The sequence below is a fragment of the Macrosteles quadrilineatus genome, unplaced genomic scaffold (assembly GCF_028750875.1).
Source record: "Macrosteles quadrilineatus isolate MER2022 unplaced genomic scaffold, UCM_ALF_1.0 Scaffold_8__2_contigs__length_117827958, whole genome shotgun sequence".
NCBI classification, from domain to species: domain Eukaryota; kingdom Metazoa; phylum Arthropoda; class Insecta; order Hemiptera; family Cicadellidae; genus Macrosteles; species Macrosteles quadrilineatus.
In genome coordinates this window covers 67746589-68323304 of record NW_026542601.1, presented here as the reverse complement: position 1 = coordinate 68323304, position 576716 = coordinate 67746589, and the positions used below count along the sequence as shown (strand labels likewise).

Genomic DNA, 576716 nt, shown 5'->3' with positions numbered 1-576716 from the left:
TCTTGTGTTTAAATGTGTGTGTGATTATTAGGCCAGGCAACAAAAATTAGTGCTAATTTGGACCTAACCTCAAAAAATGAGTGTTGGTCATTTAGGTTACGGCCTAGTTTCACGATTCTAGTTTAAGGCAATATGCCTAATATGCGTATCTGTAGAATGTTTGCTGAAGAAACAAAAAAGAGTATAAGTGAAATTGTCTAGTGTTTAAATATGTGTAATTATTAGGCTAGGCAATAAAAATGAGTGCTAATTTGGACCTAACCTCAAAACATGAGTGTTAGTAATTTGGATACGGCCTAGTTGCACGATTTTATGGTAAGTGGATCAATTGTTTATATATTAGAATATATACGGTACATTTACCAATAAAAATGTACGATATTCAATCTATTTTTACAAACAACATTCTAGCCTATTTTGTAAATATGTGCGCGAGTCTGAATTTTTACTACTATAGTAGTGATATCAGGCCGGCCTACATCCCGAATGAAGCAAATCTGTGTAATTAGTAAACCTAAAATACTACGATAATATATTTGGATAAAGCTTCTCTCAATTAAAAGCATAACATTTGTCCATAAAAGAGCTGACTAAGTAGTCCTAAATTATAGGCCTGGTTTTGTTTAGCACGCCGAATGTTAAGCGTCGTAAAAACGACTCATAACACACCATCGTGGTGTTATGCGTCACTTTTGCGACTCACAAACACTGTTTAAACAGCTTTATATATTATTTATATATTTGAAATACATTATATTAAATATAATTTTAATATACTAGCTCTTTTCCATATTTAAAATATATTATAAGAACACATTTGAAATATATAACTTATATATAAATACAACAAATGAAATATAACTAAATATATTGCTCGGTCCCATAATTTGCATATTTAAAATATATTGACAATATATATTAGCAAATATATAGCTTTATATTTCAAATATATTTTTTTATATATATTTTCAATATAAATTTTCTATGTGGGAACTGACAGACAACAACAACAACAACAACAAACAGACTGACCTAATGTAATTGAAGACTATTGGACAAAAGTTTAATGGGTAATTTTATAGAAAATAATATTTTGTCTGACGATAGAGCTAGAATTGTCATTTATTTATCAAGGTTAACGTACAAGGACTGTTATGTTAGTTACTAAGTGACGAGTTGCGAACATGTACGGTGTCGGTCATAACTTTGCAGTAGTGTTTCATTCTAATAACTCAGTGAATTTAATCATGATTGTATTAAAAACAAATTCAAAACATAGGATGTTTTATAATCCTTTGGTCTAGTATATTGGTGATTTTCAAAGATATTTTATTTTCTATTCCAACTCGATAAAAACTGTAAAGCGAGAAATTGATTCTGTTTTGAACAGTGTTCCGATTGATTGTTGCCTGGGGAGAATTTCATCACCTTTTTGTTTAGTTTTTAAAAGCTGTTGCTGATAAAACTCCAGAGTTGTACAAATATTATATTTGTAGATGTTTTTGTGTGATAGTGTTAAAATATTTATGCATTGAAAGCAGTAAATCTACACGAGTATTAATTACGCTGGCAATATACGTTTACTGCTTTAAATGCATAAATGTTGTAAAATCATTACACCAAAACATACAGTAACAATATTTACTTGCACAACTCTACAGTTCTACCCGCAACTGAGCCTTTTGAAAACTAATTGTAAACAAAAAGGTGATGAAAAACTCCCCAGGCAACAATCAGTCAACACTGTGCAAAACAGAAACAATTTCTCGTTTTACAGTTTGTATTGCTCTCGAATAGCAAATGGAATATCTTTGGAAATCACAGAATGCCAAAGGATTTATCATTTTCCTGTTTTGATTAATCCTACTGAACAAATCAGGATTAAATAGAGTGAGTTACTAGAATGAAACAGTACTGCAAAGTTATGTCCAAGGCACCGAAGGCTGAAGGCGACAGCTTCCGGTTGTGTTAAACATTGTTTACGTATTGTTTACCACTTCCTACTTCCGTCAGCTGACAACGTGTTCCGGTTCTTAGTTAGCAACATGTACGTGAAACCATAGTGCAGATATAACTTAAAAAGTCTAAAGAGTTTCAAATGGACAACGAGTTTCCATAAATTTCAAACTTAAACTAATGGTTCAATCATTTGGTCTGACTATAATTAGCAAGCTTTTAATAACACTTATCTACTGCTTCAGTAGCGTATCAGCCTCAAATGAATAGACGAATGTAATAATTCTCGTCTTCAAAGCTTTGATTAGATATAAATGACAAAACCATTAGTTAAAATTTTAAATTTAAGGAAACTAAAAAGAAAACCAGCTATTATTTTTCCATTTGAGACTCTTTAGACGTTTTAAGTTATTTCTGCACTAGTATAGTTAACTAAGTTAACTAAATTTTAAAACTCATAACCTAAAACTAAGGAAGTATACTCTCTAACCAATTTGTTCTTACTTTACCTGTACAGTATTAGATTTACCATTTATTTTCCGTTTGTATAATTGATAACATTATGAGTTAGAAAGTTTAAGCATTAAAGCGTTAAAGATTCAATTACTGACTAACAACGTAACTTATTTAGTATTTTTATTATTTATATTTTTTGGAAGCAATGGTTTAACGTTATTGTTGTTGAGAGTAATGAATATTATCGATCAGAGTTTATGAACAAATTCCCTTGTTTTGAACAATAAACATTGACTGCTGAACACAAAAACTGTTATTGTGACTATTCGTAAAAGCATTGTTATTCCCTTCAGTCAATAAAAAAGTCATAACACATGAGTCCCCAGCCACTAAGAGCTGTAAAACATAACAACGCGATGGACAAACAACAACTATGGTCAGTGTTGTGTGTTTTTTGTAATTTGGTGAAAAACAGTTACTCTACTACAATGAGGTATAATTTTTAAAATTTGTTTAGCTTAAAGATTTGTTATGTATATTTTAAAAATAGCTCCGTGTTAGCTCAGTAATATTGTTCTAGTAGTGATTAATTTTTTTCACGATTTTAAAATAATATAAACATTTAGCCTAAATATTTGGTAATGTAAAACATAGTTATTATTATGTCTGACGAAAATAACATTAATTCCACACCAGTTCCAAAACAATAACTTGTATGGAAAGAAGAACCTAAAGATGTTTTTAATTGTAATTAAACACTATTCTATTCTATTCTTTTAACCATAATAATATTTTTAATGTAACCTAATTTTTAATGTTCAGTCTAGGATGACCATACATTGCTAATAAACTTTAAGAAATAAGAAATAAGATATTTATTTTCCTATTTTTTTACATAAATTGTTTACAAAATAACTGTTACACTTCTAGCCATGGCATGACCTATAATTACACTATTTTTACACAATGTTTTATAATTTGATTAATTCTATTAATAACACCTTTCCTACAGAGAAATTAAAACATTTGTGTACAGTTATTTTGAAATTATATAGTACTATTGATAGCCTTAATGAATGTGTAGTATTTAAAAATACTTCACTCAATGTAAACATAACATATATAAATCACTTATATCATTCATAAATACTGTATAATCTATTAATAGTATTATAGTATCTTAATTGTTACTTTTAATAGGACATTTTTTTAAATCAATGACATGTGTTCAGCTGAAACTGTTACAGAAAAACATTTCAAAACAATAGTGTTGAGTCTCCTATAATAAAAAAAAATTACGAGTCAAAAACAGTGAAACAAGAAGTAAAATCTGTGTAAAGAAAAAAATGTATATCGTAAAGATTTAAGCAGCTTAAAAATTTTAATAGTATGACAAATTACGTTTATGTTTTTGACGGAAATGAGAAATATCTAAATTACAGTCATTTATATACTACAAGCTGATGAAGGTAAGTCGAAGGGCCAAGTGGTACCAGAGGACCAGCAATAAGCTTGGATTTACAACATATTTAGTTATTAACCCAACCGGGTAACAGTAGATACAATTTCCTATCCACAGAGACCATTTCAACAATTCCGTAGGTAGGTAGTTAGTATGAACTGCAAATTGATCTGGCAGATCTTGGTAGATGTTTCTCAGACAATCAAACTATTGCATATATAATAAAACAAAGAACATTTGTACTTCAGAGGTATTGGAAAATGTTTTAAAATATTATAAAAATACACGTTGAAGAATTTTGTTGTAAGCAAATTGTTCTAAAACTCTTATGGTTATTGATTAAACATACATATTATGGAGATTTATTCATAAAACCTTCATGAGAACCCAGATTGTAAACAGGCAAATACCCAAATGTATGTCGTTAATTAAATCGTTTTTCAACATGAAAAACTATCAATAGGCTACATTACTTTATCTATGATATTCTACATGTAAGTTAGCCATATTTACACTGTTAGTACTTATGTTTTTTATAAGTAACTATCAATGAATAAAAAGAAATTCAAAACAGTTGGTTCAAATACTGACCATTTTAAATCAGATTCTAAAGAGTAAACATCAATGAATATAAAAAAATAAAAATGTTCATAACAGTTGAATTAAATTATGGCCATCTATTAAATCAGATTATAGCTTAGAGTGAAGTATAAATATTTAAAATTCGATTTAATAATATGTTTAATACAAAACGCAGTGTGTATTAATAGTCAAAGGTTATACACAGGCCACTTCCTATGCGAGAACCGATAAACACAAACACAACACAACAACAAATTTCAAAAACCCTCCGTGGAGTTATAGTGAATGCTGTGGAGGTTTTGGAGTGCTTTTCCGCTTCCAACCATTGAATGCAACAGCAATTTGGCAGCTAGTAAAGTGGCAAACATCCAAGCGATTGATATTTGGTGGAATTGCAGACTAATTCATCACTTGTAATATAACGTTCTTTCCAGGTCTGACAAGGGCACAAAGAAGGCGAGCGGGGATATACAAATGTTTGATTGTAGAGCAACAATGTATTTTTAAAGTGTCCAATCAAAAATGTCACAACATTGGTACTCCGTTGATTCGCATTCCCAAATATCCATACAACTATACCGAAATAGTAGCTTACGCAACGATCGCGTATAGGTAGTGTTAACGACACGAGTAGAAAATTTAACGAGCCTTGGCAAGTGCCTTAAACACATCTAAGAGTTGCGTACACTACTTTACCTATGACAGTTTTTTAATTACCAACAATCACCAATCATCACTTCTATGAGAGGTTATGTTCACTACTCATAAAAGATTAAATTGGTCTAAACAGCTAGTTGACATTCGAAACATTACAATTTTACTTATTTTCTCTCAATAATTGACCCTCATTGGTCCATTGTGTGTTGTTAAGTAAAACAACAATGCTGTTATGTGAATCTTTTAAATTCTAAAAACTGAATTGATTTGGCTACTTCAAAAAATGGTCATAGGTAAGACTTTTAATATTCAAGAAAACCTACAAATAAAAGTAGCCCGTTCATCCCATTTTAAAAGACAAATTGAAGGTATTTGTCACAAAATATCCACCTCATCTTTTGGCCGAACTCCATTTCTGCGTTTGCCAAATTTGGCTAATGTTGATGTCCGAAGGAGTTTTATGAGTAACATTTCTTTAATACTGTTCGAAATGAAAGCAAATTTCTGTTAATTTTTAAAATTTTCGCTAATAACTTATATAAATACAATAAAGTAATAAAATAAAATTATTTAAAATGTTTGTAAATTTATAAAGTTCATGTAGTATTTGAGATTTATTATTAACAAAATGTAGCACTCACATTATTGATTTACGTAATGACGCCTGAACAATTGTGTAAACATTGTAGTTGTTTTTGCGTAATATCAATATTTTTTCCTTTTTGTATTTTACATTGGTATTACTTTACCTCCAAGTTTATTAATCAGTATTTTTATCAGTTCGAAACTCTAGAACGTTGTTAGATATGATATCACAGCCTAAAAACCTCATCATTGTAAAGCTTCTTAGTTCAGAATGAAGCTTTGAATATTCTACATTTTGTTTACGTAAACCTATTGATAATTTTAGTCGACAATCACTTAATTCATCATTTAAATATCATATATTTCTATATCCATATTCATTCAATTTTTGAATTTAAATCTTGTTTATTAGAGTTTTTTTTTTTAAAACTTTACATACAGTAATATAGTTTGGGCAAAAGCTTCAATCCCAACTGCGTGGAAAAAAATCTCAAATAAAATCATGATATAATTTCCTTCTGGAGTATCAAAATGATTATACGCTAAATAAAAGCAAATTCTATTAAAGATAGCGATTTGACAACCCCAGCTTACGGGACTTAACAATTTGTTACAATCAACCCACTTTGCACCTTAGAGTATTGAGCTAATTGTGGACTACTAATTGGCAAGAGCTACCGTTGAATCCCTAAAGACATGAGTGTTAGGAACTATGGTTATTGGACTAACGGAAGTCACCTGCACTAAGTGAGAGGGTTAATGTTATTTGAAGGGATCAACTAATGTTAATAATGATACTGGCTGACAACACCACTCTTTCATTCTGTAATACTTTTTGAGAGATGAGCAAAAAAAAACATGCTTTGAAAAAAACATGTATTCGTTAAAGTTAGAATGTATAAATTTAACATAAGGCAAAGACTAAAGATTAATATTAATGTCAATTAGGTATCTATATCCTATAGAACTTTGCTTTGTTGCAAGGGAATGTATTTTATAACAGCATTTATATGTGTTTTGATGTTGTCTCCTAGAGTTATGATGATGAGCAAAAACAATTTTGATAAACATTATACTTACAAAGAAGAATGTAAGCCTTATATTATTACTTCTATGTTAGGTTAAATTATTGTTACGAAGACATGTTTTTAATTTCAAACACTTGCCATTTCAAATTTGAGACATTGTTTATTTAACATGTATGATAAATAAAAATATCTAAAAGTCTGATATATTTATTTTTAAAGTTGTCATTTCTGATTAAGTAGGAAAGCATAATTTATGGCTAATAAGTTTTTTAATAATTAAATAATTTACTCGCTAATGATAATGAAAGCCTAATGATCGAACCAATTACACGGGATATAAAGAGCATGGAACCAAATGAATATCGAAACAAATGTACATGAAATAAAATCAAAGATAAGTTGGATTATTTGTATTTGTTGTATAAAATACGATGACATCTAAAATATTTTTTAAACAATAATATTTCATTAATTTATTCCCTTCATTCTCAGTTGTACTTGTTGCATAAAGGTCACTATATTACGATAAATCGCACAATACAACAACTGGGAACCTAGGGAGGTTTGCGAGCTCAGGTGTAGGCCATTATTTACCCCAGCGGTTATGGAAATACTCAATTTATCTGCTCTAGACATTTCAATTTGCGTCACTACTTAGTTGGATATATGAAGCTGTAAGACATAAAACAAAGACTGTAATCGAGAGCAATATATAAGGGTATTCGTTACATAGCTTCTTTGAACTTAAGAAATTTAATTGTGGAGGATATTACAGTTTTATTTAATTTGAGAAGATGCAATTAGAATCATAACTCATTATAGATGGTGTAGTTCTACGTTATACATTTTATATTGCCATTTCTGATTGAAAAGAAAACATATTTTCTTTCTAACTCTGTTGAAAATAATTGAAACATTTACTCGCTAATGATAATGAAAGCCTAATGATCATGCGACTAAATTATAGACTAATTAACAAGCTCACCACAGAAATTACTTGCATTAGTGAAATGGACTCCATTTATATCTTAAGATGTACCTTTACGAAACATTTTCTAAAATTATTAAATTATGTTTTTGCTGATGGTAAGAGTGTTTTTGAAAAACAACCATCTGTTTTAATTTCTCTTTTGAACGATCTTTTTATACGTGTTATAAAACTTTCATTATAAGTTTTATCTTAGCTAGAATTATGATAGTTATTAAGCTATGACAAAAAAATAAATTGGCTTTTTAACTAATAGGAAATTTTTATAGAAATATTGGAATTTATTAAATTTATTTAAAGTGTTTGCAATGTGAAATCCCTGTGAAAATCTCTAGGACATGACTGTTTAAATTCTGTCATGGAATGAAAAAATCGATGTAATATTGATCAAGAATTTCACATAAAAAATCTGAATAATTTCCCAATAGTTCCTAAGCATGGCTGTCCCTATTGGTAGGCTATATCTAGGCTCAAAGCCAAGAAGAACACGAAGATATTTCATAGCCCAAATATCATATTTAAAAAATACAAACTGAACCTTTACGAATTTGTAAATTTCTGGAGCAAGTAAAGTAAGAACAATATCTATACAATGCACACAGATGTTGCTTATTAAACGTTCAACACATCTGGGCTTAGTTTAGTGTCTATTGTGAACGTAAACGTAGTAAGAAGATATTGCAGCTTTGATCAACCAGCTTGAAAAACCAGCAAAAATTCAAGATTAAAGAAGTATACATGATTTGGTCTGGAAAAGCTACTGTTAATGAATACAATGACATATTTAGTGGAACAGATTATGACGGAATGTATTTCATAATTGATTTATAGATAGTGGAACAATTTTAAGGTAACTTTTTCAAGAGGATTCGTGTGATTTTTATACTTCATAGTTTTTTATCCTAAAATTAATACGAAATAATTCTTATTGAATTGCAAGACCACGTTTCTTGATTTCACCAATACAAGAAATAACCGTTAAATAATTACAATATCAATTATTGTATACATATAAATAAAGAAACTAGAGAGTAAATGCAAAATTAATAAACTTAAGCTGTTTAATTTATCGAGTTCAATTTCAATTTCTACCATTACGTTAAATCACTATGTTATACACAGTTAGCCTAATCCACCTACTCTTTTCAAACATTCATTGATAGCTGGTTTATAAATAAATTCATAAAATTAACTACTGTAATTACAAACCATTTCACTACTGAAACAAATCGAACGGTGGTTAGTGTTAGTACCAAAGCATCGGACAACACATTGTTGAAACATACAGTTTAATTCAGTGGTTTATTCACTGACGTTACGACTACGCGTGTAATTTGATACAGCAATGAGCGTATCACCGAACGTAGAGCTATATCGGAAAATGTATTGGTATGGGTTGGATGTATCGCCGAAACTACCGTTTGATCATGTGATCAAACATATGTATGTAGGTTTATTCAAATCAAGATAAATACACCATAATTTGTTTAGGATGAATTTGTATATGGCGAAAACATAATATTAACTTTTTCAATCTTTCGACAAAAAATGTTGTATCATTTGATAAATGTCTCTATCGTAGAGTCTGGTACGATCTAGTAGCTTCTGGATCTTTCAGTAAATTTATTATGACGTCTATAATTCTTACCCTGGTGTCACTAATAACATAATATGGGACTATTAGTTATAGTCGGTCATCTATGAAGCGGTTGCACGCTTGACTTCTGAAGAGAACAATGAATTCATATGTAGCAAAGATCACGTACCTTCTTTCTTTCATAAATAAAAACAACCATGAACAAGGAAGAAAGATTTTTCAGTTTCAGATTAGTTATGTTTTCCCATTGCAATTTTACAAAGTAAAATATTTTACAACCTGATCAATTAAAACATGAAAAATACTATAGAGTAAAGGAATTGGTTATTTCTTGCAGTTACTGTTTTTATGGCTAGTAATACATTGGTAATGTTAAATAAAACATTCATGTTACAAACCTTGAGTAAGAATTGTAAGAAACAAGTTGTTACTCCAAAGATAACAAGTGAACAACATGTCTGTCATGTTTATACTTTTATCCCTTATGGTACTCTTTTACTTCCCTTTTATTGAGAGTGCTACAAAATGTCTGTGAATATACCAAAACTTCAAAGAAGGTTGGTATATTATCTTTTAAACTTTCCTAAGACATATATTTTTTAAATGCTTTCGTAAAAAAAAGTATCAGCATGATAAAACAAACATCCCTCATAAAAGCTTCCCGTTATTGATGGTACATCCATTTATTTGGAAAAAAATACACTGAAAACTTATTATTGAAGAAATTACCTGCTTTAAAGTCCACACAATGAATTAACGCAAAAAAATGCAAAATCGCAATGTTGAAATTTTATAAGCTGCCTGTTGTAAATGCAATTTATGACGGATAACATGAACTTGACTTTGTTTAGTGTAGAGAATCCAAAATGTACTTCCAAGACATTTTTCCGTTATAAAAAAGTGTTTGGATACTCAAATAATTTCCAATTTAAATGCAAAGCTTTCTTACCGAAACATTCGGAGAAGTCTTAGTCAATTATCTGAGCTGAATGTTAAAATTTAGGTTACAGGTAAACTATATAATTTATGGTCTGTTTGCATCACATTATTTTCATTTTGTTTTCTCTCTGAGCGTTTACAAGTGTATTGTACTTTAACGAACAATAAATATGCATTTATGCTTACAATACAAACGATATGTATGAATTGTTTGTGAATAAAATAAGTGTTAGCAATGGCTAAAAAGTTATAACAACAATGTTTGGTCATTGGATGCATACTGTGGTAAAATTAAAAATAGGAAACGTAAGATAATTTGGAAACTAAAAGTAAAGAATATGTTTTAGTGTTAGTAAGGGGACTAAAGCGGCTAATTTAGTCCTAAGTCAAGAGGTGGGTTAAATTTTTTAAAGCTAAATTAATGGCATAATCCTTTGATTTATTAGTTTAGGAATTAAAAAACATATGTTTTCTCAAATAAAAAATATAACTTAAATAGGTAGCCTATATTAAATTATTTTATTTTCCTTTTCAACACCCTGGCGTCAATATACATCACACCTGTATTCAGTGGAAACACATTTTGCGAGGTCGTGATTGACTCCCACCAAGGGAGTTTTTCATCACTTTTGTTCATCAAATTTATCACGTAAAGATTTCCTTACATGATGTGACCTAAATTTTACCCTTTACAGTTCACATTATTAGTAATTTTAAAATCATATCTTATCAAAAGACGAAGTTTCGTGACTCTGAAAACATACAAAATAAGTGAATGCTACGTAGTTTATATAACTCACTTTGTAAGAATCCTATCTTCTAGTATATTTATTATTTATTGGAATTTAAAGTTCCTTTTAGTAATATATCTCAGTATGGATATCTACTAATATAAAGGGGCTTACATTAGTTTTGTTATAAATATACTATGCATCTATACGGTACGACATAACTTTAGTCGCAGACAAGAACCATTGCAAAGTTACGTCCAAGACACCTGAATCTGGAGGCGACTACTTCCGGTTGTGTGAAACATTAAGTTTTGTTTACCACTTCCTACTTCCGCCAGCTGACGACCGGTTCCGGTCTGTGGTTTGGGATTTATAAGTAGACGTACTGCAGATAAGGTTTATGAACATGTCACTGTTTGTAAATGTGTTCTAGATGTGTTGAGGAAATTTCTTAAAGCTAAAAGCTTAAAGCTTGTATCTTGTATCATCAAGTAAACTACACTTTATGTGTGTAGGTGTAAAGATGCTTTGATATCTAGTACAAATCTTTAAAATATGGATTAAGTAAATACAACTTCATTTCCATTCATTAAATACCAGTTTATAGGCATCAATAATATAAAGTTGGTGAAGAACGAAATGACAATTTGTATTCCTATTTACACGAACCATAAATATTTATTGAAATAAATTAAACGTGTTCCCGTTATTGATTGAACACAGTGTTTGATATAATAAAAAGACACTAATCAATTGAATGAAATACAGGAATCCAAGCAATAATAACATAACGGCTAACTTCATTCATGCGTATTATTTCACATTATCAACTTTGAACGCTTACCTCCATATTCTCAAGCGAAATCAAATAGAGTTATAGATTTTGTACATTGGGAATCTTTAACAGAAATTATAATTTTCCCGGAATGATACTAGTTTAAATGACTCCCTTCTATAAACCAAACTTAGCTTAACTAACTTACTTTCAACTTGTATAACTCAATGTCTTCAATAGTGTAACAATTGTATTGTTTCCCTAGACAGAATACAGCATTGTGGTTTCAATAACAAGCGATTGAGCTTGAGATGTGTTTGACGTTGTGTGAATGGCCTCGTCTTGCAAACTATACACTAACTAATACCTACCGTCACCGTTGGTGCAATTTGAAATGTCGATCAAATGGTTAAGTTAAATGTCACCTTTCAAGTTAAAGGGAAAACAGAATTCTCATACTGAACTTGAAGATGACTATCTTGGGTAGGTGTAACTGGTTACTCTATATAAATATTAGGTACATAAACCAGAATCGTAATATCAAATGCGATTCGGCCCAAATTAAGGAAGTTTAACAAGTTACTTGTGTTTTTTTAACATGCAAAACACATCTTGTATCTTAATCTTTTTAGATCAAGTTACAAATCTTCAAAGTTGGAGTTTGAAGCAAGTTAAAATAGTAGATCAAATGAGAAAGATGTAACTAAGAAAGAAGATGTCTGGACTAACATTTTCCGTCACAAGGGAAATTTGACTATCTGTGAAGAGTTTTGTTCATATCTTGAGACGCAAACTGGCCTTAATGTCTTCTGTGGTTTGAAACACGAGAGATATGAACTGTCTGAGAGGAAATTCGTCTTAAAAACATCAAGCTCTATATCAAGCATACTTTGGAAATATATTATAGTACTCTAAGGAAAAAAAACTTTTCACATTTGTTATACAAGCAAAGATGTAGATATAATATTATAGTAGTCTTAACCAAACATGCAAAAACCATAATGATTACTCCGATTGAGTCGACATATTCGTTATATTAAGTATATAAATCCTTTTTACATTACTTACATAATGTTCAATTGGTATACATTTTTTTGTTTTCTTTACTTTGCAACCCAACTGTGATGTTGCTTTAGTTCTATTCTATTCAAATATCTGCCCAAACAATGATTACACTTTTAGACATGATGCAAAACATTGCAAAGAATGGTGTCCATGATTAGCAAATTTGCCAGAGTTTAACTACATATAACATTCACCACACGAAAATAATATAAAACCCCAAAAAATCAAATGTGGGGGGCGGGGATATCAAAGGTATATGCCAGGAACAACCGTAAATAAGTTTATTGAGGAACATATTTTAATATTTTGTAATTATTGTACTAAAACATCTGATCACATTAATCAAAACTACCTTGAACCACATTAGCTAATCCATACACCATTAGTTATTACTGCGATGCTTCAATAATATCTTGCAATATTTAGTCATAAAGCAAGTGCCATTAGTGGAAGAGAATAGTGTATTATGACAACACTATTAACTAAGTGTTATAATGAGGTGAAACAACCAAACTATACGCTCCATGAGAATAATCAACAGTTTCATCATTATGCTAGGTTAAACATTTATTGTTACAAATAATAAACTATATTAGTAGTTCAAAGTTAACAAATAACAGTTATATATAGTATGAGACGTGTTAAAAGGTTTTCCCTTTGAGGTAGATTTTTTTCATGTTTCGGCTAGTAGAGTTTGCCATTCGAGCAGGCAGGAAAATGGCACCTGGCGAAATATACTCGCCATTCAATCGCAAAGATAAACTGTCAAGTTTTTTTTGTGAGCATAGGTTACCATTTTCGAGCTGTCGGGAAAATGGCGGGTGGCTACCTATACTCACCTATAGACCTATAGAATGAATTTAAAAATCATTCTAATAAAAAAATAAGTTTCTTACTCCAAGATACAACAAAGGTTCCTATTTGCAGTCCAAATATACATTTAAAATACGTTTATTTCTGTTTACCAACTGATAACAGCAAAGAACCCATTTTCTGAAAAATAAAATTCATGGTTTGGATCATTGATGTTTGGTGCGGATGAAATTCCGTTTTTAGCGTTATCTTAAGATTGGTTTAAAAAAAAACAACTGTTTTTTAAATATGAAGATCAAAAATTAGTTAGTGTATTAAGGATACTGAAAGTAAATAAAAGATACGTCTTATAACACTTAAAACATATATTTACGCTTATATTGTTACTCACAAGACAGTAAATATACAGGAAAGATGGTTACTGGTGATCGATTTCGATTGGACACTCCAATCATCACCAGACCCAATAGGCTAATGAAAATTTAAAATTTAAATCTAGGATTTTGACATTTCATTAGTTTATATACAGTACTGTATGGCAATTTGTTTTATGATGATTCCGGACCTTTATGAGATTACCTGAAAGTTAAGTTGACATATATTTATGCTAGAAATACTTGATGATTTTTAATATAGTTCATACAAACCCTAAAAAATACTTCAAAAGTGACTAGATATCTGAAGACGAGTAACACTAGACAGTTGACACAAGAGAATTTGCATTTCGTAAATGATAATGGTAGGTTGAAGGTTTTTTGATTTGTACACAATGAGTTTTAGTTTTAATCTCTGTTTGGTAAAAGAACATGTGTAAATATTCAATAATGTTCTAAAGGGTCTTAATAGTTTCGAAAAATGCATATACAAATATAACCTTCCTCTAAATTTGCTCTATGATATATTCTAAATTACATTTTTATATTGTGACTCAGTAACAACTCTGTGATGTGAAAGAAATGTTTCTATCAAATATATTGATAGAAGCTGCTTATCTGAAGGAGTTTTCCTGGACCATCTCAAAATAGCTAAAACCACCCCTATCTTCAAAAAAGGTGATCCAGCGCAACCTTCAAACTTCAGGCCGATTTCAATCCTTCCTGTTTTCTCTAAAGTTCTTGAGGCGGTCATGAAGCAACAACTGGTTGACTTTTTTGAAAAGAATAACCTTTTCAGTGACTCACAGCACGGATTTAGGACTGGGCGTTCCACTACCTCCGCCCTCCTCAGCCTGATTAAGGACATCTCTGCGGCCTTTGAAGCTAATGACTCCATGCATCTCAGCCTCTGCGATCTCAGCAAGGCTTTTGACGTAGTCTCCCATGACTTACTCCTAGCCAAGCTATCTAAGTATGGCATAGCTGGAGCGGCCCATAGAACTTTAGCCGATTACCTTCACAACAGGAGACAATTTGTGTCATTACAAGGAGCCTCCTCTCAAATCAAAGACCTTCACCATAGTGTGCCCCAAGGATCTGTGCTAGGACCCATCCTGTTTGTCATCACGATAAATGACCTATCTTTCAACAGACGCACACTTCTTTTTGCAGACGACACTACCTTGTTAACGAGGCACAGTAACCTTACTGACCTGAAGGCTGAGGCACCCTACTTGCTTGAGGAAACCAAGGAGTGGTTTGCAAGAAACCGGCTAAAACTCAATGATGAGAAAACCCAAGCCATCACCTGCACTATCAAGAAAGGTAATGACGATGAGGCAGTCAAACTACTTGGCTTTTGGATTGACTCAAAGATCAATTGGAGTCAGCATATTGAGAAGGTATGCGTTGGATTAAGCAGAATTCTATTCCTTGTACGAAAACTAAAGTACCAGATCACTCGTCCCTATCTGCTAATGGTCTACCAATCTCTCTTCCATAGCCACATAAACTATGGCCTGGCTGTGTGGGGACATAGCCCCGCTACCCAAAGTCTGCTGCTACTTCAAAAGAAGGCCGTACGTATAATAACATCGTCAAGCTCAACTGACCATTGTCGGCCTATTTTCAAGGAGCTTGGCATCCTGACCATTCACAGCCAATACGTGCTTAACATCCTAGCCCTCCTGAAAGAAAATGAACCATCCTTCATAACTATAAGTGTTCAGCATGATTATGGGACGCGCAAAGCATGTGATCTTGACCTGCCCCGCTGCCGACTCAGTCACACTCTTAACTCCTACCCATCGCTTGCTATTCGGCTTTTTAATACACTGCCGATAGGAGTTCGTGCTCTTGACAAAAAGAGATTTAAGCTGACGCTATGCCAGAGTTTGCTGAGTAGACCGCTTTACTCCTGGCAAGAAATCTTTGACGAGCCTCTGGTTTTTGTAAATAATACCGCCATACCCGCCATTGTTGCTTAGTTGTATATAATATGTTTTGTGTTTAAATGTTTTTAATGTAAATAAGACGCAATCTATCCAACTTTGTTGGTCAAAGATGAAGTAACCAAGTATCAAGTAAGTAAGTATAACCAGCACAATGCTAACACTATAGCAATCGAGCTTTCTATATATGGTTCACTCTAAGACAATTCCAGTAATGTTGGTTATTATTTAAGTGGCAGTTAGTGAAATATTCAATTTATCTGCCCTAGTCATTTCAATTTGCAAAACTACTTAGTGGCATAAAGCATATTCATGGAAGTTTTAATAAATAAAACATAACTGGGATTGAAAACAGATTTTTAGAATCATTCAAAATAATGATACATTGTTATATATAGTTTAGCCGAGCAATTCTTTGATTACTACATTACTTGATAATTACGTAAGTTTAAAATGTAGCAGCAATGCTCACTAAGTGGTTGAAAGTAGACCAGGACTACCTGCCCATCTTTGTAGAAAGAGTTGATATAATTAACCCCGACAAAGTTGAAATAAGTAACCCTGGCTAATGATAATGGAAGCACAAGATTTGGCCTAATCACCGTTACACTAAATTACAGAATAATTAGAAACCTTCTTACAAAATATTACTAGCATTAGTTGAATGAAGATAATTTGTTTTTTGCAGATTATTAAACACAAGTTGTTTATTTGAGCAATTTCTTTATTTGTTCAATGAGCAAACAATAGTTTTATTGTAGAAACATCTCCATAAATTTATATTAAACAATATTTGTATTACGTTGAGTGTAAATTTTTTTAGAAATTTTAACTTAAAGAAAATACTTTTTCGGTGTCAGGCTATTTTGGAATTTTAGTATTATACGATGGATTATTGTAGAGAATCCATTTAGGGATAACAAAATGATAGTAATTAATTTAATACTATATTTATTTTGATGACAATATACGTGTGTGAAATTGCAGTAAACCAACTAGAAGCATATTTTATGCAAAGTGAACCTTTTCAGTTCCAAATGGATGGTAAATCCACGCTTTTTCACTTATTACAGCCCTACGTTTATTAAGTTTACACAATAATAAAATAAATGTTTTTCTGACATTATTAAACAGTTTAAATTAAAGGTAAATAATTTTCTTACGTAATGTAGTTCATTCCTTTAGATTTGCAGCCAAAATAAGTAAAATATTCAACAATGATGTCCAACTTTATTAACTTGTATTCACTTTTTTCGACTATTATCATTACTGTTTTATATTGCCTATTTATGAGATTTTGTATTTTTTCGTTCTTTACTTTATGTATTAATATTGTATAGTTTTTCAATTATAGCTGTTAGAGTTATATACCTGTAGCTATTGTAAATTGTGTATGGATAAATAAATAAATAACATATCCTTTACAAATATAAGACAGGATTGGTAAAACATTTCGCCAAACATGTAAGCCAATGTTTTATAATAAAACGTACAATGTGTCTGAAATAATACTGGAATCTGTAGTCTAGTTAAGTGCACTGTAGAGATTGTTAACAATATTGTGTTCGTTTGTTTGATTGTTCTTACAGGTATTATCTGCAAGCTTACCTTACAATCCTCCGTAAACGATTCACACATGTAACTATTTTATTGGTCAAGTAAATTGATAGTACATACATGATTTACGATTATGCATTGTCAGATATACCAAATCTGTTGCACTAAACCAAATGTAAATACAGTTAACATTTACATATACATGGCTCGGCAATGCCAAGAGTTGTTTACGATGCTACTGTACTTGATATTTTAGTCTCTCCAAACTAACTATTGAGTGAGTGGAATATAAGAACTACCAAATCAGTAATGCTTTTCAAAATAACATTTTTAATGAGAGTTTTCAACTGAAAGTAAAAATAATATCTAAACACAATGATAATTGGTGTATTATCTCTTCACCATGCCATTTTCCAGACAGTATACCATTCATGTTATTTCATTCAGGAAAACCTTTAACGTGTGCGTCATTGTTAGGTTGGTTGTGATGTTGACTTTATGAGTCAATTATAGTTCAAAGAAATTCAACAATGGAAAGTGAGTGAAAGACTTCAAAAGCGTGGAAAAAAAACACGTCATTAAGAATTGTAAGAAAAGGCAAATACAAAATTCCAGCGAGTTAAGACCTTTATTTTCGCTTTGTGCTCTAAAACACACTCTTTACCTTTTGAGCTGTATAACTTCATTCATATTTTTGTTTAGATTCTCATTAGAAATGATTGTGTTTAGTCATATGTTGTTAAACCACTGTCGTCAATGTATTTTTATACCTAATATTTTATAACTTGTATTCCAATATTATTTATCTTATTATTGTATGACGAAAAAAAATTGTATGACGAATCAATACAGTTCTTATACGGCATGAAATCAACAGTTTATGAATCTTTAGAAAAGTTATAATTTTTTGCATTCTTTAGAGACTGTGCTGTAAATTAAATCTTGTGATTCTTGATAAATAGAAATGCATATTATTTGTTGTTGTATCTACATACCTAAAACGACATTTCTTATGCAATACTAGTGTATTAAACGAGTCTTGAAATAGCAAACCAAAATTAAAAGTAGAGTATCATTCAAGTCAAGTTTTTCATTGAACTGTGTTACAATTCAAATTATTGCCTCTTATAAAAATATTTCGAAAAAACTCACAGTTAAATATTTTATGACTAGCAAGTTGGGATATTCTCAAACATTGCACTATCACACGCAATACATAACATACCTGATAGATTCGTTCCATTTACGAAATGTAAAATAATGACTCATGTGTCATGGATGGAAATCTGTCAACAGATACATCTAAATGATTGCATCACTCACAATCGATACGTGATAAATGAAAATGAGTTGTATTAACGCAGATGCATGACTTTTTATGGTAACTCCTACAGGTATTTAGGGCCAAAATAACGTTGTTTTACGATTTCAACTATCCGAAATAAGTTATCTTAGATAAAGTATATTTCATAACCATTAAAATTATCGAGACGAAGCTGAGTTTGGGAAATGAATGAGGATCAAAAAGATACTTCTGGTCGGATACTTCCATTGTGCTAAATAATTAATTTTACTTCCTATGGTGAAATAAACACCTGACTTGGTTGAGGCCATCAGCCTCTATTAAGTTGAAAAACGTTTGGTGATTTTTCAGAGGAAAATATGTAGTTTCCATCGATTAGAATATCATTGCATCTAATAAGTAAAAATATTATACGGGTCAAAAGTGTCTTTTCTTTTTGTGTTAATTCCTGTATTACCGTGGGGGACGTTGGGCCGTAACAAAAGCTATCCCCGTACACGGTACTGGGCCAGCTGCTTTACTTCTCTCCAGTTCTTGCCTTTCTCCGAAAAGAAGTATATTTTTGATAATATAATATATAAGACTTACCGTCTTGAAGCAATCCAGTTTTTGTACTTAGTGTACAGCTGTTTCGGCTTCATAAAGCCATCTTCAGCACATTCTTCTAAGGTCAATTCATTATAAATATGCGAACATTCTGGTTCTTGTCAACTTTTTACAACACATTTTACACATAAAAGATGAAAACATAAACTTTGGTAGGCCTACCCTACTTGTATGTCGCGACATAACCTCACTTTTGACATGTGCTCAACTGAAGCCGTGTAGGTATAGGTCAGTTGAGCACATGTCAAAAGTGAGGTTATGTCGCGACATACAAGTAGGGTAGGCCTACCAAAGTTTATGTTTTCATCTTTTATGTGTAAAATGTGTTGTAAAAAGTTGACAAGAACCAGAATGTTCGCATATTTATTATGAATTGACCTTAGAAGAATGTGCTGAAGATGGCTTTATGAAGCCGAAACAGCTGTACACTAAGTACAAAAACTGGATTGCTTCAAGACGGTAAGTCTTATATATTATATTATTTAAAAAGCAAATCCTGGTCAGCCAACCACAAAGTATGTATATATTTTTGACCCTCAGTAATTTCCCTTTGCTATGCCTCGGTCGTCTAGAAAGGGCAGAAGTCAATGTGATTGTTATAAATATTACACAGGAACACGATAACATTTTGACAACGATGCAATAATGTTCGTTTTTTTACCCTAAATGGAAATAATCACATTGTTATACCTGTAAACAGTACGCACAATATCCCATTTACGCTCCAAAGTGGGAATGAATTGTTGCCGCTCGCTAAATCAGCTGATTTCACTGTTGTCGTTTCTACACCAACCACAGCCGCGGGTCTGGTACGTTAGTTAACAACCTGCAAGAGTCAAGAGTCAAGAGTATTTATTCCATTGATCTATAGCAATACAGACATAGGAACAGTCAAATATTCTTACTAAATGCTCAAGCAAATAACGTAACCTTAAATTAGTAATCATAACCCAAATTTCATTTATATTCATTAAAAAAGTTAATCTGTGTGTTATTTTAAGTTAATTATGGTGGTAGGAAAAATCGTTTGTTTATTACGAGCACAGTCTTTGCCGCTCTACAGTTTTCGAGCGGCAATGATGTACTTTGTGCCCTTAATATACAAACAGCTATACCAACCGGAAATACTTTTTTTCTCCCAAATCAGCGGAAAAATCTTTATGTCGGTAAAATATACAGCTGACGTGCTTGACTCCAGTACATTTTTTTGCCCTAGGAAGTAAAAGAACTATTCAAACCTTGGGACGCATGCATTGAAAACTGCTGTTTTTTCTAATGTATAGCGAAAATTTGTTTCGTCATCTTTACACTATACGGGTTGAGCAAGGATATACCATACGGAAATGTGGAAATATATGAAGCTTTACTACCCTTTCGGATTTAGAAACTTTAAAAATTTCCATTTTCGGTTACTTTCAACGTATGCATGTGTATATTTAGAGTCTAGAGATTATCTAAGAGCTGAACAATATTAGACGGTATTCTAAAATTCTTGAACACCATGTACATCAAACGGTAACTATGATCCTGGTAGTGCAACCAGTTGTGATGTTACATAGCAACACCTGTACGAAACAACAGACTACAAAAACATACCTACTAACAGTTAGTAACACATTTTAAGGTTACTTAAAGAGATTATTTTTCAGCGAAGCAGTTCCATATGCGAGGTTTTATGACGAGAGGCAATCAGTGAAGTGGTGTTGTTTATGAATGTATGACGTCACACATATGTCCTGGCTACATTTGTGTAAATGTAAAATCATCAATCCTGGTCACAGCTGAGCAAACGTCGACTTGTCTCTACACAAACAATCACCACATTCGATGAGTAATATTACAATCGTTGGTGTTATTATATTTTTGCTTGATAACAACAAAAAAACACCCCAAACTTATCCCAGGAGCGAGTATCTGACACCTTCGGTCTTGCTAAACAGTGGTTTTCGTCGAATAAACTGAGCCTGAATGAAGCCAAAACCCAAGAAATTACATGTAGTCTCAGCCTCAGCCTGACAAATGACCTGAATGAGGTTAAGCTTTTGGGCTTTACCCTAGACCCTAAATTGACCTGGAACAGTCATACAGACATAATCTGCCTTAAACTTGCCCGGGTGATTTTTCTGCTAAGACGCCTAAAACCCTTACTGTCCAAGAAGCACTTAATCGAGGTATACTATGCACTCTTTCACACCCACATTGTGTATGGCCTCTTGTTGTGGGGACATTCTTCTGGATGTCAAAACATTCTTCTCCTGCAGAAAAAAACTGTAAGGCTGATCGATTCTGCTGAGTACCTAGAACATAGTAGGCCTATTTTCAGCAAACTGGGTATACTGACTATTTATAGTCAGTATATCTTGCTCAGTTTGACCTACATTAAAGAGAACAACTTGTCCCTTACGAAACGAGCAGAACATCACTCCTACAACACCAGAGGTAAAGACCAACTCGATGTGCCATTCTGTAGGCTAAGTAAGAAGAAAAACTGTTTCCCGATACTAGCAATGAAACTATATAATGCATTGCCAGCTAGTACCAAGGATCTTGATCCCCGCAAGTTTAAGCGAACAATTGGAAAATGGCTGAAAAAAACACCTCTCTTCTCTATTGAAGAATTTTTTGAAGAGGTCAAAAAACCATAAATCCTGCCGCCAATCTGTAAATATTCAAACAGTAAATTCAAGTTTAAGTTTTTATTTTTCTTGTGACGATGGACTGCATAGTTCTAAATATTAGTTTAGTTAGTATCGACTCAATCTATCCAGCAACTGCTGGTCAAAGATGAAGAAAAGAAGTATGAAGTATGAAGTATGATTTAGCCTCTCCCAAAGTACTAAAAAATTGCTAAAAAGTAACCTTCCTAATTTTATGATAATGTTTAAAAATACAAAAATATCGTGTTTTCGGAAAATTCCTATTTGCTAATTCAAGGTGAAACTCTTATTTACAAGTCAGACACATTGACTAAGAGTTCGCAAATGTTTCATTGAGTCAGCTTTGCATTTTAATTGAAAACTATTCGTGCTTGTAAAACAATTTGTCAATCTTCTCCCAGCTCAGACCTTCATATTTTAATACTGTTTCAATATATGTAACCCTATAAACCTAATTTTGAATTAATATACATTTTATAATTATTGCCCGTGTTAAATATCAAATACCCTGAATCATTTAAATACATATGTGAATAGTATTATACATTTTAAAATAATTGAGGTTAGCCCTTTAAATTTTAAATTAATACGGAAATTAGTGAAGACATTGAGTATTTAGATCATTTATAGAAGTTTTAAGCTAAAAACTAATTCAAATGTTTATTAAATTAGTTAACAACTCAATATTTTTAATTTAACGAGTGGGCTTAGGAATGGGCACACGGGAGGGACTAAGGCTAAAGGTGTGGTGACGTCATATCTCTAGTGGCTGTCTTCTCTTGAGGCAACACGATTACCGTAACGAACCGATATGATTTCAGCGGCAGTCGTGGCATAGTTAGTAGCGTTTCGGATTGATGTTTAGGAGGTCCCGGGTTCGAATCCCGCTGGCAGCATTAACTTTTTGTCAACAAATTTTTCATATCAGCAAGTTTGGTTGGTTAGGTTAGGTTATGACAGTTTAATTGTATAATACTAAATTTTAAAATTAATTTTATAAAATAAAAATTATAAGTAATCATTAATTAGATTTTTATCTTGTATAGTTTTTATATTATCAGCAAGTCTGGTTGGTTAGGTTATGTTATGACAGTTTAATTTTAAAAATTAAAAATTTATTTTATAATTTTAAAACAATATTTTATAATTAAAAAGTTTATAACTAAAAATAAAAAAAAATTGATTAAAATTTTTTCAACTTGGCAGTTCTAGCGGCGAACGCTGACACTACAAGATATGTTAGCCTTAGTCCCTCCCGTGTGCCCCACCGAGTACGCTTATCGTTAGAAACCAGAGGAAATTAAACAGTTATTTTAATTAAATATTAACTTACTAATACACAGTTCTTTATCATCATTCTCTTACTAACACTCTAATATCATAGTAATGATAGGATTTGAGCTTAATCAAAATGTTAACTTTATAATAATTCCAAAAGAGAGCTTATCAAAGTGGATGGGAGGAGAATTGCTTTAATTGAAGCACAAAGTTTGAACATTCAAAAGACTAAATTTAATTTACAATTAGTTTCTTGTTCGCCAAAAGTTTTATCATTAAAGTTTACTATATATAGCTATCATATAAAATTAAATGAGTAATCCTATGTTTATAAACCATGACAAAGGACAAGAAATGTAATATAATATAATACACAGTAAGATGGATAACGTTTCGACGACCTTTGTGCAATCAGTTACGTCCCAGAGACAGCTTTGAGCAGATGTTCGGCCTCTGGTCTGATGTCAGAGTAAAGAATTTACATTCAACACCAATGATCACTACAGCTAAATAACTTTAGTACCTTGTCTAAAAACAAAGACATAAACAAACAATGTTATTAGTAGGTGTTATTGTAAATACAAACAAAAAACATAAACTTCATACAATGGAACACTGGAAACAAACTTGATTATTTGAATGTATCTGAGTTCAGATGGTTTTTTTCATTATGACGTCAGTTGTGTGAAATGTTGTGTAACATGTTTTATAAGATTTACTCCACCCTATCTCTGTGCCATGTATTCTAATCTACACAATAAATTTAATCTTGTAACGTTTTACGTACCTTCACTTTATGAATAAATGTATTGAATATATTAAGAAAACATTCATATATTAAGGCTGTAATTTTATTGATAATGAATTATCGACAATAATTTAATACTAAACTTTACCTTGTTTCGGGATTAATATTGTTTCTCAGTTTTCAATAGACAAGGTGTAAATAACAGATATTCATTTTGGACACAGCATTTCAAAGACATAAAAAATAAATATATCTTATAGTTTGTAATTCTCACCAAGTTTGGGAGTAAACGTTTCTGATAACTCTGTTCATAGAAATATATATTACAAGAGACGCACAATATTTGTGTTTCATCACAATGTCTGCCTACGCCAGTGTTGTGATAATGTCATATTACCTTGAGTAACAACAGTTTGCTGTGTTCTTATCACTACCAAAATATCATGTCTGTTAAGTTAAATTTATAGTTTTTACGTTCAAATATTTTCAATGTGATAGACATAATGGCAAAATATACTAGATGCTTTTATTTAGTATAACTTTGCAATCTTGTATGTGTAGTAGATTTACTGCTGCTTCTATGACCATGCTAGTTGAGAGGCTAAGCTTGATGTACTGTATCATTTAGGATCAGTTAAGGGTGATTTGTATACGCAGCATATTTAAAATAACTACAGGGAGTTTTTTTTAACGCACCTCAAATAACTACGATTATCATGAGACATTTATTTCAACGATAAAAACAGCTTATGTTGGTATCACTGTTTTTTTTTTGTTTTTTGTACGTATCTACGCCAGTGGCTTTTTTGTAATGAAATCATCAAACACTTTTAAGGGAAAGCGGTCCAAACCCATTAAAGTGTTGTGGATGTGCCGGGGATTGAACCCGTCCCTCCCGCACCGAAGTCCGAGACGCTAACCACTAGGCTAGCAACACAACCAATATTTTCTTTACTTCGTGGCCGATCCGCAAAAATTCATTACAGATATAAACAAGGTTTAGTGATATTAATTATGTATTGTAAATAAGACTTAGCTTGGTATTTTTGCAGATTAAATAGATTATGTGTTTTAGTTTTTTTTTTTCATTTTTTACATTTGCTTAATTTTTTAACAATTCTATAAACAGTAGATTTTTAGGTACTGGAATCACCTATCTTGGCATTAAAACAGTGATTTACTTTTAATGTACAGTACATACTTTTTGAGCATTTGAAATGACCATGTTGAGTCTTATTTATAATAAGTTCCTAATATCACAAAAAATTTTAGTAATAATGTATATTAACTGATTGTCAATAAATTAACTGAATAAAAAATGATACCAGCGTATGAGGTCGTTTCGTCATTAAAATGTGTCTTTCGGTACTTCAAAATTTGGGTTGCGCAAAAAAAAAAACACCCTGTATAAACATAGTTAAGTTAGAGTAAATGATATACTCATTGAAACTAGTTGTTGATGGTTATTATTCTAGTTTAAAAACAAGAAATATGAACGAGTTTTTAGTTGTGTTAAATTTTGGTAACAGAGAAAGCTTATATTCATACAGTAACCCCCACTATAGGGCATTACAAAATGACGTCTATTACACTCATTCAAGAAGGCAAAAATAAATATAAACTATTGAAGATTTATGGTCTTTGGGATAGTGAGGAGAGGTGTGATCTATTTTGGAGGATTTTTGTGGGATTATATCAATGGAAGGCTATTAAACATTGTTTCTTTTAGTTTTTACACCATGATTCAAAACAGACGAAGGATTGATAGTCAACACTCTACTACTACTACAATATTCTGTGAATTATTAATTGTTTTTACTATATATAAAAAAACCATTTCTTTTCTATCCCTTCAAAGACAAGTGATGTAAACGTCATACTTAAACATATTTTAGAACAATACAAACCAGTAATGTAAAAAAATATTATTTTTATTAACAGTAAGCCTATGAGAAAAAAACAGTCAGATATGTTGGCAACAGTGTCACGTCTGGCTTTTTAGATTGTGCTGATACTACAGAAAATGTAATAAGATTGTGCTTAATTATAGGTGTTCGTTACGAAGACAATAAATTATAATTGTACAATAAACACATAAGTATACATTTTTTCATTTTAGTGTGAACTTAAAAACAAATTCTCACTTAAATTTTTGGTTGCGTTTCAATTACTCTCTTAATGTTTCGTGTACTAGTTAATATTGCAATTAAATTTTAAAATATAGTTTGGGTCCAGAAAGGGTTATATAGGTGTAATCAGTAAAATAGAGATGTTTCCTTTACTATGAATGAAGTTAAATAAGTAAAAAACATTAATATACTGCCCTAACTCATCGTTAAGTAACACGATTAAGGCTACGAATAATGTATAATTTACTTTTTCTATTCCCCTATGGTTTGAATATTTTTATACAATTTTGTACACAGAATTCCAATTAATTTAAAAGCCCCATTTATATTTAAATGAAAAAAGTACATGCAAATAGGTAGTAAAACATTTATATTTGATATTGAAACAAGTCTATGCCAATTTACGAAGATTTCCTTAAAAATATTGTAAATATTTTTTTTTTAAATCATACATAAATCTTACATTAAAAGAGTATTAAGAAACATTACACAACATCCCAAAGGTACAAGTTCTTACATTTCAGGGATGAAACCACCTTTATAATGACCAACAATAAAGAGTTATCACAAAACGTAATACTTACTTGTTAGAACCATTATAAATTATTATCTTATGTAAAACAATTACTCATCTACAAGAACTAAATCCGTTTAAAAAAAAACAGTTATTCAAAAGTTTAATAAACAATTTTTTGTGATGCGCCTGATGATGGTAAAAGGCCTAGTGAACATAAAATTAAATAAAATATTGTCAAAACAATTGTTCTACATTATTAGATCTACAATAGAATTACTATTATTAAACATATAGAAAGAAGTAGTTTTTGATAATCATAATTTTTGAACCTCTATATAGTATAATATGTCCAGCGGTTATTTGATTTAAACTTGTACTAATAACAAACATACAGAAAGAAGTAATTTTTGATAATTATAATTTTAGAACCTCTATATATTATAATATTTTCTGAAAAATTTTGATTCAAACTTGTACTATGTAACCACAAAACAATTTCATAAGTTAAATTAGTTTATAAAATTTTACTAAAATACACTCATCATAGTATGAGTTGATGAGCGTGGTTGTGGGATGCCGTAGTTCAAGTTTTAATCAACTAATTTCAGATCATATTAATATTTGCGTGTTTAAGTGGCATGTTTAGCACATAGAACGTACATACTTATCTTTCCCCCAAATGGCGTTCGTCAAGACAAAATGAGTTCACAAAACATACCTCATTGTTTGAGATAGTTTCTTTACGTGTTTCGCCATCCTTTCAATAGTGCGTAGTCACTTGTGTCAATATCAAAAGCAATATTAATTGTTAGTTTACATGAAACAATGATCAGCTCTTGCTATATAAGACGACGTTTAAACCACAACTGTTACATCACTTCGTAAGGTAAGTTATCATCTTTTAACCAATAAAATAAAACTTTAATTAAATAGTACGATCAACTTTTATAATAGCTTATTGTGTTTATGCGAGTTCATTATTAATAACTGGTCCAATTTGTATTATTTTGTCCATCAAAAGATTTTAAACAATTGTAAACCTTTTAAATACATATATTTTATTTTTTATCATAATAATATACTCGTCAGCATAATATCAGGTTGTATTGTTAATGCTAACCATTACATTTATAACTACATTTAAAACTACGTTTGTTTTTAAACCTTTATTCAACACAGGTATTATTAGACTGTTCATTGACAGATACAACATGACTTGTTTCAGAAAGAACATCATAATGTCTCTCGTCAAGATTGTTGTTGCTGCTATCGCTGCTGTCTGTGTCTTCTCAGGTAACTGTTGTTTGATACTGTCAATATTATCATTTGCCAATCCATATAAAATTAGCGTATCAGCTTACGTGAAAAAATCTAAATTTAGTTGTGTGTGTAAGAATAATGTGGTAAAACAGCAATATTTTGTTTTAGTTAAATGAATAATAAGTTAATGCTTACAACACGCTGGTTTTTATTTAATTTGTCAAGGTGACCATGCATTCTAAAAGCTTTGGTTTTCAACAAAAGATAATTATTTATTTACTAATAAAACAAAAACTAGAGTATTGACAACACTGGTTAACATTTGGTTGAAATGAAATGAAAAATGATATAAAATCAAAATAGTATATTTATACAGGCAAAGTTAGCTGTATTCATTGGTTAGTGCCACATGGCCCTCCCTTGCACGTAACCTGTGGATAAAAATCCACATAAATTTATGAGTCATTCATGTAAAAGGCTAGGATTCATATAAATTTCGCCTTTTCTTAATCAATTATATGGTTTTATTGAAATGCCATTAGATTCTTTATTTGAGTTTGTTGCAAAGAATTATTTTATATCTGTGAAAATCAGACTTGGTTCAGAGTAATGCATTGTTAGAGAAGATATTCCTCTTTTTAGGTTTCTTAATAAGCCATCAAAACAATATATTTTTTAATTTTTACAGGGATGGCTCAAGCTGGTCATGTAGCGGGACCTGGATGCCATGGATTGGTGAGTAACTATGTTTGAGTGTGCCGTAATATTTTATTATCTACCACCACCACCACCACCACCATTGTACTACCAAAAACCATTACCAATACCAATACCAATGCCATTGTAAAAATATTTACTTCGATATTTTAAGACATTGTAACAAATAACTTGTTTATTATTTATGAAAAGAATTGTAAGTTTAAATAAAGCAAAAGCGTCTTTATTATTCTTTTTAACAGCAGGTTCTAGTATATTTTATTTCAAAGGGATAATAAATGCATTACTTTTAAATAAAAAAAAATGTTTAAAAAGTAGTTTTAGTTCATAAATTCATCTTTATACAATTTTAAAACTTGCAATGAAGAGATTTTCCGATGTTCAAACTTTCGCCTTTTAAATTGCGTGTATCCCCACAAAGACTGAATCAACATTTATTTCTTTAATGATTTTTAAGATTTTTTTTTAACTGCTTCCTTGTCAGAACTGAGTACTAAAGATCAATAGCCAGCCAAGCTTCGACACTGCATTTCTTGCAGTTAGTAGTTCTAACGGTATTTCCTTCCAAAATGTATGCAAGGTATACGAGAGTATACAGCTAATAAAATGGCTGTAATATTTGTAAAATATATTACAAATAATATACACATGTCTTGAAGCTCAATAAGACGATATATTTCAGTGTCCTGGAGCTGAAGAAGACGATCAGTAGAATGCCAACAAGATATTGAGTGATTCACGTGAAGATGTAGACACCGATTATAAACAAATGTTATACTTGAAACAATACATGCTATAACTAAATATGAATTCTTTCTTTTTCATCTCCTTTTATCCGTAGGTTATAAATGATATATGAGTAAATAAAGGGCAAATGTCTTAAAATCAAACTGCAGAGGAAGTATTAATAGTAAAACAATGTGGTTAAGATATAATTCTATATAATTATCATTCTAGATAATATTGATGAGTCTTGAAGGATTATGTTTGACTCCAAACATATTTAAGCTTAAAATATGTGGTTTGATAAATTTCATGGTAAAAAAATGCTCGAATTGCTAAATAGACTGACTTAGTTGGATCAATAACAACTACTCAATAACAAAGACTCGCACAGCAATGGGTCGCAGTGGATAACGTATAAACTGACGACTACTTTATTGACGAGTCTGAAATCAAACCAAAAAGTTATTCTACTAGTTTTAAACTTTAAGACGGTGCTTTTAATGATTTTTGATACTTTTAACTATATAGACGGTGCTTATCAAGAATATCTACTTAATCTTATAAAACCTATCTCCCAAAATTAAGCTTCTGAAAAGCCACCTAAAACATAATTAAAGTTTGCTACCCTTATAGGCCCTACTAATCTCTAAGACGGGTCTTTTGCATGTTTGCAATATGGTTTAGTCTCGAAATACTCGTACGTGCAAATTTAATACAATCTTAAAATAAGTTAATTACAAACTGTAAAGGTATGGATTATAATTTCATTACTATTTGATTGAATTGTAAACCTAAAAGATTTAACTGTCACTTAAAAAATAAAAAGGGAATGAAAGTCAACACAAATTGGACGTCACTACATATTTATGGGCTAAGTAATGTCCTTAATAACAAAAATTAGATATTAAGTAAATTGGATAGAATATTTTTTAACCCTCTAAACGAATACAAATATTGTATCCGTGACTACGTATCACTTAAACGGTCATGTCTCAAAACACGGCCAGCATTTAGTCATAAAAAATTATTTTATATAGTTCTTAATAATTTGTATATACATATTATAAGTATATAAACCCCTTATATGTATATTCATGCATATAAACACCAAACCCCAGTGAAAGAAATATTAAAGTGATTACAATGTTAGCTATCTAAGCTATTACAATGCGACTACTTTTTCATCGGAGCTCTGTTACGTATGCGAGGTTTTATGACGAGAGCACTTAGTAAAGTGGTGTTGTTTATGAATGTATGACGTCACACATCTCCAACATTTGTGCAAATGTAACACATCATCAACTCTAATCACAGCTGATCTGAGGCCAACTTGACTCTATATTAATGTGAGAAAAATAAACGTACTAAATATATAAATAAATAACAAATTTACTGAGTTTAAAATAGTAGCTAACCTAAATATTATTGCAAAAAATTACCAAAGATCAGGAACAAACAGATTTTTAATATTTAATCTATCTATCTATACTATTATAAAAAAGAGGTGGTTGCTGTATGTGTGTATGTGTGTATGGGAAAAGTAAACTCGAAAAATACTGGTTGGATTGGGCTGAAATTTGGCATGATGATAGCTCACATTCCCGATTAACATATAGGCATATTCTTATTTCAAAAATCCTTTCGGGCTCCGCCCCAGTGACTCTGGAGTTTCCCATGTTAACCTTATGAGTAATGGAATTATTGAATCTTAACAGCTGTTTCAATTAAACAAGTTGGTTCTGTTCTATGATGTTCAATAGCATTAAAGTTACAAGGATTACCAACAGGGTGCAGCACTATTATTTCTTTTACATTTATGACAACAGCTAATTTGCAACCAAAAGGTGAGTGAGCGTAGCGAACGAACTTCAACCTGGAGGCGAGTTAGCGTAGCGAACGAGCTCCAACCTAAAGGTGAGTGAGCGTAGCGAACAAACTTCAACCTAAAGGTGAGTGAGCGTAGCGAACAAACTTCAACCAGGACGTGATTGAGCCATGCGAACGAGATAATCTTGAAAATTAAGAAGTTAAACGGGGCAAAGCCCGCGGGTTACAGCTAGTAATATTATAAATGTGAAAGTTTGTGTGTTTGTTTGTTTGTTTGTTTGTGTGTTTGAAGTTCAATCACGCATAAACCACTGGACGGATTGGGCTGAAATTTGGCTTGATGATAGCTTACATTCCCGATTAACATATAGGCACATTCTTATCTCAAAAATCCTTTCGGGCTCCGCCCCAGTGGCTCTGTAATTCCCCATATTAACCTTATGAGTATTCATATTTAAAGGGAATTAAAGAATTTAGTCAGCTGTTTCAACTAAAAAAGTTGGTTCTATGATATGGAAAAGCATTAAAAAATTATAAGATTTACAAACAGGGTGCAGCACTATATTTTTTTTGCATTTATGAAAACAGCTAATTTGAACTAAGCAACAACAAAAAACTGTGATTCGCAATGAAAGCTGTCAAAGTAGGATTGTTTACAGTTATGTTTATGTTTTTCATTTCATGAATAATTTGTGATATTTTGTGAATTGTTGATAATTTATTTTTCTCTATTGTTTAGGTGAAGTGGTAGAACATTATGGCTATGGTAGATGTATAATACTATAGAACACTGTAAATTTAAAAAAGCAAATTTTATCAAACTGTGTCCTCTCTTATTGCAAACGCAAAGCTTGAGTATAACTGCAATAAGCATTTTATACTTATATTCCAACCCCGTACGAAGGACGGGTAATCTGCTAGTAAACATTATAAACTGAAAATAGTGTTTATTTTTATATTATAACAGCCTACATAGACTAGGTTACACTATATAGGAGTTTTAAGCCTAATCTAAAAATGACATTCTAAAAAGCCAAACGTGACAATGTTGCCAACATATCTGACTGACTTTTCTCATAGGCTTACTGTTAATAAAACTTTTTTTTACATTACAGGTTTATATTGTTCAAAAATATTTAAAGGCAATTGTCAAAGAATAAAAGCCTGCTTCTTTCAAAATACATTCTAGTTAAATTAAATATTAGTTAAATACCATTCTCATTACCATTTTGAGATGGGGACGCCGCCTATGTGCGTATTTGGACCCAAATAGGAGTGAATCCTGTCCCTGAGTGTAGAACGGATTGTGAAGCCTTGTGTAGCTTTATCATTGACTAAAGCCAGCTGTTTCAACAGTCAGAACCATTTATTGAAAGCACAATGATCAAGGACAGCTGATCAAGACCAATATCCATATAAGCTTGTTGTACTCGGAGACACAAAATATCCATTTAAAGGGACCATTAAACCTTCCATCTACCAGAGGATTACCTGCCTTACCAGAGGATAGTTGCTGATCCAGACGCTGATGTTGAAGTTTAGTACATCAGCACCTCGGACGTAGACGATCTCGCTGAGTTAACTGCCTCGGCTGTGCTGATACCATCTGTTGTTGGTCATTACTGATTCAAGACTGCTACTTCAGCTAAACCACTAATCCCCTGTATGACGTACGTATAGATTAGGCCTACGTTTTAAATATTACGTCTTGGATAAAAGTCGTATCAACAGTGAGTTGCTACTTGTGACTTACAATTTAAAGGGAATCGATAAATTATTGGGAATTTAGGGAAGAAAGTAAACTAATGCAGATTTATCACAGAAAACATGTGTCTAACTAAAAAAAACGATACAATTCTTATAGGTTTACAATTGTAAGTAAAACCACCTGGTTCTGTGAAGAGAAAAGACAATAGTTGATTAATTAAATCCAAGTGTAAAACCAATTTACATTCAAGTCAGACACGTTGACAAAGAATCCAGCTTTTTTGCGTTGAGACAGCATTGCATTTAAATTAAATAAGTATCAGTGGTTTTCAAACCCTTTTTATTTTGAAGTAACTTTATTTTTTATAGGGACTTCAAGTAAAAATTTGACACACAATGGATGATTGTAAAATTAAATATTTTTCTCCTTTATATTTTTGAAAATTCATGAATAAAAGGATTAAAACTGTTCTTATATCTTTGATCTGTTTTGGAGATTCCTATTATATTATAATTTACTCATAAATAGAGACCTGTGAACCAGATGATATTTACAAATTTGATTGAACTTTTGTAATCGTGAATTGTGCGTTAACCAACAAAACCAGAAATCCCACAACGTTTTTTTTCTGTTCAATAATAGATACTGCAACTTGAGAGATTGGCGGTAAGAAGTGGATCACTAACCGTTAAATATTTCATGAAACTTCTCCAAAGTGATACATGATAATGAGTTTATTATATAGTGTAGTTTGTTTAATAAAATTTTCCCCATGAATGTATTTTATTAATATAATATGTATATAATAAGGTAAAAAGAACTTGGGAGTTGTGAAATCAATGGTGGCGTCCAAAGCATTGCCTAACCACCTTTACTAAAACAGTGAAGGGTATATTGAGAAGTTATATTGGCAAACGAAAATACCAAAAAATAATGATGATCGAATTGTGTCGATTTTGTAACTAGTACTAATATATTCTCTATTACAATAAAATAGTGATGAGAAATTTGTATGTACATAAAAAAAAACTATTTATAAGGTAATTTAAATGTTTTAAGTGTTGTACTTTTATAAAGATTATCACAGCACTATTGATTTACGCTTTGCTCAAATCATTGCTCAACGCCTTGTCACTTTCATATAATACACAGGTTATTGTAAACATTTACATATTTGTAACCCATCGTTATATTGTATTCTCTAGACACCAACATAATTGTAGTTTACTGTGTCTCTGCTCGTAAGAGTATACACAAGAGACGCACAATATTTGTGTTTCATCACAATGTCTCACTACTTCAGGCGCTGTGTTGTGATATTGTCAATTTACTTTTAGTAACAACAGTGCTCTATTTTATCAAAAACTGTCAACATTATGTCATGATCTTATGGCATGATACCAATAAACTTATATGTACTTTTGGGATTGGTTTAATATGCTTTAGCAAAAAAAGAACAGCAATCCACAAACAACTTTTAAGTTTTTTTACGTTGATATGAGATGATAGTAGTGTTCTATATTATGGAATATGATAAAATTACAGAATAACTACTTTGGAATAAAAACAAACTTGTAAAATGGTGTTACTGGAACGATGGCTACTAGGAGGTCACGAATTGTGGATATTTATAGGTATGATCTGTGGATGTGATGGTCCCTAGTGTGGATCAATGTCCAAACTATCAAATACTACGACTATACGCAGTACTATCCTGATAATTAGACCTATTTGTTAATACCAAGGCAAAAATGTGGTTTGGATTCCAATATAAACTCTAGGTCCCTTAGTTCCCGTTAGTTATATGGGATATTAATGAACAGCTGTGTCTAAGGAATATGTCGGCCTTAGTCACTAACAAGATTACAAGATCGCGCCACTAATCCTACACTCATCTCCATTCATACTTGGTTTAAAATACTTTTTTTGTATGGTCGCCATTTCATTGAAAAGTATTAAAGTGTCTCAAATGAATCATTAGTTTACGAAATATGTCTAAATGTAAAACATTTCTTTGTTTTAATAAAGAAAACTAACAAAAAATACATGAGGAAAATAGTTTTGAAGTTTTGTATTAATTGACAAGTGCGACTCATCATTGTTCCTAAAAACTGCTGGAAAATAAAGTAAGACACAGAAATATTTGCAGCACCGTCACGTGTGAGTCTTCAGATTGTGCTGGCTCCGCTGAAACTGTTACAAGATTGTGTGTAATGGTTGGTGTTTGTTACAATGCTGGCTCCGCTGAAACTGTTACAAGATTGTGTGTAATGGTTGGTGTTCGTTACAATGCTGGCTCCACTGAAACTGTTACAAGATTGTGTGTAATGGTTGGTGTTTGTTACAATGCTGGCCCCGCTGAAACTGTTACAAGATTGTGTGTAATGGTTGGTGTTTGTTACAATGCTGGCTCCACTGAAACTGTTACAAGATTGTGTGTAATGGTTGGTGTTTGTTACAATGCTGGCTCCACTGAAACTGTTACAAGATTGTGTGTAATGGTTGGTGTTTGATACAATGCTGGCTCCGCTGAAACTGTTACAAGATTGTGTGTAATGGTTGGTGTTTGTTACAATGCTGGCTCCACTGAAACTGTTACAAGATTGTGTGTAATGGTTGGTGTTTGTTACAATGCTGGCTTCGCTTAAACTGTTACAAGATTGTGTGTAATGGTTTGTGTTTGTTACAAATCCAACATGAGACATATATTTTAGAACGAATCACTGTCATATTTTACGGGGTTGAGTTTGATTTTCGTTAAAATTGAGTACATTGTAAGAATAGGCTAAATTATATTAACACTAGAGAACCCGTGCGGCTCAATGAGCCGCATAGTATGAAACATAACGCCAAGGAAAACGTTATGCTTAAATTCGAGTAATTCTAGTTACATAGAGTTGTTTAAACACTTGTTAGAAACTAATTTTAAATATCTCTATTTGCGTCGTCAAGGTTCACCTACAATATTTCTGCTCTCAGTTTTAACCAATAACTTCTAATGAATGCTAAACGATCTGCTTCAATTCGAGCTAACATGTTGCAACAAAGTTTTTCCAGCATTGAGAATTTAAGAAAACTGTTGCCTAGACATCTCCCTAATCAAACGAATTTTCTCCGTAGAGAATCCTGAAAAGTGGAGTGATATGAACCATTTAATGTGCTCCATTTTTTACCCACAAACTCTGGGTTATCAACTGGAAAGCCATAATATGCTTTGAATAGGCTAAAGCAGCAACACCATGAAATGGGTTGGATAACCTAAAAAATAATCTTGTAGCTATAAGATTTGGATATCAATTTTCATTTTCTCTTTTTGAACAGCGTATATTATTTGCCTCTCCTGAATCATAAAAATAAACTTGACTTTAACTAATCGATCGTTAAATACATAAACACTAATTCCTTCACTTATGTCTAATATTGCCACTAAAATTCAGTCAAAAAACTTTGTATACGTTTGTCCAAGGAACTGGCAACATAACCTAGAAGTAAACAATCCATTTGTGTTTTCCCAAATTAAAGTAGAGCGAGTAATACAAAAGTTTACAATAAAAACATAAGGTCCGCCAAGATTTGGTATAATCTTACTACTTGAACTTATCATAGTCAAGGCATTATTATTGTTTGTACTAAATTTTTTGAGATCTGTCAGTGTCAGAAGTAAACATTTCTCGCATGCATTCATTTGATCTGACACTAGGCAAGTTTATTTTACCATCGTGACAACACGATGTGCTTCGTATATTTTTTCACTTCCATAGTAAGCTGCATAGCAGAACTGGCAAATACTATTATTCATCTCACCAAGTGAATGTGTATCTGGATGGGTATCTGTTAGACCAGGCCTATCTTTTTCTACTCTCCTTATACGCATAAGATACCTCATTATTAATTGTCTCCTCCTCCCGTTTTCAATATTTCTTCTTTGAACTTCAGGCATTTTCCGTTCTTCCAACAAAACTGATTAACTTGGTCTTAACCTACTGAATATTAAAACATCCATATTTACTCCCAAAAAGCTAAAAGGTTTCTTTTTATAAACAGCTGTTTTTTGTTTTTAAATTTGTTCTATGTATTTCTTATGAAGAAAACCCGACCTTTGAGAGGGCCTCACGCCCTTAAGAGTAGACATTTTAAAGTTCTAAAACCTTATTGCAAAACTACATATTGAGACGAATCTTTTGACACCTTAAACGTTGAAATTGGTCCACAAATAAGGGAGGAGTTGCGTTAACAAAATACGGCTTCAAGTATTATATATATAGATATGTCAGAACTATTCAGAAGTAAAATCATCCATATTATTAATGTGATATAGTAAAATATGTGATAATTGTTCATTAATCTAATGAAAACATAGTCATATAACACATCGAAAGTCAATTTCTAAAGGGCAACACCATGCATGCTTTCAAAGTTTATAAAAACGTTTGCTTGAATTAAAGTAATGAAACAACTGGTTGATGGAATTTTTCATTTTCATGTTATTTCATTTCATTTTGTGTCATAAGAGCCAAAGCCCCCCAACTGTAACCCGGTACCTACAATAAAACATACCCGGGCCCCATGGTGTAGGCCGGAGCATACGCACCAACCTTAGACACACCATGGGTGGATGACTTGAGGTCAACAGGCTCACCGGCTGCGGAAGCAACTCTTCGGAAAGAGGGTTGGCCCTCAAACCTAACTAGGGGTACTGGTTTCTTGGTCTTACAAGAACGATGGAAGTAATGGAGCTGTCTGTTTATTTACATGAAAGGATTTTTTAAAGTGCCTAATGTTCCTAACGACTCCTAATGCCTCCTGATAGCTTGGCCAATTAGAAAAACTGAACTAAACGTAATATTAACACAAGTATAATTTATTGCGTCAAAATGAATTAAAACTAACTATAAAAATGGTTGTTGGATGGTCAAATGGTAACGAAAGAACGTCGAATTTTTGGCCAGACGCCGTGGAGTTTCTGTTGCCAAATGATCTAAATTACTGGCAGGAAGGGTCTAATCATTAGGCCTTAGGAGACAGATTTAATACATATATTAATAATCTATTACTATTAATACTGCAACTTATTTGTTGGAGTAGTATTTATTAGTAAACAATCTTATTAATTAATAATTTCTCTTCAAAAGTTAAACATCTTATTAGACTTTTCTACCACGACCATAACATTTTAACTCCAAAAATATATTCCAAAATATTATAGAAATTCCTAGGAACCGACTTCATAAAAAGGGATTCTTTATTTCAATTGAATAAAAATAAGTTATTTTATTCATTTATATTCTCTCCCTTCAAACACAAGCAATGTAAACGTCATACCTGAATTATTTTTTATCAATATAAAGCAGTAATGTTAAAAAAGATTTTTTTATTAACAGCAAGCCTATGAGAAAAGTCAATCAGATATGTTAGCAAAATTGTCACGTCTGGCTTTTTAGGTCGTGCTGATACTAAAGAAAATGTTATAAGATTGAAAACATAGTGTTAAATGATTGGTATTCATTACGAAGACTATAAATTCATTTCAATTTAATGTGAACTTTAAAAGATTCTCACTTAACTTTTTGGTTGCGTTCCAATTTCTCTCTTAATGTTTCGTGTACTAGTAAATATTGCAACTAATTTTTGAAAATATAGTTTGGGTTCAGAAAGGGTTATGTAGGTTTAATCAGTAAAATAAATATGTGTCCTTTACTCCCGGTATGAATGCAATTAAATACTTAATTTTGTTTGAGTTAAGCTTCCGAATCACTGATCAATACGTGTACTGGTGAAATTACCTGCTGTCAAGTGATCCTTGTGACCTTGAAAGGCGACCGGTTTCGATCCTCACGGGATCATCTTCAGGCGGACATCGTCATTGTCTTTCCGTTCTTGTGAACAACTCGTTTTTAAAAAACATTGAGATTAACATAGTTTTACAACACTTAAAACACTGAACACAAAACACGAAAAATGGCCAATAACTTGGTACCGATCGGTCGAGCGGCGGGCGACACGGAAGTTGAGTCTAGACTGACCGCTGTATGCTGGTGTCCCTGGTGTCATTGATTACTTGTACCCTCCCTAATCTTTCTTATCAGGTGCACGCTTTTGTTTGTATCCATTTTCAACTATTAAATACTACTATATAAATAGTTTAAAATGGATACAAACAAAAGCGTACACCTGATAAGAAAGATTAGGGGAGGGGACAAGTAAACAATGACACCAGGGACACCAGCATACAGCGGGCAGTCTAGACTCAACTTCCGTGTCGCCCGCCGCTCGACCGATCGGTATCAAGTTATTGGCCATTTTTCGTGTTTTTTTATGTTCAGTGTTTTAAGTGTTGTAAAACTATGTTAATCATAAGAACGAGAAGACAATGACGATGTCCGTCTGAAGATGATCCCGTGAGGATCAAAACCGGTCGCCTTTCAAGGTTACAAGGATCACTTGACAGCAGGTAATTTCACCAGTACACGAAGTTAAATAAGTAAAAAAACATAAATGTCCTGCGTTACTCATCGTTAAGTAACACAATTAAGGCTACGAATTATGTATAATTTACTTTTTCTATTCCTCTATCTTTTGAATGTTTTTATGTAATTAATTGTGTACTCAGAGTCCTAACCAATTTTAAAACACCATTTATTTTTAACTAATTTCAGAACATATTAATATCTGCCTGTTTAAGTGCCATTTTTAACACATACAACGTACAAACTTATCTTTCCTCCAAATTGCGTTCGTCAAGACGAAATGTGTTCCAAAAACATACATCATTGTTTGAAATCGTTTCTTTACGTCTACGTCATCCTTTAAATAGTGCGTAGCCACTTGTGTCAATATCAAACCAATATGAATTGTTAGTTTACATGAAACAATGATCAGCTCTTGCTATGTAAGACGACGGTTAAACCACAACTGTTACATCACTTCGTAAGGTAAGTTATCATCTTTTAACCAATAAAATAAAACTTTAATTAAATAGTACGATCAACTTTTATAATAGCTTATTTTGTTTATGCGAGTTCATTATTAATAACTGGTCCAATTTGTATTATTTTGTCCATCAAAAAACAATCAGAAATCTTTTAAATACATAGCCTATATTTTATTTTTCATCACAATAATATACTCGTCAGCATAATATGAGGTTGTATTGTTAATGCTAACCAAACACATTTAAAACTACGTTTGTTTTTAAACCTTTATTCAAAACAGGTATTATTAGACTGTTTATTGAAAGATACAACATGACTTGTTTCAGAAAGAACATCACAATGTCTCTCGTCAAGATTGTTGTTGCTGCTATCGCTGCTGTCTGTGTCTTCTCAGGTAACTGTTGTTGTTTGATACTGTCAATATTATCATTTGCCAATCTATATGAAATTAACGTATCAGCTTACGTGAACAAATCTAAATTTAGTTGTGTGTGTAAGAATAATGTGGTACAAATATGCTTAACTGCAATATTTTGTTTTACTTAAATGAATAATAAGTTAATGCTTACAACACGCTGGTATTAATTTTCATTTGTCAAGTTGACCATGCATTCTAAAAGCTTTGGTTTTCAACAAAAGATAATTATTTATTTACTAATAAAACAAAAACTAGAGTATTGAAAACACTGGTTAAAATTTGGTAGAGTACAATTTGTTTTAAGTCGTTTATGTAAAAGGCTTGGATTTATCTTAATACAACCTCTTCTCAATCAATTATATGGTTTTTTGAAAAGCCGATGGATTATGTATTTGAGTTTTTTTTAAAGAGTTGTTTTATATCTGTGAAAATCAGACTTAGTACAGAGTAATGCATTTATAACGCGATATCGAGTAAAAAACTTAAATTGTCGCCAAAACTGTTAATGGTTTTCAAAAGATAAAGGGGAGATATAAATTTTTTATCGGCTGTGTAAAATATAATTTGTTAGAGAAGAGATTCCTTTTTTATAGGTTTGTAATGGTCACATTTTATAGGGGGGTTCGTTTTAATTATTTAAAGACCACGAAGTGCTAGAGTGCGCTCGACAACAATTATCGGGAATAAACATGTCCAGTTGTCCACTTGTCAAGGCTCCTAGTTCGTGACTTGACCGCCGCGACCTCGGGGCGCTGACGTAGACGTGGTGGGGAGAAGCCGAGACCGGCGGACAGTGGACAGTTCTTAGACAGTCGGCGTCGAGCGTTAGGTTCGCGCACACCAACCAACCCTCCTTAGGCCGTGCGAGCGAACCAAATAACAAGGTATCCGGACGAAGGCGAGAGTAACCCGGATGTAAATCTAGAAGTGTCGTGTTACGTAAGTACACTGTATATAGCTAGCGTATACGTTGTATTCATCCCCGTATCCACTTTGGCGAGGGAAATTGCGTTATTTATTTGGCTATTCTAGGACGTTTATCGTAGTTTATTATAGAATAACGTAGTTTATCGACCGACGCTGCGAGTGTAGTGTCGCAGTCACATACGCCGACTTTTAGTCATCCAAAGTGGTTTTGTTTTATTGTAATCAGGAGTTTTTATTTATTTTCCTTAAAGCCAAGAAGAATTGACCTAGGTGCCTTCTACGTTTTGTTTTATTTCATTATTCGTCGTCTATTTATCTATCAGCCCTAGTAGTTAGCTTAGACTTGGCCTTGTCAGCGCGTCGCTGTGCTGACACCAAGTTATAGGAGTAACTATAGTTAGTGTATTCCTTAATAGCAACTCGTGTACGGTGCGTCGACGTGCCGAGGTACACAGTGTGTACTTGTGTACTAGCAGATCGGCGCGACATTAACATCTACGAAGATCCAGAAGTGGGAAGCGAGCGACGAGGATTGTCAGCGAGACCCTGGACTACTCGAGCTGTCCGAGCAAATCGGAGGTAAGTTTACGATAGGTGCCCTACCCGACATAAACACCTCACAAAGTGGCGCCCGAACAGGGACATTGAAAGTTTCGTTATTATCGTAATATTCATACGTGCTTCACATATTGGCGCCCGAACGGTAAAATCGATATCGTAGTGGTTTTTTTTCTTTGGAATATAAGAAAAAGCGAAAATGGTAGGATCGAGTGTTAGCGCGAAAACTACGCCTAAAACGGTCAGAGCGGTGACTGAATCGACCTCGACTACGACGACTACAACTGCCGGGTCTTTACAAGCTCAAGTAGCACAAACTATTTCACAACCAACTGTGCCATCGACTTTAAGTTTTCCCGCTACGACCGCAGAGGCTACTCAGCCTCAAGTAGGTACAACGACGACACAGTTAATGGTACCAACGACTTTAAATTTACTTACTACGACTGATCGTACGTTGACGTCTAAGAGTCCCTCAGAGGATGACCCGCGAATTGGGTGGATTCACACGTTAACCAAGGATGAACTTCGTTACGAAATGAGTCGATACGGTTTGCCGAATATGGGGACAGTCGAGGAACTTCGAAAATCTTTTTGTAAATTTTGGAAACATGGCATTCCCCGAGCAGTGTACGGTAAGGACGTGAATGATAGCGTGGACGGTGCGACTGCACTTCCACTCGGCTATGACACGGGATATGTCGACTCGCGACCAGGTGCCAGTGACATACGAAGTGCGGAACTTGACAGAGTACGGGAGATAGTTGGTTTGCCTCCAGGAACCAACTTTGAGGACGTTTGTCGTTCGTTATCAAGCCTAACAATGCGCGCTGATAACAATCAGGCCAACAATCAGGCTAGTAATTATCCAGTCAATATGACACAATCAGATCGTTTTACAAATTCCGAGGGGTTAGTGTATAGTACACTAACCAGACCAAGTGTTAACTATGCTTTCGACACCTCCCACTCTACAGATTCGATTCATCGACCTACGGTGTCCGGTACCGGTCAGCGACCGTACGGTGGGTTCGCGAGCGAACAACTAGGTATTGCTACACAGGCAAGCGTGAATCACGGATTCAGTAGTGGTTTGCCTTCGTGTCACGAAAATTCGAACGTAATTCGTAAGGTTGGCGTTGACGTCTCGGCGTTGTGTAATTTAGTTCGAAAGTGGAACGTTCGTTTTGACGGCTCAAAGGACCCCGTTTCTTTCTTGGAACGCCTGGAAGAGCTTATGGAGGCCTACGAAATAAATAAGAACGATATTATACGAGCACTCCCCGAGCTACTACATAGTAATGCACTGTTGTGGTATCGAAACTATAAAGACTCCTGGCATAATTATGAGTCATTTAGATCGAGTTTCGAACTACAATTCCTACCACCGGGATACCAGCGAAATCTAGACGAAGAAATTCGGCGTCGGACTCAAGGTGACAACGAAGCTTTTAGAAACTTTGTTGTGGCTTTAACTACTCTCATGCGACGCAAGGGAACCCTCAGTCTCCACGAACAATTGAATATTTTGTATACGAATATGAGACCCGAATATAAGTTGACGATGAGGAGACACGATTTTTTCTCGGTCGACGAAATGCTCAGACAAGCGGAACACGTTGAGAGCTATTTTAGGGAAAAATCTCTTTTCCGTCCCCCTCCCCCTCCGTCGGCAGCGTTGGTCCCCGAAACGGCTTATCACCCGAGACGCGGACGCGATAATAAATCAGGAGATGATTTCGGAGTTTCGACGATTGGCGAGTGTCAGTCATCGAACGGCGTGACGGGACGATTAACCGAGAAGCGCGTAGGCTTCCGGTCAGAGGCAAGACCACGTAGGTCACGAGAGAAATCTCCGAACCCCCGGACGGGTAATTTTACGAGGACTTCGTCATCTACAAAACCACGACGTAACTCGGAGCGTGAGCGCGGAGGTTCACCCCGAGAAAACAATGCAGTTCCGCGATGGCCGAATAACATGAGAGAAAAATCTGCTATCACATGTTGGAACTGTGACAAGAAAGGTCACATGTTTCGTGACTGCCGTATGCCCAGATCTCTAAAGTGTTTCTATTGTAAAAAGGTGGGTATCCGAACCCACGATTGTCGGTGTCGAGGAAAATACCAAATGAGGTCGCCTGAATCCTCAGTAGTACCTTCTACGAAGACCTCCCCGGACTGGTGCGCTTGGTTAGAGAAAATGAAGCAATTCCCGGAAACCGACAACGCTCAGATTCAGGCCAACGACAGACGACCGCACGTATCAGTGACGATAGCAGGTCGAGAGTTCGCCGCGCTAATAGATACAGGTGCCGTAGTCACGTTGATCGGCACGGCGGTGGCACGTCACTTGGAACAGTCTGGAATTATGTCTGTTTTGACTCCTATGGTAGTGAGACTCGCCAACGGTAGTTATTCGAAGTCGCACGAGTCCTATCACTTCAAAGGTCTATTGACAGGACGAATGGAAGAGTTCCATGCTCTGTATCTTCCCTCGCTTACCAGTGACATAGTTCTCGGGATCGATAGCTTAGAGCGACTGAACTTGGTGACATACCACGTGGAGGTAGAGAATACGAGACCGGACGCGGCTGATGTAGTGAACGAACGGCACGGTGTTGAGGCTCAGTACCAGACAGGTACCGCCAACAATGTGGCTGGTGCGTTATCGCGACCGGCAGAAGGTGTCGCCGAGTATACCTCCATCGAGACAGCGGTGTGTCCCCTTCAAGTATGCGTTAACTCGGACGCTAAAACACCAGGGAGTGATCCAGAAAGGTTGAATAAACGATCTGGTGGTACAGACAGATGGTACGATAAACTTTGGACCAAGGTGAATGTTAATCCCGGGAGTTTCGATAAATACATTATTCGTAGCGGCAAGCTATTTCGGTTGAACGGTCGGAAGGATACGGACAGTGATAGTCGCGATCAGAGAAGGAGGATGGGTGCTCTTAAAAACGAGCGCCAAATGTCCGTTGCAAGTCGAAAGGATAATCGGTCGTCGCCGAGTGATATCCATGTCAAGCGTAGGAACGGTTTCCTGAGGTTGTGCGATACAACTCAGCCAAATCGTAGATTGACATCTAACTTTGGCAAACAGGTCGATACTTCTCTTTTGCATAGGCGTGAGAGGAGAGCGTTCTCCCCGCCAGAGAAGAAGGGCCGAGCGTTGGGTGCGGCGATGGTTTGTCGCCTCGCCCACTAGAAGAAGCGTTTGTACGAGCGAAGATACCTGTAGGCAGGAGGTATTTTTTTTTGTTCGTTTTTTTCCTCGCCAAAGTGAAAAGGGGGTGTAATGGTCACATTTTATAGGGGGGTTCGTTTTAATTATTTAAAGACCACGAAGTGCTAGAGTGCGCTCGACAACAATTATCGGGAATAAACATGTCCAGTTGTCCACTTGTCAAGGCTCCTAGTTCGTGACTTGACCGCCGCGACCTCGGGGCGCTGACGTAGACGTGGTGGGGAGAAGCCGAGACCGGCGGACAGTGGACAGTTCTTAGACAGTCGGCGTCGAGCGTTAGGTTCGCGCACACCAACCAACCCTCCTTAGGCCGTGCGAGCGAACCAAATAATAAGGTATCCGGACGAAGGCGAGAGTAACCCGGATGTAAATCTAGAAGTGTCGTGTTACGTAAGTACACTGTATATAGCTAGCGTATACGTTGTATTCATCCCCGTATCCACTTTGGCGAGGGAAATTGCGTTATTTATTTGGCTATTCTAGGACGTTTATCGTAGTTTATTATAGAATAACGTAGTTTATCGACCGACGCTGCGAGTGTAGTGTCGCAGTCACATACGCCGACTTTTAGTCATCCAAAGTGGTTTTGTTTTATTGTAATCAGGAGTTTTTATTTATTTTCCTTAAAGCCAAGAAGAATTGACCTAGGTGCCTTCTACGTTTTGTTTTATTTCATTATTCGTCGTCTATTTATCTATCAGCCCTAGTAGTTAGCTTAGACTTGGCCTTGTCAGCGCGTCGCTGTGCTGACACCAAGTTATAGGAGTAACTATAGTTAGTGTATTCCTTAATAGCAACTCGTGTACGGTGCGTCGACGTGCCGAGGTACACAGTGTGTACTTGTGTACTAGCAGATCGGCGCGACATTAACATCTACGAAGATCCAGAAGTGGGAAGCGAGCGACGAGGATTGTCAGCGAGACCCTGGACTACTCGAGCTGTCCGAGCAAATCGGAGGTAAGTTTACGATAGGTGCCCTACCCGACATAAACACCTCACAGGTTTCTAAATAAGTGTTTGCTCTTAAAACATTGTTTTATATTTTTATTTTCAGGAATGGCTCAAGCAGGCCATGGAGGGATTCAATATAGATGTGAAGGAATGGTGAGTAACTATGTTTGAGTGTGCCATATTATTTTGTAGCTAGATAAACATTGTAAAAATATTCCCTTTGATTTTTTTAGACGTTATAAGAAATAAATTGTTTATTATTCGTGAAAAGAGTTGTAAGTTAAAATAAAAAAAGCGTGTTTATTATTCTATACAACAGCAGATTCTAGTATATTTTATTTCAAAGGAATATAAATACATTTTTCTTTTAAATACAAAAAAGGTTTAAAAAGTGGTTTTAAATCATAAAACCATCTTTATAGAATTTTAAAACTTGCATGGAAGAGTTTTTCCGAAGTTCAAACTTTCTCCTTTTTAAATTGCGTGTATAACTGTTAACTATCTACACAAATACTGCATCAACATCTATTTTTTAAAGATTTTTAAGATTTTTTAAAACTGCTTCCTTGTCAAAACTGAGTACCAAAGATCAATAGCCAGCCAAGCTTCGACGCTGCATGTCTTGCAGTTAGTAGTTCTAACGGTATTTCCTTCCAAAATGTATGCAAGGTATACGATAGTATACAGCTAATAAAATGGCTGTAATATTTGTAAAATATTTTACACATAATGTGCACATGTCTTGAAGCTCAAAAAGACTATATATTTCAGTGTCCTGGAGTTGAAGAAGACAATCAGTAGATTGCCAAGTGAGACATCGAGCGATTAACGTGAAGATGTAGAGCCGATTTGAAAAATAATAAATGATATACTTGAGACAATACATGCTATAACCTAATATGAACTCTGACTTTTTCTTCTTCTTTTATCTGTAGGGTATAAATGGCATATAGGTAAATAAAGGACAAATATCTTAAAATTAAACTGCAGAGGCATTCTTAATAGTAAAACAATATGGTCAAGATATATAATTATATATCATTATAAATCTAGATAATATTGATGAATATTGAAGGATAAACAATATCCATCAATATGGGGGGGGTGGGGGGTGGTCAATAGATCTGTGTATGTTTGATTATGTTTGACTCCAAACATATTTAAGCTTAAAATAAGTGGTTTGAAAAATGTCATGGTAAAAAATGCACGAATTGCTTAATAGACTGACTTAGTTGGATCAATAACAGCTTCTCAATAACAAAGACTCGCACAGCAATGGGTTGCAGGTGATGACGTATAAACTGACGACTAATTTTATGACGATTCTGAAATCAAACTAAAAAGTTCTTCTAGTTTTTAGCTTCAAGATTGATATAGACGGTGCTTATCAAGAATATGTACTTAACTTTTTAAACTTTATCTCCCAAAATTAAGCTTTTGAAACGCCACTTAAAACATAATTAAAGTTTGCTACCCTTATAGGCCCTACTAATCTCTAAGACGGGTGTTTTGCATGTTTGCAATATGGCTTAGTCTCGAAATACTCGTACGTGCAAATTTAATACAAACTTAAAATAAGTTCATTACAAACTGTAAAGGTATGGATTATAATAATTTCATTACTATTTTATTGAATTGTAAACCTAAAAGATTTAACCGTCACTTTAAAAATAAAAAGGGAATGAAAGACAACACAAATTGGACGTCACTACATATTTATGGGCTAAGTAATAGATAGTAATTAGTAGTAATTAATAATAATTAGATATTAAGTAAATTGGATAGAATAATTTTTTAACCCTCTAAACGAATACAAATATTGTAACCGTGATTACGTATCACTTTAACGGTCATGTCTCAAAACACTATACCAGCATTTAGTCATGAAAAATAATTTTATATGGTTCTTAATATATGTCTATATACATATTATATGTATATAAACCCCTTATATGTATATTCTTGCATATAAACACCAAAAACCCCAGTGAAAGAAATATTAAAGCGATTACAATGTTAGCTATCTAAGCTATTACAATGACTGACTTTTCTCATAGGCTTACTGTTTTTTTTTTTACGTTAATGGTTTATATTGTTAAAAAATATTTGTAGGCAATTGCCAAAGAATATAAACCTGCTTCTTTCAAAATACATTCGAGTAAAATGACGATGGACTGTAAAGCCTTGTGTAGCTTTGTTTTTGAATAAAGCCAGCTGTTTCATCAGTCAGAACTATTTATCGTAAGCACAATGATCAAAGACAGCTGATCAAGACCAATATCCACTTAAGCTTGTTGTACTCGGAGACACAAAATATCCATTTAAAGGGACCATTAAACCTTCCATCTACCAGAGGATTACCTGCCTTACCAGAGGATAGTTGCTGATCCAGACGCTAATGTTGAAGTTTAGTACATCAGCACCTCGGACGTAGACGATCTCGCTGAGTTAACTGCCTCAGCTGTGCTGATACTATCTGTTGTTGGTCATTACTGATTCAAGACTGCTACCTTAGCTAAATCACTAATCCCATGTATGACGCACGTATAGATAAGGCCTACGTTTGAAATATTACGTCCTGGATGAAAGTCATTTCAACAAGAAGTTGCTACTTGTGACTTTCGATTGAAGGGGAATCAATAAATTGTTGGAAATTTAGGGAATAAATTAACCTAATGCAGATTTATCATAGAAAATCATGTGTCTAATTAAAATAAACGATACAATTTATATAGGTTTACAATTTTACGTTATGCCACCTGGTTCTGTTAACAAAAAGACAATACTTGTTTAAACTAAATCCAGGTGTAAAACCGATTTACATTCAAGTCAGACACGTTGACAAAGAATCCAACTTTTTTGCATTGAGGAAGCACTGAATTTAAATTAAAAAATTACCAGTGGTTTTTAAACCCTTTTTTATTTTGAAGTAACGTGATTATTTATCGGGACTTCAAGTCAACATTTGATGCACAGCGATTATTGAAACATTTAACCTTTACGTTTTTGAAAGGTCGTGAGTAAAAGGATTAAAATCTGCTCTAATATATCTTTGATCTGTTTTACAGATTCCTATTATATTTTAATTAACTCATAAATAGAGAGACCTGTGAACCAGATGATATTTTTAAATTTGATTGTAATTTTATATTCGTGAAACATGCGTTAACCAACAAAGCCAGAAATCCCACAACGCTTTTGTTTTCTGTTCAATAGATACCGCAACTTGAGAGATTGGTGGTAGCAACTGGTTCACTGACAATTAAATATTTTATGAAACCTTTCCAATGTGATAAAAAAATGCTATAGAGTTGTTACACTGCGTAGTTTGTTTACAACTTTCAACATGAATGTATTATTATGTGTATATAATATGGTAAAAAGAACTTGGAAGTTGTGAAACAAATGGTGGCGTCCAAAGCATTGCCTAGCCACCGTTACTAAAACAGGGAACGCCAGGGCAGATTGAGAAGTCAAATTGGCAATCTAAAAATACCAACAATAATTGATGATGTTCAAATTGTGTCCATTTTGTAGCTAGCTTCATTAATATATTCGCTATTACAATAAAATAGCGATTGGAATATTGTATGTACATCAATAAAAACGATTTATAAGGTAATAAAGTATTTTAAGTGTTATGTACTTTTTATAAAGATTATCACACCACTATTGATTTATGCTTTGCTCAAATCGTTGCTCAACGCCTTGTAACTTTAATTATTGTAAAAATTTACGTATTTGTAACTCTTCGTTATATTGTATTCTCTAGACACCAACATAACAGTGTAGTTTACGGTGTCTCTGTTCATAGGATCACACACAAGAGGCGCGCAATATTTGTGTTTCATCACAATGTCTCACTACTTCAGGCGCTGTGTTGTGATATTGTGAATTTACTTTTAGTAACAACAGCGCTCTATTTCATCAAAAACTACCAACATTATTCCATGGCCTTATGGCATGATATCAATTAACTTACATGTACTTTTGGGATCGGTTAAATTTGCTTTAGCAAAAAGAAAACTAGCAATCCACAAACAACTGGTTGGTTTAGTTTAGTTTATATAACCTTATGAGATGATATAGCAGTGTTCTTTTTTATGAAATTTTATTAAACCTTGACTATTAATACCCTATATCTCAAATGAATCTAAAGTTTAGCATATGATATGTCTAAATTAAAAACAAATATCTTTGCTTTCATAAAAGTATAAAAACAAACATGAAGAAAATAGTTTATATGAATTGATAAGTACAACTTATAATTTTTCCTAAAGACATAACAACACCTATGTGTAATAGAGACCTGTACGAAACAAAAGACTACAAAAACATACCTACTAACAGTTAGTAACACATTTTAAGGTTACACAGAGATTATTTTTCAGGGAAGCAGTTCCATATGCGAGGTTTTATGACGAGAGGCAATCAGTGAAGTGGTGTTGTTTATGAATGTATGACGTCACACATATGTCCTGGCTACATTTGTGTAAATGTAAAATCATCAATCCTGGTCACAGCTGAGCCGACGTCGACTTGTCAGTACATCAATCAATCACTACATTCGATGAGTAATATTACAATCGTTGGTGTTATTATATTTTTGCTTGATTTAGCCTCTCCTAAAGTACTAAAAAATTGCTAAAAATGATCCTTCCTAATTTCATGATCATGTTTAGCAATACAAAAATATCGTGTTTTTGGAAAATTCCTATTTGCTAATTCAAGGTGAAACTCTTATTTACAAGTCAGACACATTGACTAAGAGTTCGCAAATGTTTCATTGAGTCAGCTTTGCATTTTAATTGAAAAATATTCGTTCTTGTAAAACACTTTGTCAATCTTCTCCCAGCTCAGACCTTCATATTTTAATACTGTTTCAATATATGTAACCCTATAAACCTAATTTTGAATTAACATAAATTTTATAATTATTGCCCGTGTTAAATATCAAATACCCTGAATCATTTAAATACATATGTGAATAGTATTCTACATGTTAAAATAATTAAGGTTAGCCCTTTAAATTTTACAATTAATATGAAAATTTGTGAAGGCATTGAGTATTTAGACCATTTATAGAAGTTTAAAGCTAAATAATAGCTGAATGTTTTTTAAGTTAACAACTCAATAACTTTATGTTTAACGAGTACGCTTATTGCTAGAAACCAGGGTAAACAAAACAGTCATTTTAATTTAATATTATCTAACTAATAATTTACACATTTCTTTATCACCATTATCCTACAAACACTTTAATGTCGTAGTAATGATATGATTCGAGCACTTTAACTTTATAATAATTCCAAAAGAGAGCTTATAAAAGTGTATGGAAATATAATTGCTTTAATATCAAATAGAAACACAAAGTTTGAAAATTTTTAAGAGAAAATTTAATTTACACTTAGTTGTGTCAAACGTTCAGTTATAAAAATAGAGATCATCAATAATAATAATAGTATCTTGTTCCACAAAATTCTTATTATTGAAGTTTACTAGTATATAGCTATAATATAAAACTGAATGAGTAATCCTATGTTTATAAACCGTGACAAAGGACAAGAAATGTAATATAATATAATACACAGTAAGATGGATAACATTTCGACGACCTTTGTGCAATCAGTTGCGTCCCAGAGACAGCTTTGAGCAGATGTTCGGCCTCTGGTCTGATGTCAGAGTAAAGAATTTACATTCAACACCAATGATCACTGCAGCTAAATAACTTAAGAACCTTGTCTTAAAACAAAGACATAAACAAACAATGTCATTAGTAGGTGTTATTGAAAATACAAATAAAAAACATAAACTTCATACAATGGAACGCTGGAAACAAACTTGATTATTTGAATGTATCTCGCTTGAGAGGTTTTTTTTTAAGACATCAGTTGGGTGAACTGTTGTATAACATGTTTTATGAGATTTATTCTACCCTATATCTGAGCCATGTAATTCTAATCTACACAATAAATTTAATCATGTAACGTTTTCTCCAACTGGATTGAACAAATGTATTGAATGTATTAGGAAGGCGTTCAGACGAATGCTGTATTTTTATTGAGATTGAATTATCAACATATTTTAATACCAAACTTTAACCGGTTTCGGGATTAATATTGTTTCTCAGTTTTCAATAGACAAGGTGTAAATAACAGATATTCATTTTGGACACAGGATTTCAAAGACATAAAAAATAAATATATCATAGTTTGTTATTCTCACTATGTTTGGGAGTAAACGTTTCTGATAACTCTGTTCGTAGAAATATACATTACAAGAGACGCACAATATTTGTGTTTCATCACAATGTCTGCCTACGCTAGACTCATTCTTGTGATAATGTCATATTACCTTGAGTAACAACAGTTTGCTGTGTTCTTATCACTACCAAAATATCATGTCTGTTAAGTTAAATTTATAGTTTTTACGTTCAAAGATTTTCAATGTGATAGAAATAATGGCAAAATATACTAGATGCTTTTATTTAGTATAACATTGCAATCTTGTATCTGTAGTAGATTTACTGCTGCGTCTATGACCATGCTAGTTGAGAGGCTTATTGTACTGTATCATTTAGGATCAGAAGGGTGATTTGTATACGCAGCATATTTAAAATAACTACAGGGAGTTTTTTTAATGCACCTCAAATAACTACGACTATCATGAGACATAAAAACAGCTTATGTTGGTATCACTGTTTTCTTTACTTCGTGGCAATGTACAAGGTTTAGTGTTATTAATTATGTATTGCAAATAAGACTCAGCTTGGTATTTTTGCAGATTAAATAAATTATGTGTTTTAGTTTTTATTTTTAATTTTCACATTTGCTTAATTTTTAACAATTATATAAACAGTAGATTTTTTAGGTATTGGAATCACCTATCTTGGCATTAAAACAATGATTTACTTAATGTACAGTACATACTTTTTGAGCATTTGAAATCACCATGTTGAGTCTTATTTATAATAAGTTCCTAATATCACAAAAAATTATAGTAACAATGTATATAAACATATTGGCAATAAATTAACTGAATAAAAAATGGTACCAACGTATGAGCTTGTTTCGACATTAAAATGGGTCTTTCGGTACTTGAAAAATCGGGTTGTGCAAAAAAAAAACACCCTGTATAAACATAGTTAAGCTGGAGTAAATAATATACTCATTGAAACTAGTTCTTGACGGTTATTATTCTACTTTAAAAAACAAGAAATATGAACGAGTTTTTAGTTGTGTTAAATTTTGGTAACAGAGAAAGCTTATATTCATACAGTAACCCCCACGATAGGGCATTACAAAATGACGTCTATTACACTCATTCAAGAAGGCAAAAATAAATATAAACTATTGAAGATTTGTGGTCTTTGGGATGGTGAGGAGAGGTGTGATCTATTTTGGAGGATTTTTGTGGGATTATAGAATGGAAGGCTATTAAACATTGTTTCTTTTAGTTTTTAAACCGTAATTCAAAACAGGCGAAGGATTAATAGTCAACACTCTATTACTACTACAATATTCTTTGAATTATTAATTGTTTTTACTATATAAAAAACCATTTCTATTCTATCCCTTCAAACACAAGCGATGTACACGTCATACCTAAACATATTTTAGAACAATACAAACCAGTAATATAAATAAATATTATTTTTATTAACAGTAAGTCTATGAGAAAAAAACAGTCAGATATGTTGGCAACATTGTCACGTCTGGCTTTTTAGATTGTGCTGATACTACAGAAAATGTAATAAGATTGTGCTTAATGATAGGTGTTCGTTACGAAGAAAATAAATTAGAATTGTACAATAAACACACAACACAATAGTACAATACATAAGTATACATTTTTTCATTTTAGTGTGAACTTAAAAACAAATTCTCACTTAAATTTTTGGTTGCGTTTCAATTACTCTCTTAATGTTTCGTGTACTAGTTAATATTGCAATTAAGTTTTTAAATATAGTTTGGGTTCAGAAAGGGTTATATAGGTGAAATCAGTAAAATAGAGACGTTTCCTTTACTATGAATGAAGTTAAATAAGTAAAAAACATGAATATACTGCCCTAACTCATCGTTAAGTAACACAATTAAGGCTACGAATTATGTATAATTTACTTTTTCTATTCCTCTATGGTTTGAATATTTTTATACAATTGTGTACACAGAATCCCAATTAATTTAAAAACCCCATTTATATTTAAATGAAAAAAAGTACATGCAAATAGGTAGTAAAACATTTATCTTTGATGTTGAAACAAGTCTATGCCAATTTACGAAGATTTCCTTAAAAATATTGTAAATATTTTTTTAAATCGTACATAAATCTTACATTAAAAGAGTTTTAAGAAACATTACACAACATTCCAAAGGTACAAATTCTTACATTTCAGGGAATAAACCACGTTTATAATGACCAACAATAGTAAAGAGTTATCATAAAACGTAATACTTACTTGTTAGAACCATTATAAATTATTATCTTATGTAAAACAATTACTCATCTACAAGAACTAAATCTGTTTTTAAAAACAGTTATTCAAAAGTGTAATAAAAAACTTTTTGTGATGCGCCTAATGATGGTGAAAGGCCTAGTGAAAATAAAATTAAATAAAATATTGGTAAAACAATTGTTCTACATTATTACAATAGAATAACTATTATTAAACGTACAGAAAGAAGTAGTTTTTGATAATCATAATTTTTGAACCTTCATATATTATAGTATGTTTAGAGATTATTTTTGATTTAAACTTGTACTATTAACAAACATGCAGAAGGAAGTTATTTTTGATAATCATAATTTTTGATACTCTATATATTACATTTTCAGCGATTATTTGATTCAAACTTGTACTATGTAACCACAAAACAATTTCATAAGTTAAATTAGTTCATACACTTTTACTAAAATCTACTCATCATAGTATGAGTTGATGAGCGTGGTTGTGGGATGCCGTAGTCCAAGTTTTAATTAACTAATTTCAGAACATATTAATATTTGCCTGTTTAAGTGTCATGTTTAACACATAGAACGTACATACGTATCTTTCCTCCAAATGGCGTTCGTCAAGACGAAATGAGTTCACAAAACATACCTCATTGTTTGAGATCGTTTCTTTACGTGTAACGTCATCCTTTCAATAGTGAGTAGTCACATGTGTCAATATCAAAAGCAATATGAATTGTTAGTTTACATGAAAAAATGATCAGCTCTTACTATATAAGACGACGTTTAAACCACAACTGTTACATCACTTCGTAAGGTAAGTTATCATCTTTTAACTAATATAATAAAACTTTAATTAAATAGTCCCCTTAACTTTTATAATAGCTTATTGTGCTTATGCGAGTTCATCATTAATAACCGGCCCAATTTGTATTATTTTGTCCATCAAAAAACAATCAGAAACCTTTTAAAAACATATATTTTATTTTGCATCACAATAATATACTCGTCAGCATAATATCAGGTTGTATTGTTAATGCTAACCAAACACATTTAAAACTACGTTTGTTTTTAAACCATTATTCAAAACAGGTATTATTAGATTGTTCATTGACAGATACAACATGACTTGTTTCAGAAAGAACATCATAATGTCTCTCGTCAAGATTGTTGTTGCTGCTATCGCTGCTGTCTGTGTCTTCTCAGGTAATTATTGTTGTTTGATACTGTCAATATTATCATTTGCCAATCTATATAAAATTAACGTATCAGCTTACGTGAACAAATCTAAATTTAGTTGTGTGTGTAAAAAAAGTGGTAGAAATATGCCTTACAGCTATATTTTGTCTAAGTTAAATGAATAATAGGTTAAGGCTTACATCACACTGGTTTTTATTTTCATTTGTCAAGTTGACCATGCATTCTAAAAGCTTTGGTTTTTCAACAAAAGATCATTATTTCTTTACTAATAAAACAAAAAAACTAGAGTATTGACAACACCGGTTAACATTTGGTCGAAATGAAATGAAAAATAATATATAATAAAAATAGTATATTTATACAGGCAAAGTTAGCTGTATTCATTGGTTAGTGCTACATGGCCCTCCCTTGCTCGTAAACTGTGGATAACAATCCAAACATATACTGTACAATATATCCTAAAATCTATTTTCAATGTTTAATGAAAAAAAAACAATCAATTTGGGGAATACAATTTGTCTATAAGTCATTTATGTAAAAGGCTATGATTAATCTTAATTTCACCTCTTCTCAATCAGTTATATGGTTTTATTGAAATGCCATTAGATTCTTTATTTGATTTTGTTGCAAAGAATTATTTTATATCTGTGAAAATCAGACTTGGTTCAGAGTAATGCATTGTTAGAGAAGAGATTCCTCTTTTTAGGTGTCTTAATAAGCCATCAAAAAAATATATTTTTTAATTTTTACAGGGATGGCTCAAGCTGCTCATGTAGCGGGACCTGGATGCCATGGATTGGTGAGTAACTATGTTTGAGTGTGCCGTAATATTTTATTAGCTACATATTTATACCATTGTAAAAATATTTACTTCGATATTTTAAGACATTGTAACAAATAACTTGTTTATTATTTATGAAAAGAGTTGTAAGTTAAAATAGCGTGTTTATTATTCTATACAACAGCAGATTCTATTATTTTTATTTCAAAGGAATAATAATTGCATTACTTTTAAATACAAAAAGTTTAAAAAGTGGTTTCAATTCATAAATTCATCTTTATACAATTTTAAAACTTGCAATGAAGAGTTTTTCCGATGTTCAAACTTTCGCCTTTTTAAATTGCGTGTATAACTATCCACACAAAGACTGAATCAACATTTATTTCTGTAATGATTCTTAAGATTTTTTAAAACTGCTTCCTTGTCAGAACTGAGTACTAAAGATCAATAGCCAGCCAAGCTTCGACGCTGCATGTCTTGCAGTTAGTAGTTCTAACGGTATTTTCCTCCAAAATGTATGCAAGGTATACAAGAGTATACAGCTAATAAAATGGCTGTAATATTTGTAAAATATTTTACACATAATGTGCACATATCTTGAAGCTCAAAAAGACGATATATTTCAGTGTCCTGGAGCTGAAGAAGACGATGAGTAGAATGCCAACAAGATATTGAGTGATTCACGTGAAGATGTAGAGCCGATTAGGAAAAAAATTTATGTTATACTTCAGACAATACATGCTATAACTGAATACGAATTTTTATTTTTTCATCTCCTTTTATCTGTAGAGTATAAATCATATATGGGCAAATAAAGGGCAAATGTTTAAAAATTAAACTGCAGAGGAAGTCTTAATAGTAAAACAATGTGGTTAAGATATAATTCTATATAATTATCAGTCTAGATAATTTTGATCAGTCTTGAAGGATTATGTTTGACTCCAAACATATTTAAGCTTAAAATATGTGGTTTGAAAAATGTCATGGTAAAAAAAATGCACGAATTGCTTAATAGACTGACTTAGTTGGATCAATAACAACTACTCAATAACAAAGACTCTCACAGCAATGGGTCGCAGTGGATAACGTATAAACTGACGACTACTTTATTGACGAGTCTGAAATCAAACTAAAAAGTTATTCTACTAGTTTTTAACTTGCTTTTAAACTAACTTTTAACTACTTTTAACTTTTAACGCTTTTAACTACTAGTAGACGGTGCTTTTAATAATTTTTTATGCTTTTAATTATATAGACGGTGCTTATCAAGAATATCTACTTAATCTTTTAAACTCTATCTTTCGAAATTAAGCTTCTGAAAAGCCACCTAAAACATAATTAAAGTTTGCTACCCTTATAGGCCCTACTAATCTCTAAGACGGGTGTTTTGCATGTTTGCAATATGGTTTAGTCTCGAAATACTCGTACGTGCAAATTTAATACAAACTTAAAATAAGTTCATTACAAACTTATATAATTTCATTACTATTTGATTGAATTGTAAACCTAAAAGATTTAACCGTCACTTTAAAAATAAAAAGGGAATGAAAGACAACACAAATTGGACGTCACTACATATTTATGGGCTAAGTTATGTCCTTAATAACTAAAATTAGATATTAAGTAAATTGGATAGAATATTTTTTTAACCCTCTAAACGAATACAAATATTGTAACCGTGATTACGTATCACTTAAACGGTCATGTTTTAAAACACGGCCAGCATTTAGTCATGAAAACCCCTTATATGTATATTCATGCATATAAACACCAAACCCCAGTGAAAGAAATATTAAAGCGATTACAATGTTAGCTATCTAAGCTATTACAATGCGACTACTTTTTCATCGGAGCTCTGTTACGTAAGCGAGGTTTTATGACGAGAGCACTTAGTAAAGTGGGGTTGTTTATGAATGTATAACGTCACACATCTCCAACATTTGTGCAAATGTAACACATCATCAACTCTAATCACAGCTGAGCTGAGGCCAACTTGACTCTATATTAATGTGAGAAAAATAAACGTACTAAATATATAAAGAAATAACAAATTTACTGAGTTTAAAATAGTAGCTAACCTAAATATTATTGCAAAAAATTACCAAAGATCAGGAACAAACAGATTTTTAATATTTAATAAACATTATAAACAGAAAATACTGTTTATTTTATATTATAACAGCCTACATAGACTAGGCTACACTATATAGGAATTTTAAGCCTTATCTAAAAATGACATTCTAAAAAGCCAAACGTGACAATGTTGCCAACATATCTGACTGACTTTTCTCATAGGCTTACTAATATCTGTTTTTTTTTTAACATTACTGGTTTAAGTTGTTCAAAAATATTTGTAGTTAATTGCCAAAGAATAAAAGCCTGTTTTTTTCAAAATACATTCAAGTTAAATTAAATATGAGTTAAATTCCATTCCTATTACCATTTTGAGATGGGGACGCCACCTATGTGCGTATTTGAACCCAAATAGGAGTGAATGCTGAGTGTAGAACGGATTGTGATGCCTTGTGTAGCTTTATCATTGACTAAAGCCAGCTGTTTCATCAGTCAGAACCATTTTTCGCAAGCTCGATGATCAAGGACAGCTAATCAAGCCCGATGTCCATTTAAGCTAGTTGTACTCGGAGACGCAAAATATCCATTTAAAGGGACCATTAAATCTTCCATCTACCAGAGGATTACCTGCCTTACCAGAGGATAGTTGCTGATCCAGACGCTGATGTTGAAGTTTAGTACATCAGCACCTCATACGTAGACGATCTCGCTGAGTTAACTGCCTCAGCTGTGCTGATACCATCTGTTGTTGGTCATTACTGATTCAAGACTGCTACCTTAGCTAAATCACTAATCCCATGTATGACGTACGTGTAGATTAGGCCTACCTTTGAAATATTGCGATCTGGATAAAAGTCGTATCAACAGGAAGTTGCTTCTTGTGACTTACGATTTAAAGGGAATCAATAAATTATTGGGAATTTAGGGAATGAAGTAAACTAATGCAGATTTATCATAGAAAATCATGTGTCTAACTAAAATAAACGATATAATTCATATAGGTTTACAATTGTAAGTAAAGCCACCTAGTTTTGTGAACAAAAAGACAATAGTTGATTAACTAAATTCAAGTGTAAATTTACAATCAAGTCAGACACGTTGACAAAGAATCCAGCTTTTTTGCATTGAGGCAGCATTGCATTTAAATTAAAAAATTACCAGTGGTTTTCAAACCCTTTTTTATTTTGAAGTAACTTGATTATTTATCGGTACTTCAAGTCAACATTTGATGCAATTAAAAATAATTAGATATTAAGTAAATTGGATAGAATAATTTTTTAACCCTTTGAACGAATACAAATATTGTAACCGTGATTACGTATCACTTTAACGGTCATGTCTCAAAACACTACCAGCATTTAGTCATGAAAAATAATTTTATATGGTTCTTAATAATGTGTATATACATATTATATGTATATAAACCCCTTATATGTATATTCATGCATACAAACACCAAAAACCCCAGTGAAAGAAATATTTAAGCGATTACAATGTTAGCTATCTAAGCTATTACAATGCGACTACTTTTTCATCGGAGCTCTGTTACGTATGCGAGGTTTTATGACGAGAGCACTTAGTAAAGTGGTGTTGTTTATGAATGTATGACGTCACACATCTCCAACATTTGTGCAAATGTAACACATCATCAACTCTAATCACAGCTGAGCTGAGGCCAACTTGCCTCTATATTAATGTGAGAAAAATAAACGTACTAAATATATAAATAAATAATAAATTTACTGAGTTTAAAATAGTAGCTAACCTAAATATTATTGCAAAGAATTACCAAAGATCAGCAACAAACATAGATTTTTAACATTTCATCAACATTTTAAACAGGACATAGTGTTTACTTTTCACAGGATTATATCCTACATAGACTAGGTTACACTATATAGGAGTTTTAAGCCTAATCTAAAAAGCACAATGTAAAAAGCCAGACGTGACAATGTTGCCAACATATCTGACTGACTTTTCTCATAGGATTACTGTTAATAAAAAAAATCTGTTTTTAAATATTACTGGTTTATATTGTTCAAAAATATTTTTATTCAATTGCCAAAGAATAAAAGCCTGCTTCTTTCAAAATGCATTCAAGTTAAATAACATATAAGTTAAATACCATTATTATTACCTTTGTGCATATTTCAACCCAAATAGGAGTGAATACTGAATGTAGAATGAAGGCTAAAGCCTTGTGTAGCTTTGTTACTGACTAAGATCAGCTGTTTCATCAGTCAGAACCATTTATTGAAAGCTCAATAATCAAGGACAGCTGATCAAGCCCGATGTCCATTTAAGCTAGTTGTACTCGGAGACACAAAATATCCATTTAACGGGACCATTAAACCTTCCATCTACCAGAGGATTACCTGCCTTACCAGAGGATAGTTTCTGATCCAGACGCTGATGTTCAAGTTTAGTACATCAGACGTAGACGATCTTGCTGAGTTAACTGCCTCAGCTGTGCTGATACCATCTGTTGATGCCGATTACTGATTCAAGACTGCTACTTAAGCTAAACCACTAATCCCATGTATGACGTACGTATAGATAAGGCCTACGTTTGAAATATTACGTCCTGGATAAAAGTCATTTCAACAGGAAGTTGCTACTTGTGACTTTCGATTGAAGGGGAATCAATAAATTATTGGAAATTTAGGGAATAAAGTAACCTAATGCAGATTTATCATAGAACATCATGTGTCTAATAAAAATAAACGATACAATTTATATAGGTTTACAATTTTAAGTAGTGCCACCTGGTTCTGTTAACAAAAAGACAATACTTGTTTAAACTAAATCCAGATGTAAAACCGATTTACATTCAAGTCAGACACGTTGACAAAGAATCCAGCTTTTTTGCATTGAGACAGCATTGCATTTAAATTAAAAAATTATCAGTGGTTTTTAAACCCTTTTTTATTTTGAAGTAACTTGATTATTTATCGGGACTTTAAGTCAACATTTGATGCACAGCAGATTATTGAAACATTAAACATTTTTTTCCTTTACTTTTTTGAAAATTCGTGACTAAAATTATTAAAGCTGTTATAATATATCATTGATCTGTTTTGGAGATTCCTATTATATTTTAATTTACTCATAAATAGAGACTTGTGAACCAGATGATATTTACAAATTTGATTGAACTTTTGTAATCGTGAATTGTGCGTTAACAACAAAACCAGAAATCCCACAACGCTTTTGTTTTCTGTTCAATAATAGATACTGCAACTTGAGAGATTGGCAGTAAGAAGTGGATCACTAACCATTAAATATTTCATGAAACCTTTCCAAACGATATTAATATATTTTAATAATATAATATGAATATAATGAGGTAAAAAGAACTTGGTAGTTGTGAAATCAATGGTGGCGTCCAATGCATTGCCTAGCCACCGTTACTAAAACAGGGAAGGTCAATGCAGATTGAAAAGTTAAATTGGCAAACTAAAATACCAACAATTGTTGATGTTCAAATTGTGTTGATTTTGTAGCTTTATTGTAATATATTCACTATTACAATAAAATAGCGATGAGAAATTTGTATGTACATAAAAAAAACTATTTATAAGGTACCTAATTCAAATGTTTTAAGTGTTATGTACTTTTTATAAAGATTATCACAGCACTATTGATTTATGCTTTGCTCAAATCGTTGCTCAACGCCTTGTCACTTTCATATAATACACAGGTTATTGTAAACATTTACATATTTGTATCTCATCGTTATATTGTATTCTCTAGACACCAACATAAGTGTAGTTTATTGTGTGTATGTTCATAAGAGTATACACAAGAGATGCACAATATTTGTGTTTCATCACAATGTCTCTCTACTTCAGGCGCTGTGTTGTGATATTGTCAATTTACTTTTAGTAACAACAGTGCTCTATTTTATCAAAAACTGTCAACATTATGTCATGACCTTATGGCATGATACCAATAAACTTATATGTACTTTTGGGATTGGTTTAATATGCTTTAGCAAAAAAAGAACAGCAATCCACAAACAACTTTTAAGTTTTTTTACGTTGATATGAGATGATAGAAGTGTTCTATATTATGGAATATGATAAAATTACAGAATAACTACTTTGGAATAAAAACAAACTTGAATGGTGTTACTGGAACGATGGCTACTAGGAGGTCACGAATCGTGGATATTTATAGGTATGATCTGTGGATGTGATGGTCCCTAGTGTGGATCAATGTCCAAACTATCGAGTACTACGACTATACGCAGTACTATCCTGATAATTAGACCTATTTGTTAATACCAAGGCAAAAATGTGGTTTGGATTCCAATACAAACTCTAGGTCCCTTAGTTCCCGTTAGTTATATGGGATATTAATGAACAGCTGTGTCTAAGGAATATGTCGGCCTTAGTCACTAACAAGATTACAAGATCGCGCCACTAATCCTACACTCATCTCCATTCATACTTGGTTTAAAATACTTTTTTTGTATGGTCGCCATTTCATTGAAAAGTATTAAAGTGTCTCAAATAAATCATTAGTTACGAAATATGTCCAAATTTTAAACATTTTTTTGTTTTAATAAAGAAAACTAACAAAAAATACATGAGGAAAATAGTTTTGAAGTTTTGTATTAATTGACAAGTGCGACTCATCATTGTTCCTAAAAACTGCTGGAAAATAAAGTAAGACACAGAAATATTTGCAGCACCGTCACGTGTGAGTCTTCAGATTGTGCTGGCTCCGCTGAAACTGTTACAAGATTGTGTGTAATGGTTGGTGTTTGTTACAATGCTGGCTCCACTGAAACTGTTACAATATTGTGTGTAATGGTTGGTGTTTGTTACAATGGTGGCTCCGCTGAAATGTTACAAGATTGTGTGTAATGGTTGGTGTTTGTTACAATGTTGGCTCCACTGAAACTGTTACAAGATTGTGTGTAATGGTTGGTGTTTGTTACAATGCTGGCTCCACTGAAACTGTTACAAGATTGTGTGTAATGGTTGGTGTTTGATACAATGCTGGCTCCGCTGAAACTGTTACAAGATTGTGTGTAATGGTTGGTGTTTGTTACAATGCTGGCTTCGCTTAAACTGTTACAAGATTGTGTGTAATGGTTGGTGTTTGTTACAAATCCAACATGAGACATATATTTTAGAACGGATCACTGTCATATTTTACGGGGTTGAGTTTGATTTTCGTTAGAATTGAGTACATTGTAAGAATAAGTTATATTAACATATGTCAGAATTATTCAGAAGTAAAATCATCCATATTATTAAAGTGATATATTAAAATTTGTGATAATTGTTCATTAATCTAATGAAAACATAGTCATATAACACATCGAAAGTCAATTTCCAAAGGGCAACACCATGCATGCTTTCAAAGTTTATAAAAACGTTTGCTTGAATTAAAGTAATGAAACAACTGTTTGATGGAATTTTTCATTTTCATGTTATTTCATTTCATTTCATTTTGTGTCATGAGAGCCAAAGCCCCCCAACTGTAACCCGGTACCTACAATAAAACATACCCGGGCCCCATGGTGTAGGCCGGAGCATACGCACCAACCTTAGACACACCATGGGTGGATGACTTGAGGTCATCAGGCTCACCGGGTGCGGAAGCAGCTCTTCGGAAAGAGGGTTGGCCCTCAAACCTAACCAGGGGTACCGGTTACTTGGTCTTACAAGAACGATGGAAGTAATGGAGCTGTCTATTTATTTACATGAAAAGGTTTTTTAAAGTGCCTAATGTTCCTAACCACTCCTAATGCCTCCTGATAGCTTGGCCAATTAGAAAAACTGAACTAAACGTAATATTAACACAAGTATTTATTGCGTCAAAATGAATTAAAACTAACTATAAAAATGGTTGTTGGATGGTAAAATGGTAACGAAAGAACGTCGAATTTCTGGCCAGACGCCGTGGAGTTTCTGTTGCCAAATGATCTAAATTACTGGCAGGAAGGGTCCAATCATTAGGCCTTAGGAGACAGATTTAATACATATATTAATAATCTATTACTAATAATACTGCAACTTATTTGTTGGAGTAGTATTTATTAGTAAACAATCTTATTAATTAATAATTTCTCTTCAAAAGTTAAACATCTTATTAGACTTGTCTACCACGACCATAACATTTTAACTCCAAAAATATATTCCAAAATATTATAGAAATTCCTAGGAACCGACTTCATAAAAAGGGATTCTTTATTTCAATTGAATAAAAATAAGTTATTTTATTCATTTATATTCTCTCCCTTCAAACACAAGCAATGTTAACGTCATACCTGAATTATTTTTGATCAATATAAACCAGTAATGTTAAAATAGATTGCTTTATTAACAGCAAGCCTATGAGAAAAGTCAATCAGATATGTTAGCAAAATTGTCACGTCTGGCTTTTTAGGTCGTGCTGATACTAACGAAAATGTTATAAGATTGAAAACATAGTGTTAAATGATTGGTATTCATTACGAAGACTATAAATTCATTTCAATTTAATGTGAACTTTACAAATTCTCACTTAACTTTTTGGTTGCGTTTCAATTTCTTTCTTAATGTTTCGTGTTCTAGTAAATATTGCAACAAATTTTTGAAAATATAGTTTGGGTTCAGAAAGGGTTATGTAGGTTTAATCAGTAAAATAAATATGTGTCCTTTACTACCGGTATGAATGCAATTAAATACTTAATTTTGTTTGAGTTAAGTATCTGAATCACTGATCAATACGTGTACTGGTGAAATTACCTGCTGTCAAGTGATCCTTGTGACCTTGAAAGGCGACCGGTTTCGATCCTCACGGGATCATCTTCAGGCGGACATCGTCATTGTCTTTCCGTTCTTGTGAACAAGTCGTTTTTAAAAAACATTGAGATTAACATAGTTTTACAACACTCAAAACACTGAACACAAAACACGAAAAATGGCCAATAACTTGGTACCGATCGGTCGAGCGGCGGGCGACACGGAAGTTGAGTCTAGACTGACCGCTGTATGCGGGTGTTATTGTTTACTTGTCCCCTCACCTAATCTTTCTTATCAGGTGCACGCTTTTGTTTGTATCCATTTTCAACTATTAAATACTACTATATAAATAGTTGAAAATGGATACAAACAAAAGCGTGCACCTGATAAGAAAGATTAGGTGAGGGGACAAGTAAACAATAACACCCGCATACAGCGGTCAGTCTAGACTCAACTTCCGTGTCGCCCGCCGCTCGACCGATCGGTACCATAATAGTTATTGGCCATTTTTCGTGTTTTGTGTTCAGTGTTTTAAGTGTTGTAAAACTATGTTAATCTCAATGTTTTTTAAAAAACGACGTGTTCACAAGAACGAGAAGACAATGACGATGTCCGTCTGAAAATGATCCCTTGAGGATCGAAACCGGTCGCCTTTCAAGGTTACAAGGATCACTTGACAGCAGGTAACTTCACCAGTACACGAAGTTAAATAAGTAAAAAAAAAACATAAATATACTGCCCTTACTCATCGTTAAGTAACACAATTAAGGCTACGAATTATGTATAATTTACTTTTTCTATTCCTCTATGGTTTGAATGTTTTTATGTAATTAATTGTGTACTCAGAGTCCTAACCAATTTAAAAACACAATTTATTTTTAACTAATTTCAGAACATATTAATATCTGCCTGTTTACGTGTCATTTTTAACACATACAACGAACAAACTTATATTTCCTCCAAATTGCGTTCGTCAAGACGAAATGTGTTCCAAAAACATACCTCATTGTTTGAGATCGTTTCTTTACGTCTACGTCATCCTTTAAATAGTGCGTGGCCACTTGTGTCAATATCAAACCAATATGAATTGTTAGTTTACATGAAACAATGATCAGCTCTTGCTATCTAAGACGACTGTTAAACCACGACTGTTACATCACTTCGTAAGGTAAGTTATCTGTTAACCAATAAAATAAAACTTTAATTAAATAGTACGCTCAACTTTTATAATAGCTTGTTGTGCTTATGCGAGTTCATTATTAATAACTGGTCCAATTTGTATTATTTTGTCCATCAAAAGATTTGCCTATTTTAACAATTGTAAACCTTTTAAATACATAGATTTTATTTTTTATCACGATAATATACTCGTCAGTATATTACCGGTTTGCATTGTTAATGCCAACAAACACATGTAAAACTACGTTTGTTTTAAACCTTTAATCAAAACAGGTATTATTAGATTGTTCATTGACAGATACAACATGACTTGTTTCAGAAAGAACATCATAATGTCTCTCGTCAAGATTGTTGTTGCTGCTATCGCTGCTGTCTGTGTCTTCTCAGGTAATTATTGTAGTTTGATACTGTCAATATTATCATTTGCCAATCTATATAAAATTAACGTATCGGCTTACGTGTACAAATCTAAATTTAGTTGTGTGTGTAAGAATAATGTGGTACAAATATGCTTAACTGCAATATTTTGTTTTACTTAAATGAATAATAAGTTAATGCTTACAACACGCTGGTATTAATTTTCATTTGTCAAGTTGACCATGCATTCTAAAAGCTTTGGTTTTCAACAAAAGATAATTATTTATTTACTAATAAAACAAAAACTAGAGTATTGACAACACCGGTTAACATTTGGTCGAAATGAAATGAAAAATGATAAAAAATCAAAATAGTATATTTATGCAGGCAAAGTTAGCTGTATTCATTGGTTAGTGCCACATGACCCTCCCTTGCACGTAACCTGTGGATAAAAATCCAAACATATACTGTACAATATATCCTACAATCTATTTTCAGTGTTTAATGGAAACAAAAACAATCAATTTGGGGAATACAATTTGTCTATAAGTCATTTATGTAAAAGGCAAGGAATTATCTTAATTTCACCTCTTCTCAATCAATTATATGGTTTTATTGAAATGCTGTTAGATTATTTATTTGAGTTTGTTGCAAAGAATCATTTAAATCTAAACATATACCGTACAATATATCCTACAATCTATTTTCAATGTTTGGTGAAAAAAAACCATTCAATTTGGGGAATACAATTTGTCTATAAGTCATTTATGTAAAAGGCTAGGATTCATATAAATTTCGCCTTTTCTCAATCAATTATATGGTTTTATTGAAATGCCATTAGATTCTTTATTTGAGTTTGTTGCAAAGAATTATTTTATATCTGTGAAAATCATACTTGGTTCAGAGTAATGCATTGTTAGAGAAGATATTCCTCTTTTTAGGTTTCTTAATAAGCCATCAAAACAATATTAGCCATTAGCCAAAACAAAAAAGCTATTACCGTAGTACCCATGGTAAGACCTGGACGCGGGACCGATTTTTTTTCATTTTGAGGTCCCTAGAGGCCAAAAACACCATCCGTTCAAATTCAAATATATATATATATATATATATATTTATATATACAATATTTATTTCAGGGATAAGTAATGAGGTCATAAGGCAAAAATTATTGTCTGAGGATCAAGAATTTGATGAAGCTTATAGTTTGGCACTCAGATTAGAGCAGGCTGAAAAACAGACAAGTTTGTTCAATCCAAAACAGGAAATTTGTCATTTAAATTCCAAGCCCAATTCTTCACATGTGAATCAAAATAGGCAGACTGGTAGTCATTTCAATTCAGCTATTGGTGCTGGTATGACTAATATTAATGCTAAATTTAAGTGTTACAGATGTTGTTCAGTTGAACATAGGGCCAATGAATGTCCATATGCAAATTATAAGTGCAATGGGTGCAAAATGGTTGGGCATCTACTAAAAGCTTGCCGAAACCAAAGTAAAGTTGCAAAATTTGGAAGGAAGGACAAGTCAGGTGCTAATAGAGTCCATAAAATCTCCGAAGATGATGTCAATGAGCTTAGCTCAAGCTGCAATGAAGTTTCAAATAATGTGTGTTTGTACAACTTTGGATTAAACACAGGTATGGCAGCTTACAAGGTAAGGCTAACTATAGAGAAGGTTCTGGTGGAGATGGAAATTGACAGCGGGTCAGCTGTATCAGTTTGTCCTTCAGACGTTTTTAATGAACATTTTTCTCATATTGAATTAAAGCCTGTTTCTATGAAATTGCGAACTTACACAGGTGGTGACGTGCCAGTTCTAGGTCAAGCTGAGGTTAGAGTTTTATATAAAAACCAGAACCTAGTGTTACCACTATTGATTGTTGAGGTTTATCGTAAAGACCAGCCTATTTTGCTTGGAAGGAACTGGTTAGCAAAATGAAAGTTGGATTGGCATGCTGTATTTTCAAGATCGTATGATACTACTGGTACTAAATCTAAGTCTACAGTGAATGTTACCACAAGTGAATTGAAGCAATCTAATTGTGAAGTTGTGTTGCCTAATGGCAAACTTGAGGCTGAAGTAGAGGCGTAAAAAAAAAATACAATGCTGTGTTTCAAGGGGGGCCAGGAGAAATAAAAGGTGTTAAAGGCTCAAGTCACTCTCAAGGACAATGCTGTTCCTAAGTTTTGCAAATTTAGGCCTGTGCCTTACTCGTTAAGGGAAAAAGTAGAACAAGAATTAGATCGGTGGGTTGAGGATGGTATAGCGTACAGAGTTTCTAGTTCAGAATGGGCTACTCCGTTAGTTACAGTGCCCAAGACTAATGGTGTCCGATTGTGCGCAGACTTCAAAGTAACATTGAATCCGGTGTTACAGACGGAACATTATCCATTACCTCAACCTGAGGATATATTTGCTTCTCTGTCTGGTTGTACATATTTTTCAGTTGTGGATCTTACTAATGCTTATGAACAATTAGCTGTTGCGGAGGATTCACAACCTCTGTTGACGTTAACAACTCACAAGGGACTATTTGTGTGACTAAAACGTCTGCCATTTGGACTTTCTTCAGCTCCAGCTATATTTCAAGCTGTGATCGATCAAATTATAAACGGATTACCAGGTACTGTAGCCTATTTAGATGATGTTTTGGTTGGCGGCTCAACAAGAGAGGAAGCCTTTTATAGATTGGAGAAATTATTACAGCGTCTTATGGAATTTGGAGTACAAGTTAATGGGAGTAAATGCAAGTTCTTACAGCCTGAAGTGGAATATTTAGGCTACGTCATTTCAGCATCAGGAGTCAGTCCACAACAAGGTATTGTTGAAGCTATTCAAAAAGCTCCCGAACCTACTAGTAAAGACGAGCTAAGGGCTTATGTTGGTTTAATAAACTATTATGGAAAATTAATTCAAAACATGTCTGCTAAAATTCATTTTTTATGAACTGTTAAAGAAAGATGTTCCATGGAAATGGACCGAGCAATGTTCTCAAACATTCAAAGAAAGTAAATCTTGGGTTCTGTGTTCTGATGTTTTAGTACACTATGACGTATATATATACATACATATATATACACACATATATATATTAGTACACATAAATATATATGTATATATATATATATATATATATATATATATATATATATATATGTCCGTTAGCGCGATAACTCGAGCAAAAATGATCTGATTTTGATGAAATTTTGTACAAACGTGTAAACCTACGTTTATTCGAACGAATTTGCAACCCAGCATAATCGGACCATGGGAACAGGGGTTTATGGGGGGTTTTATGGGGGTAAAAATGTGTTTTTTCCCATTTTTTCCCTAAAAACAAAAAAATTTTCAATGTCTTTCTAAACCGTTTTGTAGAGCTTAAAAAAAAAATAATTTATTATATTGAAGCGCTGTTGTATGCCTAACGGTCACGGAGAAAATTCAAAAATAGTTTAATTTAAAATTCCCATGTTATTCTTATGGAGAAAATAAACATTGTTGTAGTTTACTTGTTTATGGATATATATTGATAAAATTTGGCAAATTTATTTATTTCATCCCATACTATTCACGTATGGTCAAAAAAACACTTTTTACCTCCCCCGTAGCAGCAAACTTAAGCACTCGTTAAATCTAATGTTATTTAAATAGGGAATAAATATGTCTTATTTATGGAAATATTTGAGTAAAAATGTAATCAGACAAGTTGAAATTCGCTTAGTCTGCAGGTTTGCTGTGGCGGGGGTATTTAGGTTTCTTAATAAGCCATCAAAACAATATATTTTTTAATTTTTACAGGGATGGCTCAATCTGGTCATGTAGCGGGACCTGGATGCCATGGACTGGTGAGTAACTATGTTTGAGTGTGCCGTAATATTTTATAAGCTACATATTTATACCATTGTAAAAATATTTACTTCGATATTTTAAGACATTGTAACAAATAACTTGTTTATTATTTATGAAAATAATTGTAAGTTTAAATAAAGAAAAAAGCGTCTTTAATATTATTTTTAACAGCAGATTCTGGTATATTTTAGTTTAAAGGGATATTAAATGCATTACTTTTAAATAAAAAAAGGTTTAAAAAGTAGTTTTAATTCATAAATTCATCTTTATACAATTTTAAAACTTGCAATGAAGAGTTTTTCCGATGTTCAAACTTTCGCCTTTTAAATTGCGTGTATAACTTTCCACACAAAGACTGAATCAACATTTATTTCTTTAAAGATTTTTAAGATTTTGTAAAACTGCTTCCTTTTCAGAACTGAGTACTAAAGATCACGAGCCAGCTAAGCTTCGACGCTGCATGTCTTGCTGTTAGTAGTTCTAACGGTATTTCCTTCCAAAATGTATGCAAGGTATACGAGAGTATACAGCTAATAAAATGGCTGTGATATTTGTAAAATATATTACACATAATATGCACATGTCTTGAAGCTCAAAAAGACGATATATTTCAGTGTCCTGGAGCTGAAGAAGACGATGAGTAGAATGCCAACAAGACATCGAGTGATTCACGTGAAGATGTAGACACCGATTAGAACAAAAATCAATGTTATACTTGAAACAATACATGCTCTAACCGAATATGAATCCTTACTTTTTCATCTGATTTTATCTGTGGGTTATAAATGATATATGAGTAAATAAATGGATTTAAATGCAGAGGAAGTCTTGATAGTAAAACAATGTGATCAAGACATATAATTCTATATCATTATCAATCTAGATAATATTGACGAGTCTTGACTCAAACATATCCAAAGCCTAAAATATGTGGATTGAAAAATGTCATGTTAAAAAAGTGCATAAATTGGACTTAGTTGGACCAATAATATACAAAGCCAACAATAGGTCGCTGGTGATAACGTATAAACTGACGACTACTTTATTGACAAGTTTGAAATCAAACTACAAAGTTATTCTACTATCTTATAACTTTAAGATTAATATAGACGGTGCTGATCAAGAATATATACTTAACCTTTTAAACTCTATTTCCCAAAATTATGCTTCTGAAAAGCCACCCAAAACATAATTCAAGTTTGCAACCCTTATACTAATAACTAAAGGGGCCCTTACATGAAAGGGGTTTTTAAAGTGCCTAATGTTCCTAATCACTCCTAATGCCTCCTGATAGCTTGGCCAATTAGAAAAACTGAACTAAACGTAATATTAACACAAGTATAATTTATTATGTCAAAATGAATTAAAACTAACTATAAAAATAGTTGTTGGATGGTAAAATGGTAACGAAAGAACGTCGAATTTTTGGCCAGACGCCGTGGAGTTTCTGTTGCCAAATGATCTACATTACTGGCAGGAAGAGTTCAATAATTAGGCCTTAGGAGACAGATTTAATACATATATTAACAATTTATTACTATTAATACTGCAACTTATTTGTTGGAGTAGTATTTATTAGTAAACAATCTTATTAATTAATAATTTCTCTTCAAAAGTTAAACATCTTATTAGACTTGTCTACCACGACCATAACATTTTAACTCCAAAAATATATTCCAAAATATTATATAAATTCCTAGAAACTGACTTCATAAAAAGGGACTCTTTATTTTAATTGAATAAAAATAAGTTATTTTATTAATTTATATTCTCTTCCTTCAAACACAAGCAATGTAAACGTCATACCTAAAACATTTTTGACCAATTTAAACCAGTAATGTTAAAAAAAGATTGTTTTATTAACAGCAAGCCTATGAGAAAAGTCAATCAGATATGTTAGCAAAATTGTCACGTCTGGCTTTTTAGATCGTGCTGATACTAAAGAAAATGTTATAAGATTGAAAACATAGTGTTAAATGATTGGTAATTATTACGAAGACTATAAATTAGAACTGTAGAATAAACACATAGGTATACAATTTTTCATTTTAATGTGAACTTAAAAAAAAATCTCACTTAACTTTTTGGTTGCGTTTCAATTTCTCTCAAAATATTGCAATTAATTTTTGGAAATATAGTTTGGGTTCAGAAAGGGTTATGTAGGTTTAATCAGTAAAATAAAGATGTTTCCTTTACTATGAATGCAGTTACATACTTCATTTTGTTTGAGTTAAGCCCCCCGAATCACTGATCAATACGTGTACTGGTGAAATTACCTGCTGTCAAGTGATCCTTGTAACCTTGAAAGGCGACCGGTTTCGATCTTCACGGGATCATCTTCAGGCGGACATCGTCGTTGTCTTCTCGTTCTTGTAAACACGTCGTTTTAAAATAAAACATTGAGATTAACATAGTTTTACAACACTTAAAACACTGAACACAAAACACGAAAAATGGCCAATAACTTGGTATGTACCGAGCGGAGGACGACACGGAAGTTGAGTCTAGACTGACCGCTGTATGCTGGTGTCATTGTTTACTCCCCTAATCTTTCTTATCAGGTGCACGCTTTTGTTTGTATCCATTTTCAACTATTTCCATTTTCAACTATTTTTAATAGTTGAAAATGGATACAAACAAAAGCGTGCACCTGATAAGAAAGATTATGGGAGGGGACAAGTAAACAATGGCCCAGCATACAGCGGTCAGTCTAGACTCAACTTCCGTGTCGTCCTCCGCTCGGTACATACCAAGTTATTGGCCATTTTTCGTGTTTTGTGTTCAGTGTTTTAAGTGTTGTAAAACTATGTTAATCTCAATGTTTTTTTTTTTTTTTTTTTTTTTTTTTAACGACGTGTTCACAAGAACGAGAAGACAATGACGATGTCCGCCTGAAGATGATCCCGTGAGGATCGAAACCGGTAACTTTTCAAGGTCATAAGGATCACTCTAGAGCAGGTAATTTCACCAGTACACGAAGTTAAATAAGTAAAAAAAAAAACATAAATATACATATACTGCCCTTACTCATCGTTAAATAGCACAATTAAGGCTACGGACTATGAAGAATTTACTTTTTCTATTCCTCTATGGTTTGAATGTTTTTATATAGTTAATTGTGTACTCAGAGTCCCAACCAATTTAAAAACACCATTAATTTTTTAACTAATTTCAGAACATATTAATATTTGCGTGTTTAAGTGTCATGTTTAACACATAGAACGTACATACGTATCTTTCCTCCAAATTGCGTTCGTCAAGACGAAATGAGTTCACAAAACATACCTCATTGTTTGAGATCGTTTCTTTACGTGTTACCTCATCCTTTCAATAGTGAGTAGTCACATGTGTCAATATAAAAAGCAATATGAATTGTTAGTTTACATGAAACAATGATCAGCTCTTGCTATATAAGACGACGTTTAAACCACAACTGTTACATCACTTCGTAAGGTAAGTTATCATCTTTTAACCAATAAAATAAAACTTTAATTAAATTGTACGCTCAACTTTTATAATAGCTTGTTGTGCTTATGCAAGCTCATTATCAATAACTGGTCCAATTTGTATTATTTTGTCCATAAAAAAACAACCAGAAACCTTATAAATACATATATTTGATTTTTCATCACAATAATATACTCGTCAGTATATTACCAGTTCAAACACATATAAAACTACGTTTGTTTTAAGCCTTTATTCAAAACAGGTATTATTAGATTGTACATTGACAGATACAACATGACTTGTTTCAGAAAGAACATCACAATGTCTCTCGTCAAGATTGTTGTTGCTGCTATCGCTGCTGTCTGTGTCTTATCAGGTAATTATTGTTGTTTGATACTGTCAATATTATCATTTGCCAATCTATATAAAATTAACGTATTAGCTTACGTGAACAAATCTAAATTTAGTTGTGAGCGTAAGAATAATGTGGTAGAAATATGCTTAACTGCAATATTTTGTTTTACTTAAATGAATAATAAGTTAATGCTTACAACACGCTGGTATTAATTTTCATTTGTCAAGTTGACCATGCATTCTAAAAGCTTTGGTTTCAAGAAAAGATAATTATTTCTTTACTAATAAAACAAACCTAGAGTATTGACAACACCGGTTAACATTTGGTCGAAATGAAATGAAAAGATGAAATAAAATCAAAATAGTATATATAACAAGCAAAGTTAGCTGTATTCATTGGTTAGTGCCACATGGCCCTCCCTTGTACGTAGCCTGTGGATAAAAATCCAAACATATACTGTACAATATATCCTACAATCTATTTTCAATGTTTAATGGAAAAAAAACCAACCAATTTGGGAAATAAAATTTGTTTTAAGTCACATATATATTAATAGGCAAGCATGTTTCTTTAAAACCTGTTTTCTCAGCTCGTGTGCTTCGCAGGGAAAATCTATGCATACTGTTAGAAAGATATTTATCTGTAGATGTGCAGAATCCCTTTATAAATTAAAATAGGCTTAAATATAAGCACAAAAAATGAATTTGAAATTATAAAAAAACTAGCTGTAACCCGCGGGCGTTGCCCCGTTTAACTTCTTAATTTTCAAGATTATCTCGTTCGCATGGCTCAATCACGTCCTGGTTGAAGTTTGTTCGCTACGCTCACTCACCTTTAGGTTGGAGCTCGTTCGCTACGCTCACTCACCTTTAGGTTGGAGCTCGTTCGCTACGCTCACTCACCTTTAGGTTGGAGCTCGTTCGCTGCGCTCACTTGCCTTCAGGTTAGCTCGTTCGCTACGCTAACTCGCCTCCAGGTTGAAGTTCGTTCGCTACGCTCACTCACCTTTTGGTTGCAAATTAGCTGTTGTCATAAATTTAAATGAAATAATAGTGCTGCACCCTGTTGGTGATCCTTTTAACTTTAATGCTATTGAACATCTACCAACAGGGTACTTTCCTGTTAAAGGGAACATTCATTATTATCGATGATTTTTTTTCGATATATCGATACTTAATGTTTCGATATATCGGTCTGGGTTCCTAGAATAACCGGGTCGCGTTCCAGAGAGGCTCACGGGAGCCATCCTAAACGTAATGATGGTCAGTAGATCCATGACGTCATTCTTATTCATGAAATTACGAAAAACGATAAAATTAATTATAACATAGATAAAAGATACTAAATTTAACTGTCAAAATCTAACCAAACTTCCTTATAATAAATAAATGGAATGAAGGTTTATCAATCTAAATAATTGTTCTGTTCATAAAAGCTTACTAATAATATACTGATATTTATAAATGTGAAAGTTTGTGTGTTTGTTGATTTGTTTGAAGTTCAATCACGCATTAACTACTGGACGGATTGGGCTGAAATTTGGCATGATGATACCTCAAATTCTAAAATACCTACTTTGTATGGTCGCCATTTCGTTGAAATGTATTAAAAGTATTAAAGTATTCCCGTTTAACATAGGCATACTCTTATCCCAAAAACTCTTTCGGACGCCACCCCAGTGGCTCTGTAGTTCCCTACGTTAACCTTATGCTTATTCATGTTTAAAGGGAATTAAAGAATTTATTCAGCTGTTTCAACTAAAAAGTTGGTTCTATGATATGCTATTAATATGAGATCCGATGAATATTAATGGAGATAATGCCGGAAAAGCGTTGGAAAATCTAGTTAGCGCAACAATGACCAAAACTAGGTTGGGTTAGGTCAGGTCTGATTAGGTTAGGTTAGGTTGGGTTAGGTTAGGTTAGGTTAGGTTAGGTTATATTAGGTTGGGTTAGGTTAGGTTGGGTTAGGTTAGGTTAGGTTAGGTTAGGTTAGGTTTAGTTAGGTTAGGAGGTGTGGCTAGGTTAAGTTAGATTAGATTAGGTTTAGTTATGTGATATAAGGTTAGGCTATGATAGATTACGCTAGCTTGGATTGGGCTAGGTTATCAATGAAATTGTTATTTATAGTACCTAACCTAACATAACTTAACCTAACCTAACCTAACCTAACCTAACCCAACCTAACCTAATCTAACCCAACCTAATATAACCTAACCTAACCTAACCTAACCTAACCTAACCCAACTTAACCTAGTTTTCGTCATTTTGGTACTAACTCGATTTTCCGATGCTTTTCCGGCCGTATCTCCATTAAAATCCATCGGATCGTGAAAATCATTGCACATCCGAAGTAGATCCGTATCAATTCTTGTTCCTTGGTGTGCGATGTGCTCCGCGCCTTATATGTTTTAATTAATTAAAAACATACGTTAATGAAACAAACCTTTATATTAAAAAAACATATAGCAAACAATAACAGGAAACAAAATAAGAATGAAAAACTAATACAAATCTAAGACAAGGGCATAAATGCCGAAATGTCTGATAGTATAGTGTCAAAACTATCTAGATTTTCTGATTTTACATACTCCCGCCACATGTACTCAGCAAGATAAGAATCCAAATGGTGGCGTGATGTGCCTCGTTGTCGCTTGTTTCTACATTTTGCCGACCCCCACATACGTTCCACACGTTGTGTATTGGCTCCAGTATCTGGATCAACAAAATTGTACCTGTGGTTAACTTTAAAGTGCGTAAACCCAGACTGTTCAAGTTCCTCGGTTTTATACCCTTTCCAACAATCAGACATAATAACAGAACCTACTTCTACATGATCTTTGATTGCGTCCATTAAGGTTTTCGCTTTCCTATCTGGCACCTTTACTAAAAAACGTCCATTAGTCTCGCGACAAAGCCCACCAAACACCCACTGTTCCGGTAACACTCTTCCAGCATTGTTCTTTCTTCTTGTAAATAAACTTTCGTCTATTTCAACTGTCAAACCATCCCCACCAATTTTTCCAACATTTTTCTTTTCCACAGCATCTACGCATACTTCCCTTATGCAATTGTTCCACTCTACTACGGTGTTCTTGTTCATTTCTAATTGCCTTGCACAAAAGTCTACTGATGTCAGCTCTTCACACCAACAATATATAAATCTAACTGCAGTAGTAAACGGTAATCTTCTTCCCTCAAACCAACTTCCAATTCGTAGACCTACCTTGTTTTTGCATACGTTGCATTTCCAGAATGGTTTTTCTTCATAGTAATAATATATCATATCATGACCATTAGTACATTGACGTTCACTATGTAATAAACCTCTACATTTAAAAAATTCAATTGCTCTATTTTCGTTTGATGGTAAATCCCAAAGCAACATTTTGTTACCGTACTGAAATTATTAAATTGTTTGTTTATTTATTAAATTGTTTGTTTATTATACTGAACAGCTGATATGTTTAAATTCGTAATAAACAATATATCGGACCGAAATATTAAATATCGATATATCGAAAAAAATCATCGATAATAATGAATGTTCCCCTTAACAGGAAAGTACCTAGAACAGAACCAACTTGTTTAATTGAAACAGCTGTTAAGATTCAATAATTCCATTTCTCATAAGGTTAACATGGGAAACTCCAGAGCCACTGGGGCGGAGCCCGAAAGGATTTTTGAAAAAAAAATATGCCTATATGTTAATCGGGAATGTGAGCTATCATCATGCCAAATTTCAGCCCAATCCGACCAGTATTTTTCGCGTTCACTTGTCACAAACATACATCCATACATACATCCAATCTTTCTCATTTATAATATTAGTAGGATGAACATGGGTTATATGGTTTGCCATGCTGGTGACGAAATAACAAAATATAAACAGAAAATCAAACAAATTGAAGAAATTCCAATTTATTTACAGCGTGGGGTGTAAATAGAGAAGACTGTAGCTTTGAACTACAACTAGACATTGCATTTGAGTTTTTACCATTTTTCACTAAATTCGTCGTAGTTGATGTGAGCCACCAACAGATAGCACTGATCTATCATGATGACTATTTCTGTCGAATACACTATGTTTTATACCATTTCAAACTTCAAATTCAAATTTCATATTTGGTCGAGTTTTCGACCCCTGGACGACCACTAGTTTATGTAAAAGGCTAGGATTCATCTTAATTTCACCTCTTCTCGATCAATTATATGGTTTTATTGAAATGTCGTTAGATAAATTATTTGAGTTTGTTGCAAAGAATTATTTTATATCTGTGAAAATCAGACTTAGTTCAGAGTAATGCATTGTTAGAGAAGATATTCCTCTTTTTAGGTTTCTTAATAAGCCATCAAAACAATATATTTTTTTATTTTTACAGGGATGGCTCAAACAGGTCATGTAGCGGGACCTGGATGCCATGGATTGGTGAGTAACTATGTTTGAGTTTGCCGTAATATTTTATTAGCTACATATTTATACCATTTTAAAAATATTTACTTCGATATTTTAAGACATTGTAACAAATAACTTGTTTATTATTTATGAAAAGAATTGTAAGTTTAAATAAAGAAAAAGCGTCTTTATTATTATTTTTAACAGCAGGTTCTAGTATATTTTATTTCAAAGGGATAATAAATGCACTACTTTTAAATAAAAAAAAAGGTTTAAAAAATAGTTTTAATTCATAAATTGATATTTATAAAATTTTAAAACTTGCAATGAAGAGTTTTTCCGATGTTCAAACTTTCGCCTTTTTAAAGACTGAATCAACATTTATTTCTTTAAATACTTTAAAGATTTTTTAAAACTGCTTCCTTGATAGAACTGAGTACGAAAGATCAATAGCTAATCTAAGCTTCGACGCTGCATGTCTTGCAGTTAGTAGTTCTAACGGTATTTCCATCCAAAATGTATGCAAGGTATACGAGAGTATACAGCTAATAAAATGGCTGTAATATTTTTAAAATATATTACACATAATATGCACATGTCTTGAAGCTCAAAAATACAATGTATTTCAGTGTCCTGGAGCTGAAGAAGACAATGAGTAGAATGCCAACAAGACATCGAGTGATTTACGTGAAGATGTAGACACCGATTATAAACAAATGTTATACTTGAAACAATACATGCTATAACTAAATATGAATTCTTTCTTTTTCATCTCCTTTTATCTGTAGGTTATAAATGATATATGAGTAAATAAAGGGCAAATGTCTTAAAATCAAACTGCAGAGGAAGTCTTAATAGTAAAACAATGTGGTTAAGATATAATTCTATATAATTATCATTCTAGATAATATTGATGAGTCTTGAAGGATTATGTTTGACTCCAAACATATTTAAGCTTAAAATAGGTGGTTTGAAAAATGTCATGGTAAAAAAATTCACGAATTGCTTAATAGACTGAATTAGTTGGATCAATAACAACTACTCAATAATAAAGACTCGCACGGCAATGGGTCGCAGTGGATAACGTATAAACTGACGACTACTTTATTGACGAGTCTGAAATCAAACTAAAAAGTTATTCTACTAGTTTTTAGCTTTAAGACGGTGCTTTTAATTATTTTTGATGCTTTTAACTATATAGACGGTGCTTATCAAGAATATCTACTTAATCTTATAAACTCTATCTCCCAAAATTAAGCTTCTGAAAAGCCACCTAAAACATAATTAAAGTTTGCTACCCTTATAGGCCCTACTAATCTCTAAGACGGGTGTTTTGTATGTTTGCAATATGGTTTAGTCTCGAAATACTCGTACGTGCAAATTTAATACAAACTTAAAATAAGTTAATTACAAACTGTAATGGTATGGATTATAATTTCATTACTATTTGATTGAATTGTAAACCTAACAGATTTAACCGTCACTTTAAAAATAAAAAGGGAATGAAAGACAACACAAATTGGACGTCACTACATATTTATGGGCTAAGTAATAGATAGTAATTATAAGTAATTAAAAATAATTAGATATTAAGTAAATTTGATAGAAAAATTGTTTAACCCTCTAAACGAATACAAATATTGTAACCGTGATTATGTATCACTTTAACGGTCATGTCTCAAAACACTACCAGCATTTAGTCATGAAAAATAATTTTATATGGTTCTTAATAATGTGTATATACATATTATATGTATATAAACCCCTTATATGTATATTCATGCATATAATCACCAAAAACCCCAGTGAAAGAAATATTAAAGCGATTACAATGTAAGCTATCTAAGCTATTACAATGCGACTACTTTTTCATCGGAGCTCTGTTACGTATGCGAGGTTTTATGACGAGAGCACTTAGTAAAGTGGTGTTGTTTATGAATGTATGACGTCACACATCTCCAACATTTGTGCAAATGTAAACCGTCATCAACTCTAATCACAGCTGAGCTGAGGCCAACTTGACTCTATATTAATGTGAGAAAAATAAACGTACTAAATATATAAATAAATAACAAATTTACTGAGTTTAAAATAGTAGCTAACCTAAATATTATTGCAAAAAATTACCAAAGATCAGAAACAAACATAGATTTTTAATATTTAATAAACATTCTAAACAGAAAATAGTGTTTATTTTTATATTATTACAGCCTACATAGACTAGGTTACACTATATAGGAGTTTTAAGCCTAATCTAAAAATGACAATCTAAAAAGCCAGACGTGACAATTTTGCCAACATATCTGACTGACTTTTCTCATAGGCTTACTGTTAATAAAACTTTTTTTTACATTACAGGTTTATATTGTTAAAAAATATTTTAAGGCAATTGTCAAAGAATAAAAGCCTGCTTCTTTCAAAATACATTCTAGTTAAATTAAATATTAGTTAAATACCATTCCCATTACCATTTTGAGATGGGGACGCCACCTATGTGCGTATTTGGACCCAAATAGGAGTGAATGCTGAGTGTAGAACGGATTGTGATGCCTTGTGTAGCTTTATCATTGACTTAAGCCAGCTGTTTCAACAGTCAGAACCATTTATTGAAAGCACAATGATCAAGGACAGCTGATCAAGACCAATATCCACTTAAGCTAGTTGTACTCGGAGACACAAAATATCCCTTTAAAGGGACCATTAAACCTTCCATCTACCAGAGGATTACCTGCCTTACCAGAGGATAGTTGCTGATCCAGACGCTGATGTTGAAGTTTAGTACATCAGCACCTCATACGTAGACGATCTCGCTGAGTTAACTGCCTCAGCTGTGCTGATACCATCTGTTGTTGGTCATTACTGATTCAAGACTGCTACCTTAGCTAAATCACTAATCCCATGTATGACGTACGTGTAGATTAGGCCTACCTTTGAAATATTGCGATCTGGATAAAAGTCGTATCAACAGGAAGTTGCTTCTTGTGACTTACGATTTAAAGGGAATCAATAAATTATTGGGAATTTAGGGAATGAAGTAAACTAATGCAGATTTATCATAGAAAATCATGTGTCTAACTAAAATAAACGATATAATTCATATAGGTTTACAATTGTAAGTAAAGCCACCTAGTTTTGTGAACAAAAAGACAATAGTTGATTAACTAAATTCAAGTGTAAATTTACAATCAAGTCAGACACGTTGACAAAGAATCCAGCTTTTTTGCATTGAGGCAGCATTGCATTTAAATTAAAAAATTACCAGTGGTTTTCAAACCCTTTTTTATTTTGAAGTAACTTGATTATTTATCGGTACTTCAAGTCAACATTTGATGCACAGCGATTATTGAAACATTTAACATTTCTTTCCTTTACGTTTTTGAAAATTCGTGAGTAAAAGGATTAAAATCCGTTCTAATACATCTTTTATCTATTTTAGAGATTCCTATTATATTTTAATTTACTCGTAAATAGAGACCTGTGAACCAAATGATATTTTAAAATTTGATTGTAATTTTATAGTCGTGAAACATGCGTTAACCAACACAGCCTGAAATCCCACAACGCTTTTGTTTTCTGTTCAATAAATACTGCAACTTGAGAGATTGGTAGTAGATACTGGATCATTAACAATTAAATATTTTATGAAACCTTTCCAATGTGAAAAAAAATGCTAAAGAGTTGTTACACTGCGTAGTTTGTTTACAACTTTCTACATGAATGTTTTATTATATGTATATAATATGGTAAATAGAACTTGGAAGTTGTGAAACAAATGGTGGCGTCCAAAGCATTGCCTAGCCACCGTTACTAAAACAGGGAACGCCAGGGCAGATTGAGAAGTTATATTGGCAAACTAAAACATCAACAATTAATGATGTTCGAATTGTGTAGATTTTGTAACTGGTACTAATATATTCGCTATTAAAATAAAGTAGCGATGAAAAATGTGTCTGTATATTAATAAAAACTATTTAAAATGTTTTAAGTGCTATGTACTTTTTATAAAGATTATAACAGCACTATTGATTTATGCTTTACTCAAATCGTTGCTCAACGCCTTGTCACTTTCATATAATACACAGGTTATTGTAAACATTTACATATTTGTATCTCATCGTTATATTGTATTCTCTAGACACCAACGTAAGTGTAGTTTACTGTGTCTCTGTTCGTAAGAGTATACACAAGAGACGCACAATATTTGTGTTTCATCACAATGTCTCACTACTTCAGGCGCTGTGTTGTGATATTGTGAATTTAATTTTAGTAACTACAGCGCTCTATTTTATCAAAAACTGCCAACATTATGTCATGACCTTATGACATAATATCAATAAACTTACACGTACTTTTGGGATCGTTTTAGTATGTTTTAGCAAAACACCAGCAATCCACATTCAAGTTTCTGGTTTTGTTAAGTTGATAACCATATGGGATGATAGCAGTGTTCTATTTTATGAAATATGATGAAATTACAGAACACTTATCACTCATAAAAAATATAATATAAATAATATAAACAGGAATATGAACAAACTTAAATGGCGAAACCTCAAATCTTAAAATAATAATTAGTTTACGAAATGATATGTCCAAATAGAAAACAATTATCTTTGTTTTAATAAAAGGGCTACAAACAATACATATGGAGAATAGTTTGAAGTTTTGTATTAATTGACAAGTGCGACTCATCATTGTTCCTAAAGACTGTTAAAAATAAAGTAAGACACAGTTAGATATATTTGCAGCATCGTCACGTGTGAGTCTTCAAATTGTGCTGGCTCCGCTGGAACTGTTACAAGATTGTATGTAATGGTTGGTGTTTGTTACAAATCCAACACGAGACATATATTTTAGAACAGATCACTGTCATATTTTACTACGGGGTTGTGTTTGATTTTCGTTAGAATTGAGTACATTGTATGGATGAATTATATTAACATATGTCAGAATCATTCATAATTAAAATCACCCATTATATTACTAAATTAATTTAAAATTATATTACTAAAAATTAAATACTGGGTTTGTCATGGGGAAAACTCCTTTAGAAATAGACAACCTTTGTATATAAGTTTTTTTTTTTTTTTTTTTTTTTTTTTTTTGGGCAATTAAACTAGTTAAAAATCGCTGGTGGATGTTACCAAAAGAACGTCGAATCGTTGGCCAGACGCCGTGGAGTTTCTGTTGCCAAATGATCTACATTACTGGCAGGAAGAGTCCAATCATTAGGCCTAAGGAGAAAGATTTAATACATATTAACAAGCTATTACTATGAATAATGCCATTTATTTGTTGGAGTGGTATTCATTAGTGAACAGGCGTATTATTAATCATTTCTCTTTAAAAGTAAAAAAAAAAAAACATTATTAGACTTGTAAACCACGACCATAAAATTTTAACTTCAAATATATTTTCTAAAATTTTCTAAAAATTCCTATTGCCTTGATAAAAGAGGAATTCCTTAAAATACATTAAATTGTTATATCATCCGATACGAGAACTGCATGTTTATTTATTTCAATGAAATTAAAATAAAATTCTTTTGTTCTAAACTTTTCTCTCAAACTTGAATTTGAATGATAACTACGTAAGCAATTTCGTTCACATTGATGAAAAATACATTGAGGTTTGTTGGTTGCCAAGGATACGAGAAAGGGCATCATTATGACAACTGAAAGAGAGAGAAAGAGATTTGTACCATTGTCATGACAATCTCATTTACTTTTACAGTCAAGAGTTGACTATGGTAATACGTTTACGTTTGAATTTCCTGTGGGTTAAGGTGTAATTTGAGGACCGGTTTATTTTCCTCATTTCGTTGCAAGGCATGACCTTATTTCGTTCTAAAAGTACTGCGAAGATTTCCAATTAACGTTTGCGAGCTAGCTAGTAAGTAATTCTGCAAAATGTAATATTTGTGCCATAGCTTAGTGAATATAGTGTTTGTGTAAACAGTACGTTATGATGTACGATTTTTCTTAAACATAAAATCGTTTTGGTATCTTTCATTGTAAATTTACGCTTTTGTTAAAATATATAGGGTCTTGAGAAACTAAAAAAGTCTAGGGTGAAGTATTGAACGTCATTGGGAGAAAATCAATACTTCAACAGAGTATTATAAAATTCATAGTTATTGTTTTATTTCAACATGATATTTAAAATAATAAAAGATTGTTATCAAGAAAATTCTCAAAACAACCCTTAACAGCATACAACACTATTTATAGTATTTATAGTATTTCAATTAGTTACACAAGCATTTAGTCAAAGGGTCTTTTAAACTCATCGAAAATTATGACTGTTATTTACTGTAGTTTTAAAATAACTTCTGAATAATACCGGCACTTCACAATTGCTCATAATATGTTCCGAAATCGTTTGATTTAAACATGTACTATGTCATCACAAAACCATTTATAAGTTAAATTACTTTATAAACTTTTACTAAAATCCACTCATCATAGTATGGGTTGATGAGCGTGGTTGTTCAATACCGTAGTTCAAGTTTTAATCAACTAATTTCAGATCATATTAATATCTGCCTGTTTAAGTGGCATCTTTAACACATAGAACGTACATACTTATCTTTCCTCCAAATGGCGTTCGTCAAAACAAAATGAGTTCACAAAACATGCCTCATTTTTTGAGATTGTTTTTTTACGTGTTACGTCATCCTTTCAATAGTGCGTAGCCACTTGTGTCAATATCAAAACCAATATCAATTGTTAGTTTACATGAAACAATGATCAGCTCTTGCTATATAAGACGACGTATAAACCAAAACTGTTACATCACTTTGTAAGGTAAGTTATCATCTTTTAACCAATAAAATAAAACTTTAACTAAATAGTACGATCAAGTTTTATAATAGCTTGTTGTGCTTATGCGAGTTTATTATTAATAACTGGTCCGATTTGTATTATTTTGCCCAACAAAAGATTTGCCTATTTTAAACAATTGTATACCTTTTAAATACATAGATTTTATTTTTTATCACAATAATATACTCGTCAGTATATTACCAGTTTGAATTGTTAATGCCAACAAACACGTGTAAAACTACGTTTGTTTTAAAGCCTTTATTTAAAACAGGTATTATTAGATTGCACATTGATAGATACAACTTGGTTTGTTTCAGAAAGAACATCACAATGTCTCTTGTCAAGATTGTTGTTGCTGCTATCGCTGCTGTCTGTGTCTTCTCAGGTAACTGTTGTTTAATATTGTCAATTTATCATTTGCAAATCCATATAAAATGAGCGTATCAGCTTACGTAAAAGAAATCTAAATTTAGCTGTGTGCTTAAGGAATGTAGTATAAATATGCCTTACAGCTATTTTTGTCTTAGTTAAATGAATAATAGGTTAAGGCTTACATAACACTAGTTGTTATTTTCATTTGTCAAGTTTACCATGTATTATATAAGCTTTGGTTTTCAACAAAAGATAATTATTTATTTACTAATAAAACCAAAACTAGAGTATTGACAACACCGGTTAACATTTGGTCGAAATGAAATGAAAAATAAAAACAAATCAAAATAGTATATTTATACAGGTAAAGTTAGTTGTATTCATTGGTTAGTGCCACATGGCCCTCCCTTGCACGTAACCTGTGGATAAAAATCCAAACATATACTGTACAATATATCCTACAATCTATTTTCAATGTTTAATGAAAAAAAAAAACAATCAATTTGGGGAATACAATTTGTCTATGAGTCATTTATGTAAAAGGCTAGGAATTATCTTAATTTCACCTCTTCTCAATCAATTATATGGTTTTATTGAAATGCCATTAGATTCTTTATTTGAGTTTGTTGCAAATAATTATTTTATATCTGTGAAAATCAGACTTGGTTCAGAGTAATTCATTGTTAGTGAAGATATTCCTCGTTTTAGGTTTCTTAATAAGCCATCAAAACAATATATTTTTTAATTTTTACAGGGATGGCTCAAGCTGGTCATGTAGCGGGACCTGGATGCCATGGATTGGTGAGTAACTATGTTTGAGTGTGCCGTAATATTTTATTAGCTACATATTTATACCATTGTAAAAATATTTACTTCAATATTTTAAGACATTGTAACAAATAACTTGTTTATTATTTATGAAAAGAATTGTAAGTTTAAATAAAGCAAAAGCGTCTTTATTATTCTTTTTAACAGCAGGTTCTAGTATATTTTATTTCAAAGGGATAATAAATGCATTAATTTTAAATAAAAAAAGGTTTAAAACGTAGTTTTAATTCATAAATTCATCTTTATACAATTTTAAAACTTGCAATGAAGAGTTTTTCCGATGTTCAAACTTTCGCCTTTTTAAATTGCGTGTATAACTATCCCCACAAAGACTGAATCAACATTTATTTTTTTAAAGATTTTTAAGATTTTTTTAAACTGCTTCCTTGTCAGAACTGAGTACTTAAGAACCTGCGCCAGCCTAAGCTTCGACGCTGCATGTCTTGCAGGCAGTAGTTCTAACGGTATTTCCTTCCAAAATGTATGCAAGGTATACGAGAGTATACAGCTAATAAAATGGCTGTAATATTTGTAAAATATATTACACATAATATGCACATGTCTTGAAGCTCAAAAAGACGATATATTTCAGTGTCCTGGAGCTGAAGAAAACGATCAGTAGAATACCAACAAGACATCGAGTGATTCACGTGAAGATGTAGAGCCGATTAGGAACATAAAATCTATGTTATACTTTAGACAATACATGCTATAACTAAATATGAATTTTTTATTTTTCATCTCCTTTTATCTGTAGGTTATAAATGATATATGGTAAAATAAAGGGCAAATGTCTTAAAATTTTACTGCAGATGAAGTCTTGATGGTAAACAATGTCGTCAAGATATATCATTCTATATCATTATCAGTCTAGACAATTTTGATGAGTCTTGAAGGATTATGTTTGACTCCAAACATATTTAAGCTTAAAATATGTGGTTTGAAAAATGTCATGGTAAAAAAATGCACGAATTGCTTAATAGACTGACTTAGTTGGATCAATAACAACTACTCAATAACAAAGACTCGCACAGCAATGGGTCGCAGTGGATAACGTATAAACTGACGACTACTTTATTGATGAGTCTGAAATCAAACTAAAAAGTTATTCTACTAGTTTTTAACTTTAAGACGGTGCTTTTAATGATTTTTGATGCTTTTAACTATATAGACGGCGCTTATCAAGAATATCTACTTAATCCTATAAACTCCAAAATTAAGCTTCTAAAAAGCCACCTAAAACATAATTAAAGTTTGCTACCCTTATAGGCCCTACTAATCTCTAAGATGGGTGTTTTGCATGTTTGCAATATGGTTTGGTCTCGAAATACTCGTACGTGCAAATTTAATACAAACTTAAAATAAGTTCATTACAAATTGTAAAGGTATGGATTATAATTTCATTACTATTTGATTGAATTGTAAACCTAAAAGATTTAACCGTCACTTTAAAAATAAAAAGGGAATGAAAGACAACACAAATTTGACGTCACTACATATTCATGGGCTAAGTAATAGATAGTAATTAGAAGTAATTAGAAGTAATTAAAAATAATTAGATATTAAGTAAATTGGATAGAATAATTGTTTAACCCTCTAAACGAATACAAATATTGTAACCGTGATTACGTATCACTTTAACGGTCATGTCACAAAACACTACCAGCATTTAGTCATGAAAAATAATGTTATATGGTTCTTAATAATGTGTATATACATATTATATGTATATAAACCCCATATACAGGGTGAGTTTTAATTGTCCCCCCCCCAACTTTTTTCTACATTTTTTTCAAATATCAATCCCAGACCACTTCCAAACATTGTTGGGTAGTAAGTACTTCATTTTGACAAGGTGGTCATTTCCGGCCGCCATCTTGGATCCGCCATATTGGATGCAAAATATTTTTTTCAAATGTAAAATTGGGGTTGTGACCCATTATTTTGAACTAGATATTTACCCTGATTACAATGCCGCAAACCGTTTAAAAAAATCTTGATCCAGTCTAAAGTTATGAGGCCTTTTTAAAACTTTATTTTGAGCCCATTTTAACATTGTGCATTTACAAACTAAGACCATAATCTCAAAATAGTGCTAGATAAAGATAAGTATACACTACCAGTCATTGCCAATCTATTTCCACTTGGTTATGAATTATGTATTTTTTTCGGCCGCCATCTGTGATCCGCCATTTTGAAATGTGATAAATTATTTTAAATATGAAGGGTGTGTTGTATTCCATCATTTTGAACTACATTTTTATGCTAAACTCAATGCCGCAATCCATTTTTTGTTATCCAGTTTTATTTATGAAATATTGCAATATTTTTGTTAAAAATCTTAATATTTCAAAATAAAAATATGAAAATAAAAAATGGATCATGGAATTGGGTTTAGCTTAAAAAAGTAATCCGAAATGATGGGTCACAACACCCCTTTTATATTTAAAATAATTTTTCACATTTCAAAATGGCGGATCACTGATAGCGGCTGAAAAAAATACATCATTTATAACCAAGTGGAAGTATGTTGGCAATGACTGGTAAAGTATACTTATCTTTATCTAGCACTATTTTGAGATTATGGTCTTAGTTTGTAAATGCACAATGTTAAAATGAGCTAAAAATAAAGTTTTAAAAAGTCCTCATAACTTTAGTATGAATCAAGATTTTTAAAAACGGTTTGTGGCATTGTAATCAAGGTAAAAATCTAGTTCGAAATAATGGGTCACAACCTCACCTTTACATTTGAAAAAAATATTTTGCATCCAATATGGCGGATCCAAGATGGCGGCCGGAAATGACCACCTTGTCAAAATGAAGTACTTACTACCCAACAATGTTTGAAAGCGGTCTGGGATTGATATTTGAAAAAAATGTAGAAAAAAGTTGGGGGGTGGACAATTAAAACTCACCCTGTATGTATATTCATGCATATAAACACCAAAAACCCCAGTGAAAGAAATATTAAAGCGATTACAATGTTAGCTATCTAAGCTATTACAATGCGACTACTTTTTCATCGGAGCTCTGTTACGTATGCGAGGTTTTATGACGAGAGCACTTAGTAAAGTGGTGTTGTTTATGAATGTATGACGTCACACATCTACATTGTGCAAATGTAACACATCACATCATCAACTCTAATCACAGCTGAGTTGAGGCCAACTTGACTCTATATTAATGTGAGATAAATAAACGTACTAAATATATAAATAAATAACAAATTTACTAACGTTTACTAAATAAATTAATTTACTAAAGTTTAAAATAGTAGCTAACCTAAAAATTATACAACAAATAAATACCAAAGATCAGGAACAAACATAGATTTTTAATATTTAAATAAACATTCTAAACAGAAAATAGTGTTTATTTTTATATTATTATAGCATACATAGACTAGGTTACACTATATAGGAGTTTTAAGCCTAATCTAAAAATGACAATCTAAAAAGCCAGATGTGACAATGTTGCCAACATATCTGACTGACTTTTCTCATAGGCTTACTGCTTTTTTTTACATTACTGGTTTATATTGTTAAAAAAATATTTTTAGGCAATTGCAAAAGAATAAAAACCTGCTTCTTTCAGAATACATTCTAGTTAAATTAAATATTAGTTAAATACCATTCCCATTACCATTTTGAGATGGGGACGAAATTATGGTAGATGGTAAAACGGATTGTGATGCCTTGTGTAGCTTTATCATTGACTAAAGCCAGCTGTTTCAACAGTCAGAACCATTTATTGAAAGCACAATGATCAAGGACAGCTGATCAAGACCAATATCCATTTAAGCTAGTTGTACTTGGAGACACAAAATATCCATTTAAAGGGACCATTACACCTTCCAGCTACCAGAGGATTACCTGTCTTACCAGAGGATAGTTGCTGATCCAGACGCTGATGTTGAAGTTTAGTACATCAGACGTAGACGATCTCGCAGAGTTACTGCCTCTGCTGTGCTGATACCATCTGTTGTTGGTCATTACTGATTCAAGACTGCTACTTCAGCTAAACCATTAATCCCATGTATGACGTACGTATAGATTAGGCCTACGTTTGAAATATTACGATCTGGATAAAAGTCGTATCAACAGGAAGTTGCTACTTGTGACTTACGATTTAAAGGGAATCGATAAATTGTTAGAAATTTATGGAATAAAGTAAACTATTGCAGATTTGTCATATAATAAGATGTGTCTAACTAAAATTGACGATACAATTTATATAGGTTTAAAATTTTACGTTATGCCACCTGGTTCTGTTAACAAAAATACAATACTTGTTTAAACTAAATCCAGGTGTAAAACCGATTTACATTCAAGTCAGACACGTTGACAAAGAATCCAGCTTTTTTGTATTGAGACAGCATTGCATTTATATTAAAAAATTATCAGTGGTTTTCAAACCTTTTTTTATTTTGAAGTAACTTGATTATTTATAGGGACTTCAAGTAAAAATTTGACACACAACGGATGATTGTAAAATTAAATATTTTTCTTTTTTATATTTTTGGAAATTCGTGAATAAAAGGATTAAAACTGTTCTATCTTTGATCTGTTTTGGAGATTCCTATTCAATTTAAATTCACTCATAAATAGAGACCTGTGAACCAGATGATATTTACAAATTTGATTGAACTTTTGTAATCGTGAATTGTGCGTTAACAACAAAACCAGAAATCCCACAACGCTTTTGTTTTCTGTTCAATAATAGATACTGCAACTTGAGAAATTGGCGGTAAGAAGTGGATCACTAACCATTAAATATTTCATGAAACCTTTTTCCAAATTACATTAATGTATTTTAATAATATAATATGAATAAAAAGGTATGGTAAAAAGAACTTGGTAGTTGTCAAATCAATGGTGACGTCCAAAGCATTGCCTAGCCACCGTTACTAAAACAGGGAAGGCCAATGCAGATTGAGAAGTTAAATTGGCAAACTAAAATACCAACAATTGTCGATGTTCAAATTGTGTTGATTTTGTAGCTTTATTGTAATATATTCACTATTACAATAAAATAGCGATGGGAATATTGTATGTACATAAAAAAACATTTATAAGGTAATTCAAATGTTTTAGGTGTTATGTACTTTTTATAAAGCTTATCACAACACTTTTGATTTATGCTTTGCTCAAATCGTTGCTCAACGCCTTGTAATTTTAATATAATACGCAGGTTATTGTAAACATTTACATATTTGTAACCCATCGTTAAATTGTATTCTCTAGACACCAACATAAGTGTATTTTACAGTGTCTCTGTTCGTAAGAGTATACACAAGAGATGCACAATATTTGTGTTTCATCACAATGTCTCACTACTTCAGGCGCTGTGTTGTGATATTGTGAATTTAATTTTAGTAACTACAGCGCTCTATTTTATCAAAAACTGCCAACATTATGTCATGACCTTATGGCATGATACCAATAAACTTATATGTACTTTTGGGATTGGTTTAATATGCTTTAGCAAAAAAAGAACAGCAATCCACAAACAACTTTTAAGTTTTTTTACGTTGATATGAGATGGTAGTAGTGTTCTATATTATGGAATATGATAAAATTACAGAATAACTACTTTGGAATAAAAACAAACTTGAATGGTGTTACTGGAACGATGGCTACTAGGAGGTCACGAATTGTGGATATTTATAGGTATGATCTGTGGATGTGATGGTCCCTAGTGTGGATCAATGTCCAAACTATCGAGTACTACGACTATACGCAGTACTATCCTGATAATTAGACCTATTTGTTAATACCAAGGCAAAAATGTGGTTTGGATTCCAATATAAACTCTAGGTCCCTTAGTTCCCGTTAGTTATATGGGATATTAATGAACAGCTGTGTCTAAGGAATATGTCGGCCTTAGTCACTAACAAGATTACAAGTTCGCGCCACTAATCGTACACTTATCTCCATTCATACTTGGTTTAAAATACTTTTTTTGTATGGTCGCCATTTCATTGAAAAGTATTAAAGTGTCTCAAATGAAACATTAGTTTACGAAATTTGTCCAAATTTAAAACATTTCTTTGTTTTAATAAAGAAAACTAACAAAAAATACATGAGGAAAATAGTTTTGAAGTTTTGTATTAATTGACAAGTGCGACTCATCATTGTTCCTAAAAACTGTTGGAAAATAAAGTAAGACACAGAAATATTTGCAGCACCGTCACGTGTGAGTCTTCAGATTGTGCTGGCTCCGCTGAAACTGTTACAAGATTGTGTGTAATGGTTGGTGTTTGTTACAATGCTGGCTCCGCTGGAACTTTTACAAGATTGTGTGTAATGGTTGGTGTTTGCTACAATGCTGGCTCCACTGAAACTGTTAAAAGATTGTGTGTAATGGTTGGTGTTTGTTACAATGCTGGCTCCACTGAAACTGTTACAAGATTGTGTGTAATGGTTGGTGTTTGTTACAATGGTGGCTCCGCTGAAATGTTACAAGATTGTGTGTAAAGGTTGGTGTTTGTTACAATGTTGGCTCCACTGAAACTGTTACAAGATTGTGTGTAATGGTTGGTGTTTGTTACAATGCTGGCTCCACTAAAACTGTTACAAGATTGTGTGTAATGGTTGGTGTTTGATACAATGCTGGCTCCACTGAAACTGTTACAAAATTGTGTGTAATGGTTGGTGTTTGTTACAATGCTGGCTTCGCTTAAACTGTTACAAGATTGTGTGTAATGGTTGGTGTTTGTTACAAATCCAACATGAGACATATATTTTAGAACGGATCACTGTCATATTTTACGGGGTTGAGTTTGATTTTCGTTAGAATTGAGTACATTGTAAGAATAAATTATATTAACATATGTCAGAATTATTCAGAAGTAAAATCATCCATATTATTAAAGTGATATATTAAAATTTGTGATAATTGTTCATTAATCTAATGAAAACATAGTCATATAACACATCGAAAGCCAATTTCCAAAGGGCAACACCATGCATGCTTTCAAAGTTTATAAACACGTTTGCTTGAATTAAAGTAATGAAACAACTGTTTGATGAAATTTTTCATTTTCATGTTATTTCATTTCATTTTGTGTCATAAGAGCCAAAGCCCCCCAACTGTAACCCGGTACCTACAATAAAACATACCCGGGCCCCATGGTGTAGGCCGGAGCATACGCACCAACCTTAGACACACCATGGGTGGATGACTTGAGGTCATCAGGCTCACCGGCTGCGGAAGCAACTCTTCGGAAAGAGGGTTGGCCCTCAAACCTAACCAGGGGTACCGGTTACTTGGTCTTACAAGAACGATGGAAGTAATGGAGCTGTCTGTTTATTTACATGAAAGGGTTTTTTAAAGTGCCTAATGTTCCTAACCACTCCTAATGCCTCCTGATAAATTGGCCAATTAGACAAACTGAACTAAACGTAATATTAACTCTAGTATAATTTATTGTGTCAAAATGAATTAAAACTAACTATAAAAATGGTTGTTGGATGGTAAAATGGTAACGAAAGAACGTCGAATTTTTGGCCAGACGCCGTGGAGTTTCTGTTGCCAAATGATCTATATTACTGGCAGGAAGGGTCCAATCATTAGGCCTTAGGAGACAGATTTAATACATATATTAATAATCTATTACTAATAATACTGCAACTTATTTGTTGGAGTAGTATTTATTAGTAAACAATCTTATTAATTAATAATTTCTCTTCAAAAGTTAAACATCTTATTAGACTTGTCTACCACGACCATAACATTTTAACTCCAAAAATATATTCCAAAATATTATAGAAATTCCTAGGAACCGACTTCATAAAAAGGGATTCTTTATTTCAATTGAATAAAAATAAGTTATTTTATTCATTTATATTCTCTCCCTTCAAACACAAGCAATGTTAACGTCATACCTGAATTATTTTTGATCAATATAAACCAGTAATGTTAAAATAGATTGCTTTATTAACAGCAAGCCTATAAGAAAAGTCAATCAGATATGTTAGCAAAATTGTCACGTCTGGCTTTTTAGGTCGTGCTGATACTTAAGAAAATGTTATAAGATTGAAAACATAGTGTTAAATGATTGGTATTCATTACGAAGACTATAAATTCATTTCAATTTAATGTGAACTTTAAAAAATTCTCACTTAACTTTTTGGTTGCGTTTTAATTTCTTTCTTAATGTTTCGTGTACTAGTAAATATTGCAGCTAATTTTTGAAAATATAGTTTGGGTTCAGAAAGGGTTATGTAGGTTTAATCAGTAAAATAAATATGTGTTCTTTACTACCGGTATGAATGCAATTAAATACTTAATTTTGTTTGAGTTAAGTATCTGAATCACTGATCAATACGTGTACTGGTGAAATTACCTGCTGTCAAGTGATCCTTGTGACCTTGAAAGGCGACCGGTTTCGATCCTCACGGGATCATCTTCAGGCGGACATCGTCATTGTCTTTCCGTTCTTGTGAACAAGTCTTTTTTAAAAAAACATTGAGATTAACATAGTTTTACAACACTTAACAACTTCCGTGTCGCCCGCCGCTCAACCGATCGGTACCAAGTTATTGGCCATTTTCGTGTTTTTTATGTTCAGTGTTTTAAGTGTTGTAAAACTATGTTAATCATAAGAACGAGAAGACAATGACGATGTCCGTCTGATTATGATCCCGTGAGGATATAAACCGGTCGCCTTTCAAGGTTACAAGGATCACTTTACAGCATGTAATTTCACCAGTACACGAAGTTAAATAAGTAAAAAAACATAAATGTACTGCCCTTACTCATCGTTAGGTAACACAATTAAGGCTACGAATTATGTATAATTTACTTTTTCTATTCCTCTATGGTTTGAATGTTTTTATGTAATTAATTGTGTACTCAGAGTCCTAACCAATTTAAAAACACCATTTATTTTTAACTAATTTCAGAACATATTAATATCTGCCTGTTTAAGTGCCATTTTTAACACATACAACGTACAAACTTATATTTCCTCCAAATTGCGTTCGTCAAAACGAAATGTGTTCCAAAAACATACCTCATTGTTTGAGATCGTTTCTTTACGTCTACGTCATCCTTTAAATAGTGCGTAGCCACTTGTGTCAATATCAAACCAATATGAATTGTTAGTTTACATGAAACAATGATCAGCTCTTGCTATGTAAGACGAGGGTTAAACCACAACTGTTACATCACTTCGTAAGGTAAGTTATCATCTGTTAACCAATAAAATAAAAATTTAATTAAATAGTACGCTCAACTTTTATAATAGCTTGTTGTGCTTATGCGAGTTCATTATTAATAACTGGTCCGATTTGTATTATTTTGTCCATCAAAAGATTTGCCTATTTTAAAACAATTGTAAACCTTTTAAATACATAAATATTTTATTTATCACAATAATATACTCGTCAGTATAAAACCAGTTTGCATTGTTAATGCCAACCAAACACATGTAAATCTACGTTTGTTTTAAGCCTTTATTCAAAACAGGTATTATTAGATTGTTTGTTTCAGAAAGAACATCACAATGTCTCTCGTCAAGATTGTTGTTGCTGCTATCGCTGCTATCTGTGTCTTCTCAGGTAACTGTTGTTAACTGTTGTTGGCAAACGATAACTGTCAATTTATCGTTTGCCAATCCATATAAAATTAGCGTATCAGCTTACGTGAAAAAAGCTAAATTTAGTTGTGTGTGTAAGAATAATGTGGTAAAACAGCAATATTTTGTTTTAGTTAATTAAATAATAAGTTAATGCTTACAACACGCTGGTTTTTATTTAATTTGTCAAAGTGACCATGTATTCTAACAGCTATGGTTTTCAACAAATCATAATTATTTCTTTAAAATGAAACAAAAACTAGAGTATTGAAAACACTAGTTTACATTTGGTCGAATACAATTTGTTTTAAGTTATTTATGTAAAAGGCTAGGAATTATCTTAATACAACCTCTTCTCAATCAATTATATGGTTTTTTGAAAAGCCGTTAGATTCTTTATTTGAGTTTTTTTTTTTAAAGAGTTGTTTTATATCTGTGAAAATCAGACTGAGTAATGCATTTATAACGCGATATCGAGTAAAAAACTTAAATTGTCGCCAAAACTGTTAATGGTTTTCAAAAGATAAAGGGGAGATATAACTTTTTTATCGGCTGTGTAAAATATAATAATAAGAAGATATATAATAATGAGAAGAGATTCCTTTTTTATATGATTCTAAATAAGTGTTTGCTCCTAAAACAATGTTTTTTATTTTTATTTTCAGGAATGGCTCAAGCAGGCCATGGAGGGATTCAATATAGATGTGAAGGAATGGTGAGTAACTATGTTTGAGTGTGCCATAATATTTTAGTAGCTAGATAAACATTGTAAACATATTCACTTAATTTTTTTAGACGTTATAAGAAATAAATTGTTTATTATTTATGAAAAGAGTTGTAAGTTAAAATATAAAAAGCGTGTTTATTATTCTATAAAACAGCAGATTCTAGTATATTTTGTTTCAAAGGGATAATAAATGCATTACTTTTAAATAAAAAAAAGGTTTAAAAAGTAGTTTTAATTCATAAATTCATCTTTATACAATTTTAAAACTTGCAATGAAGAGTTTTTCCGATGTTCAAACTTTCGCCTTTTAAATTGCGTGTATAACTTTCTACACAAAGACTGAATAGACATTTATTTCTTTAAACATTTTTACGATTTTTTAAAACTGCTTCCTTGTCAGAACTGAGTACTAAAGATCACGAGCCAGCTAAGCTTCGACGCTGCATGTCTTGCAGTTAGTAGTTCTAACGGTATTTCCTTCCAAAATGTATGCAAGGTATACAAGAATATACAGCTAATGAAATGGCTGTAATATTTGTAAAATATATTACACATAATATGCACATGTCTTGAAGCTCAAAAAGACGATATATTTCAGTGTCCTGGAGCTGAAGAAGACGATGAGTAGAATGCCAACAAGTCATCGAGTGATTCACGTGAAGATGTAGACACCGATTAGAACAAAAATCAATGTTATACTTGAAACAATACATGCTATAACTGAATATGAATCCTTACTTTTTCATCTGATTTTATCTGTGGGTTATAAATGATATATGAGTAAATAAATGGATTTAAATGCAGAGGAAGTCTTGATAGTAAAACAATGTGATCAAGACATATAATTCTATATCATTATCAATATAGATAATATTGACGAATCTTGACTCAAACATATCCAAAGCCTAAAATATGTGGATTGAAAAATGTCATGTTAAAAAAGTGCATAAATTGGACTTAGTTGGACCAATAATATACAAAGCCAACAATAGGTCGCTGGTGATAACGTATAAACTGACGACTACTTTATTGACGAGTTTGAAATCAAACTACAAAGTTATTCTACTATCTTATAACTTTAAGATTCATATAGACGGTGCTGATCAAGAATATATACTTAACCTTTTAAACTCTATTTCCCAAAATTATGCTTCTGAAAAGCCACCCAAAACATAATTCAAGTTTGCAACCCTTATACTAATAACTAAGACGTGTGTTTTGTATGTATGAAATCTGGTTTGGTCACAAAATACTCGTACGTGCAAATTTGATACAAACTTAAAAAATAAGCTCATTACAAACTTCAAGGTATGGAATATAATTGTATTACATGTTTTGATTACACTGTAAACCTAAAAGATGTAATCGTCACCTGAATCTTCTGCTCCGTCTTTTATATGTGTAAGAAATATAGGGGTTTGCCCAATGACACATTGTGTAAGCGGGATACAAATAAAATAGGAATGAAAGACAACACAAATTGGAAGTCACTACATATTTATGGGCTAAGTAATGGCTTTAAACTAAAATTAGATACCAAGTAAATTGGATAGAGTTATTTTTTCAACTCTTTTTTAATACGGATACAAATATTGTAAGCATGATTACGTACTAACATTTAGTCATAAAAATTAATTTTAAATAATTCTCAATAATGTTTATATACATATATATATATTATATTTATAAAAAACCCTTATACGTTTATGCATATAAACACCAATAACAACAGGGAAAGAAATATAAAAGCAATTACAATATTAGCTATCTAAGCTATTAGAACACGACTACTTTTTCATCGGAGCTCTGTTACGTATGCGAGGTTTTATGACGAGAGCACTTAGTAAAGTGGTGTTGTTTATGAATGTATGAAATCACACATCTCCAACATTTGTGCAAATGTAAAACATCATCAACTCTAATCACAGCTGAGCTGAGGCCAACTTGCCTAGAAAAATAAACGTACGAAATATATAAATAAATAACAAATTTACTGAGTTTATAATAGTGGCTAACCTAAATATTATTGCAAAAAATTACCAAAGATCAGGAACAAACAGATTTTTAATATTTAATAAACATTCTAAACAGAAAATAGTGTTTATTTTTATATTATTACGACTGACTTTTCTCATAGGCTTACTGTTAATAAAACGTTTTTTTACATTACCGGTTTATATTGTTCAAATATATTTGAAGGCAATTGCCAAATAACAAAAGCCTGCTTCTTTAAAAATGCATTCAAGTTAAATTAAATTTGAGTTAAATACCATTCCCATTACCATTTTGAGATGGGGACGCCACCTATGTGCGTATTTGGACCCAAATAGGAGTGAATGCTGAGTGTAGAACGGATTGTGATGCCTTGTGTAGCTTTATCATTGACTAAAGCCAGCTGTTTCAACAGTCAGAACCATTTATTGAAAGCACAATGATCAAGGACAGCTGATCAAGACCAATATCCACTTAAGCTAGTTGTACTCGGAGACACAAAATATCCATTTAAAGGGACCATTAAACCTTCCATCTACCAGAGGATTACCTGCCTTACCAGAGGATAGTTGCTGATCCAGACGCTGATGTTGAAGTTTAGTACATCAGCACCTCGGACGTAGACGATCTCGCTGAGTTAACTGCCTCAGCTGTGCTGATACCATCTGTTGTTGGTTATTACTGATTCAAGACTGCTACTTCAGCTAAACCACTAATCCCATGTATGACGTACGTATAGATTAGGCCTACGTTTGAAATATTACGTCCTGGATAAAACTCGTATCAACAGGAAGTTGCTACTTGTGACTTACAATTTAAAGGGAATCATTAAATTATTGGGAATTTAGGGAATAAAGTAACCTAATGCAGATTTGTCATAGAAAATCATGTGTCTAACTAAAATAAACGATACAATTTAAATAGGTTTAAAATTTTACGTTATGCCACCTGGTTCTGTTAACAAAAAGACAATACTTGTTTAAACTAAATCCAGGTGTAAAACCGATTTACATTCAAGTCAGACACGTTGACAAAGAATCCAGCTTTTTTGCATTGAGACAGCATTGCATTTAATTAAAATATTATCAGTGGTTTTCAAACCCTTTTTATTTTGAAGTAACTTTATTTTTATAGGGACTTCAAGTAAAAATTTGACACACAATGGATGATTGTAAAATTAAATATTTTTCTTTTTTATATTTTTGAAAATTCGTGAATAAAAGGATTAAAACTGTTCTAATATCTTTGATCTGTTTTGGAGATTCCTATTATATTATAATTTACTCATAAATAGAGACCTGTGAACCAGATGATATTTACAAATTTGATTGAACTTTTGTAATCGTGAATTGTGCGTTAACCAACAAAACCAGAAATCCCACAACGCTTTTTTTCTGTTCAATAGATACTGCAACTTGAGAGATTGGCGGTAGAAACTGGATCACTAACCGATAAATATTTCATGAAACCTTTCCAAACGATATTAATATATTTTAATAATATAATATGAATATAATGAGGTAAAAAGAACTTGGTAGTTGTGAAATCAATGGTGGCGTCCAAAGCATTGCCTAGCCACCGTTACTAAAACAGGGAAGGCCAATGCAGATTGAGAAGTTAAATTGGCAAACTAAAATACCAACAATTGTCGATGTTCAAATTGTGTTGATTTTGTAGCTTTATTGTAATATATTCACTATTACAATAATATAGCGATGGGAATATTGTATGTACATAAAAAAACATTTATAAGGTAATTCAAATGTTTTAGGTGTTATGTACTTTTTATAAAGCTTATCACAACACTATTGATTTATGCTTTGCTCAAATCGTTGCTCAGTGCTCACTTACACAGGTTATTGTAAACATTTACATATTTGTAACCCATCGTTGTATTGTATTCTCTAAACACCAACATAAGTGTAGTTTACTGTGTCTCTGTTCGTAAGAGTATACACAAGAGACGCACAATATTTGTTTCATCACAATTTCTCACTACTTCAGGCGCTGTGTTGTGATATTGTCAATTTACTCTTATAACTACAGCGCTCTATTTCATCAAAAACTGCCAACATTATGTCAAGACATTATAGCATAATACCAATAAACTTATATGTAGCCTAATTTTAGGATCGGCTTAATATGATTTTGCAAAAAAACAGCAATCCTCAAACAACTTTTTAGTTTTGTTAAGTTGATATAACCATATCAGATGATAGCAGTGTTCTATTTTATGAAATATGATGAAATTATAGAATAATTACTTTGGAATATAAACAAACTTGAATGGTGACACCTCATATCTCAAATTAATTATTAGTTTACGAAATGATATGTCCAAATAAAAAAAAAACATTTCTTTGTTTTAATAAAAAGTGTACAAACAATACATACGGAAAATGGTTTGAATTTTTGTATTTATTGACAAGTGCGACTCATCATTGTTCTTACATACTGTTGGAAAATAAAGTAAAACACAGTTAGATATATTTGCAGCACCGTCACGTGTGAGTCTTCAGATTGTGCTGGCTCCACTGAAACTGTTACAAGATTGTGTGTAATGGTTGGTGTTTGTTACAAATCCAACATGAGGCATATATTTTAGAACAGATCACTGCCATATTTTACTACGGGGTTGTGTTTGATTTTAGTTAGAATTGAGTACATTGTATGGATTAATTATATTAACATATGTCAGAATCATTCATAGACAACCTTTGAACCTTTGTATATTAGTTTTTTTTTGTTTTTTTTGGTTTTTTTTACTAATGGAATGATATTATAATACATGTATGGATTCTAGAGATAAAATGCCTCCTGATAGCTTGGGCAATTAAACTAGTTAAATACGCTGGTGGATGTTACCAAAAGAACGTCGAATTTTTGGCCAGACGCCGTGGAGTTTCTGTTGCCAAACGGTCTACATTACTGGCAGAAAGAGTCCAATCATTAGGCCTAAGGAGAAAGATTCAATACATATACAACAAGCTATTTCTATGAATCATGCCATTTATTTGTTGGAGTGGTATTCATTAGTGAACAGGCGTATTATTAATAATTTCTCTTCAAAAGTAAAAAAAAAAAAACATTATTAGACTTATCAACCACGACCATAAAATTTTAACTTCAAAAATATTTTCTACGATTTTATAATAATTCCTATTGCCTTGATAAAAGAGGAATTCCTTAAAATACATTAAATTGTTATATCATCCGAAACGAGAAATGCATATTTATTTATTTAAATGAAATTAAAATAAAATTCTTTTGTTCTAAACTTTCCTCTCAAACTTGAATTTGAATGATAACCCGTAAGCAATTTTGTTCACATTGATAAAAAATACATTGAGGTTTGTTGGTTGCCAATGATACGAGAAAGGGCATCATTATTACAACTGAAAGAGAGAGAAAGAGATTTGTACCATTGTCATGACAATCTCATTTACTTTTACAGTCAAGAGTTGACTATGGTAATACGTTTACGTTTGAAGTTCCTGTGGGTTAAGGTGTAATTTGAGGACCGGTTTATTTTCCTCATTTCGTTGCAAGACATGACCTTATTTCGTTCTAAAAGTACGGCGAAGATTTCCAATTAACGTTTGCGAGCTAGCTAGTAAGTAATTCTGCAAAATGTAGTATTTGTGCCATAGCTTAGTGAATAATAGTGTTTGTGTAAACAGTACTTTATGATGTACGATTTCTCTTGAACATAAAATCGTTTTGGTATCTTTCATTGGAAATTTACGCTTTTGTTAAAAGATATAGGGTCTTGGGAAACTAAAAAAAAGTCTAGGGTGAAGTATTGAACGTCATTGGGAGAAAATCAATACTTCAACAGAGTATTATAAAATTCATAGTTATTGTTTTATTTCAACATGATATTTAAAATAATAAAAATTTTTTATCAAGAAAATTCTCAAAACAACCCTTAACAGCATACAACACTATTTATACCTTACTTTGGCCCAGACTGGGATGATCCGATGATGTAAGGCAGTAGCAGGTGTTGGAGGGTAAAACCTTCTAGATTAAACCTCTCACCACAGTCTCATAAACATTACCTGTAAATAGGGTTCGTTTATCATAGGAATTGTTTTTAAATACATTTGCATACATTCAATTGAAAATACAAACCAACTACACTTACACATTACATCAGGTTGGCTTACATGGTTGTGGCATTATCAATCAAATTAATTGGTGACTGACGGGAATTGGACCTGTACCTCGAGGATTATAGTGCGATGCCCTTATTTCCTTATTACCTTATTTAGTATTACATACTTTTAAACTGCACTCTTGTAAAGAAAAACAAATAACATGTTTTGTATAGGTGAACTGAAATTTCTTTAATGTTTATTCTGATATACTACCTATAGATGGAAAACTAAGATATTAAATAAAACAATTATGTTTTATGCTCCAATTCCCAATGTACCGGGTTCAATTCTTACTACTCACTAATTCATTTTATCTTAGACTCTAGGTTGTCTAACCTGATGCAAGATGCAATGAGTGAAACCCGTTCAGGTCTCGAGCTACCTAAAATGTGAATCTGAGGGAAAATGTTAAAGAAACCGATATCCTTTTCAGTCTATAAACCTTCTTGCTGCAACTGTATAAACATAAAGGTGTGGAAAGATTTAGAAAGGGTTTGAAAACCACAAATAATTTTCAATTTAAATGCAAAGCTGACTCAATGAAACATTCAGGACTTCTTAGTCAATGCGTCTGACTTGAATGTAAATAAGATTTCACCTGGAGTAAGCAAAAGATTGTCTTACTCAAAATGTTATGTTGACTATCATTTTCAATATGAACAGGAAACTATTACTAAATTATTGATCTAAGTTTTCATTATGTACTGATCTAAGGCAGTGTCTAAGGCAGTTTTTATCGTAACAAAAGTTCTGTACTAGCTATTTGGTTATGATATTTTGCCACACACGGTCTTTTGAATGTGTATTATTTTATTCCTCCTAAAAACAACACAGTGAATTATTTTTTAATACACAAGTTTTATTTAAAACAACTGTAAAATTTTTTGAATATGTAACTATGCAACTATAACTTGGTGAGATGGTGGTTTCGGGCCCAAAGCAGCGATGTCGTGGGTTCGAATTCCGGTTACTGACGCAAACATTTTATCAGAACAGTTCACCTTCGTACTGTACGGGCTCACTCCTTGCTTTGCGGGATACGATCCACGCACAGATCTGTAGTCTATGTGAACGGACAAATGTAAGGTTAAAAGATGCCACTAACCCAAAAAAAAACAAACAAAAAAAGTAGTTTGCTTGCAATAATACATTCTGGTATATTATCTGCATAACCTAAGTTATACTATGTAATTAATTTCTATTCTTAACTCTTAACAACATGTTTTATTCCCTGTTAAAGCGGTTGTTATCTACCCTTAAGATATAAAAAACAATAAAAGAACAATCCTTCCAATCTAGAACGAAGATCTTAATTGTAGTAGCAACCTAGAATCTCTAGTAGTCAACAGATGGCATCAGCACAGCTTTGATCCAGCTTAGACAGTCTATCAGCAGCACAATCGTCTACGTTGTTATCTTAGTACTAAACTTGAACAGTTGGATTGACAAATCTGTATTTTTAAATAGATTTATTTAGCTGACTTGAATTTTTATTTTCTAACTATATGTTAAGACAGAGTGCTTAAAAAGCTAATCTGTCAATTGAAATTTGATCACATGTTACATATTAACGGTGCATATTTTAAAACAGTGCTATTTATACACAATATTAATTATATAAAGAAAATATAATAAACGGTATCAGCATTCTGACACATACTTTCTCCCATAAGTTTGTCAACAACCTTTATCATGTGTAAGCAGTGAGAGTAAATATACGAAATTTGGATCAGTATAATCTTGTTCAGAATTTAAAGGACTACATACAAAATTTTTATCAAAATCGTTTGGGCCAGTTTTGTGAAAATCTGATTTTCCGTTATTTTATGGGCTTTTTTATGGGAAAATAACATAATTTACAATAACTTTTGAACCATAATTTTTACAGATATGGGATTTGTAACATTTTGTTTAGAATATAAAGGACTATAACATACCACATTTTTTTCAAAATCGTTCAGGCCGTTTTTGGGAAAATTCTATTTTTCCGTTATTTTATGGGGTTTTATGGGAAAATACCCCTTAAAAATTTATTTTTTTTTAATGAAAAAAAACTATCAAAACTTTAAGGGCCATAACATACTAAGTTAAATTAAAACCGGATTTTTTCTAAAATCCTATTTTTCGTTATCTTATGGGGTTTTTATGGGAAAATAACATAATTTACCATAAATTTTGAACCGTAATTTTTAGAGAAATGGGATTTGTACCATTTTGCTCAGAATTTAAAGGGCTACAACATACTAAATTTTTATCAAAATCGTTCGGGCCATTTTTGAGAAAATTCGATTTTTCCGGTTTTTTATGGGGTTTTATGGGAAAATCCCCATTAAAAATCAAAATTTCAAAAAAATTAAAAAACGCCTGGAGATACCATGGATTAGAACCTACATACCAAATTTAATCGAAATCGGACCACAGGTGTAGTCCCTAGCTCTGTACACATCCAGACACACAGACACACACACACACACACACACACAGACACAGACATCACTTCGAAAACCGCTTTTTTGGGTCTAGGGGGACCCAAAACGAATATATCCACTCAAAACTCAAACTCGAAAATTTTGACGAAAACAATACTTTCTCCATATACTATGTTATAGGGGGAGAAAGTAAAAATAAGTGCCCTAAGCACGAGCTGTATGAAAGTAAAATGTATATACTAAATAGTATTAGTAATGTATTTTGTTAGACCTATATTGACGTTCCATCCTGGCTACAAGTTTGTACTCAATGTCAAGTTAACTTCAATTTTAATATTTATTGCTATATGAAGTCTTTCCAATTAAAACATGTTTTATTTTAACTAGCTGTTACCCACGGACTTCACTCTGTTTGACTTCATAGGTATAAAACTATTGATTTTTAAGTTAAGCTGAAATAAACAAAACATAATACAGTAATACAAACAAATAATTACAACTGATTTTAATAAGGTAATAAATTGAAAGAATAACGAACAAATAAGTACAGCTGAGGTATTTTGAACACTAGGTATATGGAAGGATCTCTTTAAAAAGGAATTAAGACCGTAAAGGGCAATTATTCATTAAATAATGGATAGTTTTGCGCACGGTTTCTTCATGACGAACATTATAAGTATATAGTTTATGGGGGAGTGACTTTTAGTTTTCTCAAAAGTTCATGGGCACTTTGGGATTTATAAATGGATAACATTTTAAGCACCTTTCCTTTTTCGGTTGACAAATACAAACCATTTTATAATGGAGCAGATGGTGCTTGTTCTCACCCTTCTTAGTGTAATCCCAGCTTTTACCCCATGAGCAGAGATTAAAAACAGCCTTTTTTATTATTTTCTTTGAAACAAAAATATTTGTGTTAATTATATTCATAAATAAAATGCTTCTATCCAACAAATGTTTACCAGTACACAAGAGGGTTCTTGTATTACAGCTTGTTATGGCTACCGTTTACATTGGAGTGCAGCAAAATCAATCGTTCAATTTTTAAATCAATTTATAAATAATACACATAAATTAAGTAGTAGTAAATAATTCACTACAGTATAGTATGCATTATAGTTTCAAGTATACTTGTTATTAGTTTACAAGCGAAATGTTACCAATCAATGTCATATAGCTAAATGCAAATTCCGTACAGAAAGTGAATTATAAAACAAACGTTCTTAAATATTTATCGCTTTTTATGATTGGCCGAAGAAAACAAATATGTCACGGAGTGGTTAAACACGTGTGGTTAAACTGACATCGTTGTTTCGTGGTGCGTTTTATATTTAAGGAGTGATATTAAACAATGTCACAACTCAAGCTGTTCCTTATCCTTAAGAATGTTTTACAAAACTCTACATCCTCTATATCTTAATGTATATACAGGGTGATTGATATAAGTGTGCCAGCCGTTTTATTCGAAAACCATAAGAGATATCAAAACAAGTTAAACGGTAAGTGCCTTGGACTTTTTATTTTAAAAATTGTAGTAAAGTCGAAACAAATATTTTAGCCGCCATTTTTCCAATATGGCCGCCAACTTAGATTTTTCTTATACAACACCCTGTATTTTATTATGTATTCTTGTAGGAAATGTAATTTTAAGACGTTTTTATTCTTATGATTTTCTTCATAAACCTAACCGTTTCAAAGATAATAATGGTTAAAGTTTTGAAATTTCTGCATGAGAAAGAGTTTCGATAAAGGCCTAAGCAAGCATGCCAGCTGTTTTATTCGAAAACCATTCAAAATTTAACAACTTCAACCATTATTATCTTTGAAACGGTTAGGTTTATGAAAAAAATCACAAGAATAAAAACGTCTTAAAATTACATTTTCTACCAAAATTCATAATAAAATACAGGGTGTTCCATAAGAAAACTCAAAGTTGGCGGCCATATTGGAAAAATGGCGGCTAAAATAATTTTTTCAACTTTACTACAATTTTTTAAATAAAAAGTCCAAGGCGCTTACCATTTAACTTTTTTTGATATCTCTTATGGTCGTCGAATAAAACGGCTGGCACACTTATATCAATCACCCTGTATAATGTCGAGTGTGTTGGTTCCAATTCGATTGGAATGTTGTAAAATTTATATTTTTTAGGAGATTATAGATGTTCTGAAACCATTGTTTATTTGTCCCAAGAATGCAGCAGTATTTATGTCCTGTTGTAATTATCAATACGTTTTAAGCTACTCCAGTGTATGAGATGTTTAATTTAGGTGTCACTTATTTTCACGTCATATGTAACTGTCAGCTTTGGCTGAACTGAAAACAACTACCTTAAATGTATTTACGGGATATATTTTGATTCGGTAGCACTTGTTGCTATAGAATTTGATATTAATAGGTTTATAGCAACAACAGGTTTGGTGAGCATTCTGAATTATTTAGGTTAACAGTTAATTCATATATATATATTTGACAGCTAATATCATGCAAATATTGAATTTTCACTTGGAACATACATAAAAAAAAGTAGAAGTAAACAGGCAAACTAATTATCTTATTAAAATCTCGCTCAGTTAAGTCTCTAAAATCCCTTGCATTTAAGCAACGACATATCTCCACGTTCAGCTCTTTTACTTGCAATCTTCTGGTAGATTATAAGAACGATTTATATTGCTCCTAGAAACCAATTAATGATCGTTCGTTCAAACGTGGTAAAACTCAATATTTCCTTAATATTAATGATAGTAACTACAATGGAACTAAGCAATCTTTGTAAATCTACAGATGGCAAGGAATGTCAATTAATTTGTTTCCAGTAGTAATGCAAAATATGGACTTTCTAACACATGCATTAACCGAATCATCGTAAATGGGAAAATAATAAAATTATATACCATACTTTCAAAGAATTAAGATGTAAACGTAATTTTTAAATTCTCCAACACACCTTACAACTCATTTACCTCAACACCCCACATAAAAATGCTCTTGGTGACATCTGCTGGTACTCCCACATAAACTGAACACTTGATTTAAAACAACCTCACAGGTAGGTTTTATCCTTAAGAATGTACATCCTACATCCTCTATATCTTACTTATATGTTGTACCTGTATGTTTTTTTATCTAAAAAAAAAACTATGTTTCAATAATGTCCCTTCAAGCAATAAAATGTTTATAAATGACAGTTGTTTATTTGGTTGTTGCACAGCTTGGTACAAACAATAAATAGGAGTATTTTACACTTTGAAAACATATGGACTTAAAATATTCCTCATAGATAGTAACTAATATTAATACCATGCACTGTATTATTTTTTGGGTCAAAATGGTTAATAGTAGATTTTAGGTAATATAAAAGTGTTTAATATATAATTTATTTATTTTATATTATACTTATACCTTTTACGGGTATTTTCTACATTTATTTTAGAAGTTTAAAATTTATTCTAATCTAAGTAATGTTATTTTCAGCTGGTTAGTTTAATCAATAATCTTAATAATCTTGCACGATTAAACATATGTAACTGACGACATTGCAAGGTAAAATTAAGTGTTTATGTTTATAAAGTAGGATAGTTATAAATCTACTATTAGACCAATTATTGAGTTGATAAATTTAAGGAGTGCATCACATGCAGTGGTTTATAACTATGTAAACAATACTTGAGAAAGATTTTTTTATTTAGGTAAAGTATAACATGGTATTTTATTAAACACACTTTAAGTGTTATTGTGCTAGGTAAACAGTACGTATTTGCGAATTTTATGTGATTTTCATTCTAATAATACAGAGAAAAATTTTGCAAGTTGGAACTAAATTATCTCATAGACCATTTACTGTGAAAGGAAGTCAGAATGATTTCGAAGTCAGAATGACAGTAGAGTATAGGCAACTTAACAGCATAAAATAATATTTTGAATATATAACACCATTTCACGCTATGTAAAACAAATATGCTAAGAAATACATCTTATACGATAAAACTGTGTTGCTTGTTAAACATTTTCATGTGTAAGATTGGATACTGTTATCACATAGAATATGCCTACAATTTGTTTATGTTGTTATCGAGTCAGCCAAGTGACCTTACATTAGAGGCAGTTATAGATGTTATCTTAGCATTGAGTGAATGTTTCCGTGTGAGTCGTGAGTTAGCAAGTGAAAATCTAAATCTGGTTGCTTCTCGTTAAAAATTAATTCTTCTAAAGGCATATAAGTTGATAACGGCTTAAACGTTTTAAATATTCTTAGAAAGGTATTTTGTATTTTATGTAACAACAGATCACATGTTTATACCTTTCAATTTCTGAGGCTAGTCCCTTTATCTTCAAATGGTAAACAATGAAGATATATTACTAACTTGTGAAGCCACTTTATATTAACTTAATATTACTAAAAATCGTCTCTAGCTTTTTGAGTGTGAATTTGTGCGTCAGATTACAAGGGCTGAGAGCTGGGATTGTAGTTACACGGTTCAGCCACACCTGAGACGCATTATGTGGTTCATGTTTATCACTCTTAAGAGGGAGGTTTAGTGAGGGGCGATGCGGTGCGGTAAACCATATTTGAACTAAAACATGGTTATTTACGTTTGATAAATATTGATAATTATCAATACAAATTTAATTAAATAACTCTGCTACTAACACTATGATATATTATTTGAAATGCATAGCGACTATTCATTATCTCTCTTTTCACATGTATATCAATAAAAATTTTCTCTTTCTTCCTCTACAAATAATGTCATGAGTAGTGTCACATCAAATCAACTCTTTGCTTTCAATAAATTTTACAGGAAATATTTACATCCAGTAATGCCAAATCACAAGTTTGCCGTGCTATATACACCAGTTGTCTTATTATTAACGATTCATTTTCCCCATCTAATGTCTTTAGTTCCTCCCATATCCTCAATTTTCGCGAACTAGATTCCAATATCTATCACATGTCATAATTATTGTTGTTGAGTACACAGTTCACTGTTAGGCCTACATAAAACTATTGGTAGTTTTTAAGATTAGATATTCAGAGTTACATACGTGTCTTGATCTATGGTTCCAAAAGGTTAGCTTATTAGTATTTATGTATCTAATGTACCCTTACCAGCAAATGCCGGTCATAATAAAATACTTCTAGGTTCTTTCTATTTCGTCCTTCAAGTCCTTTGTCATTGTACTGTTCATCATGTTTTTTATCGTTGGTTACTATCGCCATTAACCACTTTCAGTTAAATATTTACAGATAGTACAACACTGCTCATCACTTAAACATTACCGAAACATTAATATGAAAAGTCAACAGGAAATGTGGGGTATACACCATGGTTTACCTTCGCCGGCTGATATTAATATTGCAGAATGTAATTAGACTCCACCAGACAGGATGACGACCACAGACATATTACAGGGATTGACCGAATGTAGCCACCGAGAAGCAATGCTGATGGTGATTACTATTTTGATATTTCAATTATCCTACCTAAATTGTTTGTTTCAGGTACCAAAATAGTTTCTCGAAATAATTATTTTTGTTTGAAATATTGCTGACATACCATTGGAACTTTTAAAAGGCTTTGACACCTTGCGTTAGTATAGTCCCACCTTGCAACAGTTACAAGGCCCTTTAGACTAAGTTATTTTCACTGTCATCTGTTGTTAGAAAGACTAAAAGGACACAATATTTTCTTTTTATATTTTAAATACATATTTTGAATAGACTTATTAAAAGCTAAAATTATTTAATAGGCTACACAAATAATGTAAAAAAAATTAGGTTTTTGTGTCTTAATATGTGGCTTATTTATTCTTAGAACATTATGATTTTAATAAAAATACCTTAGGATTAATTCTTCTCAGTTGGAGATAGACTGAGGGTTATTTATACCAATGGCTTTACCAACGTTTTTAGTAAGGGAATGGTCTATCCCCGGTTATTATATACATATTGTTGACCTGTTGTTAGATAGCATTATTAATGTTAGCCAAAGGACGAAATTGCATCTGGTTATTTCTTGGAATCGAACCAGCGAACTTATGTTTGAAGTCAAGCACTATAAACACTCAGAAACTCAGGAAATTATAGGTTACACACACTCCATATTCAAGTATGCATAGTTGCATAAGAGAACATAAGAAAACCTGTAACACTTTCATAGTAGTTTTAAAACATCTACTCTACATAATTCCTTACAAAATGTCAAGACTGCTTTATTTTGTTAAATGATGAGTTAATACCAATACAAATTGTAATTAAACTCACACATTTTCCTGTTCCATTATTTATAAAGCTGTGTACATATTTGAAACCACCATATACTAGTGAGTGAAGTGGTTTACATTCATAATGCAACATTTAATCACGTGAAACACATCATACGGACAACCGCAGACACAGCAGAGCAATGGAGTCGTCGTTGATGTTGAATACGTAATTAGTCTGGTTTTGAAAATATCGTTCTTGCAGTTAAAAGTGTAATCTTCTTGAAATATACGGATTAATCATTTAACACGAGGAGTTTTTTTTTCTTGATACTTGTTTTAGTTACAGTCCTAACTGTCAACAAGTAGATATTGAGTATAGTGTAAACAGATTACCTTACCTTTTGATAATTTAGTTAGTAATATTTCTATAAACATTAGCTACACGTACTGCATTCTTTCTTTATGTTATAATGCGTGACAGAAACGAAATTCATGATATTGTTATTTATGTCCCCGAATAAGTAGTAGATGGTACAGAAGAATAAATTGAAATATGATTGAAAGGGCTCAAATACTACTACAGGATAGGCATGACTGCTGTAAATAATGCATATGATGGCAGCAACAAGTTTACATCATGCTTTGAACAATCAGTCTTTGACGGTGACGCCAGTGTTTGGAGGTTATCTAAAACTGATCAGACTGATATTACAATGTACAACTATATGAGGGAAAATTTATATGGTGCACATACTAAATGCGTGGTTTAAAATCACAAGACATCATCTGTGTAATTCTGATTGGTTTACATGCCAATGAAGGTACGAAAAATGATTGCACTTTTTCTACATGGTCAAGATATTAGTATTTTAGAAATCAAATTTCAAAATTATGAAATTCCAAGAGGATTTAGATTAAGTGGTTTTAAAAAAGTCCATTCTTTACCTCTTTGGATTATTTTTACATTTCACTGTATTTCTTTGGCATATTGGATGATGAATAGTTTTTGAGAGCAGTCAGTTTAAATACAAAGTTTCACCTGACAAACCATTAAGCTTTATTGCGGAAATGTTAATATTGTTTTTTTCCTACTCGATGCTTATGTTGTGAAAAATCAATTGAAATAAATAATTATGATAACTAAAAATGTCATTTTCAATATTCAATCAAACTAAAAACCGACAGGTTGTTCTAAAACAGAATTTGACAGATTTTTCGTTTTTAATGGCTGGAAAGGGTTAATTCAATTTCAAATTTTAACCGCACAACTCATACTTGAATTATGGGTTATGTTTGACCATAAACAATTGTCTATGGTTTGACGTCTCTCATATAGACGAACAAGTTTACTTGGTCTCCATTACTCACACTTCTCACCGTCATAAGACAGCTCACTTTATTCTGCAGCAGACAGCCCAATTTACGGATATCCTTCCACACGATTTCGTACATTAGAAGTCTATTTATAGGTTTATTATTCTTTTAAATGCTAAATTCTATTCATTGTTAACTATGATAACGTTCTAAACATTTAAAGGGAACTATTTACTTATCTAATTTTCGTTCAAGTCCTAATAAATTGTACTACTTCGCATTTATGAGATTTATAGTTAAAAATAGCCAACGATATTTTGATTTACATAATCTGTTAACAAACTAAAAATATTTCCTACCAGACTTTTGAGCTTAAAAATAGTACACATTTCTTTGTACCCTTGTATTATGTTTTTTATAAGTAATTCAACATTTGAGGGTGTTACACTCGTGCTTATTAAAGCTTTAGAACGTATAACCTTTTCTCAATTCCTGTTTATGAGAATGTGGTGAGAGGTCTAAGCTAGAAGGCTTTTCCCACCAACACCTGCTATACATCATAGGATCATCCCAGACTTCGGTTAACATATTATTATGGTACATTATACAAAGACCCTTCTCATTTTTAAAATAATTAACTCGTATTTTTAATTGATGAAAAATGTTAATTCGTTTTAACAGATTATTTAACCAATTTTTTCAAAGCTGAACAGTAAAGTATAATTTTGTGGATATTTTGTTTCTTGCCGCACTCAAATAATACACTACAAAGAGCACAAGTAGTTAGTTGTTCAGTGCTTTCAAGTAAATAATAGTAGTTCAATACAATTCTATGTCACGTATATACCAGATATGAACTAACATTTCAGAAACAGCAATTGCATTTACTGTATAATGAATTCAACCAACCAAATATAAATTCATACTCTAGTTTTTTTTTTATAAGAACGAAAGACATGTTAATGTAATTAATATTGAGTTAAAAACGAATGTTGTAAATTAATTAATACAAATGTTTACGATACTCTTTATATCACGTCCACAAACAAGTGATTGGACCAACAGAATTCTAGCGAGGTTGACAAAGAATGCTCATAATGTGAAATACGGAACTAAGAAGTAAAAATAAGATAAAATCACAATATAATTGGTTTAAAACAAAAAACTTTGCCAATCTCTTGTTACATTGCCATCACGAAGCTATGTAGGGAATACACTTTAACGAACTGATCTTTGAGATTGTTTCTCATGGCTTGTTTACAAAATAGAAAACCTTTGATATTCTTTCTATAGTAACGTTTCAATGAGAATATTACATGATATTCTAAGTGCAATGAATAATAAATTAGCCTTTTATTTGTTTTACATTCAGTTAAATATTAAAACAAAACGTATCTTAAAATCTGGTTGAAAAGAAAACATACGTAAGCATGGTACAAAGCTATAAACGGTTATATCTTTTTTAATCTGTATCTTAAAAAAAGAAAGATACATTTTTCTCACTTCGTGTAAGCATAGTGCGTTTTCTATAATGAGAGATTATTTAAAAGAGCTATTGTGGCCTCAAGACTGATTAATTTATATTTATTTATTGAAGATATATGTAAATCATAATTTACATGATCATGTGTTAGAGTATTTTGAATATAGAAACCAAAATAATTAACAGTGATTTCGTTAAGGAGGCAATAAAATGTGAGGAATGAGGAATGAAGAGATAAAATTTTACTTGCTATCACTCCACGAAAAATACAACAGAAACTGCATGAATCATAATAAACTATGTAATGTGATGTCACTTGCTTGAAACTAAAAATGATTTTATTAATATTGAAAACAGAATTCTCAAACCATCTGTTACACCTGCTAGTATTGAATTTTGGGCCAACGGCGTCATTTTTGGATATGTTCATGATACATACAGTTTCTGTCCTATGATTAGTGTTATCACATACTTAAATAAAGCCTTACACCAAGTAACATAGAGCTGTTGATAGACTGTGAGTAGGGCAGTTAGTAACCATTGAATTGTTAAAACTATACACTGGTCAGGAGAACATTGACCTAATAAAAATTGAATACAAATGTTCAATTATGACCAGTGATGATGGCTAAAATCAAGAAAATATCAAATTATTTTATAGCTTTGTTCCCTTGACCATCAGTCTCTATAAAGGAAAATTGTATCAATTAAAATTACCAAACAATAATAACACCGATAGTTATGGCAAACAAAATATTCAACTAAACTTTATACTCACAGAAAAAGAAGGCAATAGAATTGGTAAATTTTAATATGTTGCGAGTCCCATGCCTCACTTTAAGTTTAAGTTTCCTAAAAGTATCACTCGCTTAGCTTAGTCAAGAGGTGTTAGGTTAATGAGACATAAGACTGCTTAAGGGTGTTACTCAACGTGTAATGAACAAAATTAAATTTAGAAAAACAACAAAAGTTACAAAGTGTTACAACAGCAAAAGAAAACTTTGAAAAGGCAAAAATCAACAATAATAAGATAAATTAATTTACAACGTTAAATTACAAGAAAGGAAAATCAAATGAAAATATATAAAAGAATAAGTTACTGACAAATTACATGACTTGTTTGTTTTAACACTTTAGTTAGGTATTTTATTCTCTTTACATACTGTTTATTGTCCCAGAAGCACACGCACCGATACACGCAATCCCAAACTCCTGATCTTCTTGGTCCGGTGGCCCGTGGTGATCTCCTCGATTGTCCTCTCCAGGTCCTCCAGCTCCGAGACTCGTCACCCCTCAATCTTCTTCATTAGCCCTTCTCATTGGCTGATTACTGATAGGGTGTGTGGCTTATAGGTTAACGATGTTTCTTGGAAGTCAGCCCTACCGGTCATCGCCTAGCTCACATCAGCTGGTAAACCTTTTAAATAAGTATTCCTGTCTACATTGTTCTAAAACCAGTTGAAAGTGATAATTAATAGTGTTTTAAAGGAACCTATCTATAAACTTTAACTGCTAAACATCTATTTAAAATCTAAAACGATCTTCAAGCATACCGGTAAGATCCATCCATTATTTCTACCATAGTGCCGATCCAAGACTTTCATAGCTAGTTCACAGTTATTTCTTTTTGCACTAATTAAAGTTTTTTCATCTCAATGACTTTATAATAAACAGACTCTAATTTAATAAGTGAATCTTTACGAACAATTGACTTCTCTGCTTTTAACTATAGTTCAAACTCTAAATACGTAGCAAACGGCCATCTTGTTTTCTGCATGTTCATTTTCGCTAGTGCAAGTGAGAAGAACCAACCAATTACAGAGAAGCTTTTGACCTATTTCAGCATTACAGACTTCACTTGTCAACTCAATATACACAAACCACAACAAATTGTTAAACATAATTTTAAACACTTGTCATTTTCACGTAAACAGCACAGCCTAGCCTATTTTCAGTACCTACCTTTTTCATCTAGGACACATAAACAACATAGCCTAGCCTACTTTCAGTACCTACCTTTTTCATCTAGGACACAACACCCTCATCCCGAAGACAGCCTATTCTGAGCCCTCCCTACATCCCTGGGCCTAAATCACCTGACCAAAGACTCCACCCTCATCTGTATCCTCAACTCACCCGTACAACATGCCCTACCATACCAGGAGGAAAGCAAAGAATCTAAGAAACGACTCACAGGACGACTCAGCCTCGGAGGAACTCCTGCCTACTATGTACCCTTGTGCAATATGTAAGATTAATATTAATAATGACGACAAGGCAGTTGCTTGTAACTGCCAAGAAGATAATTGGTACCACATAGGCTGTGTAAACATAACTGACGACCAATATAATTTATTGCAAACTAAAGACGATTTTAAAATGACATGGGTGTGTTGTAAATGCAAGGCCATTGCAGCGGCCCCCACAAATGAAACCACACAGTCCAAGCAGTGGAATGAAATAACTAGCATATTGCTGGGTGATATCACTGATTTAAAAGAGGAAATAGACAGACTAAAAAGTGAAAACAACAGGTTATCAGAAAAAATTGTAATAAAGACTGAAATAATATATAGGTTAGAGACGGTTATTGGTAACTTTGCATCTGAGTCATCTGAAGCACACCCACCCGAGAAAAAATCACTAGAAGAAATCACAGTTGGTAGGCCTAGTATAAGTGACACAAATGCCCACCCGGAACAGAAGGGAAATAAATTACTACCACCACCACCATTAGCACTCAGTACAGTTAAGACCCCGACAGCATTACCACTACCAAAACAAAACCAGAATAGACCGATCGACAGTTTAGATACAAAATGTCCCCTTATCATTGGAGACTCTCAACTAAGGAAAGTAGCTAAGATATTTGATAGCACGGTGGAAAATAGAGTTAGGCCTAATGTCAAAGTTTTGCCAGGTGCTAAGATCCAGGATATCAGCAGATTCCTCTCCAACCAATACAGAATGCCAGGAAAAGTCATTATCACTGCTGGAACAAACAACTTGCCTTCTTCAAAAACGCCAAATCATGTGATGCGACCAATGTGGTTAATGCTGGAGGCAAACATGAAGCGATTCCCCAACACTGAATGGTGGGTGACATCCCTACTCCACAGAGTCGACTGTAGCCCTAGGTTTGTGGATGAGACAAATAAAGCGCTGCGCTTCATGTGCGATGAACTTAAGCTAAACTTCATTGACAACACTGGCTTGCTAAATAGCAACCATTTAAATTGGGATGGTGTACATCTGAACCAGGAGGGGGCAAAAATATTAACTAACCGTCTGATTGAAGCCATTGAATCCTCGTCAAAGAGGCAGGAGCACTGTAGCGAAGACCTTGGCCCAAACTGCAGCATCTCGAATTCCAAACTACCGACTTAACCATCCAACAAATACACCATAGTTTAAGTAGGCCTATGGACTCTCCACCGATTCATTATAATATAAACATAAACAACATAGACCTAGTTAGAAATAGCAGTGAACGCAACAAACTCTTAACTAATAAATTCTTAACCATCTTCCACATAAACATACAGAGAGGTTTCCAGGGAAAGATAGACAGACTGCACATAGAGCTGGACCATCACAAACCTGACATAATAATAGTATCAGAGCACGGACTCCGAGAAGAAGAATTAGCCCTCACAAACCTGGATGGATATAAATTAGGCCCTAATTTTTGTCGAACACAGCGCATGTGGGGTGGTATCGCCTTGTATCTAAGGACAGATTTCTCTACTACTGCAGAGGTACAACATCTTGACAACTCCTGTAAACCTGATGAACAAATCTTTGAGACAGTTGCCTTAAAACTTAAATATAAATTTCACAACCTTGTCTTAATTGGATGTTACCGGTCTCCAAACATTGGAACTGAAATGGTTTTCCTGGAAAAACTTAACAACCTACTCAGACTGCACTCAACAAGAGCTGACCAAATTGTAATTTTGGGTGATGCCAACTTTAATATCTTGAAGCCGGAAGAACCAGGAGTAAAACATCTTAAAAACATTCTAGCTGAACATGGCTGCTACATTTACCACATTCCAGTGACAAGGAGAACACCGACCTCAACCTCAAGTATAGATGGATGCTACTCCAATATCCAAAAGCATGAAATCGAGACTAAAGCGTATAACACGACAATATCTGATCACCACTATCTGGTCTGCAAAGTAAAAAACAAAAATAAACCACACCAAGCAACATATAAATACACCAGGAATTTGTCCAGGGTGAAATTGGCTGAACTAAGGGATCAACTGAAACAAGTTGATTGGGAACCAGTCTTCCAACCAACAACAGTGGAGGCTAAATACAACAACTTTATAGAAATCATTCGACTTAACATGGATCACGTAATGCCAAAAGAGCCTAAAAAAATCAACAATTCAAATAAACATGTCTTCTGGGACAGTGAGCTAATTAACCAAAAAAACACTTTATGTGCAGCGCAGGATCAATATCATCAAACAGGATCACTAGAGGACAAGTGCAAATTCCAAGAACTGAAGAAGAGGTATGATTTTGAGGTAAAAAGTAGAAGACAAAAGCACACCATAGATAGAATCACACAAGCCGAAAACAAAACAAGAGAATTGTGGAGGACAGTAAACAAGGAAAGAAGCAAATCATGTAACCAAACAAACCAGATTAGCCTAGTCAACAATAGTAAAACTATCACAGATCCATACCATGTCAGTAACATTTTTAACAAATTATTTGCTCAACAAAGTAACCAACAGCATACAGGCACAGGTGCACCACAAAAGGAAAGCAATACAGGCCTACCCCTGCTTTCAATGTTCAAAACCATCTCAGAACTCGAACTCGACAAACTCTGGAACAAAATAAAGTCCAACAACTCAGCTGGTTATGACGATCTGTCTGGGAAAATCCTCAAATTTTGCAAAACCGAACTTCTAAAACCAGTCCACCACATAATAAATTCGTCCATACAGCAAGCCGTTGTCCCCAGTAAAATGAAAATTGCCAAAATTTACCCAGTATTTAAAAAGGGCGAAAGGTTGGACCCCAATAATTATAGGCCTATCTCAAACCTACCCACCATCTCCAAACTGCTTGAAAGGACAATCCATAATCAGCTAATAGCCTATTTGGAAGACAACAACCTACTTTCCCCTTGCCAACATGGGTTTAGGAAGGGATTTAGCACAAACACAGCAATAGCTAAGCTATGCAAGGACATAAATAGCATCTGGGAAGGTAAAAAAGTGCAACAGGAATTTTTCTAGACCTGCAAAAGGCATTCGATAACTTAGACTGGAATATCTTTATGAGCAAATTGCAACAATTAAACATTACAGACAAAGCCCAGCGTTGGATTGTAGACTACCTTACAGACAGACTCCAGTTTGTAGAAATTCAGCACCAGCAGAAAAACACTGTTTCAAGCATTAAGTCAAGTTTGAGGAAGACTACCAGAGGCGTTCCACAGGGCTCGATAGTCGGTCCACTGTTTTTCCTGATTTATATCAACAGCCTACCAGAATCATTCAACGGCAACATAAATTGTATACTGTTTGCAGATGACACAACCATAGTAGTACCCACCAACCATCATATTGACAATAGTAACCTAGTAAACTCAACAATTGACAGCGCAACCACTACGTGCAATTCTATGAAACTTAACATCAACAAAGCTAAGACTGTCCTCGTAAACTTTACTCCTAACAACAAAAACGAATCTGGTGGCAATTGGCATGACCTCAGCATACCCCTATCGCGCTCAACAAAGTTCCTCGGAATATATGTCGATCAACATCTCAGCTGGCAGGACCACGTTGACTACCTCTGTGGAAAACTATCTTCTGCACACCACGTTGTTCGAAGAATTAGAGCCATCGCCAATGAAACTACAGCATTAATAGCCTACCACTCCCTCTTTTGTTCACATTTGCGTTATGGGATTGCTGCATGGGGATCCACAGCGGACAGGAACATGGAACGCATCCTCACCATCCAAAAGAAGACCATAAGGACAATCTTTCAACTGCCAAATCAAGAACACTGCAAGCCGATCTTCAGAGAACACAAAATCCTTACAGTTATATCCCTGTACCTATTGGAATCCATCACACTTGCAAAACAATCGACACCTACCCTGAGATCAGAACAACACTCATACAACCTCCGCAACACACATAACATAGACCTGCCACAACATCGATTGCAGAAATTCAACAATAGTCCTCACTACTCTGGCTCTTACTTCTTCAATTTATTACCACCACAACTCAAAACCATCAAAAAACCTGTTACCTTCAATAGTAAACTAAAACAATACTTAACAGATAGGCCATACTACACAGTCTTCGAATTTATTGTGGAGCACACTTTCCAACACCTGAGACGTGAATAGGCCTACAAACCCATCATTCCCCTGAAGTTTGATCAGGAAGAAGTTTGACGATTCCCCGATCCCTGGATTGTGGAGAAGACACCGGATGGTAAATGGTAAATGGTAAAAGGAATTTGTAAATCGATGCTCATGCTACTGTTCGTACGGGGTTAATCCCCTTTCTTACACACCATTCCATTGATAATAATTTGATTATCAGGAAATTCACGTCCTGTTAACTGGTTAACTAATTATGTAAAAGAGTATATAGAATACGATTGTCCTGGTTGTGTAAAGAAATCTCTATAATGATCAGTGGTAAATGAAAATTTATAAATAATCGTGAAGCTGGTCTGAAAGGATTAATGTGATAATTTGATCCAGGAAATAATTTCCAGCCAAATGGAAATTACCTAATTACTCTTCAGACGCTTGACTGTCTAAACGATTTGTTTACAAATCAAAGACCTTTGTCACAATATATATAAAATTAAAATTCCTTTCGCTCTCTCAAAACCTCAGAAAATACATTTTAGAACAACAACATAAAAATAAGTGACCCTGAATATTAATTTTCCTTAAATAAACATTACAAACGATGGTTAAAACATAACCAAACTGTCTATCCTAATGTAAATTTTATATTGCCTTGTTATATACAGGGTGAGTTTTAAATGAGTTCCCCCCTACATTTTTCTACATTTCTTAAGATATCAACTCCGGACCACTTCAGGTCATTGTAGAATAGTAAGTACTTCATTTTGACTGGGTTTAAATTTTTGGCCCTCATCTTGGATCCGCCATATTGGATACAAAGTTATTTTTTCAAATGTAAATGTAGGGTTGTGACCCAGCGTTTCAAATTAGATTTTTACGCTGAATACGATGCTGCAATCAGTTAAAAAAAATAATAATCCATTCTTAAGTTATGAGAACTTTTTATAACTTTATTTTTAGCCCATTATAACATTGTGCATTTAAAAACTAAGGCCATAATCTCAAAATAGTGCTAGATAAAGATAAGTGGACACCACCATTCATTGGTTACCTGAAAATAGGTAACCAATGAATTTTTATGCTGAACTTAATACCGCATTCCTTTTTTCATTGTCATATTTGGTTTTTGAAATATAGACATTCTAAATAAAATAATTGTAATTTTTTATCAAGAAAGCTTGATAACAAAAAACGGATTAAGGCATTTAGTTCAGCATAAAAAAGTAGTTCAAAAAGATGGGTCACAACACCACCTTCATATTAAAAAAAAAAATATCACATTTCAAAATGGCGGATCCAAGATGGCGGCTGAAAAAATACATCCGTCATAACCAAGTGAAAATAGGTCAACAATGAATAGTGGTGTCAATTTATCTTTATCTAGTACTATTTTGAGATTATGGCCTTAGTTTGTAAATACACAATGTTATAATGGGCTAAAAATAAAGTTATAAAAAGTTCTCATAACTTTAGAATGGATCAATATTTTTAAAAACGGATTGCAGCATCGTATTCAGCGTAAAAATTTAGTTTGAAAAGTGGGTCACAACCCTACCTTTATATTTGAAAAAATAACTTTGTATCCTATATGGCGGATCCAAGATGGCGGCTAAAAACTTTAACCCAGTCAAAATGAAGTACTTACTACTCTACAATGATATGACGTGGTTCGGAGTTGATATCTTAAGAAATGTAGAAAAAAGTAGGGGGGGGAACTCATTTAAAACTCACCCTGTATATAAAATATTATTACTAAATACAAAGCTGACCTCAACGTTGTAGTTGGAAGCAATGAACTTCATTTAGCTCATGATTATAATTCTGATATTCATCTCAGTGCAAATACATTACATGTGGGCTAATCTATATAGCATTAGCTTATGCTATAAAGTTTGTTTAATATCTCGCAATAATCAGATGTTTAGTAAACACAATTTGCGCGAGAGAATCATTAATGGTGGTTTACAAACAATACCATTTGTGATGGAGAAATCTCTGCAAATGGAAAATGTCATATTATGGCTACATATAACTCCATTTAATTACCCATCCTTTATTATACTGTATTCATATATTTTCAGCACAAGCAATTGAGTGGTTTATTGAGAAATCATTAATAAGGGGAACATTAATGTTGTGCCTTTTTATTGTAATAGGTTACAGGTGGTTTAAATCATTTGTTTCTGATTATACCTAAGTTAAGATGAAACAGTAGCATTGGATTGCAAATAGAAAAACTATTACTGATCAAACACATAATTAATTATTAAAACTACTTAACCTTTTAATGTCAATAACATTTTATAAATATTTAATTCTCTATAAAAAAACCTAACGCTGCATAATCTCTTTATACTAAATTATTATGAAAATTCTCCGAAGCATAATACTGTAGGTTGAGATTTATGTGATTAGTTTAATTATTGCAATAACTAGATCAGTTCATTTTTAATACAGTTAATATTCACTTTACTACAATTTAAGCACCATAAAAAGCTACCATGATTTTTAAATTGTAAAATCAAACTTAAATATTATTAACTGTACTGTTAGTATTGTTATATGTGCGATATTTTGAATGGATATAGGCCTACAATTACTTAACACATATATGATCAAACAGTTAATGCCATGCTTAACATTGATATTTTTCGAAGAATTTTCACTCAAAGTATATGTGATAATTCACGAGAAAAAACAAGAAGAAAGAATTATAAGCCGTAAAAGTTAGAACAAATTCTTAAGGGTGAGTTTAAGTAATAACCTAAGTAAGCTCTTATCATACAGTGAGATTACAAGGGCTGAGAGCTGGGATTGTAGTTACATGGTTCAGCCACACCTGAGACTCATTATGTGGTTCATGTTTATCACTCTTAAGAGGGAGGTTTAGTGAGGGGCGATGTGGCAAAAATATTGGATTAAGAATTAGAATATTAGGTGTACAATACAATGCAGCTGTGTGCTTGCAATGTTGAGAGGAGCTAGCATATTAATATAATACTATCTTGATTGGTGTATACAGTTTCTTCTATAATCTGCTAGTAATAGAAGTCTGCAAATAGTCAATTCTCAAATTTACAAAAAAATATTTGCCAAGTACATTTATTTAGACGTTAAAGGTCTACAAACCTAGACTACAAAATATACCAGGAATCGTTCACAGGTAAACTTTTGATTGAAATACAATTAATGATTTTTTCAATAATGTTTATTATTACACATCGTAATACAGATAATTAATTGAGGATAAAACATTGATGATACAAATAATAATGGTACTAAGCAATACTTTGTACCAACACTACATTATACAATTATAATTAAGCCATGAATTAAATGTGCTACATTAAAACGGAATAGTCTTTAAAATGTGTTATTGTTGAGAAAATATTATTCAAGGTACATTTACCCCTTAGGCTAATGAGCAATCTATTAATAGTCCAAAAGAATTTAAGAAATATAGATCGTATTTTTTCATTATTGGAATCCATTCTAAACTGAGCTCAGTTTAGTTCATTACTCACTCAGATCCCTAGCTCAGGTTATCCTTTTGAAGACAGTTCAATCTATGCAGATATATCCATCTGAGTCGGTTTTATCATGACACCACGTGGGGTAACTCAAATCATCCATTTATTTTTTTACATTAATATTTTTTCAAATGCGTATATTTTAGAATGCAATAATTCTTACCCCAAAACTAAATACCGACCCCAAATTGTAATAATTGACACTTTTCGTTACATTTTACCAACGCTAAAGCATTTTTTATACAGGGTGAATAAAAAGTCAAGACCCCCCTTTAATAGTTTTCCCATTAAATATACAGAGATATCCTTTTGGTGGTCGTGCAATCTTAGCAGGAAGTTTCATTTTATGATTTTTAAACTTTTGAGTGTCCCCCCAAAAGGGGGGATTTGGGGGGCAACTACGAATTTTTCAATGTAAACCCCCATCAAGTGACACCTCATTTTGAAGTGTTTACAAAAACATAAAGAATGGTGAAAACCAGAGTTCGCTATCTCTTCTTTATCCAAAATGGTAGCCAATATTACCATTACGAACCAATTTTATCATTGATTTTCTACAACTTTTGACGGGCTACCATTTTGGATAGAGAAGACATAGAGACCTCTAGTTTTCACCGTTCTTTAAGTTTTTGTAAACACTTCAAAATGAGGTGTCACTTGAAGGGGGTTTACATTTAAAATATTTGAGTTACCCCCCAAATCCCCCCTTTTGGGGGGACACTCAAAAATTTCAAAATCGTAAAATAAACTTCCTGCTAAGATTGCACGAACACCAAAAGGATATTTCTGTATATTTACTTGGAAAAATATTAGAGGGGGGGTCTTGACTATTTATTCACCCTGTATGTAATAGGCACATTTTATGTTTTTACTTTTTTACAATATTTAATCATGCCGGAATTTGAATGGAGTATAAACTAGAATAAGTAAATTTTACAGTTCCAACCCTTTATACATAATTGAATATATTTAGAGGTTTACTAGGTGATATTATACAACAGGTAGACATTGCCGTCGTCTGCCTCGCTCAGTGTACGATATTAAACTCTAGACACAACATCTGGGAGATGTTTACGACACGACTGTCTTGGCAGCACTGATTTGAGGCTGGCTTGTTATGTTACTAATTTAATAAGGGAATTCTTTGGGGGTCTTTTGTGAATAAAAATGATAATTATTTAGAAATGAACAGTCTATTTAAGTCGTTTTTGTTACACATTTGTTTTTTATTGAATATTTTTGTATGCATTTATGATTGAGGAATTTTAAATTACTCCAAAAGTAAAGAATTTCCAGGTGTATACTTAACATTTCTTTTTCGAGAGAGATGCTATAGTAGCCTTTAAATAATATGAAGGTAACATTTCAAGTTATATCGACTATAATCCCACTTGGATACCATTCGTCACAGTCTTTCGACGTTATGATTTAATATACCAAGGCGTTAGAGAGTCACCAAACCTGTGGTTAATTAGTTCCCTCCCAAAAAGTAAACACAATTACTAATCCTGTGCTAGTTAACTGATTTGAATTATACATACAGGATTGGGAAAAAGTCCGAAACCCCCCAGTTTACTTTTTAACGCGTTGCAGTAGGAAAACCAAACTCGGCACATATTTACAACATAAAAATTGCACTTTCACGAAAGTTACTTTGCCCCAGCCCCCAAAATGGGGTATTTTGGTGGCAGCCCCAATTTTTCAAATATAACTACCATGTGACCCCTCATTTTAAAGGGTTTATTAAGAGAAATTGGATGAAGCAAACCAGAGGTCAATATCACACCCCTAATCAAAATGGTAGCCATTCTAATTATTTAAGATGGGCAAGCAAGTTAAAGTCTGGACAGCCCCAGTTTGCTTCAAAAATTTAATATTTTTAATACTGACCAAAAGGAGAAATCTCTTTATTTTATAAAGGTATGCTGAGTTTATTTTCCTGCTATAACATGTTAAAAATTAATAGGGATATTAAAAAATTGCTGCCATTTTGATTAGGGGTTCGATATTGACCTCTAGTTTGCACCATTTAGTTTGTTTTGAGAAACCCTTTATAATGAGGGGTCACATAGGTGTTTAAATTTGAAAATTTGGACCTGCCTCCAAAATATCCCATTTTGGGGACCGGATACAAGTTCTAACTTTAATGAAAAGTGAATTTTTTATGTTGTAAATATGTGCCGACTTTGGTTTTCCTACTGCAACGCGTTAAAAAGCTAACTGGGGGGTTCCAGACTTTTGCCTAACCCTGTATATTGCGAATAATGTATAGTTAACAATATACCAGATATTGTGTTGTGAGGTACTAAAACCCATTTTATTTCCCTGAAGCTTTAACGGAAGGTTTTAAATGTGTCGTATTAAATCAACCCATAACCAAACCAAGGACCGGAACGTGTTGACAGCTGGCGGAAGTAGGAAGCGGTAAACAATACGTAAACAATGTTCTGCACAACCGGAAGTCGTCACCTTCATCCTCCGGTTCCTTAGGCATAGCTGAGGAATATTTTGTTAAAACTGTCTGCACCATGTTATAGAAAGATGTCCATGAACTAGTCACGCTAATGATTTTTACGTAAATAATACAAACACTCCATTTTTTTGTTCAAATTTACAGGCAGATTTTTCTTTTATAAAGCACTCCTTCAGAAAGATGAATGTCCGGGTAATTGCAAGGTACGTCTGGCATCTCTCCATATTTCTTTGGTTGCCAAATTGGTAAATGTTATCGGCAGTCAGGCTACTCTTTAGCCAAGAAATTAAAAACTGGAATCGAGTAACTTAATGGTTTGACAGAAAAAAGCTACAACTGTACAACACCTTAAACGTTATTGTGTTTTATATTTGTGAAATTAAAAAATTCCCATATATTTAACCACTTTTCCTTCTAGTAAAACTTATAACTGCATGTTACCTTTTTTTACCTATACTAACAGACATTGGATCCACCATTTGTAATTTATGTCAAAAAAGTCAATAGATTAACGATGATTGTTTTAAGAATAATTTAACTAGGAAAACTATCTTAATTTAGTAGAGTTATTCAGTATGATATCACACGACAGTTTCTATAATCGTTTTAGTTTCATTTAGTACGTTTAAGTTTTTAGGGAAGTTTATTTATAATTTGAGAAGTTCTCAGGTCAATATGAACTGTCTTCGAGGCTCCAAAGTTAGTTGTAAAGTTCGTGATTTTGCTGACAACAGTGTCGTGACCGTTGCTAGTTTATTGGAAGGAGTTATGAATTCATGCTTTTACTATTGTCTTTATAAAGTCATTAATATTTTTCTTTCAAATTTACATACACATACACATTTGAGTCTGAAATTGGTATCATGCATACGGCGTTGTGTTTCTACATACAAATAATAGTTATTTATTTTTTGAAATCTTGTTGCAAATCTAATTTTTCCTATTAGTAATAGACATTTCTGGATCGGCCATGTTGTGTAAATGTCAGTATAAAAAATCCAAGGATGCACTTTTTATTTAGTTATGTACATTTATAGCCAGCTCATAAAAAGTTAGTAGACGTTTTTACGTTATAAAATATAAAAAAAATAAAAATACACTCCAATCATTATCAGAACTATATTGACAGTATTATATGATTGGAGTGTCCAATCAAATCGATCACCGATTACCATCTATCATATGTATTTACCTTCTTGTGAGTAAACAGTATAAGTGTAAATATATTGTTACAATTTTTATTTGACGTATTTTTGTAATTTCAGGTAATTTAATAACTAGTACGATCCTGATCAAGAAGTTATTTAAACAAGTTTTAATTTTGTTGACCCAATCATGGTACACGCATATGCACCTTGAAAAAGAAATTTAAATCTCTGGTCGTAGTAAGGTGCCAAATAACAGCTTCAAATATGTTTGAATTTCTACAAACATTAACCTATTTATCCAAAGTGTTTCACGCTTTCTACTTTGAAAGTCAATGTAGATGCAACGCGAAATCTCATATTTATTGATGTTATTCAAAGCAGTTACAGAATCGTTTGATGGAAAAATGCATTATTCATTTGATCTTTATATTTTGCTTTAAAGACGAAAGCGACAGCCTCAATGTGAGATTATGTTTCATAATTTATTAACAATACCTTTCAAAATTAAACATGAAATACATACATAACAGTGTCTACGATAAGAAGAAATATAAAAATATCAGTTTATGAGAAATTAAGTCAGTTGTATATACAAAAAATATTTTGGTTAATATTTAAATTATTAAAATATTTTAAATGCATATTATTTTTTTAATAAATATCACTCGCGGTTTGTGCTTCAATCGGATACACCTGGCCTTTATTAAATACCATGGGTAAATAGTAAGGTAAATTATATTACCTTTGTTTGCATTGCAAATGCAGTTTTTTGTCCTATAATACTAATTAACTGCTGTTTACAGTTAGATATGTGCGTGGAAACCGTCTTGACAAACTATCAAGTAAATAGTTATTTGTATGTTTTGGTGTTCTAAAAGCAAATACATATTAATACAAACTGTTCCAAAATCTTGGAATGGATGTAAAACCCTCATGTGTGACTGATTATTAAAAACCGATCACATGAATATCCCGATTAAAGTTCACACATTGAAAATTCATCATGCATTAACCATTTTGAACTAAGATTACATTAGAATGAAATCCAAATTCATCACACATTCAAATAACTGTTTTAAACTAATCATCCTTAATATAATTAAACATTTTAAGAATTTTAATCGAATATTTTGATTCGCAAACAAAACCCCCACCCGTGATATTGTAATATTCTCAACACTTTAGACTAGAGTACTAATATCGTATTGTTAAAGCAAAAAATAGCAGTTTTTTTTTATTTTCACGGAAAAGTAAGAAACTAAAATTAATGTTTTTTTAAATAGAAAATTATTTAGTCGGACTATACAAGGAATATCAAAACAACATGGTGTGTTTTCGAATTATTTTTAAAACTGCGAGAAAGGAAACCATTCTGAAATTTGCCCGTGCGTATGAACTAGAGAGTTTAATGTTGTAATCAGTTTAATCGTTAAAACAAACATAAACACTAAACAGCATTCCCACTTATCCTGTGGCTATATTTGATCCTTTGTGTATCGACATTTTTTGTAAAAACACTTACAAAAGGAAACCAGTTCATTAATATTACTGTACTTACAAAGCGAGGGGTTTGCATTTATCATGCAACAAAATTGTACATTAAAGCACTTAACTTTAAAAACACCTCCAATAAAAGTAAGTGTATATTTTGATTAAGTAATATGAAACATATTTCAATGGATTCTTGAACGGTGTTGATTATATTTGCCTAAGGATACATTAACAACATTAGGTGTTAATATAACTGATTACTCAGCTAAATGCCACTACGAACACATTAATGTACCTAATTAAATTACTTGATTAATTGTATGTAATAGGTTAGTCTATGCCAGAGACCAGAAACACTCTAAAACATGTGTCAAAAGAAAATTCTAAAAAAACAAATTCTGTTTACTTCAATGAAAACTGGAATATTATTCCATATGGATTAATGTTATCAAAAATATTAAAAATAATTTAAAGTGAAAACATTGACAAGAGATGATTTAACATGTAATTATTACAAGTCAAGCGATTGAATTTGACGTCACTGTCAAAGCGATTGACTGTTCCAAGCGTAAACTTGTAGCTAACCTCATAAAAAAATAAAACATAGTTTGGCTCAAAACTCGAATTATTTTTTTAATAGTGGTTCTAAGTTGAAGTAGGTGACAAAGTTTCAAAGACAATTTCGTTATAGTATAGTTTTAACCATATATCTGTGGAATATTACATTTTTATCAGGAAGAACGATATTTTCAGGACCAGCCTATTGTGTCATTTAATTAACATTAACGACGACTCCATTGCTCTGCTGTGTCTGTGGTAGTCTTCATGTTGTGTGTTTAACGTGATTATATGTTACACTAGCAGAGTACCCGTCCTTCGTACGGGATTGGTAAATAAGTATAAAATGCTTAGTACAGACGGTCCTCATTGCGTAGGTACCTATCACAGTTTTTTGTTGCTGCTTAATTCAAATTAGCTGTTTTCATAAACAAAAAATAATAATAGTGCTGCACCCTGTTGGTAAATCTAAATCTTAAAACTTTTAATGCTTTTGCATACCATAGAACCAACCTTTTTAGTTGTAACAGCTGACTAAATTCGTTAATTCCAATTAAATATGAGTACTCATAAGGTTAACATGGGAAACTCCAGAGCCACTGGGGGGGAGCCCGAAAGGATTTTTGAGATAAGAATATGCCTATATGTTAATCGGGAATGTGAGCTATCATCATGCCAAATTTCAGCCCAATCCGTCCAGTAATTAATGCGTGATTGAACTTCAAACAAACAAACAAACACACAAACTTTCACATTTATAATATTAGTAAGATTATGAATCTAAACCGCATCACTCGCTAGGATACTCAAGTTTGTCCATCTATTTAATTCCATAATGCTTACAGAGAAGGACAATTGTATTTTGTGAATATAAATTTTACATTAAATTAGTTATAAAATGATATATGTTTTTAAAATTTATTGGAAAATACATTAATGATACATCTGACGATGGTTAAACCATTTTTAAAAACCCATCTTTGTGTGCAACTAAAGTCGGGGAATAATAATATACATAGTAACAACTTTTTCATACACTCAATAATAATAGTAATAACTAAATAATAAGTAATGTTATTGCACAAAAGAAATTTAAAATTGTCCAAATTTAGGTATGAACCGTGTGGCCACAGCTAGCCAGAATAAAATATAAATAAAAACTTAATCGCCTCCTTAAAACCCTAAAAAATTTAGCATCACTAACCAAAATGTATTAGCATTTAAGCAAACCGTCGATCCGTCTAAAAATAGTTAAATATAAACCACATTTTAAATGATTTTAACACATGTGCTTAGAGGTAAACATCTGCCGGCTGACAGATGTAATATTAACAATAACTGTTGGCAAAGGGAATACATGAGGATATATAACTACAGTTGCATGTAACATCATTGATGTTAAAATATGTGTTTGTCTTATGAACGAGTCATAAACGGAAAGTTTTATCAAGGTGAAATTAATTTCCTTTACGCAATAATTTATTATATTATTTCGTTAAAAAAGAATGAAGTTTTTCTGAGTAGCGTGTAAGGTTATCTTTATAGAACGTGTAAGAAAATACAGTATAACAACTATTTTAATGAGAAAAGACATAACAAATTTTCCATATATTACATGTACATACATGTGTGTATGTTAAATAAACATAAAATATTAGAAGTCATAAAAAGGTGTACAATGTTCGCCTGCTAAAATGTTCCTCTAAGAACATGAAGTATGTAAAAGTAGTAAAACAGTCCTTATGATAAAAGTACTATCCGCAAGGATGTTTTAGTATATAACTCCTAGTGAGTTAAGTTTATGTGGGAAGACCAACAGATGTTCCTAACACATTTTATGTACAACGTAATAAAGAATACGTAAAAATGTAAGGTGTTGTGGTTTGAACTTTTCATTTGTATTCTGCTAAAGTATTACGTAAAGAGTTTTATGTATACCCACTTCGTGTTTCATACTTTTGAGAAATTTGTATTTCATTTATCTTTTTACTATTTATACTACAGTACATGTTTGATATGGGAAAAGGCAATCCGATAGTTTTGAATAGAAGTACACTGTATCCAATTAAAAAGAAAGTAGAGAAAAATAGAAAAACATTTCTTCTGTCACATTTTAGTGTTAGTAAAATACCTGTAATGGTTGATTGTCAGCGCCACACCAAATAACCCAGGTGGAAACCCTTATGATAGCATGGATAGGACAAATTGGTGTTTTACAGTAATCAGCAAATCAAAACATAAAACTTTTGTTTTTATTTAATTCATTTTTACCAAATATTGTTACCTGATTAGGTGTGAGATAGTGAGCGTATATATTAATTTGGTTCTATTTTCAAATGTCGACCGTTTACTTTCTAGTTATAAAGGAGAAACCAAACAGATAATCTACAAATCTACCATGCAGAACCACACAAATCTGTGGTTTTTTGGCTATATTATGTAATGGCGACTCTCATAATTATAATTCATGTATTCTATGGATATAGTTTCCTGCGTGTTGTTGCTATCGAAAATGTACAATCGGGAACCTGTTTACAGCTAATGTTTATGAGTCTGTGGTGAGAGGTTTAATCTAGAAGGCTTTACCCTCCAACACCTGCTACTGCCTTACATCATAGGATCATCCCAGTCTGGGCTAAAGTAAGGTATAAATAACCAAGGGTTGTTTACGAAATTCTCCAGTTTAAACGAGAAACCTCATTTCATCAGTTATCGTGCATGAGAAATTTGGTAAGAAACATGTTAGAAATGCTAATCGTATATTTGTATATTTTTTATTGCTACTGAACTCTAGTTTGAGAAAAAAATACGTCTCAATTAACTGAGAAACATATTTTAAAAATGAAACATATGGACAGATCTATTATTCATTTAATTTTTGACCATGAATTTAATTATTTCCCGTATTTTGATCAATAAGTTACTTTTTCGACCGATAGAGCTAAGGTGGTTTAATACGAGTTTGTGTAAACAGTAGCAACATTAACCCTCATGTTCGGAAGGGATATATTAGTATTCCGTTAATATTATTATACGCTTGTTTCCTTTGATATGGTTCCGGAACTTCATAAATGCCTGGTTGTGTTTAACTTTGAGTCAATGCTATTTATTAGAGACATCTGTATTTTCTAGTGAGAGTATTGATATGTGCTCAGAAGCGAACCTTTTTAAGGAGGAGTTGGGGGGGGGGGGAGGGCTTCAGTCCACAAAAAAAACTATATATAAAACTGTATACATATAGAAACCAAGAAAACAAGGCATTTTATAACTAAGTTTGTAGGAGTTTTAGGATTTGGCCGAAAATATTCTCTAAGCCTTTCTAGGGGTTTTTATACATCCTGTTTAATTTTTCACCATAAAATTATGGAATAATAACTAAAACAGCTAATTGTTGCATTGGCTTCAGCTAAAAATGTTGTAAGACATATGTTACACTAAACACACTACAAGACGTGTAGTGTTATTCCTGGTGATAATACAGTGTAAGCTGGGAAAGTAAGGATAAAATTCAGTTAAAGAATGTATTGTCTCAAGTACAAAAGTTTGTTTTATCAGTGTCAACATTTTCATGTCAATCGATGTATTTTTACAATCTACCGATCGTCTTCTTCAGCGAGGAGTCGGGGGGTCTCTATATTTTAATTTTATGTTATAAAAATGTAAACGTGTTGACAACAATGGTAAATTGATTACTGTTCAAGCAAAATTTCCAAAAATCTTGAGATAGCAGCTTTAAATTTAGCCAAAGTTGAATTTTCAAAGACCCTTGCTAACACGTATATTAAGCTGTAAATATGATCCTTTGTTTTAGCGAATTTCCCTATAGGGAAGTAGCTATTACCGTAGGTCTCATGGTAAGACCTAGGCCCGGGACCGATTTACTTTTTCATTTTGATGTCCCCAGAGGCCAAAAACACCATTCGTTCAAATTTTTATATATCTATATATATATATATATATATATATATATATATATATATATATATATATATATATATATATATATACATATATATATATATATATATATATATATATATATATATATATACAGGGTGTCACAAAAAAGTGTGATGGGCTATACAGGACCTAATTCTACATGCAAAAATAAGTCAAAAATGAAGAATAACATTTTTTGGATTTCGGCTTAGTTTAGCCGTAATCCGCCATTTTGTTTTTTGGGGGAAATATTTATTATTTCAAAATCCCTTTGAGATATTTTTTCGAAACTTGGCAAAATTGTTTACACTATAGTAAGTAACATTTATAAAAAAAATTATTATTTTAACTTTCCAAATTTAAAAATGGCGGCCGTTTGAATTTTTTAATGCCAAATTTCATGAAAACCGGTACCTAAATCAAAATTTTGTAAGACACAAAAGTTTTAGTATTTATTATGACAAATCCAACAAAACAAAAATGAATAAAATCGGTTCATAAATAAAGAAGTTATGTTTATTTTAGTAATTTAGACTGAAATAACCTAATACGTTACATAAATTATTACATTACATTTAATACATCTTAATATTAATAATTTCAGTCTAAATTACTAAAATAAACACAGCTTCTTTATTTATGAACCGATTTTATTCATTTTTGTTTTGTTGGATTTGTCATAATAAATACTAAAACTTTTGTGTCTTACAAAATTTTGATTTAGGTACCGGTTTTCATGAAATTTGGCATTAAAAAATTCAAACGGCCGCCATTTTTAAATTTGGAAAGTTAAAATAATAATTTTTTTTATAAATGTTACTTACTATAGTGTAAACAATTTTGCCAAGTTTCGTAAAAATATCTCAAAGGGATTTGGAAATAATAAATATTTCCCCCAAAAAACAAAATGGCGGATTACGGCTAAACTAAGCCGAAATCCAAAAAATGTTATTCTTCGTTTTTGACTTATTTTTGCATGTAGAATTAGGTCCTGTATAGCCCATCACACTTTTTTGTGACACCCTGTATATATATATATATATGTGTCCATCCGCACGATAACTTGAGTAATTTTTGTCCGATTTTGATAAAATTTGGTTTGAAGGTGTAAGGCGGGATAAACTCGAACGAGTTCGCGAACCAGCATGATCGGACTATGGTAACGGGGGTTTACGGGGGGTTTTATGGGGTAAAAATAGGTTTTTCCCATTTTTGACAAAAAAAAATAAAATTTTGCAAAATCTTTTCAAACCATTTTGTAGAGCTTAAAAAAACAAATAATTTAGTATATTGAAGTGTTACTATGCGCCTAACGGTTACGGAGAAAATTCCAAAAAAATGTAAATTTTAAATTCCCATCTTATTCTTATGGATAATGAGTAAACTGTTGTAGTTTGCTTGTTTATGAACATATTTTGATCAAATTTGGAAAATGTTTTTATTTCTTACTGACTATTAACATTTTACAAAAAAAAGTTTTACCCTCCCTGATGCAGCAAACCTAAGTACCTGTTAAAATAATTCTATTTAAATAGGAAATAAATGTTAAATTTTTAAGTAGACATTTTAGTGTAAATCCAATCAGACATATGGAAATTCGCTTAGTCTGCAGGTTTGCTGCGGCGGGGGTATTTTTTATATGGTATATACAGTATACTGTATTCATATATAGTGTTTACAAATAAGACAGTGGTGAAAGCTACTTACCTAACGAAGTAGTATAACTGTTGTGGGTTGACTGTCGTCTTATATAGGTATATGATAATAGAAAGAGCTCTTCATTGTTTTACATTAACCAACATCTAAAATTGCATTTTTTGTGAACACGTGCGGCTCTTTATTCTTGAAACAGTGATATAAAGACAATATTTCAAACAATTTAGCATGTTGTACAAACAAATTTTGTTTAGTCAAACGGTGTTTGGAGGAACGTAAAGTTTGTTATTTGCATGCTTGAGACACAAAGCATATTACCTAAACACACAATTACAGATGTGTTCGAAAGTCTTTCTGTTTAGTCTTTAAGTTCTATTTTAATCACACACTTTTTTTTATGAACCACGTCAATTTTTAAAGTGGTATACCGATATTTACTCAGTCTATAAGCTCAAAAATTCTGTTTGAAAGTAAATAAGCCCCTCCGCAATTGGTGATATTGTTATGACATTTATTCTATACAATATTAATTTGGAGGGGTTAATTTGTGAACAGAACTCCGTTTTTGGTGTAATTTTTGTACATCGTTGAACGGCAATGAGGGAAACAGCCTAACAAGGAGTAATACAGTTATTTTGTGGACTTTTACCACTATTGTGCTTCAAGACGGTAATAACAAATCCATTTTCCTAATGTTAAAATAATTTATTGAGTTGGGTATTCTATTTTTAAACTTGAATTGACGAATAAATACCGTACAAATTTCCAAACTGCAAAGGATGCAGGCCAGAAACTTACGCATGAGTCGCAGGTGAGTGTGGAAAGTTTGTCTAATTCAGCAAAGGCACTTTGCACTGCGTTACACATTATATTTTCCCTACAGTCACTATAAAGCATATAAACAATTAGGTTTTCAAGCACTGTACAACACGTTTTTAGGCTAGCTAATCTCTAAGCGTTATTCGAAATGGGAAAAACTGCAACATATGATCGTTGTAGTTATATCTATTAGTTGTGCCAACATGTGTTCAAGCGTACACGGATTACGTAACTAATAAAAGCACAAATTTTTGTGTTATTTGGTCAAAATACTGGAGTGCAGTTAAAAATAATTAGTGTAGCAAAAGTAAGGTAATGGGCAGTTCGCTACTTTACTTACTATAATCTAGAGGGAAAAAATAACTCACATAAAGGTAATTACGAGAGACAATACAAATCTAACGGACAACATACAACATGAAGAACACTGAATATTGTTTTGTTTACGTATAGAACAGTAAGTTTGGTAGTTAAAACAATACTAACGTTTCTTTATCATATTATGTGCGTCAAAAACTATAAACACAGAGTCAAAGCAGACCTATGAGGATTAATTAACAAATTCAGTTCATAATTAATTCTGATCGTTCGTCTCAGTGCAAATACACTTCATATCGGTTAATATGTGTAGCAAAGCTTGTAGTATAAAGTTTGCTTAATATCTCGCAATAATCAGATGTTGAGTAAACATAATTAGCGAGAGAGAATCATTAATGGTGGTTTGCAAACAATACCATTCGTGTTGAAGATATCCATGCGAATTAGAAAATACGATATTACACCTATACACAACTGTATGACTCAATGTTTTTTTAATTATATCTGCCGTAATTGAATATTATACAGAAACACATTTCTGGTTGGGGCAACTCCATGGATATAAGCTTTTAAATCCTAATTTACATTAGGTTTTCTTCTGTGGGTACTTAGATTAAGACCAAATAGTTATTTTGGATTGTAAATACACAATAGCTTTATAAATATAAGTCCTTTTAAAGGACTATCAAATCAAAATAAAATTTAATTTTTCAATGTAACCAAACCGTGGAACAATAAGTAAAAATAGTTTCCACACCCTTATCGCATTGTCAGATTACAAGGGCTGAGATCTGGGATTGTAGTTACACGGTTCAGCCACACCTGAGACGCATTATGTGGTTCATGTTTATCACTCTTAAGAGGAAAGGTTTAGTGAGGGGCGATGCGGTGAAAGTATTGAGTTAAGTTGAATTATAAGATAATAGTAAATGGCAATCATAAAGAGTTAATTTGATTTGTCTCAGTGATGCGTGAAAGACCAACATGAACTTAAGCAAAACTTAGCAGAATAATTCTGTAACGTCTTTCATATAACATTAACCTTAGGAGACTAAATTGTTTATAAAAATATTAGAAAAGGAAAAGTCTGTACACATAATGAGTACTGTATAACTAGCTTATATGTTTTCTGTCTTCACAATGGAAACTATTCAAGCCCTGCTAGTGAATCTTTCATCAAGGATCATCCCTGTAAAGGGTCTAAACTTTCTTTAATTTGTTTTTGAAAAAGATCCTACTTTTTGTAATTGTTCTAAAATTATCCAATTATCTCACAGGTATTTGGATGCATGTTCTTTTTACAGGGGGAAGGGGGAATTCGCAATGAAATGTGAAGTCTAATTTTAATCATATGTTTGTTGCTCAACACGTTGTTGTTAAAAACTGACTTGTCCATAGCGTTCACTTATATACATGTTGATAATCAATTGTACATATAGGCAGGATAGTTTTAGAAATGTTAATAGATTCGATTATTTTTTCCAAATGAAATGAAATATTGATGGATATTTCATATAGTATATTATGTATTCACAAATATAAAAGTGTCTCTACCTTAGAAAACAAATATTTTATCCGTACATTACACAGGAGTACACAAGATCGGGTTTGAACCCATCGAAGCCTCTTTGATATTAAAATTTAAATTCATGAAGTAACAATTGTTTTGTTCTACAAAGAACCAAAGAGAATTTTGTACGCTGTCGTTGTTGATGGTCAAAACCGTACGCCTTTTGTCTTTGTTCCGCTTTTACTTTTTCTGTTTGAAAACTTGCAAACCATCAACTGCATCGTAACGTATTAGAATTTCCTGGTAGGTTTTAGCAGTGAAAATCATTTACAGTTGTGGTGAAGAGGTTGGAAAATAAGAAAGGAATTTCAAAGCCAGGCAGGGCTATTCAGTGTAGTTAGTAACTTCTCTGTAAATATCAGGCCTATGTTGTAAAAATAGTTTGCATTCAGAATATATCACAAAAATATCATAAGTCATAAAAAATAATAACTACTTGTCACGACCTTTTTGCAAGTTTGAACACGTCCAGCACTATATTTTAAATAATAATGCCATTTTACTTAAGTTTGATACCATACTATATTAATCTTATATCAATTAGGTAAATACCCGACACGTAGCATAAAAAATTGAAATTATCGTCAAAGTTATACTAATACAGAGCTTTTGTCTCCATATTTCAATCCATACTAAACTGAGCTCAGTTGAGTTCATTACTCACTGAGATCCCGACTAAAGCTCAGGATATCCTATTGAAGACAGTTCAATCTATGCAAATCTATCTATCCGAGTCAGCTATATTTGCTAAATCACGAAGTCTTACTTATTTCATCCCTTTATATCAGATTTCGTAAACCTAATTTAGAACACACTTCTATTTTCATATGCGTTTTAAAACCACTAAAGCATCAACCTTGAGAAAGTAGAACTTATTTCCTATAAATTAAGGAGTAAAATATAAAGAATTTACGTGCACATATAGTGTAATTTAACCCTATTATGCTTGTAAGAAAATAAATATAACCCTATTATTCGTGTAAGAAAATAAATACCGAATCTAAATCGTTTTATTTACTACTTTCGAATTCGTAACAAATTAATTAAGCTACAGCATGACCTTTCCCCTTAAAAATGTTCGCATTTCATTTATTCAGCTTTTAACAATAATTTATTTGTGCAGAAAATTAATAGTAGTATATATAAATACAACATTTAAATTCCTGTACACTTAATTGAATATTTAGAGGTTTATAAGGCGATATTATACAACAGGTAGACATTGCCGTCGTCTGCCTCGCTCAGTGTACGATATTAAACTCTAGACACAACATCTGGACGATGTTTACGACACAACTGTCTTGGCAGAACTGATTTGAGGCTGGCTTGTTATGTTACTAATTTAATAAGGGAATTTTTTGACGGGATTGGGAATACAAAAGTAATGAATTTTCACTAAACGGTTCGTTTACTTGCGTATTTTAGTTTAAAATGTGACTTGATTAAATTATTCAAAGTGCATTTAACGTCAGAGAAATTTTTATTACCTCCAAAATTAGAATTATTAAGCATGGCTTTGCACTTTCACTTATTAGTATAAGAAAAAAAAACAGATATTCGAGTGGTTATAATTATAGTCGCATTTCAATCCAAATTGATTCCAACCTAGTTCAATTCTAGACCCACGTACATGCCATTTGCCATAAGACCCTTAATTTGATGTTATCTAACAATCGTTGGATGTTAGATAGTCACAAAACCATGATGTTTGATTGTGTTCATTCAGAGACTTTAAAAATGACAGTGGCATCTTATTAGTAATGAAATAAGCTTAAAAATTATACCTTTAATGATAAGTTAACAATATACTAGGCAGTGTACAGTAAGTTACTACTAAACTCTTACTCCTCGAGGTTTAGAGGAAGCTTGTAAATGCGACATAAAGTATTAAATAGTGACACATAACCAAACCAAGGACCGGAACGCGTTGACAGCTGGCGGAAGTAGGAAGCGGTAAACAATACGTAAACAATGTTTTGCACAACCGGAAGTCGTCGCCTTCATCCTCCGGTTCCTTATACATAGCTTTGACAATTCGGATTCTCATAAACTCTTATGTATTGAAATGACTGTGGTTCGGTACATCAATTAGGAAAAGCATAATTTTAATTTGGATTTGTTGGATTAAAACGTAGCTGAATGTTAAGTAGTGACGAAAAATAACAGAAGTGCTTGCAAACTTGTTACAGCTTACGTAAAACATTATTTTACAAACGTTAATTTTAAATAAAACGTACAAAAATATGAATTGTTTGTTTCAAAGTGCGGGATGACCTATGAGCCAATTGCACTTTTTAGTAGAATACAAAATTTTTTCTGATGAAAAACAAATGATGTAATGAGTATATCCTTTTACCTTTTAAAGATTATGTTTTTTTTAAAGACACTTATTGGGAAACAAAACTAATGATTTACAAAGAAATTTCTTTATTGTAGAAATGTATCTTAAATACTAATTTGCCCACCATAGGTTACAATTATTGTTTAAAACAGTCTACTTTAAATCCATTTTTATAAATCCTTTCGGTTCCTGTTTACAGGCCAACTTAGGGTAAACATTCGACTGAAGGATCAGCATTTACATTAAAATTCACATTTTAGCCCACGATAAGGAAAGTTAAATGGATTAATTGGATCTTCAAACACTAGGGGGGCGAAGCTCAGAAAGTCATAATAATTTTATTTACCATTCGACACTCCGCTAGATTATAAGATATAATTACACCTCAATCATAAAAATCTGTTCAGTAGGAAAAAGGGATGTTATTTAGTGTATAGATAGAACTACAACTGATAATAAAACAACCCATTTCGAAATAAGCCTACATCTTCTGTAAAAGTATTTCTAAGTCAATGGAGGATATTCATTACCAAGGTTGGTTTGAAAGAACTGCAAAACAAAAGTCAAGAAAATTTAGAGCTGTACTTTTGTTCAGAAACTTTACCTTGTGTTTAATGACTTGAAAATTCTCATATTTAACTCAGGAATTGAGAAATGTCATCTCTTGTACATAAAATATCCTTTGTATACAGTATTTAAAGATATTAATATAATTTTAAAATATTTTTTGTTTAGTTTCTGTATATTCAAGGTTTTATGAATAGTTTGATTTTTAAGAAACATCAGTTGAATATAATATGACATCAGAATTTTTTTTCAAAATTTTACTTGTACTGTATATTAAATTATTATCTCATATCATTTATAGTATATTATTACTAGCAAAAACAAAAACGGCACTTGAGCTCTTCATCTAAGGACAATTCAAAATCACGAGATTCATTTTATATACGTACTGAAACTGAACATTGTAAAAAATATATCTTTCATTGCATGTATTTATATTATAGCCTCCGCTAGTTTTTAATAAAACTCCGCTAGTTTTTTACGTGTTCAACACCTTTATTTTGCTCTTTAAGCTACCCTTAACAGTTTTCCAAAAGAAACCTGTTTAAGGATTTAATTTTCTAAACATATCTTTAAATAATATTACTTGAATATGTGTTTGCTGAGCTAAACATTTACTTGAACAAATCTCTTGAACAAAGAAAACAAATCTCATGACTGCCCCATAAAATAAAACCTTATACTAAAACTTTAACTTATACAAAAAATACTATTCTTGATTATGTATTGTCAAGATTGTAGTTTTGTGTAATAAAAAGATTAGATTGTAGTTTTATGTTTAATTACACTGTTGCTATAAATTTATAGACAAACTACCTTTACAAGGTGATAATTTTCAAAGACAAAAAACCACGATGTTTAGGTTCCACGTTATAATTAAATATTTTCCTTTTATAACACCAAAAGCTCCTTCAAGAAGATGAATGTCCGGGTAATTGCAAAGGTACGTCTGGCATCTCTCCATATTTCTTTGGTTGCCAAATTTGTAAATGACATTGGCAGAAAGAATCTAGACACTTTTTCATCAAGAAAAGTCCGAAAATAGAATCCAGTAATTCTATTAGTTTGACATCAAACAAGCTAAAAAGGACCACAATAATATACTCTAATCAGTTTTATCTTTCTGTTATAAAACATCATGTTATTTAAGATTATATTTATAATATAACTCATATATTTGCCTGTGACCCATGGTATGGTATACCTATACCAAAAACCAATGAATTATGAAGGACTAAATGTAAAAAATTATCAAATAAAAACTTATTAACATTGACTGTTACAATAATAATTCTACCAAGGTAATTTAGTCGATTTATCAGTTACTGTATGAAATCATACGATAGGTATTATAATTAAAGGATGATTTTTGTATGATTTTATCTCTCCCAGAACCTGTTTTGAGACGAATTCATTTATAATTTGAAAAGTTTGCAGGTCAATATAAACTGTCTTCGAGGCTGCAAAGTTAGTTGTAAGATTCGTGATTTTGCTGACACGGTGACGTGCCTGTTGCTAGTATACTGAGGAACACTGCTTTTCGTTATTAAACTAATTTATGTATAAATATCAGGTTACTCATGACATCGATAAAATGCATTTATAGATTAATGCATTTATTTATTTAATGCATATTATTATTTTATTTATTTATGCTTGGATATTATTATCCAACATATAATTATTTCCCTTAAACATTTGTGGCGAGTACTTAAAACAAAAGTGGAAAAGTACAAACGTTCGCTACTGTTAATAATTAAAAAAAGTAACGAACACATGATTTGGAATTACTGTAGTACATTGAAATATTTCAAAACCCTTAAAAGGTGTGTACGAATTCCATTGTAAAACATTTACAATTAAATTTAAATAAAATAATCATAGCATCTGGAGAAAGAAGATTCATTTTTAGAACTTGTTTTTTGTTGATATTTTGATTAGTTTATACACCAATATTTACATGTAAATAATTACCAACGTTTGTCAAGGGTGCAAAATCTTCAAACCTCCGTGGAGACTCCGGGGTTACTCTAACACCAAAGTCTCATACCTCTAGGCTAGCAACGCACCTAACTATTTCAGTGCAAAACATTATGTAAATGACTAAGAAGTCACTTGGTATGGCAAATAAAGTATTAAAGATAATTAAATACGGTGGCTAAATTCAATTATAGATACAGGAAATAGCTAGGGAGATGAGATGAGACATCCTAACAAATAGGTAACATTATCGTTACCTATTTCAAAGATGGACCCCACCTCTGATCGTCAGTCGTTCATTTATTGTTTTTGTATGCGATTCAGATAACCTTCGTTACTAAAAAGGCGTTAATATTGTTGATTTAATCATATTACTCTCATATTGTTCTTGGACAACGCACCCTAGTTTATGGGAGTTGGAGCAAGTCAATCAATACTTTCAAATATGTTTGAACTTTACAAACATTAACCTATTTATCCAAAGTGTTTCACGCTTTCAACTTTGAAAGTCAATGTAGATGCAACGCGGAATCTCATATTTATTGATGTTATTCAAAGCAGTTACAGAATCGTTTGATGGAAGAATGCATTATTCATTTGATCTTTATACTTTGCTTCAAAGACGAAAGCGACAGCCTTAATGTGGAATTATAACTTTAATATGGGTATATACGAATGTGGTGTTTATGTTTCTATGTACACGATACGTTTCAAAAAATAAACATGTATATAAATGTAAAACATAACATTTCTTCCTTTTAGATACAAAACAGTTTCTTAAATCGATAATGTTACAAATTTGCCTGTTTAAGAGACTTTTACATCGGCTGTAATTTTAAAATTACTCAAGCAAAAATACGTGCAATGAAAAGTTTATAGTTGAGCGAAGCTCACTTTCCCTCACTTTGTAACTTCTTTGTAAGAACATCAGAATGTAATGGCTTGACCAATTGATATGAAATTTGGCCAACAGCTAAAGAATACTGAGCACAATGTTTTGGTAAAATATATTTGCAAATTTCCTTCTGGATTTTATGTTACGGGTCACGCAATTTCGCTTGTTATTTTAATGTAAGTTGAAAGAAAAATTATATTGGGTTTATGACATATGGGTTTATCTCGTTTCATTTAAATAAGATAAACATATGTTAATTGTTTGTAACTGTTTTGTTTACATTTCAATGTTTACTTTCATCCTAGGTTAAAGTTGGAATGTAACAGTTTATCAATGGAAGTAACAGTTTTGCTATATTTGTTTTGAGCATGCCTCAAAGGCCATGTCGTAATATTGGTCGTCGCACCAATAATGCAAATATTGTTAAGAGAGTGGCGTCGTGAACAAGAAGAACCAGATGAAGCAGTGGCGGAAGAAGCTGATAATTATAGTCAGTTAGCTAATCAATTCCAACAAGAATTAGATAGAATAAAATTATTGATGTCAATTAACAGACACGGATCTTGGGCAAAGAAGAAAGAATCTCTTAACCGTTTAAACGAAATGTCAAATACACATGTCTAATAACCTTTTATCAATTCTTATTCTTATTCTTATTCTTAACTAAATAAATGAACTATCAGATAATTAAATTTGTCATTCTTTAGAACTTAAATAATATCGGGCAAACAAACGGCGAATCTGTTGAAAGGGAACATATTGTAGGGTGTTAGCTGCTTTAGCCATTTACAATCTTTAAATAATGCTTCGCTCATTTATGCGTCTAAAGTGTAACGGCAGACCACCCTAGTTTATTCTGTTATTATTTGTTATACGTATCACCCATCACCTGTTCCTTTATATCTGCAAAAAGGTTTGTTTTTCATGCTAATTGGCAAGACCTTTTAACATACCCTCTACATTATTTATACAACACTTTACTAAAGACTGGGATGATCCTATGATGTAAGGCAGTAGCAGGTGTTGGTGGGTAAAGCCTTCTAGATTAAACCTCTCACCACATTCTCATAAACATTTTAGTTGTATGTGTTCTAAATAAGAAACAAAAATATTTTTCAATAAAATTAAATTACTTTGCAACGTTTATTTTATTTATTTTATTTATCATGACATAAAAAACATCTTAATCATAACAAGGTAATTATGTATATTAGTGACATTTTTTATAGCTTACATAAGAGATTCTTTTTTGTTCACAATGTGCACGATCGTGAGCGTTCAATAGTTATTTTTCTTTTCTTTAATTTGTTAATGTTAGTCGTAATTGAAGATCAAGGGATAAACTAACACTGGTTTACAATGATAATTGTATTATAATAATTAATTAAGTATACGAGTAGATTACATATCCTTAAAACTACTAAATATTGGCATACAAATTATTTAAATTGAACTTCCGCATGACGGTTTGAATGACCATGACGCATGATGACGGTGTATTTTAAGGTGAATTTTTGTAACTGAAACAGATTCACAAAGTATTTATATGAATACATATTTTCCTGCATTAGCATAAACAGCATTCCAACATATTCTATGACAATATAGTTGATCTTTTATATACAAAGGTATTATAAAAAACCCATTAACAAAAGAAATCAAATGAAGAATACTGCAGCATTTAATAGTAAGGTTTTTACATAATGCAACACAATTGTAAAACAAAACCATAATTATTACAACGCTTTTAAAAGAAACGTTTTCCGTTACGAATCATCGACAAATATCAATTTGCCTAAGGATACATTACCAATATTAGGTATTGAGGTAATTAATTAGTAAAATAACACTTCGAGTACATTAATGTAGCTAATTACATTAGTTGATTAATCTTATGTTAAATATAATGACAAGCCTGGACCAGATAAACAATTAGAGAAATGTCAACAGAATCTCTACATTTGTTGACAGCTTCGTTGTTCAAAATACTTTTGACATTTTGCGAGTTCTCTAAACCAAATCAATTCCTTCACACATATTTGTCAAATTTCACAACAGTTTCCTACATGGGTTGACAACCTTCATACAAAAGCCTGACCACAGAATGATTCGTACTTTGTGGGACCATCAATGTTGGCACTTCATAAGTTTGTATTATATATAAAATTGCCTTCCTATTTCTGTAAGCATTTCAACAACAGGCTGATCTGTGTCAAAGTACTCACAAACACTGACGTCACAGTCAAAGCTGATTACTCAAAGCGTGATGTAAACTTGTTGCTACCATCATATGCATTATTTACAGCAGTCATGCCTATCCTATAGTTGTATTTGAGAATGTATATATAGGCCTTATTTTTTCGTGTATTAAAACAATAAAAATGTATTTAACCACTAATACCAAGTGAAGTATAGTCACTTAACTTATGTTTGCCAAACTAAAAGTATGCAGCTTAAAACTTCCCGAATATTTACTACAAATGTCCCTTTAGTCCTTACCGTACGATCAATATAATATTGTATATTATTATGTAGCCTAATGCTTGAACGATTCATTATCTAAAGTCATAATATGCCTTAATAAGAATTAAATAAGTGTTTAATAGTAATTCAAAGTTGCATTGGGTGACTGTATTTCAATTCAAACTTCCACAAGGTAATAGTTTTTAACCGTATATCTTTACAAGATTACATTTTTACAAGCAAGGACTGTCTCATAATGTTTTATTCACCGTCAACGACGACTCCATTGCTCTGCTGTGTCTGCGGTTGTCCGTATGTTGTGTTTCACGTGATTAAATGTTACATTATGAATCTAAGCCGCATCACTCACTAGTATATGATAGTTTCGTATATCCACGTCATTCTATACTACCACAACGCCTTAATTAAAATATACAGTATCAAAAAATTAAGACATACTTTTTCCATAATTAGAATTGTCTAATGGTCATTCAAATTGTCATGGTTCATTTTTAATTGTCATTGTGTAATTGTCATTAATTTGTAGTACTTTTGCTTACCAATTACTTGAGAAATTGTTTGAGCTTTTAAATCATCAAAAAAGATAAAGGAACTAAGCTTACATCAGAACTAATATTTTTGACCTCAAAGCACTAACCATAAGCCCTGTCCATTGAGGGAAAACAGTCATCAGTCCTGTGTCTGTGTGTTGTATCTTTCTCTGTTATATTTAGTAAGTTTTTCTTAACACTTATAACGAAATGTTAGGTGAGTCTAAGTTTTGTAACACTACGCATTTATGTAGCGTAAGTGTTACCGCACCGCATCGCCCCTCACTAAACCTTCCTCTTAAGAGTGATAAACATGAACCACATAATGAGTCTCAGGTGTGGCTGAACCGTGTAACTACAATCCCAGCTCTCAGCCCTTGTAATCTGACGCTCTTATAAGACCTTGGATTATTACCTCAACTCCCCTCAAGAAGGCTCTCCCGGTTTTACAACTTATAAATATTTCTCTTTTTTTCTTACATTGGATGGTTTTGGTTTCTTTTTCAACACATGATAATAATGTATTACATTCAGTTCAGATTATATATTATTAAAGGATGATAAGTACGTGCTGCAATAATAAGACAATATTTATTTACACATTGAGTTTACTTGGTGTAAATGAAGTTAATGTTTTTGAACGTCAATAGAGTTTAACGACGACCTGCATTTAATTAAAATGTTGCTTACACAGTTTCTTTGCAATAACTGCCCTTAATTGCGTCCATATGGCTGACTAAAAACACCAACCGCAAAACTAAGGAATCTATAAATCATACAGTCTAAGTACATTATTTTATATCTCAAAATGGATGTACGTTACAATAGTTGTACACACAATTACCAAAATTCTGGTTAGAAATATAAATATAAATTTTCAGTGTACATTTCTAATTTGCTCTTTCGTTAACGTAAACATATCGCAAACAAGGTCGTTAACTAACTGTAAAATTATTTTATTAAGAGCCTTGATACTAACTTTGTCTGGCATATAAATAATGTTTAATATAAATCTAAAACTAAACTAACAAAAATATTAGAAGATTTTTATTTGAAAATCCCACAGGTTTAGTAGTTTACGCAACGATCGCGTAAATATAGTCTTTGCTAGTTCAAAAAACCTCTGTAGGTGAACATTACTCAAACTGAATTAGCATTTAGAAAATATTGATCAGCATAAAATAAACACGATATGATTAAGTTTAGATTGCTAATGAATTATTTTTACTTATGACCCTAGAGATGAGCATTTATAGTCTAACCGATGTGATATTCACAACCACTGTAGTCACAGAGAATACATGAGGATATGTAACTGTGATTACATGGTATACATTCCTGATGCGAACATGTGTGGTTGTCTTGTGGAAGAGTTGTGGATGTGGAAATTATAGTGTCTAAGTGAATACATACTTAACTTTAGTTAGCCTAAATATTAAAATTTTTCAAAATATCTAATGATGTTTTAATCCTAAAGTCTTTTATTTGCTTTCTTGGATATTTTAAAATCATGGCAGCAAAACTGTTTCGTTAAGTCTGAAAATTTACAAGTCTAACTCCAAAAAAGCATCCTTACAAATTATATGCTTGTACGATATACAACCATAAAATGTTTGAACAGCTAAGTAGGTATAATGTTTGCTTGCTAAAGACATACACGAAGTATGCACAAGTTTTAAAACAGTGCTTATGCTACTCTATACACAAGGTTGTTTTACCCAGTGCGTTAAATTTATGTGGGAAGACAAACAGATGTTTTCAAGACGTTTTTATGTACAACGTGATAAAGAATAAGACTGTAAGGTGTTTTAGAGTAAACTTTTACATAATTTCGTATTCTTTAAAGGTGTTAGGGCCTACGCAATAAGTTATAAATACCTACTTAATATTTTAAATTATTTTAAGATCCATAATTTCTTTACCCACTGCAGGTTGATGTATTTTAAATAATCTTAAATTACAAATTACAAATTATAAATTACTTAAAGTACAATGCAAGCTGGTCTAGAGGTTAGTGTGCGGGACTCCGGTTCCTGGGGTCCCCGGGTTCAAATCCCGCCAAATCACCAATGGATTTTATCTAAGTGATATTACCGTAACCCCTAGGTCTAGCTTGAAGTAATGTGAAGAACGATTCCGGGCTCATGCCTAGCGTCATAGGACAAAACAAATGTTAGTAAATATTATTGCAACAATAATTTATGGCACCTATTTACAACCATTAAAAAGGGATATGCCTAATATCAAGCACAAGGGACATGATTAGGACAAGGAGGTATTTAATGTAAGCCAAAAGAGTAATACATTTTACCTTTTAGCTTGATACCCTAATAAATGTTAAATTTATCTTTGAAAATCTCTTGTTTGCATGTTAATATAATTTGATTTATAAGTCTTATGAAAAACACATAGTACAATACAAAAGTTACTCCCCTTGTTGCTATAGAGGAATAAGGCGCACCTGTAGGGCATTGTTCATAATATCTTTAATAAGGCAGACGTCATAAGCTACATTTATAAGATAAAACTTTTAAAATATTGTAGTCGGTTGTTTAACAATTTTCATCATATAAATATATTGTTTGAAATTTTATCGGCGTTTACTTTTAGGTGTTAAAAATGTTGTATCTATCACCAATCACGACCATAAACTTTATATTTCTAGATATTTTGAATGGAAATATTCTGAAAATATATTGATAACAATCACTCTTAACTTTAAATTTATCTTAACTTAAAATGTTGTTTTGGAAGACATATTCAACTATTTCTTACAGAGCTTCTTACAAAAATAAATTACTTTTAAGACGTAAATGCAATAACTGTTTTGTTTTATTTAAGGGATTCAAAGTTTAATAAACACATGCTAACTAAAAAAAAAAACAAAAAAAACATTAGATACCTACTATGGCATCGAACCAGGCAAACAGCTTTTAAGTATACCATTTGAATATGAATGTTTAACAAAAATATGTTGCATATATTGTTTAGGCACTAGATTTAGTTTCATACTACCTTAAAAATATTTACCAAACTTAAGGCGTAGATAACGTTAGTATTAGTGGCACGTCTTACCTCCAGATTGTTCAGAGCATGAGAAAATTGCTTTTACAGAATGATAAAATAAATCATGACCAGGAATGTAAAGCTAAAGATTCAAAATAATAATAGCTTACACTTAACCGCAAGAGGATTCTCATTAAAATGGTTAATGTAAAACACGTTCTTTTATGATTTTTTGGTGAAAGTGAACATCCGATTTTAAATTATATTTATTTATAAACATTGTTCTTCGAAAAGTCTGACATTGACCCACTTAAAACGCTCTGTAGCGGAGCCCTTTTGACGGATCTGCACAATCTGATGAGCAGCTTCCAACGATGTAAATAAATGAGTTGTTTATATCGTTGGCAGCTTCCATAGTCCCTTTTTTTATAGATATAGATGTGGAAACAGCTAAGCAGATGTAATCCTATTTAAAAGCTTAAAATATCATGTTCAAACATTAAGTTCAGTAACAGTGCAGAAACCACACAAATAATCACCGTATCCATCATGTACAACCATCCAGGTCTGCGGTTTTGGTTTCCATATGATGAGAACGCTCATTACTGTGATCTATGATACCTATGTTTGTTATTTTTATGAACAAAATCCTCTTTAAGCACATATACAATCAATAGTTCATAATTAAATGAGTTAGGTATTGTTTATTCAGTCAGTACATTCATGTTAATAAATGTTTACAGTTTAAAACATTGGTTACATTCATTCTTATCAATGATAAAATTTGACACAAACATTTTCCAATGTTTCAAGGTGTCAGTTGTTGTTAAAATTGCTATTGTTGATTGTGCGATACTTATTATGATTACTATGTATTTGATTGATTGCCTTCGTTAACTTCAATAGACAATTCTTTCTCGTAAAACAATTGGATGTATAGTAGCAAGAAAGATTTTATTTACTTAAAACACAAAAGATAAAAACATTCATTTGCAAATGGTATAGGTAAAATCATTTTGTAATAATGAGAACACTGGTTTATGTATACATTAATGAGGTTTTTTTTATATATCGACAGCCTACTTTCTAGTACAGTGGGGAAATCCCACAAATAATGAATCCATCATACAGAACTATGCAAATGCGGGGTTCTGGTGGTATACATCTTTAATATTTTTGATGAAGACTCTCATTATAGCGGTATCTAATACATGTTTGAATGTTTTTTGCTGATGGTAAGATCTTTATTATAATAAAAATATTTTATGTTTGCCACGCTTATTGATATTATTTAATTACATATAATGTTTGCAATCAATATTCATGTACAGGGTGTCCCGGAACTCTCTACCAATATGTTAGGACATTGATCCTAGGTAAGAAACGTACCTAAATATCATATTTAAATTGTCCGGAAGTCCTTAGATACTCACACAGCCACCATTTTGTTTTTTCAGTTATTATTTTTTTTTAAGAATGGTTAAACATACGAAATTGAAACTTTGCACAAACATTAATGACAACTAGACAAAGCTAAAAAAAATTATGACGATTTTTCAAATTCATAAAACAAAATGGCGGCCATTTAAAATTTTCTTTCTTAAATAACTCAAAAACCATTGATTTTACAAAAATTTTAAATTACCGCCATTTTGTTTTATGAACTTAAAAAATCGTCATAATTTTTTTGTAGCTTTGTCTAGTTGTCATTAATGTTTGGTCAAAGTTTCCATTTCGTATGTTCAATCGTTCTTTAGAAAAAAATTAATAACTGAAAAAAACAAAATGGTGGCTGTGTGAGTAACTAAGGACTTCCGGACGGTTTAAATATGATATTTAGCTATGTTTCTTACCCAGGAGCAATGCCCTAAAATATTGGTAGAGAGTTCCGGGACACCCTGTATATTCATTCCAGTTGTAAACAATAGCTGACCTGAACATTCGTCTTCAAAGAGGTGTAAGAGTTTATTCGGTTACAGTTGTTTGGCATGGATATATAGTGTAAGATAGCTCCCCAATTACCTTGATTACCTTATTACCTTATATGCTGTATGGGTTAACCTATATAGTCAATCATTTCCAGTAAAACGCAATAGTTAAATTGAAAGCAACAAGAAAGATGTCCTTCGGGGACTACGGACTCCCTGAAGTGATTCGTGTAAGACGGACATAAACAAGGACGTGAATGGATCATGTAAAAGAAGACATTGCATGTAAATTGGTAATGATATAAGTAAAAATATGAGGAACTCTGGTTTATATCAAGGTGTTGTCTGGATTAATTCAGTAAGGGTTTAAACAACCGACTTTCATACTAGCAGTTTCAGTGATGACTTGTATTAAATCCTAAAATATCGGTAATAACTCCTTCTACGACTGGGGATTTGCATTGTTTCTGAATGTGAACATTAAATTATGCCATATTTAGATTAAAGTGTAAGTAATAGATTTTATAATCGAGAAGTGAAAAATGTTTCAAAATTTAAGGGACGTGGTAAAAATGTAAAGTATTTGATAGTCTAGATAGCTAATGAAATATATAAAAATATTCTTGACCTTTTATTTTAAGTGTACTGTGAAATATTTTCAAGATGTAAAATGTCATCTTTCTAATTAATATTCCTATGTAATAAATAAAGAATGTGTCACTAAGTAATTAATATAGTGTTAGCACGATTAAAAGTCGTATATGATGAAAACACATATTTTAATATTCCTAATTACTAAATTGACTGCGTAACGAATACATTTTGAAATATTTGGATTGAAAACTGAACAAGTAGTTGAAAAGGACAAAAAAAAAAAAAAAACATATACATACAGTATAATATACAGTTAGAAATTGCTGAAGAAAGAAATCAGGAGTTACCCCCCCCCCCATTTTAAAGAAATGTTTGTTACCTTTTTTTCTATAATCCATAAAGGGTAAAGTATATTCCAGCAAACAAATCATATAATATACATTTTTGTGCTTTCAAATTACCACAATGGTAATACCTGTTTACAGCTAATGTTTATGAGACTGTGGTGAGAGGTTTAATCTAGAAGGCTTTACCCTCAAACACCTGCTACTGCCTTACATCATAGGATCATCTTGGGTAAAGTGTTGTATAAATAATCTTAAGGGTTGGGGTTGTTTAAAAAATCCACCAGTATTTAAGAGAATAATTTTGATATATAACTTGAAGAGAAAAAACACATTTAAATTTAGTGAGTACATGTTTTCAATCGTTAATCTCATAGGTTTATTTAGAATGTTGCTTCACCACTAATGAAAGTATAAATTAAAACAAAGTTATATTAAAAATAAATAAGTATAAAATCATGAGAAATAAACTTCGGTTTTCTCTTGCAGCCCAAGAAAACCACAACATATCTTAAAATGTGTCGGGAATTATGGATGTTGATGTTACTGTCACCCAAACCGTCTTCCTTGTTGCCCCCAATAAGATCTAATCATTTTAAATTGGACCTAAAACATTGTACATGCTGACAGCTCACAACTTTGTTTAGTTTATCCGTTACCTATGCAGTAACAAAAATTATTATCATGAACCTGCAATTTGGCTTTGTTCTTAATATAAAAAAGAGTATGTAATGGTAAAACCTAGCTTGATAAAACAAACTTGATATTACAACAAAATTATTATAATTTATATTCTTTTGATAACTTTATTAAAGTTATATTTGGACTGTAGATAGATAGCACTAACATACAACAGCTTTTGCCATTTCAAACCGATGATTGACCTAACCCTGCAAAAGTTTTGTTTATTGATTGATGTACTGACAAGTCGACGTTAGCTCAGCTGTGACCAGGATTGATGATTTTACATTTACACAAATGTAGCCAGGACATATGAGTGACGTCATACATTCATAAACAACACCACTTCACTGATTGCCTCTCGTCATAAAACCTCGCATATGGAACTGCTTGGTTAAAAAGTAGTATCGTATGTAAATATCTAGAATGTACTTCTGGAAATGATCTTGCTGTCTGTTAGTAATAAAACACATAACTCTATGTCATAGCCATAATGATTGCAGCGTTTTATAAACATAATTACTTATATCACATTGGATGAAAGTAATTATTGAACAAATTTTATTATAAATCTCACACTTCTATTAATCATATCTAATAACTAACATATATCTAATATCTAACAATTAAACAAATAATTAAAATAAACTTGTTTATCGAAAATACTTTTCAAAATGCAGAGTTGTTGTATATCTGTATTACCGACAGTATGTATCAACTGATATGCTTTTGTTAATTATTTTCAATCATATTTTATTATCATTGTTCTAACGTGTTTCAATTAATGTAAATTTTCAAATTAGGCTCATTTAAACTTTTATTTATTATTCAACCATTTTCAATATTCAAAACGTCTAATACACAACAGAAATGACTACGAGGAGAGCCTAACATGTGTTTACTATTTGTATTTTAAGCTTATTCTATATATTTTCAATATGAATTAAGACAAATGTGAAATAATAATCCATATTGAAGACATTGACTGCAGCTATTGGAGGTACGTCAAAAACTCTAACCAATATCACTTTGATTTCTTATTTCGAACAATTTGACTTAAACAAAGAAACTTGCCAACTACACAAAGAGAGATTTGGAAGTTACTTAGTGATCAAGAATACTTTTGACGATAAAAATATTCGCGCTCAGCTTTTTCTCAGTAGAATGTGTTCTAAAACATGACCTTTGTCTTCACCCTCAGCTCCAAAAAATATTAATGAGCAAACCTATGATGAAATTACAAAATTATTAGAACATTACATTCCAAACCAATGAAATTGTAGAACACCATACATGTTTTTTTCCTAGAATCCAGGCACAAAATAAGTCAATATCTATGCAACAGCTCTTAGGAAACATATCGCAACTTGCAAACTTACCTGTAAAACATGTGAAGCACCTGTATCTGACTTATTCATAGTTGTATTAAGATCGCAGTTTATCAGGGCAATTCAAGGCTATTCAATTAGAGAACAATTAATCCAGACCAACGACTTGAAATTTGATATTGCTGTAGAAATGTCAATTGCAATAGAAGGCTTAAAAATATACAGTGCAACACATTAGTCCTCAAACATCGTCACAGACAGAAGTCAGCAAGTTATCAACAAGACCTACAGATCAGGATTATTCACCAAGTAGATAGTTTCCTTGGCTAAAAATATCTATCAGTTATAAAACCATGTTTTTGAAGCTCAAAATGAATGGATAGATTGTATCTGAAATCGGGCTATGTTTCCAAAAAGAAATATTTCATAAATAATCTATTCTTTTATTTTAAGCTTTAAAAACATGGTTTTGTAATAAATATATATCTTGTATTAATAGCTAAAGCAAGGGCAATAACGTCAGTTGCTATTCTAACTATGTTTTAGGGTAAACGTTTCTGATATCTCTGTTCGTATGAGTATACATTGCAAGAGATACACAATATTTGTGTTTCATCCCCCAACTTTAGCTGCTGTGTTGTGACAATGTCAATTTACCTAAGTAACAACAATGCACTGTGTTCTTGTGTTCTGTATCTCTGCCAGCATCAGGTCATGATTTTGAATTAAATAAATTATTTTTTTATTTATTGCTTTTTGACAATTCTTAAATTGCGTAGCAGACTTAATTATTCTAACATTTACAAATACAATAGTTTTCATTGAAGTTTGTTATCAAGTAACAATGTATATCAAATTTATCTTTTACCAAGTTACCAATACTAGTAATACATTGAAGAGACAGAAGAAAACTAAAAAAAAATTATAAATACAACAGGAAACCCTAAATTTAACATCCAGCCCCTGGGGAATATAATTTGTACCCTCAAATCCAACGGTGCTCAGTTAACCAACATAATAGAACACCTGATTTGTCAAGCCCTTTTCAGTTTAGTTTTTTAATAGATGGAAACTTTCTAGACTTTTAAGCCTCTCAGAAAAACGGTTCGAGAGACTGACACCTAATTGAGAATGCTGTTTCTAATGCAGCTGTCCGGTGTTGGACAGTGCGGAAACTTATCCTTTTTTCTGGTCCCGTGGCTGTGCACAGCAGTACCTTGAATACAGCTGATTACAAGATTTAAAGGGAAGGTAGGGTAATAATTCAAAGCTCATTGAAAGCTTGTCTATACGACTCTCACAGTCTCTGATGTGCAGATACTGTGATGGTTTTTAAAGCATAAACGCCCTTTTAAAATCTCGCCGGGCACAACCACCCCACAATTGTAATCCATAGGAAAGGTGGGGATGAATGAGGCCGTAATAGTCCATGACCAGGACTTGTGTTGGACATGAAGGCTTGAGATTACGCAAATACTTCCTTGCAATTTTCGGACAGATGCTATCTACATGATCTTGCAGTACAGCACTCTATCCAAGTGCATACTTTGGGGAATCAACCTCTTTCAAGTGTGTATCATCCACCATTACACCACCACGGTGACGTAGGGAAATTTTTAAAATAAATAAATCTCTTGCAATAAAATTAATAGCTAAAAACAACTCAACAACGTAACTTGTTATTCTAACTAACTGAGAGTAAATTTTTCCGATCTCTTTGTTCGATAAAGTATAAAACTAAAAGAAACGGTCAATATTTATGTTTCATCACAACGTCTTACCACGCCAGGCTCAGTGTTGTGATAATGTTATTTACTTTAAGTAAAAACAGTGTGCCCTGTAACACTGCCAACCTCATGACTTTTGATTTAAATGTTCATGTATTTGTGTATTTTTTTGAATGTGTGTATTTTTTATGTTTTTTTAAGTATATATATTTATATATTTTTTTGTGAATTTAACATTTTTAAGATAGATGTTCTTAGTTCAAGGTTACCTTTGAAAAGGTTTTAAACAAAATATATATATATATATATATATATATTTTTACAGATTTAGCAGTAGAAGTTGCACTCAATAAATATACAAGGACCTACGTTTTAATTATAATTACATCCTCGTACAAAGGTGTTTGCACATTTTCAATTGAGTGTTAATATGATACATTCCGGTATGTATTTCTTTTATTGGTTATTTATTAAAAGCTCTATATGTAATTATTTATGATGAACACACACTGACTGAATGTCAGTCAAGTTGATATACTGTTCCGATGTTTCGAGTGACATGTTTATATTAACGTCATCAATGACATGTTTCCATCTGTGACGCGAGTCATTATATGTCATGTAGGCAAATGAAAACAGGCTGAGATTGCAGTAGATTAATTTTGATTTTGTAAGAAAGGCAAGTAAAACGCTTATACACAAACACCTGTACTAGAAATAACTTGGGTCATAATACTACAGGAGTTTAACCTATTGGCAAAGGTAATCCTAAGTCAAAGACCTGTCATGATGAAGCTACACTGCTGCTGGTTCCGTTAATCGGTCATTTTTTGAGTCTTTTGAGAGTTTTGACCTTGAGAGTATTATTACTAACCTAAAAAACATTCGTCGTTCGCCAGAGAATCATATATATTTTATTGAAACTAAATGTTACCATGTCTTACATTATGGTTGCATCAAATTAGTCATTTAAGTCGAACAAACTGTATAAAGTGGGTGTTCATGTGAGCTTGCAATACAGATCAAAATCACACAAAAAAAACAATAATACTAAACAAAAACAACAACAAAAATAATTATACAACAACAACAACAATCCTATCGTTTTATTGGTCTCGTCACTTTGCTAAAACCAGATTTTTGGCCAAATGGCGTTTTAGTGAGGTCTTTTTGTCGCTTTCAAGCGACAATCCAGTGATGGTGGTGCTCCTCTTTTTAGCCCGGACTATCTACAACTGGAGAAAGACATAATTGAAGTAAGATACAAGGAAGCGGCGAGGCCTGAAAACGAGCGAGCATACAGTATCTTCTGTGATTAAAGCATTCGCGGCAAGGAATCTATGTTATCAATTTATATTGACGAGGAAAAAATTGATTTTCTTGAAATGTGTGAACATTGGCTCGTCAACCAGGATAAAACCCAGACACTGCTCTGCCTGCGTGTGGAGAGAAATGTCCCTCTTGACGAACCAGTGAAGCTCCTTGTATTTAACCTGGATAGGAAATTAGCATGGAATGATCACATTGGCAAAGTTAGTAGCAAACATTTTATCACTGAGCAATACCTGGATAACATCTATCATGCCATGTCCCACTGCCATGTGAGCCATGGCTGAATGAAAATGACTGCAAAACATTCGTCCCTGGACCATTTCTATGTAGATGAGAGATGTGTTTACCTCTATTTGAGTGCGATATACATGTTTGTACACAAATATGCAATCTCATAACTAGAGCATGCTTAGATGTATCACTATATACCTTTACATGATAAACTTGCTCAGTGATATCTCTGGACCATTTGTATGTAGATGAGAGTTGTGTTTACCCCTGGATGAGTGCGATATACATGTTAGTACCTAAATGTGCAGTATCATAACTAGAGTATTTTAGATACATCCCTATAATACTTTTACATGAAAATCTTGCTTAGATATAACTCTGAACCATTTGTATGTAGATTAGAGTTGGGTTCATTCTACGTTGAGTGCAAAATACTTGTTCGCTCCTAAATGTGCAATCTAATACTAGAGAACGTTTAAATATAAATAGAACTATTTAATAGCCAATGTATGAATTTTTGTGGAATTTTTATCCAACTTAAAGAAAGAGGTCAATTAAACATCAAGTTGTCCCATTGTTATACTGATCATTGAAATAACTCGGTAACAAAAACAATACTTGGGTATCATATAACTTATTTAGAGAACACTAAAAACTATTTATCCAAGGTATTCCCTATATATTAAATTCACTTAAAAATAATAGAATGTGTACAACTTATCGTGTAAATCGCTTGAGACATGGCAACATTCACTCACCAACGCCAAGATTGATAAAATCTACAAGGCGAGTCCAGGCCACGTTATCAAGTCATACATCAGCTTAGAACATGTTATTGGCACGGAACCTTTACAATTCAAAAGATTAAGACAACTATAAGGTACATACCTTAACGTCGACAGTTTAAATGTTGTAGTAAGTAAAACTCAAAACATGTTTCGCCTATTCAGGCATCGTCTGGTTATTACCTAACAAGAATGATTCATCAATGATAGAGTTGTAAAGAAAATGTTTAGTAAATACTCAAACACAACGCACGAAAAACGTTTACCATTTTAAGTAGGCCTACTAACCGGCCACGGCACGGAGGCAGACTCAACTGCAATAGGCAGACTAAATAGGTGAAACATGTCGTGGGCTATACTCAACATTTGAACATTTGACCTGTCGACGTAAAGGTAAGTACCTTATATTTGTCTAATTAAACAGTTCAGGGGCTGCATCATGAATTGTAATCAAAAGAATACTTAAGTAAAAATGATATACAAAGAACAGTAATAAATGTTAATCTAAATGTTGTATGCATTTTCATCACCAGTGTAATAATACTGTTACGTATGAGTGTATTTATTTAAAAATTGAATATTAAAAGTGATTATTCATAGGTAAATTACGAAGGACCACCGCAAATTACATTGCGGAAAATAATAAGAAACTTGAAAACATGTACCTTTACAAACTCCAGTGCAGACGTAGGGGGAAGTGGGAAAGATGGCGTATTTGAACTTCAGATTAGTGTCGGCGCTGTGACGAACCCTTGGTAGTTGGATGTTGGATGAGACGATTTTCGCTCTTCTTTCTGCTTGAAGGCTTGATGTTCGCACGTAACGCTAAGTCTTTTATTGTTCGTGGCCACTTTAATTACACGGAAGTCGCGACACCGCACAGGACACTTTGATTACTTGATGGTGCATGATTCGTGAGTTAATAAAACGCAAATAAAAATACTACTTGTCACTAAAACAACAAAAATAACTTCAGAATAAGATTGGGCAATATTAATTGCAATAAAAATGAAAACTGAAACAACTTGATGAAATAATGTAAATGGAAATGAGATTAAAAGAGGTGGCCGGTACTAGACCATATTAATAGGGCCGTGGACAGAGAGAGAATGACCAGGATACCTGTCTGAGGCGAACGACAAGCGATAAGGACAATGACATGAATAGAGCGATAAGATTGTTGTCTGAATATAAAATGGACTTGGGTTCTGTGGCTTTGGTGTTTGGCATTACCATTTGTTTTTAATTTAAAATAAATATTCTTCTTTTGAATTAATATAAAGTTGATAGTTCCTTTTTCCTTCTAAATACTAAACATACAGGGGGCCTTGAATCCTCCAGGATTCAACAAATCAACACAAAAATAATATTCCAATAAAATAAATCTTCTTTCCAAAGTGGTTGAGAAAAAATACTATTTACAAATTAAAGTTCTTGAAGTTACTCTTGATAAGCAGGCAAAGGAAAAACCTTGTGAGCTGGTCGAGTCAAGAGTCCTTGTTGAGTTTTCAAGTGGACGACCCGTACAACCTCATCCTTTCCAGGGGAGACACCCACAATCCGAGCTAACGGCCAAGAAAGAGGAGGCTGATGTACTAAGGCGAGGTCACCAATGCGAAGATTGGAATTTTGTTCAGTCCATTTAACCCGCTGATGAAGGGTGTGAATGTACTCCAGTTGCCATCTCTTCCAGATGCGTTGATTTAGGGCCTTGACCAAATGCCAGTGTTTCAGGCGATTATCAGGAACATCTTCCAGATTTTCATCAGGAACAGAGACAAGTGGAGCTCCGACCAAGAAATGTCCTGGAGTGAGCGCAGTGACATCTGAAGGGTCGTTTGACATTGGTGTGAGAGGTCTCTAATTAAGTATCGCCTCCACTTGAGTAGTCAGGGTCATGAACTCTGAGAGGGTTAGGACATGTTCGCCGATGACACGGCGGAGGTGATGCTTGGCACTCTTAACGGCTCCTTCCCAGAGACCACCTTGGTGAGGAGCAGCTGGGGGGTTGAAATGGAAGGTAATGTCTTGGTTTGAGGAAAATTCAAGAAAAGATGTTCGTTCAGCTGACTTGAAGAGAGCTTGAAAGGCGTTATTAGCACCAACGAAGTTTGTCCCGCAGTCCGAATATATGTTCTTGCAGAGGCCACGTCTTGACACAAAACGAGTTAGTGCAGCAATGAAGGCATCAGTTGATAGGTCAGTAGCTACTTCAATGTGAACAGCCTTTGTTACAAGGCAGACGAAGATACAAATGTACGCTTTTGTCAAACGTATTGAACGGAGGTTATGAACCTTGATGTTGAAAGGACCACCGTAGTCCAGCCCCGTGTTGAGAAATGGACGAGAAGGTGTCACTCGGGATTTTGGGAGATCACCCATCAGTGGAATTTTATTATGTGGTTTGTGTCGAAAGCAGATGACACACTTAAAAATTCGAGAGCGTATTGAGCTGCGGGCAGAAAGAATCCAAACGCTCTGAGCGAGAAGGGATTGAGTTAATTGAGGCCCTGAATGCAAATATTTCTGGTGATAGAAATCAATAAGAATGTCAATCACATGATGTTTCTTAGGTAGAATTACAGGATGCTTAACGTCTTCTGAAAGTTGAGATGCATTCAATCGTCCACCAACACGAAGTAAACCTGATTTATCAATGAAAGGATGGAGACGTCGAAGTGATGAATTGGTTTTAGATGAGTTGTTCTTCAATGCTGCGATGTCATCTCCAAAAACCGTTTCTTGAACCTTCTTGAAGATTGTCAGTCGACTTTGAGTTAACTCAGATGAGGTGAGAGGGCCTGAGCACCTTTTTGAGTGCCGGAGGTTATAGATGAATCGTAAAATGTAACCCATCACTCGTGTAAGTTTGCTGAAGTGAGAGAATCTAGTGAGGAGTTCCCATTCTTGAGTGGGTTTTATTGTAGATATAAGAGTGGTAGGTGACTGAGGTTTATTTTCTCCTGTTTTTGTAATATATCTAGAGGAGTAAAGTTTGAGGATGGCCAAGATTCACTCGAATATTGAAGCCATGGGGGACCAGACCATCAAAGTTCGTGGTTAGACAATTCTGATGGGAGGATACCTCGTGACGCGCAGTCAGCGGGGTTATATTCACTGGATATGTGTCGCCAGCAATGATTAGGTACTAATTCTTGCACCTGCGCAACCCTGTTCCCAACAAAGGTCTTCAATCGATGAGGTGGTGTCTGCAGCCAAGTTAGGGTGATAGTAGAGTCACACCAGAGAATGATGGATGAAATCTTTAATTTTATCTTGTAAATAGAAACCACATAGGCTACTATCTGGACAAGAAGATGGGCGGCGCATAGTTCCAAGCGTGGAATTGTAAGTTTTTTCAAGGGAGCAACCCGAGTCTTTGACATAATCTGTCTGATTGTGACAGTCCCATCACTGAGTTCACAGCGCAAGTAAACAACTGCAGCATAACCATTCTCGGAGGCATCTGAGAAGCCATGTAAGGCAGTAGTGCATGCTCGTGACACTTGAAAAGCTCGAGGAATTGAAATCTCTCGCAGGCTGTCTGTAGATGAAGTGAAACTTTGCCATATTTCGAGTAGGGCAGCGGGAAGTGTTTGATCCCAATCCAATCCTTTGGTCCACAAGAGCTGCATAAAACGTTTTGCCCACATCACAATTGGGGAGAGGAAACCACAGGGGTCATATATTTGTGCAATCACACTGAGCACCTGACGCTTTGTAGTTGCGCTTGCGGAAAAATTAAAATTGTATGTAAAACAGTCAGTAACTGGAGACCAGTGAATGCCTAAAATGGTGTGATGAGGCTGTGAACTATCTTGAAGGAACACCGGAGTCTCTCGATGACCATCTGGAAGATCTAGAAGAAGTCGACTGGAGTTGGAAGTCCATTTCCTTAGCTCAAAGCCTCCACGTGCTAATAGGGCGATGAGTTGTCTCTGGAGTCTTAAAGCTTCTTCTTCGGAATCTCCACCAGAAATCACATCGTCAACGAAGGTTTGTGTTCGAAGAATCTCTGCCGCTTCAGGGAACGAGTCGCCTTCATCATTGGCAAGTTGGTGCAAAGTCCTGATTGCGAGGTACGGTGAGCAATTGACTCCATAGGTTACTGTGGTAAGTCTGAAGGTAGAGGGTGGTTGATCTGGACGAGTATGCCATAGGATATAGTGAAACTTCTGGTCCTCAGAATGGACTTTAATCTGTCTGTACATCTGCCTTATATCACATGAAAAAACTACACTATGAGTTCTAAACATGAGCAACAAGTCACAAATGTTGGTTTGCATTTTTCTTCCTGTAAGCAAAATATCATTGAGAGATGTACCATTGGAGGTTTTTGCACTAGCATCGAACACAGTACGTAGTTTAGTGGTACTGGATGATTCCTTCAACACCCCATGATGAGGTAAATAGTAATGCGGGGCGGATAAGTCAACATTATGAGCAAGTTCCATATGTCCCGAAGACGAATAATCAGACATGAAGTCGAAATATAGAGATTTGAATTGAGGTTGAGCCTTAAACTTTTTCTGAAGTGAGTGTAGTCTTTTCTCGGCAGCAAAGACAGAATTTCCTAGAGCAGGGTGTTCAGTCTTGAACGGTAGTCGGACGCAATATCTGCCAGATTGGTCCCGAGAGTGAGTGGAGAGGAAGTGTTCTTCACACATTTTATCATCATCTGATTGCTTTGATGCGACTGGTGGCTCCTCCTGGTGCCAAAACCACTGGATAGAATTGTGCAGTTCAATGTCATTGACTGCCAAAAGTATGGTTTACATGTGAGAACTAGTGTCATCATCCAGCTTGATTGCACAGGGTGCGTCACCCATTACCAAAAATCCAAAGTGTGGGCCTATTAAACTTGGTAGGTTAGGCCCGAGGTTGTGAACTGCTTGAGTGAGCATGAGAGGGAAAAGTGATCCACCTAAAAGAACATCAATCCCACCAGGTAAATGGAACATGGGATCAGCCAAAACGTAAGAATTTACCATCTCAATGACACCAGAGGATATAGGCATGCGGGGTAAATCAACACATATTTTATCAAGAATTAAAAAGTTTGATTCAGTAGAGATAGTTTTTCCATTCAATGTCTCTACCTTGAGAGAAGTGGCACCTTTACATCGAGTAGGTATTTGAGAGAGGCCTACTACACTAGGCGCACTTTTTGTGCGTGAGACACATAAAAGTTGAGCAGCATGTTCTGTGAGAAAACATGATTGACTACCAGAGTCAGCGAGAGCTCGAAATACATGGCTAACTCCGGTGGGCGATACCAGCTTCACAAGTAAAGTGCCCAACAACACTGTTGAGGGATGATGTGTTGTGGAACATCTTTCTTGACTAGTCAGGGCTGATGAGAGTTGAGATGATGAATTTTCTTGATGAGCTGAGGAAGAATCACGAGTTGAAGTCTGAGGCGTAGCCTGGTTAGATGATTGACGAGGTTTACCATAAAAATGTAATAAAGTATGATGATTCTGATGGCATGTGTAACAGCTCGACTTAGATTTACAGTCACTCAGTAGATGATTCCCTAAACACGATGTGCACCGCTTATTCTCCTTTACAATCTGGTAACGGGCCTTAGGATCCTTATCTTTAAAGACCGAGCATGTATACACCTTATGATCAATTTTGTTGCATACAAAACATTTAGTGTACTTAGGGTAGGATTTGCTTTGATCACCAGAATGATAAGTCAGCATAGACACCTTATTACCTACCGATGATTTGTTGAATCTTGAGTTAATAAATGAATTATCAGATGTTGTTTTCACATTATGACTGCTGTGGAGGTTTGCTTCTTCAATTTGATTACATTCTTTAGTGAGAAACTGAATTAACTCAGTCACATTAGGTAAGGCAGGGTTATCACCATCACTGTCAGTGGGGTTATTAATTGCACGAAAAATCTCAAATCGTTTCCTTAAATCACTATCCAGTTTTCTCAAAAGCATGGCAGACAAAAGGTGATTATTTTTTGTAGCAATTTCACTATTTAAGCCTTTGAGTGCTTGAATGTTTTCATTATATAAATTTACAAATTTTCTCATTTGTTTTGAGGTGTGATTTACTGAGGGTAAGTCAAGAATCTGATTTAAGTGCAGAGTAACTAATCGTCTAGGCGAATGATACCGCTCTTTCAACAAATCATAGGCTACTGTGTAGTTTGCATCAGAAATAGGCAGGGATTTAATTAAATTCAAGGGTTCCCCAGAAGCAATGCCTAATAAATACTGAAATTTCACCACATCAGACAAAGATGAGTTTTTATGAATGCTAGAATCAAACAAATTTATAAAGGACACCCACTCCAGAGGTTCACCACTGAAATGTTTAAGTTCAAGCTTGGGTAAGCGTACAACCGAAGGTTGTGGAGTCGGAGTCTTATCACTCTTATTTTTTGAGGATTGAAGTTTACTTTCAAGGTTGGCAACATTGGCATTAATGTAGTCAATTAATTCATCAACACTATTTAGAGGAGCATAGTTGGGTTGAAAAGTAGGATCTTTTGCTAATTCAAGTTCATGGCAGGCATCTAAAGCCTCAGAGAAATCATCTCGGAGTTTATTTACAGACTTAGCCCGAATCAAAAACCTTTGCTGAATATCCTTATCAGACACTTTCTTGGACAAATCATATATCATCTGAATTTGAGTGAAGGCATTATCCTTTCTTGCATTTACAACAGCAAGGGAGGTAGCCATGGTTGCCTAGCAATCTTCTGTTTTAACCTTAATTTAGGCCTATTTCCAAAAATTGAGAGTAAATATTAATAAATTGCTATATCTTAGTGAGCACTGAAGGTTAGGTTCATGAACCAGTAAATAACCAGCTTGGTTTGTCTTTATAAAATAATAAAGCATAGGCTATGATGATAAAAAATATAATAAAGTTGTCCAAGTGTAGTACTGTAGGCCTAACTATTTAAACTTGGAATAATTAGTTATATTTCAGTAAATAGGCCTACTTACAGCCACAGTCCAAAACATGACAGTATTTCATTATTCAAATCAATCAGCAGAAAGTCCATTTTCTTCTTGTATAGATTATTCAATTTTATTTTGTAACACTTTAAGTTGAAAAAGCAGAAAATATTCTCAACCCATTAACTAAAATACATTTCACTTTATAAGTCCACTACATAAAGTAAAAATAATGCCAAACTAACCACTGCCACTTTGAAGTTGAAGTTTGGTCGGCAAAATGAAAATGTAAACAAACAAGATAATGAAAGTTAACGATCAGCTGATCGTTGCAGAAAATATTGGAGTTTGCCGAAACAGCTGCAAAGCAGCGCCTATGCAAGACGCGGAGAGTTAGAGAACTAATATTGCATGTAATGCACACTGGGAATATTGTTGTGACAATATGATTGGCTGAGCTGGAACAAGTTATGTGCGCGCATGCGCCGAGTGGTATGATTTAAAACATGACATGGACATGAACTGAACACTGACGGACTGACGTCACTGACTGGACAGAATGACAGAATGTCAGTCAGAAAGAGAAAGAGAGATTCAAAATGGCGGAAATGAGCAATGGATATATTTCCATAAAACTGGAAAATGATATGGCTCGAAATGACCAAATGTTACGTATGAGTGTATTTATTTAAAAATTGAATATTAAAAGTGATTATTCATAGGTAAATTACGAAGGACCACCGCAAATTACATTGCGGAAAATAATAAGAAACTTGAAAACATGTACCTTTACAAACTCCAGTGCAGACGTAGGGGGAAGTGGGAAAGATGGCGTATTTGAACTTCAGATTAGTGTCGGCGCTGTGACGAACCCTTGGTAGTTGGATGTTGGATGAGACGATTTTCGCTCTTCTTTCTGCTTGAAGGCTTGATGTTCGCACGTAACGCTAAGTCTTTTATTGTTCGTGGCCACTTTAATTACACGGAAGTCGCGACACCGCACAGGACACTTTGATTACTTGATGGTGCATGATTCGTGAGTTAATAAAACGCAAATAAAAATACTACTTGTCACTAAAACAACAAAAATAACTTCAGAATAAGATTGGGCAATATTAATTGCAATAAAAATGAAAACTGAAACAACTTGATGAAATAATGTAAATGGAAATGAGATTAAAAGAGGTGGCCGGTACTAGACCATATTAATAGGGCCGTGGACAGAGAGAGAATGACCAGGATACCTGTCTGAGGCGAACGACAAGCGATAAGGACAATGACATGAATAGAGCGATAAGATTGTTGTCTGAAGATAAAATGGACTTGGGTTCTGTGGCTTTGGTGTTTGGCATTACCATTTGTTTTTAATTTAAAATAAATATTCTTCTTTTGAATTAATATAAAGTTGATAGTTCCTTTTTCCTTCTAAATACTAAACAAATACATTGTCTTCATCAAAGGGAAGATTCATTTCAAAAGGTCCATTTCTTTGTGAAATGGACGAAGAGTTTATTGTAGGTTCAGAATATTCGATTTGTTATCACTTAACTATATTGTTGATTTATGGAATTAGAATCATAGCTGCAGGAATTGTAATCAGACTTTTGAGCTGCAAGAAAACAGTGTATTTTTCTATTAAACGACTGTGACGCAATCTATTTATTTTTTATATCCTTCCCCTGTACAAAAAAAAATTAAGAAAGTATTATTTTGAAGAATCAAATTTGAGTTTCTGGTAGATTTCTTAGTTTCGGTACCCCCCTGGGCAAAAGAAAATGGTTTTCGAAGTGATGCATGTGTGTGTGCGTGCGTGTGTACGTGTGTGGAAATGCAACTGCATAGTGCTATAGACCATACCCTATGGTCCATTATTGATTACATTTTTTATGTTAGTACTTATCTATTAATCACCTGGGATTTTCTTTCCTCCTTTTGAAACTTTGATTCTTATTGGTGAATAAAATTGAAATTTTGCATGTTTCAGTCATTTTAACTTCAAACAAGACACTACATCTCCATTATTAGTGTAATGTGATAACAAACGAACATTGTTTTTGAATGTTGCAATTGGATAAACATCCAAACATAAATGTTTCATAAAAATCTACGACTAAAAGATAAATATTCACAATAGTCTAGGATTTAAGTTTAATGCATATCATGTACTACCCGATGATTGAAAAGTTTAAAATTAACACCTTACTTACATTTACTGAACCAGACACAAAAAATATGTATGTAAATGAGCAAAGTATTTACATGGCAGCGGTGGAGAGCAATCGATATGTACACCTAAGCTTAGCATTCTCACATTTTTATATAGTTCTTGAAATACGAGTAAGCTATTGATCACTTGTTGTAAAAAGGTTAATGTATATATTTACTTACATTCTGTTACTCATAATTAATTTGCATGAAACTATGTAACAGTACGTTTTCTGTATGTAGAGCAAAGTTTTAAAATAATATCGACTACGGGATTTCAAAAATGGTTGTAAGTTCTTCTTTCCTGATACCAAAATATACCGTCTTTGTTTTATTAAGTCTACGATAATTCACTTTAATGTATTCACATGTTATCGGTGACAAAGTCTAATTCACTCTGCCACGGCAACATTCACTCAACGTATGATAAGATCTATAACTACCTCTAATGTGAGGTCGGCTCGATATATACTACATGGCTACCTTGAAGTGCAAGACTTCAATCAAATAGTAAAACGCTCTAGTAAAAAGGTTAGGCCTAAATGTAGGGAAAACACTACTGATATATTTTGAGTAGTTAAAATCTTGTCCTTAAAGAGCTTCATCAAATAACCAATAAGATTTTACATATATCCCACTACTTTGTAGAAAATTATCAGGATCATAAACGCACAGCAACGAAAAAGAATCTTGAATATAATAAATAATATAAAAAATAAGATAGTTAAAATATAAGTTTAGCCTTTGGAATTTTCTTTCATATTTAACGTTGACATTAAATATGAAAGAAAGTTTAAAAGGCTAAAATTATATTATAGTATTTTTTCAAGATTCTTTTTTTTTTTTGTAATGCAGTTGGTTATGCAGTTATGCAGTTGATTATGAAGTGGTTTGGTTCAAGTTGGTTATGAATGATTTTGTTGGCAAAATAAAACGATTCTTTTGTTTTTAGTTATTTAATGTGTATACCCAAGTGTCAGAAACTGTGTTGTCAAAAAAGAAACATTAGATAAAAGAAACATTAGTTACACCATTGTCTTCAATGCGATTTGTAAGTCAAAGAGCTGCAAGTTGAGTCATTTTATTGATGGTATTCAAAGCAGGTACCTTGGACATTTCACTTTGTTCTCTTCTTACTTACATCTTTCACATTTCGCTCAACAGTGAAGAGATTATGAGGAATTGTTTGAACTCACTTTAATAGTACACGGTGTAAACCCAAAAACTCGTTGAATTTATTTATTGTATATGTATATAAAAAGTTTTATGCATGATAAGCAATAGTAGCCTCTCAATCGCTTTTCAATTTTTCGATGTTTGTCATGGAGATTTATTTTATTAGTTTGTTTTAAACAGTTTAGGTAATAAATGAAATTGTAAACTTAGTCAAAGACCAGAAAAACTTACAGAACGTTACAAATCACTCCAAAAATTTGTTCTATTTACGTTAGGTAACATTATGTTACAGTTACACAACAAGTACTTTTATCGTGCTGTTTAAACATACTGTTAAAATATAATTGCAGGGTTTTTGGATAACAGTTCTACATTTATATTTAATATGTCAGCCACATGCAATTTATTAAATAACATGGCTCATATCCTGTGAAGTTTGACATGAAACATTGTGTGACTCGTATCATTAACACTGCAGAAGGCTGCTTGACTTGCTGATAAACGAATACAAAAGTACAACAATAATTAGAACTTTTCATATCTTAACAAAAAAAGTCTGAAGTTTTTTGGGAAACATTTGTCGTTTATTAAATTTCATAATTTTCTTCACTATACCATTAAGTTTGAACGTAAGATATGTCGTTTAAGAGCTAATTTAATATGTAAACAGGTAACATAATAATAAATTAATATTTTTCATATCACATAACTTTGAATTTAGAAATCATATAAATCAATCAATCATTGAGATGGTGGCGTATTTTAACCCAAATAAGTGAAGGGTGAGTGAAGAATGATATGTGATAATCTGTGTATTTTTGTTGTTGGCTAAGATCAATTGTTTAATTAGTCAGGATAATTTATTGAACGCCCAATGATCAGGAAAAGCTGGGTCTAGTTTAATACCTTAAAAAGCTTTTCTCAGGATTAATCCGGTCACCTTTTGATTGTAAGGCGAGCACTATAACCACTTGGATACCACCTAATAGCTTATAATTATATTAATTTAGAGACTTATGAATTATGTAATATGTATTCATAATAAAAAAATATTAATAAAAAAAACTAAACCAAGAGTTTTAAAAAATTTAATCAAGTTATCATCAGTTAAATGTAATAAATAATTGGTAAACCACAATATATATTCACCATTGTAAATGATATCCCATTTTAACGATGTTTTGGACACGATTTAGGAAATAATTGGGAATGCAAGTCCATTAGAACGATTGTTTAATCAGAACAATCTTTGATGTATGGTACACGAGGTACACAGCAATATAAGATAAAACTGGACACTCAATACAATACAACATCGCTATCTAGATGAGTTGTCACTCTGACGAAGAGGTTTTGTGATAGAGACACATATTATGACTACAGTCAATCATAACCTGCAATGCAGCAATATAAGATAAAACTGGACACTCAATACAATAGAACATCGCTATCTAGATGAGTTGTCACTCTGACGAAGAGGTTTTGTGATAGAGACACACTTTATGACTACAGTCAATCATAACCTGCAATGCAGCGGTAAAGTGGAGTGATATTACCTTTATTGTATACAGAGATTAGGATTAGAATAGTTTTATGAGAGGTTGTATGAAACCTAACACATTTGTAACTAATACATCGGCGTGAGAAGTATTATATTTGATAAAATTTAAATATATGGTTACTAATTACTTGTAATATAAATTATAAATTCACCAAATCGATTGGCTAATATAGTTAACTTTTTATAAAACAAGTAAAGTATAAAAATTACAGTTGGCATATGGTAATTTCTTAGCATGATGCATAATAGAATAAATCTAGTTATCTTATTTTTAGTGAAATACTCTGCGTTTTAAATGATAATGAAACCATTAAAATAAAAAAATAAAATGTTTTTCCATAGCTATATTTTATCACAATTAACAATTATATTTCAAATATAATAAAAAAATTCGAAGCTATATATATCAAAATTGATTTAAATTAATTATTTTTAAATATTTTTGAAATATTTAAAGTGTGTAATTAAATTGAAAAAAAGTTTTGAAAATGCAGAGAACATTAAATAAAAAACCAATAAGTAGTATTAATTCCACCATAGTTCAAGCAACTAATAGATACCGAGAACTTATTGAACACAACGTGTAAAGTAAATAATTGCCAATCAAACTTTCTTTCAGTTCAAGTTAACAATTCAACTTAGCTTTTAAAAGTCCTTGGTGTCTTTTTCCTTACTTGTTACTTGACCATCTGTATGGGTATATAGGTTAAACGATTAACCCCTTTTAATAATACAAGCACATATTTAATCATGATATAACTACCAAGATTAAGGTAAATAGGATATCCATTGACTTTTTAAATTTCGCAGTTTGACGACTGGAGAGTTTGATTAAAAAAATACCAAAAAAGTTGTATAAACGTGCCAGTAAAACGGTGGAAATGTAATGAGTACAAACAAAAAAACCTTCCAAATAATTCATTGCATATGCAAAAAGTTTGGCAAATTTCTCAATAATAGGCATCTTACATGGAATTGCAACTTTTAATCGCAGCAACATAATCAGCAGAATTTCTTTAATATTTTATGAGGAGCGATTAAAATTATTATTTTGCAAACGATGCCTTTTATTGTTATATTTTCTCATTTTCTTAACGACCTCAGCTACTATCTCTTGATGAACTCTCCATTAATTAAAGCTAGACATTATCATTAATGGAATTGCACATTGCAATCTCCATTACGTTCACTCCCTTACATTTACCTTTTTGATTGCAGTGATATTTTATGCCTATCCAGAATAATCTAATAACAGTAATCTAATAAGAGTAATCTAATAACAGTCAAAGAAATACAAGAAAGTAACTAAAACGGTTCAATGATTTCGTCCAATATGAATGCAACTTTTATAATATAAAACATTGAATAAAAGCTGGGGCATTTGGTCCTCTGATTTCCAAAGACAATTAAATGCAAGAACACATTTTCTCTAAACTTTGAAGTGGAAAATTAATATATATGTTCTTATTATTATCGTAAAAACAGTTTGGAAATATTTGAAATAACCAAAACTCAAAATCAAAAGTATTCAAGCAACTTTTGGTTTACTTCAGTGTATAATATCGAAAAAAAGAGACTCAGTCTGACAGTGTTAACAAAGCAACGGTTAGCTATTGAGGTTTCACACTATCAGCGGACTACGAAACGACTGGGAAGTTATATCACTACGATTGTTGGCGTGCTGAATATGAAATGGGAACTTGGCCGATAAGGAACATCAATTACAAAACTCTACTCACTTTCAGATTTTTTATAAAGCTTGAGAGCTGTTGGATAACAGCAGAGATCAGTTCATTTAGATTCAGTCCAGTATTTGGAGTCCTTAAATATACACAAATTTGTTTAAATAATCGTTAATTAGATAATATGTTTCATAATCAAATATAAAAGTAACCACTTTAGAGTGAATATATGACATTTGAAGTCGATTGATTTCTCAGTATTTCTGACTTTCTCATGAAAAACAATGATTCACAAATAACTGTTACATTTAATTTTTGCCACAGTAAGATTTTAATAACTAGTTTAATAATCTGTAAGTGATCAATGTGTTTGCCTGAAACGGAGAAGTGATCAAAAATCTTACCATTAGAGGTCGTTTTTGTGAGCTTATAATTTGACTCATAAAGCTAATAACAATAACACATGAAATATTACAAAATATTTTATTGATTCTACAGTTGATTCCTTAATAAACTTTATTGAACCAGAAGTTTAGAGATAAGAAATATTTTTGCGAAAATATTAGGCATATATATATATTTTCTGCATTTTATACCTCGGTTGAAAAAACATTAATTTAAAACGTAGTAAATCATTGATAAACAATAAAATAATTAATTGCATAGCAAATATAATCGTCAATTATAAACTGGTAACTAGAACCGTGTTAAAAGTATGCATGTTAGGTGAATTATATATTTTTTAACTGGGATTTTACCAACGTAAACGAAGTTGGAATCTACCGGGAGTTATTGATCCAGCAATCGCACACATTATATTGACCATACCAGAAATCTTGAAAGACAGTATTTTCCTAAAATTTCAGCTGATCTCTATCTGGTTCACACAGATGCTGAGGTTGAGGTTACGACTCTGGCTGATAGTGATCTCGCTGATAGTAGATTGCTTCAGCACGGCCGCTGATGAGGTTGCTGATCATATTAAGATTACCACATGATCACACTTTTGTGGCGTAACGCTACTCTGTCGAGGTAAATAACATGGTTGTAATATCCAAGAGCTATTACCTAGGTAGATGATAAACTTTGTACCTTTCCAAAATTTATTTTCAACGATATCATAAGTCCATCTTAAGATAATAATATTTATTAAAATAACAATAATATATTGTTGTATACTGTATTGACCTGATTCATGTTATCAAGTAGTCAACATTCATAAAGTTTACGGTAGTTTATTAATAAGACTAGTAAAATAAAACGAAAGTTTAATTTCACTGTTCATTAGTAGTAAGTTTAGAAGTATTACAAATTAGTGACTTTTGATGCACTGATATTATTTTATAAAGTGTTTGCAAAATACAAATTGGAAATATTTTACATATGTGTTGGTACAGAAAATAATAAGGTTAAAATCGACTTAAATATTCAGAATTTTTTGTAACTAAGGGCTGTTACTACGAACTTTTCAAGCTGCAATCCTTTTCTTATCAACATATAATTTTATTGTCAAATTGAATTACAAAGAAAGATTTTACGAATAAATTTAAGTTTTGAAGTGATATTTACCCAGAACTATTCTCATACGTTTCTGCTGAAAACTGTTTTAAACCTATAATGCCAATTTACTATAGTGAATTGAACATTTCCTTACAAATAGGCCTACACTAAGATTCTACAGCTAGTGGACATCCAAAGAGTAATTTAATAGCAAATGGAATTTTTATTTATTGGGCGTTTTATTATAATAATAATAAAACGCCGAATAATAAAAAAAATAATTTTACTATTTTATTATTATTATTTTTTATTTTACCTTTCCAAATACAAAGAAATCCCAATGTCAATGTATATATATCTTAAAATTGAACAAAAAACAACATACTTTCAGAGTTTTTTACATAAAAGATAATATCTTAACTCTATACCACATGAAGTAATATGAATTAACATGTGTAGTGTTCAAATTTATTTGGCTACAGACTTAATTTTTAGCCTGGAGGGATGAAACCGCTGTGGCAATCAAAACATTCAACATGCAGTATGTGGTATGAGATATGTGTAGGTATGTTTGACTGGGGTGGTAGTGACTATTATATCAAAACAATACTGCATACCTACTCTTTTTTACACTGTTTGAAGTTCTTTGACTGGGATATGAAAGAAAAATATAAATTACTTGGAAGCCAATATAAAATCTTTGAAAACATTTTTTACATCTTCCAAACAGCCAACATCTGGTCATTTAAAGAAACTTTTCCGCTGGCAAACGACGAATTGCTAGCTCTTTTTCCATACATTATTTCAACTGATAAGTTTTCAACAACTCCTAGGCTTATTAAATTTGTTTGAAAATAAACTTCTATATGCACTTCTCCACATACCTTTTAAGGTTTATTTATATAATTTTTAAGTTTTTATTTTTTTGATAAAAATACTTTTACATATGATTCATACACCTACAAAATAGAAATTCAGATAAGTATAAAAATAAATATTTAGTGTACCTAACCCTTAGTTTCATCGTTTTTGTGAAAAAAGTAGAGATAACTAGTAAAAAGTACTTAATGTTATTCTACTAAATATTGTACGTTTCAAAATTTATGTATTGTCGGTTTTAAAATGATTCTCGTTCTACTAAATCTTCTAAAACGAAACAAGTTTTTTCTGAGAAATTGTTAGTACAAGTATTTTAATTAACCAAAGTGATGTTCTATGCTTTCTTAAAACATCACGTTGAATATATCTTTGCTATCATAAACAAGATCAGATATTTTCTAAGACGCCATCAAGTCTTGACAGAACTGTGAAAGGAGAGCATTGAGAACCCCGTATGTATTAAATATTCCATTAAGGCAGGTTCATAGCCTGTTGTGTATAGCCTGTAACATGTGTTTAGGGTACAGCATTTACTCATTACTACAAAGCTGCTAATATGTTATTTTTAGAAGGAGGGAACTCTTTTGAAGAATAGTAAACCAATTGAAAGGTTTGAAATTGTGTCAATTTATAACGTATTTTGTGCCATTTTCAAATCATCACTTCTTTCATATTATACTTAGTAGTTCCTTATGTGACAATGGTTACATCTAATATGAACTACTATGTTCTTTAGTGAGATGTTCTGGCTAAAAGTTTTTCTGATTATGATAAAATCTAATTCATTATTTTGTATCTACTACGGTTACATTTTACACATACTTCCCTTAAAATATATGCACTCCGAGATTTTGGATGAAGTTAATGTCCAATATTCAGTCAATCTAAACGCATAAGTCACATGAAAATAGTAACCGATTTGTCTATTTTAATAGTTATTTGTGCAACTAGTGAGAAAAGTGAGCAATTGACTCACTCGAGAGAAATCCTTACTCACGAGCCGTAGGCGAGTGAGGAATGGTTTCTCGAGTGAGGCAATTGTCCTTTGAACTCGAGTTGCACATTATACTTTTCCTACAGTTACCATAAAACAAATAAATTGGTGAAGAAAAATAACCTATATTTACACAGAACTGAACTTTTAATATAACATGAACGTGAAGTGACAAATACAACAGTACAACAGCTGACCAGCTGATTTACAGCCAGTGCTGCCAACGTATTTCGCGCGCATACGACGTTGTCTGCATGTTACGCGCTCACTATTTCGTGCATTCACGTTGCAAATCTGGAGTGAGACAAAGTAATTAGAGTGAGACAATGTTAACATTGTCTCACTGATGAGCGAATTGGCCACTTTGCTTTCTCAAATCAGTGAGAGAACATGTATATTGTTAGGTAACTGTAGGAAAAATTTATATTTATTATTAATGTTGTCAGGAAACAAATTACTTTGTTATATTTTAACTTGGTATTTTGAAAATTGTTTAGTAAATTGCCGTGTACAGTCTCTTAAAAATGTGATAATCATTTTAGGAAAGTCCACGGTAATTAACGTTAATATAATCACATGTTATCGGTGATAATTCACTCTGCTCCGGCATTATTCACTCAATGTATGATAACATCTATAACTACCTCTAATGTGAGGTCGGCTCGATATATACTACATGGCCACCTTGACGTGCTCACATCAGCTACGGAGTGAAAGGTTTTAGTAAATATGTATTAAATCTGAGACAAATACAACTTTAGCATTTGAAACTCGCCTCTAGATTTGTATATGTACTTACCGTTTTGGGAGTATACAGTATAGGTGTAAATATATGTTATAACTAGTGCTATTTAACGTATTTTTGTGCTTTCAGGTTAAAAAGAAAAACTTATGAAATGAATGCAGATTTTAAAAATTAAATAAAACTACAGCGTTGTTTCAACGAATTAACTGCTTCAACAGACAAGAACTTATTGAACTTACAGACAATATCTCTTAATGTAATAGTACATTCATAAGAATCATACATAAACTTAGTAGTCTACATGCTACACAAACAACGGTAACTAATATCTAAACTAAGCGTAAATTATTGTCAAACCAACAATGATACGTTCAATACATTTGTACGAAGAGGGGAGTTTTTTAGCCCGTATTTGAGTGCGATATGCACATATTTTGTACCTAAATGTGTAATCTCAGACTAGAGTATGTTTAGACATTACCGACATTACTATGTACATGATATAAACTTGCTCAGTGATATCTCTGAACAATTTGTATGTAGATGAGAGTTGTGTTTACCCCTGGATGAGTGCGATATACGTGTTTGTACCTAAATGTCCAATCTCATAACTAGCGCATGTTTAAATGTATCACTATATACCTTTACATGATAAACTTCCCCTTTGATATCTCTGAAAAATATTTATGTAGATCCGAACTGTACTAATCCGAATCCAGGATTTTGAAATTTTTCTCCAAAGCTAGTAATCTAAGATAACTTTATGTAAAGAGATATCTTCTCTCACAAAAGTGAACATCTCAGCCGATATCTATCTGGTTCCCGCAGTTGCTGAGGTTGAGGTTACGACTCTGACTGAGAAGATCTGCTGATAGTAGACTGCTTCAGCACGGCAACTAATGAGGTTGCTGATCATATAAAGATTACCACATGATCACATGGTTGTGAAGCGATGATACTCCATCGTAGTTTGTGATGCGGGCTTATAATCCAAAAGTTTTTTCTAGGTAGAATTTTTGTTTTTCAAATCCATAATTTCCAACGAAATAACACCAGTGAGGTGTGTAGTATAGAGCTTTTCATCGCGTTAACACATAATTTTAGACGTGTCAAAAAATTTGGAATCCGGCTTTACCTGCGGGTCTTATGTTCAATCCTTGGTTATGTTTGATCAGGATCCTTTTTTTGTTATAAATGGATATTAACATCTTGATGAATGATGAGCTTCAATACAAATGCAAAGCGCTTGTTTGCCATTGATCTTATAAGTATAGTAAAAAGTTCTTTTGAATTGCCCCTACCACTAATACCCCTACTACTTAATTATTCAGTGTTAAACCTATTAAAATTATTCACTTTTTTCCTGACATAAATTATGTATTTGTTACAGTAATGCTATTACTGCAGTTGTAATGCATTTAGAATGCGATTATAAGTTTGATTATTAAATTAAAATTGCGATGGTTTCCAAAAACAACTATCTGATGTTATATTTTATATACGAGTTTATAATCATCAATACGGATACCATTTCTATTAAAATATTGTACTCAGTAAAATAAATACACATATTTAAAGATAAACACACATTTTAAAATGATCTTTAAGCATGCGGAGAGATATGCTGTGTGTCACAACGAATATTGACATAGAGAAAAGCCTTCAAACGGAATATGAAAGTCAACGTTGGTACCAATGGCGTAATGTCACACTTATCATGTAATGCAAAATACTTTGCAGTCCAATGTGTTTAAATTTTACAAGATCTAATACAGTTCAAAACTTATAATATAAAAATGACTGTCGATTATTGAACCAGTATGGATGGATTCCTTCATTTATGACGTAGATGTTAGAACCACTTTGCAGCAGGCACTGGTTTTATAGACCAGTTTTAATAAAGAAATATCTTATTTTTACAAGTATCTAAAATTTGCGATCCAAAAGATCAGAGATTGCTTAAAAGTTATTTTTGGATTACAAAGTATCATGAGAACAACATTATTAAGTTAATCACATGTAATTTAACGTAACTGACTTTTAAATTAGTTTAAAATGATGTACATAAATTTTCCTGGTACAATTTCAATATTGACGAAATTACTATCATTAATAGAATGAAACATCAGTCAAAAGACTTGTATTAAAGTCTGATCTGCTATGTATGCAACAAAACGTAATGTCTTCCATGAAACTGATTGTGTTTGGTGTTAACATTCATTTGGCAACACACATCATTTTTAGCCTGGAGGGATGAAACCGCGGTAGCAATCTAAACATTCAACATGCAGTATGTGGTATGAGATATGAGGGTTTCGTTTGGGGTGGTTGTGACTATTACAGCAAACAACCGTCATTTACCTACTCTTCTTTTTTTAGTTAGAATCTACTGTTTGTTTATAAGGTTTAGGGGAATGAGGCTTGGGTACCAAAGTAACACTGCGACGATGTGAAAATATTTAGCTAGTGAAAATTATTTTCCTGATATTATAAAAAAGAAAATATTGATTGCATAGATGCAAAGGAAAAAATTGTGCATTATAATTATATACCTATAACCAGACTCCTCTTGTATATTATATTTGTTTAAATAAAGGCCGCTTTGTCAGTTAACTGTAGGAAAAAATATATTTTGCAATTCTACTTAATAAACGAACCTCATAAATTTTGACATAAACCTGTAATATCCTTATATCACTAAGTCTCTGTCAAATAATCATACCCTCCCTGAGAAATTCTCAGGAAAATATTATATTTGACCTAAAGCATTTTTCTTTGTGTTCAGTAAAACAACTTGTTGAATACATCTTTGCTATCCTAAACAAGATCATGTAGGTTCTAAGAAACCATGAATCCTTAACAGAAGTGTGTAAGGAACCTCACGTGCATTAAATATTCCATTAAAATAGCTTCACAGCTACAGTACTCAGTACAGTACAGTACAAACAGTATTGTATAACACATGATAAGGCTAAAAACCTTAGACATTAAAAACGGGCATATGTGATTAAAAAGTTTTGGGAGAATAGATGTCATTCTTAGAAATAGATCAATTTAAAGGTAAAAACATGCAAAAAATTACAAACTTTACCTTTTTGTAGCTTTTTGTAGTCAAACATATAACGTTTGTAAAGTTTAAATCTGTTTTAATTAAAAATATCTATTGAAAAATTCAGGGGATTGATTTTAACGTTTAGTTTTTTCTTTTGGCAGTCATTAACGTAACAAATAATTATCGTAGATAATTTTATAATTGTATTATAATAAAACATTTTATCCACACATCTAATCAACAAAATGAACAGTACTAGGAGTATACATAAACAATACATGGGGAGCAAACTAGTGGTAGAGTGCGGGACTTCCAACCCTGAGGTCTTGGGCTAAAATCCTGTCAAATCACAAATGGACTTTATCTTATTTATAATGCCATTACCCCTAGGTCAAGCCTAAGATCAAGTGAAAAACAATATATGGCTGGAGCGAAGCGTCCTAGGACCGAAGAAATCCCTGTACGAGACTAGTCAAAACATAGGAAATTTACATTTTGAACGATATTTATGTTTTAGTAAACTTCTTCGGTTTTATGAGTCGTTAAAACAATAATAATGCATATTTATCTAAAGATTACACCAATTTTGTAATATATCTCTATTATTTCTCAGAACGGATTGTTCTATTATAAACAATAGCTAAGAATTTATTCTATTTATTTATTTTTCGTCAAATACTTTGTTGAAACGATACATTGTTTCGGTCTTTTAGTAACTCGGAAAAAAAGAAGCGACGTAAAAATACTCGCATAAATAGTTACAAGTCATTCGATGTATCATTATATTATTGATTATATCATTATATCATTCGATGTAACCAAAACAATAAATTCATTTAAATATCTTTTAATAAACGAGCATTAAAAATACCACCATATATAGTAATTTTCACTTACAGATTGGAATAGATTAGTGTAATCAAAACACCTCATTATAATATAACTATCTTACCAATAACATTCAGGAAATCTAATGTAACATACACTTTTCAAAACATAAAATACCTTAATCTGTGTGTATTCAATACATAGTATGTACATTGGATAGGGGAGAGAAATGGCATCCACTCGACCGGAGATATCGCAAACCATATATATGTAAATGAGGTCTGTATTTAATACCGCATAGGCAGAGAGCGATAGATATGTGTACACCTGAATGTGCATCCTCATATATCGTTCTTGGAATATCGAATGAGTTATCGATACTCTGCTTTACATAGATAAGTATTTTGGTTTGTTCAGTTTCTCTCTACCATTTCCCAGTTTTCAAGAAATGATTATTAACTAGTACTTAACCATCAAAAGAAGTAGAACAAAAAGGGTTTTCAGAAATTCGAACGATTATCTTACTCCTTTATAAATTCCCGTTTTAGCGAATTTCCCATATAGGGAATAAGCTATTACCGTAGTACTCATGGTAAGACCTGATGAAATTTGGTACAAACGTGTAAACCTACGTTTATTCGAAGGAGTTCGCGATCCAGCATGATCGGACCATGGGAACGGGGGTTTATGGGGGGTTTTATGGGGTAAAAATAGGTTTTTCCCATTTTTGACTCAAAAAACATAAAATTTTGCAATTTCTTTCCAAACCATTTTGTAGAGCTTAAAAAAACAAATAATTTAGTAAATTGAAGCGTTATTATGCGCCTAATGGTTACGGAAAAAATTTCAAAAAATTGTAAATTTAAAATACCCATGTTATTCTTATGGAGAATAAGTAAACTGTTGTAGTTTGCTTGTTTATGATGTTTATGATACATATTTTGATCAAATTTGGCAAATTTTTTATTTCTTACTAACTATTAACATTTTACAAAAAAAAAAACAGTTTTACCCTCCCTGATGCAGCAAACCTAAGTACTTTTTAAACTAATTCTATTTAAATCGGGAATAAATGTTATATTTTTAAGTAGACATTTCAGTGTAAATCCAATCAGTCAAATGGAAATTCGCTTAGTCTGCAGGTTTGCTGCGGCGGGGGTATTTTTAATGGTGGTATTGTACTAAATTATATCGTAATAAAGTAAGTTACAGCTACATCGAATCAATAGTTTTCCAAATCTATTGGATTGTTTTGAAGGTTTAGAGAAAAAAATAACGATAACATCTCCTTGGTGCAAACTTTTGTAAATTAGATTTTGTTAGGCTCTGTTTCCATGAAGCTTATTACAGAAAATAATAATTGTTAAATTACTACTGTATAGACAATAATAATTCTTTAATTAAAATTCTAAATCTTATCACAATAGAAGAGCCTGTTTTTAAAGCTTGAACACAGATTTTTATGACGCAACTAAATGTTTTAGAATATAACTCATTAATCACTGTCAACATGTCAAAAAAGAGAAGATTGTAAACTTGAAATGTATTCAATGAGACTATAAAAAATAGGGTATACATTTTATATTCGCATAAATTAGTTTAACATTGAGAAGCGGAGGGTATACATACAAATTTTAGTAATGTTTTTAGCTAAAATATGATTGGAAACAAGTAAATGATTCCGTTAAAACAACAATTTTATTGCCCTGATATTATTTCTATTATTTACGCATTTCATTGTTTTTTTTAACTCAGATTAATAACCAATGCATTTATTTAATAATTTATAATTCAATTTACTAAAAGATCAGTTTTCGTGTTTTTGTAAATTGTCCTCTACAAGCTCATGTAAATTAATGAATCGTTTTTAGGAAAGTCTTGGATAATTTAACTCAATGTATTCACATGTTATCGGTGACAAAGTCTAATTCACTCTGCCACGGCAACATTCACTCAACGTATGATAACATCTATAACTACCTCTAATGTGAGGTCGGCTCGATATATACTACATGGCCACCTTGACGTGCTTACTTCATTTCAGCCTATAACTTTACTCAGAAAAAAAAAACATAACAAATATCAACTCGTAAAAGTCTAAAAGTCGAAAAACTCTAAGTTAAACTCTAATGTTATGAGCAGCTACATTCTCGTTGATACTCTTGAAAATAAGTCATTTTATACAGGGTGTCCCGGAACTCTCTACCAATATTTTAGGGCATTGCTCTTGGGTAAGAAACATAACTAAATATCATATTTAAACTGTCCGGAAGTCCATATTTACTCACACAGCCACCATTTTGTTTTTTTCAGTTATTAATTTTTTTCTAAAGAATGGTTAAACATACGAAAAGGAAACTTTGCACAAACATTTATGACCACTAGACAAAGCTACCAAAAAATTATCACGATTACACCAATTCATAAAACAAAATGGCGGCCATTAATTTTTTTTTTAATCAATGGTTTTTGAGTTACTTAATTAAGAAAGGAAATTTTAAATGGCCGCCATTTTGTTTTATGAACTTAAAAAATCGTCATATTTTTTTTTAGCTTTGTCTAGTTGTCATAAATGTTTGTGCAAAGTTTCCATTTCGTATGTTTAACCATTCTTTAGAAAAACATTAATAACTGAAAAAAAACAAAATGGCGGCTGTGTGAGTAACTAAGGACTTCCGGGCAATTTAAATATGATATTTAGGTACGTTTCTTACCCAGGATCAATGCCCTAAAATATTGGTAGAGAGTTCCGGGTCACCCTATATACACGTTTTCATAATTAAATTGCTAATTTTAATAGGTATGGTATAATGAGGTATATTTTTTATAAATAATATTTTATCCGAATAAAAGAGATCAAACGGGCGTTAGTTACACCTCTGCCTTCAATGTGATTTGTAAGTCAAAGAGTCGCAAGTTGAGGCCTCATATTTATTGATGGTATTCAAAGTAGTTCCAAGTACCTGGGTGTTTCACTTTGCTCACCTACATTACTTCTTTCACGTTCACCTTCAAATTTGAAGTGTTTATGACGCCTTCACTTCAAACGGCTTTGGTATTAAAATTTACGTATTTCTTAGTTAGGAAATACATAAAACGTAATTATTTATTATTATATAATTAACAATTATTATAATAATTATTCATTATTAATAATTATTATTATATATACGTAATATTGGTTAAACATAATTAAGTTTTAATTAAACACATCAATCTAAATGTAGGTTGCACCATGAAACCTCATATTTTACCGTAGACGCTCAGTCAAATAATATTGTAATATGTATCACATATCAGTAGGTATGGAGGTAATTAATTTCCCAACAATCTCTACAGACCTTTTACAGAGATTTTTTTATAGGTTACATGAGCAATTATGGTAATTACAACAAACTACATAAATAAACGCAAACTTTGAAAATATTAAATACTTGAATAGTGAGGAGTACACATTTACTTGGCTATCATACAGCCTCCTCCCTACCATTTAGCTTGGAGGGACGAAACCACAAGCGCAATCAAAACATACACCAAGCAGTACAATATGTGGGTGGTCTTACCAAAAATGTGGTAACTACAGGAAAAGGAAGCCTAAAGCTCTTAGATAATTATTTGTTCCTTGAGTTGAATAGTTAATTTTTTTGCAATGAACATAATAACCTCTTCTATATACAAATAGAAGTCTTAAGTCTTACATTTTGGTTGCAGGAATATTCCAGAAAGTGCCATATGCTCTAAATCAATCCTTAGATACAAAATGATTCTGTTTCTTGAAATAATTTTTAAAGTTTCTAACAAACAAAGCTGTCGATAGATGATATTGATAAATTTACATATTGAAACTTGTTTTGTTCTTTGACATTTACATATGAAACTCTTGACAAAATAAGTATTTTTTTAACTAGTTACAACACTAATATAAAGAATACTTAAATGTAAATAATACTGAAAGTTATGTGATAAATATAAAGATAAAATATACTCGTCGTTATCGTAAAAATTGACAAGTATGTAGTATGTCGTCCATTTCTTTGAAACTAAAACGATATACCTTAAACAATTTATAAATCAAAATATGTCTACTTGACTATTACCTGCGTTCTTGAAGTTTTGTCAAGAAAACTCCAAAAAAGACTCTTGACCTAAAGCGGTGATCTTTGTGGGTTTTTAAGATAGCTTGTTCAATATAAGTTTGCTATCATAAACAAGATCTGATGTTTTCTAAGACGCCATCAAGTCTTGACAGACGTATGAAAGGAACAGAGTGAGAACCTCACGTGCATTAACTATTCCATTAACACAGGTTCTGGCCCGATGTGTACTGGTAGTGATGTTAACCCATGTAATTCTGCCAAGCCAGTAATGTTGTACAGACGAGGAGCATATTTAAATCACAAAACATTTTTATGTTATGTCATAATTGTCCAACTTAAATCTTAAACTTAAACTTAAATCTAAACACATAATATTTGTAAGATAAAAATAAAAATAATTATATCGGCTATTTAACATGAAAAATTTACTAAGGGCTTGACTGTAACTAAATTTAAAAACTCATGGTTCTGAGCTTTGAATAAGTGCATTGCAATGCTTAAATATATTAATTAATAAGCAATGAAAAAGGCCATTTAAAAAAAAAAAAAACTAAAGCAAGTGTTTTCAAACATTTAATCACTTTTATCAAGTAATCATCAGTTAAATGTAATAAATAATTGGTAAACCACACTATATATTCGCCATTGTAAATGATATCCCATTTTAGCAATGTTTTGTATACAATTAAGCAAATAATTGGGAATGCAAGTCCATTAGAACTATTGTTTAATCAGAACAATCTTTGATGTATGGTATACGAGGTATACAGCAATATAAGATAAAACTGGACACTCAATACAATACAACATCGCTATCTAGATGAGGTGTCACTCTGACGAAGAGGTTTTGTGATAGAGACACAGTTTATGACTACAGTCAATCATAACCTGCAATGCAGCAATATAAGATAAAACTGGACACTCAATACAATACAACATCGCTATCTAGATGAGTTGTCACTCTGACGAAGAGGTTTTGTGATAGAGACACATTTTATGACTACAGTCAATCATAACCTGCAATACAGCAATATAAGATAAAACTGGACACTCAATACAATACAACATCGCTATCTAGATGAGTTGTCACTCTGACGAAGAGGTTTTGTGATAGAGACACATTTTATGACTACAGTCAATCATAACCTGCAATACAGCAATATAAGATAAAACTGGACACTCAATACAATACAACATCGCTATCTAGATGAGTTGTCACTCTGACGAAGAGGTTTTGTGATAGAGACACATTTTATGACTACAGTCAATCATAACCTGCAATACAGCAATATAAGATAAAACTGGACACTCAATACAATACAACATCGCTATCTAGATGAGTTGTCACTCTGACGAAGAGATTTTGTGACAGGGACACATTTTATGACTACAGTCAATCATAACCTGCAATGCAGCAATATAAGATAAAACTGGACACTCAATACAATACAACATCGCTATCTAGATGAGTTGTCACTCTGACGAAGAGGTTTTGTGATAGAGACAAATTTTATGACTACAGTCATAACCTGCAATGCAGCGGTAAAGTTGAGTGATATTACCTTTATTGTATACAGAGATTAGAAGTAGAATAGTTTTATGAGAGGTTGTATGAATCCTAACAATTTTGTAACTAATACATCAGCGTGAGAAGTATTATATTTGATAAAATTTAAATATATGGTTACTCATTACTTGTAATATAAATTATAATTTCACCAAATCGATTGGCTTATATAGGTAACTTTTTATAAAACAAGTAAGGTATAAAAATTACAGTTGACATATGGCAATTTCTTAGCATGATGCATAATAGAATAAATCTAGTTATCTTAATTTTAGTGCAATACTCTGCGTTTTTAAATGATAATGCAAACATTTAAATAAAAATAAATAAAATGTTTTTTTATAATTATATTTTATCACAAATATAAATAATTATGTTTATAATATAATACAAATTAACTCGGAGCTATATATATAAAAAAATGATTAAAAATTAATTATTTTTAAATATTTTAGAAATGTTTAAAGTGTGTAATTAAATTGAAAAAAGTTGTAAAAATGCATAGAACATTAAATAAAAAAACCAATAAGTAGTATTAATTCCACCATAGTTCAAGCAACTAATAGATACTGAGAACTTATTGATCACAACGTGTAAAGTAAATAATTGCCAATCAAACTTTCTTTCAGTTCAAGTTAACAATTCAACTTAGCTTTTAAAAGTCCTTGGTGTCTTTTTCCTTACTTGTTACTTGACCATCTGTATGGGTATATAGGTTAAACAAACGATTATCCCCTTTTAATACAAGCACATATTTAATCATGATATAACTACCAAGATTAAGGTAAATAGGATATCCATTGACTTTTTAAATTTCGCAGTTTGACGACTGGAGAGTTTGATTTAAAAAAATACCAAAAAAGCTGTATAACAGTGCCAGTAAAACGGTGGAAATGTAATGAGTAAAAACCTTCTAAATACTTCATTGCATATGCAAAAAGTTTGGCAAATTTTTCAATAATAGGAATCTTACATGGAATTGCAACTGTTAATCACAGCAACATAATCAGCAGAATTTCTTTAATATTTTATGAGGAGCTATTAAAATGATTATTTTGCAATCAATGCTTTTTATTATTATATTTTCTCATTTTCTTAACGACCTCAGCTACTATCTCTTGATGAACTCTCCATTAATTAAAGCTAGACATTATCATTAATGGAATTGCACATTGCAATCTCCATTACGTTCACTTCCTTACATTTACCTTTTTGATTGCAGTGATATTTTATGCCTATCCAGAATATTAATCTAATAACAGTCAAATAAATACAAGAAAGTAACTAAAACGGTTCAATGATTTCGTCCAATATGAATGCAACTTGTATATTGTAAAACATTGAATATTAGCTGGGGCATTTGGTCCTCTGATTTCCAAAGACAATTAAATGCAAGAACACATTTTCTCTAAACTTTGAAGTGGAAAATTAAGATATATGTTCTTATTATTATCGTAAAAACAGTTTGGAAATACTTGAAATAACCAAAACTCAAAATCAAAAGTATTCAAGCAACTTTTGTTTGACATTTTGGTTTACTTCAGTGTATAATATCGAAAAAAGAGACTCAGTCTGACAGTGTTAACAAAGCAATGGTTAGCTATTGAGGTTTCACACTATCAGCGGACTACGAAACGACTGGGAAGTTATATCACTACGATTGTTGGCGTGCTGAATATGAAATGGGAACTTGGCCGATAAGGAACATCAATTACAAAACTCTACTCACTTTCAGATTTTTTATAAAGCTTGAGAGTTGTTGGATAACAGCAGAGATCAGTTCATTAAGATTCATTCCAGTATTTGGAGTCCTTAAATATACAAAAAACATTTAAAAATAAACGTTGATTAGGTATGTTTCATAATCAAATATAAAAGTAACCACTTAAGAGTGAATATATGACCTTTGAAGTCGATTGATTTATCAGTATTTCTGACTTCCTCATGAGAAACAATGATTCACCAATAACTGTTACATTTAATTTTTGCCATAGTACGATTTTAATAACTAGTTTAATAATCTGTAAGTGGTCAATGTGTTTGCCTAAAACGGAGAAGTGATCAATAATCTTACCATTAGAGGTAGTTTTTGTGAGCTTATAATTTGACTCATAAAGCTAATAAAAATTACAAATGAAATATTACAAAATATTTTATTAATTCTACAGTTGATTCCTTAATAAACTTTATTGAACCCAAAGTTTAGAGATAAGAAATATAAAAAAAAAATATTAGGCATATATAATTATTTTCTGCATTTTATATCTCGGTTGAAACTAAACATCAATTTAAAACGTAGTAAATCATTGATAAACAATAAAATAATTAATTGCATAGTAAATATAATCGTCAATTATAAACTGGTAACTAGAACCGTGTTAAAAGTATGCACGTTAGGTGAAGTATATTTTTTTAACTGGGATTTTACCAACGTAAACGAAGTTGGAATCTACTGGGAGTTATTGATCCAGAAATTGCACACATTATATTGACCAATACCAGAAATCTTAAAAGACAGTATTTTCCTCAGATCTCAGCTGATCTCTATCTGGTTCACACAGATGCTGAGGTTGAGGTTACGACTCTGCTGATAGTGATCTTGCTGATAGTAGACTGCTTCACGGCAGCTGATGAGGTTGCTGATCATATAAAGATTACCACATTATCACACTTCTGTGGTGTAACGCTACTCTGTCGAGGTAAATAACATGGTTGTAATATCCCAGAGCTATCACCTAGGTAGATGATAAACTTTGTACTTCTCCAAAATTTATTTTCAACGATATCACAAGTCCATCATAAGATAATAATACTTATTAAAATAACAATAATATATTGTTGTATACTGTATTGACCTGATTCATGTTATCAAGTAGTCAACATTAATAAAGTTTACGGTAGTTTATTAATAAGACTAGTAACATAAAACGAAAGATTAATTTCACTGTTTATTAGTAGTAAATTTAGAAGTATTTCAAATTAGTGACTTTTGATGCACTGCTATTATTTTATAAAGTGTTTGCAAAATACAAATTGAAAATATTTTACATATGTGTTGGAACAGAAAATAATAAGGTTAAAATCGACTTAAATATCCAGGATTTTTTTGTAACTAAGGACTGTTACTACGAACTTTTCAAGCTGCAATCTTATTCTTATCAACATATAATTTAATTGTCAAATTGAATTACAATGAAACATTTTACGCATAAATTTAAATTTTGAAGTCATATTTACCTACAACTATTCTCAGACGTTTCAGTTGAAAACTGTTTTAAACCTAAAATGGCGATTTACCATAGTGAATTGAACATTTCCTTACAAATAGGCCTACACTAAGATTCTACAGCTAGTGGATATCCAAAGAGTAATTTAATAGCAAATATATTTTTTTTATTCGGCGTTTTATTATTATTATTTTAACATTTTATTATTATCATTTTATTATTTTACCTTTCCAAATACAAAGAAAGCCCAATATCAATGTTTAATATATCTTAAAATTGAACAAAAAACAAAATATTTTCAGAATGTTTTACATAAAATATAATATCTTAACTCCATACCACTTGAAGTAATATGAATAAACATGTGTAGTGTTCAAATTTATTTGGCTATAGACTTAATTTTTAGCCTGGAGGGATGAAACCGCTGTGGCAATCAAAACATTCAACATGCAGTATGTGGTATGAGATATGTGTAGGTATGTTTGACTGGGGTGGTAGTGACTATTATATCAAAACAATACTGCATACCTACTCTTTTTTTAAACTGTTTGAAGTTCTTTGACTGGGATATGAAAGAAAAATATAAATTACTTGGAAGCCAATATAAAATCTTTGAAAACTTTTTTTACATCTTGCAAACAGCCAACAGCTGGTCATTTAAAGAAACTTTTCCACTGGCAAACGACGAATTGCTAGCTCTTTTTCCATACATTATTTCAACTGATAAGTTTTCAACAACTCCTAGGCTTATTAAATTTGTTTGAAAATAAACTTCTATATGCACTCGTCCACATACCTTTTAAGGTTTATTTATACAATTTTTAAGTTTTTATTTTTTTAATAAAAATTCTTTTACATATGATACAAACAACTAAAAAATAGAAAGTCAGGTTAGTATTAAAATAAATATTTAGTGTACCTAACCCTTAATTTAATAGTTTTTGTGAAAAAATTAGATATAAATGGTAAAAGGTAGTTCTACTAAATATTGCAAGTTTCAAAATTTATGCATTGCCGGTTTTAAAATGATTCTAATTCTACTAAATCTTCTAAAATGAAACAAGCCTTTTCTGAGAAATTGTTAGTACAAGTATTTTAATTAACCCAAGTGATGTTCTATGCTTTCTTAAAACATCACGTTGAATATATCTTTGCTATCATAAACAAGATCAGATATTTTCTAAGACGCCATCAAGTCTTGACAGAACTGTAAAGGAAAGCATTGAGAACCTCGTATGCATTAAATATTCCATTAAGGCAGGTTCACAGCCTGTTGTGTATAGCCTGTAACATGTGTTTAGGGCACAGCCTTTACTCATTAACACAAAGCTGATAATATGTTATTTTTAGAAGGAGGGAAATCTTTTGAAGAATACTAAACCAATTGAAAGGTTTGAAATTGTGCCAATTTATAACGTATTTTGTGCCATTTTCAAATTATCACTGTTAAACCTTTTTCTCAGATTTACCATTTCCATTCATATGGCATGGGTTTTTTTATGTTAAGACTAGCTGACCCGGCGAACTTCGTATCGCCTAAGTTATAGGTTTCCCCTAAGACAGACCGATGGAAAGAAAGTACCGTTACGTTTGATTTTCAAGATGATCTCGTTCGCATCGCTCAATCACGTCCTGGTTGAAGTTCGTTCGCTACGCTCACTCACCTTTGGGTCGGAGCTCGTTCGCTACGCTCACTCACCTTTAGGTTGGAGCTCGTTCGCTGCGCTCACTTGCCTTCAGGTTAGCTCGTTCGCTACGCTAACTCGCCTCCAGGTTGAAGTTCGTTCGCTACGCTCACTCACCTTTTGGTTGCAAATTAGCTGTTGTCATAAATGTAAAAGAAATAATAGTGCTGCACCCTGTTGGTAATCCTTGTAACTTTAATGCTATTGAACATCATAGAACAGAACCAACTTGTTTAATTGAAACAGCTGTTAAGATTTATTAATTCCATTTCTCATAAGGTTAACATGGGAAACTCCAGAGCCACTGGGGCGGAGCCCTTTTAAGAATTTCGAAACGGGAAATAGTTTACGTCCGATTCGCATACCTACAGAATTTACACACCAAATTTCATAACGATCGGTGAAGTCGTTCCGGAGGAGTTTGCAGACAAACACTGTGACACGAGAATTTTATATATTAGATAAAAATAAACATTCAGTGCTGTAAAACAAAATTATTGCTTTGTTTACTTCGACTACTAGATTTAAATGAATAAATATAAAAACTATACATTATAGTAGATTTAGAAAGATTTAGAAATTATACATTTTTGTTCAGCCTTTACATGTCAAATGGGATTTATAAAAAAATATCAACAAAAGAGGGTCTTTCATATTATACTTAGTACTTAGTTCCCTATGTGACAATGGTTACATCTAATATGAACTACTATGTTCTTTAGTGAGATGTTCTGGCTAAAAGTTTGGCTGATTATGATAAAAACTAATTCATTATTTTGTATCTACTACGGTTATATTTTACACTTACTTCCCTTAAAATATATGCACTCCGAGATTTTGGATGAAGTTAATGTCCAATATTCAGTCAATCTAAACGCATAAGTCACATGAAAATAGTAACCGATTTGTCTATTTTAAAATGTATATTTATTTTTAATTTTGTCAGGAAACAAATTACTTTGCTATATTTTAACTTGGTATTTTTAAAATGTTTTGGTAAATTGCCGTGTACAGTCTCTTAAAAATGTGATAGTCATTTTAGGAAATTCCAGGGTAATTAACGTTAATATAATCACATGTTATCGGTGACAAAGTCTAATTCACTCTGCCACTACAACATTCACACAGTAAGATAACATCTATAACTACCTCTAATGTGAGGTCGGCTCGATATATACTACATGGCTACCTTGACGTGCTTACTTCAGAGTACAGAAGGAAAAGTTGTAGTGAAAATGTATTTAAACTGAGACAAATACAACTTTAGCATTTGAAACTTGCCTCTAGATTTGTATATGTACTTACCGTTTTGGGAGTATACAGTATAGGTGTAAATATATGTTATAACTAGTGCTATTCAACGTATTTTTGTGCTTTCAGGTTAAAAAGAAGAACTTATGAAATGAATGCAGATTTTAAAAATTAAATAAAACTACAACGTTGTTTCAACGAATTAACTGCTTCAGCATGTATATTTCCTATTAAATATAATATATATTTATTTAATAGTATATTTACAAAACAATACTTACTATTGAACTTACAGACAATATCTCTTAATGTAATAATACATTCATAAAAATCTTACATAAACTCAGTTAGTCTACATGCTACACAAACAACGGTATCTAATATCTAAACTAAGCGTAAATTATTGTGAAACCAACAATGATACGTTCAATACATTTGCACGAAGAAGGGGGTTTTTTAGTCCGTATTTGAGTATGTGCACATATTTTGTACCTAAATGTGTAATCTCAGACTAGAGTATGTTTGTATATTACTATGTACATGATAAACTTGCTCAGTGATATCTGTGAACAATTTCTATGTAGATGAGAGTTGTGTTTACCCCTAGATGAGTGCGATATACGTGTTTGTACCTAAATGTGCAATCTTGTAACTTGAATATGTTAAGATGTATTACTTTGTATATGATAAACTTGCCCAGTAATATTTCTGAACCATTTGTATGTAGATGAGAGTTACCCTTGGATGAGTGGGATATACATGTTTGTGCCTAAACATGATATTTTGTTTTATAATGCATGTTCACAGTTGCATTTAGGCCAACTGTACTAATCCGAATCCAGGATTTTGAAATTTTTCTCCAAAGCTAGTAATCTAAGATAATTTTTATGTAAAGAGATATCTTCTCTCACAAAAGTGAACCTCTCAGCTGATGTCTATCTGGTTCCCGCAGTTGCTGAGGTTGAGATTACGACTCTGACTGAGAAGATCTTGCTGATAGTAGACTGCTTCAGCACGGCAACTGATGAGGTTGCTGATCATATAAAGATTACCACATGATCACATGGTTGTGAAGCGATGATACTCCATCGTAGTTTATGATACTTTTTGGGCTTATAATCCAAAAGTATTTTCTAGGTAGAATTTTTATTTTCAAATCCATAATTTCCAACAAAATAACACCAGTGAGGTGTGGAATACAGTTAGTATAGATCTTTGCATCGAGTTAACACATAATTTTAGACTTGTCAAAACAAATTAGGAATCCGGCTTTACTGGCAGGTATAAAGTTCAATTCTTGGTTTTGTTTGATCAGGATCCTTTTTTGTTAGATATATGGATATTAACATCTTGATGAATGATGAGCTTCAATACAAATGCAAAGCGCTTGTTTGCCATTGATCTTATAAGTGTAGCAAAATGTTCTTTTGAATTGCCCCTACCACTACCACTAATACCCCTACCACAATACCCCTACCACTTAATTATTCAGTGTTAAACCTAATAAAATTATCCACTTTTTTCCTGATATAAATAATGTATTTGTTACTGTAATGCTATTACTGCAGTTGTAATGTATTTAGAATGCGTATATAAGTTTGATTATGAAATTAAAATTGCGATGGTTTCCAAAAACAAATATCGGATATTATATTTTATATACGAGTTTATAATCAACATTACGGATACCATTTCTATTAAAATATTGTACTCAGTAAAATAAATACACATATTTAAAGATAAACACCCATTTTAAACATAATCTTTAAGCATGCGGAGAGATATGTTGTGTGTCACAACGAATATTGACATAGAGGAAAGCCTTCAAACGGAATATGAAAGTCAACGTTGGTACCAATGGCGTAATGTCACACTTATCATGTAATGCAAAATACTTTGCAGTCCAATGTGTTTAAATTTTACAAAATTTAATACAGTAGTTCAAAACTTATAACATAAAAATGACTGTGGATTATTGAACCAGTATGGATGGATTCCTTCATTTATAACGTAGATGCTAGAACCACTGAACGTGCAGCAGGCACTGGTTTTATAGACTTACTGTTAATAAAAAAATATCTTATTTTTACAAGTTTTTAAAATATGCGATCCAAAGGATGAGGGATTGCTTAAGAGTTATTTTTGGATTACAAAGTATCATGATTACAACATTATTAAATTAATCATTTGTTTAAAATGATGTACATAAATTTTCTTGGTACAATTTCAATATTGACGAAATTATTTTCATTAATGAAATAAAAATCAGTCAAAAGACATGTATTAAAGCCTGATCTGCTATGTATGCAACAAAACGTAATGTCTTCCATGAAACTGATTGTGTTTGGTGTTTACATTCATTTGGAAACACACATCATTTTTAGCCTGGAGGGATGAAACCGCGGTGGCAATCTAAACATTCAACATGCAGTATGTGGTATGAGATATGAGGGTTTCGTTTGGGGTGGTTGTGACTATTACAGCAAACCAACGTCATTTACCTACTCTTCTTTTTGTTAGTTAGAATCTACTGTTTGTTTATAAGGTTTGGGGGAGTGAGGCTTGGGTACCAAAGTAACACTGCGACGATGTGAAAATATTTAGCTGGTGAAAATCATTTTCATATTATTATAAAAAAGAAAATATTGATTGCATAGATGCAAAGGAAAAAATGTTGCATTATAATTATATACCTATAACCAGACTCCTCTTGTATATTAAATTTGTTTAAAAAAAGGCCGCTTTGTCAGTTAACTGTAGGAACAAATATAGTTTGCAGTAAATAGATTCTAATTAATAAACGTACCTCATAAATTTTGACATAAACCTGTAATATCCTTATATTACTAAGTCTCTGTCAAATTATCATAATTTCCCTGAGAAATTCTCAAGACAATATTATATTTGACCTAAAGCATTTTTCTTTGTGCTCAGTAAAACAACTTGTTGAATACATCTTTGCTATCCTAAACAAGATCATGTAGGTTCTAAGAAACCATGCATCCTTAACAGAAGTGTGTAAGGAACCTCACGTGCATTAAATATTCCATTAAAATAGCTTCACAGCTACAGTACTCAGTACAGTACAGTACAAACAGTATTGTATAACACATGATAAGGCAAAAACCTTAGACATTAAAAACGGGCATATGTGATTAAAAAGTTTGTGGAGAATAGTTGTCATTCTTAGAAATAGATAAAATTACAGGTAAAAACATACAAAAAATTACAAACTTTACCTTTTTGTAGCTTTTGTTAGTCAAACATATAACGTTTGTAAAGTTTAAATTTTTTTAATTAAAAATATCTATTGCAAAAAGTCAGGGGATTGATTTTAACGTTCATTTTTTTCTTTTGGCAGTCATTAACTTAACAAATAATTTTCGTAGATAATTTTATAATTGTATTACAATAAAAAATTTTATCCACACATCTAATCAACAAAATGAACAGTACTAGGAGTATACATAAACAATACATGGGGAGCAAACTGTTCTAGTGGTAGAGTGCGGGACTTCCAACCGTGAGGTCCTGGGCTAAAATCCTGCCAAATCACAAATGGACTTTATCTTATTGATAATGCCATTACCCCTAGGTCAAGCCTAAGATCAAGTGAAAAACAATATCTGGCTGGAGCGAAGCGTCCTAGGACCGAAGGGACCTATTTTCAAAACATAGGAAAATTACATTTTGAACGATATTTACGTTTTAGTAAACTTCTTCGGTTTTATGAGTCATTAAAACAATAATAATGCATATTTATCTAAAGATTACACCAATTTTGTAACAGGCCTATATCTCTATTATTTCTCAGAACGGATTGTTCTATTATAAACAACAGCTAAGAATTTATCCCATTTATTTATTTTTCGTCAAATACTTTGTTGAAACGATACATTGTTTCGGTCTTTTTGTAACTCGGAAAAAAAGAAGCGACGTTAAAATACTCGCATAAATAGTTACAAGTCATAATATCATTCGATGTAACCAAAACGATAAATTTATTTAAATATCTTTTAATAAACGAGCATTAAAAATACCACCATATATAGTAATTTTCACCTACATATTGGAAAAGATTAGTGTAGTCAAAACACCTTATTATAATATAACTATCTTACCAATAACATTCAGGAAATCGAATGTAACATACACTTTTCAAAGCATAAAATACCTTATTAATCTGTGTGTATTCAATACATAGTATATAGTACATTGGGTAGGGGAGAGAAATGGCATCCACTCGACCGGAGATATCGCAAACCATATATATGTAAATGAGGTCTGTATTTAATACCGCATCGGTAGAGAGCGATAGATATGTGTACACCTGAATGTGCATCGTCATATATCGTTCTTGGAATATCGAATGAGTTATCGATACTCTGCTTTACATAGATAAGTATTTTGGTTTGTTCAGTTTCTCTCCACCATTTCCCAGTTTTCAAGAAATGATTATCAACTAGCATCTAATCATCAAAAGAAGTAAAACAAAAGACGTTTTCAGAAATTTGAAAACTTATCTTACTCATTTTAAATTTCCATTTTTAATGGTGGTATTGTACTAAATTATATCGTAATAAAGTAAGTTACAACTACATCGAATCAATAGTTTTCCAAATCTATTGGATTGTTTTGAAGGTTTAGAGAAAAAATGACGATAACATCTCCTTGTTGTAAACTTTTGTAAATAAGGTTTTGTTAGGCTCTGTTTCCATGAAGCTTATTACAGAAAATAGTAATTGTTAAATTACTACTGTATAGACAATAATAATTCTTTAATTAAAATTCTAAATCTTATCACAATAGAAGAGCCTGTTTTAATGCTTGAACACAGATTTTTATGACGCAACTAAATGTTTTAGATTTTAACTCAATTATCAGTGTCAACGTGTCAAAAAAGAGAAGATTGCAAAATTCAGATGTATTCATAGAGACAATAAAAAAAATAGGGTATGCAATTTATATACGCATAGATTAGTTCAACATTGAGAAGCAGAGGGTATACATAAAAGTTTTAGTAATGTTTTTAGCTAAAATATGGTTGGAAACAAATAAATGATTCCTTTAAAACAACAATTTTATTGCCCTGATATTATTCCTATTATTTACGCATTTCATTGTTTTTTACGTACAAAACTCAGATTAATAACCAATGCATTTATTTAATAATTTATTATTCAACTTACTGAAAGATCAGTTTTCGTGTTTTTGTAAATTGTCCTCTACAAGCTCATGTAAATTAATTAATCGTTTTTAGGAAAGTCTTGGATAATTTACCTCAATGTATTCACATGTTATCGGTGACAAAGTCTAATTCATTCTGCCACGGCAACATTCACTCAACGTATGATAACATCTATAACTACCTCTAATGTGAGGTCGGCTCGATATATACTACATGACCACCTTGACGTGCTTACTTCAGCCTATAACTTCACTCAGAAAAAAACATAACAAATATCAACTCGTATAAGTCTAAAAGTCTAAAAACTCTAAGTTAAACTCTAATGTTTTGAGACCAGCTACATTCTCGTTGATACTCTTGAAAATAAGTCATTTTTTATATACACGTTTTCATAATTAAATTACTAATTTTAAGTGGTATGGTATAATGAGGTATATATTTTATAAATAATATTTTATCCGAATAAAAGAGATCAAACGGGCGTTAGTTACACCTCTGCCTTCAATGCGATTTGTAAGTCAAAGAGTCGCAAGTTGAGGCCTCATATTTATTGATGGTATTCAAAGTAGTTCCAAGTTCCTGGGTGTTTCACTTTGCTCATTCTACATTACTTCTTTCACGTTTACTTTCAAAACTGAAGTGTTTATGACGCCTTCACTTCAAACGGCTTTATACAAATTTTGGTTTGATGTATTTCGTACATAGTTGATTGTTAAACACATCAATCTACATGTAGGTTGCACCATCAAACCGCGCATTTTACTTTAATGCTCTGCTCTGACAACTAATATATCTTTAATGTATATCAGTTGTGATATAGATGATTAATTTACCAAAAACCTATAAAAACCTTTTACAGAGAGTATATTTTGTAGGTTATTAGAAAATTTTGATAAATACAATTAATTAATGTCATACATAAACGCAAACCTTAAAATATTAAAGACTTAAATAATGTGAAGTGCACATTTACTTGGCTATCATACAGCCTCCTCCTTACCATTTAGTGTGGAGGGATGAAACCACAAGCGCAATCAAAACATACATCAAGCAGTACAATATGTGGGTGGTCTTAGCAAAAATGTGGTAACTACAGGAAAAGGAAGCCTAAAGCTCTTAGATAATTATTTGTTCCTAGAGTTGAATAGTTAATTTTTTTGCAATGAACATAATAACCTCTTCCATATACAAACTGAAGTCTTAAGTCTTACAGTTTGGTTGCAGGAATATTCCAGAAAGTGCCATAAGCTCAAAATCAATCCTTAAATACAAAGTGATTCTGTTTCTTGAAATAATTTTTAAAGTTTCTAACAAACAAAGCTGTCGATAGATGATATTGATAAATTTACATATTGAAACTTGTTTTGTTCTTTGACATTTACCTATGTAACTCTTGACAAAATAAGTAGTTTTTAATTAGTTACAACACTAATATAAAGAATACTTAAATGTCAACAATACTGAAAGTTATGTAATAAATATAAAGAAAAAATATCCTCGTCGTTATCGTAAAAAATGACAAGTATGTAGTATGTCGTCCATTTCTTTTAAACTAAAACGATATACCAAACAATTTATAAATCAAAATATGTCTACTTGACTATTACCTGCGTTCTTGAAGTTTTGTCAAGAAAACTCCAAAAAAGACTCTTGACCTAAAGCGGTGATCTTTGTGGGTTTTTAAGATAGCTTGTTCAATATAAGTTTGCTATCATAAACAAGATCTGATGTTTTCTAAGACGCCATCAAGTCTTGACAGAGGTATGAAAGGAACAGAGTGAGAACCTCACGTGCATTAACTATTCCATTAACACAGGTTCTGGCCCGATGTGTACTGGTAGTGATGTTAACCCTTGTAACTCTGTCAAGCCAGTAATGTTGTACAGACGAGGAGCATATTTAAATCACAATACATTTTTATGTTATATCATAACTGTCAAACTTTTAAATCTAAACACATAATATTTGTAAGATAAAAATAATTATGTAGGCTATTTAACATGAAAAATTTACTAAGGGCTTGACTGTAACTAAATTTAAAAACTCATGGTTTTGAGCTTTGAATAAGTGCATGGCAATGCTTAAATATATTAATTAATAAGAAACGATAAAGGACATTTAAAACCAAATCAAAGTCTACACATTTAAACGTATGAAATGGAATATGTTTCTCATAGTAAAACTCTGTAAATAATGATTCCGACCTAAAGTTTGTGAATTAGAGTGGATCAGGATACCATGCACCGCAAAATACGCAAAAGTACGAGTAATATGTTTTTCTAATTTTAATTTGCTAACTATATTAAAATTACTTAAGGCCTGCATTAAATTTATATTATTATACAATAATTGCATTATTTTGTACTCATATAATCAAGTCGTTTTGTACACAGAGAACCTAATGTTCCAACCTGTCATAAAATTTTGTGATATGCTTTGTCCAACAATTCAAATTGATGTAGTTTGATTATTTATTACACCAGCAAACATAAGTGTACCTATAGTTTATTTACTACAAATCCATGACAAATCAGACATTATATCATGCAAAAAAGAGGTTTTTCCACTAGAGGGACAGTTTAATCATAATAATCATTGATAGCCTACATCGTGTACAAGGTATACAGCAATATAAGATAAAACTGGACACTCAATACAATACAACATCGCTATCTAGATGAGTTGTCACTCTGACGCAGAGGTTTTGTGATAGAGACATATTTTATGACTAAAGTCAATCATAACCTACAATGCAGCAATATAAGATAAAACTGGAAACTCAATACAATACAACATCGCTATCTAGATGAGTTGTCACTCTGACGAAGAGGTTTTGTGATAGAGACACATTTTATGACTACAGTCAATCATAACCTGCAATGCAGCAATATAAGATAAAACTGGACACTCAATACAATACAACTTCGCTATCTAGATTAGTTGTCACTCTGACGAAGAGGTTTTGTGATAGAGACTAATTTTATGAATACAGTCAATCATAACTGCAATACAGCGGTAAAGTGGACTGATATTGGTTATCATGTAGCTCAAAAGTTACTGATGTGTATTACTTGTTCGTTGGTCATTGTTTCAACAAATGTTATAACAATATTTATTTTTTTTTATTTTATACACACTTAATTTATTATTTTGTTTAAAGTACTTTTTTTTCTTTTAAAGGGCTAGTTATTAGTAAAATTTTCTAATATTTTACTTTATATTTTTGGAAGGAATTCATTTAAAAATATCATTATATATTATTAGATTTACTTTTTGGAGTCTCTTTTTATAATAAGTTTATCATACTTAGGTTAACATGTTAAATATAATCATTTTAGATTATCACTCAAACGAGAAAATAAAATTTGTGAATTTCACAGTAAATCTAGATCAAACCTTTATCTACATGACGCAAAACGCATTGTTATTACAGCAAAGAGTTAATTCATATTGAAAATGTTAATTATCTTAAGAATTTATACCCATCTCTTGATGAACCCTCAACTATTTAACCAAGACATTATCATTAACGAGATTGTACTTTGCAATCAACATTACGTCCACCCTTTGGCCCATTTGTTATTAAGATTGCAGTCTCGGTTTATGTAATTTTTAAATATGAAAAGTAAAAGCATAATTAATTAGTTCGCTAGACCATCTACATTTTAAATTCAATAAACAGTCTCTAAGCTAATGTTCTAGAGGTAAAAAAAAATTTAAATATATATTTTTACGGATACAGAGATTTTCTTTACAACGTATTATAATTCAAATTACAAAGTTCTAAAACTTATAGCGAACGATTGTAAAATAAATTACTGAAAATAGTAAATCAAATCTATTTTTTGATTAGGCCTAAAACGTACAAAGAAAAAATATTAAGACACGCCCTAGGTCTAGTAATGTAAAAAAATCCAACCTTATATAATAGGTCTGTGTTTAAAATGATTGTAAATTGATTTCACATTTTCTTGTTCATTCTATGTCCGTGAAAATTGTATCATTATATATCTTTTTTTTTATTAATAAATTAATTCTGAGAACATTTTAATAAAACCATGTAATTTCCTAGACTTAATTACTTAACATCTTTTCAAGTTTCAAGTTGTTTTGCTTTTGTCACGAGGGTTTAAACTAAAAATATTTAAAATAATAGTTTAGAGAACAACTTAAAGTTTTACAATAGTATACACTACATTGTAACCACTTATTTATATAGACCAATATCAATCACTTGATATAAAGGGATTGGACCAATCAAAATAATGACGGCAACAGGCAATGGTACAGTGACGAGCGCGGATCACGCTAAAAATCTATTATGAAATGGAAGTTGTGTTATCGAAATGAAATAAACTAGGGTTTAGTAGCCTATTATTGAAGGGTTATTGGTAAAACACTGTTTCCACAATTAATTAGCTAGTTCATTAGGTATAACGAAAAATTTAATGACATATGTATTTATTTGAATCAACATCAGTCGTTTCAGTGTATTTCTCACAATAATAAAAATCCATCAAAAGATCCTTGCAAAAATTTATATTAACTTCAAACCTAAATTATATATACATGAATCTTGTTACTAATGTTAAATGGATTAAGAATAATAATTCTTATTTTTTTTTACATTGTAACTGTTAAAGTTTTCACGATTAAAAGTAACAATTTCGCAATACTGTATTTTGTTAGAAATAGAGTTAGGATTAAAGTAAAGATTTTTTTTATATTTTACCCAAATTCTATAATTAAGGATTTGTGCGAAACTGATTTTTTAATTACCTTATTTAAAGAAAACAGTAATTTGATTTACACAAACTAATTAGATCAAAGTACGAAAGTTGAGCTCCAGATTTCAGAAATTCAATTGAGGGTAGTTAATATTCATGGCTCATTTAGAAGTCGGAACACCCTTTATGGTGTCGAATAACCATCTTATATTAATGACGGATACTTAATTAATTGACGTTTGATTCCAATACTTATGATTGTATACTAACTAAATATAGGAATTATAGTATAATATAAATATATATACTGTATATTGTTCTTGAGGATCTATTGATAGAATTATGAAAAATGAAACATGAAACAGTGCGAATAATACAAACGTTTTCAAGCAGAGAGAAATTAATAAAAAATAAACAAAACAATTAAATATGAACTGTTTACAAATAGTTGAATTTTGAGAATATGATTGAGTACGGATCAAAGAAAAATATTTGCCTAAAAGAAAATTAAAACTCAGCTGAGTTAAATCACTTTTTTAATATCATAAATTTAAACCAGAGGGGAACTTTATTTACGTTTCAAGGACCATAATTACATATATATATATATATGATACATTTTACGCTGTGCTGTATTTGTAGTAATTGAAATTTATTATCTGCAATAATTGCAGCTAATAAATTTAAATTACTACAAATACAGCACAGCGTAATAATAGTAAATCTCACCAAGTATAATTATTATACTTGGTGAGATTTACTACTATTCAAAAGTTCTTTACAATGATTTTGAATATGCCAGTGTTTCTAAATATTTTAATAATTATTACTAATTAAATACTTGGTTTGACAAAACATTGAGAGAACTAAGTCGAAGCTAATGGAAAATTGTTATCAGGTTTAAAATGAATATTATAAATGTTGTCGGTGATAAACCAGTTGAATTAGGATTTTCTCGATGCACTGCCATTAGGTAAGAGAAAAGACAAGAGCTAAATTACAACTGCGCTTCGGTTAATTGATAATGATAATTAGTCTGACCTATTCTCCTTGGGAAATCAGAGGTTAAATTGATACCATGCCATTTGACCCTGATTAGCAGTAAAGGTGTTGAAATAAATCAAACAGTTCTCCAAGATAACCGAATTATTATATAATAACAAATCACTGGTATAAATTAATTTTTTCTTGGTGGTAATTTATATATAATTCAATACTATGTATTCTATTTAGCTAAAAGAGTTGAAATTTGTAATAGGTTAACATTAATTAACACTAACATCAATGATGATTAAAACTTGGATATCACCCATAATAGCTTAATGTGTGAAAATGAACTCAATACTTACAGTTAAGTTTAAGACAACAACAGTTGTATTGGTATTTTACTTTTTTTATAGAATGATAGCAGACAATTTCAGATGTGAACACAACCCACCTAGAACTAAATTTCAAAAACTTTTTAGTACAAGTAATACATTATTAACCTCTTAACAATTATAGAGCGTCCTGTATGTACACATAAAATGCTTTTACACAGAAGGATTATGAATTAACGGTTAAATGTGTGATTTCACAATACCATGATCACTTGTATTTTATAAATTAATTTGCCGTTAGTAATCTATTTCGGGATAGTCAAAAAAAAGAAATAATCGAATCATAGCTAAATCCTAGATTAGAAAATATCATATTTTACTACTTGATGTCCTGTAAAAAGGTATAAGTAATTCGTGAAAACAATGGCTAACTATAAATGTCTCTACTATCAGATGACTATGAAACGGATGATATGTTACGTCGCTATGAATGTCTGCGTGCTGAATATGAAATGAGAGTTCGAATGATAAGACACATCAATTACAAAACACTACTCTCATTCCACTGTTTTTAACATCCATGTTTCTTAACAAGTGTGTATACAATTTTAAAACATATGCTATGTTGTAGCTAAGCAAGTAGTTAAGTAGCCGGAATGAATAACATATGATAATTTACTGCTAACGTCCAACATCACAACAAAATGACAACAACACAAAACAAAATGGAGCTTTGTTGTTATAGATTTCAGAGTTACATATAAATATACATTCTAGCACTTAGCTTATGCTTTCATTGTAGTATACGCGTTGTACATTAATGTTAAAAATAAAAGTTGTTATTAAAGGACCAATCAAATCATATTTGATTTTAAAACAAGTACATTGTTACCACCACTTTACTTATTCATCATCTAAATGACAGAGAAATTTGAATGAACATATTTTTACATGACTACTTTACTTTGTAAAAATGCTTTAATAAGCTAAATTATATATTTTTCAGCTATACAAAATGGTTTCAAAAGAAATTAGATTTTTGAAAATGGGAAGAATGGAAAACTTAAATTTAATTTAATTAAGCTGGTTCACGAACTCATTGAATTAACATAGGCTCACACGTTTTAACAAAATTTAATTAAAATAGTACACAGCTTTATACGATCTAAATTAAATGATTCGACAAGGTGAATAGGTCTAACTCATAAAATAAAAATACTGTCTTTATAGTTTATAGCTAAAATTTATTTGTAGAGATTAATCAACAAATAATTGTTGTAATCAACAAAAATATATCTTAGATATATTTTATAGCTATGAACTTACAGATTACATGAACTGGTAGTAATGATTCAGTGATAAATAAAAATGTAATGAAAACCCAAGTACATTGATATATGTAGATTTAATAACTAACTAGTGCAAGAAGTAACACTGTCAAAGTAATCATAAAAGCAACTGATTACGTAGTGTCTGTAACGACGGCACTTGTCATACTTGAATACGATCACTTGAGAACAAAAATTATCTTTGAAGAAGTGATATGTCAAGTATCTCGTTAGCGATTGATACTTCCTTAACGATACTGTTTGGTTTAAATATCAATCTTGCCTTCGCCTATATTTTAATCCAGGAAAGTACGATTAATTTTCTTTGGATATTATTTGTATTGCGTACATGTTTTGTGTGTTTTAGTCAAAACTGTTATGTTAAGAATAAAAAAAAATAATTTAATTGATGACTTTCAGTTGATTAATATAACTTTCATAAATACACAGACTGTTCTGCGACACATTTTTAAATTTATTTCCTGAACCAGCTCACATCTTAAGTTTGACTACAAACCACTAAGTATGCGAACACCCTAATTAATAAACTGAAGCCGGAGATCAGTCATTAATATTTAATACAACAAATACAGGTAATGTATCTTAGTTACTGATCGGTGTTTTTAATTTTGGCAATAATTAACGTCGTACTTGTATCTCCTTCGTTAAAATAAGCCAATAATTGAGAAAGGATACCTAATTAATGTTAAAACCACACATTTACCATGCAACTGCGTTCACATAGTTAGGGACAGCTTTAAAATGCATGGATATGACTGTAAAAAAAATAAAAACACTTGTAATTCTGCGTTGTAAGTATATTTTTACAGACTTGCCATTGAAACATAAGTCAAAACAATAATTTGTAAATCAACGTAAAGTTTACCAGATAACAGGGAGTTGAGTTGTTGTTTCTTATCTACAAGTTTCCACTTAATATTCAACATGCAAAACTTTCCCTCGCTATCACTACATTTGTTTTGGTGGTCTAAAGGGATATTTTTGATAATGTCTGGCTTGGGGTAAAATATGTTTCAACATCAAAATTTTTTAAATCGTTCTAAATCTGACTTTATTTTATTGTCATATTTTATTCTATCACTAGCATTAATATTATGTTATAGTGTTTAAATACTTTATTGAAAGATAATGTCTTTTTACATTTTTAACCATTCAGTGTTGTTGTATAGATTTTGAAATATTAAAAAAAAACCTTTGATCAACCCCTTTCTAAATTAAACGTAGAAAAGTACACATATTTCCAAACTGCTTTTGAGTTTAATCATTTTTGTCATCACAAACAACTAGTTGTTGAATATTTCATGTATATAAGTTTGTTTTTTAATAAAATGTTTAAAATTTACAATATAAAGTGTAAAATCAAAGATATTTTTATTTTATTTTATTTTGTAATCATGTTCTAGAAGAAAGGATTTATATTTCATTGAATATGAATTATACGTTCAGCAACAACTTAAAATGTTCAAGTAAACCAGAATGGCATAATTATGTTTTCCTATCACTGCATGAAAACGATCCCATTTCCATGCCTGTAAACCGTACGCAAAATAGCTCATTTACGCTCTAGAGCGAGAATGGATCGTTCCCACTCGCAAATCAGCTCATTTCAATGTTGGTGTATCTACACCAACCACGTTAACAATCGGTAAGCACATAATATAAACAAAATGAAATTTTATATAGAGCTAAAAAGTTAATCTGTGTTATATTAAGATAATTTGGTGGCAGGAAAACTCGTGTTTGTGTTCCGAGCACAAACAGGCATTGCCGTACTTAAAATGCAATGATGTACTTTGCGCTCTTAGTACCCAAATAGCAATTCAATTTCTCTAAGAAGTTTGGCTAGTTCGATCTCTTAGATCGTAGGTCACACATCGAAGGACCATCTACATCCCTACAATATTCTATGTTATTATCCTCTTTGTGATTTTTACAAAAACCTTTTTTTCAACAATATTAACAAACAAAAACTTTAATTTTCTTTACTTGCATTTATCACGTTAATGGATAATTTGATCACAGTTTGCTTCAGCTATATTTGAAAGCTGTTACAAGCCTTAATAAATTCAGAAACACTTTGATATTGTTGCAGTGCGACAATTACTTAAACAACACCTTGTTAAAGTGGCACCAGTCACGACAACTTTCACTTACCATTCTGGACTAATGTTATCAAAGCTTGTAACTCAGTAATAATCACTGCCACTACCGTCTTACCGTTTCTTTCCAGTAAACAATGATTTTCATGAAGGGTTTGTATTGTGAATATTTTATGAGTCCTAATTTACTTAGATTGATAGCAAATGTTGAATATTATCTATATATTATCTTTTACTACGGATAGGACTAGAAATTGCACTATGGGTTATGCCTGTAGTTGAAAGCCTCGTGAAAAATGCGGTGGAGCAAATTACTGATTTTCGTAAAATACAGCTGTAATATTTAACTAAGCCACTTGAAACAATATTTTGGAAACTCTAGCATCTTTATAAACAAAATGTTATTATAAGTGGGCTATATAATAATAAAAGGATAAAAACACATTTTTGACCTTAGTACCTACTCATCTAAGAGAGTGGACCATTCAACTGTGTTTCATTTGAATAAAATATTAGCTAAAACTGGTCCATAAAGAGGAAATGTCACTTCAGTATCAAAAGTCATTAATATTTTACACGTAAGTCACAGAAGAAATCAAAATCAGAAAAAATAAAAATCTTAAGTTAAGCTTGTATAGATCCATCACTTGTAGAAAATACTGATGTCAAAGAACTAGGTCTATGTGTATTGCAGTGCTTGGGTAAACTCGTTTCTAAGTACTGTGCTCCATTGGGATTAATATTGCTCGAGCGAAGAGATTCTACATCCAGCTAAGTAGTGGCAAGATAATGTTTGGCGACACCGTCAATACAACCAATAGCGTTTCCAGACGCACAGAGACACTAAAGGGATAATATATAGCTATCTCTCCTGCTACCCATTAATGGTTATATTTTTTAGAGACATTTCTTTTATTCGCGTACCTCACTATTCTGTTTTAGCTCATATGCTTGTAGTGTATAGTAACCATTTCAAGATGATGCGAGTATCCAAAATAAAAAATAAAATATTAGGAGATCCAGTATTTCTGTCCCGACATTAGGAAGAAGTGGAGTGAACTTCCCCCAGAACCATGGGAATTTGCTCAATCGCTTTCGCATACTTAAAACAAAGAATAGCGCATAATTTGATTTTTAGCTTTGGTGTGGATATACAAAGTAAGATTCACTTGGCCAAAAACGGGTTTACTAAGAGTTTCATAAATGAAACATGCAGCAGAAGGTCTAGTGTAGTTTGATAAACTTACTGTTTTTATAAATTGTAACTTTGCAGCATGATCTTTTACCTGAGGAATAAGTTGATACGCTAAGTTAAATTATTTAGAAACCATTGAAAACTATAACCTAATAAATTTATCAGTAGGTTTCTCCTGACATAATTATTTCTATTTTCTACTATTTTGTCAAAAAATTCGTATTACCTTACAATATGCACACATGTTAAACGGTTCACTATCAGTTCAGTTTCTGACGAAAGAGTTGCGATTTGAATACAAATGCCAGCGTGCTGACCGAACTATGAAGATAAGGACCATCAATTACAAAACTCGGCCCTTGTTCTGCTGTTTGATAAGGCTTTGATATTTTTATGGTCAAAACCTTGGACAAAAATAACTCAGGGGGGAAGGCTTTGTATCGTTGACAAGAATGTTCATATTGCGAGTCGAAATGTTCACCATTGCGAAACAAAGTACTTAATGAAATACGTTTTCATAGGTATATGTATATACGATAGGTTTTTTGTATATTTTGGTAAATCCTTATATTTTACATTATTATATTAATTTAATTCTTTGTTTGGTTTAGATTTTAATTAGGTACTGCCTGTTACTCTAAGCAAAAAAGGTTTAAATGATATAGCTTAGCATGTATGGTAGTAAAGGGAGCATTCATATATAACAGTAAAACCTAGAGGTAGTTTCCGTTTCTTAAAACTAACCAAAGATATGCATGTTGAAGATACTGATGAAAGTAATTTAGTGATTGGTTACGATAACAGGGCAATGGAACCCTAAACAGTCGCAAAATAGTTAGTAATAAGGCGTTGATTAGGCCTTTTTTGGTAGAATATGCTAAGTCAATCACACCTTTAGGAGAAATACCACTACATAAACTTACACTAGGCTAATAGAAGTTTTATTATTGTTGATCAGATACAAATCTAGGGTTATGTTTGGTCAATGGGATGCCTTTACTTAACACTAATTTTGTCAAACCTTTACAAAAGGAGTATAAACTTAAAAATAATAATAACTGGGTCGGGGTGCTAATTTAGCGGATTTGACGAAGAACTAAGCTTATCTCAACACACCTTTATTGGACTAATTTTCATACTTGACGAAGACAATTTTCCATATTTCAATAAGGAAAGCCTTTTTATCATCATAAACCAAAAGACCATGGCTACCATAGCAAACCAATTCACATACATGTTTGTTGCCGTTAGCAAAGTTAAACCTCTGGAGGCATTCAAATTATTTATTGAAAATAACATCAACAAAAGCAAACAAAGAAAAACGACAAACTGTTTTTTACACAAAAGATATGTTGTACAGGAATACCGGATACCTATCCTGGCACATAGATAATTTGATTCTGAGTTTGTTTAAATATTACAATAATTTGTTTTACGTTCGAGTTTTTAGGGACTTATGTCCCTACAAGTACTAGTATAAATTTAATTCTTTTGTTGAAGTTTCCAAAATGCTTGAGTCGTATACATATTTCTAAGCAATAAGAATCGTAAGTCCCTTGGCTTTATCTTTGTTTATACAATTTCCACTTTTGAACACAAATTAACTTTTGACATTTGCACTTTTCAGTTACATTTAGAAATACTTCAAAGACGTTTCGAGTATTTTTAAAGTTGTAACCATTAAAACTTAGTAATATTAAAACCAAGTAACCAAAAAATGGAAGTTTCGTTTCTATAGAATAGATTTTTAACAAGCAAAACTAATTAATAACTATTAATAAGAAACATTCTACCAATTTAAAGGCATAAAGTAAATTAAACATGCAGTTACTAACGTAAATATGCTGTTAATAGGTATTAATTTCTCCTGATAGTTTTTATAACATATTCAGAGAGGGTTTATTTAATTTTAATTTTACCTGTATACAGCACTAGACACATTCAAGCCTGTCACACACAGTAAAACATGATCTCAACTTTCCCATTGTTATAGTGATTTATATTATTAGATTATTCTCTTTCTAAAACTGCATTTAAATCCCAAACATGCCAACTTTATTGCTTGGAATTTTCCTCGCCATTAAATAATTGAAAGAAGGTTGAAGAAAGACCAAAGTTTGCGAATTAATTGGCTTAACTTTCTCTGCGCTTGAATATTAGAGAAAGAATTTCAAGGGACAAACTTTCGATTGTATGAATAATGTATACGTGTCCTTCCCATTTCCATTGTGTAAAATATGGTTAGGAAACATTAAATATTCTTAAACGTTTTTAGATTAGTAAAGTTTGTTAATAGAATAATGAGTTGAAACAACGTGCTTTTATGTTATAGCTGAGCTATCAGGTTGTTGTTGTTTATCAATCAATCCTGAAGATTTTACAACAAAAACACTTAGTAAAGAAGGTTTTACAACTAAGCTTATAAACTTTTTGATTTTATAAAAAAATTTGCATTACAGAATTTCTTTTAATCCCATGCCATAAGTTGCAATGCCGAACAGGTGAACTGACGGTTTGTATACTAGCTTGTATGTAAATTTTTAATTCACTTGGAGTAAGTGATATTAAACAGTTAGGTAGTACAATTCCTACATTAAAGTTACTTATTTAAGATGTAACTCTAGTTTTGTGTTAGTTTTTCTTAGCTATGAATTAGTTATTTATGTACATTCATAACCGATAAGCATTTTGAAGGCAAAAGCTTAAAATTTTTTTAAGTTCAGATTCCCGTCAAGTTTAGTTCACAAAACCTGGAACTCTATGGTTGATAGTTATACTTGTAAGTATAAATTATAGATACGCAAGCACCTAAGGATATAAATTAAATTTCAATTTTAGCGGAATTAAAATATTTTTTTTTGTTTTTTTGTTTTAGTTTTTAAAGCAGTGCACTGTTTTAAACTCAAATATTCCATTACTAGTTTGGTTACTTAACTTATCTAATTTATACAAAATCGATACTAGGAACACTCATGAGAAGTAACAAAATCAATTGGCTCTATCGAAAATAAATTTAATCGCAATATAACACACAACATGAGGTATTTTCTTGTTCAAGCTATCAACTAAGAATTTTACCTTGGCTCAAGCAGTATTATAATTTGCTGTGCGCGTGTCAAGACCAAATTATCCAAGCCCCATACAACGTCTCATGCCTAATGATCTCCGGATATGACCATGTTATTCAATAACCAGCAAGGGTCACTCTAATTTCCATTCTAATTCGGTACAACTCCTTTCTAAAGGTCTTAACCTTATTAAAATCCAGCCTATAAACTAACTCGGCGCGAAAAAGGAAGAGTGTATTGCTGTTCTTTAGGTGTGTATTATGAAATAATAACAAATCTATGATTCATAAAAAACAGCTTGACGACGTCGATCGATACGAAAAAAAATTAAGTTAGGGTTTTGAATTTCGCGGGTAACCTAGTACGGTGCATAAAAGGCGTTTAACAAAGCACATCGAAATGATTTATTTTAAAAGAAAAAAAAAACCTCTTGATTTGAATGTACTTACTTTTATTACCCTACTTACATTTTAAGTCAATAAATACAATAGAATCAATCTACATAGGGTAGCTATGTTTAACCCTGTTTCATAGACATTCGAACCTCTTTACCGTTGATTATTATTTTGACTTCTTAGAAACCCACCCAAAGAAAAATTATAGAACACTCATATTATTTTCTATATGATACAGCACCTGGAACCGAACCATGGATCGGTGTAGTTTATTTCCATTGTACCCTTACCCTTAGTAATCTTCAGTGTAATCTTTGCTTAATAGTAACAACTGATGTTTTCCCCTTTGTACTGTATTTTGTAATTTCCTTATTTTTGTAATTGTAGATGGCTTGTTATAAACACATGTTACAAGTCTTGTTTACTTTTCCCTTATTTTGTTCAACCAACTTGCTTACTTGGTGACCGATAAGGCCAATGTTAAAAACTGTTAATTTTCAAATTCATTTTTTTCGTAATTAGATTTTTGTTGGTAGTTGTAACTGCTCAGTTGTAACACGTTTTCAGGACTAATTATTGATAATGATGAAATGTCAGCATTTGAAGCCAGTGGTACGGAGTCCTAGTAGAGATTATAAATGAAAACAGACCTAGGTTCATCTGAAACATACGAGTATAATCTAGTAGTCAGCAAGTAGCACGAGTATTATCCGGATACTCGAGTATCAACGCCGCGAGTGTTATCGAATCCAATGTTTGACGAGTCTGTCGCGTGTTCTTAGGCAATTATCGCACCGGACGACTGACAACAAACCAATCGCTGACTCTGTATGACATTGTACTGCGTTTAATATGTCCGATAAACAATATATTGATTGCAACAAATATACCCTTTGTTTTATCAAAGATTCAAATCAATTCACTCGAGACAGAGAACTTTAGGGGAAATCACTATGAGAATAAAAAACAAGCTATTGTTGTAATTGAATTTAATTTAAAAAATCTGTTTTTGATTTAGCAAAATATTTTTGAAATACATTTCTTGTGAAACTAATTGTTATTGAAATGTAATGCTATATTTGGTTTATATGGAATAATTTAAGTTTTAATTAATATTAAATATGGCATGACTGCGGGCTTAGACTTAATAATTTGTTCATGGAAACATTGTTGTTTGTGTTCATGTTTTGTTTATTTGTTTTGCACACTTTTTGACGACCTCCTAGAGGTGACAACCTTACTTCTAGTGTTTGACAAAGATACCTAAGAGTCTCGAAATCGGTCTCAATTCAGATGATTATGAATTATATTGTCAACAAGGTATTATAACGTATTCTATAGTATTATCAACTAACTTATTGGATTCAGCTCTTTGGTAATATTTTTTATCTCTTTAGCACACGTTTGACATGGTTTATTCAACAAACTAACTCATGGTATAAAAACTCATCCAGCTCAAACAATTGACACAAATCAATAACACATTAGACTCTGACAGTTCATATGATGATTAACACACTTGGTAATCGCAGGTTAGCGTGTGTATCTGTTGTACACTGTAAGTACACGACACAGTAGCAAAACACGTTCATGCGACGCGTGTCCCAATGATCGGACATAATATCACTTTTGAATAAATAACTTTTGCGTGATCCATAAATATCAGAAACCAGTCATTTAGGAGCCAGGGACGGGTTTGTGTCAATAATGTATCCTCATCAATAAATCTGGTGTAATATGAAATGGATTACATTTATATAGGATTTTGTTTCGAATGTTTACTTTTCTACACATTTTTGACTGTTGAAGATACTAATACAATATATGAAATATTCAAATAATTGGATATTAAACTTGAACGGTTCGATCTCATATAATTCCTAAATGAATCTTCAACAATTATTTTAATTAATTTAAACTAGAGGTCGTCCAGTGGTCGAAAACTCTACTAAAAATATGTAATGGACGGACTTCTCAATTTTCACCCCTTGCTGTAAATAAAACATGTGCCAGAGTTTATTATTTGCTTTGATTTTCTGTGTACATTTCGTTGTTATTTCGTCACCAGCATGGCAACCCATAAGGTCTCAGCTAATTGTTTTCCAAATTTCAAAATCATTGTTTGTGCTTATTTTTGACCCTAAATTTATAAAGGGATTCTGCACATCTACAGAAAATATCTTTCTAACAGTATGCGTAGATTTTCCTTACGATGTACACGAGCTGAGAAAAAGGTGTTAAAGAAACATGCTTGCCTATTAATATATAGCCATGTAAACTGCATGTAAATTTTATTAGACAACTTCTTAATACTGTAATAGTTTGGCTACGATAATTATAATCGATAAAAAAGTGAACACAAAACCAACAAAATCTAGCCATATTAATATTTTTATCCGGTTGAAATATGACACAACTAGATTATGTATCTGTAATTTGTTCAAATTAAATTTGTTAACGTTTGCATTGATAAAATTATTGGAAAAGTCATCAAAATTTGGGCATACACGAAATGAAAACCATTGTTTTATTGGCTGCCACAAAACCCACACTATTATCAGCGGTTATAACCATTACTTGTAACATGTCCTATTGGGAATCGATTGGACTTGTTGTAAAACTAATATTAGAGTCGGAAGTGCGCTAACTGCGACGAGAACCGATGATGCGTGTTTTCCTGTAGCAGTCGTTACTGCAACTGGGGGGGGGGGTCTTGCACCCTCTCAAGGGGGGTTCTTGTACCCTATAGTGGCGTCATCTACTGTTTACGTCTGTCATTTAGAAACTAATATTTGCATTGTAAGTGATTCTTGTATCAGCTAAGAATTTTGTACATACATTTGTTACGTACTTCCATAATTTTTACACGGTTGTAGCTATCTGTTTAACATATAGATGCGTGTGTATATTTAATACAAAATCTTTCATAAAATGTACACCGACAAGTCGCTTCATTTAATAGCCATACAAAAAATATCTTTAGCTTATGCAACGACGTTTTAGTTGTGTTTATAGTTAATTCACGAATACCTAACAAAACAAAAATAGTTAACTACGGAATTATTTTGGCGTTTAAAAAAGTTTGCCGTGTCAATTTAATAAGTGTTGGTCGTTTATTTAGGATGTATGACGTATGATCTAAAATTATTTACTTTGGATATATTTCTGATTCTGAAATAAATAACACAATATTCAATTTAAATTTAGCTGAGTGCGGTTTCTTCCTTCCCGCTGCTGAGGCCTCACCTGGGGTTGAGGGTTTTCAGTGACGTAACTCTCAATATTTATTACAGATCCCATCTTGACGTTAGTGATTGGCGTCTAAAGTGGAGTCAAATTTTAGAGACCCGCGCTACATCCAATATACCGATTCTTAGACACCCTTAATTCTTTCTCCAATTGTCAAAATATTTTTTGTAAAGTAATTGTTTTATCGTCTGTAGTTTGGTGATGGAGAGGTCAAACTAGCCGCAAATTCACCTCTTTAAAGTATTTTTGTTTAAGTTTTGAAAATTGGAATAAGTATCTTAGTTTATCGCTCAATATGGATCTATGATTGAGAACTGATTTATTTATTCCAAGAAACAAACATATTATTTTCCTACTTTTTGGAGCATATACTAAGCACTCTTTAATCACTGCAAAAATAATTATAACTTGGATTAGGGATATTAAATAATATTATGAGTTACGTATGATTTTGCTACGGTAAGAAGTTATGTTTTGATAATTCCCTCGTCAGTTTTAAACAACATTGTATTCGAACAACTATACTCATATAATACACTACAAGACTTTAAATCAAATTCACAAAGTATACCACGATCCCTTCGCTCGTTCAACCATCACCGAGCGGAAGTTGACTCATTATACACAACTGCAACCTCATACATATTTAACACGATGTTTCACAAACTACTGAAAGTCTAGGAGGTGGCATTAAAAATCCACGACCTACCCTATATATCTCGTGGCCCCTGACATTAACGTCGAATAAGCTGTTTGTTTACTTCAAAATCTCCATTAGCCGACCGTTTTTAAGGCATATATCTCTCTAAATGCTAATGCACCCGGGGCTGTAGGAAAAAGAGGAAATTCCAAGTGAACATTAGCTGCATAATATAAATGTGCGTCCATTGAAGGGTGACAGGGGTCCACTTTTAGCGAACAAAGGGGGTTATTTGTCCCCCATAGGGAGTGTAGGGGGTAGGATGGCTATCTGTCGCCGGGGCGGGGGCTAATGGTGATTTAGGAGTGTAGTTATTGGCACGGGGTGGAGACAGACATTCATAAACAATTTCACACGACAGATGCCAGGGGACATATTGCGCGGACACGTGGCTCGTGGACACTGTCCAGGATGTAATGTCTGTAAGGTGGAGAAGAAACTGAGGAGATCGAGGGAAGTAGACGGGGAGAAACGGTGACAACGGATGGTTCATTCGTTTAATAGGAATTCACCTATAAGTGTGTTTTTTTCTCTGTACGTTATGAAATAATTATTTGTAGTTTCAATTATTAATATAAATAAATCTTATGTCCTTAACAGCCTGGAGAAGTTTTCTTGGAAACGAAATTGCAGTAGCTTAAATCCTTAAAATCCATATTAAATCATACTGCTGCTTTTCTTAAACAAAAGGTTCCTTTGCGCATTGGAATAGTTATAGCCATTTGTGGATTCAAATACAGTAGTGAATAAAGTGACACTTTTTTTAACGAGAGAAATATGTTGTCAACGAGTTTTGTCAAGGGTCTCAATTATATACAGCTCAAAAATAAACTTTGATTACGAAATTCACTTGATGTTTTCTCTGCAATTCTTTTTCTTTTCAATGTGACTACAAAAAAGATTGTACTCAGCAAACTTTCTTAAAACAGTGATGTTAGGGTGACTTTTAGCTGAGCTGCATTTTTGAACCGGGGCGGACGCACAATTTTTATTTCAGCTGTGGTTTTTTGACAAAGACGAAATGAGAGAATTTTATTGGCTGTCATGGTGCGACGTCACTCTCTTCTCTTGAGGGAACACCATTACCGCAACGATATGAAGTGCAGCCATCGGTATTCGTGGTGTAGTGGATAGAGTACTCGGCTGAAGTCCAAGGGGTATCTAGATCGAATCCCAACGGCGACACTAACTTTATGTCAAAGATTTCGCTTAGAATGCGATTACTACAAACTCTATGTACAAACTGTACATATTTTGTAAGAATTTGAGACATTTATAATTTTATTTTATGAACAGAACACTTTTTTTCGATTAGTAAAACTTCATTAGATTTTTTCATTGACAGCAAGTTTGGTTGGTTAAGTTAGGTTAAGACAGTTTCAAGAATACTCTCATTTCGTCCGTATCGAAAAACCATAGCTGAAATAAAAATTTTGCGGGGTGGACTAGCACGTGATAAACAATGGAATTGCCAACTTTATTTAACGAAAGAAAATAATATCCAAACAAATCCTTAATCATCTTCATAAATAAATAAATTCACTTTGTTGTTCAACTAAAACGTTGTTAGTTAAGTTTATTTGTAATATTACATTCATGTAATGTTTGAATAAATATTAATTCGGCTAATATCCTGTTTATTACTACTCGATTAAAATAAACACATCCCACATTTTATTTTGTTCAGTTGTCATCCGAGGTAAGTAAAAGTAGTGGACATAGTAAAACTTTTGAGGAATCAGTAAACAATTTTTGAAACAAATCCAAGTAAAGAACACACCGCTTTGTACGACAATTGTAGGCAAAATAAAGAGTTTACAATTACCTTTTTAATTCTAATTTGCTTTAAATATATTTTTTTTTTTATAAAGCCAATTTAAGTTTAATTATCCTAATGGCATCATAATTTACTAGATACATTTATGATACCCAAATTTTAAAGAAACTAAATTGGTTTATAGCGACGTAATGCGTATATTTATTTCGTACAGCTCATTTAAGGCTCCACCTAGGTTCGCAGTTTTATTTTCCAAATCAACATGCTTTGATTCTTTATCAGATGAGACTATAAATTTTATTTTATTTCCAACATGGTATTAAAATAGCAAGATGGTGTCAGTGATTTATTGAGTTTGAACTAAGACAGATGTAGCGTTCTAACAACTACATCAGGCACATTCCAACTATTTTTAGGTGGTTAAGTATTTCCACTCTGGCTACTTGAGGCTTCAATGATTGAATTTGTAAAATATTACAGGTACAAAGAAGTTAGTAGGCTATTTTAACATCGCAATTAAAGCCTAAAATTCATACGAAGTAAATACTTATACTTAGCATTTTAATCCTAATACTCTTAATCAAGATATGATTAGTTGACACGTCAGTAGTACTATCTCATAAAAAAAATCCTATGGTCGTTAGATTTTTTCTGCCAAGTTAGCAAATAAATATTTCCCCCCGTTTCATGTGTGATAGAATATTTTATTGTATTTATAAAAATACAAAATGATAATTGATTTTAAAATTACTTTCTTTAGTTTCAATACCAATTCGAAATCAGGAACTTGCCATATCATTATTTAGGTATAATACCGTTCCGTAAAACAAACTCAACACATTTGAAAATAATTTACTTACAACTTAAAAGGTAAAATAATCGGACAACCATACCTCAAATGCAAATAGGGGATGAGTTATTGTACTTTGTATCCATAGACCGTAAACAATCTTATTCTAAAATATGATTTCCATAAAGCATCATGGAGATTTAAGTCTCGTCATAAACACGACGATTTGAGTCAATAAGGGAAGCGTCCCCACCAAACATCATTAGTACAGACGTAGTGACTATGAATGAGAAATGAAGTCATTACAACAGTCTGATATGAATATTAAACTGTATAAATAAAGAAGGACTCGACCTGCCCAACCTTCGACCCTCTACTTCAACATTACCTCAGCGCTAGGAGTAATTGTTTTTAACTTGTACTGCACCGATTACTATGCAAAATCATCATTTAAAATATTACAAATAATATGCTTTGAGTCATAAAAATGTATATGTAATTAAAATAAACGTACATTTCACAAATGATTGTAAAAAATGCATATAATTTACCCAAAACATTGCATTGATTGTATTACTCATACACAGTGAATCATGGCAAAGCTTGTAACATAAATCTTTAGAGGTCTTAAGAATTAATTGGTTAAATATTATTTCTTGTGGAAAAACATGTGAGACAAAGACGTGCTGACTGTTAGTCGTAGTAAGGATTCACGTTGATTTAATATAACAACGTTAACTTTTGTTACCAACCGGAGTTTAAAGTAGGGCACAAAGTTCTTGCTCTTCTGGTTGGTTCATAATTCTTTATGCATGTTAAGTTTATTATCAGAGGTTGACCAAGAAATTATAATATAAGTTTATACCACTCGTGGATTACTATCGCATAAACATAAAATTATGATTTGCTGTTAGTATTAACATTAAATGTAAATGTAAGAGTCTGTTTACACTTATTGACAGAGTTAACAACCACTGAAATGAGGCATGTAGAATATTGTTTAAAGTAATATTACAATCATATGAGCACTTGTGTTTGTACCAGGTCTTGCATGTTGTAACAGATTACATATTTTATTTTAGTTTCATAATATTATAAAAGAGGCACCTTAAAACTTTGCATATTATCAGTATAACATTTCTGCCTCCCCATAAAACATTCTATACTCAACAACTTGTACTTAATTAAATTCATCAAGGAAGGGCGAAAAAGCTTCAAGTAATATTACAAAAAAAATTGTTCTATGCAAAACCCACAGCCGCAAGCATCCTTGCAAAATATGGGAATAGCAATATCCTTACTTATTGAAACACGAGTGTAGGGCGGAGGGAGGGGGAGCCTATGTAAGACACTATTACGAAGTTCCGGAACGGGGAGCTCATTATGTAGCTCAGGGGTATAAAACAGCCCTCCAGTCTGGGGCTAATAACAAGTCCTAAATCTGCCCCCCCCCGCTGTCGGCGCGCCGCACTATGAATCACGGCGCCTAATTGAAATTCCTTGAGATGTGAAAGGGGAAAACCGATATGTAAAACATATTCATAAACGTCGACTCTTCACATTCTTCATTTCTCGGAATGTCAAGTGTGAAATCATATTGCTTCCGTGTTGTTCGAGGATGATATTAAGTTTTTTACGAATATTAATATTTTTGCCGGATTTTTTAAATAAGTTAGTAGTAGTTAGTACTACAAATGTGTAACTTCCTTTCCTAATTGCTTATGCTGAATAACCAAAATACCCGAATATAGTTTTGATTATTTTTGTGGTTTCCATTATGGCTTATAATCTGAAATATATTATAAAATAACTTCTTAAGTTCAGTAATTTGGTATGATAAAACACACAAGAATACTTAGAAAATCGGGTCTAATGTGTACTATACAATTTGATTAATTTTGAATAGACTTTTGAACTAACCTATTGTGTTTGAGCTATTGTGTTTTCATTAACAATTATAGATTAACATTTTGATTACCATTAAATAATACGCAATCCTAACATTGTATATTTAATCAGAATACATATTAGTATGATAACAAAAGAATAATAAAACGATTCTTACGTTCAAAAGAAAGTATTAAATGCAATATTATATTTAAATCCTAGTAACAAACAGTATTGTGTACTTTAGACCTTTTCTATACTTTGTAAGATCGGATATTTTAATTTATGGTCTCACTTGTTTGTCCAACTTTAATTACGTTTAGGGTATCGTTAATCAACGTACACGAATTGTTTGTTATGTTTAGACAGAAAGATATGTGCCTAATGTATAGATGTTATAACGGTATAAAAAAGCCCCAATGTAAACCAAGTCACCTATAACAAAGTCCTTACGTTATTTTATACAAACATTTTAAACAGTTTTTTTTTCTCCTCTAACAAAACATATTGAAACATCAACATTCAAACTTGCACTCCCCTTTTATCCCTGCGGGATGCCAAATATTTGACAATAGCTCACTTTTCAAAACCCTTTGTGTAGAGCAGCACTATATTAAAATGGATATCAAGATGTTATCACTGCTGATAAGAGAGGGGTGAACCCTTCAGTGCTATCACACTGTCATTGTCCATGTTCGGGCGCCAATACAAGTTGGCCCGATATTATCGCCGGGGCGCTCAGCTGTAATAATGATTTAATGCTCTAGTAATGTTGAGGGGTGGTGACTGGACCAAGGGATAAAGGGAGTTGCAGCCCCTAGATATAAAGTGCCAGATCTCTGGAGGGTATGTATCCTTGATGGTGCGGATGTAGGGGTTGGTGCAATACTTTATGGTTAAGGCTGTGTCGATCGCTGGTTTGTTTTGTTGAATAAAAGAATATTACTTACTGAAAAGTAAATTTTACTAAAATGACATTTGCGAAACTATTGGAGACATTTTTAACCAAAGTCAGCGTTCAAAATAGTTTTGGAACTGGAATCTGTTTACCTCTTCAGGTGGGAATATCAAATACACACGTAATTCAGCTGTGACTGAAATATTTACTCACAGTTATGTTTGATGGTAAAATGATTAGTACAAATACACTACATTATAAATAAAAACAAATATAAAAATTCCAACATAAAAAAGCCAAACAGAAAGCAAAAAAAGATAGTATGGCAACATATGTTTATTTTTTGTTTGAAACTTGATTGTGCTGAAATATTTTGATGCAAAATTTAAAAATATTATACACTTCTGTCACTTATGTGTTAACACAATATTTTACTGGAAGTATATACATACACATTAAATAGGCTGTATATGTTAGAAAAAACAAATATACGTATAGAACAAGTATAAAAGATGCAAAAACAAATTCATCGAAATACCTCAATCTCGTTATAAACGAATAAACAATAAAACAACTTTAAAAACTGTAACTTTTATTCGATCTCTTCAGCTTATTATTGGATACAATATTTCAAATTCAATGAGTTATCAACAAATCAATTTCATAATTATTAATAAGCAAAAAACGAGTCATGACCCCAAGCAATCCTGAATAGGGTGAATTTGATCATATAAAAGTATGTTATTCGTGAAATGAGATGATCAATTGTCCTTATTACCATTTTAATCCATTTCACCAAATGCAATTTTTTATAATTGACAAACACATATGATCATATTACATATTATCAAACATCAAAATTACACCTGTTGTATGTATTAACAACTTTTTTGTGGTTTTAGGAAAGTAACTTGACTGAAAACTTAAACTAAAACTTTAAAATCATTCAAATTTTACCAAGGAAAAAACATTATACCAAACTGTTACAAACTAACTCCAAAACAAGCAATCGCAACATTGCACACAAAGAATAAAAAACATTCTGATTCTATAATGTTCCGATAAATCCGTGACGAGGGGAGTTAGATGTCATCTTTTTATGAGGAGAAAATCCACTCAGTGATAGAAAAGCAATGATGTGAAGTAGGGTCCGAGAGTTGAGATGATTTAGATCGGACAAACAGGGGGAGAGAGAAAGTGATGATGGTGGGGAGGGGGGGGGGGAGAAAGGAACAGATGCTACTAACTTCACACCGCCTGCCCACTCCGCCCCGACTATAAATATCAGGGATAATGGGTAAGCCAATATGTGTACGTGTATAGTGTAATGCAGTTACTATAGAATGTAATTAGTACGGTTATAGCTGTTAGTCTAACTAATGGATATTATCAGCCATCATTATCAGGTAATAAAAGCTGTGTTGTAGTAACGAGATGTGTGTAAGCACTGTTGGAAAGTTTATTTACTGCTAGTTTAACGAGTATATTGTAAAATACGTTTTAGAACAAAATTAGGAAAATCTGAAGAGTCAAGTCAGCAACTGAAATATGACGAGTGATATGCTACAAGTTTTGTATGTAAGTACAAAATATATCTTTGGTTCTAAAAGGGAGAAAGTTATTTATATTCCTCATTTTAATGTTTTAAAACTGAGATTAAATAAAAAAGATGCAAAAAAACTAAAATAACCATGTATATTAGTTATCAACATTATTGAGTGTTCGTAATCTAAAACCTACATTTAATTATTATACCTCGTACGCAAATTAATAGAGTTATAAATTATAACACGCGTATATATGTAGCTTTTTAAATCAGGAACAGATGCTATTATAGATAATAATCTACTTACGTATCACGTATGCCAGTAGGTGTCAATTATTAATACTTGAATTATGCTGTACATGTTTCAAGCCTAAATACGGCTCATCTTCAGCAGCATTTTTCTATGTACAATTTTCACATCGAGAGATGATTGTCGACTATATACAGACCACATATATACACACAAACACAGAACGTTTTAGCATGCTATTTTTATTATTTACATGTGTTTTTGTAGCGTACGCTCGTTTAAACAATACCCGACCGGACGACATTTGTAGGCCTACTGAGGAACACGAACACGGGAGGGGGGGAGTGACGTCACGGTATCAGCTGACTGGTGGTTGTCATTTCCAGTTTTGTTATCTACATCGTAATACAGCTGATAGGTGATTTTGTCCGAATATTCCTCTCTCGTATTTAACATGGTTTCATTGCCGTGTTCTTTCACGTGTTAATAAATAAATAATTCCTCCCATACTTTGGCTTTGTTTTTCTGGCTACAACTTTTCAAAATACTTAATGATTTTTCAAACTCGATTTTATGACCTATATTATCCTTAAGATGTTGTGCAACAATCGACGTAGGTTTATTCTGTTTAGAGGCATTATGTTCCTTAAACCTTTGAGAAAATGACCTATTTGTGTACCCGACATATTTTTTGTCACATTTGTCACCACCGTTGCATTGTATGAGATATACTCCTTTATCTTGCTTTTTATCAATGGATCGTTTCTGTCCTTGAAGATGGTTTCTATTGATTTTGTATCCAGGGTGGAATCCATAATTTTTGAAAATGTTGCCAATTGTTTCAGAGTGTTTGTTTACATAGAAGAAGGGGATATATTTTTTATTTGTAGAAGGATTTTTCGGTTTATGTAGGTTCTGTTTTGTTTTCCTAATTAAGTTGTCAACTAATTGAACATTGTAGCCATTGTTAAAAGCAATCTGTTTAATAATGCTCTTTTCTTTTTCAAATTCACGGGGACAAAGGTTGTATGTAAGAAGTCGGTAAACCATGGATCTGAAAGCTGCTAATTTATATTGATTAGGGTGATTGGAACTTTTCGGTATCACTAAGTCAGTTTGTGTGGGTTTCCTATATATGCCAAATTCATATTCGCCATTGTTTGCTTTGGTTATTTGGTTTATGAAAAAAACAACATTTTAACGCCATCTAATCCTCACTATCGAAAAATTCTGTTCTATAAGAGATATGTTGACGATTCGTTTTTAGTGTTCAGAGGAACTAAACGACAAGCAAACGTTTTCATAAAACATTTAAACAAGATTCATAACTCCATCAAATTTAAAATGGAACTGGAAACCAACAATTGCCTAAATTTCTTAGACATTAAAATAACCAAAGCAAACAATGGCGAATATGAATTTGGCATATATAGGAAACCCACACAAACTGACTTAGTGATACCGAAAAGTTCCAATCACCCTAATCAATATAAATTAGCAGCTTTCAGATCCATGGTTTACCGACTTCTTACATACAACCTTTGTCCCCGTGAATTTGAAAAAGAAAAGAGCATTATTAAACAGATTGCTTTTAACAATGGCTACAATGTTCAATTAGTTGACAACTTAATTAGGAAAACAAAACAGAACCTACATAAACCGAAAAATCCTTCTACAAATAAAAAATATATCCCCTTCTGCTATGTAAACAAACACTCTGAAACAATTGGCAACATTTTCAAAAATTATGGATTCCACCCTGGATACAAAATCAATAGAAACCATCTTCAAGGACAGAAACGATCCATTGATAAAAAGCAAGATAAAGGAGTATATCTCATACAATGCAACGGTGGTGACAAATGTGACAAAAAATATGTCGGGTACACAAATAGGTCATTTTCTCAAAGGTTTAAGGAACATAATGCCTCTAAACAGAATAAACCTACGTCGATTGTTGCACAACATCTTAAGGATAATATAGGTCATAAAATCGAGTTTGAAAAATCATTAAGTATTTTGAAAAGTTGTAGCCAGAAAAACAAAGCCAAAGTATGGGAGGAATTATTTATTTATTAACACGTGAAAGAACACGGCAATGAAACCATGTTAAATACGAGAGAGGAATATTCGGACAAAATCACCTATCAGCTGTATTACGATGTAGATAACAAAACTGGAAATGACAACCACCAGTCAGCTGATACCGTGACGTCACTCCCCCCCTCCCGTGTTCGTGTTCCTCAGTAGGCCTACAAATGTCGTCCGGTCGGGTATTGTTTAAACGAGCGTACGCTACAAAAACACATGTAAATAATAAAAATAGCATGCTAAAACGTTCTGTGTTTGTGTGTATATATGTGGTCTGTATATAGTCGACAATCATCTCTCGATGTGAAAATTGTACATAGAAAAATGCTGCTGAAGATGAGCCGTATTTAGGCTTGAAACATGTACAGCATAATTCAAGTATTAATAATTGACACCTACTGGCATACGTGATACGTAAGTAGATTATTATCTATAATAGCATATTAAAGGTGTCAAGGCTGATTAATTTGATATCAGGAACAGAGTTTACTAGTACCGAGTGAAAAAGGTGCACACGATAACTCTAAGACACCACATGCCAAACAAAACTGCCCATGAATAAGTGAGAATGGTGGGTTGGTGTAGATGTTATCGAATTGATTCTGAGGGAGGATGTTTTTTTACTCAATGGCCAGGGTCAGACGTTGGGCCCTTCACGACCCCCCAGGGGCCCAGGGGGTGATGAGAGGGGATTATGGGAGATCCTGGATGTTATGGGGTGGCCGCCACCATCTGTAACTGACCCTTGATCGAGGGTCAAGGTGGAAACGACCCTTGCTGGTTGCACCTATTTCTGCTTAGAATTATGTAAAAAAACTAACTGTTACCTTGGTAGCTTTGTAAAGGCCTTAATATTGCATACAGCGTGTACAGGGTGTCCCGGAACCCTTTACCATTTTTGTAACCCTCTACCAACTTTGTCAGGTATTATTCCTGGACCAGACAATTCAAATATCATAGTCAAAACTTCCAAAGCTCAAAAGTTACTCTTATAGCTGCCATTTAGTTTTGTCAAAAAAATTTTAATTCAAGATATAAAAAATTAAACTTTGTATATAGTATTCATTACTACTTTAAGAATTAATTCAATACAAACTATTTTTAGAGTGTTTTTTTTCATAATTGTGTCCGCTTAAGTGTATAAAACGTATAAAAGAAAATTTTCAACTAATATATTGTAAAGAACATTCAATTACAAATCTTATGATACCAAATTTTAAAAAAATTGGGTCATAAATAAGAGAGAAAACTGATTTTAAGAATATGTGATTATGTCAAAACCAATTGATTTTGATACTATGTAAAACCACTGCTAGTCACTTAAATCATCTGTTTTATGCGTATTTACACTGGTCAGCTGTTTAAAACAATAAATTGAATAGCTCAAATAGTTGGTAGAGACTTCCAGGACACCCTGTATAGTGTAATTTCCCTTAAGATACTGCCAAATTGGTACTACCAAAGTCGTGTTGAAATCATTGAATTGACAAAACAAATAGTCTAAAAAAAAGAATAGAATAAAGGAGGAAGGGGTTGACTAATACTTTTTCAAGTTTGATAAAATAATAATTAATTACTATAATGCTCTATGTGTGACCACGAGCAATTTAATCGCGCTTTTTGCTACTTATTTATTCCCAACTCGTCGTGAGCCCAACATGAAAAGTGGCGCCGTCGTGGCGTGTTGTAGTTACGTGAATTAAACTCACGTCAGTCGCCATCACGTTACAAGGTTCGTGATAAAATATCGTGTTAATTGGATTGGTGAGGCTAAACGCTATCGTATGAAACAGTCGATACTTAGAGACAATGGGTTGACTGCCCTTCTGAATAATTGATGCTACTGAAAACTTTTGCTGAGTAATTTAGATAAGTGACCTACACTATAGTTGTAAGGACATAAATGCATAAATGCGCGAAGGCATAGTCTAAGTGTTCACTATGTAATGCCTCTTTATGTGTTACCTGTACATCCTTAGGGTTAAAACTAGTGATTTGAATTTTTTGGCCTAGAATTTATTTAAATCCTTGTATGTTTTGGACAATTTTTGGGATGTTGTATAGTATTATCTTAAACCACATTAATTCATTTATTCATCAAAGATTTTTCCTTGGTAAACACGAAAACAATAATAATTAAGACTAATGAAACTAATTAGGGAAAGCTACAACTAAAACTTTGTGCATGTTTATGTGATCTAATTTAATATTAGGAACTATCTCTGCACAGCCAAAGGCATTTATAACTATCATTCAAATAGAAAGTCCTCGTTTCTCGTTGGCTGTTTATAGTTTATTGATCCATTTGATATACTTAATGAGTTATTGTTTATTATATTTTCATGAGGAAAACGCATTTATTAATTAGTAATACAGTTACCCTCACCCTCTTTCCAGCGTATAATCTTTGGCCAAAAATATAATTTCCGTATCAACAGTATAACAAAATAAAAGTTTCTGAAAATACAATTCAATACAATTGCAAGTGGAGTTTATTTTAACGTTTTATACAAATAATACATTTATATATCAACCAATAATACTTATATTTAGATTGTTATTTATAATCAAACATTTAGCAATTTTACTAACCCTCAAATCCTTCAACCGTCTCTATCTCTGTACAGTGTACACACACCAAAAACTAATATTCAAATTGATTTTCAAACGAATCCAATAATGCATACTTCAATATAACAAATACCGACTGGGGGAAATATGTTTGCGACGGTATTGAATTGATTGTGGGGGTGGATGATATTTGTTTTGAACACAAAAGACAGGATCCGCCCCACGACCCCAGGGATCAGTCTCCAGGGTAAGGGTCAGACTCCGGCACGAACAGAGGCTATTGGACGTTGGAAGGTGTTATTTTCTATTCATGGGTGGCGGCTGTTTATTTTATAGCCTACTAATATTCCATTTTAACAAAATGGTTAAGGCTTTACATTTAAAATTATCAATTAAGGTGTGATTGAGTCGATACATTTACATTTATAGCAGAGTTAGGTGGTGTATGAATATTTAATATGAGATAGGAAAGCTTGAATTATAATTAGTAGTTATGATGCGTTATTTAGAATAAACATAAGCCGCTACAACAAAAGAGGTATATTTCTTGTATAATCTGTAGTCACTCAGATAATGTGTGGGTGTTAATACTGACAGTTTAGATTTGACAGGTAAAAAGTTTAAATACGAATTCAGTGTTTAAGAGAAATAATTTAAATATTTGTTTAACTTTATTAGATAACATATAGGCCTACTGATAGCAAATGTTTTTTAAGAAGTAAGGCAGATAGTTATAGATCAATTTGGAAATACAACAAAAAATGATGACTAGTGGAGTAGTATATCAAAATATATTTTCAATTATAGCTATAGTTTAGTATCAAAGTTTACATACAAAATTTCTTGTTGGCAGGTTAATATTTAATCCAAACATTAGACAAAAATCGGTAAATGAATTTACACATGCGTTTCATTAAAATTATCATGCAAAGGGGAACACCAACTTATGTTGAACAAATAAAAAGCTACGTACATAATTCTTTAAATCGGAAATACTTTTTGTGATGACTTATTGTATCCTTGACGATTGTAAACACCAGTTCTTCATGGTATATTTGATGTCGAGTTCTCCCCTTGTAATAGAAAAGCAATAATACACAGTGCTCTAGAGGGCTTAGATGAGTTATATGCCTAATGATGATGTGTGGCCTTGGATAGACAAGGGGATGGAAAATATAGTATCTCAAGTAATTCATGGACGCTTTGGAGGATTTACTTTTATCTGTACAAAATTACATTGCAGTTGTCTAACAGGTTAAGTAAGATTTTCTTTTTGTGAATATTTTTTAGCACGGTATGGTCAAGAAGAATCTTTAGATAGGAGTAGCCTAGCAATGTTACCTAATTTGGACAGAGTGAATATTAAACTGTGTTTTTTTAAAGTTTTTGTTGACGCAGAAAAAAGATACAAAAGATTAAATTGAACCTGAAAGATATTTTTGAAGCAATTTTTTACGTGATAAGAGAGCACTTTACAGCAGAATTTGGAGGCTATGTGGATTGATATAAAAAAAATTACTGTATTTTTAAGTTTTATGACTGTTGTATAGGCTACACAACGTCGTCAGTTATCTTAATTTGCTTCGACATTATAAACCAACAGTAATATCGAAGCACTAAACATGTTTTCTTACATGTTAAAATCATGTAATGTGTTTTCTTATTGGTAAAACCTTAATTAGCTCTTTGTTATGGTTACAATGTAAGGAAATCTAATAAATATATCTCTTGCATTTGTTAAGGTATCACAGCTAGATAAGTCTTGATTCCTTATTTTGTTTAAAATCGTTGTCCTATTTCATCCGTGGGGGGACGGTACATCCGTTTGCACATGCTAATCTACTAATTGTATCATTATATTTCGTAAGGATAACGTCATTTTCTGTTTATGTCTTTGCACTTAATATACATTTACTGTATGTTTTAACAGGTTTTACCTGTTGCACACACATTGTGTTCAGAGTTTTTTTTTAACACTTTACAAAGCAAATTCCCAAACTTACACAATCAAAACACCATGTCACAAAGCTATCGTGCAGCAAGCTCATAAGCCAGTTGTAACAATCCTGTCAATCAAAACAGATCCAATTTGTCTTTCATTGGTTGCATTAACATTTGACTCATCACCAAGCCTGCCAGGTAGCAATTTATTACTGGTCGTATTACATTTATTAATAGGGCATATAATAAGCTGGTAGATATAGTTTTTTTTTGCAAAATGTAATTTGCATTCACAGTCGATCGGATGCTGAAAGAGGTATTCAAAATTTCACTGATGATATCTAAAGTGATTTAATAGTAAACAGAATCTTCACGGGCCAGGTAACGTGTTTTCAAGTAAATACTTTTCATGCGTTAAAAACACTAATATATTTTCTGTAAAATAATAAATAGTGCTATTTTCAATCAGAAAAGGAAATAAGGTTTTTTTTTGAAAATAAGACTAATTCAAAAGCAAAAAAATGTCAAATTAATGTATTGAGTAACTCTTAAAAATGTTTTTATGGAATATTCTTATAATAAAGCAGTTTGTTTGGAGTGTATAGTCAAACGAGACATCTGAGGTATTGTCTAAGTATGGTTCACTTAGTTGGAGCCAAGGGAAATCAAAGACCACAGCTAATACTGTGGCTTCCCCCTAACCACATCTTTAGGTAGACCACTGCACTGAGGTAGACGTGTGTGGCTAGGTACTAATTATTTGTAGTGGTTAAAAAGGCTTACAAGATAAAAAAAAATGTTTGAACCATTTATCCTCTAAATAAGTGTACATTTTTCTATAATTTAGAGGAGAAATTTTCACCTCACGGGCAGTTTAATATATTTGTTGTTAATTTATTTGTCATTCGAAATTGATTCCGTACTTTTATTTTTAATTCTTTTTTTAATTCTAGCGTCCGGTCAATGTTTTTACGTGTACAATTTATAAATTAGCTTTAATTAGACACAAATAATCAGCTAGTTTTGTTTTGAAAATAAACATAAAACTACACAACATGTTGTTAATATTTGAAAATTACTGATATATCTCACCTGTACACTTTTTAGACAAGTGTTTGTCAATAAATAATTATAATTGTACTGCTCACAAATATTTATGTAGATCTTGTCAGGTTAGGAAGTTTCAAACCATGTCCAATTTATTGAAGTAATTTTCAATGGAAGACAATAATAGGGGTCGTTTCTTTCATGAGCTCTGAATGAAAACCTGCTTGAGTTATGACTACTGGAGTTTTAATGAGAACATGTCTTGACCACAGTGTCATCATAGCTACAGTTAGACTTAGACAAAATAACCAGATCTCATGTTGCTATTGGTTCTGACAAAAATTCAATTGACTGAAACTTTTATGTCTTATTACCTGATTAATTAGTTCTCATGACGCAGGCCATTTTGTCTCAAGTGTAACACTTATGAGACAAGTTCTGTATCTGAAATTTAGTTTAGTTTAAATGGCATAAATTAGTGTTTTATCGTTCCATCATGTATTTAAAATTGACAACAATCTTTGAACAGAATTGACATGTTGTTGAGAATTTATTGTAACTATTTTGTTCCTTTCAGTATTTTAAATTGCATAGAAAAAAAAACAATGCATTTCTAAAAACTATCGCTTGTGCCTGTAAGTGGGATGGATCAAAGGTGATATGCAATTAGCGTAAGAGTCATTATGATGTAATTATTAAATAATGTAATGTAGAGTGCATAGTATAATGTTTAGTTTTATCAAATCTACGTTCCCTTTATAGTCTGGCCCGTAATCTACGTAGTGTCAAATCAACGTAAATTGTTATTTCTTTATCAAAATGTAATTTACAGGACTAGATCGACAAAAAAAATTCCATTACAAATACAAACCTAACCTTATTAAATACGATAGATGAAAAAAAAAACACATTGCAATTTTTATATATTATACATACATTTAGATACCACGTGCGTTGGTAAAATCAGGTAAACGTTAGTCACGCACGGTAATTTATTATTGTCCAGGGAAATCAAGGAGGTTTGCTGACTAAGACTCTCCTCTAACCAAAGCTTAGACTCGCCTGTTTTGGAAACGAGTAACAGAATTACACATAACAATAAAGTTGTATATGAAGAAGGGTTTCTATTTACTTTGTCACAATTTGATTGGACTTAAAAAGTTCTGGACACATTTTCCCCCTTGAATTGCAACACCAAGCGTAACATTGGTTCCAAGAAGATCATCTATTATTCAATTATACTTTTTTATATCTTTACATAACACACCTTCCTTATCCATTGTGTATTTTGTTGTTCTTTAGGACATTTATATAACACACAATACACTAAAACTATAATGACCAATTAAGTGAACTTCCCATGATCATATTGCAATCTGTTATGTACCGAATATAAATTACGCTTTATTATAGATTATCGTTTATTAAGGACAAATAAAAAATTTTCGTGTAATTCGAGGTCACCTGAAAGTAAAAAAAATACGTCATTTAACCCTTTTAGTAATATATTTCAACTTATACTGTTTACTCACAAAAGTAAATTGCATTACCATTCAAGTACATATTTAATTTTTAAACTAATAATACATTTCATTTTATAATAATCCTGATAACTTTTCCATATTATTATAATGAAATTAATTTCAGTTAAAGACTGGTAACATGTAGCACTCGCTACTGACATTTCAATTATCTTTTACGTCAAAGCGTTTCGTATTTTATTAAAGCACCGTGTAAAGCTTCTACAAAGGACTTCTACGGTAAGTAGCTTCAGCTCCTCCTTGAATAGATGAAAATCTTCTTTGTTATATACTGATTTATATGATACATTATATTATTAATGATCAATGCAAGATATTTTGTTGTAAACTGTTTAGGACGATTTTTCTTCTACAATGTTTGTGAAATATAATTATTAATGTATAATGTAAGATGCATTACCCATAATAACTCCGAAATTAAATTTTAAAATAAATTTTTAATAAATTAAATATTTTGTATTTTTTTAAAAATCCATGCTTGTTTATCTAATAAATAATAAATAACATATTTTAAACACCCTTTACAGCTCAGACTGCATTCACGTTCCTTTGATTACTCTTGCCGTTAGATTTACTTTTTTTTCTTATGTTTTCTTTATTTCCAAGATCAACTTTTGATTAATTATGTATTATTTTACTTTTATCATAAATTTGATTGTTCAACCAAGTATGGTTCACTTAGTTGGAGCCAAGGGAAATCAAAGACCTCAGCTAATTCAGTGTGGTTTCCTACTAACCACATCTTTAGGTAGACCACTGCACTGAGGTAGTCGTGTGTGGGCAAGTTATAATTGTTTAACTTACAAACAAATTACAATGCTTCTTGTTTATACTCATAAAATTTTGTTTAATCGTAGCTTACGTTTTGTTGAGTGTTTGTTTTTTGTTTATGGCCAACTTATCTAATGACAAAAATTTTAGAACCAGTTGTAAACCAAATACCACAAAGAAATTATTAGTATTTAGTTACTCTATTTTTATAAAGTCCATAGAATATTTGTGACGAATTCTTAGAATAATCAGATTTAAACATTACCATCAGTTTTATTGTGCACATAATGTAATAATTTCTTTAAAAATTTACTAATTTTTCAATTAAACACTTTTATGTGAGCGAATGTCCTGTAGAAAATGAAATAATGTACTCAATTTAAGCATTGTAAAAGTGTATTGCAATTTTGGTACCCCTTATTTATACAACATAAAATTAACCTGTATTTAGTTTTAATTATCATCTTACCTAACATACCCTCTAGATTAATAAATATACAGCTTATTGACCATAATAATGATATGTTATTAGTGGTATAGTCTACCATTAGGTACTGAAGTAGTACGAAAAGGCAAGAATGCATAAGAAAAAACGTAAAGCATATTGTTGGGGTTTTTGATTTTAATAAAAAGAAAATGAGAAGAGTATACTGTATTCTGAAAGGAAGACAATTAACGAGATTCGTTAGAACTTCCTTTCATTACTCAGACTGCAGACCTACTTGAGTTATGGCTATTTGAAAAATAATGACGAAACATGCTTTTGACCCCTATTCATTAGTCTTGACAAATTCAAAATGCTTCAAGTAAAATATTGCTGCCGGTTAAAAGAACTTCAGATTTTATATTACATGTTAGACGTATGTGACAAAAGAGTGTAACAATAAAAATAAACATCATTTGGTACATTCCTTTGTCAAAGAAATGTCTTAAATTATACACCCAATTGTATAGAAGGTAGTGAAAAATATGCATGGAAGTGACAAAATCACAAAATGACAAAAATATACTTGAAAGTACAAGGATGTGAAGAAATACATGTTTGTAAAAAAGTTGTAAACATTCCTATTTTACCTTTCATTTTTTACTTTCTTGAATATCCCTCGTTTTTCATAGTGGGTGCTCTAAGATGTAAATCCATGAAAATATTTTGTGTTTGTAGGTTTTTTCTACACATCTTATTATATTAGTTGTCATTAAACGAAATATTCTATTCCGAAATCAATTAGTTAAATTCTTAATTTGAATGTCGAATAGATTATCGCTTTCTATAATGTAATCGTGTGCCTAAAAACAATTATTTGGGGTCAATACGTTGAAATTAGATAAAATAACTACTGTTGATAGTGAAGTACTTATTTATTTTTGTAACATATTATTTACTGGAAAAGGCTAAATAAAAAATATGTAGTTTACAAAAGTGCAAATTGGACTTCTAAATGGGAAAGATAATTGCACTACCTGGAAGTTTAAGATTAGTATTCTGCTGAGGAGTCAGTCTGGAGCAATGGATGGAGGGAAAGTGTTAAGATATAAGATTATCTGAAATTTCAATAATTATCCTCTATGTTTTTTTTTTAAGCTGTGCCATTATCTTAATACAGTAACTTTGTTTTTTTATAGATGTGAGTGTAGCAAGACGTCTTAATACAATTCTTGCCTGAATCAACAGTTTGTTAGGCTATGTTAATGAAACCAAAGCTCTGCTACCATGTTGAAATTAAAGATAATAACTGTTGATTTAGGAAAGAGTTGTATTAAGACATCTTGTGCTACACTCACACAAAAAAAGTTACTGTATTAATAATATAGCACAGCTGTAAAAAAAACATAGAGGTAAATTATTGAAATGATAGATAATCACATATCTTAACACAATATAGCTTGGGATTTAACAATATTTATGGCTCTGAAGATTTTATTTGGAGGTACCAATAAGAAGTAATGCTATTATGCTATTATGCTACAGCTATTATGTATATATTAGAATGATATTTGTTTATCTACTTAAATTAAATGTGGAAAAAGCCACTTTTGAATTAGACAGATTGAAAAGTTTTAACGATCTGTGTTTATTTTAACTACTATAGCAAACATTTAGGTTTAAAATGTCATAATACGAATTTAAACTTTTGTATTTATATTAGAAAATTAATATGGTTAAGGTGTTTTTTTGCATATAAATATTCTATAAATCCTTACCTACTACAAAATAGATCAATATTTCTTTAAATTGTAGGCCTAATCAAATTTTGTATAATAACCTTTACCGATCCAAATATTGCAAAGGCATGTCTAAATTTATTATCTTCCAATTAACTTTGCCAACGTAATGATGAATAACTCTTGTCACACAATTTCTCACGACATGTGGTCAGATCAGGTAAACGTTGACCTCCACAAGGGTTAGTTTATCAGTGTCGAGGGAAATCAAGGAGGTTCGCTGACTCAGACTATCCTACAACTACAGCTTAGATTCTCCACACTCTTCTTGTTAACTAACGATTACTTATGTAGGGAACTGAACAAAATAAGAAACACTATATTTCAATACTTGCATTATAAGCCTACAAAATATATAGTTTATCTCCTTTGCTTTTTTAAAAACTTTTTACTTGTATTTTAAAATATTACTATTCCGCTCCTTATTTATTCATATTTTTGACATAGTTGTTACTGGAATTCTTAGAATTACTAGAAAATTATTATTTTTGCTATCATAACATATTGTTGTTTTTTATATAACTTAATGACCTTCAATGTTTTATTATCAGCAAGTTTGGTAAAATAGTTTAGCCAAGAATTACATTTGTCCAAAATAGTCATCTGTTACAATCATGTTTAAGCATTTGCTGATTTGTTGCTGTTTAATCATTTGCTGATTTGTTGCTGGTTAAAACTTGCTGATTTGTAAAATTATAGTTTAATGTGATGAATTTATGGATTCCCTTGTGAGGAGTGAAAACCTGTTTTGTTTTCAGTGATGTTATGTTATGTCAGAGGAGTAGATGTTATAACAATAACATTGAAAGTTAATGATATTTAAATACACAAGTATGTAGTTTTGAAGGAAATAACCTACGTGTTCTTTCGTGTTAATGGAATTTAGTAAGAGATTTCGTGTAAGATGAGGTAGTGTTTCAGGTGCTGAGGTGTATTGAAAGCAATTATCTCTTATTAAGGGGATATTTTTTTTTTTTTTCAAAAGAAAAAGCTTGTGTTAGTGATTCATTAATTAAATAGTTTTTCACGACAATGGTGTAGATAAACTAATTCCATGCAAATATATGGTTTGTTTAGTTAGCTATGGCATTCTGTATAAATATTAGTTTTTCGTATTTTGTGCATAAATACACCGTAAGGAGCAAAATACTACATTACTATATTGTAATAGTGCAACACAAGTACAATTTTTCCTCTGGGGTAATGCTTCCAGCATCTTCCACTTCTATGGCTACAAATTGTTTTTCTCTCAGGACCAAGATCCCAAATAACTTTTTGTTTTTAACTTTCTGCTCAACGTCAGGTTGTTAAAGATTCAACAGCAACATTGTGGTATTGGACATTTATTAGACCCAAATCTTTAGTTTGAAAACATAAGTATTTAACTACATGCATCGTAATTAAAAACTTTACAGCATTTTCCATCTCTTTTTCTTACATTTTTTTCCATATTTTTGTAAACTCTATTTGTGTATGGGTCAATAGCAGTCATGGAAAAAACTACTTTTAAAGGCAGTATTTTGACGTATTTATACTACCCATAGGATCACAAATTAAATCAATAACAATAGATTGAACCGTAACTAGCCTTAATAAGCTAAGAATTGTATTACCCTCTTACAAATAAAAATCATTCTAATAGTAAAGCATATATCAAATTGGTTATTTGTATTTTTTTTATAAACATGTACATATATTATTCTTTTGATGTTTTATGCGCTGTAGGGTTACCCGCATGGGCTGCAACAAAGCAACTTCAGTGATTGCAACTAATTTTTGTAATGGACTCTCCTAAGGTAGTCAATATTTAGAATGTTGGATATTCTTCTGTTGCGTTTTGTATACGAGTATGTGCATGCAGTATAAATGTGTGAACCATTTAAACATTTAGATTTTGATAATATAATATACGTTTACGTGTATAATATTGCATGTAATGTGAAATAATACATTGTATCTCGTGTTAAAACAGCTTAAATTCTCGTAAAACATAATGAAATTGATTTTCGTTGCGTCCAATGTAACATGTACAACACACCACTGACATTTCAATTATCTTTTGTGTCAGAAGCGATGCATGTTTTATTAAAATAACGGCTAAAGCTGCTACAAAGGACTTGAACGTTGAGTGGCTTTGAATAATTCTTGACGTTGAGTTTGAGTAAAATTATCTAGTTAATATGCAAAAAATACAATTCTATTAAGAATATGCTGTGAAGAAAATGCACGATTGCAGTACATGTTGAGTAGTATATTGGGTGTCCCATAATAGTCCTTCCCTGGTTAATTTTTAACGGCTGCATACAGCTTCGATTCACGTAACTAGGGTAATGTAAAGTAATTTTTTGTATTATCTTGAAACTCACCCCCACCCCAAAATAGAGGTTGCTGGGAGTAAGTCAAATTTTTAAATGGCATCTCATATCAAGTAGAAAATTGTTTTAAGGAGCTTTAAAAATAAAAATTAATTCCTCAATTTCGAATTTGATACAAATAAAGAATTTTATGACAAGAAATGCTAGGTTTTAATTAAACTGAAACTTTATATTACATCACTTTCATTTTTTCATTGCTGTACATTTTCAAATTACCTTCAGTACACTTGACCAGTGTGTTGTCTAACAATAGTGCTGTGTTTAACATGATTTTGGGTTTCATCACCCACCCACAAATAGGCGTTGCTGGTTACAATTTTATTATTTTTAAATACTAACCCCTATTTTGGGGTGTACAATGGAATATAAAGTTCCCTTCTAATATTGTTTGCCATTACTTTTTGAAAAATATTTGTATCAAATTCGTATTTGCGGCATTAATTTCCTTTTTTAAATGCCTATAAAACGATGTGCTACTTGACAGGGATGCCTTTTAACTTAAGTAACGCGTTTTGAAGCTCGTTTGAATATTTGCAGCCGTTAAAAAACAGAGGGGGGGGGGGTATTATGGGACACCCTGTGTACCCTCAGGCAAGGTAATCTTTTGAACTAGGTAGTTTATTCTTAGTATACCAGAAAACTGTCGTAAAGGTAATCTCTTGCCAAACTTGTAGAAAATGTTTTTTTTAAGGTAAGTCGAACACGCCAACACTTCTTAATTTTCTTGAATCTTATGACTTTTATGTTTATTTATGTTCTTTCCTTATTAAAATGACCATCATACTATTTTATATATTTACGAACCTTTTTCCTGAAACTATTGTTTAAAAACTTACACCACTATAAAACAATTTACTGTCTTAGCACATTGAAGGGATGAGAAGGCAAGCTGTCCACGGTTAGAAAGGTTTTGATTAGGTTTTCTCAGCTTTTTAAAGGAATATACTGTAGCTAATAGTGTAAAGCAGCTTAATGTAATGTGTAATGATTATAATATAAAACTTACTAAAATGTGGTTTATGTTCCTTTTTCTGTATTTAAATAACTATGTATTACAGTTATTCTTTAGTTTGTTTTTGTTGTTGTAAGACATGTGGAAAAAAATATTTTGTCAGCTTTATGTTTTATGCATGCATGGTCATCAATGAATTTTCCTAATATTACCACAATATTCATTTAAGTGCTTGCTTGGTAAAAGAAAATCTTCCAGTTTTATTCTGATGACGTCCGTAACTAATTTCAACACATCATATATCGAAACAGATTCCATTCTTCATTAAAAGTTTTATAAAAGACTCGGTCTTATAATCTCTTACTGTTTTTAGGCAGTGATAAGTGTAGCCTATCAAGTATTACTTTGGTTTTTGGGAATGAATTGACTCCATCTTAAAATGTATAAAACTTTTCAGAACAGATTTTTAATATATGTATACCCTTATTTTTCTCTAATTTTCTTATAATATCTTCACCTAAACTAGTAATCGTATGTTTACAATGCGTCACAAAGCTACTGAACTATCAACAACCAAATCACGCTGAAGGCTCATAAGCCAGTTATAACAATCCTGCCAATCAGACCCAAGATCCAATTTGTCTGTCATCGGCTCACTGATCACAAAACCAGTGATTCGTGGCAGCAGCCTACTAGTGGTCCTAGTGTAATGATTATAGTTAAATAACTATTATGGAACATACATTTTACAGTTTTATTGGAATTTTGGTTATCCAAGTTAATTGCTATTTTACTGAAAACCCTTTATATCGTACGATGACTAAATAATTTTATAGGATTTTAATCTTGGAAATCATTGCTGATATTTTTATCGTGGCTGTGTCGAAAAAGGGTTTTTCTATTTATAACATGCAAATTTAATTTTTCTACTTTAGGTTGCTGAGTCGTAATAGTGCTCCCCTTCTATTCAAATGATGCCGGTTCGATGCTTTTTGATGGTTCAAAAATGGACCTGGTTGTCTTTGGTATTGGCTAATGAACCAGCTGATCTTAGTCAGTAACAAAGATATCTCACACCATTCTACACTCATCACTCGTTCATATTTGGCTTAAAATACGCACCTAGGTGGCGTCCCCATCTCAATAATTAATGTTGGTGATAATATGCGTTGCTAACATTCACGAACTTCAAACATTCATTTACTTTTTTAATTCATAGGTTTTGTTTAATTAGGTTATTTTGTCCTAAAAATAAAGTTCAGGGCCCAGAAACAAGACTTTTGATAAAATAAACAGAATAATCACTATTTGTTCAAACATTTTTAAAATATATATTTTTTTATTCACCAAATTGTAGATATAATATTATCAAACATTAAAGTAAAATATTCATATTTGCTACAGCATAAAAGGCTTTTGACTCAAACGCTAATTGGATAGTCTCTAATGTGTTTCAAGAAAAGCATTTCTCTTAGAATTCTGATTTAAGCTTCAATCATAATAGGAAATAATTAGTTTTCATTTATAACTCAGTAGTGGGAAGACAAAGGAACATATTTTTTGAACTTTTCCTGTGTCATAAATTACCTCTTATATGAACTGTTGTAAATTTACGTTTGAAACAAAATGTTTATGATAAAACATCATATTTAGTGAAGAGATTTATTTGGGTTGTACAAATAAATTAAGGCAGAACTATTCTATTATGTCTTCTAAAGTATTCTAATCTTGTCCATGGAACAAAAGGCAAATAGAATCTGCTAAAATGAAACTTCTTTGTGGTCTGAAGTTGTATCTATAAAGAATCGTAGATATCTTTTGTGTAAAGATATTACATATATTTAAATATCAAGATAATGATTCCAAACTATTTTTATTACAATTGATCATTTTAGAAACTACATGTAAATGGATGAAATTCTGTCAATAATAAATTGCTGCTAGAAACCTTAGGTACGGTAGTATTATAATACAATTGGCCTATATTTATAATTTATAGAAAACTAAATTATTATCAATTACAATATAAGTTATATTATACCGTAAGAAATTTCAACTTAAGTCATCATCTTCAATGAGCCGTGTAACAATAAAATCTATATTATTTAACATTGTATTTAGTTTTAACTCTCTCATTTCGTAAATGTTTTTAAATCACTCAAAAGGAGAACTCCCCTTAGAAATAGCTACCTAATAAAATAAGACTTGAAGTTTTAAAAAATTAGTATTAACTTTAGACTTAGGGAAGTTTCGAACAACGTGTTTTGTAATATTTTCACGTTAAATATTTTGACATTTTCTCAAATACGGCCAAACTCTATCTACAATTATGTAATATTTGTTTTATAACAACTATCAGACTTTCAACGTATAAAACAACATAAACTCACAGCCCATAACACGAAACAATACTTTAGTAATGAATGGACACAAGGCAATCAAATTTAAATCAATATGTGAAATATTTTATCCTTTATTATTTGGGAAATTTCACCGCTGGTTACTACTGTGCAGGTGTTTGATCAATGATAAAAAAACTTTAAGCATAAACATAGTGTTTAATATATTAGTGTAAAAATATTGGCTAAATTAATGCGACAGTCAAATCTACACATTTGAGTTCTATTTAGTATTTACCACCATTGTATATTTTTGAAGACAAAAGAATTTTCATGATTTCACAATCCTTCTCACAAATCTCAGCGTTTCTACTTTTCCGTTACAAGAACTTTTTTCATCGACACAAATTGTTTCTCTTTCAAAACCAACGTCCCAGTTAACTGGCTCTTTGTTGTAAGTTTGGATTCTTCGGAAAAGAAAATAGCTTCATGAGATTTATCTATTTTTATAATTCTAAGTTCTGTGGCAAGCTTACAATAATTTCAATTAGAGACACTACATTTAAAGTATACCAACAATAACACTTTAGTTAGAAATAGCTACTTCTACAAATGATAAGACAATTGTTGTTGTTTACTTTTAAAGAAACCAATTATTAATGATATACACGAAATACCAAATCAAAAGCACGTAGGGTTTCAATTTAGAGGTAAACATGTAATTTTAACTATGCTCTTTCCTGTCTAGTTGAAATATCTTTTTGGATGATCTGTATGCATCACTTGTAAACAATTAATTAAAATATATTATCGTTAATGTAAACAAATGTGCTCTCAAAAAATGAAACCAAAATATAATTCGAAAAAGAGGTATTTAGGCAGGACTATTTTTCATAGCCATATGTAATGAAACCAAACAGGATCTCATAATCCTAACGATCAATTTGGTTGTATCTTAAAATTTGTTTTCATTGGATAAACAGGTTATTTTTGAATGTCCACATCAAACAAATACGGCAATATAATAGTAAATGAACCAAGCTAGAAGCAAACTATTTTTCTATAAAATAACTCCAGAACAGATTTCATAACCCAACTGTTAGGTATTCGATATTCATCATTCCTGATTGATGTTTTGACGCCAAGCGAATTAGATCCTGTCGATTTGACATTTGTCGTTTGAAGAAAAATCGTTTCAAAAACTCAATATTACTATTTTAGGTTCACTTTATTTTTCTCATCCCTTCAAAAACAGCCTATATCAGAGGTAAACGTGTGATTGTAACGACATAATTGATCACACAATTAATATTTTCCCTCCAGTAATAGATCAATTATTACAAATATGTATTCTATGAATAATGCAGAAATGTTAGACGTATTACAAATTACCTAATTAGATTAAGAATAAAAAATACCACAGCTAAATTACGAAATTAGGGGAATGATCTGATCTAGTGGTTAGAGCGCGGGACTTTGGTCCCTGAGGTACAGGGTTCAATCCCGCCCGGTTAAGTAATATTGCCGCAACTCCTAGGTCTAGCCTGAAGTAATGTGAAAAAGAATTCCGAGCTCGTGCTGTCCTACCAAAAAAAATCCGTTTTCCCGAAAAAAATAACTAAATGTTACACTGCCATTGGTAAAACAAAATGAAAAACAACACTTAGGTTTATGTACTATATTAAGCCGAAATAATGCTCTCAAATAATTTACTGTTGACATCACTGTTTTACATGACTTATTATGTAAGAATGTAAATAATATTACTGCTACCGTTATAATAAATTTGTAAAAAAAAATACATTAGATACCCTAATTATAACTTTACTTGTAAGCATAGAGTACAATTACCAAATTTGAGCTATTACATTAAATCACGAAAATGCTCCATGTATATCGATTTAAATTTATATGAGCATAAAGAAAAAAATAAATAAGATCATCTAATACAGTTATTTCTTAATGGATAATTACATTGTTTAAACTATTTATAATTAATGCTGAAATATCTAGTTCCACCATCTCGGCTTAAAAAGTCTGTCACCTTAATTGCTCGATAAATCAGGCTAATCTAATTCGGTTTGTGCCAAGTCTTGACAAACGCTACTCCACCTCCCATGAACCCCCTGGTTATTTTATAGCCTTGTCTTGTATATTACTCATATTCATTATTCTAGTCCTATGAAGTCAGTCTAGTCATATTATGATTCAGTGATTATGGTTTATACTGTTATTAACGCTGCTGCGATTTTCAAACTTTAAGAAACTTTTACTTTTACAGTTCAAATGTAATACTTCATTCTATGTACTACTTCATTTATGTATGTGTAACTTTGCTAACTTTATAACTGATTCGATTCAAAAATTGTTTGCAGGTAATACCTCATGATATATAGGTACCATGTCTGTAGTACCTAAAAAAAATAACATTTGACTGTGTATTTTTTCACTTAGATTAAAAAATTATTGGTTATGTGATATAACATTATTTTAAAATCCTTTTAGAATAGATTTTCTCTAAATGTTAGACATAAAATAACAGGTTGATTTAAGCAAAACACCTACTGACCTTATATGCTATAAATAAAATATTTTCACAATTACAAAAATAATTATGTTTATAAAGATTGCAGGCATTTTTAAAACTGATAAGTTTCTACCTTGTAATTAGCTTTCTTGGCTCATCCTCAATTTCTGCGTAAGCTCATTAGGTCGAGAGTATATTTGTAGTATAATTTTACCTTGTTTTTTTATTTTTATACGTCGTCTGATTCAATAATTTATCGCAAAACAGCGTAAAGTATGTACAAGTGGAAATTGCTGTGAAATAATACTTGTTCAATGCCTTGGACGCTAAAGCATATATTGAAGACTTTGCCTTGATGTTAATTAGTTAATTAGTGTTCTGCATTGTTCATTAGACTTTTATTATTTTAATAGGATCAATAACAACAAGTTCATTGTATGAAAACAATTTTAATTGCGATCGAATAAGACATGCCTTCAAAAAATGTGAGATGCTTCAATAACGCATTCTTTAAAAACACATGTTCCACTGTGGAAAGATCTGAAAACTGGTGGTTTTGTGGTTTTTGACAAACGTTATAATAAAACTTTAATAAACGTTTAAAATCACCTTTAAGGGTTAACCTAAGGACGTTAACCTTAGCTCGAATTGTCAAGTATCAACGTCCTGTTTAATCCTTAAGTCTGAATGGTAACGATAAAAGAATTAGCTGCTAGTAAAACAAAACAAGTTTAGACCAAAGTCAAATAAAATAGATTAAAAGTGGGATACAAAAAATAATCTCGCTGTATTATATCTGTCTGATCTATTTCAGACTAATGCGTAATTTATAATGGCCACTACAAAATTAATAACTATATTGAAATTAAATAACCAAAACAGGAGCAATAACTACTAATTACTCTCTATGAGGTGTGTAAATTATGTATTAAAGTTTATCATTATGATGAACTGTATGGTAGTTTGTTAAATAGTAATAACTTTTGATGGCAGGTTAGCTAATAAACATATCTTAATTTAAAGATAAATTTTAATAATCTTGAAACTCTAAATAAATTCCATTTTTTGCGCTGCCTTATGAATTATTTCCATACAAGAGGTTAAATTACCATTCTTTTCGTCTGAGTAATCCGACAGTCGTCTATATGGCGACCGGTTTTGACGTCAAGCAGACATAAAGTTCATCACTCAATAGAGGAAGTTATAAATTTAAAAAATACGTAAAAAATACACGTAAATACACAGAAATAAAACTATAAAATGCCTGGCCTCACAACTAATTTACAACACGGTGGCGGGTACAGGGCTTAGTATATATCGATGGGTTTTGTCTAGACTGACGCCGTGTCTTCCTCTCCCTACCAGGGCGGGAGGTTTGACCAAAATAAAAGCTATAATAACTACTCTAATAAAAAAACATTATACTAAAATGTTTTCCTTTGTACATATGAACAAACACGTTTATGCCTTTTGTTAACAACACTCTCTCACCATGTCCATTAAACACTTTGCTCACTGGTTGCACAAATAACTATTTCGTTTATTTTATTCACGTAAGACATGTTAAAAAAAATATTTTGTTAGCTTTATGATCTATATACATGCATGGTCATCAATAAGATTTTTCTAATATTACCACAATATTCATTTAAGTGCTTACTTGGTAAAAGAAAATCTTCCAATTTTATTCTGATGACGTCCGTAACTAATTTCAACAGATCATATATCGATACAGATTCCATTCATCATTATAAGTTTTATAAAAGACTCGGTTTTAATATTTTACAGTTTTTCTCATGTATTCCTCTGGTATGTTTAAGATGCATTGAATCCATCTCAAAATATATACCATTATTTTCCTCTAATTCTTTTATAATATCTTCACCTAAACTTGTAATCGTATGTTTACGATGCGTCACAGAGCTACTGAGCGTTAAACAACCAAATCACGCTGAAGGCTCATAAGCCAGTTATAACAATCCTGCCAATCAGACCCAAGGTCCAATTTGTCTGTCATCGGCTCACTGATCACAAAACCAGTGATTCGTGGTAGCAGCCTACTAGTTATCCAAGTGTAATGATTATAGTTAAATAACTATTAGAGAACATACATTTTACAGTGTTATTGGAATTTTGGTTATTCAAGATAATTGCTATTTTACTGAAAACCCTTTATATCGTACGATGACTAAATAATCTTAACATTTAGGATTTTAATCTTGGAAATCATTGCTGATATTTTTATCGTGGCAGTGTAGAAAAAGGGTTTTTCTATTTATAACATACAAATTTAATTTTTCTACTTTGGGTTGCTGAGTCGTAATAGCGCTCCCCTTCTATTCAAATGATGCCAGTTCGATGCTTTTTGATGGATAAAAAATGAACCTAATAATCTTTGTTATTGGCTAATGAACCAGCTGATCTTAGTCAGTAACAAAGCTATCTCACACCATTCTACACTCATCACTCGTTCATATTTGGCTTAAAATATGCACCTAGGTGGCGTCCCCATCTCAATAATTGATTTTAGTGATAATATGCGTTGCTAACATTCACGAACAAATTCAACGATTGTGTGGGTAGTAATTTAAAACACTAAATGATACATGACTAAAGTAAATATGAAAAAAGATAATATTATGGATTGAATTGCTATACGAGTAAGATGTCGTGTATTTCGACAGAATATTTTAACTAATTAGTTAATATTAATATTGCCACTTGGTGTAATTTTTACAGGCGAAGTATGTAACACACTGTGTGCCAATACTTTATGGTTACAGCTCTTATGCACGTAATTCCGTCTGGATATATAGTATTTATATTTGTTTTAATCTTCCTCGTATGGGTTTAATTTCATTAAAATTACTAAATAAACAAGACAATAATATATTTAACTTTTTTAATTAATAGGTTTAGTTTAATTAGGTTATTTTGTCCTAACAATAAAGTTCAGGGACCAGAAATAAGATTGTTGATAAAATAAACAGAATAATCACTATTTGTTCAATCATTTTTCAAATATATATATATATTTTATTCAACAAAGTGTAGATATAATATTATCAAACATTAAAGTAAAATATTCATATTTGCTACAGCATAAAAGGCTTTTGACACAAACGCTAATTGGATAGTCTCTAATGTGTTTCAAGAAAAGCATTTCTCTTAGAATTCTGATTTAAGCTTCAATCATAATAGGAAATAATTAATTTTCCTTCATAACTCAGTAGTGGGAAGAAAAAGGAACATATTTTTTGAACTTTTCCTGTGTCATAAATTACCTCTTATATGAACTGTTGTAAATTTACGTTTGAAACAAAATGTTTATGATATAACATCATATTTAGTGAAGAGATTTATTTGGGTTGTACAAATAAAATTAAGGCAGAACTATTCTATTATCTATATAAATAAAATTAGAGTTTTGTCTGTACTTTGCTCAGAATTATATACTTTTAGGTTATTTTTACGTTTTATACATTAAAGAAGCAGAAACGAGTCTTATCTCTATTTCTGTCTGTCTGTCTGTCTGTCTGTCTGTCTGTCTGTCTTTCCCTTTGTCTGTAACACTCAAGATGGCATTTTACGCAATCTTCTCCGTGAAAACCAGAGTACCTATCAAGATCCAAGTCATTTTAAAGTATTCACTGGATTGGCGAGAGTGTCTTTAGTGATTTAAATATAGCCTCACTACTTTGTAAATAAAATTACGGACGTTCAAAAATGCAGTTTTGTGCGATTTTTGTCAAATTTTCGTTCAATTTTTATCACATAATAATCGTCCATGAAATAACGAACAGCTGTTCGGATCAAGATTATTTTTTCTAGCTGTCAATGATGTGTTTACAAATGTTGTTTACAAATACCGCAACCATTTCGAATCACGTTTTGAAAGTAAATCCCAACCAAGTGAGATTAAAAACGTTTTTCTTACATAACGGATTTAATTAATCGCAAGTGCAATAATATAGTCTAATAGTGTAACCGTAAATGAAATTAAATAACTAGACATCGTCCAAATCGGAACCAGAAATTCTTTGAGTATAAAATGTTTCTTGAGTTTTGACAACCAGAAAGAAGACCTTGAATCAGTGTTGTATAGGGCTGGACACTGAAATGATCGTCGCCAATAGCTTACAAAAAAGGTTTCCACTCATTGACGGCGCTTCAATGGCGGTTGTGTAAAGTGTAAAGTAAAAAATCACAACTGCAGTGGGTGATTGTAACAGAGGTTTAACAGAGGAAGTGCTAAACTCGCTTTTCCAATGTGTCACTTTCTGTTTCTACTCACCGTGTGATGCAATCGCTGGACCATACAGCCAATAGGCCCATAGCTCATATCTTGGGTACGTAAGCCTACATATTTATTCATAACAACCTTTTTGACGACGATCCTTGATACCGGTACTTTTCCATAGAATACATGGCCTACCTACTTAAGAAATATAATTACAAATGACCAAAACCCCAACATTGTGTGATTTTCGTCACATTTCCTTCTAATGTTAATAGATATACTAATCATTGTTTAGAGAATGCGTAATCTATTAAATAACAAAAAGTTGTTTGGGTAAGGTTGTTTTTTTTCAAACTGACACCGATAAGTTTACGCTATAACTTTTTACGAGAAAATCCAAAAGCAAGAGATCAATAACCTCAGGACTAGATATTAATGTATTTAATTGGTCGGATGTACTATAGTTCTTAGGTAGGTTCTTACGTAGGTACTGGTTCTTTTCCTTAGAACCGTTGGTAGCTGCTAGAATCATTTTTACGTAGGTACCAACACATCACTGTAGTTTACAAATTAGTTATCGTTGGTGTTGCACCTTATTTATTAAAGCCGTCCGTACTCAATTTAAGTGATGTCTTAACTCTGTATAAGTTTTGCTTTTTCTGTCTGGATTCCAAATCTTAGCTTACCCGGTATGCTAAGAAAATGATAACCTATTTGAGTAAAACATTTGTTGGTCAAACCATCATGAATTGTTTACGCCTTTATATTGTTTATGTATCAATAGTTCGTGGCCTTTTTTGAATTGTTGTGTGTATGTCTGTTGGTAACGCATTAATGTCCTTATTTCTCAGTCTTGAACTGTCAGATACTGTATTTGCGAAGGTTTATATATAATAGTTTTGCCAGCATATCTGCAAATATGCAAACTAACTGCTGTTCTTAATCTTAATATAAGAAGGTTTCAACTGACTACTATAAGATCCCCGTGCGTAGAACGGGCACACAGCTAGTGTCTTCTAAAGTATTCTAATCTTGTCCATGGAACAAAAGGCAAATAGAATCTGCTACAATCAAACTTCTTTGTGGTCTGAAGTTTTCTCTATAAAGAATCGTAGATATCTTTTGTGTAAAGATAAAACATTAATTTAAATATCAAGATAATGATTCCAAACTATTTTTAGTACAATTGATCATTTTATAAACTACATGTAAATGGATGAAGTTCATAAAATATTCATGAAATTCTGTCAATAATAAATTGATGCCGGAAACCTTAGGTAGTATTATGAAATAAAATTGGCCTATATTTAAAATTTATAGAAAACAAAATGATTATCAATTACAATATAAGTTATATTATCTCGTAGAGATTTCGACTTTAGTCATCATCTTCAATGAGCCTTGTAACAATAAAAAACAATATTATTTAACATTGTTTTTAGTTTTAACTCTCACATTTCGTAAATGTTTTTAAATCACTCAAAAGGAGAACTCCCCTTAGAAATAGCTACCTAATAAAATAAGACTTGAAGTTTTTAAAAAATAGTATTAACTTTAGACGTAGGGAAGTTTCGAACAACGTGTTTTGTAATATTTTCACGTTAAATATTTTGACATTTTCTCAAATACGGCCAAACTCTATCTACAATTATGTAATATTTGTTTTATAACAACTATCAGACTTTCAGCGTATAAAACAACATAAACTCACAGCCCATAACACGAAACAATACTTTAGTAATGAATGGACAAAAGGCAATCAAATTTAAATCAATCTGTGAAATATTTTATCCTTTATTGTTCGGGAAATATCACCACTGGTTACTTTTGTGCAGATGTTTGATCAATGATAAAAAAACGTTAAGCCTAAATATAGTGTTTAATATATTAGTGTAAAAATATTGGCTAAATTGATGCGACGGTCAAATCTACACATTTAAGTTCTGTTTAGTATTTACCACCATTGTATTTTTTTAGACAAAAGAATTTTCATGATTTCACAACCCTTCTCACAATTCTCAGCGTTTCTACTTTTCCGTTACAAGGACTTTTTTCATCGACACAAATTGTTTCTCTTTCAAAACCAACGTCCCGGTTAACTGGCTCTTTGTTGTAAGTTTGGAATCTTTGGACCAGAAAAATATTTTCATGAGATTTATCTATTTATATAATTGTAAGTTCTGTGGCAAGCTTACAATAATTTCAAATAGAGACACTACCTTTAAAGTATACCAACAAAAACACTTTAGTTAAAAATAACTACTTCTACAAATGATAAGACATTTGTTATTGTTTACTTTTAAAGAAACTAATTATTAATGTTATATACAAAAAATACCGAATCAAAAGCACGTAGGGTTTCAATTTAGAGGTAAACATGCAATTTTAACTATGCTCTTTCCTGTCTAGTTGAAATATCTTTTTCACCACACTATCATGTTTTTGGCTGTATTACATACGTTAATTGGTGGCCGAAAGTTACGTTTTGCTGGCGATGCCAGCTGTCCATAATTTGGGGACCGAGCAGGTTTTTACAGGCCGGGGCCGCAAAATCAGCTGTCCGCTTACTTACTTAAAACATGAATGCATTTTAAATACACAATCAACATCCATAGCATTGCAATAGAATTGTGTTATTGTCACCGTTGCCTAGCAACTATTTATTTTTATTTTTGCTGATTCCTCAAATTATTTCTTCACATAACCTTAAAGTTGTAGTTGTGTTGACCATCAGTGTGCATTATTATAGTGGTGAATAGTGGTAATAGGGTAAAGTGTGGTGAAAAATAGTGTTCGTACCACGGACCGAAATGGTTTTGCAGCTCTCGATCGATTTAAGTTCTCGACTTCGTCTCGAACTTAAAAACTATCTCGAGCCGGCAAAACCTCATTTTCGGCCCTAGGTACGAAATATACTATTTCGATGATCTGTAAGTATCACTTGTAAACAATTAATTAAAATATGTTATCGTTAATGTAAAAAAATGGGCTCTCAAAAAAAAAGAAACCAAAATATAATTAGCTATAGAGGTATTTGGGCAGGATTATTTTTCATAGCCATATGTAATGAAACCAAACAGGATATGTAGGAGTGACATTTGTCTATCTCATAATCCTAACAATCAATTGGGTTGTATCTTCAAATTAGTTTTAATTGGATAAACAGGTTATTTTTTAATGTCTACACCAAACAAATGCAGCAATATAATAGTAAATGAACCAAGCTAGAAGCAAACTATTTTTGTATTAAATAACTCCAGAACAGATTCCATCACCCAACTGTTAGGTATTCGATATTCATCATTTCTGATTGATGTTTTGACGCCAAGCGAATTAGATCATGTCGATTTGACATTTGTCGTTTGAAGAAAAATCGTTTCAAAAACTCGATACAACTATTTTAGTTTCACTTGATTTTCCTCATCCCTTCAAAAATATGTCGGAGGTAAATATAGGATTGCAATGAAATAATTGACATACACAATTAATGTTTCCCCCCAAATAGAGACATTAATTACAAATATTTATTGCATGTATTATGCACAAAATGTTATACATATTTAAAAATACCAAATTAGATCAAGTATTCAGGATACCAAAGCTACATTAAGAAATTGAGGGAGTGAGATGGTCTAGTGGTTAGAGTGCGGGACTTCGTTCCCTGCGGTCCCGGGTTTAAATCCCGCCTAATTACTAATGGAAAAATGCCAGGTTAAAATGCCGCAACTCGCAGGTCTAGCCTGAAGTCATGTGAAAAACAATCCCGGGCGCGTGCATAGCGTCCTTGGACAAAAAACATAAACAATTAAATTAAACACTCTTATTTGTCTGAAAAAAATATAAAAATCAACACATATATTGTATATTTCACCGAAATAATGTTTCTTAAATAGTTTACTGTTGACATTTCTGTTTTACATGACTTATTAAGTAAGAATTCCATATTACTGCTACCGTTGCCATCATTTCGTAAAAAACATATTAGAAACCCTAATTATATCATTGCTCGTAGAGCACATTTATTTACTAAATTTGAACTACTGTATTTATTAAGTTATGTTATTTGAAATCCCGATGAAGGCTCTATGTATTTAGATTTTAAATTTATATGAGCATAAAAAAATTATAAATAAGTGACTACCATGTTTTTCTAATACAGTTATTTCCGACTGAAAAGTTACATTGTTAAAACTATTTATAATTAATATAAAATATCTAGTTCCCCCATCTCGGCTTAAAAAGTCTGTCACCTTAATTGCTCGATAAATCAGGCTAATCTAATTCGGTTTGTGCCAAGTCTTGACAAACGCTACTCCACCTCCCATAAACCCCCTGGTTATTTAATGGCCTTGTCTTGTGTATTACTCATATTCATTATTCTAGTCCTATGAAGTCACTCTAGTCATATTATGATTTCGTTTTTATGGTTTTAAACTGTTATTAACGCTGCTGCGAATTTCAAACTTTAAGAAACTTTTACTTGTATTGTTCAAATGCAATTATTCATTTTTGTATGTGTAACTTTGCTAATATTTTATAACTGATTCAATTCAAACAATTTTTGCAGGTAATACCTTAATATATATAGGTACCATGTCTGTAGTTTAAAAACATTTGTCTGTGTATTTTTTACTTAGATTTAAAAGTGATTGGTTATGAGAACCCATATTATTTTAAAATCCTTTTAGAATAGATTTTGTCCAAATAATAGACATTAATTTACAGATTTTTAAAAAAACTTTACTTAACTTATATTCTATAAATAAAATATTTTCCCAGAGTTACGAAAATAATTATGTTAATAGAAGATTGCAGGCATTTTTAAAACTGATAAGTTTCTATCTTGCAATTAGCTTTTCTGGCTCAGTCTCAATTTCTGCGTAAGCTCATTAGGTTGAGAGTATATTTGAAGTATAATTTGACCATGTTTTTTTTATTTTTATACGTCGTCTGATTCAATGATTTATCGCAAAATAATATAAAGTATGTTAAAGTGGAAATTGATGTGAAATAATACTTGTTCAATGCCTTGGACGCTAAAGCATATATTGAAGACTTTGCCTTGATGTTAATTAGTTAATTAGTGTTCTGCATTGTTCATTAGACTTTTATTATTTTAATAGGATCAATAACAACAAGTTCATTGTATGAAAACAATTTTAATTGCGATCGAATAAGACATGCCTTCAAAAAATGTGAGATGCTTCAATAACGCATTCTTAAAAAAACACATGTTCGACTGTGGAAAGATCTGAAAACTGGTGGTTTTGTGGTTTTTGACAAACGTTGTAATACCTTTAAAAATCACATTTAAGGGTTAACCTAAGGACGTTAACCTTAGCTCGACTTGTCAAGTATCAACGTCCTGTTAAATCCTTAAGTCTGAATGGTAACGATAAAAGAATTAGCTGCTAGTAAAACAAAACAAGTTTAGACCAAACTCAAATAAAATAGTTTAAAGTATAATAAAAAGGAATCCCGCTGTATTATATCCATCCGATCTATTTAAGACTAATACGTATTTTATAATGGCCACTACAAAATTAATAACTGTATTGAAATTAAATATCCAAAACAGGAGCAATAACTACTAATTACCCTCTATGAGGTGTATCAAATTTAATTTATCATTATGATGAACTGTATAGTCATTTGTTTATTAGTAATAATTTTTGATGACAGGCTCGCTAATAAACATATCTTGATTTAAAGGTAACCAGAGATAAAAATAATTTCAAATTGGTTATAATGTAAGTTTTAATAATCTTGAGACTCTAAATAAATTCCATTTTTTGTGCTGCCTTATGGATTATTTTCATACAAGAGCTTAAATTACCTTTATTTTCGTTTAAGTAATCCTGCAGTCGTCTATATGGCGACCATTGTCAAGCAGACTTAAAGTTCATCACTCAATGGAGGAAGTTATAAGTTTTAAAAATACGTAACAAATACACATAAACACACACAAAACGGTAGAAGGCCAGGCCATAAAACTTTGCATTACACGGTGGCGGGTACAGCGTTTAGTCTAGACTGACAACGTGCCACTCTCTACCTGGTATGCTCTAATAATTATTGCTCTAATAATCAAATGTTTTCCTTTGTATATATTAACAAACACGTTTATGCTTTTTTTTAACAGCACTCTCTTGCCATTTTAATTAAACGTTTACCATGTTATTTTTTCTTGAAACTGTTTTTGTAACTTGAGCTCATGTAGGTTACAGTAGATGTTGCTTTATGTTAACTATTAAGAATGTTTTTCTATTCGTAAAAAAACACACTTAGCACAGTATAATTGTAGTTTTTTTAGGATAAAAATTAGCTACACTATGTCGGAAGATAGTTTACGCTAACCATTCAATTTGCTTATAATTTGGAAAAGTAAAGCTTATATAGACCTTCATTAGGGTTACTTTCATTTACAGGTTAAAATCAGAATGCTGAATCTTTTACAGTATGCTACGTATGTTCTTCTGAATTTTTGTTATTTGCATTTAAATTTCATTTTAGAAATTTCCATTAAGCTTTCATACCCTAAACAATTGATTCTTGTAAACAAATTCTTTACTGACCATACATACATTATTACGCCTCCTACATGATTATAGAACCTTAAAATACTTTACAACTGAAGTCACTTAAAAATTATAAAACCGCGTAATACTAAATTAATAACATTTTGAAACTTACAATAATATAATATACTTTTTTGATTGGAACAAGCAATGCCTTGTATATATATTTTATTCATACTCGTTATTCTTTTATATAAATGTTTAAATGTAAATTAAGAAAATTTTGAAACCTACAATAATATAGGGAATATATTTTTTTGATTGGTACAAGCAATGCCTTACATGTATATTTTATTCATACTCGTTATTCTTTTATATAAATGTTTAAATTTGAATAAAGCATTGTTCACTTATTTAAAGCCCAAGTATTGCACCATTTATTATTTGATGTTTCAAAACGAACTGAAATCAACTTAATTAAATCAAAGTAAATTTTTCAAATTATAATGAAACCGAACACACTGTTATTGGAAAACACATTAAACATTTTAAATATAATATTATAGTTTATAAACCATCCTCACAAGTCCAAAGATCGTGTTTCCCATTAACATCGAACCATTCGTCCAAATTACAAGTAGTATGGAAGGGTTCACAATCAGCAGATATTAATTAATTTTGCTATTAGCTAATAACACAGAGATCAGAGTTAATTTTGTGTTTCGTGGAATTTTTTGCTCGAAATTTTCTAATGTACACTATGTAATTGGAATGAATGCTTTTAAGGATATTAATTGCAGTCGAAACATCTTTATCGTGTTTGAACTTAGTGGTTATTTATTTACTGTATTTGTATAGAACCTTCAATTTGTTTAAAAGTATTCTATGGATATGATTTGCCTATAAATTTCCTATAAAAGGAATACGCTATTACTGTACGTATCATAGTAGGACCTGGACCCGGGACGATCATCGACCATTGTTAACACGTTATCCTCGTCATATAATATTACTTATTATAAAACAATTTGGTGCAATAAAAATAAAAGCTATTTTACTTCAACGCCATATTAAAAGAGAAAGATAGTTTTCGATTGGAATGTAACCAATAACAATGATTTTCACTTACCCGAGAAATTTGTGCTAAAGACAATATCCAACCAGAGCGATCACAGTTCACTGAAAGCTTTTAAGCCAATCACAATAATCCTGTCTCTTGTTGTAACACATTTTACGCTTGGTTGTATCGTTGTTACGTCATTGGCTGTAATACGCTGCCTTAAGCTGAAATTGTCCATGTTTGGGGGAAAAATTAGGGTTTAAACTGTTACTTTTTACGGAATTATGGTATGAAAAGATTGAAAAGATTTTTAGAAAATCATTATTGTTATTAATCACTAAGGAAATTTACGTGTGAACATTTATGGAAGGTTTAAGACCCCAAATAATATTTATTTAAACAATCCACATAAGAAATAACATTTGTAATCAAATACAATTTTTAATAATATATGTAGACTCATTTCCAATACCTATTACATTAGTTATTATTCTAGCCGGAGCAAACATATTTCAACTAGTATTTAAGTTTATACTATTATAACTTTATAAATTTAATTTTACTTGAACTATTTTACGTAAACACTGTACTGTATAATGCTTCAAGACTATATATATTCGTATTTTATTTTTTTTATTGTAAATTTTTTATCTATTGTGGAAATAAAACTGATAAAAAAATAAAGCTGTAATTCAAAATGTTGTTAAATGATCTTCTTTCATAATACTAACGCGAAATAATAATTTTTAGCATATTAAATCATTAGAACCGTTTCATTTGAGTTTAATTTATATTTTACCAGGCACTTAAAAACTTGTTCATGTAGGTCTAATATTAAAGTTAGGGGATTAACATTAAAATTAACACTTATATATTGTTCTAGAATTCAATATACAAACTACCTTATGATATTAACTGTATAGCCTACTATTGTTAATGAACCTTGACTTATCAACCCAAGGTTACATTTGTTCTAGATTATTTATTTTATTGAGAGTTGTTACTGCAATCATTATTATCATGTTTTTGGGCCTTTGCTTGTATAAAATAATAGTTTCATTCCGGAATTTCATACCTAAGTATCATTGCTAATATTATGCGAATATCTACACGCTATTATTGTAGTTGTAGTCTTCTTTCGTTGTAGCGAGCCAAAATAGTTTACAATTTTTCAAACCTTTGTCGCTAACTTTATGCAAGAAGTTATGTTAAAATGTTTGAATAAATCTTCGTTATGACAATGTACCCTAAATCCAATAGCGTTATTTTATTTATGCATTTGTATCCTTATGCGGAAAACAAGTTGGCATATGGAATTATTTTGCATATTGGGAGACACACAACTCCAGCTATAAAGGATAAGACGATTGTGGTTATAGGGATGTGAGGTTATGTGGTGTGGGAGGGAGAGGACCAACATTTCCTTTGATTTCCCTCGACCCCTCTAACAAGATCTGAGGTGTGCGTTTACCGCAATTGGCACGTCTACTGAACACCGTTAAGATACTTTGTGATTAGTGCAAGGAGCAATTTTCAAACTATTTGTATTTGTACAATTTACATTGCAAATAAAATAGTACAGAACAAATATAGTTTAAAATGATGTTACAGTATGAAATTTCTTTTAAAATATGAAAACAGATTTATAGTTTATATATTACAGAGTAACAATTAATAATTAATTACTTGTCAAATGGGGAAACAGTCTCAAAGAGAATAATTCATAGCTTTGGAAAATACATTATTACTAAGTCTTCTGTGGAAGAGTTATAGTTTTTTTAGCTAATGAAAACTGTATGTTAGAATATATATATCTGTATGTTTGTGTGTATATACGTACAGTATAGCCTAGGTATAATATGTAAGTATAATCGTTTGTTTGGATATGTAAGTGAGGGCATTAGCTTACACAATTCTTTGAAGTAGTAAAAAAATAGTAATACAAGTAAATCATTTTGCAATTTTTTTAGCTTTTAAGTGTGTTTGATATTTTTTGTTTGTTATCATTTATATGAGTATGGTGTTGGTTGTGAATATATAGTGGAAGTGGACTTTGCCAACCAGACAGACATTTGACTATTGTATTTTGTGCCTAAAATACAATTTGTTAATTGTGAACATGTTGTAAAATAAAGAACTGTTATCCATCCATATACCATCCAATAATCCAAAATTACTTTATTTGAAAATATTCGTAAAAATCTATGACTACAAATAATTTATGGGATTACGTATATTACTTGAGCAGTTTAAAATCGCACTCAACATTTCCAATTAGGATACAAACTGTGGAAATACATTAACAATTTTGTAAAAGTAAATATATTTGTTCAAGAGGAGTTGCACATCGTGTTGTACGCATAAAAAGAATAAGAAAGTACAAACCAGTACAGCTTGCTAAAGTGTGGGGTGTATCTTACAACCGATTACATACAGAGTTGGCAAAAGGGGTTTCTTTACACACTCTGTACAGTAAGTAAGGTCATACTAACATACAGTTAGCAATATAAGTAATTTTCTATGTCAAAATTATAGAATTAAGATAAAAACAATTTATAGTCAAAGTATATTTCGTATCATAAATTTTGAAATTGCCAAAGTGAATACGTCCAAAAACATACATTACTTTGACCTTTCAACTGTGCAGTGTAAAACATCAAAAAGAATGGGAAAATGCTTTCCGCAGCGGCGTTTTATGAGTTGCAACATCAAGCAAATGATACTGAGCCATTTATTGTGCTTATTAATGTCTTTAGATACTAGATAAGGAGGATTAAATAATTGATTAAGTGTATAAATTAATCTTTAGTACTGAGAACAGATCTAAATTTCAAATGGAAATTAAATGAAACATTTTTATTTATGTATTCTAATAAGATTGTATTATAAAACACTGACTGCAAAACACATTGTCCAAATTTAAGCATAAATTTAACAATATTATTTTGCTAAACTCTATTACACGTAAAATCCTGTTATCTCATTTACGTTTTTTAACATCATCATCTATTTTTAAAATATCTCCATCAATTATATTTGATCATGCTAAATTAAAATATATGAAATATGTATTTAACACAACACAAAAATGATCCCTTATTCTTACCCGATGCTAAAATAAGACCCAAACCATTGATAGATTATAAATTAATATTGTTGTGTCAAAAACGCATTCCTGTCCTTGGAGAGAATACTTTTTCAAACTAATTGAAACAAAAGATTTTGTTCTGGTAATCTCTACAGGTTTTTTATAATAAAGGGGTGACATTTCTAGTTGTTGATAAATAATTTCAAGTGACTGTTACACTAAGAGAGACCTTTAAGTGGAGAATTCCCAACGATTAACGCTGCTGAATATTAATTCAGTAAATCAAAGTACAGTAAAACATGAAGAATTAAATCGACACACATTTTAATGTATAATATTTAAAATTTCTTACTAAATTACCAAATACAAATATATTTGTGCAAATGTTCTCCATCCTTGTTACAAACAATAGAAACTGTATAATAGATAAATCATAAACCCATCTTGTTCGTAGAATCCAAACTTACACAAAGAGTCAGTTAACCGGGACGTTGGTTTTGAAAGAGAAACAATTTGTGTCGATGAAAAGGTCCTTGTAACGAAAAATAGAAACGCTGAGATACATTTCGGAAGATTGGTAGCTGTTTTCAGCTTCATTGGAGATAAATAGGGAACCACAGTGATTTATATATGTGATTAATCTTTCTAATATGAAAAGTTCCTTTAAAAAGTTTTAGTTTTAAAAACCCATAATCATAATTTTTTTAATGCATTTGCATTCTTCATTAGAAAGAAAATTGTCAGTATTTTGATACAAAATTGATTCCTTGTCTTTACGCTTATGTGTACAGGGCGTACAACATTTCTAAAATTGGGAGTCTTACAGTTAGATTTGTTGCAACCCCTACAATATTGTTAGTAAACACAATTGTATATCTCAGATTAATGAAAATTATTAACTTAAAAAAATATCCTTAAATGTACAACTACGCTTAAGTTTACTAATTCAAAAGTACAAGAAGTTGTGGAAAATATAAGAGCTTACAAGTGAATAAACTAACTAGCAACTTATGTTTTGTAGTTCATCATTAAATAGGGTTTTAAAACATTTTCTACATTTAAAGTTTAGTTATATAGTATGTTTTATCCATGGTCCTATCTACAACGGTATCGGATCTGTAGTTTGAAAAAACGCAACTTATTAATATTCCCCTTCTAAATTTCCCAAGAATTCTTTAAACGTCAAGATACTAGATAGAAAGATCATGTTATGTTTTTAGTGTACTATAATACCAGTTTAAAAGTCGTTTCATAGCTATATTGTGTATATAAATTACCTTCTACGGTTTGGTTCGTATGTATCTATGTCAAAGAAATTTTAAACATTTTTAAATAATAAACTATCACATTTTATTTATTTTGTGATGTATTTGTACGAGTACAACATATTAAATGCCACTCATACGTTTTAATTTTTCCATTATGTTGTAATGAATAAAAATGATTTTCAAGTATAATTGCATAGTCGTGTGTTAACGAATTATATAAATCCCATGCCCAACTTCTCTTAGAAAAATAAGTAAATCAATAAATAAAACGTAGCTTTTGGGAGATAAAATATAAAACAAATATGACATCGTATAATTTGCATATACTTAGTGGAAAGTGTTGGAGTTTCAATTACAGAGAGCGCTACGTTTGACAAGCGAGCGTAACGTGAAATACCAAAGCGTAGATACGAGACGAGGTTTGAGGTTTATATCACCGTTCCACAAACCGTATATTTTAGTACCATTTAAATACGATCATAGTTTTTTACTAGAACCAGATATAAGTTAATCAAATTACGTACTATACTATTTAATCATTTCTGAGGGATTAATGATTTGTGTTGATTGCAGTTTAAAGAGGTGTTTTGATTTTAATAAATCCTAGTGCGCTTATCATTGACACATGGTGTTTGCAAATTTAACAAAATTACCCAAGATTGCCATTTATACTTTGATCTGTAGGCTAAATTCTAGATGTAAAAATTTACATATTGTTCCAATTGAGATAAAAAAATAAATACTTCTTATTGATACTTATTTTTTCAAAACAACATCTTTTAGACCAATGAAGTTTGGTTGGCATTTATCCATATGAATAAATTTATTTGTATATTAATTAGATTTATATATATAAATCCCAAAGTACTTATAATCCTTTGAGAAAACTACAAGTCACACCCCTATAAACCATACATATATGTTCTTCATGCCGAGAAACCTTACGCAAAAATATCCTTAATTTCATAAATTGCCCTTAAAGGCCGTAATGACTTTCTAAAGGGAATTTTTTAATATACCTAACGTTAAAAATACCTCAGCCATACCTATTTGTATGTTATTCTTTCAATTTTTACCTTATTGAAATCAGGTGTGATTATTTGTTTATATTACTGTATTCTTATTTTTTATTTCATCTTCACTTAACCAAGCTGAAGTAAAACGGGGTGAAGCCCGTGGCTTACAGGTAGTTACTGTAAAAGATATTATACAAATACACACAAAATAAATTAAACTTTATACGATAAACCAAACGGTTTTCATACAATTACAGAACAATAGTACAGCTACAATAGTATTTTTTATTTCATTTGTTAAAAGTAATTTATGTGTATGTGACAATTGTACACATAGTTTCTATACAAAAAAATATATTTATAAACTATCTTTGAAAGATTTGAACAGCTGATATTGTTACTTTTAAAATCCTCTGTAAACAGCTTTGCTTTATTGGTTTATGACTATTGATATCCCCAGTCATATCGGTCCTGGAATAACCACTGGCGCTGTTTCACAAACAATAATGGATCAAATATTTCACACAGTGTCGTAAATTTTATTGCCTTGCGTCCATTCATTACTGAAATATTGTCTCGTGTTATGGTCCGTGAGTTCGTGTTGTTTCATAGGCTGAATTTGATAGCTGTTATAAAACTGCCATAAAAACCATCGCCATTATGAATAAACGGGGTAAATATAAAGTTGGGGACACTCATACAAAAAATAATAGTCTCTGACTGTAGCAATGGTTAACTAACTAAGTGAAATACTAGTTGATAATATTATTTTTCATCCAAATTAAGTCTAAATAGGATAAGACACGTGGTGATAGGCCAAGTAATGTATTGTATAAGGCACTATGAATAACTATGTACTCTATTTTTCTTTGTGTAACACAAAACATGTTGATGTAGAAAATAATAGGAAAACCTAAAATGGAGAGGGATAGTTTTGATAATTAACTTACGAGGATGAGTTAAAAAGGTGCAAAATAGTGAAACATATATCTTACTTTAGAAGATAATGTGCATAAATATTATTCCTAATAACATTGTAAACTTTTAATTAGGACAAGCTTCTACGAAAATACAAATTCCTTCATAGTAGCAGATTCGGTTGTGGTTAACACCCACCTCGAATCGGGACTTAAAGAAATCAAAAAGGATGTTGGTCCTTCTTCCTTAACAACCACAAAAGCTTAGTATTCTCATCTCTACTATTTGAATATTTCCTTAGGTGTGATTCTGGATTATGTAGTTACATGAAGGTTGATTTTAAATTAGTTAAATTATAAAATAAAACGTGTTTACTTTTTTTATTTCGATACCAAATGAAACCAAAATTATTAAAACATAATTTTATAATATTTGTTTCTCTGAGAAGTATTCACTGCTAAAGCTTCCACACATTTCATAATGGAAAGATCGTCATGGCCTAAATCGGAAGGTTATGGCTAAAGATCATATGGTTTGTAGAGAAGTTTTAGACGAGCAAATTGTGGTTGACGATCAGCTTAGATTTTGTTTGTGGAACTAAGAAAAATCTAAGGTAACGTTAGTCCCACACATTCATACAACAACCTTTTACACAATGATGTTAATAATGTTTTTTATGTGATTGTTTAAATTATTTTTAAAGTTCAGAATACCGGTACACTTTAAAATATTCATTTAAATGTAAGTCCTACTTATATTGCTCTTCTTACTAGTCTTGTTTTCCAAAGTGGTCTATCTAAACTAAAAATATTTCGGTTTGATATTTCTTCTATTGCATATTTAACCGATTTAAACTTTTTTGATATTCTGTTTGTAGTTTAAGCTTTTGAGATAACGAACCCATGCAGACTTTTAGTAATGTCTCAAACGAGAGAAATGGTAAAATAAAAACCACTGTCATGTTTTAAGTTAGTTTTAAAATATTTAATATATCTTTCTCACTATATAATTTACCGTCAACTAGCAAATATACAGGGTGAATTTTAAATGAGTTCCCCCCCCTACTTTTTTCTACATTTCTTAAGATATCATCTCCGGACCACGTCAGATCATTGTTGAGTAGTAAGTACTTAATTTTGACTGGGTATACATTTTTGGCCGCCATCTTGGATCTGCCATATTGGATACAAAGTTTTTTTTTCAAATGTAAAGGTAGGGTTGTGACCCATTATTTCAAATTAGAATTTTACGCTGATTACAATGCCGCAATTAGTTTTAAAAAATCTTGATTCGTTCTAAAGTTATGACGACTTTTTATAACTTTATTTTTAGCGCATTTTAACATTGTGCATTTACAAACGAAGACCATAATCTCAAAATAGTGCTAGATAAAGATAAGTATACACCACCATTCATTGTCGACATATGTTCACTTGGTTATGACGGATGTAGTTTTTTCAGCCGCCATCTTGGATCCGCCATTTTGAAATGTGATCAATTAATTTAAATATGAAGGTGGTGTTGTGACCCATCATTTTGAGCTATTTTTTTATGCTGGACTCAATGCCGCAATCCGTTTTTCATTTGAATCTTTGGTTTTTGAAATATTGAAATTTTAAATAAGAGTATTTTAATATTTCATCAATACAGCTTGATAACCAAAAACGGATTGCGGCATTGAGTCCAGTAAAAAAAATTAGCTCAAAATGATGGGTCACAACACCACCTTCATATTTAAATTAATTGATCACATTTCAAAATGGCGGATCCAAGATGGCGGCTGAAAAAACTACATCCGTCATAACCAAGTGAAAATATGTCGACAATGAATGGTGGTGTATACTTATCTTTATCTAGCACTATTTTGAAATTATGGTCTTCGTTTGTAAATGCACAATGTTAAAATGCGCTAAAAATAAAGTTATAAAAAGTCCTCATAACTTTAGAACGGATCAAGATTTTTAAAAACTAATTGCGGCATAGTAATCAGCGTAAAGTTATAGTTTAAAATAATGGGTCACAACCCTACCTTTACATTTGAAAAAAAAACTTTGTATCCAATATGGCGGATCCAAGATGGCGGTCAAAAATGTATACCCAGTCAAAATTAAGTACTTACTACTCAACAATGATCTGACGTGGTCCGGAGATGATATCTTAAGAAATGTAGAAAAAAGTAGGGGGGGAACTCATTTAAAATTCACCCTGTATATATATCCATTAAAAAGGAAAAAAATCCTTTACCATAGAGTACGATAATAAAAAATATATATACGACCTAGTAATTTTGCAATACATTTCTACCACGTCGAATTGTAGAGTTGTATAACGTATGTCAAAAACTACGCAATTAAGAGTAAGAAAAAAAATAATTTTAGAGTGATGCCGATTTTTACCTTTGTCATTATTAACAGTTAACTATGAATATATATTGGAAAATAACTAAGTTGAAGAGTAAACCATACCAAAGATGGTACTGTAGCTACCTTTCGTTTAGTAGTACATTTTTGGATTTTTTTAAGTTTATAATTAGAATTTAAATCAAAATACCTATCTGAAATTAGGTAGATACTCTTGTAGTGTTTAATATCTTTAAAAGCTTTTATTGTTGTTTGGTTATTAACGTACACGTAATTCAACCTTAAACACACACAGAAGTCCATATTTGCCATCCTCTTTGTGTTATTAGCTATTAACATAATTAATTAATATTTGTTGATTTTGAATCCCACCGTATTTTGTACGAGAAGTGGTGTAAAGTTACAAAACAAATACGTTGTTTATTATAGCAGCATATTCTTACTTATGTAAACATGTTAATTATATGACTGTGTTTCTTTATTTATTTGTCAAAACTATCTTTTGAATTGTTAAATTGATTTATTTAGCTATGAACCGATATTTGTTAAGGACTTTTAATTACGTTAGCAAACTCGTTAATGTCCGTTCACATGATAAATAAAATAAAAATATACAAATTTGTTGAAACCGGGTACCACAGCTTAAAACGACATTTCTTGCAATGATTTTGTTAACCACCATGATTTGACGACGGAAATGATTTTTTATGAGGTAAAAATGGTTTTACCCATTTTCTCATGAAAATAGAACATTTTATCGAAGTAGCCTATGCTTATTGGTTAAAAAGAAAATTCCCAAAACTTTAAATTCAAATTAATATGAGTTTAAATGTTGTAGTTTGCTTGTTTATTGATACACTTAGATTACATTTTGGAAATTGAATTTATTATACACTAATATATATGACCATTTCACTAAAACATACCCTCTCTTTCATTCCTTCAGTCAAACTATTAGTAATTAATTCTACCATTATTTAAACAGGGAATCCCCCAAATACATTATGTAAGAAGAAATACTACAGTGAAAATCAAATGTGGCAAAATGAAATTTGCTTAGTCTGCAGGTTTGCTGTGGTGGCTAAGGTATTTAATTATTATGGTACTAGTTAGTTGTGTCATTGGAATTACTATGAATAAATATTTTGAATTTTGGATTTACACTAATTACATTGAATAAGAATAGTTTGGTTATCAAGTTTTGTTTGCGTTCTTTTTTCTTTAAATAAATCTTCTCAGAGAGCATAAAGCTTAAGATGTACCACGCTCATTAAACCCGCCTTCATGTGCCTTCAATGAATGACCCACTTGTAAAAAAGAACTCAAAACCTCAGAAACTTTCAATGATCTGCCCTTAACTTGTGAATGGCATTAGTCCTGAAAAATGTCATATTATTACATTCTCGTTTAATGTGGTATGAGTATTTCTTGGGTAATAAAAAATTCGATATGTAAGAAGTAGGCATAATTAACTATTCCATAATACTGTGGGCTTTTTAATGTTTATGGGAGTGAGTTAGTATTAGGAGTTTGTATATAATATCTCAGAAAATATGCACCATTTATTGAAATTATTATATATATTATGGCTTTTTGAGAGACTCATGAGTCATATGAATTCATATTACATTTAGGTTTTACCGTCTTTGAAGAAATTGCATTGCAGTACCATGTGAGTCGGTGGCTCAGTCGGTAGCGTCACGGACTTGGGGCCCAAGGTAGCGATGTCGTGGGTTCGGATCCTGGTCACTGCCGTAAATATTTTATCACTAAAGATCACTTTTGTACCGTACCGCCTCACTCCTTGCTTTGCTGTATACGATCCACGCACGGGCGCTTAGTCTATGTGGACGGGTAAGTGCAAGGTTAAAGGAGGCTGCCAACCTCTTAAAAATAAGTACTATAGCTCCAAGATGGCAAACGAAACTTTGCAGCTTGCTTAAAAATTACTAAAACCCTTAAAAGTACATGCTTTTGTTATAGTGATTTAATCATTAGTATGTTTTGAATTGATTAGGGACCAATTTGAATTACTAACTAAACCTTAAATTTATCCATATACAAGCATCATTATTCCTAGGTACCATTTCACTAGATGAAATACATCGAAAAGAATTGAGACACGTGTAACTATTGCAAGCTTCAAATAAATAACGCATACAACGGGTTCCTAAGTACTCATTTGTGCTTTTGATTAAATTGTTTAGCTAAAGCTAGAGCATTTATTAAGACCTTTAAATGAATATTTTTTAATTTCCTTATTTATTAAAAACAAATATAGAACAAAAACATTACCTCCCACATATGCTTGCAGCTTTGTTTAGTAAACAGATCCAAAGACAATATCAAACCAGAGCAATTACAGTTCACTGAAAGCTTTTAAGCCAATCATAATAATCCTGTCTCTTGCTGTAACACATTTTACGCTTGGTTGTATCATTATTACGTCACACAGTTGGATATCACAGTAGCTTTGTTCCTTACAGATGGTTTATTCTGTAACGTATTTTTCATCATGCGGAAGAAAATTAATGTTGTATTCAATCACTTGTTATACCCACCGTAGACTTTTTCCAACCTTAAAATTGTCTGGGTTGCCGAAAAGTTGCAATGCTTACATTCAAGTTAAATGTCGCTGATTCTAGTCCAAAAATAAGACCCAGATGCTGTTTGATTTAATTTAACACGACCGTCTAACAAAATGTTGGCGTAGGCAATAAGAAGACTAGTATAGGGCTTGGACCGCTTACTCATGAAAAACATGTTAAATGCTTATAGCGTTGCATTTTATATCGTTACGAATAATAACATTAAAATTTAGTCATTTTTATTTGATTTCTAAAATTTTCTTTCAAACTTATATTAAATATTTAAATGAAGGCCAAGTAAAATGATACGTGTTACATTTCAAATCCAAGCTATTTAATCTCTTTTGAATTAATTTGATTTAAAGTGTATTTTGTAGTATAATTCGAAGAATCAGTCGACGTATCATGCGATAGAACGGCAGTTGTGTCACAACTCTCGCTATGAGGGATGGGAATAACATAGTTGTGTGGTGGGGGGGGGAGGACCAACATCCCCTTTTGATTTCCCTGGACCCCTCTAACAAGATCTGAGGTGTGCGTTTACCGCAATTTGGAACGTATACTGAACACCGTTAAGATCCTTTGTGTACCATATTGGATATCTTGACGAGGTCCATGAACGTGAAAACTTATTCGTGAATAATTTGCAAAGACTCAACTTAATTCCAGTAGAAATTTGTATTCGACCTTGTTGTAATTTTATATCTTAAAGTGGTATTGATTTCCAAAACTACAATAGCAAGTACAGAGCTCGTATGAGAAGACATAGAATATACTTTTTTTTTATTTTTTCGATGATAAAAGTTTTATTTTCCTTGGTAGCACGAAGATATATCTTGAACGGATAGTGAAATATAATTTAAATATCCCCCGCCCAACAAACCTGCACACTAAGTGAATATAAATTTGTCTGATTGGATTTTGACCAAACATTTTTATAACAAGTTTAGTTTATTCTTCATTTGAATAACGTTAGATTTATGAATACCTACTTAGATTTACTGCTAAAGGGGATCATAATTTTTTTATTTTCCAAAATGATCATACAGGTAGGATGAAATAAAAAAATATGCCAATTTTGATAAAAATACATCCATAAGTAAGCAAACTATAGTTGATCATCTTTCTTAAAAAAAGGATAACAATAGTAATTTAAATAAACAATTTGTACTCGTACCTAAATGATCTAGAATACGAAATTGGATTCATTTTAGCTCTACACGATGGCTCCGTTTAAAATTTGGAATATGTTTAAAAACTTAAAATATTCTATTACACCCCCATGATCTTTCTGGTTCACGGTTTGATTGGACCAAAGTTACTCGAGTTATCCTCTTCACAGTTTTAATGCACCTTTAAAGAATGCATGGAGATCATACTCTTATAGCCATAGGAGCGGTTTTTTTGTTGTAAAAAAATAACACGAAACACTTGAGCTAGCAAAGGTTAAGTATAAATATAATATGCATTGCATAAGAATAAATTGTCTTTCGTTATGCATTTACATAAGTAAACATACAAAATTAATTAACCACATAGAATCAAACACGTTCAACTGATGGTGTTTGTGTTTTGAAATATGCATTTACATATAGGGAGCAATTTCAACCACACAGCTACGATAAACAACATGTAACAAATCGGATGGCGTACGACATGTCTGTATAAATGTAAAATACCACCGGTTGTTATTTGTATCGAGTGGAATAAATTGGCTAATCCACACTGTTTGGTATCAATTTTGTTGTGGGGCACCGCAAAGAATAACGGAACGCTAATTCAGTCTCCCCTTCTTGTCAGATTATTGGGACTTAATGTTTTATCTCGGCGGCCACTCACCCTCCCCCCCACATTGATATTCCAATCACATAATACCAATGATTTCTGCAACTTAAATATTCCCCACCCCTACCTTCTAAGGATTTTACATTTATTAAGCTTTAATTTACATAAGAGATAATTGACTTCTTTCGTAATCAGATTTTTGGACTTTGCGTTCAGAGAAGGGGGTTTTCAAAGAATGTGTAAAATGTTTTTACTAAAAGTAAACTGGCATAAGTGACGATAGGCCCAAGTATTGTTGTTGTAAATAAATATATGTAAACAAGTATAACTTATAACTGGCGTTTATAACAACTAAGACTTCTAACAAAAGTAAGTGTAATAATAGTAGTACCTTTTCTAGAGAAAACATACTGTCAAATAAAATAAAAATTAAATTTTGACATATTTTCGTCAATTTAATACTAATGATTATGTTTAAGTTATATGTTTCTGTTTCAATTTTTTGGACGAAACATAATATCTAATATCAATATACAAAAAAAAAAAACACTTTATAATTTGAATCTAATTTATTTCAGTCTTATTCAGTAAAAAAATGGTACCCTCTATTATGATACATTTTGTAAGAACTGCATCAAGAAGTAATATGAACCAAACAAATCATTATTAGACATAAACATGATAAACTAATATTATATTATATATATCACCTCAAAAAGTATAAAGAAATCTCTCGCTGCTAACTAAATTACTAAGCTTTTTTAAAAACTGATTTTAATTTAAGTAAAATACATATATTTTTTTAATTTTGAGTATATATCAACTACGGTAACACATCTGGCCACCTCTCAACTAATTGATATTGTTTGTTTTTCACATAAGACGTAAAAAAAGTTTATATAAAATAGGAAAACTTACTAATAAAAGCCAAAAGTGGAATTTCTGAAATTCATTTATTGTAAAACCTTTTAGAAACATGTTGAAATAAACGTGAAAAACATTCAATAATCACGATCGAATCCAATAAAACTTAGTGTCTGAGGATGAGGATTTTGGAAGGACCAAAATAAGTTCCCATTGACGCAGGTAGAGGGTGAGAGATAGAGGGTGTGGGAGGGTTTAGAGGTATGAGCCTCTCATTACTCCACTTACACCATGAGACTCACGCTCATTATACATCGTGGAGTTCCACACAACATCACAACATCTTCAACTCGTCAACATCACTCTACTAGCGAGGTGTTGATGGTGAAATCGTGTCTGAATGTTTCACTCTAATTTAGGGATGGCTGTGTACATTTAATAAATACAAAACGTAGCTCCTTTGTCATTGTGTAAGTAGATAATTAGCTTAGTAAAGGGTAGATTTTTTAAAGAAATTAGGACCTAACATTTTCCCCATAAAATCAAGCTTATGTAAACTGAAAAACGCAACCTAAATTATTCTATCATTATATATTGTGTCAAAAAAACAAAACAGTGGTGTACCACTTCTTGATAAGACCCTTGTCAGTTAGTGTAACAAAAAATGTGTTTAATTTTGTAACATAATTTTTTTTTTCAATTCATACATAATTTGCCTCCAGGATTGATCTATTGACATAAAATGAGTCAATTCTGTTCTATTTTTTCAACTTTCTATATTTTATAGATAGTGTGTTTTTTTTTACTTTACATAAATACTATATAGAACTGTCTTTAATTGTGTTATACCGGGTGTCCCATAATATTCCCCCTGGTTTATTTTTAAACGGCTGCATATATTTAAACGAGCTTCCATACACGTTACTAGGGTAATGTAAAGTATTTTTTTAATGTCTATTATCTATATAATTTCTAAAGCATTTCACGTGACCGTAATGAAATTCAATTGGGAAATTATTTAAATTACATATAGAGTTACTAGTTTAGAAAAATGGTTCTTCAAGCAGCTAGTTTTGAACATTTAAAATTATTTCAGATAACCTACTCATGTTAGTGAATAATTATGTTTAATATCGATAGATCTGAGAAGTAACAGTATTCTATATTAAATACTTTAGATAACAAACGCTCTTGGTTAGGAGACTGGAGATTCTAGGATGCATATTTATACGATGCCGAGGACAACAAATTACGCCTCTTGCAAGGGTCAAGCTCTTTATTAGACATTCTCGTAACCTCGATGCATACAAAATGCTCACTTGAAATGCCACACTTTAAAGTTGCCAAACAACATACCTTGTATAAGATTTCAATGGAGCAAATATGGATTATTTATGTAACACGTTATTCTTTGTGCTTATGGTAATTGAATTACTTAAACTATATACAGTAAAATAAAGTCAAGTCATTTTATCACTAAAGAAAAAATATATGATCGCATAAACTGAAATTTTAAAATGTTAGGGATGATAAAGATTTCCAGGAATACCCATTTTTTTATTTACATGAATTTGATTTGATATTATAAATTATAAGTCATATTCTTAAAGGAATAAAATAAACATCCATTATTACACTATTTGGAAGTCTGCTATTAAAATTCATCAGATTTGAGGGCTTAAAAGTCTAGTTTTCGAGTTAATGCTTACTATAGCCTACTGTACAACATGTTAATATCCATAAAGTTATATCAAACGTTTTTTCCTAAGTTAATTGGGATACGCTTCTAGAAGCTAGAAGTTTTGAATAATTTCCAATTTTGTACCAACATGAACTTTTTCGTTCAATCTAGTTTGAAAGCTATTTAAACAATTCATTATCACCATGATAAGTAATCCCATTTGGCTAACGTTTAATTGATAGCGTTAGCATGTAAAAAAAGTATAAAATAAATTTACTTCAAAAAGCATCGGCTTTATGACTAGTCATATCGTCAGCCGTGTTGGTGATCTTGATGTGATAATGACGTCTTTAGTAACGTAATCGTGTTATAATGATGACGTCAACAATATTATATGTTCATAGTCTTTAAGAGTCCTTGGAGGCTAGCAGCCATCTTTGATGATTTTAAACAGTTGCTGAAGAGTTAATTATCATCCAAAAATAGTTTTTCAAACACCAAAGTCATTATAATATAAATATCTTGCATACTATACGTTTTTATTTGGTTTTCAAGGGAGTTTATGGAAGCCAACGGCCTTCGTGGATTTGCCCACCATAAGATCAATGTTAATTTTGTTTTAAACAACCGCTAAAGAGCTATTTACCATCTCAAAATATTTATTCAAATACCAAAATGATGGTAATTTAAATATCTAGTATACTGTAGGATTAAACATTTTCTTTGTATTTTAAAAATTGTTTTATGCTATAGAATGTATACTCCAAGTACCCTTAAGGAGAATTTCGGAAATGAAATAGTACAAATTAAAAACTTAATACTAGGTACTACTAACTTCCCCTTAGTTTATTTAGTTAATAAGAATTTTAAATACAAAAATATTATTATTACCAATATGTCTCTATATTACTAACACGCTGCAATTATATAATTGACAATATTTTGATCAAACTACCCTATAAATCCATTTTAAATTAAAATCAACTCTTACGCATCATTTTATACCTTCAAACTCCAAATACCCACAAATAATCTAAACTATAAAGAACCATTATTCAAATACAAATCCAGGTAAAATTGCAAAAGGTCCCTCGGGGCCCAATTTATTCAGCACTCATTCCGCCTCACTAGGGCTGATTTCACCCTGAATCGCAATGAGCTCCTTGAATATTCTTGGATCTTCGGAGCGGCTGCAGCGACGGCCAACAATCCACGAATGCCCGGGCGAGACCCGACACACGTCGCGCGGCGCACATGCGCGCTTGAATCATTGTTGTTGCGCGCGTTGTCAGAGGCAGTTCAGCGTGGGACGCGCGAGTAGCCTGTCGCTCGGCTAGCCTCTACGTGTCGTGGTTGTTCCATGTGACTTACTGTGCTGTCGCGAGTGTGTGCCATGGGAGATCTACGCAGCGCCGTCGGCTGGATTCTGGCCCTTCTCACCGTCAGGATTACCCAGTCAGCTATCATTGCTAGAGGTTGGATTGAGAATTATTATGTGTTGGTTGAATGTTAAATTTATGTATATTTACAAATTACTACGAGTAATAAGGTGAAATAAGTGGTATTAATTAAAATTATCAGTATGAGACATATTTGAAGTAAGAAATTGTAAATTTGAATCAACTACGGTAAGGGTACCCGGGTAAAATATTTTGTGAATAAAACTGAAATTAGTAACATTTAAAAGTATCTGTACAATATTTATAAAACAATTGATATAATAAATATACATAATAATGCAAAATAAAGAAAAACAACTCGTCTGATTGTCGTTACACGTTGTTTACATGTTTGTGGACACACTTTGTTATAATCTAAAAACGTCTAATGTTAAGAGATTTTGACAATAACTGTATATCTTAGGTATATTTAAACTGTAACTGTATATTCATAAACAAAAACCGCCCTATTCGATTTGTTTATAATCACAGAGATAATCTATATATCTACATCTAGTTTAAATCTAGTTTCAGTAGTTAATATTATTTCATCTAGGCCTGATTTGTCTGTTATATCATTATATAATTTGCATAGTATTTAAATTCAACCTCAAAGTACAAATAAACACGTCAAAAGTAAAAGTAAAAATAGTAAAAGTAAAAAGTAAAGTAAAAAAAAGTAAAGTAAACATATAATATTTAGTTTTCAAAGGTTTATGTCATTTGATACTTTTTAGGATAAACAATTTGCGTTTATATCCATGAAGCAACCCTTAAGTATGTTTACTACAACTTGAAGATATATCAGCTGCAAACTAGACCAACTAAAAAAGTAGTGTTCAAAAAGTAATATAAATAGCATTGTAACTCAACCATAGAGAGAATAGTATTAGAGAAAATCGACAGAGCAAAAAACACAGAGCATCGATAAAACACAGAGCATTGCATATTCCCCTCCAAAAATCCCAAATCCCAACAAACCCAAGTTTTGGTCGATTGCTTACATGTGATACTAACTTATTGCAGTTTCTTTTATATAATTAAAAAGAAGAAGTAAGCTAGAAAAAAGCACGCAATTTTATGTTTATAGTAAAATAATAACTATCATTTTACAAAAAAAATCTGTTTCAAATAAGAATATGGTAAAATATTTCAAAAGAAATAGTTTTTTTTATTATTTAAATTAGGCCTACAATATTTACACACAGTAAATAAAAATACCTTAAATCATTAATCTTAGAACTTACAAACGTATTATTTTAAACTCATAATTTGTTTTTGCAGTCTAAAACCTTTGACTATTAATACAATAACTTCTGTATCCAATAGTCAATGCTAAAATATAAAGTAATGTGAATTGTTATTTAAGGAGTAACAATGTCAGAAGAATCTTCTCAAAGATAGCTTCCACTGTCCACACAAATTGTTTTGTTTATTGGGATTTATTTCTCATAATGAATGTAAGCCAATAAAATTGTATTATAACCTGTTTGGTGATATAAAACTATTTTTAAACCAAACAGGTGCAATTGAAATCTTCTAGTATGGTAAGGTATGATAAAACTATAAAATCTATATAATTAAAGTTACCACTTTTGGTAGTGAATCCATTCCTTGATAATAATAACTAACGTATTGGAAATATTCTTTTTAAATAAATATTGCCACTGTAAATATATATAAATACTCATGACTTAGAATGCTTAACAATTTTAGACTACTTAAATCCCATGCACGCCAATTCCCAAAAAAAAAACAATCATTTAACTTTACTTGCTTGACTTAATTTTACAAACAATGCGCTGTGAATAAATAGAACATACGTTTGTATTTCATTTGTAAAAACTATTTAGCAAATTAATTTTTTTTTAAGTTATACAAATTTAACTATACATCATAAATCTATAATTTTAACGATACCTATCTGCAATTGCTATTCCATGTTTTGCACAGAGGATGAAATGCAACATAAACCCGGGATCCAGAACATAACAGGGTAGAAAGTTTTGTGAATCCCGACCGGTTTAAGTATTTAACGAGATTAAACATTTAATCGTATTCCACGATCCAACCGAGCATTCAGCAGCCTGTTGAAAATTTACATGATAAAGGAAATATTTACATCTGTTGTGTCCCCATTTGTTATAAATATATTACTATAACCATCGCGTCACATTGTAAAATGGTCTCTTAACCGTTTTCACGGGATCGAGTTGATTCGATATTTGAATATGGTTAAAACTGTTGGATCTACATCCTTTATAACAGGGAAAATATGTTTGCATCATTAAAAATAACGAGATTCGTATTAAATTTATTTCATAGAAGTGATAAAGTAAATCTAAGGTTTAATAATGTGCAATTAAATGTTTTATTGTACTATTTAAAAATGTATTATTTAATAAACAATACTAATTATAAATTAATAGCTTAAATGGTTTTACTATTTAACTCAACATTGTTAAAACTTAACAAAAATTGATATAAATTCTTGGATTTATTTTAGTCTGAAAAGTGTAGTTCATATAGGATTTTTAATGACAAATAATACATAAACAAATATTTTCACTTCAAACTTATCGGTTTAAACTGGTCTAAGACAACTAAAAATTGATTGTAATATATTTAAATATTGAATTCAATACAAGTAATTCGCCTATTAAAAAGGTCCTTGTTAAATATGGTATTCTGAGATTGTTATAAACAAATTTGTAAAGAATTTAAGAAGTAAAACTGTAAATTTCGAAATCCAAAAATTCTTTTTTGACAAGTTGTACACTTACTACTAGTTTTTTTTTATATCGATTGAAATACATTCGAGCTAGAGATTGTAAAACAAAAAATAAATACTAGAGTAATATGAAGAGTATAATGAGAACATTATTACACTTTCACAGCTACAGCTGGAATACATTTATTCCAGTAGAAGTACACATACCCCAATACATTAAACCTAAAAAGTATATAAGGATATTAGAAGATAAGGAAATAAGATATTTCTGGTCTTGGTACCACCGAAGATGTCACGCCAACCTTAAACCATAGTTGGACAGTACCATAGGTACGGTAAACCTTTTTTTGCTAAAAAAGGTAAAAAGTAAATGAAGGTTATAGACTATCACACGTGAATTTCTAATCCATTTGTAAAATCCTATTCCTGGCTTTATGTAGGGATCATGAAGGTGACGCTAAGCACTAGTGTTGACAAAATTGTTTTATCTAATTTTTACTGGAAATTTTGTTATTGTTGCATTACTGTTTGGTTGTAACTCAAAGGACGAACCTTTAACATAGCCTTACAGTTCTTTTAGCGAATTTACCATATAGAGAATAAGCTATTACCGTAGGTCTCATAATAAGACCTAAACCCGGGAGCGATTTAATTTTTCGTTTTGAGGTGTAAACCTATTCGAACGAGTTCACGAACCAGCATGATCGGACTATGGGAACAGGGGTTTATGGGGGGTTTCATGTGATTAAAATTGGTTTTCCCCATTTTTTATTCTGAAAACACAAAATGTCACTATTTTCTTTCAAACTATTTTGTATAGCTTAAAAAATGATATAATTTTGTATGTCGAAGCGTTGTTGAATGCCTAACGGTACGGAGATAATTAAAAAATATCAATTTAAAACTTCCATGTTATTCTTATGGAGAATAAATAGTCTGTTGTAGATTGCTTGCTTATGGATATATTTTAATCAAATTTTGCCATTTCATTAATTTTATACTAAGCAATCAGCATTAAAAAAACACACCTCAATACACTCACTGTAGCAGCAAACCTGTGTATTCATTAAAATTATTGTAATTTAAATAGGAAATAAATCTGACACAAGGGAATATTTTAGTAGAAATCCAGCCAGGTAAATGGATACATGGAAATTCACTTAGTCTGCAGGTTTACTGAGGCGGTGGTGTTTTTTTTTGTTCAACTAGTCTAACAAAGCGATCTAACAAGACAAATATTGTAAACGAAAACTCGCCCCTACACGAGCCGGACAGAACAAACGTTAAACATTGTGCTGTTCCAAAATAATGCACAATCTATAAGGGAGAGTGTTTAATCTATGGTTACACTAAAGATTTGTGAAACAAACGAAATTATTTGAAAATTATAGAGTATTATCCACATTCTCGGTTGCGTTCTGTTGAAGTTGATTATAACCGTATCAAGTGCCATAAACGCAGCCCACCTGCCATCGGATCGTTTACTGCCCTATATGGGCCTGTTTACATAAACATTCTCCTCATAACATTATCATTTTACTACCAAGTTAATAGCACACGATACGGCAATGTACAAACGTGAACCATGGCGGCAACAGTTATAATCTGGGGAAACTAATAACATTTAGTTTAGGATGTTTAAGTGATTTTACCAAAAAAATACTGTAATATTAGAAGATAATTATAAAGCATTTAAAGTTCAGACCATTTCCATGATTATTTCGATTGATCTCTTTACAGTCATTGCCTAAAATTATATATCTGAACAATATACTTTGTGGAATATAATAATTTAAGTACATCAAGATGACCAAACATTAGATGGAATATTCAGTTTTTAAAAAGAAATGTAAGGGTGTAAAAAAAATAGATATATGATTATTCTAAATATAAAACTTCAGGCAAACAGGTGATTGACAAAGATTGATGGATATTTTACACCACAACCTTCCAGTTTGTCATGAGTAGTAATGATGTGGGAGTAGTTTTTGTACCATCAAAATTCGACATAGCCAATTTTTTAAGAATCCTCCCTTTAATTGTCAGTTTATTTACATTTAACGGTCTGTGAATATGTAAAGTACTGCTGTATGTACTTAATGAATAAGTTAACAATTTTTTAGTTTATAGTATATACAGCGAAATGATGTTTTGCAAAACATCATATATTCAGAGGTCGTAAGTTTATATTTCTTTGTAAAAAAGTTTTAAAAACACTTATCACAATACGTAAACGATTAAAAAATGTAAAATATTTTCTTATATTTATAGAGTTCTTATGAATGTGTAAAATATGTAGGTCTATGCATTATAAATTTTTCAATCTAAATGCGTTAAGATTACAAATTCAAATTATCAAATGCATTTCCTCGAATCCTGAAGCCTAAAAAAAAATTAATACTGCATTTATTACCATATTTTTTTAACAATTGAATAAATATTCAACAGAACGACTGATCCATTATATATTTTCCGCTGAATTTAAACACAATTTAAATTTAACCATTTAAAGATACAAATGAAAATATCCAACTAAACAAAGCTAAACATAATAAGATCTCGAAAGCATTGAAATGAAATTCCGAATCTAATTCATTTAAACGTAAACCAACTTTAGGAATATTACGTTACTATTTCACAAAAAAACGTAAGAATGATAAATGTTGGGCATAAATAAAATGAAGAGACGTTCCGTTGGGTTTTATTGTCCCCGAGTTTATGAGACGAATGTAGCGGCAATGTTTCCATTTTTAATGGAGTAATCTCTCAGCATTTAGTCAGGAATATATTAAAAACTGGCTAATTTAAAACTCGGCTTGTTTACAAGAGCCTTGTATAAATGCTTTTGACCTTACTCTTAATCAGATATAATGATATTCTGCCAATGATAATTTGACAATGTTTTACAATTATCGACCTTTCCTAATAAATAATTATTAACAAATTTATCTTGATTTCAATGATTTGAAATTTTTAATCTCATCACTTTTCTCTTTATAAAATAGAATTAAAATTTCATTAAATTTAAAATTACATTTATGGTGTATAGTGTTTAGTTTGAGCATACAGTCTAAGCGTACAAAATACATTGTATACTAATTTATTAATGTTTATTTAATTTGTATGAATAAATCAATGGAATGTTGAACAATGTTTGAATATTGTGATAAATCTTTATTCTCTTACAGGAAACTTCCCTCAAATATCTAATTTTAGATTCCCAGTGTTATTAATAGACCTTTGAACCTGGTTTAACCCAATAATAGGATTGTATCAATGACAATATAGCCTAAGGGTCTTATGCAATTCCAAGCTATTATTCCTTCGAAGGGATAAAAGCAATTTGCAAAGTGATTTAAACAAGTTGCTAAACTTTACTTGGAAACTGATCTTGAAACGGCGATTACGCCTGTAGATTAAATCCGCCAGCTAACGACACGTTCCAGAGGTATTGGGAGGAATTTAATACTAATTACGTACCATCACATAAGTACTTTACAAACGCCTAGCTTCAATAATACGTAGAATTGTAATAACTAAACAATTTAAAATATAAACAAAAAGTAGTATACGTCATGTCCTAGTAGCAAAATTATTTAATTTTTACAGAGTGTCCCTTAATATTATAAGTACAACGAATTCAGGAATACGTGGTCAAAATCAAACGAAAATCTAGAATGTTTTTTTTTTCAAAAATGCCTCTCTTAGCCCATCCACGATTTAGTTTTTTGGTGTTTTAACTTAAATGTATTTATCAAAAGTCGTTAAAGATATTATTAAACTTGGCATGCAATTATTCAAATCATTAGTTTTTTTTTTATAATTACAAAATATTTTTCAGTTAAAAAATTGCAGCCATTTTACATTTTAACTTAAAATACTAAAACCTGAGGATTTGGTGGAATAATTCCAAAATACTTTTATTTAGGATTTCAACTTTACCATCAAATGACACCAAGTTAAGAAAATCCATTGAAAAATTGCATACGTGACACCCTGTATCTTTGATAAAAAATTTTATAAGCTACCCATAATATTACTAGTAATGTTTGAATAAGTAAATATAAATGCAAGTAGACTTGTACGGTTGAAGATGTGTTTTAACCCTTAATTTGGCAAACAAATATTTTTTTGAAAACTACTTTTTCCTTGCAATATTTTAATCAAAAGGGTCCAAAGGAACTTCAAAAAAATAATTTTAAAAATCTTATAAGTATTTTTCACAATTTTTTCATGTGTGCCATTTTTGGCACTTTGCCAAAGACGCGGAGATTTCTCTAGGAATCTTATGTTGAATTAAATATAACAAGTTTATCTGTATAGCACTTAAAAATAAACTTTAGGGTTTGAATAAGTCGACATTATCACATATTGAATATCAAAATTGTATAACTACAATTATATGTAAGATAAAAAAAATAAATTTCTCCTCAAAAGTTATCAAACCAATATGAAATGGTATAAACTTCATTATAAAAAATGAACTAAAATGTATACACATGTAAAACCTACCATAGAAAATACATTATTATATAATTTATTAATATTTCATTAGGAATCAATATATTTCATTATTGATTAGCCCATCAGGAAAATCGTTTGAAATTTCATTAGAGTATGTCCAACAAGAAACGTCATCTACTTTTGGTGAAACCCTACAAAACAATAGCTATTTTCTTTCAGTTACAGCCTCGCATTGCACTTTGAACACTCTATTGACGATTTCTTATTTTTGCAAAATCTGCATCGACCTCTTGATGTATACAAAGAAAGGGTAGTGTCCAACAACATCAAAGCGTACATCTTCAACATACATCAGAGCAGCTGGTGTGAGAAAAAGTAAATCCTTGTCTTTTAGAACTTGTCTTTTACTCCTTTCTTTGGTTAGCAATTCAAAAATCCCATAACTAAAATTTTTTAGTGACATATTGTCTCGCTGGTTTTCAGTTTTATTATTTTCAACGTGGCAGCAATGCGTTATTCCACGAAATGTTGATACGGTGATCAAATATTTGTAAGTACTAAAGTCTTTTTCGGAATGCACAATCAACTTTAATATAAGAAGATTCACTTTCAGCAGGAAATAAAACTCTTTTTGGTAGATATTTGTTGCCATGGATGGTTGGGAATTTTTGAAAAGCCAAAGTCTTTTCTAAACAGCCTAGTGAAAAATATTTCCTCACAAAAACATTTTTATTTTACAATTTGTGGAAATAAGAGACATACATTTACAAATATAAATACCTTTCACTGTTTTATAAACAGTGTGCCACTTTAGGTGCGCTCAATAAACTAAAAAAAAAATAACTGCATCTTTGGTAATGTGCCATTTTTGGCACACCCAAAAACTTTCATTGTTCCCTGGTTCTTTGGCGATGTGCCATTTTTGTCACACTCAAATTGCTTAGTTTATAAAAAAATCAATATTCATATTTAAGCTAATTACTGACCTGGGATATGTTTTCTCATCTTTAATCTGTGCAAATCACTTAGATATATAAGTAAACAGCCTAAAATATTGAAATAAGAAGTAATTTACTAACCTTCTACACTAAGCCTCCATACTTCCTTTTCTATATGTTGGTCTAAAGTGATAGTAATTTCCAAAATATCCACTATAGTGCACTAAACCATAATAGTAATAGGCAAAGAACCTTTGGGCGCCGTTTGTTGGAATTAAAAAGTTAACAGGCGAACGTGAAATTTTTTTGAATCCTCATGTGCCAATAATGGCACGCTGTCAAATTAAGGGTTAACAATCAATCACATGTCAACAACGCGGCACGGACAAGTCACTTGTCACACTGTGACAATCATAGTGAAGAATGTTTATTGTAATCTTTTGAAAAACTAAACAATGATGTTTTTCCGTGAATAAAATATCTAAAATTAAAGTTTAAAAATATAGTTACAGTTGAATGACTTGTTCAGTAGGAATAATTAAATCAGAGGCATTCTTATTGTTGTAAGCGTGGAATGTAATTTTGTTATGTTAGTATGTTTTAACTAACTACTAATTTACATTGTAATAAATCAAATCAAATCAAATCAAAACATCCTTTATTCATTATGTACAAAATATACATGAATAGTGTCAATTCCTAAGAATACCAACATAAAAATAATATAAATAAATATGGAATAATAATAATGAAACTAGGTAATATTTTGAAACCTTGGATTTGTTAATCATAAATTTTGATACAGTAAAACTCTTGGAAGAAGAAGTTACTTATGATGCACGATTAAAGTATTATTAAAATGAATCATTTTAAAGTGTATTAATAGTAATGCATTTTTGTCATTGAAATGATGACTTCTTTCTAGACATTTCAGCTTATTCATAATACATCCATAATTTCCTAAAATTAAGTTATTTTGACCTCACAAACATACCAATTAACAACTTGAAAGAAGAACGAATCCCAATTTCCAGAAGGTACAATGTAAAGAATTGTTAAGGTTGTGATTCAAGGTCCTACACATTTTCATTAGCGGCCTCAACTATAACCGAGTTTAATATTGAAGCTGTTCAATACAGTATTGCGGATTTTCAAATTACTCCCGCCGTAGAACTTGCGTCAGTAGAAGATGATATAAATCAAATACGCCAGCTTGCCCCTTATTAGCAGCCGACGCAGTGCGGTGGGGTGTGGAAGGCGCGAATATAGCTGAATACATTAGGGGTGGTGACGTTTATGAAACCATAATAATCACTCAAGAAAATATGTTATATCAAATTTAATTTTTTTTTAATCACTTACAAATTGTTAAGTTAATGACTCTTTTATAATATATTAGTGTGTTTTTGTAAAAAAAAATTATTCGAAAAACTTTGTACTCAGGGACTTTTTGTGTTTTTTCTTACATACAGGGTGTTTGTAAAGTGTCTGGACGTATTTTGTGGACTTGTTTCTTGGGCTAAGACAAACATAAAATGTCATACAAGTATGGGTCTAAAATGCCTAGATTTCTGTTTGTCGGTGTGTTTGTGATTTTTAAGATTTATTTTATATCTTGAGCAGTTTTCAAGATAGAAACTTCAAAATCGGTATAAACGTGTATTTAAGTCAGTAAAACGAGCTATCAATGGTGCGTTCCAATATCTCAAACCGTTACAATATGGCGGCAATTTAAAATCTTTTAGGCTTAATTTCATGAAAACCTTAAATATTAAGAAAACTGTCATCCAGATCACAAAGATAGAGAATGCAATTCCAAATCAAATGAGACCTTGTTTGTTAAAATCGGATGAAAACAGCTGAGTTATTAATTTTTTCTACATTCGGTTACGCAATTTAATAGAACTACCCACACTGCTCTGTAAAATAACAAAAAATAAACAATATGGAATTTTATCAATATTGACAATGGTTTAAAAGTTATTAAATGATCAAACGACTGGTTTAGGCATAATGCATAAAATCGGTGTAATCGAATGAAAGGTTTATAATTTTAACTGTAATTTGTTTTATCCAGACTGATTAAGATGTATTAGTTTCAAAACCATATTTCTTATTAAAATAAAACAAACTGTGCCCATGCCTTATTACCACTACACCTATTATATAATGTAATTTTTGGATTTTCTAATAATTTGAATAGCATAAGAATAATATGTTTTATGCTTAAGCAATTATAATAGAAATTCTCCGCAATTTTTGTGCAACTATCATATACAAAATCAACCTACTACAATGAAAAGAATACTAAAGTTCCCTTCAAACGTAAGAATCATTTAGGTAACAAACTTGGTGTAGCATCGAAGTAAATTTAACTCAACAAACAAGAGAATTGCTACACTAACAGTAAGGCCCAAATACTCTTTCAACGCTTTTATTTCTTCGATGAGGTGAAAGCAATTCACAGAGTGAAAATAAAACTGAGAGTTAGGTGCCCAAAGACTACTGTTTTTTTATAGTAACTCTTTCAAACAATTATAGTCGTTTAAATACGTTTTAAAGCTTAGCAGTTTTCTTACATTAATGTTGTACATATTTAAGCAGTTCTGCTACAAAATATCATCAGTATTATAGAACATACATTTTCGTATAGATGATATCGAGTTTGGCTCCATGCTCAATAAAACCTTGATAGCAGTTGTTTACGTAAGCAAGAATAAAAAAGGTTTATAAAAAAAATGCAAATAAAATATTTGATTAACAAGTGATAAAAAAAAACATTCCGATTAACTGTTCAAATGTTTTTTTGTTTTTTCCAAGCTAAGCAAAAAAATTACATATGTTTATTAAAATAAAATGTTTATTGAATTACCAATAAATTTAGTGTTATTATTTAGTAATTATTGTATTTCTTGTTATATTCAATATTGAAACTACGGAGCGAATTGATGGAGGGTGCTAAATACTGTGGCACGAAGAGAACTGTGAATAGTGCCAAGTATTATAATTTTTACAAATCAAAATCGTAGTGGTAAACGTTTTCCATTACATCTTTGAGCCTCCAAACTTAACGATGTTTAATCTTAGTACATGCGTTCAATCAACTTTTCATGTTTTATTCATTTGTCAAAACATGCAGAGAGAGCACGTGTCAGTGAACACATTTGACAAAACTTGTAAACGTTACGTACAACTGTAACAGCCTCAAGCTGTGTTTTAACAATCAATCACAAGTCACACCGTGACACGGACAAATGACTTGTCACAACACTGACAATCACCGTGTAGCCTTCTCTCGTCATCTATTGTATTCTGCCTGAAAATAAATCACGAGATTGATTTATCTTTCGTTCAGATTAAAAATAGAAACTGTTGTTGAATAGTTCAAACTTTTAGATTTTTTTCAGTTTGACTTGTTTTTGGAGGATTAACTAAATAAAGTGGGCTTGAAAATACATTGATCCAGCCTGCACAACAAAAATGAAATATAATACCAAATAATGATAAAATCACAATAATCTAACAACATCTAAAGCTCTAAAAATGTTAATCCTTATTTCTATTATAATAAATAATAATTTTACTAATCTTACATCGAAGTTTTATAGGATGTTTTTTAACGAACCCAAAACTACAAGTACCACTAGAGACTTTTTAAGAACTAAACAAGCTGATGTGTTGGTATCATTGTGTTCGTTACTTTAAAAAAAAATCAGCTGATATCCGTTGTTGAATAGTTATCTATAAGGTTTAATATTATTGTTTTATTATTGCGAAGCAGACTTAATATGGTGTTTTCCAAAGTTCAACGATTATGTGGGATATTGTAGAAGAATATATTAATTAGATAATTTATGTATTAGTTTAACTATTAATGTATTAATGTTTTAATAACTTAATGAGAATTAGATAATTGGTTTTTTGCCAAGAAATATTTGAAATTATGTTTACAAGGGTAATTTAGTGCCTAATAAATCAATATGTCAAAAAGTTAAGGAAACCTGATGTGAAGAAAATAACCTAGACCTATATGACCTTCAAAACTCGCAAAAAACCCATTTTGAGTTTTATTAACAATAAATTTTCAGTAACACTAAACCTATTCATCATATGAGTAAACGATAAAATTACGAAAAAAGATGCATAGTTTACAATATCTAATAGCTTAAGCTTAACGTTTAACATCAAAACCACACTTGTTGTCAGCAAACTTGTTAAAATTTTGATAAACCTTGTAAAACATTGTGCATCCCCATATATTACTATCAGCGTAAATTAGGATATCTTCGCAAGTTAATGCTGCATGTTTAAGCGGATTAAATACCATTGCGATCCAGTGGTTGACTGGCTTATTGAACATAAATAGCTACACTGGTTATTCCTATTAATCTTTAATCAAATATATGTAGATTTATGATTTATTTTTGTAATCAAACATACGATTACCTAAACAATTAATTTTATTTTTAACATTATACATTAAACACAATTATTGACTACGATTGTTAGATATTAAGTAACTCTCAATATTAATAAAAAAATTATGGCTAAACCCAAATATTAACTGCATTTAAAACCATGAAATATTACATAAAGAAAAATATGTGATAGGGTAAAGTTAAGTGCTATCTTAAAATAAATAAATAAACCCAAATATTAACTGCATTTAAAACTATAAAATATTACATAAAGAAAAATAAGTGGTAGAGTAAAGTTAAACGCAATCTTGAAATAACAGTATAGAATTGTGATTCGTCTACGATTGTTATGACAAGTAATTTGTCAACATCAAAGACGAGTTGATAGATTGAATGTGATTTCTCGAAAATAATATTTCTTATAAGACGTAAATTTTTTTTAGTTTTTTTTTTTAATATAAGACATTGAATTTTCACAAAGAAAAGAAATTAATTTGTCAATATAATTATCATTGCTAATTAAAATGAGAACGCCATCTTGAGTGGCACAACATTTTAACCAAAATATGAGTAAGTGCCTTAGTAGTAGATTTTGTAACGACTAAACCAGTAATTCTATTAAATAAGATATTTGTTTAATCCTAACGATAAAGGACAGCTAGGCCCATTATCTAAGCTACAAAAACCTACACACTTTTCTTAGGATTGATTTAGCGACTTTTTTATTACTAGTAGAGCTCTATAATTACTGAGCTGACATCCAACGAAAAATATAACTATAAAGAATGAAGAATTATTTAATTAATATTTATCAAATCTTTCTCTACACTTTTAATAGTAAAAAAAAATACTAAACAAATAATTTTGATAATTTTTCTTTTCGATACATTACAAGGTATTTAATTACAAATAAACACAAATTATTATGTGAGTCAATCACGAACCCAATATTCTAAAAAATAGGTTTATAAAAGTTAATGATTACCAACTCAAAACGTATTGAATGGCAATCCATTAGCAAGAATTCAATTCCGCAGACATAATCGCTGCGAAAAGATCAATTTCAAAGTCAACTTCTGCGACTCGTTTGAATCACTTTGCAAATTACTTTCCAAGCTTTGTGTTTGTCAGCCTGATTGTGATCGATGAACATTATCGTTTTACGCACAATGAAGATAAAACTCCAGTTGGAATGAGAACATTTTTACAATAACTTAAAAAGTTAGTATAACTTTACATTCTTATATTGTATAGTGTTAATAGAATAATATAGTGTCTAATAAGTAGCGGAACACGCGCGGAAATAGATTTCTGCACGTGAAGTAAGTAAAAAAGTGCGTACATCTAGAGATGTACTTATTTTTTTGTATTTTATATGTTGTGCTTTGTTAAAAAAAATATAACTGCAACAAAAAAAAATGGAATTTACAACCTAATACGAAAAAAAGTTTCTATGATCCTAAAACAATATAAGAACAGAGTAACAATAAAAAGTATGAATCCTTAAAAATGCATCACAACTGCCTTTTTTTAGGAGAAATTAAAACTCAGTAATATAAGTTATTTAACTTATATTACTCCAATCTGATGATGATATAGAAGATATAGATAATGATATAGATGATGATATGATATAGAAGGGTTTAAAATATTTAATGTTTTTATTATTTACAGTAAATATTTTAGTAAAAAAAATGTGTTGTTCAGTGTACACTGATGTAGTAAATCAATAAAATTGACTGTAATAGGTGACTTATGTATTTGGATTTATGTACAAATGCGTTTTTGTTAGGATCATTTTACAAATTGATACTAAGCCCTCACACTAGATCAATTGCGGTAGCTGTCGCGTATTTTATGCCCTGAGAGCCACTAAGCTGGCAGTATTTTATGGTTGTGGTCGCAGTATAATTACTCTATTAGTGGTAGGAACTGTTCTCGCTACATTTTTCACTCTCGCTTTCAAGCGATTAACCCTGCTCGTAATCACTCAGTGTAACCTCTTCTTTTACACGAATTTATCTCCTGAACTTTGTATCATTATAGTTTTACTTTTGATAGTTATTTTTGAATCGTAAAAATATTTGAGGATAATACATTAGGAGATTAAATGGCAAATCTTCGTAAAATACAAAGAAATGTGTTTTAAGGTATAAATTATTCATTTAGTATTTAAAATTGATAGGTCTACCCCATTACCCAGATACAAAAACTTGTTGTATTGAGTTACCTTTTTTTCACCTGGTGTTCTTAATGTTACTTAGTCAATCAGTATTGTGTTTATTCATTCCTCAAACATAGAATTACACATTTTATAATGCAAAAAGGAAATAGTGAAAAAAAAGAAAAACAACATTTTTATGTTTTAGACGATTAAAACTGGATATAGACTTGGATAATTATATATTTTTCTAAACATGAACTGTTTGAATAAAAAAATCAATTCACAGCTTTAGTAGTCTAGAAATATAATAAATGCAGTATAAGAAAATGCTGCAGCAAAATTACAACCCTACTGCATTGCGTTAGCTTGCTAATAAGGGGGACTGCCTTCGTACTGCGCAATTGATTTATGTGCTCCTCGGGCAGTTGAAATTAATATGTAATTTATAAATCGTTGACTAATCCTCTACTCTCATTAAAAAGTTTTGATAAATGTTAAAACAATTTTTTAAAGTACGACAGTTTATTTAAAAATGTGGTAAAGATATATAAATTAAGTACAATAGTTTATTTGATTTATCTATTTTTACCAAGCCTAATTCTTGTTTTTTCAGATAGATACCTTGTAATACTTTACATAACTAAACAAAGAGATTAAAACTGCAGAGTTTTCAAATATATTTTTAAGAGGTCAACGCGTAAAAAGTGACTTTACAATGATATTGCATTCAAAATATAGATCCGTCACATACTTGCGGACAAAGATGATTTTCAACTGTGTTTTTGAGTTAACTTTGATGTAGGCCTACGTTTATTATACACGAAATTGACAAGATAAGATTTTCCTTGGGATGAAACAATAATTCGACAGCAATTATGATACCTTCAAACAGTAGGGAAACGAGGCACTAATCATATCCGCCTAAACTACTAGCACGCAAACATGTCGTAGACCAAGTTCTTCATATAGATCTTAAAATCAAGTTTTGTCTTCCTTTCTTACAAAAGATTTCCCAAAATATTACTTAAGATGTACAAATTATTTTCTCTTTTAAATTAACGATTAATATTAAAGGTAATTTTTATTTACATAGTTATTATAGAATCATATATATTTGCTGAACTTATATTAAATAGCAATATTCTTCAATTTTAAGGAATGGCACTATTTAAATTTTGACCTAACCATCGTAACTGTAGATTATTATACATAATCCCTCTATATCAATAACCAGGACAACATAATGTACCGTGACAAGGCTATATGTGTTAAGCAAACATCGGGGAATATTGTACAACACCCTGTACAATATGTTTCCTTCCGATATAATCCTCAGTCTATTTTACGGTCTCCCGGATGTTATAGGCGATAAACAGCTCATATTGTGTCCTGAAACAGTTAGCTTGTATCTTGTATCCATAGAGATATTCAGTACAAAGCATTTCAGAACAATCAGAGATTTGGAAAACAATATAAGAGGAGGCTACACGGTGATTGTCATTGTGACAAGTCATTTGTTCGTGTCACGGTGTGACTTGTGATTGATTGTTAAAACACAGCTTTAGGCTGTTACTGTTGTACGTAACATTTCGAAGTGTCGAGATAAAGTTCGGGCAAAATGAAATCACAATACCATTCCACGGTTCAAAGAAATAACCATTTTAAAGTTTTTATCGTGGTCAAATTAATTTATGACCGTGAATTACTGTTTTCTTACGCCATTCAACCGTGTTTGTACACTTGTAGGTTCATTAAACTTGGATAATGAGAGGACCTATGTTTACCAAATATGTTATTAACAAACCTAACGATGACATTAGGGTATAATATAATTATGGATTGATGAGCAGGTTCACACCATTCTAAATAATCAAAATAGACTATAGTGCGAAAGAAACTCCTACTTTGCTCCAATGCGGTATTGGAGACAGACCAATTATGTGTGAGTGATAACCGGCGTTTCACCATTATTACATACTACTCAAGAGATCACACGTACGTAAATAGGCTCATTATTATTTAAATTCCATTCTTCTGTAGCCTACAGCACAAATTGTAAACTAATCTTCTATAAACCTAAAATAGCATACATAGCTTAAACTAGTTAAGAAACTATTTAATAGACCTACATCTAAAATATGTATAAATATTTTTAAATGATTAATCAAAATATGGCAGTAAAATTATTTCTTTATTTATATATTGTAGTAACGAAAGCGTATTGAAATAAAGTACATGCTTAGGTCTAAGACGTCACTACGTCAAAGAATACGGGATAATACATGTATATATTCCCAATCCCGGGCTTTCTATCGGCTTTTCATACTGAATAAAATATGAAACAAAACCTTAAAGGCAACTAACTGTTGGAGTATTTCTCAGCTGTATTCAAAGTGGCTGATATTACTAAGCACGTAAAAATGTACTTTAAATATGATTAAAATATAAAGCAGTGCTTTAATAACCACACTCATATGAAGCTTAAGAAACCGAAGTTACTTATCAAGTAAATATATTTAATTCTATAAAAGTTTTCATGATTTTTTATGTATGCGTAATGTAAACCTTTGTACTTCATAGATATTATTATAAATCACCCAGTTCCCTTTAAAAGAAATATCATTCTATAATTTAGGGGGTCATAAAATTTTCACTCGAAGTGTTATCTTTTAAGCGAGATGAATGTAGCGATAATTTTCCCAGGCCTGGATCGTAATAACTGTTTCATTTTTCACAGGAATATCCCATCATGACAAATTTAACGAAGATAAAATACCCTGTTATTCATGGTATCTTTGAATAAGTAATTCATTATTGTATTTCCAAACATATCGCATGGCATTCAGCTAAAAATTTAATTTAGTTTCTTAATAGTACTTTTCACTTATTTTGTTATCAGTTACTTGGATAATTTATCATTGAACGACATTAAAAATGTGATGGAAATAATAGATTTGCTCGTAAAATAATTACTGTAAAATAGCAAACATTTGAAAATTACAATAAAGCTTTTAAAATTCAATATACATCAAACCCTAAAGTATCTCTAAATCTAAGAAAATGTGCTACAGTAAAGACATTCCCAGGATATATGTATCCTTATTGAATCCTCACACTGGTTTATGATGCAAGGATATAGTTGGTCATAAACCGCTCATGGTCGAGCTAGTCTAAGGCTTGGTTACAGCTTATATCGTCATTCTCTTTGTACCTAGAAACACCAAGGCTGTAATTTTAATAGAACCGATCATACTATTCACGTTTCGGTAGCTCTTTCGTATTTGAACTGTTTCATTTATGAAGGAATTTTAATATTAAAATCGTTATTAAAATCATCAAACAAGTATCCCACGACTTATTGTTTGTGTTACTTGATTTTGTTTGAGGAAGAATACATTTTCAAAGGTTAATATTTGTTAACATTAAAAATTTTTGAAACTCAAAAGACGTGTACATGAATGACTAATAATTTGGCTATAAGTAAGAATGGCTTCTATGTGCAAAATTTACAACCATTCAAAGTTCTGATAAATCTACATATTCCATTGAGCTTGTAGAGTCGTAAACGTATCATCAACATAACCAACAAACATTTTTGTTGATAAATCAAAACATCTAAATAAGATAAAACTCATCACCCAGGTTAACCTTTGTATATAATTTAAAGATATTAAATATCATATTCACCAATGCAGTTTTAACTTACTTTTCAATTATGTTTGATTGCAGATGGCCTGTTTACATTCATAAAATTATTTTTATTGCAGAAAGTAGTCAACTTGTACCTCTGTTCAAGGTTACCAACCAACGTAATGAGAAGCATTCGTTAGTTTGCTAAAAACGTTCGTATAAAGCATATTATATTACTCTATGATTGTTTCTTTATGAGTATTAGAATATTCTACACAATACCTTTATCATTCTATTAATATGCAACATGACGGGAGTCCCATTACTTTATTTACTTTAGCTGTCGATCATCGTAATTACTGTATACTAACAACTGCAAATTCACACGGTTTTTAATTGACAAAGAGTTTTGAGAATATAAATTCAACCCCTTGTGACATGTCTTAACATTCATGTTATGTATTTCTAGCGCAATATGTAACCTGTTAAAGCGCAACGGACTGTTTGGTAATGCATGGATGCACTCGGTGTATATTCCATCCAGAGGTTGTGTTTGGGACATTATTTATACAAGGTGAACCGAATGTACATCATGTTTTCGTTACTTTGACTCGTGTACTTTTATCAATGTACGTTTTAATCATTCACTTAACTAGTATTTAAATAGTATGCGCTTGATAATGTACTTAATAAAGAATAAAGTTAACGCTTTAGTGAAACTATATTTTATTTACTAACGCTGCATTACACTAGCAATTTCATGAATGTTCACAAGGCGTCGTCCTGTAATTCAGCTACTAGGAGGTCACGAATTGTGGATATTTATAGGTATGCACTGTGGATGCGATACTCCCCAGTGTGGATTAATGTCCGCACGGGTGAGTACTACGACTATCCGAAGTACTATCCTGATAATTAGACCAATTCGTAATTACCAAGGCAAAAATGTGGTTCGGATTCCACTATAAACTGTAGGTCCCTTAGTTGCCATTAGCTGTATGGGCTATTAATTAACAGCTGTGTCTAAGGAACGTCGGCCTTAGTCACTAACAAGACTACAAGATCGCGCCACTAATCCTACACTCATCTCCATTCATACATGGCTTAAAATACATACTTCGTATGGTCGCCATTTCATAGAACAGTATTAACAGTATCTCCTGAAGAGGAAGAGAGTAGTTTCCTATCAGTTCTTACACATTAATGTTTAACTACTAGCTACAACTACCATAAGATATAACTAACAAATGGGTTGTGTTAGGAGATATTGATTCATTATGATCCATCAGTTTATTGATCCTAATGTGATATTAATTGAACAAACAGACAACAGTTATGCAATAAAGCTCTTGACCACCAATATATCGAGTTGTCGTGTGGTTAATTTATGGTGCATCGGTGATACAGTGTTTATGAACCACCAACTGATGAGCTGGTCTATCATGTTTACGTTATGGCCTTTGCTACAAAGTGTAGTGTAAAAATAAATTACCTTTAAAAGGTACTAGCAGACATATATGTTTATTCTTTCTGGATTATGTAGTTTTTTGTATAATTTTATAAGATAGGAAATTATAATTTATGTAAAAAAAAAAAATTATTTGATACGCAAGTATTTACGTTTAAAATGCTTCTATGATATTTAATATATTAGTGCTTTATTATTTTGACTAAATAACTAATAACTATGGAGCTTCATTATGTATATCTATATATAATAATTAATGTTTGGTTTTTGTTTATCTATTTCTAAAGCTATCTATCATTATTATCTATTTCTATAACTATCATTCTATTATTATTGTGTGATAAAATTAACTTACTTATTACGTTTTCCAAATTGATAGATTACATAAAAGGTATTTAATCGTAATACCTCGAGGAAATCTTAAAATAAATTGCAAGAAATTTTGTATACATAAAAATATCAATAGTATATCAATGTAGTATGATAAATTGTATTCAGAAAATTGTGTAAAACCTGAAACCAAATAAACTCAATTAGAGGCGAAAAATCTATCTAGTTTTTACCCACATCACTTTTTAAACACACCTAGCAATCAATAAATTCAAAATACTGATATATTTATACGTTTGCGATTAAAGAAGAAAGGTACGAAACATATAAACAAGTATAGCATCTTTTGCATGCTGTTTGTGAGACCGTTACAGTTTTATTCGCGACAATAAAGTATGTTATAACAGAGTAACCGGCTTATGCTGTACCGTTTTATAGAGCCATCCTTCTTCGCGTGGAGCTCATAAAACAAGTTGCATATTACACAGTGATGTCTCTCATCATTATAACTTTGAGTGACTTTTGTAGCTTTTATGAATATTATTTGCACAGTTATAGTTTATTTAACTTTTGGAGAGTTGTCAAACACATAAGTGTCACAATATCATAATATGTTCTTCTGACGTCCTCGAGTCCAACTGATTCCTTTTTGCCGAGGGATATAAAGGTAGGTAATCTATTTTGATTAAGTGTCATGTGTCTATATATACATTTCAGTAGAAACAAGTACTTTTGAGACAATACGGTTTATATTAAATTGGTTTTAGATTACCTTTATCAGTTCCAAATATTGATCTTCGTTGAAGTGTTACATGTTTCGGCAAGGGTGCCATTGTCAAACACTTGGAAAACACCGTAAACTAGGATACTAGAGATTCTGACAGTAAGGTCCAAAAATCTTGTCACTTGTCAAAACTCTTGACGTGTTTTGAAAACAAAGCTATTTAAGTGGGTTTAATGTGTATTCCTGGAATGAAGTGTTTGACAACGGCTACCGAAACATGTAACACTTTAACTAAGATTACTATTTGGAACTAATAAAGGTAATGTAAACCCAATTTAATATATATTACAGTTCCGGGGCTACAACAATAAGTTTTAATATACGGTTTATACCTATCAAGTGCATACCCAAATTAAAAGTCGTAATGGTACATCCTGGGAAAATTTAGTTTTTCGTTTAACCTTATATTTTAAGTACGAACTGGAAGTCATTAGTAACTATTCTGTGACACAATGTTAAAAAATATTTTAATCAAAGATATATTTATTAAAGTAAGTGAAAGAATCGAGCTATGCCTAAATAATCAACTGTGGCCGTGTATTATTTAACCGTAGATTTTAAGATTCCCTTTTGTATTTATTTTTCTTTGAATGTGTAATGGAATAATAGCTAAATAATATGACTATCTATTGCTTGATCAAAGTTCAAAAGAATCTTACATCCGAGTGCAGGATAAGTAGTTAATAATAATAATTATAAAATATTACAATTACAAAAGTTCACCCGTCGTTTATCCAGTACAACCAAGTGTGTGTAACCCACTAATTACATTAAAATTATACAAAACACCTCAAGCAACCAGGTAAAAGTATTTTATCATCGTCATTTGGGTCAGAAAAAAACCAAGGTTTATTGAGTTGGTTGAATTAGAGATCATTGTCATCCAATAAATTTGTAAAACTTCAAATTCTTCTATTTACATTTATCTTTTCACATAGTAATCTCATCTTTTGATTATAAATCACTCCAGCAGTATAATCCAGTTGAGGAATGTTCAAGTGTTGGTGTAATATACAGAATTATTACTGTAGACATGAAAACTCGCGTGCAATAGTAACAAAAAGTGGCAACACAAGGCTTGAGAATTACTGTTTTCTTGCGACTGTTATTGTTGTAAAATATAACATCCTACATCAAGTGAGGTTTTGTAAGAATGATTGTTCGTTTATCTTTTAATGGCGTAAAATTAATAGTGTGAATGGTTGAGAATATCGTGCGATATCACGTTTGTAACGTTAAAAAATGGTTTGACGGATGATTGTAAATTTAATTTGTATTATTTACGCAAACACTTTTGTAAATTAGAAATACTATTGCTGATACCTGGAAATAATTCCCTTAATGGGAAAACTTTGCATATGTGTAGTACTAGTACGCAGTAACAACATATCAAAAATCAACATTCGTGTATGCTGTGCTACGGTCGCCATTTTGGAAAATGGTGGCTGATTTTCACTTTTTTGACCATATTTTACAAACCTTGACAAACATAAAATTGTTGTCAAAACAAAAGTTAAAGAACACACACCTTTTTTGTACCTAATGCCAATATGTGCCCGACCTCTAATGGTAATTTTTATAAAAATTATAGCATTTAACATTATGGAATGAATCGTTTCAAAAACATAAAAGAATTAAAATAAAACACGTTAAACTTTAAAATTATTGTATTGACAAATCATGTTAACTTACGTATAGCGATTCATCCAATTGGCGCGTTTTAGTATTGAGTTTCAAAAGCCTACTCAATCCGTGACCACTGGAAAAACCACAGCCTGTGTAGGGTGGTGAGTAGCGGCTTTTACTGTGGGTAACACCAAAACAACTTTTCTATATTTATAACTTTGATTTCATAAGCCAAATGGATGTTTTTCAAAGGTTAACCCGTTCTATATCGACCCATTTTAGATTATTAAAAAAGGCATATAGAAATAAATAAATGATTAATCTAAAATTAAATAACAAAATATATTATTTAGTAAACTAACGTTGCACAATATTCTTTATTTGGTAAATGCCAACATAATAAAATAAAAATAAAATACGAAACGCACATTAAATATCTTTTACAGGAAAATTTAAGTATTTTTGAAGTTAATAATTAATTAGTTTATCCTATTAGTTAACAGTGCTTACACATAAAAAGCAGCAAATAGAAACCTACTTAGAAACGTTGCGCAAATTCATGCATTAAATAAAATCATAGCATAGCGCAATTAGGTCCTCACTGTTAAAAGTTCCTTATTTTTAAAATTTTTTATCATAAAACATTGCGAGAACTTCCACCGCACTGCGTCTACTGTCTTGACAATTACAGATTGAATACTCTTTGTCTGATGATTTATTGAACGCACTAGAAAAGTGGGAAATTTGTTTTATACTTTTCTCTATCTTGTTTTCTCATTGTTATTTTTTAATACGAATTATAATAAAGAGACTAACTAAAATTAAACTGCATTAATTTTAGAATAGTCACATTTTGCTTAAGGAACCAATAAGAGTATATTGATGTATGTTTTAGTGTATCCATTTGGAAATATTAAAAATGTGTATGTCAATGTAAAAAGAAACCCCCTTTCTTCGCCTTAAAGTTAAGTCAAACATGTTGTTGTTATTTGGTTAATATACCTTAATTTCGTGAAATTCATCTACATATTACTAAACTGGCTGGGTAGCTGAGAGGTTATAGTGTTCACCTAACAATCAAAAGGTTGCAGGATCAATTCTGAGAAAAGTTAGAAGCTTTTGATGGTTCAAAACGGACCCAGTACCTTGATCATTGGGCTTTAAGGATCATATCTTATGAAACAGCTGTTGTCTAGTCAATAAAAAAGCTACACAGGTCATACACACCATTCGACACTCATTCTTCACTCCATATTTGGATTAAAATGCGCATCTATGTGGTGTCCCCATCTTAACTAACTAATTATGATAATAAAGATACAATTATCTATATTTTTTACATATTCCTAAAGATGGTGGAAGATAATCTACATAATTTACTATTTATATATCTTTAGAATAACTTTGGATGTCTATTCTGTTTTTTTTTTACCTTAAATACATTATTTCCTTTATTTGATACATTGATACATGGATATCAAATTAAGGATATTATGTGTTTAAGTATATATATATATATATATATATATATATATATATATATATGAATCTACTTGTTCGTTTTAAATCTTAACTTTTGTTACATTTAATGTGTATGAGCTAAAAGGAAAGTCAAGAGAAACACATCTGGGAAACATCAAGAGTCGCTGTGGAAAAGTGATTAATGTTTTTTTTCTCAAACGTAAATGAAAATAACGTTGCTTTCAGGTGATTAGTTGTTTTTCCTCAAGGTGAATGATGCAACTTTTAGTTTCTCATAAAAAATTGTACTAGTCAGTAACGTGAACATTGTTAAAAGTAAGTTTCCTTTGAAATGGAATTCCTTAGTAAAAAAAATAATAAAGTGCAATAAATAAGTAGATGATAAAATGAATTTTAAAATGTGACTTATATTTGCTATAATTATTGATTATATCCATTATAGAAAAACAGTAGATGCATTTCAAGTATAAAAAAAACAAATTAGCTTAGTGTACTTTAACCATTAAGAAACCCTTATTTACAGATCTCCTTGTAAAAACGGGTGATTTTCATACTTTTTATGGCGCGTAATGATAGGTGTGAGTATTTGTTATTCAACTTTGATCTTCCATTAATATCAATTATTAAATCACTCATTAAGTACTTAATCTTGTGAATATACAAACACAGTTTTTTTTACTATGTTTCTCAATAATGTCTAGGCTTGCAAATTTTTAATATTCTAAGTTAAATAACCGATAAAAGGCCATTCGACAGAATTACAGTACATAGCCTGTACGTCATAACGTTATATCACTAACACTTTTATACATGCAGTTAAGGGTCTTACATTGTATCTAAATTTTTCTTTAAACTTTACGTACAAAAGTAACAGCCTCAAGCTGTGTTTTAACAATCAATCACAAGTCACACCGTGACACGGACAAATGACTTGTCACAACACTGACAATCACCGTGTAGCCTTCTCTCGTCATCTATTGTATTCTGCCTGAAAATAAATCACGAGATTGATTTATCTTTCTATTTTCATCCGAACAATCCCAAAGCTTTTCCTTTTAGTTGACGTGGTTTCATCGGTTTAGAATTATATTCTGGTGACGGGTCAGTAGAAAATAATTTTGCATGTGTTGTGTATACTTGAACACCTTCAAAAATTTTGCAGTGCAAAATAATTGTTCAATGTTGAATTGAATACGATACCATTGACTGTTAAGAAAACGTTGGTACATACTGATCACAGTAAAGATTCAGTATGAATCATGTAATAAGTCATGGTTTTCAGTAGCCCTCTAGTAACACCAGTTAGTAACACTGTTCGTTTGATTTTTTCTTTTTTTTTTTTTTAAGGGAGAGGAGGGAAAATGCGTTTACGCACACAGGTAGCCAGCCTGTAGTGTGAGACTCCTGAATCTATCGCAGACTACTCACTAAAAAACCCCCTCTACTCTGTTGGACACAGACCTGGAATTGTTTGTCACATTACTTCAAGTCAGGCCAACATGTTACCTAAGCCCTCAGGGCTCTCACCGTTTATGGCATTTGGATACTTTATGACCTACACCGCATCCCGGTCAAGGTCGAGCTTCTTGGCGCGGAGAATGCCCTGGATGTAATGTGACACACAGGTCCAATTGTCCTCACCCTCCGTCATCATCGGTATGACTGTTCGTTTGATATTGTGTATTCGTATTATTTAAATTGAACTCTAGTCAAAATTATCTCCTCACTGAAACCATACGTTATTTAAGATTTTCCTCCAGACTTTTAAGACCTCAAGGAACTTTACTGTGGTAGCTAATTTAACTGTACTAAACTACCAAAAGTCTATTAAGTTATATTTATTTATCAAATTGAAATTCAAGATTTCCGAAGAATACAGTCCACTTATTTATAAAGCATTTCATATTTCTTCTTCTTCTACTTTCTACTTCAACTTTTACCTCTTCTTGTTACATATTTCTTTATTTCAAACTAAATGTCATACGCAACATTTAATTTGAAAACAAACAAGTTTTTTAATCTAATAAATGCCAATGACCCGAAGCTAATTAATTACCGATTCTGCAATAGCCATTTCATGTTTGTAAAATTAAAATTGAATCGGTCACTGAGTCAAACAAATTTTCTTCCTAATCGTACGTAATCTTGGTGACTTGGTGCAATATTATCTTTTTAAGGAATACTAATTTTATCTGAAAGCTGAAAATATCATACGATCCTGTAAACCACTTACAACACTCCTTAAAATAGTCAGCGCAACCTTTTACCAGACTAATGTATACAAATACCAGCTATTGTTTTTATTACAGAGAGATTAATAAACGATAAAGAAAATAACATGACTGAATATCTCTATGGATACAAACTAGCTCAGGACACAATATGAGCTGTTTATCGCATATAACATCCGAGAGACCGTAAAATAGACTGAGGATTATATCGGAAGGAAACATATTGTACAGTGTCTTGTACAATATCCCTTAGTGCTTAACACATATCCAAGCCTCGCTTAAACATTGTATCTTATCGGGAGCATTATTAGTCATTGCAATATATTTTGATTCATCTCGATTTTCCGCTGTCACAAGTAATCTTGTTTTGTTAGTATTTTGTTTACTTTTAGAAAATTAAACATTGTTTGAAGCCATAAGTTGACTAATACATATTATTTTCAACACAATATTTTCTTATCTTAGGTATATATAACTAGTATTTATTTTGGGAACTGCAAATAAATTGAGTAAATAGATTTTGAAACGCAAGTTAAAATTGAATACTTACTACTTATTTGTTCGGTTGAGTCTTTAATAATGCAACGTAAATGTGCAAAACTGTATATTATTCTTAGGATGACAATTCAATAATAAAGTAACATTTAGTTTAGTTGATTGAATAACTCGACTACTCGTGGGTAAATATATATATATATATATATATATATATTGTAACTTCCAAAGACATATAAGTATCCTGGCTATTTGGCTTGCACTAGAGCCACATCACATAAATCAGTGGAGCCAGACTTAGGCAGTTGAGCCTCTATTAGCAGACAAACGCAGTGCGGTTGGGGCGTTCTTGTGCTGCGGCCTGCGGTGAAATGCATGGTTGCATTTATATAAAATGGTAATGTATTAGCTTATCAAGTTTGTTGGAAAATAAATAGCTTAGTAATAAAGGTATAAAAACGAAATGCAACTTATTTTAGTTTTGTTAGAAACAAGTTTTTGTGTTTTACTTTAATATGTTTCTCAAATGTTTTTATGAAAACCTATCTTTAATGATCAAAATTATGTCTAAAAAAATAATTTGAGTATTTTAGAACACCTATGAAATGGAAGTTTAATTTTTTATGACGTACGAAACTGTAATTGTGAACTTGTAAGATTGTGAAATTGTTTACGGGGAACTTAAAAATTAAAACGTTTGTATTTACAATTACATACAAAACCATAAAAGTATTTTAAGTCAGAACTACGTTAATAATGTGTTATGACGTTCAATGACGATGTATGTGCTTTAACGTGTTCTTTGTAAACCATAACACAAACATTAAATGCTATTTGTAATTACTAGTAGTATATGAAATAATTTGTTTTATGTAACCTAGAAATATCCTATGAGAGTTTTACATATTCTATTTTAATATCATAGAAAAGTGTTGTTTTTGTAGTAAAAAGATCAAATATATGAAATCTATATTTAAATAAACCCGTTTACACTATGAAAATAAACTTAAAAAGAAGCCTTCCAAAAATATCAATTTTATCACAAGAGATTAGTCTAAGTGATACTACCAGGAGTTAATTACCTGAAAGCACAAGTGAAAAATGTTACGACTCTTTTTACCATTAGTAGAGTGATTGTCCAGTGTTTTGTTGGGCGATCACAAACAAGAACTACGGACAGCTAAGTGTCTCTGGGGACATGAAACACTCGTCAGTTCCACATCTGTTTGTGTCAAGTAAATATTTATTTTTAACTGTTTTTTAGATTAACAGTTTAACATTCTTCAATGAAACTATACACTTTCCAAAATGCATAGGTGAATACCTATATCAGACGTTATGGAATTAATATATAAATATTTAATATAGATATCTTTGGGCTGGTACGTCAAACATCTCACTACAAATGAGAAACTTCAATTTACCATTCAGTTTATAGGAGTACTTGTATACCAAATCAACTATCACGATTCTCTAATTTAAATATATTTAAACATTATGTTACTTTAATAAGTAAAGTCATAAGTTATTGTTAATATATTTTTGTAACCTAAATTTATTTCTTTGACGGTTATTTAGTATTATTAAATTATTTTTATGTAGTGATTCGGTTCCTTGCTTACAATCTTGCCTGTCCAGGGACAAATTTTAGAGTATTTTAATTGTGTATACACGCTGTAAGATTACGTTCATAAGATTAGTAACGAATGGTAGGTCCTGGGATGAACTTTATATTATTAAAATATAACAGATAATATTGCAGCGAGTTCTTTAAACAAATAACGGGAAAACAAGGGTAAACGTTCATGAAAGCTAAGCAAGTCATCCTCTGAATTGCTGGAATACATTTACTGTTTGTACATCAATTAACGATAACACAGTTGAACTGTAAATACGCTGAATTACCTTATATAAAATGTTATCAGTATTTGGCAGCGTGATTATGCATATGAATAAAAACTTTACTTTTTGCCACCAACTTTCAAAACGTATTAATTATTTTTCAAAATGAATATTATTTAGCCTATTTAAAGAGAGTAAATAATTGATAATTGTATGGAATATGTTTTGAAACGTGATATTTGCATTTCTATTCACAATAATAAGCACTTCATACTATTGTTAAGTGGAAAAATACATATCTAACCTGCAAAATATTTTAATAAGGTATATGGATGTAGGAAAATTAGTCCCAAAAGTTCACATACTATTTTGAATTTGCATTGTAAATAACCCGAATATATAATTATTTATAGTTTACGTATATATATATATTTTTTTACTATCGTGGTAGCGCATTCATTCGTTGTTATAAATTTAACCAAAGTACCATTCACAATTGAGGAAGTATTTATTTTATACTTTTGACCAACCAATAGGGAAAACGATTTTTTGGTCAATAGTCTAACCAAACATTTGCAAAATCACTCGTTATGACTTTATATAGGTGCATTTATTTTGCCGCAATGCATGGCAAAACTAAAAAAAGTTAGAAACAAGGTGCTCCTAATCGTTATGGATAACATCTGGAACTATTTTTTTTTTCGTAATACACAATAAAAATAAAAATAGTTTATGTATTTTAAATTGTACATATGAACTTTTAAACGAAAATGTCTAAGAGCAAGGGAGGTTCCACATCACAATACAGCAATAATATTAAAATTAATCATATAGAGCCTTCAACAATTTAAATTAATGTTGAAGAAGACTACCCCAGTTTTATGGAGTCGTAACAAATACATGCCTATTTATTTTTTCTACAATTACTTTTCGATGTTTTGAAACACCTTAAAAAATTCGTTTAGAGGATGTACTAGTTTAAAAAGCAAAGCGGGAAGCTGGAATTGGTGGCAGATAGTTTATTTAAATCGTCATCCATCGCGAGCAAACCATCGAATCACTACGATATATGACCAGCTTTAGTAATTAGTTTGTTGGACACATCGCACTGAATTGATTTCACGAGCTTTCAGAATATTTTGGCTTTTACCTCTTTGTAAAACAGTTCAGTCTTTGCCATTTTTATTCTGAAAAATAAATATAAGAATTGAATACAAAAAATTAAATTCAATCCAATTTTAATCTAACATTAACTTATTACATTTTCTTTCTTGCTAACACTGCAATAAAAATAATCTCTTTTTACAGAGTTTTTGACTACGCATACCGTTTATAAATAATTATAGTCATAATTAAATTTTATTTTGAATAATACATTTTAGCTACTTTAATTTGTGCTTCATTTTGACTTTTTAAAATTTAAGAATGATTTTAAATGGAGAAACACAAACCTTATTATTTAAAAAAGTAAATGAGTGGAATAATATTGTCTGTAATAATCAAACTTTTACTACGTCTTTAATTACAATAAACGTTTTATGGTTACAATTAGCTCCGTACATTATTAAATAGTTTATTTTCTAGTATTTGTATCACCAAATTTTTAAATTTTTAACTCACCGTTTTCTATTTAATAAATTATCAGACAAAGATTGTTTATGATTTATTAGTCAAAATGGCGCAGTGCAGTGGAGGTTTATGCAATATTAAGGGGAGAAGAGTTTGTTTTACTTTGTATAGTGTTAAAATTACATTTTAATTTATGTAAGAAAAACAACTTGTAAAGTTTAAAAACTCATTATAGCCTCGTCTCAAAAGCACCATTTTTAAGAGGGGTTTTTTAAGCAGATTTTTTAAGAGGCTTTGTTATATATCCCCATGTATACCAATCTATTTGTGTAGATATTTGTTTCTAAGGGCATGTATTTAAACATTATTATATTTACAAAAATTGTCTCAAATTCCAACTACATCATTGAGCAAATTAAAATTATTCCGTAATTATTATTTTTATTCTCTGTGAAAATGATATTAAGAAACACTGAATTTATCAAATTAAAACATATAAATATAGTATATATTTTTTAAACATGCAACTATTGATACATTTAATTCTATAAATCCATGTTAGCAATGTAGAAAGGTTGTATTGGTGTTACCCACAACCCTCTACCACTCGCCTCCTACATAGAATGTGGTTAATTTGGTGGTTGGGGTTAGAGTATATTTTGGTGGGTCAAAATGTAATATAATACTTTGGGAAATGTAATGATTACACATGAAATTGTTCATTTTTGGATAGTAACGTGTACTTGCTGGTGTTTCACATTACTTGTTATCTTAGTATCTAAAATACAAATATTAGGTAACTGAATGACTTAGATTACATTGTAGTATGCATCATAAATTTCGTTCGCTTTAACAGTATTGTATTAAAAATACTCACGCCACAGAAAACCTGCTGACAAAGCGAATATTATTTAGTTTGGTTGGATTTTAAGTAAAGTATTTTGATCAACAATACATAGACTTTGTATTCTTTATTTCATCAAAACTGGGCCAAAATTACTCTAGTTATTTAACTCACGGACACACATATATTATATATATATAAATTTAAATTAATAGTGTTTTTGACCTCTAGGGAAATTCTCCAGTCCCGGGTCTTTTCATGCCGCCTAGGGTAGTAGATTTATCGCTATAAGGAACTTCGCTAATAATGCAAATTGTTAAGATTTATATATTTTAACACAGAGTGCAACATTTTACGATTGCAGCTCGTGGTTTGAGTAATATATTTTAAGTACGTCTTTCAGTTAATTTATTAGCCATTTATAAGAATATTAACACAGTTTCAATTATAGATTTAAGTAAAGAAGGTTTTCTTATGTCAGAATTGTTATTTAATGAAGATTATCTTCTATGAAATGCCATTTGACCATTTATTTGTCTACATCTAAGTGCAAACAATAATAATTACAGTATTTTAATTACTTATTTGGGAAAAATTACAGTTTTCAGATATTAAAAGGGGTTCACAATCCCGCAATGAGCCACTATACACTATAATTATTTTGAATAAATTGTATACGAAATTAAATATGAAGGGAATAGAGTGATGTATAAACAAATTTACTTTTATTTGTCTCAAAGCTCTACTTTGATAGAAGAAAATGTTTTATTTATTTTTAAATAAAGTAATAAATCTACCGGAAGATCAAACCATAAATGCTTTATCAGGAATCTCATATAGTGTTTAGTGCAAACAGCAGTGGTTGTTGGATCGATGGCTCACCAGATTATTTGACATCGGTCGTTTGACCAAATGACAGTCATTGAGTAAACATTGAGTTTCATTAATATAGACACATGTTATGGAGTGCGTTTGATTAATTTAAAGAAAAAAACACAATTGTAATTAATTTTGCAACCAATATACATCTCTACCTACCCAATATATATTAATTAATTGTACTAAACCCAAATCGTATCTATAAAAAAAGCCTCTTCTGTTTTATAATTTTTAATTAAATTAATAATTAAAGTGTGTTACTAGCTAAGTAATTAGCTGTTTTATCCTTGGATTTAGATTAACGGGTTCAGCTATCAGCATATCAGCAAATTTTGTAATTTGTTGACAAGGTTTAGAAATTTTCTTTAAGGTCTAGGTTTAGAGTTTTATCTTTTAAAAGTCCCTTGGGGTTTAACAAAAAAAGTTTCCAATTAATTTTTTTCTGTCTGGAAAACCACTGAACAATAGCGCTAGGCCTATGTATAATATTCAGATATATCAATAAATTAATCATATGAATAAGAGCTCATTATAGTTTATTGGTTGGACAATTGAAGCTTTATAATCCTAGTCTGACAAAATTGCACGAGATGTAGGATGTTGTATTACAACAATAAGTATAACGAAAGCAGTTATTTTCAGGGATTGCGTTGCTACTTTTTGTTACTTTCGCACGCAAGTTTTCATGTCTACAATAATAAGACTGTGTAATAAACTGACACCCTAGTGTACATCAACTGCTTTATAGTACTAATGTAATTCTGTAGTACAGGAATCAAGGTAAACTGTGTAAAAATGTCTTTTGTGAATCATGTGTAAAATTGATCCAAACAGGAATTCAATAGAGTACAAACCATTTTCCACAATGTTTATTTATTTCTGAAACCAAAAATGAAATATTTATAAATATTTTAAGATGCGTATGCTATATCCCAAATTTTGTTTACGAAGATATTTTAGGCCTACAAAATAAAGTATGTCCGTATACTTTATATTGTTTGAATAATAATACCTCTTATTCAGACATCATATTTCTTTAACAGGTACCTTACTAATTTAACCGACAGTATAGGACATATTTTTACTAAAACAAGGTTGAACAAACAGCTTTAATAACACTTAGCTTCCTCTTATTGTCCCTGAAAACAATGTGTGACCAAAATAAAGATGTAGACCTTGAATCTAAATCCAAGCAACATTAGGTAGCATATAATCCAGGGGCATATAATCAACTAATGATTGATGCTTTACAGAAACATACAACGCAACTAATTCTACAAAGGACCTTAAGTAGTAAAAATAGAAACTTTCAAATTAAGCATGGATTAACAGTTTAGAACAATACGTCTATTAGAATTTACAAAATTAAAGCTACACTTCAGAAGCCTTATTTAATATCAAAGCAACACAATTTGAACTTGCCTTAAGATTACATTGTATTAAATCACCAACACAACCAAACACTGTACATTTTATGTCATATATTTTTTGTATAATAATTTTGTGTAGTTGGATGCTTAAATATTGATTTACATCTGTGATTTGTTCCAGGTAGGTTAGCGGTTTCATTAGCTATTCAGACATTGTGTTAACAGTGAGTATTATATATCATCATTAACTGTTATTGTAATGTAAAATAGTTAAGTGTGGATCATATATATATATAAAACAGTATTTTCTAGTCTTTTTAGCGACAAATTATCTAGCAAATACAGGTTGTATGGTAGTAATTGTCAAATATTTTAAATACCTAATTATGTACACTAATTTCAATACAAATACGAAATTTGGATTGTTATATTTTACACCCCATTTTAGAAAAAGTAGTTTTTAGATTTTTCAAAACTTCTTGACATTGTCTAATGAAAGAGTATTTTTATTTTCAGCTTCAACCCACTTGGTGATTTCTTAATAGCTTTTATTAGAATCTTCATTAAATATTTTGTTGTGAAAGTATAGTTAATTACAATAAAATAAAGTTGTATATACCAAACACAGTTAGTGAAAACCATAATGTAAACATGATGAAGCAGCTCATCAGCCAATGGCTCATAGACAATGATTCACTGAGACCCCATAAATTAACCACACCACTCGATATATTGGCAGCATATAGCTTTATTGCATAATTGTCTATTGGTTCGGTTATATTCATATACGCATAAATAAATGCCAAGGTTAATATCACTTACTATGCCCTTACATATGCTAGACATTCTGTCACAGATGAAAATAAAAACATAGTGCATAAATGGTACTTTCCTGTTAAAGGGAACATTCATTATTATCGATGATTATTTTCTCGATATATCGATGTTAAGAAATTGAAACATATCAGCTGACAACTACGATAAATATTCATATAAATATTGTTCAGTATCAACAAACAATCATGAAATGAAAGTGTTCCAAAATAAATAACCTAACATAACTAACCAAACTTGCTGCGTAACATCCCATGTTTAACTTGCCTTTTCTGTTATCAAAAGGAATTTTTAAATAGTACAGCAATTTTGGTTGGTTATGTTAGGTTAGCTTAGAACAGTTTCATTTCTTAATCCAATAGACTATTTTAGCCTAAACAAGATCAGTTGTGTCAATATGTAATGGATCGGTAAACAAAAATATCGATATATCGAGAAATTAATCATCGATAATAATGAATGTTCCCTTTAACAGGAACGTACCGAATAAATAGTATGTATAAATTTTCAAAATCAACCTTCAAAACTAAATCCTGAAAATCTAAGTACATGGTTTTTTTATAGTATGATAACATATACCTGAGTGTACATTTTAAAAATTATAGTTTACTTCAGTATTTTATAGTACATCTTAATATGTGGTAACAATTTTATAGTATAGATCCGTCGTTGTTAATTCTTAATTCCTAAAAAACATAAGCATTCAAAACACAAGAGATTTAAATGTGACAAGTAAAAAAGCAATGTAAATACACGTGTTGGTGTATCGAGTGTTTGATGTACATTCGGTCCACCTTGTATAAATAATGTCCCAAACACAACCTCTGGATGGAATATACACCGAGTGCATCCATGCATTACCAAACAGTCCACTGCGCTTTTTATTCAGGTTACATATTGGGATAGAAATATGTCCGGGAGTATCAAAAAAATAATAACAGATCCATCACAGTTGTTCTTTAGTTTTTCATTCCTTAATCATGTTCAAATTATGGTTTACATGGGGGAACACAACCCTTTATTCCTTGTATATTGATTAATGAACATTTATTTAAGATCAATTTTTGTAAAGTAAAAATAACATGTACGTACTCTTTTGTTTTAATGACCACGATATATTTAACCTTGTGTGTGTCTGTGTGTGTGGATGTGTACAGAGCTACAGACCACACCTGTTGTCCGATTTTGTTGCAATTTGGTATGTAGGTCTATGGTATCCATGGTATCTTCGTGCATTTTTGAATTTTTTTTTAAATTTTGACCTTTAATAGAAATTTTCTTATAAAAAACCCATAAAATAACGGAAAAATCAGATTTTCTCATAAATGGCCTGAACGATTTTAATAAATATTTTGTAGTCCTTTTGATTCTGAACAAAATGGTAAAATCCTATTACTGTAAAATTACGGTTCAAAAGTCATTGTAACTAAAGTTATTTTCCCAAAGAATATTTCCATAAAATACTAAAAATCAGATTTTAGAAAAAAACCGGTTTTGATTACAATTAATGTGTTATGGTACTTATAATTCAAAACAAAATAATTCATCCTTCATTACTGTAAAAATTATGGTTAACAAGTTATCGCAACTTTTGTTATTTTTTCTTACAAAACTATCGTAGTTACCACCGCTCGATAAAGTTACACCCATGATAAAGGTTGTTGGCAAGCCTATAGGATAAAGTACGTGTTAGATTACTGATACCTTTTTTTTCTTTATTCACCACACCAGGTTTGGTTATGTGAGGTTAGGATTTTTGTGCATAAAATATAAACTTTTACACCTTTTAAATCTATGGTTACTAACCCTAACCTAACATGGTATGGTATAACATAACAGTATTCATATTTTTGTGTTTGTGTGTTTAGCTTTAAAATTATCTAATCATGGAGTTTAAATTCTTAAGGATGGTTTGATAGTTGATTTGACAAAAGTTTTAGGTTAATCCTCTAAAATTGGTCTAGTCGATAGTGATGGTGGCTCTATGAATATATGATAAACAATATATGATAAACATTATATGATAAACAATATATGATAAACATCATTTATCTGCGCTCATATAGAATAACTTTATAAAATGCTCAATCAAGCTCTAGCATAGGGAGTTTGTGACACAATATTCTTGGATCATAAACTAGCCTGACAATTCAATAAGGATTCACGTATATCACCAAGCTGTCTATAGTGTAGAATATATAGTTTGGATACGCATTTCTTGAATACCTACTATACTATGTACTATATAACAAAATATAAATGAATTAAAATTTATTTTACATTGAAACATTTAGACATATACTTCTATTACAATATTTTGGAATTATTACGGTTAGGACCTGGAAAATTGTACATCTATCTCGGTGTAAGGATAACACTAAACGTGAAAATGTGTTGACCGCGATATACAGTTGTCAGAATTTGACATAAATCTGCTAGACACACAGTTATTTGTTATGATTACCAAACAGAATAGAGGTAAACAATTATATGGTTAAAATAGTTTTATAAACTAAAGGTGCACACATGTGAAGGGTCACAATAAATATAGGTTGGAATTGCAAAAGTTTCCTTCAAAAAAAATTACGTATTGGTTAATTCAAAATACGATTTTAGGTAAACAAAGCTTGAATATATTGTGAATCGCAAACAGTTTTTGTTTGATATCTTATTCAAATGTATAACCCATGAAAGAGGGTTTCGGGATATATAAATATATTATATGTTATCTCTTAGACTCACAGTAGCGTTTGGCTTTACCAAATATACTTGCTCCCAATGTAAAATAATAATTGTATTCAATGCAAGAATAAAGTCATTTTACTTAACGATTATGCTCTAATAAACACCTGCCGAATTTTATACCACCAATGTTTAAAAGTTTTATAAAATTATACGTTTGTTATTTTTCAATGGAGATTAAATAATTATAAACATATGCTATCTAGGCTATGTTGTACAATTTAAACTATGTTAAATAGAACAAATTAAATTGCGAGCATAACAACTTACTTTTAAACATTTACGATGGATATGTGAATTTAAGGAATTGGTAGAAAGTAAATTTGTTTTTTTTGTTCAAACCTCTGTTATTTAACCTACAATTAATTTTTGTCTTATTACTTAAAATGATATGTCTACTAATGTGATATCAACAGGAAAAATAAGTAGGCCTATTTATATAAAACTGTATTAAGCACAGCAATCCTAACCTGAAGATTATTAACACAACAACACAGATTAACGACATCATATTGTTCCAATGTTAATAATATTAAAAATCAACTATTTTTCAAAAACTACTTTTTAATATAAATCAATCCATAAGAAGTACAACAAAATATCTACAGCCAGACAGAGGGTGGTTGCGACTTATTATCCCTCGACGCATTGCAGTGAAGGGTTTCGTGATGTTTCATGCAAACGGACTTATAAAAAGAGGAGACAAGACATATAAAATACCCTCATCGTAAAAAACATGTACATGAACTGCAGAGCTCATAAAGTCACCATTTATAATGAAGACATACTTTTCTGGGCACTAATTTGAGTCAGAAATAAAAAGTGTAATGTGATATGTATTTCTTTCAGAACCAAAGTCGATGATTTGATTTATGGGAACATTTTTAAATGAAATGATTTTTTACAAAAAATATTATTAACGAATGTGTAAGTTATATGACACGTCCCACTCTTTTAATTAATTATTATTTCTGTTAAGTGCTGCCATGTTTGTAATCGTCCCCCATATAGTATAACACAAAAATAACAGCGATGACGTAACCGTTTTCAATGATTTATGCGTTAAAGCATAGATGTGTAAGTTAAAGTTCATAATAAAATATAATGGAATACTTATTTACTTACTCTAGCTATTAGCAGTTTTTCAACTGTGTAAAATAAGGTATGAAACCAGTACATTCACTGATTGTTCCATCACCTTCTTAAACATAAAAGAGCAACAATCTTATGACAATGTAATTACTAGTCCTATATTGAGTACGCCAATATGCATAGATGATTCCGGATTTGCTTGTGAAACATTTAAATTCCGAATGCTTAGTCTTCGAAAATTGCGAAGTTTATCGTTCATATCCCGCTTCCTAATTTACCATTCCTAAGACCATGGTAAGTAGTTGTAAGCTTATTTTTATCCTCTGTTATAATTACTTTTGAATTTTATTAGTACTAGGGTCCCTGTTGCTCGAATTCGATTAATTGCTAAGTATTACAGCGTTGTTTTAAAACAAATTTCAACCAAGTCAGTAACTGTTTGTAGCAAAAATTAGCAAACTTATTGACTGTTTACAATTATTAACATACTCTTCTTCTCACTTTTGATTTCTGGAAACAGCTGGAGTTTCATAACAATTTTTGTTTCCAATGTTAATCTTATGGAGAAATGCGAAGCTTTAAAGGGGCCTCCAGGGCCTCACTCTCTCATTATATCCCTAAAAAAAGAAATTCCTGCACAACATCACGTTACGCCCTTTCCAAAGACACCAAAAACATGACAATCGGTTCAGTAGTTTCGGAGGAGTAATTGTCACAAAACACCTCCTTGCGTATTAAATAAGTATAGATGAAGATAGATAGATTTATTAACATAGTAAATTTTTTTAACGATTTTAAAATGTATTTATCCTAGAAGGAAAGAGAATACTTGTATAAGGACAATTGTATGTATAACGAAGCACCTGTACATACATCCTATTATATTCTGACGTTTTGTGCCAATAAATAAATTTTATATCATATATAATAACATATCATATCAGGTATTAAAGAAGAAAATTATCATCTCCGTAAATTTTTTTTGATCATAAGACCAACGTTTTCTTTTTGGGGGGGGGGGCTTGGACGAGTATTCTAAGCCATAAATAGCCTCTCAATCAGTTTTAAACGTTTTACCTAGACTTAAAATAAAATATTATAAATTACACCTGTAAAATTACAGAGGAAAGCTAAATATTCGGATATTAAAACTCTTTGTCGACAACAAACACGCGAGTGATGAAAGATAATGTTTGCGTAGACTTTAATGAGCTACGTTATTTGATAAACCTGTGTTTGCGTTGTTTTATTTGAAATTGAGGACATTTTGTTTGGTTAATAGGTATAATACATTTATTTTGAGTAGAAATAGTCTACTTTGTATGTGATTATTTATATAGTCTACAAATAAATAAGAATAATTATTTTTTATTCACAGTTACATGTGAAAAATGCATACAAATTACACATGCCCTACTATTGACAATTAAAATCATACTGCGAATACCTTTGTTAGATTCAATTATCTGTTTAAATCCGGAGGGAATTCTTGGTACCGGTAATCTCTAATTTACCAAAGAGTGTATTAGTCGTTTTGGCGTTAAACTAAAATTACCTTTTGATTACCTTTTTACTCATATTACTTATTTCCTGAATTCCATATTAATATCAACTTTTGTTAGTTCAGGACAGTGTTAGCCAATTTCCGTGTACTAAGAGAACTGTAATGCTGTAAAACTAATTAATTTTAACCTATTGTGACTATAAGTTTTAATGAGACGAAGTACATAATATTTTTAGATTTTTATTACTAGGCTATTACTATTTTTAAAACCATAGTCATTTTAATTAATAGTTTTGTTTATTATTAACCTACACTTGGGTAAAGTTCGACTATGACAGATTTGCACGTTAACGCCTTTTTAACCACTCTCAGAAACCAGGTTAAGTTAGGTTTAGAACTCTGGTAATGGCACCAATTATAAAAATAGAATCTAAAAGGTGTGTTACACTACCCAACATGAAGATATGAAAAATGCTATAAAAACTACTGACTAAACTTTCAAAATTTTAAAATGCATTGATTACATTTCAAATCAACATGTTAGTGGTTAAGGTTGAAAATATACAAAAATAAAACAACTTTTATTTCAATCATTCAACTCGTATGGTGAAGCAAATATTATTTTAATAAAAGTGTGTTTCAAAAATATGTTTATCAGTTACTCATCCCAAATTTATGTATGCAAAGTCATAGAAGCAGTCTATATTTGTCCTCCATTGAGGTCATAACAATAACCTTAGCGTTGAATAAGAATTCAATTTAGTCACGTATACAACAGCAATGGTAACAATGGACATGGCATAATGTGTGCTGATAAAGGGTGTTCGAAGTCGAAACTGAATTACTAATTGAACGCAAGAATCAATGATCAAAGCAGAACAAAGTTCAATAAGCAGCGATTGAATACGTCTGCGATGGAAAGATCAAAGGTATTACTGAGCGGCTTTTGGTAATTAAGTATCAATCAGTTATTCCCAGCGCTTACAATGCGCATCTGGTTGGGATATGTTGTTTAGTGTAATACCAATCTATCTATTTACGGTGTATGACGTATGACACTAGCGAATGGTAATAAGTACACATGTTAGCCGTATGTACATCAATATTATTATACTAGTATTGGTTTGATGATTTAATTAAGATGGGATGCATTTCAAATTGTATATCAAATAATGACTGTAAAACATTGTTTTGTACTATTGAAGAAGTTGTTATTCAACCATTATGCTTTAAAGGTAACGTTAGGCTATGTAGACCAGATGTTAGGTATTTTCTTGCAATGAGAAACTATTTTCTATTCATATAAAGCTAATAAGAATTACGAACTTTTAAAGAAACCCGTATGCCACACACCTAGATGTGAAAATTTCCCAAAAAATATAGGTTTTCAGACAAACTCTGTCCAAACGGTAGGAACTTAAATAAAATAATTGTACATTTAAAATATTGCAGATGCATCAGCTGTCAGATTTGTTATCATTTATAAATAGTTTGTTTGTTAACTTTTTCCAAAAACAGTGTGAGTTTGTTATACAGTGGATTTAGAGACCCACATTATTTGCTTAGGTATTTTTTACCCGTTGCGAAGAAGTGCAGAACAACTCGTAGGTACGGGTTCAAGTACAAATTATTTTTCATTGTAAATTTTTACATACACATTTAATTACACTAATATTTTAATAAAAAACATACAGATCATTTTTCATAAACAATTTTTCACTGGAATAAAAAAAAATTAAATCATAAGGAATAAACCTTAACACTATGTATGACACAAGTTTAGACTTAGTTGTCACTAACCGTTTAAGGAAAAAAAATAAAACTTCCACACACATGTTTTTAAAACTCTACAGTGGCTATTGATTGATACAATGGCAACTCCGGGAAAACTGCAAACATTTCAGTTTTGGAACACTAAACGTTTTGAATGTGGTTAACAAACTGTCAACAGTCAGTAACACAAACAAGAATGTTGTATGGCGTTCAATGCGGAAAAAATGTTTTTACAGATGCATCCGTTGAGTTAATAAGAGATCACTTTAATCTCTCTATTATTGTTATATTTCAATATTAACCTATAACTGCATTGCCGAGACTTGAGGAAAATGCATGAGTACGATACGCGAAGGAAATGAAAGTAGTATTGTTATGGGTACCTTGCGCGATGTGCAATTGATGTGCACTGATGTGCCAGACCACCCACGGTGGCACCTCCCCCCCCCCTCCCCCCTGCACCTCCCCCTGCACCTCCCCCTGCACCTCCCCCTCCCACTGCACCTCCCCCTCCCCCTGCACATCCCCCTCCCACTGCACATCCCCCCTGCACCTCCCCCGCCATGCACCTCCCCACGCCACTGCACCTCCCCCTCCCCCTGCACATCCCCCTCCCCCTGCACATCCCCCCCCTGCACATCCCCCTCCCCCTACACATCCCCCTCCCCCTGCACATCCTACACCTCCGGATGTGCTAGACCTCCCACGGAGAGAGGTGTAGTCGGCGCTCCCTCTGATCCTAGGATACAAAGGAATCCACTTAACAGGTGATTGACGGATCCATTATTTGAGTTTCTAAAAGCTTTTAGTAAGACTATTACATTTGACGAAGGTGAGCAAATCTTGACAAGCATCTAAAAAGCTTTGTTTAGTTCACTAACAAAGGAAAGCTTCTAGAACGTTCCTTCGATTGACGCCGACAAAGGAACACCTGTTGTTGTTTACCACTGGATCTTCGTGGAAGTTTCTATCGTTTCTGCGTCGCACATTCTTTACCCCCTCTCTCTGGCTACACTGCGTTACTCGCCCGTTCCCTTCAGTTAGGGTTTGGACTTTGCACGAGATGGCTGACAAACAACAACAGTGGGCGAACGATATCGACGACGCCGATTTACACCGGGCGTGCGTCGAGGCGGAGGAGCGGGATCGGGAACATCAGGCGATTCTACTTCAGCTGCTGGAGGAGGAGGAGAGAGAGCTGAGTTACAAAATAGAGCATGTTTGGTGCTCCCAGCCTCGGGACGACGTAGAGTGGGCTCATCATGATGCAGATATGGCACGATGGGCAAAACTTCAAAATAGGATTATGGAGTTGAAGAAATAAACAGAATTTAAATCATCCTTCCCCTAATCCTCCTCCTGCTTCATCATAAAACGGTCTTTTTAAAGACCACCTAAGCCTTAGTGAGTTAAGTTCACTTTAATGAGAAAACTAGATGGTCCATACTCGCACCGTTTAGTTTTTGAGACCACCCACGGAGCGATGTGCCAGACCACGCAGGCATGAAGGCACCTCCCCCCCCCCATCGTCTCGTCCGTCCCATCCTGCACCCCTAGGATGTGCCATACCACCCACGGAGCGAGATGCTGGCGGCTGTCCCTTTGATCTTTCGATACAATGGAAAGCTTTTATCGTAGGCACTCCCTTTGGTCCTAGGATACAAAGGAATCCACTTAACGGATGATTGACAGATCCATTAGTAGAGTTTCTATAGGCATTGTTTAGTCCAATATAACAATGGATAACCTTCTGGAACATTCCATCGCTTTACGCCAACAAAGGAACACGTGTTGTTTACCACTGGACCTTCGTGGAAACTTCCATCGTTTCTGCGTCGTGCATCCTATCCCCACCCCCTCTCTCTGGCTATACTGCGTTACTCATCCGCTACCTTCAGATAGGGTTTGGAGTTCACACGAGATGGCCAACCAACAGCAAGAGAAACAGCAACAGTGGGCGAGCGATATAGACGACGCCGATTTACACCAGGCGTGCGCTGTGGCAGAGGAGCGGGAGCGGGAACGTCAGGCGACTCTACTTCGGCTGCTGGAGGAGCAGAAAGAGTTGCATATTAAATTTTTTCGTATTTGGTCCCGTCAGCCCAGGGACGACTTTGAATGGAGCTGGTGGGCAGATGATTCTAAGAGAATGAGAGAACTCTATGATGAAATCGAGGAGCTGAAGAAATAAAAAGACAATTATATCATTATTCTTCACCTCGCCTCCTTTTCCTTTCCCTTTTCCTTCGGCGTCAAACGGTCTTTTTAAAGACCACCTAAGCTTTAGTGAGTTAAGTGCACTGTAACGAGAAAACTGGAAGGTGCAATGTCGTGCTGTACAGTTTTCGAGTTGGACCACCCACGTATCTAGGTCCTGACGTCACCTTGTGATGACGTCATATCGTAGTATTAGTTGTTGGTTTACCCGCAGCAAAACGCTAGTGGTGGTGTCAATATCACATGATACAACCGCCGACAATTCAGTTAGTTCTGTGAGTGCGTTGAGTAAACTCGTGTCGTGCGTTCATAGTGTTATGTTCACTATGACTACTACTACTACTAGTACTACTACTGGTGACGTCGGTATGTCTAATATTGCTGATACAGAAAAAACAATACGTTTTATTATGGAGGAGATACAAGCTTTGGAGGATAACGCAATCAGTGGTTTTTCTACAGAACATGTGGAGCAGCCAGACTTTGAGCTGAAACAATTACAGCAGCAACAGCATAAGCAGGAGAAAATTAATAACAACAAGAAGAAGAAGACTCGTGATGTAAATGTGCAAGCTGATATTGGTAGTGAAATTAACAAAGAAGAAGAAAAAGAAGATGAACTAGGTCAAGGGCAAGACGAAGGATGGGTGTTTAGATCGGCTAACGATTCGCCAGCCATTACGTGGATTGACGAAGATTTTCAATACACCGTACAGAATCCCGCTAATCGAGGGCGAGTTTTATTGAAATTACATTTATTTGAGGAAGGAGTGCAAACACACAGTTGCGGCATATATTTGAATGAAAAGAAAGGAGATAAAATATACAACAGTGTGAATCATTTACTGTCACAATTAGAGAATTTATGGGTCGATCGTTTGACAGGAGTCCCGAAAATACACGGTGTGACAAAGTCAATGACGCCGCTACCCGCGTGGCGCCGACCAATGGATTGCGCAATCGAAAACGGCGGAAGAATAAAACAAAGGAAGAAACGTTCTGTGGCACCAGAGAAGATGATGCAATCGGATGAGACAAAAGATTATACCAACAATAGCAGCGTTTCCAAGAAGCCACGTGTTGATGCGCAGCTGCAGTCGAGGGGACGAAACAAAAAGAAACAACTACAAAAAACTGGTCTGTGCTAGACTCTCCTACAGGGGTGGATTCTGAGAAATATTGAGACACACCTGCATTCTTCACCCCACCACTGCGCTGTCGCTGCTTCTACAACAATTCATTCATCGTCTAACCACTGTGCGGATCGAACGTGTGTACAGTTTTGCTTGACTTAAACTTTTTTCACTAAAACATTTATTATGCCGAAATGCGAGTCAGTCAGTGTCGGTGGTAGTGGAGGTGGAGGCAGCAGTGATGTGATGGACTTAAAAAATGAACTCAACGCCGTGCAATTAAACACGCCATACACGAAGATCATCGATCTTTGTGAAGAGTGCGCTTATCGTATTGTGAAATTCGAACGAGTGACCACACCGTACGGAGAGACTATCATGGTTGTGCTGGAAGGACTACTCGGCGATGAGCTCTACATCCGTGTCTACCTACCACGACGCTTTAACGAGGCGATCACAGATCAACGCATTGAGCAGTACAACAGGGGATTCGGTGATCGACTATGCCTCGTCAGAAGAAGCGCTCCAGCTGGCAGTAAATATACTCCATTGGAGTTTGTTTGAAATAAATTTAAATTAATGTACAAAACTGTTTTTATTATCATTTTTACTAACCTCAAAAAACTAATGATTATTGTAATTTTCTTAAAATGAAATTGTAACTTTGATAGGTTTTGTAAGTCAATACGTATAGTCACGTTCACAGCATAATCAAATAGTCTTTTTATTTACACTCCTTTTTCCCTATTGTTATAAATAATTATCATAAATTAGTTTGTGGTGTTGTTAGTGTAGTCAGTAAGCAAAATGGACTTGAGGTGGAAACATCCGTTTTCGGCCATAGTAGCCGGCCCTTCGGGCTCGGGTAAATCACAATTCGTCATGCGATTCATAGATCACTCAAATGAAATTTGTGATACGGATTTTGCTAACATATATTGGCATCATCCGCACTCGAATGATATTGTCCAACAGAGCAGTAGCAGTGGCAGCAGAGGCAGAGGTATTGTCCAGTACAGAAACAGTCTGCCAGACATGAACGATTTCGACGGAAGTGTACCTAATTTGATCATCGTGGACGATATGATGCGTGAAACAGACAGCAGTGTGGTGGATCTGTTTACTAAAGGATCACATCACAAAAGCTTGAGTGTTTTCTTTATAACGCAGAATCTGTTTCATCAAGGTCGCGGTCAGAGAGATATTTCCCTTAATGCTCATTACATAGTGTGTTTTAAGAACCCTAGAGATCGGGCTCAGATAAAACATTTAGCTCGTCAAATCTATCCGGATAATACTAAATTTATAGAGGAAGCATACGCGGACGCTACACGCGATCCACACGCATATCTGCTGATAGACTTAAAACAATCTACACCGGATGAGATGCGCATTCGTTCGACTATCTTTCCGGACGATCCGATTAATTCTGTATACCTACCGAAGATTAGTGGTAGCAGGGGCCACATTAATAATAAATAGAACACATCCACATCGGGTAAGTATCAGTCGTCATGTCGCAGTGTGTGAGGAAAGACGCGGCTCTACTGTCGGCACTCGTACACGCTACACCGAAGGAACGTAAAGCGCTGTTAAAGGTGTGCGACATCAGTCGTATACGGTCGGTGTGCGAGTGCGCATACAACCTGTTACGCGGTAACGTATCGGTGTCTGACAAACGCAAGAGACAATTGAACAAGTATAAAACGAATCTCAGACGATTGGTAAAAAGAGGTGAGACTTGGGCTAAGAAACGCCAATATCTAGTACAGAAAGGAGGCGGTTTCCCACTGCCCATACTGTTGAGCACCGTACTACAAGCCATACTTCATAAATCCATCCCACAATAATAATGGAGTACGCGAAGAAAATGGTCGTCGTACCGCAAGAGTTGATCGAGCGGTTACGCAACAGTGGTGACAACAACAACAACAACAACAAAAACAACAACAATGATAATATAAAGTCGTCATCGAATCGATTCGGAGATGACAGAGGCAACAGTATCGATAATGAAATGCATCGCATATTGACGGATAAAACTTTGAGCGATTACGAAAAATGGAAGCAATATCAACAGGTGTTGCAAAGATTTTTACATTTTGCCTCTGTCAATAGACAACCGATCAGTATTCCCATCATAGAGACATCAACATCATCATCATCATCAGCAGCATCATTACTGCAAGCAGCATCAGCGTCGTCGCCGCCACCCGGTACAGTGGAGGAGATAGTGGACACTTTTTCTAAAACGTACAAGCCGGATGTGCGTAATCTGTTACGATTCATCGTCCGCGAAGGTAGTGTGATAAATTGGGATAAGGACTTTGCGGTGTATGTGCGAAATGAAAAAATTCCCGATTCGAACATCGTGGACATATTACACTGCATAGTGAGAGTCCGTATGGTGGATTACATGCCCGCCGGTTGGTACGAAGTCATGAACGCGTTACGCGACATGAATGTGCCCAAGGAGTATATAAACAATTCAACGGCGTTACAGTATCTGGGTGCGGGATACAGATCGTTACGTGGTGACGTGGCGTCGGCTGCGGCAAGTAGTCCGATCATATCGTCGGCACCGAGAACACCTATGCGCGATCGTTTACGTTCTGCTTACGTTAATCAGCAGCGGACGCTATCACCTACGTCACCGTTACCCTCGTTGGCGGCTCATCGAAGACAACGAACACAACAACAGCAAGATAGAGATCAATCACTTTCACCGTTGGACAGGTGGGAACCGTTTTCACCATAGTGCGGATAAATCATGGAACGATTGTACTACGATCCCGAAGATCCGGCATCATACGGTGGCGTCACACCTCTAGCGCGAGCGATTCGTGACGGGATTGAGAAGAAAAACAATAACAAGGGGAAAAAGAAAAAGACAACACGAAAAGTGGTGTTGGACTGGTTACGAACACAAGACACTTACACATTGCACAAGCCGGTGCGTAAATGATTCGCACGCAACCGTTACGTTGTATTCGGTCCGGACGAATTGTGGCAAGCAGATTTGAATGACATGCGCGGTCTGAGTGCGTTCAACGACGGAATCAATTATCTGTTGACGGCGATAGACGTGTTCAGTAAAAGATTGTACGTGGTGCCGTTGAAAACTAAGAGCGGCGCAGAAGTGGCCAACGCGTTCGAGAACATATTTAAAAAAACCACCGTCACACCTCCGAGATGTCTGCAGACGGACAAGGGTACGGAATTCACCGGCGCCAAGGTGAAACAATTGTTCAGAAAATACAATGTCAGATACACATCACGACACAGAACCCCGACGTGAAATCGGCGGTCGTTGAACGTGTCAATCGCACTTTGAAATCACACATGTGGCGCTATCTCACGTACAAAAACACGCACCGTTACATCAACGTGTTACAAAAACTGGTGAACGCCTACAATCGCAGTGCACACAGAAGTTTGGGCACTGACGGTGGTAGAGGCTTACGGCCGATAGACGTGAAGAAAGAAGATAAGAAAATCGTTTATAGAGTGTGGAAGAACATGTACAGCAGTGGCAGTGGCAGCGGCATCAAGACTAAATTGCCTAAGCGTAGAAAGGCGAAATTCATAGCGGGTGACACGGTGCGCATCGCTAAGGAAAAAGGTACGTTCACCAAAGGATACGAGACGAACTGGAGTAAAGAAGTGTTTGTCGTGGACCGCGAATACGGCCATCATCCGTTGCCGTTGTACTTGTTGCGTGATTTGAATGGATCACCATTGATCGGTCGTTTCTACGAAGAAGAATTGCAGAAGATCACTCTGCCACCGGACCGTCTGTACGAAATCGATAAAATACTTGACACTAAAGGTGTCGGTCGCAGTAAGCGTTACCTCGTCAAGTGGATAGGTTACGGTAACGAGTTTAACTCTTGGATACCGGCGTCGGAAGTTAAACAATTATAAGGCACGCATCAGCAAAAAAAAAAAAATAATAATAATTATAATTAAAAAAAATGAGCAAACACAGTCAGTTCTATTTGACACTGCCCAGTAACAGTTCGATGAACTACTATCCGAACAACACTGTGGCCGATTATATCACTCAACTGCCCACGTCGATACATCTGACGGACGGTGAATGGGAAGTGGCACTGGTCGAAGCGCATTATCCCTGTTCGTTTCTGACGGTGGGCAAAGACGCGAAAATATTCATCTACTACGAAGGTCTCAGCGACATAGCAACCGGTGGTTCCGACAAGACCAACAAAGTCAAGGTGAAAATTCTCAACGTTGAGCCCGGCAACTACAAAGATATCGAAGAACTGATACGTGTGATAAACACTATGGAAAGCTTACAGTTTTACGCCACGTTCGTCTACGACAGAAACACCAAAGTGGTGGATATAGCGATTCGCAGTCACGTGGTACAAATGGAATTGAGCACAGGTCTCGCGCTGCAGATGGGGTTTGATCCCGCCGAGACGGACTTGAAGAGCAACAAGAAAGCAAAACTGCCGGCCAACATACAAGCCGGACTACCGGGTGACATGTACGTGTATTGCGATTTGGTCGAGCCACAATTGGTTGGCGATACGGTGGCGCCGTTATTGAAGATCGTCAACATCGATACGTCAAACTACGTGTACGGCGCACACAAGACCGTTCATTTCACGGATCCACACTACGTGCCCGTCATCAAGAGTGCGTTCGAGAACGTGGAAATCGACTTAAGGGGCAGCACGGGTGATCGACTGCCATTCCACTTCGGGACTACGTGCATGAAGCTACACCTGCGCCGATCGCTCGCGACAGCTTAAATAGACGACGACGACGACGACGACGACGACGACGACGACGACGACGACGATAGCATAAACATCAGTGGCAGCAGCAGCAGGAGCAACGATGAATACGAACGATCCGTATTTGGCATACTACCGGCGACAGTTGCAACAGTCGGGACATGGCGTGTCGTCCGTGTACAGAGGTGCGGCATTCCAGCGTGGACACGGTATCGGCAGTTTTCTCGCCGGACTCGTACGTTCTGTGGCACCGTTACTGAAGTCCGGCGCGACCACTGTCGGCAAGGAGGCGTTACGTTCGGGAGTCGGATTCTTGGGTGACTTGGTGTCCGCCGGTGGTACGCAACATCCCAAGTACGCGGCTGCTGCTCGTCTCAAAGAATTTACCGGCTCTCTGAAACGCAGAGCTGATGACAAAGTAGAACGTGTATTGAGTGGCGGTGGCGCGGTGTATAAGAAAAGACGAATACGTCGCGTCACGCCACAGTCGTTGGCGACACTTCTAAGAGTACGGACGTCCACTGCTACCGCCACTAAACGGAGGAGGAAGAGGAGCATGAGAAAATATTCTACCGCCACCAAGAGACAGCATAAGAAAACGAATAAACGGCGCAGAACTACGACCAAAAGGATTAAAAGAACGAAAACTCGACGTTCTACAACAGGCAGTAAGAGGAGGACGACGCGCAGGAGCAGGTCTAAAAAGATTCGATCTACGAAAAGAACGAGAGCACGAGGAGGAGGATTACCGGCAATAGATATATTCAATTAGACGTGATAAAATTTTTCTACAACAACAACATGTCGTTCATCCATCAGAAATCGTGCGAATGTGTGAAAACCGAATTGGATTTATTCTCGTTACCACCCACTCAGACTAGTATAGAGAACGGTAAGTGGATTCAGTACAAGCCTATCTCGTCTTTGACAGACGATTCGCCTATAGAGTTCGTCATACCGGCTAACGGAGAAGAATACACGGACTTGACGCAAACACTGTTACACGTCGAGGCGACAATAGTGAAAGGCGACGGCACAAAAGTGGAAGAGGCGTTAGTGGAAGAAATTGGTCCGGTAAACAATTGGCTGCACTCACTGTTCAGTCAAGTGGATCTGTTCGTCAATCACAAACTGGTGTCACCGCAAAACAATACGTACGCGTATCGTGCCTATTTGGAAAACCTACTGAACTACGGTGGTAGTGCGAAAAAGTCACATCTCACGACTACGCTGTTCTACGAAGACAAAGCCGACAAAATGGACGATTGCGACATTGCCAACGACGGACTGGTCAAGCGACGAGGATTCGTCAAGAAGAGCACATACGTCGACATGGTGGGCAATTTACATCTGGACTTGTGCAATCAAGACAAGTTTATGTTGAACGGTGTCGAAATGCGATTGCGTCTCGTCAGATCGAGAAACTCGTTTGCCGTCATGTCAAAAACTGCGACGGATTGCAAGGTGCACATTCGAGAGGCGAATCTGTTCGTCCGTCGTTGTAAGATCAATCCCGGCGTGTTGGTGGCGCACAGCAAGACGCTGGAGAGTGGCACGGCCAAGTATCCGATTACACGCGTGGACGTGAAATCCATCACGCTGCCGAGTGGTATCCTGGGCAAGACGTTGGACAGCGTGTTCCTGGGACAGTTGCCGAAACGTATCATCGTAGGACTGGTGGACAACGTGGCGTTCAACGGCGATTTCAAGAAGAACCCGTTCAATTTTCAACATTTCAATTTGAACTATTTCGCTCTTTACATCGACGGTGAACAAGTGCCCTGTAAGGCGTTGACACCGGCCTTCACGGGCGACTCAAAACTGTACGCTCTCGCATATCATACGTTGTTCACCGGCACCGGAATACAGTTCGCCGACAAGGGCAACGAGATCGACAGAACGGAGTATCCGAATGGCTACTGCTTGATGGCGTTCGACTTGACGCCGGACATGTCGGCCGGTGAATCAAGTCACTGGAACCTGGTGCGTAACGGTAATTTACGCATCGAACTGCAATTCAAAGAAGCGTTGGCCGCGTCCGTCAACTGTATAGTGTACGCCGAATTAGACAACGTCATCGAAGTGGATCGACACCGCAACGTGTCCGTGGATTTTAGTGGATAAAAACAACAACAAATAAAACAAAAATACATGAGCATCCGCAGCTCATGCCTACGTCACCGCCACTCAGCTCAGTCTAACATCGACATTCGACCGTGATGGATCGTTGTTACCGTCACGCTCCGTCGCGCCAGCAGACACAAACACCAACACATAATTATAAACAGGAATCTACAGCAGTTGTTTTGGACTTACAATGTTTCAAGGACAACAACAACGAATTCATAGTGAAAGAGGCCAGTGTGGTCGACGTGTCAACCGGTACTTTGTTACTACATCACGTAGCACGTGCGCCGTTCGATCGTGATTCACTGTCCGCAGATAAACTCAGAGAGTCCTACTGGTTGACCAAACACTGTCACGGACTCGACTGGAATCGTGGTGACGTGCCCTACTACGTGTTGATTGATAAACTGCGCACATGTCTCTCACGTCGCAGCGTCGTCTATGTGAAAGGAGTGGAAAAGAAAGAATATGTAGTCAAGAATTTAATCGTCACCGCGTCGGACGGTATGACTATCGGGCAGATCTTCGCACAGAATAACAAGTACGACAGATGGACCAACGAGATAGCTGCTGCTGCTGCTGCTACCACCTCGACTACGGTTGTGGTGGACTTGAGCGATATGGGTTGTGGATCACTGGCTTCGGTCGGTAATCTACTGTCTGCCAACGTGTTGCGATGCGGTCAACACAAGAGCGTTGTTCACTGTCTAACTGCACTCTCTTACGCGGTTGGTTACTGCTTACTTCCGCTGCCACAAAAGAGAACGCACACTGCGGTTTGTCGTCGTGCTACCTTTGTAGTAGACAACAGTTGAGGACTTGCTACAATGACGAAGTTGACAACGGTATATCAACAGCTGCGGCTGCATCATCACCGTCACTGATAACCCAAGCATCGATGACAGTGACGACTACATCGATCAACAGCAGTGGTATCAGCGGTCTCGATACCATTTCCGAAGAAGAAGAAGAAGAAGAAGAAGAAGAAGAGAACGAGGACAACAAATACGAAGAAGGAGACGGCTACGACTACGAAGAATTATAATAATTAAATGATAATGAATACTACCGACATCACGAAATATTTGTCTCAACTACCACGCGAGAAAATAGCGAACACAGGAGTGTACGCGTCAGACCGCCTGCCAACACGTATCGAACCTTCGACGGCCATAGTAGTCAACACAATGCCGCACACGGAAAGCGGGGAACATTGGGTAGCCTTCTACATGGACAGTGAAGCTACGCATATAGAATATTTCGACAGTTTCGGCCGTCAACCGTTTTTGGCCGAATACCAACAGTTTCTCAGACGAAATTCTCGTCGTTACGTCTCGAACAAGTACCAACTCCAACGCCACGACACTTCCGTGTGTGGACACTACTGTCTAACTTACCTGTACTGTCGCATAATGTACGACAAGACAATGAACGATTTTGTACAGCTGTTCAACGGTGACACCTCTTCTGTCATCACACCCACCGATGCAGCCAACAACGACTTCCTGGTCCGAAGACTCTTCCATATGCTTTATCACCACTGACCATACCATACACTTACCTGAGTTTTTTTTTTTTTTTCTATTTGAATTGTATAAATATCGAATTGAATTTTTGCAAAAAAATATATATTTATAATTATCTAATGTACATTAGAATTAGTAAATTTGGGAAAAATAAAAACACATGTTTATATTGAAAAATATTTGGTTTTGCTTTATTTACCATTATGACTCTATATAAATCAAAACAAGTTAGTGACAATTCACTATATATTTTATTATTATAATAACATTATATAAATAAATATTAAAATAAAACAATTTTTTTTTATCTAATATCACAGTTAAAATAATTTATTACTTTATTCAATATAAAATCTGAATGAAATTAGTAACTAAAAATTGTTACTAATTCAATACTAATTGATTCCTAAATAAATTAGAATTTATTACCTAATAAAATTTAATTCCTCGTATATTTGGTTCCTAATATAATTAACTAGTTGTTGTCCGTCAATTGTCTTTGCCATCACCACCACGACGACGATCCGAGGCTTATGCACCGCAAACACGCGCAATATGTAGATGTTATTGTTGTACTGCTTCAATCTACTTCTTCGATGTCAACGTCGTTATCGCTCGCATCCATTGTCGCTGACGGTGACGATGCAATGTTGCGACGACTGTGGCATCTACTGGAGTTCTCGTTGCTGTCTTCTGGAGCCAAAAGCATTGCCCGGTGCGCTGGAATTTTATAGTGACCCCACGGTAACGTATTGACGCCGTCCTCTTCGATATAACGTTTGTCGTCGTACGGCGCCATCGATCGTTTCGACACCACAACGGAGTATATTATGTGGTGTCGGGACTGAAACCGATCGTTATCCGTGTACAAGACCCGCTGTTCCTGTAGACATCGTCTGTAATCGTCTACAGTCAGGCCTTTGGCCACTACGGCGCGATTCACCCCCTTGGCCCGTTTCACAGGTGGTAAACCGTCGCCGACACCGTCTTCGCTGCTATCGCTCCGCAGGAACATGAAGCAGTACAGTTTCGCCATCAGGCCGATGAATTCACTAATGATCACCCCATTGGCTTCGTCCTTGAATTTCCCCAGGACCCGGGCGTTGGTTGGATCGTAGCAGATATGGTCCCGGGGATAGTTGCTGGTGTCGAAGTCGTCCAGGTGATTCACCATGTCCTCGTAGACGTCTACGGTACGGATTAAATAGATCAGCCCGTCTGTGTCTATGTAGAGAAGTCTGAGCCGATCTATTCCATACCGCTCTTGCAGACGGTAGTGGAATCCGTACATCCACGTCTTACTGTGGTCCAGAATGCACATACCCGCGTACACCGGCTTGTCCAAGATGACGCGGACTTTCTTCATGTGTAGTAGGGCCAAGTCTTTGTTGTACCACGTCCGGTCACTGAAATTAGACTTGGCCACATACTTGGTGTACGTTTTCGGGTTTGTAGCCAATTTTATGTTAATATGTTTTCTTACATTCTGGAGGCTCATACCATAGACAGCGTTGACCATAAGCTTAAATAGTTCCACCTCGAACTTGTTCTTGGCCTGCTGCCTGAGTCTGGTATTCATCGCCACGTACGGTTGTAGCCACTTTCGCTGCTTGAAGCGCAGAACACGATGTATCCGACGCACACGCAATCCGTTGTCCATCGCCTGCTGAAGTGCTCGATAATGGATTACGTATGCGTCTTTATCAAACAGGGTGACCATTAGTTTAGCAGATTTGCCTACGCTGTATGTGCGGAGGACGTCGTCCGCATATGGCAATTGGTCTCGAGGCGCTTTCCGCAGTTCCGGACAGAACGGCAGGTCTCGGTGTTTGTCATGGAGTCGAGGATCTCGTGGATACTCCAAATCCACCTCCAAGACGTAGCCTACATCTCCGTCTGCCGGTATGTCCTCGATGACCAATTCGTCTATTTCCTGACGCGACAGCCACTCGAAATCTTTGTACGGGAGCGACTGCGACATGGCCCATCCGTATAGGTTGTTTGCGTCGTAGTACATAATATAATCTCCATATATGTGGTTGTTGTTATCTACGGCGCTAACACTAGTCGAAGGTGCGAACCGACCGTCTCGTTTGACGCCATTTTCAATTCGCCTCTTATTGTTGCTACTCCTGCTACCACCTGCTGATGTTGAAGGATTGTTGACGGTGGTAGCGTTGGTGTATTTATTATTGGCGACAGCGTGTCGGGTTGCGCACTGGGTCAAGCCACCCCGGATCCCTTTCTCGAAGAACAGGTACATATCTACGTCCTGTAGGGTATCCAGGGTCACGTCAGTTTTGAAGAGCATCACGTCCCAAGCGTACGACGGTAAGGTCAACCAGTAACCAGTGGGCTGGATCGAGGTCGTAATGTTCCAGACACTGGTCCCGAAAGCCCTCGAAGACGTCCGCCAACAGCAACACGTCTGTTTTCAAATACAAGTCGGCATAGTCTCCGAGGGTTGTGCAATTGAAGTGTGACCATACGCGTCGGGCGTGAGCATAATCTTCTTCTTTTACGTCCTCCTTGCGTAGGCTGTCTCTGAAGGATTCTGGTGGCGGTAACACGTTTTCGTCCAATACCGAGAGTGACGTTACGTACTCGTATGGAAAAACTCCTTTGCGATGTACTAATGCAAAGTCAGCATCGGCAGGAAAAAAGGATTTTGTGATTTTAAGATGTTCTATTGGCATAAGGGAAACTAAATTTGACAAGGCTCGGGACAAAAATCTATAAGAATCTACAAATCTAAGTGTGAGTCGGTTGTGACGATTCGCACCGTCATGTACGAATCGTTTACTGAAGGATATGTATTTTTCTTCTGTGTTGGCGAGTACGTTTACGTCACCCCCGTCTATGGCCAGCTCTCTTACCACAAAATGAGCATCATAATTGCTCAAATTGTGGAAGTAGCAATGTATCGTGTCTTGCTCCTTGAATTTTAAATTGCAAGACCGATGTGCTGCACCTCTAAACGTGTAGGGGGGCGAGTGTTGGTGATCACGAACTGCTGGATCGTTTCAGCCGTCACCGTCACCGTCGACGAATGGTTTCTTACAGATGTGACATCTGGTGGCGGCACGAAACTCCGCTTCTTGCTGCGCATCTAATTGTGGTTCGGTCCGGCGTGTTTTGTACAAAACATCTCCTATACGCCGGACGTCTTTCTTGATGGATTCCATAAAATGATGCGCAGCGTTCTCACCCCTATAGAGACGAAGTTCCGAAAACGTGTTACCGCGGTCTACTTGATTGGCTCCTAACCTGTGGCTATCACGAACGTAGTAAGCGTACGCGTACGGTCTGTGAACCTTCCTTGTCCTGACATGATCAGAATCCGGTCTATTGTTTTTATGTGGTTTTCCCCCTCGCTGTGTTGCTGGATCTTCATCCGGAGGGGGGACTGTCGGTGGATCTGTGAGAGGTTGGTCGTCTTCTTGATCGTATGGTACGAGCGCACACTCAAAGTCGGCAAAAATAGTAAATCTTTGTCGCTGTGTACGCTCGTACCTATCAAACTTAATGTGTTTCTTAGGAGCCAGATCGGTGCGCAACGGCGCATGGTCTAAACAATATTTCTTGTGTTCTGCAAGTCGCTGCTCACCCCGTTTACCGTCAACTGTCGGTGTGTTGTCAAAATGAGCGAAACAGCGCTTGCAAATGAACAATCTACCATGGTGTCGAGTGATCTGGCTCCTGACCAATCTCTCGAAGTTTTTGATGAGTGCATAATGTGTAGTTTCATGATCTGACAGGTACAAGAGGTCGAAATGGTCATCGAGTTCTCGGTCTACTACACGGAGTGGATATACGATGTATTCGTACTTTGATGTTAATTGACCGTCTCTCCGTGTAGTCCGGACCCGATCCAATCCGTACACGTTTACGCTTACTCCAACGTTTCTCTTCTCAAATGTCGGGATTTGCTCCAGCCGTACAGGAAAAGTTAATTGGGAAAAATCTAAATCAATTCGCGCACGGAACTCGGGTGAAAAGTCCGTGGCGTTTAGCTGGTGACGATAGGGATTATGAATAAATTTGGACAAAATGGCGTACATGAAGCATTTTTGATCCCGATCATTCAGCACGTTGATCACGGCCTTTTTAGCAGCGACGCTTTGGGGCAACGGGACGTACGAGCTACCTCCGAGAGGTCGGTAAACATTGACGCGGATCTCCATGTCTACGATCCTCGCGAAGGTCCAGCCCGAGCCCTTCATTTCGCACGCCTCCTTTTCGTCCACCAACTTTTGGAACAAATTACTACACAGTTCATCTATGTCGGTGGACCGGAGAACGGCGACATTCTTTGTCTTAAAGGCGCGTCGACACGTTTGGTCGTGAACGTTCGTGAATTCGCAATCTAGCCACAGGTTGGTCTTGATGGCTGTCACGTGTTCCAATATGCGGTGCATAAGCGTTACAATATCCTCAAACAATTGAGTCAGAAACTCCGGGATAGTAAGCCGAGAGGGCGCTTCGTCACGTAATCTGTACGTTTTTAATCGTCCGCGAAACGCCGTCTCAACTTCTTCAAAATTCTCAGGTGCAATATTCCCCGGAATTTCTGACGGTTCGTCACTACCACTACCACTACCACTACCACTAGGGCTGTAACTACTACTACCTTGGCTGCCACCGCCTCCATGTTGATTGGACGGTCCTGCAGTTGGTGGAGGCGGTGTCGGTGGTGGCGGTGGGGGTGGTGGAGGAGAATCCTCGGTGCCCCATATTTTCACCCTCTTCGACCTACAGGGAAAACGCAAGTGTCTGTTCATGCTGAACTCTGTTTTGAACTGGCGGCCGCACTCAGGGCACCGAAATCTCTTGAGGGATATCGCTGCCGGACAGTTGGCCTCCATATGTCTTCTGAGGCAAAATCTTCTGCCAAAGGCTCGACCACAGTCCGGACAAACGTATCGCGTCGCTGGGGGCGGTGGTGATGGCTGTGGGGGTGTCGGTTGCTGCTGCTGCTGCTGCTGCTGCTGCTGCTGCTGCTGCCACGGACGCCAGAGTTGATGGGGCTGTGGTGGCGGCGGCGGCTGTTGCTGCTGCTGATGATGCGGCGGCGGCGGCGGCGGCGGCGGCGGCGACGGCGACGGCGATGGCACCGATGAAGCGGCGGTGGGAGACGGGGTCGTCAAATCTTAGATAAACAAACAAACAAAATATTTAATTAATATTTGATTTATTTAATAACTCTTTTTGAATCTATAATTGAATCAATAAAACTTTTATTTACAATTGAATCAATAGCATTTTTATTTATTATTCAGTCAATTAGTTTTGATTTATAATTCAATCCTTTCATTTTAATTTACAATTCAATCAATACATTTTAATTTATTATTCAATTATGTTATTAATTTATTTTTATTTTATTTTATTTTTATATATATATATTTTTTTTACTTTACGTTAATCAAGTTTAATTTATTTTGATTATTTATGTTTAAGATAATTAAGACTTTTTTTTCACAAATATGATATATATATTTTAAGTACAAATAATAATTACCGATAATAGAATGGTCGGGTGACGAGTTGTGGTCTGCATTGTCGTCGTCGTCGACGTCGTTGACACTGTCTCCTTTGGACAATGGACCAGCCGTCATGTCTGCCTCCTCTCGCATACTAGCAGAACGGCTCTCTGAAATCAAATGATCAGTTTCTTCAATCGATTGTTAATTTATAGCAGCTAATTGTAAAGAACAATCGTTATTGAAATAAATCCAATCATAAAGATATTTTTTTTTATATATAAACTAAATTGAAAGGAATTGAATGAATTTATTAATAAATAATTTATCTATTTATTTTGGAAGAAATTTTAAATAAATATTTCTTTTTGTAGATAATAAACTGAGTAGAAAAGAATATTTATAAATTGGTTTATAAATAAAATTTATGTTATAAACCGAATAACAAAGAATCTTGTATTGAAACATTAGTCTATTAACTAAATTTATCTTTTATTTATTTATTTTTTTTTTTATATATATAAATCATATCCTTATTACCTCCCCGAACATTATCGACGAGCATCTGACGAGCCCCGTTGGTGTCTTCGTCCTCGTCCTCGTCCTCGCTGAGCCCGGCCCATTCGTCCAGGGTCGACTGGACGCTGACGAGGTGGGTCACCCGAAGATGATCCCGAAGTCCACGCCGGCTCCCGAACGACGCCATGCAGCACCGACATGTGGCTGTCTCTGCTTCTATAGTAAACAATAACGATCCCCAGAATAGTTAATGTCGTATATTTTGAAAGAATATTTAAATAAATATATATTCTTTTGACCTATTTGCAATGAGTTTTTTTTTGTTAAAATAAATTAAAATTTAATTATGAGCCATTTATAAATAATCTTCTCCTCGTTCAGATGTGAAAGAATAATTCTATCCTGTCAATGTAAAAAAAATTCGGTCATTAAAACGAATGAATGCATACGATTAACTTTATTTTATTTTTTATTTTTTTTTTTATTTTATTAATATACAAACCTTCAGGTTCTAGCTGACTATCAGTAAGCATAGGCACGTCGAGCAGCTCTTCGATCGTCCCCGATGCATTGTCGTCATCGTCGTCAATGACAATGACGTCATCGTCGTCAATCTCCGGCGACTCAAACCGTTGATGGTGAGTCTGCGGCGGAGTTGGTAACGGACCACAGTGCGACGCGTGAGTCACCGCATAGTGCTGTCGAACATGATCATGGCAAGAAAACGTCCTGTCACAACATTCACACTCGTATCCACCGGTCTGTAGGTGGACCGACTGATAATGGTGCAGGGCGTGTTCATGACACGAGAATGGTCGATCGCACACGGGACACACGTTCGGACCGAGGTACGTCGACGGCGGTGGTGATTGCACGTCTCCGTTCATCTACAGCAAGACACGCGACAGAAATAATAATTAATTATTCATAAAAAAAAATAAATAATATCTTTGATTATGCCAGTGTAGTCTAAAATTTAAGCTAAACCTGTCCTGAACCAATGTCACATATTCAAAAAATAGAATAGCATTTGAGTAAAAAAAATATATAATAATAATATAATATATAAATAAGTATATAGTAACCACTCAGTTCCGGAGGTGTAGGATGACCAGGGGCGGGGGGGGGATGTGCAGGGGGAGGGGGATGTGCAGAGGGAGGGGAAGGTGCAGTGGGAGGGGGAGGTGCAGGGGGAGGGGGAGGTGCAGGGGGAGGGGGAGGTGCAGGGGTGAGGGGGAGGTGTAGGGGTGAGGGGGAGGTGCAGGGGTGAGGGGGAGACACTCACACGCATGCGCACCCACACGCACGCGCACCCACACAACAAACTATTTTTAAAATTTTTATAAAGTCAAAAGCTTTGTTGCTTCCTATCATTCATAATATAGCATAAATAATCTGTAACTTATTTTTAGCTTTGTTTTAGATAAATAACTATATTTATATTGGCATGTAGAATTTATTGTCTTTCTAAAAACCGTGTTTTTATTAAATTATTCTAATTTTTTTTTTTTTTATATTTATAACATAAGTGTTATTTATATGATTAAAACTGTTGCAATAGGAAATGTCTACTCACTGTTCTGTTAAAGTTACAAAGAAGGAAAAATGAACTGTTTGCTGCCAGAAACAAGAAAATGAAATGTGTTTTTCATCCCGCGCGTGCTTTGCATGGCACATGGGATTGTGTAATTAATTTAAGAATTGCATGAATGAAATTGATTGAATTGAATTGAAAAAATTTGAACTTATTTTTAATGTATATGTGTTAGAAATATTGTTCAAAGAAACATAGTAATGTTTAATGTGATTCGATGATTTTGCAATATGATAACGCCTCGTATTACAGACAGGAGTACTTCTTTTAATAATATAAATTTATCTTTAAAATAAAATGAATTAGCAATATTAAAATATTATTCAAAATAGACTCACAGAAAATTAACATTGACTTTGACTTGACGTTTATGCAATATGATAAAGACATGTATAATAATTACAACTGATTTTAATGGATTTCGTTGCAATAGGAAATGTCTACTCACTGTTCTGTTAAAGTTACAAAGAAGGAAAAATGAACTGTTTGGTGCCAGAAACAAGAAAATGAAATGTGTTTTTCATCCCGCGCGTGCTTTGCATGGCACATGGGATTATGTAATTAATTTAAGAATTGCATGAATGAAATTGATTGAATTGAATTGAATTGAAAAAATTTGAACTTATTTTTAATGTATATGTGTTAGAAATATTGTTCAAAGAAACATAGTAATGTTTAATGTGATTCGATGATTTTGCAATATGATAACGCCTCGTATTACAGACAGGAGTACTTCTTTTAATAATATAAATTTATCTTAAAAATAAAATGAAATAGCAATATTAAAATATTATTCAAAATAGACTCACAGAAAATTAACATTGACTTTGACTTGACGTTTATGCAAAATGATAAAGACATGTATAATAATTACAACTGATTTTAATGGATTTCAATTTGTTTAAAGTACAATAATATTAAAATATTTTTTTTTTTTCATGAGATAGACTCTTAAAAAAAATAAACACTGCCTTTGACTCGATGATTACACAATATGCCAAAGACAGTTATTATAATTGTTAAATCTCCTAAAATGTGTAGTAATACTATTATACACTTATTATGTATTAATATTAACTCTAGTACTTACGATTTAATCCAAACAAACACTTGCACAACACTGTTCACTAATTTCCGTTGAGCGTGGTAGCTAAGAAACTAACAACTGCACACAGCGAACTCCAAACCCTAACTGAAGCTCTTGTGGCAAAAGGCAGAGACACGACGCACGGAGGGTGGAATCTTCCACGAAGATCCAGTGGTAAACAACACTTGTTCCTTTGTCGGTGTCAATCGACGGAACGTTCTAGAAGGTTTCCTTTGTTAGTGAACTAAACAAAGCTTTTTAGATACTTGTCAAGATTTGCTCACCTTCGTCAAATGTAATGGTCTTACTAAAAGCTTTTAGAAACTCAAATAATGGATCCGTCAATCACTCGTTAAGTGGATTTCTTTGTCTGTGCCAATAGGCAGAGACACGACGCACGGAGGGTGGAAACTCCACGAAGATCCAGTGGTAAACAACAGGTGTTCCTTTGTCGTCGACAATCAAAGGAACGTTCTCGAAAGGATCCTTTGTTAGTGAACTAAACAAAGCTTTTTAGATGCTTGTCAAGATTTGCTCACCTTCGTCAAATGTAATGGTCTTACTAATAGATCTGTCAATCACCTGTTAAGTGGATTTCTTTGTATCCTAGGATCAAGGGGAGTGCCGCTGATAATTGCTTTCCGTTGTATTGAAAAATCAAAGGGATAGCCGACTACACCTCTCTCCGTTGGAGGTCTAGCACATCCCAGGATGTGCCGGTGTATCGAAACATCAAAGAGAGCGCCACCGATAATTGCTTTCCATTGTATCGAAGCTTCAAAGGGATAGCCACCAGCACTTCGCTCCGTGGGTGGTCTGGCACATCCGGAGGTGCAGGATGACTAAGGGGGATGTGCAGGGTGAGGGGGATGTGCAGGGGGAGGGGGATGTGCAGGGGGAGGGGGAGGTGCAGTGGCGTGGGGAGGTGCATGGCGGGGGAGGTGGATGTGCAGTGGGAGGGGGATGTGCAGTGGGAGGGGGATGTGCAGGGGGAGGGGGAGGTGCAGTGGGAGGGGGAGGTGCAGGGGGAGGTGCAGGGGGGAGGGGGGGGGAGGTGCCACCGTGGGTGGTCTGGCACATCAGTGCACATCAATTGCACATCGCGCAAGGTACCCATAACAACACTACTAATGAAGCAATAAAAATATTCTTATCCAGATACAAAGGTGAGGAAGCCGCATTGCGACTGTTATATTTGACATGTAAATTACAATGTATAAAACTGAGTACACTAGTGAACTGCAGTTGGTGTTATATACTTATGGCATGCAGTGTTAAACCTCACACATGGTTTCATTTTTACTAGATTATTATGCATATGTAGAACTATTTTGTGGAAATTGAAAAAAATACATATATTCATGTATTGTAATAATTGTAATAATATGATGCAGCGAATAATAAATATATCTTATATAGATAGCTTATCGGGATTCTCTAACACGATGTAATTTTGATGCTGACATGAATCAAGTTTTTTAACTGTATTGAATATTAATAATAAAACACGAGTTAATTTAGTAAATTAGTAGAAAATATGTTAGGGAATAAGGCTTCCGGTAATCCAGTTAATCTTTCTAATACCTTTTTACTGCTTTGTAATCCAATTGTAACTCATTGAAAGTTGCAAAAGATATTTAATATGTATAAGTTAATCATTCGGTAGTACTTTAAAAACCTTGAGGAGCCAAAAGATATGATAGCAGAAAACAGAGAATGCCTATATTATTTTTGAAAACTTTTAACAAATCCAAAGATTTCAATTCGTTTGGGGATCTGAAATCTCATCCCATCCCCAGAGGAAAGTATTGAACATTACAAGAATACCTACTAACTCCGATAAAGATCTTGAATATCAAAATCGTGATAGAAAATGTCCGCAACAAATTATTTTACAAAACGCTCAAAAATATGTTAAGATATAAAAAATAGGTTTCAATAATGCTGATATATCTTGCCTTCAAAACAAAAGTGTAAGTGAGTATTTTATTATTATTTAATATTTTACCTTCATATTGTTTAAAAGATTCTACTTAATACTATTTTAATGTTCATTGTCCTTCATAAAAGAAGCAATGAACTAAATGTTTAGAAATTTTTCTGAGGTAAAAACGTTTTTAATCCACGTTTTTTGCTGGAGATGGTGGATTAGCGTGGTTAATTACTCCAATGTCCCTTCCGTAAATCACAAACTGTCAACTAAGAGCATTCATGCGACACGAAACATATAAAAGAGTTTTACAATCTTTTTATTAGCTTAGTGGTTTATTTGGAAGCCGCTTTTATAACAAGAGGCTAGTAAGGTCTGCCTGGATTTATTCCTCTTCTGCAGTCTTCCCCTAGAAAGATATTTCCTAGAAGACAGCTTAATGGATTTATGGTCAACTAATTGAGAGGCTCTCTTCTTACCATACAACATAGGTGTCATAATAAAACTGCAGACATACTTCCTTTACCAATCCATAAATAGCTGAGGGTCTCAAATTTGGCTCAAATATTAATGTTGGACATTATTTAACAAATTTTCCTTGATGTGTTCTTGAGGTAAGACTTTATTTAACAAGTTGTACTTTGCCTCGTCCGGTATCAGTATAAGACGCAAATTCTCTAAACAGTCTTTACAATTTTGTTTTCAAATTTTACAAGAAATTCTTGGCTAGAGATTTTTTATCCTCTTACGCAAACTACTATAACATCAACTTAATCTTTTAAAATAAAATAAAACATGAATATAGGATACCTTAACCAGATATGTTTTCCTTGTTATTAGAAACACGACATTCATGTAAATATGATCCCCTTCAAATTCCCTACGCCACTATCAGCAGCAACAGAATAACATTTGAAAATATATATTGATCCTAATAAACTGTATCAAGAATATTGATACTCTGCGTAGGTTTACATAACATGATTCTATCCCACCTGTATGACGTAACCAGACTGTTGGATGGGTGACAATATAACCATGCAATTAAAACTTTTATTATTTTCATCCGACAGCAGCTTTGCCCACGTGACAGTTTGATTTGTGGTGTAGTGTGATTGTAATAGCATCGCAATCGCTGGCTTGGTTTCATTTTGACTTTCACCATTTTTTTAAAAACCCAGTGTCATGATTTATCGATTGAAAAATTTAGAAATCAGTTGATAAAATATAGTGGGAAATTCCAATTATATTTAAAGATCTAATATTAGGTGGATGTACAGTTTTGAAAGTAACAGATTGGAATTTAATTGACTAAAGCGGCTTATCAGTAGCTTTGATCTCCAACCTCAGTCATATTGACAAGCTTTTGATTGAACTTCGTTTTCCCTTTGAGCTTTGATTCAATTCAGATAATTAGTATTTGAATTGTGCCTTACCGTGTCTTTCAGTTACAACACACGCATTTATCCGGATTAATTGTCATTATCTCTATAAAATATATTTTAAATGTGCTTGATATGTTTCATATTTTGTATAGCAGCTTATTTACTTAGTCTAACGAGAGTGTATACTATATTATAACAAATGACCGAAGCAGTTAAATTTGTCTAATGCTGTGAATTGTGAATACGTACTTGTATGTATGCTTGGACCGTAAACGGATTAAAAAATAATAATGTTTATTATTGAATAGATGCGGTAAACAACAAAGACAAAATGGTTCAACTTAATTAGGATCAAGTAAATACATTATATTATTCAGAATAATTTATTGTCTAAACCTTTGAACATTTGGTATAAAAACGTTCTTAATTTCGGAAAGTTTTTTATTTATTTATTCATTTATCTTTTAGGAAACAATTGTAAGTAATTTCCAGATATCGAATACTTATATATTTTTAGGCTAAACATATAAATATGTTTGTACCCACCCGAAAGTGTAATGCTATACATGGACATGAATCTTAAAATCTAATCACTGTTCATTAATTTAAAATTAATTAAAATTCTGTCCGTGGATGTAAAACCTCGCTGCAATAACTGCAACGCATCACACCACAAATCACCCTTGTCACGCGGCGGCCAACGTCGCACGAAACTAATAAAACATTTAATTGCGTATTTATTTAGCACACCCAAATTTTAAATCACAACCTTGATAAACTGACAACCGTTTTAGTTTATCTTTAATGTTACTAATTTTATTCTCATTGATTATTTATTACTAGTTATTAGTATCAAGATGTATGTATTCATTAATTTTTAACTCAGCACAACGTGTAAAAGCTTTAACTCAAAATTGTATAAATGTATTTTTGTGAATAGCAATATCTTGATTTATTATATTAGCAAGAAAGTGTTTTACTTAAACAGGTTTCTATTATCAGTTGTAAAATTATAGTTCGTAAATCTTTGTCAATCAAAAATATAGTTTCCCCATTTTATGGCTTAAAAACACAATTTGTAGGCCTATTTATTTTTTACTTCTTTTAATTCATATTTTACAGTTTATTGGTATATTCTACATGGAGAATTTCCGTAATATCTTGAATAGCAGAGGAATGTATCTCATTCTTAGTCATAACTAGCACAATTGTAGTCAATGTAGAATACTTGTTTAGTTGCATCACTGAGGGGTTTAATTTAATCAAAATGTTGTGGCTAACTAGACACAAACCTAACCTAGTTAAACTGTATCAATCCATCAGAAATTGTATTACAATTTTTAAATGGCAAACATTAATAGGAAATTGATGCAAGTGCATTCTTGAAACAAAAGTGTAAGTTATTTATCATTATTAAATATTTTACCATAATTTTGTAAAAAAAAGATTCTAGTTAAAACCATTTTTGTGTATTTTTCTTCATAAAAAACGAATAAACTACATGCTTTGAAACCTTTTCTTCTGAGATAAACACGTTTTTATTCCACGTTGTTTGCTGGAGATGGTGGATTTGAGTGGTAATTACTCCAATGTCCCTTCAGTAAATCACAAACTGTTAACTAAGAGCATTCATGCGACACGAAACATATAAAAGAGTTTTCGATCTTTTTATTAGCTTGGTTTTTTATTTGGAAGCCGCTTTTATATAACAAGAGGCTAGTGAGGTCTGCCTGGACTCATTCCTCTTCTGCAAGCCTTCCCTTAGAAAGATATTTCCTGGCAGACAGCTTAATAGATTTATGGTCAACTAATTGAGAGGCTCTTTTCTTACCATACAACATACGTTGTCATAAAAAAATCTGCAGGTATACTTCCTTTACCAATCCAAAAATAGCTGAGGGTTTTATCTGGCTTAAATATTAAATATAAATATGTTGGACTTTATTTAACAAATTTCCCTTTATGTGTTCTTGAGTTAGGACTTGTTTGATAAATCATATAATAAACTAATATATTTAACAAGTTGTACTTAGCTCTTCCGGTATCAGTATAAGACGCAAATTCTCTAAACAGTCTTTACAAATTTGTTTTCAAATTTTACTAGAAATTCTTGGCTAGAAATTTTTTATCCTTTTACGTGAACTACTATACCATAAACTTAATCTTTTAAAATAAAATAAAACATGAATATAAGATATTTTAACCAGATATGTTTTCTTGTTATTAGAAATACGACTTTCATGTAAACATGATCCCCTTCAAATTCCCTAGACCACTATCAGCAGCAACAGAATAACATTTTAAAATATATATTGATCCTAATAAACTGTATCAAGAATATTGGTACTCTTCGTAGGTTTACATAACATGATTTTATCCCGCCTGTATGATGTAACCAGACTGTTTGATGGGTGATAATAAAGCCATGCAATTAAAACTTTTATTATTTTCATCCGACAGCAGCTTTGCCCGAGTGACAGTTTGATTTGTGGTGTAGTGTGATTGTAATAGCATCGCAATCGCTGGCTCGTTTTCATTTTGACTTTCACCATTTTTTTTTTTAACCCAGTGGGATGATTTATTGATTGAAACATTTAGAAATCAGTTGATAAAATATAGTAGGAAATTCCAATAATATTTGAAGATTTAATATCAGGTAGATGTACAGTTTTGAAAGTAACTGATTGGAATTTAATTGACTAAAGCGGCTTATCAGTAGCTTTGATCTCCAACCTCAGTCATATTGACAAGCTTTTGATTGAACTTCGTTTTACCTTTGAGCTTTGATTAAATTCAGATAATTAGTATTTGAATCGTGCCTTATCGCGCCTTTCAGTTACAACACATGCATTCATCCGGATTAACTGCCATTACTTCCATAAAATATATCTGAAATGTGCTTGATATTTTCCATATTTTGCATAGTTGCTTATTTACTTGGTCTATCGATATAGTTTACTATATTATAGCAAATGACGGAAGCAGTTAAATTTGTCTAATGTTGTGACTTGTGAATACTTGTATGTATGCTTGGACCGTCAACGGATTTAAAAATAATAATATTTATTTTTGAATAGATGCGGTAAACAACGAATACAAAATGGTTCAACATAATTAGGATCGTGTAAATATCTTATATTATTCAGAATAATTTATGGTCTAAACCTTTGAACATTTGGTATAAAAAACGTTCTTAATTTCGGAAGGTTTTCTATTTATTTATTCATTCATCTTTTTGGGGAAAAAATGCAAGTCATTTCCATATATCGAAGACTATATATTGTACTTTATATTTTTAGGCAAAACACATAAATTAGTTTGTACTCTCCCCAAAGTGTAAAGCCATACATGGACATGAATCTTAAAATCTAATCAATGTTCATTAATTTACCGACCCTAGGCATTTTTAGTGTATATAAAACACAATAAATTTTTGCAATTAAAATTCTGTCCGTGGATGTAAAACCTCCCTGCAATAACTGCAACGCATCACACCACAAATCACCCTTGACACGTGGCGGCCACACGTCGCACGAAACTAATAAAACATTTAATTGCGTATTTATTTAGCGCACCCAAATTTTAAATCACAGCCTCGATCAACTGACAACCGTTTTAGTTTATCTTTAATGTTACTAATTTCATTCTCATTGATTATTTACTACTGGTTATTAATATCAAGATGTATGTATTCATTAATTTTTAACTCAGCACAACGTGTAAAAGCTTTAACTCAAAATTTTATAAATGTATTTTTGTCAGTAGCTATATCTTGATTTACTTTATTAGCAAGAAAATGTTTTACTTAAACGGGTTTCTATTATCAGTTGTAAAATTATTGTTCGTAAATCATTTTCAATCAAAAATATAGTTTCCCCATTTTATGGTTAAAAAACACAATTTGTAGCCCTATTTATTTTTTACTTCTTTTAATTCATATTTTACAGTTTATTGGTATATTCTACATGGAGAATTTCCATAATATCTTGAATAGCAGAGGAATGTATTTCATTCTTAGTCATAACTAGCACAACCGTAGTTAATGTAGAATACTAGTTTAGTTGCAACATGTTGCATCTCTGAGGGGTTTAATTTAATCAAAATGTTGTGGCTAACTAAGACGAAACTGTAAGTGAGTATCATTATTTACAATTTTACCATCATTTCGTCCTAAAAATATTCTATTTGAAACCATTTGATTTGTACTGTATATTCTTATATAAAATGTTATAAAGCAATAAACAAAATGCTTTTAAACCATTTGACCTGAGGTAAACACGTTTTAAATCCACGTTGTTTGCTGGAGATGGTGGATTAGCGTAGTAATTACTCCAATGTCCTTTCAGTAAATCACAAACTGTCAACTAAGGACATTCATACGACACTAAACACATTAAATATTATTACAATCTTTTTATTAGCTTTGTGGTTCATTTGGAGGCCGGTTTTATATAACAAGAGGCTAGTCAAGGTCTTCCTGGACTTATTCCTCTTCTACAGCCTTCCCCTAGAAAGATATTTCCTGGCAGACAGCTAAAAAGATTATGGTCAACTAATGGAGAGGCAGTCTTCTTACCATACAACTTACGTTTTATAGGAAAACTGCTGGTATACTTCCTTTACCAATCAAAAATAGCTGAGGGTTTTATCTGGCTCAAATATTAATGTTGGGCTTTATTTAACAAATTTCCCTTGATATATTCTTAAGTTAAGACTTGTTTGATAAATCATATGATAAAGTAATATATTTAACAAGTTGTACTTTAGCTCGTCTGGTATCTGTATAAGACGCAGATTCTCTAAACAGTCTTTACAATTTTGTTTTCAAATTTTACAAGAAATTCTTGGCTAGAGATTTTTTATCCTTTTACGTGAACTACTATACCATAAACTCAATCTTTTAAAATAAAATAAAACATGACTATAAGATACCTTAACCAGATATGTTTTCCTTGTTATTAGAAACACGACATTCATGTAAATATGATCCCCTTGAAATTCCCTACGCCACTATCAGCAGAAAGAGAATAACTTTTGAAAATATATATTGATACTAATAAACTGTATCAAGAATATTGATACTCTGCGTAGGTTTACATAACATGATTTTATCCCGCCTGTGTGACGTAACCAGACTGTTGGATGAGTGACAATAAAGCCATGCAATTAAAACTTTTATTATTTTCATCCGACAGCAGCTTTGCCCACGTGACAGTTTGATTTGTGGTGTAGTGTGATTGTAATAGCATTGCAATCGCTGGCTCGGTTTCATTTTGACTTTCACCATTTATTTTAACCCAGTGTCATGATTTATTGATTGAAAAATTTAGAAATCAGTTGATAAAATATATTGGGAAATTCCAGTTATATTTGAAGATTTAATATCTGGTAGATGTACAGTTTTGAAAGTAACTGATTGGAATTTAATTGACTAAAGCGGCTTATCAATAGCTTTGATCTCTAACCTCAGTCATATTGACAAGCTTTTGATTGAACTTCGTTTTCCCTTTGAGCTTCGATTCAATTCAGATAATTAGTATTTGAATTGTGCCTTACCGTGCCTTTAAGTTACAACACACGCATTTATCCGGATTAATTATTGCCATTATCTCTATATAATATTTTTTAAATGTGCTTGCTATGCTTACATTTTTATAGTAATTATTAGTTATATCAATATTGTTTATCCTACTCTATAATAACAAATGACCGAAGCAGTTAAATTTGTCTAATGCTGTGACTTGTGAATACGTACTTGTATTGTATGTAGCTTGGACCGTAAACGGGTTTAAAAAATAATAATATTTACTTTAAAATAGATGCAGCTATAAACAAAGACAAAATGGTTCAACTTCATTAGGATCAAGTAAATACCTTATATTATTCAGAATAATTTATGGTCTAAACCTTTGAACATTTGTAATGAAAACGTTCTTAATTTCGGAAAGTTTTCTATTTATTTATTCATTTATCTTTTTGGGAAAAAATGTAAGTCATTTCCATATATCGTAGACTATATATTTTACTTTATATTTTTAGGCAAAACATATAAATTAGTTTGTACTCTCCCCAAAGTGTAAAGCTATACATGGACATGAATCTTAAAATCTAATTAAAGTTCATTAATTTACCGACCCAAGTCGTGTTTAGTGTATATAAAACAATTTTTTTCAATTAAAATTCTGTCCGTGGATTTAAAACCTCCCTGCAATAACTGCAACGCATCACACCACAAATCACCCTTGACATGCGGCGGCCAACGTCGCACGAAACTAATAAAACATTTAATTGCGTATTTATTTAGCCCACCCAATATAAATCTCATACACGATAAACCGACAATAATTTTATAATATAAATTCACTTATTCTATTTTAGTTGGTCATTTTTACAGATTAGTTGTTTTAAAATTGATGTGTTAATGTATAAATATAATATTTAATTGTGTCAACCACTATAGTTATTAGAAGGAGACGTTTCGGTGGGGGATTTTAGATTGGACACGGAAAGAGTTTTGAATTCCCTTTATTTAATGATAACTACTTAATAAATTATGTATAAATAATGCATTATTATAAAATCAGGTAGTAACAAAAAAAGCCTCCTGAGGCATGTCAGAAAAGGTTATATTTAGAAACAATTTTAGATTATCTTAGGCTTCTTTAAAGGTTATTAATAGAAGGTTATTATAGACCCAAAATAAAAACCCAAAATGGAATAGATGTTGATATTAGTTGGCATTGATGTATTAATATACATTTATACATTTTCAGAGCTAAAATATATGGTTTTAAGTGTTGCGACTAACCAAAAGTTCCTGAACCTTAACCTGAACCTCTAGTGTCCATATTTGACACCTAAACTTAAACTGTTCTACAGAGTCATTACTAAATTCGATAACTGAGGGGGCATTTTAGTGCTTAAAGCAGTAATAAATTCAAAAGCTGATTTAAAATGTACAGCCAATAAAAGAAAACAATATAGTACAAATTCCAAAGGGAACAGAAGTTACTTGAATGACTACATTACAATGGATGCCAAACTAAACATTGACAACGGTCACTTGTCAAGACATTGGAAATAGTTTCAGTCTAAAACAGTTTTGTTATAACAATATCTGTTACCCAGAAACACTTACTTTAATCCGATCATCATCAGGTACACTATGTTTGAATATTCGAGTATAACCTCCAAATTTGTTATTTACATTTAATTTAAAAGAAAGTGTACTTTTTACATTGATGGCCTTAAATCTTTTTTAAAAACCGCGTTCGGTTTTGTTATGAAGAAACGGAATTATTCATCATTCGAATAAACAGTATACACATATTCTGGTTGACGAGAGTGCAAGCCTTTTCAACAAAAGACATATAAATAAAAGTTTATGTGGCAAACCAAAATCGAATGCTACATGAATGTAAAATGCAATATGGGTTAATTTACGTTATTAGGTTTATGGAGAAAAACGCATATAAATTTGAGTCAGTCAAACTCAATTATTTTTTATCTAAAATGAAACAAAATACATTTTCTCCATTAAATTGATCACGAACTTGTATAAGCCACAAGTAATTTTCAATATATAATTACATCATCTGTAACATTCAATTTACAGCAATTACAACGTAGTTAGAACATTGGAAAGTAGAACGGACCAATAAAGTTTATTGGAGTGAAGTATTGGAAATCCACAGTTGAGATTGTTCGCAATGATTGCTTCCAGAGTCAATAGTGTTTCTTTGGATATAAATATAAGTGTTCGAAATATCCTTCTTTTGTTTACTAAAGATGGAATTATAATTTCGATAATTTACCATTTTCTATGATTATCACCAAGAGTTGAATTAATATAAATGATTTATCTTTGTTATACAATATTTCCGGTTTTATTATTCAAATTAAATATAATATATTAGAAACCATTATATAAACTACTTTAAAAAGACACTTAAAGCTGTTGTAGTTGTTGATATTTGAGATAAAAAGATTATAAAAATATTGTTTGTGACTATACTTATAACAGGATTTAGTAAAAGGATTGCTTGCTGCCAGTTCGATTTAAATTAATAAAGCCATAACTGTTTGTATGTTAAATCGCCCTGCATTAGTACTAAATCAATACCATATAAAATATTTAATCTTTTGTTTTGTTCTCCTAAACAGTTTATGTCTAAAAATATGTTCAGGTTTTAACATCACGTCAGGAAGTTTGCAGCTGTTCAGCCTCTCATCGGACAGGTCTTGTGGTTTCCTTCAGGGGTTTCCAAACTTTACCTCATTAGGATTCTCACAGTCAACCCACAACTAGTCCACAATCTTCTGTTACCTTTTTCACTTCCTGTCCAAACCCGTTGGTTGAACACAGGGTTGGGTAGGTCGGTGGTTCAGTTGGTAGCACAACGGAGTACAAATTTATGACAACAATGCTGTGGGTTTTGACAAATAAATCATGCTATAGTCTAGTTATCTGCATCTAAAACGTTGATCCAAACAGTACTTACAGTCTGATTTCAAGTTTTATAAATCTTTAGTGCTCTTTATAAAACATTTAGGAATACACTGTGTATACTCCAAGAAGAACATGGAATTGTTTCAAATTGTTTCACATTGTTTACCAAATTGTTTTACATGAATGTAAAAAGCAATATGGGTTAATTTACGTTATTAAGTTTATGGAGAAAAACGCATTTAAATTTTAGTCAGTGAAACTCAATTCTTTCTATCTAAAATGAAACAAAATACATTTTCTCCATTAAATTGATCACGAACTTATATAAGCCACAAGTCATTTTCAATATATAATTACATCATCTGTAACTTTCAATTTACAGCAATTACAACGTTGTAAGAACATTGGAAAGTGGAACGGACCAATAAAGTCTATTGGAAGTGAGAGTACGGTATTGGAAATCCACCGTTGAGATTGTTCACAATGATTGCTTCCAGAGTCAATAGTGTTTCTTTGGATATAAATATAAGTGGTCGAAATATTCTTCTTTTGTTTACTAAAGATGGAATTCTAATTTCGATAATTTACCATTTTCAATGATTATCAGAATGAGTTAAATTAATATAAATTGATCTACGTTAAACGATATTTCTGGTTTTATTATTTAAATTAAGTATAATATAATAGAAACCATTATATGTATAAACTACTTTAAAAAGACACTTTAAGCTGTTGTAGTTGTTGATATTTTAGATAAAGAGTTATAAAGATATTTTTGGTGGTAATAATTATAACAGAATTTAGTAAAAGGATTACGCGTTGCCAGATCGATTTTAAGAAATAAAGCCATAACTGTTTGCTATGGTAAGTTGTCCTTCATCAGTACACAATACATCAATAGATACAGAATATTTAACCTTTTGTTTTGTTCTCCTAATCATTTTTTGTCTAAAAATATGTTCATGTTCAAACATCACGTCAGGAAGTTTGCAGCTGTTCAGCCTATCATCCGATAGGTCTTGTGGCTTTCTTTAAGGGGTTTCCGAACTTTACCTCATTAGGATTCTCACAGTCAACCCACAACTAGTCCACAATCTTCTGTTACCTTTTTCACTTCCTGTCCAAATCCGTTGGTTGAACACAGGGTTGGGTAGGTCGGTGGTTCAGTTGGTAGCACAACGGAGTACAAATTTATGACAACAATGGTAGGGGTTTTGACAAATAAATCATGCTATAGTCTAGTTATCTGCATCTAAAACGTTGATCCAAACAGTACTTACAGTCTGATTTCAAGTTTTATAAATCTTTAGTGCTCTTTATAAAACATTTAGGAATACACTGTGTATACTCCAAGAAGAACATGGATCTATATAAAAAATTGCAGTGTAGGGCTACTGTTTGGTAATGCATGAATGCACTTGGTGTGTATTCCAACCAGAGGTTGTGTTTGGGACATTATTTATACAAGGTAGACTGGCCGTGCACCAAATACTCGATATTCAAACATGAGTTTTTACATCGAAGTTTTTTATATTTGGACATAAATATAACTGGAGGTTTGAAATAACACATTTTAGCAGTTAAAAATAACCTTTAAAGCGTAATACTAACGTGTGTAGTGTCTAATCTAAACAAATACATTGAAAATAAGTTTATTAATGTACTTGATTTTTTCATAGTTAAATTAAAGTAGTGCCTATTTTGCAGTTTAGTCAATAGTGCAACGACAGACTGTGAGACCACTTCTGCGATGCCGAATTACAAAAAAAAAAAACTTTTAGTTAATGTTTTACAGTACTAGATGGTCCCTTGCTTTAATTTATCTACACAACGAACGGGCCTCTGAGACCTATGTAGACGAGCAAATTTAAAACAATGTTGAAATTAGAAGGACAACACATAGTAGGCTACTTATTAAGTATATTAACATAATAAATTTATTCTTAAGGCCCTTTAAATTGCTAGATATACTTTTAATATAAAACAGTTGCCATAACTATTAGCATTGTATTATCTAGCCATTTAATTAAGTATTTAATTTTAAAATGTAATTTAATAATAACAATACTAGTTTCATATTCCAAATGCCTCTTAAATTGATCAATTGACAAACTGTTTCATCTTAATACATTTGTTCCACAGTGACCTAAAACCACATTAAAATATGATTTTTGGTGTTTATATTGTGCATAGTAAAACGGCAAATCACATGTATCTATAAATGTTCACTGCATTGTTATTTCGCAGCAATCACAGAATACAATACCAAAAGGTTTCTTTTCCAATCTTGTCTTATTCGATCAACTTAATTGGTATGTTACAGTATCCAATATTTCCGACCAATCGTCTAGTTTTCCGTTCTATTCGTTTTACAACATATCTATATATTTTATATGTTCTACATATTCCAGAGAAACGTGAAAGTGTAAATAGACATTTATTAAAATATAATAATATATAATAAAAGATAAGGGTTTTATTGTTAAGTTTCGTAGTTTCTATTCAAATTTATGTAAGGAAATTTTTCTTAAAATACACAATTGGTTCAATAAAACAATATTCCATATCTATATTATCATAGAGTTAACATTTCTATAGAATATATTAATCCATAGTTTGAAAATCATGGCTACTCTTATACGTCCTATGACTATAATGCTATTGATCTTTGAAAATACCCTGTAATTATTATAAATAACGTAGGATTTGTATGTTGTTTTTAGATACAGTATTCTAAAGTATTAATATACGCAAAGTAGTCTTGTTTTATTTTTAAATCTTACAAGGAACATGAGTTCCAAATTAAAAAGAATTAAATATAAATCCATATTTTGTTTAATTGGAGATTCTTCTGGTAAAGTTTTGATAACAATAATGGATTCAGCGAGACAGCTTCCAAACTGTTTTAAAAACAATAATTTTGAGAAATCGTCTTTAACTTGTTATTCTGTTGATTGCACAAATTACGATTTTACATCTTGACTTAAATAAAACTTAATAAAAAAAACAATTATTTTTCTCTTGTTGAGTTCAAAAAAAAATAGTTTTCACTAACTTAAATATAAATCACAATTGTGTTCAATTTCTATGCTGTAATTAAAATTTAATTGAAATTTAAAAATAAACATGTCTTTGAATACAAAGTGCAATTACTTAAAGAATTCTAAAGATGATTTACAATAGGTTTTAGTTGATATTCTTCACGTGCAATAGATGGTTCTGACAAAAAACAATAGAAACCATAGAGTATTTATCCTAAATATTATGTTCATTTATTATGATAATTGTAATACGTGCTAGTAATGGTTATGTTTGACAATTTTTTTTAAATGTATAAATGCACAAAATGATGTCATTGTTTTAATGTAGACATTATGGTTGTCATATATCAGTGTGCTTACATAAATTGTATGATTATTCTAATAGATTTGTATTACATTTTTAAAACATTTAAGTATTAACTGATCAATAATGATTGTCAATTTTATAGGAAAGCTATGTACTTAATGATATATTTATTTTTAGGTAAGTTTGCGAAACAACTTTCACACAAGAAAGTGAGTATTACAATAATTACCAGCATTGAAATGCCAAATGTTCACTGTATATTATAAACAGAAACTATCAAAAATATCATATGTTAATTTTATATACATTTTTATAATTAGCGAATTTCCAATATAGAGGACAAGATACTACCGTAGGTTTCACGGGAAGACCTTGGACGGGAACCGATTTAATTTTTCGTTTTTGTGACCTCAGAAGCAAAAAACACCTTTAGTCAAATTCATATAAAAATATCTCCACTGGCATGATAACTCGAGCTGATAGTTTGGTATTAATTTACTACGACCGGATTGATTGTTATAATATTACCCTGTATATAAAATATGTCGGACTTGGTGCTCGTGTGACACGGAACGTAAGCAATTTATAACCACACTGTTTTATTAACTTTTTGCTTGTCTATTGATACGATACGGCGATCTTACTTTGATATATTTTATTTATCTAGGACTTGTTATGAATAATTTGTTTTATTGTCGGTATATTGATTTTACAACACATTTTGACGCTTGTAATAAATTAACACTACCTGTAACGTATGCAAATGCTTTTCTGAGTTCATGTCGCAATAATAATATGAAAATCGTAAAACTACTAAATTTATTGTAACTCATGTATTCCTAGTTACATTATTTATATAATCTTAGCATCTTTGTACTCGTACAATACCTAATTAATTAAACATTACAATTTATATGATCAAGAAAATGAGCTTAAATATAGCAATGAAAATTTGAAAATTAGCCTTTCATAACTAAATAAACTGAAAGTTTATTTAGGATATGATTACCCAGAGTATTTTGTGTGAACAGATTTATGTATGTTTTTATTTATATATTTATAGACAAACATATGTTTCGAGATATATTTGATAATGTTAACAATTTCATAGTGACCAATAATTCTTTTAAGCCTCAAAACACAAGAACAAAAGTCAGAAAATATCGTTAGAAGCGTCAACTTCTAATCCTTAAATTGGATGAATTATTTATTGTGATTTCAAGTATATTTTTTGCGTATTTTAAAAATAGAAGGATCTACTTACTTAATTATATACTAAAACAGTTCTTTGTACTATAATACTTGTATTTAATATATAAGAGAAAAAAGAACTTTGTTTATATTGCTTTTATAAATTTATTACAAAACAAATTAAAAATAATGATTACATTTAATGACTTGCAACCTATAAATTCGATTTAATAAGTATCCTAAATCCCTAGAAGGATATTTAACAACCCTATCAAGTTTTATCTGTCAGATATGTGTACAGGAAAACTCTTTGATCGATGCATTAAAATGTATCAATTTCAGCTATATCATAATTATATGTTTATGTAATAAATGAAATAATTTCAACCGGTTTCATCTAAAAAGTTGTGCAAACAGTTTATCTATACGATTAAAATTTATACTTCCAGTTAAGGAATCTAATAATTTAGCTACTGAGCTTTTTAATAAAACAATATTATAAGTGGTACATGTTATGTACATGAAAACAAATTTAGTTTTCAATCAATCTAAAGTAAACGCGCATGTGACCCAAAGCGTTATGTGTAATAGCTCTTCACTCAGTTGTTTGTCTAACTGCAGCACAAGACCAAAGGTAAACAATGAAATGTTTGTCCACTTCGTCCATCATTTTGTCACATGTGAAGCTAAATTATTGTAAATATTAATATGAAAACTCGTGGTTTTACTTGACTGGACAAAACGTTTAAATATAAATATGCATTTATCAAGTAATAAGGTGTAACAAAAAACTTAAATTAAAACATTGTTATCACATATTTACACTTTAAATATTATTTTTCCATGGTTAGACGGGAAAATAATTTCGATAGTTACTACTTAAGTCTATCAAGTTGGACCGAAAACCACGAATTTTCCTTATACATAATGCTGAAGAATGTTGCATTTTCTGTTAAGTCCTAAGTCGCCTATGAGTCTTAAGTTCGCCCTTAACATATATTTTGTAGAAGATAATGACCGTATATATTTTTGAAATCTTGCATTACGGTTCTCTTAGCTTTTCCTAGTTAATTATTAACATAAGCCATGCATAATATTAGTAAGGTTGCAGATGCAATTTTTTAGAACATTCCAGGGATTGATTAAAAGTAATTTAGGTAACTAATTCAATGATTTGTGTGTGTAGACAATAAAAAAATTATATGTAAATTGTTCAAAAAACAATTTAATTAGCAGAAATACCTTACGTTATAATTAATTTAAAATCTTTTATTATTTTATTGTGCCTTAGTCCCTGGAAATAGAATAATAGAATTTAAAGCACTAAAGCCTTCTAAAGAACTCAGAAGGACTAATGGTTAGTCATCGTTAGTCTCATTCATTACGTTTCTCTTAAAATAATTACTGATACTTTCTTTTGGTTTTATTTCAACAATTGATATTTAAAAAGGAAAAATGCTTGTCGAATTTACTATTATAACGATTTTTGGTTGCCGTACTAATTAACACGTATTCCCGTCAAATAATTTTGCTTCTAGAACAATTATTATAAACCTACCTACAATTATTTATTACTATATTCGTAAGCACTCCTTACGGTAAAAGTATATAAATATTACATTTTAAAAGCAGTTGATCAAGTTGGGCTAACAACTTTAAGAAATATATACTTAGTACACCAATGTATTATAGCAATAAACATTTCATAAGGAAGTGCACCTACCGAGAGAAGATATACAGCTCTGGTACCTTGACAGTGTTAGTCCCACGCGGGTGAATTTGTAGGCAACATTCTTCAGCCAACTGGAAAATATCATCCATTAATATAAACACTGCAATATATTACACTTGTAAATCCCTCCTTAAGCAAACAAATAAATTAACAACTTATTTTCACATTTAACAACAGTATTGAAAAATATTATATATTTTAAAACCTCATATTTAGAAATTCTTAACAATTTGTCTTAATCGACCATTGTTGCTATGTATTTTTAGTTAATAGTACAAAAAATTTTACCCTTTAAAAATGCATAAATGATAAGTGTGCAAAAGATGTAGTTTAAATGAAAGTACAAAATATTATATTCAAGTTAATCCCAATTTAAATCAGTAATTCAAAAAAACCTTTTGAATAAAATTATTCGATACCAAAAAGATTCGATAGTAAATAATTAAAAGTTACTATCATTAGTAAACGTGTACCAAAGTTTCCACTCTTATGCAACAGCCTGTTAACACACATTACGTCGAATCCTCTTATTGCAAAACTTCGGAAAGGGAAAGCTTAACGGGATTTTAACAAATGCGAGGTGATCTCTTTCCAAAATAAATCATTGTTGCTATCAATATATTAATTTACATTTATTCATAAACTTAAGTTATAAGACGTATAAATATTACTTGTTGTTTGTTTCAAAGGTTATGGTGTTTAAATGGTATTAAATAAAATGCAACACTTCTTTTCCAGAGGTTTAAATTCAAAGATTACCAATTTGGCTAATAAATATTTCATATTTGACCAAACAAACATTGGATGTTATCAGACTCGGAGTAAAGTATGCCTCGTGGTTCAAAACCACCTTAGGAATTTCCACCTAGTCTTTAAAAATGTATATCATTTTTGTAAAGAGACGGTATCTGTAATAAATATTCTACCTTGCGAACATTTAATCGATAGTGTGTTCCAGAATGAAGACTTAATTTAGTTTAATAATTTTAGTCCAAAGAAGGTGAGATGTAAATATTCCTGTAGAAATGAACAATTTAGCAGCTATGAGTGGATAAATAAAGTGTTTAGAAAACAAAGCCTTTTCAAGAGCTGCCTGAGAGTAGAAACGGAGGCGGTGGATCCTCTTCATTAGTCTTTCTTCGTTAGCAATTTCTTCTTCTTTGTGCATTTTTACATCAGGTAAAACATTTACATTAGACATTTTATAATTTTCCAAAATAAATGTTCACCAGAGACTATTATTTTACAATATATTTGATATAATATTGGAAAATACGTCAAGTTAGATTGTATCACAAAAAAAATATTACTAACATCTCAAGGGTTTCAATTACAAAATGTTATATTTACATGCTAATTTAAATATTGCATGTATTCATGAGAAAAACACTTTATTATTACAAACCATAACTTAGAAGATTGTACTTTAGACGCTAGGAAGATAAACACTTAATTACTTTATGCTACAAATACTTAAATAATCAATAAATATATTCACCCAAAATAATTCAACCGATTTAAAAGAGTCGCCACAAAAAGCGACTTCTCGGATTTTAACTTCGGAGGAGAAATATTAAAAGACATTTTAAATTGGCCTCTTTGTATGAAAGGGATGTTTGGAAGAAGTGTGTCAGAAAATTAGACTATTTGCCAGAATATTGGAAACTGAAATGGAACAATAAAGTTTATTGGAGAGAGTATTGGAGGACCAACGTCGAGATTGTAACCGTAATTGGTTCGAGTGTCAATAATGTGGCTTTATAAACCCTCAACTACTTCACACAACTGTGCGAAATTGGGTTACGCTTTCAACTAGTAAAACATATGTAAAGATGTAGTGAGTTTCTTAGGTAAGTGGTTAAGCAAATGTCTCTCTCTACCTTGTATCAAAAAAATTTGTATTTTGTCAAATTTTCAAGAGATATTCTCCTTACTTCAATATAGAGGTATATTTTCTCTTAGGGGCTAACTTAGGGTATTCATATTAGTAATTATCCTTAACAAGACAACCTATTTCGGAAAGGTTAACAATATAAGAAATTTACGCATCGGGTAATTATTTAGCATAAAGAATAGTTAGCCTTTTAGTTCATATTTAAATTACCAAATCAAGTAACTCTTCTGGGATGGTCAAGAGAATTATAGTGTCTAGTTACCTATTTTAAGCGTAATTAGTTGTGTTAAACAAAATGAAAATATCAGGTTTGTAAATTTTGATATTTATCTGTAAATGAAAAACAAGGTTATATTGATTATTAGATCCAAATGGGCTACCATTTCTAAAATAGTTCTAGGGTTTTGTTGATTAAATAAGGAAATTATAATTTTCCTAATTGATGCTAAGTTTATAAACCGACGTATCTGTTCGTGATAAAATTAATATACAGTACTAATATGATTATATAGATTTTTAGATATCAATACTTTGTATTTCTTACTGACCTTTCTTCTACAAACGTTAACTAAATAAATCGGATTGCGAACGTTGATTGAAAAATGCTTTAATTATGTAGTTTCATTTGAACCCCGGAAGTAGAATAATAGCTTTAAAAGAACTGAAGCTTTTTAAAGCTCTCTAAAGTCATAATGACGCCTCTTCATTAGTCTTATTTGCTAAAGGTTCTTCTCCTTGATAATTAGTATTTTGTTTACGTCAAACTAAAATATGATAAAGACTTGAATTAACAGGTATTACCTATTGCGTTGTAAATTATAACTCTTATCTTCTTATTTTTATATAGATTCATCATTTAACACAATCTATAAAAATGTACTTTAATCATATATTATAAAAACTTTAAACCTTTTAGAATAAAAAAATTTCAATTATAAATTGAAATAATACTAATGTAAACATGTTATAGGGCTACACAAATTAACTTCTAAAAGTTTCTTTCGTAGTCCCTTAGACTGTATCCATTAAATAACAAATTAGTACCTGGAGACCGAGCTTTGCTCGGGGAAATCATTCCCCCACTCTGCGATGGCAAGCCTTTACTACTTCCTTCACCATTTCCTACGTCATTGTTTCCCTCCCTTCTCATAGCATTTAAGTATTAGAGATGCATTAATCTAACTGCCACAAACGGTTCCTACACTCTGCGATGCTAAACTTTACTACTTCCTACGTCGTGCACATGTTGTCATCTCTTTCCATTGCATTTTAGTATTTTAAATACATTAATCTAATTGCCAACAACATTTCCCACACTCCGCACTGCTAGCATTTACTAATTCCTATGTCTTGGACATCTTTCCATCCCATCTCATAGCATTTCAGTATTTCACTTTCAGATACAGAAATCGAACTGTTACAATTGGTTTCCAGTTCCCAGACTCCACAGTGCTCGCCTTTACTACTTCATTCACCTCTTCCTACGTCGCGGACCTGTTTCCCTCCCTTCCCATTGCATTTTAAGATTGCAGATACCTTAATCTAATCCTTATAAACAGTTCCCACACTCCGGACTGCTCGCCTTGACTACTTCCTTTACCACTTCCTACGTTTCGGACCTGTTTTCCTACCTTCCCATAGCATTTTAAGATTGTAGATACCTTAATCTAATCGTCGTTAACAGTTCCCACACTCCGGACTACTCGCCTTTACTACTTCCTTCGCCACTTCCTACGCCGCGGACCTATTTCCCTCCCTTCCCATAGCATTTTAAGATTGTGGATACCTTAATCTAATCGTCATAAACAGTTCCCACACTCCGGACTGCTCACCTTTACTGCTTCCATCACGACTTCCTACGTCACGGACCTGTTTCCCTCCCTTCCCATAGCATTTTAGGATAACAGATACCTTAATCTAATCGTCATAAACAGTTCCCACACTCCGGACTACTCACCTTTACTACTTCCTTCGTCACGGACCATGTTTCCCACCCAGCCCATAGCATTTTAGGATAACAGATACCTTAATCTAATCGTCATTAACAGTTCCCACACTCCGGACTACTCGCCCTTACTACTTCCTTCACCACTTCCTTCGTCGCGGACCATGTTTCCCTCCCTTCCCATAGCATTTTAGGATAACAGATACCTTAATCTAATCGTCATTAATAGTTCCCACACTCCGGACTACTCGCCTTTACTACTTCCTTCACCATTTCCTACGTCGCGGACCTGTTTCCCTCCCTTCCCATAGCATTTTAGAATTGTAGATACCTTAATCTAATCGTCATAAACAGTTCCCACACTCCGGACTACTCACCTTTACTACTTCCTTCACCGCTTCCTTCGTCGCGGACCATGTTTCCCTCCCTTCCCATAGCATTTTAGGATAACAGATACCTTAATCTAATCGTCATTAATAGTTCCCACACTCCGGACTACTCGCCTTTACTACTTCCTTCACCACTTCCTACGCCGCGGACCTGTTTTCCTCCCTTCCCACAGCATTTTAGGATTGTAGATACCTTAATCTAATCGTCATAAACATTTCCCACACTCCGGACTACTTACCTTTACTACTTCCTTCACCATTTCCTACGTCGCGGACCTGTTTCCCTCCCTTCCCATAGCATTTTAGAATTGTAGATACCTTAATCTAATCGTCATAAACAGTTACCACACTCCGGACTAATATTTACCACAAAACTAATAACAACAATTAAACGAAATAATCTGCTTGGAATAATTCAGTAAGGCCACCAGAAATTATGCGAATCGGTGTATTGTTAATCAACGCTTAATGGTATTCATCGGACTCCTTTTCTTTTGTACTGTCTTTTGTAAATAGGTCATATGTGCATGCGCAAGCTGAGGTGCCCGTGGGTACAGAACGTCACGTTATGTCTTAAAATGTAAACAAAATGACAACAATGGCGGAATGTTTTCTCATAAGGCCCATGTTAAATTTTCAAAAGTTTGCACTCATATTATGGCGAAAATAGATTTTTCCTGGCTATACCACTGGTCTAAAACTTATTTTTGGCACAGAACTTAGTTATTCCGTAAATATAAACGATTTTGTTAGGGCCGATTCCCAGATCGAGTGGACAAGTATTCAAACTTTACTCGTATTATATATAGGATTGCTGCTAATAATGCATTTGGTGGCTAAAATACAAGCTCTTTTTCTACAATCTTTTTTTTCTTTTTTACAATCATTAAAGAAGAGCACTGTCGGAAGTAGTGATTATAGTATATGAATTGTAAATAAAATCAAGTGGATTGACAGAGTTGACCCTAAAATAGATTTCTTCTTTAAAAGCAAAGCTCGTTAGTGATTTTAAGAAATCCTATTATCATAAGAACTTTATATGAATCCACTAAGTGCTTTTATGTAAATCTACGTAGAAGTAGGCAAACTACATCAGAAGTATCTACATATAAACATGAAGACAAGCGATATGACACAAGATATGAAGCTCTTACTATGACAACTGTGGTCTACCTTTTGTAATTTTTATTGCAATACATTCTTGTTTATCAAAACTATTTTATTATAACTTATTGCAAAAGAAATTTGTTTGTGTTGACTATACAACATTATAATTCCACGTCCTCAATAATTATAGTTGTTAATCAATCGTAAGACAATTATATAAATATGGTAGGAATATCTGTTTACATTTTGTTCGTTTGTTGAAAAAACTAAATGTTTGTTCTGCCGCATAAGATACATTCGAAACGTAAACGAACTATTCATCAGTGCATAAATACAAATTGACTATCATAAGAGTATTTTTCAATTTACCAACCCTTTAACGATTTCCATGTCCTAATTACATTACACTTTACGTATAAATTTGACATAAGTATTAAGGTTTGATTTACCAGCATACCTGATGTCAGACAGCATTCCCCGTGCAAGGAATGTTCTGCATCTCAGCATAGTTAACCGACGTGTAATGAAAGCATTCTTCAGGGAAGGTACCCTGTCATTCAAAAGTGTAATTAGTGGAAACATTTAGATGATTAATATACGCCTGCCAATGTCACCCTTGATTTCTTTTATTAAAAAAATAATGTGGTACTTAAAATGCATTATGATCCATTTAACTAATATAACTATTAGACTAATGATTAAATTACTTTATCGGCAAGATTTTTTAAGTTCTCACTATGATTGTCTAACTTCCCATAACGTTTAAAAAGCAGTTTAAAATTAAATTGTATTCATGAATTATGAAACCTTTTAAGGATTATACAATACAAATATTTTCAAATTGTATTCATGACATATAAAAACTTTTAATGATTATAAAAATATTTTCAAAGTGATAATCTTCGACTGTATCCTCCTCTTCTCAACTCTAATCATACTTAATCCCAAAGGGATGGTTACAAGAATAACAAGAAGTCCTTAGTTATTTACCATTGTAATATTAGCTCTAATATCACTACATTTTAGGATCACTTCCTATTTTCTCAAATTATTCCAAAGTTGTTAATTTATTTTACACTTGTTGATCTACACTTCATACAAATAAACGGTAACTTGTTATAATCATAACGACTAAAATGTCTTTAGAGAAGAAATGATTTTCTAGAGCTTTGTTAAATAAACAACCCTTTAGTAGAGGATTTCTTGGTGATAGCATTGAGTATAATACTCAATGGTGATAGGTAACATATAGGGTGGACTACAGTATCTGTTGGCACAAACAACCGAATGAAAATATCAATTTTTGGATTGTTTCATTCGATATATCGATCGATATTTTCATTTGGTTGCTTGTACCAACAGATACGGAAGTCTACCCAACATATGTTTTGTTTTTATTACATGTCACGTGTTATTTGTTTATGTTGTCTTTGTAGCAATAAAGTTACTGTCGATGTCTTGCTTAAACGGTTTGAATTTATCTGCTATGTTTCCATTTGATAGGTTGAGTAGATTTGGTTGATTGAACTCCATATTTTGAAAATCTATTAAATAAAACATAGGATGAAATGTTACTGATAAAACTTTGACAGCCCGGATTGTTTTTAGTCCTTATTGAATATATGGGGTTTAAATAAAATAAATTATGGATTTATAAAACAATAATGACTCCAAGCTCAAAGGGAAGATTAAAAGTAATATGTGTTTTATTTACTTACATGTTCACATGTTATTTGTTTATGTTGTTTTTGTAAATTTTTACTTTTCTGTTTTTAAAATATAAGTTTCAATACACTAGGTACTATGATCTTTTAGTTTAACGATTACTTGGAAAATTTCAAATTATGTATTTTTTATTCTTGTTAGCTATTGTGAAAAATCCTTCCAGGTAAAACAAAGTCAGAGTTGAGTGGAATCTATTAGTACAATGTACACGTAGTCGGTCTGGTTACCAGTGCAGTCTCATGGTTAATTATATGGAATGCCTTGGGGAGATCAGGTCTATCAAGCACCAACCGTCTGAGCAACCTTCTCCTCTAATGTTTACGTGCAACTTTTAATAATGCCATACATCTGTTTAATAGAACAAGCACTATTCAAGAATATATTGATAAATGATGATAACACAAAGAACTTAGTTAAATTCTAAGTTAAAATTCTAAGTTTAAATTCTTAGTTAAATTCTTAGTTAAATTCTTAGTTAAATTCACAAGTATTTTATTGCAATAAATATGTTGTTCATTGGTGGGTTTAGCATCTTGAGATAGTATGTACTAAATAACAGGGACTACCATCTAATAAGCAACGGTAAAAAGTTAGGGAGGTACTAATTAAATTATAATATCCAATACTGTCAATTTGAGCTCTTAAGGTTTGGTTCAACGTGATCAAGGAGTTTTAATAAATTAGTTAGAATTTCCTAGACATAACAAGAACTAGAGTTAGGAATAATAAGTGATTGAAATCGATACTTTCTGTGGAAGTAAGTGATGATAAATACATTTCCTGTTTCTAGTATGGATTTACTTTTGATATAAAACTCACGGAGAAGCAATACTTTCAATCTATTCCACTAGTTGTAAATCTTCATCACTAGAGCGTAAAGTGACTATTTTCAACCCGAACCCAAGTTTCATGCAAATGTGAACGAGGGTTGAAAAGAATTTTTAACCCTCGAAAGATTGTTATGAACAATATTTTTCGTGTTATTGTACCATTATGTTATCTAAGTGAACTAGGTTACAAAACGAAAATACTTATGTAAAGATAACCTCAATACGACTTCCAGCTTGTTTTGAATTTTGCCAATGCAAACAAGCAGCTGTTAAGTAAGTGATCAATCATTTCGTCTATTACGATGGCGTTAGTACAACCAATATGACTGCAACAATATTCTACATCCAATTAAAACAATCGATACACACTTTTCGATAATTGCATCCCTTAAAATCAACGGTTTATGTTTACACCCTAGGGAGTAAGAAGCTACATTGGGGAGGAAAATGCTGTTTTTGCTGCAGTATGACGAAAAGTTAACCTTGAAACACTGGTCATCATACTCATCATACCACACAAAAAACCATCAATATGCAAAACTATACTGCAACGTAAAAAAATTATGAAAAGAAATTACTATCAAACAAACTTTAAACATAATAATTAACTAGCGAAACAATTTTTACTTCTTGGGTATCTCGTTGTGACAAGTTTGTAGCCTAAAGCTGCAATCATCAGCTTGCAAGCTTCATATTCTCACCCAGAATTAATGTTAATTGGTTTTGGATCATACAACTTTATCCAAATACTGTAGTATAATGGATATAACCTAGTCTTCGTTGATCAGACCTAAAGTTAAAATTAAAAATAAAATTAATTGAATCAATTGAATTGCCTGTTGTTATGCAAAAAGGGACATTCAATTCATGTGGCATTTTGTGGACTAAACAAGGTTGCAAATGACAATTATGTTCTGATGAAATCCTACCAACATTGGGAATAACCACAACATACATTACCAATGGCCCACGTCTTGTATCATATAATTAGAGGCATCTCTGGGGTTTAATTTGTGTTAGGTATGGATATGATGTATCATTCTTGTGGCAAATGAATATAAGGCCTAGTCTGGTTATTTTAAAGACTTTTATACAGTTGAACTATTTTATAAACACTTACCTATGTTTATCAATATATACGGGTAAAATTTAAATTATTGTGTCAGCGAGATTTAAAACCATAAATTATCAAATTAAAGATCTCATTTAGGCTACATGCTGATAAATCACATCGATGTTATTATCAATTATACTTAGGTTTATTATCAAACTGTGTCTTTGTTTATGTTTGGTTTATATTTTCTATTGTTGTTGTATTATTACCGTAATATAGATACTTAGTTTAGTTGAGTAAAAAAACTAAACAGTTTTACAGCTTAGGGAATAAAATACTTGCTCTATTTGATTACGGTCAGTAGTGTAAATTAATGGATTCCTTGAAATACATAAGTAAACTTATAGATTTACCATTAAAACAAAATTAGTTTATAAGATTATCATTTCATGCTCAGTTTAATTTGGTTTTTGTTTGCTTATCAACATGAGTAGATCCAATAACTTTTTGAATTGAATTAGGAAAGAAATTTGAGAAACACAATCAATATTTGTGTGAATTTTCAATAACTACACAACGATTAAATAGTTTACCATTATCTGAGAGCATAGGACAATGTATAGGTTATCATCAAGCACGTCACATCAAATGTGCCGGGTAATTCAAACACAAAGGACACAAAGTCCCAAGTTAACTAAGTCTCTTCATCACACTAACAAAGAAGGTTCTTTAGCTGCATATTTACCTGTTTTCCTGTTCCTCCTCTTACTTATTATGTGTAAAAATTTATATTGTAACTATAGACTTTAATCAACTATCTTATGTTGAGTTTGATACCTAGAAAACAGTCTACAGTTATAGGCCTAAAGCCTTAGAAAGTTAAAAAAAATCAATCGTTATTTACATAGTTTGGAAATATATGATTATATGAATATGTTGTTAATATACAAGTCTACAGGTTGTTATCCAAGTCATCTGACACAACAGTATATAGGTGATACAACAACAACCATCGTTAAATTCTTCCACGTTGTGGACACATTCTGCGTGAAAATAGATGTTTACATATCATGGCACAGTGTTAGTGGAACATAGGTAAGCGGTTAAAGTGTTTATTTTTATGTAAACTAATCTCATGTGTTTAGAGATATCTATATCTGCATTTGATAAAAACCCCATAACAAAAAACCATATTCAAGTGTTTTATTAAATCCCTCATCCTGGTAAGCCATAATCTAAGAATATACTCCCGAAATAAAATAAAAAGAGAACCTTTAATTATTTATACACGTGATTACAACAAATGACGCTTCTTGATTTTATAATTTTCGAGTACAGATAATCTGACATGCAATCTTTAGACATATTGAGCCAAAAAACTACGTATACGATTTTTATATTCTGTAATAAGTCAACTTACTGTATTTGAAACACATGCTGAAAAGCTTAACGAATATCTCAGTTTAGGAAACAGTGACGTCTTCTCCCGACTGAGGCAAAGTTGGGTAAAGTTGCTGCCTCGTCAAACTAACAGTTAAGTATAACTTGGACCACACAAACAATTGACGTAGTCTGTCTATCCAGTTAACAATGTAGATCCAAAAAACCGGTAAAAAAGATCAAATTTACTCCAAAAAGATTTTATTTATAAGTAATTGTTTTGACTAAAGTCAAAGATTCTCATTTTATTTTTGCTTCATTACGTTCTAAATCCATTTGATTTGCAGTGTATGGTTAATAAGTTTGGTTTTGTTTTGTTAGAACTGTTTTATCAATTTTATTTGCAAAATAACACAAACAATCTTCTTATGTAATAACTATGCCAGATATGTTGCCGATTAACTAAGATATCAACTGTTTTAATTTACAATACGTTACATTTAGATAATGGTTAAAAATCCCTTAATTACAATTAGTTACACTATAAGCCGGATATTTACTTTTTTGCAGTTTTCTAACTGCTCTTAGACATTTTTAGGATTGTGAGAAAGTAATGGAGTTTTCTGATAAGTATATAGTTATTGTAATAATATATTATTTTAATGTCATTAAGAAGTACGCCAGAATATTTTTTTTTATTGTGAATTAGAGTTGCTTAACAACTTGTTAAATAAATTAGACAATTTTGATTTAAAAAGAATCTCTGTTTCACGAGTATGTAACTGTGGCTTTGTCATTTATACGTTTGTTCAAAGGCAAAAAAGTAACAGTCACTGAGATAATAATGAGGTCCTTTGACATCGTTGACTCAACAATGTATTGTGGTTTTGGTCAAAGACTGGAACGCTATAATGAAGTAAGAGATACTGACTTTGGGTTTAATGTTTGCATAAAGGCTACATAAGATAACAACGGTACGCTGATTCATCACAAATTGTACATTATATGAGTTTTGCAGAATTTAAAACATAAAGCAAGCTGAGAACTATTGAGCCAACGCTTTGAAGTATCTTGAAATCTTATTATAAAAAAATGGTTGATATATTTGATTTTTGTAAAAAACTATCATTCGGAACGCAAACTTTTGTGAAGTTGACGACTTTTTTAATCTTCAGGTTACTGCAACAAGTTTTAAGAATTACAGTTCGATGTGGTGATGGATCTGGATTTGTTAACCAAGTTATTTAAAACCACACTAAATAATGCATTTTAGTAGGTAGTTGTTTTTTTATGTATTATATATTATATGATCGAATTAGTTTATCACATTTTATCTTAGACAATACGATTATGATATGACTGTTATAATTCAATATTCTAAGATTATAAATTGGTAGGCCGATAAATATTTATATTAACAGATATAGAATTAGAATATAGAATTAATAGAACTGTTTTAAAACTCCGTTTGCAAATAACCCCAAGTTAATATAAGTTAAGTAAACCTGAAAGGATAGTAGGTCAGTTGGAATAAAATTAGAGATAATTTAAAAAATATTGCATCACTGAGATTTTGGAATAGCTTCAGTGTTCAGTGTTGTTTATTGTGATCATTTCAAACTTTGAACGACCAATATATATCCATATTATATTATAATGATAAGTTAAAGAATAGTTTATTATGTTTAATCATTTCATATGTAGTTTCACTTTGTTGGTATTTTATAACTGGCATAAAAAACACAAAATAGCAGTTAAAATATGAAGGTAGTGACAATTCAACGTGCTCTGCACAGTTTAAAAACAAAGTTGGACCCCTTCGAAACTTTTTAAAGAATAATTGAGATTATATTTTATTCATATACAGATATCTATACTATTATATAAAAATCTAATGGTGTCTGTCTGTATGTGTATTACTAATAGGTGCAAAAACTACTGAACTAACTGGGCTTACATTTTACAAAAATATAGTTACCATACCAAGGACCATTATAGGACTATTCACATTTCGATACTGACCGTAAACTTTTGCCCCTTTGGTTTTAAAAGTTCTTAGGTGAACATTTTAAAAGTAAATATTGATTGGTCTCCATGGCTGTGATGAGAACACTAACAATGTTTGTTTACATTTGCTTTGACATTTAAATATAAACAAGAAGAACTGCTAAACTGCATATTTCACAATTTCAGACAGCTGATACAAAGAAATAATATTTTCCATAAATATGAGGTAGGTTTATTTTGATCCAACATTTTATCATGGATTAATTATTCTAAAACTATGTCAATGATTATAGAAAAAAAAGATTTTCTAACCGTTGCTGTATCAACTCCGGCTCTGCTTTGGATTTTTTAAAGCGTCTTATGTTAATAATCTTAAGTTAAAATAATGTTATTGATATGTTTTCATGGAAACAGTATGAAAATTACAATGTATAGATGTTTTGTATGAATTTGGAGGCTACTTTAAATAAATTCAAACTGCTTCACATGTGTTAGATTAACTATAATTTGCACATCACATTGTTTTTTATATGTATATTTAGGTAAATTAAGTTATTGTGTTTTGCTAAACCTATGCTTAAATTAAACTAAAGAATACCATCAATAACTAAATTGTCTTTGATTTTTGTTTTCTAAAATCTGTTGTATATGTGCGGTAATACAAATTACTCTTATTTTATCTTAACACAGCTTTCAGTTCAAATTTTACTTTATTTGATAAATTTATTGTTTGTGTTTTGCCACACCACTGATTAAATTAAACCAAGGAAAATATCATAAAACTAAGCAGTACACAGTGTTCTTTTGTTTCTAAAATCAATGAAATATCTGTTACTATGTTTTCCTAATGGTAAGTGTGAAAATGTAAAGGCAATGGACGATGGAAATGATTAAAAGAACTGGTTTGTATATTAAGTTGTTTGTTGATATTTTTGTATAGTAGAATCAGAGATGCAATGAAACATATTCTGTATTTGCTATTACATTTTTTAGCCCTTGATGCTTTGATAATCATATTAGTTTTGTCTGCTGTCTTTAATGCTAAATTATTTGTTTGAAATTTTTTATAGTACCTATGGATATAGTTTCTTTAATATTTCAAAATACTGTATTGATAAGGCACAGCAATATTTCTAAAGTTTATAACAGCTGACTTAGTTTTGCTAATGATTTATTGTGAGTGAAAAAACTGAAGATGAAAGGATTTGCGATTTAATATAAATAAGAGTTTAATATAAAGATATTTAAATTTAATAATTAGTATTTTCGCAACTTCAAAATTGAAATTTAAAATGTCAATAATAAATTAAAAGATGTGTAATTAAGGGAGATGAAGGTAAATCTGGTAAATCATGTTCAAGTTTTACTCGAAGATTTGGTCAGTTTTTCTTATATCAGCCTCCACAAAATTTAAAATTAATCAAAACCAAAATGGTGGTATCCACTACTTACCAGATTTAAAAGTCATAACTTAAACGTTTCTATTAAGGCTATAAAAGTTGAATTTTGTTTCTAAAAGCGTTGGCGGATCTGTAACTATTATATGCAAGAGATAATGATTAAAATGTTTCTATTTTGTGTCCTCTTCCCGTTGCAAAGCACGGATACAACAGCTAGTAGACAAATAAAAATTAAATACTAATTAATCACTTTAATATGTTGTAAGTAACAAATCTTGGTTTTAAATTTTACCGTTTCGTAATATTTACCAAAGATGGTATTTTGTTTTAAAACTCTAAGGATCCATTGTGCATTTCGCTTGCTTCTTCTTTGTACGCTTGGTAAAAGATACTATTATAAAATTACTTTTTTATAAAACTAGATCCAAACGAATCACGTGCTATTTGAGTAAACCTTAAGAAAAACATAAGTTAAAATTCTCTAGAAGTGTTTTATTAGTATGTAAACAAGATGTTTTCTTGTTTATTGAGTGTGCCACAAATAACAATGATTTTTGCTACGATGAACTTCTAGTATGAATAGTATAGTGGGTAAAAGGAATACTCACTGATCATGACGAACAAGAAAACTATTTAAAAACGTACCAATTGTTGTACATTACCATATGTGATATACCAATAGCTTTTAATAATTAATTTACTAACTACTGTACTGTTATTAAAAACATAATATTACAATTTATGGCTATATTTGTTAGTGAATCAGCCAAGAGTCTCATTAGATTCTTGACAGATTGACAAATCGCTCAGAAGAACAAATGTTACACAACTGTCGTAAGATTAATGGTCAGCACAAGCTCTATATTTTGTAGCAGAAATAACAACTTGCCATTTTCAATTATACCAAAAGTAAAAATTTTATTTTACACTTTAGCAGTCAAGTCTTCCTTACTAGAAGTTTGGTTTATGCATGGCCTGTGTCAGACCCTTTTTGCACAAATAGCAACTTGTCATATTCAAGGTCACGAAAAGTAAACAAAAACTTTATTTTGCACTGCAATAGTTATGTCTTTCCAATTAGATGTTTGGTTTTATAACTTGTATCAGGTTGTTTGACATATATTTTCGTACATTCCTAATATAGGTTCTCACTTTGTAAAGCACATGATAGGGTTAAAGAGGTGAGACATAAAACATATTTTCCGTCGGGCTGAGGACAGTTTTTACAATACTGACATATTGTTTACTAAATCTGGATAATGTATTTAAAAATATATTTCCTTTATGCATGATAAAATAAACATCAATAAAGTTCCAATAAACTTTATATAAATTATATACTTAGTATTTATCTTCTTTTGGTATTTTTAATACCCCCATAACGAAAGATCTAAAAGCGACAGGAAGATCCTGAGATCCTGAATGTAAAATCTACTACTTTCAGAATTAGCCTGATAGCTATTAACGTCAATACTTTTTCTCTTATGTTAAGTTAATCTTATGGGTCCAGTAAGATAGCATTCTACGTTAATATTTTCGATTGTCAATACAAAAACAACAAGAGGATCCTCTTTATTTCAAAGTTAAGTACTTAAAGAAACTGAAATACTAAATAATCTAATTATGAAGAAGAAAACTGTCAACGAACAAGACTAATGATGGTTCGGTATTCTTTGTTCACATTGCTAAAAAAGTCTTTGCTCTGTTATTGCTCAAATTGTATGACGGACTTTTAAATATTTTTACTTTATATTCAATGCAAGACAATGATTTTGATCAATTGCGTGATTATAATTTTAAAAACATTTTCTACTTGACAAGATCATTAGCTGTAGCATAATATGATTGAATCAATAGTTACATATTCAATCGAGGAGTAAAACTTTGTAGTAATATAAAAGTAATTTAAAAGTAATTTACTAAGCTCTAAACCCCATTAGAAGGAAACCTCGGAACCACCGTGTAATACCAAACACTACATAGGACACATCAGTTTTCTCACAGAATGTGTCTAGACCGTGGAAGAATTTAACGATGGCAGTCCACCAATGTAATGATGTATTACGTGATATAGCCAACAGCCTGTGGACTTGTATATAATTATATATACCGTATGATTTTCCACACTATCCACACTATCCAAGAGAAATTCTCAATTTTCAATTGTTTGAATAAACATCATACTCAACAGAAGAGTACGTAGTAGCTCTATGCTTATAGATCTAAAATAAGGCCTTCTACATGTAAACGATCTTTAACACCATAAATTATTATATGTTTGTTAACACATTTACATCTTTTAAATGCAAGAAGGTAGTTCTAATTATCATACATCCGTTTGTTTATTTAAAGTAACATAGTCCTAAAATCTAATGTTATACATACTTTTCCGATAAACACTTCTATAATACAGTACACGAGTTATCGTGTGTTGAACACATATAAAGTAACCATGGATTACAAAACTTGCTTTTAATCCCACTCACGAAGTGGCAATACACAAACCCCTTTCCACTAGTTGTAAATCTTGTGTAAATCAAGTTTAGGTCTCTAGAACGCGCTGCGCTGCATTTGGTAAAGTAGGGTTACTTATTTGAGGTGATTTATATTTTCCAAATATTACGATGCTATTTTAGAATTCCGTTTAAAAAAAGTCTTAATATTTTAAAACTTTTCACTAAGTTTACAGTAAAATGTTAAGCTTGTTATCAAATACAAGGGAAATTTAAATTAGGTTTATAATTCAATAACGATATTGTCTTTTCCTAAATTTTATTGGACGATTGAGGTACTTAATACATTTTCTATACAACGTTTTAATTTGATCTAACCGTTATCAATATTTGTTGAATTTCAATCAATTATAACAAGTAATTTTTTTAACTTTGGTTCAATACAAGATTCATTTTGAAAACTAACATTAAATATCCTGTTAAAAAGTAAAATATTGGAAGGCGTTTGTCCTGGCAGAATGGTATTATCTATAATATTAAAACGAAACAGTGTTTTTTTTATTTCACGATTCTGAATCAACCACTCGACGGATTTACATGATTTTTGTGTTGAAAGAAAGATAATTTTGAGAACTAGGGAATGTCGAAGCCATTATTTTAGTTTTGGGTCCCAGTTTTTTAGAAATTAAGTTTTAATTTTTAAAAAGTCTAGCAGCCGACGCTAACATTCTAAACTAGCTTTCGGCATAAAATAATTTGCTTAACATAACAGCTGTAAACATTCAGCTTTTGTGTCACAAATTCAGCATTTGGATAAAAATGTAAAGACATACTTAGCGTTGACTTATTTATACTATGTGTAATGCTAATCATTGATACGATCAATTCTTCTGTAAGAGGATGACAAATTAATTAAATATACATGGTAAAATACTAGGATGTTCAAAATATTTTTTTAAACAATCTTTGTAATCTTCGATTTGTTTTAGAGCAATATAATTTGTTTTAACTAACAGCTGGTTAAATATAAACTATTGAACTATGAGGTTATTTTATTTACTTTTATTTTGTCATTGATTATAGGAAATAAGTCAGATTAGTAGAGATAATTAAAACATAGTTTAAAATAGTTGGGACCAAATTAATTAAACCACAGTACAAATCGAGGCTCTGTACACGAGTCTTAATAAAAAAGGATAAATGTAAATTATTTTACTGCTCCACTTTTCAAGGAAAGAATAGAAAAGTAACAATGTTTACATGTTTTATGAAATCGTGTTCTGTTGTGGTTACGTTTGGGGGTGCCTATATCAGCGCCCCCAAACGTGAAAATGTCACTTTTATTTAAACTATGAATATATTGTATTTTAAATTAACTAATATGGGAAATTACGATGTACATTTATTCAATGAGGGTGGGTAATTATCAAGGATAGAACTGATAACGGTATGGATAATAAAAAATGACAATTACGTCATTAGCTTTACTAGCGTGTTTACTTTTTATATTCCTGCTACATGTGACCAGTTCTTTTTTTCAAATGAATGTTATTTGAACCAAACAGCTGTTTCAAAACAAATTGTTATTGTTTTTACTTTTCTTTGTTTAGACTTATTTATATAGTAATTAATGCAGTGAAATTGATATAAAGGATTTGATATAAACTGATACTTACATTAATAATATAACGTCAATGTTTGAACTTGACAAAAGGTTTGGTACATTTAAAGAAGTACTTTATACACTGAGGGAAAGATATACGCTATCGATTCCATAAATATAAAAAAAAAACTATATAGTAATGATGTTCCAACGAGTGCAATGATTTAAGTATCTATCTATGTATTAATAGGCAAGCATGTTTCTTTAAAACCTTTTTTCTCAGCTCGTGTGCATCGTAGGGAAAATCCACGCATACCGTTAGAAAGCTATTTTCCTGTAGGTGTGCAGAATCCCTTTATAAATTTAAATAGGCTCAAAGATAAGCGCTAAAAATGAGTTTAAAAATTTTAAAAAAATTTACATGGATCTTATGCGTTGCCATGCTGGTGACGAAATAACAACGAAATATAAACAGAAAATCAAAACAAATGGAAGAAACTCCAATCACATGTTTTATTTACAGTGTGGGGTGAAACATTAACATAAGTGTGTACATTACATATTTTTGGTCGAGTTTCGACCACTGGACATTACTCGTATATATTAATAGGCAAGCGTATTTCTTGAAAACCTTTTTTCTCAGCTCGTGTGCGTCACAGTGAAATCTAACGCGTACTGTTAGAAAGATACTTTCCTGTAGATGTGCAGAATGCAGAATGCCTTTTATAAATTGAAATAGGCTAAGCAAAGTACCAAAATTAATTTAAAATTTAAATCATTTAAACCTTATGGGTTGCCATGCTGATGACGAAAAAACAACAAAACGAAAACATAAATTTAAAACAAATGGAATTCTAATCACATATTTTATTATGTTATTTTAATAAACAATTTGTTTTAAAATTAACAGCTTTTGTCAAAATAAAGGAGAACTAACAAACGTTACTCTTGTATCTCAAGTTAAAAACTATTAGGATAAAAGAAATAAGAATAAAAGTTAAAGTAGATTTTAAATAGGCCTATTATTTTTGTTTGATTAAGTAGTATTCTACAAACATAGGAAAAAAATTAAATTATAGTCAAGAAATTCACATCCAAACTTGGGTAATATTTACCTCGGTTGAAACTAACAATAACTTGTTTTTTACTTTTACAAACAAGTTACAAATAAATATAAAATATTATTCCATAGTGTATTAATAGAAATGTCTCAACTTAATATAACTTTGACAAATTTTACACATAAATAGTAACTACGAGGTACGCACTTGCCCTACAGTATCTCTCGGGTAGAAAGTAACAATTAGGTTATACTGATCAACCTGAACGTGACTGCTGTATTACCTTCCCGAGCTGTAGGATTGATTTGACCTGGTTCAATAAACTTAGCTCACTGTTCAATAAATATGTTTAACTAAGCCATTTTTTAAAGTAACCATTTCAATTCTAAGAATTGAAAGGTTTTTCATAATAGCATTGTTTACTTTTATAACAGCATAGTTTTACTCATAACAACACAGTCAACAGACCAATGAGGTTCAAGGATTGAGAGAGAAGAAGTAAAATTGTAATGATTCGAACTTCGACTAATCAGCTGTTCAGGTCAATTTAATTTTTGGTGCAATTAGTGTTTGGTACAATGTTTCGTTTCATGACTGTCAGTAGCAATGAGAGGTTATAAACAAAAACTTAACCTCTCTTAGAAGTTATGAGTAGTGATTTTTTATTTAAAAAATGTCGTAGGTAAAGTAGTGTACGCAACTCGTGAAAGTAGCTTTAACGCAATCGATGCGTAAACTACTATCACAATGCTTGTTAAATTTTATTTTTCTTATTATTATTTGTACACAGGTATTTAAGCAGGAAAATCTAGTAACTAAATTTAACAATAAAGACTGGCTTTGTAGCTGAATGTTTATAGTGCTCACCTAACAATCATAAGGTCACCGGTTCGATCACGAGAAAAGTAATTAGCTTTTTGAAGGTTCGAAACTGGGCCCAGCTGTTCCTGGTCATTGTACTTTACATACATGATCCTGACTAAAGAAACAGCTCTTTTATTCAATATAAAAGCTACACAAATCACAAATCACACTCCATTCTACACTCATCCTTCACCCATATTTGGCTTAAAATACGCACCTAGGTGGCGTCCCTAACTCAATTGGTAATTTAATGTACTATAGATATCAATTGCTGTACTTTTGAAACCATAGGTACTCTATAGTAGGATAGCCTGTACAGTATATTTGTTATCACGCCAACTATAAAAAATGTACTACCTTAACCTTGGAAACATTGAAATATTTTTATTTTAGTTAATTATAATTACGATTTTTGTAGATACTATGAATTTTGCATCAGCTTGAAGCTACGCATTGATGTGTTTTGGATTACGAAAATAAACCCATGTCACTTAATAATTGAAACAGAGCTCAAATATTTTTAAATAGCCTGTTGGTGTATTCTATACAATCTGAATAATAATAAAATTAAACACTTAATTTAATTAATTATTGACAAAATTTTACTTTAACATAAAACGTGTTTGAAATAAAACCAGATTTTATATATATTATTCTGTTTGGACTGACTGGTACTCCAATAAATATATTTACAGGGTAAACAATCTATATATTAATTTGAAACTGTTTTTCTTTGTCATAGCTAAATTGAGAGAACGGCTGGGCGTAGAAACTCGGTAGAGGTGTCTAAAGAAAGGTCTTGGTCTGTAGATGAGCCATCAAAAGAGAAACGTGGTAAATTCCCTTGGGGCTCTGCCCCAGTGGCCTTTGAATTCCCATCCCATGTTATTCTTATGGAGGAAAAACTGGGTTTTTGTCCCAGCTAATTTGAGAGAACGGCTGGGCGTAGAAACTTGGTAGGGGTCTCTAAAGAAAGGTCTTGGTCTATAGATGAGCCATCAAAAGAGGAACGAGGTAAATTCCCTTGGGGCTCTGCCCCAGAAGCCTTTAAAGTTGCCTCTTCAAATTTGTTTACCATATGCATAATTCTTCACTACTTTTTAATGAAACAGCTGTTAATATTTAAATTGTGATTTATTGTATTTGTGAAAATGAAGTACAGTATTTGCAATGGGTTTTTCTGATTTTAAAATCAATTTTATTCTGCACCGTGTCATGTTTTGCAATATAATGTTCTATTACCAAATCAGTGGAAAATCCTAATATCACAGTAAGTTAACTCTTAAAATTATTTCTTAAGGAGTTAACTTATATCTATTGTATGGCTTGGTTTCTGCCTTTTTTTACCACTTCTTGGAGATTGTACGTAGGTAATATTCATTGGCGTATTGCATCTGTAGACGAAACTTGGGTTGGTAAAATTATTACAATGGAAAAAAGCGAGAAATCCTGGACAATTTGATATAGGCTAAAAATAAAACTGAATTAACAATATGCTACATTTCTTGAGCAATCATTGAAATAACCGATTTACAAACAATGGAAACATAGAAAAAGTCATAGAACACAACAAAGTAGAAGAAAAGAATTTTATAATCGTTATGCTTATAATCATTTATAATCGTTATTATAGACAACCTAATGCGGCTATGAGAGGGAAATATTTGTAGAAACACTAAAAAACAAGATCAGCTTTTTGAGAAAAGATAAGATATTTACAAAAGATTTTGATTATATCTAACTGTTGTGTAGATCGTGAGTATTTCCATAATCTTCGTGAGTCGCCTGTAATGCTTCGCAATTGCTCGAATTCGAGCAACAGGTACACTAGTTTATATTAAAAGAAGATAGGAAAGTCAGAGAGGAGTAAACTCCATTAGTACAATGTACACGTAGTCGGTCTGTTTATCAGCACTGCATCCCTGGATAATTACTTGGATACCCTGTGGATTTCATTATTAAACAGTGAACATCATTAGTACAAGTTTAATATTTGCATATCTTGCATATTCCTCTTGCCGATGGAGGAATTAAATATAGTGAATATAGTAATGTATATATATTCTTTACACCAACGGACGAAATCCAGTTCGTATATGCAATAAATTGGCTTCTTTAAAATAATATATACACAATGAGTAAAAACATAATTTATGGAAAACATAACATATTTATGGACATTAACTGCACTATATTATAGCCTGTCTTCAAAAAAAGATTTTTCCTAGGTCGTTTTAGAAACTTTGTTATTTGAATGTCTATTTTATATTCCAAACTAAATTTAAAAACTAATTGTTGATTCTACAGGGCATTTATTTTTCAAAATTAAATTAGGAAAATATAATATTTTTTAGAATGACATTAGAAGTCTCAAAATAATTATAGCCTTTCTATCTTAACGTAACATCTTTTTCACGAAACGAATATAAAACTCTAACTGTTAGTTTTTCCCAGTTCATAAATTACTATCACGTTTAACCATTTAGCTTACAGCAATAATAATCATTTTACAAGTATCTTCTTGATCAATGCTGCAGAACCGTCAATTGTAACAAAATCGTTTTGCAATGGATATATTGAAAGGAAAAGACTGATAATTTTGAATAAATATAACAAACTGTTCACACCGTCGCCAAGAGACCTCGCAGTAATCATACAACGGTTGTAGTTGTGCTGGGGTAGTTTAAATAAAAAATATCTATAGTTAATAAAAAAATAACACCAAAAAATATCCATAGAAAATTGATAAGCTGATTTAGTAGTTTAATATTACGCGTTGGGTTTTGTTCGGATATCGGTCGTATTTTAGGATCTTATTCATTTTATTTTTACATATGTAAAAGCTATTTTAGTTTTTTTTTCTTATGTCAAGCTATCAACATAATTTTATTTTATTGTGGAACCATGCTGTTTCCATTGACTTTATTCATACAGTAAAACTACAAACACGCTTGTTATGTTAATCAATTTTTTCTTTCGGTTTACTTCTTCATTAAAATAATTGTTAATAAGCTCACGGATGTGTTATGTTATGGCCAAGATAATAAAAGTCTTAATTTATAGTTTATTCAAATATTTTGATATTTACAACAATCGTAAAACTCACAAAAGAGAGGTAAATCAATGTACAAAGGTACAGTGCATTAATTGAGATATTCCACCAACACTGGGAATAACCACAACATGCATTACACACTCCAGGTCCTGTATAATCTAATTAGGGCCTTCCCTGGGGTTTAATCAGCGGTGGCTATCTGGAAGTAATGTTACTGAAAAGCTCGTGGGGAATAGGAGAGTTAGACTTGTCGTGTATATAATATAAACAAGACTAGCAATTTGTATATTGTATGGGTGGAAAAGGAATATTTATTATTTCAATCAGAATGAGAATGCTACACCCACGCGGTTTATCAAAAGGCTAAAATAATTAAACAATATCCACAACCACAAATCTTACTCTGTAAAACAATATTTTGGTGTTGTTGTACAATTTGAACAGCATTTTTGAAAAACCTTTTAAATATTGTATTTAATTATTCATATCATTAATATAATTATCATATCCTTTTTAACCACAAATGATTGATAAACTCCCAATCCCAAATAAAATTTGATGATGGATTAACCTATAAAGCTGTAAACTAAGTGTTTGCAGTTAAAAGTTCAATGTCGAATCGACTACAATGGATTGACTGTCTAATTATATGAACTGCGTAATTAACTTTTGAGCTATTTTAAAAAGGTTCAGACAGGTTGTAAACAGGTGGAGTATAAGACATATAAGTTATCATTAAGTTAGTGTGTCACATCAAATGTGCCGGGTAATTCAAACACAAAAGATAAAGTCCAGAGTTAACCAAGCCTCTTCATCACGGGAACAAAGAGCTCATTGGATGTATATTACCTGTTTGTCTTTTCCTTTCCTCTAATTTTATATGCTACGTTATTCTCAGACGTTTAAGATAGTGTTGGAGTACGTTATTACATGTTAAATATCAAATAAATGTCGTTTAAATTTGTAAATATCCTAGTGTATTTTTTAATAATGGTCTTTACTAGTTCACTTTTACATTTTCTCTCAAACAACACTATTTTGTATTAACAGAGGAAATGTCAACACATCTGATCATATTGTTCAATATGTTGACTGTAACATTAAATGTTGGGTTCATATGGTTTGTTTCATAGTACTAGGTTTGGTAAAACAAGCTGTAAACATTTATCATTCACATGTTATTGTATACAAGTCTACAGGCTGTTAGCCAAGTCATGTGATACAACATTAAACCGGAGATGGACGACCATCGTTAAATTCTTCCACGGTCTGGACACATTCTGTGCGAAAAATAATGTTTACCAACAACTGACACAGTCTTTATGGAGCAAAACTGTTCGTCCGAAGACCTAAACTGCACTATATCATAAACACTATTATCACTATAAACACTATTATCATATGCACTATATTATTTAGATGTATTACTAAATTTGTATCAAAATATTTGGTGCCCGTTTAATTCCAAGAGCTTAAATCAAAGACAATCGATTGAATATAAGGGTCTAAACATGATTTTTTTTGTTTCAGGTACTTCATATAATGTTCAATAGCTTAGATCTTCACCATGTAAGTGAATAAACCTATTAATTTTTTTACAAAATTTTATAAAATAGGATGGTAATTTGTTAAGTTCTACAACCGGTCAATAACATTTTAAAATACAATTTTTGAATAATTTATCATTCACTTATCTTAAAAACCATTTGTCTTCAACAAACAGGAAACATCTGTCTTAAAACCATTAGCATTCAGCACAACAGGAAACATCTGTCTTAAAACTATTAGTATTCAGCACAACAGGAAACATCTGTCTTAAACAGCACAACAGGAACATCTGTCTCAAAACCATTAGTAATCAGCAAAACAGCAAACAGCTGTCTTAAAACCATTAGTATCTAAGTCCCGTGTAAGCTAATACAAAGTTGCGAAGAGTAGTTTTGTCAAATTAACTGATAAATCCAGCCCCTACACTTACTTAAAGAAATAGTCATATTGGTGAATTACTCTTTATTTTATTATTATGTATTTTACCGAGCAATTTTTTATTTACTAAACCTATTTTCACCAATCATAAACACTGTTATGTAATAAAATACGTCGAAAGTGCTTAATTATCAGTTTTTATAATATACTTTTTTATCAGCCGTAACTCACTGTAGTTCTAATATGGTAGAGAGTTTTGAGCAAAGCCAGGAAAGTTCAAATCGAGAGATTTGTTATAAAACGAGAGTGTAAGCCAGATAAACGTCAAAGTGCAAAAGCTGGCCAATTATTAGAATCACGTTGTTTTGTTACGTAAAGCTAAAAGGATTTTCAAACATTTATGTAGAATCCAGTTATAGTATTATATGGTACAGTTAATTGCTATTTTATTCCTCAAAAATCATTCAAACTTTTCGGCGTTGCATAGACATTTATCTGTTCAATGCATATATTTGAACACTACTATTTGTTTTGTCAATCCTTTTACGGTACTGTAATACAATATTCTGTTTATGGTAAAAAGTGGCATATAACATTCTATTAGGTTATTCATTGGTTTTCCATTTCTTACTACTGCATATGTAAAGCTTAATTATTCTTTTTCACAACTGCTGAGAAAACATGGGGACCATATCCGTAGTTAGCCGTTACAAAAAAAAAAATAAATAAATAAAAAGTAAGTGTGATAAATGCACGATTAATTGAAAATAAAATATGACTACGGATGGTTTTGGTGTTATTTTAAAAGATATAACTGAACAAATAACTTATGTGCATAATGTTTCTCAAAGGGGTAAAAGATCAAATTTTAGCTTTTATTGCATAAAAATGGGCAGACATTTCTTACATTTTTCATAACATGCTTAAACAGTAATATTTGATTTATAATAAGCCAAGCGACTCAGAAATATTTATTTAAGTGGATAGTTGTTAATGTTTCAATAAATAAATATAGCATAAAACTTTCTAATGAAAATTGTTTCACATAAGTTATATGGCTACTTCAGTAGCAAAGTGTTTTATTATAAAAATATTAATATATTCAGTTTGTAAAACAATATGATTTTTAGTTAACAATGAAAGTTACAAAAGACTACACGATCTGTTTGATGCTTATTCAAAGGCAAAAAGTAACAGTTACAACACTTATAATGAGAGCCGACATTGACTTAACAATGTATTGTGCTTTATGGTCAAAGACTGCAAAGGTGTAGTAGACTGTGAAAGATAGCATGGTTAGATGTCGTTTGAATAATATCTTCAGAAGATAACTATATTACTCTATCAAGATTTACAACAGTATAGCAAATAAGATATTAGAACATATTTGCTTATGTTTTCCCCATCCATTTGGTACAAACTGTACAATGATCTTTCGCAAAACCCCTCGTAATAAGGAATGATTGGGGTTATTTCGGGATTATTTCGTGATTGAAATTTACCTATATACAAACCCATTTTAATAAATGATGAACGTTCAAAATTGTATTTGAAGAGTATGAATATTTATTAATCAGGTAAGTATTGATTTAAAATGTACCACAGTAAATATTATTGAATAGACATATGTTTCACCTTTTCTACGGATCGAACTAGGGACCCACGGATTACCTAATGAGCATAATGTTCTAAGTTAGATGTTTAAGCGTAACGATATGGTAAATGAAAATCTGTAGAATACAAAAATAAAATATGACTAACGGTGAATCCTTTGACTCACAAACATAATTTATATTTCTTTTTTATTAATTCAAACCTAATTGCATTTAGATTATTTTATATTCTTAAAAGGTATTTTGTTAGTTGAGTGCAACGTAAATGCAATATTAAATCATCTGAAAGTTACCAAGTCTCGGTTTAGAGGTAATATGAAAATATTGCATCTTAGAGGCAGCAGACCAATTTAATCTTGATTTATCAACATTGCAATTGCTATTTCGCCATTCTTTTAGTTTGTTAAAAAGATATAGAACTGTCATTCTTTTTTAAATTTATGGAACTAGTAAGATAACCCCATAACAAATAGTATGTTTACATCAAATACTTAATATAAATATGAAGCGTATTTTAAAATAATGCCTTTTTAACTTAATGCCTTAAAAACTAACCACACAAAAAAACTCTGCACAGTAAAAGGTTTAAGGACTTATTATTAAATACCCCCGCCGCAGCAAACCTGCCGACTAAGCGAATTTCCATTTGTCTTAATTGATTTTCAATTAAATATATTTTTATAACATTAGGTTTAACGAGTACCTAGGTTTGCTGCTACAAGGAAACTAATAAAGTGTGTTTTTTTTTGTAAAATATTGATAGCTTAGTACAAAATAAATAAATTTGATCAAAATACAAAATATATCCATAAACAAGCAAACTACAACATTTTACAATATTCTCCATAAGAATAACATTGGAATTTTAAATTTTAATTTTTCTAAAGAGAAATTGAGAAATTTTGTGTTTTGAGGGTCAAAAGTGAGAAAACCCAATTTTTACCCCATAAAACCCCCCGTAAAGCCGCGTTCCCATGGTCTGATCATGCTGGTTCGTGAACTCATTCAAGTTTATCCCGCTTTACACCTTTAAACCAAATTTCATCAAAATCGGACAAAAATTACTCAAGTTATCGCGTTCACGGACGTATATATATATATATATATATAGGCTATACACATATAAACATTTTAACGAATGGTGTTTTTGGCCTCAGGGACATCAAAATGAAAAAAGTAAATCGGTCCCGGGTCTAGGTCTTACCGTGCTACCTACGGTAATAGCTACTTCCCTAAAGGGAACTTCGCTAAAAGCATTAAGGAAAATTCATCATTACATTGTTTACTACGGCAAAAGAATATTTACGTTGTGAAAGTAATGTTTACTATGTCTTTGGGATTTTGTCGTCATAAACAAACGACCATTTGTTAGCGTTTAATCAACTATTTTAATTTTTAACAGTTTAAAAGTAAACTTAAAAAATAAGACCCAACCTAATAACGCTATTAGCTTTGAAATGTTTCTAAATGTAATAAAGAAATATCCCAATATATATATTTTTTTTAAAACAAATAGTCTTTGTAGTGTATCGTAAATTAACATTTAAAACACGAATTAAAGTGGGTAATTCTTTGTTTTTCCTCAGATATTTACGTATTTTGTACTATTACCAACTTATCTTGAGGCCATATGATAAACTTTACCGTAAGAAAAAAGAATTCTGCGTTCACAGCCATGTCAAATAAACTGCCACCTTGGGTGCAGTATAGCTTCCGGGTGGGATTACTAAGTTAAGTAGAACTCATTAATACAAAGACTTTCTTGTGTTAATGTTTACATAATTAATGCATGGCCTTAAAATTAGTACCAGCTGAGTCACAAAATCAGCAACTCTTTTACCACATGGTACCCAGCATTTGTGTACCTATAAAAAGGGTTAAATATACTTAGGCTGGAAATATACATACATATTTTCGAACATAAAAACCCATGTAACAAACAAATTTCATTTAGCATTACACAGTCATACATTGATTATATTGTCAGCTGTTAATACTTCATATAATATATACGCATACATACAATTATTTTATGTTTTACGTCAAGAAATGTTATATTTAAAGAGTTACAGGTAGTAAAATGTTCATTCATAATAGTGAAAATATGTAAACAAAATTAAAATGACCGATTACACCGAAATATCCAAACAATTGTTTTGAAATATGTGGTATAAAGTTTGACTTATAAGCAGATATAGGAAGCTAAGACAGAGACGGTTTGTGTGGCGGGGTTTTCATTATTCATAACCTCAACCTCTCTTATCCTAATATAGAGCTCTGTGAATAAAAACACACATCTCGAACTTGGTTATTCATTCTCTGAGTTGTTGAATGTTATGTAATTTGAATACGGGATTTCTTAAAACACTATCCTTGTTAGATTTATATTTATTCATTAATAACATTCATATAACTATATAAGCAGTCTCGTATAGTTTATACAACACACAAGTCAAACATAAACAATATAAATCAATGAGTCAGTTGTTGTTGTCATTGAAAACAACTATATATAAAATCCGCAAATAAATTTTATCTTAAGACAACAGATATTAATCGTAACTCTATTATCGCATTGATTTATAATTAACTTCATGCGTATCTAAACTCATTTAAGCTCGAGACTTGAAATTTGTGTTTGAAAGCTGTAGTTTTGTATGGCTGCAATTCGTTTCTGTACATTGAATAGTTTGTAGGGAGTTCAAAGAATCCTGAAAATAAATTAGAAAATCCTCTATTTGTAAACTTTAATGTTTACACTTTTATTTGACAAACCTAGTTTTGTAAGTGTATGTATGCGAAACGATAAGAGTAAATATATGAAAGAAATAGAAATAGACCTTTATTTTCAATGATACTCAATGAACTGATATGATTATAATGATACGATTTATTGATAACAAATTCATTCTCTAGTGAATAAACCACGATGTGAATGAAATCTGTCTTGGAACATTATATTATTTTTTATACGATTATCTCACCGTATATAAAGGAGTATATAACAACTGTTTTATTAGTAGGCTGAATGGTATCAAATAAAATATTTGCAGGATAATTGTAATTGGTAAATAGAAAAATAAATATCTACTATTAACCAAAAATGTACCTTAATGACATATTAAGATATGTTCTACAGGTATTGTATTAATCTTAAAGATAAAAAACTTAGGGTATTGCAACAAAACATAAAATCTCTAATTACTTACAGTATGATCAAAAGTCCACAATATCCGTAACTAGAAACAACTAAAATGGTTAAAAATCTATCTTACAATAAGTAGCTCAAAGTAATAAATTTGTCAATAAAGGAAATTAGTACTTGAACAAAACATTATTAACAGAAAAGTTTTAAGTTTTTTTCTTAACAAAAACATTTTAGATTATTATTAAAAAAAATTATATATTTTTATAAGCTATGTTTTTAAATCCGAACTACTATTTATAGTCATTTTACGATTTGAATAAGTATAAAATATTCATGTTATATTGTTCGTTAGTTATCTTAGTTATTCTGTATAACTTATCCTGTAATTCATTACCATATGACTTTTAAATTAAAATGGTGACATTCAAAAAACGTCTCAAACAAAACGTTTCACTTTTCTCCAGAGAGCAATAAGTTGTCGTCGAGGGATTATTGCGTGAAATTAAGGAAATTATTTCCAGAAAATCCCATTCTGAAGATACCATTTAACCTTCTAAAGCATCATAGATGGTTGTATGTATAAATTATAATTTCATTTATTTTCTCTCGCTATAATTTTTACTATTTTTGCTTCCATTCACACGCTTTAATGTATATTTATTTACTCATTTGATTTACTTTTCGCAAGTACTTTTGTTTGAACTATATAACGCTATATTTTTAATATGCTGTGTTTATTTAGGTAGATAAATACAATACTAATTAACTAAGTTCAATATTATTGATTAAAATATTATATCGTACCTAAAATCCCGTTTGCTTATATGTATTGCAAATCATACGAGGTTCTAATTGTATAACGTATACTTTAAGAAATTACACTGAATTTATAAATAAAAGAGGGGAAAGAATGCCTTTTGTCTGGAAGATATATTATTGCTTTCATTCCAAAGGCTCTTAACAAAACAGTTCGCCTTTGTCGGTCTTGTATAGCAATATAGCAATATCTAGTGCAAGATTTTAAGATGATAATTGTAATTTTAACTCGTGATGTTATTTCAGTTATTTTAATTAATTTACATGTTCATTTCTTCAGGATATTATGAATACATTTACCCACATAAAAATTGCTCTAATGACTTTAGAAGTAACTTTAATAATGAAAAAAAAATAACTTAAATGAGTTAAATATATTTATATTACTTAAGATTTTATCTGGATATTGTTATATTTCTTTAAATTTCTTTCGAGTTTACGTAAGTAGTATTTCCGTAAGTATTTACGTATAGTGGTTTAAATTACCTTGTTCTGTCCAAAACGATACTATGTAGTTCGTAGTGACTACAGCTGTTTCGTGCTGCAGGAGCACATCTTCAGGTCGGGAGAATGTCAAGCAGTCATTAGATATTCCCCATGATGGAGTTCGTCAAAAGTTTATAGTAGTAAATAAATAACATAGACACGACATAAAAACACAAACACACGAAACTGAACATTTAACACTGGTCGACCAGGCAGTAACGACTATTTGACTACATGTTACCGCCTGGTCGACCAGTGTTAAATGTTCAGTTTCGTGTTTTTGTGTTTTTATGTCGTGTCTATGTTATTTATTTACTACTATAAACTTTTGACGAACTCCATCATGAGAAATATCTAATGACTGCTTGACATTCTCACGACCTGATGATGTGCTCCTGCAGCACGAAACAGCTGTAGTCACTACGAACTACATAGGATCGTTTTGGACATAACAAGGTAATTTAAACCACTATACGTTAATTCAGACGATCCAGAGGCCATACCATCATGTAAGTATTTAATCTGAAGTGAAGTAAAACTGCTATCACAGGAAAGTGAAGTAAAGATGGGCATGCTCGGTGATCTCTTGTGAAGTATGTCATTCATTATTCATCGTTTGGCCCTCCTTATTGAAAAGCTGCTCTTATTGAAGGAGCTAAAAGAGACATTTTTTGGCACCAAGTGAAAATGTTTTAAACTAAACTCAATTCAGGGGCTATTTATTTTTTAATTTATTACTTAGTGGTTTTTTATGTTGGCTGTCAACCATCATAAATATAAAAACAAGTTGTTAACGCTTTGATGATTTTTGTGTACGATGTTACAAAAATTTGTTACAAAATGTTGTAAAAGACATTTTTACCCTTGGAAAAACTGTAATTACTAAAGTAGGTTTTTCAAAATAATTTAGGCTTCTGTTAATGTTAAAGATTATTTTATTTACTTCAGGTTATTATTAAAGAAAAATGTATAAATTAAACGAGTAACGATTTTTTTATGTATATAGAAAAAAGGTTCCCTAAGTATGTTAACATATTTTACTGCCTTGTTGGTTAAATGTATATAGATTTAAAGTTAAAATACTCACCCTGGTGTGCAGAACATAGAAAGATATAATCTAATATCACTTTAACCTTCCATAAAAGCAACACAACTATTACTTTTTTTCAACGTACAATCATCTTTACAACCAACACCAAAATAAGCTAAATCGATTTTAATAAGATCACAACAGGAAGGCGTTCAACTTAGTATTCGTTGGAGAACGTTGGCACATTATTGTCTGAAGCTGGGTAATTAAATCTTTATCTCTCTTGTTAGACTGCAATGCGGGTGATTCTTTGTTCTGCAAACCAAATGTGCTTCTGTCTGACAATTATGTTATAGAGCGAGTGAAAATCCAGCTGTGATTTGGTATATAATATATATATACGTATTTATAGAGTCCAAAGCTTCATTTTTGTGGTCATTATTATCACTCAGTTCCGATGTAAAATAAGTCGATAGAGTTATTTTTAGTACTTTCACAGTATATCATAATATACCAAAAAAGTAAACCGGTAAAATTACCGTTTGAATTGATAGTATTAAACGTTTACCTATTGAAACAATATGACACATCCAATCCAATTACTGCTTATGTTAATTGAAATATACTTATTTAAGATGACATTTCTTTATATTCATACAATATGAAATACTTAGCAAAATTATCAAAATAGCTCAAAGCTTTTGATATATAAATTCTTACAGGTGATTTCCTGGAAACTTTACCAATCAGTTGGTCGGTCTCGTCTTCTCCTACGTAGCTCATATTGACGTTGGATCGGGTTACGAGTTAACAACTCCCACTCCTTATCAATTTAATAACATCAACTGGTGTAAAAATCATATTACAATTAAGTATACAATAAATTTTACAAAACATTTAACATATATTTTGGTGATCTTTTGTTTTTACATCTCTGTGCGAAGTATTCTTAAAAGTATTATGTAAAAACATACTTATAATCATTATTGTTTTAAATAAGGACTGTGAATGTCTTTGAAAATATTTAATGATTTTCGAAACTAAATATTACATACCTCATAAAGAATAAAAATGAAGATATCATATAATGATACATATTTTAACTTCAAAAAAAATATTGAGTAGGTGATATATTTTAGAATGATTTTAAATAAATATCTCCGTTAAAAGTATTGAAATATTTTGGGGAAAAAACCATCTGAGCGACTCTCAAAGAAAGAAAAATAATTTGGAAGAATATTATTACACACAGTTCTCGTATATATTTTTTTAATTGGCTTTTGTTTGAATGTGGTTTATAAAATAATTGTTTTTCGTGTATGAAAACCATTTAAGAATTTGGATGGGTTTATTACAAACGAATACAAGTATTATTTAAATTGTAAATTTGTCATATACTTTTTTAATTTCACTTTCATTTAGTGAATTTACTTTTAATTTCATTTTCATTATTCTTAATTTCATTTAGAAATCAATTATTCCTTACAAACTTATATCATACAAAATATATTGTTGTCATATTTAGCAGTATTTAGTTTTAACTTTCCAAACTTAAGTAACAGCTTGTACTAAAAAATGTAATCCGTGTTCACAGACTTGTCAACTAAACATCCCCCTGGAGTGTAGTAAAGTTTCCGGGGAATGTTTAAGTTAAATCGTGGGACTTGTTCGCGTAAAAGCCTGTTTACTTAAAATGTGACAAGATTTGCTCTCGTCCATTATTTGATATTGCATGGTAAAAAATAGAACATTTGTTAATTTGACTGGTCAATGCATGTCCTAGTAGCCAAGACCCTGATATGTTTATTTGGTTTTAATCACATAATCCAACGCTCAATATTGATTTAGTCATTCGTAAAAACGAGAAAACATCGGACGTACTTTTAAATGCATAATTTGACAAAGCATACTCAAATGTAAGCTATTATACCATATTTTACATAACTTTTATCAAGTTTCTTAAGTGCTTGTTAATGTGTTGTATATTTTAATTCTCCTTAAATCTTGATTTACATTTCTATACACCCAATATATTTCTGTTTCCGAACACAATTAATACAGATAACAAGCATAGTTAATTCAGATAAAAATAGTATGTATATTCAATATAGGAGTGGAAGGTTAAGACACAGTTTTGTACGGATTATTGTTTACAGCAATTTGTAGGATAATGTTCAGCAAATATCTGATACAGGATAAAATAGTTTACTAAATATAATAATATATAATATAGTTAATTATTGACATTAAAATAAAAGCAAAAATAGAACGGCTGTCCCTGCTAAATATCATTATTATAATACTTAACTTTTCCTTTATTTATAAAATGTTCATAATTGTCATTATGTAGTATCTATTTAATATTTCACAACTTACAAAAAAATAGATTTAACTTTTATTTTGCAGCACTACTCATAATTCTTTCTTATAAGCATTAATGTGAAAAGCGAAGACAGAGACGGTTTGTGTGGCGATGTTTTTATTATTCATAACCTCAGCCTCTCCTCTCTTAGTATTTACCTCTGTAAAGGAATAAAGTATACAAGTTAATTAACTTATTCGTCCTCAAATAAGTAAATTCATAACAATTAGTATAACACATAGTAATTAATGAGTAAATTAATACCAAATTTTTTCTTCAAATCTGTCCCCAATTTTGTATTTTTATTTAACTATTTTTTAACTCATACTACTACGGTAATGAAAATTACAAAGTGATATAATACAAAAGTTTGCAAACTGAAATAATCTGTAAAATATGTCATCGTCACAAGATATTTCACAATGTTAATGTTCTGTTTACATTTTTATATCACAACACTAGGGCTTTATATTTTTTTTGATACCCTGAAAATAATAGTGAAAAATTACTTATAATATCAATATGATTCAAACACTGAATTGATAAAAAATAATAACGACTCATTTCCTAATAAATAATCCAACATACATTAGCATATACTCGTACTGTATATCACTTCAAAAAAAGGAATAAATATTCTACTGATGTGAATTATTTATTCTTCTTTAGAAAGGTTTTATCTCACACTTTTACATGATAAAAGTTTGGGTGTAGGTAAAGTAATACAAAACTACAAGCAAGTTCAACCACCTCCCTTGGATACCAATTCGGTAGCAGTAATCCTCACCCTCTGGCAATATTTTAACCTCAACGAGGGAAGAAGCTGTCTTAAACCTGCAGCGAGGGATACTTTTACTTCTCTCATCAACTTTGTACCTTGGAAAATCCTATTACTGCCGGCCCTTAAAATACTTTTAAAAATCATTCGTTTTGAATTTAAGACCTCTACAAGATCCTACATATTTTTGTTACAGGCCGTAAAATATTATTACAATATGTACCTTTTCTGATATTTTGGTGGTGACAATTGATAGGTTTAAGAACTATTTCTTCTCAAAACGAATAAGTTTATATTTTCCTTTTAACACATATGAAAAAATGTTTAATGCATCACTGGAAATCGTACGATTGTACAATGTTGTGTGTAAGAAATAACATACTTGTAAATGCAAAACTCTGTTTTGAATGAAAATTCGTGACAGACTAAAATACGAAAACCCGTTAAAATTTAAAAGACAACAGTTAAAGCCTCTCCAACAAAACTTACAGCTTTCATTTTAAGAGCCATAAGTTGTCGTCGTGAGATTATTGCGTGAAATTAAGGGAATTTTCATAAAACCTCTTTTAGAAGGTCGCATTTAAACCGTTAAAAGCAAAATACATTATACTGTCCTTTATAGTGTTTCTTCTTAATAATATGAAGCTTCTGTCTGTCATTATGATTTTTTATTGTTAATAGGCTATCACATAATTGTCAAATTTTGGAAAATTTAGTGTTTATTTGATTGCATATCATACATGACTCTTTAAACTACTTTTTTTAGTTGGATGTTTTATAAGAAAATACTATCTTGAAACTTAGTAACAAACATAATGTTTTTGTCACAACATAAAAATTTAGTAACAGACATAAATATGCAATAACATAATTGTGATATTGTTCTTATATTAAAGTAAATTATACAACCAGTGTTTATGTATACATATGTTTGTGCATATTTTAGTTCACAATAAAACTCCTCACTAGAGCTTTAATATAACAAATATTTAGTCATATTTTGCTATTTTTGTCATAGCTGATTGTTTTGTACTCCAACACAACGTTTCAACTGCATTTGCTCTGATAATCTAATCACAGATGAGAAAGAGGTTCTTTGTAACAGTGCAACTCTTTGATTTGGTAAACCCAACAGCAGAAACTAACCCGGTCTTTATGTTCGAGTTACATTTAAATCAATTGAAACATTTTCAATGGTCACTGCATATAATGTGCACTTATGTTACTTAGAGCAATGGAACAATGCAATGACAACAATTTGATTGCAATAAGTATTTGAGATGTATGTTTCCTTTGTGATTGATGGCAGCTAGGATTACCCTTGACCAGCCAAAGGTGGTCCAGTAGATGAATGTATTTCAAAAGATTCCCTGGAGCATTAGATCATTAGACAGAGTAGAAATTAATGATTGATCGACAATGAAAACGCTACTAGAGCAGGTGCCCTTATTTTATGACCTGATTAAAAAATCCTAAAGAATATTGCTACGTGTATTTAATCTTAATGCAGAAAAAACTGTAAACGGGATGTAATATTATTTAACAGCATGAGTCTCAATTTCATTTTCACTGAGAAAATGTGTAAAAGCAACATAAAATTTATTCAAAATAAGATATATACCAGTAATTCAAACACAAAATAAAACTCAATTCGCAATGTCCGCTCCACTATACTACATGGGAAGCTAGCAAGTATAGAAATTATATTGTGCTCTTCTCAGAGTGAACTTATCAGCCCCTCAGAATGCTCCTGGGTACCAAGAGGCTCCGAGGAAACATAAATAACTCACTAACGCTCAAAACCACTTTCATTTATCTTACCTCCTGTTTATAAAGTATCTTTTCTATACGAATACAGCTATAATAAAATAGCCGTTGCACGTTTTGTTGGATTTTTAATTATTTAACGTTTGTTTTTAACTAAACTATTTATTTGTATGGAACGCAACAAATTTAGATAGTATGGTTAGAAGAAAGATACTACATTTAATTGCAAAATAAGAGAGTAAAAAGTATGTTTTTTTAGTTTGAAATATATATAATTGCTTTCATTCTGAAGGATCTTAAAAAAACATATTGCTCTTGTGAGAAAAGTACAGTGATGAAGTAATAGCTGCTTTAATTTTGTTACGTTATATTATCATTAATAAAGTAGGTTCAATGTTGCATGTTATTTATTTTGGAACGGATTGAAGAAAGATATCATGTAAATAACTAAATCATGTATAAATTATAATTTTATTTATCAAAATCAAATTTTATAGTGTGTAAATTATTTTAAAGGAAATCAAGTTTATTTTCTTGTAATGTAAGTGTTTGTTTTACAGGAATAGTTTAAACTAACATAAACTGTTGTCTCGGGAGATTAAACTGAAAATCGCGAGGACTTTGCAAAAAGGACAAAACACTTTGAATACATTTTAAAGGTTTTAAGACTCTTAACAAAACAAACGACTCCCATAGGACATTGTGCTGTTGTAGCTCGATTACTTCCAGGGATTTTGTAAATCTATTTTATTTAAATCAATAGCACTTTTTATCCTGCCTTCATAATCGTTTTAGATCATATAAAATATTTTTCTTACATATACCCATCGGGAGAACTTGTATAATGTTTTGTATTATTTTTAAAATTCAAATCCTATCTACTATTGTATGAAAAATACATTTAATCTTTATAATTTTTCGAATGTCAAAAATAATTTGTTTAAAGTAGGTTGGGAGAAAATTCTTACCGACCAATACGACTTTTGAAAGCGTTGTTTTTTTTTTATTATTATTTAATCCATGAACGGGGTTATATTTATTTGTTTTAATAACGTATTCACCGTATATTTTAGTTTCAAAAGTCATGAATGGTAAAATTTCGTTCCTTAGTTTTTGTAACACGTATATTTTACCGAGTTAACACTACACCTGATCTTACTTGTTTCGATTCAATAACAGCTGTTAACACAAACGTATTCATGTAGCTACTACAGTGTGTCATCAACGACTGTTACATTCTAAGGTGTGTGTATTGGAAGCTGACTTTAGGCCTTCCCTTAGTCCCAGGTGACTCATATATAACACTGTGAATCAACCCTCTTTTGGCATTGTGCTGAACTCCGTGTTCAGCCCTTTAAAAACTCGTATTTGACCACGGTAAAAAGTTAGAACTAATCAGTACAAATACTGTAGTTATAAATATTTTGTTAATAATGCGTCATATGTTAATATGCCATATGTTAATAAGCTGTTAGCCTTTTGTTAAGTGTAAACGACTTGTTACGTAAAACCATGTAAAAAGCACGATTACTAGAAAAATACCTGTATGGATCATAAACATAAACAAACGACGTTTTTGGCCCGAAAATAAACATTATTGAACATAGCTTAAATGGAACTGCCAAAACTTATGATCAATGCTATTAATATCGGATTCGGGCCAACAACGTCATTTGTTTATGTTTATGATCCATACAGGTATTTTTCTAGTATTCGTGGTAAAAAGTATACGATACATTTACGATGACATAGAGACAAGAAATATGACTTGTAAATCCGTTTTTTGTGTTCCTCAGTAATCTTAAACAAACGAATTTTAAATCAATATATTTTTCAAGGAGATCTAAAGTTTTTGATCCATTCATTACACATATTTTATGTAATAAGTTTTGAATTTTATTTTATGATATTAACCATTTTAATTTTTAAAATGAAAAGTTGTGTACACTGTTTAGCGTATTAAAATTATTTCTAAAGTTATAAAAATAACCTCGATATACTATACTTCTAGAATCAAAATAACAATTGGAACTTCCATAACTACAGCCTACATAAAATATCACCTAAATAAATTACGTAGTTAAAGATAATTTACATTATTTATTTTAATAATAGCTCGCTAGCTAGAAAACATTTAAGTTTCAGTGTTCAAGCAAAATTGGCTCTTATAGTGCAGAGTTAGAGATTCTAATAGGCCTACTTATACATTATCATAATGAAGCAGGTAATATCCTAATGTTCCCAAGGGTTCTCTTCTGCGTTGAATGGAGAGAGCTTTTGTCCCGGCTGAAATATTCTTTGTCACAAATTTATCTTGGTACACTAGTGCTTGCTTGAATATAATACGTAACAAAAATTAAATATTAGGACTTTCTTTAGGATATTTTGTTCATATAAAGATAATTTAATATAGTTAAAACATACTTTGGACTTAAATGGCGTTTAATAGCTCTATAAGACACATGATTTTGTACTAATGATTTAATAATTCACTAGTATAAATGGATATGTTACTACTTCTTATCTCTTCATTGCTACTCAGATTGTTGATATGTATAACTAACAGATTCGAAAGGTTCAGTTATGAAAATAAAAAAGAATATTTGACAGCCATCCCGATACACCACTATTCTAGTTATAACTAATGTTATTTCCTTAAAATTTATTAGATAATAAATATGTGGTATTGTTTATACAATCACTTTTAAGTATAAACAAAAATGTCTCTAGGTATTTCCAAATTTCAAAGTATACTTCTCTATCAAAACTGTTATTAACATTTATCATATTATTAAGAGAGCATTTTGATTAAAGGCAACAGTTTTACCTTTACCTTATGCTGTTAGGTTCCGATAGTTAAGAGACAAAAAAGGTAATATCATAAGTAATGAAAATATATATATCCAATTATGTCAATATTTATATATAATAAGTTATAGTAGACTGCACAGGTAAAAGAAAATTAATATGTCACCAAATTATATTAAATAGCTGTACGGTGAGCTATTTAACATTAGTTTATTTAGTCTAGTGCAACATTATCTATTTACAGCTTGAAGAAATGATTAACAACAACGAAGAGTGTAATAAAAATGTCCAAAAAGAAGAGATCAACAGTAATTAGAGTTGTGCTAAACTAAATTGTGAAATTTTAATTATATTATAAAATCAAGTGTTACTAATACACTTGTATAATACTGGACATAAAATTGAAGAAAGAAGAATTGCATAATCTTGAGGACAAATAATAAAAGATTGGTGAGAATATTCCATTTCATCATTGAACTTAAGACTCCTTCAGCATCCATTTTGGACTAGGCCTACCTCGATTCAATCAAAAGTTAACCAAAGGAAAAAAAAATTATCAAAGTCAACATTTTAATTAATTATTATTTCCAAAATGTTAAAAATAAGTTTTAAAATAGGACCTATTGTTATAACTGTCACTAATACAAACACTTAGATAAACCAAGTAGTTTTATTAGCAGCTTAATAAAATGACAGCATTAAATTATCTTCTTTTTGCTCACTCAGTATGAAGCTTAACCTCCTGGGTGCCGTAAAATACTCCTTAAGCCATATTTCACTCTCATGTTTGAGAAATGTCTTATACCTAAAACACTATTTTTCCTAAATACATTACATATCAGTAACTAACTTAATATCAGTAACTTAACTAATTTCTTAATAAATAACTAATATAGGCTACTATTTAAGAAAATAACAATGAGATCTTTATGTGTTGTATTGAGATAAGATATTGTTAAATCAAAACCTATTTTCCCATCAAGATATGTATTGAATTTGTATTTAACAAATACCTATACATTTCTTATATGAAAATCAAAATTTAGTATAATACAAATAAACAAAGCATTGCAAATACGTATTTTTGGCTCGTAAGATAAAAGACGAACCTTATATAACTAGATTTTTTCTTTAAATATGGAATACTGTTCCTAACCTATATGCAGTAATAATTAATTTTTAATTATGGCTATGTGGCATATTACTTCGTCTTGAAAATGACATTATACATGTATTCTTTACATGAGCTTTTCAAAGTAATTTATTTTAACTGTAGAATTTTTCTTTAGCTTACTATAACTATATAAGTTAACTGTTATTTTATGATAAATTGTATACATATATTAAATGCTAAATTGTGCCAGGTATAAAGTACATTTTTGTTATAAAACCCACGACTGAAAACATATAAATTATAGCATTTGATTCTATTCAAGTGTTGTCTTTTAAAGAATGGAATAAAAATTAGGTAAACTAGATATTCTCCTGAAAACTTGATTTGGTACTTTCCTGTTAAAGGGAACATTCATTATTATCGATGTTTTTTTTGATATATCGATATTAATAAATTGAAACATATCAGCTGACAACTACGATAAATTTGTTCAGTATAAGAAACTGTTCTAAAAAAAATAACCTAACATAACTAGCCAAACTTGCTGTAACATTAAAAAATTCCGTGATTAATTTGCCTTTTCTAATATCAAACCTAAACGCAAGTTTTAAATGGTACAGCAAGTTTGGTTGGTTATGTTAGGTTAGCTTAGAACAGTTTCATTTCTCAATTCATATACAGTAGACTATTTTAGCCTAAACAAGATCAATTAGGTGTTGTTGTCAATTTGTAATAGATCTGATCGGGAAACCAAAATATCGATATATCGAAAAAAATCATCGATAATAATGAATGTTCCCTTTAACAGGAAAGTACCCTTGAGTTTATTTATGATTTAGCTATGTTATTACAAAAACATTTTAATATATGTCAATTACGTTTTGCTTTGAAATAATGAACGAATCGTAATTTTCGATTTGTAAATTACGATGTACAGATAGACTAGTATGGTGGGTTGGATATTCCCAAATGTATTGTGAATAACTCATCAATCCCTCACACAGAGAGCTAACAGGTTGTTTCGAGTGTGCTTTAGACTTGGCAGAGTGATATTTACAGTCTGCATTAACAAACAATAGTGAGTACTTCAAACCACTGTTCTACCCCAAAATTTTAATCGTCTTGCTATATATAATTTAAGTAATTCCTTTGTATATGTTTCAGGTATTGGCTTTGTGGAGGGGATTGATTTGGTACATAACGGTAGGAATAACCCCTTAGTAAATAAAATTAAAGATGTTGGTTTACCATAAGGTGTATGAAATTTTCCCTATTTATAATATTATAGATTATGATTTTAGTTTAATTCTTACGGTGTACGTGTAATATTGTTTTTAAATACCATTATTTAACTTCGATTGCCTTTAGGACAATTTAAAACCTAAGTAGTACTTAAAAAAATACTTTCTTTATTAAATCCTGGCACCTTTTAAAGCAAATCTTTATGAATAATTAAATTCACTAATGGTCTGGGAGGTATTAAGTCGTCTTAAAATAACATAGACCTCTTATATTTTACATTTACGCCACGAGTTTGTTCAAAAAAATGTTATAGCTTTTACAATCCGAAAATATAAATTATTATCTATTGCTGTTATGGATATGCTGTGTGAAAATGGTTCTAGCACATACTAATAAGTATCACTCTGAGAGACTTTTTGACTTTATTTCCGTAACGGCTTTTTGTTACATATGTTTACCTTACAAAGAAAATCGTATGAAATAAACAATATTTATTTTGTGGTGACAGTTATCGATGCTTTTTATACTTCTTTGTATTTAATATTGTTAACAAAACTAGTAAACGTGAAAGATAAGTTGTAAAGTTTATCTTAATTTTTGTCACATCAAGAAATCTTGAGCCACATCCATAGTCTTAAGCCACAAAAGAAGCTTCTTTGAACCGTCAAGAAATCTTTTTTAATGTTTTGAAAATTCATGTATTTTTTGTAATCCAAAAATTAGACATAAAGGTTGTGGGCTTCTACAAAACTCATCATTATTCATACTAAGCATCTCCGAATTAAAAAGTGATAATTTTACCATCGTCAACTTACAAGATATTGAGGGATGAATACCACAACTTATTTTAACCAGATGGTTACATAACGGTTAAACTTGATTTAACATTTTTTTATTCATCTTACTATAAACTTATTTAAATGACTAATGGTCCTTTTATTAAAAAAATAATAAATAGTTATTACACTACAAAATTACAAGCCTAATTCTCACAACTTGGCAATACTCGTGGCTAGTTGATGTTGCCAAGTCGGCCTGTTTACTCTAGGGATAGGACCACTAGGGTCACATAAATTACAAAATATTCTAGCCAATCACAGTATAAAATTATCTTTGCCAGGCATTTGAACGATATTTAACTATTTCACACATTTAGGTTACATTATCTATCTCTGAAAGGATATGATTTTACTTCGAAATTAGATTTGAAATATTAAAATGCAATGAAGATGAAAAATATATCTTTTCAACTGGCGAATAATTGTTTATCGTTGTATATAGTTCATAGAAGTATTTCGTACATTCAAAATACTTTACATGATAAGTCAAGTGTTAAAGTGGTGGAGCATTTGTCGTAAAGTAGTAATATTATAGTTACGGAATTACAATACAACGTATTCATAGTAAAGATATTAAAGAGTTAAATTCATTAGGGAGATGGTTAGAAATTTGAATGACGTAAAAAAACAATGTTGTGGATTATTCGAATAGAAGACGAAAACAAAAAATGTCTTTTCAGTTGTTAGACGAAGTAAAGAAACCAATCTAAAAGTAAAATATAACATGTATATTACACAATCGTTTAACAATTGGAGTCTGATAGTAAGTATATGTTGGTAGCCATTATCATTATAGTCCTTATACATGATGCGATCCAAAACAACCGTACATATTATATATTTTTATCAAAGATAAAAAAGAGCAAAGTATTTTATTTGTTATACATAAACAATTTATATCATAAACATAAGAACTATATGTGCGAATTGTTGCAGGGATACAATATTATAATCAATGGTTGTCAGACTGGCAATCGATTTAATCCTAAACTAACGAACAAAATCCATGTAGCCTTATAACAACTCTAATCTGTATAATTGATAAATGCAACCAATTACAGACTAACAACTAACGTTACTAAACGTTTAATGTTGTAACAGTTCTAGTTAATTCTATCAACATTTTTCCTCATGTATAAACCATACACTATCAATTGCATAATACTTTTATCGAGATTTGTCCCATGTAGGATTAAGTTGCTTTAGAAGAAAGCTTTGCAGAACCTCCGGGTTTTAAGCTTGGACAGACCAAAATCTTGCAATAAAAATAGTTTCCTTTTACAAAACCTTATATAAAAACTTGTAAAACAACCTGTATTTTTACTGTTTTCTGATATCTCTGAAAATCATTATACAAACATTCAAAAACTTTAAACAAAATTCATAAGTTAAAAAAAATAATATCAACAAACTAATATGCTTCAAGTATTTTAATTTTTTAATCGATTGTGTTATTGTAAGTAAATAATCGTTTAACTGTTGTCTATTAGGTTAAAAATATATAAATAATAGTTAAAACACAACTATAGGATTTATACTAATATCACTTAAAGTTCAAGTTAACCTTGTACCTCTGTAAAAAAATCTTTTTTAAATTGATATATTACATATACATTTATATATAATTTGTATTTTGATCGAATATACAATCAAGTATTGTCTGTTTTTTTCCGTTTTGGCTGTACAATCATCCTGTGAACAAACTGAAGGAAACGAATGCCATAACTGTCCAATAAGGTTTTCTAAAACTTGATTGATAATACACGTTTGATAATCGTTGTGTGCTTGAATTGAAACGATAGTATTTCAAGACAATTACTTGAGCACAGAGAAGGCCTATTGTGGGGTTGGAGGTCCATGACGTTGGCCCCAGATCCCACGGGAACCTGCATAACCCATCACTCACACACTCCACCACCACCCCACACTTACTATACCAAACTCTACACTAACAGGTGTACCTACGTTTAAACTAGGTATTGAGTAAAACAACAACATTTTTCATGGTGGGAGAAAAATATTTACTTTTTGGTTTCATTTAGCTTTAAAAGATGAATGTCATCTTTGCGACCACATGATAATTGGGAACTTCTACCAAGTCTGATGGAAGGCCAAACTGAATAAAGTTATTATTTTATATCTCAGATAACAGGGGTTGCCAAATTTCAGACATCGTCCCCATAATTTTATATTTCATTTGAATGAAAGTACCAACAATAAAGAGATATAAAACAATTCATTAAGTAGAACATGTTTTATTTCCTGTAGTAAAGACAAATATAAACCTATAACTACTTAAGGAACAAATATGGCATTTCATTCTCTAAAATTTAGATTAGACCGCCCATTTGAACTCGTATAGGTGTTAAAATACATTATTACAAAAATAACTAAAACATACTTTTTATACCCATTGATCTAAAAAAAGTTATATGCGTCTAATAACACTAGTAATAATTTATTTACTTACACGTTTGACTCACGGTAAGATGGTAATTGGTGATTGGTTTTGATTGGACACTCCAATTATGATCAGACCCAATAGGCAAACGACAATATCTGTTCCAGAAGTCGTCTATTGATCTACAAGCCTACATTTAATTTAGCATAATGTAACATGTTTACCATTAGTGTTATAGATAGTCAAAGATTTTATCCATGTGCATCAACTCATATATATATATAAGACAGTCGTTAGGGTAAAATGTAATAAACCGAGGGCGGACTGCTAACTTAACAAGTATATTAAAATTAACACGTTAAAATTACGGCCATATGCCTTGGGATAATATGACTGCAGATGCATACAGTAGTTACATCTCAATTTGACCTCATTTCTGCAATGCAGAGATTCTTAGCTCTTTAATAAAATATGTCTTGTATAAAATATCATAATGACGTTATGTAAAATTTTACATTAGACCAAATTAAATACATTAATATGTTTATCACTAAAATACAATTTGACTGGTTTATTCCATCTAACAATACATATTTCATGCCGTCAACTATCCTGAACGTAATACATAGGCCTGAACCTATAATCTTATCTTTTTATAATTAATTGACAAATTTGTCTTTGTAGTATTTTATTGTGTTTATCATTTGCACACTGAGATTAGTATCCAAAAAAACCTGCCGAAGCATAAAGAACATGTAGGGCTACGTAAGTTTATTAATCATATAATTAAATATTTACTGGGAATGTAAGTAAATACACAATCTTTCGTTTGACCGTTTACATTTTAGAAGAATTTTGGGTGCTTTATATTAAAATTGACAGCTGACATAGGTCTTTTTAACATCGATATTGACCAATTTTAATGTGTCATTCAGAAATTGTATAAACTAGAATTGTTTTTATTGATAATCTACCATATGAGCATTAAAAGCAATCATGCTTGAGGAGAACTGATCATACAACAATATAACTTATTTCCTTCCTTGCTGCTTTAATTATATTCTCACTGTTTTATTTTATATACAGTCCACAAACTGAAATAGTATTAATTCATCTCAAAATCATTCTACCGTTCCAGATTTTGGTTAGTTAGAAAATATATCTTATATACATCTCAAATATACCTCTTAATTATACATGTTTCACTCAAATTATAACAACGAATCCTTTAATGAGCGGACAAATAAATATTGAAAATACTAAATGAGGTCGTGAATTGCTCCTTTAAATATTTAGTTATGGATATAGACTTCTTTTTTTTTTGTACATCGTGTATACAGCATTTATTTATCCGCTTAAAAGAGTTCGGTTGTAATTTTACAAAAAAAAAAATCTAATATACTGGTAAACTCTTCTTTTAATGTATGCTGATCTAAAAATGCCTGAGATATTTATTTACTTTTCATTATAGTTATTATTTTCCCACTTATGCACAGTAATTTTAGCTTTCCGAAAATGATTGAGTAATAGTATGATTTTATATTATAGTAGGTAAAGTATTATAAATATGTAGCGGCAATGAAATCCTCTAAAGTGGATTAAATCTCCAGGGAGCCCTACTCGACTCTGAAGACGGTATATCACTCGGTGGCTGGAAAACCCGTCTTGCAGTTTAAGCACTTTATGAAATTATGAACTTACTTTCACGAAATATGGTAAAAAATGTTACGCCTTATTAAGGTACTAATCCCATCATACTATCAATTCACTTCAACTGATGCATTTCATAGGGTTTACTTTGCATAAGGTCTAAGCTTTTTTAATAATAAGTTTCAAATTAAATCCTTTTCCTCTTTGTTTGTAGTTTGAGATTTTACAAGTTTTAGGAGATTCGAATTGTATAACAATATTATGTAGCTATTATTAATAATTCTGTTACTAATTAAACGTTGAAAACTGATTAAACCTCATATGGACATATAAATGTATGTTTTTTTTAGTTTTACTTAAGTCACCTAACATATTTTAAAAGTATAAAACTGCCAATTGGATTGTCCTTATTTATAAGTACATCTAAATAATATACTCCTGTGTATTTTAAGAGCATTTTGTTTACGTTGTTAACATGAGCGTTTGATATTTCCAAAACAGTAAACTAAAGCTGGTGGCAAGTTAGTGTTGGCAAGATGGTCAGTTACTCTAGAGACATCGTATCTCTAGAGACACATATATAACTCAGTGTTAGTATCCCACCGCATCTTGGTGAATATATTACCATTCCTCAATGGGAATGTGAGAAACTTAATTGGGAAATTGTGGGATTGTTTTACAGATTAATATATTTGTTAGTTTTTCAGGGACATAGTTAATATAATTATATTTACGTATGGAAAAAAAATAAAAAAATAACAGAGTTTCCTTATTTAGTCAAGAAATATTGTAGCATTCTTTAATATTACAAATATAATTTTAAAAAGCCCTAAAGCACATTTATGTTATTTAATTTGTACAAGGAAATATTACGAAACAGTCAAAAAAATATATGAATATTTGAAACAAATTGACTACGGCACATCAAATGGACGAGTAACGATTTATCAAGTAAACTATTTTCTGTTAACGTTATTTAAAGTTCCTTTTTCACACACAAATATGTTAAAATGTATTACACTAGTCCTAATCAGTAACGTATCATTTGTTTAATATTCTACAATTAAAAAGTGTAGTTTTTTTTTATCTTTTTTGATACCTTATAATTTTAAATAACCATATCAAACCCATATTATTAACAATTACGAAACCTACTTCCGAGCTTATATTTGGAAAATCCTTGAAGATTTGACGACATTTGACCAATAATATTATGTAAATAAAGAGTACATCAACAGAATATAAACAACTGCATACAACATCCTATTTAACACAAATATGTCAGCGAGAGGCAGGTAACAAGCAGTAAACATTACAGGTGACAAGCTCTACAACTGATAGGCTCCCCCTTTGTTTATAGTTAACCCTTCAGATATTGCGAGCAGACGTACCATTATTGCTGTTATGTATGTTTTCATTTCAAATTAAGCGTTATGTTTTGAAAGACATGCACAGGTTATTAATTTATTGGTTATGTTATTAATTCGCATTTTAAGAATAAATTGTGTCTAGAGTGTAAAATAAAAATGTTCATCAGGTAACGCTTTTTTTATTAAGCTGTTATTTATTTTAATATGATAAATCTTTTGAACGGTAGTTTTCTAAGACAAAGAATGCTGCAAAAAACGCTTATGTAAAAAACTGTATATTCAATAAGTGTAGTTTTTAGCACAATTAAAACTGTAAATCTAATGTTTCTATTTTAATTGAATTTTATAATGTTTCCATTTTAATTGAATTTTATAACGTTTCTATTTTAATTGAATTTTATAATGATACTAGCTGTAACCCGCGGGCTTTGCCCCGTTTAACTTCTTAATTTTCAAGATTATCTCGTTCGCATGGCTCAATCACGTCCTGGTTGAAGTTTGTTCGCTACGCTCACTCACCTTTAGGTTGGAGCTCGTTCGCTACGCTAACTCGCCTCCAGGTTGAAGTTCGTTCGCTACGCTCACTCACCTTTTGGTTGCAAATTAGCTGTTGTCATAAATGTAAAAGAAATAATAGTGCTGCACCCTGTTGGTAATCCTTGTAACTTTAATGCTATTGAACATCATAGAACAGAACCAACTTGTTTAATTGAAACAGCTGTTAAGATTCAATAATTCCATTTCTCATAAGGTTAACATGGGAATCTCCAGAGCCACTGGGGCGGAGCCCGAAAGGATTTTTGAAATAAGAATATGCCTATATGTTAATCGGGAATGTGAGCTATCATCATGCCAAAATTCAACCCAACAGTATTTTTCGAGTTTACTTTTCCCATACACACATACACACATACAGCAACCACCTCTTTTTTATAATAGTATAGATTCTAATTTCCAAAGATATTTATAGACATTCTAAATTAATACCTACTCATGATTAATTTGTGAACATGATTATTCATAATACCTAATGTAATTATTTATAATATCTACGAGTTGAATGTCTTACAAAGTGGTTCTGATACTATTGATTACTTACTGGTATATTGTAGTTTTCATGTCAAACAATTTAACTTTTATGCAGTTGTACCCCAAGGAAACAAAATTGAGACTCAGTAAGTAATTTAAATAATAAATTATCTCTTCTCGGATTTTTATCGTTATAAAAATCTAATTATACCTATTTGTCCTATTATTCGACATACATTGTAAAGTTACAGCGTTTTTTTAGTAATTTTAAATGAAAAAAATATCGTAATTAACAAAATGTTTTATCTCTTGGAATATAAGATTACAGAATTTGTTGACAGTTTTCTGTGAATTTACTTCCATTCACATATTTATCACCCTTTATTCTGTTATGGTATCAAAATTTACACGCATATTTATCAGGAGATAACAGTCTAAAGAGAACACGGAAGGGTGGTCCGAGGGTTAGACAGGGTACTGACCACTGTGTCGAGAGCAGCAGTTCACTCAAGGGTATATGAATAATTATTCACCACTACTGCTCCAGATATTCACATCTGCATGGAGGCAGCCTTGGTTCATTAACATAAACTATGATGCATCCCTAGTTGTTTCCGGTAATATAGAAGCCGGCAAGTGGTTCTGACGGTAGATTGTATTCATTATTATGAATCTCGCCATTAAATGTGTTATTATTTAAAATTATTATTTTTTGTATTGATTAATGTTTTATACATTTCCAACTGAGGTTAAATTACATCATGGACTAACCAACTATGATGTGCAACTATGACATACTCATGTTCTATATCATGAACCATATGATGGTTTACGAGATGACTAAAACCTTACATTGACTAAAAGCGTTTTTAATTCTTTAAAAAATTGTACAGAGGTTCATAGGGCATTTTACCACAAGACCTATTGAAAAATGAAATGAAATGAAAAATCGTTTATTTACACAGGCAAAGTTAGGGCCACATGGCCCTTTCATACACTTAAACTGTACTTTAAAACATAATATAAATATGTTTACATAATCAGCTTACACGATAAAACAAAACAGAAATCATATATACAGAAACTTTTATCAAAAATCGGTATTTTTTTTTAAATACTTACACACACACACTCACACATACATACATACAAGTCAGCGACCGCCATGCGCACAGGCCCCTACGAAAAACCTACCATGGCCATACGTTCAAAATATAGATTCTTTAGTGCTGCCACAAACCGGGAACGACTATCGAGGGATTTAATAGCTAAAGGGAGATCGTTCCAAAGACGGAAAGCAGTTACAACAAACCCATTAGTCAGATTATAAGCACCTCAGTGAGTTATAATCATAATGAGAGTTGATTCTATTGCAAAAGTGCAAGTAACCAAATAAAACGTAAAATACCATTGGAAAATTAAGGCCAAACTACCAATTCTCTAAAACTCGGTAATCACTTGAAAATACATGCACCTGTACACCATTTAACTGCTAAACAACAGTAAGGCAAAATGTTCGTCTTAGTTGCCACAACTTCTTGTCTACTACGTTACTATTGTAGAGACGAGCTAACACACCTGACATGATCAGACATTTAGCATTAAAACCCTCCTAGTAGTACACCATCTAGAAATGTTAGACGATGCACCATTCCAAACTCTAGCTCACATCCTAACTAGCAGTTTTCACTATTTTATCCCTAATCAGTATGCTGCAACTCCTGAATGACTTAGGCAGTACTGTAATTCAATAAATATTGTAGTACTTATAGCCTTCACATCATTCGGTACGTTTTGTTATTAACATTGATTGAAAAGTGATTTCAAAAGATTTTTAGCTTAACCTAAATATACAGGGTTAGTAAAAAGTGTGGAGACCCCCTGTTATTTTTTTAACGGCCCATACTAGAAAAACTAAACTCGGCACACCTTTATGGCATGTTATGAAGTACTTTTTGGGCATAACCGTCACTTGGTGTACATCCCCAAAATGGGGGATTTTGGGGGAAACTCAAAAATTTCAAATACAAAGACCTATTGAGTGACCCATCATTTTGAAGGTCTTGGTAAAAGAAAACAGAAAACGCAAACTAGAGGTCTTTATCTCAATTCAGTAAAAAATGGCAGCCAATTGAAATTCTCAGAAGTTGAATTTAACTTGCAGCTTTCCAAGTCTGGAGACCACCTGTAAATTTTGTAGCGGGTCACACTAGGAAAACTTAACTCTACACACCTTTTTGGCATGTTATGAAGTACTTTTTAAGCCTAATAACCACTTGCTAACCAAACCCAAAATGGGGGATTTTGGGGGAAACTCAAAAGTTTTAATGATAAGCCCCATCAAGTGACCCCTTATTTTGAAGTTCCTTGTACAATAAAACTAACAACGCAAACTAGAGGTTTCTATCTCAATCCAGTAAAAAATGGAGGCTGATTGAAATCTTTAGAAATCGGAAATAACTTGCAATTTTATATTCAATTGGCTGCCATATATTACTGTGTTAAGATAGAGACCTATAGTTTGCGTTTTTAGTTTTCTTTTATTATGACCTTCAAAATGAGGGGTCACTCGATGGGGCTTATCATTTAAAATTTTTGAGTTTTCCCCCAAATCCCCAGTTTTGGGTTTGGGAACTTATGAGAATTTCAATTGGCTGCCATTTTGTACTGAACTGAGATAGAGACCTCTAGTTTGCGTTGTTGGTTTTCTTTTACCAGGAACTTCAAAATGAGGGGGCACACGATGGGTTTTTTGTATTTGAAATTGTTTATTCCCCCGAAATCCCCCATTTTTGGGATAAACACCAAGTGGCGGTTGTGCCCAAAAGGTACTTCATAACATGCCATAATGGTGTGCCGAGTTTAGTTTTTCTAGTATGGGCCGTTAAAAAAATAACAGGGGGTCTCCACACTTTTTACTAACCCTGTATAAAACCTTTATACTTTTTATTTATTCAACCGATACATTTTTAAAGTGGTTAAAACCATAATAAACCAATTTGAAAGTAAGTGTCGACCGGGTTGACGAGGCTAGCTCATTTCCCTGGCTTAAATATTTCAACGGCAGAAGACTGCAGCTTCTTCAACCAAGTTACAGTGAGACTAGTTCATAATGGCCCCAAGGGTCGTATTATGCCACATAATAGAGGAAGTCTACTTACTTCCTGCGATATTATGCATGCTGGATAATATTTGCTTGTAATGTATCTATTCATTAGATACTATTCATTCAATCAGATGTTATTTTTGTTGGTTTTATATTCATTGAATTCCATTACCATGACGAATAGTTTACCATTTAAATCTTATCAATTCATTGGTCCTCTAATGTACATGACAAAGAGGATGAACCTATTGTATGAAAAATATTACTAAAATGAGTAGTGTCTTGCTCTACGATTGACTTTCGTTAACTAGCATGCAAGAACATTATTTAAAAAATAGTTGAAGCCTGCTACAACCAATTACAAAAACAGAAAAACAATTAAAAATACGCACAATCAATATACGGTTTAATCATTATATTTAAAAAATTTAGATGTTTTAAACTTGATTAAAAAATCTAATATATTACATATAAATTTAGACTATAAAAAGTAGTTAGAAGATTGTAGAATCGTGGTCTTCTGGTTAAATATGGAATATCTGATAGGATTTCCTATGCTAAATATTATGGTTACAACTGGAATAACTTTCAGTTTTTTTTTTCGGAAATATTTTACCGATAGGGTGGGTATTTTTGACCTATTTCGTATAGATAAGTGAACCGTCTTTAAACTGTTTGTAACCAGCCAGCGGGTTCATTGTTTGGTTTCTCACATGCGTTGAGTAGTGGACAAATCTCGTCCATTAGGACATCGTTCAGTGATCGCTTCTAATCCTGTAGTGTGTTTGGGTTTCTGAAACTTGAAACCTATAGTAAACCCATTAAGAACCAATTCATAGGTAATCCCAATGCAAGTGCTGTACTTTATTCGTAAGGATATACTTTACTTGCATATGTTACATTTTCTTTGGAAATTAAATACTTACAGACTGCATCTATGCATACAAGTAATTACATATAAATTTGTATCTAATTTAGCAGTATTACAAGGTTAATGTTTTATGAATAATCTATCAATACCTTACAATGACCATTATTTGTTTGTCATGAATAAAAACGATAACCGTTTTTACGTTATGAATTTGAGAATTTATTTATTTCATGGCTATAACACAATGGTTTCTACTAAATTTCTTTAATATTTAAAGGATTCCGTATGTTTCTTGGATAAAGAGTAATTTAAAAAAATCCAAATAACAATACCTATTTTAATTCCATCTTGGCAAGATTATTTAAAAAGTTAAGACTTATTATGAAGTTTATATAATTAACTTTCATCCCAGTGAAAAAAATATTTCTTACCTTTATTAAATTAAAACTTAATTAATTAAAAAATATCATTTTGATACGTTTTAATTGCTTATATATACCTAACTACTTATTATAAACATTTTAAAACTAGATAACGCGTTTTAAAGTGTTTTGGTTCGTTGTGTATGATCACACATACAGTAAAAGAGGATAAAATCTAACATAATACAATTTGCTCATTTTGTAAAAATCTACATCAAAAAGGATACAAAAATGCAACTCAACTGGTAGTTTTAATACAGTGGTTGGGTTTTAATTTTTTCTCAATTTTAAGTAAAATAATTTACATTAGTTAGTTCGCACTAAAATTTTAAACCTTAAAATGCCAAAACTTTAGTTGGTTTATTTAACGCATACTATTCTTTTAAGTTTGACTTTGGCAATTTGGGATATTATTATTTAAAAACTCTAACAAAAATTTCATGTAGCCTATAATAATATTTTTTTCTTTGTTTAAGTAACATTTTAATGTTTCTTTATTTTATTTACCATTAAAGTTGAAAGTTTAAGGTGCAAAATATATTACACAGATTAGAAAATAAATTTATTGAAACATTAGATGCAATATGTTTCTATTACAGTTATTTCTATTGACAGATTCTTCCATTATCCCAAAACAGGGTATTATAACCAACGTTATAACCTGTAGCAAACCCATTAACAGGGATACTTGTATTGTGGTCCAAGTACAAGGCCGAGAGTCCCGTGAGAGAGTTGAATAACTCATCAGCCAGCTCTCACCTTACAACCGGTAAACTTGGGCTTTACCTATGTACGTGTCTTGACTGTCTGTGGAGTGAATACGTTCTATCTTTACTGTAGTAAACCCATTAACGGGTATACTTGTATTGCGGTCCAGGTACAAGGCCGAGAGTCTCGTGAGAGAGTTGAATAACTCATCAGCCAGCTCTCACCTACCAACCGGTAAACTTGGGCTTTACCTATGTACGTGTCTTGACTGTCTGTGGAGTGAATACGTTCTATCTTTACTGTAGTAAACCCATTAACGGGTATACTTGTATTGCGGTCCAGGTACAAGGCCGAGAGTCCCGCGAGAGAGTTGAATAACTCATCAGCCAGCTCTCACCTACCAACCGGTAAACTTGGGCTTTACCCATGAACGTGTCTTGACTGTCTGTGGAATGAATACGTTCTATCTTTACTGTAGCAAACCCATTAACAGTGATACTTGTTTTGCGGTCCAGGTACAAGGCCGAGAGTCCCGCGAGAGAGTTGAATAACTCATCAGCCAGCTCTCACCTACCAACCGGTAAACTTGGGCTTTACCCATGAACGTGTCTTGACTGTCTGTGGAGTGAATACATTCTATCTTTACTGTAGTAAACCCATTAATGGGTATACTTGTATTGCGGTCCAGGTACAAGGCCGAGAGTCCCGTGAGAGAGTTGAATAACTCATCAGCCAGCTCTCACCTACCAACCGGTAAACTTGGGCTTTACCCATGAACGTGTCTTGACTGTCTGTGGAGTGAATACATTCTATCTTTACTGTAGCAAACCCATTAACAGTGATACTTGTATTGCGGTCCAGGTACAAGGCCGAGAGTCCCGCGAGAGAGTTGAATAACTCATCAGCCAGCTCTCACCTACCAACCGGTAAACTTGGGCTTTACCCATGAACGTGTCTTGACTGTCTGTGGAGTGAATACATTCTATCTTTACTGTAGCAAACCCATTAAGAGTGATACTTGTATTGCGGTCCAGGTACAAGGCCGAGAGTCCCGTGAGAGAGTTGAATAACTCATCAGCCAGCTCTCACCTACCAACCGGTAAACTTGGGCTTTACCCATGAACGTGTCTTGACTGTCTGTGGAGTGAATACATTCTATCTTTACTGTAACAAACTCATTAACAGTGAGTGATACTTGTATTGCGGTCCAGGTACAAGGCCTAGAGTCCCGTGAGAGAGTTGAATAACTCATCTGCCAGCTCTCACCTACCAACCGGTAAACTTGGGCTTTACCCATGAACGTGTCTTGACTATCTGTGGATATAATACATTCTATCTACACTACAGCAAACCCATTAACAGCTATACTTGTATTGCGGTCCAGGTACAAGGCCTAGAGTCCCGTGAGAGAGTTGAATAACTCATCAGCCAGCTCTCACCTACCAACCGGTAAACTTGGGCTTTACCCATGAACGTGTCTTGACTGTCTGTGGATTGAATCAATTCTATCTCACTGTCAGTTTAGAGTCTTTTGTGATGCAAATATAATTTAAAACGATACTTTATTATTTGGTAGGTTTTCAAATGTAATGTTGTAATATAGTATAACTATGCATAGCTATATGCTTCAGCATTTAACTGACTATATTATGTATGTATTCTTGTCCTAGGTATTACATTCTTATGTAAACATAACTAAACATACTCCATTGTTCTAGGAAGAGGACAAATTATTTGATGTAGGGTTTAATAAACGATTAAATGTTCAAATGATTTATTTTCCAATCTTTTTACAAGGTTTTCACATAATCAATACAAAATACAAACTTATATAAATCAAAATCGAATATTGTCAAACATTGTAGATAAAATATTTACCTACAGTATATCACACACCAAGGAGTGAATAAAGAATTCCAAAGGCTAGGCCTGATTTTACACCTTTACAACATATATAAATCTCTTGTGGTGGCTGACAATAAATAAAACGAAAAAAACACATGATTTCAAATAAATCAAACCAAAAAAAATCCTTTTTGTGGGCTTAAAATTAAACAATTATTAGAACATTTAACTTATCCTTCGTAGATTAAAATTGTTTAGCAATAAATAAATGATGACTGACTCGATCAAAACACTATAATGTAAACTAGGTAGTGATTCGTGAGAATTATAAACCTAAAACTAGTACTAATCTTTTGTGAAAAATTGGCTACTAAGTATAATCCCTGTTCTGGACATACTAGAGGTTATTATGGAGACCTTTTTATAAGTAAACTGTATTTAACAATGTTGATTCTTACATTTACCAAAATATAAATGTTTAACTTATAATAACTTAATTTAATGTATAACTTAATTTAGGAACTCCTAAAATAGTCTACTCTAAAATAGTCATCCTTAGATGTGTTTACCTATACCTTCATCCATGTACACGTTTTAATTATACTTATTATGTATTTTCTTGATATTTCGATCTGTATTTACTAGTTATTCATATGTGTATTGTAATGAGAGTTATTGATTAAGTCGAATTATTTTATGTTTTAAATCGTATCCAAAAACTATTGATAAACGCAGTATATATTTAAATAATAATTTAAAATTAAATTAAAGTTCAAGCGCATTCTTTGTGGTGACCTTCTTAACAGAATTTACGCAACAAGCGGAAGTATTTCTAAAACACATTTTTACTTAAGAATTACACTATTGTCACCTTAATAAATGCAATTTATTGTTCGATGACACTTTAAAGAAAGTTTGATATCCACGTGCGTCTACAGGGAGCCCAATCAGGCCATGAACACCCAAGTTAATAGCATCACCACCTGGCGCAGTCTAAATGTGTTACATCTGCTACAACTTTACCTTGTCTTACTTTTTATAAGACAATTTTATTTCGCGGAAACATCGTATACTTTTTTAGTATTTTCCTAACTTCATAATTAGTTATGATATTTACAAAAATACGTTTGTGGATTAATCAATTTAGGTACTTTTTGAAGAAATTTGTAAACATTATCATTTGAAAACCTTTTGGTTTTCTTTATTATCAAGACGATGTTTATATTTTATTTATTCATATATTATGTAAAATAATATTTGTACGTAAAATAAATATTTCAAATATAAATTTTTACTATAACCATTCCAAGGTTATACACTCTAACAATAGTTCAACATGTGTTCCGTTCTTTATAAAAGTGCTAAAACTATACTTAAAACCAAACTTTATTACTTTATATACAGCTATACACTTGTATAAAAGACATAAATACTATGTCAATTCCTTTTGAGTTACAACCACACATAGAAGGAACTGCCACTAGGATTGTTTAGTGATTCAGTACTTTCTGATGAATATTTTAGTTTTTTTTTGTACAGATAAGAATTACATGGAAACACCAAGTTGAAAATAATATGTGATGCGCAAAACGATTATATTAGCTAACCTCACTTGATTTTTTGTGCAAGGTTAGTTTAATTCTAACTATCAGTATGTTGTGTTAGTGTGTAACATTAAAGACGTAGAATCAACCTCTATGTAACAGAAATGTAAGGGATAACGGGCAATAACGTAACACCCTAGTTTTGTGACTATTCGTAAACACTTTACAATCAGACATCACTGCAAATTGTTTGTTTAACAACTGGAGAACAAAGGAAACGGGTAAACTAAGGCGACACATGATAGTGTTAAATACAATTTAATTGTTTTTTGCAGTTATAGTCCGTTTGTTTTGTAAAATCCCTGTTAATTAAGTAGCACTTCCAGTATAATTCTTTAATATGCAACGTTTATACTAAAAGGCTAAATATTAACTAACAAAATAATATTAATAACTATATACTATAGAAAAATATAATCTTCTAATGATATAAATACACATTTAAATATTTATTTTATATATACAACATAAGAAACGTGAGTTTCCAATAATGTTTTATGGTCCCATATTAAAGTAAATAACTTACACTTTTTTCAATTAAATATTTTATAGTTTAAAAAAGAGCTTTGCCAATTCAAATTCTTCTAAGAGAATCAAGCTAACGGTTCGAAACTTAGGAAGCTTATATGATAAATGTTGGGATATTTCAGTAGAACACTAAATTACCTGTAGTAAAAAACACTGTAATTAATGATTTTGAGAAAATGTACTATCCATCGCAAAATAGAATTAAAAAATGTATATAACATCCAACCAATAGTTTCTATACGACAGAAAAATACATTCTGTTTAAAGTGTAACTAAAAATATAGTGTAATGTTGCATTTTCTAAAGATAGTACATTATATTTAAGTCGTTACTATTTTTGCAAACGGAACCATATTTTAAGTGAAGGGTTTCAGAATCAAATTCCAGGCTTATAAAATTTTTGTATTTTTCTTTTAATATCTAGTGTATCTGTAGTTATTTCATACAAAACTTATTTCGGTGTCTAAGTATCGTCCTAATTATTCTAATGGAAAATAAATTTGCTGATTAATTGTAATGTAGTATCATTTTTATAGAACAATAACTAAAGAATGACTTCTATATCGAATACAACTATTTCTGAATTAATATGAGTTCTTTTTCACCCAACCAGTTCAATTGAGTGTTTCAAGTGTCCGCTGGAAATTTAAAAATTACCCTCAAAATTCCCACCTGTGAATTAAGTCTAAAATATCTAAAAGTCAAAACCTAAAATTGAAATTGGCACAATACTTGCAGCTATTTGCAAGGTTCATTATCCTATAATTTAAATGATTATTAAAAAAACTGGAATGGAAAGCAGAGCCAATATCAACCGTATGCTAAAAGGTTTGATTCTAAAGTATTTATATTTTTAGGCTCGCAATCTATGTTTAAGCTTAAATCAAAATCCCAGTAGAAAAATCGAAACAAGATGGTTTTAAAATTCAAAAATATATACCCCTGTTCATTTTAAAAACTGTTTCTACAGTAATGTTGAGTTTTAGCTGTAGCCTCAGTATAATGTACTAAACGATACCAACACATCACGGGTAACAACATTGAAGATTATGAATATTTTAGTAAGAAAACTATTATTTAGCTATGCCTATGCATAGTTGCTTATGTCTTAAAATTATGTTTGCAATATTATTGTATTTGTTTAAATATTTTTGTGAATTGACAAATTACAAACCTTGTACATAAAACTGTATAATATATTGGTGTAATGGATGACAATAATAAATTATTTGATCAACTAGTTTATAAGCTATTAATCGTTTAAGAAATTTAATGTTATTTTCCAATTATAACTTTTATAAAATTAGTATTGTTATATAATAAAATTTTGTCACAATATATAAAATTCCAATTTAGGATATTTTCCTACTTTACACAATTTTGAATGTAACGTAAAATTCCATAAATAACCTTATTTATTTTTTGATTTATGGAGTTAAAAATAAATGTTTAAATCTTCATAATTTCTTATGCTAAGGTTTGAGTACAGTAGTATACACATTTTTATGTATGGAATATAAATTTATATTAGACTGTAAACATTAAACACATGTCAAAATGTTTATAAATCAAAACCAATCTTATGTTTACACACAATTTGATATTTGGGTGTTAACTGTTAGAGGTATCGTACCTCACTTAATTTTATAATTTATTACCAAAGAATTACAACTTTAATTATTATAGGCTAATCAAATACAGTAAATTTTTATTTTACTATCATTATGAAAATACATTAAAGGGAAAACTTGTTCACAATTTAAAATAATCCAAGAGTTTAAAAAAAAAATACCTAGAATATGTATAGCATTAATAAAATAATCATTATAATAATCGTTAATAAATGGCAGGCCTTGGTTCCACTAAGAAGTGTAGGAGCAGTTTGTTAATAATTTAATTTTTTTATGTAATTTTTCCTTCCAAGGCACGTTAAAAAGCTCCAACAGAAGGGTGAGCTGTTTAAAGTGCCGGTCTATCAGGAGGGCAATATATCAGGGCTCAGGCACGCCATCTTATCAGCTGTTCTGAATCTGCTAGACAACACCTGAAGTGTGACTGGCTTTAGTGATATGGTTAAAATACACTCCCATGGCTAAACTGTTATACTAATTCTATATTTTAGTTTAAAGTAGAAATAAATACTAAATTGTTTTATACTATGGGAAATTTTGTATTCGTAACTCATTTGGTCTTTTCATTTGTAATTGTAAATTAGTTTTTTAAAACAGACAATTTAGAACTATGAGGTTGTTTTTTTATCTATATTTTGTAGTATCAGTGAAGAATAACCTTAGAAAAAAATTTTTATTGCCTAAAACATCGCTTTCTTCTTATTGTTTGTATTGTGTTGTGCTCTGTTCAAAATTCATCATTGTTACAAAAATAAAAGAATTTTATGGATGCTCCATAAAATATAGTAATAATAATTTACTAACACCGACTGTACATACTACTAGAGTAAAAATTGCAATAAGTAGGGTACTTAATATTTTTCTACAGTAATGATTCTGTAAAGAACTTCAGTCTTTTTTTTTATAAAGGTAAATTATCAGTTTTTCCCCAGGAACCAGGAACCACATATAAATCTTAACAAAGTTTCACTTTCATACATGTTTAAATCATTTTGATGAAAATTTAGTTTCAAATGCTTAACATGACACTTTAAATAGAAACCGGAAATAAATTTGAAATAGGTTATGAATTGAAACAGGTGAAATATAGTAACTGAAAAAAATAGCTATAAGTAACCTTACGAATGAATTTATAATTTAAGAATGGTACTAAATTTCCTTTTCATATAGCTAGAATCTGTTATTCAAGCATTATGCGTGTTCGGGGAGAGGCTAAGCCACTAATGCAATGTGGATTGGTGTGTTTAGCATATGGCTCGAGTGTGGTTTGTTAACGAACTTCATTCTCTGTGATCTTACGTAATTATATGTGTGTGCTTTTGTTAGAATATAAAATATATTAGGTTTAATCATATCTTACAATGTAAATTATGCGAAAATTGCAAGCATGATACAACATTTTGAGTTTCATTAAATTATAATTAATATATTTTATTCGTGCAAGTTGTTTCTTAGTTATTATTCATTTCAATCGTTATTGTGTTTATTTAAAGAACTGTTTTCAGATAAGTACTAAAATTCACCCAATTAACAAGTGTATATGCTTTGTTGTCCCATTAATAGTAAACAAAGATTACTCTAGTGTTTAACACGACAGCGCTAGTTTAAAGCTAAAATCTGGATTTTTACTTTGTATAGCAAAATTGAATCGTAAACATATGTCAAAATTGTATAAAGCATAATATTACTTTTAGAATGTTACCAAAACATTATAATTAATTTGATTTAAATTGAATAAATAAATCCTGTTGTCATATTCAAATGTATAGAAAACGAATTTTAATTTAAATTCAATATTTATGTTTTTTTTATATTTTACTTAGTAATTAAAAAGCCAACTTTATGATACTTTAAATATGTATCATAACAATTTGAAACCCCTGAATCAACGGTTTTTTTCAAAATGCAGAAATTTCAATCTCGTTGCGTGGGATTAAACATCTTTTACGTTCCTGATAAATGTGGTTGTGTATTTACCAATAAAAACCTCTGTAAAACTATACTTTGTAACAAAACAGACGGTGTTAGCATTTCTATTCACAAAGTAAAGCTAGTTTATCAAAGTAACGTTTGTCAAACGATTTTTGTAATCCTAAAAACACATCAAATCGTATGATGTTTGGCCAGGAGACTCTATGAAACATTTATAAGGGATTTGAAGTAGATTTACAACTTCTTTCAAGTAGAGAAGGCTTTACGTAAGCGTATTTGTACGTCGAGTTTCACTTACTATTTTATTTCAAAAAACTAAAAATCACCTTAGCTCCAAATACAAACATGTTATAATAACTGCTTAAATGTTTTAAATATTTTTTTATGTAGGCTACACATTTGGTTAACAAACTAAATATTGTGACTTATTATAAAATTGTATTGAGTAAACAGCGATAATCATGTCTTATTATTTTAAAGCAATATTTTTTTAGTTTTAAATGCTTGGAAAAACTTAAAATTATATAGATCACCATAAAGAAACAGTTTTGTTAGTTACATTTCTATAGAGTGCTTTACAACTATCTATTTTTCATCAAAGTTATCTCACATTTAAATCACACCAGTATAAGTACTTATTCGATTGCTTTTTACTTACATTATCAAAGAAACTACATACATTTATAATATCCAAAAAATATTCTGAGAAAACCTGATGGGTATTAAAGTGGCTACATTCTAACAAAAACAAAATGCCTTATTATAATTTAAATATATTGGATTGCTTGAAACCACCAACAATTTAAGCATATCACAAAAGTCTTTAAAACTAAACTATTTAACCTGTCTCTTGAAATAACAGCCTTGACGGATGGAACCACTTGTCTTAAGTGTCGGCGTATCAGGCCAGTGTCATGTCAGGACTGTAGCACGCCTTCTTATCAGGACTTCTTACACTGGTAGACAACTCCTGAAAATATACTTTCTTATATTGTATAGTTGTTTTATTTCAACCTGAAATATTGGTATGGTAATATAATAGCTTTTTACGTCCATTATTAATTCTGATTTTTTTTTTACTTTCAGGATTAAAATAGTCTCTGCCTTATTTTAAAGACTTTCCTTTAAGTGAACCATCAGGAGTATTAAAATAAACGACCTTTTTGATTAAGACAAAAAACATTAAAACTGGTTTTGCTAATCATGTTTGATTATAAGAATCATATAAGCTACTCTACTGTCTTTTGTTAGCTTAAAAATTGTAGTAACGTCATGCACAGTTTGGTTTATCAATGTTCCTTTCTGATAAATTTAATTGATTTTACACATACAAAACATTATTTAACATCATGAACACATTGTCTTGAAATCCATTAATTACACAACTAACAATCTAGTCTCTACTGATTTTTCAATGTTTTAATAGCCCTAAGGAGAATTACAATTTTTTTTTTTGTTCGGAAAAGCAATAGTTCCAAAGGAAGCACTCAATCTGTTTCAAGAATAAATATTGTATAAATTATCAAGTAATTTGTCATTAAATATTAAATATTATGCATATGTACGTTAATAGGGATTTGTATTCCACCCTGGAACATTTCTAGTATACAACACAGAGGAATGGGTCAGCTATTTAGTTTACTCTGAGAACACCATAGGCTCAATAGGAGTGTTTTGCAGCTACAATCACGTTATCGAAGGTAATGTATACGCAATGACTGTTTCAACATAAGAATAGAATACACAAAGATTAATCATGCCAGGATCACATAGCTGATTGTGGTTTAGCCTTAAGCAAACCCCTCTTGAACCCTTCTAATTAAATCTCTGCTTTAAGTCATACTCTTTGAGTGTTTCGATCGTACAATCAGACCACTTGTAGGTTGGTGTACTTTTTGATTGTCCAAATACAGTAACCATATTGTCTGAAATACCATAGAATTAGACACAACTTTTTATAGTTACTAGTTGAATCCATCTAGAAAGTATATTATGAGTAGCTTTTAATACTTTTGGGTGAGGTGGTGCGTACAAGTATTAAATTAATAGTAAATTCGTATCACGTATCAAAGACCCTACTAACTTTATGATTACAGAAGATATCGTTTACCATACCCTTTTGTATGTCATCCAAAATAACTAAATCTTTCAAATTTAATTAGAAGAAAAGGAACGTAGATCACATGGAGATCCCTAGAAAAATAAACACGATATTCTTAAGCAGATATAATAAATTTTAACTTGATAAAAAAAATACTGTTTATGGTTAAGAGTAGATGCTTGGTAGATAAGTGATGCTCTTAAGGGGTTCACTGTTTTAAAATAGCTAAAAGATTAAACCGTAAACATGAACTATTAGTTAATTTATTTATCACCCAAAGCAACTAAAACAGAAGAGAAAATCAAGAAGAAATGTTTGCAAACTAATATCATTGATATAAGAACTACTTCCATTGTCACAATCCATGCAGTAGTAACCTAGTTACACAGTGAACGTTACTGAAGCATGGCAATACGTCACGCACAAGTATTACTTCACAGTCATATCCGTTTCCGGAACTGCTAATTGCACTAGCTACACGAAACTGTGTTTTTGCTTGCAATCTGACCTGTAGAAATGCAGTTTTAATAATTGTGTGGAGAATTGTTTTTTTAACATAACATAGAGTGGGTTGGGCATGTAACGCTGTATTTAGTTTAGTTTGGGTTAGTTTTAAGTTAAGATAGGTTTTTTTTATTTGCTTGCTTTGAATGTGTAGTTCTATGTTACTTAAGATGGATTAAATTTTCGTAAAAGAAAGCAATAGTACCCACCAGCTGATTTTGGACAGGTCTTCAAAGTTCATTGAATCAACGTCACACGATTTTAATGTTCACTGAAGAAAAATGTGCTTGATATAAATATTTCTGTAGATACACTACGATCCTAATGCAAATTATTTCTAACAGTTTGAATGCCAATAAAGGTTGAGAGACATGATTCCTTTGTGGTAGACAGCAGCTGAGTTGACCATTCCTTAGCTTAATAGTGGTCTAACAGATATCTAAGAGCATTTGGCTTATAGGGACAGTATTAATGGATGAATGGATAATTAATCTACACTCAGAGCCTATTTGATCTTAACTACTGTTCCATTATTGTAATATACAGTATAGAATGTAAACACTGATAATTTAATTAAAACTTTCGGCAACAGAAAAACTCTAAACAAAAAGTAAGATTTAAAAGTACGAGATAACATTTCGTTGTATAATTGTTTATAAGTAGTGACTCTTTCAAAGTCAAGTGCATAACTAGACAACAAAATAAATGTGTGTTTTAAGCTCGCTTCTCTATAATATGTGGAAAGATAGCTGAAGTCTAAACCCTCAGAATTCTCCTGAGTAGCTACTCTAGACACTCCTAGGGAACACAACTCATAAATACACAAAACCTTCCATTTAACTTACATTCTGTTTTTATTTAACTTTTATATAGATACAGTACACATACATTAATAGTTGTTGCAAATTGTATTAGAAAATTATTTTGGAATTTTCATTTAATATAAATTATTTTTTGAAACACACGGACACTCCATGCTAGATGTAAGAAACAACATTTAATTGCAAAATGAAGAGTAGAAAGACTTTTCAGTCTGAAAGATATTATTGCTTTCATTCCAAAGGTTCTTACCAAAACAGATTGCTCTTGTGGGACGCTTACAGCGATAAAGAAATGCTGCTGAAATTGCGTTACGTTTTAACAAAGCAGTTTAAACTGTGCATATTATTTATTTACAGTTAGCTTAGAGAAATATATGTTAAAATTGCACTTTGGTAGTCTAATATAAATATACCTATTGTAGAGATAAATTATTAGTATGTATAAAAATTTCTTTCTTACGGTAAAATTCTACTTTCCACTTACGCATGATGTTTAAAGGCTTTTGTGGGGTATTATTAGATATGAGACTAGTTAGTTACTCTTGGATTGAGAGTTTAGGATATCAGCTTATCATTCCATTCCAGTCACAGGATCCAAATAAAAGTAGTCATAGCGTGCAACGATTATGATGTATATTTAGTTCAACTTGGCGACAATTAATATATTTATTCTATATTTCACAATTTTTAATATTAGCTGATTGTTTTCTGCTGTTAGTCAGATGTAAAATTTATTTTTGTTTTGTTTTTGTGTTTGTTCTTTTAACAACATTCAATTAGAATTCTTCAACGTTCGTAAAAATATATTTGGTTCATCTTGGTGAATTAATATATTTATTCCCTTTCACTATTTTTTATATCAGCTAATTGGTTTATTATTTTTAATTTTTATTTTGATGTACAATTTAATGATTTGTTTTTGTGTTTGTACTTTTTACAATGTTTAATTATATTTTTTTTAGTTTAAAGTTTATTTAATTTAGGCACAACAGATATAAGCATAAAGTAAATGAAATTCGTATAAATTTTCATTAAAATTTTTTACTCAATGTTATAACGAAGTAAAAATTTAAAGAACTATATTTTACTTTTTTAGTTTTTGGGCTATTTTAAGTTAATAGCTTATATTAACATAAACTGTTGTCACAGGAGATTAAAATGAAAATTGCGAGGACTTAGCAAAAAGGACAAAACACTTTGAATACATTTTAAAGGTTCAGGGCTCTTAACAAAACAAACGACTCCCATAGGACATTGTGATGTTGTAGCTCGATTACTATAAGAGATTTTGTAAATGCACTTTAAACTTTTAGAGCCTACTATTTTGTTTTTAATGTGTTTTTCCGTAATTTCGAGTACGGTTAATTTTTTTATAATTATTGATAGAAGAATGTATGATCTCTCATATTTAATTCCTTGTATTTTACTTTTTAGAAAATCTAATATTTCCTTTAATATTTCCAATAATTCTATAACAAAGAAGGTCGACGTAGTTATTCTGGGTTGACAAGGATATCACCATACGTTTGTGTTGTATACATATTTTTGAGCGTATTAAATGTAATAGATGAGTGAACGAAGTGAACGAATCTATGTATCGTGTATAGCGGAGTCGGAGAAAAGTTGTCCGCTTGTCTGTGAGTCCGTGAGTGTGTTCGCGTCATATCTCAAGAACCGTTGCACTTAAAACGTTCAAATTTTGCACACATAATTATGACACCAGTGGGAATACCCCATTAAAATTCTAGACGATTCCGCTCAGTAGTAATTATAAAACCCAAAAAAACATTTTTAAATTCGTCCCATAAGAATAACATTAGAAGCTACCTTCTTCTTCTTTTTATTTGTTTACGTTTTGCGACCAACAATTTTGTCGTCTACTTAAGACAGAGAGAAAGACTTAACCTCTAAGCTCTTTCATTCATGGAGTAAAGAATTTGACATTTATGAATATATATGAAATCATAATTTCACAACTTTCAGAATAATAAATTGAACTTTACTATATTAGTCGGCAGTTATACAGTTTTATGTTCAGGTCAATTCACATTTGCACAACAAATGTATATATTTAGTACTAAGCAGCTATTTACTTAATTCAATTTAATGTTGGTATTTACTATTAAATAGTCAAAGATTATAGTCCATTTTTATACTAAAATGCTATGCGAAGGGGGGAAAACAGGTCCACGACGTAGGAAGTGGTGAAGGAAGTAGTCGAGGTGAACAGTCTGGAGTGTGGGGACGCTTTGTGACAGTTAGAATAATGTACCTGCAATACTAAAATACTATGGGAAGGGAGGGAACGGGTCCACGACGAAGGAAGTGATAAAGGAAGTAGTCAAGGCAAGGGTCCGGAGTATGGGAAGCCTTTGTGACAGTTATATTAATGTAACTACAATACTAAAATACTATGGGAAGGGAGGGGAACAGGTCCACGACGAAGGAAGTCGTCAAGGCGAGGGTCCGGAGTATGGGAAGCCTTTGTGACAGTTATATTAATGTAACTACAATACTAAAATACTATGGGAAGGGATGGAAACAGGTCCACGACGATGGAAGTGGTAAAGGAAGTAGTCAAGGCGAGCAGTCCGGAGTGTGGGAACCCTTTGTTACAGTTAGAATAATGTATCTGCAATTCTGAAATGCTACGAGAAGGGAGGAAAACAGGTCTACGACGTAGGAAGTGGTGAATGAAATGAAGTGGAAAAGGTGAGCAGTTTGGAGTGTGGGAACCGTTATTGGCAGTTAGATTATATATTTGAAATACTAAAATGCGATTGAAAGGGAGGGAAACAGGTCCACGACGTAGGAAGTGGTGAAGGAAGTAGTCAAGGCTAGCAGTCCGGAGTGTCGGAAACCTTTGTGACTGTTAGATTAATGTATCTGCAATACTAAAATGCTATGGGAAGGGAGGGAAACAAGTCCATGACGTAGGAAGTGATAAAGGAAGTCGTCAATGCGAGAAGTGCGGAGTGTGAAAACCCTTTGTGACAGTGGGATTTATGTATCTGCAATACTAAAATGCTATGAAAAGGTTGGGAAACAGGTCCACTACGTTGGAAGTGATGAATGAAGTAGTCAAGGCAAGCAGTGTGGAGTGTGGGAACCGTTGGTGGCAGTTAGATTAGTGCAACTGCAATACTAAAAGGCTCTGGAAAGGGAGGAAACCGGTCCACGTCATAGGAAGTGAGGAAGGAAGTGGTAAAGGCGAGAAGTTCTGAGTGTGGGAACAGTTTGTGGCAGTTAGATTAATGTACATGCACTACTAAAATGCTGAGGGAAGGGTGGGAAACAGGTCCACGACGTAGGTAGTGGCAATGGAAGTGGTAAAGGCAAGCAGTTCGGAGTGTGGGAACCGTTTATGGCATTTAGATTCATTAGTTAGATAAACATATATTGGATTATTAATCATTTTTAGGTGATATAATAGCGCTATCGTTAGTATGTGTTATATATCATCATTATAAGCCATATGATATTTTTAAGAAGACTCCTTTACACCGTGCTGTCGCAATTAGGTTAAGTTAAATTCGTTCAGTTTGTTTTAGTTTTGTTTATGATAGGCCTCATAACAAATAAGGAAATAGGCTTCATTTAATCAAAAGACGTTTTGTACAGGAACGATGGATTTACCTCCTATCGATAACTGTTGGAAATCCATTACGTATATTACCAATGACTTTGGTTAAGTAATGGACGAGAAGTTATGATTGTATTGACTGAGATTTGGTTGATTTGCCTATACAAATAACACTGTGTTCACCAGTGACCCCGGTAAGTAGGCTAGGTGCGGACGGACTCTTCCATTGTTGCGCTCACGTTCACTCATCCCATTACGCGCAGAATAAGCGTACTACTAGTAAAGATCTATTAATTAATTATCTAACTGCACTAAAGGCGTCAGCTCAATTCCAAGCGTGTTAATACACCAAAGCTGTTGAAAATAAAATAAACAGATTTAAAGTACTGTAGTTGTAAGTTTTGAGATAAAACATAAACTACTAAAAACACTATCCTAATATGTTTTCAAATATAAATTGCATAGTTTAAGTTATTACTGGTTATTGAATACAATATAAGCACATGAATTACAGAAACTTATAGTTTTAAATGGTTCAACAAGCATAGTTCTCTTAGTACAAAGTAATAGATTTTAATTGCCTACTTAAAAATTAGTATAGTGAAGCAGGTGATATCATATGTCTAAATAAAATTGTAAAAATATAATTAAACAACATGACTGTTATTGCAAAGAATTAAAGATTTTAATATTCACCTAGATATCACCACAATGAAGCTGTTAATATCCAGTTCCAGATACGTGCATCTATAAAACTGATAAAAATCAAGAACTTTTGAAAAACCTGTAAGCCTTGCATCTGTCATTAGTTGAGTAAAATAAATAAATTTTAATGATCTACTTAGTGATGCTACAGCATAAAATTATATTCTTTAAGTTCACACAGCAGAGGAAGCCTCCTGGGTGCCATTTATACTGTTTGGGCCATATTTCACCCTCCCTTTGGAGAAATGTCTAACAGCTAAAAACCATCATCAGTTCTAGATACATATGTAATTTAAGAAACTAAATGTAAAGAATACATGCGTTTTTTAATAAATAAATAATTAATCCTGCTTACATTTATTGTTTGATAAATACAATACTTATTTTGAAATATATAATTTTCCAGGTTTGTATTTTAAGTACGTTATCCATTAGTATATACAATGATTAATTTACTTGTAGTAATGTTTTATCGTTATTTTTTTATTGGATATATCGTTTCCTAATTAGGGTGTTCGTTATACTCATTTGCCTACGCTTTTCTCTGGCCTATAAATAAAATAATATGAGTTACAAGCCATGTCGTTATAAAAAAAAAGATACCTTTATAGATAGCAGTAACCCTCTGCAAAGAATCGTTTATAGCATCCTTTCCTCATTATTTTATCAGATTTGGATAAGTTGTTACACTAATATTCTAAAGAAAAATACGTGTAGAGAAATAAATGAACTGTTTTTTCGTAATGCCCACGATTTATATCAATATACAGAGGTAATAGTAACGTCAAATAGGTTCAAAGCCGATATTCCCAAATGTATTATGAATTACTCATCAGACTTTAGAAAGCCAACATTCTGTTGTTTCTCGAGTGTACTTTAGACTTGGCGTTGTGGTGTTTACAACGGTATTTATAACTGACGATAGCAAACAATCTTGATGATACAAACGATTTTGAGCTTAAACCAACCATCTTAAACTAATCTAAATATTTCTTTGTATACGTTGTTTGATGAAATATTTGTATTTGTTTCAGGTAATTTCAAAATGTTCACGAGGTTTTGTGGAAGGGGTTTGGAGTATTGTGGTAAGAATTATTATAACATAATAACAACTAGTGAACATGTTGCTCGAATTCGAGCAATTGAAAAGTATTACAGGAGTTATTTCAAAACGAATAACAGTCATATTTACAATGAGTTTAAAAGAGTCAACTCAAAGATTACCGATGTGTAACTCATGGAGATACTCACGATGTATATAACAGTAATCAAAATTTCCAGTGCTGACTGTGATGAGTTAAGCCTATTACGCGCCACTGAACTGTTCTGTAGCTGCGGTCGTTATCACGATTACGCCTCCCCTGTCTATGTTTCGTTGTCGTCACGTCGGAGGCATTTAAAAGAAAAAAAAACAACAAATAAACAAATTATAGCTACACAAAACAACGATAAATGCACAAATTTAAGTTACAGTCATGCTAACACGATCCGTCATAGCGACACAAAACAACGATAAATACACAAATTTAAGATACAACCATACTAACACGATCCGTCTTGGAGGTTATGTTTACACAAACTGAAATAGTAAATAAATGTACTCAATGCGTTTCAATGAATTGACAAATAAATAACAGCAATTAAATTATACAGCTGATCAAAATGTAAACAATTATGTTCTCCATAAGGATAACATGAGAACTTTCAAAGCCACTTTTTCAAAAAATGTAAGGCCAGTTTGCAAATCTACTTGACACGCTCTTTCCAATGAGACGGCAATGGATAAAATCGGCTTAGAAATGGCGGAGGAGTTCAACCGACAAAGTTTCATGTAGCGTATTTATTATATAGATAAGGAAAATTAAACGTTAATTTACTGTAAAGGATAGAAAATCACATTCTTTATCAAGTATTACAAATATATATTTTATTAATATTATGGAAAGGGGTATTATTTTTGCAATCATTATTAGACTTTTTCGCATTTCATCAATTTTATATTCTAAATAGTAGTTTAAAAATATGCCATAGAATTTAAATATTGAGTGAAATTGCTTTGCGAATGAATAAGTTCACTTAATGGTATTAGCTTTCGTAAAATTATATAGGCATCTTTCCTTTATTAGTCGTTCACTTTTAAGCAAATATATCTTTATTTTGTATCTAAATTGCAATTTGGAACTTTATTTTATTTAGTTATAATGTACACGCTACTAAATAACTTGTCCAAACTATTAAAAATAATTTTTGCTTATACATTTGGCGTTTTGCAGTAACGACTTGTTACAATATTTTATTACTCCGGAGTACATCGTATGACATATTTACTGCTGTGTTGGGGGTTGTAAAAATTTTGAACACTAATGTTGAAGATAAAATACGTTTAAGTAAATATCGTACTAATTTTATTTTAAAATGTTTTAATGAATCAATTAATCCAATTAATCCTGATCTTTAGTGTAAGTCTCTAAAAAAACTACTTTAAACTAATTATTCTATTTCTAATTCTCACAACTTGCCGATACTCGTGGCTAGTTGATGTTGCCAAGTCAACCTGTTTACTCTAGGTGTAGGACCACTAGGGTCACATAAATTACACAATATTCTAGCCACTCCCAGTTTTAATTATCTTTGCTTAGCCAACAATTACACGTTTGCAATATTCGTACGATATTTAAAATTAACAAACGTTTGCGTTACATTTATTTTTCTACTGTTTCTGGTTTTCATTTAGTTATGCTTTATTTAGTTATATTTAGTTATAGTTATTTATTCGTTTTAGTAAAATAAAGTATTTCTTTATTAATAGAGTTAGGTTTAGTTTAGCTTTATAAACTAACATGCTGTATGGTTAAAAGTATGGAGCCTGGTTAAGTTGATTTACATCATAATTCAAGCGGATCGTATTTTTGGATTATTATTTCTAACTTGAAAACCTGATGCAACTCAAGACACCAGAAATCAATCCGAGAATTTGTTTGCGGCAATATAATAATTTTTTAATTTTCAAACAAAGTATCAATAATAACAAATATTAATAGTATTATAGATTTTTCTTCTATAAGATACATTGATTATACATTTTAAAGTTTTATAACAAATGTTCGTGCATTACACATTGTGGTGATGTTGAATAGTTGAATAAAATAACAACCTTTTTCATACTACTTAAGAACTTATCTTATAAGCATAACAACTACGTCAAACGAATTATTGCTGATCACAATAATTGTAATCAATAGTGGCAGAGGTTGTCAAACGTGGATCCCAAACTAACGAACAAAATCCGCATTACGATAATCCTAAACTAAATCAATGATCGAAGAACAGATTAAACATTAACGAATAACACAAAACATTAGTATAATTCTGATACCGTAAAGGTTTTTTTAATTGCTATACAAGTTATCCTCGTGCAATAATAAGATACGGTTAGTTGCAAATATCGATATTTGTACTTTGAAGGATTAAGTAGTTTTAAAAAGCCTTGAAGTATCTCATGTTTAAAGCCTGGACAGGTAAAAAGATTTCAATAAAAACATAAACATCTCTAGAAAGACGTATTACCTAAAGCTTAAATCAAACAATGGTTGTTAACGCTTTACATTTTCTCTAACAATTTATATATTTATGTATTTTTTTTGTATTTACACTTAAATACTGAAACAATTCAAATATTTGTAATGAACAAAATTACAAACATAATGTTTTTAAAGTATTTTAAAATTCAAAATTTCGTAATTCGGAAACGATAGTTTTACTGTGGTTCATTTGGTGATAAGTATATTCAATAATAATACAAAACTGTAGGTTGTGGTATATATTAATTGTTTGGTAAAGATTTGACAAAAAAAGTCCGACGAAAATCTTTTGAAATGAGTTTATAAACACTTTGTTCTACAATTAAATATTTTTTACGAGCATATTCTTTGCAAATACTGAATTTTTATAGTTAAAGTTTTCAATTTTATTTTAGAATTGTATGAAAACATGTCGTAAATAATTGGCTACTGACTCAAGCTTGCAAACAGATTAATTCATAATAGTGTTTATTTATTTTTAATTTTTTGAAAAATATTTTTAGACAAATAGTTTTACACATTGAGTATTGAGGAGTCGGAAGTCTATGACATTGGACTTACATCCTCTGAGGAACCTGAATAACCCATCTTTCACCACCGTCCCACACTTACTATACTAAACTTGCTCTTAAAACGTTTACATACAGTATATTCAAACTATGCAAATTAAGAAGAGTAAACTTAATTTTAAATATCGGAGAGAGTCGATGACTATACAAAATAATTTAACCTTTAAAGTACCGATACTTATTTCCAGCTTTTTACCTACACTATCTGTCAGTGGTGACTCCTGCAAAGTCCTACGAAAGGACTCCTTTAAAATTATTTGACACTTTCGTACTAGATGTAATCACAAATTTTATATTTCAACATAACAGTTGCACTTGCAATGATTAATAGAAATAATTCTTATTTTACGGTACTTCTCCAAAAAATCATGACCTAAACATTCACGTTAAGGTTTTAAGTGCTTAAACACACATTAGTGATACTATTACAATATAACCAGTATGTGATACTATTATAACCTATACCATTAATTGTGTTTAACTGACTGATGTAAATGAGTACTCCTTAAAAGATAAATAAGTTTGAATTTATAAACGTTGGGAATATGTGTCTAGACAAATGTACATTAAAACTCAATGCTATCATAAAATGTAACACGTACAAAAACCATTAAAACACATTGCAGAGAATCTTTCGCTCTGTAATCAAATGGTATAATTTCTTCAAAATTATGTGTTAACTTACAACTATCTTTACATAAGAATAACTATATGTAATATATAATTTTATCTCCAGAATAATAGTTGCCAGGCCTGGTATTCTCTATCTTTGAGTATGTCTTGTCATAGACTATTCAATATTATATAATCTTCGTGCCAATTCTACACCAAGTACCTAAAAAAACACATCTAGTGTGAAGTGGGCTGATCATTAACCTAAAAGGCTCTTTTATTAAATCCATAAAGTTTTTTATTTAATTCAAATTCTATCCCTACTGCTACCAACACTTATATCCTTGAAATAAGTTGATCTGGTAGAGTAATACAAATATGTACTAGTCATAACATCCTGTAGAGTGGGATTGAATCCCCAGGGAGCCCTACTCAACTCTAGAGACGATATTTCACTCAGCGGTGGACGAAACGTCATTGAGCACTTTTTGAAATTATAATCTGTACTTTAAAATAAATATTTGTGCAACTAGTGAGCAAAGTGAGCAATTGCCTCACTCGAGAGAAATCCTTACTCACGAGCCATGGGCAAGTCTGTAAATCTGCAAATCTCGCCCATGGCTCGTGAGTAAGGATTTCTCTCGAGTGAGGCAATTGCACTTTGCACTCGAGTTGCATATTATATTTTTCCTACAGTCACCATAAAACAAATAAATTGGTAAAGAAACGTAACATATTTTTACACAGAAGTGAACTTTTAATATGACATTTAATGTGAACAGTACAACAGCTGACCAGCTGATTTACAGCCAGTGCTGCCTTCGTATTTCGCGCGCATACGACCTTGTCTGCATGTTACGCGCTCACTGTTTCGTGCATTCACGTTGCAAATCTGGAGTGAGACAATGTTAACATTGTCTCACTGATGAGTGAATTGGCCATTTTGCTTTCTTAAATCAGTGAGAGAACATGTACATTGTTAGGTAACTATAGGAAAAAATATGTCTATGAAAATTATGCTTTTCTGTAATAATACCATCTCATTATCCATTTAGGTAAATGTTTTTGGGCGTCACTCTCCTTATTGAAATCACGAGAACACAGTCCTTGTCACCACGGTTCATCGCACACACACAAACAATAATTAATAAAAATACTAAAATAAACAAAATACATATTAAATTTCTCTATGACTTAACGTGCGACGTTTTCAAGGTAATTTATATCAAGTAGACGTTGTGAGCGCCTCACCCCGTCGTGGTTTATTGACTCCACCCAAAAACCATGTCGTTTGGAAATAGCAAAGGTGTTTTTTTTTTTTTTTTTTTTTTTTTTTTTTTTTTTTTTTTTACTTTGCAGTGGATCTAGGGAAGTTTGAATTGGATACCTATAAAAAAGGTAAATAAAAGGTTTCAGATCAAATTTCGTTGGTCTTTTTTTAGCTATATGAGATTATCAAAGAATCACATTTTTTACTGTATCCAACTATCATTAAATTATGCAAGTAGTTAGCCTACAAATGGAGACTTAGTTTGTTTTAAATAAGCTACTTCAGGCCGTGTTAAAGCTTAAAAATGTTATTTTCAGTTAAATTTATTTCGCCAGAATACGCCTGCACTATTTAACGTAAGGCTTATGTATACAGGGTTAGGCAAAAGTCTGGAAGCCCCTAGTTAACTTTTTAACACGTTGCATTAGGAAAACCAAACTTGGCACATATTTACAACATAAGAAATTGCAATTTATCATCAAAGTTACAGCTTTGCCCCAGCCCCCAAAATGGGGTATCATGTGACCCCTCATTTCAAAGGGTTTCTCAAGAAAAATTGAATGGCGCAAACTAGAGGTAAATAGCGCACCCCTAACCAAAATAGCAGTCATTTTAAAATATCCCCTATTAACTTTTTAACGAGGTTACAGCAGGAAAACTAAACTCATCAAACATTTATAAAAAAGAGAATTCACCTTTGGTCAGTTTTAAAATATTAAAATTTTTAAAGTTAACTGGCGGTGTCCAGACTTTATCTTGCTTGCTCATCTTAAATAATTAAAATGACTGCCACTTTGGTTGGGGGTGCGATATTTACCTCTAGTTTGCTCCATTCAATTTGTCTTGAGAAACCCTTTGAAATGAGGGGTCTCATTATACCCCATTTTGGGGGCTGGGGCAAAGCTGTAACTTTGATGATAAATTGCAATTTCTTATGTTGTAAATATGTGCCGCGTCTGGTTTTCCTACTGCCAGACGTTATAAAGTTAACTGGGGGTGTCCAGACTTTATCTTGCTTGCTCATCTTAAATTAAAATGGCTGCCATTTTGATCAGGGGTGCGATATTGACCTCTGGTTTGCGCCACTCAATTGCTCTTGATAAACCCTCTAAAATAAGGGGTCACATGATAGGTAATTACATTTGAAAATTTTGGGCTGCCCCCAAAATACCCCATTTTTGGGACTCGGGCAAAGTTGTAACTTTGATGATAAAGTGCAACTTCTTATGTTGTAAATATGTGCCGAGTTTGGTTTTCCTACTGCCACGCGTTAAAAAGTTAACTGGGGGGTTCCAGACTTTTGCCTAACCCTGTATGTGTATTTTAACACACAGTATATTGTATTTCCAAAACAGTAAACTAAAGCTGGTGGCAAGTTAGTGTTGGCAAGATGGTCAGTTACTCTAGAGACATCGTATCTCTAGAGACACATATATAACTCAGTGTTAGTATCTCACCGCATCTTGGTGTATATATTACCATTCCTCAATGGAAATGTGAGGAACTTAATTGGGAAATTGTGGGATTGTCTTGTAAATAAATCAACGTTTTCATTATAAACAGAAATAATTATAATTTTATTATGAGTAGTAATAAATTTGCTTATTATTGATCCCCTATTGGAAATTACTTTATTATGGCTACACATGCAGTATTGTGACGGAACGTAGCCACTAGACCTTTTTTACACTCTTAAGTTATAAAAAGATGTAATATTTAAAGAGCGACGTATAACCTACTTACTACTAATGGCAGAATCAAATTTATGTACTCCTATTTTTACCGTATCAATAAGTTAGTCTCTATAACCAAATCAATGTATGTGTCTCTGTATATCCAGTTATATTTTAATTTAAACATTTTCATTATTATTTACAAACATTTTGGCACAAAACTGGATCTAAATAGCTACCAGCTCGATATAACAAGGTTTTTTTTATAATAATTATAGTTTTGTAAAAGTATGTAGGTTTTGAATTTGAAAAATTGTATCATGTCATCAATGATAATTGTCTTTGCTAAAGCTACTAACATAGATTAAAGGAGTAGACATGAAATGGAGTAGGAATGTTTGTGTGTATACTCCTTTTATATATGCTACTATATAAACCGTAAAATGTTTTAAAGAAAACAAGATTTGGTACCAAATAGTATGTAAATAAAGATGATATAAACAGAAAATAAACAACTGCAAACAACATGCCCTACAACACAAATTATGTCAGCGAGAGGCAGGTAACAGGTTGTAAACATTACAGGTGACATGCTCTACAACTGATAGGCTCTCCCTTTGTTTATGTTGGTTAACCCTTACCAACCCCCCTCCCTGCTGCAAGCAGTTAAATCACTACACATCATTACTTTGTTATGCGAGTTTTATTATATAATGATATAACACGCCGTCTTGCCTATACTTAAAGATTAAATTGTGATTGAGACACTTTAGAGTTATTTACGCTTCAATAACAAGAAAAATCTATGTTCATTGTGTGATTAAAGATTTAGAGTGTGGTTGTATTATTTATTATTATTCCACCGGTAGTTTTTTTATTAATATATTATTGTGGTTATTTTTATTACTGTATTTCCAATTTGTATGAGCTTAATGTTATAAAAATTTGGTTGCAATACTAACGTAGTAATCATAGTTTTCTAATGGCGAAGCTTGTAAAATATCTTTACATAAATGTAATTTTGATTATATGGAAGCAACATAAAAACTACAGTATGGCTTGGAACCGAAATAATACGATAAATGCCGAGCTAAAATATTAGAAAATGTTTCTCGGATGAAACTAATATCCACGTTTTAGAAATATTTTTTATTATAAATTTAAACTATACACTACCTAAAAGTAGAACCGATTTTGACAATCCAAAACATAATTAACTAATACTAATACTTGTCATCATACAAGTTCTTATTATATCCTGCTTAAAACCAAGCAAAAGTGTTTGCAGCATCAAAACCCATCAAACCCGTTATTTATTATACATATCAAATACATAGGGAATACATTCATGGATTAGTTTCGTTGCATCACCAGGGGAATGGAGGATTGGCATGGCTAGCTTAACGCTCTTGGTATGCAATAGAGATTATAATACATAATGCATATTGTTGTACGTCCTCATTAAAATGTAATTGTACCTATTTATATAACATTTAACCTTATTTTGAATAGTCTGCGAACATTGAACATATAATAATAAACAAGTGTTTTAGCTTTATAACTTTGAGGTTATGGAATACTTTGTATATTTCTTGAAAAAATTATTAATATTATTATTATTGTTATTAATATTATTTTAATATGTACACACACAATATACACACAATAGTTTAATATGCAGTTTAAATATACTGTACACACACTTTTAATAAATTCAATAATAAATATGCTAAGAATAATAATAAACTTCCCCAGAATGAAATATGATATGGAACGTATATATTGTATAACTAGCTGAGTTAATATCACTAGAGAAAAGTATGTCATACTGAAACATTAAATGGTGTTTTGGATATAGACACTGTACAGGGTACTAACCACCGTGTCGAGACAAGCAATGTACTGAAGGGAATATGAATAATTATTCACCACTACTGCTCTAGATATTCACATCTGTATGGAGGAGAGCCTTCGTTCGTTAGCATAAACTATGTAACATCCCTGATTGGTTTGCGTAATCGACAAACCTGCAAAAGTGGACTTGGTGTTAGGGTTTATTCTGTTCCTAATTTAAATCTATCGATAGATCTTCGATTAACATTTAATTTCTCATCAGGGTTTACAGGCCTTTTGTCTTTAACCTGGACGAAAATAAAGTGTTTTCTACTCGTTATCACGTTTAGAAAAATATCTAAAATGTAGTTTTATCACTGGACTTATGGTAAAATTAAACTTTTTAGTAATAATTATTAATAGTAATGATAAGCAATTATATCGTATTAGCAAGTAAAAAAACACATACGAAGATTATTTAGCAAAAAATATCAAAACTATATGCACAAATATTTTTCTTTATTCTAATTTAACTCAACAATTAATTCAAAGAAGTAAACTCAAATGTAGGTAGTCACTGCTTCATCTGTGTAGAGAGACGAGCTATTAAACCTGACGTGATCCGAACGTAAGTGTTGAAATAAACCAGACAGATAATGCACTTTCTACCCTCACTTACAAGCAGTTGTCTTTGTGTTACCTTTAAAAGTTAGTATGCTGCAACCATAGAACAGGCTATTATCTTAAAGCTTTTTTTAATATACATTCACGTTTGAATTTTCAATTTACATTTTTATGATACACAGCCATTGGATTGGACGTCCATGGTGTAAAGGCGATATTCATGTAAACATTCCAACATTCAAACGATTTATAAGTGTATCAATCTACAGTTCTAAGCTTGATAAGCCTATACATATATTTCGTTTCCAGATTTCTTGACATTACGTAAGAAATGCCCCCATTACATAAAATCTGCAGACTAAGTAAATTTATGTTTTGTCCAATTGTATTTTCTGGGTCTTACGGAAAATCTATGGTAAAATAAAACCCTCAATATTTGGATCCAAACACCGTTTGTTATGTGAAGCGTACCACGCCTAAGACTATTTTACAGTAGGGGAACTGACTAACAATTTTATTTGTGAAATATTTACAACATGTAAGTTATTTATCAGCCATCACTCGGAAACTCGTTGGTGGGAAAATCAATGTCGATCCTCACAAATCGCAATCCGTTGTCTGTGTACCGTGATTTCATTGTTTTCAATTTGTATCGAATGAAACATGTTTACAGGGAAATCGACTGCATGTATATTTCTGTATTTATATTGTTTTATAACATGCTTAAATACATTTTGTTATTAGAAAAAAATAAACGTGTGTTTTGTCCTAATGAACACGGATTTATTAAACATGATTTTCATGAATGATATTATGCGTGTAAAAATCTGTACGATAAGGTGTGATATTGTAGCTAATTATAGGAAGGGGATATAGGCTGTATTAGGTATTGTCCTCAAGTGGAATTGATACAGATTCTATAAACTATTATCAAAGCTTGATTGACTGATTATTCATTAGTTCAAAATCTCCTAAAACTGAAAAAAGTTTGTGTAAAAATTAGTTAAACCTCTACAGACCAGTTAATCGATGCCGTTTAGCTTTAAACATTAAATGTTTACTTTTTGGAATATCATATTTGAATAAAGTAACCTATAAAATATTTGTGATGTTATATTCTACAAATGACAGATTTTAGACATTTCCGAAAAGAAAATTAGTCCAAAAATACTTTGAAGGACATTCAAATGATTTATTTTGTCCGAATAAAGAAAGACAAACTAGTAAAAATATACTTTAAATTTTACTAAGAAACATTTAAAGATTTTAAACTTAATCCAAAAGTGAATTAAACGCTTTTAATTTAGATTGTAAACAATTTAGATTGCAAATTTAGTCCCCAAATAAATTTAATTCCAAGAATACCTTCATAGATAGGGCGGATATATACTCTCAGTTTGTGAAGACTAGTGAACCGCCTGTAAAGCGATTGTAGCCAACAAGCGGTTACCACACAGGGATTGAGTAGACTAGTGGACAAATCTCAGCCTTCCATTGGGACAACGTTTGGTGATCACTAATCCTATCGTTTGTTTGGGTTTCCTAAACTGGAAACCTACAGTAAACCTATCGAGAACTAATTCACATCTAATCCTATTTCAAAAACTCTATTTGTAAGGATGTACTTGACTAACATGCGTTATATTTGCTTTGGAAGGTAAATAGATACAAATTTAATATAGACCTATGATGACGTTCTAGATATCTTAAATGTTTGTAGCTTTGGTGGTCTGAAACTTTATTTCTTTTCAAAAACAATTTTGAAAGTCAACATTCGTGTTAATCATTATATTTAAACACCAACCACTCTTGCGGAAACGGGACAAGTGAGACTAATAATTGGTTTCAATAAGTGTACTTTTAACTTTTAATCTTTTTAACACAGCGTTGTCAGCCCGATCCTTCTTTGTACTGATGATATTAACCCCCGCCAACCCTCAAAAGGGGCTAAAAATTATTTAAAATATGTTTACCTCAAACTAACTGCTAAGATTTTAACTTTATTGGTCTACTTATTGACCTATAGAAAGTTTTTAAGTTAATAACTTAGCGAATTTAGAGCATTCAAGCTCCAATTCCACATCGAGAAAATAACATGTTAAGTCAGACATATTTCGTTTTTCACCACAAACAACCTCTCTATGAAAAACTTTGCAACAGCGAAATTAACATTGGTTTTCAACACAGGAAAAAATCCCACAAAACATCCAGTCCCCGGTGGCTCGTTGTTACTGAGCTCCAACTTAAGAAGGAGGCCTGGGGCACAAGGCGGCCTATTTGTTTTAATATCACAGTTGTCCTATTATCCCGATTCACTGTGTTACTGTGTCAAACCCATTAACAGTTATACTTGTATTGCGGTCCAGGTACAAGGCCGAGAGTCCCGTGAGAGAGTTGAATAACTCATCAGCCAGCTCTCACCTACCAACCGGTAAACTTGGGCTTTACCCATGAACGTGTCTTGACTGTCTGTGGAATGAATAAATTATATCTTACTGTTAAGCTATTGAGTCTTTTGTGGTGCAAATATTTATTTTATTAAATACTACATTATAAGTTATCTTTTCGAATCAACTTTGTTTATATTAGAACATTAAGAATAGATAAAGATTCTTCAGAATATATTTTAATACCTTATTTTTATTTATTCTATTGCTCTAAGAAGAGGAAATATGCTTTCGTTTAACGGTATTAATCTTAATTATTGTTAAATTCAATCAAAATCTTATTGAATTTAATAAATGGTGACTGGCTTAATCAAAACTCTACAATGTATACTAATTTTGTGTAAACCATAAACAAAGAAAATGAATACTAAATAATTCTGAGCTAAGGCTTAAAAATTATCATGCGTTTGGCAATGAACTGCAAGTTTGTCTGTCTTTGTTTTTAAAATACCTTAAACATCAATTCCCTGTTACAGGCACGGCTAATTTTTATAACTGCGTTAGATTGTATTAACATTGAGATCGGTTTAATACATGAAATTATTCAAAAATGATGGGGGGGGGGGGCAATTAGTTTTCTTAATTGTAAAAAAGTTTTGTTTTTGAAACCGTATCTAAATAATCATATTCAATGATGTAACATATTAAAGCATAAGTAATTATGATACATCTCAATGCAGTACTGATATTTAACTGTTAATTTAAAATAGGATAAAACATACAAAGTTTTATAAACAAAAACGTAAAACAATCAAAACTTGTGTAAAACTACACAAGTACAATAGCTGAGGTAACATTTCAAAGAACAAGTAAGTAATAGCCGAAAATATTTCTAAAATGGATTTTTACTGAAGAATTTAACTTGTCTCCTAAATAAATGCAATTTATTGTTCGATGACATTTTTAAGAAAGTTTGATATCCACGTGCGTCTACAGGGAGCCCAATCAGGCCATGAACACCCAAGTTAATAGCATCACCACCTGGCGCAGTCTAAATGTGTTACATCTGCTACAACTTTACCTTGTCTTACTTTTTATAAGACAATTTTGTTTCGCGGAAACATCGTTTACTTGGGGAGTATTTTTTTCTTAGTTACGGTTCTAATATGTACGCAATATCGTAGTCTGCGGATTAATAAAAGTGGTTATTTTTAAAAGGAATCTGTAACAGGTTTTTAATTAAAAACTTATTTTCTTCATTATATAGAAAAATCTTAATTTTTAATTGATTTTTTATGAATATAAATGGAATATGGGAAACATTTTTTTAGGTACCCTAAGTAAACGTATATAAACTTATAATTGTACCTAAAATGAATTGGTCAAATTATAAAAAATCTCTAACCAAATTTATATAATAACAATACTTCATTCTTTGTTAGTATACAGGTTTAAATTAAATTAAACACATATACTATGTTAGTTATTACCATTATTAACAATATTTTTAATTATTACTCTTTATAGAATTTACTGCCACTAGGATTTTTTTACGTTTCTTTTTACGATTTATTTTGTTTATAGATTCAGTTAGTGGTTACATACGCATACAACTTATACTAAATTTAAATGTGATTTCTGCTTAATAGGATAGCTATTCAGTTACTGTATTAAATAAGTTGTCGAAGGGTTTTTAAATTATTACATCCTGTTTTCACTGAACGTTCAGTATTTTTACGCTTTTTAAAGTTTAATTTAGTTTTACGTGAAAAAAACAGCCCGGTTTGAATATTGTAAACATGTTTGTGAATTGCGCTTGTTAAAAATTTACCACGTTTTGAGATAACCTTTCAAAATCTTTAAAGAATTTAATTCCAAAAGAATCATTAAAAGTCGACCCTTTTTTAATAAGTTACAGTTTAGGACTGTAAAGAATTTTAGTTATATAGTGGTTTATATTATGTAGCAATCACTAACATTGTGCGTAAAAAATATAATCAGTGATTGAATTTATAATTTTAATCAATCAATCAATTTATTTATTGAACAATAATAATAATGGATTCATATATATTATACAATAGGTGCATAACCATACAAGGCTTGTCTGCACCAACATACTATGAAAATATGTTTAGTTAATTAATATATAAAGTTGAGTTCAATCAGCAATCAACACAGTTCTTTTAGTGTCTTAACTTTCCATTGAGAGTTAACATGCATAAATTAAATTATCGAAAACCACTAATAGTTAAATACAAACCTAAAAAAAGTATTACTAACAAGCAATGAAAACAGCACAATATACAACAAATAAATAACAATATCTTATAAAATTTACAAATATGACTAATAAGAGAAAAACAAAGATAGCTAACACCTGAGACAAGAATATAAATAGATAATAAATTAAACATTAAAATTAAATAATAGAATAAAATAAGTTGTCGAAGGGTTTTTAATTATTACAGCCATTTCATTTGTAATATAAACAAGTAGAATTACCTTTATATAACATAAATGCAAGGGAGAACAAACTGGCAATAAAGTAACGCCATAGTAGTTTCCTGACTATTCCTAAACACTTTACGTTCCGCTTTCGTTGTAAAGTGTTTGTTTAACAACTGGAGGACAAAGGAAACGAGTAAAATGCAGGCGACACATGACAGTTGTAAATACATTTAAAATGTTTTTCGTAGTTTCATTCCGTTTGTTTTGTAACCTCCCTTGGCTTTGTAAGTTTAATTATGTGGCACTTTTAGGATATTACTTGGATATTCATACAGTACTACATTTTCATGAAGGGAATGACATAAAAACAAGAACAAATTTCAAGTAAATAGTTAGGATTATGAAAATAAAGCATTATATGGTATATTTTCTTTGGAAGAAATAATTGTGGCATTATAGTAAATTAAGAATTAAAACAGAAAGGAATATGTTTAAATATTGCAGTGGAACATTTTAATCTCCTATACCACCAAAATATGTAAGAAAAAAAGGTCTGTAAATTATAATGTCTTTGAGGGAATCGTGCTAATACTCATTAAAACATTAACGATTTTTATATTCTTCGAACGAACCTGTAATAAAAATTTAAAACATTTGGACAAAACTAATAAGTGTCTCATTAATTTCAGTTCGTTGTCAACTTACAAAACAACATTTTACGTGAAACATTACTATGGTAAAAAACCCTGTTAAATTAAACATAACACATTTTATCGTTGATTAACCATTAATCGTTAATAGATTACAAAATGCATTTTTGGTTTAGTATTAAATAACGACGCAAACATAGGCTTCCAAAATGCATAAAAATACGTCGTCAAACCTACAACTGGTGTGATCAAACTTTTTCTAGTTGTAGTAAATTTTAAATAAATTATTCCTATATACATCGTATACAGTAAATACATCATGCAATCAAAGTGTAAGGTTTAGTTAACCGAATCCCACACTTAACAGACTTATACGCCATCACACCGGATATAAGGGAATCATGGACCGTTGGTGATACCAATCTTGTTACGTTCAAAATACAATCCTGTTTTCACTGAACGTTAAGTATTTTTAAGCTTTTTAAAGTTTAATTTATTTTTACGTAAAAAACAGTCCAGTTTAAATATTGTACAAAATGTTAGTGAATTTCGTCTAGTAAAATATCACCCTTTTAGATAACATTTTTAACAGATCTACTTGTTTTAATTCCACAAGAACCTTTTAAAGTCGGTCCTTCATTTAAATAGGTTACAATTAAAGACTGCAAAGAATTGTTAGTTAAAGAGTTGTTTATTTTATGTGGCAATCACTGGCTTTGTGCGTAAACAATATTGTCAGGGATTTGATTTATAGTATTATAAAGTTAAATAATCAAATAAAATATTATAAGTAGGCTATTTTTTTTTTTTTTTATCCATCTTAGTACTTAATTATTTCAAAACATCATAAGATTGGATCTACAAACAATATGAATTGAATGCATCTTTTGTATTTTAATATTTATTTGAAGAATCTGTTTAATAAAGTCTTTCTAGGTTTGCTCAAAACATTTAAACAATACAATTAACATACTGAGCTTATAAATTTACGAAAGATCTGAAAAACTAAAGATAAATGTTAATGTTTCTAATCTATTTGTGTGTTTCTGGATGGTTCAAAGGATTATTGAAAATCTGGAACGGAAGGCCTAACCACAATCAGCCGTATGCTAAACAGTTGGATCCTGCAGTATTAGTGGTTTTAGCCTCGCAATCTATGTACAGTATAAGCGTATCTCAAATTCCTGGTTAAAACAAATTAGTATTTGTGTGTTTGAGAAACGATTAATTTTCTTTCCTGATAATCAAACTGACAGTAATTCGATTATATACGAGTTTAAATGTTTTACTTTAATTTGACGAATTTGCTTCGTTTCGCTGTAAAATTTTAAAGGTTATGTAAGAAACATATAAACTATAACAGAATTTATTGTGTTTTAGCAGAAATTGAAACTTAATGTTTCACTGTCTATGTTTCTATCTCCCTTGGTTCCCTTGATTAATCTAATACAGTACAATGGAGGATGATGGCTTTTTTAAATGAATAGAATTCAACCGTAATCAGTAAATAAATAAACAATTTACTATAAACAGGAAACGAACTTTAATATCCACAGCCTGAGGAATAATTTACATCCTGGAATTTCCATAATTTATTTTGGTTTATTATTTTAACTATTAACTAAGGAAAATAACATTGATTGGATGACATATAATGTTCAACCTTATATGAGACGTGTTAAAAATACATTTCTTGCATAAAATATATTTTATTACTTTACCTAACCCGCCATGTTAAACTTCCCTATCCCAAGCGTGATGAATACAACTTCCTTACTTCCCGAGTGATGTAAAGTATGAAAAACTCACTCGGTGATGTAATGAAACCCATTTAAATAACATTGAGTGATTAACTTTAAAAATACACCTCTATGGAGCCAACGACATTCAACGCTAGAAATCAGCTGTGTTCTTGAATTTTATTGTTATGTTTTGAAGAATTTTCCTAACCTAGCTTTTGTTTGTAAATTAATGTTACTGTTAGAAAATGAGTGAAATGGATAATGATTAATATTGTTCGTAACCTCCTGTATATTGTTGGGTCAGGTAAAATCTTGTACGTTACGCGTTACGCAAGAGCGTGTTTACATCACTTAGGTAAACTATTCAACTCGCTTCCGCTCGTTGCACAACCTTCACCTGCGTGATGTAAAGACGCTTTTACTACACTTGTAAGGTAAATAGCTATTACGCTATTCAACAGTTTAAAGATGGAAAAGTTATAACATTTAAAAATATGAAGGACTATGATTGCTAGAATATCTCATTTGTAAAATTGAATGGCCTTATTCTTTTATAAACCATGGGAGCAGGTTAATTATTTAAAGATTTTCTCCTGAGACGAGTAAAAAAAGCTCCAACAGAAGGGCGAGTTGTTTAAAGTGTCGGTCTATCAGGAGAGCAATATATCAGGGCTCAGACACGCCATCTTATCAGCTGTTCTGAATCTGCAAGACAACACCTGAAGTGGGACTGGCTATTGTGATATGGTTAAAATACACCCCTATAGCTAAATTGTTGTACAAATGTCATATTATTATACAGGTTATTTTATTTGTAAACCTTATATTGTGTGGTTTTTTGTTTTCAATTTTGAAGTTGTAAAAAAGTGAGATAATCTCGGTAATTGCATTAAAAATAAAGTCTTGTTTTTTACTATCAACTTTAGGGGGGATATTCTTCTAACATTCATGTACAAATTAAATTAAATTATATATGTTTCAACACATTACAGAAGCTAAGATAACTACAATAGATATTAGCTACAAGGAATTAGGAGAACTGATTTAAATGTTCAAAAAATACAAACTAAATTTCCTTTTCATCCAGCTAGAATCCGTTATTCAAGCATTATGCGTGCTCGGGGAGAGGCTAAGCCACTAATGCAATGTGGATTGGTGTGTTTAGCATATGGCCCGAATGTGGTTTTGGTAACGAACTTTATCCTCTGTGATCTTCCGTATTTTAAATGTGGTTTTTTGTTATAATACACAACATATAATATTTCATTCTATCAGACAACAAACATTCCTCAAAAATACTCTCCGTAAAATATATACTTAAAAAAGTTATATAATATATCTCATTTGTGCATATAGTTGAAATAAAACTGAACCAAAAAAAAGTTTTGGGAATTCAGCCATCAGATTTACGACTATTACTATAAAGTGAATTGTAAATCAATGTCAATGTTTTTGTGGAATTATTTGTAAACAAAGCATAATGTAGTTTTTAACAGTGCTAGTTTAACAAGCTATTTTCTGGATGTGTTAATAATTGTTTTCTAATAGGACATATAAAATATTGAAATAAGAAGAACACATAAAAGCCAAAGTGAAATAAAAAAAATGTGTTGAAAAGGATGCTTATGGTTAAAAACAACATTTACAAATAAAACTTTTACTTTTATTATTTTACTCAATAGCTTTTTCCATATTTACAACTATGCACAGTAAAACAGGTTCACTTTTAACTTCCGAATGTTATTTTTTATTTTACTTTAAAACTTTAAGTCATTTGTTACTTTTAACAAGTGATTGAAAGAGTATTATGGTTATTATTTTATGCGCTCATGCTAAAAAAATATTCTGCGACGTGTAGGTCTATAGTTTCTCCAATAAAAACAGAGAGTAACACACAATTAATTTGTATTTATGTCCGAAATCAATTAACATTATAGGAACATTTTTGGAATTAATTGAACCCCTATCACTCACTACAAGGCTCAGTACATCTTGAAAAAACTTTGTATAGCTTATTGCGAAAGAAAAAACTGTTTTATAGCATTGCACAGGATCAAACTTCCTGTGTGTGTTAACACTTCGTGGAAGATGCTTTTATTTTATGCTTTTATTTTATCAATATAAGCTCTGAAAAACTATAAACTTACTATTATTATTAAAATTCTATTAGAGTTTACGTTTACAAAGAAAAGCTAGTTGATCAAAGTAACGTTTTTCAAACGATTTTTGTAATCCTAAAAACACATCAAATCGTATGATGTTTGGCCAGGAGACTCTATGAAACATTTATAAGGGATTTGAAGTAGATTTACAACTTCTTTCAAGTAGAGAAGGCTTTACGTAAGCGTATTTGTACGTCGAGTTTCACTTACTATTTTCCTTCAAAAAGCTTTATATCACCTTAGCTCTACTGAACTTTCAAAATACTAACATCTAATAATTGCTTAGCCTGATATTTTTAAAGAATTGTATAAATTGTATACTCATTTTTAAGCTACAAAAACTAAATATTATGTTTTAAAATACAACTATATTTGGTAAAATATCTGTAATAGTTTTCTCTTACTATAAAAATATACTCAAGTACTTATAATTTTACTTTGAAATTTAGTTAACAAATTAAAAACCATTCGAGATCTTTCTGAAAATATTTTTGTATATTTATAATTTGTATTAGGTGTTTTACGGTTGTTTATCTATAATACAAATACAGTCTCACATTTAAATCATAGCAGTCTGTTTAGAAGGCTCACTTGTTGGATTGCGTTTTAACTCATATTATTAAATAAACCATAAAAATATATTATATTATATAAAAAATACATTCCAAGATATCCCGTTGGGTATAATGCAGTGTCTATGTTTTGTCAAACATAGACACACTAATATTGTTCAGATTTTAAGCCATCATCAAATTAATAAAATAAAATAAAACTATTTGAAACTAAACCATACAACCCTTTTCTTAAAATAACAGCCCTGACGGATGGGGCCACTTGTCTTAAGTGTCGGCGTATCAGGCCAGCGTTATATCAGGACTGTAGCACGCATTCTTATCAGGACTTCTTACACTGCAAGTCAACTCCTGAAAATATACTTGAAAAAAGTCTTTTGGGGTACTACAGGTTACTTGTCTTTCAGCCTGAAATATTAGCATTGTCATTCTTATAGTTTTTTTAATTATATTTAAAATACACTATGCTTCGTAAGGTATTAAAAACCCTACCTTTTTACGAAATGCTTTCAATGTTTTAAGAACATTCAAGATAATAGACCTAACAAATTAAAATATATAATTGTTTAAATATATTTTTTAATACTTCATTATTAAAGTTTGGTTTATATTTTGTTCTTTGCTTTTGTTCTTAGGTATAAATTAGATTTATTTTACAAATTTAAAATGTCAGCACACCGTCCTAAAACTTAGTATTATTGTGTTTTCGAATAACTTAAGTCCCTACCCTAAGTCTTAAGACTTAAGTACAAGTTTTTCTTGCTAAATTTGTGATTTTATATTCCAAATCAAATATATCTGTAAGATTACTTGGTCAACCTCTGAAAGAAAGTTCTGTATAAACCTTTAGGTAATATTTTACATACTTTGGAAGTACGTTTGATTTTACACCAGAACAAATAGGAATTCGTCAGTTTATGTAGTTTACTGTGACGACACGATAGGCTCAAGGACAATATTTTACTGCTACAATCAATTTAGCTAAGAGAATGTATATCCAATGATTATTCCAGCATAAGAACAGAATGCAGAAGGATTTATCATGCCAGCATCGCATCGCCGATTGTGGTTTGGCCTTAAGCAAACTCCACTTGAACCCCTTTAATTAAATGCTCAATATCGTATACTGTGATTGTTTCAATCGTATAATCATGCTGCTTATTGGTTTGTATCATTTTATGTTGTTCGACTGTTAGAAACAGTTTGCCTTTATACAACATAATCTGATTGTACCATTTTATAGTAACTAATTATACTAACTCTGTCTCGTATGTAAACATTTGTCGTCTATAAATTTGTTTTTGATAATTAGTAAGGTGATAAGTTTACTGCTTATGCCTACTTAGTTTTAGTTAAGTATTTTTTTTTTTAAATATGTATCCTTTACTATATCCCTCTTGTATAGCTCACTTAATTAAACAATAACCAAAATATCTACAGAAAAAGTTTTTAATATCAATCCATCTCTTTCACTCTCCTAATTTTAAGAACTAATAATTTTTGTTGTTAGATTTTTAGACTGACTCAAACCAACTAATAATGTAGCTTTTATGTACTAACACACCTCTCTTAGTCCGTTTTTCTATGTCAAGAATATTTTTTTTCTTTAAACTCGTTATCTTTTTCATAAATGTAGGTGAAAGAAATATGTACATGAGAGTACAATTACATCAAATGGATAGCTTATTCCCTGTATAGAAGGTTTGCCAAAAGGTAAAACAAATATTTTGTATATTACAATGTTTTGTTCTGACACAGCAAGTAAAACTAAGAAGAACTATGTGTAAGCTAATATCATTGATATAAGAACTGCTTCCATTGTCACAATCCATGCAGTACTAACCTAGTTACACAGTGAACGTTAGTGAAGCATGGCAATACGTCACGCACAAGTATTACTTCACAGTCATATCCGTTTCCGGAACTGCTAATTGCACTAGGTACACGAAACTGTGTTTTTGCTTGCATTCAGACTTGTAGATATGCAGTTTTACTATTTGAGTAGGTAAAGAGTTCACACTAAAGTTTTACTTAGTAGAAGGGTTAAGTAACATTAAGTAAAGATACGATTTTTATTTTTGTTTTAGACAAAATCCTATGTTGCTATTAAAGAAAAAACGAATGCTAAAACATATAACATTATTATTTACTTATTAGTTGGTGAATGTGCATTATGAATTTCAGAAACTAATTAAATCCAAACTGTGTAGAAATCTTATTGTTTACACAATTTATTATAAGCAGTAGGTTATGTATTAAAACTGTCAGACGTAGTGAGGACCTTAAATCAGAAGTTTTGAGCAATCTTTTCTACTGTCCCACCTCTTTTCATGATAGTTTTCCGCATAACTTGTATGCTCATTGTATTCATTGGGCTGAAAATGCCAATTATATCTGATATTCGTAAGTTGAACAGTTTTTACTTTTAATCTAAACTGTAAAACACTTTTATAATTCTCTAACATTACTTTGACTTCACAGGCAACAGTAATTAACTCAAGCCAGCTGTTCTATCTCTTGTGTAATCACAAATTCAGTTTGCAATGAAGTAAATATTTATAAATATTTAATCGTACTTTATAAACAATTACCTCCTCTATCTTCTTGCTGAGAAACAACCAATCAGATAAGATACAATTGGCAATTCAGCGTTGTGGAAGTGGCGTGGAACAGTCCCATCTGTAACTGTGACGTCATAATCGTAGGCCTTCCCTCATTGCTAATAGATACGTCAAGATTGCCGTCATAACAGTAGCTTAATTACATGGCTCATAAATAACATGCATTGGCTTAGCAATGGTAATAATTTCATGGGAAGAATCCTTTGTACATGGTGTGCTTGTCTTGTAGATTTTCAAATATGCTTTTCTGACTACGTAACTAAAAAAAAAACCAATATTATGGGTAATTCTTTTAATTTGAATTAGGAATACAGGTATTGGCGTGTTCTACTCATTAAATACATCTTTTAATGAAGTATTGAGTTAATTCATTTCAAATTACAATAAAAGAAACCTAAATGAGCTGAAAAAAACTATTTTAACATATTATCTTAAGAGAAGGATGACGCCATAATCATTTAGTTCAACATGTAATATGACTTAATATAAATACAGAAACGAAATATTCTTCTTCGACAAAGAACTGTAAATCCCAGATAATGGAAAAGGTTTCAAATCACTGAATCGAATATCCCTAAAGCTAAATTCAGTCACTGATTGTTTATAGATTCCAGGAAATATGTTTTATTTTTGAATTTTTAAAATTCATGGTTCGTTCAACCTCAGGACGTAATCAAAATGAATGAATTTCACATTTTATTAAACAAGCCATGCTTTGTGGTACAGTTTATGTATGAAAAATCAGTTCTTATACTTGTCATGATATTATCTTTAACTTTCTGTATCGAATCAAACATATGTTTAAGATACCACCTTCTCACCACAATAACAGACACTTCAATTCCTTATAACTCTGCAATGGCAGGATCCATACTTTGACAGATTTGGTGGATTAAACCTATAGAATCCCTATATTTAACAATACCATGAAAAATATGTCAAATAATCACACACACACCACGTAAGTATATTACTCTACTGATGTATCAGCAAATTGTGGGTCTCTGTTGTGGTTTTTACAACTTCTAAACTTGGAATGGGTTTTATCACCGATACTTCTTCCACATAGATTCGAGGGTCTTTTAACTTACATTATATTAGCACTTAGTATACCAAACTAGTCCCCCGGAATAAAGAAAAAGATTCCGAAACAAATAATCATCAAAATTATATGTGTCATTTAACAGCGCGATTATTGCTCAAGGTGAAAATTCAAATGTTTCAACATTATACAAGTGTTAACGTTAAATTATGAAACGTAGATACTGTAGTATCTTAGAAGGGTCTCTTGTAAAAGATGTATTATCAGAAAAATTTAAATAATAAGTAATTAAAAACCATCCAAAAATATTATTACTATTCATAATAATTTTAATGAGATACCAGTTTCATGATAGCGTATATATATTATCAACGGTTCAATTATAACAGTAAAAAATAACATCTTGTCATTTAGGTGAAACATTATACTCTTTCATTAAGAAATCTGCCTAAGCCAATAATTTATTGTCAGATTAAATTGCTGAATATGAGCCGTTTATTCTATTGAGGAAGTGGGAAGTAGTTTATTTGATATACAACGCCATACAAGTAACTTATATATACAGAGCCATGTTTGTTATGTTGCCAGAACTGCCGAGTATTATTCAGGTGGATTTAGTGTCCCAATCTATCTCCTGAAGTTGAGATTCAACCTAGATGTCTTAAGTAAACAATGAGCAGGAAATTATTAAAATACTAAACAATTGTTATAGGACGTCAATCGACGAACGTTAGTAAGTGCTCTACTTCCAATTAGGATTACGTATAATCTTACTATTAAGATATTTTAAGTTATAATGTATTTCACCAAAAAATGTTTAAAATATCAAAATGTTTGTCTAAAATTTTAGTTGACAGTTTGAAATAATGTGAAATATTTCACTTACGTTATCCTTAAAATTAATAACTTTGTTGTTTCATTAATATAACAACTGAGGAAACAATTGTATTCTTATTTATATATGTTTCTCGTTTTAGGCATCAAAAGGCGTTTTAGACTGTGTTGATGTTAATTGGTAGACTTGCTATCGATAAATCCGTTAATCTACACTTCAAGTAAAAAAATATATATTTCTCTCCACCCTACCTTCATTTAATAACAACAAATCTTTAGGCGTGATTATTGTTAAAGGAAAACTTTTAAATAAACCTCTTGTAGAAGTATTTATTTGTTTCGTTACACAAAATGTGTTCAGTGAGTGCTTGAAAACCTCTTACACTTGTTCTATATATTTCTGAAAACGCCTTTAAATTATTAGCTTAGGATCCCATTGTCACAAAAACTTAAAAGTTTAATCGATATCAAAGATTATTGTTACTAAAAGTTACATATATACCAACAATTATTAAAAAATTGTAAATACTAAAATCTTTAATAATTTGTTAATACAGTTTAAATTTTGTTTTACACAGCCTTTATTTATATACATACATTTAAGAGTTTTCTCATATAAAAAAATAAACAACTTACTTTAATATTTTCTTTAAATAGCAACTACTGCACGAAGAATGGCTTTAATGGTGGCTTATCTTGAGTGGGATATATTGGGTGTCAAGCACGCCATTTTATCAGCAGGCTTAAGTAGAACTTTCTGTTGTGGACGACTAGCCAATAAATGTGACGCCAACTAACTGCAAATTTTACCTGAAAAACTGTAAATACAATTAGATTTTTGTACCCAGCAGGCGAAATATGCAATCCAAATACTTCACTACACCTGAGAACGGACATACATATTAGTGCATTGTTAAGCCTGCTAGCAGGTGTTCACTAAAGAGCAGAGTGACGTCACGGCCCCCACTCCTTCTCTAAAGAGGTTCTCATCAGTTTCTAAAAAGGGGAAACCAAGACGCTATATACGTTGACTGGAAAGTATTTACGAAAATAAACATATAATCAAAATATTGTTTGATAACTTCAGCAACTAAAACATGTTGAAACGACTTGGGCCTACGCTAGAAAAAGTTACATATATTGATATGTAACTTTTTCTTGCGTAGGCCCAAGTCGTATATAAAATACTTTATATTTTATAAAATACTTTATATTTTATAAAATACTTTATATTTTATAAAATACTTTATATTTTATAAAATATTATTTTTTAGTAAAATATTATTTTTTTTTTTTAATATTTTACTATCGGTCAAATATTTTAATTATGTGTCACGTAAAACTAAACAAAAACTATTTGGGTAAAACCTTAACCCGCAAAATTGCATTGTTAGTTATGTTCAAATATGCACGTTCAAAAGGTGTATTTACATTTTGTTTTCGTTTATTTAAATATTAAAAATAAAGTTTTTAGGAAGCTTAACTTTACGGCTTTCGCAATGTTTAGTGATATTTTTGTATATTTTTATTCATTGGGAAAGTTTTTATTTTTAGTACAAAATATGTATTTTCACCTACTAACTATTTACACTTTTTTCAAATCGTGTAAATGTTATTTAACAGTATAAAATGACGTATAATGAATGTACTCACCAAGGTTAATATCAATTAAACAATTACACCTAAACAATGTTTCAATGTTTTTAGTTTTTCTAATCTGTTTACAATTGGAAATCAACACAAATATTGTGAGTGAATATGTTATACACTGCTGTAAAGGCTTGGTCTTGTTAAAACACATTCCAACCATTCCAATTAAACATTTGTTCACTTTTTCTCCTTTGTTACAACCGTACCAATCAGTGTTTTAAACTTCCAATTTAACCAACTTAAATTCCGATTAGCTTTTTAGCGAATTTCCCTATAGGGAAGTAGCTATTACCGTAGGTGGCACGGTAAGACCTAGACCCGGGACCGATTTACTTTTTCATTTTGATGTCCCCAGAGGCCAAAAACACCATTCGTTCAAATTCAAATATATATATATATATATATATACATAAATATGTGTATATATATATATATATATACGTCCGTGAACGCGATAACTTGAGTAATTTTTGTCCGATTTTGATGAAATTTGGTTTAAGGGTGTAAAGCGGGATAAACTTGAATGAGTTCACGAACCAGCATGATCGGACCATGGGAACGGGGCTGTACGGGGGGTTTTATGGGGTAAAAATTAGCTTTTCTCACTTTTGACCCTCAAAACACAAAATTTCCCAAATTTCTCTTTTAACTTTTTTAAAGAGCTTAAAAAAAACAATTAATTTAGTATATAAAAGTATTTTTGTTCGGTTAATAGTGACGGAGAAAATAAAAAAAAAATTAAATTTAAAATTCCCATGTTATTCTTATGGAGAATATTGTCAAATGTTGTAGTTTGCTTGCTTATGGATATATTTTGTATTTTGATCAAATTTATTTATTTTGTTAAGCCATCAATATTTTACAAAAAAAACAAACGGTATTAGTTTCCTTGTAGCAGCAAACCTAGGTACTCGTTAAACCTAATGTTATTAAAATATATTTAATTGAAAATGAATTAAGACAAATGGAAATTCGCTTAGTCGGCAGGTTTGCTGCGGCGGGGGTATTTAATATTTAAAACACATTTATTCCAATAATATTTTTGTTTTGAATTTTAGTCAGATTTCACACTTTGGAAACACACTTTGGATTTCATAAATATTTAAGTTGGAAAATTCCACTTGTGCGATGAATATGTTATAGTTTGTTACACAGTCAATTATTTGCATGTGGGTAAATAGTTATTGGGTAAACAATACATCTAATAACCCTCGAAAAAAATGTTAACTTGTAGATTGACGTGTGCTTTTAAATCCCAAGTCGTTGAATAATTTTTAAAATAAATAAAAAAATTCAAGTTTTCAAAATCGTTTTAATTTTTGTTGTAATTTGGTACACCGTGAAACTCTAAACCTAACTGCTACGTAATAATTGAATGTAATTACAACTTCTTCAGCATTTGTAGATTACTTAAACAAAATATAACATTATTGAAAAAGTGTTGTAGATTTTTTATTTAAAAACACTATCCTGATAGAGTTTCTGAAATATTCCTCCACACAGATATAATTAACATTAGGTCAGTCTAACAGAAGCCACTAAACATTTGCGTCACTTAGCCCGGCTCATGGCGAGTTTAATGGCAGTGGCGACTGAGTTATGGCAGGGCTAAGTGTTCCACTTGTACTTGTCATCTAAACTGTACAGCCAACGTTTAACACAGTATTACAGTTTAAAAGTTAAAAAAGAAAAATGTTTCTACATGTTTATTTATGGCAAAGAATCAAAGAGTTTAGATTCAATTAATGTTTATGTTGTGGTGATTATTAAAATAAACATAAGAAAGTATGGTTCAAAAATAGTATAGAGATTTTTCAGTTAAAAAATACAACTACAATTTTTTTGTGGACTCATGTACGGATAATAATTTTATTAAAAGATCAGTGATCAGTTAAGCGTATAAACAGCTGATGCGAACACTACAACTGAGTTACTTTTCATTGTTTGATAAAAATATTTAATTGTTAAAATCGATTCCTCAATTCGCAGTTGGTATATTTATTTAGGGTTTCTTAAAAATGGTAAATATTTAAGTTAAATAGAACGCAATGAATTAAGCGTGATTTGAGATTCTCTGTGTATTAACGATGACTAGTGATTATTTAATAAAATTTGTATGAAAAGAAATAACATTTTTGCATCCAACTTCAACAATTATTATAAATTATGCGTGTTATATTTACAAAACTACCATGTATTGAAACAAATTATTTGTTGAAAAGCTTGCAAGTTGCTTTTATTCGTACCTATACTATCCATTCATCTTAGCACCAGGCTTAAAATATATAAAATATATAAGAGTATTTGGAGCATGGCTGTGCAAGCTCATAAAACAATTACAAAACTATAAAGAAAATTTATGAGAAGAAAACGCCACAGTGCCTTAGATATTTAAATTTCAATTACTTTAGTATTTTAAAAAGTAGTACGAGTATTTTGAGATGGTAAATAACTCTTCAGCGGCCGACGGCCGTTAGCCTTCGAGGACTCTTAGGTATAAAAATAAGAAGAGCCTTAATAAGAACATTCTTTGTTAACGAAATCTATTGGTAATAAAGTATCTTGGTTTGCCTTCAACAATAGTCCGAGTAAACCATACCAGTTCTATTATTGACTGAGAAAGAGAGAGAGCGCGCGTTTTGTTGACGTATGGCACCACGACATGCACGTGTTTTATTTCGCAGCCATATCCGTTTCCTGTATTACTAATTGTACCTGTCGTTGTAGCACGGAGTTTTTGTTTTCGCCGTATCTGATGTTTTGTCCTGACGTTATCAGGCAGTAAATTGTAAGCTTTATTTTGTTGGGTTAACTCTTTAAAGTTTCATTGTTTTTGTTTATTTTAAGACAATTTTGAAAACGTTTTGTCATAAAATAAGCTACTTAGTAATTAGAATGTATGACATGAGAATGTAAGTGTTCACAAAACGCATATGTTAAGGAATTTTTTTTAATGTCTTATAATGAAAAAAAATATATTCTGTAGATAGAATAGGGGATTTACCATTTCATTAGCAAAAAAATAAAAGGATTTACTATGGCCTCGTATAATAAACTTATATCACTATACAATAGTGGAGTTTCACAGGAGCTTACCAGATTGATATATATTAACTATTCTATGTAGAATTATTAGTTTGTAGCTTTCCTATATGTTAAGCTAACCTCATCATCCATCATATACAATCTGTATAGCGTGGAACTATAAAATAACGGCTACTCTCTAGAACACAAAGAAATTCAATTGTGATCGTAATCCATTACAAGTAGTTAATTTCTTATGATGGTTTTCTAAAAGAATTCATGACAGTTTACCCATTCTTATTTCAGAAATGAAATCCTCACTTTCCCTCCCATACGTCAAAGTATATGGAGAACATTTTTTGTTCTTGAGTTGTTGGTAAGAGTTATTTATTTAGGTGCGCCTAATAAAAAAAAAGGTTTTCCGAAGTAATGTCTGTGTGTGTGTATGTGTTTTCAAAGTTTTTCGAAATTTTGAGGAAATATTTTAAGGACAATTATTATCCTTGCAGAATAATGAGCAAAATGCAACTCAGGCATGTTATACCGAACTGTTACTTGTTGTGGTTGTTACAACGGTTGAGGATGGTTCTCAACTGATTAATGAGGTCTCTTCAGTTTAAATCCACCTCATATTCGTCATACGCCACACAACCCACTAGTCTGTTTGTGAATTCCAACAACTCATCATACACTAGTTTTAGGTTTACTGTTTACTTTTTAGACCTACAGATAATTTATTAAAACAATGGTACCTGGCAACAACTAGTGCTAGTAGAAAAAGGTACCCACTAGCGTATATACTGTAACGTATATACTGTTATGCATTTAGTTAGTGTAAGCTTTCGTACTATTTTAATAAACTCACTTTAGTAATTAAAGGTTTAACAAAATGTGTTCTGGTCGACTCTTAAGTAAAGGAAACTAACTCTATCCTACAATATTCAATAACTAACTATAACCAACCAGTACAAAGTCCATCGCAATAACTTTGTGATGGAATTTTTATTTTAGTTACACAATTTTTTATTACTTTGTATTTGATCCAATTAGAGGGTCTTTGTTCTTTTTTAGTTATTTTAGTAGTTGGTTCAATAATATTAAGATGCACATAATTTTAAACAAGCAAGAGTTTAATAAAAGATTGATCTGCAAAAATGGAAAACACTATCATGCTTCGCTTTAAAATATAAACACTTCAAGATAGTCCATGTAACTAACATAAATTAGTTAGCATAAGGGGCATTGGTTTTTTAAGTGCCGGTACATCATATCAATTTAAAAAATTAAAATGAATAAAAACGTAAAATTAACTGATTTAAAAATAAGCAAATTAAACTAAGGCGTTCAACTAACAGCCTTATATTTACCCTTGAACAATGTCTTGAGAGATGAACAGGGTAATTTTATAATACAAAAGAATTGTGCAAAGACCACTATTGTCTCTACATTCACGTTTTTTATTCTTTACAACAATGGTTAAATTCCTTAAAAGCTTGAAGCGTGTACTATCCCTTCGCAAGCTTTAAAATCCAATGCATTAGGTATTTATTTTTCAATCGCATAGAAATAATTGTTTTCTTTTTTATATAATTACGTGTTACATTTAATTTTTAGTAAGGCTAAAAGCCTTTTAAAGGTTATTTAAAAAAAAAATTATTGAATAAATGGATAGTTGAAACACTTAAAACAGTGGGGGCTGCTCATAGTATTTAGACCTTATTAAAAGGGTAGGAACAGAGTATGTGTGAGAAGTAGTGAGAGGAGAGAGATAACTAGAGAAAGGTAGGGGCTAGAGAGAGAGGGAGGGGGAGAGAGAGAGAACGTTGACCGTTGAGCTTACATCCTTCCTTACCGGATATGTCATATCCGTTTTGTGAAAACTCAAATTTCACGACTAAAATTATTTAACGATGTGAAGTGGGTTCAACTTGTACGTATGTGTAAACGAAGCTTTTTCTGAGAAAGAACTCTTCAAAATTTAGATTTTATAATAATTTCTACAGGTGGCAATCGTTCTTAATGTTTTACTCTTATCAGTTTATGTATTTTTGGGCTTTTGACTATACAATCTTGTGAATATTTTATTAAAACTGTTTATTGGCTAAATGAAAAGTGACTTCTAACCTTGTTCTACTTCTAACAGCTGTTTGATAAAATGGACGTACATAGCGATACAGAGATGTAAAGGTTTTCATCTCTGATCAAGTTTATGTAAACTATAATACGTAAACTATAATACGTAAATCATATGATTTACGTAAGCTAAAAACTTATGATTCACAAAAAAGAAACGTTGGCTCATATGTGTCGAAAAGTAATTATCCTTACGTAAACACACATAAATAAGTAGAAGAATATAAGGGTTCAAAAAGGTTTTAAGATAATCTTTATACATATCAAACAAATGATTTATTAGAGTATTTTGAATATCGAATATTGTACCTAAGTGCTGTAAGATACTTATACCATGGATTAAAGGGGAACCTATGCTTATACTTATTACAAAACACTGCGGATTTAGGACATTTCTAAAAAGTATAAACGTGTTTTAGTTCAGGTAATACCTTTCAAGTCATACTTTAAATGACTTAAAATAATAACCTAATACAAATATTTACAAATCGTTTCATGGTTGAACTCAAAGGACCAAACTTTTTACGTAACAGTAAGGTAAATGTTGTTATCAAAATCCTTAATAAGACAAATGTCACGTGTACGTTTCGTGGTTTCTTATCAAAATGTGGAAATGCCATCGTGACGTCACTTGTCAAGAGGAAATTCAGATCCTTGTCAACTTGTTCACATGGAAATTACAACTTGGTCTGACAGTTATTGGGTACATCAGAATATACCTGGAACCAATTTGATGATTCAGATTGGGAAACTTATAACATTTGCGTTACCAATTGCCGTAATGGTAACTAATTTCAATTCTATACACTCAGGCTCATTTTTCGTATAAACTAATGGAGATTCCAACATAATAAGAAGTGACTTTGAATCATGCAGTTCACAGTATTGAGTCATGTATTATGTCACAGTTTTGCATACTGTAAAGTTTAATATTTTTCGAAATCCATTTGTTTAATGGGTAAAAGTGGAACAGTTATTTAATATAATTTTTAAAATAAAAGTTAGGATTGCGTTTTTTTAGGAATTTACGCAGGGCTAATTGCACAATAGTTCATAGGCCTACTAATGAAAAGGTTAAATAAAATCTTACATAACGAAAACTAACCAGATGTGGATGGTTGACAAAACAATTTTTTGACAACATTTTTTGCAAATTTCCCATATTGGGAATAACTATCACCATCTCTCATGGTAAACCTATCACCGGAACAGATTTACTTTTTCGTTTCGAGGTTCTCAGGAGATGAAAACCTCATCTATTCAAATTTATCTATAAAACTTGTTCGTTAGCACAATTTGATTGACAATAAACTAATATCTAAAACCGAGTAAAAAATATGTTTTTCGGTAATTCAATTGCAAATTTAGCTACAACTTTGATCAACGGTGCAATGTAAATCTTATTTGACTTGTTCGCAGTTAAGCTGCGCTTAAGCAATTGCTAAAGTCAATACGTGTAAAACAAAGCAACAAAATCACCGAAGGCGACCATTGTGCCTCGCTGGGTCTGTAAACAACTGGTGCGTGATTTAATTGTTTGATACAAGACATTCTGTTTTCGAACTGTAAATGCGAGCGTCTATCTGTTTCTGTTTGTTTGGTTTTCTGTCCGAGTACATTGTTTTCAGCCAGATAAACTTTACTGTTTTATCGCGAGCATTGATTTTTGTCATGTGATGTTCCTTTTGATTTGTGATGAGAGTTGTGTAATATTCCATAGGGTAGAAACACTTCTCCAATAGTTTCCAAAAAGGTACTAAGAAGATCTTGGGAAATATATCATTTCCACGTATAATGTGCATGTAGTGAAATATGAGGTTTGACTTTCCCGAGACCTTTTTATCGCAGCCATTACTAAGGAGTACAAATTAGTTGAACTATTCGTATTAGTTCTTTCAATAATAATGTTTTGCGGAATATAATACAGACGTATTATAGACGTGTCATACCAATTAAATTTACCTAAATGGACAAGATATAAAAAAAAAAACATGATCGAATGGTAAGGATTACAGTTCAGAAATCGGTTTCCTCTAGGTAGCCCAATTTCTTTTATTATCGATAACAGGTATCTTCTTACAGCCTCGCAAGTATACTAGTTTCTTTAGGTTTATATACATAGAGTCCGTAGAATAATAATATTAATTCAGCAAAATTGTTTATCAATGTGCATTATGGGATTGTTTTGAAGAAATTACTCGTAAAGCGTAAATGAAACTAAACAAAACCATCCTTTCAGAATCGCAGTCAAGTTTCTTTTCTGGTTTAATGTATTCTACTTTAATCTAGATTATTTGTATAGCCTTTAGCTAAAGTGTGATGAGTAATCATATATCTATTTACTTCAAATTATTTTCTTTCCTTTGAATGCAAAGCAAATCTTAGTTTTTTCCAAGTCGTCTAAGTTTCCCTTTGATGTAAATATGAAAACTCTGGACTTCCAATAACCCAGGAGCAAACTCATTTCCAAGTATTAATCTGCTATGTGATGATAAATATTCTGGTTCCGAAATTTTACCGGATCAATAATTAAAACTGTTGCTTGACAAATTAATGTAAAACAATATAGTTTATGATAATTTAGGGAACACGATACGCATTTTAAAATATATTTTAGTCTATAAATCAGCTATCACAATAAGGCACTTCTTATTCATTTGGCTACAATTAAAACAACAAATAAATATTAATTATTACAGATTAATTATGAGTTTTAAAATCTCCCTGGTGACCCATACAATTTCAAATTAAATATTTGTTTTTAACTAACAGTTAAAGAATATTGGTAAAAGACCACATAATAGAATCATCTTTGCTTGCGCCTAACCAAGATTTATTAAATTACAAAAAAAAAAAAAAAAAAAAAAAACTTTGCAATAATAAATATAGAGTAGGGTATAATTTTATGAATTAGCATTCTACTCGATAAAACAAAACACAAATTAGGATTTGTAATTTCGAAATTCGCTTTAACGAACTTTACGTTTTTCAGTGACTGTAGAGATGATAAGAATAGTCATTATTTAAGATATTTATTTAGAAACAAATTCAACATTTTACAAAAAAGTGTAACGCCTAACTAGCTCAGTACATAAGTAGTAACAAAAGAAAGAGACATCAAGATTTTAAGAACAAGACATTTAAAGATAACCCCTAAATAATCTAATATATAAAATTCTCGTGTCACAGTGTTTGTCTGCAAACTCCTCCGGAACGACTTCACCGATCGTTATGAAATTTGGTGTGTAAATTCTGTAGGTATGCGAATCGGACGTAAACTATTTCCCGTTTCGAAATTCTTAAAAGGGCTCCGCCCCAGTGGCTCTGGAGTTTCCCATGTTAACCTTATGAGAAATGGAATTAATGAATCTTAACAGCTGTTTCAATTAAACAAGTTGGTTCTGTTCTATGATGTTCAATAGCATTAAAGTTACAAGGATTACCAACAGGGTGCAGCACTATTATTTCTTTTACATTTATGACAACAGCTAATTTGCAACCAAAAGGTGAGTGAGCGTAGCGAACGAACTTCAACCTGGAGGCGAGTTAGCGTAGCGAACGAGCTAACCTGAAGGCAAGTGAGCGCAGCGAACGAGCTCCAACTTAAAGGTGAGTGAGCGTAGCGAACGAGCTCCAACCCAAAGGTGAGTGAGCGTAGCGAACGAACTTCAACCAGGACGTGATTGAGCGATGCGAACGAGATCATCTTGAAAATTAAACGTAACGGTACTTTCTTTCCATCGGTCTGTCTTAGGGGAAACCTCTAACTTAGGCGATACGAAGTTCGCCGGGTCAGCTAGTCTATATATATAATTCTGTAAGACCAAATTTTTACCTGAAAATTGTGGACGTCTGGTAAGTCGCAGGAAAGTGGGAGGGGTCTTAAATTAAAGGTCTTGACCCCAGGGACTCGGGAAAAATAGCAGAATTCCCATAAAGTTACCAGAAAACGAAATATAACGTAAAATATCCACCATAAGAAATGCATGGGAACTGAAAAACGTCTGCATTCTATCAGCTGTTACTTATTTATTCGCAATGTTTACATTTATTGCGAAAGTCAATGTTGGTAAATAATGTTTCAAAATGAATTGTGTTTAATTTTTTTGTTTTCCGTTTTTATTATGAGTGAAGTAACTGTAACTATAGACAGGGTAGGGGAAGACCTGCAAGACGTGGAAGAGTGTCCAGGAATTCGACAGACTTAAGAAATGCAAAAGAGAACGTCATGCAGGGCCTAACTGTGAAAGAAATCCAGAAGCTGTTTTACAACCTGTCTTTAGAAGAACGCTGGAAAATAATTTTAGTGTTGTTTCGTACAATCTAGGTCCTCTTAAAAGAACTTGCATGCATTGTGGCGCATAGGGACAAATTCATAGATACAGGGTTCTAAGGCAAAAGTCTGGAACCACTCAGTTAACCTTTTAACGCGTTGCAGTAGGAAAACTAAACTCGGCCCATATTTACAACATAAGAAAATGCCCCTTTTCATCAAAGTTACAATTTTGCCCCAGCCCCCAAAATGGGGTATTTTGGTGGCAGCCCCAAATTTTCAAATGTAAACACACCCCCCTCCCCCAAATGTAAATGCAAATGTAAACACACCCCCCTCATTTCAAAGGGTTAATCAAGAGAAATTGAATGGCGCAAACCAGAGGTCAATATCGCACCCCTAATTAAAATGACAGCCATTTTAATTATTTAAGATGAACAAACAAGATAAAGTCTGGACACCCCCAGTTAACTTAAAAAAATTAATATTTTAATACTGATCAAAAGGTGAACTTTCTTTTTCTAATAAAGGTATGCTGAGTTTAGTTTTCCTGTTATAACCTGTTAAAAAGTTAATAGGGGATATTTAAAAATACTGCCATTTTGATTAGGGGTGTGATATTGACCTCTAATTTGCGCCTAACTGTAATGAAAAAGTGAATTTTTTGATGTCGTAAACATGTGCTGAGTTTGGTTTTCCCGCTGCCACACGGTATTAAGTTAACTTGGGGTGTCCAGACTTTATCTTGCTTGCTCATCTTAAATTACAATTGATGCCATTTTGATTAGGGGTGAGATATTGACCTCCGGTTTGTGCCATTCAATTTCTCTTGATAAACCCTCTAAAATGAGGGGTCACATGATAGGTGTTTACTTTTGAAAATTTGGGGCTGCCACCAAAATACCCCGTTTTGGGGGCTGGGACAAAGTTGTAACTTTGATGAAAAAGTGCAATTTCTTATGTTGTAAATATGTGCCGAGTTTGGTTTTCCTACTGCAACGCGTTAAAAAGTTAAATGGGCGGTTCCAGACTTTTGCCAAACCCTGTATATTTCTGACTTACTACCGCGAAATGGGGAGTTGCCTTCATAATAATTAATAATAATTCTAACCTTTACATTTGGTTCTCAAAATGGAAACTATAACAGAATTCGTAAGATTACAAAACAAATCTTCAATTTTAAACTAGAAAAGATGTCCAATGTTTGGCTGTATGATTTCAGCTCTGATTCGTCGTTCTCCGGGCTCAGGCCAAACCGTGTGCACGTTTCTATTTTTTAACACATTTAACACATTTTTTGTGCACGTTATTGATTTAATAATTATTTTACAATTGTATTTTATTGACACATCAGAAGCAACTAATAAACGACTCAAACGGAAGGAAAACCAAGATATAAAACGAGAAACACTGTTAATTTTAAGTAAAAAAATTGATAATTTTAAAAACATATTTCAAATATTTGTATTTTTATATATGGTTTTTTATTGTACGGTAGTCTAAATTAGGGGCTATGGCCCCTACAGGCCACTAGTTTAACTATAAATAACTAGCATTAAAATAATAACAATACAATAGACTCTGAGCAACAAGAACAAAATAGCAACAGGGAAAACTCTAGTATCACAAATAAACAGCCACCCAATATATTCCATGCAACATGATGATATAGGCCTACAGACAAAACTATGATGACAAAAAAAAAAACATGTACATTTTAAGGATAACATTAATTAAAATTGTGCAGTTTAGACAAAACTTGAATACCAATTTGGATGTAACAGCAAAAGACGAACGTCATACGAGCAATTGAAATCAAAACTTTGCACGCAGGCAATAAATAAGGATCATGAAAGATTGATGTGGGAGGGTATATGTATGTTGTGATATGATAAGGGCCAATATCTAAAAAGTGGCAGGGAAATAAATTTTGTATATAGATATTACCTGAAATTACAAAAACCACATTGCAAAATCATTTTGGACCAAACTATGTTGTGTACACCTTAAATGACGTCATATCAATGTATTTATGTTAAAATGAACTGCGAATACGTATACTTGTAAGCTAAAAGTTTGAAGCCAATTTAAATGAAAGTTTGGTATTTTCGTCACGAGGTACTGACATCGAATCCGAAGTTTTTCCATTTCCTGTCACGATAAATAAATATAGTGCCTATGACAGTCGCAGCCGATGTCGGAGTTTGATTTCGCGTTTTGTTTCCAATCAAAACTCGTTACAGATGGAATATAACTTTTGAATTCGGATGTCACTAGGTGTTCTGTGAAATATTTGGAAAACTTTGTATAACACCCTTCAAATGATAAATAACGGATGAAAGTATTTTGGTGTGCAGCTAGAGATTAAGAATATTATTGATACAAATACAACAACTACTAATAATAATGTAGTTTACGTTTTAATTTGTTAGAGTAGAAGAGTGTAACTCATAATTTTGTTCAGTTTCATGCATCACCAAATCACTTTTTTTCCTTCATTGTTAAATACCACTTGCAATCACTAAATTTGAGTTTTGGATGTACTTTGGAATTATTTTTCCTGTATATACACAATTTGTAACAAACATGTAACAGAAAATTCAGAAAATTAAAAAATTCAGAAATTTAGAAAATTCATTCATTCAGAAAAAAGAGATTTTGATTTGATTTGTACACATAATTTTTTATGGTCTCGTTTCAAAACAAAATATATTTTATAATATAATTTCGACTAATTCACTCAAATAGATTGGGATCTTTTGTAAAAGATTAAGTTAATTTTGAAAGAATTTGTGATTTTACTGAGCCATCGAAAAAGGTAAAAAGTTTTTGTTATGAAAAAAACAGGTATATTATTATTTATTGAACGGCTGTAATGTAGGTTGAACAATGAACAATAAGCCCAAGATGTACTAAGAGTTTACTTACATTTTTTTAGTTTTTAAATAATATAATAACTTATATATTTATTTGAGTATTTTATAATTTGAACACTTATTTTGAGATATAACAATTTATAATCTTGAAAATCTATTTCTCTACTGTAAATGCAATGTGCCAAGGAATAAGGTTTAAGGTATGTGTATGCATTCATTCATAATGGGTATGCATGAATATTTATGCATTGTATTGTTTCTTCAAAGAACCTAAATGATTTGAAATTATGGCTGTAATTTTTAAACTGCGACTAGTCATATAGATAGTTTTAAAGAAATGAAGAAACTTAAACTAGACCCTCGTGTATAGTAAAGTTAAATTCGTTTAGTCTTCATAAGTCACTCTTAAGTTTAGCGACCGGAGGAAGTTAAGTTCGAAAAATAATCTAAGTTTAAAGATACACTTTCAATGGTTTAAAATACCTGCATATAGTAATCCTTTGTTGCTGATTTAGGCAACTAGTTTCGGTTCTTGTTTTGAACCATCTTCAGGCCTCAAGGTGTCAAGTGATCACTTCATTCGAAGGTCGTTAACAGAGTTCAATAAATAAAACATTTACAAAACACGATACACGGGACCTCAGCCCTCAGCCTTTTTACCTCAGCCCGGTCACGATCGATTGTCAATGTCCCTTCGTGTTTTTTGTAATGTGTGTCCGTCCCGTGTATCGTGTTTTGTAAATGTTTTATTTATTGAACTCTGTTAACGACCTTCGAATGAAGTGATCACTTGACACCTTGAGGCCTGAAGATGGTTCAAAACAAGAACCGAAACTAGTTGCCTAAATCAGCAACAAAGGATTACTATATGCAGGTATTTTAAACCATTTTAAGTATAATACAGTAATCCGGAGGCTAAACAACTATTTTTTAAAATACACTTTCAGTTTGTAAGATTATAATATAACAATAACATCAAAAATATGTTTTTCGTTGCCTGTGGCGATTTCACTGATTGTACATTTATAAAATCGCGTAAAATCCGTTACCCTCATGCATATTTTTACTTATTTAAACGAGATATGTAAACTCTTTGAATAGATCAATTTTTTTACCTTTTCGTACACAACTTATTTTTATCATGCGAATATATTCAAAAGTAGAACCGATTCTTGGATTCCGTCTGAGAGGGTTAGACACTTTGGTAAGCTAAGTGAATTGCTTTCCCTTCAGCCAAAATGAAATATTATCCATGCCTCCATCTGATGGAGGTTTTCCTTATAAAACAGCAAAAATGTGTTACGTTGCTTGGCTGAACAAGGGCTTTCAACCTTGATTGAAACAGTGGGTTTGATATTTTCGCTTTTCCTTCAAAGTTGAACAGTCATTTTACATAACATCTTTGTAAATATCAAAATGTTACATATTTACAAATGGAAAAAAATCATAAATCTTACCACTATGTAAAGTATTCAGTTTAACCATATACACGATTTTTTGTATAAATTCTTTTATATTCTAAATGGAACTGAGTAGGAACAAAATGTTAAATATATGTCTTTAAGCATGCTCGTCAGTTTTATATACAAACAGTATAGTTAATTCCTGATGCACTAACGTTAAAAGGCAATGTGATTTAGCCACCGTAACATGTTTTTAGTAAAGATGCAGTATCTATGTCTAACAACATAAGCAAATGTGCTTGGCAGGTAGTACACAACTCACAATTCCCTTGTATATTTTACGTCTAACAGTGAAGTCCATTTCACTCGATTTGTAACCAGAATTAATTCTGCAATAAGCGGTCACACTAATTTAGCTGTTCCTTCATTTTACAGGGAATTTATTTGTAAACTAAAATGTATTACGACATCAGCTAGATTTTTTTTGGTATGTTTTATTGAAATGTTGAATAATGGTAATGTTTCCTTTTTCCCAAACAAAACCAAAAGTTCGACGTACATGATTAGTCAAAGTAAGGAGTTTAAATATTTTTTTTTTTAATTTCGAGGAATGAAGAAAATTAAGTAATATTTTGTAGCAATATGAGCGCTAGTATAAAATGAAAGGAGACCTTTTGATTGATGACTCTGTCCATCCATTCCTAAATTTAATTAAAAATCGTCCACGTGGCTAAACAAACTTACAAATATCGATTGCTAGTTCCGACTATACATGGTGTTCAAAAAAGGTGGAGACATATTTTGCCTAGTGATTTCTTGGTTCAAAATAAAGAGAAAATCAAGAATAACATTTTTTCCAAAATCGCTTCGTTAACCAGATATCCACCATTTTGTATTTTTTACATAAACATTTTTATCTTTTGATATTTTCAACCGATCTTTGTGAAACTTTGTATGTATGTTAAGGTAGACGAGACCCGTGTCATAAAAAAAAGTTCATCTCGATTCAACTCAAAATTTTAAAATGGCGGCTATTTGAAACTTTTAAACTCAAATTACTCGAAAATGACTGGTTTTATGAAACAATGCCACAAACACATTTATTTAGCATTTTTAATTACCTATCAAACGATACAAAGTTCAAAAAGATCGAATAAGAAATAGCTGAAATATTAAGATTTTTAGTTGTAAAATGGGGCAAACCTGACTAGCTTCTGCCTTATTCTACCCCATTTTACAACTAAAAATCGTAATATTTCAGCTATTTCTTATTCGATCTTTTTGAACTTGGTATGGTTTGATAGGGAATAAAAGTGATAAATAAAAGTGTTCTTGAAATTTTTTCCTAACATTAGCCGTTTTTGAGTAATTTAATAAAAAAAATTAAAATAACCACCATTTTGAAATTTTTAGTTTAATCAAGATGATTTTTTTTTCTAACATTGGTCTTTTCTACTTTAACCTTCATACCAAGTTTTATAAAGATCGGTTGAAAAAATTCAAATATAAAAATGTTTATGTAAAAAATACAAAATGGTGGATATCTGGCTAACGAAGCAATTTTGGAAAAGATTTTATTCTTGATTTTATCTTTATTGACCCAAGGAATCACTAGGTAAAATATGTCCCCATCTTTTTTGAACACCCTGTATATCTAACCAAAACTAAATTATACAAGTTTAAATTTACGCCTACGTCTTATTTTTTAGATAATAGCTAAGATTTTTTCAAGAAGATGATTTCACTATTATTGCACTGTAGCTGTGATACAACGGCAGTCTGAGGTAATGAAGGTGAAACACTGATCACAGGAGGTGATATAATGAGGACGAGGCACCGTTCAAAGCTGTCTCTAATTATACAAAGAAAAATACCCCTCGGTTAAAAACATACAGGTAAATGATCTCCAAATGTCACACACCAGAAAATAGTAACTACTCGCATATCATAGTGTGAAATTAATCAACTACATTGCAGAATGTGTTTTAATTATTGTTAAATTATGCGATTAAAATTTTGAATTTTAGAGGTTTTTTTTCGTAGTTTGGCCATAACTTATTTTGTTTAGGATATTTAGTCAAACCTTTTATTTTGAGTTGTTATGTCTCTAGATCACAGAACAATACTATAAAAGGTATAAAAATACCTGAGTACTTTTATCACTCTGGCAGTACTCAGGTAGTTTTAAACTTTTTATATTTAGTTAACTTTAACTTAACATTGTAAGCCTCGTAATAGATCCTTCCTTGTTATAGCTGATATCATCGATTAATTTGCAACACAATCTATAACACATTAGATATAAATACACAATTTAAATATTTTTAAGATTGATTTTCTTTACCTTATATTTGTTGCGATAGTGTTTAATCGTCTGGAAAACGTAGTTTTTTTTTTTTTAATAGTCCTTCAAATCACTAATGGAAGTTTATAAACCCAAATATAATCAAGTTGATGATTTAAACTTTTATATATAAACAAATTAATTTGACTACATTGTTATTGTTCACTATTTGTACAACTTTTACTATTTTGTTTCCTGTAATTTCAAGTTGTGAATTTTTTTCATTGTAAAGTGGCTATGCCGTTGGGAAATAAAAATAAAAAATTAAATAAAAATAAATTAAATAGGATCCATAACATTCATAAGGAAACCAATTGAAATGTTTTATTATATTTTGGCAAGTGTGTTTTTCTGTCAAAACATTTTAATCTACAGCAGACAAAAAACGAAAAAGTCCGAGTTTTCGGTCCAGCAACTTTAAGACTCGTTGACGCGTGGACGGATTGTTTGAAGTGATCCACTATTGAATCCAGCTGCAGAAAAAGTCACTTGCGCCTCTCTGTGTTGTGAAGTAAAGAACAATTTAACAGCTATTTTTTTTATAAAAATATTTTAATGCAAATGCTTACAACAAGGAAATATATTTCGAAAAGTATACTCAAGTACATAATGTTTAACATGGAGTCATTAAATTACAAAGTTCTAGTTTTCCTTGATTTGTTTCAAGTTATAAATGTATATGTTTAGCAAAACTTTTAATACAAATTGGATTTGTATATTTAAAGGTTTTAAAACATTTCTAAGGTAAAATTTTCCACCTTTTTACCGAATGTAGAAGGAATAAATGGCAGTATACAATTATTAAATTCCAAAAGGTTTCATTTCATAGCTGTCAAACTTAACGAATTGAACATGATTAGAGCAAACAAATAGTTTCACTTAATATTTTTGTATGTTTAATTTTTTTTATTCAATATTACAATTTTAAACTCCTGAAGTTTAGAACGAACAGAGAAAAGCATATTATGTTAGTAGTTACACAACAAACGTATGTTCTAAGACAAAAGTCTGTTCTAAGTATTGTTGAGGACTGAAATAGCTGTGGACGAAACATAAATAAATTCAAGGCTGGCTTTCCTCCTTATCTTAACTGGCAGACTGGTGATGTGACGTTATCCAGGACTACATACATCAGCAAGCCACCTTAGTGGCCTCTTGAAAGCCTCTACTAAAATACTGGGGTGCTTAAAACCAAAACTGAATCGTGTTTTCTAAGTTATTAAATTTTAAAATATTGTATATATTTGTTTTGTACTATTTGAAACCTGTTTTCACTTGTGTACGTCTTACCTGATGTATATACATTTAAACGTAGTCACCAAGTCTGGTCATAAAACTTGTTAAGCACTTGAAAAACTATAAACTCGACTTTATTATCTGATTAAAAATCAACAAATTTTCAAATTAAAACATCCTGTATTAGTTAAATTTTCTTAGGAAATCGACACATATTCCAGGCTCTAATCGAAATTACAATTATGATTAGTGTTTTTTAGAGAATTTAAACTGTAGTTATAAAACAATCTATGCATTATTTGTTAAGCTTATTTAAGATAGCGTATCAATACTCAATACGTTAGAAACAATAGTTGATTGTTAAGCTAATAATGATTAATATTAGTTACTTGGGGAGCAAGCTGGTCTAGTGGTTAGAGCACGGGACTTCGGTTCTTAAGGTCCCGCCAAATCACCAATGGAAGGTATCTATGTGATAATGCCGCAACCTCTAGGTCTAGCCTGAAGTAATGTGAAAAACAATCCCAGGCTTGTGCCTAGCGTTCTAGGGAAAAAATATTAGATACTTGTAAAAACATAAATATTAATTAAAACAGTATCTGAACTATACCAATTGTAATTTTTTGTGAAATTGTTTAGTATAAAGCCGAAATATGATTTTACAAACGTTTCATTGTTGTGTATGCATTTTTACATATATTCGATTGTCGATATTGTCACTTATAGACTTATTTTATAATTTTGTTAGTAGAAATGGTTTTTGGTGTTAACATGTGTTTTATTTTACAGGTACGTCAGTAGTTGAGTTATATGGTGTGACTTCTGAGAGGTAAGTATATTTTCAGGATATTCGTGTCTCTAGGATTGTTATTGTATAAGGAAGCATGTCAGTTATAGAGATTAAACCACAAGACTTTGTCATGTCACTAAATCCCTTTAGAAAACATTCACAGTGCACTGAAAACATCATGATTTATCTACGTTTAAGTAAGATAATAATTAAATATTTAAATCAGTATATCTTTTTATTGTTGCATGGCTGATCAGTACGGTTGTGATCATTTCCTTAATATTTATGAATAAATAAGGTTCAAAAATAGATTATTTTGAATAGTTTTATTGTTATAACTTGATTTCCAAACATATTAAATCAAAGTCAAATATATTAGTCAAATTTAAACTAAAATGTTTAAAATGTCCAATGTTAAGTTATTTTTCTCTCTTATTCAAATAAAATATAGCTCTATCAGATTTTTTCATCCAAATATTTCAAATACTTTTGTTAATCAAACAAGGTTTCAATATTTAATTTTACACACTCCTGTTTCTTCATTAAATAGAAAGCTTGTTTGTTTGGTTTTAAATTGAACTCTAAATACAAAAATGTTGAATACCGGTAATAAAATACAATACAGATGTTGTGTTTTGTAATTTTTTTATGTTCCACTTTATTTCTCATTTACCATGTAATTATTTACAAATACATTTTATTTTCTATTGGCTACAAGATATTATTAAGTCATATAAATATTTTTTTGTATATGTAGGGCTCAAATAATTTACCAGAGATAAAAAAAAACCCCATATTACTGAGGTAATTAACAATGAATTATACTTATTACAGCTAAATTTACTTTCAATAGTTTGTTTATTGTCACAATTAAACTTCAACATTTTTAAATTTCTCTCTTTTTGCCAGACTACTAAACACTCATAATTCTCTCGTATCTTTTACATGGAAAGTCAAACCCATTAACCCGCACTGTGTAACCACAATTAATTTCACGATAAGCCTTTACACTTTACACTTGCAGGTGGACTTTTTTCATTAGCAACACAGATACTGTTTTACTATAATGTAATTATTAGAATTAATTCTTAAAACACATGTTAGAAAGTTATTTTTCTATATGGATTTTTTTTTATTTAATTGCAGTTGTTAAGAAACGTTCGTAATATTTTTGCTTAAAACAATTATCCAAAATGCTTAATATAAACGTTGAATTTATTTCCAAGGTATATAAGCCAAAGTACCTGACAATTAGTGTATACTGTATTCCAATGTTCCATTTGGAATAATTTTTTTAAGATAATTGTTTTAGTTTGTTTTTTCCAATATAAATTTGTTTCAGGTTAAGGGACCAAAATTGTCATAAAATTTATTCATAAAACTATTCATTTAACTATATTTCACTATATATACTACTAAGACATATAGAACTTATAATGTCTTCGGAATTGAAGAAGTGTTGGTCAAAACTTTGTTTATATAATTCCCATAGAACGAGATCATTCAGTTAAAAGTGGCAGAGTATAATGGACCGAAATGCAGGCTTGGAGATTATGTGCAACAACATATACACGATACCATTGAAACTATTTTTTTTAAACAGTAATGGATTTGGTTTCCAATAAGTATTTTTTTCGTGATATCTTGCTATTGTGATAGGAAAATATTGATAAGGCTAACTTCCAACAACATATTTACTGGCATAGTAACTATTAATCTATACTATTATATAAAAATATAATGGTGTCTGTATGTGTGTGTGTTACTAATAGGTGCAAAAACTACTGAACCAACTGGGCTTAAATTTTACAAAAATATAGTCACCATACCAAGGACCATTATAGGACTATTCACATTTCGATACTGACCGTAGGCTTTGCCTCTTTGGCTTTAAAAGTTCTTAGGTGAACATTTTAAAAGTACATATTGATTGGTCTCAATGGCTGCTATGAGAACACTAACAATGTTTGTTTACATTTGCTTTGACATTTAAATGTAACCAAGAAGAACTGCTAAACTGCATATTTCATAATTTTAGACAGCTGATACAAAGAAATTAAATAAAATATTTTCCATAACTATGAGGTAGGTTTATTTTAATCTAAGCTTTTATCATGGATTATTTATTCTAAAACTATGTCAATGATTATAGAAAAAAAGACTTTATAACCGTTGCTCTATCAACGATTTGTGATTTAATATAAAGAAGAATTAAATAAAAAAAATGTTCATTTAAATTTAATAATTAGTTTTTTTGCAACTTCGAAATTGAAATTTAAAATGTCAATAATAAATTAAAAGATATGTTACTAAGGGAGATCCAGGTAAATCATGTATGTCAAAGTTTTATTAGAAGATTTGGTCAGTTTTTCTCATATCAGCCTACAAAAGATTTAAAATTAATCAAAAACAAAATTGTGGTATCTACTGTAATTAAATCAACATGCAAATTAAAAAAAATAATTAAGATATTTAATGCTTTAACAAACTAACATTTTCTACACATCAGAACAATCCAACTCTGGAAAATATTGATTTCTCCTTGACAACAAGAATCAATAAAAATCATCCAAAGATAAACAAATAAAAATGTTCACAATATCAAACAGCTGATGACTAATTTATATCACAAGCACACGCCCCCGTGGTGTCAACACCAGCACGACGAACATCAGCAATATGGTGTGGCATACCATCAACCTCTACGCTGGTTTGTGAGAGCTGCCGTGAGACCACACCAGGCTTCCATCTCGTAGTACATAAGGAATTTTTAGGCTTGACAAACACAGGTTCATCAGGTGAAAACTCAGTTCTTAGTTGCTCGTCACAATTTACAGGTTCGCCCTTACACCTCCACCTGTAGCAGAACAATCTAGAGCTTGGTGTCGACTCTTCATTCAAATCTTCTTTTGGTGTTAGATTATACCAATATACCATTTCTTGGACACTTCTTCTGGTTCTTGTTGCCATTCTCTTTATCGTTCTATGGTTTCGTTCAACGATTCCATTGCCGGACGGACGGTTCACACACCTAAAACGACGGATAACCCCCCATTCCTCACACAGTTGTTCAATTTGTTCACATCTGAATGTTGCACTATTGTCCATTAATAGTTCTTGGGGTGGACCTCGTTCTGAAAACAGTTCAAGTAAGATTTTTACTACCTGTTCTTTAGTCTCACTTGGGATCCGTCGCCAAATGCAAAACCGACTTGGACCACAATCTATAATTGTAAGAAATTTATATGACCCATAATGAGTCACATCAATCGCAAGCCTGTGCCAATTCTTGTCGCAATCCAAGTGCCCCGGCTTCCATTTGATGGGGGATGGATCAACAGATAAACATTCTTTGCATGATTAGACTACGCAGTCAACGTCCTGTTTACTAAACTCAACGGCCGGGTAACAACGCCTAACTGTGAAAAGAGTTCGATTAACACCAAAGTGATGCAGACCATGGATTCTTTTGACCAACTTTTGTTTATCCTCATCCTCTTCTTCACCCATCATTGCAATACTGGTCTTTTCCTCCTCTCTTGCCAACCACTTTTTAGGAACTCTCGTCAGGCGATCTGCTTTGTTAAATTGCGATTTAACCAGATCCATCCTCACCTTAAGGCCACATTCTGATATGAGGTCTTTTAACAAACCCAACCGTCTTCTTACAAGAGCTTCACCCATCCCATGTGTTTTAATACGTCGGTCTCCTGTTAATATGGATGTTACCCAAGCATAAACGGTGGCCGAATCTGTGACCAAGTATAACTCCTTCAAATTCCATTTCAAAGCTAAGTTCACTCCTTTCAACAAAGCCTCTAACTCAGCTAAGTTAATATGCGCCGAATCATCTTCTTTCCTTAGCCAAGACGCGTCCTCAACTATTTCACCATCAATTTCAATGCAAATACCGATCGCCAAGCTGCTAGCATCACACCACACAGTTCCTTTGTCACTAGATGACACTGCCCATTTTCCAAACACAGGATCCTTTTCTTTTACGCTTTCCATTATATCTCCTAACATTATCTTGATTCGGTTGCCCACCACATCGTCCCATTTCAAATCTGTCAATTGCCTCTTAAGAAAACTGCATGCTGGTCGAAGCCAACCAGCCACCGGGAAATGTCCGATTAACTGCCCACACAAGGAGTACACATCCCTCTTGGTCTCAATTTTATCCAAAGCTTTTATCTTGTTGTCTCTGGTCCACATCAACTTGCCATCTCTTTTTGAGACGTTAAGCCCCAAAACCCTACTTCCATCAAGTGGCTCCACTGGTTTCGCTGACAGCCCATATTTTTCCAACAACTTCTTTACTACATCACCGTCAACAATGTTCTCATTCACCACTATGTCGTCAACATAAGAGTCCGTAGCACTTCGGACTATTGGGTCCATTGACAGCACTTTATTAACAATTTTGCTCATTATTTTCGGTGCGACATTTAGACCAAACCCGAGTCGTGTTAGACAATAATTCTTATCCTTAAATCGGACCACTTGGAATTTCCATAAATGAGGAGCAATATGGATTTGGAGATATGCCTTACGAAGGTCGATAGTGCTCACATGTTCTCCTAGCTTTCTCCACATCCTTAGCTTTTCCCCACAAACCTCACTTTCTGCTGTATGGCTTGAGACATACTGATTTAATTCCCTGTAATCCATTACAGGTCGCACTTTGTCCTTGTTATGTTGCACGACCGCCATTAAAGGAATTAAGCCATCAAACTCCCCGTCATAAGGCTGGAGCCAACCGTCTCTTATCCAATCATGCACTTCAGCGTCAAACGCCTCCCTTGCCTCTTTTGAAATTGAGTATGAAGGTACTTGGTTATTTATCTTAGGTGTTTTACCGCCATCTTTCCAATTCCATTCAACAGTCCATTTTCCATCAACAAATTTCGCATTAAAGTCACAATCATTAATAGCGATCTCATCGTTGCCATTCTCCGAGGTTTCCTTCACGCACAGCTCCTTCTTGGCCTCAGCCATCGCTCCGATACCAACGTCCCTGAAAGTAATAGTGCCATCTCCATCAATAGTGACACCTCCCATTGCAGTCACTGCATCCATCCCTAGAAGCATCTGATACCTTGGCAATACACTGGCAACCAAGCAACTCAGTTTGAGCGGAACACCTCTTATCAAAACTTGTAACATACATGTCATGTTACACTCAACTGATTCTCCATTCATCATTATAATCCTTTGACTTACTGGCTTCAGTTCTACTCCATATTTCACTAAACTAGGTGACACAATGCTCCTTGAACAACCTGAGTCCAGCAAGGCACAGCATTTAAAACCCGACACACTTATTGTTAATGTAGGGAGTTGCGCTGAAGAAATTGGGCCACCCGCGCAACATAAGGCAGCCCCATTCACTCGTTTTTTGGAATTTGTGAACATTTTGAGGCATAATGTCCTACCTCCCCACACCGGTAACAGGTTACTTTTGACTCACGATTTAGATGGGGACACGAACGTGCTACGTGGCCTTCCCTCTCACAAACAAAGCATTTTTTAGACCACTGTTTACCAACTTTGAAAACTTTGGCATTAGCCTGTGCAACCGCCCCAAAGTTTGACTCACTGCCCAACAGATTCCTAGCTCTTGTCATTACATCCGACAACTCCATGCTTTGAAGAGAACACGCAGCTTTCAACTGGGTTTGAGTATCTTCTGGCAAGCCATGTACAACTGCGCTCTTAATCCACTCATCAGATACAAAAGGGTCCACCAATTTTGCCAGTCTCTTCAAATCAGAAGCATATACATCTAGTGACTCACCGGGAAGTAGACGCCTAGCTGTAAATTCTGCATAAGCCTGAAAACAGTTCGCAGAAAAGGCCTGCAGCAATGCATTGGTGAGAGCCTCATAGTTACTCTTTACATTTTCTGCTAGCCCGTCATATACAGAAAATGCTCCTCCAGCCAAAAATAGGGGGAGAACTGTCTGCAAGTCTTTCACCTTTTGGAGCTTACATACCAATTCTAGTTTCTTTAACCACTCACTAAAATCACCACTTCCATCATACTGCTTAATCAAGTCTGAGAACTTAACACCAGTACCTGACATTATGCCGAAATAGCTTGTAATTAAATCAACATGCAAATTAAAAAAAATAATTAAGATATTTAATGCTTTAACAAACTAACATTTTCTACACATCAGAACAATCCAACTCTGGAAAATATTGATTTCTCCTTGACAACAAGAATCAATAAAAATCATCCAAAGATAAACAAATAAAAATGTTCACAATATCAAACAGCTGATGACTAATTTATATCACAAGCACATCTACTACTTACCAGATTTAAAAGTCATAGCTTAAACATTTCTATTATGGCTATAAAAGTTTAATTTTGTTTCTAAAAGCATTGGCGGATGTGTAACTATGCAACAGATGTAAAGATTAAAATGTTTCTATTTTGTGTCCTCTTCCCGTTGCAAAGCACGGGTACAAAAGCTAGAAACTAATAACTATTAAAACCAAAAACCTTAAAATAAATAATAATAATTATAAAGTTAGTCATTTCGGATATAAAGCTAGTCAATTTTCGTGCATATCCCTGTCAAAATCATCCAAAATAAGGTTGATAAATTTTAATCAAAATTAAAAAAAAAATAAGTTGTGGATTTTGTAAGATAACTTAAAATAAATACATTTTTAATTTTGAAGACCAGGCAATATTTTCTTGTCTTATCACCAGACTATCAAGGCTGATGCTATCCAAGACTTGTTCACATAAGTTTTTAGGCCTTTTGTATCAGCTGTTTTAAAGCTGGTACCTAGCAACATATTTAGAATAAATGGAATGCGATAAATATTATATTCAAATTTAAATAAACTAAACGAATCCCAAACCATACATTTGGCTGGTAGATTTTAATACTCAAAACGATTTAGGATGATGTAAACCATAAATCCTAAGTTGAATATTCCCATGGTATGACGAGTAGCTGTGGTTAAACTTAACATTTGAAGCAAATCATGGTTTACATGTGATGAGTGGTCAGACTAAATACTGGAGAAGATAAATTAGTGATCCAGTGTGTCCCCAGTTGCTGCTCATTTATAAAGCAGTAATGTATTTTGCAGTGCTGGGAGTGACCTTTGAGATAAACTGAAATACTTAGATTTTAGCCTTTAGCAATTTGAATTACTGCTTCTTTATATCATAGGTATTAAAAAAATTAACTATTAATAGTTACAGCATCATGTCAAGGTAAGCAAACAATTGATGTTACGTAGAAACATGTAATATTGTATTGCCGCGAATGAATCATTAATATTTAATACTATAGCAGTATTAAATATTGGCATTTTTAGTTCACACTCGAATAAAAAAAATTATTAAAATAATTGACTTTGCGATTAAATATGATTGTATGATTTTCATTAAGTGTGAGGGACGTGGATAACATTGTTTATACTACGGTCTTAAACCACCGACAAGGTCTTGGTATTTTTAGATTGAACAAACATAAATGGCAACATTTTCAAATTTTCTCTATTAGAATAAACGAAATATTCATGATTTGTATGTATAAATAATATCTTGATGGGTTATATAGTATTTTGATTAGTAATATGTGTTTAAAATGCACTAGTTTTTCTTATAACCATCATAGCATTTTAGAAATCCAAGATTAGAACGAGTTATGTAAAATCTATTCTGGATACCTTACAGTTCCAAATATGTTTTACAGTATAAAACCAACTTAGGTTTAATTATTTTGCTACCAAAGTGGTATTGGCAGTTTTGACTTTACCCAACAGTGATTTCCAATAGTGACTCACATCAAACAATTACTACACACACCAGCGGGTCTAGCGTCAGCTGGACCGTGTCAGATACCTAGCTCGGGATCCCCTGCAGCTTGAATTGAAAAAATATGAAAATGTATCGTCGTCAGTGCATATATACTAAGCAAATGAATAAAATTTGTATTTATAAATCAATTTGATATGAAAACTTTGAGTAGATCATTAGAATTACTTTCTGACGGCGGTTTCGCTAACTGGGGCTCTTTTCACATGCTTTATGCCATTTCTAAAATTTCCCATCATTAGTTTGTAAAAAAGGAAAAACATGCGAAATTCCAACAAAATATAAAATGTCTCACAATATATCAAGTGTAGACATAACCCTGAACAAACGTAAAACTTAACTTAAAGGCAGTTATATGGAGGAATACTTATTGTGCATCTAGATCAGGTATTGCTTCCGGCGTTTTGAATAGATAGAGGGAAAGAGAGCCGTTCGAAAAATAAAAAAAACTATTTGAAGAAAAGAATAAGTGCCCAGTTTTTTGTTGAAATAACTAGTGAAAGAGAATAAATGATATAACGTCCATGGTAATTACGTCAAAGACCTTGTAGCAGCTAACACAGAGACAGAGACTTGTTCCTAGACAAAGTGCATAGAGGTCTGTGAGGTACGTTTAGACACACAACACACTGACGATGCACTCAGTGTTGCCACCCTTACAAACACATTGTCTAACTAAAGCAGATATACTATTGTTGAATATACCTTTATTGTGTTAATGTATATTCTGTTGTATGTTAAATGTTAGGAAAAAAAATGCTTTGAATAGTCATTAATACCAGTTAGGTTATGTCACATCAAGAGAATTTTGATTTCAAGAGTCCATTTAAATAGTACACGTTTGTGTAAATAACTATTATTAGCTAACTACATCAACTGGACAGAATAGTTCCCTGCAGTAAATAGTTCGTTCTGAACTATATTCATGCAATAAAATACAACATAATAGTACACATACAGTAGCATAACTGGTACAAATTATCAACAATATTATCATGTTACCGCACTGGAGTATACAGTATTTACAGTTTATGCAAGCCTTATTCGTATTGAACCAGGTATCAGTTATGTCAAACATGTTTGCCACAGTATTGCAATATTCAAATAAGCGGCATATCTGTTTACTATAACCTGAATGGCGCCTCTACAGTTTTGCGACATGTTTGTGTTTTTAATTTATTAGATACAATGAATTAATTTGGTTGTTTTATGTTAATTAGATTTCTGCGAACTATTGACATCAAACCTAACAATATGGAATAATTACATTTTGATATTTTAAGTTTAAGCTAAAAAAATGCCACCATCACAAGCCAAATGAGAAAATAATCTGAGAATTGTTAATTAAAAACGTTAAACGAATAATTATTTTAAAATATTTATTATTAATATTTAGATTCCATAGCTTAAACAAACTTTAAACAGCTTATATTTACTGGATTATATTTATAAAGATTAAACCCTTGAAATAATAATTAAACTAATTACTTACTTCCTAGATCAATATTTTATTTTGTTAATGATATGATAATAATAAACATAAATATTGCAGTGGACATATGAAGCGTAATGATCATTATCTGCTTAAATTAATAATTCGTTTCGATAAACAACAAATGTAACACAAATAATGTCAAATTCAGTGATCCTTAATCAATACAACATAAATACGTAATACATGGATGCCAATAGCTTCAATATTTAACGAGGTTTAATTTTAACTAAGCGTAATCAAAAATAAGCTTGTTTTATTTAGATTTAATTTTCCTAGTATTGTTTTGGCTATTTATAATTAAATCTAGGAACAGTTTTGTTGAGATAATTAAATAACGTTTTTAATTTTATACAAAAGAGTGTTTACGGGTTTTGTCAAGTGCGGTAGTTAAGAATAGTCCATGGATATTCAAGAATTTAATTAAAAACAAGGTTGTTCGTAAATAAACTCTTTATAGATACACAAGACTAGCAATGGATCACTATCCACACCACATAAGGCGCAAGTTTGATCAAAAAATATTTTTATTCAGAAGCCTAAGTATGTTTATTATGATTTAAAAAAAACTGTATTTAAATTGATATATGACACAACAAGGTTTTTTAATAATTTGTAACAAGCAAATAGCGATGTATGTTTTATATCATACACTAATTATTTTTATCGATCGTAAGTTAATAAAACACAAATTCAACATATGAAAAACGAGTAACTTTTTACTGACCTGAGAACCCAAGAACTCTACGCAAGCAGAACTATTCCCTTAATCAACTTTTTAACATTGTTCCACACGTTTAGGTAAAATGGCGATTTGCGTTGAATGAAAAAAAATGTATACCTATGGATAAACTTTACTCTACATGTACAATTATGAAGGTTTGAAGTAAATTTAAAAATATATAAGATATTTTAAAACCTGCCAAACAGCCTTGTAATCCTTTGACATGTTAAGTAACGGGTGACATCCAATCGTTTCAGTTTATCCTTAAACACAACAACTGTAGTCGGTGTGATGCAGCAGATTGAAATATCGACACACATCTTTGATTATTTTCTATTTCAATCAATTTTACAATTTAGATTTATCTTAGAAATATGTGATTCTGATAAAAACATACCTGAAGTTCATGTAGTGGTTGAAGTAGATACAAGTTGTGTATCGTTTATTTGATCTACAGTATTTGATAATTAAACACACAAAAAATATAAAATGGATAATTTTATGTTTTATTGATATTGTTAATGTTATGCGATGGCTAGTGACATGTGTACGACAGTAATCTAAAACAGTAAACATGAAATAAATTTTGTATTTTTAGGGATATAATTATTGATTGGTTAAGTTATGTGAGCAGCTTTGAGATCACAAATAATTATTATGTATAAGACTTACCGTATTGAAGCAATCCATGATTGTACAACAATTGCAAACATAATGGTTTTTGTCAACTTGTTACAATATACACTAAACACAAATTAAAACACAAAAGACGAAACATAAATTTTGGTAGGCCTAGTTGGATGTCGCGATAATAACTCATATACTCCTTTTAATATTTAACGTTAAATATTTTTAAATCACCAAGTAGCAGAAACATACAGATCCCAACTCTGAAGAGGATATTTATAAAACGACAAATTCAAGTAAAGGGCCAGAATACCTTAACCAAGTTGAAGGTGAGAGTGGTTCTGGCCCAGCAGTTAACGCCTCCTTATCTTAACTGCCCGACATGCCAGTCCTTATCAATGCCTTCATATATCAGCCACACACCTCGTCTCTGTATAATGGTGCCTGCTTAACATTGCTGGCATTTATTGCGATAAATATTTCCACAGAGTTGGATCTTTCGTACGAAAACACTTGTTGGGTTTCTAGAATAATAACTCTATAAATCAAATGAAGTGAGAAATGTATACCATTTTACCTAGCCCTGAACACTCGTGCCATAACACTTCAAATATGGTTGGCCCGAAAAAAGGTACTCATAATTTCACGGCAATTTATTAGCTGTACAAGCTTACTTTATCGTAAAACTACATCGTTCTACATGTTTTCCACCGTTGTTAATCAAATATTCCATTCGTCTTAGCATATTTTCAACCATAATTGTTGTGGAGTGATGGCCATTAACACAGATGATCAATTAAAGCAGCAGTTTAAATGAGTACCTTTTTTGAGCCATCCAAAATAATTAATAATCCCCAATAATGACATGTAACTAAATATTTATTACATTTTTAAAATAGTATTTTAAAACTACAATTTTTGTTTAGTAGGTCAAGATAGGTTAGTTGGTACTCCTTTAATGTACTAAAATATGTTTACAATTGTATATCGTAAAAAAATCTATATGGTTTATTCCTTTAATTTTAAAATGTGTATCCTTTATTAAACCTTTATATTGAAATTTCCTGTGTAAAAAAATTAAAAGACATTCTGAATAAATCCATTAGATTAGTCTTTAAATAACTTCTTGATCAGCATTGTACATGTTATTAAATTTACGGAAAGTAAATAAAAGAAACACTTAAAACAACACTTAAATAACACTTAAAACATTTACGCTTATACTGTTACTCACAAGACGGTGAACATACAAAAGATGGTAAGTGGTGATCGATTTCGATTAGACACTCCAATCATCATCAGACCCAATAGGCGAAATCTTAGTCTTTATAACAAGTAGTTGCTTGGTCATGATTGAAAGTAGACTTATAAAGGTAAATAATAGACCTGGTAATATAATTAAATATTTTGTATCTAATTTAATTAGTTACCAAGCGTTACGTGGAAAAATATTAAATTTTTCTGGCCTTGTCGGGTATTGTGCATTTGCAGTTATTAGTAAACCTTGCAATTTCTTTCCGTCAATGTCCATTGTGTGGATTTTAATTTCATCATCCTACGAAAAAAACTTAGTTTAAGATATAGTTTAAAATATAATTAAATCATTAGTTTAAGATATAGTTTAAAATATAATACTCAACTATTTCAATCTCTGATCAACCCAGCTATCACACAATCTAACAAAGGAGCCAACCAGTCTCGAAATGAATGTCGAGATTCGTATCGAACCCGAAAACAATAATCCGGTCCACATCGGCGACTGTTATTACAGGTGGAGGGTCTAATCTATTGTACGCCAACTATTCAATTCCAGCCGATGGTATCTGCGAGCCCGAGGTCCGGGGTCTGATTGGTGTAGCGAGCATCACGTGCCAGGCTGCGAGGTGTGAAAACCCGGGCTGCAACTGGACCAGGCCTGGGTGTGATAAGTGTAATGATCGGACTGCAGGTGAAAATTATAGTCATTGAACATGTTGGTGTGGTTCAGAAGAAATAAGTAACAGTAGAAATTCATAGGTTTAGTTACCTTGCGTAGTCTCCTATTGTAGTCTTAGGTGAATTGAATAGTTTAGAAATAGACCTAATTGTTTCATTTTTTAGCCTTTGTCGTCATATGTGAAATTATTTAAACACTATATCGTCGTCAAAATAGGCTATGTGTTTAAATAATTTTACGTATGGCTGTCTTGAAAATGAAACAACAGTTGTTTCGAAACTATTTGTCTGAGACTACAATAGAATTGACGACGTAAAATATGTAAACCTATTTTATTTGTGATAAATCAATCCTGAAGGCAATGCTGATAACATCATTATCATTATCAATTGAGATGAGGACGCCACGTATTAACGTATGTACGTATTAATCAACATATGAATAAAGGATGTGTGTAGAATAGATTGAGATGGCCTCAGTAGCTTTGTTACTGACTAAGACCAGCTGGTTCATTGGTTAGGACCATTGAGTAAAGCCTATTGACAGAAGAACCATTGGAAAGAGACCTTTGTAACGTAATTGGAGAGAAGCGTGCTTTAGCAAAAAAGTTTTCTATAATTTGTAAAGCTTCGGTTTGTCGATATGTAAAGCTTTAAGTAAATATAGCTTGTCTTAAAAATTAAAAAAGGCTAAATACCAATTGGGACGGAAATTACCAAATTAAATGAAAATCTGTAGAGCATCCACTAGTTGAAGATTTGCTAACGAGCTATGTAATTTATCGTGATTGTAACCGAAATAGTGCGATGGAAAACATATAAATAACAAGAAAAATAAACAAAATAAGTTAACGAAATAACTTGAATTTATAAAAGTAGCATTGAAATACAAAACTGAGGATGATAATGTTTTATAGTTTACAGGAAAATATGACTAATTTTATAGATGTTTCTATTGAAAATTGTTTTAATTGCATGCTAAATGCAATATTAAATAGAACGGGATTATCACTTATAAACTATAAATGCTTAAACGCATTTCATATGAGCCCTTACAATAAAGATTCAGAGCTAAAAGGTTTCAATGACGTCTTGAAAAAGGTTTACTTAAAAGCTTCAAAGGGAAGACAAATCTTTGTCGAAGACTAATGATTTTGCTGAGAAATGTTGATATTGATTCATTATTAGTTGCGATATAAAAGGAAATATATTTTAAGCATTTATTTAAAACCTTACCTGGGTAGGTCAGTGTTATCACTTTCATATATTGGTAACACGTCAAGTATTCATGATATTTTATACTCTAACCAGGTAAGCGAGTTCCAGATATAAGAAAGTGTCGTCGTTATTCATGAACCAAGTATCCGTAAAACGAAGTGTCCGTGTTCAATACTTGATTTACTGCAACAGAAAACGATGTTACAACCACCGCTCAGAATAAAGTTGTCTGCATTGGGACTGTTTCTATTATGACAGAGTTAATGGATGGTATTTTAGACTGGTGCAGGTAATGCATCAGACCTTCGCAATTTACAATGCCTAAAATATACTTTTTGAAACAAATAATTAACTTTTTATCATGCTGAAGTTTGTCAAGGAGTTGGAAGGAAATTTTAAAGAGCTCACAGGCTGTGCAGTACTTTAAACTTAAGGTCTCTATTAGAAAGAGACATTTATTGAATCAAAAGGTTTATCCTAGCCAGAACAGCGGTGGTTTGAAATCAACTAAACTTCAACTGTTCAAACCTGTTGTTGTTTATTTTTATTTTATAAAAATACAGATTTCATATACAGTATAACACTCCGATTTTCATAAGAGAAAATCAAATTCCAAACAGCTGACACAAATCATATCGTCCGTAATCAAATCGCTCTCTTTGCAAAGTCATTCATGCGAGATTCAGATTAAACGGCCAAACAGCATACCGCTTGTATTATAACCATATAACATCAAAGCTAGTTTGCCTAGCGGCCGCTAGAGCGCTCCCCATATGTCTTTCCCAGCGGCTATCTACTGTTTGTAGCGCTGTAGCTTAGCTGCTAGTCGTGCCGTGGCGCTGGTCTGTGCTGGAGTGTTGTGTGTTCGTCAGCTGTGCGTTACGAGTGTTGTTGGATTTACTGTGTTGTGACAATGCCTAGTATAGTTGCGAGGTTGTGTGTGCTACAGCTGTTCTGGTCGTTACATCTAGCCGCTTCCAGACCACAGAGTGAAACCGTCGGTGAGTGATAACAGTTTTGAAAGTTTATCTGATAAAGGAGCTTGAAGTTGTTGACGAGTAGGTAGTTGTCATTTGTAGATATTGTCATCAAAGTTAACTTAAAATGTATTTAAATTATGGTACATTTTGTATGACAACTTTGTTGGATATTATGTAACATAGCAATAATATTATTTTGCTACCTTTATTGCACACAATATGTTTTAAACTATTTAAAATACAGTGTACAAAATTATGAAATGTAGGTACCCACAAAAAAAATCTATGGTAAAACAATAGTCTACAATAAAAATACCAAACAGTAGTTTTCTAAAATATAAAAATATTTACTTGTGATATAAACATAAATGAAGCGCATTTTATCATCTTTTTTTCTACTCATACAAATATTAAACAAATTTTAAACTAATATAATTATGAATTTACTCATTTTGGGATCATAAAGTAGTTAGGTAATAAAAAAACATCAATACATGTTGTACACGTTGTAAAGTTCCCTCCTGTGTACCTAAAAAGGTTTGGAAAATATTTAAAATGATAATAAACTTAAGCTGCGCTCAAGTTATTTCATTTTTAGGATTCCAAATGTTTGTATAAGTTCATCCTCCAAATGTTATTGAATTGTTTTAGTTTTATATTGAAGACACTTTTTTACTTCTGATTCAGTATGAAACCCCCAAAACAAAAACAAAACAAAAACAATTAACTAACGTGTTTTACTATACCTTTAGTAGTTCCAGTGTCAACAATCAATGTGTTCCATGTTTGACAGGATGTCATTGTCAAACATCCTGTACTGTGTTTTACAATGACAAACCGCTGAAACATGCAACACCTAGACTGTTGCCATTGGAACGAATGACAATTAATATTAAACTACATTAGAAAAACTCATTAGAGACTGTACGTTTGTGTATTAAGATCAGTTGCAAGATATCACATGGCTGCCACAAATATATGAATTATATCATATTTTTGCTTATGGCCGGGTGGCTGAAATATTATATTAGAAGGACTCTCCTAATACTCAAAAGGTTGTTGATTTGGTCCTAATAAAAGTGAAAAGCTTTTTGACTGTTCGAAACTAGGCAAGGTGGCCATCTCTCCTTTATTATTGGAATTTTAATAAATGGTTCGTAACTAAGGTACAATGTCTTTAAGAGCGCAATGACTGTTTGTGCTCGTAATACACACAATATATTTCCTACCACTATAATTAACTTATCATAACACACGGATTGTTATTTTTAAGTTGTACCTATATAATATGTCATTTAGGGTTTGTTTGCGTTTTTAGGTTACGTTATTTTTCACTACCTCATGAAACGCCAACTATGAAGTCAGCTGATTTAGCAATAGTCATTACTGCTCGAGAACGTAAACACACTATTTTGCGCACTGTTTAAAGGTGTGGCAATGTGATAGTTTCCATGCAGTGGTAGGAAATATATATTTTCACACCACTCTACCTTGCCTTCATGTTCAGCTTAAAATACGCTCCCAAGTTTGCGTCCTCGTCTCAAAGAATTGATAAATTTGTTAGTTTTTAATTGTTAACACCTAAGGCGAAGTTGGTTTGGGTATTTTTGTTATTTCATATATTTACTTTTAAATATTTAGGTACTGCACGAGGTCAATAAAAAATATATAAATTAAATTCACACCAAACATTGCAATACAAGTCTCTATACAGCTACGTGATATTCATACAAATACATATTTATTATTTGAAAAAAGTTGTGTGACATACAAAGTTATAAACGTCGTGTTGCTAATTGTATCGTTTTTCTCTCTGACAGCGACACAGACTCACTTAACCCTTCTGTTACACGCGCCGTTCCACATAAATCTGACCACTTTATCACATCTTACAAGCTGTTTCAGCTGTTTCGACACAAACTATAAATTGTATCAAGAATAGGTTCGGTGGTTGAAGTATGTTAAGTGCGCTTGTGGTGGTTTTTGGTTCACTGGGGGTGGTTGGTCGAGATATATGGACTGGTCTATGGATAATTCAGTGGCGACCCGGGGGTTCGAAACCTACCACAGGCATTAGGACACTAAAATGTACAAAAAACAAGATAGGTCTCTACGAAAAAAAACGTGTACTGCATTAGAACTTCTTTCAAAGAACACCTTCTTTAAAAATGTGTATGACCTAAATTTTATTGGAGGGAGGTTTCCCAATAATATTGATATCAATAGGGACATGAATTTATTAATATCAATATGGACATAACTATAATATATGTGTCAACTAGCTGTAACCCGCGGGCTTTGCCCCGTTTAACTTCTTAATTTTCAAGATTATCTCGTTCGCATGGCTCAATCACGTCCTGGTTGAAGTTTGTTCGCTACGCTCACTCACCTTTAGGTTGGAGCTCGTTCGCTACGCTCACTCACCTTTTGGTTGCAAATTAGCTGTTGTCATAAATGTAAAAGAAATAATAGTGCTGCACCCTGTTGGTAATCCTTGTAACTTTAATGCTATTGAACATCATCGAACAGAACCAACTTGTTTAATTGAAACAGCTGTTAAGATTCAATAATTCCATTTCTCATAAGGTTTAACATGGGAAACTCCAGAGCCACTGGAGCGGAGCCCGAAAGGATTTTTGAAATAAGAATATGCCTATATGTTAATCGGGAATGTGAGCTATCATCATGCCAAATTTCAGCCCAATCCGGCCAGTATTTTTCGCGTTCACTTGTCACAAACATACATCCATACATACATCCATACATCCAAACTTTCTCATTTATAATATTAGTAGGATAATACAGGGTGATTGATATAAGTGTGCCAGCCGTTTTATTCGAAAACTATAAGAGATATCGAAAAAAGTTAAATGGTAAGTGCCTTGGATTTTTTATTAAAAAAATTGTAGTCAAGTCAAAAAAATTATTTTAGCCGCCATTTTTCCAATATGGCCGCCAAATTAGATTTTTCTTATGGAACACCCTGTATTTTATGATGCATTCTGGTAGAAAATGTAATTTTAAGACGGTTTTATTCTTGTGATTTTTTCATAAACCTAACCTTTTCAAAGATAATAATGGTTAAAGTTTTGAAATTTCTGCCCGAGAAAGAGTTTCGATTTAAGCAAGCATGCCAGCTGTTTTTTTCGAAGACCATTCAAAATTTCACTACTTAAACCATTATTATCTTTGAAACGGTTAGGTTTATGAAAAAAATCGCACGAATAAAATCGTCTTAAAATTACATTTTCTACCAGAATACATCATAAAATATAGGGTGTTCTATAAGAAAAATCAAAGTTGGCAGCCATATTGGAAAAATGGCGGCTAAAATAATTTTTTCGACTTTACTACAGTTTTTTAAATAAAAAGTCCAAGGCACTTACCATTTAACTTTTTTGATATCTCTTATGGTTTTCGAATAAAACGGCTGGCACACTTATATCAATCACCCTGTATACATTTAAACTATTAAAATTCAATTACGACGAATATAGACTTTGACAAGTAAAAACTTCTTCTTATTTACTTAGTTATCTATTAGTTATACTTAATGAAATCATGTGTTCGTATAAATTGTCAAACAGCTTACCTTTCAAATGTCAAGATTTGAAATAATATTATTTTATTTGTGTATTTGTAGTGCATGTCCCTTACTCTCTTTTGTTATATGCATTATTTTGTAAAAAAATAACATGTATGAAGTCTTTTTGAACAAACCTTGACTTGCAAACGACTACTAGTATATAATTGTTCGTAATAACTATAACACTTTAAATAGTAGGCATATTCATAAACTATGTGAAACTTAGATTTTTGTTTCACTGTAAAAAAACTAATGAAACCAATTATCGCATCGTCAAGTTTGGCGTGAGCTGTCATCAGCTTTAGCGGGTAAAACTGTAATCAATACTGCAGTCGTCTTCAGCAACACAACTGTTACTCAACAGTTGTTAACAGTACCTACCTAGGCTACCATCACAATAATATTTGGGAAGAATGTTATTTAACTAATTAATAATTAACTCATTTAAAAGTGTTAAACAATGCACATTTTCTGTTATAGGTAAAATACTAGTTGTTTTAATATAAAGGGCATTGGAACTAATGAAATAATTTATAAAACACAATATTGGGAAATCAAGACATAACCAAACTGTTAAGAAGTTTTTGAAAGTTGCAAAACATAACGTTGATTCAACATTTAATTGTTAGTCAAATATACCTGTTCATACCAATACGTTACTGAGCTAGCCATGGTCGTCACGATAATTAAACGTGAAAGGATTTACAATATTTTTTCGTACTTCTTATAATTTTTATTTTGTTATAAAGTATTAAGTCTAGTTTCATCCTTTTAGTAATTCTTAGCGTAAGACCCATAAACTACTGTATCCATGATACATTAAAATGAACCAAACGTGGAACAGTTTAATCAGCAACTATTATTGGTACAGATATGGTGATGTTTTTATGCTTAATGATATTGAAATAGAACACTTACATGAATTACTTGTCTAGTTGATGAACGAATGCCCTATCAAAACGTTTTATATCCAGTATTCCAGTATCGAAAGGGCTGCTGGTAGAGTGCAGGGCTTCGGTGCCAAAGGTCCCGGGTTCAAATCTCACAAATCACCAATGGATTTCGCATCTGGTAATGCTGCAACCCTCTGGGACTAGCCTGCAATGTGCAAAACAGACCCGGGCTACTAGAGTCCTAGGATGTGAAGGAGGGACATAAAAAAGTATTCACAAAATACAATTACAGTAAGTCTATACATCGTCAAAAATACATTTAAAAACTATAGAATAATACATAAAATATACTTTTTCAACGATCAACGCATTACAAACAATATAAAATACAAGAAGCACGTTACACTAGGCAAGTTGCGGGTTGAGTGTAGCCTATTACAATGTCACAGAGTCACTAATTGGGTCGTACGTCATCCCCGACTGTAATTGCCGGCTTAAACTGTTCGTTCTGGACACTTTTTACCGAACCCATAAATCGCCGCGACACACGATTTGACATCCTTACTTCAATTACCGACTTTGCCCCCTTCTGACGAAGTTGCTTCCGTTTTTGCAGCACAGCCTCGATAACACACTCGTTTGACGTATGCGTGGGAGTTGTTAAAGTCATTTGTTTGCTTCTTGTTAGAGGTTTGTTCTTGTTACATGAGTTTCATGCAGTAACTAATCAAGTTGTTTTGTTTTTTAAGTTTAGATTTATTAGTAGGCCTATTTAGATTCTTAATACGGTAGTTTGCTTACTAAAATAACTGTTGTGAAATGTCAACTATTATTTTTTGTATAAGATGAATAATGAGAGGTTTTTCTGATAATTGGACAATTTTTTGATTTATAAATAATTGCATGTAAGTCTGTCTATATGTCCTCGTTATCCATCTCACATTACGTAAAAAGGATTCATATATTTCCTATCATTGTTTGATCCTTTTTCCCTGTTTTACATGGTTATGTTTCATGCAAGATCAATTCCCTCTTTTGGCTTTTATAATAGGCATGAACCAATTACGGGTGTTTACAAAAAATAAAAACACATTTAAAATATTTGTTATTTACAACCTGTAATCATCAAAATATTTCCCGTCTGTACCTTAAAAAACTAATTTCAAATTCTTCTATCCAACAACTACTACAACAACTATCATTATTGTTAGTTTTTTAGAGGTTAACTGTAAGAAAGGATCGTGAGGTCCTAAGTTTGCCTCAATAAAGAAGGATTTTCAACTACATCTTTCAAAAACAACCCTAGCCCAAAACCAAAACTCACCAGACGTGTTTCTAAATCACCACGACTCGTTTAAAATCCACATTCCATAAATCAATTTAAACATATGACCCAGGCCTGAACAAGCAGTCTCTCCACAGGTTATACCTGGCGCGCATGTTATTTGCATTTCACCACCGTGTAAGTCCAAGATTTATCCCTCGCCGTAGGCAGTTAGGCACCCAGCTATCAATATGGCCCGTCGTGACTGAGGTGTCGGCCACGTCGCCATTCCTGAATACTTTACTGCCTGTCGATTCCTCGCATTGTTTCTATCACCTCTTCTTGCGTCAGGCGGGATTCCGACACAGCATTAGTCTTGTTCACTTTTTGCCGCGAATGTTCAACAGTCTTCCTTTTTCGACTAAGTGCTGCGACTGTTACATGTTTGTTTTATTCTCGGAACAATTCAAAGCCGACGCCTTTGGTGAATGTTGAGACTAGCTTGTGAAGTATCGATACCCTTTTTGTCTGGATGTTTTCTTAATGTCGAACTAGCTTAGGCCTAGTCTATTTGAATATTTAAACTTAACTATATCAGGGTAACTGTGTATAGCATAATATAATAGTCACTAAAAACGTTGTTCTTGAAACCATTACGTAATCTCAAAAAATCCCACTTTCAACGAATGTTAAACTTATGGACTTTCGTGATACAATTTAAATTATTGTAAACAATATAAATGTTTATACAACTATATTTTTTCAAACTTTGAGGACTGAATGTCCTTTTAGAAGAGTGTGGGTTAGTTAGTTAAAGAAGAGTACCTGGGGACCGAGCTTTGCTCGGGGAAAATCATTAGTTCACTCTGAAAGCACCTTAGTATTGGAGATGCATAAATCCATTCCCAAACTCCACACGACTCGCCTTCACCACCATTTCCTACGTCATGGACCTGTTTCCCTCCATTCCCATTGCATTTAAAGATTGCAAATACCTTAATCTAATCGTCATAAACAGTTCCCACACTCCGGACTACTCGCCTTGACTACTTCCTTCACCACTTCCTACGTCGCGGACCTGTTTCCCTCCCTTCCCATTGCATTTTAGGATTGCAAATACCTTAATCTAATAGCCATAAACAGTTCTCACACTCCGGACAGCTCGCCTTGACTACTTCCTTCACCACTTCCTACGTCACGGACCTGTTTCCCTCCCTTCCCATAACATTTTAGGATTGCCCATACCCTTATCTAATCGTCATAAACAGTTCCCACACCCAGGACAGCTCGCCTTGACTACTTCCTTCACCACTTCCTATGTCGCGGACCTGTTTTCCTTCCTTTCCATAGCATTTTAAGATTGCGGACACCTTAATCTAATCGTCATGAAAAGTTCCCACACTACGGACTACTCGCCTTGACTACTTCCTTCACCACTTCCTACGTCGCGGACCTGTTTTCCTTCCTTCCCATAGCATTTTAGGATTGCAGATACCCTAATCTAATCGTCATAAACATTCCCCACACTCCGGACTGATCGCCTTCACTACTTCCTTCATCACTTCCTACGTCACGGACCTGTTTCCCTCTATTCCCATAGCATTTTATGATTGCCTTTGTTACTTCCTTCACCACTTCCTACGTCGCGGATCTGTTTCCCTCCCTTCCCATAGCATTTTAGGATTGCCCATACCCTTATCTAATCGTCATAAACAGTTCCCACACTCCGGACAGCTCGCCTTGACTACTTCCTTCACCACTTCCTACGTCGCGGACCTGTTTCCCTCCCTTCCCATAGCATTTTAGGATTGCCCATATCCTTATCTAATCGTCATAAACAGTTCCCACATTCCGGACGGCTCGCCTTGACTACTTCCTTCACCACTTCCTACGTCGCGGACCTGTTTCCCTCCCTTCCCGTAGCATTTTAGGATTTCCCATACCCTTATCTAATCGTCATAAACAGTTCCCACACTCCGGACTACTCGCCTTGACTACTTCCTTCACCACTTCCTACGTCGCGGACCTGTTTCCCTCCCTTTCCATAGCATTTTAGGATTGCAAATACTTTAATCTAATCATCATAAACAATTCCCACACTCCGGACTACTCGCCTTGACTACTTCCTTCACCACTTCCTACGTCGCGGACCTGTTTCCCCCCCTTCCCATTGCATTTTAGGATTGCAAATACCTTAATGTAATCGTCATAAACAGTTCCCACACTCCGGACTACTCGCCTTGACTACTTCCTTCACCACTTCCTACGTCGCGGACCTGTTTCCCTCCCTTCCCATTGCATTTTAGGATTGCAAATACCTTAATCTAATAGCCATAAACAGTTCTCACACTCCGGACAGCTCGCCTTGACTACTTCCTTCACCACTTCCTACGTCGCGGACCTGTTTCCCTCCCTTCCCATAACATTTTAGGATTGCCCATACCCTTATCTAATCGTCATAAACAGTTCCCACACCCAGGACAGCTCGCCTTGACTACTTCCTTCACCACTTCCTATGTCGCGGACCTGTTTTCCTTCCTTTCCATAGCATTTTAAGATTGCGGACACCTTAATCTTATCGTCATAAACATTCCCCACACTCCGGACTGCTCGCCTTCACTACTTCCTTCATCACTCCCTACGTCACGGACCTGTTTCCCTCTATTCCCATAGAATTTTAGGAATGCAGATACCTAAATCTAATCGTCATAAACAGTTTCTCCACACTCCGGACAGCTCACCTTGACTACTTCCTTCACCACTTCCTATGTTGCGGACCTGTTTCCTTCCCTTCCCATAGCATTTTAGGATTGCAGATACCTTAATCTAATCTAATCGTCATAAACAGATCCCAGACTTCGCACTGCTGCCCTTGACTACAATCATAGATAAAACCATAGACTATAAAACATACTCCCTACAATGTATCGAGTAATCTTCAGTATAATCTTTGCTAAATATTATGCTAATTATTAAGTGATGTTTTCCTTTTGTACTGTATTTGTAATTTGCTAGTATACTGTGGGTAGTTGGCTTACTATGAACACATGCTACAACTTCAAGTCTTTTGTTTACTTTATCCTTGTTATTTAATTCATCCAACATGGTTACCTAGCAACCCATAAGACTAATGTTAAAAAAATGTGATTTTCAGTTTCATTTTTCTACGTAATTAGATTTTTGTTGGCAGTTCTAACTGCATGAAACTCGTTTTTAGGCCAAAAATAAACTATTCACAAGATTTGAAGAAAATCGTCGGAGCCGTTTTCGAGATCTTTCTGTAAGCAAGCAAGCAAGCAAGCAAGCAAGCATACAAGCAAACATTGCTCGTATTAGAGTATAGGATACGCTCAATAGTTGTAATGGTTCAACATAAAGTACTTTAAACAACACCAGTTTGTCGTCAACTACAGTTTAAACTTGTATCGTACAGAAATAATTGATACTTAAGACTTAAGTGGCCTTTGAACTACTGACGGAATAGCCACATTCTTACGGCAAAATATAAAAATACTCAGAAATTGTACTCTTACTGTTTAGCTTGTATTTTCTAAACCATTCCATTGGGTACTTTTCTTAACTTACCAATATAAATCATTGGTTTACCTTAAAAACTATGTCATAAGCCTAAAATCAATTTTAAAACATCGAAAAGTAAATTTTAATCAACAATGGATGAATATATGAAACAGAAATGCTAAAAAAATAACTTATTAGAGGCAGTTTATGTGACAGTGGAATATTGATAAAGAGTTTCCAATGTAAATTGAGAGAAATGAATGACGATATCGTTACAATTATTCAGTGATTGACATTTCCCGATTATAAACGTCACAGGATTTGTAATCTACAGCAGATTATTACAACGGAACATATTGTCATTGGGCCAATGAAATATGGATACATGAGTTAATTAGAGCTTACACATCTAACAGAATAGCTTCACTCTATCGGAATGCAGTATGTTGTAAACAATGTGAAAGCGGGTAAATACTCTAATATTCAAAACCGATAGCAGCTTTTAAAACGTTTATTTGGAATAATTCCGGAATTGGATTAGTTCAGTGCAAAAAATTAAATACAATCTTTTTTATCATATTATATTGTTGTAGCTAAGATATTAATTTGTGATAAGTTGTTTTGTTTACTATAAATATTTGAGCTATAAATGAATACTGGAAATTAATTCACGTTTTTGGTATAGGGATTACGTTAGGACCTAAATTCCTCTCCACAGCTTAACTTTAATGAAGATTTGTTTTTCTACAAAAAAAAATTCTACAATTATCATAGTCACTCTTAATACATAATTCTAATACATCGAAGTCACCGATAGCTGGTACCATCACCAGAAACTCAAGCCATTTCCACTTTATACAATAATAATCATCTTGGTGTGCTGCAGTAACTCAAATGTTTTCAAATTCAAAAATTCATAAGATTTTTTCATAATTTCAGTTAGTATTTTGTCCTGTTACATTACATACTATGTGAAAGTGACATAGTGCTGAATTAACATTTAATCATAAACTAGAGTAAGTATAACCCTGATTATTCCTATACAACGTATTACTAGCGTTAAACCATACAAATATGGTCGCATTTAAAATAAAAGCTTTCATTTAATATATAGTATTCTTGGATTTTTTACTTCCATTTAACTTAAATGTTTTTAAACAAACCAAATAATTCTATGGCCAGTGAGAAGCCACAGGTCCTCTTTGTGTTACCAACCTTTATCGCATAAACGATGCGCATGTTAATACAGGGCAAGCATTACAGTTTAGCCTTTAGGCCATCGCTTTGAGTTACTGTTTAATAATGGTAGAGAATGCCATGCATTATTAATATTATGTTCCAATACAACAAAACCTAGCTGTACCTATGAAACTAGATATGTAGTGAAGTATTTGCTTTCAACAATAGTTTACTCTTTTTTTACAATAAAGTATTCTCTGAAGATATTTTAAAAGTTGCATTATGGTAAAGTTTTAGTATATCATCCTTATCCTGCCCTTGATTAGTTTTTTCAAACTCTTTATTGATTTATGTGTTTCTAATATTGATATAGTTCACGTTCGTATATATATCTAAATCAACATAAAACACAAAATCACCAACTGATGCTGTGATTGACAAAACGCATTTAAAATGTAATTAAAATAAAATAATGTTTACAACGTAGTTCTAATAGCAGAATAGCTTCAAGTGCACAAAACTCTTCAGTAAGATCCAATTATGATACAACAACTTACACCCAATTTTTTCCCCTATATAAAACAAAATATCTCATTTGCTGAATCTTGAAGGTTTGTAGGAAGCACTTATCTAAAACAGATTGATTGTTAGCATCTTATTATAAATTGAAGTACAAAGTATCGTCCTTAAATTGAAACTACTATAATTACCTCAAAAAGAAAAATGTCCATTGGAGATTAATAGTGAGTTTGTGTATTTATTGCAGTTAGGTTGATGACAGATAAAAATTAAAATAGGACATTGTGGATGGAGTATAAGTATACAGGGTAATCGAAGTTGAACATAACGTATTATACTAAACAAAATTAAATTAAATCGTCTTTAAATAATTGAAAACATTCCAAATCCATCAACAGTATGTAACGTTTGTCGTGTTACCACTCAGGTATAAGTGTCACTTGTAGTGTAAGCAACAATAACACGAGAAGGTGCTAGAGCCCGTGTTGTATGTTTAGGCAACATGTCTACCCTAGGCTATGTACCAACATTGGTATTGTTTGTGCCTATAAACCCTTGCTACCCCCGAGAGTGCAAACCGAAACTCAATCATTGAAACGGTGGATATTCGATATGCTATTGTTAGTTGTGATAGCTATATAAATAGTTCATACAGTATTATGTAGGCCTATGTTAAGTTATATAAGTATTTTTTTGAAAATTTCTGTCAGATAAGGTAAAAATACAGATGCTTAACATAATTTTTCCATAAAATCTCTTCAGAGGGCTTCATTTTTACATAGCCAGGTTTCATATTACTCTCCTCTGACATAATATATTTATTTTATTGGGATTGAAGATAACCAACCGATAAGCACAACAAAATTTCAATATTCATTTGGTCATCTAGCAGTAGGAAATAACTTAGACACTAAATTAATAGTGTATATAGTAATTATTCCATGTGGAATTTAAATTTCCCAAGGATCAGTTATGTTAAAGGTATTAAAACAAAAGTGGCCCAACCAGATAACCTTGTATAATACAATGTAAAAACGCGTTCTAAAATCTTTGTGATACTACAATACTGCAAAGATTATAGACTAATTCAAACAAACAAGTTAAAGGCTACAGAATACTGAAACATATCATACAATAATAAATTTTGTTTTTGGTACTATACCAACCACACCGATAAATCTACTTCCAAATAAGATTTGAATTAGTTTCAATAACAAAATATTCCTAACCTAACCTAAAACATAGTCCACCCTTAGGTTAGATTAGGCTATAATTTGGTGTGGTCGGTACAATACAAATTTACCATACATTTATTCAACCAATTTATTCCCCAGTCTGTAGTAAAATAGTCAGCGCAACAATTACAATCATAGTTATATCGTTGCACGTTTTCGGTCGTTGACGATCTCTATTGGATTAGTTTAACTGTTGGACCAATTTGTAATAATTTCCAACAAATCGCTAAACTAGAGCCTGCGTAACTATTGTTCAACCACCGTTACTGCAGATCCAATAATTGGCGGCTACTACGTTGTTAGTTCAATGTTGCACTAATTAAAGTTTTATAAATTATTCTACTTTATACATTCTATATTTGAACATTCTGTTCAAATATTGGCATTTTTTCCTCAAACACACGCGTTTTGGTTTCCCAATTAAGTTACAATTAAAAATAATGGATTTTTGATAAAAACTACATTTTTACTCGATGAAAATTCCAAATAAGTAAAAATAATAATATATTTAATTATTGGTTTCAAGAAATTAACTCAGCAACTAACCTGAATATAAAATATTGTCCAAGTGATCAAAAAGTGGGTATCTTTATCTTGAGAAAATATATTAGATTTTTTATAGATCGTGTTTTACGGTCAAGTAAATAGTGAGCCTGACTTACTTCTATTTAATTTTTTAAGATATTAATGATAATATTGCAGTTAAGTATAAACGCCTATATTTTAGTTTTAAATCAACACTCTTGAAACCTACTAGAAAACAAGTTAAATGGCGCATTTTTATTTAATGTGGGGATTAGTAAACTAAAATACCACCGCAGCAAACCTGCAGACTAAGCGAATTTCAATTTGTCAGATTTTTACTGAATTATTTCCATAAACAAGACATTTATTTAATTTTCTCCAATCGTACAACATCGCTTTAATATATAAAATTACTAGCAGAGTACCCGCCCTTCGTACGGGGTTGGCAAATGTATAAAATGCTTATTGCAGTTATACTCGATCTTTGCGTTTGCGATGTGAGAAGAATCGGTTTGAGAAAATTGTCTTCATCAAATTTACGGTATGCTATAGTATTACACATCTACCATAGCCGTAATGTTCTACCATTTCACCTATTAACACTAATACCGAAACCCCACATAGGCTGACGTTAACCGAAACCCCCGGTCTGTGAGACCCCATTTGAAAAATAATGGACTTTGCTTAGAAACACACAAACCGAAACCCTCGGTCTGTGAGACCCCGCTTTAAAATACACATGTTGGGCATGTTGGGCTTCTGAGAAGGACATGTTATGAACCGACGACCTGTCAAGGTCACGGCACCCATGCAAAATGAACAAACGATATATCAATAGGTAGGGGAGGAAAAGGGGGGAAGGTATTGGGGGAATGGAATCTACCAAGTAAACAGTGTTGCCAACATGCGTTTTTGAAGATTCCCGTGGGCCTGTCAGACCGGGGTTTCGGTATTATATCTACCATAGCCGTAATGTTCTACCATTTCACCTATTAAGAAAGATAGATTATAAAAAATCGCAAAATGTCTCAAATTATTCCTGAAATTAAAAACATAAACACAACTGTAAACAATCCTACATTGACAGTTCTCATTGCGTATCACAGTTTTTTGTTGCTGCTTAAATAATGGAAAAAATAATGTGCTGCACCCTGTTGGTAAATCTTGTAATTTTTTAATGCTTTTGCATATCATAGAACTTTTAGTTGAAACAGCTGGCTAAATTCTTTAATTGCCTTTAAATATGAATACTCATAAGGTTAACATGGGGAACTGCAGAGCCACTGGGGCGGAGCCCGAAAGGATTTTTGAGCTAAGAATATGCCTATATGTTAATCGGGGATGTGAACTATCATGGTGCCAAATTTAAGCCTAATCCGACCAGTATTTTTCGCGTTTACTTGTCACAAACATACATCCAAACTTTCTCATTTATAATATTAGTATGATTCGTTTTTTGGCTCTACATTACGGTATTAATGAAAAATTGGCATTTCCGTGTTTTAAAGGTGAAAATTCTAAAAAAAAAACAATAATTTTGAACATTTTAAAACCACAAAATACCCCGTTTCCTACCCAAATCACGTACATTAAACATTCGAATAACTACAGGACAAACTACACAATATGCAATATTACACACAACAAATTCAAAACTTATATAACCATCCCAACCATCAAAACGCAACCCCCTCCAAGTCATCTTACTTCATTTAGTAGCATTTAAAACGAGACACATCGGTATGTTAACCGACCTATTATGTCAGTCTGAAGCCCCTTGTAAGAAGTCTGGTGAACAGAGCGTTTCATTTACATGCAGATGGGTGCCGCCGCCAGTGGTCCGAGAATGCGGGGTGTGGATGAGACGGACAAAGGAGCCAGTGTCGGCCGCTCCCCGGGTGTAATGGGCTGATGGACAGTCGGATCAGAATGAATATTTCAAGCCCCACTCTGCTTTGAAACATTGTACTCGTGTTCGCTAACTTATTAGCGGACGAGAACCCCTTGAACCGGCACACCGCGAGTACGTTGCGTCAAGAGCCCTTAGCGCAGGTTATTGTTTCCATATATGTTGGAGCGATTTGGTGGAATTTCTTATTGCTATTGTTTTAAGGTTTGATTGTTTTAGAAGATTTAGTTTGCATTTTGTGTTTTTAACAGAATTGTTCTTGAAAGTTAATGTTTATGTTTAAGGTAAATTAGTTATTAAAAACATCTGAGTGGTTATAGTCGGACTAACCAACACAAGTAGACTTCTAATCCATTGTAAATTTTGAAGTTCGTCTTTCGTATTTAGTACATGTCTGGTGACATTGATCGCTAGTGTCGACAAAATTTAGTTTCTATTATTATTGGGTTAATTTCTTGATTTGTGCCTCACTGCTTGTTTATATAACCTCAGAGTAAACTCTGAGATATAACTATACGAGTTATTTTTAATATTAGATCGTTTTATTTGGTGAAATGGAGTTAAAATGACTGAAATAGCAATAAACAAATTGTTAACCAAACACGACCTTTACAGTGCACCGGAGGGAACTAACAATAAAATTGGCTTAAGCTGTTCCATAAGGATGAGAAATCTACTCAGGGAGTATGGTTAACCTATGTTGTAGTTTTTACATGGAAATTAGTTGGTTTTCGATTCGATTCTCTAAACAGTTCTGTATAGTATAGAGTGCAAGTCCGTATTTTTATGGTTGGAAATTGGATCTGGCTGTCCATTAGCAGATAAGCATCAAGGTTCAGGAAAGGAACAGCTGATCTCAGTCAGTAAAAACCCACACAGGTCATTTAAGTCCGTTATCCTCGCCCTGCATTTTCATCCAGCCTAAAAAGGGCACCCAACTGTGCGTTGCTGCGTTAAATAACTGATTGATTGATATAAACACAAAAGGGATATTTCACCAGTTAATGCCTTGATCTGGATTGATTTGAAAACACACTAACTATCTTTACAAGGGGTTCAGTTATTTGTAGGCGTAAGTTTACCCTACTTCGTGTGTTAAAGCAATTCTTAAACATGTTATTTACAGTAAACAATGTTTAAACAACATGCAAGACATGTCATATTACTCATTTGCAGCTTATTTCTTATTATTCATTCAAGTTAAAAAGTATTTACACACGTCTAGACTCGCAAGTTTATAAACCCACCTAAAGAGGATATGAACACTATACGGGATTGAATCTTTTGTTTGTGTAAGAGGATTGAACAGAAATCACATTCTGATGTGGTATTGAAATTGACAAATATAAATATGAAGTCAATGGTTATTTTTGCTTAATAAATTTCAAAACTAATTTTAACAAGCATATTACCTTTTGAATAAGTACACCGTATCAATGTTGCAAAATCCCTAATGTTCCAATGCTGGTGTAGGCGTATTAAAATTGCTATAACTTGTTACCAAGTTAAACATGCTGAGGCTCGTAAGAATAAAGGGCAGCGATAACATTATTGGGCCCACAGGGTGTAATATCGTATGCAAACACTAACGTCTAAAGTTTACTTTGAATCTGGTAAAATCTATTTGGTTTCAGGCAAGAGTCCAGCGGTAGAGTTGTAAAACTTGGTCTGGAACATGTATTTTATCATCAGATATATTATTTTACATGAGAACCACCGTTGTTCTGGTCTGGTAGGAGATATTGAATTGAGTTTGATAATTGGAGTAACTTCAAATGCTGCAGTATCGTTGCGAGAAAAAATATCAGCTTTTGTATACTATTTTATTACTTTTCAACATAATTTTAAAATTTGGATCGTATTACTTTATAAGTTTAGCCCTGTACTGGAACCTCATACTTAGGTATCGTTGAAAAAATACTATTACAATTTACAATGCAATTGATATTGGGTTTTAAACGTAAATGTTAACTAACTTACTTCACTTTACTAAAACATACTTTACAGTTTGCTGGAAAAAAATTCAAAACACGGATAACAAACAAAAAATTGTTAGTTTCAAATCAATGTATTGGACGAAAGCAAACCAGGAATATCAAACTATAATTCAATAACATGTATGCAACTGACACAGACTGAACAGTAGTAAATAACTTGTATACAACGCTAGGTTAAATAATTAAAACTCTGACCACCAATCACTGACGTTCACTGGTTACGGTGCGAAGCTGCCTCATTAATTATAAATGATTGTGATTTCGCGTAGTCGAGCATTTCCGCTTATCCAGTCGTTTTATAATGTCAAATTCATCGCGACCAGACAATATTGTTTTTTGAAATATTGGTTGGTTCGTTATTATAAATATCGTACGTGTCAGAGAATAGTGTTCAGTTAGTGGCAAATGGAAATTGCGAATCCTGTTTCCGATAGGTTGCTGTATTATTTGAATGTAGAGGTTTGTTAAAGGTTTACACTATGCATTATGTAAATGTTTTAACACATTATATATATAAAAATCATATAAATTATACAGTACATATTGAGCTCTTTTTTAAGTACCTTTACATATATTCCACGTCTAGAAGAATAATTCTGATGAATTTACACCTGAAAATTATTGAGGAAAAGCTTTTTCATAAGGCCTATGTACTAACTCCGCCTTTATTTACTACGTAGCCTACTTACATTGGAGAACCAAATATTGGAACATTAAACTAAAAACTAAACAACGAACTGACATTCACTTAAAATAAGACAGTAATGTCTTTAGACACTAAGAGCGAAATACTCTTATTATATCAGATAGGTTTAAAGCATCAACGTAAATCGGAATCAACTGTATTCAAAAATACGCTTAAAATAATACTTTTACCACAAAATGTCATGTTTTAGACAGCTAACACGAATGCTGTTTATAAGAATAAAATAGTGCTGTATTGTTTTATTATCTGACCATGTACGCAATTCTTATTGTGTTACCTTAATAGTGCTTTCCCGAAGTAGATCTCTCGCTAATAGTTTCAAAACCGGTGGTAAAACTTGTCTAAAAAATAAAAACACCAATATAGGCTATAGAAAATGATTTTGAAATCAGTATACGTATCCATTGCTGGAAATTAATACAATGCAATTTTAACTAGCCCATATAGAGGTGTTCATGCAAGTTAATCCAAGACATTGGAAATACAGTAACCAAATTAACTTGCTTGACTCCTTAGACAGAACTTCGTCCTTAACAAGGCTCAACTATAACACTACAATATCACTATACATTTCCCATTTCTTGTTTACTAAATTGTAAGACTTTCAGCATTCAATAACCTGATAGGCCTACCTAATGAAAATGCTGATTAACGAAATTAAAATAAGGGTAAGGTTTTATAAAAATTAGAAAACAGTCCGCGAGCTCGCAACGTTTAGCTGGTAATGTTAACATTTTCCCGGACGAGATGATAGTGTGGGGGGGGGGGGGGGGTGAAGAGTCAGAAGGTATAATCCGTTTTTATCTCTCACGTTGCTTCTCTGTTTGCCATCCCTCTGGTAATTAAAACATTTCCTCCAACCCTGCGAGTTTCCCTCCAGTTTTTACAGCAAAACATCGCGTCGCGGGTAATGTTTAATGATGTTGTTTTATAGCAAAACACTGAATTTAAATGCCCCTGACTGCTTTAACCCTAGGATAGGGTTGAATCTCGCTTGTATTTAGGGGAGACTATGTGATTAATGTTTCAGCTACTTCCAAGGAATTTGGCATTTAAATATTAAAAGTTCATTTTGATGGGTAAAAAGCAAAATTACCAGTGTAGAGAAATAATTCCAGATGCGAAACTGATTCTTATTATTTAGAGATTATAGTTGGCTATTTTATAACCACAAAGCGTATTTTTAAATAAAAAAATAATAATTCCGTGAAATATCTATTTTAGTTTTTCTGGTTTAATTTACTAGTTTTCCTAACCAATGCTATCACTAAGCCGAGATCAGTATTATTTTTACCTCTAAATCTGTAGTTGAAATTCATTATGTCCTTTGACATTGACATTGTATTGACAATATTCAATCCAATATCCAATAGTCAATATTCACTATTCGGTATCCAACGCTGTTTCAATGCCAATCTTTTTTTAGTTTTTTACAATTACATCTATTGAAAATATTTTACTATTACGTTAGTTTATTTTACACGAAAATAATTTAAGCTCGATACAGAAAAAAAAAACAGATATTTATTTTCTGTCAATCCCTTATTATATTAAGTAGCATGCATATCGTATGGATTATACTATAGCCTAGTTGCTAACAATAATTACTGTTTTTACACTTTAACACTTTGTTTTTACACCGTCTTTTTAATTACTGTTTATCTTTTTTTAGTCTGTATTTTAACCTCGTTTCAAACAACACCAATTCCATTTTCACCATACTACGATTTTTTAGCCGTTTTACAAATATTAATTGGAGGCTGAAAGCTCCGTGCTGTCCATGTCAGCAATCGTCATTTGGGGATCGAGCAGGTATTTGGGAACTTATTACATACTCAGGGCCGAAAATCATCTGTTCGCTTATTTATTTTAAAAATTATTTAATACTGTACACAAGCAATAAATACTGTATGAATTGTAATAGACTTGTCTTATTGTCACGGCTGCCTAGGAACTATTTATTATTATTTCTTCTAATATTGTTCGTATTACGGGCCGAAATGGTTTTGCAGCTCTCGATCACTCGAACTTAAAAAATATCTTGAGCCGGAAAGACCTCATTTTCGGCCCTAGGGACGAAACTATTACTGCCCTTCCCTAATGCTGGAACTTATGTACAGTATTCTAAATGTGACTAGTTTATAATATTTACTAAAGCTACCAAATATTTTTTTGAGTACTATTACAAGTTGATTTGGATACTTCCACTCAACTAAATTTATTACAGAAATAAATAAATAGTTTGAACCCCCAGTTTCCAACAGTCGATACATATTCCATTGTTAAAGAGTTGCTCGTTATACTACTCTGGCCATTACAGACCGTTTACTGGGGTGGTGTTAACAATGTTCAAGCCATTCATTATACAACCGAGTCTCCGTCTTCATTACTCGACCATTAGAGGGACGACTCTCTCCTTCCACCCCAATTGGCGAATAATCACTCTTGTTTGAATCTTTAAATGTTACTCGGTGGAGAGTTATAATCATGTCCCATGTGATTGTGTATCTTTGTGCATACTAGTGAAGATACCTCTTTCTGCATACCAGTGAAGATACCTCTTTCTGCATACCAGTGAAGATACCTCGTTCTGCATACTAGTGATGATACTTTGTTCTGCATACCAGTGAAGATATCTCGTTCTGTATACCAGTGAAGATACCTCTTTCTGCACACCAGTGAAGATACCTCTTTCTGCATACCAGTGAAGATACCTCGTTCTGCACACCAGTGAAATGCCTCTTTCTGCATACAAGTGAAGATACCTCTTTCTGCACACCAGTGAAGATACCTCTTTCTGCATACCAGTGAAGATACCTCTTTCTGCACACCAGTGAAGATACCTCTTTCTGCATAACAGTGAAGATACCTCTTTCTGCATAACAGTGAAGATACCTCTTTCTGCATAACAGTGAAGATACCTCTTTCTGCACACCAGTGAAGATACCTCTTTCTGCATACCAGTGAAGATACCTCGTTCTGCATACTAGTGAAGATACTTTGTTCTGCATACCAGTGAAGATACCTCGTTCTGCATACCAGTGAAGACACCTCATTCTGCATACCAGTGAAGACGCCTCTTTCTGCATACAAGTGAAGATACCTCTTTCTGCATACCAGTGAAGATACCTCTTTCTGCATACCAGTGAAGATACCTCTTTCTGCATACCAGTGAAGATACCTCTTTCTGCATACCAGTGAAGATACCTCTTTCTGCATACCAGTGAAGATACCTCTTTCTGCATACCAGTGAAGATACCTCTTTCTGCACACCAGTGAAGATACCTCTTTCTGCATACCAGTGAAGATACCTCTTTCTAGTGAAGATACCTCTCTCTGCACACCAGTGAAGATACCTCTTTCTGCATACCAGTGAAGATACCTCTTTCTGCACACCAGTGAAATACCTCTTTCTGCACTGGAGATACCTCTTTCTACATATCAGTGAAGATACCTCTTTCTGCATACCAGTGGAGATGCCTCTTTCTGCACACCAGTGAAGATACCTCTTTCTGTATACCAGTGAAAATACCTCTTTCTGCATACAAGTGAAAATACCTCTTTCCGCACACCAGTGAAATACACCTTTCTGCACTGGAGATACCTCTTTCTGCATACAAGTGAAGATACCTCTTTCTGCATACCAGTAAGGATACCTCTTTCTGAATACCTCTGAAACATATTAGAAAGAGGTGAATTCACACTATTTTTTCTTCATTCTACCCATTTTGCTCGTGAAGGGTTGGTCCAAATTAAAATGAAAATTAAACAAAAATAAGTATCAACATGATTGAAAAGTATAGTAATAGAAGTGTGAAAAGAGATTACACCTGTTTGTTGGCTAAGGTTTTGATTAAACTATTAAACTATTGATTAAAAGGTTTGTGGTTCAAATATATATTTAATATTTTATGGAGTATGCATTCCAATTAGGACGCAGTTTATCCGCAGCTTAAAGATGTGTTAATGATTTTTTAGTCAATATTTTCTCCAAAATCTGTAATAACCGTTGATAACGGGCACAATAATAGCTATACAAAACTTTACAATCACGAATTAAATCTAATATCATAATCATCATAATAAATTATGGTGGTTATATAGTAGAGCTAACGTTGATACTGGTGCTAAAGCAGCTTGTATTTCTAACACAATTTCTGAACTCTTATAAACTTGGCAAACAGTACAGTTGTCTATTTTACTATAGCTTGGAATCTTCCGGAAATTTATTTTATTTATAGCAAACTCAAAATTCTGATTAGGTGGATTCCATGAGGACCTGCTGAGTATGCAAAGAGTATTCAGTGAACTGCGGCGTTAATGTGACGTGGAGTGTAGACGTAGGCAAATGGCGTCCGCGATAAGTGGTGCTGAATAATTCACATTGTTTTAGGTAAACGTGGACTCGGACAAAGTGCAAGAACTATTTACCAACGTGTTTCACCACTTAACAGATGACTATTAAAGGTTAACTAAGTCAATGCATTATTTTTTCATCCAAGGGCTTTTGCTGGATTTCATTTTAAACAAAAATGCCATCTAAAGGGTTTTATTCTTAGGGTTTTGATAATTTCTGAAATGTTCATGAAATCAGTTAGTGAAACTAACTGTCCTAAGTAGCTGTTAAATACCTTATACGTGTCTTTTGAAATAGTTCTTCCTAAGGATAGTCAAAAGTGCAAAGTTAGATGCAATGCATGAAAATACATTATTACGTAAGAAGTGTAGTAGAAGTCATGATAGTTTCATATATGAACAGTTATAATTATTAGTAACGGAAGAGTTATTATGTTTTGCGGGGTGGCTGCACTGTGCACTGAGCCCTGAAGTGGGATGATTCGTCACGGCTCCTCCTTCTATGTCCAACAGCGATCGTAAGTGGTTCTTTATAATTACTGTCCACTTTTCTAGCGTAACGTTAGGTTACGACATTTTGGCGCAGTCGGTAATAAACCTTTTTATCATAGTTAGGGTAGTACGCGATAACAGTTGTTGTTTTAGTGCGTATTATAGTTGAGATGATTAAAAATGGCGAGTATTAGTGTTGGCAGGATTTCTGAATTTAATCCAAGTGAGGAGGACATTGTGCCCTATTTGTTGCGCCTGAAACATTTTTTCAAAGCGAACAACGTCAAGAAGGAGAACGAGGTGTCGGTTTTAATTACAGTTATTGGTCCCAGGGTTTTATCGGTCCTATCCGATTTATTATCACCAGTAGAGGTAGATTCTAAGACCTATGATGAACTTGCAGCGTTGTTGAAATTACATTATGCGCCCAAGAAGTTGGTTGTGGCGGAGCGATATGTATTCTACTCTCGTGTGCAAAAGCCGGGCGAAAGCATAGCGGAGTTTGTGGTTTCAATAAAACATTTGGCTAGTTCGTGCAAATTTGGTACCTTTTTGAAAGACGCTTTGAGGGACAAAGTGATTTCCGGCATTTCTAATGAAACTATCCGGCAGAAATTGTTGTCGGAGGAATTGGACTTTGACGAAGCTTATGCGTCAGCGCTCAGGCTGGAACAGGCCGAATCGCAGTCAAGCCTATTTGTGCAACCTCGTGGGGACATTGCGAAAATCAATGTGAAAAGTCAAAATAGGCCTAAAACTTTCATGCATAGGAGTAGTGAAAATCAAAATTCTAGAAACTCTTGTTGGAGGTGTGGTTCTGCTGGTCATTGGCCTAGTGCGTGTGCGTTCGCCAGTTACAAGTGTCACGGTTGTCAGAGAGTAGGTCATCTCAAGAAAGTGTGTAAAGCCAAGAAATCTTCTAGTTTCCATGGTAAAAAGTCGACACCTAGGATGGGGGTCCATCAAGTGGAGGAAGAGGTAGGCCTAGGCCTAGAAGTTCCAATGGCAGAGATAGGTTTGTACAACCTTAAATCAGGATCAGACAACGGCTATAAGGTAGGCCTAGTGGCTAATGATGTATATTTAGAAATGATTCTAGATACAGGCAGTGCCTTGACTATATGTCCTTCTGAGATATTTTATGAAAAATTTTCTAACCTCAAACTTAGGCCAGCAAATGTGAAACTTACTACTTATTCAGGTCATGATGTACCTGTTCTGGGACAAGTGAATGTCAATGTTAAATATAATAATCAGCAGGCGAGTTTGCCTTTGACAGTAGTTAGTTTAGAAAGTAAGAGTCAGCCGATTCTGTTGGGGCGAAACTGGTTAGGCCAGTTGAGGTTAGATTGGCAAAATGTGTTTTCATGTAAAGCCACTGTGGATCACAGTTCTGATTTGGACATTGCTAAATTGAAGAGTAAATTTAAGTCAGTTTTTCAGCCTGGAACGGGCGAAATTAAGGGTGTTAAGGCTCATATTGTCTTAAAGGAGGGGACAGTCCCTAAGTTTTGTAAGGCGAGACCAGTGCCTTTTGCGTTAAGGGAGAAAGTTGAGAGTGAGTTGGACCGCATGGTTCAAGAGGATGTTGCGTACAGAGTTACTAATTCACAGTGGAGCACTCCACTTGTGGTTGTCCCTAAGCCTAATGGTGTTAGGCTTTGTGCCGATTATAAGATTACTCTTAATCAGTGTATTGAAATGGAACATTATCCGCTTCCACAGGCTCAAGATATTTTTGCAACTCTAGGCGGTTGCTCAGTTTTTAGCTGCCTTGATCTTTCAAATGCGTATCAGCAATTGGCGGTAGCGGATGAATCGCAACATCTGTTGACCCTAGCTACCCATAAGGGTCTGTATCGTTTAAAAAGGCTACCATATGGTTTGTCTTCAGCTCCTGCAATTTTTCAGTCAGCCATCGACCAAATTTTAACAGGTCTTCCAGGAACGGTGGCGTACTTAGATGACGTCTTAGTGGCGGCTCGCTCTAAGGAAGAGGGGCTTGCCCGTCTGGCGCAGGTGCTGCAACGCCTTGATGAGTTTGGTGTTCGAGTAAACCAACAAAAGTGTAAGTTTTTGCAATCTTCAATCGAGTATTTAGGACATGTGATTACTCGAGATGGTCTCCGTCCACAAGAAAGTTTGTTAACTGCGCTGCGTAAAGCGCCTGAGCCTAGTACTAAGGAAGAGTTACGAGCCTATATTGGTCTAATAAATTATTATCATGCATTTATACCTAACCTGTCTGCTAGAATAAGCTGTTTTTATGACTTATTACATAAGGATCATCCATGGGTGTGGTCGGAGGTGTGTTCTAAGACTTTTCAGGAGAGTAAATCATGGGTGTTGGACTCAAGTTTGTTAGTTCACTATGATGTTAAAAAGCCCATAGTTCTGACGTGTGATGCGAGTCCCAGAGGGGTGGCTGCTGTTCTATCTCATCTTATCGATGGTCAGGAAAGGCCAATTGCCTTCGCATCGAAAACGCTAAGTTCCAGTGAACGGAATTATTCTCAGTTACATCGGGAGGCTCTGGCTTTGATCTTTGGAGTCAAAAAGTTTCATAAGTATATATATGGAAGACACTGTATTCTACAGACTGATCATCAGCCGTTGACGGCTATTTTTGGCTCTAAAAAGGGCGTTCCTAGTATGGCGGCAGCTAGGCTGCAGAGATGGGCCTTGATTCTATCAGCATATGATTTGGAGGTTAGGTACCGGAAGGGAGTGGATGTCCCTCACGCTGATGCGTTGTCTAGGTTACCCTTAGCAGAAGCGGAACCTATAGAGCTGGATGCTAATTTTGTTTCACATGTAGATGTGTGTACAGAAGTGATGAACAATTTCTGTGTTGTCAAGGACATTGCACCTATTACTGCCTTGCATATAGGTAAAATGACGGATAAGGATCCGATTCTTTCGAAGGTCCGAGATTTTGTGATGTACGGCTGGACGAGCTCGGTTGAGCCAGAACTAGCTATTTTTCTAAGGAAGAAGGACGAGTTGTCCGTGGAACAAGGTTGTTTGCTGTGGGGTTCTCGTGTAGTGATTCCAAAGAAACTGTATTCATCTGTGCTTCAAATGTTGCATGATCAACACCCGGGAGTTACACGCATGAAGATGCTGGCGAGAAGTTATGTCTGGTGGCCAGGCATGGAGAAGTCGATTGAAGACGTGGTGGCCTCTTGTTCTGCGTGTCAGTTAACTAGGAATTCGGTACCTAAAGTACCGTTGCAGCAATGGCCTACAACATCAACTCGATGGCAGAGGATACACATTGACTTTGCGGAGGATCCAGAGTCGAGACAGCAACTTTTAGTTTTGATTGACACATACTCTAAATGGTTAGAGGTATTTATCATGAGTTCCATGAATTCTTCCAAGGTTATCGAGAAACTCCGTACCTTGTTTTCATCGTATGGATTGCCTGTTGAACTGGTGTCGGACAACGGAAGATCTTTTACTAGTCAAGAGTTCAAGACCTTTTTGCATAACAACAATGTGAAGTTCACATTAACTCCCCCGTATCATGCGGCTTCAAATGGATCTGCAGAGAGAAGTGTTCAGGAGGTCAAGAAAAACCTTTTGCGTCAAGTGATTGAGGAACATCAGCGTTCTCAGCGTACCACTCTTCAAATGAAATTAGATAATTTCTTGTTTGCGTACCGCAACACTCCAAATACAGTTACTGGCTTAACCCCTGCAGAAATGTTCCTGTCTTGGAAGCCTCGTACTCAGTTGGTTATGTTAAAACCCAATCTCCAGTCATCCATTGATCAAAAACACAGGGAACAAAAAGATGCAGCTGATAGGCTTAGGGGAAGAAGCAGATTTTTCTCAGAAGGTCAGGCAGTCTATGTCAAAACTGTCCGAAATGAAAAGATATCTTGGGTTCCTGGCAAAATAATTCTAAAGAGAAGTCCGGTCACCTATCTGGTGAGTGTTATTGGTGGAAAACCCCGATTTTGTCATGCGGATCACTTGAGAGCTCGGTATGCAGAAGAGGAGGAGATTTTTGTATCACCCAAGGACCCCGTTGTATCACCCCAAGTACCCAAGAATTCACCCCCGCCGGAGGATCGACCAACCAGTCCCATAATGATGTCACCTGTACCTAGGCCTACGACCAGTCCCAGGGAGAGCCTAGGGCAAGCCCAGTCTCAGCCAACTCCTGCGTCGCCGCTAGCACAGTGCAGCCCACCACCATCGCTGAGGAAGTCTGCACGGACTGTGCGAAAGCCTCACAGGCTGGACTTGTAAAATTATTACTGAATAATGGGAAGAAGAAATTTTGGTTGCATTTTATTGAAAGTGAATTTATTTTATTTTGAAAGTTGAGTTAATTTTGAATTTATGATATTGACTTTTTTTTTATGGGGAAGACGAGTGTAGTAGAAGTCATGATAGTTTCATATATGAACAGTTATAATTATTAGTAACGGAAGAGTTATTATGTTTTGCGGGGTGGCTGCACTGTGCACTGAGCCCTGAAGTGGGATGATTCGTCACGGCTCCTCCTTCTATGTCCAACAGCGATCGTAAGTGGTTCTTTATAATTACTGTCCACTTTTCTAGCGTAACGTTAGGTTACGACAAGAAGCATTGATTAGTATCATGATGTTTGGTGAGTTCATAGTGTACTTTGAAGAGTGGTAAACAGAAGATTTGCCGTTAAAAACAATGCCGTTTTGTATCAAACACAGCTATACGATGGTATATTTTTGGAACTATTCAAGTGTTCAGGTGCACTAAATATAGGCTGTAGGCCTATGTTGTTGAGGTAAATTAAGACATAACGTAATAAAACCAACTTACATGAACACTATGATCAATGCTGATGTTTAAAATAATTATTCAATATTACAAAAGTTTTTTCTGACTAAAAAATATCCGGCTTAATTTTAATTATTAAAATTTAACAACGTGAAGGATAAACGAAGATTAAAACTCGATAATTTATCGCGAGTCTAATTACTGTTTGTCGAACGGACGTTAATAGTGTTGCCCTGTTTAATTGAGGCAAATAAAACACAATGAAAACTGTTTACTCATTAAAACTGTTTTTCTAATATTGGCAATCATTTTGTTCTGACAACATAATTTTACGTTATCAAAGTATTTGCATAATTGATTTCAGTATCCAATTAATATTTCACCATTTTGGTTAACATTATTTTGAGTTTATTTTGTTGGTGGTCGATGGTGAATACTGTCCACGATGGAATGTACACAATCATCCTTGCTTTCTGTTAATCAAGTTAATTTAACTAAACGTCGACAATAAAATATTCAATACATATTTTTTTTCTTTGCATGATCTTTGATCCATGGTTTTGGATTTTAAATGATTGGCTATAATATGGGCTAATATTTTTGTTTCATATTCTGTACATTTACAAGTCAACATAACATGTGTAATACATTTTAAGACAATTTTTAGTATAGTACAGTATTGGTAATAGTTTGCAATAGTATTTCAGAGAATCTGATGTATCAGAGGAACAAATCCAAAATGTGCATTGTAACTAATCTACCAATGACGAAATTGTGTTTTACGTTACACGTTAGATTAAAGAGAGGCTTCAATCTGTGAGGCGCTTTTTATCCCTAGGGCGAAAAAGAAACAGCTGGAATAAAAATGTAGTCCCGATTGATAAAAGTATTCGCATATTGTTATTAAACAATTTTATGTTTATCGTAATGTCAGATTTTATATTTTAGTATTAGTGCACATAGTCTAACCTCTTTATTGATATTTAATCGAAAAATAAATTAAATATACTAATATAATTTAATAAAATGTCAAACGTATCTTTATTCTTAGTGAAATAAAATATTTAACTAAAGTAGGTTCCATCATTTATAGCTCGTTCAAATTTTACAACACTTCAATAAGAAAACCAACCTTGAATAAGACTAGTTACCACCTTATGATAACGAATAACGGCTTTAGCCTGAAGATATAGAATTTTATCAAGGAAAGTCTATAAAATGTGAATTGAAATTAAATATATATACATTTTAAAAATATTGACATCCAAACAAGTAGCACGATATCCGGTTATTGTTAATTCTATACATTAATGTAAAGATGTTGAAACCGTGTAGATGTTTTTAAATATTAATCAATTTAAAAAAGTGGTGTAAAAGTTAAATATTACGTTTTGTATAACCTGTGTTGTTTATTATGTCACAAATGTTCAAATACCTGTCGTTTTAGTTTATAGATTATTTGTTCCTTGAGGGATTTTTCACTTATCGTCCACTCTGTCCCAGCTGAAAGTGTTTAAAAATTCCACATTTGGTTGTCCCACTTTTCAACATATGTTGTCACTCACAGCTGATTAATAAATCCACTTACTTAACTCAAAGTCCCTGTTTTACTTAACACAGCTAAAAGGGTTACTCCTTAAATCTTTATCATGTTTATCTAGTAACCTCATCGGAAACATACTGTCACCAGCGTTATAATAAACTTGCTATATTCTTGTGATCCTAAAACATTAAAACTGAATAGAAACTTATAATATACTGTTATTATGCATATTTTACAAAATGTGGTTTATTTTGGTGTACTGTTACAAATGAATGTGATGTTTAAGATTGGCCAAATGCTGATCAATTAGTCATCATTTAGTATGATGTAAGTTACATTGTTCATATGGGCAACTTTACTTTACATGGAACAATTTAAAAGGACCAAACGAATACCAAGCAGAACATTATAACAAAACGTTATACAGACTGTCAATGTGCACAATAAAGCTACTTTTCATTTTTATCATTCTTCAGATATTATTGTCATATCACATTTCATGTATCTTTTTAACGTAGTTCAATATTCTCGCCGATATTATAATTAAAAATAATATAAATAATTAAAATGCTCATCATTTGATTATTGAATTAACGATAACCTCTATTTAACACCTAAATAGACAATTACAAATTATTTTCAACGATTAAAATTCCAAACACGTGTTAGCTAAAGTTTATGAAATTACTGAAATAACTACGTTGTATGGAGCTCAAGAGTGTATTTTAATTATAACTTTAGTTAATATTAAATGCCTTTTGTTTGGAAAGAAGGTCAGAAGAAAAAGCAACAAGAAGCAAAAGCCTCTTGAAATTATAATTAAAAGCTAACGCCATGTACGTAGTCGCCCTCCGTTGGGTCGTCAAGGCTTATCGCTCGGAGAAACTTTTATTTCTTGTTCCTTGAGGCAAATGGCGCTCTTGATCACCTAAACTTTAGAAAAACTCACACTTTGGCTTGCTTTTACCTTTATAAAATGCATAAACATGTATTTCGTAGTGGATTAAGGCTGAAAGCAAAGTTTTAAGAAAGCTAATGACTAATTATAAATGTATTAAAGGGAAAAATAGTTTTGTATCAAACAAGGATAAAGTGAAGTTTTTCAGTTTCACTATTAATAACATGAGGATTTAGCATGAATATTTGTGCTACTACATTTACGGCACACTTTAAGCCTTGTAATTTTGTTATGTACCAAGCATATCAAGGGGTTTTTCCAAATTATTTTTATTTGGTTTAAATTATTATTCCTGAAATTATATAACTTAAAAGTTTTTAAGGAAATCTTTACATCAAAGATGATATTCTAAAAGTGCAAGCGTGTTTAGATAATATAAATTTTCTCAGCAGCTACAAAGCATCCGATCCCCTGACTCCAAGCAAGATTATGATGAATAATTAGAAATTTCAAGCAGCATTATCAGGTTATCAATCAGAGCAAAACACTTGAACAAAAATATTGATTAACCATACTGTGCATTTAAAACGAAGCTTTTCATAAAGTAATTCCTTGAACGTAATTATTTAGTTAACTGAAGTAAAAGAAAAGAGTGAGCAAAATACAGCCGTTCAAAAATGTTTTATGGTAAAAATAATTGGGTATTCTCGTCACCTTTTCATTGTAGCAAGTCATTGTAGCTGTTATGTATTTTTTTCGTAAAAACTTTAAATAAAAGTAGAAAGTGTTATGAATGAAATGTGAATATCTTTCATTAAGAGACCTTATGTTTGGTGTGTATATTTTACAGGTTTACTCTTACAAAACTGAGTCAATAACATAATCGTCAGTACCAGCTAAACTAAACTCTTAGTTATTGAATCTGTCTTACGAATTATAATGTGCACTTAAAGTCGTCCACCCTTAATGCCTGTCTACCCTTAATGCCTGTTTACGCTTAAAGCCTGTCTACCTTTAATGCCTTTCTATCTTTAATGCCTTCCTACCGTTGATGTCTGTCTACCCTTAATGCATGTTTCTACCCTTAAATGCCTGTCTGCCATCAATGTCCGTAACCTTTATTACTTGTCTACCCTTTATGCCTGTCTATCTTTAATGTATGTCTACCTTTGATGGCGGCCTGCCATTAATGCCTGTCTACCTTTAATACCTGTCCACCTTTAGTGTCTGTCTACACTAATGCCTGTCCAGGGGAGCGAGCAAGAGCGCGGGACTTCAGTCCCTGATGTCCCGGGTTCAAATCCGGCCAAACCACCAATGGATTTTATCTAAGTGATAATGCCGCAACCCCTCGGTCTAGCCTGAAGTAATATGAAAAACAATCCCAGGCTCGTGCCTAGCGTCCTAGGACGAAAAAATATGTCTAATAGATCATAGCTGTACTCAATAAACAATTAAAACATATTTATCTTAAACTGATGGTTAATATTAATGATAAATCCTACATTTATAATTTGTTGTGACTTTGAATATAAAAACTATAAGTGGTATCTATTATTAAACTGGTAAACTAAATGTACACACTCACTTGCTCCAAGGAAAGTAAACGATTATGATGGATTGTGATTGTAACAATAGCGAATTCAACAATGCATTGATTTTTGTAATCCCGCTATGTTAGTTTACACATTACTAATAGTTACAACATACAACATGGTGCACAGCCAGACTCGACTCTTGGTCTAATGCAAGAATGATGCTTCACCAGCTCTGATGTTGTTTTAATGAATGAAACAACTCCCGTAGCTTTCCAGCTCTACTTGCATCCATCTAATGATAATAATTCATTTCGAAATGCTTTCTAACAACTCATTGCTGACTTGCAAAACTCTTAGGAGTGAACATTTGGATGGTTAATAAATGTATAGGTTGTTACAAGTACTGTATGGGCTATCCTAACAGGATAACGGATACTTACAGTATATCACAGCTAATACAAATAATTGCTTTGCTTGAACATATGCGTAGTTTGGCTCTAGTATCGGATTTAAAGAACGATCAGCCAAAAGATTATTGAAAATTTTTTGCTTTTGTAAAACAAATATATGCTATTTTAAGCTGTTAGTAGCATATTGTTATGAATAACCTTAAATTAAGGAGGTACGGATAAAATAATTTTCTTGTTCTGTTCAACATTAATTATACCTCTCTATTTAAACGCTTTCGTTTATAATCATTATCGTACGTTTCAACGAAGTAATTCAATAATTTAAACCTGTAATGAAACAATAGTTTTGTTCCTAGTCCCTAAAGTAGGCTTTTTAAGACGATATCGTGTTTAACGGACGAGGCTTTACCGAGTCCGGAAATTTGATTAAGTCACAAAAAAAGCATTTTAATACGAGTTACAAACAATATTTTTCATTACATTGTCATATATTATAGTAGAAAATACAAAATATAGCCGAAACCGTTTGATTAATGAGGAACGTTTACTTGAAACGACAATTTTTTTTATATATTTTTGAAGCATTTTAAAGTATCAAAACAGCTGATTTATTTTTGAGATAAGCTTTGACATAACCATATGATTCGTGTCCGTAACATTTGACGGACTAGTTCACAAAAAGCTATATTAGGTACTCAAAACGATCCGTAAGACAGCTATTTTTGATACAGTGTAATGAAAAAATCTTTTACAATAACAACAATGTTGAATTTGATAGCAAATATTGCATCAAAAAACTGTCAGTTATATTTATAATTTTCTGAAAATAATTATAATCTAAAATTATGGGTTTTAAAGAGTGGGAAATTAAAATGAAAATCAAACTTAACTGCCCAAATCCTTAATTAGGCCAAAACAAAGGTAATTGAAAACGTAAATAAACCTGGGACATTGTTAACAGATTCAAATGCAATGCAGTAGCTGCGACAAAGGGCAAAACCGTTTTCATTAGAATTGCAAATTAGCTTTCAATCACATCAATAAACACTCATACAGTAGTGAAAACAATTACCCTATGGCTATGTGCATTGTTACCATTAGCATTGGAAGTCCCAGTACCACTAGTGTAATTTTCATAAAGGTTAGATTTTTCATAAAAGCCTCATTGTACTTTTCTTGTTTCTTTTCAAGTTCACTGTTCAATTACTTCAGATAGATAGGTGTAATTACTATGAGAATACGCTATGGAATAGTAGCATCATTCGTTATTATTACATCATTCTTAGTCTTTGTTTATGTGAGCATTGTTTTAGCTTATCAATGTCACATTATGAGGTATGTTTTATGAATACATTTTTGAACATAATCGTTCTTGTTATTTAACTGCCATGGTTGTATATTTTATAGTTGATTAACTTACGATCAGTTTATTTAATACACACGAATAACGCAATTTTTATCATGGACACAATGTACACTAATAGGGTGTAGCACTGCGAGTGGACCTAACAGTAAAAACCTTATAAGAAGAAGGACCTTACGTTATATATTAAATATGCAAATATTATCACAGTAAAGAGGTTGAACAGTGATCCAAAAAGGAAAATTATATAACAACAAGTATTAGTTTCCAAAATAAAGTTCGTTAGAATGTTAATGTACTATAAAAGTTAGTACGAGTTTATTATAGTAGTTACGTCAAAAAATTTTAATTAAAATTATGTATTTTCACCAGTTAACAGAACATTTTGATGTCACCTTTTTTAAATTACCTTTCTAAAATTAATACTTGCTAATATAGATACAGTAAAATATTTATAAACAAATCCCTTTTAGGTCGTTATTTACCTTAAACCAAGACTGGTGCTGTATAAGTTAATAATAAAAATATATATTCATATTTATTAAAGTATTCAAGACTAACCATTAAATTAGAAACGACTACAAGAAATCTCCACAGTATAACAAAACATCTAACCACTGAAAAGTATAGTACGAATATTTACATGTGTTAATCGCACACATGCAAAAATGTCCAAAACACAATACATGTGTTGGATAAACATGTTGGCGCATTAAATGTCCGAGATTATCTAATTTTTCCTAATCTCCTCTAATTAGTCACCACTTTCTCCACCAGCATGGAGGAACAAGTTAGTTTCATGATAGATTAGAGTCGTCGTACCCTAGTTTCTTAGATTCAAATCCCACCAATCACCAATGTTATCCAATTGATATTGGCGTGACCTTCTAGATCTACATTGGAGCAATCCGTACAAAGGTTTCGGATTGGAGCCTAACATGCTAGATGTCAAAGTGGGACACGATAGTAAAAAAGTCGCCACGACTTAACTCTTCTTCCAGCAACCTCTAGGGGTTTCAATTACTTCGGTGGCAGACTCTGGCCCTATCGGCTTCGAGATCTCTACCCCCCTCCCCCCCGCCACCTGGACGTCGTGCAACTTCCATCACGACCGCCTCAGGTGCGAACCTTAACACGTTGTCCACGGACACGACCGCGGCTTCGTGCGAGGAATATGTAATGCGACCCGCCAAAAACAACTCTTTTTCAGCTTCCAGTTGCGACAAAGTGTCGTGAAAATGCTAATGGGTGTTAGGCGTTGAATCACTGCTTTGGAATGACTTGCGTTCATTTACAAAATATATCCATGATTACTTTAGATTACGGAACATTTTGTCGTGTTGAACTATTCCTGGAAATTGTCAATAAAATAATACTATAAGAGTATATGGTGCAATTTTTTTAACACTTTGAATTGCGTTAAGCCTTCTGTGACGTCTTTTGGTTAACGTATTATTAAATTATACCAGACACATTTTAGTTTTCAACTCATATAATGTGTAAATTCAATATCATAGAGGGGATCTGCTGGCTGATAAATCGTGCTATGTTTGACTTAAGTGCTTGAAACAAAATGAGATTTAATGGAACATAAAATATATATATATATATCCGCAGATTTAAATATTACTCCAACTTATTTTCTAAAATCACTCCAATAAACATTTTTGAAATTTCAGTGTTCAGTTTAAATTGTAAAATACTATGCACTTTATTTCCTCAGGCACAATGCAACTAATACATAACTTTAAACAAATAGTTCGCACGCACACACATACACACTATACAGGCAAAGATACTTTTGTCAATGGCTAAACACTATGTTCGACTCGAGACATTATCATAGCGGCGTTCTCGCATCGGAACGGTGTTCTAGCTTTATGGTTTTAATCAGATGTTTAACTGTATTAGCAAGAATTAATATAGAAAAATATAACTGTGCAGTGAATAAGTTAATGATAGTGATAAAGTTTAATTACTATAAATATTCAAAGAATACTGATACCAATGGAAAAGCTAAAATATGATAAGATCTTTCGAGCAATATGTACAGAAATGTATACAAATACAAAATTTATTCTGACCATACTGTACCAGTAGGATTATGGTTACTAAATAAGCATTAATTATTGTTTTTAAGTTTGAATTTGTATTAGTTCTAAGTTTTTTTTTTTTTTTTTTTTTTTTAATTACTGATTCAATAAACTTTGTAACGATTAGGCCAATCTGTTAACAAACTACACTCAGCGATCCGACTCACTGAAACTTAGAACGCTGGGGACAAATGAGGTCTAAACAAAGCGAGCCTCTTTTATTCAGTTCCTGATTTAAACCAATTTAAATTCTTTATCGACGAAACAAAGACGCAAATCGGGCGGAATTGAAGCTGCAAATTAATTCGGCTCGTTTATCCCAGAATCAATTCGAAGGGCGACTCGAGTCAAGTAAGGGTTTGATTCTGGACTCGCGATGAAATATTCATATCTGTAGGTGTGAGAGAGATCTAAGTGGAACATAACTGAATATCTAGCACTTGGAATAGAGGTTCCATTACATTTTAGTCCAACCATCAGTTTAATATGTTATTTGTCTTAGGACTTGTCACTTTAAACTGATACATGGTGTAATGCTTTATTTAGTGATTCTGTTGCAATGTTTCCCTCTTTAAATGTATGTTTCACATGTGATTTTGAGCTATGGAATCCATCTTTTATGGTTTCGTTTTTAAAATATACTTTGATTTAGGAACAATGTAAATATGGGTAGTATTTTCAAATTGGTAATCGGTAAGACAAAATTATTTTGTTAAATAGAAGTGTATTACCGTGACATAATTCTACCCTCTTTTGCCACACAATCTTGGACTATTCTTTCTTACATTATCCAAAAATTAATAGTCCAAAGTCAAAGTATGAGGATATTACCTATCATACTAATATTATAAATGTGAAAGTTTGTGTGTTTGTTTGTTTGTTTGTTTATTTATTTGTTTGTTTGTTTATTTGTGTGTTTGTTTGAAGTTCAATCACGCATTAACTACTGGTCGGATTGTGTTGAAATTTTGTATGATGATAGCTCACATTCCCGATTAACATATAGACAAATTCTTACCTCAAAAATCCTTTTGGGCTCCGCCCCAGCGGCTCTAGAGTTTCCCATGTTAACCTTATGAGTATTCATATTTAAAAAGATTTAAATAATTTTGCCAGCTGTTTCAACTACACAACTTGTTTCTATGATATTCAATAGTTAAAAGTTTACACGGTTTACCAACAGGGTGCAGCACTACTAGTTCTTAATACATTTATGACAACAGCTAATTTTTACCAAGCAGCAACAAAAACCTGAGTGTGAGAACTTTACTTCTTTCTATTGTTTAGGTGAAGTGGTAGAACATTATGGCTATGGTAGATGTTCTATATACTATAGTATACTGTAGATTATAGTAAACCAAATCTTCTCAAAACGTATCCTGTCTAATTGCAACTGCAAAGCACGAGTATTTAACTACAATAAGCATTGTATACCAACCCCGTACGAAGGACGGGTACTCTGCTAGTGAAGGTATATATTCATTGTTACTTGTCAAACAACTAAAGGTTCTAAATTTTACATTTTATTGCTGTGATTCTTTCTATAACCAATCGCTTGTGTTCAGAGTGACGATATTATACATTATCCTTTATATTACGCAACATATTTTTGCAATTTATTTAATTAAAAGGTGTGTTAATAAAATAGAAAAAATACGTACACATGAAAAATCCCAAGTAACCGAAGATTAAACTGGATTAACGTTTCCCGGCCTGCTCTTCAAAGCTATAATCACGGCTAAGTACATTAACGCACTGGCCTGGCCTACATGTTTATAATTACACCATAATTAGTGGCTGCCTCCGAGAAGCCGTGTTTGTTTATCGCTCAAAAATTTGCAATTAACTTTTTGCACTTCGCATCTGCAATTAAAATCGTCACGGTCTGACTCACAGTTTTAGACGAAGGAGTTATCTGATGGCTTGGAATTGCCTTAATGTGATAAGTGATTACAAATGCATGTGTGTTTTAAGTTGGGAATTTTCAATTGTCACTAGGAAACGTTGGGATAATTTATAACCGTTGGTTTTAATTCTGTGAAACACAATGGATAAAGAGATTATGCGTGTTTGTAAAGTGGAAAATATGAGCTTGCGGATTAAAAATACGCCAAAGTAACAATGTTTGGTCTAGTATTGTATCTCAACTATATTTTGGCACGGTGAATATTAAAATTTGAATTTATAGGTTAATATTCTAATATGAGTTGCTAGCCTAGTGATTGTCTTGGACTTAGGTGCCACAGGGATGAGTTCAACACTCCAGGCATACCAAAAAATAATTTAGGGTTTGAACCACTTTTCCAAAGCCCCTGCAGAAACAGTGAAAAGGTTTTATTGATAAAATTGATTCCAAAAGCACCTTAAGATAAACAAACTATAAAAGTTTTTTTTCTTGTTTCAGACCGAGAACCGATCTCGAATGCCATCCCAAGGTTCCTATCCAGAGGACAGACCTACAGGGTAGTCATTGGAGACACCCTAGTATTGCCATGTGAAGTGGAGGATTTAGGTAAGCAAAGCTCAAGGAACATCACTTGTTTAAATTATAGAGATTTGCTGTATTACTAGATCAGTGGGATATACGTTTCAGCTTTATATAACAGAACCAGTAGGAACATTTCGGTAACACCCTCTGTATCCACTAGTGCTGATGCATAAATATAATTTTAAACATTTAAAGAATATTCTAAATATATTTAGAGAGTCGTCAAAATAAGTGTTTGCTGGTCAAAGAATCTAAAAGGATAATTTTGAGAATTATTTTATGTCTGTATAAGAGGGCAAAAATGTACATTAACGGGAGGGAAGGAATAAATATTATCAAGAATAATAATTTAAATTGGTTAGTGAATACAGTTAACCCGACCACGTAAGAAGGGTTTGTGGGGATATTCAAAGATTTTTTACCATTCACATGTATTTAAAAGGAACAAAAGCGTGCAAACAAGATGCAAATTTAAGGGACTATTTTAAGTAACTCTAAATGTATTAATTAAACAACCTCATTTTGGAAGTTACAAACACTTAGCAAAGGTCCAACTTAATGAATGCGGAAATTAAAGTTCCGTCCTAAAACACAAAGGGCCCGCACATTAAGGGGAGTTATAATTGAATGTTTTGTAAACACCGTCTTTTGATTACGAAAACCACCCTTGTCGTCCGCAAAGATTGCAATAAAGCTTGAATCACTTTAAAGTGAAAACAACGGGACAGACAAGAGGCAATAAAAGCAGCTTGGTACCTAAGTGGTTGAAGAATTAATTAATTGGCTGCCAAAGTCGCGGGAATTTCTCGAAGCTTGGAGAGGAAAGGGGATTGGAGGACTCTTTGTTATTGAACAGTCGAGCCCTTGAATGTAAACCCCTTGTGATTGCAAGGACCCTTGGTAATGCACTATCCTGAGTGGAAGATACACTTTGGTGGATACTGAGTGAACGAGTCTTGCTCACGAGGTGAATTTCTGTTTACATTTCAAAGTGTTGAGTTTTTACTTACCATCCGGTTAGGTTTGTACGTTATTCGTTTTTAGAAAGGGATCAAACACTTTGTTATTGTGTTTTTTATCATATTAAAAAAAGGAATCAGATATATTCCACTCACTTAGATATATTCCACAATTTTTAGGTAGACTTTGAATGTCCTTTTAAAGTAAATTAGTTAAATAACCGGTATTTTGTAAGGCACTTTGACATAAGCTCTCGAGTAGTATTATCTCATTAGTTTAAGTAGACAATATTAAGATACATTAGCACACAAAAAAAAATGTTATTTTATCAGTTAAAAACAGTGTAAAATTGAAACAAATTAACTAAAACTTTTTGGATTTTTAGGGTTTGTCAGAGCATTATTTATTTTAAATGTAAAAAGAATGCCAGAAAATGTTAAAAAAATTAAATATTAACAAACTTTGTTAGATTTGACACATTCAGCTTCGTATAAGACCACAGATTATAAAAAGTTCCATGACGACCCCAATTGTAATATATACTTCAACAAAGTTGTAATGTCAGATGTGCTGCAACACAACTATTTCTAATATCAAAATTACAACAAGTATACGTCATATTCATTTAGTAACTGTACTTATTTGATAATACAGTATATTGAACCGGGAAGCCTCTAATAGGTGGAAGGAGTCGCAATCTGCAGACAAATGAAACTTATCATTTTCCATCCGATTTCACTCAGTGTAATAAACGGCTTTTGTGTTGAGCTTTTATAATATCTAAGTAAAATGCTCTTAACCATCCATTCGCAAAAGTCTGTATTTGCAGGATAGTGATAAGCTTTAGACGCAGCCCCGGATTTGGCACCAAACACCCCCCCCTTCACCCTCCCCCACCACTACTCCCTCGCTATTAACCCTTTGACAGAAAACCCACCTCCGATATACAGCTCAACGTGATTCATGTGTTTTATCACTTTCAAGGTCGAGTGAAAGATTTATCGAAGGGATGAGTTGTAGTTTAACGAAATTTACTCGATGGATTTTTGAAATGAATATGAAAAAAATAGTTTACCTGTTCAGGGAAGATTTAATAATGACGTTCAAACTCTAACATTAATATATCAATTGTAATAATTTTCATACACTATTAGGATGGTTGTTCATATTCAAAATTGCATAGTTTTTTAATTTTGGATGAGGAACTATGACTTCTCTTATTTGCTTATATGATGTTTAAACACATTTTTGTTCATCTTAAACAGCTTCCTTGCACACATGACATACTTGTAACTAATAAAATTTATCCGCTGAATCGAATAAAAAACTGTTTTCGTCATTCAATTTCGCACTTGAAACTCACACTTTAAGGTCAATAAAAGTACATGTTCGTAACAACACTTGTTAAAAGATGTCAGGCAAAGTGTAGCTGAGTCCACTTATTCCTAAACATGTCAATATACTTAAATTGATTCCTATTAATATAAATATGCACATTTCCTATAAATATAGGCCCATTATAAAATTACGTGCTTCAAGTCGTAAATTTTAATTAATTGTCTCGTATTTCTGGATAATATATTGCTTTACGCAAAAAATCATTCAACCTAAAGTTTACGTTCATTTTAAAGATAATGACATAACTTCCAACAAAAATCGCAATGACGAAACTAACTTAACAAAGTACAACAAAACCTATTGTTGTCAACTTATAATTTTGAACAGTACCCTTGGTTTGGCACAAAAGACCTCCGGTCTTCTGAATGAAACATATTTAACCTCGGTGAAGAAAAGTTTAACTCAATTAAAGTTGTCTTGAGATTTCTGAAATTTTGCTCGGCGCATATTTTAAATTAGTTCAAAGTTTTGCATAAAAACTTCACAGACTTTTTGTTCAAACTTGCCTAAGAATCGTGACCAACCGACAAAGATCTGAAGATTTTATTACTTCAAACATGCAACACAGAGGACTTAAAGAGTTTACAATAAGCTTCCATTAACTTCTTGATATTTTATGTCATTTTATATTTCCTCTAAAATGCAATGAATGCAAGTCAAATATTTTGGTAAAGTAACACAACATAGCTTGTTATACCTGTCGTGAAACAGAACAATGACAGATCAGGTTATGATATTGCAAGTGGATTAATAGTTATTGATTTAAACTCTTAGCATTGTTAGGCAGAATGTTCATTTGTATTTAAGAATTACCAAATTAAGGATAACTGCTATAATTTATTTTCTACAGTAGAGTGTTTTGCTATAAATATGATTATTCGTTGGAATAAACAATGTAAAACATTCTAGATATTCTAAGAATGTTAACATTAATAAAAAAAGCTGTAAATCGTTTAGACAATATAGATATAAAAAGTATAAGTTTTTTAGCTTCGTGGAAGTAACAATCTTCTTTGATTTTAGGTTAAGAACATTTAGGTTAAGTTAGGTTTTACTCTTCAGTTCGGAATCCATGAAAACACGTAACCAATTTTTAAATCCTGTGGAAAGCATTGCTAGTTTAACCATTCTAACGGTGTTTCATTGATTTTATAATATTCTCATATACCTATATATATTTAACCCAAAACATTTTTTTTCTTCCCTAAAGCCTGAATTTTCCACATTCAACACACTAAGTTTACTCTAACAGTTTTGAAGTACTTTTCCTCAAGACTCTTGACATTTGCTGCCCTTCTGAAATGAAATCAAAACAACCTGGAGCCCTTATCCCAAGTACTTGATATCGTTTGAGGGGCGCGGCAGTTCAAACACATGTCGAATCCGACACTAAGTCGGGTTGAAGAGGGTATGGCAGGACACAAAAGGCCTATATGAGGATAAAAACTACATATCAGCTGTCATATCAGTCATATCATGTAGGATTATGTTCCGCCGGTGTAGGTTACCAGCCGGCTGGATTAAACCGGCCTAAGAGGCATAATAGAATGTTTTGTATGGCTCGAGCGTTATGTTCCTATCCGGTTCGAAGGACCATTTTAAGGAGTGTCGTAGGAAATCGAGCGGAAAATCCATCCCTTGAGAGATTTAAGAGGGTGAAAAGAAGAGAAAAAAATGGGTGTGTAAATATCAATACACATTTTTTTGGGATACGGTAGGGAAATCTTTGCCGTGAAATAAAAATAAATGTAAAATTCAACAGACAAATTTGAGTTTTTTTTAATTTGTGACAGTTAAATATGTTAAACTAGGCTAATACAATTGATCAATAGGATTGGTAACAAAATATACATAATTGAATATAATTTTACTTTGGCAACCACACAAAATTCCGAGTATGAAATTGTATAGCTAAAAAAAGCTTAAGCGATTCTTATTAGTGTCTAATTATCAAAGCTTTAACAAAAGCTCGATACACAGTTTCGATGATAACGCTAAGATTTATATCTTAACGTAACATTTTTCCTGTGTTGAACCAACGAACAAGCCGGAATTATATTATTTACCTGGTGTCGATTAGACCCGACAAAAATTTTCAATAACAAACGCCAAGATTTATATCGCAACTGTCAACAGCTGAGAAGGGTCATACAAAGCTGTAAAAAATCACTCAGGTGAAAGAAGGACCGGCACTTAACATCTGTCGTATTAGCTTTGCGCGATCATTTTTTATCGCCATGGTTTGTATCGGACGCGGGAGATTAGTAGTCGAGGGTTCTAATAGGACACCTTTGTCGGCGCGTGGTAGGGTGTAAGGGACGAGGGGGTGTGATTTACTACCCCCCCCCCTCCTCTCTCTCCCTCTCTCTCTCTCGCTCTTGTCAACACTGGCGTCACTCCGTATCTCATTTATCCCGGGTAAACTCCCGCTTTGATCTCTGCTCGGAAGGAATATAATTGAAAACATGCTCGTTAGTGAGGAAGTTAAAATCGTGAAATTCTTTAAACACGCGCAAAGGTTATTAGTTTTCACGAATTGTGAGAAATTATTTTGATGTATGTTTAACGGTGGTAAAATATTTAATTGATAGCCATTTGCAATTAGTATGTTGATATTGTTTGTAAAATGTTAAACTAATGATGAAATGAGTTTCTGAGGTGTTGCCTTTTGGATTGCTTAACAATTACTAATCTATTGGTTAAATACCTTGTTGCCAACATAATCTATCTTAGTCTTAATGGCTACCGGTTTCGACACGCATTGGTAAGTATAGACGTGGTTGTCGCTCCTAGAAGATCGTCAGAATGTCTTTAAAATACATATTTGAGACGAACAAAACAACGAACATGAACACAAACAAACATTTGTACGAACAAATAATACTGTATGGCCATACAACTAATGGTCTCGGTGTGGCTACCCGTTTTTGAGGACTATGATATGTTTTAATCATGTTTAAAGAGTACCTATCAGTTCTTATTTCGACGTTAAATATATCTATTTGATTTAGCCACACTATTGACTATAGGCCACACTCAGTCTTAAAGCCTTCACATATTTCTCACTTAAAGGTAAAAAGTAAAAGTATTTTATTTTACATCCGTAGTGATTTATTGTATAGGCATTATTATTTTCCATTCCATTGCTAAACCATGAACGTAAAAAACCATTATTTACCGAAATTGTATTTTTTATCATACGAATGGTGTAAAACATGTATTAATCAAAACGCTCCTAAAACCTTATACAACGAAAATAACATTGTTAAAATATTGCTTGAATTAGAACGTATCGTCGAAGAGAACATCCGACACTTAAGTGTCTCATCTAATTAAATACCCGTCAAAGTAAACAAAATTCTTTGAACAATGGAGCCAACAGCGCCTGAAGTGCTCCTCCCCCAAATGGCCGGGAAATGCAGGGAAGCTTTTCACAACTCTTCCATTCGAGTTCGTGGTATCCTGTATACTTCAGGCAGTGCACTTAATAAGCCAACCCCCCCCCCCCCGGGAATAATAACCTTTTTGGCGGGAGAGCTCAGCGTGGAATAATATACATAACAAGAATAAATCTAAAAAATACACGTGTCAAAAATGTTCTATAATATTCTTTTATAATATCCAAATATAATACTAAGAATATTTTTTATGTTGAAATAGAAGTTCTTCAATTACTTTTTCTCTTATCAGTACATTAAAACCTATAATTAAACATTATAAACGTGCTTGCAATATTAGCTTTGTTTTGTAAACTTTTTAACTTTATATCTAGCTTATTAGTAATTGTTTTAATAGAGTAATACTCTGGTCAAAGTACAAATTTACAGGTTAAACATATAAATGTATAACCTAAACATGTTTCTCAATGGTTGCTCTATGATTTGATTAGATTTACGTAATTTAATGTTAACACATTGTTATAAAACTTTTCATTCTTAGTTTGTTCTTATTTTCGTTAATTTAAAATATATGAGCAATCGTTATCTTTATGATAAGTCTAAAACAAAAATTTGATCCACGTCAAACCAAATTTAGTGCTATCCCTACTGATTATTTTCGGAATTAATCGTCCCACTTCTGGATATTGAAATATTTCAATAGGATTATTTTGTTACCTTACAATATACTTATTCGTCAAGTAGAACGTCAGGTAGACGTATCGTAGAAGAAGGTGAACCTGATGTTGTAGTTGCCACGAAACATGTAGTTTATCTACCAACATCGAACAAAGATATTGTAAGGTAACGAAACAATTGTATTGATAAATTTCATTCAACACGTGGGTACAAGGAAATCCAACAACTCTAACAAATTTAAAAATTACAAAATCGACGCCTACCTTAATCACAAAACAATAAGCAGTTTCCACAGTGGACAACAATGGAGCGTAAATCACTAGAAGATGCTTACCATAAATACACCCGTCCAAATAAATGTCACTTATAACGAATGGCTGGCGCATTTAACAAACAAGTAAATCAGCCTGCCTCTCGCACTGGTGTTTAGGAATGGGTAATCAAAGATGTGTAAATGAACGTGAGTTAGTTAGTGACCAAGGCCGCCATCTTGTGCAGCGTGGGAGGAGAGAAGTGTGCGCTGCAGGTGTTTGAAATGGTAATATGCCGCCAGAGTGCCAGGCTTCATGGCATCGGAGTGGACTAGAGTGGTCTGTACGATGTACCGTGGTGAATTTTCGAATTGAATTTAAGTTAGTAAAAGTAGCTTATATGGGAAATGTCGAAAGAATATGTTATACATATAGCAGTCCAATCTGTGACCAATAAGAAATCAAGAAACCAAGACTAGTGAAACTCATTAGTTTATAAAAAAGTAGTGGGAACAAATTAGTAGAGCTTTGGTAGGGCACAATTTTATTTTTTTTATTCGGTCCGTAAACTGGGGCTGGGGAACATAACATCATTCATCTCTGGGAAAAGACAAGAGTTGATCAATCAGAGGATATATGTTAATGGAGTCACAAATCCTATCCTTACCTGACATATGTATTAGAGAAATTAGTAGAAAAGGGTATCGTATATTTAAGAAAAGAGTTAGGAAAGGTTATCTTAATTTATCTTAAAAATGCCAAAAGAGCTGGACAATTATTATATACTTTTACCAAATAAGGCTATTTACGCGAGCTGCGTCACTAATTTACCTAAGGCTGTGTTTTAATTAATAACAATCACTACTCATAACTTAAAGAGAGGTTATTTATTCGTTTATAACCTCTCATTGCCACTGACAGTCATGCAACGAATATAACACTAATTGCACCAATCATTAACAATTAAATTTACCTGAACAGCTGATTAGTTAAAATTCGAAACATTACAATTATTTTACTTTTTTTCTTTCAATCCTTGAAACTCATTGGTCCGTTACCCATGTTATTAATAAAAAAACCCCATGCTATTATGTAAGTAAACAATACTGTTAAATGAATCGTTTTAATTCTATGAACTGGACTGAAACGGCTGGTTAAAAAAAGGTCGTAAGTAAAACGGATAATTTTACTGTAAATCAAAACCCATGTTCTCATTCTGCATTTTTTTCTGCGGAATCCTAAATTAATAATTAAGTTTTAGCTCAGCGAACGTAGATACTAGTTTATGTTTATAGTTTATACGAATTTAAATAGCCCTTCTAAGTTTTGATGGTAACGATCATGGGGTTGAACGTTACTTACTTTATTCCAAAAAAAGTTAAAAAATAAGTAGTGGATGGCTAAAAAAATCTTAATCACTTAATTTTTCTTAGATTTAAAGATAATTTAGAAGATAAAAGATAAAAAAATGAATCTACTGTAAGAATTTTTTTATTTATTTATTTATAATATCACTATTAAAAGAGTACTAAATTTAAAGAAATATCAAGAAATATTTCCGCAAGGACCCTTTATCAAAAGTTACAGCCTTTATCCCTTTATGGGTTTGTTATCATTTAAAATTTCCCATTCCTTTTGACACGTAATAAACCAAAAATATTTATTTGTTTTAGACGAGTTTAGCTGGTATTGGCCAGTGCAGGGCTAATTATAAAGTAAACACCATATTGATGAAACATATTAAATGAAAACAACACACCAGGAATAACTATAAACAAGAATACTACTTGGAAATGTAATATAGTATAATAACAAGGGGTTATGTAACAACATTTCAACAATGTTGCAGCCTCCATTTGACATGGTAATGTTAACTAAGGAAAAAACAAGTTAAATAAAAGTCTAGAACAGTATTTGAATATGCGTATTATGTAAAAGTTTCAAATAAGGTAAATAAAAAAACCATTTTTTTTACAAATAGAAAATAATAAATCCAGCTGATTATATATTTTTGTATGCACTTGCACTAAATAATAATTATTAGCTTGTGATGTAATTCAGAATATTACAAACAAGTTTTGAAACTAATTACTGGCGGAAACTAGTTGATTAACCCAATGTTTATGAAGCATAATATATTGACATTTATTAATCCAACTCAAAACGCAATAAATATTAAATTGTAATAAATTTGATGTATGAAATTATTGATTGTAAAAGTAGGCCTACGTAGTTTAAATTACAACTCAAGTTATATAAGTTTATTGCAACTTTTTAAATCCTATTTTGTGTCCAGCCGTTGCATTTTTCATATTAAATACGTATTCTAAGAACTAGAACGCGTATATTTTCCTTCATGAGTCACTCCAAGCCACAGTAAAGTATTAAAAAGTGGACAAGTTAAAAAAGATGATTAAACCCTTCAAGTTTATGGTTAGAAGCTACAATTTGTTTGAATGATTTTCGTTATAGTTCTTATACTCATTTATAGCAGTGATTTTTTCAGCCATTTATAAATATACTTCTCTAATGCGTATAACGTTTAAATAATTAAAAAAATCATCTGTCAACTATTCGTTGCCTAAGGGGTTGATTTAAGAAGACTTCAAAGAAAATATGATATTTATTCAACGTACAAAGAAGATGAAAAAAGCAAATCAGTGATCGAATATCCAGCAGCATTGTGAGGATGGGGAAGGCTTCGAGGGATAAAAAGATACTCTTTGTTATAAGTTTGCTCAAGTCTCTTTTTCTCGTGGGCATTGAAAATGTTTAATCTTAACTTAATCTGGGTATAAAGAAGCCCCGTCATAGTCGGATGTAAGATGACATAATATAATCGTACTTTAAAAACTATTATTTACTAGATTATTTAAGATCAATTAACTAGATTTAGAGAGTCAATATACTTATTTTATTTCCAATCAGACATCATGGGTACAAAAATGTATGCAATTCACAAATTATACACGAGTTAATACAAATAAGATATTTTTTTGTTGAACGTATTTTAATTTTATAAAATTTTTTGTTTAAAACTAATTTATACTACATATCTGTCCCATCTGTTCCATCACTTTGTATGGAACGAGCCCTGGTTATTTTAAACTCGGCTTGCAATTCCTAAAACACTTGCAGAGTTATGTACTTGACCCAACATTATAAATCTAGTATCATACAAACCATAAGTACTTTTAGCTGTTCGTTGAATAGTTACAAAAAGACCAAACACACTCTAGTTTGTTGCATTTATAAACTACTTGTTTACTTACTATTAATATTGGTCTGCTATTTTATGTTTTACAACTACACAAGTATCAATTTGTAGGTACCCCATTCAATTTTTTTCATATTGTTTCTCTAGATTCTAAAAGTGGACCTTTGCCGTTAGTTTAATACCACAATTTATTTCAGGTTGAAATGTTTAACTATCTCAAACCCTTTATGAGGTTAGGTTCGGTTATCGACGAGGTATAACATCAACCTTAGACTGTGTATTGTTACTCACAATTTATACATGTAAGTAAATTATTGAACATATCATGAAACTAAAAAAAACTCACTTATAAAACTGATGTGTGAGAATATCATAAACATCTTTCAACTTCGTTTTGTAATAATGAGGAATATTAAGTATGAATCACCCAGAAGATATACAGGTGTGGGACGTCCAATAGAGAATGTGGGCCTAATGATATCCTGTCCTGTGATGTGTGATGACGGCCGAACAATGCCACGACGGATCAGGAATATTAAGAAAAACTTGACAGCGGATGTTCTTTAAGGCTGGATTATGACGAACCTCAATAGGGTAGTTCTGGGATGAGCCGATAAAGTTTCGCATTTCATGTTATTAGAAAATAAAACTACAAAGACCCAAGGATAATGATCGTTATATAAATTCTATTCTAGTATTGTAGTAGGGGTAGTTGGAATAGAACCCAATGAACTGTAGTTTTGGATTTGCTGGTAATTTAAGTAGGCCTAACTGAAGGTGAAGGTAATAACAATGCGTCATAAAAACCAGTAAATGGCTCTATGGTTTCATAATACTGTAATACGTTTTAATTTAGGTCGTGTGTACGTTAGTCTTTCTATTCGAATTTACTATAAAATACGGGTTTTCTCAGGGGATATCTAACGCCTTGAAAGGTGGGTATACAAACACAAGGATGAGCTTTTGAGGGTAAGGGTAAAAATTGAAAAAAAAATCTAAATAGAGTTTTATTTACTGATAATACGTACCACACTAGATTACGTGAAGTGTATTTAAGAAACACCACAGTGTTCACAAAACTCAATTTGTAAACAATTGTTAAGCTTTTCTGGTCAAATGATTTTTAAAACAGTAAATGTACTAAAATAGTAACAATAACAACTCTTAAGTTGTTAAAAGGTTTATTTCGGACATTTTCCATCACGATGGTAAAAACAATACACAACGTTTTGGGATCTGTAATCTGATCCCGTCCTCAGGTGAAAAACTTAAATTTAACTTTTTGATTGCTACCCTCTGTAGTGTATTCCAGCTTAGGTTGGGCGTTAGTGTATTGCTAGTTGTAATGTGTTAGTTTTAAGTTTTTTAACCTGAGGACGGGATCATATTCCAGATCCTGAATCGTTGTGTATTGTTTTTTACCATCGTGATGGTAAATGTCCGCAATAAACCTTTAAACAACATCAACTCACCATCACCAATAATGAATTTCAAACAAAGAATAAAGCTCATAGTTCTACAAATAACTCTAAATACATTCGCAAATTAACCTATGAAATTCTGAAAACCTAAACGAAATCATTCTACAGTTATTCGTATGGTCCCCTTTTCAATTAAAAGTATCCAATAAATTTAATTTACAATCGAAATGCGCTCAAAGAACGAAACATTCCAGATGTTTAACAAGTAACACTTTCGAGAGAGTTAGAGTATAAATTCCAGTTGGTGAGAACCAATTCCTCGTTCCTTCAAATTTGCTATTCGATTCACAGAGCTTTTTGCCCCAATGCGATAAACTTTGATCTAGACAGTTTGGATTTTGTTGCCAAGCAACCCCGACCGTGCTTCAATCAAAGAGGGATTACCTCTACCCCTCCCTCCTTGTTGATATATAGCAGGTACCCCTAGTGGGCAGCTTGGCTACTTGTTAGTGGTTCTACTTTCATCCTGTGGTGGAACGTGTGCTCTGATTGGGGCTTAAAGTCAACTTAAGCTGGCTAATTGTTTAAGTCTCCTCGTGTTAAGTTATCTGTACGAATAGAGGTTTACTTGTCGAATCTTAGGGCGATATAGGCTAACAAGTGACGAATTAGTTTTTGTACTTTAATTTTGTTATGTCCCATTTTTACGTTATAGACTGCTAGATTCTAGCACGGAACTGTTTACACATAATCTCAGGCAAAAAGAGGGCTATGGCTAATCACATAGATACAATCTTTTGGTGATTGGCAGAATTTGAACTAGGCACCACGGGGACTGAAGGCTTGCGCTCTTCAAATACACTAGCCTGCACCCCAACAAGTACTGTGTAAAAAAAGTAAAGTGTCTTTGCATACCTAAGCACTGTATTGCACAACCGTTTCAGCACATCTATCGTCAAACTATTTGCTACTTCAAAGTAAACATTTGCAAAATGATGTTCGCAAAGCATGTAATACTGAACATTTTATATACATTACTCACATTTTAACATTTTATGAACATTTTACTCGGTACTGTTAATCTTTTGGATTTAACATATGTTTTGTAAAGTATATTGGTGTTTGTGTGTTATGGTGACTCGAGGGCTCGTTTCATAGTAAACTGAAATCAGCTGATCGCCCGATATAGGAAAGTAAATTGATGGATTTGTTTGTATAATTTTCTCTTGAGTTAAGTTAAAGTCAATATTGCATAGTGCTCAAATATAATGGAAACTACAAGTTACAAGTTACTATTTGTAAATTGTATTTTTATTTTTTTACAGACCCTTGTATGGAAAGAAATCATGTTGTTGTCTAGCTGCCTTTATGAAATTACCTCAGCCTTTAATTAAAATTATTAGACATATTAGGTAAACATTTTGAAATTATGAGTACCAAAGCCTGTTATTTTCAACTACCAAATATTGGCAAGATTAGGTAATTTTTATTATCTGAATACTAAATGTCTACTACAAAAATGTACGTAAAAACAAGTTATAGGCTATAGCAATATATGCTTAATATACCATAGTGTGTCACAATTGACATAATATCTTGAACGCAACTGCAATACACCTGAAATAAAGTCGTTCTAAGTGAAGTTTTACGACATAGTTTTCCAACCACGTTCATCGCGTAATTTACAATATTTTCCCTCTGTTTTACTTTCATATTTTTCTTCCTTTCTCACTAACAGTCCACTTGTCAAAACAAGGTTAGGTATTGAAATATCTTTACCATTATTTTCCTTTTCATATGATTCGATGGTAAACGAATTCAAAAAAATAGAAAGTGGGTTTCTTTTTCATTGTAATATTAAGGTTAACTTCGACGATCGCATTAATATCTTTTATTATAAAAATCCTTTTAGACTTGGTAGACTTTGAAATTGGTTTAACTTACGGCATAACTTCTACGTTTTTCTCTTGTTAGCCTACCTTATCGCACTAAAACTATAGGAAAGACTTTATATTTAATCTAAATAGATTGTATAAGGTCTCTTAATGTTACAGGTGATTTTGTGCTTCTGTGGCGAAGAGGCAGTGCTGTGCTAACAGCTGACAAAATAATGGTGATACGAGACCAAAGGTTCCAGCTGGTGGATGGATACAATCTACAAATCAGCAACGTGATGCCACAAGACGCTGGTGACTACGTGTGTCAGATAGGAGACGGTGACAACAGAGACCAGATACACACAGTAGAGATACTGGGTGAGTCAAGTTGTTTGTTAAAATTAACAAAAAAACGTGTAACAAATAATCTACGGTTACTATCTTAAATTTTAGAATTATTGATATGAGAAAAGATATTTCGGGGCATGAAAACCATTCAGAAAAAAATTAGTGACCCTTTACCATTACTTAAAATTATTTCCACAGTAATTTCAAAATCCTTAGGGTTATACTAATTTTTTACTTTATGTAAAATAATAGGACCTATGCAAAAAAAACGTTATCCAATCGTTACAAAGTCAGACTAAAATAATACTTGGGATTTAATCTTGTAAACAAATTATTAACCATAAAGCTTTCTTCTAACAACATATATTACAAATGACAAGATAAATTTAACAACAAATCTCATACTCATTAAAAATGTTATTCTACCTTCATAGGCCTACATTTAAAGTTTATTCTTCCTTCATTCAGTTTTATATGTATTTACAACAACAAATTTCAGTTAAATCTAGAATGATCACACATCATCTGACGAAAAACATTCCTACTCCAGAAAGGCTGGTAATAAATGAGGATACCTCGGTTTTTGCCAACCTTGAAAGATCGAGCACTAAAATGATGCGTCAAGTTCTTGTCAAGAAGACTTCCGTTGGATCAATCATCTCCGAGTCTCTCTTATCTGAATTGGTTTCCCCTTCATCGACCAGGCTTTACAATTTTCGCTTTCACACTCACACGGCTTGACATTGGTGTAAATAATAACGATAATGATCACGGTGAGGGTAAAAATACTTTTGAACGAAGAGGAGTACTTCATAATACTGTAGGTTTTTAACTGTATACAATATTATTGAATTGCTATACATTTTTTTTATATGAATAGAGAAATCTCTCTTTAACAATTTTGAGGCTGCCAAATTGATCAGCAGGATGTCAGCTGTTTGTTAATTTGTGACTGGACACAGCTGATCTTAATTATTCGGTATTAATTGGCCCTTAATAAACAGCTGGGTATAGTTAATCGCATACCTTTATAAGAAATATTTTTATCCCACGCTTAAAAGCTACATTATTACAGAATTAAATTTGAAACGCTTATACATGTAACGTTTCTATTTCATAATAGGGATAATAATGAAGTAAGTGTTTGCTAATAAGATTCTTTGACATCTACAGAACCCGAATCGATTAATTTTATTTTAAAAGTCTGCACCCTTCAATTAATTAGATTCTTCATCCAAGAGTTTTGTATTTATATCCATTAGGGCATTTATAAGTAAACCTGACCTATATAATAATTAGAAAATAGAATAAATTTTACTTTTTGATAGCGGGCTTAGTAAACGTGTATTATAACGCTACAAAATACTTTAGCTAATTACGTACAGATATACTGAAAGCAAAGGAGTAAATGTCTTAAATAGGCTTACGTTATATAATTATCATTAGATTGAGAAGGCATCGACTTGTTCTAAAGGAAACAAAGGTGCTTGCTTTGAGCTTTCAAAATTTTGTATTATATTCTTAGAAAATTAAATAGATGGGTTTGTTTATATAATTTTCTCTTGAATAAAGTTTCAGTCAATTTTGAATTGTGTTGTATTGTATTTCCAATTACTCATTACGAAAGCACAATGTGTAATATCTAAGAAGTACAGGTAACAGTAAGAAATACACCAAATTTAGGTATCATTATAATCTGCACTACACAATAGTTTTGCATTTTTTATCAACATAAGGTAACATAAGCTGCGTGTGGTACCTAATCCAATTTCCAAAGCACTAACAATTTTATACTACTTCCTAATTGATACTTAAACTAGTTGCGAAGTATTAATATTCAAAGTTGTTTAATCATTATAACAAATTCCCGCTCCACGCACGCTTGCTCATTCCTTTAAAAGGGTATCCAAGGTGGGGAAAACTTTGAGAATTTCACAAAAGGCGAGGTGAGTGCAATCTAAGTAAAAGCCCTCCTGTTATAATACTGGCGAAGCAATTATAAATGCAGCCTTATTAGCACTCAGCGCTTTCAGTTTAATTGAAACATTATCAATCCTCTCTTTCAGTGAAATATCATTATTGCTAATTATAACGATAATTGAAAGAGACTTTAAGTTATGAAATCTTCTTGATAAGTTAGTACTGTCGGAACATACAGGATAAAAATATGCTGTAATATAAAATACTTTATCCTAAGTAATTTGACTAAAAACATTTTAATATATTTTTATCTTTTATATTTTACTCCACGTTCTATTTTAGAGTTTATTGCCAGATGTTTTTCTTGATTTGTAATTGCTAAACGATTTTCGATAGTAATTGAAGCTTTAACAATTGATATGATATCACAACAAAAATTATGTTTTTTTATCCTGTGTCCATAACAACGCCTCCAGTGTATGTAATGAACCATCGATGAACCAGTAATGCAAGCTAGACATGTTGTACTACAAATTATATCGAAGCTGTTTCATTAAACGGAAAACAATTAAAATCTCAATTTGTTAAATTGAATTTGAAATTTCACAATATAACAATGTTACTTTCCTAACATCTCCTTCTGAGCAGTTAACTATCTTTTATTCACGTTTGACACACTTGTATCGTGCAAAAGCGTTCTAATCGTTATGATTTATGAATGTAATCATACATGAATGAATAATGTCCAGATGATGTAGCCTGAATAGTTAACTAAGCGGTTATCAAACATCACACACGGAATATACTGTTGCTGAATATAAAGAGAAAATTATTTTTAAAACCAAAGTATTATAAAATTCATCATATTTTAAAAAGTATAGTTCTTTCTTGTCGTAATTTAAATAACCTACTACTACTTATAGATATAAAATACTTACATATATAATCCATACACATGAAGGATTCGATAAAAACCAATAGATCATCATAACATCTCCTTTTAGTATTGATAATATTAGACTTAGGTGAATTAACCCCTTATGTTTTTTTTATAGAAAAAACGTTCAATTGAGTCATTTTTGCAAAATTATTATAGTTTAATTGAAATTATTTTACCTATAATTTTACGCCCTCTCCCTGTAAAAACTTAAACCCGATTTCAAGACTTTTAGAAGTTCATAACATTATAATAATCTTAAATATTTTTGCATGCAACATAATAATATAATTTTTTTACTACGTTTTCTCTAAAAAGTCCAAGTTTTAAAATCTGTACACAGCACTAAAATCTATAGAAGGATATAACATGTATGGTCTTTAGATAAACTGTTCTAACAAAAATTATCATATTTTATTGGTAAATGTGTTTACATGTTTTCTGACAGTGTTATTTGTTTACAGTCCCGCCCAGCATCAGACCGTCGCCTTCTAACGGTCAACTCACTGCCAGAAAGGGAGGGACGATCACATTGGAGTGTAAACCCTCTGGTAACCCGGTACCTACCATTATATGGACCAGGAAGGTAAGGAACCCTCTCTCATGTTTTCCAGTTCTGTATTACACACACACGCACACACTGTATCGTGTAGTGTGCCTCTGTTGTTAACAAATAATTGTACGAGGAGTTAAATTGTAACCGATTCAAGTAATATTTATTATGTTTGTTTCTTAATAAATATTATCTATTGGCTATTGAGATGGGGATGTGTAAATAACCCAAATATGAGTGAAGGTTGAGTGATATTTCTAGTAGTAAATCTAAAGTTTATTCACTAAATGTTTGTTGACTTTCTATTGTATTAAATACTTGTTGTGACAGTAAGAAATTAATTGAGCGGAGCGAGCGAAGCGAACGAAGCTCTTATACTACACACTCCTGCTTTTGTTTTACAAATACTCCTCCTGAACGGCTGAAGCGATCTTCACGAAATTTAACACAGTCATAGTACCCAACCATGGGAAGGTATAAATCTGAAATGGTACAAATCGGACCATAGGAATTTTCCCTACATGAATGCAAACTTTTAGAAATTTAACATGGGCCTTATGGGTTAATTGATTGCCATGACATTATTTGCGAGTCAACACTAAAAAGTAAACAAGAGCCTCGACATATGTTAGTCAACAAATCTACCACATTATAAATACAGTACAAAAGAAAAAATGTGATGAATACTTAAGAGTATATTAGTTAATTGCATGTAATACGAATTGATTAACAATCAGTTCTATATTGAGTGATTAAAATCATGACGTTTATATTTAATTGTATAATCGTTATGTTCTTTTTAACAAGTTAAGTTGGAAAAATATATAGGTTCCAGCTACTAGGAAAAATAAGGTTTCAAGTTAAGCAAACTGCTTATTTTGATGTTATTATAAATGTAATGAAACGTACCAGTAAACCAATTCCTAAAGTTTTCACTTATTCTTTTTAGTCTACATTATAGTCGTATTGATAAATTTTACTGCACCAAAGGGAAAACTTGAAAGTGGTTGACAATATTTCTTACTTTTAACTGCTAAAATAAAACTAGACCTAAGTTATATGTCTATACTTAAAAACGAATTGATAATTTTAAAAATCGATTAGCCTATCTCAATTATTCGCTGTTAGGAAATGATTACCACAAAAAGTTAATGTATTTATAAAAAATGCATTGTTATCAAAAAAATTAAGTTATAAATGTCTAAAAAAAACTGATCAGTGAAGTTAAGAGAAAATCATATTATAACAAAATCAGAAGCAAAATGTTAAGGCCGCCGAGGAGATTCGAACCTGCGATTTCAAATAATAATCGTTATTGCCTTTTAATAATGCAGGTTTAATAATCGCATAGGTTTACTATGATTCATTTGCAGGATATAGAAATTATTGAGCAGAGCGTAGCAAAGCTCTTATATCATTGACTTTAACTTCTCTTATCCTACACTCCTGCTTTTGATTAATAGCATTGAGCATAATTTACTACAAAATGAATAACCATAAGGGTTGCCAGAATTAGGCGAATGCACCATATTGCGTTTGGATTCTGTAAATGACTTTTTCAGTATTTTATGTGAGCAAGACGTGCCATTAATGTAGACTTTGAATATGCACTGCAATTCCTATTTGCAGTCTACAAATAGGAATGCCATTAAGGTGAACCAAATATAACACTCATATATGTAATCTTTGCTCATAGTTTCGATACTGCAATTAGACAATTCTTTGACATGAACCCGACGTATCATTTGACGTACTTTGAATACTGCACATAGACATCCCATATAAGTGAAGCAGAAGTAGGCCTAAGCCAACCATTGACTTCGGATACTGCAATTCGGCATTTTATCTAAATGAACGAAATAAATGGTCAATTGATTTAGGATACTGCAAGTAGATTATTCATTTACATGCACCATTGAGTTTGGATACTACAAGTAAACAATCCGTCTACGTGAACCGGACGTACCATTGAATTTAGAATCTGTAAATAGGCATTACATTTATGCGAACCAAATATATCATTGACATTGAGTTAATATGCTGGCTCCGCTCAATATTGCAAGCAGACAACTGCATTGTAAACCTAGTTAAGCTATTACTTCACTAAAAGGAAATATACTAGAGAAAGCTTTGGGGTGGTCAAGTTTTGAACATGAATTAAAGCGATTATTTTTCAGAAAAATCTGCAAAAAAACTATTTTGGATAAAATAATGGTTTGACTTTGTGATTATAATTGGATTGTGATCGAAGATTTGTAATATCGTTCAATTAATCCACTTACTCAGGACTTAATTTTACGAAAGTTGAAGTGAGATCAGGTAAAATTTCCCCTATATTTTCAAATAAAAACAAAGCAAATAATACACAAATTATTAAATACGGTAGTATAAATAACATATTCCTTATTATTCTAGAGGTTAAATACCTTATTGTTGCCTCTGTAATCCTCTGTCGTCTGTATAGTGATCGGTTTCGACACTCATGGTGTCATTGTCAAGCCTCAAAGACGTGTTGTCGCTCCTTGTAGTCATAAAGTCTTGAAAACAAATACAATATGTTTTTGCGTGTCTCGTGTTTTGTTTTCAAGACTTTATATTTGTTGACGACCTCCTAGGAGCGACAACACGTCTTTAAGGCTTGACAATGACATTATGAGTGTCAAACCCGGTCACCATCCAGACGACAGAAGATTACAGTGACAACAATAAGGTATTTAACCTCTAGAATAATATTTTTTTGTAATCCGGAAGGCAACACCTCCAAAATTAACATATTCCTAGTTTCACAAGTCTCATAACAGATTCGGATATTTTTTTCTAAAATAGTAGTTTTCATATTCTATAAATAACCGTTTATAAAATGTCCACATTTTACGCAAACATACAGCCTTAAACCATTAGCTCTATTTTACCCTACAATGCAAATGCACAATTAAAATATTCTTTAGAGAAAGTACAACAAAGTTTAATAAAGTGTTCCACTTTACAACGATGGGAGGAGCATCAGGCTGCCTAATGAACGAAGTCTATTGTGTATTCAACTGAACAAGAACAATCCCTTTGTTTTGTGTCTCCGCTTAAAATACTTCATTTACAAAACTCTTTTCAAGCTTTAATAATAAATCTAATGTCTGTTTAGTAATTTTTCTTTTGATGTTCTCTCCTATTATGATTTGTCTGAGGGATCGTTATTCCAATCATTTCTTCGAATCTCCTTTTGAATTTTTTTACGTTGAAAATTGACTATAGCCTACAAAAAAACGTAAAATGATTTTCAAATTTATATTCCACTTGGAGATACTTTCAATTAATAGTATGAGTAACGAATTCTATTAATTTAACTCAAAGAAACTAGGCGAATCTCCAAAAGAATTAAATATCATGTTTTACGAGTTCATGGCGTTTTGATACAAGTTGCGAAGGAAATAAAATGTTTGTTTAACATGTAAGAAGAGTAGAGTAATATAATATTAGTTTTACACTCACGTCAAATATACGACACTTTACTTATGTCAGTTTTGATAAAACAATGATTCAACCTCTTACTTCATCCCACCTAATAACTTTCGACTATTTAAAACTACATATGCCATAGGTTCCGCATTAGGTAGTTTCCCACAGATTTCATAAGCTTTAGATGTTCACTGTACATCACAGTTTGTAAATTGTTATAATTACTTTTCCATAAACTGAATGTTGTCTGTGTCTTCTCCAGGACAACTCGCTACCAACGGGTGAGAAGTCTGTGGAAGGTTTCACCATCACTTTAGACAAGGTGGATCGTCATCAGGCAGGAGTGTACCAGTGTACGGCACAGAATGGGGTAGGCGATCCAGTCACTGTGGATATGCAACTGGACGTGTTGTGTGAGTATACCTGCTTTAGAACCATCTTGTTTTGTAAAAAAAATTTAAAGTAACAGAAACTAAAGTTTTTATGAAGTGTTAGTAAGTATAGCCCTCTTGATAGGATCCTCATTGTGAAGACTCATTTTTTGGATTTTTTCTTACCAATAACATATTGCCTCTAAAGTACTTAAGCCCAGGGCAATATCCTCTTACTTTAAATTACCTAATAAGTTTCGTTTGTTTAAAACTCCTTGCATATACCATCTTGAAAATGTCTTTTATATTCATATTTTAACGTATATTACTAATGACAAATCGTTTTGAAGACACAATACATTTCTTTTAAAGATTAATGCTCTTCCTTGAAAATAAATATAACTTTTATAACATACCTTTTAGTCTTATATTTTTTAAATACTGTAGTTTGTTATGAAGTAACATGTTGAAAGAAATATGCTAAATCTATAGTATTAAGTAGTTCCGTTTACGAAAACATTGAAAAATACTTAACATTATTATAGCCTAACGTTATAAACTCTTAACAAAAAAAATTTATTCATAAAATAATTATTACCATACAATACATTTCAATATTAATTATTTACAGAAACATCGTTTATTCCGACAGATGTTTATTATGCATTATTAGACGATAATTAGATAACGCGTGGTCGTAATCTGTTTAAATATTAATCACTTATGGAATACGCATTCATTGATCTTTATTACAATTACTGGAACGTTTAGCAATCTACATATTTTATGTACACATGGATTACCCTCATTTATGTTCTATTAGCACCATTAATTTAGTAGTTTTGCATTTAGCCATCGTAAATACAACAAGCTCATTTAAGTATTGGCCCCTACAGGGTAAATACCGAAAAAGTAACTCATTATAAAAAACTAACTGTTTTAGTAATTTCATCTCCCTGTAGTAAAGTAGCTTGGTGGTAATAGTAAAAGTGGTTTCGTGAAATAACAGTTTTATTGAACTGTTATGACAGGTGTCTAAAAAATAACTGATCAAAAGTAAACTGGCATAAAACTTAATTAATAAACATAAAAAGTTAACTTTATATAAAATATGTTTTATTAACTACCTAAGTTTTTTCTACCGTCGTTTCACCACCTAACCTCAACAGTTTCTCTGTTATTCGCTCGAAGAATGTTCCAGCTCTGTCCACACATTGTGGCCCATTTCGTAAGATAGTTTCTAAAGGCTTCCCTTACATTTGGTTTAATTTCATCTATGTTTGAGATCGGCAAGCGATAGACACACTTGATCTTTCACAAAACCCCCAGACAAAAAAATAAACCACGCATATTGTCTCTATAAAACATTCAATACACTGGGCTGTAACTCCATATTATAACTTTTTTTCAAATGCAAACTTGCTAAAAACTATGGAACAGCTGATTACTGTTGAAGGGTAAAACTAAACTTAAAGATTAGGTACACCTTTAAAATTAGTGATAGTTGACTTTCTACGAACGGTAATAACACCTATATTAACCTATTCATTTGACTTATTCTTTTTGGGACACGGTGTACCTGTTTCTTCAAACGTAAATCCTGGAAAAATCGGTAATTATTTTTTTGAAGGAGTATTAGCTAACAAGAATTTGAAAATGCCAAAGGCAGTACGGTTTCTTGCAAGTGATCGCTTCATAAGTAAAGATTTAAACTATTTGGTTTCTTATCTATAAAAGAAAAAGGTCTATAGTCAAACTTATTTCATTTTACTCCCTTAAACGTTTGTGAATGTGAATTAACTTATCTTCACCCATTAACGAACTGTCTACTAAAATAGTCATCAATCTTTCCTTACGTTTTACACTGGACTGACATAGACCTTTTACAGCATTTTTACTAAAATGGTCAGCTTACATTTAAAAATGAAAAAAATCTAAGTTTTCCTATTATCACGTTGTTTGATAGTTTCAAAATATAAGTGTATATTAAAGGTGGTTTTGCAACTGTCTTAAAATAAAAGACGTTTACTTAAATATTGCGCAAGGTTCAAATAAAGCATCTTTCTGAGCAATATTCAGCCTTATTACCTTTGTAATTTCCCTCAGGATTCTACCTTGAAGTCTCAATTATATTAAATAGAACGTCGGTTCACTTTACATGTTTTGGTAATAATAAGTATTCTGTTCATTCTAGAATATCCTAATTACCCTTGATAGTTGTAGGTATTTACCTTAATATCTTTAGGTGAAAAGGCAATTGGCTCCATCACCAGCATACTAACATATACTTCCAGGGCACCTTCTTCTGTTATGGGGTAGATGTTTTATTATAAAGTATTCATGGTGTTATAAAGTTATAAAGCATTTATAATGTAAACAAATTGTTAAAATGTGTTTGATTGAACTATGATAATCTGAATTACTAGTTAAGTCACTCGATAAGACAATGCAATACGAGAATCAGGGAATAAAAATAATTTCACTGAACTGAAGGTCGAAAATCTGGTGGAAAAAGTGAAACGACGAAAGTTTCATAGATGTGCTTTCAATGCTACACACATTCAGTACTACATCTACTGATAGTAACTTATTAATTACAGCTTTTCTAATTAATATTTAATGTTAAAAGTGATTAAATTCCCAATAAATATTGAATGTAGCCGAGATGAAAGGTGGATTAAACAGGAGCATTATGATTGATTCAATTTAAATATTATTTAGTTTATGAAACAACATAAATGCAAACAATGCTTTAGGATCTTTCAATGTGTTTTTCTGTTTTTATCTTACCTGGACATCTTTATTATTACAGACCCACCAGAGATTGAAGTTGAGCGAAGTTGGGTTCACTCGGGAGAAGGCTACGAAGCACAACTAGTCTGCATAGTTCATGGAGAGCCTGCCCCTAATGTAAGTTTACTTTAACGTACTTGTAAAATTATACAGATTCATCAGTCTTTTTTAATATTTTTTGATCGTCCAGATTTATTATTATTTTGTTTATTTGTGGAATTTATATCAATTATATGTATGATATTGTGCAATAAAATTGAAACACCACTACAAAGGGCCTTGCATCACACGATAGTTCATAGGTAGTTGATACACAAATTATGCTAGTTTGATTTTGTGCAATCTTTGATTGTTCGAGTCACCACTATCTGACAAAAATGTAGTGTACCAATAATAATCAGTAAAACTACAGTCCTAATTTGGTGATTTGTTGAGTTATATTTTCGACTAACCTCTTGTATTAGGTGTAAGACCTATTTGAGGAAATTGATCTGTTATAGTTTTTTTTTTATTAACTATATCCATCATAAATAAAATACTTATCTCATTTAATAGAAACAATTTAGAATAACTTATTTCCATTATAAAAGCAGACAACTATGTGATCGTAGTAAATTCTTTTCATGCTACGTTTTCAAACAAAGGTTGTTTATTTGTGACCACATTCTTCGGTTTCTTAATGTACTAAATGTATGCAAAATGGTATGTTACTGTTCGATTTATTCTTACTAAGAGAATTTATTACTAAGACAATTAGATAAAACCTTACACACATCAGACCACGATAAAATCACCATGTCAACCATTTCTTTACGAAAGCGATTCTAAAACATGCATGTATTAGGAAAGATAAAATAACCATTTTAGAGAGATTGTTTTAAGGTTTTATCCTCGTAACATTAAAGCTTTATCTATATCTATAAAAGAGGAACTATGTATGTATGTGTGTGTGTGTGTGTGTATATACGTTATGGACTTCGAAACCGCTAGACAGATTGTAATGAAACTTTCAGGCTTTGTTAAGCATCTTTCAAGGATGGTTCGAGTGAAGTTTGGTGCAGATCCGTCAAAAGGGCTCTGCCCTAGAGGGTTTTAAGTGGGCCAATGTCAGAATTTTTGATCTACAATGTTTACAAATAAATATAATTTAAAAGCAGATGTTTACGTTCACCAACTGTTTTGTAGGTTTGAATAATCACAACATTTTATATTAGGATTAGTCATGATTTGAAATAGTCCAACAGTGTTTCTACAGAGTGCAGCAGAGAAAACTATTTTACTTTTTAATAAGTCCAAATGTATTAAACCCCAATCGCAGCACACCTGTGCACTCAACAACGTTTAAATTCTCCAATGTTAAATATTAAAACATAAAAACCTTTATCAAAGTATTATAAACAATAAAAGGGATGACTTTTTTAAATTTATGACAACAGCTAATTTGCAACCAAAAGTTGAGTGTGCGTAGCGAACGAACATCAACCTGGAGGCGAGTAAGCTTAGCGAACGAGCTAACCTGAAAACAAGTGAGCGCAGCGAACGATTCCCAACCTGAAGGTGAGTGAGCGTAGCGAACGAACTTCAACCAGGACGTGATTGAGCCATGCGATTACTTATGAAGTTAAGCGGGGCAAAGCCCGCGGGTACAGCTAGTTACTAATACATCTGTAGTGGAGTTTGCTCGTAATATTAAATTGATATTTCTAATACATCTTAGAGCGAATGTATGAGTGGAGTGAGCTCGTCGGTTCAGCATCCTAAAACCTCCCCACCCTCACCAATTAATTAAGGGTTCCAAGCAAATTGAAATATTTGTGTTTCATGTCTGAAACGTTTTAAGCTGATGGCTCACTCCCACGTTTCATCCCGATAGTGTTCTAAATATCAAAATGCACACGCCCTAGATGGCAAATGTTTATTTTTGATGACGATTGCTTCAAAGTAACAGTAATGACAAGAGTTTGACAAAGGACAACTGTGTTGTAGTTATAAATAGTTATGTGGTAGGAGTGCACTTTGAGTTATAAGAGTAGGTAGTATTGATGAAACATAAGCTATTTCATCATGTATTAATTGGGTGATAACAATTTAAAAGTATGTTAAACCTTAGAACGTTCTTCATTTATAGGTTGTTTTGTTAATTTTGAAATATTCGTGACAAAAGTAAATGGTGTTACTGTAGTTTGACTAAAACGGATCCCGTTTTTCTATTATTAAATATAATTTTTGTGACATTATTAAGCTTTTGCATTCTATTATGTCGCTTTATAATTAAAATAATGTTAGAGATAAATGTTATTTAATCGTATCAAGTGAATATTATTTTACCCTTTATTTGCTATTGAGACTTTAAAAAACCTTCTTTTTAATTTTACAATGTGGAATTTAGGATATTGAATTGAACTGAATATCAAAAATAATTGTTTTAATAACACTCAATACATTTAAAACATTTAATATATTATTCAAGCGAAAATAAAAAACAACTTATTTCAATTCATTATTTCAAAGTGGTTTCTCACAAGGTATCACAAAATATGGTTCAGTACGTTATGTAAGCTTTTGTTGAGAAAAATCACATTGTGCACCTTGTAACCATTTATTAGATAGGGGTTTTCACTAGTAGACATATTTTTTTGTGTTCTTTCAATGTAAGAGTTTGCCTGTAAGCTGATTTAAACGTTTCGAAAATCTTCCGGTTATAATATCGAAAACTGTTGATTGTTTAGTTTGTTTATGTAATGACTTTTAAAAGCACCCAAGTGAATATTCCTAACAAGTAGGTGTTAAAACTCAGATTCTATGATCAGTAATGAAACACTTTTTTTTTTAAGTAAATCAAACAAAACGGATATTTTCCGTTTGCCTTGATGAAAAGCGCGGGTAAAGCTACTACGCTATAGGTCGACTCGGTGGTGGACATGCTCACAGGTGTTGCGAGCATGCATTATACATGCTCGTAGCTGTTAATGGCTCGAGCGAGCAACTCATATATTACTGGATGGCCACAAATCCATCTCCTTGTCTCCCAATACTAACAAGCCCAAGTGTTGAATGACCTCACTTGATTGGCTCTCTGAGTATTGTGTATTTTCTTGCTTGGCTCGATGGTTGTTTTACTAAAAAGTGCTTGTGTTTGAATTGTAGAGGAATAATGATTTAGTAGTTTTTCCTTTAAGTAAATTGATTTAAAATAGGTTTGAATAGTGTCAAATATTTTTTTCACATAATTATACGATATGAGTTGTTTTAATACTGTATGAGAGTTTTTGTCTCAGAACATATCGGTGAATATCAAATCGAGAATTGCCTTGTTTTAGTGAATAGTGTTATAAAATCTATTGTTAGGTACCTAAAGCTTTTTCAATTTATTAAGATAAAATTTTTTGGATTAGTAAGTAAACTAATTACCTACATTTTTACTTACAAGTGAGTTAGTTAAGTTTTCAGATAGTATGGTTTAAAAAATTATACAAACAGCAGTTTTGTAATCACGAATATTCTACTTTCTAAACTACCGTATTTCGCAACTTTAACCATAAATAAGCCACGAAAACTTAATATTTGCCTCTTTTATGTAGTTAACTGATTAATAAAATTATATTATGTATATAAAAATATCTTACATATAAGTACCCCCGCCCCAATTTAAATAATCCCACACTGAGTTAATATACACAGTTAAAAATACAATGGTTATTTATGTTTTCTTTTTTGAAAGACACAAAGGTTAAATAAAGCTTTTGTTGAATGTTCCTGTAGGGAAGCTGCTAGACTTTTACGGTAGGACGTAAATAGACGTTTTATACTTAGTTGCAACAAGAACTACTACTATGCGCAAACAGTCCACAATTTTATGAACATACTTCAATCATTACTAGAAAATTTTTTAGATCATAGCTCGTTAAATAACTTATCTATCCTGACTTTCTTATAGTTAACAATTTAACCTTAAAATTATACAGTTTACAATGATTTCATTCAGTCGGGCCTTATGATATGTGGAATTTTCAAATCAATTACTCGGATTGGAGACGTTGGATAAAATATTAGGCCAATTGGGGTTGAACTTTTAATATCAGGTCTGGAAAAATTACTCGGTTTATAATGAAATGACTACCTTTATGATAAGCAATTTTATTTGTAGAAATGGTGCATATCATATGGTTTCGAACTGTTCCGAAAGATTACTGGTATTTTATATAGTAAAAAATAAGATATACTGCCAAAAGAATAACATTTACGATGACGTATGATCATATTTACGTTTGAAAATGAAGTTATTTAATTTTTTTATAATTAAACAAAATAATCGTAAAATAAAATTTAAGGTACCTAATGTACCTGGGGGTCTTAATTTTCAAAAACAAAAAAATATTTGCTAGATTATTTTCTCTCGGGTTTCCAATAAAGTAAAGTCTAGATTTTCTCCGTTACTGAGAGAGAACCAATAAAATATTCTAAGTTCTCTTACCTGGAAAATTCTTATTGGAAAATGTAAATTAATCCGACGCTAAAGTTTTAAATTTATGCCAAACTATCTGCCGACTCTTTGCACCAGGCTGCTTAGAATTATTTGCGCTGGAGTAGGTTTCGTTCAATTGATACTGTATACACCGGTATTATTTGTTACAGAAAATCAAATTGGTATGTATAATTCCTGGCTCTGAGGTGTGTATTGATCTGTACTCTTTACATTAATGCATACATTAGCTCATGAACGTATATGGTAATTTAAATTTCCCAAAACTTGTATTGCAGAAAGTCTTTAATGCAAATCAAATATTTCTTGAGGCTAGGACATTTCTTTTCCATACCACTGCATGAAAATAATCACATGCCTAAATAATCAGCAAAAATACGCAAAATAGCTTATTGCCGCTTTATTTATTCTCAGCTGAAGCTTCGGGCGGCAATGACGTACTTTGCGTCTAAATATACAAATAGTTTTTGCCATCTGAGCTTACGATATATCTTAAATGTCGAAATCCAAGCCACAAAATACGTTATACCATTGATATTTGATTTAAACCTAATCCACGATAAGAATTCTGTACTAATGTAAAACTAATATCTTAAGGTATTCTTAAAATTATTTCCACTAATCGTTAAGTTCCAAACACAAACGTAAAATTAATTACCTCAGTGAGCTTTCAGAGGCCGTCAAAGGAAAGGTAAAGAGTTAGCGAATATTTCCACATCGTTAGTTAGAGTTTCCAGATAAGTAATTGAATCGCCTGGAGCAAATAGAATACCTCCGACGTTAATGTAGTTGCTTCTCTTTAGCGAGAAATCAAGTGGAATAATGTATCGCATCACTGAATACTAACGAAAAGATAAATATTTATGTATGTATAATATAAAGTAACTTAATAGTTATAATGTATAATATACTTCATTCCCGAGTATTTTACTATAATTTTAAGGTGACCAAGTGGGTATGAAGCTACATTTCAAATAATCTAGTTTTATTCATAAATTATATATTTCTGTTTACCATTAGTCAGAAATAAAGTTATGATTTTGCACAATAGTTCAACTATGTATAAAAATCTATTATACTTATGACCATTAACTATCTTGGGGGGCTATCAAATACACGGCGAATCTTATCAAAATGGTACATACACTGAAGCTGCAACTGCATAAGATAATGCACTCCATCATAGTTCACCCCTTGTGTGTGCGTATTTTTAAGCTTATAGATTTGTTGTTTACTCCTGTTTCTGCATTATTGGAACACGAGTAAGCCAATCATAGCAGATTTTAACCATCGAATCGAGCATTGACCGATAAAAAAAGTTTGCAAACATTGCATTCCTATAACTCAATACATTTGTAGTGCGTCAAATGTAAATATGGATACAACTTTGCAGTTTGTTTCTACTGCGTCTAATATCATGTAAGGCAAAATCAAAGTTGGATAATCCACAAAGAGGGATCACGGTAGTTAAGCAAACATGATCTTCAGTTACCAAACTTACACCTCCTGAGAGAACATGTGATTTACACTTTTACCTTCCCCTCCCAACATCGCTCACGCTGTGATGTAAAATCTAATCTTGTTGAACGATAAAGTGCTGTCAACAGTAGCACACTCTTTTATAAGAATCTTTGTATGTAAATGCTGTCGATAATATTGGAGACAAAATGACACAATTTCACTAAACAGAAGTGATATCCACCGAAAATTGATCGATAATAAATAATTTGTAATTTGTCTTTTATTCATTCGTTTGTATATTTAAACAATTTTAATATTTGTACGAAAGCACTACCGTACCTATCATTATGAAACAATGACGTTCAAACAAACACATCAATGGTGTTTTAAGGGTTAAAGAAATACACTGCTTCTTCCAAGAACCCGTCCGTTCGGGAGATGCAAAAACCTAACTTTTATAACCACAACTGGCTATTCAAGGCACACTTTATTGTTATAGATGATCTGGTACCAAGACAGCTTCCTCCTGGACCCCACAGAACGTCGCACCATGGAGACCCGCGCCAACCGTCACACACTCACCATCAGGAACGTCCAGAGTTCAGACTTCGGCAACTACAGTTGTGTGGCGGATAACTCTCTTGGCCGTGCCAAGAAGTACATGGAGCTCTCAGGTAATTATTGTATAACTCTATACTACAGCTACAGAGTGTCAAGTTGAGGAAAATGTCATTATAAGAAATGTAATTGCTATTGTTTCTCCCAGATTGACAGGACTCAACCAATGGTATTTTCAATAGATTCAAACCACCTTTTTTATTTCCTATTTCTTAGGTCTAATAGATTTAGGGCCCATGCCCTTATAACGTTTAAAATACCAAAATCGTTTACTAACTATTATAAAAGAAATACTACCAAAAGAAAATCTTGTATAATCTTTTTCCACCTAGTAAGCTTCTCGATTTAAATGCAGTGCAATTTTTTCACCGTAAATTAACCAAATTATGTGATACTTAACATAGCAATTTTTATTTTTGTTACAGGAAAGCCCAGTCCGGCCGAGTTCAGGTCCGCGCCATTCTCCAGAGCCAAGGACAGCTACAATCTAACATGGATGGTAGAAAGTTACCCTCCTCTAGAAGAGGTCAGAGTACTCTATAGAAAAGTAATGGTAAGTTGAATTTGTAAGCACTGTATTATTATTACCTATTTGTTCGCATTAATTTTACTAAATAACCTCACCATTAAACACCATGGAATGATTCCGAAAATTTTTAAAATTTTTAGTTTAAATTTTTTTACTATAAGTTTTTTTCTAAACAAAATATTAATTTAGATAAACAATGCTTTGCCTAGCAAAGAGTCGAAATACACCTACATCTTAATAGTGTCTTAAACCTCTCTTGCTACAATTCTATATGTAACACAGGTTATTAACCTCACACCTTTTACTCCGTTCTAGAACATTTCAATCACAATCACTCTCTTGCAGGAAATACTGCGAACCTTAAATCATTTGCTTTATATTACGTTAGGTAATTAAGGAAATATCATCCTTGTGTAAATTGAAGTACTACCATAGATAAAAGGTGTCTATACTCCTGTTATCTATGGTACTACCATCATGGTATATTTTGGTGACCGGGGTTGTAACCAAGTGTTCAATAAAAATACTGTAACTACAGTGTAAAATTCACCAGATCTTTTACTATTACAAAATAATCCCAAGATTCAGAAAATAATTTTGATAACAACACTGTTCAGCATTTTTAATGGTTCTTACTGAAGCCCAGTGATCAATATTTTTACGTAGTCCTTCTTAGAAAAAGAAACAGCCTTACGTCGACAGCAAAGATACACATTTCACAAGGCGTATCACCAATATTCCACCCATACACCCAGGTGACTTCTCAATTCACAACAAATACCACTCTGTTGTAGATGAACGACACCCACTCCAACCACGGCAAGTGGCACGATGTGATGTTGACGCCCACCAACGGAGAGACGTTCTCACATCTCATGTCGTACAACATCAGAGGCCTGGAGCCGGCCTCCGTGTACGAGGCCATTGTACAGGCCAAGAACCGCTATGGCTGGAGTGAAGTAGCCGACGCCTACCAGTTCTTCACCAGGGGCCCTGGTCAAGAGACGTACGGTGAGTTTCAAAGGTTGTGCATTAATTGCGGTAGTTCCTTAACTGCGCCAAGCCCTCAAAGGGTCACTAAAATTGTTTCTTAGTTGAGCCAAGCCGCAAGTAGGGATGAGTTGCCGGCAGAAGGAATGTCCTTGTCTAGGTGTCATCCTAACCTATCCTAACCTAACGTAACCTAACTTAACCTAACCTAACCTAACCAACCGAACCTAATCAACCGAACCTAACCTACTCAAGTATACAGTCAGAGAGGGGGCCGCCAGCTAATGATTTGTAAAAAAAAAACATAAAATCTGTTCATTTAACGGTTGAAAACAAAAAGAAAATTGTGTAATATATTGTGGACCATCGACTATTGCTATTGTTGTATTTCTACTAAAAATAGAATACACTATTGTATTAATAGCTGTGTTTATTTTGTCACATCCCTATGTATAGTTTACTATTCAGTAATTAATAGTCACACGCAAAATACACAACAGTAATTTTCTTCGTTTTTAAAACCCATTCAAATATTTTATATATTACTGTTTTAGATTAACTTAAAAATGCTGATCAAGAAGTTATTAACTTAAAATCACCATATTTATTTAAGAATTGTTTATATTTAAATAGACCTAACGTAACAACTATGACTTTTTTCATAAACATATTGAGTCTTACATATTTTTTATTTATATACAAAACACAGTTATTTATTTACAGGTTTACCTAAATTCACTAAATAATTGAGAAAGTTAAACAATATTCACATACTTGATAATAACAAGTATTCAAATATGTAACATGTATAATTTTACTTTTCGTTAAAACACTTCAGGGTAGGTTCTACCTAGTTACTTAATCCCCACAACCATACTATAATAGTAATTTTCAATTGACCCGGTTACCACGAACAATCAACTTAAGTGAAAGATGAAGAAGACATTGGAGTGAATCTCAAACAATAACACCGCGAGGCTGAACTGACTATGATAACGACTAAAGACGACCCCTGTAACTGTCTATAAAACCGATAACGACTGAAACAACTGGCGAGATGAAAATTAGGCCTTACTGGACTGTAACTGCAGATATGCTGGGATAGCCTGGATAGTAGATAAACATAACACTAGCTTTAACATGACCTTAGCAATATCCTAACAGTTGTAATAGAAATTAACTGAGAAAATGTCTTGCTCCTTTGTTGGGTTGATATTATTGTATTATACCTACAATCTTTTTTATCCCTTTATTTTGGTCCCCTTTTTAATTACTTGGGTTGTACAGAATAATTTATCTAACCATGCAAAAATTTTAAAATTTTGATTGGTTTTTAGCATTTAAATATTGACAAATTTATAAATATTGCATGTGACTGTTATGTTGTTGCATTACAATTAAAAATCATTACAGCTAATAAAAAAAAATATTCTTCTTTACAACATATATTTTATTACATAGTTTGTATGTGGAAACTTCCTATGTGTGTAAAACATCGTATCAACGTCTCTACTCGCTTATGGATTGTACTAAATTTTGAATTTTAATTGAATAGTCTAGAAAAATACATTTTTTACAGTTATTTCAAAATTACGCGTATCTTCTTAATATTATCTGGTAATGTTTCGCTACATAGACAACGTGATCTACGGTTCCATTAAGAGAAACGACTAAACTTTAAATTCCATCTATTATTTACAACTGTTTTCATTGTGCCAGATGTCTCGGCACTAAATCTATATTAAACAGCAGTTGGGTACAACTACCCTGGTCCCCCGGGCTAAAGGATTACCAGAAACCGAAGTCTTCGTCCCTTGGCACTAGGTCCTCCCTCTCTTTATCCCCCCCTTCACAACCCCCCCCCCCCTAATCTCTCTGTCGCTCTCACTCTGATGGGAGAGTTGGTCACCCTAGGCAGGTTGCTCTCCAGATTGGTATTTACATAGGCTTATCCCTACACTGTTGATTCTAGCCTGGTGTAGATTGGAGATTTCCATTGACAGAATCTGTGAAAATATTGAAACTGTAATACACACAGGTCCTCTGTTTCGCAACCAATGTTTGTCGGTTTGAGAAGTGATTTACTTTATTTCATGCTGGAATTTCGTTTACATTCATTTTTTTAATATCGAGTTTTTATGTCAGAATGACGTGGGTTGTTGTTTATAACTTCACTATATTATTGTTGTTGGATTTATTGTAGTGTTTAAACTTTATTGTGTGTGACAGAATGTTATTATTCTTTCAGAACGTATCCGTTTACCTTTTTGGAGTTATCACATTGATTTTGGAAAATTGACTAATAGTTAAAACACTTAAGTGGCGCTAAACTGTCTGATGTATTTTTCATTGGCCCAATTCGAGACTTTCTACTTACAAATGGTATAATATCGAGTTTGTAACAAAACTTCTAATTTATATACTAACACGAACTTATTTCACAGATTATCCCTCAGAACCCAATATGGAGGACATGGAGCTGATAGCTTCAGCCAATCACAGCTCGAGTATTCAACTGTCGTCATTGTTGGCTAGTCTTTTACTGATGATCGTCCTTTTATAGGATATAGTAAGTAAAATCTGTTATATCTATTTTTTAATGATCAAGCTACACATTTCTTATCTTGCAAAAAGATTTTTGGCAAAACAATGTAATGGGTGTGAGCGGGGGACTTTTTAAGGTAAATACCCCCGCCGCAGCAAACCTGCCGTCTAAGCGAATTTCCATTTGGCTGAATTGATTTTCAATTGATTTATTTAAATAACATTAGGTTTAACGAGTACCTAGCTTTGCTGCTACAAGGAAACTAATAAAGTGTGTTTTTAGTAAAATATTGATAGCTTACTATAAAATAAAAAAATTTGCCAAGTTTGATCAAAATATATCCATAAACAAGCAAACTACAACATTTTACAATATTCTCTATAAGAATAACATGGGACTTTTAAATTTACCATTTTTTTAGTTTTCTCCGTAACCAATAATCGTACAAAAACACTTTGATATACTGAATTGATTGTTTTTTTAAGCTCTTTAAGAAGGTTTAGAGAAAAATTGGAAAATTTTGTGTTTTGAGGGTCAAAAATGAAAAAAACCAATTTTTACCCCATAAAAACCCCCATAAAACCCTGTTCCCATAGTCCTATCATGCTGGATCGCGAACTCATTCAAGTTTATCCCGCCTTACACCTTCAAACCAAATTTCATCAAAATCGGATAAAAATTACTCAAGTTATCGTGTTCACGGACACATATATATATATATAAATCTATATATATACCTATATATATATACATATATAAAAATTTTAACGAATGGTATTTTTGGCCTCTGGGGACATCAAAATGAAAAAGTAAATAGGTCCCGGGCCTAAGTCTTACCATGAGACCTACGGTAATAGCTACTTCCCTATAGGGAAATTCGCTAATAAGCTGAGAATTCGAAACATATTGGTGATGTTCAATGTAGGAATCAAGTATTTTGTACATTGTCCAACATGAATATTGATGGTGTATTATATTTTAGGATGTACTTGCATGAAACATAATTTGATTCACAAAAGTCACACCATAATCACATTGTGCATGAGATTTTAAAGAACAAAATATTTTGCCCTTAACGGATTATCGAAGTTTGAAGAGGTTCATTGTAAGGAGCACATGACCCGCATATCCTGTCCCTCTATTGTATGATTCCCTTGATCACCTTACCTCTATTCTCCCCTCTTTGTCAGTCATATTAACGAGATTTGAAACTAATATCGAGTCGGGATATCAATAATATTAAGGGTCTACAATATTAGATATGAACTAAATAGACATAGGCTACGAAGTTTTAGAATGTAAAACAAATAAAGTGCACATTAAAAACGGTAGCGGGATTTTTACTCTCAACAAGGGTTTGAGGTTGTTTATATACCTGGGTTATGAAATGTTCTTTTTCTTTTCCAGGTGGGGGAAAGTGAACGTTGGTTTGAACCTGCGAGGAAGACTAAGAAAGACTATTTTTAATTACGATAAGTGAAATTTTGTGATAGTTAAGTGTATAAATTGTGTCTCCAGTCCTACCGACGCCATTTTGGTTCACTTTTTTGAAAAGTTACCTTTTATTCATATACTGTATTTATGCTTAAGTGTACATATTTGATTTATGTGTAAGTTTTGCCGGTTAAGTCACATGACGGGTGATTCCGGAGAGTCAAGTTTGAAATGCTCGTAGATGTTATTTTTAATGTTTCGTATACGTATTTTTAGATGTTTTCATCTACGTTCTTCGCCATTTAATTTTTAGCTTCCAGTGCGTAGCGTGAACTAGAATGGCAGTGTGAAGTGTAGTTTTGTACATGAGACCAAAACTTTTATTTTATTATCGTGCGACTTAATATGGCCAGAAAACCTGATCAAAGTATAGACCTTTGTTCTCCGTATTTTTATATATAAGAAAACTACAAAATCAAAATAGAAAATACTAGACGGTTAGATTCACAGATTTTCTTGTGAATTATTGTACAACAATTTCTTCGTACAATTTAAGCGAGCTTTTAAAAGAAATTTTTATCATTTAATGACTGAACATTTATTACTTGTGCTTTTTTACGTTAAGAACTACTAAATAATTTAGGATCTAAGATGTTTTGTATATTTAGGCTTGTATATCTAACGTAGCTTGTAAACATTCTGTCAAGTTTCAACAGCTTTTTGTAATTATGTATCTCAGGTTATTATTTAGTGTTTAGTTTTAGTTTTAATTTAAGAACAATTATTTCCAAACATTTTTTATCGACTTCTTTGTGTGCTCATTTTTTTATTTTTATATAAACTTATTTGTGTGCTCATGTTCATTTTATAGTTTTTTCTCGAATTCCCAATTTTCATCCTAAGAATATGTATAAATGTCTGTTCACTCTTGTATATAAATGTCCAAAGTCTGTATTATAATTGAATAAACTTTTTTTGTATACATATTTGGTGTTTTATTATAGAATTGTTGTGTAGGTAAACATCTAAATACCTAACTGACCCAGCTTGTTCATTGTGTTATGTTTAATCTCTTTAGCTGCAAAGAGGAACAAGCTAACTGTGTCCATGATAGAATAAAACTGATAATCTGCAATAGTCACGATGCTTGATAGTTTTTTTTTTTATTCCGTAAGTAAAAGAATAAGAAAGTCAATATAAATATTCACAAAATATATAGACACAGGGCCTTCTCGTCTTACTGTTTAAGAAAACTATTTTAAAGAGTTACACGCTGTTCTTTTAACCTTTTGTATACTTACTTTCGTTCAATATTTTTTACCTGAATAGTCATGTTTTTTATTTTTTATTATTAGAACAGGAACAGTATGGATCATAAAAATAAATCAATTATCACTGGCCTGAATATTATGCCAATAACATAACCTGTTGGAAAGTTTTATTACAATTACATTTAAATATACAAATATATTTTTTTGGGGACAGTGAAGCCATTTGTTTATGTTAATGATCCTCACCATTTCTAATCTAAAATATGTACTAAGGATTGAGCTCAAGAAAGATTAAATTTGTTCTAACTTGAAACTTTTATTTAAATTTAAGAAACAAATGCGATTAAAAGTGTACATAAACTTCTTAGGTACATTAGAACGGCATTCGCTTTCAATACGGTAAATATATGTATTTTTTTCGTATTTTAATTAATTTACCGTGCAATGTGTTAATGTTGCTCAAACGTGTTACTGAGTGTTTTCAATTTTCGATCAATAAAAGAAATACTGTAACATGTTAATTCCTAGTAATTATACACATTAATAAGTTACGTAAGAGGCTGTTTACATTATTTTGTTGTAACTGTTTTTCCTCTCTAATCCTGCTGTTAACTAAATAAAACTAGCTTATCCTTATAATTAAACTAGAAATAAAATCAATTCGTTTTATCTCTCTTAAGATATTTACTGTTTTTCACACTTTTTAACTAACTAAGGTCTTCAAAAAAAGTTTTATTGAATGTATTACTTTTTATTAAGTACACACATTTACGTAACTTATGTTATGTTCAAAAATTGTGTAATTACCTTCACGGTAGCGCAATGGAGCCTATGAATAAATAAGTCCATGTTTGCCGTGGTTTAATTAAAACATCTGTTGATTGGTCGAAAAACCTCCGTTCCCTGGAGGAGATGAATACTCTAGTAGTTCACAATTGTTGACAACTTGAGTTAAATTGACTTTAAAATTCTATCAAAATATGTTTTCTGTTCGAAAACATTAGTGGCAAAAAGGCACATGTAAAATGATTTATTTTAATATTCTAAGTGTGTGTTAGTTTTTAAAATTGCATGCTTTCCAAGCCCAGTGATCAGCCCTTACTCTTATTTGTAAAAAAACCAGACATCACGTTAAAACCATAATACAAAATATTATACACCAAACCATTGACTATTTACATGATAATTTACTTAGACCTATACCTCATAAACAAACGTGATTTCTGCAGAAAGTTTGTGAGTTGTGCTACAAAATGTTATTTTTGTACAAAATGGTTTGTGCATTTTATTTTAGAGTAGAGATGTTTTTCTAAAACTATGAATACGATTTTTACCAAAACATAGTATATTTAACATGATACACTCCTCTCTCGCTCGTATGCATGTCTTTAACTTATATGCAATGTAAATTTATATATACTGACACAAAAAGTGACAAGTACTTGCTTAGGCTTAAAGGTTACAAAAAAAAAAAATTAATTCCACACCTATAAAAATGCACACTTCCAAAACACTTTTTGTTTGCAAAGCGTTGAAGGGAGATCAATATGAAAAGCCAGGTTTGACACCACGATCCTCAGAGTTGAAAGTTAAGCGCGTGTTTCTCCGATGATTATGCTGATTTGCTGCTCACCCGTCAATCCGCGGCGGGACTTTTAACCATTCACCTTAATGAGACCTACAGTTCACCCGCCAAAATGTACTCCATCCCATCTCGTGTCTTGGAAATGCTCTGATCAGGTATTGTTTGATGTTATGTACATGATTGTACGTGTACGCGATTTTATGTTATACCACTAGGTGGAAATCCTTAAAAGTGCCTTTTTATTGTTAATGCAAAGATTGGTATAGATAGTTATGTAATATAAATATGATATTTAAAAAAAAAAATAAAATAAATATTTGTATCTTACGTAAACTGTTCCAGGTTCCTATTAAGTAATTCCTAGTGCCTCACTTATTCAAAAAAACCTCCATTTTTTTATATTTTATTTTGCTAGATAATTGTTATCTATCGAGCATGGTCCAAACACTCGCTAGAAAAAATAGTAGAAACAAGTGAAAATTTGTAGCAATTTCATTCACGACTTGCAAACAAACTAAAAAAAAAACTGTTGTATGTACAGGGACGTACATAATGGCAAATGTAACGTGAAAACATTTTCCCTTACATTGTAGTTAAATGAAACATATAAAATGTAAACAAAATAAATAACGAGACTATATGGCAATTTTTGGTTGCTAAAATTAAACTTTACTCATCAGCAATTATATTTAAAAATCTACGAAAATACTTTATACAATCAGCCCCTTCATAAACAGGGGTTTTGTCTCTAGCTCTTCAAATCTTTGCATCAGCCAAATTGACTGGAATTCCCATAGAGTAACAAAACACAAGACCCTCCAGATGGGGTAATTACGTACGTTCCCTTTGTTGGCGTTCGCACCACTTGAGATTTCAATAAAAAGCTTTTGAATAGAATAAGCAATAACCCGAGGGAGGCAACGACTGATTGAGAGATGAGGGAAGGCTCTGGGGAGGAACTTTCTTTGCATCTTTGTGCTGAATGTGTGTGAAAATGTGCGGCCTTTAAGATCGGACGATTCTATTTTCTGTTTTATTTCCACCTGTTGATGACTTAATCGTGGATGAAAACGTAGCTGAATGTACCCAATCTAAGATAAAAATTAAAACCTTTAAAAATGAGGGCAGGAAGTTTTGAGGTGTAGGATTTAGTTGTAATGTAAATCGTGCTTTAAAAAATCTATTTTGACAAAATAATTTACAATAGAGTAGCGAAATTCTTAAAGAATTGATTTTACAGCATTTTCTTATGTCTATTCATAGGGTGAGGAAGACCTGTTATAATCCTACCTAAAATCAGAAATTAGTTTAAAACAAGGACAACCCACCATGGTTAGTATTTACGAATTAGTCATAATTTGTTTAACCTTGGTTGAATCTTTTGTACTAAGTAGTCTAGAATCCGTCCAGAAATGTTTAATAGCTTATTACTATTAACAATTATTCTTAGCTTGAATTAGGGAATAATCAAAGTTTGGGATCTCTGAAGAAAGAAGATGATAAAATGTCTATTTACTACAGAGATGGAGCTTAGTGTTGCAAATAAACTATACTTGAATAGATACAACTTCAGTATCGGCGTGGTGTGGAGGGGTAGCGAGCAGTGGGGAGACTACTGTTGCGGTGTTGCCGCGTTGTCGCGGACGGCCTACGACTGCAGTGAGCGGGAACTGCCCAACTAACTTCAACACAGAATATGCGCGCCAGCGGACTTTTCAACAACGCAAACGCACGCAACGTTACTATTACGACTTACGAACCCAACTTACCAACCCGAGTAAATCTCATTAACCACGCCTCAGTGAATACTCTACTTAAAAGTTCAAATAAAATTAATAGGCTAATTTAAAATATAATTAATTCGTCATATTTAAAAATATTGTATTCTAGAAGTAAAAAGATGTTTCATTACGTATAAATAAAAAATATAAAAAACATATTTAACATATTAAAAACATGTAAAATATATGTTTTGTGATAAGTTTGCCTATTGAGACAGCGTAGGGATTCCAACATCAAAATGTTTGTTTTGGAGCTTAGGAGACTGAACTCTCGCGGACAGTATACTGTTTTACTCGAAATAGTCACTGTCATCTATCATAACACTGGAGGAACTGCACATGTGCGTGCGTGCGTGGAGTTGCTGTGCGATATGGCAACAGCGCCTGTTGCTATGGAAACCGCGTCAGGCTCTCCTCGCTCTTATTGGTCTGGTAGACAACCTGGCAGTTCTCCCTCTTACTTGAACGTCAGATAGCCCCACCACGCCGATACTGAAGTTGTATCTATTCAACTATAAAACTTAATTTGGATCAACAACAGAATTGGGTCTCGGCTAAAGCAAGCTTTTTGAACATAATCAAACTTTGCCCAGTTACGGACTTAAGTTAAAACAAGATTCCATCGTTTTCGATTTTATAGTAAAATTATTATGAAATAAATTCTAAAGACACAGGCAACAAATAAACCATAATGCCAAATACACTCCAACGAGACGGACAACTGTGAATTAATCACTTTGATATGCAATCCCACATTCCAAAGGCTGGAAAGGTAGACAAATATTTTACCTTTTCGTAGGTTGAGATGTGAAACTCAGAACGTTTGTGTCTGAAGATGAAGCGTCTTGCGGGACCGCTTTAGGGATGAATAAATGTTTATGCAGCATCTCCGTAAAATTACCTCCAAAGGGAAACAAAACATCAAAGATACACTCGATCATCTCGCCTCCGAATACGACGCAAAGGCGGCAAGTCTTCGCATTACGAAGGAGAAACATTCTTTTACATTCTCGTTCCACATTTTTACTCAATTTTTTTATTTTCTAGCGTTGTATTTGGGATTCGGTTGTAAAGTTATGTATTGTGTGGAATTATAATTTATTAGGTCTGATTTCGGTTGTGAATGTTCAATGGTAGATGAGTGAACATAATGTATTATTGCATACAGTATTTGTCCATGTTTAGCAAGCAATACATTCTTCTCGAAGGTCTATTTTAGCGTCCGGTTTTCTTTATCTTTTAGTACTTAAACAGTCAGGTGTTATGGAAAACTAAGCCAAGGTAAAACGATAAAACTTTATGTAAGTAGTTATGGTCGCAGTGTTAAAGCAGTACAAGCTATCTTACTCATTGATTATCTGAAATTATGGTTTTCAAAATTAAGTGAGTTCTTTAATGCACAATTTGTGTTTTGTAGCATTTATGTATTTACTTAAAATCTTAAGGGATTTTTCTGAATTAAAATTGTTTGAACTAAACAACCAATGTAAAGTTTTACCATCTCATTTCAGGAATATTAGATATTTTAAACAAAACAATGGTTATACAATTTAAAACATTAAGTTCTCATATCGTTAATCTTTCTTAAACTACTATAAAATACTTTGCTTAAAATTCACGAGGACGTTGTTTGACAAAACATTATACCTGGAGAAATGTCATTGTAGGTCGTGCATTAATTGCACCAAAGTGTTCCTTAATTGCGCCAAGCCCTCAAAGGGTCCCAAAAATGTTCCTTAGTTGCATCAAGTCCAAGCACAAGCCTATAGGGGTGAGTTGCCGGCATAAGGAATTACCTTGTTTTCCTGTCATTCTAACCTATCCTAACCTAGTCTAACCTTCTCAACCGGTGCAGTTAATAATCGTATCAGGTGGATCCCTGGAGTAGTTGGTGCATTTCAGGAATACCCGACTTCCTGACTCGGGTCAGTCAGTGAAATTAATGCCCGCGCGTATTTTATTTGGTTCACCTATACTTCAGTTTATTTTTTATTTCTTTTACCTAAATCTACTTCAGTAATATGTAATAAGAGTCATCCTACAATTTATTTGATAGTGAATCTTCCTGTGAACATAGCTGTCACACTCACCCCAAAGGTTGGAAGTCGGAACACTAACTCACGCAGCAAGAGTCTAACTTGGGCTACCACTAAGCCAAAACAACATCAATATTTATCATCCAAAAAGTAATGCGTTCTACGAGTAAATTCAGAATGGTCTAGTAGGTTGAACCCCCCGGAGCAGCGCAGTCTCTGACACCAGTCAATCCTCTTTGTTTGGTGTGTGTCTGCGCCTGCGCGTGTGAGCGCGGGGTGATTTATCTGGTGCCGAGCGGAGAGGCGGTTAGTTAGCCGAGGTGTTATAGATCTCAGATTGTGTCTGTGTAATTGGACGATGGGAACGGCGGACGTGAGGTGAGCGCAGCCGCGCATGCTTGGTGTCTGCGCAGCCCGACCACTACTGCGCATGCGTACAACCAGCTAGGTTTGCATTTCCTGAACTTTTTATATATGAAATATATAAAAATTTCATGAAAATGTATTAAATATATACCTACTACATTGGAGATAATCTAAACAAGTCTGTAAGAGTTTGGTATAGCGATTAGTGCTGTATAACGTGATAAATTACTAAATTTTTTGTCAAAGTATATTTTTTAACTGCAAAGATTTTGAAAAATCGACCGGAATTCGGGCTATTATGTCATATGCTACGATAAAAGTAAACTCCATCAATTTTAATTGCCATTAGTTCTGCTCTAAGCAAATCATAAACCACTTTATGATTAAGCTCAGAAGTAAACATTTTTGAATGGTTTTGAAAGTGTAATGTCCTGTCTTATACTAATTTGGGAAGGAATGGGGGAGTTAATTAGACAAAGGAAAAGGCCTTTTTTCGGAAATGAACTATGCACGGGCCTTCATTATAGAGGGGTTGTTTTACATTGGGAAATATTAATTGTAAAAAAACAGTCTAAAATGGAATATTAGGACATATAAAATTCACCAATTTATAAATAAAAACTGTTTTAGACTCGAACAGTTCTTAGGGTGTATCCTATAAGACCTTTACAGATAATTTATTTAAGTCATAAAAAGGAGATTCATTTTTGTTACAAACTATTCAATTGAAAAATAAGACAATTGGCTTAACACGGTTGCTAGACAGCTCAAGTACCTTGGAAATGTGTACGGATAGAATATTAGAATTAATTACCTCAATAAGCTGTAACATTTCCCACCGAAATCAGTACTGTTAAATTTATTATACAATTCTACATCGGACTGGCATTAGTGGCTTGGTTGCCCCACGGCTGGGGCGCGCCAGCCCCATTCCTATGCTAACAACAGGACACTTCATTCGCTTTATGGCCAGATACCCGCGAAGGCGAGGACAGTAATAGTTTACACCCACGACCCTTGGCCTGTCTGGCTATCAGACACTCCCTAGGATAGCTTTGTTATGTCTGTCGCAGACGACGCTATTGCTCGAGCAATCTCCCCGTGTCAATTATAATTTGAAATTCCACATTACATTCAGGAATACAACCACATAAACATGTTCACTCTAATGGCAAAGTTGGATTTGGTCGTGGAAATGATGTTTGTGTGGACTTTGCAGCTATGTAATTATGGAAGAACATTTTTTCCAACTTATTGAGATGTTTTCATTTATTAATGAATGATTAATTAAATAATTGAAATGAAATAAATTTTTTTAGAATTATGAGAATTAGGATAGCCGACATTTTGGTCATTATTTATGTTTTATATATATAATTTATAAATATTTGCGGGGAGGATTCTGCTATTGGCGCGTCTTTTACTTACAAATAAATATATTTTGTTGTGTATTTAGTTGTATTCAAGTTGCGAACCCAGATATGTAAAATAAGCATTAAACTAGCCCACTGCGGGCTATGTGTATATGTATAGCTTTATGTATAGCATGATACTCATGATATAACACTATCTTGCCATTGCACTATTACTTAAAATATTTAACACAGCGTGTATTAACGATTATGAATCATCACTTACTACTCCCAGAAAATACAACCCGATATTTCACTATGCACTTTAATTACTTTTTTAATTTAGATCAGTTTACTCTTGCATCACAACATTGTTTATATAACCTTAAATAAAGAAAGAAAAACTGTTGTAGGTGTACATGTTGTGTAGTACCTCTTTTTTGGCACCTTCTTATACCACAGAGAAATTCGCAAGCACGTTTAGCAAAGTGTTGGTAAATACAAATCTTCATACTCAACTGTGATAGGGAAATTAGTTCTTAATACTGTAATACTTTCTATTGAAATTGGAATCATACAAAGTAGGTATTTAGAGCCAAGTATGAATGGAGATGAGTGTAGGATGAGTGGCACGATCTTGTAGTCTTGTTAGTGACTATATTGGTGATTATATGAATTGTCTCGGAAACTTAACATTGCCTAACCATTATTTCATCTTGATCTAAAAAATTTAATTTCACAAGACACACCTGAAAGCTTTTTAGCTCGTAAAACCCCATAAATACAACATAACTGAATATTATGCTTGCAACCTAATTACACCCAATCAATTCCACTTTTCCTTCTTTTATGTTTCCTCCAAGTTTTTGGACAGCTTCCAGTCTATCCTCCAACACACCTTGGCGAGGCATTGAGGCATTACCTGACATGAGCCGCCTCTGCTGCATTCCTCTACAAGTGTCAGACATCAACATATTGATGTGGTCGCCAGCGGGAGCAGGCATGCATAATCGATCAGTTGTAATTAACACTGTCCACTAGCCGTGTGGTGAGATTCGACTTAAGCGGCTCTATTCGACATTCCTTCGGATTCACTGACAGCTGTCGTTTCGGTGGATTTTACATTCAAAATAGGTCTTATAGACCTATCCCGTACCTTTAGGTATATTGATTATACAAAATATATGCATATAATTTTAGGATTTTTATTCCAATTGCCTTTTTAAAGATGGGACCGTAGGTTTGTAATTGAAAAACAAAATGTCAAAATCAACCATGCTCTTAAACTAATTGAAGATTTAAAATATTATTCTTCGATAGTTTTTACAGGTATGCAGGTAAATCGTGTTCAGCTATTTAATAGTTGTGTACGATGTTTATGCTGCAATTTTAGGGAATTAACATTATAGGGAATAAGCAATTTTTTATGTGAGTGAACAAAATAAATTTAGGTCTTATTAGTATACTCGAACCTTAAGACTTAAAATGCTGTGTGGATTCAAGACCGATGGAAACTTACACATAATTACATCATGAAGAATGGGGCATCATTGATTTTATACTTGTCAATAAGGCAACGAATAAAAATTATTGTTATGCAAGTGATGTTGCTCTATGAAATAAAAGGACATTCATTTTCATAACTACTTATAAAAAACAATTTTTAAATTTTACAAAAGCGGAAAAATTTAAGTAAATATTAATGGTGTCTTATATTACCTACCCATTAAAAAACTAAAACCAACGAAATCGGTGACCAAAGACTTATAACCGTTGGATAAAGTAAGTAATTTTCAACTAATGGCAATACCAAACAATATGTCTGAAATGTTCATTTATTAAATGATTTGATTTTCTCTAGCCCTACCAAAGGTTTGATGTTCAATATTTCTACCCAGACCTGGGCGTGTTGAAGCGCTCGTTAGCACGACAGTCTACAGACCGATGGATTTGTGGTTGTAACGTACGAGGTGTTTGGTCCAACATTCCATTAGCTCGCTGGAAGTGTTTGGTTCTCATATGTATAATGCATGACACACCTGTCTATATACCAATGCAGTACAGGTATACCTGCATATACACCAAGCATTCCCTTATACCACTACAGCAGATGTATCACCAGCATTCATTTATACCACTACAGCTACAGTACTTCAAGAATAGAAGTAAAATTATTGTCTTACCATGGTAAAAACTTAGTTCTTCGTAATTTGTTTAATTCATGTTTAAATAATTTCGTTTAAGTAAGTTACTCTCAAATACAATACGTTTCTGACAGTATATTTTTTATATACGTCTGATAAATAGCTTCTTTTAAAATATAAGACAAAAGTTTCACCATCCCCATCCGTCAAATAAACCATGTTTTCTGCATAATACGGTATTTTACTGAAGAATAAAACCAATTTTTTGAATTTTTTTTATGAACAATCACTTATCATAAGAGCAGATTTAATCCTTAATGTTTACCAATCTTTTTGAAATTTTCATATACCTAAAGTTAAATCTAATATCAAATATGATTTAAATATTATGTAATTTATATGTTTTGGCCAAAACCTAAATCATCTTTTAAATTCAAGTAGGGTCAGGTTTTGTGAACATTATTTCATTTAATACGTGTATTTAAAATATAATATTATGTTGTAAAATAATCAAACATTAAGTTATTGTACTTAGGTAACTTAACCAAGGCAAGCATTTACAAGCAGCTAACAGATTACGTCAGACATAAAATAAAATGTAACGATGATACAATTTCAGATTCCAATGAGACAGTTGCATGTCACGTGACATACTGTCTTGTAGTGGAGAGTGACTGCCCACGACACAGATCCTGTAACATCTGCCATAATCAGCCTCCAGACACAGATGTGTGTCAGGGGGGGAGGGGGGAGGGGGCGTGATCCTGTGATACCCGTGAAATTGCGGGAACAAAAGGCTTAAATGGTCGGCTTCATTTTCAATTAGCACGGTACGTCGTCTGTTAGTAACACTTCCACGCCTAGCGGATCAAATTACATTGTGCAATGTGATTAGGAACTTTGGATCTTTGCGGCTGGAAGAATTATGGCAAAGATTGTAGGGAGGGAATTATAGAGGTTAGGTTCTGGTTTAACTTATGTCCTGATAATTTTTCTTCAAGTGGTTGAAAACAGTTAGTTTGATCTAAAAATCATACTTATATGATACTGTGTCCTCTTTTCGTTTGAAGGTAAACATATAGAAATTGAACATACCCTCGTGTAACGGAATCACAACTTCTACCTATATATTATTAAAAGAATTTGTAGTATTTGTGTGTGCAGCTAATCGACCCCTAAATATTAATTTTTAATTGGGTAGGCTATCAATTACAAGCTCTTATCCTCTAGATATACCTTTCGTTGGTTTGGATAATGTATTGTGAAAGCCCTTGTACAGGCTTTTAACATTTCAGAGTTTGTTTAAACACACATGTACATTTGTGTACATAAAACAGATGACCATTATACAATGTTCTTTACATCCATACGAAAATTGTGTTATCTGTAGTTGGTGATGTTTCAGTGATGTCAAGTAAAATATTGTAAAATGCTATTTGTATAAAATATAAAGAAGAAAATTACTTACCTAGGATTTGGTGTTGTGATAGGATTTTATGTTTTCATAGTATGTGTTATTGATGTTTTAGGTAATTTTAGAAAATATTGTAATGTTATTTGTTTAAAACGTAAAGAAGAGATTTTTTTGTTTTCATAGTATGCTTCATTATTATTTGTAGTTTTACTTAGATGCCTCGAATAGATCGCGCACGCAATGAAAATAGGGATACGATGAGAAATAATCGTTTTCACCCTTATCAACAATATATCAAAATACATCAGGGATTTTGAAGTAACGAAGTGGCGCAGGCTGCTAGTTTATGTATTACAATTTATAAACCTCAAGCTATATTAAACATATTCAAGCAAATTCTGCAGAACATATAATTACTATATTTTAATTCTGCTTTTATTTGAATGTAGTTGTAACGTTTCTTTGCCTAGCTAAAATGTTTCTGCTCATTTTAACACCACTTTACGTGAACTAATTTTAGTTCAGTTTTTGGTTTAGTTTAGCATTACTTACTTTATAAACTTCATTTAGTCAATCAATCTTAAAACTTTGAATTTTCTTTTATTTGCAAGACAAATGAATAAATATAACTGTTTTTACTCCCTCATAATTTCGAAATATGTTCGTTTTTAGAATACGCTAATAAGATATTACATCGCATTTATAAATGTATTCAAGGTTACAATAGGTTACAATAAGTTCCTCCTCCACTTACACATTGAGCATAGGTTTGTTGGCTCAACTCATCTAGCGAAGACTTCCACTAGATCTATTCTCTGGAGATGTACAATTTCCACGATTGCAGCAGACTCGATACTCCCAAAGCGTCCAAATTGATGTTTTCCCATGGACTGAATGTGCACGGAAATGAAGCGTTTTCGTCGCCAGATTGCGATTGCAGTAAGTGCGGGAAAGTCCCGTGTAATGACAGACAATAACAGCAACAAGCCCATCAGCCCAGGATTGCTTCCCTGGTTACTGGACTGGGAAATGGTCATTTGCTACCAAATATGCCGCGACCCAGGTCAGCATGATTGGTGCTGAATCATTCAAACGCAGGGTTTGGTTCATGCATTTTTTATGATTTTGAGTCATTGATGTTTTGACAATGTGAGTTTTTACGACCTCTGTGAGTTGTACGTTTTGCTATGTACTTGTATGTATACAACAACAATTTAGATGCAGTATTGGGATTAACCTATCATTATTAGGATGTAGTATTGTCCACATTAACGATTGATTAAATTCAAATTAAATCTTTGACAACTATACGTTTCATACAGTTCTTTTGAGATTCTGGTGGAGAAGCACTTCGGTTATCTCACTGAACTTATTTAAGAACAGAAAAAATATTTTCTGTAATACCAAGGATACCAAGGATTTTAATCTATTCGCCTTCATCCAGATACTTTATTTCACACATCCTTGGTTTTCGTATGAAAGTCCTTGTAACGTGCGCCTTTCCCTATTACGAAATAGGATTATATATTGTAAGCATACAGTAATTTGTATTGCCTTTGAAAACATTGACCATATTTTACGAACGTTTTCAGTACCTCTACTTTTATCTAGTCGATGACTAAATCATTAAATAGAGTTATCTTCGTAAATCAGCTCATAGTAGTATTACTGTACAATATTACGGCGGGTTCAGCATCTTCGTCCCATCATCAGACGTTCAGCCTTAGTGGCATCATTAATATACAAAAGCACAAACTGTCACACACAACGAACACATACATAAACATAAACAGGGGGTTTTAACTAAACAGGCCTGTTGAATACACATATTCGCACTCGAGCAAGTAGCTGACTAGATTCATTCTTGCGGTGTCGTGTCAGCGGAGGCATTATCATTTGTACTTAGCCCTCTTGGTCTTGAATCCTTCCTCTGAATTATCTGATCACTAAGGAAACGTCTGATGATGGCACGAAGATGCTGAAACGGCCGTAACATTGTAATACTACTATGAGCTGATTGACGCGGGTAACTCTTTTTAATGATTTAGTCACAAGATCAGCTCAGGGGCAGAGCAATGGATTTTAATTCATTTTATGAATCATACTTGGAGTAGAAGTCATACCTATGGACATAAACTAAACCTATGAGAACCAACTACAATCTTTGTAATTATCTGCCGACGTTTCACACATACCACGGAGTATCAGTTCAGTGAACCATGCAGCCTCGCTCAGGTGTTGGCGTTTCGCAAATTAAGCTGATACCTTCCTCAGGTCAGGACCCGGCCTAACAAGCCGCCGACACGCGTACTCCAAACGTGACCCGACCACTCCGCTCTCCTAGGCTGGTAAACGGTCCTCACACTCGGGGTTACCTCGGGCCGAACACCTGGGTAAATTAATAACTGTTTCGTGTAACTTGTGAACAAGGCTATCTCCTCTGGAGAGCCAGTTCTTCTGGAATAAGAAGTTGTGTCTCAAACGATGGTTAAATGTATTATTGGATTTAATTTCTTGATTGATATTATTAGAACCCAAACAACTGGGGTATAACTGTCTCACTCTAACTGCTAGAAACCCAAATGAAATGAAAAATCCTACGCTCCAAAGAGAAATTGAAGGTTACAATTAATTTCATAGAGGATTGATCCGTGTGAGGAACTATGCATGGCTCGCTTTTAGTCAAAGTATAGCATAGTTTGTAAACCATGTTTTCTTCAGCCATGTTCACGTTATTTTTAAGGCTCTTTAGATACATAGTTTTTGACTGTTAACAATATCCCTAAAAAAGAAGGTTCGTCAAGAAAATTTCACGTAATAAAGGCCCAATTGAAAGGATAAAAAGAATGATCAATCAGTATAAACGTAAAACAATCAAAACTTTCTAAGGCAAGATATTTTTACAATACAGTTGAGATTTCAGTCGGCGAATTGTCTCTTAGAGATTCAATCTGTTTTAATCTTCGAAACTTTTTGATTCTTTATACTGTTCAACAGTTTGGTAAGTTGTTTTTATTTTTTATAAGACACTGGTAATATTAATCAATACAATTGTACTATTGAGAGTTAGCTCACAAACCATCATTTACAAAAATCTAATTGATGCCACAATGCCAAATGGACAACAGTAAGAAACACATATTGAACATGCAATCCCCAATCACCATCTACACCTTTGCCAAACACCAAGTTCTCAAAACTCTCCGAGCCACTCCAAACTGTCGGCGAGACATGTAAGGATTGCTGGGGGGGGGGGGCGAGTGACGGGGGGGAGTTGTAACTGATGGTAAGTGTAAGCACACGTCACGGCCGGTATGTAATTATCCTGTAAAACACACAGACGCCTCCTACACCTACACTACACGACGACACGAACCGGACGACCTTGAGGCAGAGTGGCAGACCCTCATCAATCCTTCAACACCATCCACACATCCACACAGCTGTAACGCCTGTAATGACCTACGATTAGCGGCGGTGAATAACGATTGGCGGCGGAGTGGATTAGCGTTTTTACGAGCGAATTTAAATTCACTACACTTGTTTATTTTTCGAAACTTGTCGTTTTATGTGTGCAAATCGAAGGGGTGAGTTTTAATGAGGTAGGGGAATATATTATTGGATAGACAGTACTCTGTAGAATATTGTATTGGGGATTGTTTTTATTTTATGGAATATGAAACTTTATTATTTGTCTCGAGTTAGGGGACGCTCAAGTCGTTTTAGGAAAACGTTGCTTCTTACTATATATTGTGAATCAAGACAAAGCTTGATCAATAAAACCTTTTCCATGACATGTTTTAGATATGTATGAAAAGTACTGATTCTGCTTTAAAGAACTAAATACCTCCACCGCAGCAAACCTGCCGACTATAAAAAGATCCATAATCATTGTACTTTATTCATTCAAAAAACATAAAACGATCAAGAATTTATACAAACAGATACAAGCGTGAAAATACGGGTTTGAATTCCCTTTCCAAGATGCACTGCATAACACAGCTGTAAACACAGATAAAGCAGAACAAGAAAATGTTTGCAGCCTCTTTGAACGCTACTATCTCCTTCCTTTCGAAAATTTATGGGCCACTTACCCAAATATCGTTTCAGCTTTCTTTTGTGAATGTTAAAGAGGCGTTTTATTTTTTTCGTATATCCAACATTCTGAAAACCAAGATTTCGTTTATTTTACTAATTGATTTTACATTAAATCGAAATAGGTATTTCTATTTGTTATCTGTTGACTCACTTCAGGTATTCATGGTACGGAGGTAAATGACTGCAACATGTCGTTACTAATGCTTGAATGTAGAGATTATAATTGACTTATCATTTTATAAAACACTGTCAGAGTAATTGAACTTAAAATAATTTAATTGCAACCAAAGAGTTGTATTTCAATGTTTATTATATTAAGGGGGAAGAGTTGTGTTCAAGAACGACTGATTCATCTTGACCAAAGATTGCACACACAGCAGCAATTACTGTTTAATATTCGTACAAATATTTCATAATACCAAAACCAATAAATAAAATAAAAAATGTAACAAAAACAGACCTTAAAACAAAAAACTTTTCGTAAACTATGTCTGACAAAATACTAGCATAAACATATTAAAAACAAATAATGGACCTGTTTCGCCACTTTGATTTATATTGTTATATATATTGTTTATATATGTCTTTTTTATTAAACAGCTGATTCTCTTGTTAGACGGCACTGTTTACAAACAATGATATATTTTACAAGAACCAAGTATATTGTCCTCTATCACACACCTTTTAATATATTAGGATTATTTCATCAATAATAATCTTACTATTTCTAATATCTTACAATAAATGTCTATATAACAGCTTTCAAAACAACAGTTAAATACGGCTATATCAGGCCTTGATATATCTTCACCCTGTATAACAGCATTTTTCAGGATGAAAACGGTTCCTGCATTTTATCACCCAATATTTTAGACCCACTCGGATATCCTAAACGTATTTCTTGCTACGGAAACAAATATTCTTATTCCTTTTGGTAGTAATAGTACTTTCCTAATTTGTTTTCAATATCCAGAACCTGAATTTTATTTGTGTACAGTATTTATATTTATGCCATATTAAGCTATACTTAATACAGTTATTAAGTGTATATGTATTGCAATAAATTGTGTGTATTAGAAGAATCTTTAAGATTTTCATGCCGAAAGATTATTTCTTCCTCAATGATGATAATGGACGTTTTGTTAAACAACGAAAAACTTTATTAACTGTCTGTTAGATAATTATGTTATCTGATTATATGACCGAAGAGTAAAGTGCATTCTAAAGAAAGAGAGAAACATTCAAAAGACATCAGCTCAGTTAAACGTCTCCTTCATGAAACATACATCAGAACAGGCTTTTTAGTTGAAAATTTATGATAAGTCTAATGCTAAATATTGATATATAATATATAGGCGTAAATAATTAAACATTAAGAAAATGTTTTAAAATTGATGCTTTACTTACAAGACCATAGAATTATTTTAACACCTCTATCATTTGAGTAATTTTTTCCTTGTTACAGTTTTTCAAAAATGTTTCATTCTTAAACAGGAAAAATGTGTTTGTATCATTAATATCATCCTAAAAAGAAGTTGTAAACTGAAATTCTTCACAACAAGAAAGATAAACACCAGAAAAAGTTTGAAGAAGTCGTTCAAGTTTGAGAAAGCAAGGCAATGTTTGCTCAGAAAGTGAAAGAGGCTACGCCATCTCCATTCAACAATGTACTTGCTCCTGAAATAGACTCCCAGTTTATCTCTTTATCACATTTAGCAATTTTCATATATTCCATTTTATGTAGGAAATTATATATACAGAAAAAATCCAAAACATCCTTTGCTAGGTAAATACTACTTTTTAACTAGAGGGATCAACAACAAAAAGCTGTTGATTTATAAGTGGTCTTTGTATCCGTAATTTATTGTAGGGCCTAAACATTTGTTAAGATATGTTCATAACTCAGCTCACATTTAAGATTGTATTTCAGCTTCTAAAACAAAAGTAAAAAGTATATCAAGCAATATGATTAATTACAAAATAAACTACGCAAATAACTATATTCTAAAAAGTTACGTTTGTAGTGTGTGTAAATAATATTATGTCCCTAAAACGAACGATTAAATAACGTCTCAATGCAATACACAATAACATTTTCGTATATTAAACTTTAAATAATATTTAAATATTGTGGGTTTAAATAGTTTAACGTATTATAAAAAGTTATCTGTTTCACGTTTTAATAAGGGTTTCAATCAATTAATTTCTTAATCAGATTAGTACGTGTTTTTGTGTTAATTAAGTGGTGATCGATTTCTATTGGACAGTTTAATCGAAATGCATCACCATTTACCATCTTTTGTATGTATCGTCTCGTTAAAAACAGTATGGGACGAGTTTTAATTGTCATTCAACGTAACTTTGTTATTTAATTTTCGTTTATAAAATTGAAATAGAGAACTATGCCCGGTTATCGATTCAAAGAGAAGACGGCAATCCACTGTTGTGTTAGAGGCAGTTCAGTTTCCACCACTCCTCGCCACCCTCACACAAACTCATAAATTGGCCGCGACCTAAGGAAGGAAACGTGGCTCTTGTCTACACCTCGGTTATGGCTTTCTAAGTACAATTTATACCGGGACAAAACACGTTTTTTTCATCTTTATTGCTTAAGTTGTATGCAAAATTCGTTCAAAGTTTGGTTTTCTTTTACTATAAATACATTAGATGTACACATATTTTTACACTAAATACCTGGTTGGTTTGGTGGTTGTAGTTAGTTTTAGGGGTGAAAATTGCGTAAAAACATTTTGTCTTGTCTTAAGCATATTTTATTTGATTACAAAATGTCTTCTTGTTCTTCTTAAACTGAGCAATTTCTAACCCGGTATTAAAATGTCTATGTCGTGTGTAATTGAGAGCTAATGGCTGAAGAGTACATAGTCCTAAAACAGCCTCAGTAGAGTTTCAGCTCTTTGGACCGCCACGATCACACAAGAGCTGATATTATCTATCAATGAGATGGGGACACCACATAGTGTACTTTAACCCAAATATTGGCGAAGAATGATGGGTGTAGAATGGTGTGAGATGATCTGTGTAGCTTTGTTACTAAGATCAGCTGTTTTATTAGCCAATCAGTTTATATAAAGCCCAATGATCAGGAACAGCTGGGTCCAGTTTCGAACCATCTAACACTACTGACCTTTCTCAGGATCGAACCGGTGACATATTAATAGATAATGCATTGACGTAGCGTATTTCTTTTAGGAATATGTATATCGATTTGTTATTTACAAAAAAATATAACTTAACGTAAGAACGCGGGGAAACACTATTTCAATGAATAAATATAATCATAATTTAATACTTACTACGATATTTGCAAATGTTTTTTCCGTCGATTTCTTGTTAATGTTCCAAAAACCCTCTAGCAATGGAACAATGCTTCACTCTAAGATTACTAATAAATTCATACAATATGAATTATTCATATACTTTACTATCTTTCTTTTTCATAAGCAATGAATATGATAAAATACACTGTATATCATGAAATAACAGTATAAAATGTAGGTCGACTATACCTAGACCTATTTTTTTTTCTTTTTCCATCCCTGTGTTTTTCTTTACCGTCAACTTGAGGTGCGTAAAACGTCAAACAATTTACAAAGTACAGACTTTCTTCCGTACCATAATCAGTGAGGAGAAGTATAATGTTGTAAGACATGACAAAGAGAGTGCGGATGTCACATAAACCGATGTCACAGTCACATTTCACACAACTTCCTTCCCAGCCTGTCTTGCAAGTGAATTACGTGCTTAAAATACGAACAACAACTCTCTTAGCAAAGCTAACGTTAAACACGTTAAATAAATCGTGTGATTTGTCTTTACAAATCACACGATTTATTTAACGTGTTTCTTTAAACATGGCAAACGTAAGATTATTATTCAACAAATGTAAGATTATTATTTAACAAATGTAAGATTATTATTTGAGACGGACTTAGAAATTAAAATGTTATTAATTGTGTAAGATGTAGGTAGAAGGCCGAGTCTAAGTCTTAGAAATGTATACTCTATTTTACCCTACATCGAGAAACAAAGAGTGGAATGTACGGAATACCCTACTTTTGATAGTAATAAAAAATAGATGTACAATCTTATTTTCAACTGTATGTTATAATCTCAAACTTTATTACTATTTGTTTTGTTTATTCTCGTAGTTAAAAATAAACCGTCCGATTTAAGTATTCACTCATACTTTTAACATAAAATGTTTTAAAACAGAGTATTTACGCTACAGAAACTTTTTAATACGAACAATGAATTAAGTAAATCACATTATAAGAGAGCAAGTAGAATGATAACTATTTATGTCCCTTAATTCAACAGTAAACTTTGGCTGGTTCTACCAACGAAAACATCAAACAAGGATCACAAATAAAGCAGAATTATTCTGTAAGCTATCCAATAACACAGTTTGCTTTACATTACACGTGTGGCATTACATTTTACATGTGTAACTACAAACAAGAATTATGTAGAATATAAGCGACTATTTTCTTGGAGGAGAATACTGGAACTATATTCAGATGGAGCTGAATAATATTACAATAAAATGCAGAAACCATTCAGCTTGCAGAATCACTTGTCAAGTCAGTTTTATATCAAGATTAACAACGCATTAATGCGTTTTTCCTTAAATAAATCAATGCAGAAAAACACCCATGTAAGTACTTTGCATACACTGTAGCAAAGATAATTTTAAGGGTTAGGTTAGGTCAGGTTAGGTTAGATGTCATGTAGTTTAGAGGGATGTCTAAACAACAAAGAATTTTTGTAATTAGTGTTGATTATTGTCACGGAAATCGTCTGCAATTTAGATAGCCACACTAGGATATTTTTTTTCTTCAACACAGTAAACATATGAGCCTGTATAAATTACACCTTAAACTGGCAACTAATTCAAATCGCATAATAAGCCAAACAAATACACTAAATAAATGTTCGTAGTCGATTCTTAGCCCCAGCGTATAAATCGAGCCTTTAAATGAAAAGAAGAAAATACAGCTCTTGTCTACAACTTGGCTTACCGCTCCTTACAATAAATTATTTGTGTTTTTATCCTACCCACACGATAGTCAAAGCATACTTACATACCGAATTAATTTTCATATTTTTTTCTTTTGTTTTTGTAGATGAACAATTCATAAGGGGAAATGACAAATTATTTAAGTTCAATTAGGTATCCAATGGGGATATGGTATGTTTGTATGTATACCTGTTAAATGAATTTTTTTTGTGATAACTCTTGTTAAAATGTCTACATACATGTTTTGAAATGTCCCTTGATGTCCAAGAAGTATTATTTAGTTTGTTACTGTAGTTTTGTAGTTTCAATACTTTACAAGAAACTAAATAGTGATGTAATTACAGTCTTAAATGAAGTTGAAAATGCCTAAGCCGTAATGCATAAAAAAAACATGCATCAATTATATCTGGACCATTCAAGTAACGAGTTCTATTTGAGTATGACTTTCCCACTACAAATTATGGCACATGTTAGTCCTATAACACAACTAGTGTTAAAAGTAGAACAGGATCCCTGCAGTGAGCTAGGGGAAGGGTTGGTGTCACATTAGGGTGAGTTACACCTCGTGTGTCACATCCTCCCTCTTCAAGTGGTGACACATGTTGCAATGAAACTACTGTAGTGGAGGGGAGGTGTGGCATGTAAATAAATGGCATGAATAAAATGAAATTTTATAAAAACAAACCGTGTAAGAGGTGTTCTCGTTCCACTTGGCAAACAGTTAGCGTTAATATTTGTGTTTTTTCAATTGGATTTGTAGTGTATATGGTAAGTTGTTTTTAAATTTTAACTTTCAGACAATATAAACATATATGCTTGCATTTTACTGAGAATCTTTTGGTCGGTAAAGTTTTCAAGATTGCATTCTTCAATAAAATTTTAGTCGTGAAGATTTTCCAGCTTCTGATAGAAATCAAACTTTGATGTTATACACCAAGAATTTATTATAAAATAATTAATTTTCTTGGACTAATACATCTGAAACTCGATTATTTTAACAGTGTTCCTGTGGCGAATATAATTTCTGGATAGTTCTTTTGGCTCAACAACATAAAGCAGGACATAGTTCACCCACAGAGTAGTATTTTTATTTTATTGAAAGAAGATGAGTAAATAAGTTACTTCTACAAAGAATTGTTGAAAAATAAAGAATGTCTTACATGTTTCCTAATAAAATCGTCGTATTGTCTAATTAAGGTATATGCTTGTTATCAAAGTAAAACATGAAAATTATTTCTTTGATCAAATTATGTAAATTTGCTACTTATTTATAACGAAGTTGGTTATGTTTTTATGGCAATTTAAACAATATTATTATTCTCTATGATACATTTTATTATTTAATATAAATATAAATTTATACTGATTAGAGGAATTAGTGAGTCCATTAAAACAAACTAAACGCACGTATTTATCCAAAAATATTAAAAAGAAGCGCACTTCACATTTTTACATCGATAGATAATCGTGTGCAAAACACGTTCACGGTTCAAGTCCGCCGTTATCGTCCAATTACACAGCCAATCAGAGATCAGCAACACCTCACTAACTAACTGCCTCTCCGCTCGGCACCACATATATCACCACTCCGCCGTTCCTCTCAACCTATAGTTCCGCCGGTCCGGTCCACTAATTTCACGTTTTTTTTCTTGTTGCCGACGTTGATCAAACAAAGATCCCGTCACGGCCACCCACCGTCGACACCCTCCATTAGTCAACTCATCACCACCTCTCCACTCCTATGTCTACCTGGCGGCCTTCTAGGAAATGCAACAAAGGTGTGAGAACTGATGAAGGCGAGAGGCCTTAAATGACCCTGAAAGGTGTGTTTGCCGTAGAATGACTATGGAAGTCTTGTTTACATAGTTCAAACACATTTTGAATCTTTTTTGCATTGCTTGTCAACGCTATAGTCAAAA

At 32.2% G+C, this 576716-nt stretch overlaps 3 protein-coding genes and 5 long non-coding RNA genes across 9 annotated transcripts; 6 read left to right on the top strand and 2 right to left on the bottom strand.

The window, feature by feature from the left end:
• Positions 1 to 27943: 27943 nt before the first annotated feature.
• LOC128999462 (uncharacterized) lies at positions 27944 to 29535 on the top strand. The gene is made up of 3 exons (XR_008491296.1): positions 27944 to 28048; positions 28704 to 28750; positions 29415 to 29535. It is a non-coding gene; the product is annotated as an uncharacterized LOC128999462 (long non-coding RNA).
• A 26078-nt stretch (positions 29536 to 55613) lies between these two features.
• LOC129000164 (uncharacterized) lies at positions 55614 to 57210 on the top strand. The gene is made up of 3 exons (XR_008491349.1): positions 55614 to 55683; positions 56430 to 56476; positions 57085 to 57210. It is a non-coding gene; the product is annotated as an uncharacterized LOC129000164 (long non-coding RNA).
• Positions 57211 to 66764: 9554 nt separating this feature from the next.
• LOC129000163 (uncharacterized) lies at positions 66765 to 71407 on the top strand. The gene is made up of 3 exons (XR_008491348.1): positions 66765 to 66837; positions 70610 to 70656; positions 71275 to 71407. It is a non-coding gene; the product is annotated as an uncharacterized LOC129000163 (long non-coding RNA).
• A 3006-nt stretch (positions 71408 to 74413) lies between these two features.
• LOC128999348 (uncharacterized) lies at positions 74414 to 79614 on the top strand. Its single transcript, XR_008491281.1, has 3 exons — positions 74414 to 74483; positions 78844 to 78890; positions 79487 to 79614. It is a non-coding gene; the product is annotated as an uncharacterized LOC128999348 (long non-coding RNA).
• Positions 79615 to 85989: 6375 nt separating this feature from the next.
• Positions 85990 to 97919, top strand: LOC128999254 (uncharacterized). Its single transcript, XR_008491263.1, has 3 exons — positions 85990 to 86066; positions 86808 to 86854; positions 97787 to 97919. It is a non-coding gene; the product is annotated as an uncharacterized LOC128999254 (long non-coding RNA).
• Positions 97920 to 161258: 63339 nt separating this feature from the next.
• LOC129000449 (uncharacterized) lies at positions 161259 to 161780 on the bottom strand. Its single transcript, XM_054427412.1, has one exon. The coding sequence runs from the start codon at positions 161778 to 161780 to the stop codon at positions 161259 to 161261; it is 522 nt and encodes a 173-aa protein (XP_054283387.1).
• Positions 161781 to 162445: 665 nt separating this feature from the next.
• On the bottom strand, positions 162446 to 163609 carry LOC129000447 (uncharacterized). Its single transcript, XM_054427411.1, has one exon. It carries the CDS (start codon positions 163607 to 163609, stop codon positions 162446 to 162448), a length of 1164 nt encoding a protein of 387 aa, XP_054283386.1.
• A 108703-nt stretch (positions 163610 to 272312) lies between these two features.
• Positions 272313 to 554615, top strand: LOC129001711 (lachesin-like). Of its 2 annotated transcripts, none has more exons than XM_054429107.1 (11): positions 272313 to 272452; positions 517994 to 518101; positions 531455 to 531655; positions 534947 to 535068; positions 538751 to 538901; positions 541672 to 541769; positions 548096 to 548270; positions 548640 to 548767; positions 549538 to 549754; positions 552178 to 552302; positions 553686 to 554615. In XM_054429107.1, exons 1-10 carry the CDS (start codon positions 272371 to 272373, stop codon positions 552294 to 552296), a joined length of 1401 nt encoding a protein of 466 aa, XP_054285082.1. In that variant the 5' UTR covers positions 272313 to 272370; the 3' UTR covers positions 552297 to 552302; positions 553686 to 554615. The 2 variants fall into 2 exon arrangements, with proteins under 2 accessions (XP_054285082.1, XP_054285081.1); XM_054429106.1 differs by lacking the exon at positions 272313 to 272452 and adding an exon at positions 480654 to 480812.
• Positions 554616 to 576716: the final 22101 nt, after the last annotated feature.

Excerpts from the sequence above, each read along its gene's own strand:
- LOC129000449 (XM_054427412.1), bottom strand. The coding sequence starts at position 161,780 with ATGGGTGATCTCCCAAAATCCCGAGTGACACCTTCTCGTCCATTTCTC.
- LOC129000447 (XM_054427411.1), bottom strand. The coding sequence starts at position 163,609 with ATGTACAGACAGATTAAAGTCCATTCTGAGGACCAGAAGTTTCACTAT.
- LOC129001711 (XM_054429106.1), top strand. The coding sequence starts at position 480,725 with ATGCCTAGTATAGTTGCGAGGTTGTGTGTGCTACAGCTGTTCTGGTCG. Across the intron at positions 538,902-541,671 it reads TATGCAACTGGACGTGTTGT|ACCCACCAGAGATTGAAGTT; the intron begins GTGAGTATACCT and ends TTATTATTACAG. Across the intron at positions 548,271-548,639 it reads GAAGTACATGGAGCTCTCAG|GAAAGCCCAGTCCGGCCGAG; the intron begins GTAATTATTGTA and ends TTTTTGTTACAG.